General features: G+C 44.8%; 4 protein-coding genes across 7 annotated transcripts; 2 read left to right on the top strand and 2 right to left on the bottom strand.

Annotated features, from left to right (window-relative positions):
• The first annotated feature begins 40068 nt into the window (after positions 1–40068).
• Positions 40069–216172, top strand: kif9 (kinesin family member 9). Of its 4 annotated transcripts, XM_078540859.1 has the most exons (20): positions 40075–40170; positions 46627–46792; positions 56814–56920; positions 64870–65094; positions 95034–95117; positions 111590–111682; positions 113345–113492; positions 116410–116474; positions 121075–121152; positions 126433–126501; positions 134912–135016; positions 145470–145525; positions 150914–151004; positions 154944–155071; positions 159226–159420; positions 176903–177111; positions 181183–181362; positions 191753–191865; positions 193430–193534; positions 215869–216172. In XM_078540859.1, exons 1-20 carry the CDS (start codon positions 40075–40077, stop codon positions 215980–215982), a joined length of 2427 nt encoding a protein of 808 aa, XP_078396985.1. In that variant the 3' UTR covers positions 215983–216172. The 4 variants fall into 4 exon arrangements, with proteins under 4 accessions (XP_078396987.1, XP_078396988.1, XP_078396985.1 ...); XM_078540861.1 differs by lacking the exon at positions 46627–46792 and having other exon boundaries at positions 40069–40170; XM_078540862.1 differs by lacking the exons at positions 46627–46792; positions 113345–113492; positions 116410–116474 and having other exon boundaries at positions 40069–40170.
• Positions 216173–216832: 660 nt separating this feature from the next.
• Positions 216833–306701, bottom strand: LOC144679907 (tubulin delta chain-like). Its single transcript, XM_078540864.1, has 11 exons — positions 306636–306701; positions 296584–296689; positions 272693–272788; positions 270069–270130; positions 263983–264120; positions 252812–252953; positions 251856–252041; positions 232752–232847; positions 230659–230734; positions 228186–228327; positions 216833–217716 (listed from the first exon to the last, which is right to left on the bottom strand). Exons 2-11 carry the CDS (start codon positions 296685–296687, stop codon positions 217481–217483), a joined length of 1278 nt encoding a protein of 425 aa, XP_078396990.1. The 5' UTR covers positions 296688–296689; positions 306636–306701; the 3' UTR covers positions 216833–217480.
• Positions 306702–306810: 109 nt separating this feature from the next.
• setd2 (SET domain containing 2, histone lysine methyltransferase) lies at positions 306811–422984 on the top strand. Its single transcript, XM_078540858.1, has 23 exons — positions 306811–307483; positions 336442–336561; positions 356195–356210; positions 357850–362510; positions 367559–367687; positions 368862–368990; positions 370219–370342; positions 372954–373031; positions 376797–376894; positions 379699–379834; positions 382124–382258; positions 383240–383368; positions 385939–386559; positions 390965–391019; positions 395264–395537; positions 397280–397958; positions 398120–398272; positions 401051–401190; positions 403690–403801; positions 404081–404149; positions 407535–407618; positions 420602–420703; positions 422084–422984. Exons 1-23 carry the CDS (start codon positions 307449–307451, stop codon positions 422243–422245), a joined length of 8241 nt encoding a protein of 2746 aa, XP_078396984.1. The 5' UTR covers positions 306811–307448; the 3' UTR covers positions 422246–422984.
• A 22006-nt stretch (positions 422985–444990) lies between these two features.
• On the bottom strand, positions 444991–481327 carry nradd (neurotrophin receptor associated death domain). Its single transcript, XM_078540829.1, has 6 exons — positions 480661–481327; positions 452108–452240; positions 451093–451449; positions 450137–450332; positions 449263–449405; positions 444991–448626 (listed from the first exon to the last, which is right to left on the bottom strand). Exons 1-6 carry the CDS (start codon positions 480694–480696, stop codon positions 448319–448321), a joined length of 1173 nt encoding a protein of 390 aa, XP_078396955.1. The 5' UTR covers positions 480697–481327; the 3' UTR covers positions 444991–448318.
• Positions 481328–481903: the final 576 nt, after the last annotated feature.

Genomic DNA, 481903 nt, shown 5'->3' with positions numbered 1-481903 from the left:
CAATTCTTCTGTTTTATCTGGTCTCCAATTTCTCTCTGTAACTTTTCCTATATCATTCCCAATTTTAAAGATTACAGTTCCTTTCCTTAAATCCTTCTAAGCTGTAAATGCACATTCTTCTCCCTTAGATTCTTAATCTCGACACAAGACAGACTCCCACTCTTAACCCTATTTACTTTCCTCTAAGACTGCTGAAGTCCTGACTTGCCATTCTTCCATACTCTTGAAACATACTTTTGAAACCAAAGCTTGCAATCATCCAATTACTGTTTTTTGATTTACTTGTCTTCCGTTCCACTCTTCTCAATATTACAGGTATCCTGCAGTATGAACCTTAGACTTTCATTTTCACTTCTCAATATTAAAGAATTAAGCTGACTCCTTGAACCTAACAGTGGATCTGAAAATTTGGATACAGCCACCTGACTGATTTCAGAATCCAGATTTAATGTTTTTGGGGGTTAATGCAAGTTACCCAAGACTAAATGTGATTATGCCAAGCACCTGCAATTGAGGTGTAACATTTTGTCTTAGTCCTGTTAGGCAGTAGGGAAGAGAAGTGAGGGGTGTCAGGCAAGATCCCTTCTCCTGATCTCTATAGAGTCACTTGAGGGTGAGGTGGCCTCAAACTATCAGGTTAAACAATGCTCTGACATTGCCTGGGCTCAGATGTAACAAATGGGCATTTGGGTGAAATTACAGTCATGAGTCCTGGCATGAATCCACATCTTCAGGAAAGAAATGGAAAGGCAAAGGAAGATCAAAGAATGAATAATAACTACTTCATTTGGTGATAGGACATTTTTATATATTTTAGATATTGATTTGGTTTTAAACTTGGGATACTGCTGAAATAGAAGTAGGGAATCATTCCTCAGTCATCAATCTGGACAAGGTCATCTTTTCATTTCTCACAGGGTTGAGCTACTCATATGGCACATTTTCATTCCATGCCCCCACCCCCAACCTTGACAGTCTCCCTCAATGGTTCAACAAATCTTATCAGTTTAATAATGGAGTGCTCCACTGCAATTCCTGATTATTCATGTATGGCTGGGATGAATACTCAGTTGGGAAACACACTGGTTTTCTCATGAGTTCCCTATAAACAAAACTTCTCTTTAAAATTCATCAAAAAAGTTACATTTGTTTATCTGTAAAAGATTTTTAGGCCCTGTTATGTTATTAATCTTAAACTGTATTTTAAGTATAATGGATATTTGAAAATTACTTTTATGAAACTACTTTAATTTACTAATTAGATTTCTGGGAAAATGGCTATAGGTCACCACACTATTCAGTTCCAGGGCTTCTTCAGCAGGATCTCCTAAACCCACAATCTTCCACACCTAAAAGGACATCCTGACTTGGACATATGTCACTGTTCCTTCATCACCACTGGGTCAAAATCCTGAAACTTTCTACCTAATTGTATTTTTTGGGTGTACTTATACCATATGGACTGCAACAGTTCACGAAGACAGCCCACCAACACCTCTAGCATTTAGGAATTGGTAATAAATGTCAACATCGCCCATAGCCCACGAATAGGTTATTTTAAAATTGTGTGTATGCAACATGTGACCTTGCCCCAGCAAGAGCAGACAGTGTTTCATGATTTAATGTTGGGGTCTACATGTGCATTGGATAACAGAAAAGTCTCTGTTTGACCAATAAAGATTGCAAAGCTCTGAGATTCAGAGGGATATGAGTGACCTAGTGTACGATTCACAAAAGCTTAGTATGCAGGTACAGCAGATAATTAAGAAAGCTAATTGAATGTTATTTATTGTGAGGGGAATTGATTAGAAAAATAGGGCGGTTATGCTTCACTTGTACAGGGCATTGGTGAGACCACATATGGAGTATTGTGTACAGTTCTGGTCTCCTTATTTAAGAAAGATGTAAATGTGTTAGAAGCAATGCAGAGAAGGTTTACTAGACTAATACCAGGAATGGGTGGGCTGTCTTGTGAGGAAAGGTTGCACAGGTTAGGTTTGTATCCACTAGAATTTAGAAGAGTAAGAGGTAAATTAATTGAAACCTTTAAGATCCAAAGGCGTCTTGACAGGGTAGATGTGGAGAGGATGTTTCCTCTTGTGGGAGAATCTAGAAGTAGGGATCACTGTTTAAAAATAAGGGATTGCTCATTTAAGATTCAGATGAGGAAAAATCTTTTCTCTGAGGGCTGAGAGTCTTTGGAATTCTCTTCCTTAAAAGGTGGTGAGACAGAGCTAGATAGATCCTTCATTAACAAGGGGTGAAAGGCTATCGGGGGTAGGCAGGAATGTGGGGTTGAAGTTACGTTCATATCAGCCATGATCTTATTGCATGGCGGAGCAGGTGCAAGGGGCCCAGTGGTCTACTCCTGTCCTAATTCATATGTTCGTGTGACTGAACTGAATAATTTGTATAAAAGCTATTCTAGAGAGGCTCCCACTTTTTAAGCCTTGTGTGCAACATGAGTTTGAGTCTCACAGACCAGCAAGGCCACAGTTTCTTGATTTGGGCTGAGTATACAGATCTCAGTTTCAGCAGTGGTGGAGACACCAAAATTGTCCTGAACAATCTCGGGTTAAGGGTAGAAGTGGAGGGTGGGATAAATCTGGGAGGGTTCCTTTCTCTACCTGCAGTAACTTTAGTTGGAATATACATATGTGAACATTGATGGACATGAATTAGGCTTGTCTTCCCTGATCCTCAGATGAGATATTGGAGGACTGCTGACACTTCAGGTTAAATAGCTTTTCCCATGAGGAGAAGGTCCTGAAACTGTATTTAGAAGAAACTGTATTTAGAATCCCATCTGGATTTTTAGATTATACTATTTCCACAGTAGTAAATCTTCCAATAACATTCACTCCAAATCCTACAGTCTTGGAACTAAGCCACTGTTCATTTCAGGTGATTGTTTAATAAAAGACCCCTACAATTTAGCAGTGGCCAAAACTCTCATAGCGATCAGCTCAAGCCTCTGCACCAACTAAACTTATCATGCCTGTTAGACCCATGGAGCAGAGGCAACAATATTATTTTGACCCCGGTATCATAAACACACAAGGCAATATGAGGTTGTTATTGTACTAATATCAGTAGGATACAACTAAAAGTTCACAAGCTGCTCATTCCAACAAATTTCCCAGGGGTTCTTAATTTTCCTACCCTTAAGTTTGCACCATCCCTCACCCCCTGCCACCGCCACTTCCTGCACCACCAATTGAGTGTCTATAGCACAGAGTTTCTAATGCAGCCACACGCCCTAGGGGACCAGAAATCCCAAGCAAAGTTGGGTTTTGAGAGGGAGCATCACAGAAAGATTCAGCTGCCGATTGACTGCTCCCAACTACCCCTTTGTAAAGAGGTCAAAATAACTGAAAAAATGTTTTTTAAAAAAAATCATAGTTGGGATTGGATTAGAGACTGTGTCAAAGGTTGTAAGACCAAAAGTGGCCCCCAGAATCACCATTTTCTGGGCATTGGTAGCCAATCCCCAGCCCCTGCTTCACAGAGCAAGATTGCGAGAATACCCAGCATTGCAAATCCTTGCTGCTACTTCCTTATGCAGTCTTCACCAAGAAAAAATGTCACAGGCTCTGGCCTCTCCTGGTCCCAACCTAATTTGTGGCCTTTCCTCCATACTCCTGGCAACGTTTTAATGGAATTGCACCCAATGAGGCTGCATTTTTGAGCCTACAATCAGGAATACAGACTGTTGGGAGCAGCCACTGGGCCCAACAATCCCAATTTGGGTGCACTTTTGGGCTCATTTACTTCCTCCAGCCAAGACCCTGCCTCAGTAAAAACTGAGCGAGGGAGGGGAACATTAAGCAAATTTCCCACACCTGATTATCCAATCAATATTGCCAGAATATGTGCATATCACAGGATTGTTACAGCGCAGAAGGACATTAGTGGTCATTGATGTTCCCTTATTTTAAGATAATGTCAAGCAGACTGAATACTGTTTTTCTTGTATAAACCTTTAATGTGTATGTGGATTGATTTGTTTTGGTTTGTTGGAGACAAGAAAGGAAAATAACATGATTGTTGGAAAAGGCAAAAAATGTGATTCAAGATGCCATCTATTTGAGCACTGTGATTCATACAAAAAACAGTTGCTTCTATGTAGAATGGTGATTTGTGTAGCAGACTATTTTTGGAGAGGTTTTGACAATGGAGAATAGTTGAGCTTTCAATCTTGGTGTTCTGCACTATGTATATTAACCATCACAGTGGTGAACATCAAGGGACACAGCTATAGGTATTCTTTCTGTCAGCAATTCTTTGAAATGAGATAAAGTGAAAAAGTCAATTGCTTGCATTTGAAGTTTCTCTTTTCAAGAAAAGAACACATGCCTTTGTGTTTATTCCACTGCCTGATTGCAGAGTAGATATTTTGATGAGTACATTCCCATAGACATTGAGTTTTTTAATCTCAATGCATCTATGTACAGATGTATGTTTCTTTACTTTATGTTTGTCTGTGTGTGTGGTGTGTGTGTATGTACGTGGATTATATTAAAAAGGGAAAAATGTCTTAAATGTAAAAATCAGTGGCCTATTATTGATCTGCGTTTGTTCTCCTACTGCTTGTGGTGTATGTGAACTTTTACTTGAAAAACACTGAAAATGGAAAACGATTTATATACATATATATATATATATATATAGAAAAATATATATATATTTTAAAGATGCCATGTTTTGATTGTCTCTGTACACATTGTGTTATCTTGTTGAGTTTTTAGGTCATATGCCTCTTGAGAAAATTTCTACAGTTGCCAAATCTCACTTTTATTTTCTCTCTCTAGTTTCTCAATTACTAGGTTTCTAATCCTCCTTGATTCTCATTTGTTACTCTTCTGATTCCTTCTGCCTCAATTCCTTCGAGGCTTTTATTTTAAAGCATGGGAACATACTGAACAAAACTGCTACAGCTTTCTGTCAAGCATAGTCTGGTCTGAGATAGTACAATCTACCTCTGCCCTTCTGTCGAAAGCACCACCCAGTCAGGCATATCTAGTATGGTAATACAGTGGTTATGACTGATATCCAGAGACTTTGATTGCTCAAAACATCGACTAAAATTGCACAGTGGCAATTTGAGAATTTGAATTCAGCTCTTTTAAAAGGAAAATCTGGAAGCTAAAACCTGGTACCAGCTAAAGTGATCATAAAACTTTTGGATTGTTTTAAAAACTCAACTGGTTCTGTGATATCCCTCAGAGGATAAAATTTTGATCTATGATTGAATTCAGTTTACCCTTTTGCCTAGATATTCCCTGCCCCACATTGTATTGGGCAAAATAAAGCAGCCTGCACCCACAGAACCATGCCACCTTTCACAACATATTTAACATTGAAAAATATCTCAAGGTAACTAATAGAACTGTAAGGAGAAAGCATATGAAGCTGAGCCAAGGAATGAGGTATCAGGTGGGATGATCAAAAGCTTGTCAGTTAGAGACAAGAATCAAACCTAGTTCTACCTATGGGTGTGTTAGTAGTTCTCTACTTGTATTTACTTCACCTTCCTTCTATGGAATTCCCTGTGCAGGAGGGGTGATGCGATGAAGTGCTGTTAGCTTTGGGTCTGAAATACAAAGGAGCAGTGGTAGCAACAGAGGTCAAGTTTGCCAGTCGTTCAAACTGGCCCAGATCGAAAGAAGAACTTAATTAATGTAGTGCCTTTCACAAACTCAAACTGTACCAAGTGCTTTACAATCAACCAAGTACTTTTGAGTGTATTGTTGTAATGTAGGAAAAACAGTAGTCAATTTATGCAGTTAGGTTCCACAAACAGTAATGAGATAAATGACCAGATCATTTAATGAAGATGGTTGAATGATACATGTTGGGCAGGACACCCATGTTTTTTATAGAGTATCATGGGATGTTTTAGGTCCTGAGAGATCTAAGTTTAACATCTGAATCTCTGATAGTGCAGCGCTCTTTGGCACTGCACTGGAGTGTCAGTCTAAATGATGTGCCCAAGTCTGTGGACCAGAACTTAAAACTCAGGACATTCTGATTCATGGCCAAATTTTCGCTCCTGAGCCGGGAGCACAGAGCCAGGAAAATTCCTGACTCTACAAACCCGAGTCGGGTGAAACTTCCCCAAAAGTTTGGATTTTCGCTCCAGGGGGGCTATCTGGAGTCGGGTCTGCCAACCCCTGAAGTAGTGGTGAGGTAGAAGCAGGCCCAGCGTGGGTTACGCGACGTGGGTTTAGAAGGTGGGCCGGAAAAGAGTTCCTGCTTTGAGGGAGGAACTGAATGGAGGTGCTGCTGTTGCTTGGAGGAGATATCAATCAACAGTCAGCTACAAACTGTAATAGTTATCCAACTGGTTGCTGACACTTATCATGGGCTTTCCATAGGAGGAAATAGTCATTGCTACTGCCTATTCACATTGTAGAGTATGCTCCTTCATTACAAAGTTAAGGCTGGAAAAGCTTCACAAGACACAGCCATGGAGATGGCAGCATCTTGGACCATCAGCTGCTTGTATTGACTCGGGATGACCGATACACATCACACTTGCCACAATACTTTGCCCTTTCAACTAACCTCTCTCCACCTATCTCCCAGGATGCGAATATGCAATTGAGCCTTGACCAGGACCTTCACAGCTGCACTCTTTCATGGCACACAGCGTGACGTGAAGGAACAGGCCAGCAGAGTGGTTTGTGGTTGGGAGCACAGCATGCATCTGGGAGTAACAGGAACCAAAGCCAGGTTACCCTGCATTTGTCCAGACCATTGCCCCCATCACCACCCCCCAGCCCCGCAACATTAGGCGTTGATGAGATAGAGAATATACCTCAGAATTGTTACATTGCCGAAGGAGGCCATTCGGCCCAGTTCTGTCTGCACCAGCTCTCCAAGTGAACAATACCCTTAGTGCCATTCTCCCCCCGCTTCCTGTAACCCTGCATATTCTTCCTTTTCAGATAACAGTCTAATTCCCTTTTGAATGCTTCAATTGAACCTTCCTCCACCACACTCTCAGGCAGTGCTTTCCAGATCCTAACCACTTGCTGCATGAATTAAATCTTTTTTTCTCATATCACTTTTGCTTCTTTTGCCAATTACTTTAAACATAGTAAGTGTATAGGTATAACATATGTGTGTGAGACCAATTGAAGCTGGAAGCCTTACGTGCCTCTTTTTACATTTCTCATGCCAGAATGTCTCACAAAAGTACAAATGGGGAGGGAGTGGGAGGGACTGCACCTGCTTCAGTAACCAGGACCTCCAGATCCTGGTGGACATGGTACAGAGCTCTATATTGTATCCAAGTGGCCGCCAGAATCCAGCCATAGCAACCAAGAGGGCATAGCAAGAGATAGTCTTCACTGTGGGCGCAGCAGGGGACCATGGATGATCTTTATTCAATGTAGGAAGAGGTTCCATGACCTGCTGTGCTCTGGCAAGGTGAGTCGTTCACCATAAGCACACAGAGCCAAGTGATGGTTCACATCAGAATGCTGTACCTATGGCGGGAGACCTGACACATACCTCTCCTATAGCATGGAGGCTTATGTGTCCAAGCCACTCCCGTTGGTGCACACAGTAAAGATGTGAATGTCCACTCTAATACAGTTCCACATTCAAGAGATTTGTCCCTGGTGACATTATATATTACACTTGCATTACTTTTTAAGTTGCAGGACAAGAGGGCCCCTAATGCCAGGGAGATGGCCCAGACTGGGGGTGGATGTGCGAGGCTATGGGCAATAAGGAATGTGGAGGAGACAGCGATGGAGGTAGACAGGGTGCCCAACTGGCTGGTTGTCAGGGATAGAGAATTGCCCATTGAAGGTGCTAAAGGCAGTGATGGAGGCACTTTGGAACATAGTGATGATGGTGAAGGTGTGTTGTTCACTGAACAAAAGGACGTTGGCATGAGAGGGAGTGCAAAGGTTGGGTTGCATGTTAAGGGCACCTTGATTATGGTTGAAAGCAATGGTGTGTATTACAGTGTGCTCTCACAATGTGAAGGGTTAAATCTCATTACCTCCTTTTATGTCTCACACAGGTCCCAGAGCCGCTCACTCATGCACCCCCCCCCCCTCCCGCCGCCCCACCACCCCCAGGGCCACCTCATCCCTCGGGCATTAGGAGAAGGAAAAGATGACCAAGAATGCAGCATCACATCTGACCAGCCCATACTCTGTCAACACAGATACTAGAACATCGAACGGATGTAGAGTTGGCATGTGTAGAGTCAGTGGCATGGGGTGAAGGGCACCACACCAGGCTGCAGGAGGAGGTGTCTAAATCACAAACATCTGTGCACAGTGCCCCTCGGAGGAGAGAGGAAAGTCACGATGATGCTCCAGTGGGCAGGAACATGGAGACTCAGGAATCGCCTTTTGAGGCACAGTAGTTAGATAATCAACAGCAAACATATGGACATCTAGCAGAGTTCCCTCAAGCAATACAAACTCATGCACTGCGAGGGGAGGAGTGCATGGCAGCAGTGCCAGGTTTATGCATAAACTAAGTAAGCTACAGCTTAGGGCCTCACCTTATGAGGGGCCTCTAAATATGAAAAAAAAGCTAAATATCAAGTTTTACACAATCAGTTGAAAAATATAGGAGACAGGAAAAAACTCTCTCAAACTTATATGGCTACACACTTTATCATATTGAGTTTGTAAATCTGTGCAGAAATAACTATAATTCATATCCGCGGTGCCACCCTTTCTTCTGACCTCCAACAATCACATAATCCATTTAAATGCTTTGCTCGCTAAATAAAAGTTCCTTATATGGCATTTTCAAGACAATAATAAATGTAATTTTTAAAATATTTTAAAATGTCTTCCTTTAAAAAAAATCTAAAAACTAATGACGTGTGAAAAACATACGTGATGCAGTTGTAATCTGTGATACAATTGTCTTCAGAAAATGTTGTGCAGGGATCTCCCTTCTCTCCTTGACACCAGGTAAACATATATATTATTGAAATATATACTTGGATTTTTTTACTTCTAATTTACTTGTAAACATAAAGGATTAAGTTCAAATAATTTGTCTAAGGTTTAATTGTCTTATTATTACAGAGAGGCCTGTTAAAAATGAAAATAAATTGAAAGTGTATGTCAGAAGAGAAAAAAGCAGCAGCTTGAAAGGTGGATAAAGCAATTACTGAAAGTTGACAGCTACTTCACTGTAAAAAAGGAGAGACCTCATACTCAAGAGAGTCAGCCGGGCCCACAGCAACCACCAGCATCCACCTCTTCTACTAAGATAGATGATACGATGTGACTGTGACTACTACACCTGAGAATGTTAGAGCCTGAAACACAAAGTCCAATGATTTTGGTCTCGGGGGGGTCTTGACTGAGGGTGGTATTCCATTCTGGACACAGAAAGGTCCCTGAGAGTGTCAATGGCCCATTTGAGAAATCGAAGCAGTCGTTCAAAAACCAAATTAGATATTGTTCAAAGGGTCTAGTTCATTCAACGAAAGCTCATGGTGAAAAATACAATTGAGAATGGCTAGTATACTCTCCAACAACCAGTTGTGTTTACTGTTTTGTTTACAAACTCTTCTCAACATCAGCGACAGCACTGGCTAGTGATGGGTTAATGACTGGCAAAACCCTGTTGGAATTCAAAATCATGAGAACTCTGAGGATCATAGAAAAGCTTTGCTTACATACTGATGAGGCAAAGTGAGTCAACCTTGGATTCACACCTGAAGGAACAGATAAAAAAGGAGCAAGAGTATTGGAAGCATGTACTTGAATGTGTTATTGCAATTGTCTGCACATTAGCAGAACGGTGGACTAGCTTTTAGGGGAGGTAATGAAAAGTTTGGCTTGCCACATAACAGGAACTTTCTTAGTTTGGTAGAACTAATTGCTAAGTTTGATCAATTTCTTGCAAGTCATATAAAGCATGGAAGCCGTGGATCTGGGAAGCCATCATACTTGTCTAAAACAATGGGCGGAATTTTCCGTGCCCGCTGATGTCGGGTGTGTTCAGTGGAGGGATAGAAGGGAAAGAGTTCGGAAAGGGAAAGTAGTGCAGAGAGGGGAGGAAGGAGTGCGGAGAGGGGAGGGAGTCCAGGGGGAGGAAGGAGTGCAGAGAAGGGAGGGAGTAAAGGTGGAGGAAGAGTTGGGAAGGTGGAAGAAGTAAAGCTGGAGGAAGAAGTAAGGGTGTCTGAGGGAGTCAGGAAGGAGAAGGGACTAAGCAGGAGAGGGGAAGTCCAGGGCAGGGGTGGTGGGAGGACTAAGGGAAAGGGTTCCGGGGGGGCGGTGGTGGGGGGGGGGGGGGGGGGGGGGGGGTCCGGAGGTGGGAGGGGGTCCAGAGGGGGGGATGTCCCGGTGAATGTGCAAGGGAGGGTCTGATGGCTTGACTCCTTGAGGGGAAGGAGCACCTGGAAGGACGTTTCCCTCTCATGTTGTAGGAACTCACCCGTGGCTCCCGCGATGGAGTGCAGGTCTGCATGCATCTCCATGTTCTGCTGGACCAGGGTCTCCATGGCATCCACCATCCTCCCCATGAGACCTCAATATGCGCACAAGAGGCACCACTGCATCAGAGGCTGCCTCTCCTGGGGAGTGAACTGAGGGTGGGTGTGGTTTGAGGGGATGGTGAGAATGACCGAGGGCAGAGTGAGGTAGGGTAGGAGGGTGAGGGTTTGACGATAGTGGTAGAAGGGACAGCGAGGGTGGTTGGTGGGGACTCAGAAGCGGACACGGACCTTGGGGTTGGGAAGGAGGAGGTCAAGGAGTTTAATGTGGATGGGGATGGGATTTTCCAGAAGGAAGGGAACGTGCATGTTCACCAAGACATCTCTGAAAGGAAAAGGTTGTGGCTTGTAGATCACGGAGAGGAGGTGGAAGGTGATGGGGGAAAGGAAATGGGTGACTTGAGGATGGTAAAAGACAGGGGAGCAAAAATAAAACCGAATTAGCACCAGTCTATCCAAATCGAAAGTGAAACAAGAGTCATGGTGGGCAAGATCAGGTACTTCATGGGCGTGTGATCATTGGGTGGGCGGAGATGCAGGTCAGCTCAGATGGACAACTGAAATCGAACCCCAGCAGACAGCATTGAAAACGCTCAGGACATTGTGATAAATGTGATACAGGAAGGATCCCCGTGCATCAGGGGGTGCTTGCACAGGGCTCCGAAAGGCCCTGCCCACACACATACTTCTCCCTTCAGAATCACTTGCTGCACTCTCTGCGGTGTCAGAGGACGAGGTTGAGGGGCACACAGGCAAAGAGGAATCAGAGGGAGTGGACAGCCTCTGAGTTTGCTAAGTGGGTGACCCAGGGGTGTCCAGCGACCGCTCCTCCTCCCTTCAGGTGCCAGAGGGCGCCGGCCTGACTCCTTGAGGGGAAGGAGCATCTGGAAGGACATTTCCCTTTCACGTTGTAGGAACTCACCCGTGGCTCCCGCGATGGAGTGCAGGTCTGCATGCATCTCCGTGTTCTGCTGGACCAGGGTCTCCATGGCATCCGCCATCCTCCCCATGAGACCTCAATATGCGCACAAGAGGCACCACTGCATCAGAGAGCAGGTGGACGCACTCCTCTGATTCGCAAGCGACTCTGTTGAGCGCTTCTAACAGTGCTGCGTGATGTTCCCCCGCCTTCTGCTGGTGCAGACACAATGGGTTGAATGGCCTCCTTCTACACCATAACATTTCTATGAATCTTGATTCTGCTGACTCTCCACGATGAGTTGGAAGGCCAAATCCAGAGGTTCGTCATCTGATTCGGACCTCACAGATGCCTCTTCCCCAGCAGTCCTCCGACTGCCGGGGTGCTCGGCTGAACCTGCCTCCTCCTGCTGTGGACGCATGTCCATGCAGTGACCACTAGATTGTGAACCCGAGCCTGCTCTAGATCTAGGTCCCACCGAGGTGTGTGTCTCTGTGCTGGTGCAGGGTGTGGGTAAGCGCTGTGACGGGTCTTCCAGGCTACCTATTTCCAGCTCTTTAATGGAGGAGGTGTCCTGATGGCTGATAGGTAAGGCAAGGATGGAGCTGAAGGACTGGCTGGCTGAGGGTGTCGGTCGCTTAGCAGAGCTCCCTGTGAACCGAAGTAGTGATAATTAGTGCATGGCAGCACAGTCTAAAGCAGGAGAGAGAGCACTCACAGTTGCCTTGAGAGAGGTATGATGTGGTGCAGGATCATTAGGTGGGTGCTCCTCAAAGTGAGTGAGGGGCCGAATGGGGGCCACTCCACCCCTGGTCTGGCACCTCTCCCTGCTGATGTGACCCAGCTTCTCCTGCATGGAAACAGATGGAGAGACAGTGAGCAGGATGCATGGCACTGCATGGAATGTTTGTGTGATGAGTGGAGCCATGGATGGCGTGAGAATGTGAGCTCAAGAGGATATGAGCCTGATAGAGATGTAAGGGTGTGTGAGAGAGTTAGTGGTGTTGTCCCTTGAGGTGTGAAATCCCCGTGAATGTGTGATGGGTTTGTGAGTATGTGAGTTAAGAGTGATGAGAAGACTGACTTACCCTGATGGAATGGATGAGACCATTCATCCTGTAGCGGCACTGAGTGGCTGTCCTGTTTTGCAGGGCATTGATGCTGACCACCGCTGCACTGCCTCCTATGCTAGATTGGTGATGCTGTTACACCTCCTGTGACCAGAGTCGGGGCAGAGAACATCACTGCGGGCCTCCACGGCATCCAAAAGGCGCTCGAGGAACACATCACTAAACCTGGGGGCTGCGGTGTTTTTGCCTTTCAGGGCCATGCAAGCCACTCAGTTGTATTGAACCACTACAAAGTCACAAAAAAGGGATGAAACTGGATGGACCACGTGGCATCGACCTTAGGCACCAGAAACGACAACGGCCAACTCAGCCCTCTAGGCCCTGCAAAGTCCTCCTTACTAACATCTGGAGGCCAATGCCAAAATTGGCAGAGCTGTCTCACAGACTAGTCAAGCAACAGCCTGACATAGTCATCGTCATCCTCACAGAATTATATCTTATGTCCCAGACACCACCATCACCATCCCTTGGTATGTCCTGTCCCACAGAGTTGGCGATGCTGTGGTATACAGTCAGAATTGAGTTGCCCTGGGAGTCCTCAACATCAACTCCGGACCCCATGAAGTCTCATGGCACCAGGTCAAACATGGGGCAAGGAAGGGTTACCATGTACCGCTCTCCTTCAGCTGATGAATCATTGCTCCTCTATGTTGAACACCACTTGGAGGAAGCACTAAGGGTGGCAAGGGCACAGAATGTACTCTGGGTGGGGGACTTCAATGTCCATCATCAAGGGTGGCTCAGTAGCACCACTACTGACCAAGCTGGCTGAGTCCAAAATGACATAGCTGCCACACTGGGTCTGTGGAAAGTGGTGAGGGAACCAACAAGAGGGAAAAACATACTTGACCTCATCCTCACCATCCTGCCTGTCGCAGATGCATCTGACCATGACAGCATCGGTAGGAGTGACCACTGCACAGCCGTTGTGGAGACAAAGTCCCGCCTTCACATTGAGGATACCCTTCATCGTGTTGTGTGGCACTACCGCCATGCTAAATGGGATAGATTTCGAGCAGATCTAGCAACTCAAGGCTGAGCATCCATGAGGCACTGTGGGCCATCAGCAGCAGCAGAATTATACTCGAACACAATCTGTAACCTCATGGCCTGGCATATCCCCCACTCTACCATCACCATCAAGCCAGGGGATCAAACTTGGTTCAATGAAAAGTGCAGGAGGGCATGCCATAAAAATGAGGTGTCAACCTGGTGAAGCTACATCACAGGACTACTTCCGTGCCAAACAGTATAAGCATCAAGTGATAGACAGAGCTAAATGATCCCACAACCAATGGATCAGATCTAAGCTCTGTATTCCTGCCACATCCAGTCGTGAATGGTGGTGGACAATTAAACAACTCACTGGAGAAGGCGGCTCCACAAATATCCCCATCTTCAATGATGAAGGAGCCCAGCACATCAGTGCAAAAGATAAGGCTGAAGCATTTGCTACAATCTTCAGCCATAAGTGTTGACTATATGATCCATCTCAGCCTCCTCTGGAGCGCCCAGCATCACAGATGCCAGTCTTCAGCCAGTTCAATTCACTCCGCGTGATATCAAGAAACAGCTGAAGGCACTGGATAGTACAAAGACCCTGACAATATTCCGGCAATAGTACTGAAGACTTGTGCTCCAGAACTTGCCGCGCTCCTAGCCAAGCTGTTCCAGTACAGCTACAACACTGGCATCTACTTGGCTATATGGAAAATTGCCCAGGTATGTCCTGTATATAAAAAGCAGGACAAATCCAACCTGGCCGTTACCACCCCATCAGTCTACTCTTGATCATCAATAAAGTAATGGAAGGGGTCAACAACAATGCTATCAAGCAGCACTTGCTTAGCAATAACCTGCTCACTGATGCCCAATTTGGGTTCCGATAGGGCCACTCAGCTCCTGACCTCATTACAGCCTTGGTTCAAACATGGACAAAAGAGTTGAACTCCCGAGGTGAGGTGAGAGTGACTGCCCTTGACATCAAGGCTGTATTTGACTGAGTGTGCATCAAGGAGCCCGAACAAAACTGGCACCACATCCACTACCGATGCATAGTCGCAGCAGTGTGTACCATCTACAAGATGCACTGCAGGAATTCACCAAGGCTCCTTAGACAGCACCTTCCAAGTCCACGACCGCTACCATCTAGAAGGACAAGGGCCGCAAATGGATGGGAACACCACTACCTGGAAGTTCCCCTCCAAGTCACTCACCGTCCTGACTTGGAAATATATCGCCATTCCTTCACTGTCGCTGGGTCAAAATCCTGGAACTCCCTTCCTAAAAGCAATGTAGGTGCACCTACATCACATGAACTGCAGCGGTTCAAGGTGGCAGCTAACCACCACCTTCAGAAGGGCAACTAGGGATGTGCATTAAATGCTGGCCCAGCCAGCGAAGCCCACAACCCGTGAATTATTTTTTAAAAAATGGACATTAGTGAACCAAATGGGTTTTTAACGACAATCATTTCAGGGTCATCATTCAACTTTAATTCCAGATTTTTTTTCTTGAGTTCAAGTTTCACCATCTGCCATGGTGGGATTTGAACATGGATCCTCAGTGGATTACACTGGGTCTCTAGATTTGTAGTCCAATGACAATACCACTGCACCACTGCCTCTGCAAGAGAAAAGTTTATTGCTATAATAGACGCATTTCAAACCAACTTGAAGAAACAGCAATCGTATATGAAAATGTTGCAAACAATTTTTTGTTTTTGGTTGATTTAGATGTGTCGGAAAAACAGCTGTGTGAAGCTGTTGAGCTTCTACTGAAAAATTATCCTGACGATGTTGATGTTAACGCCGTAGGAGAAATAAAGCACTTCCATGCTTATATCAAGGAAAATTATTCAGATAAAGGAACTTTATGCTATGAGGAACTGTACCATCATCCAAGATAAAATTCAGTTGGCTTTCCCTAATGTAGAAGCAATATTGCGGCTCTTTTTGCATCTAATGGTAACAAACTGCTCTGGGGAAAGGTCATTTTCATGGCTTAAAAACATCAAGATTGAAATGTGCACAACAATACTCCAAGAAAAGCTGTATACACTAAGCATTATGTGCATAGAAAATGATAAACTTCATAGCTTATCATTTGATTACATCATCAGTGACTTTGCTGCCCAAAAGTCACAAAAAAAGTTATAAGTTTTGTGCAGATTGCATTGCTGCTTCCATTTACTAAGTGCTGATCTATGTAATTGCTCTTGCGTTGCTGTAGATTAAAAGTTTTCATAAATGTTAATTAAGAAATTTGTAAGTATTTCATAATGCGAATAGGCAAGAAGTTCCCACTGGTAGCACAGCAGTTGCTGGAATAGACAACTGGCGCGCCCCAGCAGCGAGCCCCACTTAACCCACATGAAGGTCAACCTAGGGCTGTGGAGATTCGTGAGGAAGTTGAAGGTACTTAGAGAATCTCAGTACCTTCATCTACTTCTAACTCCCCAGCCCCTCCACCAGCATCCTCCTCTGCTCCACTTGTCCAACTGACAACGGATGTCCCTGTAGAAATGCAGAGGCTGCAATCTGATGTCAGACTCCAATGAGCCCCTTGCATGACGAGACTGACCACCACGCCACGCTCCTCAATGCCATATGCCACGAGAGTTGGGCAGCCTACCTGAAGTGTTTTTTCACTTCTTAACAATTAAGAACACAGATGCACGCATGCACACACCTATCTGCCTCTGAACCCCAACTTCCTGTGTAAAGAACAGAACAGAATGTTCCTTTATTCCTTATTCAACACCAGAGGGCAATACATCTGGGACTTAGCACACCCTACTGTCAGGTTTTTTATATACACTTCTTTTTGACCGAACTGTCCTTCTGCAAAAAAGCATAAACGTTAAACACAAACATCACATCTCCTCCCACTTTAGCCAGGAACAAATTGGTCAGGTGGTTTGCAGATACGCTTTGGTCCGGAGAGGAGTGTTGGCTTAGGTATCTCAGTTTGCTTAGAAATGGAAGGTTCTGCTGTTCCACTTGTTTCTGTTCAGGTTCAACAGTTGCAGCCACAGGTGCTACAAGTTTGTCAGTTGAATCAAGTCGGGTTTCACCAACTGGAGCAGATGTTTCCCAGAAATCTTTCACTGTGACTGGTGATCCCTGGAAATTTGGTTCTTTGGATTTGGCTTCTTTAATCTGGTCAGTGTGTCTCTTCCAGATTCCAGCGGAAGATTCAACATCATAGGTCAGTGGTCCTCGACGCTTGAAGATTCTTCCCAGGAGCCACTTCGGTGTTCCACAGTAATTTCAGACCCAAACAGACTGATCCAGATTAAACTCACAAGCTGGGTTTACTTGTGTCCATGTGACCTTTGCTGATCAAGTTGCCTTGAACCAATCTTTCCTTTCAAATCCAGACACAACAAATCCATTCTGGTATGCAGTCATCTTCCAAACATCAGCTCAGCAGGAGATACACCTGTTGTTGAATGTGGAGCGTTACAATACATCATCAAAAAATTCTTCAGCTTCAACTTCCAATCTGCATGCGTCTTCCCCTTCAATATGGCCATTTTGAATGTCTGGAGAAAGCACTCCATTTCACCATTTGAGGATGGGTGATAAGGCGAGATGAGAATCTAATTGATCCCATTGTTTTTCATGAATGGTTGAAATTCACATGATGTGAATTGTGTGCCATTCATTGTCAGACATAATCTTCTCCAGCAATCCAAAAGTTGTGAACACACTCCGAAGAGCATCAATGGTCTTTGTTGAAATTGACTTCATGGAAATAACATTAGGCCGCTTTATGCAGGCATCCACCACAATCAGGAATGTGTGTCTGAGAAGTCCACATGAAATCTCTGCCATGGGTAGTCAGGCCAAGCCCACAGATGTAATGGGGCAGGTGCAGGAGAAGACTTCATTTGTTGGCATGGAAGGCAATCACTGACCATGCGTTCGATCTCTTTATCCAGGTGTGGCCACCATACATGTAGATGAGCTAATGTTTTCATTTGGACGATTCCCATGTGACTGAGGTGAAGCTCTTCTAACACTCGTGTTTGGAATTTTGGAGGAATAACAACTCTGATTCCCCATGTTATGACCGAAGCAGTTGGTAAAGCTGAGTTATTTAAAATTCCCAGAAGGAAACTTTAAACAACTGTATTAACCTATAATTTTAAGTGTTATGTTTGAGATGTAACTCTAAATTCAGGAATCAGACCACCAGTTCTCGAGGCTTTACATTAAACTAAATGAAACATTTTATTAATTTACACAGATTAAAATATATATACACATGGCTTTAAATGACTACTATCATTACTTTTAACAAATTCCCAAACTAATCTCCATTAAGGCAACAGCAACCCTTAGACTTAACCGAACACCAGGCAACAGGCAAAGCATTTTCACCTTACAAATTCAAAATGAGGTTCTTTTCGCTTTGGTTCCTGTGGAGCCAGTTGGGGGCTTACAGCTGCCTTTTGATCTCACATTGCCTCTGTTCTGCACATCCAAAAACTGCTAAAGTTATACCTACCACCCCCATTGAATATAAATTCTCATTATATCACCAACCTCTGAACTAAACCTCTCTACCAATAAAAACCCCTTTCATAGTACCAATTTTATTAGTAATATAAACATATTGCTTGGTATCTGCTAGATAGGCATCAATTTTCACCCCACTTCTTGAATGGTCTATTCAAAAAATGCAAATGCACTCTACCTCTCTGTTTACATCTCAAAACTAGTTCATATCAAAGCACCCAGACTAGCTGGCTTTAATCCAATTAAGACACACACACAAACTAAATTTCTATTTTAAAAGAAAAATATTTACTAATAATACTATATACATTAATAGCTTCATGACATCCATAACAAACAACCTTCTTGCAGAATCAGCTCAAATCTACGCCTGTAGTAAGGTTGAAGGTCAGTAGTCACTTCTTGAGGTCCAGACCAACCCTTCTGTGTGTACAGATAAAGTTCGGAGAGCACGGCATCCCTCTATGTTTCAAGTCGACTTTGATCCACTGTAACAGGTAACATGTCTATCTGGTTCACATTGAAAGCAGTGACTTCACTTCGGGTATGGAGCTGTGGTGTAACGAAAGTCTGGAAAGTGTGTCTGCATTTCCATGATTCTCAGTTGAGTGAAATGTAATTTCATATTGGTAAGCAGATAAGATCAGTGCCCACCTCTGTAGGTATGCAGCAGCAAGTGTCAGGGTTTGTGACATCGGGCTAAGCAACCAGGTCATAGGCTTGTGGTCTGTAATTAAGGTGAATGTACGCCCATACAAATATTGGTGGAACTTCTTGACTCCATAGCTTAGTCCAAGAGCTTCCTTCTCAATTTGGGCATAATTTTGTTCTGCCTTGGACAATGTATGTGAGGCGTATGCAATAGGCCTTTCACTGCCATCAGAAAATGTGTGGGAGATGACAGCTCCAACACCATATCCAGATGCATCACAAGCCAGGCTGATTGGTAACTTTTCATTGAAATGTGCCAGGACTTTAGCAGAAGTGAGCTCTTGCTTTAGTTCCTTGGAGCTTTCCTGACAGGCTTGTGACCAATCCCATTTTGCATTATTCTTCAGCAGATTATTCAGTGGTGTTGCCTTGGTAGCCAAACTGGAAATGCACTTGCTGTAGTAATTCACAAGTCCCAAAAACAAATGAAGCTCCTTAACATTTTTGGGTTGTGGTGCATTCTCCACTGCCTCCACCTTCCTGGGTGAGGTTGAGAGGCCAGTTTCATCGATCACATGTCCCAGGTACTCCACTGAGGGCTTCACGAACGATTTCTTACAGCAGATGCCATATTTATCCAGTCTACGTTGGGAGCTTTTTCCCGGCGATGAGCATAACGTCTTGGAAGCAGATTACACCAGGGAGGCCCTGCAGTATTTTGTCCATGGCCTGCTGGAATAAGGCTGCTGATGCCACAATTTCAAATGGAAGTCATTTGTATTGATATAGACCTCTCTGTGTTCTGATGGTTGTATACTTCCTGGAATCTCCACTCAGCCGCATTTGCAAAATTGCCTGTGGTAGGTCAAGCTTTGTGAATAATTCGCCTCCATTCAGAGTAACGAACAGGTCCTCAATTTTTGGTAGAGGGTACTGATGCACTTCCAGGAAAGGATTAATGGTGATTTTACAGCCACCACATATTCTGATAGATCTGTCATCCTTCACTACTGGCACTATTGGAGCTGCCCATTCTGCACAATCAACTTTCTTAATTATTTGAAAGCTTTCAAGTCGTTTTAGCTCCTGCTCGATTTTCTGTTGCATTGAGTAAGGAACTGAATGTGGTTTGGAGAAGCTTCAGCCTTCACAGCAAGTTTGGCTTTAATGTCTTTAATAACTCCAAGACCTTCTTTGAAGACATCAGTATGCTTGTCTAACAAGGACTGCAACGTGGGGATGCAATGCACTTCATTTATTTTATTCCAGTCCAGCTGAATTTCTTTTAGTCAGTTTCTGCCCATAAGTGGCAACCTTGCTATTTGATCTCCATATTTAGCTTGAATGGACATTTTTCCAAGAATATTCACATAAGAACATAAGAAATAGGAGCAGGAGCAGGAGTAGGCCATTCGGCCCCTCAAGCCTGCCTCGCCATTCAATAAGATCGTGGCTGATCTGCCCCAGGCCTCAACTCCTGTTTCGTGCCAACTCCTCATAGCCCTCAACACCCCGGTATTTCAAAAATCTACCTACCTCCTCTTTAAATACTTTCAGTGATCTAGCCTCCACAACTCCACAGGCTCACCAGTGTAGGTGCTAAGCTGAAGGAGGATTTTCTCCAATGGGCATTTCTTGAAAATTTTCTCCCACGTCTTCTCTGAAGCAATAGGAACAGATGCTCCAGTGTCAACCTCCATTTCAACCATTTTACCTTTTAAGACAATGCCAACTTTTAGTCCTTCATCTAGTTTCAGATCAGAATGAATGCAATACAATTGCTCTTCTGCATTGTCACTGTTAGTTTCATTTTCTGTCTCATCTGGACTCGCATTCCTTTTGTATTTTGTTTCCAAGTAATGCGTCTTTTTAAGCTGCCTGTTCATTATCAAACACGACTTGTTTGTGTGCTCCTCGTGATGCCCTTTTCTTGGCAATACTGCTTTATCAGCCTTTGATCCACATGCACGCTGTGTGTGTCCTTTTTTTCCACAACAGCGACAATCAGTGGTTTTCCACTTACAGGATTCTGCATTATGCCCTATTCCATTGCAGCGGTAACATGTTTGAAAGTGAGTATTCCCTGACTTTACTATTTTAACCTTGGCATTGTTCGAATGCGCTTTCAAATCTCCAGCTTCTTTCCCTGCCATTTCTATGCTTTGTGCAATCTCAAATTTTGTTCTGCTAACAATCTACGTTGAATTCTTTCATTTCTTAGTCCACAAACCAAGTGATCATGCAACGCTTCTTCCAGATAACCTTTAAAGTCACAATGTTCTGCTAATTTTCTCAACTCAGCCAGGAACTGGGAAACTGACTTACTCTCATGCTGTTCTCTTCAGTGAAACTTGAATCTCTTGGCAATAATTGCTGGTCTGGGATTGCAGAGCTTTTTCAAAACGTCCACAAGCTCTTTAAAGCTTTTATCTGCTGGCTTGTCAGGACCGATGAGATTTCTCAGTAAAGTGAAATTTTCCATTCCGATATCTGTAAGAAACACTGAGGCCTGCTTTTCCTCTTCAATCACATTCGCAATGAAAAACTGTTCCATTTGCTCGACATAAACTACAAAATCCATTGTAGCTGGATCAAGCACCTCTAAAGCCCCTAATAATGATGACCCCATCCTCGCTGCCATTTGAAGTGTTTTGTCACTTCTTAATAATTAAGAATACACACACAGCTATCTGCTTCTGAATCCCAGCTTCCAGTGTAAAGGTTCCTTTATTCCTTATTCTACATCAGATGGCAATACATCCGGGACTTGGCACACCCTACTGGCAGGCTTTTTGATATAACAATTCTTTTTAACTAAAATGTCCTTTCACAAAAGAGCATAAACATTAAACACAAACATCACACTACCTCCATCTCCTCCGAGGCAACTCTTTGAAGAAGAGTTCACGAGCACAACACGCCATCTCACCTCGATTGCTAATGAGTTCACCAAGGTAACATTTCATATTACTTTATGTGTATCACAATTAAGCACTTTGTAAATACATTTCACTATAGCCAAAAATGTTTCCGTCTGTTTTGATACACCAATACCCTAAATGAGAACATTGACAGAATGAAGGCCTTTCTTACCAGTGATACTGAAGGCTGCATGCTAGAGTCCATCTCTCACTGACACCATCAGGAGCAAGAGTGTGCCTATGCATGTCCAGCAGGGGAAGGCTGGTTCCTTCTACAGATCTTCAGATAAGGGTTGTGGACTGAGATGCTTCTTGCAGCATTTCTTGTCTATTAATGATTGACCTTACGGGAATACCAATGATCAGACTCAAAGATCAGATCCAGTTTGTCAGGTGTAACTCAACTGCTGGCCAAGGCAGTCAACCACACATGAGTGTTTAACATTCACTTAAGTGTATTTTCCACATGTCAAGATGCATGTACGCTCCAGGAAAGCATGCTTGTGCGGTGTCCCTGCTACATTGGAAACATTTGCGTTCTAGATGGTAGAGGCTGTAGTTTAAAAGGGAGCTGAGGTGTTTGATAACATTGCATGTTGCAACTCCTGAAACTGGATTCCAGTGGTGGATGGATAATGAAGATTATTAAAGAAGTTGTTCTAACACAGGTGTGGCCTCAACCTGCACAATGTGCAGTAGCTGCAGCACTGTTAGCACATACAAATATATCTGTAGGTCTTGGGTGTAAAGTCCCACTTCCTGCTGGCACTCTCAGCATAATGGGCATGTTTTGAGTAGACACAGGGTGGCATTTTGACCAGTTTATTGACAGCCACTAACATATTATGTGCTGGTTCTGGGTTGTGAAAGACTTCTCAAGGTGTACTTGTGCATGATTGTGAGGTCAATGGTTATGATGGTCATGGTTTCAGCCTTTTGATGGTACTGACTTTCAGAATGTGCTGTTGGTTTTCTCTCGTTGGGGATGGGCATTTCCCAGAGGAAATGTGGCTTCCAAATTAAAGGTTGATTAGGTGAACGTTGCTCACAGAGAACTGGTTGATGTAAATTGTGAGCTCTCAAGAGCCTAGGAGAATCCTAGCGATGACCACCTCCTACAAAGAATCAGCCATGGCTACATGGTCCTGTCCCTCAACTGATCTGCCATTGCCTCCCTCCGCCTCTGTCAGGTCCATGATACTGTGCGGGGGAGGGGGGGGTGACGAATCGTCTCGCGTGATCATTCGCAGGTGCGCGTTTCCACAGCGACCGTAGCCATGGCAACAGCCGCTTTGGTGCGCTCCCAAATAATCAATAAAGAAAGAATTATGAAATAAAGCGAGGCCAGTGAAATCCGCTTTATCTATAAACCCGCGTGAGGAAATCCTTGCTGATGCCGGAGCTGCCATTCCAGCCAAGAAGACCGGCCGGCTGGGCTATCGCCTTGGGAACCGTTTCCATGGTGACAGCGACCCGGCATCGGAGAAGAGGCGTAGCGGGGGGAAGGGAGTTCGAGCTTCCTGAAGAAGAGAGAGAGAGAGAGCAGGCGGAAGGAAGGAAAGGGGAGAGAGAGAGAGAGAACCCCGGGGATCAGTAAGTCTTCAATTTCACTCATTTCCAGTTTAGCTTACAGAGGGGGAACTTCAGGCCTCCCTCCTCACCCACTCTCCGGGCACAGTGTGGGCACTGCTGCTTCAATCTTACTTCTCTTCTGTTGTTGTGCTACAATTGGCCTCAGTACCCGGAGGGTAAAGAGGGATTCAGCTTGATCTCTCTCTCTCTCTCTCTCTATATATATATATATATATATGTATGTATATGCCATAAAGTTGTTCCTGCTGGAAAGTGAGTGCAGGCAGACACCAGGCGAGAAATAAGGACTCTTATTGCTTGGTGTCACCCACATTAAGAACACCCCCTCACCACCATCACCGCCACTACCTCCAGCTGCGGGTCTGTGGAGCCCCCCACTAGTATCGTTGTCTTTCGTGGAGGATAACTTTGAGAATGAAGGAGCATTTGCTGTATATAGTACCTTTCACACCAAAACAAATCACAGCTGTTGAAGTTAACTTTTGAAGCATAGCCACTGTTGTTATGTAGAAAACATGATAGCCAAAATTTGTGCCCTACAAGGTCCCAAAAACAGCAATGAGATATATGACCAGATAATGTGTGTTTTTAGTGATATTGTTTGAGGGACAAATATTGACCACAGCATCAACCAAGCAACCCCCTCCCTGCACTTCAAATGCCATAGGACCTTTTGTATTTGAGAAGGTAGATGCTGCCTCAGTTTAACATCTCATCCACAAGCTGGCTTGTATGACAGTGGAGCATTTCCTCCAATATCCTGAAGTGTCGGTCAAAATTATGCCAGGTCCCTGGATTGGGCTTGAACCCAAGCCACTATCTCACATGGACATAAGAGTGCAACAACTGAGCAGGCTAGCACCTAAAGATAACTTTACTATTTTAGTTAGTTTAAAAGAGTATCATGATAGATAGAATTGCTGACTGCAGTTCTGAAATTTAACAGCTTTAAAATTCTATGATGGATAAAGCCACCATCTGATGCCAATGACAATTCATGATTGCTTTTAAGACCATAAGACGTAGGAGCAGAAGTAGGCCATTTGGCCCATCGAGTATGCTCCACCATTCAATGAGATCATGGCTGATCGTGCCTCCAATGCCAGTATATCTTTCCTTAGATAAGGGCACCAAAACTGTTCACATTATGCTAGGTATGGTCCAACTAGTGCCTTGTCCAGTTTCAACAAGGCTTCCCTATTTTTATACTCCATTCCCTTTGAAATCAAGGCTAACATTCCACTTGCCTTCCTGCTGAACTTGTATGCTAGCTTTTTGGGATTCATGCATGAGGACCCCCAAATCCCTTTGTGCTGCAGCCTTCTGCAATCTTTCTCCATTTAAATAATATTCAGCTCCTCTATTCTCCCTGCCAAAGTGCATAACTTCACATTTTCCCACATTATATTCCATTTGCCAAGTTTTTGCCCACTCACTTAACCTGTGTATATCCCGCTGTAGACTCAAAATCAGAGAATCTTAACGGCACAGAAGGAAGCCATTTGGCCTATCATGTCTGTGCCAGCTCTCCGAATGAGCATTATGACCTAGTGCCATTGCCCTGCCTTTTCCCCCTACCATTGCACATTGTCATCTGATCACCTAATGTCATCTTGAATGCCTCGATTGAACCCCCCTCCACCACACTTCCAGGCAGTGCTTTCCAGACCCGAACCACTCGTGTGAAAAAGTTTTTTCTCACGTCAGATTTGATTCTTTTGCAAATAACTTTAAATCTGTGCCCTCTCGTTCTTGATCCTTTTACGAGTGGGAACAGCTTCTCCCCATCTACTCTGTCCAGCCCCCTCATGATTTTGAACATCTCTAAGAAATCTTCTCTCAACCACCTTCTCTCAAAGGAGAACTGTCCCAACCTCTCCAATCGATCCTCAAAGCTGAAGTTTCTCATCCTTGGAATCATTCTCGTAAACCTCTTCTGCGCTCTCTCCAATGTGTTCACATCCTTCCTATAATGTACACAATATTCCAGCTGAGGTCTAACGAGTGTCTTATATAAATTCAGCATAACCTCCCTGCTCTTTTACTCTATGCCCCTATTAATAAAGCCCAGGATACGATATGCTTTATTAACTGCTCTCTGCTACCTTCAATGACCTATGCACATATACACCCAAGTCTTTCTGCTCCTGCACCCCCTTCAAAATTTCACCCCTTATTTTATGTTGTCTGCCCATGTTCTTCCTACCAAAATGCATCACTTCACACTTCTCTGCATTGAACTTCATCTGCCACCTGTCTGCCCACTCCACCAACTTGTCTATGTCCTCTTGAAGTTCCACACCATCGTCATCGCAATTCACAACACTCCCAAGCTTCATATCATCCGCAAACTTTGAAATTGTCCCCTGCACACCAAGATCTAGATCATTAATACACATCAGGAAAAGCAAGGGTCCCAATATTGAACCCTGGGGAACTCCACTACAAATCTTCCTCCAGCCCGAAAAATTGACTATTACTCTTTGCTTCCTATTTTTCAGCCAATTTTGTATCCACGTTCCTACTGCCCCTTTTATTCCATGAGCAATAACTTTTCTCACAAGTTGGTTGTGCGGCACTGTGTCAAATGCCTTTTCAAAGTCCCATGTACACCACCTCAATAGCATTACCCTCATCGACCTTTTCTTTTACCACTTCAAAAAACTCCAGACATGCATTAAACTCCTTGACTTTATTTACCCCCTGCCAGTTTGCCCGTGGCTCAGGTAATAATCCCGAGATTATTACCTTGGAGGTTCTGCTTTTCAATTTAGCTCCTAGTTGTTCAAATTCTTTCAGTAGAACCCGCTTTCTAGTCCTATCAATGTCGTTGGTCCCAACGTGGACGATGACAATTGGGTTCCTCCCCTCCCACTCCAAGTTCCTCTGCAGCCCTGCAGAGATGTCCTTAACCCTGGCACCAGGCAGGCAACACAGCCTTCAGGACTCAGGCTGCAGAGAACAGTATCTATCCCCCTAATTATACAGTTCCCTAGCACTACTTTGTTGCTATTTCCTCCCCCAACTTGAATGGCTCCCTGTACCATGGTGCCATGGTCAGTTTGCTTATCCTTCTTGCAGTCCCAACCTCGAAGAACTTGGGTGAGAAGTGAGGGGCAGTACAGTTCAAATGAACATTCCTGGGCTAGGGTAGGAAAATAAATAAGCCAGCATTTCCATTCCTGATTGCTATGCAGCAACCCATACTGGATGGGGAGTGTGAATGGATGCTGTAATATAAGGGTCTGACACATTCTTTTTATTCATCCACGGGATGTGGGCTTTTCTGGCTGGGCCAGCATTTATTGACCATCTCTAGTTGTCCTTGAGAAGGTGGTGGTGAGCTGCCTTCTTGAACCGCTGCAGACCACCTGGTATAGGTACACCCACAGTGCTGTTAGGAAAGGAGTTCCAGAATTTTGACCCAGCGACAGTGAAGGAACGGTGATATATTTCCAAGTCAGGATGGTGAGTGACTTGGAGGGGAACTTCCAGATGCTGGTGTTCCCAACTATCTGCTGCCCTTATCCTTCTAGGTGGTAGTGGTCATGGGTTTGGAAGGTGCTGCCTAAGGAGCCTAGGTGAATTCCTGCAGTGCATCTTGTAGATGGTACACACTGCTGCTATTGTGCATCGGTGGTGGAGGGAGTGAATGTTTGTGGATATGGTGCAAATCAAGTGGACTGCTATGTCCTGGACGGTGTCCAGCATCTTCAGTGTTGTAGGAGCTGCACTCATCCAGGCAAGTGGGGGGTATTCCATCACTCTCCTGACTTGTGCTTTGTAGATGGTGGACAGGCTTTGGGGAGTCAGGAGGTGAGTTACACAGCACACGATTCCAAGCCTCTGACCTGCTCTTGTAGCCACAGTATTTATATGGCTAGTCCAGTTAAGTTTCTGGCCAATGGTAACCCCCAGGATGTTGATAGTGGGGGATTCAGTGTTGGTACTGCCATTGAACATCAAGGGATATTGGTTGGATTCTCTCTTGTTAGAGATGTTCATTGCCTGGCACTTGTGTGACATAAATGTTACTTGCCATTTGTCAACCCAAGCCTGGATATTGTCTAGATCCTGCTGCATTTGGACATGGACTGCTTCAGTGTCTGAGCAGTTGCGAATGGTGCTGAACATTGTGCAGTCATCAGTGAAAATCCCCACTTATGACCTTATGATGGAAGGAAGGTCATTGATGAAGCAGCTGAAGATGGTTGGGCTGAGGACACTACCCTGCAGAACTCCTGCAGTGATGTCCTGGAGCTGAGATGACTGACCTCCAACAACCACAACCATCTTCCTTTTGTGTTAGGTATGACTCCAACCAGCGGAGAGTTTTCTCCATGATTCCCATTGACTCCAGTTTTGCTAGGGCTCCTTGATGCCACACTTGGTTAAATGCTGCCTTAGTGTCAAGGGCAGTCACTCTCACCTCACCTCGGGAGTTCAGCTCTTTTGTCCATGTTTGAACCAAGGCTATAACGAGGCCAGGAACTGAGTGGCCCTGGACATCAGTGAGCAGGTTATTGCTAAGCAAGTGCCGCTTGATAGCATTGTTGATGACCCCTTCCATTACTGATGATTTAGAGTAGACTGAAGGGGCGGTAATTGGCCGGGTTGGATTTGTCCTGCTTTTTGTGTACAGGACATATCTGGACAATTTTCAACATAGCTGGGTAGATGCCAGTGTTGTAACTGTACTGGAACAGCTTGGCTAGGGGCGCGGCAAGTTCTGGAGCACAAGTCTTCATTACTATTGCTGGAATGTTGTCAGGGCCCATAGCCTTTGCAGTATCCAGCACCTTCAGCCGTTTCTTGGGCCAGAAATTTCCCCCCGTTGGGGTGGTTATGCGGGGGCCGGCGGGAACGAGCGCGAACCCAATCAGTGCCCTCGATTGGGTGTGCGCCGCCATTTTACATGGGCGAGCCAATTAAGGCCCGCCCAGCGTGACGCACACCCGGAAGCACTGTGCGCTCCCTGTGCGGGTGGCCTCAGTCACTGATGGGAAAATTCTTCCCTTGATATCACGCGGAGTGAATTGAATTGGCTGAAGACTGGCATCTGTGACGATGGGGACCTTCGGAGGAGGTCAAGATGAATCATCCACTCGGCACTTCTGGCTGAAGATTGTTGCGAATGCTTCAGCCTTATCTTTTGCACTGATGTGCCGGACTCCTCCATCATTGAGGATGGGGATATTCGTGGAGCCACCTCCTCCATTGAGTTGTTTAATTGTCCACCACCATTCACAACTGGATGTGGCAGGACTGCAGAGCTTACATCTGACCCGTTAGTTGTTGGATCGCTTAGCTCTATCTATCATTTGCTGCCTCTGCTGTTTGGCATGCAAGTAGTCCTGTTTTATAGCTTCACCAGGTTGACACCTCATTTTTAGGTATGCTCCTGGTATACCCTCCTGCACTCTTCATTGAACCAGGGTTGACCCCCTGGCTTGATGGTAATGGTAGAGTGAGGGATATGCCGGGCCATGAGATTACAGATTGTGTTCAAGTACAATTCTGTTGCTGCTGATGTCCCACAGTGCCTCATGGATGCCCAGCCTTGAGTTGCTATATCTGTTCAAAATCTACCCCATTTAGCACGGTAGTAGTGCCACACAACACGATGGAGGGTATTCTCAATGTGAAGGCGGGACTTCGTCTTCTCAGTGACTGTGCGGTGGTCACTCCTACCGACACTGTCATGGACAGATGCATCTGCGGCAGGCAGGTTAGTGAGGATGAGGTCAAGTATGTTTTTTTCCTCTTGTTGGTTCCCTCACCACCTGCCACAGACCCAGTCTAGCAGCTATGTCATTTAGGACTTGGCCAGCTGCGTTGCTACCGAGCCACTCTTGGTGACGGACATTGAAGTCCCCCACCCAGAGAACATTCTGCGCCCTAGCCACCCTCAGTGCTTCCTCCAAATGATGTTCAATATGGAGGAGCACTGATTCATCAGTTGAGGGAGGACACTATGTGGTAATCAGCAGGAGGTTTCCTTGCCCATGTTTGACTTGATGCCATGAGACTTCATGGGGTCCAGAGTCAATGTTGAGGACTCGCAGGCCAACTCCCTCCTGACTGTAAACCACTGTGCCGCCACCTCTACTGGGTCTGTCCTGCTGCTGGGACAGGACATGCCCAGGGATGGTGGAGTTTGGGACATTATCTGTAAGACTTGATTTCGTGAGGATGACTATGTCAGGCTATTGCTTGACTATTCTGTGAGACAGCTCTCCCAATTTTGGCACTAGCCCCCAGATGTTAGTGAGGAGAACTTTGCAGGTTCGACAGGGCTGCGTTTGCCATTGTCGTTTCTGGTGTCTAGGTCAATGCCGGGTGGCCCGTCCGGTTTCATTCCTTTTTTGTGTCTTTGTAACGGTTTGTTTCAACTGAGTGGCTTACTAGGCCATTTCAGAGTCAACCACATTGGAGTCACATGTAGGCCAGACCAGGTAAGGACAACAGATTTCCATCCCTAAAGGACATTAGTGAACCAGATGGGTTTTCACAACAATAGACAATGGTTTCATGGTCATCATTGCATTTTTAATTCCAGAATTTCAAGTTCCGCCATCTGCGGTGGCAGGATTCGAATCCGGGTCCCCAGAGCATTACCCTGGGTCTCTGGATTACTAGTCCAGCGACAATACCATTACGCCATCGCCTCCCTCCAATCTAGGGTTAATGTGGGACTGAGTACAGTACCTCCCCCCCTCATAATGATGTAAGAAGGCACATGATACAGGCCCATGGGTCAGTGTGGTGTTGAGCAGAGATGTGTGCAGACCTAAGCATGGAGACAGCACCTAGCTTTTCTGTACATGTGTAAATAGTTCTAGTAGTTAGTAAAGACCAACAGTTAACCTACGGAAGACTATGGAGACTTCTTTAAGACATACTGTTCAGTAACCAACACCCCACAATGTGGTGGCAGCAATGGTATAAAAATCCAGAACCTTGCTAAAATGCAGAGACAAACCTAAATGCTGGAAGACTGAGAAAAAATTCAACAAAGCATTGAACAAAGAGGCTCTTAAAGAAGCAGAGGTGCAGAGGAAAAATCGCCAGAAAATGCTCCAGAGAAAGGAAGCTGAAGACAGAGTTTTAACATTCCTTACTGCAGCAGAAGACTCCACTGAATCTCCTTTGGAAGCCCAGCTTCAGAGTACAGAGTCGATAGAACCTGCAAGGATGAGCTAATTCTTGTAAAACATCAGGCTGCAACATGCTGTGAGAAATCTTTAAAGTAGTTCAGTGTCAGAAGTGCCATTTGAAAGAGTCATGTTGATAGAGCCTGATCCTTGAGTTGGAGTCTGAACATGTGGCCTCCGAGCTCGTCCAAGAAAAAAGAGAAAATTAATTAAATAGTTCGGGAACACCTCAACTGTCAGCTGAGTAAACAACAAGCAGAAGCTCCAATTCAACCAACATGACAGTTTAAAAAGTAAATCACTGAGTAAAAGAAGCCAGCAGGCAGCCGATCCAGGCAGCCATTGTTAACATTTTTTTCAAGAGGACCACCATTGCCTTTGAGCGGAGCCCGCCAAAACCAGCAAGAGTAGGAAATCCCTTTGTCTCTGAATGGACAGCGACACTATCTTGAAACCCTGAAAGCTGTAATAAGAGTCAGCCAGTTTCATAAAACATGGTGGTTGAGTTCGATTGAGTGAAAAAAGAAAATTTAGAAAACAGAAGGCAGAGCAAAATATCGCCTTCAAATCAAATCAAAAGCTCAGAGAATCAAATCACTGACCAAAACTATTAGTTTTGAATGTCCTCCGTAGATAATACATAAAAAATAAAATGGCCTATCAGCAGAACGGGAGCCCACTGAAACCTGACAATCACAGGAAGAAGAGCAGAGAGATAAAAATGGTTACTGCACAGCCATTCTTAAAAGGGAAACGACATTTAAAGCTGTAACTGCAAAAAATATTAAGTGACCATGGATCAAAAATCCAACTTACCAGATCAGGCAGGGAACTTCTCAGAAGTCCCCAAGATTTACCTTTTTGAAGACCCTGGTATGTTTTCAGAACTGTACCAGCAGCTAGCAGTGAACAACAAGGACAAAACCCTGCTGGAGGCAGAACAAGAAAAATCAGAAATAAAATCAGAAAATGTTTGTATCAAAGCTGAACTGGAAAATTTGAAGTGCAAGATTCAAGCAGGGTATGTACGTTTGAAAATGCACTATAAATAAAATGAACCATGCTGTTCAAGAGCAGAACAAACAAATTTCTGAGATGTCACAAAGGTACCAGGAGGAAATAATGACCCTCAATTCCATGGTTGGCAAATCGAAGTGGGACTTGGGAAAACTCAACCAGATGAATAGCCAGGCACAACAGCAGGCAGAAAAGATACTCAAAGAAGTTGCAGCTTCAAAAGACTCATTGAAGAACATGAAGAGTTAAAAAAGACATTGAATGCTACTTCAGAAAAAGCTGCACTAGAGAATGAGAAGACAAGAGCTGAACAAGAAATTAAGCAGTTCAAAGATCAGCTAAGTGTCCTTCAATATCAAATTCAAGAGCAGTACATAATGGCAGAATAAGGACTTACCTTGAGCAGCAGAATGGCATGGAATAGCAGAAGAAACTGAGACCCTGTTAAATTACAAAAAAACTCAAGACAAAGTAACTGAGCTTCGCAATGAAAAGGAAAAGCTGTTGAAGGACTTGCAGGTCAGAGCTTGTTTCCCTGGAAACTTACAAAGTGAAACAAGATTAGTTTAATGCACTCTAAAAGAACTGATGAACCAGTTGCAGAGAAGACTCAGGAATGTTCTATATTCCACAAGGAAGCCAAGAGTACAGGAGACTGCAGTGCTAAAGAAAATAGTTGTACATTTGGAAGGAACCTTGGAAAAACATGACATTTCCAAAGCGATAAACGAAGAGACAGAAACCAAGGACAAATCAAGAACATACAAAAGCAAGCAAAGGTACAAATTCTCACAAAAAAGCATGTGGTGTCTCAAAAACAATTAGCAGAATGCAGTTACAGAATGCGAGCTTGAAGGATAGCACAGATGAATTATACTCTGCTAAAGAAAAACTGATCAGTGGAAAGAGCCAATTTTCATATATGAAAGAGGAGTTTGATGAGGAAAAAGGAGAACTGATGAGAACACTGGAGTGTCACTCACAGGAAATAGAATACTTGAAAAAGGACTTGAAATGCTTCAGTGATGACCTTGTACAAACAAATTCAACAAAGATAGAGCTTCAGTTAAAATTTGAGGGACTTCAAGCATCAGAAACATAATGAAAAATGCCAGGAACAGGAGGAATTGCTGAAGAATCAGAACAGTTGCTTGAATGCAGAATTAATAGTCAGAACTGATAAAATCGTTGAACTCCAATCTAACCTGAACAATATGATGGACAAAGTGTGTAGTATGGAAGAGCAAATCCAGACTTTGAAAGCAGATCAGGAGAATTCTAAGAAAAACATTGAAGATCTGTCAAATAAACTGAAAGAGTCTAAACAGCAGTCAGTGAGCAGGGAAGAAACATTTCAAAAAGAACTGAATACGCAGGTGAAGTTGTCAAACTTATATAAGAGTACTGCAGATAACTCTGAGACAAAGAGATTAGTTGCAAGGCAGGGTTTTTCATTCTCGTTACAGGCTCCGGAAAACACTCAATGGTCAGACCAGTCAACCACCCAGGAGGTAACCATGACGCCTCCAGTGGAAGAGGTGACAGAGAGTGATCAGCAGTCTGAACAGCCTCTACCTCCAGCCCCGATGATGGTACAGCAGGTCAACACTGCAACCATTGTGCATACGCCGCAACTCCCAGCCAGTGTGCCAAAGCCACAAGAGATGCTGGAACCTAGTAGCAGCAGTCCGTGGACAATGATGAAAGACAGAGGTGAGTGTGTCACTCAACTTTATTCTTGTCACAGGAACATCACAGAGTACATTGGGATGACCCACACAACCACGGAAAAAACAAAAGAAGTGACAAGGAGACAAACACAATGTTCACCCACCCGGCAAGAAACTTAAGTTAGAGTAGCAGCAGCCACCGATTAATGCAACAGCTGAGCTGACCAAGTGCAGGAATGGAAGAAAAGAATGAAAGCATACCCAGGTGCCAGCTCAATCTCCAGACCAACAGGAAGAACCAGCAACGAAAGAGCCTACCACTCCCCTGACAGAACTGCGAATGAGATGTTGTTACGACCCAGCTGAGGTTACCTGGACAAGCCTGATCCCAGAGTGGAACCCAGCTTGATAGATCCTAACTTTCATTTGTCTGTTTAGATACATAGAGAGGCGCTACTGAACAGAGTCACCAGAGTCAGCTAATGAACTTTTAACAACAGCATAAAATATTCACTAAACAAGAAAAGGTGAACTATATTACCATACCCCTTCACCCACAACTATCCCTTTACAGATATATACAGATTTGTAAGGCCATAAGACATAGGAACAGAAGTAGGCCATTCAGCCCATCGAGCCTGCTCCACCATTTAATGAGATCATGGTTGATCTGATAATCCTCAACTCCACTTTCCTGCCTTCTCCCCATAACCCTTGATTCCCTTACTGATTAAAAATCTGTCTATCTCAGCCTTGAATATACTTAACAACTGAGCCTCTACAGCCCTCTGCAGTAAAGAATTCCACAGATTGACTACCCTCTGAGGGAAGAAATTCCTCCTCATCTCTGTCCTAAATGGGCACCCCCTTACTCTGAGATTATGCCCTCTGGTCCTAGACTCTCCCACAAGGGGAAACAACCTCTCAGCATCCACCCTGTCAAGCCCGCTAAGCAGCTTATATGTTTCAATAAGGTTGCCTCTCATTCTTCTAAACTCAACGAGTACAGGCCCTACCTACTCAACCTCTCCTCGTAAGAAAATCCCTGCATACCCAGGATCAATCTAGTGAACCTTCTCTGGACTGCCTCCAATGCCAGTATATCTTTCTTTAAGGGCACCAAAACTGTTCACAGTATTCTAGGTGTGGTCTAACTAGTGCCTTGAATAGTTTAGCAAGACTTCCCTATTTTTATACTCCATTCCCTTTGATATAAAGGCCAACGTTCCATTTGCCTTCCCTATTACCTGTTGAACTTGTATGTTAGCTTTTTGGGATTCATGCACAAGGACTCCCAAATCCCTCTGTGCTGTAGCTTTCTGTGGTCTTTCTCCATTTAAATAATAATCAGCTCCTCTATTCTTCCTGCCAAAGTGCACAACCTCACATTTTCCCACATTATATTCCATCTGCCAAGTTTATAACACAAGTTACAAAAGCTATCTTATACTCTAATGTCCACAGTAAGTACACAGTCTGTGTATCAATAGGCATCCTGTGGTCAGACACACCACACTCTGAAACCAAGTGACAGATGCCACCTCAACCAGATGCTATGTATTTCTCTTCAACTACTCCCCCCGCCCCAGATGCGTGTCATACCATGAGCCAACTAGTCTCACTGCACTCCGTCTTTCACACGATGGTTTCCAATCTCCACTCTCCAAGACCTCGCCTTGGAATCTTCTCCCAAAACATCGCTTGCTCCTGATGCCTTCCACAAGTGTTCACTTCCAGGGTTTTGAACTCTCCTTCTGACGTTCCTCTTCCCTGGGTCACCACTTCCATTCAAATGTCTTCCACACACCCTCTCTCACTGACTCAGCCGTCAACAGTACCACTGCTTCACGCGCCCATAGCAAAGAGCTTACAGGCCTTCAGTTATCTCTTTGACCCTTCTTGCCTCTTGCAAGCTGTTCTCGCTTTAAAAAGGCTTTCTGCAGCTTTTGTCACTTTAAATCTCAAGCTTGGAGCCTTTCTCTCTGCCTGGACTAATAATCTAGAGACCTAGGGGAATGCTCTGGGGACCCGGTTCGAATCCCGCCACGTCAGAAGGTGGAATTTAAGTTCAATAAAAATCTGGAATGAAAAGACTAATGATGACCATGAAACCATTGTTGACTGTTGTAAAAAAAACCCATCTGGTTCACTAATGTCCTTTAGACAAGGAAACCTGCCGATCTTACCTGGTCTGGCCTACATGTGACTCCAGACCCACAGCAATGTGGTTGTCTCTGAAATGGCCTAGCAAGCCACTTAGTTGTATCAGACCGCTACAAAGTCACAAAAAAGGAATGGAACTAGATGGAGAACACGGCATCAACATAGGCACCAGAAACCACAAAGGCAATCTCGGCCCTGTCGACATTGCAAAGCCCTCCTTACATCTGGGGGCCTAGTGCCAAATATGGGAGAGCTGTCTCACAGACCAGTCAAGCAACAGCCTGACATGGTCATCCTCACGGAATCATATCTTACAGATAATGCCCCAGACACCACCATCAAATTCCTGGCTATGTCCTGTCCCACTGGCAGGATAGACCCAGCAGAGGTAATGGCACAGTGGTATCCAGTTGGGAGGGAGTTTCCCTGGGAGTCCTCAACATCGACTCCGGACCCCGTGAAGTCTCATGGCATCAGGTCAAACATGGGCAAGGAAACCTCCTGTTGATTACCACGTACTGTCCTCCCTCAACTGATGAATCAGTGCTGCTCCATGTTGAACACCACTTGGAGGAGGCACTGAGGGTGGCAAGGGCGCAGAATGTGCTCTGGGTGGAGGACTTCAATGTCCATCACCAAGAATAGCCCGGTAGCACCACTACTGACCGAGCTGGCCAAGCCCTAAAGGATGTAGTTATTAGACTGGGTCTGCAGCAGGTGGTGAGGCAACCAACAAGAGGGAAAAACATACTTTACCTCATCCTCACCAACCTGCCTGCTACAGATTCATCTGTCCATGACAGTATTGGTAGGAGTGGCCACTACGCAGTCATTGTGGAGACAAAGACCCACCTTCACATTGATGATGCCCTCTATCGTGTTGTGTGGCACTACCACTGTGCTAAATGGGATAGATTTCGAACTGATATAGCAACTCAGGATTGGGCATCAATGAGGCACTGTGGGCCATCAGCAGCAGCATAATTGTACTCGAACACAATCTGTAATCTTATGGCCCGGTAGATCCCTCACTCTGCCATTACTATCAAGCCAGTTGATCAATCCTGGTTCAATGGAAAGTGCAAGAGGAATTGCCAGGAGCAGCGATAGACAGAGATAAGCAATCTCACGGACAATGGATCAGATCTAAGCTCTTCACACCTGCCATAACCAGTCGTGAATGGTGGTGAACAATTAAACAACTCACTGGAGGAGGATGCTCCATAAATATCCCCACCCTCAATGATGGGGGAGCCCAGCACATCAGTGCAAAAGATAAGGCTGAATCATTTGCAACAATCTTCAGCCAGAAATGCCGAGTGGATGATCCACATTGGCGTCCTCCAGAGGTCCCCATCATCACAGATGCCAGTCTTCAGCCAATTCAACTCACTCCATATGATATCAAGAAATGGCTGAAGGCATTGGATAGTGCAAAGGCTATGGACCCTGACAATATTATGGCAATATACTGAAGACTTGTGCTCCAAAACATGCCACGCCCCTAGCCAAGCTGTTCCAGTACAGCTACAGCACTGGCATCTACCCAGCTATGTGGAAAATTGCCCAGGTATGTCCTGTACACAAAGCAGGACAAATCCATCCTGGCCAGTTACTGCCCCATCAGTCTACTCTCGATCACAAGTAAAGTAATGGAAGGGGTCATTATAGTGCTATCAAACAACACTTGCTTAGCAATAACCTGCTCACTGATACCCAGTTTTGGTTCCGCCAGGGCCATTCAGCTCCTGACCTCATTACAACCTTGGTTCAAACATGGACAAAAGAGCTCAACTCCTGAGGTGAGGTGTGAGTGACTGCCCTTGACATCAAGGCCACATTTGAGTGTGGCATCAAGGAGGCCCAGCAAAATCGGAGTCAATGGGAATCAGGGGGAAAACTCTCTGTTGCTTGGAGTCATACCTAGCACAAAGGAAGACGGTCGTGGTTGTTGGAGATCAGTCATCTCAGCTCCAGGACATCACTGCAGGAATTCCTCAGGGTAATGTCCTAGACCCAACCATCTTCAGCTGCTTCATCTATGACCTTCCATCATAAGGTCAGAAGTTCGCTGATGATTGCACAATGTTCAGCACCATTCACGACTCCTCAGATACTGAAGCAGTTCATGCCCAAATGCAGCAAGACCTGGACAATATCTAGGTTTGGGCTGACAAGTGGCAAGTAACATTCGCGTCACACAGGTATCAGTCAATGACCATCTCCAACAAGAGAGAATCTAACCATCGCTCCTTGCAGTCCAATGGCATTACCATCACTGAATCCCCCCACTATCAACATCCTGGGGGTTACCATTGATCAGTAGCTGAACTGGACTAGCCAGATAAATACTCTGGCTACAAGGGCACGTCAGGGGCTAGGAATCGTATGACGAGTAACTTACCTGCTGACTCCCCAAAGCCTGTCCACCATCTACAAGGCACAAGTCAGGAATGTGATGGAATACCCCCCACTTGCCTGGATGAGTGCAGCTCCCACTCAAGAAGCTGGACACTGTTCAGGGGAAAGCAGCCCGCTTGATTGGCACCACATCTACAAACATTCACTCCCTCCACCACTGACACACAATAGCAGCAGTGCGTACCATCTACAAGATGCATTGCAGGAATTCACCAAGGCTCCTTAGACAGCACCTTCCAAATCCAGAACTACTACCACCTAGAAGGACAGTGACAGCAGATAGATGGGAACACCACCACCTGGATGTTCCCCTCCAAATCACTCACTATTCTGACTTGGAAATATATTGCCGTTCCTTCAAAATCTTGGAACTCCTTTCCTAACAGCACTGTGGGTGTACCTCCACCATATTGTCTGGAGCGGTTCAAGAAGGCAGCTCACCATCTCCTTCTCAAGGGCAACAAGGAATGGGCAATATATGCTGGTCCAGCCAGTGAGTGAATAAAAAATACTTAATTAACAGGACTTTTTCCAGGTTCCTGTCCTTCCTGGAAGGTCTGCTTGAGAGTTTCCCCTGTTCCACTCCCCTGGATTCTGGGGTCTTTTATTTAGCTCGGGACTTGCTATCTATTTTGCCCCAGCCTCTCTCTGGAAGCTACTTTTAACCAATTTTAGCTTGGGATTGGGTATCTGTCCCTTCTAGGTGTCCTCTGTTTGGCAGCTCTCTTCAAAACCAGCTGAACTTCAACAGTTTACAAAACGAACTGCTGTTTCTCTTTTGTGTGTGTGTGCCTGTGGGAGAGACCTGCCGCTGGACCCCTGTTGCTAGGCAACAGCACTTTTTTTCTACTCTTGTTTGCTTAATTTAGCTTACAATCGTAAAATTCTCATTAGAAATGCAAGCACCTTTTAAAATGAAATTAAAACTCAACTTGACTTTTCTTAACACACAAATACAAGAATAAAAATCAAACTTCAACTTTAAAACTAAAACTCCTTCCTCGCCCCACAAAGTACAAATATAACTTACTTAAACTATTTCTATTTCCTAACAAAATGGAAGGGTTTTAAGGTGTTGAGAAGAGATGTGTGCATACCTAAGCATGGAGAAAGCTCTTAGCTTGTACCCTTTACTGTACATGTGTAAATAGTTCTGGTAGTTAATAAAGACTTACAGTTAACTGAAGACTGCAGAGACTTCTTTAACACATACTGATCTGTCGCCAACACCCCACAACAGATGCCAATGTGCCTTCTGTGGTTGAATGACTTATCATTACAGCCCGAGTTTACACATGAACAATTTCAGCATTATTATGCACTGTAAGATGTGCAGACATGATAGTAAAACAGCAGAGAAGGAACTTGTATTTATATAGTGACCAAGAACTTGCCAATGAAGTGTAGTCACTGATGTAATGTAGGAAATGCAACAACTAATTTACACACGGCAAGGGCTCACAAACACCAACGGTCATCTGATTTTTTTTTTTGTGTGGTAAATATAGGCAGAGCCTAAGAGAACTTGTCTACTCATCTTTGAATGGTGATATGAGATCCTTTATGTCCACCTGAGAAGGCATGTAATGTCTCACCCAAAAGGCACCATCTCTGACTGTGTAGCACTCCCTCAGTACTGAACTGAAATGCTGGAATTATTAGCTCAGATCTCTGGAATGGAGCTTGAACCCACAACCTCCTGACTCAGATAGGAGAGTTCTACTACTGAACCAAGGTTCGCTACTCATGAGCCATTTTAGACCATGTCCCCTTGTCCTAGGCTTTCCAACCCTACAAAATAGTTTTTCTCTATCTGCCCTATTTGTTTCCCTTAATATTTTGAAAACTTTGATCAAATCACCCCTTAACCTTCTAATTCCAGGGAATATAACCCTCATTTATATAATTTCTCCTCATAATTTAAGTCTTAGAGTCAAGGTGTCATTTTGGTAAACGTATGCTCCTTGCAAGGACAATATATTCTTCCAAAGTTGTTGCACACAGAATTGCTTACCATACTCCAGGTGTGACCTAACCAGGGCTTTATATAGCCGAAGCGTGTCTTCCACCCCTGAAACTCTTGTCCTCTAATGTAAAGGCCAGCATTCCATTAGCCTTTTATTATTTTCTGCACCTGTATATGGTATTTTCATGACCTGTGTACATGGACCCCCAAGTCTCTTTGGAACTCCACAGCTTTTACTTTTCCCCATGTTTTATCCTTTTAGGTCCAAAGTGAATGATCTCACATTTGGCTATAGCCTTGCCCATTCACTTAATCTGTTTATAATTTTATGCTTCCATCTACCCTGCTTACAGTGCTGCTTATCTTTGTGTCATCGGCAAATTTGGATATATCCCATGATTTGAAAAAAAGATAATCTGACATCATCTAACTATTCTTCATTGCACTTTCAGTTGAAGATGGGTAGCAAAAACAGTGGTGTGAAGGTGTTCGTGAGAGTCAGGACAACAGCTAATTTTGCAGCAGATATGATTGAGCTTTTACCTGACAATCAGGTAAGAAAGAATTACAGAACAGCATTTTGTGCATTTTATTTAAATTGAGAAATCGTGTTGAAGAGTTGAGGTCTACTGTGTAGTATCTAACAACATTAGGTCACTATACCACAGCCCACTCTCCCCTGGTCAAATGATTTGCCAAGAAAAATCTAGACACATTTGCAGTGAGGAGAATTAACTACTGTGACATTAGCAGATGTAATAACTTGTATTAAATCAATAGGTTGTTACTTCATTATTAATGGGTCACTGCCTCTCTTGCCTGCTCACTGAACACTTGGTTAGAGATCTAACCGGGTTCATCTGCTGGAGAATTAATAAGTACAGACCTCAAGCTACTGATTAACTGTTCTTTATATTGCTTATTCATATCCTCTGTTTCTGAGAACAGATATATGTTGTCCTTAAATCTTCAGGGATGCAGTTTGTCTTTTAATAACAAGTGGAAGTTTGATTTCAGAAACATAGGAATTGCAGGACAAAAGGTCCATGTAGTTCACCTACTACCATCCTGCTAGTCTCATGATACAACAATAATGCAATTTTTGACTATTAGGTGCAATGAACCTCTATCAATTAGTCTACAGTAGACCCGATCGTGAGGTGAGAAATACCCTCAATAGTGTATGGTGAGCTTTGGGAGCTGTGGGCATGAAATTTCCTTGTGTGGTAGGCTCCAGAGGCCTATCATCATTTTTCTGGGATGTTTTGTGCTGCAGGCCTCTTCCTGCACCAGTCCTTGTGGCATTCTGTGAGGAGAAGGGTGCACTCGGGCATTCCCAGCTTGCGCCAAAAAGGCCCTCAATAGATCCTATCCTAATATCATACGACCCAATTCGCTGATGTGAAGCCATTTTATCGTTTTGGAAACAAGTTTCTGCTGCAAGATGGGCCCTGCAGCTGTGTTATTTAAAGGGGCAGACATCCAGGTAAGGTGATTTTTAAGAATTTTTTTTCTATTGTGAAGTGTCTGAAGTACTCTGGAGTATTTTTAGATGTGTTGTGCTGAGTTCTTGGATTTTCCAGGGAGTGTTACTACATCCTCTCGTTGAGGGGGCAGAGGGTGATGTGTCAACAGATATGGGACTAGCAGTGTTCAGTGCTTCTGGGCTTGTAGCAAGACAGGGAGATGGAATGGAGCCTTCGGAAGGGCAGTCTCCGCACCAGCCCCTCTGCCCACTTGGAGATAGACTCTTCCGTGCTCTCATGTGATAGGAGGCTGCCTGGAAAGCCAGCTAATACACCAAGAATCTCGGTGTGGATGCCCAACAATATTGTCATGTATGCCGTCCTATTGAAGTTCTCATGTGTCCTCTGCAGCAGAACTTGTCTGCAAAATTGCCCTTCAGTGAGCTGGCATCCTTTTCAAAAGCAAAATACCGCGGATGCTGGATCTGAAATAAGAAAAACACGCTGGAAATACTGGGTCTGGGTCTGTTTCTTGAACTAATCATCCATTACACCTGGCCTGGCTGTAGCCCACTGGCGCCCACATAAATCACCACCTGCTGATCCCAACTCTATACTAACCTCCAAAGTATGTGCAGTGTCAGTACCTGAGCTGGTGACTGTGAGCCTCTTCACCAGTGCTGTCCTGTCGCTCTCTCTCTTCCTCCTTGGGCTGCTGTGGTTGGGCAGGCGGCAATCCTTGAGTGTCTGAAAGGAACTCAGAAGGGAATGGTTTGCATGAAGGAAGTGGGGTGGTATGGGAAGCAAGAGATCTGTTGTCGCACCATCAGTAGTCTGCTTATCATGCTAGGTACAAGGATGAGGGTAAGCTTGGAGTTGAAAAGAGGCATTAGGCAAGAACATATAACCATCATCCTCAATATTTTCTGTGATGCTGAATGCCACAGGCCTCATAGCAGCCAGCCTCATGATGCGACTAACCATCTCCTCTGTAGGCCTCAGAAGATGCAAATGTTCATTGGCCTCTGCTGCAAAGACAATCCCGGGAACATCAGGAAAGGATGTCTGGTGCACTCCTCAGATTGCAAGGTATGAATGAGGAGTCTGTCTGCCCTCAGTCCGAGTTTATAGCGCTTGCATGCCGACGCACTGACGTCAACACTGGCAGGATGGCAACCGCCATAGAGATCTTGGCCCAGGGCATCAGTCCTGCACTGCTGCTTAGGCTGAATCCCATCGCTGATGCCATAGTTGGCCTCCAACAGTGTCAGCGCAACAGAGGTGCGGAGCAGCTCAATCGAACTCCAGTTTCCCCTTCTCCTCAAGGAGTCAGCCAGGGGCTGTCGGGCACCCATAGGTAGGAGGACCAGCAACTCGACACTCTGGGACTATCCACCCAGCTGACTCTGGGAAGGTCTGACCAATCCAAATCCCCTCCCCGCAACTCCAGCTATACAGGCTGAAGAGGATGCAACTGGCCCACGTCAGGACACCCAAAGCAGACCAGGGCCCTCCGGGTCTCGGCGGTCCAAAGGGCGCACGCCAAAGTCATCACAGACAGGGCGTGTCAGTCAGCAGGCTGCCTCCATCTCCATTGTGGATGTCGGAGGTGGAGGCAGAATGTCTCCTTGCCTATGGCACCTTTTTATGATGAGCAGTATTCGTGTCACTTAGATGTGAAACCTTTGTTCCTGCACAAGATAAAGGCAGGTGTCTCAGTCCAGAGCCTCTTTCCCCGTGCAGTATGTAACCTTCAGAGCAAAGTGATGGTCCGGCTTCAAACCCACGAGACACATTGGTGATGTCTGCACCTCGATGGTGCTTGTCCTTGCTGCCAGAATGTCATGGGCAGGCTTCACAGCGTTCCATCATTCTCTCTGTGTGCTCTCAGCACTTTTGAGGCATGGCTGGCCCCTCCACCTCGTTAGCATCTGTGACCGGTGATGCTGTGCTCCTGAAGGGGTCAGGTGCTGAAGGCTGACAAAGGATCAGGTGCATTAAAAGTTTCACAACTGCGTCTCCATGATATGACCCTGAGCACTGAGGGTATGTGTGCTGTCATCAGCCACACATGAGTCAAACGTTCACAGATGCAAGGTGAGGATTCCAGGGCTGTGCTCACTGCATCTTGTCATCATCCTCCATGAATCTTGCAGCTATGAGGGCCTCCCGAGCGTGCCTGCCTCATCCGGCCAGTGCGATAGTCTCATCACTGGCATCCTCCTTTCGAGGACATCATCACCGTCATCCCCTTTGACGCCCTTCTCATCGGAGGAGACGTGCAGCTCTTCCATCTCCTCCTCAGCCAGGTCCTCCACCCATTGCAGCGCCAGGTTGTGTAGCGTGCAGCAAGCTACGATGATGCGTGACACCTCTGGTAGTGTTCCACTGGACGTGTCGAGGCACCAGAAGCTCATTTTCGAGATGCCTATCATTTGCTCCACCAAAGTCCAGTTCGCGGCCTGAGCTTTGTTATACCACTGCTCTGCGGCAGCCTGAGGCCGCCACACGGGCTTCATCAACCTCGTCCTCTGTGGGTAGCCCTTATCCCCGAGGAGCCAATCCTGTAGCCTCTGTGGACCCTGGAAGACGTCAGGGATCTGAGACCTGCTAAGAATGTAGGAGTCACGAATGCTCCCTGAGAATCATGCTCAGACCTGTAGGATGCATTTGCAGTGGTCGCAGACCAGCTGAACATTCAGCAAGTGGAAGCCCTTGCGTTTGACGTAGTTGACTGCTTGTTGACATAGAGACCTAAGCGCCACGTGAGTGCAGTCGATGTCACCCTGCACCTGTGGAACACCAGAAATCTGCACAATACCCAGCGCTCTTGCTTCCTGGCTTTCCTGATCCTAGGTGAATGCACAAAGTTCTGTGCCTTCGTGAAAATGGTGTCTGTGACTTCCTGGACACGCCTGTGCATGGAGGCTTGCAAGATCCCACACAGGTCACCTGTGGAGCCCTGGAAGGAGCCACTGGCATAAAAATTAAGTGCCGCAGTCACTTTTATGGTCACTGGCAGTGTTGCCCTCCGTATTCCTGTGGTGCCAAATCCTGAAGCAGGTGGCATATATGACCAACCAGTTCCCTAGACATGAGCAGTCTTTGGCGACACTGGTTCTCAGTCACCTGCAGCATGACAGGCTCCTTCTATAACCCTGGGTTTAGTGAGGGATCTACGATTGACAGTTCCCTGTGGGTCTTCAGCTGCATGTGCAGCAGACCCTGCTGCCTCTTCTTCTTAAGGTAGGTGCTCCTCTCCTTGCTGACCCAGGCGCCTCCGCCGCACTCTTTTTCTTCTCTGCCCTCTGTTAGCCATGAGGCATACCGCCAAATCACCAGGCTTCATGATCCTGATGTTCTCCTCCTGCAGGATCAAAGGGAGAGAAGTGTGGATTAACATATGTGCCCTAAGAGTCTCTCTCGGTTAAGTCTCAAGGCCCCTTCACGCATGCCGGAGATTGCTGGCCACCATTGGATGACCAATGTGTAGTGCACTTCATGGCTGTCCGAAACCCCACCCACCTTTGCCCCACTCCACTTGACCGATTGGCGGCAGTTTTGGCCACGGGACTGGATGCTGTGCCCTCAGCTCAGGAGCAGGCATTCCCCTAACCTGCAGTGCAAGGCTGCGTTGTTAGCTTGAACCATGAGGGATACTGGTCCAAACCTTAATAAAGACATTGCAAGAGGCTCTGAGCACCTCCACAAATGACTGTGCCATGGTCACCTTTTGTAAGGGGATTCTACAATTTGCTCAGTTGGCCAATTGTTCTGCTGCCCCCTAAAACACACATTAACTCACAGTCTGTGCTTGAGGGATGAAAGGTTCTGGAGCATTTAGTTGCACACTCATGCTTTTGCGTTGCTTGAGTGGGCAGAAAAGCTTCAGGGGCCCAACTTAAGCATGTCAATGGAGCTACTGTTGAATGGTCTCAGCTGCAGAAGAATGCTCACTTTTAGCAAGCTTTTCCATGTGCGTGGCTGCTTCCCTCACTGCCCCCCCATCTTTGGCATGTGCTTGTGTTCTTCCTTCAGTCTGTGCTGCCTTGCCCCCCACCCTTGCCTCTCCTGCACTGAGCCCTTGCCCCGGCACTGCACTGAAAACCAGCCAAGAAAAAGCGACTTGCCTGTGCCCCCAAGAATGCGCAGTGCCCCTTCCTTGATGTCCTATGGGTGATGCTCGCAAGTGTTGCACATGGTTGTGTGCACTCACCTCTGAGTTCCCCTCGAAGTTGAGCTCGCCAGGTGCATATCTTTTAAAGGTAGTCATGAAGCACGCCGCTCTGAAGTAACGCCGAAGTGGGAGATAAATTTGATGTGAGGGCTGATTCCGGCATGAGGGTACAGTAATGAGGTGCAAATGCATTGAAATTAAGTTTCCAACGGGAAACATGGCCCACCACTGAATGGTGGAGCGGGCGGTCACAAACTGGTTTCATGACGGCGTGCAACCTATTTTTGGCCTTCTCATCATTTTGTCTGCTCACACCCGCCATGACACCCGCCGCCAATTGGACCAGACAATTCTGCCCTTTGTTCCAAAAGTGCTTTACATTCGCTGCTCATAATGCGGTCTGCACTACATTGGGAAGACCAAACGTAGGTTGGGTGAGTACTTTACAGAACGTTTCCATTCAGCCTGTAGGTGTGACCCTGAACTTCTAATTGCTTGTATTTTAATTCTCCACCTTTCTCTCATGCTAACCTCTCTGCCCATGACCTACTACAGTGTTTCAATGAAGTTCAATGGAAGCACAAGGAACAGCACCTCATCTTTCAATTAGGCACTTTACAGTCCAGACAACATTGAGTTCTACGATTTCAGACAGTGTCTGCCCCCATTATGTCCCTTTTTCTTTGCAAGTTTTGGTTTTAACTCATTTTTCATTTTTCTCTTGTTTTTGGTTTTGGATGGCAGTTGTTCATCATTCTACCATTCATATCTCCTCTAGATACATCTTTTGTTTTTTCTAATTGGCCCCTTACTGTGCCTTTTGGCCTTGCACTACCAACTCCTTTTGTTATTTAATCTCTTAATCCTACCACAGACCTTCCTTGTGTTCTTTTATCCCACACTCCTCCTTTCACTTACTTAAAACCTATTATGTTCCAACTTTTCCCATTTCACCCAGAGGATGGTGGGAATCTGGAACTCACTGCCTGAAAGGGTGGTAGAGGCAGATACCCTCATAACATTTAAGAAGTATTTGGATATGCACTTGCGATGCCATGGCATACAAGGCTATGGGTCTAGTGCTGGAAAATGGGATTAGAATAGCTAGGTACTTGTTTGACTGGCGCAGATTCGATGGAGCGAGGGGCCGCCTTCTGTGCTGTACATCTCTATGACTCTATGATGAAAGGTCATCGACCTGAAAGGTTAACTCTGTTTCTCTCTCCATTGGTGCTGCCTGGCTTGCTGAATATTTCTAGAAATTTCTGTTTATATTTCAGCTTCCTTGTTAATATGAACTATTAATATAAGAATATATTTTTTAAATGTATTCAAATGATTTCATTTCACTTTTAATCTCATTGCAGACGATACATATTCACACCAGACCAGACCAGCGTAAGGATGTGGTCAATAATCAACATAGTGACTGGTCATTCAAAGTAGATGGGATTCTCCACAATGCTCCGCAGGATATTGTGTACAATGCCGTCGCAAAGAATGTGGTCTCTAGCACAATAAATGGCTTCAGCAGTACGTAGATCAAACCCCCTGGTTGGGAGCAAATTGAGGACTCTCAGTTCAGGTCATTCAGTGAGAATAAGATTTGTGATCCTGTTTCCAGAAGGGATTGAGCCTGTTTCTGATGACATTGAAAGTGTAAACCGTTTCTTAAGTGTGAACGTTGATTTAAAATTGCAGTTAGCCATGCAGATTTTTAAAATTTGTTCATAGGATGTTGGCTTCCCTGGCAAGGCCAGCATTCATTACATATCCCTAATTACCCTTGAGAAGGTGCTGGTGAGCTGCCTTGAACCAATGCAATCTGTTTGTTGAAGGTGCTTTCACATTGCAGTTAGCCTAATGTCCTTGAGGGAAGGAAATCTGTCGCCCTTATGTGGTCAGCCTATATGTGACCCCAGACCCACAGCAATGTGGTTGACTCTTAAATGCTCTCTAAAGTGGCCTAGCAAGCCACTCAGTTCTATCAAACCGCTACAAAGTCACAAAAAAGGAATGAAACCTAATGAACCACCCAGCATCGACCGAGGCACTGGAAACGACAACGGCAAACTCAGTCCTGACGACCCTGCAAAGTCCTCCTTACTAACATCTGGGGGCTAGTGCCAAAATTGGGAGAGCTATCTCACAGACTAGTCAAGCAACAGCCTAACATAGTCATCCTCACGAAATCATATCTTACAGATAATGTCCCTGACTCCACCATCACCATTCCTGGTGACGCCCTGTCCCACGGGCAGGACAGACCCAGCAGGAGTGGCAGTCAGGAGGGAGTTGCCCTAGGAGTCCTCAACATCGACTCCGGACCTCACGATGTCTCATGGCCTCAAGTCAAACATGGGCAAGGAAACCTCCTGCTGATTATCACGTACTGCCCTCCCTCGGCTGATGAATCAGTGCTCCTCCATGTTGAACATCGCTTGGAGCAAGCGCTTAAGGTGGCAATGGGGCAGAATGTACTCTGGGTGGGGGACTTCAATGTCCATCACCAAGAGTGGCTCGGTAGCACCACTACTGACCGAGCTGGCTGAGTCCTAAATGACATATCTGCTAGACTGGGTCTGCGGCAATTGGTGAGGGAACCAACAAGAGGAAAAAACATACTTGACCTCATCCTCACCAACCTGCCTGCCACAGATGCATCTGTCCATGACAGTATGGGTAGGAGTGACCACCTCACAGTCGTTGTGGAGACGAAGCCCTGCCTTCACATTGCGGATACCCTCCATTGTGTTGTGTGGCACTACCACCGTGCTAAATGGGATAGATTTCAAATTGATCTGGCAACTCAAGACTGGGCATCTATGAGGCGCTGTGGACCATCAGCAGCAGAATTGTACTCGAACACAATCTGTAACCTCATGGCCCGGCATATCCCTCACTCTACCATTACCATCAAGCCAGGAGATCAACCCTGGCTCAATGAAGAGTGAAAGAGGGCGTGCCAGGAGCAGCAACAGGCATATCTAAAAATGAGTTGTCAACCTGGTGAATAACATATAACACAGAACTACTTGCATGCCAAACAGCATAAGCAGCAAGTGCTATACAGAGCTAAGCAATCCCACAACCAATGGATCAGATCTAAGCTCTGTAGTCCTGTCTCATCCAGTCGTGAATTGTGGTGTACAATTAAACAGCTCACATGAAGAGGAGGCTCTGCAAATATCCCCATCCTCAATGATAGGGGAGCCCGGCACGTCAGTGCAAAAGATCAGGCTGAAGCGTTTATAACAACCCTCAGTCTGAAGTGCCGAGTGGATGATCCACCTCAGGCTCCTCCAGAGGTCCCCATCATCACAGATGCCAGTCTTCAGCCAATTCGATTCACTCAACATGACATCAAGAAATGGCTGAAGGCACTGGATAGTGCAAAGGCTATGGGCCCTGACAATATTCCGGCAGTAGTTCTTTTTAATTTATTCATGGGGTGTGGGCACTGGCTGACCAGCAATTATTGCCCATCCTTAATTGCCCAAGTTCAGAGGGCATTTAAAAGTCCACCACATTGCTGTGCTGGCCGAATCCTAAACGACATACCTTCCTGGAGTCACATATAGGCCAGACCAGGTAAGGACGGCAGATTTCTTTCCCTAAAGTGAAACTAGATGCGTTTTTACGACAATCAGCAATGGTTTCATGGTCATCATCAGACTTTTGATTCCAGATTTTTTTATTGAATTCAAATATCACCATCCGCTCTGATGGGATTCAAATCCAGGTCCCCAGAACCCTGGGTCTCTGGAACTCTAGTCCAGTGACAATACCACTATGCCACCACCCCCCACAAATTGTACTGATGACTTGTGGTCCAGAAGTTGCTGCACCCCAGCCAAGCTGTTCCAAGACAACTACAACACTGGCATCTACTGGGCTATGTGGAAAATTGCCCAGGTATGTCCTGTGTACAAAAAGCAGGACAAAGCTAACCCGTCCAATTACAGCCCCATCTTGATCATCAGTAAAGTAATGAAAGGGGTCATCAACAGTGCTATCAAGCGGCACTTGCTTAGCAATAACCTGCTCACTGTCGCCCAGTTTGGGTTCCGCCAGAGCCACTCAGCTCCTGACCTCATTACAGCCTTTGTTCAAACATGGACATAAGAGTTGAACTCCCGTGGTGAGGTGAGAGTGACTGCCTTTGACACTAAGGCAGCATTTGACCGAGTGTGGCATTAAGGAGCCCTAACAAAGCTAGAATCAGGGGGAAAACTCACCATTGGTTGGAGTCATACCTAGCACAAAGGAAGAAGGTTGTGGTTGTTGGAGGTCAGTCATCTCAGCTCCAGGACATCACTGCAGGAGTTCCTCAGGTAGTGTCCTCGGGCCAACCATCTTCAGCAATGACCTTCCATCATAAGGTCAGAAGTGGGGATGTTCACTGATGATTGCACCATTCGCAACCCCTCAGATACTGAAGCAGTCCATGTCCAAATGCAGCAAGATGTGGACAATATCCAGGCTTGAGCTGACAAATGGCAAGTAACATTTGTGCCAGACAAGTGCGAGGCAATGACCATCTCCAACAAGAGAGAATCTAACCATAGCCCCTTGACGCTTAATGGCATTACCATCACTAAATCCCCTACTATCAACATCCTGGGGGGTTACCATTGACCAGAAACTGAATTGGATGAGCCATATAAATACTGTGGCTACAAAATCAGGTCAGGGGCTATGAATCCTGTGATGAGTAACTCACCTCCTGACTCCCCAAAGCCTGTCCACCGTCTGCAAGCTACAAGTCAGGAGTGTGATGGAATACTCCCCACTGGATGAGTGCAGCTCCCACAACACTCAAGAAGCTTGACACCGTCCAGGACAAAGCAGACCGCTTGATTGGCACCACAATCACAAACATTCGCTCCCTCCATCACAGACGCACAGTGGCAGCAGTCTGTACCATCTACAAGATGCACTGCAGGAATTCACCAAAGCTCCTTAGGCAGCACCTTCCAAACCCACGACCCCTACCGTCTAGAAGGAAAAAGGCAGCTGTTAGATGGGAACACCACCACCTGGAAGTTCCCTTCCAACACACTCACCATCCTGAGTTGGAAAGATATTGCCATTCCTGCACTGTCGCTGGGTCAAAATCCTGGAACTCCCTTCCTAACAATACTGTGGGTGTACCTACACCACATAGACTGTAGCGGTTCAAGAAGGCAGCTCACCACCACCTTCTCAAGGGCAACTAGGGATGGGCAATAACTGCATCCCAGCCAGTGAAACTCACATCCTGTCAATGAATTAAAAAAAAGATAGGGAGTTCCAAGATTTTTACCCACCTAACATAAAGGAACAGTGATATATTTCTAAGCCAGGATGTTGTGTGACATAGGAGGCAACTTGCAGGTCGGTAGTGGTATTTCCAGGTGTCTGCTGCCCTTGTCCTTCTAAGATAATACAGGTTTGGGTGATCTGTTGAAGAAGCTTTGTCAAGTTACTGCAGTGCCTGCCATTTATGGTACACACTGTTGCCACTTTGCATCGGTGGTAGAGGGAGTGAATGTTTAAGCTGGTGGATAGGGTGCCAGCCAAGCTGGCTGCATAGTCCTGGATATTGCTGTGTTTATTGGAGCTGTACTCTTCCAAGCGAATGGAGAGTATTCCACCATATTCCTGATTGTGCCTTGTACATGATGGAAAGGCTTTTGGGAGTCAGAACGTGAGTTAATTGACGCAGAATTCTCAGCCTCTGATCTGCTCTTTTAGCCAGAGTATTTATGTGACTCATTGACTTGCTTTTCTGGCCAACTGTGACTTCAATCTCCCACTCTCCCTCCTCTCCCAACCAGGTTGATAATGGGGGATTTAGCAATGGTAATCCCATTGAAAGTTAAGGGAAGATGGTTAGACACTCTTTCTCACTGCAGATGATCATTACTTGGCACTTGTGTGGTGTGAATGTTACATGCCCTTATCAGTTCAAGCCTGACTGTTGCCAGGTCTTGCTGCACATGGGCATGGACAGCTTCCTTACCTGAGGAGCTGTGAATAGAACTAATCACGGTATTTCATTAGCAAATATTCATACTTCTGACCTTATGATGGAGGGAAGGTCATTGATGAAGTAGCTGAAGATGGTTGGGCCGAGGACACTGCACTGAGGAACTCCTGCAGCGATTTCCTGAGGCTGAGATGATTGATCTCCAACAACCTCAACCATCTTCCTTTATATTAGGTATGACTCCAATCAGCGGAGAGTTCCCCTCCCCCACCCATCACCACCCAATTCCCAATGACTTCAACTTTACACGGGTACCATGTTGCCATCCATGGTCAAATGCTATCTTAATGTCAAAGGAAATCACTCTCACGTCACCTCTTGGCTTTTGACAATGTTTGAACGAAGGATGTAATGAGGTCTGGAGTTGAGTGGTGCTGGCAGGACCCAAACTGACCATCAATGAGTGGGTATTTGATGCGTAGGTGCTGCTTGTTAGCACTGTCAACGACACTTTGCATCACTTTGTTGATGATTGAGAGTAGGCTGTTGGGCTGCAATTGGCTGGACTGAATTTGTTCTGCTTTTTGTGGACAGGACATACCTAGGCAATTTTCCACTTGATCACGTAGATGCCAGTGTTATAGCTGTCGTGGAATAGCTTGGCTGGAGCCAACTCGGTACTTCTGGCTGAAGATGCTTGCAAATGCTTCAGCTGTGTCTTTTGTACCCACGTGCCGAGCTCTCCCATCAATGAGGATGGGGATATTCATGGAGCCCACTCTTCACTTAATTCTCCACCATCACTGGTTAAGGCATGACTGTGAAGTTTTGTTCTGTTCTGTTGGTTGTAGGATCACTTAGTTCTGTCTATAGCGTACAGCTTCTGCTATTTAGTAAGCAGTGTACTATAGCTTTGCCAGTTTGGCAGATCAGTTTTAGGTACGCCTGGTGCTGCTCCTGGTATGCTCTTCTACACTCCTCATTGCGTTATAAGTTCCCTTCACTAGATATCACACTTTGCCCTAGAAAGACCTTTGACAGTAGTAGCATGGATATAAAATTGGCTAAGGGACAGAAAGCAGAGGGTAGTGGTGAGCAGTTATTTTTCAGACTGGAGGGAAGTATGCTGTGGTGTTCCCAGGGAGATTAGTATAAAGACTATTTGTTGTTTTAATATATATTAATGACATGGACTTGGGTATAAAGGATATAATTTTAAAGTTGGCAGATGACACAAAAGCTGGAAATGTAGTAAACAATGAGAAGGATAATAGCAGAGTTCAGGAAGACATAGACAAATTGGCAAAATGGGCAGACACATGGCAAATGCAATTTAACACAGAAGTTATTTTGGTGGAAGCAATGAGGAGAGGCAATATAAGGTAAATTTTAAAGAGGGTACAGAAATAGAGAGACCTGGGGATATATATACACAAATCTTTGAATGTAGCAAAATAGGTTGAGAAGGCTTTTAGGAAGGCATATGAGATCTTTGGCTTTATTAATAGAGGCATATAGTACAAAAGGAAAGAATATATGCTAAACTTTTATAAAACACTAGTTAGGCCTCAGCTGGAGGATTGTGTTCAGTTCTGGGTGTCACACTTTATAAAGGATGTCAAGCCTTAGAGAGGGTACAGTGGAGATTTACTAAAATGGTGCCAGGGATGAGGGCCTCCAGTTATGTGGAGACACTAGAAAACTAGAGACTAGGTTGTCCTCCCTAGAGCAGAGAAAGGTAAGAGAAGATTTGATAGAGCTGTTCAAAATCACGAATGGTTTTGATGGAGTAAATAAGGAGAAATTGTTTCCAGTGGCAGAAGTGTTGGTAACCAGAGGACACAGATTTTAGGGACTGGCAAAAGAACCAGACGCGATATGAAGATTTTTTTTTCACAATGAGCTGCTGTAAACTGGAATACACTGCCTGAGCTAATGGTGGAAGCAGATTCAATAGTAACTTTTATAAAGGAAGTTGATAAGTACTCAATGGGAACAAAATATAAGGCTATAGGTAGAGAATAAGGGAGTGGGACTAATTGGATAACTCTATCAGCACAGTCACGATGGTCTGCATAAAAATAGATGATGAAAACTAATGGAAACAAAGGAATTCTGAAGTAAATTCAAAGTGTACTAGAAAGATACAGGAAACCACAAAAATCCAGAACCTAAGAATGGGAAAGGCGATCCAATGTCTTTGGTGCCCTTGCAGGGTGAGGGGTGTGTGTTTTTCCCTTATTCAACTGCTAATGGCCTGCTTGCCTCTTCCCAGCATTTTCTGTTTTTAATTTCAGAGGTAGATGAGTTAAGAGCACAGGTAGACACATGGCAGCAGGATGTCGTTGCTATAATGGAGACCTGGCTAAAGGAGGGACAAAACTGGCAGCTTAATATCCCTGGTTATAGAGTCTTCAGACACGATAGAGTAGGAGATAAAAAAGGAGTGGGGGGGTAGCACTAATGGTTAAAGAATCAATTCCAGTTGTGAGAAGGGATGATATACTAAATGGGTCAACAAACGAGGCTTTATGGATTGAGCTTAGAAATAAAAAAGAGGCAGTCACACTACTGGGAGTATACAACAGACCCCCAGATAGTGAAAGGGAGATAGAAAAACAAACATGTAGGCAAATTTCTGCTTGTAAGAACAAGAGGGCAATAATAGGAGACTTCAACTATCCTAATATCAACTGGGATTCAAACAATATAAGGAGAAAAATTCATGCAGTGTGTCCAGGAAAATTCTTTCAGCCAATTAGTGACAAACCCAACGAGAGGAGATGCAATTCTAGACCTAGTCTTGGGGAACGAAGAAGGGCAAGTGGGTGAAGTGACAGTTGGCGACCATATCAGGGACAGTGATCACAATTCAGTTAGATTTAGCATTACCATGCAAAAGCACAGAGATAAGGCAGGAGTAAAAGTCTTGAACTGGGGGAAGGCAAATTTTGCAGAAATGAGAAGGGACTTGGCTAAGGTGGACTGGACAGCACTGCAGGAGGATAAAACAGTGGAAAACCAGCGGGAAGCACTAAAAAGCGAGATCCTAATTGTACAAAGTAGACATGTCCCCTACAAAAATAAGAGTGGTACGGCCAAATCTAGACCCCCCTGGTTGTCTAGAGGAATACAGGGGAAGATCAAACAGAAAAAGAAAGCGTATGATAGGCACAAAGAACTAAGCACTGCAGATAGCCTAGACGAATATAGGAAGTGTAGGGACGAAGTAAATAAGGAAATCAAAGAGAGGCCATGAAAAAAGATTAGCAAGTAAAGTTAAAGATAACCCAAAGATGTCTCACCAATACATTAATGCTAAAAGGTTAGTTAAGAAAAAAGTGGGACCTATCAGAGATGAAGATGGAAACTTGTGTGTAGGTGCAGAGGCTGTGGAAAGGGTTTTGAATGAATATTTTGTCTCCATGTTTACAAAGGAAAGGGAGGATGTAGATATAGTAGCCCAGGAGGAACACTGCGAGATATTGGACGGGATAGTCATAAAGAGAGAGGAAGTACTTGAAGGGTTGAAATCCTTGAAAGCTGATAAGTCACCAGGGCCAGATGGATTGTTTCCGAGGCTGCTGAAGGAAGTCAGGGAGGAGATAGCAGATGCTCTGAGGATGATTTTCCAATCTTCACTAGATACAGGGGAGGTACCGGAGGACTGGAGAAATGCAAACGTAGTCCCATTGTTTAAAAAGGGATCAAAGGAAATGCCGAACAATTATAGGCCAGTTAGTCTTACATCGGTGGTGAGCAATTTAATAGAATCAGTCCTGAGAGATAGGATTAACTGTCATGTGGAAAGGCATGGACTAGTCAGGGATGGTGAGCATGGATTTGTTAAAGGAAGGTCTTGCCTCACAAATTTGATTGAATTCTTTGAGGAAGTGACAAGAAGGGTTGATGAAGGTAGTGCAGTGGATGTTATGTACATGGATTTTAGTAAGGCATTTGACAAGGTCCCACATGGCAGAATGGCCAGGAAAGTAAAAAACCCATGGGATTCAGGGTAACGTGGCAAACTGGATGAAAGGTTGGCTTTGTAACAAGAAACAAAGGGTAATGGTCGATGGATGCCCTTGCGAATGGAAAGTTGTCTCAAGTAGTGTTCCACAGGGCTCGGTGTTGGGACCCTTGCTATTTGTGTTATATATTAACGACTTGGATGTGAACGTGGGGGGCACGATTGGGAAATTTGCAGATGACACAAAGATTGGCCTAGTAGTGGATACTGTAGAGGATAGCCATAATCTCCAAAACGATTTAGATGTGTTGGTGGAGTGGGCGCTAAAGTGGCAGATGGATTTTAACATAGAGAAGTGTGAGGTCATACATTTAGGGAGGTCAAACAGTTACAGGGATTACACAATAAATGGGAATATACTATGAGGGGTAGATGAAGTGAGAGATCTTGGCGTACAAGTACACAGGTCCCTGAAGCCAGCAGTTCAAGTAGACAAGGTTGTAAAGAAGGCATATGGAATGCTCTCTTTCATTGGCAGAGGTATAGAATATAAAAGCAAGGATATAATGTTGGAATTGTATAAAACACTGGTGAGGCCACAACTGGAGTATTGTGTGCAGTTCTGGTCACCACATTACAGGAAGGACATAATAGCTCTGGAGAAAGTGCAGAGGAGGTTTACAAGAATTGTGCCAGGGTTAGAAAAGTGTAGCTACGAGGAGAGATTGGATAGGTTGGGGTTATTTTCCTTAGAACAAAGAAGGCTGAGAGGTGACTTGATTGAGGTGTACAAAATTATGAGGGGAATAGATAGAGTGGACAGGATAAAATTGTTTCCCTTGGTGGAGAATTCTAGAACCGGGGGACATAGATTCAAGATAAGTGGCAGAAGGTGTAAGGGGGACATGAGGAAGAACTTTTTTTATGCAGAGGGTAGTGGGTGTCTGGAATTCACTGCCCAAGCTGGTGGTAGAGGCAGAAACTCTAAACTCTTTTAAAAAGTACCTGGATTTGCACCTTAAGTGCTGTAAGATGCAGGGCTATGGGCCGGGTGCAGGAAGGTGGGATTAGAAAGGGCACCTGGGTGTCCTCGGGCTGGCATGGACAAGATGGGCCAAATGGCCTCCTTCTGTAACTATTCTATGGTTCTATGTCAACAGCCTGCAACATTACCATTTAAGGACTGACTTATTTTCCAAACCTGACAAATTTTCAATTGATGCATAAGGCTTGTTGTGCATTTCCAGCTTATTTTTATTTGTATTGAAAATGTTTTATGCTCAAAACCCTGGTGCTCATAGAATCATAGAATGGTTACAGCACAGAAAGAAGCCATTCAGCCCATCATGGCTTTGCTGGCTCTCTACAAGAACACCTCCTGTAGTCTTTTTCTCTTCAGGTGCTTATCCAATTCCCTTTGGGAAAGCCACAGTTGAAGCTGCCTCCAACACACTCTGCTCAAAATGGAATACTCTTTAATTCCTCAACGTTCACATCCCTCGATGACCACACAAAAAAATGTCTCCCTGTCTTCAAAAAAAAATCTGGGGAGCAGGGGACAGGGAAGCAAATACCATATATTAATGAAAGACTGTTCTTCACATTTTCTGTAGGTACAATAATGTGCTATGGACAAACAGGGTCAGGAAAAACCTACACAATGACTGGAGCTACAGAGAAATATGACTACCGTGGTATCATTCCCAGGGCAATTCAACAGGTACTGATTTGCAATGATCGAACTACAATCACTGGTTCTTTGAGATTTCTTCTCCTGTTCACTCTGAGCTTTCAGATATAATGTCCTACATGTGTTCCTTCTTCCTACATTGTCATAAATTAATCAAAACTCATAGGAACATAGGACGTAGGAGCAGGGGTAGGCCATTCAGCCCCTTAAACCTGCTCTGTCATTCAGTATGATCATGGCTGATCTAGTTGTGACCTCAAGTCCACTTTCCTGTCTGCTCCCAATAACCCTTGACTCCCTTGTCTATCAAAAATCTGTTTAACTCTACCTTGAATAAATTCAATGACCCAACCTCCCCTGCTTTCTGAGGAAGAGAATTCCACATATTAACAACCCTCTGAGAGAAAAAAATTCTCTTCATCTCCATCTTGAAAGGGAGACCTCTTATTCTTAAACCGTGTCCCCCTAGTTCTAGACTCCCCCACAAATGGAAACATCCTCCCATAATCTATCCTGTCAGTTTCCCTTCAGGATCTTATATGTTTCAATTAGATCACCTCTTATTTTTCTAAACTCCATTGGGCGTAGGTCCAACCTGTTCAACCTTTCTTCATAAGATAAATCATCCCAGGAATGAATTAAGTGAACCTTCTCTGTACTGCTTCCAGTGCAATTATATCTATTTTTTAATAAGAGACCAAAACTGTACACAGTATTCCAGATGTGGTCCCACCAAAGCCCTGTAAAGCTGCAGTAAATTTTCCTACTTTTATATTCCATTCCCCTTGCAATAGATGCCAACATTCCATTTGCCGTCCTAATCACTTGCTGTACCTGCATACTAACTTTTTGTGATTCATGTACCAGGACACCCAGATCTCTGTGTACCACTGGGTTCTGCAATCTCTCTCCATTTAAATAATATACTACTTTTCTATCCTTCCTGTCAAAGTGGACAAGCTTACATTTTCCCACATTATACTCCATCTGCTAATTATCTAACCCCTCTTGACAATTTACTTTTCTACCTATCTTGGCGTCATTGGCAAATTTAGCTACCACTCATCACTCCACTTCCTGTTGTAACTCCTTCTTCCACAGATTCTCAACACTGAAAATCCTTACTTCCCTTATCTTCTGTTCATCCAGCAATATACAAGCTTTAAAAGCCCAAGGCTGGCTTCAACTAATCACTGGAGTATACACAAGATGGCGCCAGTTTGTGCATGAAGGTGATGCAGCCACAATGCGTGGACGGAGGCTGGCCAAAATTAAGCCTCAATCTCATTAATATGGCCTGTTGTACAATCAAGGGATGGAGTGGCAGAGTTCTGGGGCAGCATGTGACCCCAGGGCCACAGTTTGGGCACCATTGCTATAGGATGAATAGGGGTAGGAGTATAGATTAAACAGAGAAAAGAAAACTTGCAATGAAATGATAGAAGTTAAAAGCTAGAGATGAAAGGAACAGCCCACTAGCAAACAAGATATTCTTTGTAAGGAAAAAATTTGCATATTGTACCTACATACATATATATCCACAGAACATCCAATTAATTACTTTTGAATTGTTGTTACTGTTGGTGTGTGGGCAATGCAGCAGCAAATTTGTAAAGATCTGTTATGTACTTGATTTTCCAGACAGGTTTCTCATTTAAAACATTGAACTTTATTTACAGGCTGCAGCAGCAGTTACATGCTTCCATCAAGCTTCACAACTAGAAGAAGAACTCCCACTCTAAGGTTCCCGCACTTAGAGCTGATTCGTTCACAGTGTCACGTGATACAATACAACACAATAAGTCTTAAAGCTATGGTCACTACATTCCTTAAAGCTACAATTACTACATTCTTCCCCCTTTTAATTTTTTGTACAGTTCGCATTTACAAGAATATCTACCTTCATGACATTACAAGTATATATATGGAATTGTAAACTTAGTCTCTCAGATGGTTTCTTGACCTGGGTGGAACGTCGTAGCTCCACAACTTTCGAATCTCTTACAAGACCCACATTATCTGGAACCGGAACAACATCAGGTACCTCTTTAGGCACAGGCAGTTCAGTGTTATTTGCTCTGACAGAGACATCTGGTATGCCTATCCTTCGGTGAACAACTTCAACAAAGACCACAGGTTCTGCAATGGTTATAGGTGGTGGAACATCATTTTGTTGGGTTATCTCCCTTCTTCTCAAATGACCCACTTGTTTGCGGGTGATCCGGCCCTCCACTTCTGTGTGGTTCGACAAGGGTCCAGTCACAGAAACATCAGGTAACCAACTCGATCCACCATCGAAGTTTTGTATGTACACTGCTTCACTGACAGTGAATTCTCACTTACGACTATGCAAATCATGAGTCACTTTTTGATTCTTTTGACTTTTCTCCACATTCCCCTCCAAACTGGGGAGTATCAGGCTTAATCTCATTCAAAGGTGTTGCTTCATAAGTAACTCTGAAGGTGTTGAACCTGTAGTAGTGTGGGGGGTTGTTCTGTAGCGTAACAGGAAACGTGAAAGTTCAGTCTCCAATGATCCTCCTGATAATTTTTTCATCCCAGTATTAAAAGTCTGTACTGCTCTCTCAGCTAATCCACTAGACGACAGTGCTAATAAATGCAGTACCTTTTGTCTGAGATGAATACTTCTGGCAATCCATGTATAGAAAAGCTTTGGCGTAACTTTTCTATAGTCGCACCTGACGTTGGCGACCTAACTTTGTAAAAGTCTAGCCATTTGGCATTTGCATCAATTATTAGTAGGAACATGATGCCTAGAAAAGGACCAATGCAATCTATGTGCATCTAGGGCCTACCAGGCTATTCCCACAGGTGTAGTTGGGCCACAACAGGTAACTTCTGTAGTTGTTGGCATTGTATACAGTGTTTAACCACCTTCTCGATATCACTGTCCATGCCCAGCAACCAAATGTAACTTTGCACAATCATCTTCATTCTTGAGATTCCCAAATGTGCGCTGTGTAACTCTGCTAAGAGCGGTTCCCATCCTTGCGAAGGAACAATTACTTGCGCACACCATAACAGGATAGCATCTTGACTGCTCAATTCATTCTTACGAGTGAAGAATGGCTTCAATTTGTCAGGGACTGGTTCCTGGGACCATCCTTTCAACACCTGGTCTCTCACTCTAGACAGGACTGGATCACAATCCGTCCAGTTCCTTATCTGCCTTGCGCAGACTGGCGAGGAATCCAGGAAATTCATCACTAATACGATCTCTTGGGGAACTGGGGCATGTTCATTTCTCTCCTGCAAAGGAAGACAACTTAGGGCATCAGCATTGGCTATACGCATCCCTGGTCTGAGCACAAAAGTGTATTCATATGTGGATAAAATTAGAGCCCATCTTCGAATTCATACAGAAGCTACGGGAGGGGATAGCCTTTTCTTCTCAGAAGAGACCAAAGAGCGTTTTGTGGTCAGACAGTATCGTAAAGTGTTGGCCATGTACAAATTGATGGAATTTTTTAACTCCAAAAATAATCAATAATCCTTCTTTCTCGATTTGCGAATACCCTTTCTCAACCTTGGAAAAGGCCCTGGACATGTAGTCTATCGGCCTTTTTGAAGCGTCGTCCATCTTGCGCGATAGTACAGCTCTCATGCCATAGGGGGATGTGTCGCAGGTTAGTACCAATTCCTTTGTCGAGTCGTAGTGTACTAACAAGTTTGAAGAGTGCAAGAGTTGTTTAACTTTCGTGATTGCTTCTTCGTGCAGTGACTTCCAAACCCAATGCTGGTTTTACTTTAATAATGAGTGTAGAGGGGCTAGGACCATTGATAAGTTGGGTAGAAATCAATCATAATAATTAACCATATCTAAGAATGACTTGAGTTCAGAGACATTTTTAGTGAAGGTGCCTCCTTAATAGCTTTAACTTTTTCTTCTACCGGGTGTAACCCTTGGGCATGCACCTAGTGGCCCAAATAAATGACTTAGCTTGTCTGAAAGGTACACTTTTCTTTTTGTAAGTGCACCCCTGCTTCCAAAAATCGTTTCAAGACTTCCTCCAAATTAGCCAAGTGTTCAGTTTCCATGAACCCTGTTATTAGGACATCATCCAAGTAGACCACGATTTGAGTTAATCCTTGTAGCAAACTCTCCATTGTCCTCTGGAAAATCGTGCAGGCCAAAGAAACACCAGACACGTGTATTGATATAACCCTTTGTGGGTGTTAATGGTCACAGCTCTCTGGAGGTATCATCCAGTTCCAGCTGCTGATGCACGTGACTTATATCTAGTGTAGTATAAGTTGTTCTTCCTGCTAATTTAGCTTAGAGATCCTCATTCTTGGGGATAGGGTACTTGTGACAGCTTTGTTTACTGTTAGCTTATAGCCCCCACAGATCCGGATGGTCTGATCCGGTTTTAAGACGGGGACAATAGATGCTGCCCATTCTGAGAATTGAACCAGCTGTATGGCCCCCAGCCTCTCTAAATGGTTCAATCCTTCTCCGTCAGAGCATATAGCATCGGCCTTGCTTTAAAGAAATAAGGAGTTGCTTCCAAATCAATGAAGATCTTAGCCTGTAGGACTTTGATTCACCCTAGTTCGTCTCAAAAAATCTTGTCACATTTATTTAGCAGCTCTGGCTGTCCTCCTACTTGTTGCTGGAAAATTTCAGATCAGTTTAGTTTAATTTCTTTCAACCAATCATGGCCTAGAAGGCTTGGTACTTGCCATCTACTGCCATCGCTGGGAGTTGTGCTGTTTGGTGCTTATAATAAACAGGTACAGTGGTAATATCCTTCACTTGAATAGCTTCGCCAGTATAAGTTTTCAATTTGGCTAAAGTCTGCTCCAAATTCAATTGTTGAGTACCCTTATTTAAATATTTGAAGGTATGCTCTCCCACTACAGTGGTTGAAGCACCAGTGTCCATATCCATCATTAAAGGTTTTCCATTTACCTGCAGAGTAACAGTGATTGGCTCTAAATTCCCAAATTAAATAGGGAATAAATATCAGAATTGGTGGTTTCTGGTTCTTCCCCATTATGTACTTCAATTAACTTAGTTTGTTGCCTGGGAGTCTGTCTCAATCTTGCTTTACAATGCTTCAGTATGTGCCCTCTTTCCTGTCAAAAATAGCACTCCACCTCTTTAAAACTGCAAGTTTCAGGAGTATGATTGCTTCCACATTGGCAACAATTCATTTCCAAATTTGCCGCTGAGCTGTTTCCTGTAATTGTTTTAAATTTTCGGGTAGCAGGGATTGCCTCCTGCTTTGCGGCAGAGTCCCAACTTTTTCTGCCACACCCAGCTGTCCGTTCCTGCCCCAACTGGAAAATGGCGCCATTTTGTGCACCTTGTATGGTTCGCACGTCCCATTCAGCGCTTTCCATTGCGAGTGCTATTTCCAATGCTTTTTTAAAATCGAGGTTTACTTCAGCTAATAGGCATCATTGAAAGGCATCATCTTGCACACTGCAGACCAAACGATCCCTGAGCATATCTCTTACGGTCTCCCTAAAATCACAGTGTTCAGCCAGTTGTCTCAATTTCGTCACGTATGTAGCAATGGCCTCCCCCAGGGCTCTAAAACTTGAACTAAACCTGAACCTCTGCATGGTGACTGAAGGTTTAGATTAAAAGTTTCCCTTAATGAGGCCTACCAATTCACCGAAGGTCTTCGAATCAGGGGCATTCAGGGTCATCAAACTTCAAATTAAATTATAGGTTTTACTTCCGCAAATGCTTGGAAGAATTGCTCTCCTCTTTTCCTCCCTCGTTATTTTTTTGTTTGCCTTGAAATAGAACCTGAGGCTTTCTAAATATTGACACCAATCCTCTGTGGATGGTTCGAAGGGAGTCAATCCTGCCACAATGTGGCATATATGGTGAGTATATCTTCCTTTTCTTCTGTTTAAACAAGATACTCACAGTTGCTGGGCGAGGGACAGTGCCCGACCCGATTTATCCTCATCGCCAGTTTGTTGTGGGCTTGATTTTCAAGACAGGTTTCTCATTAGAAACATCAAACTTTATTTACAGGCTGCAGCAGCAGTTACATGCTTCCATCAAGCTCCAGAAGAAGAACTCCCACTCTAAGGCTACCCACACTTGGAGCTGATTCATTCACACTGTCACGTGATGCTATACAATACAATAAGCCTTGAAGCTACAGTCACTACATTCCTTAAAGCTACAATTACTATAAGATCCTGGAAAGGACAAAAGAGATTAAAGACCACTAATCTCTTGGTGGTATTAGTTTACAAATGGGTATTGGCCAGGGCAGTAGCAGAATTTCCTTCTATTTGTTGAATAGTGATATGGAATCACCTTCATTTGAACAGACAGGTCTTTTGTCTAACATCTCACCTGGAAGAACACACAACCAACATTTTAACGTTGCCTCAGTACTGCATTGAAGTGACAGCCTAGATTTATTTGCTCAAGTCCAGAGCGGAACTATAATCCATAACCTTCTGATTCAGAGTCAAGAGCATTAAGGGTGCCAGGGAACACGAAGGGGATTAAATTAAGAAGAGGAAGTGGAGGAAAAGAGAATGGAGGAGTGGGAAGATGACAGCAGGCAAAGAATGAGGAAGTGGAGGTGGGGGGAATAGAACAAAGAATAAAGAAAAGTACAGCACAGGAACAGGCCCTTCGGCCCTCCAAGCCTGCACCAATCATATTGCCCGTCAACTAAAACAATGCTTACCTTCCTTTCTACAGGGATGGATTTCTCTGTGTGGGGAGACAGTAGTCAACAACTTTGTTTCATTGGGCTCATATGCTCCTTAAAACGTGAAGAATTGATATTGAGTGGAGGGTCTGGTGTCTGGCTCATTGGGTGGGCAGGTGGGGTGGTCATGGGCAAAATGTCCATTAGCCTATGAAGTGGGGGTGTGTGGAGATTGAGAGAGACTTGTTTTTCTTCTCTGTGGGGGAGCAAACACTCTGTTTTCCATCTCAGCAGTGAAACCATTTGTATACTCTGTGTCCATATGTATGTCCTGTTTTACAGCTACCTGGGGAAAGGGAACCACAGGCATTTCTCAATGCCTGGTGCTTCTTCAGTAATAAGGGAGGAATAAAGGTGGTTTCCTTGTCAACAGATTGGCTATGGGTTATTATCGATTATGGGAAGGCAAATTTTAAACAATGCGTCAGCCTTGGCATTGTAAAAGCACTCTTGGCTCTGTGTCAAAATGTCATGGGCTCAAATGCTGTCCTAGAGACTTGAGGACATAACCTTGGCAAGCACTTCAGTGCAGTATTGAAGGGGTACTACAATATTGGAGGCACCGTCTTTCAATTCATTTATGGGGTGTGGGCATCGCTGACTAGGCCAGCATTTATTGCCCATCCCTAATTGCCCTTGAGAAGGTGGTGGTGAGCTGACTTCTTGAACCGCTGCAGTCCATGTAGTGTAGGTACACTCACAGTGCTGTTAGGGAGGGACATTAATCAATTGAGAAATTAAACTGAGGCTTCATCTGATCTCTTAGACGAATGTAAAATGGCACCATTTGAAGAAGAGCAATGGTGTTCTCCAGGTGTCCTGCCCAATGTGTATCCTTCAATCGCTAAAACAGATGACCTAGTCATGTAACTCGTTGCTTTTTGATGAACCTTGCTGTCGTGTTTACCTATATTAGAATGGTGTTATGTAAATGTACATTTTCTTTCTTACTTTCTCTCTCTCTCTCAAAACATTGAATGAAATCAATCATAACTATAAGTTTAAGTACTGTGAAATGCAACACATTAACCATTCGTGTCTGGCGTAGTCTTCCCAAGTGTTACCTTGGGGCATATTTGAAGAGATTGAAGAAGTACATGCCTGGCTCAGATCACAAGGGGATACTTTAGTTTCAGCACTTTCCTGAGTGACTAGCTCCATTGTGTCTGAGAGAATATCCATGGCAGGACCCTAAATTGTTACAGAGGGAAGGAGAAACACTAGAAAAGAACAAGAAGGTAAAATGTTCAATGTCCTTGCCCACAGATTTTTAAAGAAGTGGGACAACAGGCAAACCTTGCCCTCACTGTGTACGTCTCCTACCTGGAGATCTACAACGAGACCCTCTTTGATCTCCTGTCCAGCCTGACTGAAAGTGTGGGCTCTGATGGCCATATGACAATAGTGGAGGACAGCCATGGTGTGCATATCCGAGGGCTTTCCATTCATCAAGTCAGCACTGAAGAAGATGCTCTCAACTATCTTTTTGAGGTGAGAAAGCTCAAGAGAGGTGGGGAAACCTGGGAGTGGAATCAAGGATTTGGGTGGGGGAATAATGTTCCATGTAAACTATGGGACTGCTCGCCAAGTTCTAAGTTCCCAAGCAGGCTGCTCAAAAGTCGGTCCCCTTAAGTTAGTGCGCCTACGCTGGTGCGCATAAAATTTAAATGTGCTGTACGCTTAACCAGGATTATCCAACCTGCAGGTTGCAGGGAAGCCGCTCTGTGTGGTCCCAGGAGTGATTGTTGAAAATGCCAGTAAGACCTGTAAGTGAGGTTGATAATTTCTGCAAGGGACTTCTCCTCCAATCACAGCCTGTTTCTCTCCACTATTTGCTGCTGATAGGCTGGCAACTGCGGCTATGTGGAGATAGAGAGAGAGTCTCTGGAATGCACAGGGCCTCCGCTCACCACGCAGATAATGTCCCTGAACCACGCAGGAGGTGGATTTCAACTAAGATTATCTGTTACAGCATGATCCAATTTGTCTTGGCAAAACTCAAGCACCCATTCATATGGATTAATGACATAATTTTTACTGTAAATATCCAATCCTGATACCTGACTGACCTAACGTTTACTGTTATTACCCATTCAAATACAGGACTGACCATTCTTATAATGTTAATTGTAAGTGTGTGTCTGTGCCTGTGTTTGTGGGGGGTGAGTGTGTTTGTGAGTGTGTGTACGCCTGTGTGTGAGGGGGTTGTGTGTGTGAGTCAGAGGGACTAGTGTGTGAGGGGCGTGTGGGGGGGTGCAAGTGTGAGTGTGTATGTTTGTGCGAGTGCATGTGTATGAGGGGTGATTATATGTGCATGTGTCTGAGGGGTGAATGTGTGCGCGAGGTGTGTGTATATCTGTGTGTGTGAGATCAGTGTGTGTGTGTGTGAGGCGTGTATGTGTGTGAGGGGTGAGTGTATATGTGTGTGTGTGTGTGAGGGGTGAGAGCGTATGTGTGTGTGCATGAAGGGTGAGTGTGTTCTGAGAGGGGTGAGTGTGTGTGCGTGAGGAGTGAATGTGTGTGCATGAGTGTAAGGGGTGATTGCATTCGTGTGTTTGAGGGGCAAGTGTGCATTCGTGTGTGTGAGGGGTGAGTGTATGAAGAGTGTATGTGTGGATGTGTGTGTGTTGAGGGGTGAGTGTGTGTGCGAGGGGTGTGTGTATGAAGTGTGTGTGTGAGGGGTGTGTGTGTGTGAGAGGGGTGTGTGTGTGCGTGAGTGTGTTCGTGTGTTTGAAGGGTGTGTGTGTATTCATGTGTGTGAGGGGTGAGTGTATGTGTGTGCGTGTGTGTGATAGGAGTGAGTGTGTGAAGGCTGCATGTGTGGGTGTGTGAGGGGTGTGTGTATTTGAGGGGCGAGTGTATGTATGTTTGAGGGGTCTGTGTGTGTGTGTGTGAAGGGGGTGTGTGTGAAGGGGGTGTGTGTGAAGGGGCTGTGTGTGAAGGGGCTGTGTGTGAAGTGGGTGTCTGTGCATGCGAGGGGTGTGTGTGTGTGTGCGTGCGCGAGGGGTGTGTGTGTGTGTGCGTGCGCGAAGGGGGTGTGTGTGTGCGTGCGCGAAGGGGGTGTGTGTGTACGTGCGCGAGGGGGGTGTGTGTGTGTGTGTGTGTGCGCGCGCGCGAGGGGGGTGTGTGTATGCGCGCGCGCGAGGGGTGTGTGTGTGTGTACGCGCGCGAGAGGGGTGTGTGTGTGTGTGTACGCGCGCGTGAGGGGTGTGTGTGTGTACGCGCGCGCGAGGGGAGTATGTGTGTACGCGCGCGAGGGGGTTGTGTGTACGCGCGTGAGGGGTGTGTGTACGCGCGTGAGGGGTGTGTGTGTGTGCGCGCGCGCGCGAGGGGTGTGTGTGTGTGTGTGTGCGCGCGCACGAGGGGTGTGTGTGTGTGTGTGTGCGCGCGCACGAGGGGTGTGTGTGTGTGTACGCGTGCGAGGGGTGTGTGTGTACGCGCGCGAGGGTGTGTGTGTGTGTGTACGCGCGTGCGAGGGGGGTGTGTGTGTGTGTGTACGCGCGCGAGGGGTGTGTGTGTGTGTGTGTGTGTGTGTGTGTACGCGTGTACGCGTACGCGCGCGAGGGGTGTGTGTGTGTGTGTGTGTGTGTGTGTGTGTGTGTGTGTGTGTGTGTGTATGTATGTATGTATGTACGCGCGCGAGGGGTGTGTGTGTGTGTATGTACGCGCGCGAGGGGTGTGTGTGTGTGTGTGTGTACGCGCGCGAGGGGTGTGTGTGTGTGTGTGTGTGTGTACGCGCGCGAGGGGTGTGTGTGTGTGTGTGTGTGTACGCGCGCGAGGGGTGTGTGTGTGTACGCGCGCGAGGGTGTGTGTGTGTGTACGCGCGCGAGGGGGGGTGTGTGTGTGTGTGTACGCGCGCGAGGGAGGGTGTGTGTGTATGCGCGCGAGGGGGGTGTGTGTGTGTGTACGCGAGGGGGGTGGTGTGTGTACGCGAGGGGGGTGGTGTGTGTACGCGAGGGGGGTGGTGTGTGTACGCGAGGGGGGTGGTGTGTGTACGCGAGGGGGGTGGTGTGTGCGCGCGAGGGGGGTGTGTGTGAGGGGTGTGTATATGTGCGTGAGGAATGAGTGTGTGTGCTTGTGTGTAAGGAGTGAGTGCGTTCGTGTGTTTGAGGGTTGGGTGTGTGTGTGTGTATATGAGGTGTGAGTGTATGTGTGTGAGGGGTGGGTGTGTATGAGGGGTGAGTGTATGTGTGTGAGGGGTGGGTGTGTGTGAGTGGGTGTGAGAGAAGGCGAGAGAGGGAGGGGAGAGGAAGGGGAGAGTACGTGTCTGGCACATTCTCAGTCTCAGAGTTGTCATTCACCCTTACTCCCACACACCAACTGGCATCTCAACCACTCTCACAGTGGGTGAGGGTAAGTGAGTGAGCACCCTGAGCCTGGGAGTGAGCTGGACACAGACAGTCTTACCCTTTCACACTCGAATGGTCTTCATTAATTACTCATTTTTTAAATTATCAATTTATTGTTGTGACATTTTTTTGTTCAGCAAGTTGTTTCTTTTCATAAGTCAGATTTTTAAAAAAACTCATGTTTAATATTGTGCCAAATCTTATCTTTCTGAAATATGCTCATCGCACACCCCTGCACCCCCGCCACCGCGTGTGAGAAAAATTGAAATGTGCCCCCCCACCCCCCCACCCCATACGAAAAGGTTGGATAAGCCTAACCTGTGTACTTCAAGAAAAAAGGGTTTGTTGGAGGAGTGGATTTATTTTGAATGACACATTCTCTGTATATGTCAAAGTCAGTATTTACTGCCCATGTAAGGGTTTTCATGAAAGGTATTGACCTGAAACATCGGTCAGGATTTTCCATTCCTGCCCACGGCTGGTATCAAGAGGGATGGGAGCAGAAAATACCGTGAGAGCATAAAAATCCATTTTATGTTGGCAGGGAAACAGGGTTCTGTCGACCGCTCCGGGCTTCAATGGCAGAGCGTGGTTCTTGATGCGCAATGTTGGGAGGGGCATTTGAATACATTTAAATCTTATAAATACTCATTATACAGCCTGCTTGCCAGTATCAACCCCCATGCTGGATCAAGAGGTCACGTTGGTGTCTGATTAGACCGATATGTTTCACAGCGGCATAAGCGATGTGCACCTGGTGACCACTTTGCTCGTGACTTTGAGGTTTGTCCACCTACCTTTCGTCGCGCATCACGTGCAGCACCTCGACTCAGTGCCAGGCTTCACAGGTAGCACCACATCGCTCTCAGGGGGTATCACAGGCAAGGTTGTACCTACCAGACCAGCGGTAAGGCGGGGATGCTATGGGAAGGGCTGCAGGGCAAGGCCTCCAGTGGGAAGGAGACAAAAGTAGACAGAGGTTGTGGTAGGGTCTGCAGGGCAAGGACTCTACTGAGGAATGGGTGAAAATGGCAAAGGATGCACTCCAATACATGACTAGGGGGGGTGTGGGCTGCAAGGACCAGTTGGGAAGAGTGTCTTAAAGAGGGTCATAAGCAAGTTGGGGCCAGGATTTGAAGATGGCAGAGTGGCGAGGCACTTAACTTTACATTGCTGACCTTGCAAGGACTGTCCCTGTCCTAGGCAAGGGAAGGAGGGTATGTAAGTAAAATGTCATTCGTGACCAGCATGTTGTGCACAGGGCGTGGTTGTTGTAATGGGCTTCTAAGTCTGGCTGGTTTCTGGCTCAATAATGGGCTGCGGTTGGCACACTCACAGTCAGGGTAGGCTGTAGATGGCTAAAAGGAATATAGGGCCATCTGAGCGTTTCATGGGGGAAGGGGTCATGGACTCAGAAGCTCACTATACAATAGGGATCAAGAAGGGGTAGCCAATGGGGCATAGGCACATCTGCCTCAGTGCATTCAGTGGGTTACACAGGGGTACCCTCCACAATCAAAATGGCATAAAGCTTTGGAGGGGAAAGCTTGTGAATCCTTGGATGGAGGGAATTCTGAATATAATGCACCCCCAGGACGATGGCAGGGATTACCGCACATACACAAGGGAGATTCTAAGCTGGGCCTGGCCTTAGTACCACCATCTTGAAGGGATGGCATAGCACAAAATTAATCCGAGGAATAGCTCAGCTGGTGAGGGCTCTGAGGGCTTTCTGGAGGACTGGTGCATTGCACTGGGGGGCAAAATAAAGTAGCACCCAACCGAACTGTGTTTGCCTAATGAGGATAGATGCACACCTTAGACATGTTAGGATCCTTTCAACGATAATGCAGGGAAACAGGAGAGTAAAGCAATGAAGCGCATCCATGTGAGATTAATTACCAGCTATGGCAGCAATAGAACTCCTTGCTTTCACCCCTTGTTCTTAGCGTGCCAGTTGCCCACAGCGACAACGAAGTCGAGACCATTTAGGCGACTGGGCTGGCCAGGACTTCAATGTTAAATAGGTGACATCACTGGATCCAAGCCATTGAACCCACAGTCACACACTAGACATATACAGAAATTGGAGCTTTGGAGGCTCATGCTGACTCATTTTTTTCCTCATTGATGCCGCAGAGAGAGAACTTTAGGAAGATGGATGCTGGATTTGTTGCTGTCTGCATTCTCGCATACAGGCATGAGAGAAGGTGGAGACGATTGTGATTGCGGCGTCAGGCTCACCAGAGGGAGGAGCTAAACCCTCAAGAGCAAGGGACAGCAGGGCCCCCTCCAGATGCAGAGGATGAGGCTAACATAAACTTGGTGCCTAGGCAGCTCTCGAGACTGAGGGTCTACAGACCTTGCATGTCTTATCTACAGGTGAGCAAGAGACAGTGTCACCGACACTTCCATATGTGCAGGGATCTGGTGACTCACATTTGCCACATTCTCCAGGAACTGGCACCACGGGGACTTGGAGGCCATCCATTTTTAGACATCACCTAGTCCATTGTGCCGCCTTCTCCTCCATCACATTGACATCTGTCCCTCTCAGTTAAGGAAGTGGGTGTGCATTCATCCTCACCTTTCCATGGATTCAGAACACCTGAGGATCATGAAGTTCATGCAGTGAGTCTGCCCTCGTGGCCAGCCCTGGCCCTTGCCAGCAGCAAAATGCAAATGCATCATGAACCACACAAGGTAACACTTGTTTGATAATAAAGAGCTCTTATCAGATTCATTACATTCTGGGTTGCATCCCATTGGTACCCTCAAAAGTGTCAAAAGTTACCATATGCGAAAGATGGAAAGGTGCTCACACTTCTTGCTGAGTTAGCATTGTGCCCTGTGAGAGTTGGATACGCTCAAGGCGGAGAGGATCACATACGATCTCTGAATAAGGTCTCACAGGTAGGAAATCCTGCCAGGTAATAGTGAGTAAATGGAGTGTGAGGATCTATGACCCTTCTCCATGTGAAACGAAACCTTCAACTTACAATAATTCAGATTAGACGAGTGAACACCTTAGCCTCAATCTTAAACAGGCAAGAATGAACAATACATCAAGCAGCACATCATGTGAACGAGGTTCCTCACACAAGCAGACCTGACATTAAGGGTGAGGCATCAATGATGTTAGAAATTATATGAGTGCACACACACACTGTGGTGATGTGGAAGCTGACAACTTTGACCTGAGGCACCTGGTTTCGACATCTGCAATAAGTGGTGGTAGGGACCATTGTGTCACACCTGATGGACAACAACACTGATGATCATAAAGAGGCAGCAGACACAGGAGTTGTGAAATAGGATGTAATCTGTTTACATTCGTGCAAAGTATACAATATGTGGTTATCACCTGTGCCACCATCATGCTCCTAATATTTCTTAATTTTCCTAAATGTTCTGCTATGCCTTGGTGCATCCCCAACGTCCACAGCGGAGGTGGGGGCAGCCTGCTCACTGCTGTGCACTGTTGTCTGTGATGACTTTGGTGGGTGTCCTCTGGAGGGCTGAGATTTGGATGACCCTGGCCTGCTTTGGGTCTCCTGCTGTGGGCAGGTGCATCCTCCTCAGCCTGTGGAGGTGATGGGGCCACAGGAAGAGGGGATTGGGATCATCTGGACACTCCCAGAGCCATTGGGGTGGATGGCCCTGGGGTGCCCAGATGCTGGTCCCCCTCCCTATGCGCAACCCTTGGCTGACTCCGTGAGGTGAAGGGTAAGCTGGAGTGAGATCGAGTGAGATTGCCCCGCACCCCCTCTTGCATAGCCACTGATGGATGCCACCAATGCCTACACCAATGAAGTGCAGCTCCTGGCGCAGTGCAAGACCTATGTCCTGGACCAAAGCCTTCATGGCAGCCACCATCCTACCAGTGTTGACGTTGGTGCATTGGCATGCTGGCGCTGTAACCTCAGACTGAATGCGGATGGACTTCTCTATCATTCGTTACAATTTGTGCAAAGCAGCTGACAACACTTCCTGATATTCCCTTGACTGTCAGTGAAGCCTCACCAACTGAGTTAGGACCGAGTCCGGTTGCTTGTCATCAGACTTGGACTCAGCAGAATCTTGACCTCCAGCATTCCTCTGAGCGCCAGCTACCTCGGCTGGCACTTTGCCTGCTGTGGACCAGATTGTGTGCTATGCGTAGCAAACTGTAATCCCAAGGCTACTCTACAACTAGGTCCCACCGGAGTGTGTGTTTCTGTGATGGTGGAGGGTGTGGGTGTGGCTATAACGGGTCTTCAACGGTGCTGTCCTCTTCTTCTACCTCCAAAGTGTCTCCAGGGCTGGAGATGAGGGCCTAGCTGGACGATGCCCTCGGATGCTTTCCAGAGGTGCCTAAGAAAGAAAGTAGAGATTATATTACTTAAGACTGGCAAGCAACTGGAAGATAGCCAAATGAACTCACAGTATGGTTGTCCAAGGGGTGAGCCGGTGCATGGTCCTCACTTGGGTTGGCACCACCCATCTCACTTTCGCCACATGCACGATCCCTGTCCTCTCTGGCTGCAGCAATGGCACGCTCCCCATATTTCATATGGAGTAAGGTCCTTAACTTCAGCTATTCCACCACCCCACCCCCAGTCTGGGACATCTCCCTCTTAGTCTGTGTGAGCTTGTCCTGCATGAAGACAAATGGGGAGATTGTGAGCAGGACATATGACGAGGCAGATGATAAGGATGCGGTGGACAGGATGAGGACGCGATGTACACAGGGCATGAGGCCAGATGGAGATGTGAAGGTGTGTGTAAGAGAGAGTGAGTGGCGATGTGCCTTCAACTGGCAGTGTGTGAGATCCCTGTGCAGTGCCATCCTGCTAAGTCCTGATGGGCTTGTGGATGTGTGAGTTGTGGGTGATGGGATGATTGACGAACCCTGCCGGAATGGATGAGATTATTTATCCTCTTCCTGAACTGGATTGCAGACCTTTTCTTCTCCGCCTTTGCGCCGACCGCCTCCTAAGCCAGAGTGTTGGCATTGGTAGACCTCCTCCAGCCATCACTGGGGTAGAGGACATCCCAGCAGGCCTCAACAGCGTCCAGCAGGTGGCTCAGCGAAGCATCACTGAACCTGGGAGCCACACTCTTCTTGCCTTTTGGGGCCATTTCTTCCCAGGGGCTATCCTGGCCTGGAGATATTGAGGAGGCTGATTGTAGCTGCACTTTAAACATGGTACCCGGAGAGAAATATGGAAAGAACCGCTGAGGTCACAGTGGGGTGAGCGAATCAAAGGTCGCCTGTCTGCAATTTGATGTGTTTCTGGTTTTTGCATTGTTAATGAGGTGGGAGCAGACAATATGGCACGAAAGCCCGCCATTGAGCTTGGCATGGAAAACACCCGTTAACTCTGTTTCACAGATGCTGCCACGACTTGCTGAGCATTTCCAGCATTTTCTGTCCTTATTTCATATTTGTAGCGTCCTCAGGGTTTTGCTTGTGTTTTGGAATAGTTAATCAGTGTATGGTGGCATTGGTTGAGTATTGACTGGGACACCAGGAGAACTCCCTGCTGTTCTTGAAATATTGTCAAGAGACCAATAATACAGATTGGAACAGACAGTTGGGGCCTTGGTTTAACAACTTACTGTTGACTCTGCTTGATTGCATTAAGCTTTTCTAAATGTCCTGCTATTTCTTCCTTAATAATGGACTCAAGCATTTTCCCAACGACAGATGTTAGGCTGTCTGGCCTATAGTTCTCTGCTTTGTGTCTCCCTCCCTTCTTGAATAGGGGCGTCACATTAGCGGTTTTCCAATCTGCTGGGACCCTCCCGGAATCCAGTGAGTTCTGGAATATTTCGACCAATGCCTCCACTATCTCTGCAGCCACTTCCTTTAAAACCTTTGGATGCAGGCTATCAGGTCCTGGCGAATTGTCTGACTTTAGTCCCATTAGTTTGTCAAATACTTGTCCCTCATGATAGAGACTGTTACAAGATTGTTCCTTCTACTAGCTCCTTGCTTATCTGATACCTTTGGAATATTTATAGTGTCCTCCACAATGAAGATCGATGCAAAATATTGGTTTAAATTATGTGCCATTTCCCTGTTCCCCATTATCAATTCTCCAATTGGATCCTCCAAGGGTCCCATGCTCACTTTAGCTACTCTCTTTCTTTTAATATACCTGTAGAAGCTCTTGCTGTTTGTTTTTGTATTTCTCGACAATTTACTTTCATAATCGATTTTCTCCCTCTTTATTAACTTTTTAGTCACCCGCTGCTGGTTCCTAAAAAATTCCTATTCCTCTGGCCTATCACTAGTTTTCTCTGCTTTGTATGCCTTAGTTTTTGATTGAATACTCTCCTTGACCACCTTTGTTAACCATGGGTGGTTCATCCTTCTCATCGAATTCTTCTTTTTGACCGGGATAAATTTTTTGCGGAGCGTTATGAAATATCTGCTTAAATGTCAGCCACTGCTCATCCACTGATTTTCCCCTTAGTCTATTTTCCCAGCCCGCTTTAGACAACTCTTTCTTCATACCTCTGTAATTGCCCTTATTTAAGTTGAGGATACTAGTTTGAGACCCGAGTTACTCGCCCTCAAATTGAATTTGAAATTTTATCATGTTGTGATCACTACTCCCTAGAAGATCTTTCACTATGAGATATCTTATTAATCGTACCACATTACTGCATCTAAAATAGCCTGTTCCCTGTGAGGTTCTGCAACATATTGCTCTAAGAAACAATCCCTGATGCACTCTACAAATTCATCTTCTATGTTACCCTTACTAATCTGATTTGTCCAGTCAATATGCAGATTAAAATCACCCTTGACTATTGTAGCGCCCACCTTACATGCCTGCATTATTTCCCGATTTATACTTTGTTCTACAGTGAGGCAACTCTTCGGGGGCCTATAGACGACAACCACCTGTGACTTCTTCCCCTAACTATTCCTTATTTCTATCCACACTGATTCTATATTGCGATCTATGGCACCTATATCACTGCTCACCACCTCACTGATACCTTCCTCTGTTAACAAAGTGACCCCACCTCCTTTTCCTTTTTGCCTATTTTTCCAGAATGTCAAATACCCTTGAATATTGAGTTCCAGTCTTGGTCGTCCTGCAATCATGTCTCTGTAATAGCTATCAAGTCATATTCATTTATTTCTATTTGTGCCGTCAAATCATCTATCTTGTTACAAATGCTGCGTGCATTCAGATAAAAAGCCTTAAGCTTTGACTTTTTACCATTATTACTCAGTCTGTATCTAATTTCTCCTGCACTCTTCTTATATTTTCTGCCCCTTCCTGTCACACTTTGATTATTGTTCGCCTCTTCAGTACCCTGCACCTCTACTCTCTTTCTTTTTGATTTTTTAAACTTCCCCTCAATTGAACCCTCGCCCCCAACTAATTAATTTAAAGCCCTATCTACAACCCTAGTTATACGATTCGCCAGGACATTGGTCCCAGAATGGTTCAAATGAAGCCCATCCCAACGGAACAGCTCTCTCCTTCCCCAGTACTGGTGCCAGTGCCCCATGAATCGGAACCCATTTCTTCCACACCAATCTTTGAGCCACGCATTTACCTCTCTAATCTTATTTACCCAATTTGCACGTGGCTCAGGTAGTAATGTGGAGATTATTACCTTTGTGGTTCTGCTGTTTAATTTAGCCCCAAGCTGCTCGTAGTCCCTCAGCAAAACCTCTTTCCTAGTCCTACCTATATAGTTGGTATTTATGTGGACCACGACAACTGGATCCTTCCCCTCCCACTCCAAGTTCCTCTCCAGCCTTGAAGAGATGTCCTTAACCTTGGCACCAGGTAGGCAACACAGCCTTTGGGACTCCCTGTCTTTGCTGCAGAGAACAGCATCTATTCCCCTAACTACGCTATCCCCTGTTACTACTACATTTCTCTTTTCTCCCCCCACTTGATTAGCGCTCTGTACAGTGGTGCTGTGGTCAGTTCGCTCATCCTCCCTGCAGTCTGTGCCCTAGTCCACACTGGGAACCTCATACGTATTGGACAAGGGCACCAGCTAAAGCTTCTCCAGAGCTAAATTCTGGATCCCCATACCTGCTTCACTCGCAGTCACACCCTCCTGTCCCTGACCACGGACCAAATTTGAAGTAATTAATCTAAGGGGTGTGACTGCCTCCTGAAACAGTGTCCAGGTAACTCTTCCCCCTCCCTGATGTATCGCAGTGTCTGCAGCTCGGACTCCAGCTCATCAACTCTGAGCCAAGGCTTCTCGAGCAGCCAACACTTGCTGCAGATGTGGTCACCGTGGATCACACTGGCGTCCACCAGCTCCCAAATGCTACGGCTGCAATACATCGCTGACCCAGCTATCTCTATTCTATTTAATTAATTAATTTGGATGTTAAATATTTTAAAAGTAAATTTCTTAACTGTACTCTTCAGCTGTAATAACGTCTCTTGATTTAAACCACTTGGCCAATCAAAAGAGACAGGGAAGAGATACCCACCAACCACCTACCTGTTTTCCTGTGACGTCCTACTTCGGCTCTGACAGGTAGAAACAGGCTGAAGGGGCTCTCTGCCGCCACTTTTTATCTCCCGCCGCCACTGCCCTTCTCAGGTCCGGTCTCTGTGTGCTACAGGGTGGTCAAATTATGATGGATTTTGATAGAGTTAATGGGGAGGAGTTAGTTTTGCTAGTGGGTAGGTTGGTATCCAACACACACAGGTTTAAGATAAAGCCAAAAGATGAAGAGGAGCAGGAAATCAGGAGAATTTTTTAATGCAACTAATTGGAATAGCCTGACTGAAAGTTTGTGGAAGAACATTCAAAGTAACTTTTAAAAGGGAATATTGATGAAAAGAGAGACATGTTGCCAAAGCTTTTCATCTTGCGTTCATCAGGACAAATGCAAATTTCAAACAATCACCACAATTTATAGTACAAGAGAAAAGGGGGCGCTGATTTATAATAATCAGAGACAACTTACCAACCAATCAGAACCTCCTTGCATTTTCATCAACATTCAAGTTCTTTACTACCAAGCGACTGTTTTTAAAAGCAAATAGGATATGTATCTGAAAAGGAAAATTTTTCAGGGCTGTGGAGGAAAAGTGGGAGACTGGGACTAATTGGATAGTTCTTCAAAGAGCACAGTGGCTTCCTTCTGTGCTATAAGTTTCTACAATTCAGCAATGAGACAGAAGGCAGGATATGAGAGTTTTGGCAGCCACTTCACCTGCACAGCCACTTAGAGTAGCCCAGCCATGGGTGAATTCAAAATTAAAATATTGTTATAAGTACCTAGTTCATGGTTCAAAGTAATATTTTAGAGGTAATTTTTACTTCTAGGAAGATTAAAGTTTAACTGTAGATAATGGGATAAATGGAACTAAAGCAGTTTGAAGGCTTAAAAGGCTGGGGCCATGATGACTTAAGGCATTAACAGTTAGAAAGGGAGGATCATAAAACAGGTGGGCTTACTTAGCTGGAGACAAGTTGGCGGCAGGTGTTCTGGCAGTCTGGGGGGGAACAATATGGCAGGAAGGCCAAAAATCAGTTTCATGTCGTGGTGAAACCAGTTAGCCATCGCAGGCTCTGCCCATCAATGGCGGGCCGCCTTTCCCACTGTCCAGCATTGGGAACGTAATTTCAGTGCATTTGCATATTAACTTGCCTGCCTGCTAGAATCATCCCCCTACATCGACTTTACCTCCCACGTCGGCATGACTTCAGAATGACATGTTTCAGCATTTAAAAGGTGTGCATCTGGCGAGCTGAACTTTGGGGGGAACTTTGAGATAGTACACGCTAACTTTGCAAAGCACTCGCGGGGGTCACCCACTCGACTTCAAGGACGAGGTGCCTCGCATTCAGGTGAGGGCACAGGCAAGTTGCTTTTTCCTGGCTGGCTGACAGTGCAATGGCTGCACTGTGATTGGGGCGAAGGGGTGGGGCAAGGCAGCACAGTCTGATGGCAGTGCACAAGCACATGTGGGATGGGAGGGAAGTGGGCATGTGTATGGGAAATCTTGTATAAAGTGAGCATTCTTCCGCAGCTGAGACAGTTCAGGCACAGCTACATTGACATGCTTGGAGTTGGGCCTCTAACTTATCTGTCCACTCAAGCAATGCAGAGACATGAAAGTGCCACCAAATGCTCCTGAACTTTTCACCCCTCAGACACAGATTGCAAATTAATGAGCATTTTAGAGGGCTACAGAACAGTTGGACGACTGGGTAAATTGTACAATTTCCTTGCAAAAGCTGGCCATGGAGCAGTCACTGGTGGAGGCACTCATAGCCCCTTGCAATGTTTTCATTCGGGTTTGGACCAATCTTCCCCATGGTTCCAGCTAACTTGCAGCCTTGCAGTGGGGGTTAGGAGAATGTCTGAGCCTGAGCTGAGAGCACAGCATGCAGTCCAGTGGGCGAAGCTGCCGCCAATCAGTCAGGTGGAGTGGGGCGGAGGTAGGTGGGGTTTCGGCAGCCATGCAGCACACTAAACTCTGGCCATCCAAGAGGTGGCCAGCACTCTCCGACATGCGTTAAAGGGCCTTGAGATGGAACCGGAATTGCACACGTACCCATGAGAAGTCCCTAGGAGCTAAGCCACACGTCTCTCTCTCTCTCTTTCATCCTGCAGGAGGAGTACATCAGAAGCATGGAGCCTGGTGACCTAGCTGTATGCCTCATGGCTTACAAGGAGTGGACTTGAAGAAGAAGAGAGTGACAGAGGCGCCTGACTGGGCATAGGGAGAAGCAGCACCCTCAAGAAGAAGGGGCAGCTGGGGCTCCACATGCCACTGAAGAGCTGTTGCGGGTCGGCACCTAGCTAGAGCCAGGGTCTACAGATGGCGCCTGTCATTCCTGCAGATGATCAACAACTAGTGTCGCCGAAGACTGCGCATGTCCAGGGAACTGGTTGGTCACATATGCCACCTGCTGCAGGATTTAGTGCTACAGGGACTTGGAGGGCACCCACTGCCAGTGACTGTGGTGTTCAATTTTTACACCAGTGGCTCCTTCCAGGGCTTCACAGGTGACCTCTGCGGGATCTCGCAAACCTGCGCATACAAGTGCATCCAGAAAGTCACAAACGCCATGTTCACGAAGGCACACAACTTTGTGCATTTCGATGGGGATCAGGAAAGCCAGGAAAAGAACGCTGGGATTTATGCAGATGTCTGGTTTTCCACAGGTGCAGGGTGCCATCGACTGCACTCATGTGGCGCTTAGATCTCCATGACAACAAGCAGTGCAGTATGTGAACAACAAGGGCTTCCACTTGCTGAATTTTCAGCTGGTCTGTGATCACAGCAAACCCATCCTGCAAGTCTGCACACGATTCCCAAGGAGTTTCCACGACTCCTACATTCTCAGTAGGTCTCAGATCCCTGATGTCTTCCAGGGTCCACAGAGGCTGCAGGGTTGGCTCCTCAGGGACAAGAGCAACCCACAGAGGACGTGGCTGATGACACCTGTGTGACAGCCTCAGAGTGCAGCAGAGAGAATGCACAATGTGGTTCATGCTGCAACTCGCACTTTGGTGGAGCAAACCATAACGATGTTGAAAATGAGGTTCTGTTGCCTGGACCAGCCTGTTGAAGCCCTGCAATACAGTCGAGAGAGGGTATCACACATCGTCATTGCCTGCTATGTCTACACAACCTGATGCTGCAATATGGGGAGGGTCTGCCTGAGGGGGAGATGGAAGAGTTGCATGTCTCCTCCGATGAGGAGGGCATTAACAGTGATGAGGTCCTCGAAGGCGAAGATGATGGCGATGAGACCATTGTGTTGTCCAGACGAGGCAGACATGCTCAGGAGACCCTCATAGCCACTAGATTCATGGAGGATGATGACAATACGCAGTGAGGACGCTCCATAGATCCTCACATTGCATCTGTGAACATTAAACTCCTTTCTGGCTGACGGCAGCGCACATGCTCTCCGTGATAAGGCTCCTGTCATGAAGACACAGTGGATGCCATGGTCCCTACGTTCCAGGAGGATGATGACAACATGCAGTGGGGACACTCCATAGATCCTCACATAGCTTATGTGAATGTCTGACTTCTGTCTGGCTGATGGCAGATCACTTGCGCTCTGTAAACAGGGTCATATCATGGAGATGCAGCAGGAAATTTTAACTTCTCCTGATCCTATGGCATCCTTTGTGAGCTGAACCCTTTACAACCACACTCACCGGACACAGATGCTGATGAGATGAGGGGCCAGCCACACCTCAAAGGCACTGAGAGTACACGGAGAAAATAACAGAACTCTGTGCTGTCGGCCTAGGACATTCTGCAGGCATGACTGATGTGTCCAGTGACTGTGAAGGTGCATCATCAGTGTGCTGGGAAGCATACTGCACAGGGTAGAGGCCCTGGACTGAGACACCTGCCATTATCTTGTGCAGGAACCAAACTTTCACTTCAGACTGACACGAACACTGCTTATCATAACAAGGAGCCATAGGCAGGGAGACATTGTTGGAAGTTTATTTACAATAGTCAACATTATGTACATGTGAGTAACACCCATGCCCACACAGTGAAACTGCATTTTCTTAACCTTCCTAACCCTACTGCTATGTCTTGGTGTTCCCTGACATCCACAGCGGAGGTGAAGGCAGCCTGCTGACTGCTACGCCCTGTCTGTGATGGCCTTGGTGGGCAACTTCTGGAGGGCCGAGACGTGGAGGGCCCCAGCCTGCTTTGGGTGTCCTACTGTGGGGCAGGTGCACCCTCCTTGGCCTGTGGAGCTGGACCTGATGGGGTCGCAGGAAGAGGGGATTTGGATCAGCTGGACATTCCCAGAGTCACCTGGGTGTGGAGGGCCCCGGGGTGCCATGCTGCTGGTCCTCCTCCCTATGGGTTGCCAACAGCCCTGGCTGAGTCCTTGAGGAGAAGAGGAAGCTGGAGAGAGATCCAGCTGCCTCATACCCCTCTTGCGCTGACACCGTTGGAGGCCAACTGTGGTGTCAGAGATGGAGTTCAGCCCGTGCAGCAGTGCAGGACAGATGTTCTGGACTAAGGTTTCATGGCAGCCGCCATCTTGCCAGTGTGTGTTGCTTGGTGCGTTGGCATGACGGCGCATTCACCTTGGACTGAGGGCGGACGGACTCCTCCATCGTACCTTGCAATCTGAGGAGTGCAACTATCATTCCTTTCTGTTGTTCTCGTCATTGTCGCTGCAGGTCTAACAACTGATCGAGGACTGATTCCAGAGGCTCACTATCTGACTTGGACTCAGCAGATCCCCTGCCTCCAGCAGTCTTCTGAGTGCTGGCGAAGGAGGTGTGTGTCACTGTGCTGGTGGAGGGTGTGGATGAGCACTGTGACGGGTCTTCGAGGGACATCCTGTGTTGTCGGCGCTGGAGTTGGAGCCAAGGTTGCCTGAGGGCAACATGGCAGATGTGCCAATGAGAGAAAGTGGTGTTTATTAGTGCGTGGCCGCCATGGTATACAGAACAGTGGACTAACAGTTGAGTTGCCAGAGGGATGATCTGCTGCATGATCCTTGCTTGGATGCTTGGCGCTGACCTCGCCATCGCTGCAGGAATGGTCCACATCCTCTCCGGCTAGCTCAAACACGCGTTCTTCGAAGGGAGTGAGGACCTTGATGTCCAGCACTCCACCCCTGGTCTGGGATCTCTCACTTTTTATTGTGCATGATCCTGTCCTGCATAAAGACAAATGGAGAGAGTGTGAACAAGACACATGCCCGGCCAAATGAGAAGGATACCAGGTGTGCATGTGTGTGTGCTGAGTGCAGCCATGGATGAGGAGGTGATCCAGAGGAGATAAGGCCAGATGGAGATGTGAAGGTGTGTGTGAGACAGTAAGTGGCAATGTCCCTTGATCTGGCAGTGAGTGAGACGTCAGTGAATGTGTAATGGGCTTGTGAGTGTGTGAATTTAGAGCGATGAGATGGTTAACTTACACTCACAGCACAGATTAGATCGTTCATCTTCTTTCTGCACTGGATGGCCGACCTCTTGTAGGCAGCGTTGGTACTGACCACCGCCTCCCAAGCTGGATTGGTGATGTTTCTGCCCCTCCTGCAGCCAGAGCGGGGGCAGAGGACATCACAGCCCACCTCCATGGTGTCCAAAAGATGTTCCAGGGGCTGTCTTCTTGCCTTTCGGGGCCATGTCTTCTGTGCAGTAGTCCTGGGAGATGAGCATGCAACTGCAGTTTTAATATGGCACCCGGCATGAGGAAGTGGCAAGGTGATGGCATGGCGGGGGAATTGGTGGCTGCCGGCCAGCAAAATGGCGTGCTCCCCATGAGTGAATAATTAATGAGGCGGGAAGGGGACGAAATGGAGTGAAAACCCACCGTAAATCGACTTTTCTCCCACCCGCAACCGCACTTTGGGACGATTCCGCCCAAGGCGTCTATATTGCTTGCGAAGAAATGCAGCCCAGAGAATTGTTTTGTTTTGGAAGTTAAAGCTACAATTAATTTAAAAGCATTCAGTGAGCCATGGAAGGCTAGGTCATCATGGAGATGTGTGGGGCTTAAGAAAGTTCTCGGGTTTCAATTCATCTGTGTGTTTGCTGGGGGAGTGGGTGTTCTGCAACAGGGGAAAATGGCCATACCGAAAAGGTGCTGCTGTTAGAATGTTCCAGAGAGCAAAAGTGTTTCTGTTAGCTGGCTCTGTGCAGTTAAGGCTCAGGAGAAGTCCTGGGGAGCTGAGAAGGTGGCAAAAGGTCACTGGCTCCATGCTGGAAAGAGTTAGGGTTCAGAAGAAGCCCTGGGAGTCATTTATAGCTTGGTGTAGCTAGGGAGATTGGAGCTTGGTAAAATCCAGGGGCAGTGCCAACCCAGTGAAGCTAGCCAGCTACTGAAGGGCTGAAATTGCGCCAGTAAGTATAGACTGGAGTGCAGACTTGGAAATACAAGGGAACAGAATCTCGTGAAATGAGATTGCAGCCCTGGGAGGTGTGCAGTCATTGAGGCAGTCTGAGCTGGAGCAGCTTTGAAGGAAGTCAGAGGCTTGATCTTTGGAGCTGAAAAGTTTGGAGTCCCTCGTGGGAGAAAAAGAGTTTCAACAAGATTGAGTCCATTCTTTCTCTCCTTGTCCTGTCTCTTCCCACCTACATTCCTGATTACACTGATGCCTTACATCATATTAACAATTTCCAGTTTTCTGGCCCTAACTGCCTCCTCTTCACCATGAACGTCCAATCCCTCTACACCTCCATCCCCCACCAGGATGGTTTGAGGGCTCTCTGCTCTGAACAGAAGCCTGAACAATCCCCATCCACCACCACTCTCCTCCGCCTGCTTAATTAGCTCTCTCACTAAACAATTTCTCCTTTAACTTGTCTCACTTCCTCCAAATAAAAAGTGTGGCTATGTGTACCAACATGGGCCCCAGCTATCCCTGTCTTTTTTGTGTGGTATGTGGAATTTTCCTAGTCAGGCTCCCTCCCGCAACTCTTTTTCTGGTACATTGATGACTGTATTGGAGCCTTTTCATGTTCTCATCTGGACCTGGAAGAATTTATCAATTTTTGCCTCCAATTTCCACCCCTCTGTCACATTCGCATGGTCCAACCCTGACACTTCCCTTCCCTTCCTTGACTTCTCTGTCTCCATTTCTGGTGATAGACTGTCTACCAATATTCATTACAAGCCCAAGCCCACTGACTCCCACAGCTATCTCAACTACAGCTCTTCACATCTGCTTCCTGTAAGGACTCCATCCCATTCTCCCAGTTCCTTTGCCTCCATCACATCTGTTCCAATGATGATGCTACCTTCCAGAACGGTGCTTCTGACATGTCTTCCTTTTCCTGAGCTGAGGTTTCCCCCCCACTTTGGTTGACAGGGCCCTCAACCACGCCCGACCCATCTCCCTCACCTCTGCCCTCACCCCTTCCTCTCCTTCCCATAACCATGATAGGATTCCCCTTGTCCTCACTTTTCACCCACCAGCCTCCGCATTCAAAGGATCATCCACCACCATTTCTGCCAACTCCAGTACGATGCCACCACCAAAGGCACCTTCCCATCACCTCCCCTGTCACTGTTCCATAGGGACCGTTCCCTCTGTGACACCCGGGGCAACTCCTTCATCACCCCCAATACCTCACCCCTTCCCGTGGCACTTTCCCATGCAACTGGAGAGTATGTAACATCTGCCCCTTTACCTCCTCCCTCCTCACCATTCAAGGCCCCAAACACCCCTTTTGGATGAAACAGCGATTTACTTGCACCTCATTCAATTTAGTCTACTATATCCACTACTCACAATGCTACATTGCAAAGACTAAACACAGACTGGGTGACTGCTTTTGTGGAACACCTTCACTCAGTCTGTAAGCAAGATCCCGAGCTTCCTGTCGCTTGCCATTTCTATTCACCATCTTGCTCTCAGGCCCACATTTCTATCCTTGGCCTGCTGCAATGTTCCAGTGAAGCTAACGCAAACTGGAGGATGAACACCTCATCTTCCATTAGGCACTTTACAACCTTCTGGACTTAACACTGAGTTGAACAACTTCAGACCATGAACTCTGTCCTCTGTTTTGATCTTTTTAATTTTATTCCCTACCCCTTCTCCCCACAGGCCCATCTGTAACTTGTTCTTTTATGTTCTGCTTTCACAGAGCGCTGACACTTGTCCTGCTGTTAACATAATTTGCTAACTTGCCTTTATGCCACTATTAGCACCTTCTTTAGTCTTTAACACTACCATTAATAGCCTTTGTCTTGTGTCCATGACGTCTTTGTCAAATCTTTCCTGAGCTCCCACCTATCCCTGGCCTTTTTTTGCTCCACTGCCCCTACCCACTCTTCAACAGAATAAAATCCATCACATTTCTACCTCTCTTCAGCTCTGAAGAAGAGTCATATGGAATTGAAATGTTAACTCTGTTTCTCTCTCCACAGATGCTGCCAGACCTGCTGAGTTTTTTTCCAGCATTTTCTGTTGTTATTTCAGATTTCCATCATCTGCAGTATTTTGCTTTTAATCAAGAGATTTGTTGACTCATAGTGTTTGCCGACGTCTGGAAGGGTTGCTGAGAAATCCATGGAATCTGTCTTGATCGCAGTTGCTATTCATTGTACAGTGTGGTGTATTGGACCACAGTTTGCCTGTTATTTCACATGAACCTCATATTAACCCTGAACGTTGGAGTATAAGATAGATGTTTTATCTTTACATCATTTATTTGTTTATTTATTTATTTTTATTTGTTCAAGACCCGTGGAACCTTGAGGCTTTATTCTTTTAGCAAGTGTCTTGACTCTCAAATGTCTACTTTAAACAAAACGTTATTGGTCCCTAACTGGATCGTACCAATAACCTGGGGGTCTGGTCAAGGATCATAACATAAATCCTGGAATCTTTGTGGGATTTCGAATATACATAAATACAAATGCTGGTGCATGCTAATTAAGGTTGATAAGATTTCGACGGTGAATTTTACTATACTGGTTGGAAAGCTGAATGGCTTTGTCAATTGCTATTACTTTTCTGGAGATGAATGATTTATCCCTGAGTGATTTGCAACTATTAACCAAGGCTAGGTTAATTACACTAGCAAAAGAGTTAGGTTTAGAATTAAACGCAGGGAGCTAAGAAAGCTGATATCCTTGAGGTAATAGCACAGCATTTTGAATTAGAAGAAGAAAAGCCTTACACAGGTAAGTTAGCTAGAATTCAGGGCAGATTAAGTAGTTTGAGCTGGAGATAGAAAAAGAGGAAAAAGAAAGAGAAATGAAAAAGCTCGAACTGGAAAAAGAGAAATGAAAAAGCTCAGACTGGAAAAAGAAAGAGATAAAGTTTGAACCTGAGCTCCAGAGAGAGGTTAGCAAGGGAGGAAAAAGATAAGTAAAGGGAAAGAGAGTTTCAAAGAGAAAAAGAACTCAAAGCATGAACTGGTGAAAGAAAAGCTTAGGTAGAGAGAGACGAGAGACCATTAAAGAGCACGGAGAGAGAAAGGCAGAGGCCATTAAAGAGCACAGAGAGAGAGGCGGGAGGCCATGAAAGAGCGTGAGAGGGAAAAGATCACGGAGAGCAGCTGATTGGCGAGTAGGATTTGTGAGTATTTCTAGGCTTTAAAGTAAAAGTAAGGTCTTTAGTTTGTGTTTAGGTCTCTAGCCTTTTTTCTCTTTTTCTTAAAAATAACTTGTTAAGTTTAGGATCGATACTGGTGCAAGAAATAATTACAATAAAGTCTAAAGGGGATTCTTCAAGTGTAAAGAGCAGGGATACTAGAATGATTAATTAATAAATTAAATTAAATACGATAGTGATGGCAGGACGGGTGATGTGTTGCTGCTGCAGCATGTGGGAGCTGCTGGACACCAAGGTGATCCAGAGCGAACACTTCTGTAGTGTGTTTGCAGCTCAAGGAACTTTGGATCTGAGTTGAGTAGCTGGAGTCTGAGCTGAGTTGCAGACGTTGTGCCACATTAGGGAGGGGGAAAGTTACCTGGATAGTTTGCTCCAGGAGCCGGTCACACCCCTCAGATTAGGTAATCCAAATTTGGTCAGTGATCAGGGACAGGAGGGTGTGACAGCAGGTATGGGGACCCAGGGGGAAGCGTCCGAGGAGCTACGGCCCCTGCAACTGTCCAACAGTTACAAGGTTCTTGCAAGCTGTGTGGACGAGAGTGGGGACTGCAGGGAGGATGAGTGAACTGACCACGGCACCATGGTACAGGGAGCCATTCAAGTGGGAGGAGGAAATACGAACGTAGTAGTGGTAGGGGACAGTATAACTAGATGGATAAATACTGTTCTCTGCAGCCATGAGCATGAGTCCTGAAGGTTGTGTTGCCTGCCTGGTGCCAGGGTTAAGGACATCTCTGCAGGGCTGGGGAGGAACTTGGAGTGGGAGGGCAGGGATCCGGTTTCGCCATCCATGTTGGTGCCAATTACATTGATAGGACTAGAAAGGGGGTTCTGCTGAAAGAATTTGAACAGCTAGGAGCTAAATTAAAAAGCAGAACCTCGAAGGTAATAATCTTGGGATTACTACCTGAGTCACGGGCAAACTAGTATAGGGTAAATAAAGTCAAGGAGTTTAATGCGTGGCCCAAAGATTGGTGTGAAGGAGTGGGTTTCAGTTCATGGAACACTGGCACCAGTACTGGGGTAGAAGGGAGCTGTTCCGGTGGGACAGGCTTCACTTGAACCGTGCTAGGACCAATGTCCTGGTGAATCAAATAACTAGGGCTGTAGAGAGGGCTTTAAACTAAATAGAGTAGGGGTGGGTAAGAGTTCTGGAGAGGGGATACATAGGCTTACAAAGCAAAAGGATATGGCAGCATTGCAGGGCAGCTATTTAGGTAATAATACCCAGAGTGTGACAGGAAGGGACAGAGTGTACAAACATCAAAAAACAGCAGCAAATAGATTCAAAGAGGGAAAAAATGGTAAAAGGCAAAATTAATGGCTCTTTATTTAAATGCACGTAGCATTCAGAACAAAATAAATGAATTAACAGCACAAATAGAGGTTAATAGGTATGATCTTATAGCTATTAAGGAGAGACATGGTTACAAGTGATCTAAGCTGGGAACTAAATATTCAGGGGTATGTGACTTTTAGAAAGGACAGGCAGGAAAGAAAGTGTGGTGCGTTACTTTGTTAGTACGAGATGGAATAAGTACAATAGCAAGAAATGATCTTGGATCGGAAGATGTAGAATCCACATGGGTGGAGGTAAGAAATAACAAGGGGAAGAAGACACCAGTGGGAGTAGTCTATAGGCCCCCTAACTGTAGCTATACAGTAGGACAGAGAATAAATCAGGAGATGATGAGGGCATGTAAAAAAGGCAGTACATTAATCATGGGTGACTTTAATCTTCATGAAGATTGGGAAAATCAAATTGGCAGAGGTAGTCACGAGCAAGAATTCATAGAGTGTATTCAGGACAGTTTCCTAGAAAAATATGTTGTGGATCCAACCAGGGATCATGCTATTTTGGATCTGGTAATGTGTAACAAGGCAGGTTTAATAAATGACCTCAGAGTAAAAGATTCCCTAGGAAACAGTGACCATAACATGGTAGAATTTAGCATTCAGTTTGAGAGTGAGAAACTTGGGTCAGAAACAACTGTGCTAAACTTAAATAAGAATGACAAAGGAATGAGGGCAGAGTTGGCTGGAGCCGACTGGGAAAGGAGTTTAGCAGAAACGACAGTTAATGAACAATGGCAGACATTTAAGAAAATCATTCATGACTTACAACAAAGATATATCCCACTGAGGAAGAAGGATTCTAGGAAGAGGATAAACCAACTGAGGTTAATCAAGGAAGTTAAGGATAGTATCAAATTGAAAGAAAAAACATACAAAGTGGCAAAAATTAGTGGTAAGGCAGAGGATTGGGAAAGTTTTAAAAAGCAACAAAAGGCGACTAAAAAATAATGAGGGAGAAAATAAATTTTGAGGTGAGGGTAACCTAGCAAGTAATATAAACATGGACAGTAAGAGTTTCTTTAAATATATAAAAAGGAAGAGAGAGGCCAAAGTGAACATTGGCCCCCGAGAGAACAAGGCTGGGGTAATAATAATGGGGAACCAGGAAATGGCAGAGCAGTTGAATAAATGCTTTGCATCAATCTTCATGAAAGAAGACACTAATAGCATTCCAAAAATATGAAATAATCAGGGGGCAAAAAGGGGAGAGGAAACAAATACAATAACTATCACTACAGACCAAGTACAAGGGAAACTAATGGGGCTAAAGGCCGATAAGTCCCCTGGACCTGATGAATTGCATCCTAGGATATTAGCTTTTATTTATTCATTCACGGGAGGTGGGCTTTGCTAGTTGGGATGCATTTATTGCCCATTCCCAGTTGCCCTTGAGAAGGTGGTGGTGAGCTTTCTTCTTGAACCACTGCAGTCCATGTGGTGTAGGTACAACCACAGTGCAGTTAGGAAGGGAGTTCCAGGATTTTGATCTAGTGACAGTGAAGGAACGGTGATATATTTCCAAGGCAGAATGGTGAGTGACTTGGAGGGGAACTTCCAGGTGGTGGTGTTCCCATCTACCTACTGCCATTGTCCTTCTAGATGGTAGTGGTCATGGGTTTGGAAGGTGCTGTCGAAGGAGACTTGGTGAATTCCTGCAGTGCGTTTTGTAGATGGTACACACTGCTGCTACTGTGTGTCGGTGGTGGAGGGAGTGAATGTTTGTAGATGTGGTGCCAATCAAGCGGGCTACTTTGTCCTGGACGTTGTCAAGCTTCTTGAGTGTTGTGGGAGCTGCACTCATCCAGGCAAGTGGAGAGTATTCTATCACACCCCTGACTTGCGCCTTGTAGGTGGTGGACAGGCTTTGGGGAGTCAGAAGGTGAGTTACTCGTCACACGATTCTTAGCCTCTGACCTGCTCTTGTAACCACAGTATTTGTATGGCTTGTCCAGTTCAGTTTCTGGTCAATGGTAACCTCCAGGATGTTGATAGTGGAGGATTGAGTGATGGTAATACCATTGAATATCAAGGGGCAATGGTTGGATTCTCTCTAGTTGGAGATGGTCATTGCCTGACAATTGTGTGGCATGAATGTTGCTTGCCACTTGTCAGCCCAAGCCTGGATATTGTCCAGGTCTTGCTTCATTTGGACATGGACAGCTTCAGTATCTGAGGAGTCGCGAATGGTGTAGAACGTTGTGCAATCATCAGCGAACATCCCCACTTCTGACCTTATGATAGAAGGAAGATCATTGATGAAGCAGCTGAGGATGGTTGGGCCGGGGACACTATCCTGAGGAACTCCTGCAGTGATGTCCTGGAGCTGAGATGACTGACCTCCAACGACCACAACCTTCTTCCTTTGTGCTAGGTATGACTCCAAGCAGCAGAGAGTTTTCCCCCTGATTCGCATTGACTCCAGTTTTGCTAGGGCTCCTTGATGCCACACTCAGCCAAACGTGGTCTTGATGTCAAGGGCAGTCACTCTCACCTCACCTGGGGAGTTCAGCTCTTTTGTCCATGTTTGAACGAAGGCTATAATGAGGTCAGGAACTGAGTGGCCCTGGCAGAACCCAAACTGGACGTCAGTGAGCAGGTTATCGCTAAGCAAGTGCCGCTTGATAGCACTGTTAATGACCCCTTCCATTACTTTACTGATTATCGAGAGTAGACTGATGTAGTGGTAATTGGCTGGGCTGGATTTGTCCTGCTTTTTGTGTACAGGACATAGCTGGGCAATTTTTCATATAGCCAGGTAGATGCCAGTGTTGTAGCTGTACTGGAACAGCTTGGCTAGGGGTGCGGCAAGTTCTGGAACACAAGTCTTCAGTATTATTGCCAGAATATTGTCAGGGCCCATAGCCTTTGCAGTATCCAGTGCCTTCAGCCGTTTCTTGATATCAAGTGAAGTGAATCCAAGTGGTTGATGCTACACAGATAGTGGATGCACTGGTAGTAATCTTCCAAGAATCTTTAGATTCTGGAAAAGTCCCAGAAGATTGGAAAACTGCCAATGTAACACCCTTATTCAAAAAAGGGGGGAAACAAAAAACAGGTAACTATAGGCCAGTTAGCTTAACAGCCATCACTGGGAAAATGTTAGAGTCTATTATAAAGGATGTAATAGCAAAGCATTTAGAAACACATAATATAATCAAGCAGAGTCAGCATGACTTCATGAAGGGGAAATCATGCCTGACTATTTTACTGGAATTTTTTGAGGAGGTAACAAGCAGGCTAGTAACCAGTAGATGTAATAAATTTGGATTTCCAAAAGGCCTTAATAAGGCTACATAAGGCTACTTAATAAGATAAGAGCCCATGGTGTCAATGGTGGTATATTAGCATGGATAGAGGATTGGCTAACTAATAGAAGACAGGGAGTTGGGATAAGGGGAACATTTTCAGGATGGCAACCTGTAACTATGGGGGGGCAACGGGGACCAGTGCTTGGACCAGAATTATTTACAAATATATTAATGACTTAGATGAGGGAAGTGAATGTACTATCACCAAGTTTGCAGATAATAGAAAAATAACTGGGAAGGAAAGTGGTGAGGATGACACAAAAAATCTGCAGAGGGATATAGACAGGTTAAGTGAGTGGGGAAAAACTTGACAGATGGCATATAATGTGGGAAAATGTGAGGTTATGCCCTTTGGCAGGAAGAATAGAGGAGCTGAATATTATTTAAATGGAGAAAGACTGCAAAAAGCTGCAGCACAGAGGGATTTGGGAGTCCAGCATTTAATGCCCATCCTTAATTACCCTTGAGAAGGCGGTGGTGAGCTGCCTTCTTGAACTGCAACAGTCCATGTGGTATTGGCACACCCATGGTGTTGTTAGGGATGGAATTACAGGATTTTTGACCTAGGTTACAGGGTGAGAGTCTAGTAGTTCAGGTAAGAAATTGAGTCCCATTCCGAGCTTTGAGATAACAAAGAGTCTTCACATAGTGCCTAAATTCACCGAAGACAGAGCTAAGAGATATTTTTATCTCATTTGAAAAGGTCGCTACAAAGCTAAAATGGCCAAATTACACATGGGCTCACATTTTGCAAAACATTTTGGTCGGGAAGACTATGAATCTATATTCTAGCCTTTTGGAAGAACAACCCTCAAATTATGAGGTAGTTAAAACTGCAATACTTAATGTTTACGAGCTTGCCTCTGAAGCATTTCAGTTGAAATTTCGGACATAAACAATGTATGTAACATTTATAGAATTTGCTAGGGAGAAAGAAATATTGTTTGATAGGTGGTTTTGATCACTAAAGTTAGAACAAAATTTTGAGAATGTGAGAGAGCTAATAATACTGGAAGAATTTTGAAAGAGCATCCCAATGGCTATTAGCTCACACCTAGAAGACCATTGGGTTTCTAAGGTAAGGGAAGCAGCGGTTCTGCAGATGGGTATATCATGTAGGCTGCGAGGGGGCAGCAGATCTCCATTTGTAAACCCACAGGAAAGCTGGAGGAATAGAAAAGAGTCTAGCTTTAGGGAGAAGGCAGAAGCTTTCCAGTCAATAAAAATGATAGCGAAAAGGATAAAAGTGGTGTAATGAAACCAGTATGCCTTTATTGCTATAAGATGGTGCATCACAAAACCAATTGTTGGAACTGAACGGTAAACCAGTGGCAGTAATAGGAATGCTTAAGAGTCTTCAGAAAAGGTTATACCAGGAAAAGAAATGGGTGTTAAATCAGGAGCATTGGTGCAAGTGACACGAATTTCCACAGGGAAATCTGCACTAGAAATTAGAGAATGTAAGAAACTAATTGCATCTAATGTTTTCAACTTGAGAATAGATACCGATGCAAAGCATTATAAGGGGTTTATATTTGAAGGGGAAGTCACTTCATTTTTGTCCAAGAGCCTAGAGATACTGGTTCAGCTCAGAGTTTCTTTTTAACAAAAGATTTGTATCTTTCTTCCGAAATTTCACTGAATCGGAATGCATTAAGAAGATAACATCAAATCTGTTATATTTCATAAAACTACCCTACGCATACGATATACACAATAATCACCCCCATTGTCCAAAACCTGTGGAATCTTGAGGTTTTATTGTCTTCGCTAGTGTCTTGGAAACATTATTAGTCCCTAACTGGATCATACCAAAAACTTCGGAGTCTGGTGAAGGAACATAGCAATATCTGAAACAGATGGAAGGAAATAACACAGTGGCCTTGTTCTTCTGCTTATATCCACAAGTGTAGAGGGAGACGCTGAAAGAATTTCCACAGGTCAAGACTGAACAAAGGAGGCCACCACCATCTAGTGGTAGGATGGAGTACTCCAGCCAGGCTCATTTAATCCAGAGTTAAAATTCTGGGGGTAATTTTACAAAATGCACTATTAGGTGAACAATCTCACTGCATATATTTGCAACAACAGGAGTCCAATGACTACGATCTTTCAGCATTCTCTGTCAAAAGGCAAAGGTTCCCTCCAGCAGAACAAGATCAGAAAATAGTACTCTTGCTTTTAATTTTGAACCTCCAAAATGAATTTGGCAGGAAAATAAACTAGTACATTAGCAGTATTTTCATAACATTACGAATGGTTATTCTATGCATTATGCATAATTCATCATGAATGCTGTGTAATCCTTCTACCTCACTGTTTTGTGACATACAAACCATGCTTACAGCTACAAATTTCTAACACCAGGGGCAGAATTTGTACCTTGACGGGCGGGCATGTGCCCGAACCACTCGAGCATAAAATGATGCGTGTTGACGTCGGGCGAGGGTCCTGACGCCAACGCAATATTTCGGTCAGCGGGCGCGCGCGGGAATTGGCAGTGCGCCCGCCGACAATTAAAAGACATAGAGTCACATGAGGGGACATGTTTTATAACATTTAAAAAAATTTTTTTTAAAAACTGTTCTGTGCCTCAGGAAGATTTTCAAATGTGCAGTTCGCGCTTGCCTTCCTCCCCACCCGCACAGGCAGTGCTGAGCGCTGCCGCTCACGTTTCATGCTGGGCGGGCCTTAATTAGTCTGCCAGCGTGAAATCATGGTCCAGCCCTGATCGCAGGCGGCGGTCGGCTTCCCGAACACCCCTGCCTACCTCCCGCCAAACCCAAGGGCAAAATTCTGTCCCATATGTAGCTTCACAAGCTCCAGATTTCTATACCTGTACAAGCATCAAAAGCTATAATGTCCATAGTTACTGAGCCACCCAGATTGCACTGGAGTCTCCTGGAACAAAAGATTGATCTCCTGGACTATTGAGAGCATGCCCGGGAAAAAAACTCACATTACCTGCGTTATGCTTGCGCTGCATTCAGAAGAAACGGGTGCAATGCATCAAGAATATGTGCCCCTGTCATGTGCGTCTGAACTGGTAAGCAACGTGACAGATCTGCACGTAGAAAATTCTGATATCGGAGCAATCATCATTGACCAACAGTCAACAGGATTTGAAGTCTCGTAACTCCGGTAGTGGGTTCAGGATGGTTAGGGTGGGCAGTTAGATGATGAAACCAGTGAGAATATGGTCCATCCAGAATTGGCAATTCAAACAGCATCCCTATTGTACTCCAAGAAAAGTTTACTTCAGCCTGATTGCCCACGGCCAACACAATGGGAGATCAATTCATTGGTTACGTGATTGAATTCAGGGTACCACTGTACATAATTTTTAACATAAATCTTTACATTATAGGATCAAAATCACTGAAAATGGGTGCCTTCTAAATAGGATCATCCATGTATAGATTGTATTCCTATATTTATACAGTTGTTGTACCCCTGTATTTATAACAATGTAGTTTTTATATTATATTGGGTAGAAGTCATAGGTTTGGAAGGTACTGTGGAAGAAGCCTTGGTGAGTTGCTGTAGTGCATCTTCGTACATACTGCTGTCACTGTGCGCTGGTGGTGGAGGGAATGAATATATCAGTAAATGGGGTGCCATCCTGGATAGTGTTGAGCAAGTGGAGAATATTCCATCACACTCCTGACTTGTACTTTGTAGATGTGGACAGGTTTTGAGGAGTCAGGAGCCGAGTTACTCACCACAGAATTCTTAGCCTCTGTCTTTCTTTTGTAGCCACGGTATTTATATGACTGGTTCAGTTAAGTTTCTGGCCAATGGTGACCCCCAGCGTGTTGTTCCTGGAGGATGTCATTGAATGTTAAGTGGAGTTAATTAGATTCTCTCTTGTTGGAGATGGTCATAGTCTGGCACTTGTGTGGCATGAATGTTACTTTCCATTTATCAGCCCAAGCCTGATTGTTGTCCCAGTCTTTTTGCATGTAGGCACAGACTGCTTCATTATCTAAGGAGTTATGAATGGAACTGCTTGAGAGTAGACTGATTGGGAATTAATTGGCCAAATTAGATTTGTTCTGCCTTTTCTGGACAAGACGTACCTGGGCAATTTTTCATATTGCCAGGTCGATGCCAATGCTGTAGCTATACTGGAACAGCTTAGCTAGGGATGCAGCTAGTTCTTCAGCAGAAGTCTTCATCACTACAGCAGGGATATAGCCTTTGCTGTATCCAGTGTGCTCAGCTATTTCTTGATAACATGTGAAGTAAATTGAATTGGTTGGAGGCTGGCACCTGTGACATTGATGGCTTGCCTTCTAATAACCTCTTTGCGCCTTGTTGACACTGCTTTGACTGTTAGTCTTTCATGTTACAGGGTGAAACTAACCGAATCATTGCATCCCACACAATGAATAAGAACTCCTCCAGGTCTCACTGCATCTTCACAGTGTACGTTGAGGTAAGCTCAGTTTTGATCCTTTAGGCTTGTAGCCCGCTGAACTATTCCTTCAAACAGGAATAGATTCCTGTTACTAATGGACCAATCTCACAGGCTATCTGAACAGATTCTACACGTTTCTCATTTATTTAAATTCTGTTCATTTTGAAACTTGAGCTAACAGGATAAATGCAAAAAAAATCGGCGTTGTGCAAAACTACATTTTGTGTTTTAAAGCAAACTGTATTCACAGAAGCGAAATACCTGTGTTCACAGATCTTTATTAATATTGGTTGAAATGCTAATGAGTTAGGATATCTATACTGGATAAAATAATGGAAAAAAACTGTTAGGAATTGATAAACACCTCACAGCCATTGTATTGTGATTGTCTAAGGCAAGATGTTCAGCAGGAGTTGACTGGTTTAAATCCTTCTTTCAGGTTGTGAACACAGGAAGATAAACTGAGACAATTAGTTAGGTTTTAAAAGGAAAGTTGAGAGGAAAAGATTTCGCCGGATTCATAAGTTTAGCAAGCAGTATTGTAGTCAGAAGTTATTTTATTTAAGCCAGCTATAATGACCCACTAATATGGAGAAACAGGGAATATTCATCATTTTTATACTATTATGCAATATCTAAGACAACTTTTATTTTATATAGCATCTTTAACGTAAAACAATTCCCAAGGCAAGGAACATTATAAAACATAACATGGAACTACACAAAGGTGATATTAGTCAAAGAGGTGGGCTTTAAGGATTGTCTTAAAGGAGGAAAGTGAGGCAGAGGGGTGGAGAGGTGTAGGGAAGAAATTCCAGAGCTTAGTACCTAGGCAACTAAAAGCAAGGCCACAATTGATGAAGTGATTAGAATTGTGGATGCTTGAGACACCAGAACTAGATGAGTGCAGGTATCTCAGAGGGCTGGAAGAGATTACAGAGATAGGCTGTGCTAGGATTTGAAAACAAGGATGAGACTTTTAAAATCAAGACATTACTCGACTGGGAGACAATGTAGGTCGGCAAGCACAGGGATATTAGGTGAATGGGACTTGTTGCAAGTCAGGACAGGGACAGCAGAGTTTTGGATGAGCTCACATTTAGGAGGGTAGAATGTGGGACCAGCCATAAGTGCATTGGAATAATCAACTCTCAAGTAACAAATATATGAATGAAGATTTCAGCAGCAGATGAACTGAGGTGGGACGAAGTTGGGTGATATTACGGATGTGGAAATAAGTGGTCTTTGTGATGGCATGAATATGTGGTTAGATGCTTATCTTGGTGTCAAATATGACGTTAAATTTGGCGTGATAACATCAGATCACGAACATCGGAACCGCCATAATATGGCAGGTGGGTCCGTGCCGAAATCAGCAGTGCACATGCCATTTTGTAATACCTAATTAACAGCAGCTCAGGTTGTTTAGAATCCAATTGACTGGGATAAAACATTGCCCACAGCATAATATGGTGGGTGCATGAGAAAAGCTGTTGGTGGAAGTTACATTTTTTTCCCAAGGACTGTAGAAAAGGCAGATATAAAGACTGCAAGTGTGACTATGTCTGACTTCAGCAGAAGAGTCTGCTGAGACTTGGCTGGTGTTGAATATGTTGCTTTTCATAACATTTTCATCTGCGTCAGGGCAGTTCCTTAGGGAAGGGGCCAAAACGAAAGTTCTCTGGTCATCATTGAGCACTGTACCATTTGTTCTGTGCAATGCTATCCCATATGGGAATTGTATATTCTGTGGGAGGCACCTCCTTCAGTGAGGAGGAAGAGAAGGAGAAGGAAGAGCCCAGCTGGCCAGGAGGGGTATGTGCTCCACGAGGTGCAGGAAGGTCAGCAATCTGTTGAAGAGCGAGGGACTGCAGAACGGAGGCAACAACAGGTGGTGAAGGTCCTACCCTGCCAACTGAGTGTACAGGGTCATAATATATCTTATTTAGGTGTCGGAACGACAGTGCCTCCAAAAACTTTGACTATCAAGAGAGATTGTCACATCCCTTTATGACATGCTTTCCAGGCCTCAAATTGTGCAGGTGGCTACTCAATGCCTGCGGCCTTAAAAGTAACAGTGACATTGAACTCCTTTGACTTAAGATCATTCTAGGTCACATGTGGAGACCTTTTATTTTATTCATTTTATGGGTTCTGGCCAGCTAGGCCAGCATTTATTGCCCATCCCTAACTGCCCTTGAGAAGGTGGTGGTAAGCTGCCTTCTTGAACCGCTGCAGTCCCTGCAGTGTAGGTATACCCACAGTGCTGTTAGGGAGGGAGTTCCAGACTTTAGTCCCAGCGACAGTGAATGAACAGCGATATATTTCCAATTCAGGATGTGAGTGACTTGGAGGGGAACTTCCAGGTGGCAGTGTTCCCATGTATCTGCTGCCCTTGTCCTTCTAGATGGTAGTGGTTGATGGTATGCACTGTTGCCACTGTTTGTCGGCGGTGGAGGGAGTGAATGTTTGTGGCACCAATCAAGCGGGTTGCTTTGACTTGGATGGTGTCAAGCTTCTTGAGAGTTGTTGGAGCTGCACTCATCCAGGCAAGTGGAGAATATTCCATCAGACTCCTGACTTGTGCCTTGTAGATGTTGGACAGGATTTGGGGAGTCAGGAGGCGAGTTACTCGCTGCAGGATTGCCAGCCTCTGACCTGCTCTTGTAGCCACACTATTTATATGGCTAGTCCAGTTCAGGTTCTGGTCAATGGTAACCCCCCCAGCATGTTGATAGTGTGGGATTCAGCAATGGTAATGCCATTGAACATCAAGGGGTGATGGCTAGATTCTTGCTTGCTGGAGATGGTCATTGCCTGGCACTTGTGTGGCATGAATGTTACTTGCCACTTGTCAGCCCAAGCCTAGATATTGTCCAGGTTTTGCTGCATTTGAACATGGACTGCTTTAGTATCTGAGGAGTTGTGAATGGTGCTGGACATTGTGCAATCATCAGCGAACATCCCCATGTCTGACCTTATAATGGAAGGAAGGTCATTGATGAAGCAGCTGACGATGGTTGGCCCGAGGACACTACCCTGAGGAACTCCTGCAGTGATATCCTGGAACTGAGATGATTGACCTCCAACAACCACAACCATCTTCCTTTGTGCTAGGTATGACTCCAACCAGCGAAGAGTTTTCCCCCTGATTCCCATTGACTCCAGTTTTGCTAGGGCTCCTTAATGCCACACTCGGTCAAATGCTGCTTGATGTCAAGGGCAATCGCTCTCACCTCACCTCTGGAGTTCAGCTCTGTTATCAATTTTTGAACCAATGCTCTAATGAGGTCAGAAGCTGAGTGACCCTGGCGGAACCCAAACTGAGTGTCAGTGAGCAGGTTATTGCTAAGCAAATGTCGCTTGATAGCACTGTTGATGACCCCTTCCATCACTTTATTGATGAGCAAGATTAGACTGATGGGGCAGTAATCAGCCGGGTTGGATTTGTCCTACTTTTTGTGTACAGGACATACCTGGGCAATTTTCCACATTGCTGGGTAGACGAGAGTATTGTAGCTGTACTGGAACAGCTTGGCTAGGGGCACGGCAAGTTCTGGAGCACAAGTCTTCAGTACTATTGCTGGAATATTGACAGGGGCCATAGCCCCTGTTGTTTCTTGATATCACGTGGAGTGAATCGAATTCTCTGAAGACTAGCATCTGTGATGCTGGGGACCTCCAGAGGAGGCCGAGATGGATCATCACTCGGCACTTCTGGCTGAAGACTGTTGTGAATGCTTCAGCCTTATCTTTTGCACTCTAGTGCTGTGCTCCTCCATCATTGAGGATGGGGATATTTGTGGAGCCGCCTCCTCCAGTGAGTTGTTTAATTGTCCACCACCATTCACGAATGGATGTGACACGACTGCAGAGCTTCGATCTGATCCATTGATTGTGGAATCCCTTAGCTCTGTCTAGCACTTGCTGCTTTTGTTGTTTGGCACGCAAGTAATCCTGTGTTGTAGCTTCACCAGGTTGACACCTCATTTTTAGGTATGCCTGGTGCTGCTCCTGGCATGCCCTCCTGCTCTCTTCATTGAACCAGGGTTGATCCCCTGGCTTGTTAGTAATGGTAGAGTGGGGGATATGCCAGGCCATGAGGTTGTGTACAATTCTGCCTTTGCTGATGGCACACAGCGCCTCATGGGTACCCAGTCTTGAGTTGCTAAATCTGCTTGAAATCTGTCCCATTTAGCTCGGTGGTAGTGCCACACAACATGATGGAGGATATCCCCAATGTGAAGATGGGTCTTCATCTCCTCAAGGACTGTGAGGTGGTGTCACTCTTACTGACACTGTCGTAGACAGATGCATTTGTAGCAGGAAGGTTGGTGAGGATGGGGTCAAGTATGCTTTTCCCTCTTGTTGGTTCCCTCACCACTTGCCGCAGTCCCAGTCTAGCAGCTATGCCCTTAAGGGCTCGGCCAGCTTGGTCTGTGGTAGTGCTACCAAGCCACTCTTGGTGATGAACATTGAAGTCCCCCACCCAGAGTACATTCTTCCCCCTTGCCACCCTCAGTGCTTCCTCCAAGTGGTGTTCAACATGGAGTATACTGATTCATCAGCTGAGGGGGGTGCGGTATCCAGTCATCAGCAAGAGGTTTCCTTTCCCATGTTTGATCTGATGCCGTGAGACTTCATGAGGTCCAGAGATGATGTTGAGGATTCCCAGGGCAACTCCCTCCCAACTGTATACCACTGTGCCGCCACCTCTGCTGGGTCTGTCTGCTGGTAGGACGGGACATATCCAAGGATGGTGATGGTGGTGTCTGGGAAACGATCTTTTAGGTACGATTCCATGAGTATAACTATGTCAGGCTGTTGCTTGACTAGTCTGTGAGAGAGCTCCTGCAGTTTTGCCACAAGACTCCAAGATATTAGTAAAGGGGACTTTGCAGGGTCGACAGGCCAGGGTTTGTTGGTGCCTAGGTCAATGCTGGGTGGTCCGTCTGGTTTCATTCCTTTTTATTGACATTTAAGCGGTTTTAATACAACTGAGTCAGCCACTTTACTGTGGGTCCGGAGTCATATGTAGGCCAGACCAGGTGAGGACGGCAGATTTCCTTCCCTGAAGGCATTAGTGAACCAGATGGGTTTTATGGTCATCATTAGACTTTTAATTCCAGATAGTTATTGATTCAAATCCACCATCTGCTGTGGTGGATCCCCAAAATATTACCCTAGGTCTCTGGATTATCAGTCCAGTGACAATACCACTACACCACCACCTCCCCATACTATGCCACCACCTCCCTGGGTTCACCCAGCCTGCAGCACATCATTTCATTAGGGTCTTCATTGATGTCATGTTTAGGCATGCCCGTCAGTGTGAACCTTTTACATCTAAGAACACAAGTCATGTGAAAAGGACCATAGGCTTTGCAGCCATGGCTGGCTTTCCATGGGTAAAAGGGGTAATTGATTGCACCCATGTAGCCATAAAAGCACCAGGGGCAATCATGAACCAAAAAGGATACCACTCAATAAATGTTCAGATAGTTTACAATCACAATCAAAGAATTATGCAGGGGCTTGCATGTTATCTGGGAAGCAACCAAGATGCATACACCCTCAGACACTACCCGGTACCAGGGATGCTTACCAGCCTGGAAGTTTTGGATGGTGACAAAGGATACCCGTTAAAAAGATGGCTGATCACTCCAGTAAGAAGTCCACGGACAGAGCTTGAGTGTAGGTAGCCACGCATCAACCAGGGCCATGCCTGGATAGATCAGGTGGCATTCTCCAATATGCATGAGCTAGAGTGTTCCTTATGGTAGTCATTTGCTGTGTGTTGCACAACCTGGCCCTCCAGAGAGGGGAAACCCTGACAGAGGAGGAATTGATGGAGACTGCCCAGTACTCTGATGAGGATTCCGATGAAGAGGAGGGTGAGCTGCACCAGGCAGCTGTGCAAGCCGCTCCATGGGAGGGTCTAGATGCCCGTGAAACAAGGGAAGCTCTAATTCCAGTAGCTAAGAGCCTCCATCTCAATAGCACCTTCCTCGTCTTTGGCACCTTCTTCATGTAGCTCCCTGACATGAACACCAGGGCCGTATAGTGCAATGTGAGTCAGTCAAATAATGTCAAGCAGAGAGACCCACATCATCACAAACACACATAAAAACATCGAAGAAATCCAAATCCAAACAATCACACAGAGATAATGTACAAATGCAACCGGATAATAATTTGAAAGAAAAATCAATGGTCAGAACAATTATCAAATTTCACAAATAAGAAAGGTACCCATGTGTGACTAATGTGGGGTTGTCTTGATTCTTTTTTGGGTGTTGCAGTGTGGTTCTCCCCCTTTGGTGCCAACTGAGCTGGAGAGAGCCTGCTGACTGTTATGCCCCTCGACTGAGATGACTTTGGTGGCAGTCCTCTGGTCGCCTGAGGCCTTGGGAGCCGCAGCGTGCTGGGAGACTCCTGCACAAAAGCAGAATGCCCGGCACTCAAAGGTATCTGTGACAATAGCAGAGGTTTGGAACATCACATTTGCAATATTGTGTACAGCTTTGTCTCCTTATTTGAAAAATATATATAATTGCTTTAGAAGCATTACAAAGAAGGTTCATTCGACTCATTCCTGGAATGAAGTGCTTATCCAATGAAGAAAGGTTGAACAGGTTGGGCCTATGGGCCTATACCCATTGGAGTTTAGAAGAATGAGAGGTGATTTTATTGAAACGTACAAGATCCTGAGGGGACTTGATAGGGTAGATACTGGGAGAATGTTTCCGCTTGTGAGAGAGACTAGAACTAGAGGACACAGTTTAAGAATAAGAGGTCTCCCTTTTAAGACTGAGATGAGGAGAATTTTTTTCTCTCAGAGTTTTGTGGAATGTGGAATTCTCTTCCCAGAAAGTACTGGAGGCTGGATCATTGAAATTATTCAACGCAGCGTGAGACAGATTTTTGATACACAAGGGAGTCAAGGGTTATGGGGGTCGGACAGGAAAGTGGAGTTGAGACCACAACCAGTTGAGCCATGATCTTATTGAATGGTGGAACAGGGTTGAAGGATGAATGACCTACAGTACTCCTTATTGCTAAGTCCTATGTTCCTATGTGGAAATGCCCTGAGAGGTGCTTCCCGATGGCCTCAGCAGCTGCTCATCTTCTGCTATATGGTCCATTTGGCCTATCCTGCTTTCCTGAGCCGGACATGTACCTGGATGTGACTCCAGTCTCCTCATCCCCGTCTTGACCTGACTCTGGGCCCAGAACAGGTCAGAACTCATACCCAGTATCACATCAGTGATCTGCTGAATTGGATCTCCATGACAGTCACCAGTCTGCCCATGGAGGTGGCTATGAGTTCATTGGACGCTCATGACCTGGATGGACTTCTCCAATGCCCGTGCCAGAACACGTAACCCCTCTGGTATCTCTGTTACAGCTCCACATACCTCGCACTGTACGTCTAGTGTCTGTCTTCTGACGGACAATTCCAGAAACCTGTCATCAATCTGGTGCTCAGCATCTGGATGGGCTTGAACACTGCTCCGACGGATAGAGGCCTGCTCCATCTGACTCTCTGACAGCTGTTTGTACGACTATGATGTGCTCTCACTGAGGTAGCTATCCATCTAGCCGAGTCATGAGTACCCCCAAGGTGCATGTATCTGCATTTATGCTAGGTGCAGAGCTAGTATGTGATGCTGCACCTTCTGATGCATCCTATTCATCCTTGGAGGTTAAAGTTTTGCCTGTAGCTGGTGCATCATGGCGCACTTGTGGGGGAAACAAAAAGGAGTGCTAGGGTCACCTTCATCCTTTGAGTTGAATTTTCTGGGACATGCTTCCTCCTTGCAAACACTGGAACCATTGGGAAATGTGAATCAGTGTTTGAACCTAGACCCTTCAACATCGAAGTGCGCCATACTGGGAGTCGGAGTGGACCTGTGGGAGAGAGTCGGGAGCTGAGGAGCGCCTATAAATACAGACTGGGGATTGCAGAGTGGCCTACCTTGCTGGGAGTCGGAGCAGAGCTGCGGGAGACAGTCGGGAGCTGAGGAGCGCACTGTTTCACTGTTTCAGCTGATGTGAGGCAGCAGTCTGAGAAAAAAGGAAAAAAAGCAACTGTGACGTCATAGGAAGCTAGTAAGTTGATTGGCCAGTAAGTGCTTAGTCTAAGGGATAATGTGTGAGAAACCAGCTTGGGACAGGCGAGTTCAGGTAGCTCTATAAATAAAACGAACTAAAACTTTAACATAATAAACCAAAATTTGAAAAATTTAAAAATTAAAATAGAACAATAAAGATAAAAAAGCAATAAAAATAAAGTAATTTAAACAAACATCTAAAACACATACCTTGCAGTTAAGAATCATATAACCTGTATTTGTCAGTGGTACTAGCATTCAATAAACACAGTAAATTGTAGCATACATAGGAAGAAAGTAATTGAAGTAAATTAACTATCTAACATAAGTTAGATTGACGGGACAGGTGTTATGTTGCAGCTGTGAGATGTGGGAGCTTTTGGATGCCAAGGCAATCCATGACAAACACGTCTGCAGGAATTCCAGATCAGGATTATTGATCTGGGAGCCAAAATGCAGAGACTGCGCAACATGAGGGAGGGGGAGAAATACCTGGATACTTTGTTCCAGAAGACAGTCACACCTCTTAGAATAGGGTCATCTGTTTTGGTCAGCAGTGAGGGACAGGAGGATGTGGCTGTCAGTGAGGCAGGTAATGGGACTGAGCAGACAGGGGAGGAGCCTCAGGCTTTGCAATTGTCAAACAGGTTTGAGGCGCTCACAACCGGTGTGGATAAAAGCGAAGTCTGCAAGGTGGATGAGCTGGCTGACCATGGCGCTGTGGTACAGGAAGCCATTCAAGTGGAGGGAGCAAAAAGCAGTGTAGTGGTAGAAGGGGATAGTATAGTGAGGAGGATTAACACTGTTTTCTGCAGCAAAGAGTGAGAGTCCAGACGACTATGTTACCTGACCAGTGCCAGGGTTCGGGACATCTGCTCAGGGATGGAGAGGAACTTGCAGTGGGAGGGGGCAGATCCAATTGTCGTGGTCCATGTAGGTACCAATGAAATAGGTAGAACTAGGAAAGAGGTTCTGCAAAGTCAGTATGAGGAGCTAGGTACCAAATTAAGAAGCAGAACCTCAAAGGTAATAATCTCTGGATTATTACCTGAGCCAGGTGCAAATTGGCATAGGGCAAATAAGATTCGAGACAAATGCGTGCCTCAAAGACTGGCATGGGAGAAGTGGGTTCCAGTTTGTGGGGCACTGGCATCAGTACTGGGGAAAGTGGGGGCTGTACCATTGGGAAAGTTTAAACCTGAATCATGCTGGGATGAATGTCCTCGTAAATCTTATAACTAGGGAAGTAGAGAGGGCTTTAAACTAAACGAGGGGCGAGAGATCAAACTTCGGTAGAGGTAGCAATTCAAGGTTTAGAGTCAAGACAGGAGAGCAAAGTAGCAATATGAGAAATTAGGGTCAGAGAATGGCAGGAAGGGAAAAACCCTAAGAATACATCAACAGTCAAGACTAGATGTTACAAAGGTAACAAAAAGACAAAACTGAAGGCTCTCTATCTGAATGTATGTAGCATTACTAACAAAGTAAATTAATTGATGACCCACATTGAAGTAAATAAATATGACCTGAGAGCAAATCCGGAGACGTGGCTGCAGGACGATAAAGAGTGGGTCCTTAATATTGAGGAGTAGATGACATTCAAGAAGAATAGGATGCAAGGTAAAGGCGGAGGGGAAGCATTTTTAATCAAAGAGGGCATTGGTGCAATAGTTAGAGTTGACTTTGGTTCAGGAGGTCAGGATGTAGAATCAGTTTGGGTGGAGATGAGGAATAGTAGGGGGAAAAAGTCATTAGTGGGAGTGATCTATAGGCCCCGTAATAGTAGCCACAGTGTAGGACAAAGTATTCAAGGGAAAATATTGTATACTTGTGATAAGGGACAGCAATAATCATGGTGATTTTAATCTACATATAAACTGGAAAAATCAGATTGGCAGTCGTAGCCTGGATGAGGAGTTCTTAGAATGCTTTTGAGATATTTTCTTAGAGCAGCATGTTCTGGAACCAACCAGAAAGCAGGCTATATTAGACTTGGTATTATGTAACGTGACAGGGTTAATTAATGACCTCAGAGTAAAGGCACCACTAGGTAGCAGAGACCACAATATGATTGAATTCCACATCCAGTTTGAAAGGGGGAAGAGTGTGTCTAATACTAGTAACTTAAATAAGGACAACTATGTGGGGATGAAAGCTGAACTAGCTGAAGTGAACTGGGAAACTAGGCTAGAGGATTGATCAATAGAGAAGCAATGGCAGACATTTAAGGGGATATTTCAGCGTATTCAGAATAAGTACATTCCTACTATAAAGAAAAATTCTTAGGGGAGGACTCACAATCCATCGTTAACTAAAGAAGTTAGGAGAGCATCAAACTTAAGGAAAAAATATACAACTCCGCAGAGATGAGTGGCAGGACAGATGTTTGGACAGAATATAAAAAACGGCAGAGAATGACTAAAAGGTTAATCAGGAGAAAGAAATTAGAGTATGGGAGGAAGCTAGCTAGAAATGTAAAAACGGATAGCAAGAGTTTCTACAGGTACTTAAAAAGGAAAAGAGTAAGTAAAGTGAGTGTTGGTCCTCCAGAGAGTGACAGTGGAGAGTTAATAGTAGATAATAAGGAAATGGTGGAAGAAATGAACAAATACTTTGCTTCTGTGTTCACTATAGAGGATACAAAAACATTCCACTAATAGCCTCAAATTAGGAGGTGAAAGGGAGAGAGGAACTTGGTGAAATTGAAATCACTAGGGAAATAGTACTGAGCAAATTGATGGAGCTGTGGGCTGGCAAGTCTCCGGGTCCCGATGGACTACATCCTAGGGCCTTAAAAGAAGTGACCAATGAGGTAGTCAATGCACTAGTGTTAATTTTCCAAAATTTGCTAGATTCTGGAAAGGTTTCATCAGATTGGAAAGTAGCAAATATAACATCTCTATTCAAGAAAGGAGGGAGGCAGAAAATGGGAAACTATAGGCCAGTTAGCTTGATGTCTGTTGTGGGAAGTTATTAGAATCAATCATTAAGGAGGTTACAGCTGGGCACTTAGAAGAGCTCCAGAATCAGCATGGTTTTGTGAAAGAAAGATCATGCTTAACCAATTTATTGGAGTTTTTTGAAGGAGTAACATGCGCAGTGGATAAAGGGAAGCCTGTAGACGTACTGTACTTGGATTTCCAGAAGGCATTTGATATGGTGCCACATCAAAGATTATTATGGAAAATAAAAGCACATGGTGTACAGGGTAACATATTAGCATGGATAGAAGATTGGCTGGCAGAAAGCAGAGAGTGTGCATAAATGGGTCTTTTTCGGATTGGCAGGATGTTATGAGTGGAGTCCCACAGGGGTCTGTACTGGGGCCTCAACTTTTTACAATTTACATCAATGACTTAGATGAGGGGAGTGAAGACATGGTAGCTAAATTTGCAGATGACACAATGATAGGAAAGTATGTTGTGAAGAGGACATGAGGATGCAGATGGATATAGATAGGTTGAGTGAGTGGGCAAAGATCTGGCAAATGGAGTTTAATGTGGGAAAATGTGAAGTTGTTCACTTTGGCAAGAAAAACAAAAAAGTGGATTATTACTTAAATGGAGAACGGATGCATAATTCTAAAAATGCAGAGGGATCTAGCTCTTCTAGTACGAGTCACAAAAAATTAGTATGCAGGTACAGCAAGTAATTAAGAAAGCTAATGGATGTTATCCTTTATTACATGAGGGATTGAGTATAAAAGTAATGATGTTATGCTTCAGTTGTACAGGACATTGGTGAGACCGCACCTCGAATACTGTGTGCAGTTTTAGTCTCCTTAGAACCATAGAACGCTACAGCACAGAAAAACAGGCCATTCGGCCCTTCTAGTCTGTGCCGAAATATTATTCCGCTAGTCCCATTGACCTGCACCCAGTCCATAACCCTCCAGACCTCTCCCATCCATGTATCTATCCAGTTTATTCTTAAAACTTAAGAGTGAGCTCGCATTTACCACGTCAGATGGCAGCTTGTTCCACACTCCCACCACTCTCTGAGTGAAGAAGTTCCCCCTAATGTTCCCCCTTTCACCCTAAAGCCATGTCCTCTCGTGTTTATCTCTCCTAAGTGGAAAGAGCCTACTCGCATTTACTCTGTCTATACCCCTCATAATTTTGTAAACTTCTATCAAATCTCGCCTCATTCTTCTACGCTCCAAGGAATAAAGTCCTAACCTGTTTAATCTTTCCCTGTAACTCAACTCCCGAAGACCCGGCAACATCCTAGTAAATCTTGTCTGCACTCTTTCAATCTTACTGATATCCTTCCTGTAGTTAGGCGACTAGAACTGCACACAATACTCCAAAGTTGGCCTCACCAATGTCTTATACAACCTCACCATAACATCCCAACTCCTATACTCAATACTTTGATTTATGAAGGCCAGTATGCCAAAAGCTTTCTTTACAACCCTGTCTACCTGTGACGCCACTTTCAGGGAATTATGTATCTGAATTCCCAGATCCCTTTGTTCCTCCGCACTCCTCAAAGCCCTACCATTTACTGTGTATGTCCTACCTTGGTTTGCCCTTCCAAAATACAACACCTCACACTTTTCTGCATTAAATTCCATCTGCCATTTTCTAGCCCATTTTTCCAATTGGTCCAGATCCCTCTGCAAGCTTTGAAAGCCTTCCTCACTGTCCACAACGCCTCCAATCTTAGTGTATCAACAAACTTGCTGATCCAATTTACCACATTATCATCTAGATCATTGATATAGACAACAAACAACAATGGTCCCAGCACAGATCCCTGAGGCACACCACTAGTCACAGGCCTCCAGTCTGAGAAGCAATCATCCACTACCACTCTCTGTCTTCTCCCACACAACTAATTTCGAATCCAGTTTACAACCTCTCCATGGATACCAAGTGTCTGAACCTTCTGAACTAACCTCCCATGTGGGACCTTGTCAAAGGCCTTACTAAAGTCCATGTAGACAACATCCACAGCCTTTCCTTCATCTACTTTCTTGGTAACCTCCTTGAAAAATTCTACAAGTTATTTAAGGAATGATGTAAATGCATTGGAGGCGGTTCAAAGGAGATTTACTAGATTGATATCTGGAATGAGTGGGTTGTCTTATGAGGAAAGGTTGGACAGACTGGACTTGTTTCCACTGGAGTTTAGAAGAGTGAGGGGTGATTTGATATAAGTATACAAGATCCTGAACGGCCTTGACGAGGTAGATGTCGAAAGGATGTCTCCTCTTGAGGGTGAATCCAGAATTATGGGGCACTGTTTTAAAATTAGGGGTTTCCCTTTTAGGGCAGAGATGAGGAGAAATTTTTTCTCTCAGAGGGTTGTGCGACTTTGGAACTCTCTGCCTCAGAAGGTGGTGGAGGCAAGATCATTGAATATTTTTAAGGCAGAGGTAGATAGATTCTTGCTAGGCAAGGGAATCAAAGGTTATCGGGGTTAGATGAGAATGTGGAAATCGAAACACAAGAAGATCAGCCATGATTTTATTGAATGGTGGAGCAGGCTTGAGGGGCCAAATGGTCTATCCTGTTCCTATTTCTTATGTTCTTGTGTTCATCCTCCCCAGTGTCTGTAAGCCTTCAAAGTCACAATCCATCAATGCTACCTTCCTGCCAGCTTCCCCAGCTTCAAGCACCCTCCCTTCCCCAGTCCCTTCAGGACTGCTTGCTGGAATTATAAAAATGCACCTTTGGAATCTGACCACCCCAACCTATGGCCCAGCTCCATTCATTGGCAGCCAACACCAGAACTACCTCCTCAATGGTTGTCAGGATGGCCAAGTTTGGTACACCACATCCGGTCCTGTTCCTCCCTCTGGCGTGCACCCTCTTCTCCTGCAATTAAAGAAATAGTAGTTGCTCGGTGTAGTCTACAGGCCACCAACTATTGGGAAGGATGTAGAGGAACAAATTTGCAAGGAAATTACAGAGAGGTGCAAAAATTATAGAGTACTTCTTTTTCTTTATTCTTCCATGGGAGCTGGGCTTCGCTGGCAAGCCAGCATTTGTTGCCACTCCCTAACTGCGAGGTCATTTCAGAGGCAGTTAAGAGTCAACCACATTGCTGTGGATCTGGAATCACATGTAGGCCAGACCAGGTAAGGATGGCAGATTTCCTTCTCTAAATGGGCATTAATGAACCAAATGGCTCTTTACAAGAATTGACAATGGTCACCATTACTGAGACCAGCTTTCAATTTCAGATTTTATTAAGGGAATTTAAATTCTACCAACTGCTGTGGTGGGATTTGAACCCATGTTTCCCCAGAGTGTAGCCTGGGCCTTTGGATTACTTGTCCAGTGACATTACCACTATACCACCATCTCTCCCTCCTGCTGACCTCCACAGCAACCTCCCTCCAGACTGCTTTTATCTGGCTGGTGGTGTCCTCTTCTTCTCAACAGGCATGAGGACCTCCCGCCTATCACTTACACTGTAGGAGGACTCATAAGGAATCAGTGTCAAACATTGGGGCTGTCCTTGGTTCTTTAGCCTCCCAAGCTCCTGGCTCCATCCTCTCGGCCATCTGTCAAGAGACAAAGAGAGTTAAAGGCCTGATTTTCAATATCTTCCTAAACATTTACAATTCATCAGGGAAATGAGTCAGCTGTATTCTAATGTTATTTCCTCCTTGGCAAAGGTCTTGAATGCTTCCAAACTAGCAGAATCGCCAAACACGTTTATAAACAAGCTCTTGTCCACTGCAGTAGTTTACACAAATTCAAATTCTTCAATATAAAATTCTTAAGCATCCAAAGAATGCTTTCTGGTGCAGCTACCACAGTCCCATGCTAAGGGTTCCTTTAAATGAGTGGCCGTGACCTACTTCTGGTTCACTGTCTGCCCCTTCTGTCCCTGGCCTTTTGTGGCTGATTGGGTGTGCTGCCCATCATTTTTCAATGCTGTTGGCCAGTTCCCCACTAATTGGCTGCTACACATATTATGCAACATCTTTCAAAGGCGGGGGTGGAAGTCGGTGATCCACACAGGATCAAAATCCTGCCGAGGTACATGAGATTTAGCCCGTGAAGTCAGTAGCTAGGGAACGGAATTTGGAGTGGCGACCAAAAAGCTTCAGACATCCCTATATTTAATTGGAGGAACTTTCTGCTCATCCACTACTGGATGTTTCATAAGCAGTCTAATAATTTAGCAACAGTGGAGAAAGTCGAGAGATGTGATGCTGAGATAGAGCGGGGTGTCATGAAACTAATGCTTTGCTTTCAAATTATGTCGCCGAGGGACATGTAGATGAGAAATAGGGCCAAGGATAGATTCTTGGGGGACACCAGAGATAACGGCAGGAGAGCGGGAAGAGAAGCCATTGCAAGTGGATATCTTGCTCTTGTACCTTGAGTATCCTGCCATCCATTCTTAATTAGCACTTTTCTTAGATAATATCACCACCTTCAACACCTCTTTGATCCTTTTGTCTGTGACATCTTTTGATTATCTGTTGCTATCACTGCTTGCTTGTCCCCACAACCACCCCACCCTCAACTTCTCTCCCCCCGCCCCCCACCTTAAACCAGCTTATATTTCACCCCTCTCCTAACTATACCTCAGTTCTGTTGAAGGGTCATGTTGGACTCGAAACGTCAACTCTTTTCTTCTCCACCGATGCTGCCAGACCTGCTGAGTTTTTCCAGGTAATTCTGTTTTTGTTTTGGATTTCCAGCATCCGCAGTAGCTTTTTGTTTTTATCTTGCTCTGATTAGATAGTTAAGAAATGAGAGCAGTCCCACCCAGCTGAAAGACAGTGGAGAGACATTGGAGGAAGATTATGTGTGCAGCCACGTCAAAGGCTGCAGGTAGGCCGAGGAGGGATAATTTACCCTTGTCACAGTCACACAGGATGCCATTTGTGACTTTGGTAAGAGACGTTTTAATACTGTGGTATGGGAAGAAATCTGATTGGAGGGATTCAAACATGGACGCCTGAGAAGGAAAAGAGAGGAAAAGAACAAGTTGCACTGATTGAATTAAGAGAGCTCAATCATAATTGTTGCTCTGTATGTTCACATGCTGTGAAATAAAGCAGTTTAACAATGTGTACCTGGTGTCCTCTTAACAGATGTTTTCTCAATCCACCTTCGAGAAGATTGGAGACACATGGTCAAAAGATATGAATATCCAGTTCAGGTCATAAGAATACCATGGTTATGCCATCACATAAGTAGATATTGGACAGTCCTACTCTGGGGTGTAGGATCATCTAGTGATTGTCACTGGCATCTGAGCCATGTGCCGATGAATAGTTTAATGTGTCCTTGCTTACCAGTTAGGTAGGCAGTTAGTGAACAACCTACTGACCATTTCCAGTAGTTTCTGTTCTTAAGAAAAATCTTATTATGTCGATATCCTTTAATTCTTCTCCTTTGTTTCCAGACGCGATGGAAGGAGCCTTCAGAAGTCAAGTACTTGGCCTCAAAGCTCAACATGGTGGATCTCGCAGGTTCTGAGCGCTTGGGAAAGACAGGAGTGAGTGATGATCAAAATGCTTCATTCCATTTGGTAGTTCCCCAAGTTAGATTGTTGTGGACTTGCGACCAACGTTCCCTCTAATTTTTTTGCAGTGTGCAGGTGATTTATTTAAGTTTGTGGCCACTTTAAATTCTTTTAACTCTCTTAAAGGGACAGACTTGCACTTAACCTACACGGAGGCTTTTCGGTTGCTGTGTGAAGAACAGTCTGGTGCATTACTGAGGGAGTGTCTCATTGACTTGGGTGTCATCCTTCAGATGAGACAGCAGCTCATCAAGTAATTCACGTGGTTGATAAAGATACCACACCACGACTTGAAGAGAACACAGTGTCTAGAATAACATTACTTAATTTTACAGCAAATTCATGGTTTTTCAACATACTATAAGCAAACACAATATCCAATTTGCACACCACAAGATCTCACAAACAGCAATAAGTTAAATGATTAGTTCATCTGTTTTTGATGGTGTAGTTTGAGAGGTAAATAAATATCAGCTATGACATTAGGAGCACCGCTTCTCTTCAGATAGTGCCATGGAACACTTGACTTCCATCAGAGGGGCAGATGGGGCCTCAAGTCATAGAAATTTATAGCATAGAAGGAGGCCATTTGGCCCATTGTGCCTGTGCTGTCTCTTTGAAAAAGAAGTCATGTTTAGTTCCACATCCTGCTCTTACTCCTATCAGCAATGCTGCAGGACTAGGTACCAGAAAGAGGCTTCTGTATTGGTGAAGTAGTCTGTTCAAGTTATATCTTATCCCTAAGTTGTGGAAGAAAATTAAAGATTAATACTGCAGAGCTCCAGCTTCTGGTTACGGTAACATGTTAACTGAGAGCCAAAATATTGTGATTGTTGTTCTTATTGTTGCTGTTACATGCTTACCATCATAAAGCAATTCTTCAGATGGTGGAGTGAGGTAATGGTCGATTGACCACAAGCTGTTTGACAATGGATCATCTCAAGTACCTATACTCTATTAAAATTATTTATGGAATCAGATTCCATCACCTTTTCAGATAGGGCATTCCAGATCCCAACAACTCTCTAAGTGAAAATATTCTCATCTCCTCTGTAGATTTTTTGCTAATGATCTTGAATCTATGGCCTCTAGTTATTGACCCACTTGCCAGAGGAAATAATTTTTCTCTATCTATTAAAACCTCTCATCATTTTGAAAACCTCAATTAGGTTATTCCAAGGAGAACAGTCCTAACTTTCTGCACCCTTTCAAAGGATTTTACATCTTTCTTCCTGTGTGGTTCCCAAAAATGTCCACAATACTCCAGCTGAGGCCTCACCATTATAAAATTCTAGCATCATCTCTTTGCTTTTATATTCTATTCCTCTATTTTTAAACTCAAATAACTCATATGTTTTTAACACATCTTGTCAACTCACCCTGCCACATTTAAGACCTCCCAAAATGCATCACTTCTCTGCATTGAACTCCACCTGCCATGCTTTTGTCTATCCCCCTGTCTAAGTCATTTGGAACCTATAATTATCCTCGTCACTATCTACTACCTTGTCAAATTTTGTAACATCTGCTAACATTATAATGTTGCTCTTATACCACTGACAAACTACAAACAAAAGAGTGTGCAATTGCATAGTATCTTTTTAATCCACCCTAATGTCCTTTGTGCTCTTTCAGTCTGAAGGGCAGGTGATGCGTGAGGCTATGTACATCAATAAGACACTCTCCTTCCTTGAGCAGACCATCATTGCTCTTGCTGATCCCAAGAGAGAACATATTCCATTCAGGCAGAGCAAACTCACACATGCATTGAAGGACTCTTTAGGTAAGTGAGTAGAATAAAAGGACAGTGCATAGAAGAAGCATTAGAGAATAAAGGAGTGAAATAAGAGTATGAAACAATCAGAAAGATTTACGCTAACATAGTGGCTAAGTTACCACACTGGTATCCAGAGGGTGGGATTGATAATTCAGTGAATGCATGTTATAATTCCATCATGCAGTTTTAAATTTGAATTCAGTTTTGTAAATAAATTTGGAAACTTGGGGCAGGATTTTCCGGCCCCACCCGCCGCCAGGATTGTCCGGTCCTGCTGAAAGTTAATGGACTTTTGGCTGAGCTGCCAAATCTCCCGCAGCAGGTCCTGCCGCAACAAGGCCGGAAACTCCCGGCCCTGGTTGGAGTGTCATTAAAAACTTAACTGGTTTCCCAAAGTCTTTTAGAGAAGGAAACCTGCTGTCCACACACGATCTGGCTTATGATTGACTCCAGATGGATGTGGTTGACTCTTAACTGCCCTCTGAAATGACTTAGTAAGCCACTATGTTGTATCATACCATTACAAAGAAGAAGGTGGCCCACTACTACCTCCTCAGGGGCAAGTAGAGTTTGGCAATGTGTGGGCCTTGCCTTCCCCTACTCATTCTGAATTTGAATTAAAAGAAGTGTTAGATTTGAATTTAGCTCTGGAGCAGGAAAAATAGGTCATAGAGATATACTGCCAGATTCCTGGCCTTTCCTTCCTCACCCAGCCACTTCCAACTGGGCTCTCAGCTTTCTGCACCCAACTAGAAGGTGTGGAATAAGAAAACCAGCAGTACTTTCCTGCCGTACCTGCACATACATTGTAGTACCGCTGGCTCCAGGAAAGAACAGAAGAAGGGTGCAGTGATGAGAAGCTTGCTTGTCCCATTGATGCAGGGAGAGGAACTAGTGTGACCATCTCTCCCTCTCTACTGCCCAAGCCAAAAAATGGGACCCTAGGCTATTTTAAATATTTTATCTGTAAGCCTTCATGGAGGGCCCTAATTCTTTTGGATGCAAGCAGCAAGTGCCAAGCTGCAGCACTGCTGAATTTCCTGGTGGGCAAGGCCATTGAAGCAGACAATATGAAATAAGTTCAGCAGTTAGTTATTTGTGAGGTTAAGAGACCTGGTGGTGTTGGGAGGAAAGTTTCCTCTGAATGTTACGTGACTTGAAAACAAACTTACAAGGAGTATCCTTAAGATTTAATTATACGTAGCATACAGAGGAAATCCGATTCCTAGGTGAGAAGGTAAAAAGGAGTGGTCGAAATCCTTCTAAAATGGAGGAGCTTATTGGTCCCCAATAACTATTAAGCACTTGGGACATCCTGAAGATATATAATTGTGAGTTTGTACCCTAAAATTATCCCTTCACTGAGTCATGATGCATTTTTATAGAATCATAAAAATTTACAGCACAGAAGGAGGACCCCACTCAGCCCATCATGTCCGCTGCGGTCTACAATTAGCAAACCAGCCGAATTCCACTTTCCAGCTCCTAGTCCCTAACCTTGTAGGTTATGGCACTTCAGGTGCATTTTAAATGTTATGAGGATTTCTGCCTCTATCACTCTTTCAGGCAGAGAGTTCCAGATCCCCACAACCGGGTGAAAAAAATTCCCCTTGAATCTTGTCTTTTCCACTTCTCACTAAGTTGTTTGTCACTTAGGAGCATGCTGTGGTCTTTACTGCATTACCCCATGTTCATTCACTCCCAGTGACCATATGAACTAGATAGCAGAAATACATGTCACAAACAAATTAATGTTGTCCCATTTGTGGGGAAAGAATTTCCCTACTCACTATGTATAATTACAAGGTACATGTATTAACATAAAAGTGCACATGATTTTAATATCATGATAGTAATTCTCTCCTGTTAACATAAGGTAACAGAAATAGCATTCACCAGCACAGTGAATAAACAATTAAAAAATATTACAGATAGGAAAAGACCATTAGGCACCAGTCATTCCTTCTTAACAGAACAAGTCATCTTACTGTACCCCTCTATCACTTCTCTTTTCAAAACCTAACCCATTTATACCATTCATTTCCATAGTTTTTTCTGGTGAGTTTTTATCACCCTTTAAGTGAAAGTAAGTTTCCTCTTTTACTCCTGATTGCCTAATGATTAATTTGCACACGTAGGGCTGGATTTTACCAACTCTCCGGGGAAGCGCTGGGAGGAGGTGGGACCCTTAAAATGACGAGAGAAGGCAGGGTGGGGGAGTGCCCATCACCTTACCACCTCCATACCATTTTACCAGCAGCAGGATAAGTGGAGGACGGTCCCCCCGCGCAGAAGCCAATTGAGCAAGTTAACTGGCCAATTAATGGCCTCTTCCCACTGCCGCTGGCATTTTACCAGTGGCATGTGGGCCCTCCACCTTGTTGAGAGACTGCCTGGTGAACCCTGGTGGCCTCCCTGAGAGTTTGGTGGTGGGGGGATAGAGTGGGTCAGGAGTTGAGGCCCTCCTACTTGGGGATTTTGTGGCCCACAGCAGCATTGGCCACCCTCGCAGCAACTCCTCCTCCTCCTGCCTGACTGGCCCCAATGATCCCAGACTCCATTTACCTGATTGGGAGGGCAGCCTTCTTCCATAGCATCATCTCTTGCAGGTGTAGTCCCAGATGTGGCTACCACCTCCAGTGACGTGCTGAGCTGCTGGCCCTCCAGCTGGCTGGCAGCTCCTGGGGATGGACAGACATACTTCACCGGGACAGGAGGGCGAACGACAACTAGTTAGTTGCCAGATGCCTCAAAAATGCAACCGGAGAGCGAGGTCACAATTGGCAGAGGCAGGATTGCAGATCAAATTCTGTCCTTAGTGTGTAAACATTTTGGCATAATCTGCTGATCAACTTCACAAATTCCCTTTTCAGTTTTAAAGTGCAGTGTTTAAAGCAGACACCTTGCTGTCAACTCTCTTTAGGTGGGACCTGCAACACCATCTTAGTGGCAAATATTTACGGAGAGGCTGCTCAAATCGAGGAAACGGTAAGGATCATACGGAGACATGGAATCTGTCCCTGAGGGTACTGAGGGACTTAAATAAGTGTTTCCTTTATTTATTTGCGGAATCTGGGTTAGCAAGGCCAATGTTTAGCTACCCTTGTGTAAATTTTTGGGGGTATTTAACTTCCATATCCATTTACTCAATATTAATTTGTTCATTTGAGACTTTGACCATTCAGGCAATAGGAGACAATCTAGTGATGTAACTCAGGAAACATTTATTAAGCAACTAAAGTGATATTTAACAAAGATAGGCAGTGACTTTACTGGCTTAACGCAGTTCTTGCTTCCTGATTCAGTCTAGCACACGAGGCAACACAGGGCTTTCCCTCTCTCTCTCTCTCCGTGCCTGTCAAGCGTTGTGATCTTTACTCCCAGCTGGAAAGCAGTCTTTAGCTCACCCTTCAAATTCAGCATGTGTGATAGCTCAAAGCTGGTGCTCTTTAGCTCTTTCAGAACTACGACCCAGGTGCATGACTTCTCCTGTTTCTGGATTCTGATGGCTCAAGTGGTGCATGATCAGTTTCTGATTGGTTTGTGTGGTGGTTGATTATCTGTTGTATTAATTATGTGTAGGACATTCTCTCTCATTGTAGCCTTTCCTATTGTCTCATTAAATTTTGTAACTTCCCAGTAGTTTCAATGTCTATTTTTAGTTTTGGTGTTTGCTTATTCGAGATAAGAGAGTGTGATGTCTAGCACTAATGATTAACATTTAGGCTTAGTAACCCAAATGTTTAATTGATGTCTAGATGTCTTATAGAATTCTTATCTGCCTGTGCTTTGTACAAGTTAATTAAAATCTTGTAAAGGAGTACTGTCACGACTCACGTGGGACAGTGTGCTGCAATATCAAGCCCTACTGCTCACCAAGCCGCGACAAATGTGAAAAAGCTTGATCAACCCACCTAATTGTTTAATTTAACAGATTACGAGCACCAGGAAACTGTTTATTGAACCAATTGTCTTTAACCAGTGGCACATGGAAGGAATATAACCTGCTAATTTCTAACTCTGTAACCTAAACTCTACCCCTTCTTAAATTCCTATACACACACATACAAGGCACATAAGACACACAAAAACATGGGGCAGAATTTTGCCCTCATCGGGTAGACACGGCGGGTGGCCCGGGAGCGGCCGAGAAACCGACCGCCACCCGCGATTGGACCAATTAATGACCAGCGGTGTGAAAAGTGCTCAGCACTGCCAGGGTGGGGGCAGGAGGAGTGCAAGCGCTGAAGTTGGCGCATGTGTGCGGGTACGCGCAGTGAAAGCTCCCTGAGGCACAGAGCTGTCTCAGGGAGCTAAAGATTTTTATCAATAAAAATGAAGGTTTTTAAAATAATGAAAACTTGTCCCCTCATGTGACTCTGTCACATGAGCAAGGACATTTTAAATATGAGTGTAAAAAGTTTTTTTTTGAATCACTGGTCAAAATCTCATCCATCCCGTGGATGAGATTTCACCAAAAATGCAAAGGCCACTTGGCCTTTTCGCCCGTCCACCAACCGAATGGTTGGACGGGCAGTGAAAAATTCCAATCAATTAGTTGATTAAGGGCCTTAATAGGCTGCTGAATTGTCAGCAGGCATGCTGCCGACTCCCGCGCGCTGCCACCGACCTAAATATCATGCCAATGCGTGTTGATGTCGAGATGCTCGCCCAACATCATTGCATGTCATTTTACACTTGAGCATGTCAGGCGCACACCTGCACACCTAGCGAAAAATTGTGGCCATGGATTTTAAGGGTGGGAGAAAACAGTTCAATGGCACCAATTCCAAAGTATAGGATTCGATGGGTTGATTTTGATTGATGTCTTCCAAATTCCTTTCAGTTCTTTGTTGATGACATGAGGTGGTTTTCCAGCACTTCCAGTCTTTAGTTCACTGGTTGAGCACTTGCCTTTCAATGTCTCTAACAGTGATTTTTATAACTAGTGACTTTTATAAGTTCAGCATAACCTTGTTGCTCTTGTACTCTATGCTCCTATTAATAAAGCCCAGAATACTTATTCTTCATTAACATTCTCTTAACCTGTTCTGACAACATCAATGACTTATACACATAAAAACCTAGGTCCCTCTGCTCCTGCACCCCCTTTAGAGTTGTACCCTTTATTTTGTATTGTCTGTCCATTTTATTCCAACCCAATGAATCTCTTCACATTTCTCTGCATTGAACTTCATCTGCCACCTGTCCACTACTTGTCTATTTCTTTTTGAAGTTCTGCACTATCCTTCTCATAGTTCACAATGTTTCCAAGCTTTGTGTCATCCGCAAACTTCGAAATTGTGCTCAGCACACCAAGGTCTTGGTCATCAATATATACCAGGGAAAGCAAGGGTCTCAACACTGATCCCTGGGAAACTCCACTACAAACCTTCCTTCAGCATGAAAAACATCCATTAATAATACTCTTTACGTAGGAACGTAGGAGCAGGAGTAGGACCATTTGACCCATCGAGCCTGCTCCACCATTCAATTAGATCAAGGCTGATCATATATCTCAATCCCATTTTCCCGTGCTATCTTCATACCCTTGATGTCATTCGTATCCAGCAATCTATCGATTTCAGTCTTGAATGATTGAGTTTTCACAGCCCTCTGTGGTAAAGAATTCCAAAGATTCACCACCCTCTAAGTGAAGAAATTCCTCCTCATCTCAGTCTTAAGTGGTCTGTCCTTATTCCCCTGCTTCTGGACTCACCAGCCAGTGGACACATCCTATCTACATCTACTCTGTCACACCCTGTAGGAATTTTTAAAGTTTCAATGAGATCACCTCTCATCCTTCAAAACTCTAGAGAATACAGGCACAGTTTCCTCAATGTCTCCTCATAAGACAATCCCACATCCCAGGGATTAGTCTGGTGAACCTCTGTTGTACTCCCTCTATGGCAAGTAAGATAAGGAGACCAAAACTGTACACAATACTCCAGGTGTGATCTCACCAAGGCTCTATACAATTGCAGCAAGGCACCTTTACTCCTATACTCAAATCCCCTTGTGATGAAGACCAACATACCATTTGCCTTCCTAATTGTTTGCTGCACCTGCATGCTAAGTTTTAGTGATTCATGTACAAGGGCACCCAATTTACTTAGCCAATTCCGTATCCTTGTTGCTGGTGTCCCTTTTATTCCATGAGCTACAACTTTGCACACAAGTCTGTTGTGCAGCACTATATCAAACACCTTTTGGAAGTCAAAAGTCAGTTATTGCTGTCCAATAGAGATGGGATCAAATCTTGGTCCTTCTTGGTCAATAAGCCGCATGCAACTTTCTGCTTTTATCCAACTGCATTTCCGGAGGTCCTTACTTACTTTGTTTGTGATGGATGATTTGTTTGATATTGTTTGTATGCCTACAACTATATACATGTGTATTTCTTTTCATGTGCTTGCAAGCATTTGACCTTGTGTGTGTTTCTGTCCATGTTGGTATGTTTGTGGCCTCATGTCTTTTTAACATTTCTAAAAAACCAGTAGAGTTGACAATCTAGGGACTAAATCTCTGTAACTGGTGGTGATTGTTAATGTTGTGCACTCAGAAAACATTTCTGGTTAGGGGAGAGCAGTGACCTTAAACAGCCTGCATACATCCACTGTCTGAGGTCACACATTAGGAGTATTCACATGGGGATAGGTATTAATAGGCAACTGATGTCTATGGAATTGCAATTCAGCAAGCATCTCAATACCTTTGGGAGAGGGGCAGCAGGTAAAATAAAAGAAGTAAGCATTTGTGATGTCAAACTGATGAATTAAGTCCCATCAAGTCAGTTTGAGAATTTGAGTTCAAGATTTTTTGTTTAATGGAAATAAAAGAAACTGGTACCAGTAAAATTGGTCATAAAGCTGTCATATTCTCATAACAATCCAGTTGGTTCATGAATGTCCTGTAGGGAAGGAAACTTGCTGTTCTCGCCTTGTTTGGCCTATTTGTGACTTCAGTCGCACACCAAAGTAGTCAATTCTCAACTGCCCTCTGAGTTAGCCTAGAAAACCACTCAATTGTAGCAGATTTCCACTAGTAGTTCAAGAAGGCCCATCAACATCTTCTCTGGGAAACTAGAGAATAAACGCTGGCCTTGCCAGTGACACCCATATCATACAGTATTTGACAAGTTTCCTATTGAGCACAAGTAATACAGAAAAAATGTTGCTTCAATACTAGCTCATTTGGTAAAATCACTGCCTAGTGTGGAACTGAAAAGTACAGATTGATAAAGTGTCATGTATGACCTCTGGTCTGTGTTGAGTAGGGGCAGTTAAAAAGCAGCCTCAGTACCCTTGGGTAAGACGGAGAAAGAAAATCAGTAAGGGATCTGCTTCTAACACTGTTTCGGTTCTAGAATGAGAGTAAGCTAATGAGTGTAGGATCAGACTTGGCTGTAGAGTCCTTGTGGTCCAACAGCCCACTGATACTTACTCATTGAGCTTGCTAGTTAATAAAGGTGACTTGAGTAAACTACCACGGGAGGGCTGTGAAACTGAGGCAGCACCTTCAAGAAGGGAGGAAATGAAAGGAAATAAACTCCTCTACCTGATCACAACATTTTTTTCTCTTGTTTCAGCTGTCCACACTCCGATTTGCATCAAGAATGATATGCATACCAGCTGAGCCAGCCCCTAATGTGCACAGCGACCGAAAGGTGAGTGTAGAACTTATTCATTTTATTTTGAAGCTTTTTCCCATTCAAATAAGCACTCACATATCACCCATTCACTCTGAAAACAGGTTATCAAAGTAGCTTTCTAGTAATAGAGTCCTGATTTGCTTGACAGAATAAAATAGTTTGTACTTCTTTAGCATGTTTTTGCATTTCTCAGAAGTTTCCAAGTACATCACATAGCTTATTCTTGAGGTGTAACGGCTATTGTTAAATAGGCAAATCATTTTTCACAGACCTCATTTAGCAATTAGATGAATGACCAGCTAATGTTTATGTCTGACACTGTTTGAGAAAGGAGAACTCTGCTGTTTTATCAATCCTGCTAATAGGTCTGCAACCTTCACTAATCCAGAGTGGGTGTGACGGGATCTTGATTTTCTATCTCCTATGAAGGATGATACCTCTGATAATGCAGTAATCCCTCAGTGGGCAGGATGGCATCTTACCCTATCAACTGAGACTCTTGGGCCCAAATTTTCACAAGCCATTTAAAAATGATAGACGTTCCCAATTTGGAGATTCCCATTCCTGGTGTGAGTAATTTTTGCTAGTGCGGAATAGGGGTCCGGGTAGGAAGAACACACCCTGCGTTACCCGACCTAGCCAGCTCCATTGCTTGGGTTGGCATCTCTTAACCCCTGGCAATTTTCGTGGAGTTGGGCTAAGCATTCATAATGAACCCCTCCAGAACTGTATTAGCAGAAACAGATGGCATCTGGTTCTCCGCTTAGGCTCATTATGAATGCTTGGCTGAGCTCCAAGACTCTCAAATGCATTCGCTCAGCTGTAGGACAAACTGAAATGGAGGATTTAATTTGCTTGATTAACATCGTTAAGAAGTTAAAATTAGTTAGTCATTCTGTGATCTCTTTTGTCAATGTCTATGGCCAGGATTTTTCCCTCGGCAGGGGCAAGCGGAAGCGGTCAGGAAGCTGACCACTGCCCGCGATTGGGGCCTGACCACAATTTCACATTGGCAGGCCAGTTAAGGCCCACCTAGTGTGAAACACGCGCTGCAGCGCTCAGCGCTGCCTGTGTGGCTGCAGGGGGGGGTGGAGGGGAGGTGGGCGATTGGGGAACTTCGCGCATGCGTGTGGGTGCATGCAGCAAAATCTCCCTGGGGCACAGAGCTGCCTCAGGGAGATATGATTTTGAAAAATAAGAAAGAAAGAATTTAAAAATGTTAAAAACATGTCCCCTCTGTGACTCTGTCACTTGAGTAGGGACATGTTAGAAATTAGTTTGAAAGTTTAAAATTTTTTTTTTAAATGACGGATCGAAACCTCATCCTGCCTGTGGATGAGGCTTCGCAAAAAATCCAAAGACCACTTGAAAAATTTAATTCAATTAGATTTTTAATGGCCTTAATAGGCCTGTTAATAGTCAGTGGGCGCACTGCTGACTCCCGTGTGCGACTGCAGACCGAAATATCGCGCATCATTTTACGCTCATTCGGGTTGGTCACGTGCCCGCCCGACGAGCAGAAAATTCTGCCCTATAGGTTTGTTTGGACAAGATTACGAGGTGTGAAGTAGATATAACTTCTGTTACTGATACTATAATGGCCGAATGTAGAAAAATAAATCATGCTGGAAATACTTAGCAGGTCAGGCAGCAACAGTGGAGATAAACAGAATTAACATTTAAGGTCGATGACCGTTCAGAACCCTGTTCTGATGTAAGGTTATCAACAAGAAATGTTAACTCTGTTTCTTTCCACAGATGCTGCCTGACCTATTGGGTATTTTCAGCACTTTTTTGTTTGGATTTCAGATTTCCAGCATTCCCAGTATTTTGTTTTTTTAACTCTAATGCCCATGTCTAATTAGCACATTTGTAGTGTTGTAGGAACAGAAGCTTTTTTAAAAGCAGGTTTATGAATGGATGGGCAAAATTTTACGGTCCTTGTCATCAGGTTTGCAGGTGGGGGCGAGCCGTAAAATTCCCTGAGTGGTTTTCCCGCCACCCTCCTGCCTACCCCAGACCTGTCTGCAATTTTATGTAGGGCGGGTTAGGCCTAGGGTGGCCTGCCAGCCCTTGTCCCAATTAAGGCCCTTATGTGGCCAATTATTAGCCACCTAAGGGCTGCTTCCCACCTGACCTCAGCTTTGAAGCTGTTGGGAGGAGTTCAGGTGGGAAGCCCAGCAGATCACCCTGCTTGGACTTCGGGGAGGCATGGATGGGGGAAGTTGGGGTGGGGGTATCTCCCTTAAGGGTCCCTCACTCAAGGGCCACCCTCAGCATCAGGCACCCCACCAAGGTCTGCTCTCCGTGGATGCCCTCTCCCCTCTGCACCGTGACACAACCCCACACTTACCTGGGGACTTCAGGACTTCGAATCAGGGGCCTGCTTGTAGTCCCAGTCATGGCCACTGATACTGACAGGGCCAATCTAATTGGCTGGCAGCTCTCTGAGATGGGACTTCCACCTGAGAGAGGGCTGGAAGTCCCATCTCTAGCCGATTAACACTCCTCGGAACAGGACAGCTGTGATCGGTGGGAATGTGCTTCCCCATCAACTCTTCGGGTGACATGGCAGAAACCCCTCCATCCAAAAAAATCCTGGCCGGATGTTTTTTGCCCTCATTATTTCAACTTGCTATTATTATATGGCTTTTGGGTTCTTCACATAGTGCATACTGGATGAGTGGACATGGAGCACCCTAGGGGCATGGGAGGTGATGTGGAGACCATGGAAATGGCATGGAGGTGGCATAGGCAGTAGGTGGGGGGGGCTGGGGTTGGTGAAAGTTTGTGAGGGTGAGGGCTAGAAGGCCTAACCACTTCTTATACAACTGGGATGAAGTCTCAGAGAACCAAGACAAGCCTTCTAACCAGCCTGCCTTGGCACTCGCCCACATTTATGGCCGCCTACGATCTGCTTCTCCCGACCCACCTTAAACCGAGGCGAGTCTGCCAAGTCAGAAATGTCCTGAAGCAGTAGCAAAAAAATCCAGTCCTTTGGAGGCTACTTAATACGATGAGAGCCCATGGTGTTGGGGGTAGTACATTAGCATGGATAGAGAACTGGCTAACCAATAGAAGACATAGAGTTGGGATACGGGGGGCATTTTAAGGATGGCAACCTGTAACTAGTTGATTGCCACAGGGATCAGTGCTGGGGCCACAATTATTTACAATATATATTAATGACTTGGATGAAGGAAATTAATGCACCATTGCCAAGTTTGTGGATGACACAAAAATAGGTGGGAAGGCAAGTAGTGAGGATGACACAAAGAATCTACAGAGGGATATAGACAGGTTAAGTGAGTTGGGAAAAATGTAGCAGATGGAATATAATGTGGGAAAGTGTGAGGTTATGCACTTTGGCAGGAAGAATAGAGGAGCTGAATGTTACTTAAATGGAGAAAGACTGAAGAAAGCTGCAGCACAGAGGGATTTGGGGGTCCTCATGCATGAATCCCAAAAAGCTAGCATACAAGTTCAGCAGATAATAGGTAAGACAAATGGAATGCTGGCCTTTAATTCAAAGGGAATAGAGTATAAAAATAGGGCAATAAAAGCAAAATACTGCAGATGCTGGAAATCTGAAATAAAAACAGAAAATGCTGAAAAAACTCAGCAGGTCTGGCAGCATCTGTGGAGAGAGAAACAGAGTTGACGTTTCGCATCCGTATGGCTCTGAAGAAGGGTCATACAGACTCGAAACGTTAACTCTGTTTTTCTCTCCACAAATGCTGCTGGACCTGCTGAGTTTTCCCAGCATTTTCTGATTACAAATAAGGAAGTCTTGCTAAAACTATACAAGGCACTAGTTAGACCACACCTAGAATACTGTGAACAGTTTTGGTCCCCTTATCTGAGGAACGATATACTGGCATTGGAGGCAGTCCAGAGAAGTTTCACTAGATTGATCCCGGGGATGGGGGGGATTTTCTTCTGAGGAGAGGTTGAGTCGGTTGGGCCTGTATTCATTGGAGTTTAGACGAAAGAGGGGGCTTGACAGGATAGATGCTGAAAGGCTGTCTTCCCTTGTGGGAGAGTCTAGGGCCAGATGCCATAATCTCAGAATAAAGGGTCGCCCACTTAAAACAGAGATGAGGAGGAATTTCTTCTCTGAGGGTAGTCAATCTGTGGAATTCTTTACCGCAGAAGAAGGTAAGTATATTCAAGGCTGAGACAGACAGATTTTTAATCGGTAAGGGAATCAAGCGTTATGGGGAAAAGGCAGGAAAATGGAGTTGAGGTTTATCAGATCAGCCATGATCTCATTGAATGTCGGAGTAGACTCGATGGGCCGAATGGCCTACTTCTGCCCCCATGTCTTACGGTCTTATGGGATGATATTAACCTCTCCCTTGATTGGTGGGGGTATTTTAAGTCACAAAGTATAACCCCAACCAGCTGCGCACATGCATGTCTCCATGCCAGTGGGAGCATGCTATTGAGTTGGATGATCAACCATGATCATAATGAATGGCGGAGCAGGCTCGAGGGGCCGAATGGCCTACTCCTGCTCCTATTTTCTATGTTTCATTTATATGGTAGCAGGTTGCATGACATCCATGTGTCCTGCTTATGAGAGGCAGGATGGTTGCAATATATAAATCAGTTTCCCAGAATGGAATTGGGAGCTTGATTTAAATTTAAAGGTTTCTAGCCGGGTTTCCTAGGGTTCAGGAAACCTGGCAGCAAAATGATCTCGCTGCTCCTGCCTTGAAACAGTGAAGTGCTTTTTTAAAGCAGGAGGAGTAAGAATGCTTTCCTGCTACCTCACCATCAAGCTGAAGATGCCTTTCTTGCTGCTGTGATTGACCAACATCCTCCCCTGCCATGTGATCTTGTGACCCCACCCCATTCTGTCCCTTCCTCCATCTTGACCACCCCTCCAGCCACTTACCCCCAACCCCCATGTCCCCTCCCTTGCACTGTAATCTTTCCCAATACCAGCCTTCTAGCGCTGGTTTTCCTGCCTAGCAGTCTGTCAAGTTGGCCAGCTACCAGGTGAAAAACAAAATGAAAGAACATAATGAGGCCCTCCCATTAAATTTGACTGGACCTCCATATTCCCAGGTTTTCCAGCTTTCATCCCATCCCACACCCCCTCCTTACCTCACAAAATCACCCTCCTATGGTCTCCCGGCCTTCCTGTAAACATTGGGGCCTTCATGTGGGAAGTGCATGTGCTGTTAATTGAGGCAAACTAATTGATGATGCAAGGTAATGTGTTATAGGGATAAACTTCAGTGGCAAGAATATCAGCATTCTATCCATAAATTATGCTTCTCTTTCTAGAAATTGGTTCTGAATCTTCAGAAAGAGATCCAGCTACTGCAGGATGAGCTGGCTATGCACAACATACTGGTGAGATGTTTCACATTTCCTTCTTCAAATGTTTGCATTATCTTCTGATTGCACAAGTGATACTAAAGAAAGTTAGTGTGTGATTGTTTGAGAATTTTTTAAAATCATTTTTGTCATTAAAAAATGAAAATGTCTGTCTGTAAAGTATTTATGGTGAGTTTATTTTATTCTGCTAGTCGCAGCTCACTAAGCCACAGACGTTTTTAGCAGTGTGATGTCCCTCTCCATCAATGTTATTTTCAAACATTTATGTGTTACATAAGGATATTCAGTGATATATACCAGTTAGTCTTTCAGAATATCATACGATTATATTCCAGTAAATTTGTCAAATTACACAATGACTGTATTCCTGTTAATCCCTCAGGATATCCAGTGATTATAGTTTAGTAATTCTGGATATCGAGTGATATATTACAATCATTCTGTTAGGGTGTTCAATTGTACGTTTCAGTAAATCCTTCAGACATCTAGTGATTATATTCAACTACTTCCCTCAAAATATATTGATTATATTCCAGTAAATCTATCAGATTATCCAGTGAATAATTCCAATAATTGTATCTAGAACTTCCAGTAAATCTCAGGGTATTCAATGACCATATTCTAGTAAATCTCCAATTAATTCAGCTACTATATTCCAATAAATTTCTCAAGATTGTCAGGGATATGTGCCTTTAAATCTCAGAATATTCAGTGATAGATTTCTGTAATCCTCTCTAGATATCTGGTGATTTATTCCTGTAATTATCTCTAGATTTCGAGTGATATGACCCAGTAATTCTTTCTGGATGTATGCTGATATATTCCTGTTATTCTTTCTTGTAATCATTTTCTTGTAAAAATGATATATTCCTGAAATTCTCTCTGGATTTTGCATGATGTAGCCTAGTAATTCTCTCTGGATATAGAGTGATATTTTCCTGTAATTCTCTCTGGATATGGTGGTGCTCCTATGCAAGCCTGCATCCTCAGTGCACTCTACAGTAGTGAGACTTGGGGCTGAATCTTCTGGTTGACGTGCGGGGACGGGCCCGACACGCTGATGCGTAAAATGGCACGCGATGACGTCGGGCATGCGTCCCAATGTCATCGCGCGTCATCTCGATATTTCGTTCCGGCGCGTGCCCACTGAAATGTCAATGGCCTATTAAGGCCATTAAGGAAGTTATTAAAGTAGTTCAGAACACTGCCTGTCCAACCTTAAGGTTGGTGGGCAGGCGAAAATCCCAAGCGGCCTTCACGTTTTTCAGGAAACCTCTTCAATGGACGGGATGAGGTTTTCCGAAGCTTATATAAAATAAGTATATAAATTTTCCCACCATATGACTGTGTCACATGAGTTGGGACATGTTTGAATAAATTTTTTAATCTATTCTTTATTAATTCTCATAACCATTCAATCTCTCTGAGGCAGCTCCGTGCCTCTGGGAGATTGCTGCGCTCTTTCGCATACATGTGGAAAGAGCGCAGGCCCCAACTCTCCCTCCTCCCCCGCCCACACAGGTAGCACTGAGCACTTTACACTGGGTGGGCCTCAATTGGCCCGCCTGTATAAAATGGCGGTGCGCAGCTGATTGCGGGCGGCGATCGGCTCCGCACCCGCCCCTGTCTGGTCCCGCCCAGCCCACCCGCCATAGGAAAAATCCAGGCCCTGAATAACATATGCTAGGCAGTAGTAATGACTGAACAGTTTCCACCTTCACTGTCTCAGATGCATCCTCAGCATCTCCTGGCAGGACAAGGTCACCAAAGCTGGACCATGACATTTATCTTCTTGATGGTAATAGTTAAACCAAACTCTTTACAGAGAGTTTGTCCTTTGGTGTTCTTCAGTATGGATTACTAGTGCAGCATCATTGGCATTGAGCAACTCTCTGATGAGGACTTGGCGCACTTTTGTCTTAGCTCTTAGGTGGACAATGCTGAACAGCTTTCTGCCGGTCCTGGTATGTAAGTAGACACCCCCTGCAAATGAACAGAGGACTATATGCATAACAATTAGGAGAAGTAGCATGCAACAGAAAAAGCTAAGTGATTCTACAAGCAGATCAGATTTAGTCTCTTCCTCCTACATCCAGTTGTGGTTGATGGTGGACAGTAACAGGCAGATACGGCTGAATGAACATCCCCACCCTCAATGATGAGGGGAGCCCAGCAGGTCATTGCAAAAGACAAGGCTGAGGCATTTGCAACCATCTTTAACCAAAGGGCTAAATGGATGAACCACCTTGGCCTCCTCCTGAAGTCTCATCAGCACAGATGCCAGTATTCAGCCAATTCAATTCAATACAAGTGATAAAGAAATGTCTGAGTGCACAGAATACAGTAAAATCTATGGGCCCTGACAGCAACCCAGCTGTAGGACTGAAAGCTCCAGAATTAGCCGCATCCCCTAACCAAGCAATTCAAGTACAGCTACAACACTGGCAACTACCCAACAAAGTGGAAAGTGTTTCAGGATGTCCTGTCCATAAAAAGCACGACAAATCCAATCAGGACAAAAATCAGCCCATCAGCCTACTCTCATCATCAGCAAAGTGATGGAAGGTGTCACTGACAATTCTATCAAGTGACTGTTGCTCAGCAATAACCTGCTCACCAATACTCAGTTTGGGCTCTGCCATTCAGCTTCTGACCTCATTACAGCCTTTATCCAAATATGGACAAAAGAACTGAATTCCAGAGGTGAGGTGAGAGTGACTGCCCTTGACATTAAGACAGCATTTGACTGAATTTGGCAATAAGGAACCCTAGCAAAATTGATGTCAATGGGAATCGGGGGAAAAGCCACCACTTATTAGAATCATGCTTAGCACAAAGGAAGATAGTTGCGGTTGTTGGAGGTCAATCATCTCAGTTCCAGGACATCACTGCAAGAGTTCATCAGGGTAGTATCCTAGGCCAGACATCTTTAGCTGCTTCATCAATGAACTTCCTTCCATCATAAAGGTCAGAAGCGGGGAGGTTTACTGTTTATTGCAGTGTTCAGTACCATTTGCAATTTCACAAAATCTGATCGTCCATACCTGCATACAGGAAATTTGGACAACATTCAGGCTTGGGCTGATAAGTGGCAAGACAAGTGCTAGGCAACGACCATCTCCAACAAGAGAGAATCTAACCATTTGCCCTTGATGTTCTGCAGTGTTAGCATCACTGAATACACCACCATCAGCATCCTGGAGGTTACCTTGGAAAAGAAGCTTAACTGGACCAGCCATATAAATACTGTCACAGCAAGAACAGTTCAAAAGCTGGGAATTCTGCAGGAAATAACTCACCTCCTGATTTCCCAAAGCCTGTCCGCCATTTATATACAATGCACAAGTCGAGAGTGTGGTGGAATACTCTCCGCTTGCCTGGATGAGTGTAGCTCCAACAACACTCAAGAAGCTCAATACCATCCAAGACAAAGCAGCCCGCTTGATCAACATCCCATCTACAACCTTAAAAAATATTCATTGTCTCCAACACTGGCGTACAGTGGCAGCAGTGTGTACCATCTACAAGATGCACTGTAGCAACTTGCCAAGCTTCCTTCAACAGCATGTTCCAAACCGATGACCTTTACCACTTGGAAGGACAAGGGCAGCAGATGCCTGGGAACACTACCACCTGCACGCTCTCTTCCAAGCCACACACCATCCTGACTTGGAACTATATCATCATTCCTTTACTGTTGCTGGGCTAAAAACTGGAATTTCCTTCCTAATAGCACCGTGGGTGTGCCTATACCAGATGGACTGTGGTGGTTCAAGAAGATGGCTCACCGCCACCTTCTCAAGGGCATTTAGGTATGGGCTCACATTCTTGAAAAAATTATTTAAAAGCTACTGCATTCATTTTCACTCCCCCGACTTGAATGACCCCTGTACCATGATCAGTTTGCTCACCTTCTCTACAGTTCCTGTTCTCTTCCACAAGAACCTCATAACTGTCGGACAAGTGCAAGGGCTGAGGGTCCTCCAATGCTACCTTTTGGATCCCCATACCTGGCTCGTTCATTGTCGAACTCAGGCAAAAATCAAAAATTTTTAACCTAAAGGGTTTGACAGCCTCCTGGAGCAAATTGCCCAGGTAACTTTCTCACTCCATGATGCATCGCAGTGCCCAAAGCTCAGACTCCAACTCATTAACTCTGAGCCTAAGTTCTTCAAGCTCCAACGCTTACAGCAGATGTGGTTGTAGTGGATCACACTGGTGTCCACCAGTTCCACATGCTACAGCTGTAAGACATCGCCTGCCCTGCCCTCTCTATTTTATTTTAGTTACCTAGTTAGGTTTTCAGATTTTGAAATCACTGAAGGTGGGAGGAGGTAATGGCCCAGATCTTCTGGTCTCCGGACGTCCGAGACTGGACAAACCCCCCCAACATGCGCTTCGGGACCCTGCAAAAGTCCCGATGCACTGAGCGCCATGGGAATTGCCCAGGAAGTTTGAACTCCTGATGAGCAATTCCTCTGCTCCCAGGGACCCTCCACAAAGGTCTCCTACTTTAAGTTAGAGTCAGGAGACTTTGAGTTAGAGTCGGATACTTTGACAGTTCCGACTTACTTACTTGAATAGTTGCCCAGGAAATGTTACAGAAAAATCCTAGTCTAACTGCTGGATAACTATACAGCTTTGCCTCTGTTGTTAGTCTGTTTGTTTGTAAACAGTATGTCTCAAAAACTAATGGACGGACTTCAACAAAACTTGGTACAGATAGTGAATGGTCCAAGGAAGAACTGATTAGTTTTTGGCGAAGATCCGAATCCAGATCCTGGATTTTTTTTTAAAGGACCCATCTATTAACATTGGGAGATAGGGACAATTTACTTTTTCTTCCAGCATGGTGTGTTTATTTTTCATTTAGAATGTTGTTGATTGTTTTAGAATGTTGTGGATTGTCTCAACTGCTAAGATGCAATTTGTCTCAGCCATCTAAATGTGAGCAGAATTTTCAGAGCAGGTTGTTGGATGTGGATTGACCTGAAGCCTCCTCAGTGAGATGGAAACTGTAAATGAAAAGATTTCTTTTTTCAGCTTCGTAGTTACTGAGCATCAATCAGGCAGGGAAAAGCCTCAAGAGAGAGCTGCATAATTGTAATAATGTTGAGTTAACATAACATGGCGGAGGTATGCGTTCTATTGAGTCTCTTCACTTGTTATTAATGCACCTACTTAGACTCCTTTGACAGCACCTTCTAAACCCACGACCACTACCATCTAAAAGGACAATGGCACAAGATACATGGGAACACTACCACCTGGAAGTTCCCCTCCAAGCCACTCACCATCCTCACTTGGAAATATATCACCATTCCTTCACTGTCACTGGATCAAAATCCTAGAACTCCCTCCCTTGCAGCAGTTTGGGTGTATCTACACCAAAGGAACTGCAGCGGTTCAAGAAGGCAGCTCACCACCACCTTCTCAAGGGCAATTAGGGTTGGCAATAAATGCTGGCCTAGCCAGCGAAGCCACGTCCCTTGAATGAATAAAAACCTACTGTTTTATATATACTGATTGAGGTATTTTTAATTTCCCAGCTCTTTGTTTAAACTAACAGGCTAGTTTGGAGAGAAATCTTCAACAACCAATCACTTACTTGCTTTCCAATGAAGTCACACTTTGATTTTTCTTACATTTTTTGAAGTCTTGATTTGAAAGAAATTCATCTGCTCATAGCCTTGACCACTTTGCTCACAGCCTCGACCGCTCTACACCCGCACACAGCCTCACTCACTTACAGCCTCCACCGCTCTGCTCACAACCTTGCCAGCTCTATATGCCCGCTCACAGCCCCACCCACTCTGCTCACAGCCCCACCCACTATGCTCACAGCCTCGCCTGCTCACAGCCTCACCTGCTCTGCTCACAGCCCCACCCACTCTGCTCACAGCCTCGCCTGCTCACAGCCTCACTTGCTCTGCTCACAGCCTTGTCTGCTCTGTACAGCTGCACTTGCTCACAGCCTCATCCGGTCTGCCCACAGCCTCACCTGCTCTGCTCACAGCCTCACCTGCTCTATTCACAGCGTCGCTTGCTTTGTATGCCCGCTCACAGCCTCCCCCACTCTACGCACAACCTCACCAGCTCTGACTGCTCTGCTCACAGCCTCGTCCGCCCCAACCACATACAGCCTGGCCTACTCTGACCACTCAGCCTCGCCTTCTCTGACTGCCTGCTCATATCCTCACCCACTCAGACCACCCGTCCACAGCCTCACCCGCTCTGACTGCCTGCTCATAGCCTCGTCTGCTCTGAATGCCCACTCATACCCTTGCCTGCTCTGACTACCTGCTCACACCCTCACCTGCTCTCACTGCATGCAAACACGCTTGCCCACTCTGACCGTCCACTCACAGCCTCATCCACTCTGACCTCTGCTCACAGCCTCACCCGCGCTGACCGCCAGCCCACAGCCTCGCCCGCTCACCACTCACAGCCTTGCTGCACTGACCACTTGCTCATAGCCTCGCCCGCTCAGACCACCCACTCAGAAGCTTGCCTGTTCTGACTGCTCACAGCCTTGCCCTGTCTGACTGTTCACTGCCTCGTCCACTCTAACTGACTGCTCACAGCCCTGTCCACTCTGACTGACCTCTCAGCCTCACATACTATGACCACTCAAGCCTCGTTCACTCCGACTGACTGCTCACAGCCTCGCCCGCTCAGACCGCTCGCAGCCTCGTCCGCTTTGACAGACTGCTCAAGCCTCGCCCACTCGGACTGACTGCTCACAGCCTCGCTCACTCTGACCGCTCAGAGCCTCACCCACTCTGACCACTCAAGCTTCGTCCATTCGACTGACTGCACACAGCCTCGCCCCCTCTGACCACCAACTCACAGCCTCGCCCCCTCTGACCACCAATTCACAGCCTCACCCACTCTGACCACCAATTCACAGCCTCACCCACTCTGACCACCAATTCACAGCCTCACCCACTCTGACAGACCGCTCACAGCCTCACCCACTCTGACAGACCGCTCACAGCCTCACCCACTCTGACCGCTCAAGCCTTGTCCACTGCAACTGACTGCCCAAGCCTTGCCCACTCTGACTGTTCACAGCCTTTCCCACTCTGACCGCTCATGCCTCGTCCACTCTGACCGACTGCACACAGGCTCGCCCCCTCTGACCGCCGGCTCACAGCCTCGCCCACTCTGACTGCTCAAGTCTTGTCCACTCCAACTGATTGCACACAGCCTCACCCACTCTGATTGCTCACAGCCTTGTCCACTCTGACCGCTTAAACCTTGCCCACTCTGACTGACTGTTCACAGCTTCGCCCACTCTGACTAACTGCTGACAGACTCGCCCACTTTGACTGCTCAAGCCTCAACCACTCTGACTGACCTCTCAGCCTCGCCCTCTCTGAGTGACCGACTGCACACAGCCTCGCCCCCTCTGACTGCCTTCTCACAGCCTCACCCATTCTGACCACTCACAGCCTTGTCCACTCTGACCGCTTAAACCTTGCCTACTCTGACTGACTGTTCACAGCCTCGCCCACTCTGACCATTCACAGCCTCGTCCATTTTGACTGACTGCTCACAGCCTTGCCCACTCTGACTGCTCAAACCTCATCCATCCGACTGCATACAGTCTTGCCCCCCTCACCATTCACAGCCTCATCCACTCTGACTGACCGCTCACAGCCTTGTCCCCTCTGACTGATTAAACTTCATCCACTCTGACTGACCGCTCACAGCCTCGCCCACTCTGACAAACCACTCTCTGACCATTCTGCTCACAGCCTCTCCCACTCTCAACGCTTCACTTGCAGCCTTGCCCCTCTGACCATTCTGCTCACAATCTCACTCTCTCTGCCCATTCTGCAGCCTGGCTTCACTCACAGACTCCTCCCCTCTGACTGCTCCACTCACAGCCTTGCTCATCCTGACTGCTCCGCTCCAGGCCTCACCCATTCCAACCACTCCACTCCTGGGCCTCGCCCTCTCTGACTGCTCTACTCCCAGGCTTCACACCCTCTGTTCATGGTCTTGTACTCTCCAAATGCTCCGCTCCCTGGAGTCAAGCTTCTTCTGACCAGTCATTTCTGGGCCTTGACCTCTGAGATTTCTGTGTTCCTCCAATACTGGCTTTTTGAGCTTTTTTAATTTTAATCACTCTGCCAATATGGCAGCTGTGATTTCAGCTACCAAGCCCTGTGCTCTGGAATTCTGTCCCTAAACCTCTCCCTGCCACACTCTGTCTCTATTTCATCCTGAAGACACTCCTTAAAACCTATGTCATTAACCAAGCTTTTGATCATCTTCTGTATTACGTCCTTATGTGGCTCGACGTCACACTTTGTTTGATAGTGCTCCTGTGAAGTGTCTTCATATGTTTTCCTAATTTAAAGGTACTATGTAAATAATTGTTATTTTTGCTGTTACTATATTCCTGTTTCCTACATAGACTAACCGTCGACACATCAGCTACGAGGCTTTGACTGAAAATCAAGTTCACGAGGTCAAGGCTCAAGTTTGCAGATATCTGGATGGGACATTGGATGAAATTAATGTGAGTAACTCTATCTGCTTCAAACAATGTACAGTCAGAGAAATACACCAACCCCACAGTTTAATAGGGGAGCCATGCTCCATTACAGCACAGATTGCAGGTAGGGCCACTACACAAGTGCAGATTTTCCAACCCACACTGCCTCCCAGTACAGCTCCTACTGGGTTTAGTGAGTTTATTATCTGGTGTATTGTGGATTTGTAGTGTGTGTATAGCTGTGGCTCAGTGGTAGTACTGTTACCTCTGAGTTGGATGGTTGTGGATTCAATGCCCAGTCTAGGGAAGTGAACACAGAATCTAGGTAAACACCCCTGTGCTGTACTGAGGAATGAGTAAATGGTTTGTAACAATTGTGCACTCTGATAGACCTATGCTGTACAGGAAATATATCAAAAGAACAGGAATATACTGGTTCAGCCCCTTATGCTATTCAATTGGATCTTGGTTGATCTGTATCTCAACTCCATTTTGTCACCTTTGCTCCATATTCCTTAATATCTTTGCCTAATGAAATGTTGATTTCAACCTGCATCCACACCTTTTTGGGGAAGAGATCTCCATTCCTACTTCCCTTTGTGTGGTCAGCTCTAATTTTAAGATCATGTCTCTGTCTCTCTTGGTTCCCTACCAAAGAAAATAGTTTCTCTATCTACCCTAACACCTCAATCCGATCTGCCCTCAATCTTCTATTCACAAGGAAATACAAACTAAGTTTATACAACCTGTCCTCATAATTTAAATGTCGAAGACCCAATGCCATTCTGGTGAATCTGTGCTGCACCCCCTCAAATGCATCCTTCCTGAGGTGCACAGTACTCCAGCTGGGGTCTGACCCAGATTTTGTAAAATTGTAGCATAACTTCCTTCCCTTTGTATTCCACTCTCCTTGAGATAAAGGTCTACATTCCATTAGCTTTTTTCGTTGCTTTTTGTACTTGTCTACTAACTTTAAGGTCTGAATATCATGGTGGCGTGCGCACCAAGTTGGTGTGCGGAATCTGCTTCTGGCCGCGATCCCAATTAAGGTGAAACACATCTTCTCAATGGTCAGGAGGGACATGGCGGGGGCAGGAGCCTGTCAGGCGCTGTGTCCAATAGCAACCCAGCAAGTGCTTTAAAACCAACAGAGGCACCTTTCTGAAGGCTGCCAGGGGAGAATCTTTGGAGTCTGTCCAGGAAATCATTTCACTCAAACAATGGCCTCACCAGCGGCTGGAGACATCAGGCGGGAGGGCAAGTCAGGGGGGGCACTTGGCCCCCCATTTCTTGGACAAGTGCCTCATGGTCCTCGTGGAGGAGGTTGGCGTCAGGTGGGACACTCTAGTATCCTAGGATGGCAGGAGGAGGCCACCGCACATGACCAAAAAGGCCTGGGAGGAGGTGGCAGCCAAGGTTAGTGGCCACGACGTTGTGCGGCACACATGGGTGCAGTGCCACAAAAGGTTCAGCGATCTGCTGCGCTCAGCAAGGGGGAGTGCTGAGTTGGCATTGATCAGTGTGGAGAAGTGTTAAGGACTCGCCTTTTTAATAGCCCTAAGTGGCCCTTTAATTGTTAGCAGGCACGGCTCCAACACCTGCACACGCCCGCCGACCTGAAGATTGCTCGCCCAATGTCATCTTGCGCTATTTCACGCCCGTTCGAGTCGGGCATGCCCACCCACGAGAGGTAAAATTCTGGCCTAAGTGATTGTATAGCTTAAAAAAGGAACATTCAGCTTAACTAATCAGTGCTGGCGTTTATAATTCACGAGGCTCCTCCCATTCCATCTTCCTCATCTCAGCAATTCGGCATAATGTTTCATTCACTTTACTCTCATGTACTCATCTAATTTCCTTTTGAAAGCATCTCAGCTATTTGCCTCAACCACTTCCTGTGTCAGCGAGTTTCACGTTTTTAACACTCTTGAGTAAAGAAATTTCTCCTTACCTCCCTGTTGGACTTTTAAAATTATTTCACAGGATGTGAGCGTCAATGGCTAGGCCAGCATTTATTGCCCATCCTACATTGGACTTGAGAAGGTGGTGATGAGTCGCCTTCTTGAGCTGCTGCTGTCCATGTGGTGTAGGTACACCTAGTGCTGTTAGAAGAGAGTTCCAGGATTTTGACACAGCAACAATGAAAGAATGGCGATAAAGTTCCTAGCCAGGGTGGTGTATGGCTTGGAGGGGAACTTCCAAGTGGTGATGGTGTTCCCATCCACCTGCTGCCCTTGTCCTTCTTGATGGTAGATGTTGGGGGTTTGGAATGTGCCGTCGAAGGTGTCTTGGTGAGTTGCTGCAGTGCATCTTGTAGATAGTACACACTGCTGCCACTGTCCATCAGTGATGGAAGGAATGAATGTTTAAGCTGATGGATGGGATGCCAATCAAGCCGGCTGCTATGACCTGCGTGGTGTCAAGCTTCTTGAATAGTGTTGGAGATGCATTCATCCAGGCAAGTGAAAGCATTCCATCACACTCCTGACTTGTGCCTTGTTGATGGTGGACAGGCTAAGGGGAGTCAGGAGGTGGATTAGTCTCTGCAGAGTTCTCAGCCACTGAACTGCTCTTATAGCTACAATGCTTATATGGCTAGTGCAGTTCAGTTTCTGGTTAACAGTAACCCATTTGATGTTGATAGTGAGGGAATCGGTGATGGCAATGCTATTGAATGTCAAGGGGAGGTGACCCTAACCCTAACCCCTAACCCTAAACCTAACCTTAAACTGAAAATGATGTGATAACAGCCCACGTTTAGCATTCCAAAATGCAGATTTTTTTTTTGCACGCACACACATCACGCAGATGTTGCGAGCCTAGAGGCTCGCCGTCTAGCAGCAGCAAACACATTATTTTTTCAGGGAAGCGCAGGAGTTTTATTTGCCATTTTTTTCGGTACAACCCTAACCCTAACGCCTAACCCTAACCCCTAACCCTCATCTCTGCCTTAAATTGGTGACCCCTTATTTTTAAACAGTGGCCCCAGCAGTAGATTCTCCCTTGTCAAGACTCCTCAGGCTCTTATATATTTCAATAAAGTTGCCTCTTGCTCTTCTAAATTCCAGTGGATCCAATCCTAACCTTCCTAACCTTTCCTCATAAGACAACCCACCCAATCCAGGTAAATAGTTTAGTAAACATTCTCTGTGCAGCTTGCAATGCATTTACATCTTTCCTTAAATAAGATCAATACTGTACACAATAGTCCAGATGTGGTCTCACTAGGGTCCTATATAACTGAAGCATAACCTCCCTACTTTTGTATTTAATTGTCCTCGCAATAAATGATAACATTATATTGGCTTTCCCAATTACTTTCTGTACCTGCATGCTAGCCTTTTGCAATTCATGCACAAGGACCCCTAGATCCCTCTATATCTCAGAGCTCTGCAATCCTTCACCAATTAGATAATATGCTTCCTTTTTATTTTTCCTTCCAAAATGGACAATTTCACACTTTCCCACATTATACTCCCTTTTCCAGGTCTTTTCCCACTCACTTAATCTATCTATATCCCTTTGAAGCCTCCTTGTGTCCTCTTCACATCCTACTTTCCTACCTATCTTTGCGTCATCAGCAAATTTAGCAAGATCTTCGATCCTTTCATCCAAGTCATTTATATAAATTGTAAACAGTTGAGGCCACAGCACTGATCCCTGTGGCACACTACTCATTACATCTTGCCAAGCAAAAAAAGACCCATTTATGCCTACCCTCTGTTTCCTGTTAGCTAGCCAATCTTCTATCCACGCAATATGTTACCCCCACACCGTGAGCTTTTATTTTTCACAATAACCTTTGACGTGGCATCTTATCAAATATCTTCTGAAAATCTAAGTAAAGTACATCCATCAGTTCCCCTTTATCCACAGCATATGTTATTTCTTCAAAGAAGTCCAACAAATTCATGAAACATGATTTCCCTTTCACGTTTCATGTTGACTCTGCCTGATTACCCTGAATTTTTCCAAGTGCCCTGCCATAACATGTTTAATAATAGCGTCTAACATTTTCCCTATGACAGATGTTAAGCTAACTGGCCTGTAGTTTCCTGCATTCCGTCTCCCTCCCTTTTCATCTGATAATGAATGACAGTTTTAAGAGGTTGCAATAACAGATTGTGCCCTTGGTGTGGTTTCTGTTTTGTTGACGCAAGCTAACAGGATAACAGGTATTACAAGGTTTTCTTCACATGGCAGAATGCATTTTTTCTCAGTCTCAATGATAGCATATTCAACAGAATTTTTCATTTGATGACGAGAGATTTATTTTCTCAAGGAATGTGAAATATTTTCCATTGATATTGCATGGAATCTGAGGATAGTAGATAGTGGATACAGGGTGAGTGGCCATTGAAGATACATGGAGGTGCATGGAGGAGGCATGGGGGCACTGAGAGGTGAGCTTTAGGGAGCCTTTAAACAATGTTAGGAGCCGTGTGGCTGTCAACAAGAACCAAGTTAGGCCTTCTTACCAGCCCACCTCCTCACCCACACTCTTCCCACACTGGTTCGCGGTTCACAAACCGTACTGCGAACTCAAACCCTGCAGGAAAAGACAAAATTCCGGGGCACAATTGCAGAGCAGTGAAATGGTCCAGCTCGCAAAACGCGCTCCCAAGAGGAAAATCCAGTCCAGTTATCTTCTAAATTTTCCCTTTTCTGAAGGAAGCAGCACCAACCTATTCAATCTTCCCTAACAACTATAATCTCTCAGTTTTAGTGGCATCGTATTCAATCTTTTATGTACTTTCTCCAATGTTTCTATGCCCCTTTTATAGTACAGAGATAAGGGGCCAAATTTTAAAAATGCCGTATATTTGAACATAATGTTGTGAGAGCGATGCAACTAGGTGTGAGGTTAGGAGCCGAAATTCATCGCCGCATCGAAAATTCGGTGCAAGAGTTCTAAGTGTGGCCTGACCAGGGTTCCATATAAGTTTAATATAACTTCACTATTTCTGAATTGTATAGACCTATAAATAAATCCTAATGTTTTGTTGGCATTTTTAACCTGCTTTGCTGACCTGAGGTGCTACTTTTAACAATTTGTTCACCTGTTTCCCTAGATTCCTACACTATTCACTTATTTTCTAAGGCATAGGTGGTGTTTCTGTTTCTCCTACCAGTGCATCACCTCATATTTATAAATATTGAAGATTATTTGTTACACACTTGCAGTTTGCAAGGTTCTAATTTCTTCTTGTATCTGTAATTCTGTGATATGTTGCATTATTGCTCAGTTTTAGCCATCATCTGCAAGTTTTGATATAGGAACCTAGGATGTTATCTATTCCTAAATCCAAATAGCTTATGTAAATTATGAATATCAGTGGTCCCAGCGCAGATCCTTGTGGATGTGGACCATGCTTTCTGCCTTTCCCCAATCTGAACAACCAACCTGTAACCCCACTCTCTGCTCTCTATTTGTTTTCAGCCAATATCCGTTCAGTTATTTGTCCACGTACTCCACAGGTCCTAACCTTTGTAATGAGCCTACCATTTGGTATCTTATCAAAGGCCTTTTGAAATTCCAGGTATATAACATTTACTGCATTAGCCTTGACTATTCTTTTTGTTACCTTTTCAAAGAATTCCATCAGATTAGTTACGCATGAGTTTGAGATTTTGTTATACTCTGGGATCCCGCTATGATGAGGTTTGCTATGGTGTGGAACCCGATATAATGTGGATCCGTCTTGGACCCCAAAATTTCCACTTAAATGAAAAACTGATATTGTCATGATTCTACAGAACAAATCTTTTTAGGCAGTGACTCTTAAGTGAAAGTGTCATTAGTTCCACTCAATGAAAAGTACGAATTTAAGAATCCCTTAAGAATGCTGTAAGAATCCCAAGATGAAGTTGCCTTAAGAGGTGAGCAGGGTATTGAGGCGCTGGTTTCTTGAATTGTGTTTTGAGCTGGAGACTTGGCCGCCATATTTGTTAAAGGCGCTGTCATCGGCGGGGTCTAAAATGCTGGTGTCCAATGCCTTACATTTCTGCTGGAAAGAAGTCCTCAATTTGTCACCATAACTTTGTCTTTTGTTGCCTAGGAAGTTGGGACCAAACTTGTCACTTGGCTGAAATGTTTTAAAAGGGGAGTCCTGCTGCTCTCTACCCTGCGGAGTTGAGTAGCTAAAGCAAAGGGATCTGGCAAAACTCGCAACAGGGCATTTACTGGGAACCCTCTGTAGCATAAACATCTAAACACCATCTTGAGATATGGATTGTGTTAGTGGGGTCACTGTGTAATTTCTGTTTCTAGATGGTCTTCTATCAGTTCTTTTAGTTCCTGTATCTGTACTATCGCTGATGTTAAGCCCAGTTTGGGTTCCGCCAGGGTCACTCAGCTCCTGACCTCATTACAGCCTTGGTTCAAACATGGACAAAATAGCTGAACTCCCAAGGTGAGATGAGAGTGACTGCCGTTGACATCAAGGCAGCATTTGACCAAGGATAGCATTAAGGAGCCCCAGCAAAACTGGAGTCAGTGGGAATCAGAAAACTCTCCACTGGTTGGAGTCATACCTAGCACAAAGGAAGATGATTGTGGTTGCTGGAGGTCAGTCACCTCAACTCCAGGACGTCACTTCAAGAGTTCCTCAGGGTAGTTCTCTAGCCCCAACCATCTTCAGCTGCTTCATCTTCCTTCCATCACAAGGTCAGAAGTGGGGATGTTCACTGATGATTGCACAATGTTCAGAACCATTTGTGACTCCTCAAATACTGAAGCAGTCCATGCCCAAATGCAGCAAGATGTGGACAATATCCAGGCTTGGGCTGACAAGTGGCAAGTAACATTCGTGCCATACAAGTGCCAGGCAATGACCATCTCCAATAAGAGAGAATCTAACCATCACCCCTTGATATTCAATGGCGTTACCATCACTGAATACCCACTATCAACATCCTGGGGGGTTACCATTGACCAGAAACTTAACTGGAATAACATATAAATACTGTGGCTACAAGAGCAGGTCAGAAGCTATGAATCGTGCGATGAGTAACTCACCTCCTGACTCCCCAAAGCCTGTCTACCATCTACAAGGCACAAGTCAGGAGTGTGATGGAATCCTCTCCATTTTCCCGGATGAGTGCAGCTCCCACAATACTCAAGGAGCTTGACACCACCCAGGACAAAACAGCCCGCTTGATTGGCACCACATCCACAAACATTCACTCCCTCCACCACCGACGCACAGTAGTAGCAGTGTGTACCATCTACAAGATGCACTGCAGGAATTCACCAAGGCTCCTTCAACAGCACCTTCTAAACCCATGAACACTACCATCTAGAAGGACAAGGGCAGCAGATAGATGGGAACACCATCACCTGGAAGTTCCCCTCTAAGTCACTCACCATCCTGACTTGGAAATATATCGCCGTTCCTTTACTGTCGCTGAGTCAAAATCCTGGAACTCCCTTCTTAACAGCACTATAAGTGTACCTACACCACATGGACTGCAGCAATTCAAGAAGGCAGCTCACCATCACCTTCTCAAGGGCAATTAGGGTTGGGCAATAAATGCTCTCCCAGCCAGCAAAGCCCACACCCTGTGAATGAATTTAAAAAAGGATATGTCAGAGAATTCAAGGACAGAATCAATTTGGCTAGAGCTAAGGAATAAGAAGGTTGCAATTACATTGCTCAGTGTAACATATAAACCACCAGCTAGTGGGAAGGATATAGAGGAACAAATCTGCAAGGAAATCACAGAGAGGTGTAAACATCAGAGAGTTGTCATAATGGGACATTTTAATTACCCATATATAGACTGGGCTAGTGGTAGTGTAAGGGGCAATGAGGGACAAGCATTCCTAGATTGCGTTCAGGATAATTTCCTACAGCAGTATGTGTCCAGTCCAACAAGAAAGGAAGTACTGCTAGACCTGGTTCTTGGGAATGAGAAGGGCCAAGTAGATCAAGTGACAGCGGAGGAACATTTAGGGGACAGTGATCATTGTATCATAAGGTTTAGGATGACGGTGGAAAATGACATTGGTCAATTCAGAGTAAGAATAATCAACTGGCACAGAGCGGACTTCAATGGGGCAAGAACAGAGCTGGGCCGGATAGACTGGAACCAAAGGTTGGCAGGAAAAACAGTAGCTGAACAATGGGCTACCTTCAAAGAGGAGATGGTTTGAGCACAGTCAACGTATGTTCCCTCAAAGGGCCAGGTTAGGGCAAACAAATCCACAGCTCCCTGGATGACAAAGGAGATAGAAATTAAATAAAGAAGAAAAAGTGTGCTTATGACAGGTGTCAGGTAGCAAATACAATTAAGAACCCAAGCTGAATACAGAAGGTGCAGAAGGGATGTGAAAAAGCAAATACGAGAAGCAAAGAGGAATTCTGAAAAAAGACTGGCAACTAACATGAAAGAAAATCCCAAAGTATTCCATAAGCACATCAATAGTAAAAGGGTGGTAAAAGTAGGAGAAGGGTCTATTTTGGACCAAAAAGGGGATTTATACATAGAGGCAAGAGGCATGGCTGAGGTGTTAAATGAATACTTTGCATCTGTCTTTACCTACGAGGCAGATGCTGCCCAGGCCATGGCGACAGAGGAGGAAACTCTGTGACTAGAAGGGTTTAAAATTGATAAGGAGGAGGTATTGGATAAGCTGTCTGTACTTTAAGTTGATAAGGCACCGGCACTGGATGAGATGCATCCAAGAATATTGAAGGAAGTGAGAATGGAAATTGCAGAGGCACTGGCAATAATCTTTCAATGTTCCATGGATTCGTGGAGGTGCTGGAGGACTGGAGAATTGCAAACATTACGCCCTTGTTCAAAAAAGCTTGTAAAGATCTGCACTGCAATTACAGACCAGTCAGTTTAACTTTGGTGGTGGGGAAACTTCTAGAAACAATTATTCGGGAAAGAATTAGTAGTCACATGGGAAAATGTAGATTGATTCGGAAGTCAGCATGGATTTGTTAAAGGAAAATTGTATCTAAGTAACTTGCTGGAGTTTTTTGAAGAGGTAACAGAGATGGTTGATGAGGGCAAGGTCGTTGATGAACTTCCAAAAGGCGTTCGAAATTGTGCCGCACAACAGACTTGTGAGGAAAGTTATAAGTCATGGAATAAAGAGGACAGTAGCAACGTGGATACAAAATTGGCTGAGAGATAGGAAACAGAGAGTAATAGTTAACGGGTATTTTTCGGGCTGGACGAAGGTTTGTAGTAGAGTTCCCCAGCGGTCGGTATTGGGACCCTTTCTTTTCCTGATGTGAATGATCTAGATCTAGATCTAGATCTTGGTGTGCAGTAAACAATTTCAAAGTTTGCGGATGATACAAAACTTTGGAGATTGTAAACTGTGAGGAAGACAGTGTAGAACTTCAAAAGGACATTGACACATTGGTGGAGTGGGCAGATAGGTGGCAAGTGCATTTCAATGTGGAGAAATGTGAGGTGATGCACTTTGGTATAAGGAACATAGACAAATAAAGGGTATCATTCTAAAGGGTGTGCAGGAGCAGAGAGACCTGGGTGTATAGGTACATAAGTCATTAAAGGTGGCAGGACAGGTAGAGAGAACTGCTTCTAAAGCATACAGTGCTCTAGGCTTTATTAATTCATATAGTACAAGAGTAGGGAGGTTATGATGAACTTATATAAGACACTGGTTAGATCTCAGCTGGAGTATTATGTACAGTTCTGGGTGCCACACTATAGGAAGGATGTGAACATATTGGAGAGAGTGCAGAAGAGATTTCTGAGAATGGTTCGAGGAATGAGACAATTCAGTTATGAGGAAAGATTAGAGAAGTTGGGACTGTTTTCCTTAGAGAGGAGAAGGCTAAGAGGAGACTTGATAGAAGCTTTCAAAATCATGAGGGGTCTGGACAGAGCAGATAGGGAGAAACTGTTCCCGTTCATAAACAGATCGAGAACCAGAGGGCACAGTTTTAAAGTATTTTGCTAAAGAAAAATGCAAGGTGAGAAAAAACTTTTTCACACAGCGAGTAGTTAGGGTTTGGAATGCCTTGTCTGGAACTGTGGTGGAGGCAGGTTCAATTGAGGCATTCTAGAGGGCATTGGATGACTATTTAGATAGAAACAATGTGCAAGGTTACGGGGAAAGGGCAGGATATTGGCACTAAGTTAAAATGCTCAGAGGGCCGGTGCAGAAATTATGGGCTGGATAGCCTCCTTCTACACTGTAACAATTCTGTGATTCTGTACCTTCTCAGCCCACTGTCTTCCTCTGCAGCAAATGCAGCAGAGACTGCCATGCCAGAGTGGGGCTCCTCAGCCACACCAGACGACATTTAACGCAGAGTTGACCACCACGGCATGAATCATCATCTTATGAGATGGAAGCCTGCCTCTGTATAAAAAAATGTAACCAAAAGTTTGGGCCTGGCAATTAAGTTGCAACATTAAAAAAATATTGCTGTGTTTGTGTATTATGATTAATTTCAGCTTAACTATTTGACCAATTTTATTTTAAAAGATCACAAATCTCAGGCAACTCCGTGAGTCCTTTGCACAGTTCAAGATAATTTTGCAGTAAGTACTGATGTATGCTCCTTTTCTTCTAACAATTATATTTTCATTAAGTTGCAATGACTTCTTGGATATCGAACATTCCCAGGGTAGCTACAGCACAGGATAGAGACAGAATAAAACTCCCTCTTTACTGCTCCATCAAACATTTGTAGTGCAAATACAACATGGGTAAGATACAGAGTGAAGTTTCCTCTACTTTGCCCATCCCAGGCTAGGTACTCCCTTTGTCCTCTCCCATCAAAACACTCAGGTCAGGTATAGCACAGATAGATACAGAGTAAAGCTCTCTGTATGCTATCCCATCGAGCACTCCTAAGTCAGATGGAACATAGTTAGATATAAAGCTTTCTCTACACTGCCCAAACAAAGGGTCCTAGGCCAGGTACAACACAAGTTAAGAGTTAAGTCCCCTCTATGCTGTACAATCAAGCAATTTCAGCTCAGCTATTTCCTTTGTTTGCACTACATCAGTGACTGCTTTAAAAATATTTTATTGTTTCAAAACATTTGTTAAAGTCAAGTTATATTTTACTGAGCTTGGGGGAGGTGCTGGTAGCCCACCCATCTTTGGGCTTATTGAGGCCCTTAAGTGGCCAATTAATGACCACTTAAGGGCCCCATCTCGCCTCCATCACTATTTTACCCACGGCAGAGAAAGGTCCAGGCCAAGCAGGTAGCCTGGCAGCTTTAGCTACGCAGGCTGATGTCGGACAAGGGGGGAAGCTTCTTTGCAGGTCTCCTGTGCCCATCAGAGTCATCTTCCCCCTGCTCCCAAGATCACACTGCCCCTTTACCCTCCCCACTAGCCTCTCAAACCCGGCCCCTCATCCTACTCAACCCTCTTGCTGGGGCCTGCCAGCCTGACCCCGGCAAAATCCCCCCTTACCACTTACCTTGGTGCCTGGCCCCAGCGACAATCTCCAATGGGGTCTGTTGTGGAGTATTTTAAACCAACACTCAACACAGGGTCTTTCATTCAAACGTCAAGCAACCTTTATTTTTACACTGGTGGGGAGACAATCTCCACTGGTAAACCAGGAGACTTCTCCAACAATACGGAGTTTCAAGCAGTTTATATACTATTCCAATTGTGTTGCAATCACGGTGCCATCTATAACAGAACAGATACCATTGAGAAGGACTGGAATTTAGAACATCACAACAATGACATAGGATGACCACCATCATCTCATCTAATTAAGAAATGAAGGAGGCAATTGTCACAATCAAAAGGCCCCAGACAACATCCATTCACCACCGTCATGGAAGGAGAGAAATCTTTTACATAAAGATCAACTTTGGAGCCAGGGACAGCTCATCTTGGTGTTTTCAGTTGTGGAAATAACGTCAGCACTAAACAGGTCTGTCCAGAACAGATTTTCTGGATCAAAGTGGGTGCTAAGCACCAATTATCCAGCAAGATGTCCTCAGGAGATGTGTTTGTGATACTTTATAAGCTTAGCCTCCGGGAACCATTTTAACCCCATAATTGATGTAGAGCTTGAAAGCCCCACTTCAGGGACAGTAGCCACCTCTCCTGCCTGCTTCTGCTGGGACTACAGAGATTGACCAGCAGCTCTCTGAGGTGGGTCTGTCTGTCCCAATAGTCTGTTAAATGACAGCGGGGCTGCTGTTCTTCCCATAGGTGGGCTCCCCCACACTGACTTTTTTCGCCATGTGGTGGCGCGGGGACCACGGCTTTCTGTAAAATCCAGCCTGATGAGTTTTTTGATGAGGTAACAGAGGTTGATAAGGGCATCATTTTGAAATTTGCAGATGACACAAAACTTGGAAGTATAATGAACTGTGAGGAGGACAGTGATAGATCTCAAGAGAACATAGGCTGGTGGAATGGTCAGGCATGTGGAAGATGAAATTTAACACAGAAGTGTTAAGTGATACATTATTGATAGAAAGAATAAAGAGAGGCAATCTAAACTAAAGGGTACAGTTCTAAAGGGGGTGCGTGAACAAAGAGACATGGATGAATATGTGCTTACGTTGTTGAAGGTGGCTGGGCAGGTTGAGAAAGTAGTTTAAAAGAAATAAATATCTTTATAAACAAAGACATGGGGTACAAAAGCACATAAGTGTTGATGAACCTTTATAAAACATGTGCTCAGCCTCATCTGGAGTATTGTGTCCAATCTGGGCACCACACTTTAGGAAGGATGTGAATGTTTTAGAGACAGTGCAGGAAAGGTTTATGAGAATAGTTCCAAGGATGAGAGACTTATGTTACATGGGTAGATTGGAGAAGCTGGGATTGTTCTCCTTAGGGAAGAGAAGAGAAGGTTGGGAGGAGATTTGATAGAGGTGTTCAAAATCATGAGAGGCCTAGAAAGAGTATGTAGAGAGAAACTGTTCCCGTTAGTACCAGGGTCAACAATCAGAGGACATAGTTTGTCAAAAGAACCAAAGGCAACATGTGTGTTTATATCTGGAATGCACTGCCTGAAATGGTAGTGGAAGCATATTCAATCCCATCTTTCAAAAGGAAATTGGAGAAGCACATGAAAGGAAAACATTTGCAGGACTGCAGGGAAAGGAAAAGTGGGACCAGTTAAATTGCTATTGCAGAGAATTTGCAATTGCTCGACCAGTTGAATGGTCTCCTTCTAGGCTGTAATCATTCTGATTCTAAGACTTTTTTAAAAAAATATTCTTTCATGGGATATAGGCATCGCTGGCTAGGTCAGCACTTATTGCCCATCATAATTACCCTTGAGAAGGTGATGGCGAACTACTGCAGTCCATGTTGTGTAAGTACACCCACAGTGCTGTTAGGAAAGGAATTCAAGGATTTTGACCCAGCAACAGTGAAGGAACAACAATATAGTTCCAAGTCAGGATGGTGTGTGGCTTGGAGGGGAACTTGGAGGAGGTGGTGTTCCCATGAGTCTGCTGCCCTTGTCCTAAGTGGTAGAGGTCACAGATTTGGAAGGTGCTGTCTAAGGAGCCTTAGTGAGTTGCTGCAGTGCATCTTGTAGATGGTACACACTGCTGCCACTGTGTGTCGGTGGTGGAGAGAGTGAATGTTTAAAGTAGCATAAGGGGTGCCAACCAAGTGGGCTGCTTTGTCCTGGATCGTGTCAAGTTTCTTGAATGTTGTTGGAGGTGCAGTCATCCAGGCAAGTGGAGAGTATTCCATCACACTCCTGATTCGTGCCTTGTAGATGTTGGACAGGTTTTGGAGAGTCAGGAGGTTAGTTACTCTCTGCAGAATTCCCAGCCTCTGACCTACTCTTGTAGCCACAGTATTTATATGGCTAGTCCAATTCAGTTTCTGGTCAATGGTAACCCCCAAAATGTTGATAGTGATTGTGATAGTGAATCTATGCTGTTTTTGGTTGTAAAGTGCTTTGGGGCGTCCTGAGTTCAAAAAAAATCACAAATCCAAGTGTTTCTTTCCTTCTTCATCCTAACTAACCCAAATAAACATGGGCCAGGTATAGCATAAACTAGAACTAGTCTAAGGCTCCCCCTACACTATCCCATCAAGACTTACGAACTTATGAAATAGGAACAGAAGTAGGCCATTCGGCCCCTCGAGCCTGCTCTGTCATTCAATAAGATTGTGGCTAATCTGTTTCGAATTCCACATTCCCATCTACCCCTGATTACCTTTGATTCCCTTGCTTAACAAGAATCTATCTACCTCCGCCTTAAAAATATTCAATGACCCCGCCTCCACCACCTTCTGAGGCAGAGAGTTCCAAAGTCGCACAACCCTCTGAGAGAAAAATATCTTTTCATCTCTGTCCTAAAAGGACAGCCCCTAATTTTAAAACAGTTCCCCTAGTTCTGGACACCCACAAGAGGAAACATCCTTTCCACATCCATCTTGTCAATACTATTCAGGATCTTATATACTTAGTCAACTCACCCTCACTCTTCTAAACTCCAGTGGAAACAAGCCCAGTCTGTCTAGCCTTTCACCATAAGACAACCTGCTCATTCCAGGTATCAATCTAGTAAACCTTCTCTGAACTGCCTCCAATGCATTTACATCCTTCCTTAAATAAGGAGACCAAAACTGCACACAGTATTCGAGATGTGGTCTCACCAATGCCCTGTAGAACTGAAGCATAACATTCTTGCTTTTATGTTTAATTCCTCTCATAATAAAGGATAGCATTCCATTAGCCTTCTTACTTACATGCTGTAGCTGCATTCTAATTTTTTGTGAGTCATGCACTAGAACACCTAGATCCCTCTGTGCCTTGAAATTCTGCAGTCAGTCCCCATTTAAGTAATACTTTGCTTTTTTATTCTTCCTGCCAAAGTGAACAATTTCATACTTTCCCCCATTATACTCCATCTGCCAGATTTTTGCCCACCCACTCAACCTACCTATATCCATCTGCAACCTCCTTATGCCCTCTTCAAAACATACTTTCCTAGCTATCTTTGTGTCATCTGCAAATTTAGCTATCATGCCTTTGCTTCTTTCATCTATGACATTGATATGAATTGGAAAAAGTTGAGGCCCCAGCAGAGACCGTTGCGGGGCTCCATGCGTCACATCCTGCCAATCAGAAAAAGACCCATTTATGCATACTCTCTGTTTTCTGCCAGCCAGCCAATCTTCTATCCATGCTAATATGTTACCCCCTACACCATGCGCTTGTATTTTCTGCAAAACCTTTGATGTGACACCTTACCAAATGCCTTCTGGAAGAACCTTCCAGAACAGATATATCATGGATTAGATAAAGTAAAACTCCCTGTTCACTGCCCCACCAAACACTTTCAACTATGGTACTCCCTTTGCTCCTACCTCTGCATCTACTGCTGTAGCTGTCTCTATTTAGGGTTGCCAACCCTCCAGGATTGGCCTGAAATTGTCAGGAATTGAAGATCAATCCCCAGGACACAGTGTTGTGCAACCCGGAGAAATATCATAGGGATTTAAAAAGATTTTTTTTTCATCATCTTCTTTGTATTTACTTCATATTTTGCCAGATATAAAAACAGTGAAAGTGGGGGGGAAAAGGCATAGGAAGGCAATGTACGACAAGGATGGATGTGTTGGCCAACTAATGGCAAGAATGTGGGGCAAGTCATGTGAAGAAACCTCCAGGAATACATTTAACTCACATTTGGCAACCACATCTCTACTGCTGCCTCTGTCCCTGCTACTGTCTCTGTCTCTGCTACTATCTCTGCTCCTGCTGCTGCCTCTCTCTATTTCTGTCCCTGTCCCTGCTTCTATCTCTGCCTCTATGTTGCCTCTGTCCCTGCTGTTGTTTCTGCCTCTGTTGATGTTTCAGCTTCTATTTCTCTTACTGCTGTCTTTGTCTCTGCCTCTGTTTCACAGTTCTCAGCAAAAATGTTAATAGTCAAAATCCAGACTTTTGACTTACTTTTTATTTTCTTTCACCCAAGGCAACAAGGGCAGGAAATAGAGACTGCATTACGGAAGAAGTATATTCTAATTGATAAAATGAATAAAGCAACCAGCTATACCCCTGAACCGGTGAGTGTGAGGAAACCTGGGCTATCACATTACCTCAGTACCTTTTTATTAGGGAGATGTTTGTACATATACATGGATATCAGATGAGGGAGGACAGGGCTGGTTTTCATCCAAAATTTTAAAAAAGATTGACTTTTTTATTGTCTTAACATGCCTCTCACAATAATACACATGAATTGCTTTGACTTATAGCTTGTTATGTAGGTGAATGACCAGTTAATCCAGTGATATTGATTGACAACAGAATTTTGGCCAGAAAGCTGTCTTCCTGACCCCCCAGAAGGTAAAAACAGTTCAGACCAGTACTCTTATTTCCCAGTTTTTACAGGCATTCCATTTTAAGATGTACAAGACCAGTTCAGACCAGTTTTCTTATTTTCCAGTTTTTACTGTTTTTTTCCTTTTGGGCCTCTTCAAATATTGCCATGGGATCTTAATTTCTACTAGAACAAGTAGATGGGACCCTCACTTTATCTTCTCACCAAAGACTACCCCTCAAACAACAGACATAGGAACATAGGAGCAGGAGTAGGCCATTCAACCTATTGAGCCTACTCCGTTATTCAGTCCGACCATGGCTGATTATCCACTTCAATGCCTTTTTCCCACACTATCCCCATATCCCTTTATGTCATTGATATTTAGAAATCTGTCAACCTCTGCTTTAAATATACTCAATGACTGAGCTTCCACAGTCCTCTGGTGTAGAGAATTCCAAAGATTCACAACCCTCTGAGTAAAAAAAATTCTCCTCATCTCAGCCCTAAGTGCCTTCCTGCTTATTTTGAAATTCTGTCCCCTGGTTCTAGACTCCCCAGCCAGGGGAAACATTTTACCTGCATCTACCCTGTCTATGCCTTTAAGTATTTTATAGGTTTCAGTGAGATCACCTCTCATTCTTCAAAACCTAGAAAATACAGGCCCAGTTGTCTTTGTTCTTTCAAGGGGTGTGGGCGTCACTGGCAAATCCAGCATTTGTTGCTGATCCCTAATTGTCCTTGAACTGAGTGACTTGCTGGGCCATTTCAGAGGGTAGTTAAGAGTCAACCAGTTTGCCCAATCTCTCTCACAGGACAGTCCCACCATCCCAGGAACAAGTCTGATGAAACTTTGTTGCATTCTCGCTATGGCAATAATATCCTTCCTAAGGTAAGGAGGACCAAAGCTACACACAGTGCTCCAGGTGAGGTCTAACCAATGTTCAATACAATTGAAGCAACACTTTGCTACACCTGTACTCAAATCCTCTTATGATAAAGACTAACATACCATTAGCCTTCCTAATTGCTTGCTGCGTCTGCATGTTAGCTTTCAGTGATTTATTGACATCCAGATCCCTTTGTACATCTAAACTTTCTAATCTCTTACCATTTGAGAAATAATATGCACATCTGTTCCCCTTACCAAAGTGGATAACCTCACGTTTTTCCACATTTTATTCCATCTGTCATGCTCTTGCCCACTCATTAAGTCTGTCCAAGTCCCCTTGAAGCCACTTTGCAACTGGCTCACAACACACATTCTCACCTAGCTTTGTGTCATCCACAAACGTAGAAACATTACATTTGGTCCCCACATCCAAAACATTGTGAACATCTGGTACCCAAGTTCTGATTCCCACTAGTCACAGCCTGATGCGAGAATGATCTATTTATTCCTATTCTCTATTTTCTGCCTGTTAACCAATTCTTAATCCATGCAAGTATATTACCTCTGATCCCATGGGCAGAATTTTCCGTTGCGGGGGCGGGAGAAAGTGGGTGCAGGCACGGGCGGGCGCTCGTGATTGGGTCCGCGCCACCATTTTACGCGGGCAGGCCAATTAAGGCCTGCCCAGCGTATTTGCTGACTCCCATGGATAGTGGGATTGTGTGGGCGGCAGTGGGCGTGCACAGACTGCCAGGTCCAATGGCAACCCGGCAGCCTGTTTAAATGAAGGCCTGGCAGCCGCCTGTAGGCTGGTGACAATGGCCAATTCGAGGGTGCACCACAGGGGATCAGCTGAGCAGGCCAGGCTGGAGGGAAGGGCAGAGGAGCAGGCCAGGCTGCAGGGTCTGCCACAAGAGCAGGGCAGGCTGCAGGGTAGGCTAGCGGGGGGCCGAGGGTGGCTCATTTGTTCTGTATGTGTATGTTTAAGAAAAATATCATGAGTGTTTGTTTGGACGTTCAAATTTATGTCCAAGGTCCTTAGTTCCTGCTGATGACCTGGCAGATTTTGCACTTAGGTGCCGAGTATGGATGCACCAGGCAAGGCTGGTCCTGCTGATCCATTTGTGTTGTGCTAGCTGAAGGTTCGTTGGATTAAAGCCTCCCGGGCGTCCCTGCCTCCTTGGTGTAGTCCCGGGTCAGCGTCTATCCCCTCAGCATTCCCCTGTGCATGTTCGTCTTCAGAATCAGTGCTGGGCTCATCGTGTGCAGCTGCAGACAATGCGTCGACGTCCACTGCTACCCCCCTTTCCAGCACAGAACGTCTATGACCTGCTTGACACAAGTGTGAACAGCTGATTGGGAGACACCGCATAGATCACCCACTGAGCCCTGGAAGGAGCCAGAGGCATAGAAGTTGAGGGCAGCTGTGACCTTCAAAGCTACTGGCATGGGGTGCCTGCCCACACAGTTAGGGGAGATCTCAGGGCCAATCATCTGACAGATGTAGTTGACTGCCTCCCTTGACAGTCGAAGCATCCTTCGGCACTGCACCTCAGACATATTGAGGTAGCTGCTTCGCCGCCTGTATACCCTGGTAGCAGGATAGTGGCGTCTTCAGCGGCCCCTTCCACCTTGGACTACCTCTTGGCCCTGCGCCACTTGTGCTTGCGCCTGTACTCCCAAAGGTGGCTCCCCTGGAGGCTGAATGTGCACTCCTGGCCTCCTCCTCCTTCTAGCCCTCCCTTCCTCCTCAGAGGAACTGCCTCCAGTGGACATGTCAGATCCCATATCCAGGCTAAGGGGAGGCCTTCCGAAAAGCTGCAGGCCCGCTAAAGATTCCTGACTGCAGAGTGCTGACCTGAAGGTTCAAAGTACACTGAAAGCTGCTGGAATGCGTTCTGAACTACTGCAGATCACATAGGCAAGTTTAAAATACTTTCTCCAATACCCCACAAAGCAGATTGATGACCCCACTGGGCCCTCTTATCCCACCTGTGGATGAGGTTCATAAAAAAGTATTTTACCCCATTGTGCCCATGCACCGACACGAAGATCGCACGGGCGCCTAAAAATCGCCATCAATTGATGACTAAAGGGCCTTAACTGGCCTGTTAATTAATGGCGGGCGCATGTGTACTAACTGGCTCCATGTTTCCTACATTACGACAGTTACTATGCTTCAGAAGTACTTAATTGGCTTGAAAGTGCTTTGGATTGCCCTGAGGTCAGGAGAGGTGCTAGATAAATACAAATGTTTTTCTTATGTATTATTTTTCTGAAGAATTAGACATGATTTCCACAGTAAAAACTGTGTATAATTCTGTATTATATTGCTGTTGCATGTTATTTCATTCATTTTTCTATAATTATTTAACTGTTTATGTATAAAATGAGATCCAATATTGTACTCCATGCTTTGGAAGGCAAGAGAAGACCCTTGTGGAAGTATATTATAATTTCTATTTTATAAGGACTTTATTTAAGAAGCAGAAAGAATTTTAAGCTTGTTATCCTGGGCATATTATTGTGAGCTCACTTGAGCATAAAGACCAGTGAAGACCTGTCAAAGGAATGGAATTGGAACTCAGCTTTGAGAAACTGCAAATCTAGATATCCATTATCTTTTATAGATATAAAAAAAATTCTAATCCCTATATTTCATTCCCAGATATTGGTTACAAGAAAAGATTACACTGGCCACAACAGCTAAGGGTTTCTTTTACAGTATTTCATTACTTATGTGGATATCAGCAATTGTTTTTTCAATACCTTATCATTTGGTGCTTGCAGGTTGTGACCGAGACGGCTGAAGAAACGCAAGTTGGAGAAGTTACTGGAGAGGGATTTGGTATTGGACAGGCTCCAACATCAGCTAAAGCCAAGAAGATAAAAACCAAAAAAGGCAAAGATTCAACTGGGTGAGAGGCTTTAAGTTTTTTTTTATTGCATTTGTCTTTCTGCTTCATGAGAAATCTGCTTAGGCAAAATTTCCACATAATCTTTTTGTGTTGTTGCAGTCTTCCTCTTGTGTCAATCATTATAGAATCATATAGTACAGGACAAGGCAGTTCAGCCCATCATGCCTGCATGATGCTCTTTGAAAGAGCTATCAAATTAGTTCCACTCCCTCATTTTTGCCGCATAGCCTTGGAAATTTTATCGGACCAGATTTTGTTGTGGAAATGCATCTAATGGTATCTACAATTCATGACCTGCCCCTGCTGCCTGCAGCCAAAAACATTTTTCTCAATAAGTTTCTGAAAATGTGAGGTAATAGCAACACAGCAAGGGAAACGGGGCACTTGGGTGAATAGGGAAACCAATGGGGATCTCCTTATACCATCAGATTAAAAGGATTAAGAAATAAACAACAGAGAAGGATTGAGAAGAGTGTGTAAAATAGTGTCAATGTTAAATTAGATAGAATCATAGAATGATGCAGCACAGAAGAATTCAGCACATTCTGCCCGTTGTAGCTGTGCCAGCTATTTTTTTTACAGGCAATTCAGCAATCACTCTCACTCTCCCTGCTCTTTCCCTGTAGCTCTATAATTTTTTTTCTCTTCAAGTATTTATTCAATTTCCATTTGAAAGTTATTATTGAATCTGCTTCCACCACCTTCTCAGGCAGCATATTCCAAATCGCAACAACTGGTGCTGTGACAGCTAGTTCTAGACTCTCCAGCCAGAAGAAATATCTTCCCAGCATTTACGTTGTTTCAATGATATTACCTCTTATTCCTCTAAATCAGGGTGGGGAAACCCCGGCTCGGGGGCCAGATCCAGCCTGTTGCACTTTTTTATCCAGCCCGTGGGGAGATTTCAAAATCTGGCCCTGTCCCCTGTGCATGGTGCTCTCTAGGCCAACCACTGCTATGTTCTGATGCCTGAGCCTGAGCCACAGTCACCAGAGGCCCAGGTTGTGGGGAGAGAGTGAGGCCCGAGATCCAGGAGTAGGAGCGCAGGGCAGGGACGGGCAGTTGCCGGCTGCCGATCGAGTGAAGTGTGAGTAACCCAGGGTGGGGAAGAAAGGGAGCAGGACACCCGGCTCCGTCGACCACCCCCCACCACTCCACTGGTATCTCAGGACAGGGCCTTAGCCCCTGCAGACTGAGGAAGAGGCCCAGGCCCAAATGCAGCCTCGGACTGGGAGCTGGCCAGAGCCTTGAGTTGTTGAGCCACTACCCTGGGCTGGTTTAGGGGTGAGACAGAGTGGGAAAGGAGAGGGAGAGAGATCCAGAGAGACAGAGTGGGAAAGGAAAGAGAGACAGAGAGACATAGAGAGAGAGAGAATGGGAAAGGAAAGCAAGCAAAAAGTTGAGCTGAATTTTAGGAGCATTGTGATTGAGACACAGAAACTGTGCTACTCATCAAGGAAAAACAATTCAGCCATTGCATTAAAGTAGTGGATGAGTTGAACGTTTCTGTATTCTCTCTTAAAAAAAAATAAATTTAAGGTTTTTTTTATGGCCTGTGACTGATTTTGTCTGTGTGAGTGGCCCTTGATTAAAAAAAAGGTTCCCCACCCCTGCTCTAAACTGTATAGGGAATTTAAGCCTAGCCTATTCAACCTCTCCTCAGAACAATGCTTCCTCACATGAATTAATCTAGTCAGCTTTTATTACACTTCCTCTAAATATACTTCCTAAGGAGGCCAAAACTGTAAACAATACTCTACGTATAGACTCACTAAAACCTTATGAAATTGCAGTAAAACTTCTTTACACTTAGGCCGGGATTTTAAATTCTGGTTCGGGAACCCAGCTGCCGGTTCAGTTCTGGTTCCTGACCCCACACGGCATGTTCCAGACACACCCACAGGGATTTTTAAAGAGCCAGGCAAAGTATGGCAGGGAGTGGACTGGGTATACCTTCACCAGATGGACTGCAGCAATTTGATAAGGCAGCTTGCCACCAGCTTCTCAAGGGCAATTAAGGTTGTAAAACAAATGCTGGCCTTGCCAGCACCACTTATATCCCATGAATGAATAAAAACAATAACCTTTGTTCACCTTTATATCCCTATCTGACACGCTGTATTGATTTTAAAATTGCTACTCTGCTTTAGAGCCTCGACATTTCTTTTATTGCTGTTGAATTTATCCTTTCCTGAATCCTCCAATACCCGCTTCATTAGTTTAAACCAAATCCACCACCCAATTATTCGATTCACCAGAACACTGGTCCCAAACCACTTTAAGTGGGGCAGAATAACTCCCTCTTTCCCCAGTATTGTATTGGTGCATCAAAACCCTTGCCTCCACATCTCTTTAAACTATGTATTTAACCTTCTAATCTATTTATCACTTTCTAATCTGTTTATCTCTTTATTTTTCCTTACTTCCTCCAAAATTGTAATAGTTAATTGTCAGTGCCAGAGAAGTTGATTGGCAATTATTAACAATGATCACTTTGTTAAAAGCATACTTACGCTTCTAATGACAAGACTTAACTTTCCATGACAAGTTCATTCCCCACCTGCAACACAAATACTGCAACTTCACAACTTTCAATTAGTGTCAATGGTGATGCAGACAGTAAATGGCTGTATCTCTTCCTGAGACAGACAGAATTTTGTGGGTCAGTAAGTGTCAATAATGGAATAGGAAGAACCCAGATCAGTATCTATCACTGCTAGTACTTTACTGTAGTTATTTTTGTATTTCAGATCTTCTAGTAGGCAAAATTCTGGATAACTGTCTTTAAATCTGAACCTTCTAGATTAAATCCAATTTTTTTTTTTATTCATGGGACTTGGGCATCACCGGCAAGGCCAGCATTTATTACCCATCCTTAATTGCCCTTGAGAAGGTAATGGTGAGCTAGCTTCTTTAGCAGCTGCAGTCAATGGTGTAGGTACATCTACAGTACATCTACAGTGATCTACAGAGGGAGGTGTTCCAGGATTTTGACCCAGCAACTGTAAAGGAATAACAGTTTATTTCCAAGTCAGGAGGGTATGTGACTTGCAGGAGAACTTTCAGAAGGTGGTGTTCCCATGCACTTGTTTCCCTTGTTCTTCAGGGTGGTAGAGTCGTGGGTTTGGAAGCTGCCGTTGAAGGAGCCTTGGCAAGTTGCTGCACCCTGTAGATGGCACACACTGCTGTCATAATGTGCTTCTGGTTCAGGTAGTGAATGCTTAAAGTAGCAATGGGATGCCATTTATGTGAGGCTGCTTTGTTCAGAGAATATTCTGTCACACTGCTGACATGTGCCTTGTAGATGTAGACAGGCTTTGGGCAGTCAGGAGGTGAGATACTCACTGCAGAATTCCCATCCTGTAGTAGTACTGCTGTAGTGGTCATAGTATTGATATGGCTGGTCCAGTTAAGCTTCTGGTTAATGGTGACACCAAGACATTGATAGTGAGATATTCAGTGATGGTAATGCCTTTGAATGTCAAGGGGAGATGGTTAGATACTCTCTTGCTGGAGATGGTCATTGTCCGACACTTGTATGGCATATACTTGTCACTTATCAGCCCAAGCCTGGATATTGTCTAGATCTTATTGCATTCAGGTATGGGCTGCTTGATTATCTTTGTAGTTGCAAATGGTGCTTCTCACTGCAAGCATCAGCAAAAATCCACACTTTGTCATTATGATGGAGGAAAGGTTATTGATGAAGCACTGAAGATGGTTGGGCCTAGGACACTGCATGCAGAACTCCTGTGATGATGTGCTAGGCATAACTCCAGGCAATGTAGGTCCCCCCACCCCCAACCAACGAACACCTCCCCCAGCCGCCATCATTCTCATTGATTTAAGTTTTATCAAGGCTTCTTGCTACCATACCCAGTCAAATGCTGCCTTGACATCAAGGTTGTCACTCTCTCTTCACCTCTGGAATTCAGCTGTTTTGTCCATGTTTGAACCAAGGCTGTATTGAGGTTATGAGCTGTTGTCCTGGGAGAACCCAGCTGAGCATCGCTGACCCAGTTATTGGTGAGTAAGTACTGCTTGACGGTGCTGTTGACCTCACCTTCCATTATTTTGCTGATGATTGAGAGTAGACTTTAGTGAATATCTGCCTGTTTCTAATTATGTTGATGTTTACTTTGTGTTTACGCTAGCAACATTAAGAAGGAACGAAAGGACACCGAATTGCCTTCACAGGTGAAAGAGGCTCCTCTGCCGCCTCCTCATCCTCCTCCTCCTCCTCCTCCTTTCGTTCCTGAGAAAGATACAGCACAGAGAGAACATGAGGTACTGAGTGCTGATTCTGCGCAGTCAGATTTGATTATCAAATTGGAAGAGACCAAGCCCAGGTAAGCAGAGGAGTTTCAGAGCAGACCTATGTGTGAAAAACAGAAGTCAAGGACTCTGAGATCACTAGCATTTGCAGTATAACTCTCCTCTTGTAGTGATGTTTGACACTGTGTGATTTGATTGGCTTGGCATGGGGAACAGTGTAGTTAATGGTGATCTGGTGAGGACATATGAAAGGGGTTCAAAATGTGTTTTTGGAAAGCAAAAGATGATTGAAGCAAAAGATGGTGAATTAGGCAAGAGATTTATTTTAAAAAGACCAAAAGCTTATTGGGCATGGTAGCCTTTTCTATTGTGTTGCACTGTCCACTGAGGTATTCCAGGAATGAAAGTTTTCCATCGTTTGGCAGATTTCCAACTTCTAAAGTTTGGAATATCGTCCTTGAAAATGATTTTCCAATCTCCACCTCTCCGTAATTGTTGGTGCACTCGACATTGATTTCATGTGCTTTTAGCTGATCCCTGAAGTCCGGACTTTCCAAGATGCAATCTGTGAATTCCAGAGTTGGGAACCCCATCGCAGCTTGCAGCTGGACCTGAACCCCAACTGCCACCAATCAGTCTCATGCCTCATTCATCCCACCAGGAGGCCACATTCTGCTGCTGGCTGCTTGACAGAGCCATGATGTTTGGCAAACGGCGGTGCGGGGTGGGAGGTTGGTGTGGGGCAGGTGGGATAATGGAGCCCGAATCTCTGCCCCGGATCTTCTGAGCAGAGACAATAATAGCCAGATTGCCACTGCCCTCAAAAATTCTCTCCCGCTGCTACGCGTTTCTTCCGGAATCTTCTGATCCTGGCTTTCACAAAAATGTGCAGTGCAGCGTCCATAAGATATAGGAACAGAAATTGGGCCAATCGGCCCATCGAGTCTGCTCCACCATTCAATCATGGCTGATAAGTTTCTCAACCCCATTCTCCCGCCTTCTCCCCGTAACCTTTGATCCCCATACCAATCAATTACCGTCCATTGGGTATCTCCAACTCAGTGGAGTAGAATCGGGAAAAGACAAGACATGTCCCCTTTTTACAGCACTAGTAAGTTTATAGGTCCAGTCTTGAATATCAGTGAATTAATGAGTGAATGGGTGAGTGGAACAGTGAGTGAATGGGTAAATGGGCAGGTGGGTAAGTCGGTAGGTGAGTAGAGTGGGTTGGTAGGTGGATGAGTGGGTAGTCAGGTCGGGGAGGGGGTAGCCGGGTCGGGTGGGTAGTCGGGTCAGGCTGTACATGAGTATATAAAATAGTAACATCTTTATAAAGCACTTTAAGAACACTGATTTTCATATTTATATGACCTATTATTATACCTATTATATGTTGATCTATAATACATTGAATCTGTAATATGTTGAACTTTAATAATATATACTGAAAGTTTGCAAGCTAATTTATTGTTTGGTTTTTATTGGCATCTGAGGTCACGTTAATTTTCAAGAATTTTTTACATATATATTCGTTCACAGGATGTGGGTCTCATTGTCAAGCCAGCATTTATTGTCCATCCCTAAATCCCCTTGAGAAGGTAGTGGTGAATTAAAATGGGGTCACATTGGAGAATAGGTTGTGAAGCACTGCCATCGTCCTTTGCTTTGCATACATAATACAGCAAATTCATGTTCTGGTGTTAGTATGGACTTTATGTATGTTAGTATGGACAGCGATGAGGAGAAACTTTTTTCTCTCAAAGTCTTTGAACTCTTCCTCAAAAGGCAGTGGAAGGAGTGTCTTTGAATATTTTTAAGGCAGAGCTAGATAGATTCTTGATTAACAAGGGGGTGAAAGGTTATCAGGGGTAGGGAGGAGGTTACAATCAGATCAGCCATGATCTTATTGAATGGTGGAGCAGGCTTGAAGAGCCGAATGGCCTACTCCAGCTCCTAGTTCGTATGTTTATCCTGTATTCCATGCATTAATTGCATTGAATGCTGAAATACTGAAATACTTGCTGGTGATTTGATACAATATTGGTCCTTGGTCTTGGCAGTAATAGAAGATAAAAAAGGAAAACAAATGTTTCTAACCACTTGAAGTTTCATAATTCCACCCATTTGAAGTGGTCTAGAAGAATTTGCAATTCACGAGAGATCATGAAAAGTGCTTTAATTACATAATTCCTTGTCACAGAAAAATTTCAGACCTTGTTGTCTTCGGCCACTAATTATCAGACCTTTTTGTCTTCGGCCACTCTCAACCCTGACTGTTATGGTGTTTTTTGCATTGGGCAGTGATTCCAGAATGAAAGGCTATTGTAACAGCAATAATGATCTGAGGAAACTGGTGAGGGCAGACATTCAACTCACAGCTGTGCTTTTTGTGACTGAAAAACAGACAGCCAAGAGTCAAAAATCGTTAGGGTTGAGGGAACCTCAATCACCTTATTGATGCCATAATCATGCGGACTTGTAAATTGACGAGCTACCCACTCGCTTGAGCCATGGCCGGGATTATCTGTGCCCGCCAGCATCGGCGTGTTTGGTGGCATGAGCAGACAATATGGCGAGAAGACCAAAAATCGGTTTCACGACGCCGTGAAACCAGTTTGCGATCATCCGCTCACCCCGTCGATGATGGGCCGCGTTTCCTGCCATTGGACATCAAGAACATCATTGTAATATATCTGCATATCATTATAAGGCCAGGCCACTGGACTCATCCCCCTGCTGCTGGAATGTCCACCCTGTTGGTGGGGAAACATGCTGATGTATTTCACAGCAACATATATGACGCATGCACTTGGTGGGCTGCATTTCGCTCAGGACTTCAAGGTTTGTTTGACTACCTTGCTGCGGTCAGCACTCACAGTCATCAGTGCCAGGCTTCACAGACAGCACCACATCACTTTTAGGGGGGCTCACGGGCAGGTCTCTAACTACCAGTTCAGCCATATGTGGGTGGCTTTTCAACAGCTGCAGGGCTAGGGCTTGCTTGGGGAAGGGGAGAAGTGGCCTTGGGCAAGAGAAGAGGCTGCAGGGAGAGGGCTGTACTGGGGAAGGAGGGTATCCCAGGGTGTATGTAGGGCACATGTCGATCTGTACAAGTGGCCTCAAGATGGTGAGGGCTGAGGAAGCTGTCTCCAGAGGAGATGAGGCCAGATGGAGATATGAGGGTGTGTGTGAAAGAGTGGGTGGTGATATCCCTTGAGCTGGCAGTGAGTGAGATGCCAGTGAATGTGTGATGGGCGTGAGTGTGTGAGTTTAAAGTGATGAGATAGTTGCCATACCCTGGCAGCACGGATGAGATCATTCATCCTCCATCTGTATTGGATGGCCAACTTCTGTGCAGCATTGGCATTGATCAGCACCTCCAATGCCTATCAAGCCAGAGTGCTAATGTTGCTGCCCTTCCTGTGACTAGAGCAGGGGTAGAGGTCATCACAGCGGGCCTCCACAGCATCCAAAAGGTGCTCAAGCATTGTAGTCTTCTTGCCTTTCACGGCCATGTCTTCTTTGCTGCAGTCCTGGGCTGGAAGCACTGAGCGCGGGCTGTTCTTTAAATGTAGTGCCTGGCGTGATGAAGCAGCGAGGTGACGGCGTGGCGGGCGAATCAGAGCCCGCCCACCATGGAAATTGTGTGTATCCCGGGAATGCATAATTAATATGGCGGGTTTAGGACGATACAGCGTGAAAAGTCGCCATTGCTGCTGGCGGGTAAAACGTTTTTCCCACCCGCTACCGCATTTAGTGCAAATCTGGGACGATTCCGCCCCACGTGTGAGGCTGCTTTGCTGTGCAAATTAGAGCCCTACTCCAGTTGTAGTACCCCATTGCAAAATTTAGATACAAATGTGTGGAAGTAGTGCCATGCAAGTTTTGCCTAATTGCTTGAGACCTGAAGTAACCAGCGGTCATCAAGGGGACTGCTGGAGGTTGTTCAAAGAAGATGGCCGCAAAACCTCTGCAGTTAAATTCGTGTGGCGCCAGAAGGAACAGGAGTGAATGCTTCTTCTGTCTCCCAAAAAAGAATGTAGGCAGCTGATCAATGATTGTTAAGTGTAACTAATTTTTTAAATGCGGAATTTATCTTTTGTTTTCTCAGTTGAAACAGTTTGTGCCTTCAAGATTTTTGCAAAAACGTTCTCTCCCTATATTAATGTTTTGCCATAACCTGATCATATCCTATCCCCACTTCAACTCCATGACCTTTCTCATGACATTGTGTTTATTTTCATTATTTATAGTTTAATTATTGCTTTGAGGGGAAACATGAAAGCAGGGTACAGTCTGCCCTCTGAGGTACACATAAATGGTACTGTCAAAGAAGTACGTAGGAGTTCTCTTTGATTTCCTGGCCAATATTTATTCATAAAAACATAAAAAATAGAAGCAGGAGTAGGTCATTCGGCCCTTCGAGCCTGCTCTGCCACTCTGTATGATCATGGCTGATCCTCTATCTCAACGCCATACTCCCGCTTTCTCTCTATACCCCTTGACGCCTTGAGAGTCTAGAAATGTATCTATTTCCAACTTAAATATATTCAGTGACTTGGCCTCCACAGCTTTCTGTGGTAAAGAATTCCACAGGTTCACCACCCTCTGAGTGAAGAAGTTTCTCCTCATCTCAGTCCTACATGGCCTACCCCATATCCTGAGATTGTGACCCCATGTTTTAGACACCCCACCCCCCACAGGCGAGAGGAAACATCATCCCTGCATCCAGTCTGTCCAGCCCTGTCTGAATTTTAGACGGTTCAATGAGATCCCCTCTCATTCTTCTAAACTCCAGTGAATAAAGGCCTAGTCGGCCCTCTCTCCTCATATGACAAACCTGCCATCCCAGGAATCAGACTGGTGAGCCTTTGCTGCACCCCCTCTATGGAAAGCATATCCTTTCTTAGGTAAGGAGACCAAAACTGCATGCAATACTCCAGGTGTGGTCGCACCAAGGCCCTGTGCAGCTGCAGTAAGACACCGTGGCCCGTTTACCCAAGTTCTCTTGCAATGCAGGCCAACATACCATTTGCCTGCTTAACTGCTTGCTGCACCTGCATGCTTGGTACAGTGATTGGTGTGCAAGGACACCCAGGTCCCTTTGTACATCAACATTTCCCAATCTATCACCATTTAAATACCATTCTCTTTTTCCTACCAAAGTGGATAACTTCACACTTATCCACGTTATACTGCATCTGCCATGTATTTGCCCACTGACCCAACTTGTCTAAATCGCCTTGAAGCCTCTTAACATCCTCCTCACCACTCACATTCCCACCTAGTTTTGTGTCGTCAGCGAACTTGGAAATATTACATTTGGTTCCTTCAACCAAATCATTGATCTATATGGTGAATAGCTGGGGCCCAAGCACTGATCCTTACGGTACCCCACTAGTCACTGCCTGCCACTCCAAAAAATTCCACAACCGTTAGTGTTAAATCCCCACTAAGGGAAAATAATGTTTTTGTATTTATCCTGTTAAACTCCTTCAGAATCTTATATGTTGTAGTGAGATCCCCTAAACTCCAAAGAGTATACTCAGCTTCTCATCCCAGGAATCAATCTGGTGAACCTTCGCTGTACTGCCTTCAAGAGAAATATATCTTTCCTCAGCTATGGAGACCAAAACTGCACACAGTATTTCCAGTAATCAAGTACTCATAGCACTTACCAAGGTTCCTTCAACAGCACCTTCCAAATCCGCAACCCGTACCACCTAGGAGGACAAGGGCAGCAGTTGCATGGGAACGTCACCCCCCGCAAATTCCACTCCAAGCCACACCCCATCCTGATTTGGAACTATATCGCCATTCCTTCAGGGTCACTGTGTCAAAGTCCTGGAACTCCCTTTCTAACGGCCCTTGGGTGCTTTTTCACAACATGGACTGCAGTGGTTCAAGAAGGCAGCTCATTACCACCTTCTCAACAGCAATTAGGGATGGGCAATAAATGCTGGCCTAGCCAGCGATGCTCACATCCCGTGAAAGAATTTTTAAAATGTGATGTCACCAAGGCCTATGCAATTGTAGCAAGGTTTCCTTATTCCTATACCCCAATCCCTTTGCAATAAAGACCAGCATTCTGTATGCCTTCCTAATTGCTCATTCCTGCATTTTAACTTTATGTTCCTTAAATGAGTACAGCCAAATTCCTCTGAATATCAACATTATAAGTTTCGCACATTGAAAAAAAAACCTGCTTTTTTATTCTTACTACCAAAGTGAAGAGACTCACACTTTGCCACATTATACTCCATCCACAACTTGTCCTCTCACTTAATCTGTCTATATCTCTTTGCAGCCTCTTTGTGCCCACCTCACAGCATACATTCCCGCCTACCTTTCAAACATCAGCAAACTTAGATACATTACTCTCTGTCTCTTCGTCCAAATCATTAATATTGATTGTAAATAGCTGAGGCCCCAACACTGATCCCAACACTCTACTAGTTGCAGCCTGCCAACTTGAAAATGCATTGTTTATCCTTATTCTCTGCTTCCTGTATGTTAACTAATCTTCCATCTATGCTGGTATATTACCCCCAACTCTATGAGCCCTATCTTGTGTATTCGCCTTTTGTGTGATACTTTTTCAAGTGCCTTTTGGAAATCCAAGTAGGCTACGTTTACTGGTTCCCCTTTATCGACCCTACTAGTTTTATCCTTAAATAATACTAAGAAAATTAATCAAATACCATTACTCTTTCATAAAACCATGTTAGCTGGGATTTTCCACTTCCATTGGCAGTGGGTGTCATGGCAGGCGGAAGTGGAAAATATTGGGAGATCGCAAAAACCTATTTCACATCGTCGTAAAACCAGTTTGCGATCGTCTGCTCCACCTGTCAATAGCAGGCTGCGTTTCCCGCCGCCGCATGTTAGGAAGCTAATTTCAATATGTTAGAACCTCATTATGAACCATGCTCGCCGGAATCATCCTCCCACGCTTGATCATGAGCTCACGTCGGTGTGCAATTCACGACTGTACATAAGCGACGTGCACCTGGCAACCTGCACTTCGCTCAGGACTTCGAGGTTTGTTTGCTCAGAGACTCCTAGACATTTACAGCACAGAAGGAGGCTATTTGGCCTCTCGTGTCCATGCGGTCAACAAAGATCTGACAACGCTAATCCCATTTTCCAGTGATGGCCCATAGCCCTGGAGGCTTTGGCAATGCAAGTGAATATCTAAATACTTTTTAAATGTTATGAGAGTTTCTGACTCAACTACCTTTTCAGGCAGTGAGTTCTAGACTCCCACCACCCTCCTGGTGAAAAAACTTCTCCCCAACTTCCCTCTTAGCTTTCTACCTCTTACCTTAAATCTATGCCCCCTGGTTATTGACCTCTCTACTAATGGAAAAAGTACCTTCCTATCCACCCTATCTATGCCACTTATAATCTTATACACCTCTATCAGGTACCCCCTTAACCTTCACTGTTCCAAGGAAAACAACCCCAGCCTATCCAATCTTTCCTCATAGCTCAGACCCTCCAGCCCAGGCAGCATCCTGGTAAATCTGCTCTGCACCCTCTCCAGTGCAATCACATCCTTCCTATAATGTGGTGACCAGAACTGCATGCAATACTCCAGTTGTGGCCTAACCAGCATTTTACACAGTTCCAGCATAACCTCCCTGCTCTTATATTCTATGCCTCGGCTAATAAAGAAAATTATCCCATATGCCTTCTTAACCACCTTATCTACCTGTCCTGCTACCCTTAGGGACCTGAGGATATGCACACCGAGGTCCCTCTGATCTTCAGCACTTGCCAGGGTCCTACCCTTCATACTGTAATCCCTTGCCTTGTTAGCCCTCCCCAAGTCCATTACCTCACACTATTCCAGGTTGAATTCCATTTGCCACTGCTCTGCCCACCTGACTAGTCCATTGATATCCTCCTGCAACTTACGGCTATCCTCCTCACTATTTACCGCCCTACCAATTTTGGTGTCATCCGCGAACTTCTTGATCACACCCCCTACATTTAAGTCCAAATCATTTACGTACACCACAAACAGCAAGGGCCCCAGCACCGAGCCCTGCGGAACTCCACTGGAAACAGACTTCCAGTCACAGAAACATCCCTCTACCATCACCCTCTTCTTCCTGCCTCTCAGCCAATTTTGAATCCAGTGTGCTACTTTGCCTTGGATCCCATGGGTTCTTACTTTCTTGATCAGTCTGCCATGAGGGACCTTATCAAAAGTCTTGCTAAAGTCCATGTAGACTACATGAAATGCGTTACCCTCATCAACACTCCTGATTACCATTTCAAAAGATTCCAGCAAATTTGTCAAAGAGAGGAGAGTGTGAGAGGAGGACCCTGGGACAGGCAGTCAGCAGCACTTAGAAGAGAGTGCGAGAGGAGGACCCTGGGACAGACAATCAGCAGCACCAAGAAGATCTAGTCTATCTAGAGGATCTAGCATCCAGTCTTTACTCAAGTAGGAATAAGGGTAAAATAAGGCAAAGGTCCATATTCTATTTAGTTAAGATATGTTTGGGGAGCTCAGTCCCATGATTTGCACATCCTGAGCTATGTGGGAAATACTAGATGCTCCTGATGGTCTGGAGGTGCCTCCGACTGGAGCAACTCGAACTCCGGGTTTTGGAGCTTGAGCTGCAGCTGGGGGCATGCATTCACGAGGCTGAGAGGTGGACAGCACGTTTCAGGACGTGGTCACGCTGCAGCTTAAGAAAGTGCAAGCAGAGAGGGAATGGGTGACCACCAGACAGAAGAAGGGGACCAGGCAGGCTGTGAGGGAATCCCCTGAGTGCACCTCACTCACAAACTGTTTTTTGGCCTTGGAAAACAGTGAGAGTGACAGCTCCTCTGTGCAGGCCAACCAGAGCCAAGGCCATAGCACTGCAGGTGGTCCAGCTGCTTAGTGGGGGAGGAAGAAGTATGGAAGGGCAATAGTGGTAGGGGATTCCTTAGCGAGGGGAGTAGACAGGTGCTTCTGCTGCCATAGGCGTGACTCCAGGATGGTATGTTGCCTTCCGAGTGCCAGGGTCAAGGGTGTCACAGAACGGCTGCAGGGCATTCTGATGGGGGAGGGTGAACAGCCAGAGGTCGTGGTCCATGTTGGGACCAATGACATAGGAAGAAAGAGAGATGAGGTCCTGCAAGCAGACTTGAGGGAGTTCAGTAGGAAATTGGAAAGCAGGACTTCAAAGGTAGTAATCTCCAGATTACTCATGGTGCCACGCAGTAGTGAGTATAGAAACAGAAGGATAGAGCAGATGAATGCGTGGCTGGATAGATGATGCAGGAGGGAAGGCTTTAGATTCCTCGGGCATTGGGATCATTACTGGGGGAGGCGGGACCTGTACAAGTTGGACAGGTTACACCTGAACAGGAACGGGACCAACATCCTTGCGGGCAGGTTTGCTAATGCTGTTGGGGTGGACTTAAACTAAATTGGCAGGGGGTTGGGATCCTGAAAAGTAGTTCTGAGGGGAGAGAAGCTGAGATGGAATTAGAAGTTAAAACGCTAGCAAGTGAGTCGGGAAGGCAGAGGAAACATAAGCTCAATAAGAAAGAGAAGAGTTTAGCAAGGCTACATGGAATATATTTTAATGCAAGGAGCTTGTGGAATAATACAGACAAACTGAAGCACAGATAGGCATGTGGGAGTATGATATCATAGCTATGACTGAGACTTAGCTAAAAGAAGGCCAGGATTGGCAGCTCAACATTCCTGGTTATAGGGTATTCAAACGAAATAGAGAGGGATAGAAGAGCAGGGAGGAGTCGCAATATTGATCAAGCAATCAATTATAGCAATGAGGAGGGATGATATCCTGGGAGGATCAATGAATGAGGCCATATGGGTAGAAGTAAAAAACACAAAAAGGGCAAACACACTGTTGGGTGTGTACCATAGGCACCCAAACAGTCAGGGAGAGATAGAGGATCAAATATGTAGTCAAATTTCAGAGAGGTGTAAGAATAATAAGACAGTTATAGGGGATTTTAACTACCCAAATATTAACTGGGACAGTTTTAATGTGCAAGGTAGGGAGGAAGCAAAATTTTTAAGTTGCACCCAGGAGAACATTTTCAGCCAGTGCGTAGAAAGCCCAACAAGGGAGGGGACAGTTCTGGACCTAATATTTGGAAATGAGCCCGGGCAGGTGGAAGGCGTATCAGTTGGGCAGCATTTTGGAGGTAGTAATCATAACTCAGATTTAGGATAGTTAACGAAAAGGATAAGGTTGGACTGGGAATATAAGTTCTAAATTGGGCAAAGATGAATTTTACTAAGATGAGATACGATTTGGCCCAAGTAGACTGGGAGCAGCTACTTGCAGATAAAACTGTGTCAGAGCAATGGGGGGCATTCAAGGAAGAAATAGCGAGAGTACAGGGCAAATATGTTCCTGTAAAGACAAAGTGGGGAGAGGGACCAAGTCCTGAGAACCCTGGATGTCAAGGGACATAAAGGTTAGGATATAAAAAAAAGAGAAGCTCATGGCAGATACCGAGGGCTCAATACGGCAGAGTCCTTGGAGGAGTATAAGAAGTGCAGTGGGGAATTTAAAAAGGAAATTAGAAAAGCTAAGAGAGTGCATGAGAAAGCATTGGTGAGTAGAATAAAGGAAAACCCAAAGGGGTTTTTGAAATATATAAAAAGCAAGAGATTAACTAGGGAAAGAGTAGGGCCAATTAGGTACCATAGAGGTAATCTGTGCATGGACCCGGAAGGTGTGGGTGCAATCCTCAATGAATACTTTGCATCGGTCTTCACAATGGAAAAGGACAACACAGGTATAGACATCAGGGTGGAGGACTGTGAAATATTAGAGGAAATTAACATAAAGAGAGAGGAGGTAGTAGCAGGTTTAGTGCCCTTAAAAATGGATAAATTCACAGGCCCGGATGAGATGTATCCCAGGCTGTTGAGGGAGGCGAGTGAAGAGATATTAGGGGCCTTGGCAGTTATTTTCAAATCCTCCCTGGCCACAGGTGAGGTGCCGTTGTCCCATTGTTAAAGAAGGGAGGAAGGGATCGACCAGGAAATTACAGGCCAGTCAGTCTAACCTCGGTGGTGGGGAAAGAATTCTGAGGGACAGAATATATCTGCACTTGGAGAGACATGGATTAATCAGAGATAGACAGCATGGATTTGTTAAGGGAAGGTCATGTTTTACAAATTTGAATTTTTTGACTACCTTCCTTTGGACAGCACTTGCAGTCATCGGCGCCAGACTTCGCAGGCAGAGCCACATCGCTTTTAGGAGGCTCACAGACAAATCTCTACCCAGCGGTAAGGTGGGGGTGAGTTTTCAATGGCTGCAGGGCTAGGGCTTGCTTGGGGAAGGGGGGAGAAGTGGCCTCAGGCAAGGGAAGCAGCTGCAGGGTGAGTACTGTACTGCGGAAGAGGGGTATCCCAGAGTGTGTGTGGGGGGCACAGGTTAGTCTGTGCAAGTGGCCTCAAGATGGTGAGGGCTGAGAAGGCAGTCTCCAGAGGAGATGAGGCCAAACCAGATGGAGACGTGAGGGTGTGTGAATATGTGATGGGCTTGTGAGTGTGTGAGCTCAGAGTGATGAGATGATTGCCTTACCCTGGCAGCATGGATGAGATCATTCATCCTCTTTCTGCACTGGGTAGCCAACCTCTTCTGCGCAGCCTGGGCACTGACCACCATTGCCACCACCTCCCAAGCCAGAGTAGTGAGATTGCTGGACCTCCTGCAGCCAGAGCGGGGGCGGAGGATATCATGACGGGCCTCCAAAAGGCATTCCAGTGACAGGTCACTGAACTCTTCTTGGTTTTCAGGGCCACGTCTTCACTGGAGCAGTCCTGGGCTGCAAGCATTGAGAACCGTGTGCATGTCTGTAGTTTAGATATGGCACCTGGAGTGAGGAAAAGGTGAGGTAAGAGTATGGCAGGCAATCCAGAGGCCACCTGCCAGCGAAACAGTGTGTTCCCTATGGCTGCATTATTAATGAGGCTGGATGCAGATGATACACCGCAAAAATCTGCCCTTGCAGCCGGCGGGAAAAATGTCTTTTTTCATGCCTGCCACCGCACTTAGTGCAACTCAGGGAAACTTCTGCCCGTTTACTCTGTTTACCCATACTCTGATTTTCTTAGTACATTGTTAAAACTTCCTCAATAATAGATACCAGTAAATTCCCAATGTCAGATGTCTGGCTTACTGGCCTGTAGTTGCCTGTTTTCTCTCCCCGTCCTTTCTTGAATGGGGCTGTTACATTTGCTAACTTCTAATCCACTGAGACCACTCCAGAATCTAGGGAATTTTGGAAAATTGTAACAAGTGCATTGACCACCTCTGCAACTATCTCCTTTAGAACCCCAAGATGTAGGCCATCAGTTCCTGGGGATTTGTCAGCTTTTAGTTCTTAAATTTCTCTAACATTTTTTCTCTGTTAATATTAATTACTTTGGGTTCCTCACTCATATTAGCCCCTTGGTTACTCCCTGTTTCAGGTATTTAATTTGTGTCTTTTACTTTGCAGACAAGCACAAAATATTTGTTCAATGTCTGCCATTACATCATTCCATATGTTATTTTCTCCTGTCTCGGCCCGTAAAGGACTTACATTTACTTTAGCTACTGTCCTCCTTTTTATATATGTGTAAAAGCTCCAACAATCTGTTTATATATTCCTGGCCAATTTACTCTCATTCTAATTTTCCTATTTTATTAACTGTTTTGTTACCCTTTGCTAGTTTCTAAAACTCTTCCAAACTTCAGGCTTACTACTATTCCTCACAACATTGTAAACCAGTACTACTATTCTTAATTTCTCCAGTAAACCATGGATGCAAATTTATTGCTGAGTTTTTGTTTTTTAATGCAACCTATTTTCGTTGAAAGTTTTCAATCATTTCTTTAAATGTTTCTCACCATTTATTTACCGTCGTACATTTTAGTCTATTTACCCAATCCAACTGTCTCTCCCTTCATAACAATGTTATTGGCTTTGTACAAGTTTAAGATTCCTGTTTTGGACTCATTGTATGTCATTGTCGAATGTGATACGGAATTCATTTGTATTATGGGGCTGGATTTTGCACTCCCCCACTGGCAGGTTTGAAGGTGTAAGGACACATAAAATTCAGTGAATGGCCTTCCTGACATCTACATGCCTGCCCTGACCTGCCCGAAATTTTGCAGGGGACATGGGTATTAAAGGGAATACCACATCCGCTGGTATTTTATCCACAACGGGGCGGGGGTGGGGGGGGTGGGGTGGCCACGCTATGCAGGAAGCCTGGCAGCTTTAGTTGTGCAGGCTGGTAACAGGCAAGTGCAAGCAGGTGGGGAGGGGAGGTCCTCCTTTGCAGGACCCTGGGCCCATTGGAGGCAACGCCCCTCACTATGAGATTACTAATTAACCTTGCCTCATTTTACAATACTTAATCTAAAATAGCTTTATCCCTAGTTGGTTCCGCAATGTATTTTTCTAGGAAACTGCTGCTAAAGGATTCCCCAAACTCATCTTCCAGACCACCTTTTGATTTAATTTGTCCTGTCTATATGAGGATTAATTATTACACTTAAGTGGAGCCCATCTCAGTGGAACAATTCCCTCTTTCCCAATACTAATGCTAGTGTCCCATGAACCAAAACCCCTTCTTTCCACACTACTCTTTGAGCCATGTGTTTAATTCTCTAATCCACTTGATCCTGTGCCATTTTACACATGGTTCAGGTAACAATCCAGAGATTATTAATCATTAAGTTAAAACCTATTTCCTCAAACTCCCTCTGCAGAATCTCATTCTCAGTTTTATCTAGGTTGTTGGTTCCTCCCCCTTCCCTTGAATGGCTTTCTACATCATGGTGCTATGATCTGTTCACACATCCACCCTGGAATCCTTCTTCTAATCCACATGGGTAACAAGTACCTCATACCTGTTGGTCAAAGTCAGGGGCCAGGGCTCCTCAATCCTGGATCCCCATACCTGCCTGACTTGTTGTCACACCCTCTAGTCCCTGACCATTGGTCAGCTCTAAAGTTCTACTTAAGAGCTGTGACTGTCTCCTGGAACAAAGTGTCGCGGTAACTCTTCCCCACTCCCGCATTATCTGCAGCTTAGGTACCAGTTCAAAAACTGTGCCAAAGTTCCTCTAGCATATACAGATATAGATTGTCCAGAATTGCAATGCCACATGCGCACACCTATCCTGTCATGTCTATCTAACCTTATTTATTTATTTGATCAGTTTATTGCTAATTTAGTAAAGTCATAGCACATTACAGTTTCTTTGCACAGAGACAAAAGAAAAACACTCGTCAACTACCAGAGGTAGAACAAAAAGAATAAAAAGCAGCACTCCTTTCCTCTCTGCACCAAATTCCCACTTGTACTAAATTCCTGACTTTATCACTCAGTTTATAAAGCACTCACTTTTGTGATCATTTTGTGCTTAATACGCTGTGCGATAGCAAATACTGGATACTGTATAGAATTTATGACTTATTCCCAAATTACAAGTGCTAATTCAGTTTCCTGCTACAGTAATTGACACCTAACTCAGGCAACCGCTTTAAACTGATTGAGTTAGCGGCTACTGACTATTAACTAGGGATCTTAACCAGTTTGCAATTTATTTTACAGATTTAAAGTTCTAAATAAAATTCTAGATGTTGAATTAAATTTGCTTTGACCCCTATTGGTGGAATCATCCAAGATTTGTACCAGGTGTGGTAGCAGGCGGGAAAAAGAACTTATTACCCGCCGGGCACAATGGCAGCTTTTCACACCGTATCGTCCCAATCCCGCCTCATTAATCATGCATTCCAGGGAAACATGCCGTTTCACCTACCACTCTGTCACCTCGGAGCTTCATTACGCTGGGAGCCACATTTAAAGTGCAGCCGCAAGCACACCACTCAGTGCTTCCAGCCCAGGACTTCTGCAAAGAAGAAACGGCCCCAAAAGACAAGAAAACTGCAGCCCCCAGGTTTGGTGACACATCCCTTGAGCATCTTTTGGACGCTGTGGAGGCTCACCATGATGTCCTCTAACCCCGCTCTGACCGCAGGAGGAGCAGCAACATTACCACTCCAGCTTGGTAGGTGATGGCAGTGTTGATCAATGCCAATGGTGCACAGAATCCAATGAAGATAGAGAGTGAAAGATCTCATCCGTGCCACCAGGATAAGGTAACCATCTCATCAATCTAAACTCTCACACTCAAGCCCATCACACATTCACTGGCATCTCACTTACTCAAGGAACATCACCATACTCTCTCTCTCGCATACCCTCACATCTCCAACTGGCCTCATCTCCTCTGGACACTACCTCCTCAGCCCTCATCATCTTGAGTCCACTTGAACAGATCAACTTGTATCCCCACACACACCCTGGGACACCCCCCTTCCCCAGTACAGTCCTCATCCTGAAGCCTCTTCCCTTGTCCAAGGTCATTTCTCCCTCTTCTCCAAACAATCCCTAGCCCTGCAGCCGTTTAAAAGCCACCCATGCCTTATGGCTAGTCTGGTAGGTAGAGACCTGCTCATGAACCCCCCCTGAAAGTGACATGGTGCTGTCTGCGAAGCTTGGCACTGATGACTCTGAGTGCTGCCCAAAGCAAGATAGGCAAACAAACCTCGAAGTCCCGAGCGAAGTGCAGCCCGCCAGGTGTGAAACACATTGACATGCTCGGATGATCCAGTGTGGGGGATGATTCCGGCAAGCTGGGCTTACAAACATATGCAGATGTATTACAAGAGGTTCCCGATGCCCGACTATGGGAAACGCGCCCCACCATTAACTGGCAGAGCCGACGGTTGCAAACTTGTTTCACCATGTCGTAAAACCGATTTTTGGCCATCTCGCTATATTGTCCACTCACATCGCCGAACACACCCGACCCCACAGGCACGGAAAATTCAGTCTTATGTGTTTGATTTTATGAACACTTTCACAAAAAAACATTCAAACATCATGGGCAGAATTTTCTCCCTGTCGGGTGGGCTGGGTGGGAGTGGTAGCAGGCAGGCGCAGATCTGATCAGCGCCCCCGATCATGTCCGCGCTGCCATTTTACATGGCCGGGTCAATTAAGGCCCGCTCACCGTGACGCGCACCCGGAAGCACTGTGCACTCCCTGTGCGGACGGGGAGGGGGGAGGGGGGGCGGGGGGGTGCGGGTGTTTCCTGAGTCAGGAGTGCCTCAGGGAATTTAGTTTTAAGTCCGAAAAGTTTAATAAAGTGGCAAGAAAATTTTTATGACATGTCCCCTCATGTGAAACTGTCACATGAGCTGGGTCATGTGCATTAATTTCAATAAAAATTTTTGTCAAAATTTAAAATCATTCATGAAACCTCATCCCATCCGCAGATGAGGTTCCATGAAAAATGCAAAGGCTGCCTGGGCTCTTCGCCTGCCCACCAACCTTAAGGTTGGAAGGGCAGCTCCGTTAATTACTTTAATTGAGAGTTAAATGGCCTTAATATGCCTTTGACAGTTCGGCGGGTGTGCAGCCAACTTTGGGTGCACACCCGCTGAACTGAAAGCCTGAATGACGCACTGTGACGTCGGGATGCACTCCCAACGTCATCATGCGTCATTTTATGCCTAAGCAAGTGGGCCCCGCCCCCATTCGCCAGGCCGAAGATTCAGCCCCATGGGTGGAATTTAATCCCGGTGACAGGGGCCTGAGAACCCTGCATCACACATGTTTGGGAAGGCCTGAAGTGGTCACCATTGGGCCTTCCCCTAGATTAAGGACCCCAATTAGAGGCCAGCAATCCTCTATATCAGGCAGCACCACCCGGAGCAGTGGACCCACCAGAGGCCTAAGATCAACAAGCGACCCAAGGCTAAAGGTGAGTGGGGGTGGGATGGAGTCAGAGGGTAGGGGTCAGGGGAGAAGGGAGGAAGGGATTGGAGGCAGGGGAAATGTGAGTGGCTTTCAGTGGCCCCCAGCTTCCCAATGCCAGGTCCCTTGTTTAGGTACTGAGTACTTTTAAACAAGGGACCCCACCCCCCCCCCCTCAACAACACCCCGGAAATCTGCAAGCAAGTCAGCGATGGCAGGATGAAGCCTTTAAGTGGGCATTAATTGCCCACTACTGGGCCTCAATTAGCACCCGACCAGGAGGGTTATCCACAAGCCTTCCTGCCCTAGACTTAATCAGGCCGAAGTAGGAAAGAGACCTCCAAATTCACTGTGGGGGTGAGGGGGAGGCTTTAAATTCTGCCCCATGTATTCACCAATCTTCAGAAAGCAAAATTTGGCCTTGAAGGGGTGACAGTTCAGATTCACCAGAATGTCGCCAGATCTTTAAGGTTTACATTATGAGGACTGATTGCTATCCAGTGATCCCTACTGGAAAGGGGTAACAATAGGATAGGGTTCAACTGTGATTCTTTCCACTGTCAAATAGTCTATGGAACTGTATCATAGCAAGGGGCAGCACCTTCTGGAGAGGAGGGAAGCAAAAGGAAGTAAATGAAAGATAAAAATTATATTTAGCAAAAGCAGTTTAGTCCAATTAGGATTAATTCTTCTTTTAATTTTAGTTTTGATTTCTGCTTTCCATTTTTGTGACGCAGCACTCCTCCACCAAAAACATTAATGTTTGATGTGTTTAAAAATGAGAAAGGTAGCGAAATTAACCAGATCTTAATTGAGAATAAACATATCCTCATTGAAAAGAGGAATAGCCTGAAGGAACTGACTGAGACGATCAACAATATCAAGGAGGAAATTGACATCACTAACCGGGCACTCAACGTCAAGAAACAAGAGCGACAGGACCAAGGTAATGCCACAAGGAAAGTGTGCAGCTTCTTAGCCACACATTGCAAACAGTTGTGGGCTTGATCCTTCATATTGTGCTGAATTAGTGGATCTTAGCTGAGGCACCTGTAGTGGCACTGCAATTATCACACAGTTCTTACTCCACATTATTGTCCTGTTACCCCTGCTGAAAATTGCATTTTATTTTCATTTTCTGGTTGTGGGCATCACTAGAGAGGCTGGCATTGATTGCCCATCCCTTATTGCCCTGAGGAGGTAGAAACTGAATGGCTTGCTAGGTCAGTTCAGAGGACAGCTAAGAGCCAACAACATTGGTGTGAGACTGGAGTCACTCAAACCATACTGGATAAAGATGACAGATTAGTTCCCTAAAGAACATGAGGGATTTCTATGACAATCTGATTGGATTTCTATGACAATCCAATTGCTTCATTGTCCCTTTTTCTTAATGCTGAATTCAAATAATCAAACTGCCATGGTGGGATTTGAAATTACATTCTCTAGATTACTAGCTCAATAATCTAACTATTAAATCAAATAAATATATGTGTAAACATCAGGTCAGGATCTGACTGGGTTGCCATTGCTCTCTGCAGTGGAATAACTCTCAGATCCTCACTTTCCTTGAATCCTTGGCTAGGGTATCAGTGTAGCCAATATCTTTAGCTTATGCCCAAATTGAATCAATTGACTCCAGCCTGGAAACAAATGGGGGATAAAAGTGGAGTGAGGGTTATTCTTAATTATAATCATGTCGCCCTGCATATCGGACATTTATGGACAGAGTGAAAATTTGGATGGTTCTCCTCTCCACTCTACGTCACCACCCAATGTGATTTATCACAACAAAAATGTAATAGTTTATACTGCCTTTTGCCTAGCAGTCAACTCAAGAGGACATTAGTGGAGGTGAGGTCATGTCATCTATTTTAGCATCAAAGGTCTAAGTCTGAGCTGAGACATGGGGCAGGATTTTTAGTTCGGCAGGCGCACGCGATTGGCGGGTCCGGGAGTTGTTGGGGAATGGACCACCGACCACGATTGGCCCTGACTGTGATTTCACACTGACTGGCCAATGAATGAAATGCTCACCGCTGCAAGGGTGGGGGCAGGAGAAGGGCGGGTGCTGACATAAGCGCAGGCATGGGGGAGCATGGAATGAAAGCTCCCTGAAGGCAGAGAGCTGCCTCAGGAAGCTGAAGAATTTAAAAGCAATGAATGAAAATTTTAAAATGCAGAAAAATATGTCCACGCATCAGAATCAGTCACCTGAACATATAAATTATGAAAATTCTGTCCAATCATTTTTTAAAAATAGCTAATGGAAACCTCATCCCTCCCTTGGATGAGGTTTCATCAAAAATGCAAAGTCCACCTGGCAGATTTGCCCATTTTAAACTGTTTTTACCACGAAAAATCGGAGTCAGTTGGAATTTTAATTGGTTTAATTACGCTCTTATTTGTCGGCACGTGTGCTTCCGACTTTCGCACGTGCTCGCTGACCAAAATATCACACGAGCGCGGGATGACGTTGGGACGCTCGCCCGACGTCATAACGTCCTATTTTACGTTCGAGCAAGTCGGACGCACACCCACACGCTAAGCTAAAAATTCTATCCATAGAGAAATAGGATGGTGTGACATTTGAACTTTTCCAGAAATGGCCCTTTTGCCCTTGGTCCTCAGGCCTTCCTCCAGCATACAACTTTATGATTTCACTGCTGGAAGGAGAAAGGGTTTTTGTTCACATCATGCTCCCAGCTCCCCACCCCAATGGCTTAGTGGGTAGACAGACAGGAAAGATATGATTTCAATTCCCTAGTCTATAGCGCGTTAGTTGTTTCAACCAAAGCAGGTTAAGGGTGGGGGAAATGAACCAGTGTTCCTGTTTCTGATAGTTATCTGATGATCCCCATTGGAAAGTGTATGCCTTCAGACAAAGACAGAATTGGACTGGAGTGTGTTGCTTTCCGTGATCAAACAGTTAACACCACACACTTTATAGGTTCATGCACGAAGAATGGTTGCTTGGACGATGCGTCAAATAATAGAGGCCAACTATAAGTCAGATACAATATCCAACATAGTTCATTACCAGCTACATTTTAAGCTGTATATAATTCAGACATCCTTTGTAATTCATTAGCAGAGTTTCACTTGGCTCATTGTCATCTATTATCCTCAAATAGTTCATTGTGCTTATAAGATGCCACATCAAAGGTTATTGCGGAAACTAAAAGCTCATGGTGTAGGGGGTAACATATTGGCATGGATAGAAGATTGGCTAGCTAACAGAAAGCAGAGAGTTGGCATAAATGGGTCTTTTCTGGTTGGCAGGATGTGACAAGTGGTGTGTCACAGGGATCAGTGCTGGGCCCTCAACTTTTTACAATTTATGTAAATGACTTGGATGAAGGGACCGAGGTATGGTTGCGAAATTTGTTGATAACACAAAGATAGGTAGGAAAGTAAATTGTGAAGAGGACATAAGGAGGCTACAAAGGGACATAGATAGGTTAAGTGAGTGGGCAAAGATTTTGCAAATGGAGTATAATGTGGGAAAATGTGAAATTGTCCATTTGGGAAGGAAGAATAAAAAATAAGCTTGTTATCTAAATGATGAGCGATTGCAGAACTCTGAAATTCGGAGGGATCTGGGTGTCGTAGTGCATGAATCACAAAAAGTTAGTGTGCAGGTACAGCAAGTAATTAGCAAAGCTAATAGAATGGTATCGTTTATTGTGAGGGGTATTGATTACAAAAGTAGGGAGGTTATGCTCCAGTTGCACAGGGCACTACAATATTGGAGTACAGGGACACATCTGGAGTACTATATACAGTATGGTCTCCTTATTTAAGGAAAGATGTAAATGCATTAGAAGCAGTTCAGAGAAGGTTTACTAAACTATTACCAGGAATGGGCAAGTTGTCTTATGAGGAAAGAGTGGACAGGTTAGGCTTGTATCCACTGGGGTTTAGAAGAGTAAGAGGCGACCTGATCGCAACCTTTACGATCCTGAGGGGTCTTGACAGGGTGGATGTGGAGAGGATGTTTCCTCTTGTGGGAGAATCTAGAACTAGGGGTCACTGTTTAAAAATAAGGGGCAGAATTTTCTACCTGTCAGGCGGGTGGTGCAGGAGCGGGCCCGGGCCCGGGCCCGATTGGTGCCCCCGATCGGGTCTGCACCACCATTTTACATGGGCAGGCCAATTAAGGCCTACCCAGCGTGACAAACGCCCAGAAGCACTACGCGCTCCCTGTGGGGGGGAGGGGGCTTGCCTGAGTTGGGAGTGCGCTCTTTCGCTTATGTGCACGAAAGAGCGGAGAAACCTCCCTGAGGCACAGAGGTTTAAGGTTAAATAGTTTAATAAAGTGGTGAAAAAATTTTCATGACATGTCCCCTCATGTGAAACTGTCACATGAGCTGGGACATGTGCATTAATTTTAATAAAAAATTTTTGTGAAAATTTAAAATCATTCATGAAACCTCATCCTGCCCGTGGATGAGGTTCCATGAAAAATGCAAAGGCCGCCTGGGCTCTTCGCCTGCCCGTCAACGTTAAGGTTGGACGGGCAGCTCAGGTAATTGCTTATGTGGCTTTTTGAATGGCCTTAAAAGGCCTTTAACGAGCTGAAAATCTAAATGATGTCGCATGCCCGACATCACCCTGTGTCATTTTACGCCTCGGCGAGTGGACCCTTCCCCCACTTGCCGAGCCAAAAATTCTGCCCAAAGAGTCACTTATTTAAGACACAGATGAGGAGAAATTTTTTCTCTCAGAGGGCTCTGAGTCTTTGGACCTCTCTTCCTCAAAAGGCAGTGGAAGCAGAGTCTGAATATTTTTAAGGATAGATTTGTGATTAACAAGGGTGAAAGGTTATCGAGGGTAGGCAGGAATGTGGAGTTGAGGTTACATTCAGATCTTATTGAATGACAGAGCAGGCTCAGGGGACCGAGTGGCCTACTCCTGCTCCAAATTTGTATGCTCGTGGAACAGAGTTATGTGCTAAGGACCATAGCCTGAAAATACCCAAACTTGTTTGATTGTTGGTTCTTTCCACATCTAACAGGTGAGTATGTGAATGAACAAGGTGACCCTGTAATCGATGAAGATGAGTTCAACTTGATCATGCAGCTGAAGGATCTGAAACATCAATACCGGCATGACTTTGATACTTTGCGAGACCTGCGGGTGGAGCTTCAGTACTGCCAAAGACTGGTGGACCAGTGCCGGCTGCGGCTGCTGACAGGTAAGGGAAGACTACATGGCCCAAAGATGTACTGGGATTCAACAGCAGTAGTTACATAGATCAGGAACATCAATATCATCCAGAATAAACCAAAACCAGGTTTAAATTACCCAGTGAATGCTCACCTAAGTGAAATGCTGTGTTGTTGAAATGTCCATACTTAAGATGAGACTCTGTGCTTATTTCAGTGGCTCAGATGGATTTCAAAGATGTTGTGCTACTTTTGAAAGAAGAGTAGGAAATTGTCCTGGCCAATATTTCTCCCTCAACCATATACAGATTTAATGGTTATTCTTCATGGTGCTAATTGTGGAATCTTGCTTTATACACAAAAGACTACAAAGTAACTCATTGGATGTGAGATATTTTGAGACATTTCTGAGAGACATGGTAAGTTACTAAATAAATGTAACTCTTGCAAGACCAATTAGACTAGAAAATCCCAACTACAACCTTAGGTCCTCTGCGAATGCTTTCTGTTCTCTCAACTCTTGAATCCAGTACCCAAACAATAGCTCTTGCATATGCTGTCACTAATGCCAATAAAACATCATTTTGTGCTTCACAGTTTACACAATATATTCCAATGCTGAACTTTTATATGGAAAACATAACGATTGTGGATGGAGACCTAGCACTATACCTTGACAGGTTTCTCAGTGACCCAGAAAGGTATTCATGTTAGTGTCATATTCATAAAACATGAAAGAGATCATAAACTGTTTAAATCATACCTTACTTTCTGCTTATTTAAAATATGGATTTTGCTGGACCAAAACATGTCTGCTACAGGTCACATGATTTGCAAGTTGGCTACAGTTCTGGAAACTTCCAACAGTAATTATAGGATGAAGCTCAACCCTCATCCTTGTGAAATCTCACATCGATCATTGTATGGACCCATTACAATCAGCAAATCAAGGGAACAGCAGTCGGCCTGCCCCCTAGGCTGGACTTACAATAAAGATAGAGATGCTGAAACTCATTATCACCAGCGGAGGTGCTAATAGTCACCATCTATCACCTGAAGTGAACCATGGATCTTGCCCAAAAACATTGGCCGGGGTTTTCTGGCCCCGCCGCAGGCAGGACTCGCCGTGGGCGAGGCGGCGCCCCAGCCAGAAGTCCATTGACTTGCGGCAGGACTGGAAGATCGCGGCAGCGGGTGGTGCAGAAAATCCCACCCATAGAAACTGATTGAACTTGAAACCAATTCATCAATGGGGAACACCACATGACCTAAGCTCTTCTGGCCTTTGGAATGTTAATGTTACGTTCCTGGACTCCTAGGGCAGTCTGCTGATAAACATCCAGCCTGTCAACACCAAAGCTGGACTCAGGCTGACAACAAAGCCTGAATTAAGTCTAAACCTCCTCAAAGCCTGGTTCTCTGGAAGATTCCTGCCATTGCCTGTAGAGTGGACCAAGTCACTGGATGCCAACCCCATCTTGCTGTACCATCACAAACTTTGAAGGAACTTGGCAACTCCTGCTTTTAGCTCGCTGAACCCAGTTAGACTTTAACTCATCCACAAAGGAACCCTCACTGGATGCTGACATTCTGGACTCTGACATTAATTTGAATTAATATCCATATCTCTGGAGGGTTTTTTGTTTTAAGTTATTCCTAGTTGTAAAACTCCTTGCTTTTCTATTTCCTTCTTGAGTGCTTGCGTGTGTATGTAGTTGCAATGACCATCCCCCAGGTTTGAATGTATGAATAAACAATACTTCTGATTTAACCCTAAAGAAAGTTTGCTACAAGTCACTTTAAAATTGAATTCACAGACAGAGGGTTTGGGGAAACACACCACAGCCAATTTCAAAAATTAAAGCACCTCTACTTACAGACAGACGATGAGAAAAATAAAGTTCAGTTTGTGTCTCTCCTCTGTACCTAACATTAGTCACAGTGAGATGCATTGAATTAATACATGGCCTGTCTTCCATCAAAAGGGAAGGAGTTCAGCCTTTTAATCCAATTCCTATAAATTATAATCCAGACAAGACTAAAACCCTAAACCATCTCTCATTGATTTCATAGGTACACCACTGGTGCTGCCATCAACTCTGATGACATATCTGTTAATCTTCAATTAACATAAGGGATTCTTCCCTCACCCTAGTTCAATGCCAGTGACGTAGCCCATCCCTCCTTGTGACTACAAGATCATAGGGCAGGATTTTCTGGTCGCCGGGCTGGCGCAACAGGCGGGCCCGGGAGCAGCCTTGAAACAGACGCGCGCCCGCGATCGGACCCCAACTGCAATTTCACGCTGGCGGCCCAATTAAGGCCCGCCCGGCTTGAAAGGCGGCTCTGCACTGACCAGGAAGGACCGAGCAGGGAAGAGGGCCTGTCGGCCACTGAGTCCAATGGCGACCCGGCAGCCGCTTTAAAAGCGGCCCAGACAGCCCGTGGAAAGCTGCCGCGGAGGACGTCCTCTGAACCTTCACTATGGACCCGAGTGCGGCTGGACACAGCAGGCAGGAGGGCAGGTCGGGTGGGCACTCGGCCCCCCGCTTTTCTGATGAGTGCCTCGCTGCAGGTGGCTGCCAGGAGGGACACCCTTGTCCCCAGGGCTGGGACGGGGAGGCCACCGCACTGCACCAAGAGGGCATGGGAAGAAGTGGCAGCAATGGTGAGCAGCTGTGATGTGGTGCGATGCTTCTGGTTCCAGTGCCGGAAGCGTTTCAGTGACCTGCTGCGCTTAGGGAGAGTGTTGTTGGCGTGGATCATTGTGCAGATGTGTTAAGGTCTGGCCGTCCCCCCGTGGACCTTAGGGGTGCTAGAGCCTGAGTGCCAACTGTCAGTGTAATTGACCAAGGGGGTGAGCCCTGGTTGCTTGGATTGAGTCCCTTGTAGCACGAGGGCCATGACTTGGATATGCTCTGCCAGGTGCTCCTCAGCTGGAGTTGGCCAGGTTGCAATGGCACCACAGGTAAAAGTGGAGAAGTCCATGCTTTCTGTTGTTTCAGAAGAAGACGGCCCACAACAAAATAGAAAGGTCACAGACTGGCGGAAGCCCCACTAGCCTCCTAATCTTCTGAAGATATGAGCAAGACACCCTGGAGCTCAAGAGCCAGCACGTCTTACGTGCAAATGGGCTTGGAGATGCGAGGGTGCCAGACGAAGGTAAGAGTGCAGTGCACAGAGGTGAGAATTTCAGCTTGTGCGACCATTCTAGTATATTCTCTTCATTGATGTGAGTCTCGAACCTGGAGTCCTCATTGAACATTGGAAGACGATGGCACCGTGACGCAGATCTCCATTGTCTCACCATGGTACTGGCATGCACAGTGACATTGTTATGACTTTAACTAATGACATATCCTTGTTCTCCCTTTTAGGTTTGCCAGCAGGAGTTCGTTTTCTGGACCCTGAAGGGCCACCCCTGACACTGGAGGACCACCAGGTGTCATTTGCTCTTGTGTCACACTCACTCTCTGAAGCAGACACCAGCATAGATACCAGCATTAGAGCGGTGGCTAGTATCTCAGTGCACGTTGCAGGGCAATTCACAATCGCTTGAGGTACAGGCGGAGGCAGAGAGTGCCTAGGGCACCGACAGCCAGAGGACTGCTGGGGACCAGGACAATGCTGAGTTGAAGGCTGATGATGAGCCTCTGGAGTCATCCGTTAGGAGGCGGATGCTGGATGTCCAGCAAGATGTGCGGGAGGATCTGGCGGAGATCCATGAGGGTATGCATGCCATGGTCTCTGTTGTGGAGGAGACCATGTGGAGCATGAACACTGCGTTGACCATCATGGCCGAGCACACTGCCTCCTCCATGGAGAGAGTGGCAATTCTCGTGGAGAGGCAGCTCCAGGGATAGAATGAGGGGTTCCTGGGATTGAGCTAGGACCTGCAAGCCCTCACAGAGGCACTGACCTCAGGCGGTCAGTGTCAGTGTGGGAGATGGATGAGGCACCCAGTGCCAGTCCATCACTGGTGTGCAGGGAGGTCCAGAGTGACCTCATGTTGGCGCACGAGCTGTTTTTTGTCTCTCCGGGCTCCTCTCAGGGCGCTCTAGATGATGGCAGCAGCTCCTCGGCCCCTCCAGCAGTGGCCACTAGTGGCATCTGATGAGGCTGCGGCAACTGAGGAGATGCCAGCCATGGCACTGGCCACTCCCTCCCAGGCGGGGCCAGCACAGGCTCCACTGGCCAGAAGACAACAGCCAAGGTCATCAAGGCCAACAGGACGGCAGATTCAGCAGGCTGTCTCCAATGCCAGTACCAGTGAGGAGGGCGCAACTAGACGTAGCACTTGCAAACGTTAAAGGCTCCATGAGCACAAGAGGGACAGGTCACAGGTGATTTTATGTTCATTTTTGTTTACTTTATGTATACAAGTCTGATGTTGAATACCAGAAATGTTTCTGTTAAGATTTTTGAACTGTCAGAATGCCGTAAATTGTGTTTTTTGTCGTCATGGCCTGAGTATGCTTGTATTTCATTGGTGCGGGGAACGCCAGCATCTAATGCTGAACGTAGGTCGCTCTGAACTTTATTGCACAGGCACTGAGTGTTCTTGTGTTCGAATGAAAGGGTCCTTTCAGACATCCGGGATGGAGGAGGCAGCCCTGGCATGTGTTTGAAGCTGATTTTGGTAGCCTAGCTGAAGGAGCATTGGATTAAGGCATTCCTGATGTCCCTGCCTCCCTGCAGGTTACCGAGGTCTGGCTCCACGCCCTCAGCATTCTCCTTACCGTGCTCCCCTTTGGACTCACTACTGGACTCATCATTTGTGGCCTATGCAGCTGCATCCAGATCCTCTTCCTCCCTCCTTGCCAGTGTCAGATTGTGGAGAGCACAGCATCCAACCACAATCAGTGACACCCGCTCTGGGGGGTATTGTAGTGCTACCCCTGAACAGTCCAGGCATCAGAAGTGCATCTTGAGAAGACCTCTTTACCACCACCCTTGTGGAAGCATGACTTGTATTGTAACACTTCTCCGCCTCTGCCCTTGGGTGGCGGAGAGGTGTCATGAGCCACCTTTTCAAAGGATAGCCCTTGTCACCCAGCAGCCATCCACCCAGTCGGGCTGGAGCACTGAAGATCCTTGGCATCTGGGAGTGACTCAGAGTGTAAGCGCCGTGGGAGCTGCCAGGGTACCTTGCACAGACTTGCAGAATCTGCATCCTGTGGTCACACACTATTTCACGTTCATGGAGTGGAATCCCTTTTGACAAAGGTACCCAGCTGACCCGCTGGCGCCTTGATGGTCACATGTGCAGTCGATGGCACCCTGGACACGGGGGAGCCAACAATCGCTGCAAAGCCTCTGGTTTGCTCAGCCTGGCTGGTCTCATCCGTACGGTAAAGAATGAAGGTGAGTATCCGCCTGAACAGTGCTTCTGTCACCAGCTTGACGCATCTGTGGACAGCTGATTGGGAGACTCCACACACATCCCCCACTGACCCCTGGAAAGAACCGGAGGCATAGAAGTTGACAGCCACTGTGACCTTCAAGCCACGCAGTCGGAGCTGATCTCAGGCCCAACCCTCTGGCAAGTGGAGGTCGCGCTCCCCCCTGAGAGGTTGAGCCTCCTTCGGCATTGCACCTCAGACATATTGAGGTAGCTGCATCACTGTCTGTAAACCCTGGCAGCAGGATTGTGACGTCTTCTGCAGCCCCTTCCGCCTTGGACTACCTGCTGGCCCTGTGCCCCTTGTGCCTGAGCCTCTCCTCCCACAGGTCCCTTCCCTGGAAGCTGCATTGCTACACATGGCCCCTCTCTGCCTCCGGCAGAGACCACAATCCCCGTTACCAGGGAGGGGAAGGTTGTCTGATACCTGGAAGGGTCCACACGGTCTGAATCCTCCAAGGACCATGCAGACAGCATTGAGTCCTGAAATGAAGTCTGGAAGTGCTAAGAATGAAACCCCAAACAGAGATGAGGCTGCCAAGTACCAATAAGTAACCAACAGCAAACTATCTCTAAAATATCCTCACTACTCACACTGGCAGTGCTGCTGACCCTTTTTATCCCGCCCTTGGATCAGGTTTGTGAAAATGTTGGCTGGCCGCCTGCCCAAGTTGCCCGTGCAATGAGCTGGAAATCACACGAGCAAGGGAAAATCTCAGTCAATCGGACTCTTAAAGGCCTTAAGTGGCCGCTTAATTAATGGCCAGTGCTGCTCCGGCACACACGTGTGCCCGCCATGCGAAATATTGCACAAGTGCACAATGACGTCAGGATGCTCACCCGATGTCATCACATGCAATTTTACACCCTATTGGGTCAGGTGCGTGCCCACCCGCAGGATGTAAAATTCTGCCAGTGGTCGAGGACTGACACCCAATATTGCAATGGGTAAATATGTACTGCAGTCCTCAAGAGACCACAGAGGACTTACCTCTTCAATCAAAATCCACAAGGTGCTCCAAGTTCAAAGTAACTATGAGTACAAACAGGTGAACTGGAATCCCAAAACATGAGACAACATGCTGAAAGTGAGCTGATCCAGATTTGGTGGTCAGCGGATGGTTGGAGGGGGCAGCTAACAAACCTACTCGCAGCAGACATTGAGAGGATGTTATTGCTAGGCTGCAAGTCATGAAACAAGACAGTAAAGCTTCCAAAATGTACCATGCATGAGCAAGCACAGCATGGAAGTACTAAATTGATTCTTCGTTAGACAGCCAAGCCGCCAATCACCCCACCAAAATTAACCAGGAATTTTCTTCCCTCCATATCTCTGAAGCACATAAAATCAAAAGCTTTGTAGCCAAGCTCATTCTCCTCGTGGAAGTGAATGCGTAACAGTTAAGCTGATTATAGCTGTCAAAGCCCAAAATATTGGCACAGGCCTCCCATCTGGCAAAAATACCTGCACTAGATAGGAGATTCCACAAAGTCTTACTCCTGAAATGATGATGAACTGCTGAATTCTTCCACCATATACCAGAGTTGGAACCAGCCCCCGGCACATTAATACATTAAAAGGGTAAGAGCCCCAATGGCTGAACATTATACAAGGTCAGTCATCCTTAGTACAATACTCCCAAACCAAACTGAATTCACACAATTATACCTTCCAGTTGGCAACAACACAAACACATCAACCCTATCCCTGTTTCTGGATGCAAGAAAGACTTTCATTTTGTAGAAAGAAACTTATCCTGAGAACATAAGAAATAGGAGCTAGAGTTGACCCTACTGCCCTTTGAGCCTGCTCAGTCATTCAGTAAAATCATTGCTGATCATAGACCGCATCTGCTCTGTCCCAATCGATCCCCATATCCCTCAATCCCAGAAGCTTCCACTTTCCACAGCTGCAACATAACACTTGTTCTGCCATTGTTACTTATATTATTTAGTTAATTTAATTTAATTACTTTCTTAATTAGCTTAGGGTAATTCCTATATATGCTAAACTTATTTTGCTTATTAAATGCTACTACCACTGACAAATAAAAGTTACATGTTTCTTAACTGCACAGATATGTGTTTTAGATGTTTTTTAATTATTTTATTTTAATTTTTAAGTTTTAGTTATTTTTATGTATAGATCTACCTTAACTCCCATGTCCTAAGTTGGCTATTAAACACTAACACTAAGCACTAAGAACAGACCTTAACCAAACAGCTGGCTTATTCCCCTGTAGTAGAGCAAGAACCAATCCTGCAGGGTGAAAAAGTTAGAAAAAGCAAAGGAGCGCCTCCATCCCCTCCTCACTGGACTCTCTCAACTCACCAAACTCCCAGCACTCTGTTGAGGTCGCACTGAAATGTCTGAATTTATATGCTCTGAAAATAAAGGCACTAGCTGAGCCCAGATACAGAAAGATCAGTTCAAGCTAGTTGCCTTAATTAAACATCTACAGCTGCCCCCCAGTGGATAGCTTCTATCTCCCTGCTTGGGCCCCTGGATGAGATTTAAAATTAAACAGTACTTGCAGTTAAATGTTAAATACAAATAATATTAGATTTTTAGAAAGAAGTTTAAGATTTCCTCAACTCACCACACTTCCAGTACTCAATTGAGGTGGCACTCTAGTGAGCACTATCCTTACTTGGAACTGTATCGCCATTCCTTCACCGTCACTGGGTTAAAATCGTGAAACTTCCTTCTTAGCATCTAATGCAGTACCCATAGTTGTGCCTAGACCAGACTTGTGGCAACAGTTCAAGAAGGTGGCTCACTATCACCTTCTCAAGGGCAATTAGGGATGAGCAACAAATGTTAGTTTTATGAGCAATGCTGACATTCCATGGAAGATAAGTCTTTGTAACAGCTATTAAATCAAATCTCTTTACCTCTATCTGCGCAATTAATTCATCCATCTTGTTACTACTGCTTCGTGCATTCAGACAGAGCGTCCTAATTTAGCTTTTTATCATTTTCTCTTAATTTACCTTTTCCATTCATGCACCATTATCACTAAACTGTCTGTTCCTTTCTGTCACACCCTTTGATCCTTACCGAAATCGCTATACTGCATTATTGGTTTGATTTTTCTCTTTAGATTTATAAATTTTCCTTCACCTGAATTCTCCCCCTCCCTCTTTTTCATTTAAAACTCTGTTTACAACCCTTGTTACTTGATTTGTCAGGACACTGGTCCCAGCCCAGTTTAAGTGGAACCCGTTCCAATGGAACAGTGCCCTCCCAGTCCAAGTTCGTCTCCATTTGGGAGGACTTATCCTTAACCCTGGCACTAAGCAGGCAACACAGTCTTCGGGACTCCAGGTTGCAGCTCTAAAGGACAGTATTTATTCCCCTACCACTATCGCGTCCCTTATTTGGTGGCTTCATGTACCATGGTGCTGCAGTCAATTCTTCCATGTTTCATGCAGTCTTTGTTCTAATCCATACAGATAGCAAACACCTTGTACATATTGGGCAAGGTCAAAGACTGAGGTTCCACCTTCACTGCATCCTGGGTCCCTATACCTGCCTGACTCAGTCACATCTTCCAGTTCCTAACCACTGATCAAATCTAGCTATTCCATAAGGGGTATGGTTGTCTCCTGACTCAAAGTGTCCTGATAACTCCCTTGCTCCTTGATGCATCATGATGTCTGCATTTCAGACTCCCATTCAACAAATCTGAGCCTAACTTCAAGTATAGACCCTTATTGAAAATGTGATTACTCAGTATCACATTGGTCTTCACAATTCTGACGTGTTACGGTTGCACCACATGGATCCTGCCATTCCTATCTAACCTTGCTTAATATATTAATTCAATAAGGCTTTTATTCTTTCAATAGTTTTAATTTTATTAACTAATTTGTTTATCTCGTTTTAAATTCTTGATTTAATAAAATATTAAAAAGTATTAAATATATTTTCCCAGCTACTTGTTTAAACCACTTGCCTAGTGAGGGCACTCGATTTGTTTTTGCTCTCTTTCCCTCTCCTTTTATCATCAGCCGCTCATCTCACTTTCCCTGTGCTTTGGACTCCCAGTCATTTTATCGCCAATGCTCTTGGCCTCTAGTCCCACTCTCCTCAAACTTTTTTTTTCAATTTGTTCTCAGGGTAACACAGACAAAACAATAATTATTGCCCATTCCTAGATGCTCCAAGGGCATTAATTAAGAGTCTGGAGTCATGTGTAGGCCTAACTAGGTGGAGGTGTCATTTTCCCTTCCCTGAAAGACAGTAATAACCCTGGGAGGGTGAGTGACAATCCAACAGCTTTCATCATTTTTTCTGGTGCCAATTTCCCCTGGTTCGAGCTCATAGCCCCTGAGTTCCTAGCCCAGTACCATAGCCACTACATTTCCATAACTACTCCTGCCCCACCTGCCCTTGTTCTTCTTTGCATTTGTGTATTATGCTGACTAGAAATGTATACACTACTCCAAGTGTGATCTGACCCTGCACTATAAACTTTGGCATAACCTCAGTACTCTGTTCTTATATCCTCACTGATTTCCACCTGTAATGAGGGACCAGGCTGGGCTAGGGATACCAAGGGCAACCAGGAAATGAATAGCAAGAGCTTCTATGATAAGAAGAGATAAGAATGGTGATGGCTGAAACAGTGAATGCCTCAGCTCCCAAGAGGAAGCAGTTTAGAAATACATTTTTAAATCTTAACCAGATGCTAAAATTGGTCAATGCCCTGGATTAGGGAGGGGAGAAATTAACTAGGGTTCTCAATTCTAATCATTCCCCAGTGATCTGCACTGTAAGGAATTCTGTCTTTGGACATAGGTAGAGGGCGGGAGTTGGTTCACCTGTGATGTCCCCAGATTCAAAACGCTGTTGATGCTCAGTGACTCAGCTCAGAAATAAAGAATGTTAACTTTAGCACAAAGGCAGGCTGATGCCCAACAAATCAACCCTCACAAATTGTTGAAAAGAGGGGAGAAAATTGGCAGTAGGATTTAAATAATGAATTATATAATTATGTTTTCTTCCGGTACAGAGTTTAATATTTGGTACAACGAGTCTTTTCTCATTTCTGATGATGGTCGAAATGCATCACAAAAAGATAGCATCCGACCAGGATTGATTCCGAACTCCAGAATGCTATCTCTGGTAAGTATCTCAGGATTGCTTACGCCATATATGTATATCCTGCCTCCTCCTACTCTTGCTATAGTGTTAGCTTGGCCCAGCGAGAAGCATAGCCATTCAGCCTATCAAATCAGTGCTAATGCTTTTCCCCTCATGAGGCCCTAATGTTAATCCAATATGCTGCTTGCTTCCCATACCCTTCAATACTCCACCTACTCTAATATCATTCTCCTGTTCACTCCATACCCTTTAATATTTTACCCAGTCTAATATCACTCTTGTTCACTCCCAGTATCCTTTATTATTCCACTTAATCTAACCCCACTCCTGCTCTCTTCCCATATCCTTTAATATCTTGCGCAGTCTAATCCCATTGTTGTACTGTCTTCCTGTAATCTTTAATATATGTCACCCTCCTGCTCATTCTCCATACCCTTGAAAGTTGCATGAGGAAGCAATACTTTGTGCTTTGCAAAAGTTGTAAGATGCTTTTCTGATGGGTCCAAGTACTGGAGTGTTTCACCTGCAACAACCGCAAGCTAGTCAATAAAGTCAAGGATGAAGTAGTCAGGCTTAGTTAACAACAAGTCACAAGTCACATTATTGGGGGGAGAAGTTTATTTGAGTTCCAGTTACCCAGAGGAAGAGGGTAAGTCTGTTTGAAAGACGGCTAGAAGTCCTGGTTAAGTAGTGGGAAAGGAGCAGTCATCTCTGTTGCTCTTCAACTGTTTCTGTCCTCTGGAGAGAGATGACTTGGAGACTTAGAGGTAAGGATGGGACATGCATTGGGGCAATCCAGCAGCCTGTTAGGGAAGAAGGAAAAGTAATATTAGGCATTTACAGATAGAATTCTGTGAAAACCAGACCCAGAACAATGAATGGGATGTTGCTTCCCTGATGCATGGTCAAACATTTGATACCTGGCTTGTCAGAATACTAAAGAGAGCAAGTGAAGAACCAATTGCTGTCTCCCCTGTGGGAAGAAATAATATTAGTAGAAGTAGACCATGGGACATTAGGAAGGAAGTTTAAAATATATACTTTGTGTAGTAATTTCTGAAATAAAATGTTAGTGAAAAGAGACAGGGAGTGTAATTTAGTCCTTAAGGCTTTGCTGTAAGGCATCAGGAGGTTGAACCTTCATGCAGTGGAATGCCTTTTAAAGTAGGAGGAGCTTAAACAAACCAGATTTGAGCCATCTAAACAAAAGAGGAAGTAGGATGCATTGGCAGGCCAGAGAGATAGTTTGGTGGGGGAGTATTTAAATTAAATGCAGGGATTAGTTATTACAGGTGTAAATGAAAACCCATACAGATAGGAGCAAACCTTAAGGTATACCAGTAAAAACGAAAACCAATGTTTAATAAGTCTAAATCTGAGGTTGGGAGAAAAACAAAGGAAAATGTTAAAGCAAGTAGGAAATGTAAAAAAAAAATGGAATTTGGTTTGTGAGAACCTGCCACTATGCAGAGAAAAGGATGCCAATTCCTAGCACAATCCAGCACCTTCAGGTGCTGAGAAAAGAGCATTGCTGGGAAGGGCAACCTGCCCTGGTCTTATTTCTCTGTGCCTTCCATCCACCTAGGAAGAAGATGATAAAGAGAAGTTCCAACGTATCCAGGATGAAATCCTGATGGAAAATCCTGGTTCAGTCGCATTTTATAAAGCACGGATGAAGCTGAAACAGAGGGTAGGTGAAGGGCTGGACAGACAATGGGATGAGATCTCTGGGGTAATGCTCAGTAAGAGAAAAACAAATGTTGGTGGGATGAGGGACAGACAATGAATTCTTTATTTAAACATGTGGTTGGAGTCTGGGTGACCAATAGTGTTGTCAACAGTGATTAAACGTGTTCCTGGAGGTTTCATCACATGACGTCACCACACTTCAGCCACTAGTCAGCCAACACATCCATACTTTTGACCTACTGCTTTCCTATGCCAAATGGAAAACGAAAAGACAAATTAACCAATTGGATGATGCTTGAATGTCAGCCAGACAGCCTTCCTTTTTTGCCATGTTCAGTATTTTTGTATCTGGTAAAGAGAAATATACAAATAAAATAACAAAAAAGCAATCTTTTTAAAGCCCCAATGATTTTTCTCCAGGGTTGCATGCAGCAGCGTCCTGGAGATTGATCTTCAATCCCTGGAGACTCCAGGCCAATCCTGGAGGGTTGGCAACCCTACCAACTGACACACATTCAAGGGATGAGCGTATGAAAATGGCAACATGGCTTTGCAGTTTGTTCATGCTCCACCTGCCTCCACATAGAACCTCAGCAGCAAAAGCATTGTGCCTTTTCATTTTTCCCCAACTAAACGTTCTTTACTCTTTGTGTCTGACAAATTGTCACCAAATTTCGAGATGTGGTCTCCAGCTCTTCTGCAAGAGTTGTTTAGATTGGCTGTGCAGAGTGATGTAAGTTCTGTCCAGATGTTTTTGCATTCCTCATTTAGGTTTTCCCAGGAGTATGAGACATTCACACTGGTAGTAAGCTTCCAGAACATGCCATTTAGGAAAATACTAAAAGAAAATTTAAGACAGCTTTTAAAAATTTTGGAGACAGGGTGATTTTCTGAAGTTGGAGAATCAGTGGCAAGAGGTCAGGCCATTAATTTTAAGTTGTTGTCAAGTGAGTTTTTTCTTTTACTTCACGCTCAGGATTTGGTGTTGCTGGCAAGGCTGGCATTTATTACCCATCTCTAAGGTGGTGATACAACTTCAGAGGGCAGTTAAAAGTCAATCACATTGATGTGGATGGCAGCCTTCCATCGTGTAAGACCTTGGTTTGCGCTGTGGTGGTCAGCTCTGTGTTAATCATTGTCTGTATAGCTCAGGAATCCCACTCTGGCATGCCATTCTCTGCCACATTTGCTGCAGAGGAAGACAGTGTGCTGAGAAGGTGCATGATTCGCTGGCCCATCTTTCCTCTGGTCCCTCTTCTCGGCCAGCTGAGCTTTTCATTTTTGCTCACCCTTCCACTGCCCTTCCAAACAGTCAGCCTCAGCAACTGTCTCCCAGTTGTCAATGTCAATGTTGGTCATCTTCATATCTCATTTGCAGGTGTCCTTGTAGTGGAGGTTGGGACTCCTAGGAGGTCGTAACTCAGTGGCCAGTTCACCATATAGGTCGTTAGGTATTCGGCCATCATCCATCCAATGAATGTGGCTAAACCAGCTCAGAAATTGTTGGCTTAGCAATGAGTATATACTGATGTAATTAGCATGCTCCATGACCTCTGAGCTGGAGACATCCTGCCAAGAGATGCTGAGGATAGGCCTAAAGCAGCAAAAGTGGAAACTGTTCAGCCTTTTCTCCTGCCTAGCAAATGTTGTCCAGGTCTCACCATTGTAGAGAACGCAGGCTTGGTAGACTTTCAGTTTAGTGTTCTCGGTCAGGTTGCTGTTGTTCCACACTCTCTTACTCAGCTTGGACATAACATCTGCAGCTTTTGCTATGCAGGTACAACAGGTAATTAGGAAAACTAATAGAATTTTATCACTTATTGTGAGGGGAATTGAATCCAAAAGTTATGCTTCAGTCATACAGGACATTGGTGAGACCACATCTGGAGTATTGTGTACAGTACTGGTTTCCTTATTTAGAAAGGAAGTTGGAAGCGGTTGAGAGAAGGTTTACTAGACTAATACTTGGAACAGGTGGGTTGTCTTATGAGGAAAGGTTGGACAAGCTAGGCTTGTGTCCACCAGAGTTTAGAAGAGTAAGAGGTGACTTATTTGAAACATATAAAATCCTGGGGTGTCTTGGCAAATGTGGAAAGGATGTTTCGTCTTGTGGGAGAATCTAATACTAGGGGCCACTGTTTAAAAATAAGGGGTTGCCCATTTAGGACAGAGGTGAGGGGAATTTTTTTCTCTCTGATGGTCGTGTCTTTTGAACTCTCTTTCTCAAAAGGTGATGGATGCTGAGTCTTTGAATATTTTTAAGGCAGAGGTAGATAGATTCTTGATAAGCAAGGGTTATCAGGGGTAGGCGGGAATGTGGAGTTCAGGTTACAATCAGATCAACCGCGATCTCATTGAATGGCGGAGCAGGCTCGAAGGGCCGAGTGGCCTGCTCCTGCTCCTAATTCAAATGTTTGTATGTATGTTAATATCTCCAGGTCCACATTGTCAATGCTGATAGATGATGCTATGGCAACATCCTGGACCATGACTTTTGTCTTAATGCTGATAGTCAAACCAAACTTTTTACAGGTGTGAGAGAGTCTGTCCATTTGCCGCTGAAGGTATTCCTCGGTATGAAATGCTAGAACAGCATTGTCGGTGTAAAACAACTTTCTGATGCGCGCTCAGAGCACCTTTGTATTGGAATTTAGACGAGCAAGACTGAATAGCTTTCCATCAGTTGTATGTAAGTAGACTCTCTGTAGTTGACCTGAAGGCACATTACAGCAGCAAAAAGAAGAATATGCCTAAGAGTGTCGGTGCCAGAACGCAACCCTGTTTGACCCCACTGCGGATCTCAAATTGTTCTTATGTAACCTTGTTGTAGCTGATCTTACCGGTCAAGTTGTCATGAAAAGAAGAGATTAATTGAGCAGCTTCGGCGGGCAGCAGTTTTCTCCAGCAGCTTAAATAGGCCGCCTCTAAGACAGCGAGAGGACACATGGGAGTTTCACAGTTTAAAACAGTGAGAGGAGAGCTGGGAGTTTCACAGTTTGAAGCAGCGGGAGGAGAGCTGGAAGTTTCACAGTCTTGCGAGAGGAGAGCCAGGAATTTTACTGATTGAGGAAATTTCGGGGAGAGAGGCAGAGAGAGGAGCACCTTGATTTGAAAAACAGTGAACAATGATGTCGCAGGAAAGTCATCGAGTGGAATAGTCCTAAATTTGCACTAAGTGTGGTAGTGGGCAGGTAAGACGTCAATGGCAGGTCTTCACACCGTATTGTCCCAAACCCGCCACATTATTTATGCATTCCCAGGAAAAACACAGTTTCCATGGCGGGCGGGCTCTCATTTGCCTTCCCACCACCATGTCGCTGCTTCATCACGCCGGGTGCCATGTCTAAAGTCCAGCTGTGCACACCACTTCTCAGTGCTTGCAGCCCACACCTGCTACAGGGAAGATGTCCACGAAAGGCAAGAAGACTGTAGCCCCCAGGGTTAGCAATGCATCACTGGAATGCCTTTTGGACGCCGTGGAGGCCTGCCATGATGTCCTCTACCCCCGCTCTAGACGCAGGATGAGCAGCAGCATCACTAACCAGGCTTGGAAGGTGGTGTCAGTGGTGGTCAGCACCAATGCCCTTCAAAGGAGGACAGCCACCCAGTGCTGAAAGAGAATGATGATCTCCTTCGTTCCACCAGGGTAAGTCACTCTTCTTATCATTCTCAACTCACACACTCACAAACACATCACACAGGGCCCTCACTCACTGCCAGTTCAAGGGACATCACAATTCACTCTCTCACACTCACTGTCATTGGCTTCATCCCGTCCATGGGACAGCTTATGGGACCCGCACATGCCAGGCATACTTATCACCTGGCCTGGCAGGCGTCCTGCTTACACTCTCTCTATCTCTATTCATGCAGGACAAGCTGGCACACAATTAGAGAGAGAGATCTCAGACAGTTGGTGGAATGCCTGAAATCAAGGTGCTCATGGACTTTGAAAACAGAGCCGTCCAACTGGCCGGCGACGATCTGGATCATTCCTGTGCTGATGGTGAGGTTGGCAGTGCTCTACCAAATGAGGGTCCAGCAGTGCAACATACATCAGACAACCATGCTGTGAATGATGTGCCCTGTTTTACATTAATGTCATGCATTAATTATCTCCCCTTGCTTCCACAGGCACATCTGGGAAGCAGATGATGGAGTCCATGACCCAGGGCCTCCAATCAAGTGCTGAAGAAACCTCTGAAGAGGAATCTGGAGCCACCTTCCTTGAAGTCCTGTCACAGCGCTCACACACACCCTTCACAAGCGCAGAGACACACACCTCGGTGGGACCTAGCTTTAGAGTAGTCTCAGGATCACAATCTGGTGAGCACATCACACTGTCTGATCCACAGCAGGTGGCAGCAGGGACTTTCCAGTTGTCCGGCACTCAGAGGACTGCTGGAGGCCATAAATTTGCTGAGTCCGAGTCAGACGACGAGCCTCTGGACTCAGTCATGCCTCAGTTGCTGGAGCTGCAAATGTAAGCTCGGAAACATCAGGGAGGGATATCTGCTGCACTCCTCAGATTGCAAGGCCCAATGGAGGAGTCTGTCCGCCTTCACGCTGAGTCGATAGCACTGGCATGCCAATGCACCGAGGTCAACACTGGTAGGATGGCGGCCGCGAGGGAGACCTTGGTCCAGTATGTCGCTCCTGCACTGCTGCATAGGCTCAGCTCCATCGGTGATGCCATAGTTGGCCTCCAACAGAGTGTATGCGAAAGGGACGCTGGGCAGCTCGATCTCTCTCCAGCTAACCCTTCTCTCAAGGAGTCGGCCAGGGGCACTCAGCCACCCATAGGGAGGAGGATCAGTAGGTGCACATCCTGGGGCCTTCCACCCAAGTGACTCTGGGAGTGTCCGGCCCATCCGAATCTCCTCTTCCTGTGACCTCAGCAGCTCCAGCTCCACAGGCAGAGGAGTGTGCCACTATCACACAGCAGTACCCCGAAAGAAGGCCGGGACCCTCCAAGTCTCGGCCCTCCAGAGGACGCCTGCCAAGGTCATCACAGACAAGGTGTTGCAGTCAGCAGGCTGCCTCCACCTCCACTGTGGATGTCCGAGGAGCACCAAGATATAGCAGCAGGGTTAGACAAGTTAAGAAGAATTAGTTGCACAGCCTGGGCACGGGTGTTAATCACTTGTACATACTGTTCACTATTGTCAAAAAACCTCCCAAGAATGACCCCCTGCCTATGGCTCCTTGTTCTGATGAGCAGTGCTCTTGTCACTCAGATGTGAATCCTTTTGCACAAGATAAAGGCAGGTGTCTCAGTCCAGGGCCTCTTCGCTGTGCTCTGTGCAGCCTTCAGACCAAAGTGATGGTGCAGCCTCATACCCGCTGGACGCATTACTGATGCCTGCACCTCAATGGTGCTTGTCATTGCTGCCAGAATGTAGTGGGGAGATGCCACAGTGTTCCATCATTCTCTGTGTGCTCTCAGCACCTTTAAGGTGGAGCTGGCCCCCATCTCTTTAGCATCTGTGACCAGTGACGCTGTGCTCCTGAAGGGGTCAGGTGATGAAGACGGACAAAGGATCAGATGCTTCTAAAGTTTCAGACTCTTTGATATGACCCTGATCACAGAGCGCAAGCTAGCTGCCCTCAGCCAGACAGAAGTCAGACATTCTCAGAGGCTGTATGAAGATATATGGAGTGTCCTCACTACAAGCCGTCATCATCCTCCTGCAATCGAGCGACTATTAAGGCTTCCACTGCGTCTTTATGACAGGAGCATTCTCGCAGCGAATATTCCCACTGCCACAAGCCAGAACGGAATTAAACGTCACAGATGCAATGTGAAGATCTATGGAGTCACCTCACTGCATGTTGTCATCATCCTCCACAAATCTAGCAGCTATGAGGGCCTCCTGAGCACGCCTGCCTCGTCTAGCCAGTGTGAGGGCCTCATCCCCGTTATTGTCGCCTTCGAGGACCTCCTCACCCTCATCCCCATTGATGATCAGAGGACACCTCCCGCTCCTCTTCAGTCAGCTCCCCTCCCCATTGGAGTGCCTGGTTGTAAAGGGCGCAGCAGATGATGATGATGCGTGACATCCCCTGTGGACTGTATTGCAGGGCTCCACCAGACCGGTCCAGGCACCGGAACCTCATCTTCAGCATCCCAATGGTCTGCATAGAAATTGAGTGCTGCGGTCACTTTCGCAGCCATTAGCAATGGATGCCTTCCATGTCCCCGTGGTGCCAAATCCTGCAGTAGCTGGCAGATGTGGCCAACCAGTTCCCTAGGCACACGCAGTCTTCGGCAGCACTGGTTCTCGGTCAGCAGCAGGAATGAAAGGTGGCGTCAATAGTCCCTGGGTGTTGCTAGGCGCCGACCAACGACGGTTTGCTGTGGCTCTTCGGTGGCATGTGCGGGAGCCCCAGCTGCCCCTTTTTCCTGAGGTTGCTGCTCCTGCCTCTGCACAGCCAAGTGCCTCAGTCGCTCTCTCCTCCGTAGGCCATTAGACACACAGCTAGTTCACCAGGCTCCATGATCCTGATGTACTCCTCCTGCAGGATGAAAGAGAGAGACACATGGTTAGCATGGGTGTACTAAGAACCTGTCGTGGTTAAATGTGAAGGCCCCTTCATGCTTCCTGGAGAGTGCTGGCCACCACTTGGATGGCCAGAGATAAGTGCACTGCATGGCTGCCCGAAACCCCAGCCACCCCCACCCCACTCCACTTGATCGATTGGCGGCAGCCTTGCCCCTTGGACTGCATGCTGTGCTCTCAGCTCAAGCGTAGGCATTCTCCTAAACCACGCTGCAAGGCTGCACTGTTAGCTTGAACCATGAGGGAGACTGGTCCAAACTGGGATGCTGACATTGCAAGAGGCTGTGAGCGCCTCCAGCAGTGACTGCTCCATGGCCAGCTTTAGCAAGACGATTGTACAAGGTGTGCAGTTGTCCAGCTGTTCTGCAGTCCACTAAAATACTCATAACTTTGTGGTCTGTGCGGGGGTGGTTGGTTGCGGTGAAAAGCTTTGGAGCACTTGGTGGCACTTTGATGCCTCTGCATTGCTTGAGTCGGCAGATAAGTTAGAAGCACAACTCCAATCATGTCGATGTGGTTGCACCTGAACTGTCTCAGCTGCAGAGGAATGGTCACATTCTACAGGTTTGCCTAATGTGTGGCCACTTTCCTGACCCACCCTACCTCCCACCCCGAATGCTTGCATGCTACATTCAACAGCAGGGCTGCCCTTGCCTGCCCCCACAATTTGCCTCAACAACAGGGCTGCCCTTGGCCCCATGCCCACCCCCCCCACCCCACCCCATCCCACAAGACACCTCAAATGCAAGGCGGCCCTTGCCTCCCCTGCCACAAGCCACCTCAATGGCAGGGCTGCCCTTGCCAGCCCCTCCCCACCACAACATTCCTCAAGCTTGAAGTCCAACAGGCAACCCTGGCGAGCACTGCACGTCGTTGCTGTGTACTCACCTCTGAGTTCCCCTCAAAGTATAGGCTGCCAAGTGCACACCTTTTATGTGCTGCTGTGAAACACGTCGGTGTGCTTTCCCGCCAATATGGATGGACGATCCAGTGGGGCGGATGATTCCGGCAGGCTGGCCTAATAATGATAGGCAGATGTATTACAATGAGGCTCCTGGCATCTGATGGCGAGAAACGTGGCCCACCATTGGTAGGCTGAGCAGACAATCGCCAACTAGTTTCACACCATCGTGAAACCGATCACACCATATCGTCCGCTCACGCCACCGAACATGCCCGATGCCAGTGGGCACGGAAAATCCCAGCCATAAGGTGATTGGCTGGTGAGTATTGCTACTTCGGGATTGAGTCTAAACAACTGGAAATTTTTTAAATGTTTAAAATATTAGTAACAGGTAACAATAGAGTAGCTGGTGAGTCTTATGTCTTATTCTTAAGTAAGGTTTATTACCACTAGTAAGGTGCTAAGTGTTGGTAGGATTTATCAGTATCAGTAAGGTTTATTAATAGTAGTTACATTAGTATTGGTAAAGCTTTATTGGTATTGGTAAGGTTTATTACCAGTGATAAAGTTTATTTGCAGTAACAAGGTTATCAGTTAATAAATAGAGAAATGGCAGGGCTACTCCAACCACGAGTTGTACAATGTGGGAAATCCAGGAGGCTTCTTGTGTTGTATTACGATATGTGCAGCAAGTATCAACAGCTGCAGCAGCTTGAGCTCCAGGTTTCCGAGCATGAGCACCAGCTGGCATCACTCTGGTGCATCTGTGAGGTTGAGAGCTACTGGAAAGCATGTCTATAGATGTGGCACCCCGCAGCTTACGAGTATGCAGGGAAAGATGGAATGGGTGACCACCAGACAGTCAAATAGGAACAGCCAGGTAGTACCGGAGTCCCCCGAGTGCATCCCACTCTCCAAGAAGTATCCAGTTTGAATACTGATGAGAGTGATGGTTCATCTGGGGAGTGCAGCCAGAGCCAACTCCATGGCACCACGGGTGGCTCAGGATACGAGGAAGACTGGAAGAGCCATAGTGATGGGAGATTCAATAGTTAGGGGAGTAGATAGGCATTTCTGTGGCTGCAGATGTCAATCCAGGTTGGTGTTTTGCCTCCTTGGTGCCAGGGTCAAAGATGTCATGAAGTGGCTGCAGAGCACCCTGAGCGGGAGAGTGAACAACCGGCAGTTATGGTCCACATTGGTATCAATGACATAGGTAGAAAGAGGGATATGGTCCTGCAGTCTGAATTTTGGGAGATGGGTAGAAACTAGCATGCAGGACCTCAAAAGCAGTAATCTCTAGATTATTCCCAGTGCCTTGAGCAACTGAGTACAGAAATAGGAGGATATGACAGATGAATGCATGGCTGGAAAGATGGTGTAGGAGTGAGAGCTTTAGGTTCTTGGGTAATTGGCTGTGGCTGTGGGGGAGATGGGACCTATGTGGACCAGACAGGTTGCACCTGAGCAGAGCTGGGATGAAGTTCCTTGCAGGACACTTAGTGCTGTTGGGAGGATTTAAAGTAACTCAGCAGGGGTTTGGAAACCAGGAGATAGAATCAGAGAGGAGTACCAAGGTGCACAGGGAGAGATATATAGCACCAGAGTAGGGAATAATAAGTTAATGGGTGGGGGTCACAGTAAAGGAGAAAGTAATAGAATCTAAATCAGGGTGACTGTACAAGTATATGAATGCATGGAATGTGGTAACTAAGATCTGTGAGTTACAGGCGCAGACTGACATGTGGAAATTTGATTTTGTGGCTATAACAGAAACCTGACTCAAAGAAGGGCAGAACTGGGTGTTAAATATTCCTGGATTCAAGGTGTTCAGGAAAGATGGGAAAGGAAGAAAAGAAGGAGAGGTGGCGATATTGATTAAGGAGAGCATTGTAGTACTGGAGAAAGTGGATGCCCCAGAGGGGTCAAGGACAGAACCTATTTCGCTAGAGCTAAGGAATGAAAAAGAACAATTACATTGCTCAGTATAGTCTACAGGCCACCAACTATTGGGAAGGATGTAGAGGAACAAGTTTGCAAGGAAATTACAGAGAGGTGCAAAAATTATAGAGCACCTTTTTTTTCTTTATTTTTCCATGGAGCTAGGATTCACTGCAAGGCAGCATTTGTTGCCACTCCCTAATTGCTCTTTATCAGAGTAGCTTCCTAGGCCATTTCAGAGGCAAAGAGTCAACCACATTGCTGTGCATATGGAGTCACATGTAGGCCAGACCAGGTAAGGATAGCAGATTCCTTTCCCTAAAGGACATTAGTGAACCAGATGGGTTTTTATGACAATCAATGATAGTTGTCACAGTCACCATTACTGAGACTAGCTTTATATTCCAAGTTTATTAATTGAATTCAAATTCCACCAACTACCATGGTATGATTTGAACTCATATCCCCAGAGCATTAGCCTGAACCTCCAGATGATTAGCCCAGTGATATTACCACTATGCCACCATTTCCCATGACTTATAATGGGCTACTTTAATTATCCCAATATAGACTGGGATATTAGTAGTGTAAAGGGCAGAGAGAGGCAAGAGTCCCTATAGTGTATTCAGGAAAATTTTCTTCATCAGTATGTTCCCAGTCCAATGAGAAAGGAGGCACAGCTGGACCTAGTTCTTGGAAATGAGGTGGGCCAGGTAGATCAAGTATCAGTGTGAAAATATTTAGGGGACAATGATCATTGTATCATGATATTTAGGCTAACTATGGAAAAGGACAAAGAACAGTTCAGAGTGAGAGAAATTAACTAGGGCAAAGCCAACTTCAATGGGGTAAGAACGGATCTGGGTTGAATAAATTGGAGTCAAAGGTTGGCAGGAAAAACAGTAGCTGATCAATGGGCTACCTTCAAAGAGGAGGTAATTTGGTCACAGTGAAGGTACATTCCCTCAAAAGGGAAAGGGAGGGCAAACAAATCCAGAGCTCCCTGGATGACAAAGGAGATCAAAATTAAGATAAGGAAGAAAAAGTGTGCTTATGACAGGTCTCAGGTAGAAAATACAATTGAATACAAAGCTGAATATAGACAATTCAGAGGAGAGGTGAAGAAGCAAAGAGAGAGAATGAAAAGAGACTTGAAGCTAACATAAAAGGGAATCCCAAAGTCTTCTATTTTTACAAATAGTAAAAAGGTGGTAAAAGGAGGAGTAGGGCCAATTAGGAACCAAAAAAGGGATTTACAAAAGGAGGCAGCGAGCAGAGCTGAGGTATTAAATGAATACTTTGCATCTGTCTTACCAAGGAAGAAGATGCTACCCAGGCCATAGTAAAAGAGGAGGCAATTCAGACAGTAGATTGGTTTAAAATTGAAAAAGAGGAAGTATTGGAGAGGTTAGCTGTACTTTGATAAGACACTAGGACTGAATGAGTTGCACCCAAGGATACTGAGGGAAGTGAGAGTAGGAATTGCGGAGGCACTGGCCATAATTTTTCAGTCTTGCTTAGACTCAAGGATGGTCCCAGAGGATTGGAGAATTGCATTGTGTATTCTCCCTCAGATTATTCTTGTAATTAATGAGAGCGGAGCGCTTAGCTTCAATGACAGGTTCCATCACAGTGATGTGAGCCTTGAGCAAGTCAGCACTTTTCTGCTCTCTTGCTTCCCACATATTGAAAGAGCAGTACTGTAGATGGTGTCTTGAAGTATTTTCCATTTCGCTTCTACACTCTGTCATGCCCAGTAAACACAGTATCACAGTATCTTTACCATGCAGAAGAAGGCCATTCGGCCTGTTGAGTCTGCACTGGCTCTCTGAAAGAGCATTCCGCGTAGTCCTACTCCTCTGCCTTATCCCTGTAACCTTGCACATTCTGTCTCTTCAGGTAGTAATCCAATTCTCTTTTGAATACCTTGATCGAACCTGCCTCCACCACCCTTTCAGGTAGTTTGTTCCAGACTCCAACCACCTTCTGGGTGAAAAAAGTTTTCCTCATATCACATTTACTCCTTTTGCCAATTATTTTGAATCTGTGCCTTCTAGTTGTTGATGTTCTCTTGAGTGGGAACAGTTTCTCACTATTCACCCTGTCCATACCCCTCAGGATCTTGAATACCTCTATCAAGTCTCGTTACAGCCTTCTTTTCGCCAAGGAAAAGAGTCCCAACCTCTCCAATCTATCCTTATAACTACAGTTCTTTATCGGTGGAATCATTCTTGTGAATCACCTTTGTACTCTCTCCAAAGCCTTCACATCGTTTCTCAAGAACTGGACAAAGTACTCCAGATGAGGCATAACTAGTGTCTTATACAAGTTCAACATGACCTCCTTACTCTTGTACTAAATGCTCCTATTAATAAAGCCTAAGATACTAAATGCTTTATCTGTTCTCTCAACATGCCCTGCCATCTTCAATGACCTATGTACGTATACACCAAGTTCCCTCTATTCCTGCACCTCCTTTGGGGGCTCTCCCTTTATTTTATGCTATCTCACCATACTTTTTCTGCCAAAATAAATCACCTTACACTTCTCTGCATTGAACTTCATCTGCCACTTGTCTGCCCAATCCACCTACATGTCCTTTTGAAGTTCAAGGCTACCTCCATTACAGTTGACAACATTTCCAATTTTTGTATCATCTGCAAATTTTGAAATCATGCTCTGCACACCACAGTCTAGGTCATTAATATATATCAGGAAGAGCAAGGGTCCCAATACTGACCCCTGGGGAGCTCCACTACAAACCTTCCTCCAATCTGAAAAACAACCATTTATCACTACTCTGTTTCCTGTCACTCAGCCAATTTCGTATCCAAGTGCCTACTTTCCCTTTTATTCCATGGCCTAGAATTTTGCTCACAAGCCTTGTTGTGTGGCACTGTATCAAATGCCTTTTGAAAATCTATATACACCACATCAACAGCATTCCCCTTATCAACCTTCTCTGTTACCTCCTCAAAAAACACCAAGTTAGTTAAACATGTATTTTTTTTCATTCATGGGATGTGGGCTTCGCTGGCTTGGGCCCATTTACTGCCCATCCCTAGTTGCCCTTGAGAAGGTGGTGGTGAGCTACCTTCTTGAACCCCTGCTGTCCATGTGGTGTAGGTACCCCACAGTACTGTTAGGAAGGGAGCTCCAGGACTTTGACCCAGCGACAGTGAAAGAACAGTGATATATTTCCAAGTCAGGATGGTAAGTGGCTTGGAGGGGAACTTCCAGGTGGTGCTGTTCCCACTATCTGCTGCCGTTGTCCTTCTAGGTGGTAGTGGTGGTGGTCGTGGGTTTGGAAGGTGCTGTCGAAGGAACTTTGGTGAATTCCTGCAGTGCATCTTGTAGATGGTACACGCTGCTGCTACTATGCGTTGGTGGTGGAGGAAGTGAATGTTTGTGGATGTGATGCCAATCACATCCTTTGTCCTGGACGTTGTCAAGCTTCTTCAGTGTTGTAGGAGCTGCACTCATCCAGGCAAGTGGGGAGTATTCCATCACATTCCTGACTTATGCCTTGTAGATGGTGGACAGGCTTTGGGGAGTCAGGAGGTGAGTTACTCGTCGCACGATTTCCTAGTCTCTGACCTGCTCTTGTAGCCACAGTATTTATATGGCTAGTCCAGTTCAGTTTCTGGTCAATGGTAACCCCCAGGATGTTGATAGTAGGGGATTCAGTGATGGTAATGCCATTGAACATCAAGGGGCAATGGTTGGATTCTCTTTTGTTGGAGATGGTCATTGCCTGACACTTGTGTGGTACGAATCTTACTTGTCACTTTTCAGCCCAAGCTTGGATATTGTCCAGGTGTTGCTGCATTTGGACATAGACTGCTTCAGTATCTGAGGAGTCACGAATGGTGCTGAACATTGTGCAATCATCAGCAAACATCCCCACTTCTGACCTTATGATGGAAGGAAGGTCATTGATGATGCAGCTGAAGATGGTTGGGCTTAGGACACTACCCTGAGGAACTCCTGCAGTGATGTCCTGGAGCTGAGATGACTGACCTCCAACAAAAACAACCACCTTCCTTTGTGCTAGGTATGACTCCAACCAGCGGAGAGTTTTCCCCCTGATTCCCATTGACTCCAGTTTTGCTAGGGCTCCTTGATGCCACACTCAGTCAAATGTTGCATTGATGTCATGGGCAGTTACTCTCACCTCGCCTCGGGAGTTCAGCTCTTTTGTCCATGTTTGAACCAAGGCTGTAACAAGGTCAGGAGCTGAGTGGCCCTGGCGGAACCCAAACTGGGCATCAGTGAGCATGTTATTGCTAAGCAAGTGCTGCTTGATAGCACTGTTAATGACACCTTCCATTACTTTACTGATGATGGACAGTAGACTGATGGGGTGGTAATGGCCGGGCTGGATTTGTCCTGCTTTTTGTGTACAGGACATACCTGGGCAATTTTCCACATAGCCAGGTAGATGCCAGTATCGTAGCTGTACTGGAACAGCTTGGCTAGGGGCGCGGCAAGTTCTGGAGCACAAGTCTTCAGTACTATTCCCGGAATGTTGTCAGGGCCCATAGACTTTGCAGTATCCAGTGCCTTCAGTCGTTTCTTGATATCACGTGGAATCGAATTGGCTGAAGACTGGCATCTGTGATGCTGGGGACCTCCAGAGGAGGCCGAAATGGATCATCCACTTGGTACTTCTGGCTGAAGATTGTTGCCAATGCTTCAGCCTTATCTTTTGCACTGCTGTGCTGGGCTCCTCCATCATTGAGGATGGGGTTATTTGTGGAGCCTCCTCCTCCAGTGAGTTGTTTAATTGTCCACCACCATTCACAACTGGATGTGGCACGACTGCAGAGCTTAGATCTGATCCGTTGATTGTGGGATCACTTAGCTCTGTCTATCACTTGCTGCTTATGCTGTTAGGCACGCAAGTAGTCCTGTTTTATAGCTTCACCAGGTTGACACCTCATTTTTAGGTATGCCTGGTGCTGCTCCTGGCATGCCCTCCTGCACCCTTCATTGAACAGGGTTGATCCCCTGGCTTGATGGTAATGGTAGAGTGGGGGATATGCCGGGCCATGAGGTTACAGATTGTATTTGAATACAATTCTGCTGCTGCTGATGGCCCACAGTGCCTCATGGATGTGCAGTCTTGAGTTGCTAGATCTGTCTGAAATCTATCCTATTTAGCATGGTGGTAGTGGCGCACAACACGATGGAGGGTATCCTCAATGTGAAGGCAGGACTTCGTCCCCACAATGACTGTGCAGTGGTCACTCCTACTGATACTGTCATGGAGAAATGCATCTGCGGCAGGCAGGTTGGTGAGGATGAGGTCAAGTATGTTTTTCCCTCTTGTTGGTTCCCTCACCACCTGCCTCAGACCCAGTCTAGCAGCTATGTCATTTAGGACTCGGCTAGCGCCATCAGTAGTGGTGCTACCGAGCCTCTCTTTGTGATGGACATTGAAGTCCCCCGCCCAGAGTACATTCTGTGTCCTTGCCACCCTCAGTGCTTCCTCCAAGTGGTGTTCAACATGGAGGAGCACTGATTCATCAGCTGAGGGAGGGCAGTACGTGGTAATCAGCTGGAGGTTTCCTTGCCCATGTTTGACCTGATGCCATGAGACTTCATGGGGTCCGGAGTCGATGTTGAGGACTCCCAGGGCAACTCCCTCCCGACTGTATACCACTGTGCCGCCACCTCTGCTGGGTCTGTCCTGCCGGTGGGACAGGACATACCCAGGGATGGTGATGGTGGAGTCTGGGACATTATCTTTATCCCTTAATGAATCCATACTGGCTTTCCTTAATTATCCCGTACTTGTCCAAGTGGCTATTGAATTTACTATAGTTTCCAGAAGTTTCCCTACCACTGAGGTCAAACTGATTGGTCTGTAGTTTCCAGCTTTATCCTTGCATCCCTTTTTGAACACGGGTGTAACATTCACAATTCTTCAGTCCTCTGGCACCTCCCCTGTGTCAAAGGAAGACTGGAAGATTATCACTAGTTCTCTGCAATTTCCACTGTCACTTCCCTCAGTACCCTTGGATGCATCTCATCCAGTCCTGGTACCTTATATATTTTAAGTAAAGATAGCCTTTCCAACACATCCTTCCTCTCAATTGTAAGCTCTTCTAGTGTACCAGTTACCTCCTCTCTCACCTCAGCCTTGGTAGCATCTTCTTCCTTTGTAAAGACAGATGTCTTGAAGTACACGTTCAACACCTCCACTACTTCTCCTGCCTCCACGTACAAGTCCCCTTTTTTGTCCCTGATCAGCCTGCTCTTTCTTTAATTACCCTTTTATTCTTTATATGCTTATAGAAGACCTTAGGGTTCCCTTTTACATCATTGCTAGCCTCTTTTCATGCTTCCTCCTTGCTTTTCTTATTAGTTTCTTCACTTCCCTTCTGGCCCTTCTATATCCAGCCTGATTCCCCATTGTATTTTCTACCTGACATCTGTCGTATGCACACTTCTTCCTTTTCATCTTTACCTCTATCTCACTCGTCATCCAAGGCACTCTGGATTTATTTGTCCTATCTTTCCCCTTCAAGGGAATATACCTTGACATTGTCTGCAATACTTTTTCTTTGAAGGTGGCCCATTGTTCAGCCACCGTCTTTTCTGCCAACATTTGATTCTAACCCACTCAACTTAGATGCATTTTCATCCTACTGAAGTTGGCTTTCCCCCAATTAATTATCCCTGCTCTGGATTGTTCCCTGTCCCTTTCCATGATTAACCTAAACCTTATGATAGAATGGTCACTGTCCCCTAGAGGCTGTCACACTGAAATTTGATCCCCTTGGGACAACTCATTCCCCAGAACCAGGTTTAAAAGTGCATGTCCTCGTTGGACTGGAAACATATTGCTACAGAAAATTATCTTGATCATATTCCAAGAACTCTTGCCCCTCTTGTCCCTTTGCGCTATTCCTATCTCAGTCTATATTTGGATAATTGAAGTACCCCATTATGATTACTCTATAATTCTTGTACTTCTTCATAATTTCTTCGCAAATTTGTTTTTCCACATCCCTTCCACTAATTGGTGGTCTATATATTACATCAGTCAATGTTATTGCACCGTTTTCATCCCTTACCTCTAACCAGAGAGATTCTGTCCTTGATCCCTCTGGAACATCCTCTCCCTCCAGAACTGTAATGCCATCTTTCATCAATATTGCCACTCCAACTCCCCCACCTCCCCCCCACCCACCCCCCCCCCCCGCCCCCACCCCAACGCACTTTTCTTCCTTTTCTGTCTCTACTAAACACCTTGTACCCAGGAATATTTAACGCCCAGCCCTGCCCTTCTCTGATCAAGGTCTCTGTTATAACAATAATTTCATAATTCCATTTATCAACCTGTGCCTGTAGTTCACCAATCTTGTTAACCACACTCCGTGCATTCACATACATGCACATTATCCCTGATTTAGGCTTTTTTACTTTCCTCTTTATTCTGACCCCATCTAATGACTTACTATTGCCTACTCTAATTATATCAAACTCTCCAAGTATTCTATCTACCTTGATGCTACTCTCTGATATACCCTCGTTATCAGTCGATACTTCACTACTTTCCACTGCCAGTTTTTCTCCTCTGCACTCTGAATATCCCCTCAGGTTCCCATCCCCCTACCAGTCTAGTTTAAACCCTCCCCAACAGCATTAGCAAACCTCCCCATCAGGACATTAGTCCCAGTCCTGTTAAGGTGTAACCCATCCTTCTTGTACAGGTCCCACCTGCCCCATAGCTGATCCCAGTGCCTCAGAAATCTGAAGCCCTCCCTCCTATGCCATTTCTCTAGCCACGTGTTGAACTGCTCAATCTTCCTATTCTTATGCTCACTAGCATGTGGCACTGGGAGTAATCCTGAGATTACTGCTCGAGGTCCTGATTTTTAATTCCCTTCGTAACTCCTTAAAATTCGCCTTCCGGACCTCGTCCCTTTTCCTACCTACGTCATTGGTCCCAATGTGGACCACGATCTCTGGCTGCTCACCATCCCCCGAAAGAATGCCCTGCAGCCGCTCTGTGACATTCTTGACCCTGGCACCAGGGAGGCAACATACCATCCTGGAGTCACGTCTATGGCCACAGAAATGCCTGTCTGCTCCTTTAACTATGGAATCCCCTACCACTATAGCACTTCCACTCTTCCACCTCCCCTCCTGTGCAGCTGAGCCATCCGTGGTGCCACAAACTTGGCTCTTGCTACCATCCTCTGAGGAACCATCTCACTCACCAGTATCTTAAATGGAAAAGCAATTAGAGAGTGAGATCACCTCAAGGGATTCCTGCACTACCTGCCTGTTCCTCTTAGATACTCTGGCAGTCACCCTTTCCCTCTTTGCCTGTGTATTTCTTAGCTGCGGTGTGACCACCCCACTAAACATGCTATCCACATAATCCTCAGCCTTGCAGATGCACCACAGTGACTCCAGCCACTGCTCATATTCCGCAACCCAGAGCTCAAGTTTCTGCAGCTGGTGACACTTCCTGTGGATGTAGTCATCAAGGGCACTTTGTGCTTGCACAACTTCCCACGTCCTGCAAGATACACACTCCACATGATAAAGCTGCACACATCACATGTTATGAACTTTCAGTTAATACTTTTAAAAATTGGACAGAAACAAGCTATTAAGATGGCTGCTGCAAATCATGTGACTTCTAACATTGGACCGCAAACAGTATCAAGTCTCCTGCGAATACCTAATTAAATATGAACATAGGTGAGGGTACCTCAGAGCCATTTGTAGAATTCACACATCTCATTGTTTAAGGATGGGCTAACACCTAAAGATATGGAGCTTCCAGACTGCCTGTTTTCATGTTTCATACTAGACAAAAGGGAAGATTGAAACTCAGTGGCCACTATCAACTTCCCATTGTATCATGGTGGCCTCCCCCATCCAAACTAGACTGTGTGGGCCTCAGAAGTGTTAATCCAGCAGTCATGTGATCAAAGCTAGTTTCAGGGACTGCACCCTTATTACCCCGGGACCCGGCAGTCTATCAGAACCATTAGTAATCAACCGGTCTGAGAATCAAACAATGAAACTAGCTGCAAGTCATCAAATAGTCAAAGTACTTAACATGTTCATGTTTCAAAATTCACTTGAAATAATCTAATGGATTATTGATTACAAGAAACCTCGCAACCTGCTGTGAACCCTTAGCTTTAACAAGACCCTCACTTCAACTTTAAATCAGCGAATCCATTCAAGAAACCACAGGCCTGCCATGTGGGAGACTGGGAATCATAAATCAGAGACCAAATTAACTGTAATCTTTTAAAGTTCACTATCTTTATTTATATCCAACTGTTGTGAGTGTGTGAGACCTTATATGAGATGTTGCATTAATTCAGGGTGAGTATGGGAGAATAAATAACCTTCTTTATTTTAAATTCATGAAAGCTTGCTGCTGAATTATTTAATTGGAATACACACTCCAAGGGTAAAAGACACAGCTCTTTTCATACAACATACTGATTATGGGCAATAAGAAAGCAGGTACATTCTATCAGTGGCAACTCTGCGTGGGAATGCCAGAGATCACCTGTTCATTCAAGGTGAGGAACTGTTGGTTTTTATGTGAGTAGGCAGTATGGCTGACATTGATACGAGGACTGCATTTCTGCTTTGAATTAAGAAACTTCAAGGGTTGTGTCCTAAACCTGGTGCACACCAGGGAGTGATCTGTATCACAGTCAGTGCTGTGGTAGTGCATGTGTTGAGAAAGTTGTTTAGAGAGTCATGTCAGGTGGTGATCAGATCCAGCTGATGCCAATGCCCTGATCTTGGATGTCTCCGGACACTGTGCATGGTTTCTGCTGAAAGCTTGTGGTGGCAGCGGTTCAAGAAGGCAGCTCACCTTCACCATCTCAAGGGCAATTAGGGATGGGCAATAATTGCTTGCCTAGCCAGCGAAGCCCACATCCCTTGAATGATTTTAAAAACCCTGACTCATGGACTCCCTTGGCTGTTTCCCAGATGTGCCTGCGAAAGCAAGGAGAGATAATTAGTTCATGGCAGAGGATTGCAGAACAGAGGAACTCACTAATAGCATGGTTGTCTTAAGGATGTTGCCCTGCTGGATCCTCGCTTGGTTGAGCACTGCCGACCTCATTGCCGGCACAGGAATGATCCAGATTGTGGTTGATCAGCTGGGTGACTCTATTTTCATAGTCTGTGAGGAACTTGATGTCAGGCATTCCCCTATCAGTCTGCGTCCTCTCTGTTTTGTTGTGTGCCAGCTTGTCCTGCATGAAAACAGATGGAGAGAGTGTAAGCACGACGTCTGTCAGCCCAGATGAGAAGGATGCCTGGCATGTGGGTGGTGAGTGGTGCCATGGACAGGTGAGGACACGATCTGCAGGGCAGATGAAGGTATGTGTGAGAGAGTGAATGGTGATGTCCCTTGAACTGGCAGTGATTGAGGTCCCCGTGGATGTGTGAAGGGTTTGAGAGTGTGAGAGTTGAGAGCGATGAGAAGACTGACTTACCCTGGCAGAACGGAGGAAATCCTTCATCCTCTTTTGGCTCTGGGTACTGTCCTCTTTTGCAGAGTGTTGGCGCTGACCACCACTGCCACCACCTCCCATACTGGATTGGTGACCTTGCTTGCTGGTGTTCGTCCAGAGAGGGGGGTAGAGGACATAGCATCAGGTCTCCACTATGTCCAGTAGGTGCTTGAGGGAGGCATTGCTAAATTTGGGAGCAGCATGTTTCCTCCCTTTGGCAGCCATGACTTTCCAGCAGCTTTCGATCCCTTGGAGAGTGCTACCTCTGTGCAGGAGTGCCCTTTAAATATGGCGCCCAAACTACTGAAGGCCTGAGGGTACAGCAGGGCGGGTGAATCAGAGGCCGCCCCGCCAGCAATCCGACATGAAACCAGAGCTTCTGCATTTTTAAAACAAAGTGCCGCACGATACGATTGGAAAAGTCATCATTGCCATCAGTTGGTCAAACACCGCTTTACCATGTCCGATATCGGACTTTGCCAATTTCTGGGATGATTCCATCCTAAGCTCCAAGCACCCATTGAAGCAGATGGATTGAGGCAAGTCAGCACCTTACTTGGTGGGTGGTGGCTGACTAGTAGGACACGATCGTCCCTCCTACTGTTGGAGACAGCCAACGGGTTTATCACTCTTACTGCTGTCTCATGTGTAGTGTCAATGCTCGGCAGAAAAACTAGAGTGCCCTCTCCAAGGCACAAGCCTGGGCAAAATTTATGGAGACCCTGGGCTGTTCAAACATCAGGTTCCCCTCTCCACCTGATTGACTCCAAAGGATTGCAAAGCATTATGTTTGGTAGTGGCTTGCTTGCAGGAGTTGCTGGAAAGATGACATGTTTAGACATCAGTCCACTTTTGGGCTCCCATCCAGACTTTTTGTCAGGGTTAAGTCCCTTAGCCTTCAGCTCTCCTGAGGTATTGACAAGGCCATGGAGCTATTCATCCATAGTTGGGAGTTTAGTTCATGAGTGCCAGGGTGTGTCCACATGCTGGTGGGCCTGCATACCACGGAACAAACCGCCTCCAAGTTCCTCGGAAGTTTTAGCCTAGTGCTGTGAGGGACCCAGTTTCCGTGGTGATGAGGAGGCACAGATGAGAACTTGCCAACAAATGTGTACTGACAGGGAGAGACTTACACATTTGGCTCTCTTTTTAGCATTGCTGCTAGCCAGCGGTACAGGCTGAAAATGAGAAGCAAACTAGCGCACAGAAGTGAAAAACATGCTAATTTTCTTCACCCGCACACTAGATACATCACATCGATCTGTTGGATACACTTGATATGGGACTGGAGTCATATATCAGCGAGATCTGGTGAGGACTCGGTTTTCCTTCCCTATAGGATATTAGTGAAACGGTTTGGTTTTTACAACTTCACGGTTACTTTTATACTGAGATCAGCTTTTTATTTACAGCTGCTTTTATTAATTGAATACAAATTCTCAAGCTGCCAGAATGGTATTACAATTTATGTCCTCTGGTTTACTAGTGTACACTAATACACTGGATTATTAACGTTTCGAGTCCATATGATGCTCCTTCAAAGCTCTGAAGGGGCTCTGAAGAAGAGTCATATGGACTCGAAACATTAACTCTGTCTTTCTCTCCACAGATGCTGTCAGACCTGCTGAGTTTCTCCAGCATGTTTTATTTTTGTTTCAGATTTCCAGCATCCGCAGTATTTTGCCTTTATTATTAGTGTACGCCCCTGGTTAGTGGTTTAGTAACATAACTACTGTACCCATATCTAGTGGGAATGCTTTTGTCACAGGAAGACCATTGTATCTTTTAAAGGAAAATTCAATAAATAACTGAAGCAAAGGAACATAAAGGGTAATGGGAAAATGTGTGAGACAATGAGATAGTCTTAGACTGATTTAACAGAAAGCTGGAACAGACACTAGGGGAGTTTGGCTGCTACTACCAGGCCCACATCCTCTAGCACTGTGAATGACACGGGAACACCATTACCTGAAAGTTTTCGTCCACGACATGCACCATCCTGGACTGGACATATAAATGCTGGCCAAATCCTAACTTGCACCAAGTCCTGCTCATCCATCAACCCTATTCTCAATGACTTACATTGGATCCCAGTGCCTGAACACCACTTTCATCAGAAAGGTCATCGCTCTGAAACATTAACTTTGTTTCTCTCTCCACCAGATCTGCTGAGTATTTCCAGCATTTTCCGTTTGAATACAAGCCAAGTTTTTTTTTAACCCATTAAGCCCCAGTATAGTTCTGTTGAACCTATATTGTATCTGCTCCATGCCCTATCTATCCTTCCTGAGATTTAGTGCTTAAAATTCAATGCAATACTCAACAAGGTGTCGGACCAAGGCTCTGTACAATTAAGATTTTTGTCTCTTGCTAGTTGGCATGTTATTTCACTGTGTAATTTTCTTCCTTCTTCCAGCAAAATTACACCAAAGCCATGGCTCAGCCTCAACCAGTACTCATAAGGAAGAAACCAGGAATGGTCACCCAAACCATCAAGAACAAACCACCCTCTATCTTTAGTGTCACCTAACGACTGAATTATCCATGAAGGGAAAGAAAATCCAAAAAGCTTTTCTCCATAAAGAGTAAATACTGTTTAATAACAGTTTTTTAAAATAAAATCATTAGCAATAAATTTAAGGCCAGCAGCCCCAAAAACAAGTTATGTACAAAGTTAAATAAATCAATCAAGATCTCAAGTTGTGTTTCGCTACCTGCAAGTATGTTTAGTTTTATTTTAAAACTGTTCTCAGATATGGTTCTCAAATATAAGGTTGTGATACCCCTGGTGGCTGAGTGAATAAATTCACTGGCTAGCCTAGTACTATGCCACACAGACAGGGTTCAACCTTTAGCCTGTACTCAGTTATCTAATCTCAGCACATAGTCCAAGGTTCGTTCTACAGCCTCAATTGAGTTAGCTGATCTGTGGACAGTGGTCAGGGGCAGGACCACTGCTTGTTATTTCAACTTCCCAGTCCACCGGCACTCAACCACTTGGGGCACTCTCATAACCTCAGCAGCAGACCAAACAATAAACCTGGGCCAGGATCTCCCTGCCCCATTTAAATTTTCAGGTAGGCGGGGGCTCAGCAGAATTAGATGTGCGCCCGCTGACCTGTTAATGGCCAATTGGGGCCATTGACAAAGTCGTTAAATTAATTAATGGACCTGCCCATCCAACCTTAAGGTTGGCGGGCAGGCCAGGAGCCCTAGCGGGCATTAGAAAAAGCATTAAACCTCATCCACGGGCAGGAAGAGGTTTCATGTAGGTTTTTTAAAATGTAATTAAACTGTATTTAAAAGTTATGGACATGTCCCAACTCATGATGGGATATGTCAGGGAAATTTTTTTTTTCTATTTTTCAGATTTTTTTATTGTAGAGCCGATCTCCCTGAGGCAGAACTTAGCCTCAGGGAGATGAGTGCGCTCTTTCATACACATGCGCGAAAGAGCGCACTCTTGGCTCAGGGAATCCCCCCCCCCCCAGCCAGCACAGGGAGCAGATAGCGCTTCCTGGCAGCCTTTACGCTGGGGGGGCCTTAATTGGCCCGCTCACCTAAAATAGCGACACGCCCCCTCTCAAACTTCCCCCCGACAGAGGGAAAATTCTGCCCCTGCAATCTTATTGATTTGCCCATAAGACAGTAGCCACTGACACTCAGAACCAATGGAGCAACTGCAGTTAGCACTTTATTAAAAAGATAGAGCTGAGTTGAATGTTGTGCTAAAGACTATAATTTACTCAGCATACAACACTCCCAGGACAGGAACAGCATAGCTGGAGACAGAGTAAAACTTCTTCTCCCAACACTGTGCCTCATCCACATCAGAATGAACAAGTGTGAACTTTTCCCCATTGCCCATACCAATAATTAGACTGTGACTTCCCATATTTCAAACCAGGAGATGGAGCTGGATAATAATCTACATCCTAGAGGAGAAAGGCCAGGACCTAGTCCCTGCCACCTCCTGTCCCATACATCAACACTTATTAATGACACATGTAAATCAGTAATATTGATGGTCAGTGATCTCCTGCAGCACTGTATTCCTTCACCACAGAATCCAGAATCTCGAAGGCTTGCAAGAAGTCTCCCTCTTCACAGCCGTGCTTCCAGTACCAGTGGAGATAGGCATGGGCATCATACATGGTCCGAGCCTTCTCTAGGACATGCTGCATAAAGTCTGACACACTGCTATGGTTGGCACAAATGGTCAGCGACCGGCTGGGTGAAGTCAGGTCAACAATATTCCAAGGATCTTAAAAGAGATGAGAAGAAAAATCACAGACTTCAGAAATCCAAAGTACATAATCCTGAAATTTCTTATTTACTCTACAAATGTACTCTACAAAGGAATATTTTAAAACTATTATGTAGAAATATTTTACTGAATAAGAAAGACTCACTCTTCCCAGAGATCCTGTACAATTTGCCCCTGTAGAAAACTCAATCTACCCATTTAACCTCTTCTCAAAGATTCTGTACACTCTTCCCTATCATGAACTTAACCCACCCATTTAATTTCCTTCCACAGACCCTGTACCCTATAGACTCTTTCCCAGGATATTCATCCATACACCTCCACTATTTCATTCTGGCCCATTATCGGCCACAAATGGCTAATCTCCAACCTTCATTCTATTTTGAAACATTACCAGCGTTAAACACCTCACCATCAACATCCAAGGGATTACCGCTGACCAGAAACTTAATGGGACCAGCAGTGCAAATACTGCTACAAGAGGCTGGGAATCATGCAGTGAGTAACTCACCTCCTTACTCCCCAAAGCATCTGCAAGAAACAAATCAAGAGCATAATGGAATATTCTGCACTTGCCTAGATGAATGCAACTCCAGCACACAAGAAGCTCAACACCATACACCACCGGCACACGTGGCTTTGGTGTGTAATATCTATAAGGTACACTGCAGCAGCTCAATAAGGCTTCTTTGACAGCAACTTCTGCCACTGGGAAGAACAAGGGCAGCAGATGCATGGGAACACCACCATCTGCAAATTACCCTTCAGGTCACACACCATCCTGACTTGGAAATGTATCACTGTATGGACTGCAGCAGTTTAAGCAGGCGGATTAACATCACCTTTTCAAGGGCAATGAGGGATAGGCAATCAATGCTGTCCTCGCCAATAATGACCACATGCCATGAAAGAAAAGGAAAATTTGCATTCATTTAGCGTCTTTCACAACCACAGGATGCGCCACAGCACTTTAAAGTCACTGAAGTACTTTTGGGGCGTAGTTACTGTGGTAATGAAGGAAATGGGGAAGCTAATTTGTGCACAGCATACTCCCACAAACAGCAACATGTTAAACGGATGGTGTCACTTTGGGTGTCTTTATGCAAGGCTCACATCCAGTAAGATCATGCGGGGGACAGCAATGGCAGTAGGAGGTCTGGTTTAGAAAATTGAGTCATCAGAGCAATTCTTGTGTACATCACCTCTATTTTTAAAACTTGTTAAAGAAGTATTTTTGACCAAATCATTGGTATAACAGTCTGCATTTAAATAAATAACAATATAATGCAATTCATATCACAAACATAGAATTCAAGATAGAAATAGTCATTAATTCACTTGCAAATAAGGTCATCATTATGCAAACTAATGTGATTCTCCTGGTCTGTTTCCCTTTCTGCAACTTCTCTCCCACTGCCCGCTATTAAAAGGTTTCCTTAAAATTGTCAGGATTAGAGTTTGGAAGTGGACTTTTGCAGAGTTTTTAGGTCCTGCATGCACTAATTCCTGTTTATTTGGGGTGTTGCAGTCTTTGAACATCTGCACACCAGTCTGGATTGTTTGTTATCACTCTCATGAAAATTCTCATTCTTTTGCACACACAGTAACAGACTGTGACTTTTGGCCCATTTGGCACACCATACTTGAGAGAAGCAGATCTATAACAGTGTTCTCTGCTAGCTTCAAAAATTAAGGCCAAGATTCCCTAGCAAGCAAGAGCAACAAGTGCAAAACACATTGGCCTGAATTTTCCTTTTTCCTTAACCGAGGGTTTCCCTTCACTGTGTTTGACAGGGCCCTCAATGTGTCTGACCCATCTCCCACAACTTTGCCCTCACCCCTTCCTCCCAGAACCAGGATAGGGTTCCCCTGGTCCTCACTTTTCACCCCACCAGCCTTTGTATTCAAAGGATCATCCTCCACCATTTCTGCCAACTCCAGCATGATGCCACCACCAAACACATCTTCCGCTCATCCCCCTGTCCATAGGGACCATTCCCTCCGTGACACCCTGGTCCACTCCACATCCCCTTCCCACAACAGTTTCCCATGCAATTGCAGAAGGTGCAACATCTACCCCTTTACCTCCTCCTTCCTCACCGTCCAAGGCCCCAGACACTCCTTTCAGGTGAAGCAGCGCTTCACTTGCACCTCCTTCAGTTTGGTCTGCTGCATTCACTGCTCCCAATGTGGTCTCCTCTACATGGGGGAGACTAAACGCAGACTGGATGACAGCTTTGCAAAACACCTTCTCTCAGTCCGCAAGCATGACCCAGACCTCCCTGTCGCTTGCCATTTCAACACCACATCTTGCTCTCATGTCCACATGTACGTCCTTGGCCTGCTGCAATATTCCAATGAAGCCCAAAGCAAACTGGAGGAACAGCACCTCCTTCCAATTAGGCATTTTACAGCCTTCCGGACTTAACATTGAGTTCAACAATTTCAGACCATGAACTGTCTCCTCTATCTTTTTACCCCTTTTTTAATCCAATTTTTAATTTTTTTTTCCAAGTTTGTTTGGTTTGGCTTTTATCCTTTGTGAAATCTGTTCCGAGCAGTCCTTCAGTTCTTATTGGCTGTGAGCCTAGGGTGACCAGATTTTCAAAAATCAAAACTGGGATACATTGAAAAGCCTTGGGAAGGCAGGGCTCTGTAATGATTGACATGTCAGGTGACCAATGGCAGGAGCATGGGGGAGGGGCAGTTGAAGGTAGGTGGTCATGCGATGATATCTCCCAGAATATGTCCAGCCAGAGTTGGCAACCCTATTAAGAGCCCAATCATTGAAGACAGCAGTTACAAGCCACAAACCTTTCCTTCAATGTCATTTCTGCCTCATTTTCTTAAAAATAAACTGAACCAAGGCTTCTTTTGTCACAAGACCCCAGCCAGGATCCTCTGCATTGCACAATAAAGTAAGACAAGTTTCCATTTAAAAGCCTTGTTTATTTTTCATTTGCACACTGGGTTCTAACAGTAGACGTTTTTAGCCAGTAGCTGGATTTTAAACTAACAAATGTACCTCAAGCATTTTGTCCTCACATTTGATTACACCCAGAGCCGCAAGCAATCTTTCAAGTTGAACATGCCATTGTTCAGATACCGCTGTCAATCTTCTGTCGTCACCCAGAGGCTGATTCCCTCCTGACTCCCAGGATGTCATGGTATTAATTTATAGGAGGTCATGAAGGTGAATTACCCCTAAGACTTCCTATAAATTACCCTAGTAACTCCTATAAATTAATACCAGTGCCTCCTATAAATCAGTGGCTGCCAGCCCTCCACCGTTGGCCCTCCCCCTCTTCTTACCCACATTTCCCCTCCACTTATCCCTCCCTTCTTACCTTCTTCCCTCCATTTACCCCACCCTTCTTACCTTCTCCCCTCCCCCTTGCACACTAACTGCTTTGAACCCGCGGTTTGATCAAACTGGGCTCACGCAGCAAGTATGCACCAACAGCTCAGGCTCAGCAAGCAATCATCACCCACTCCCAATGTCATTGAGAGAGAAAGAGAGGCTCCCTTTATCCAAAAATACCAATAAAACTGATTTTAAAAAAATATCTCATCTGATATAGATGGCTACATTAATTTTTTTAAAAATAAGACTGCCAATAAATTCCAGCCTGTTTGGTGCAGTAATTTTTATTATTATTTGCAGATGGTTTTCAAAATAAAAAACCTTGATATATTTGATTTGTTTTTGATAGATCTAGAGTGAAGTGACTGGCCGGATAGCTGGAGAAGGCCCAGGGTCTCTGCATCATGGTGGAGCGGCTGAAGGGCAGTGAGGGAGACAGAGGGAGAGATAGCTTCATGGCGCCTCTAGCCCCTAAACACCAACCGCAACAGCAACCACACACTCAGCACTCGAGAGCCAGCTGGACAGTCCCTCATCTCAGTCTTATTTGAAGGCAAAGGTTGCTTAATGTGAAGAGAATAATACCAGGAAGTACTCTCTCATCTCTCTCCCTCTATAATTCCGACTCCCAGAGTGCAATGCAGCATGAGAAGGATTTTCTGGGGGGGTTTGCTGACAGTAAATGGAACATGAGGCGTGGGGGTTAAAGGGGAGGGGGCTCAGCGGGGATGATGAAAATCAGGACATTTGAGCAATCTGGAGAAAACTGTCAGGATACCAGGATGTTTAGTGAAAAACCGACCACCCTATGTGGGCCTCCAGTGCAAAATTACTCCTAGTTTAAAATAATTAGCAGCCACAGGGTAGTTAATTTGGGAGGTGCAAGGTGCTCTTCATGTGGTAGTTGTCAGCCGTGGCTCAGTTGGTAGCACTGTCAAACGTGAGTTCCAAAGTTCTTTGGTCAAGCCCGACTTGAGAAGACTTTTGACCAGGGTGCAGTACAGTAAGGAAAGTTTGTAATTTCTTTCAAAAATCTGTGGCATCTATAATTGTTTTTAAGAATATTTGAAAAAGACTTTTAAGAGTTTGCATCAATTGTAAAGGGATCAATTGTAATTTTCTTGGATAATAAGAAATACTGGTCCATATCCTAGAAACCTTTGACCTGGAAACAGTACCAACAGGAAGGAAGATACAAAAAGGCTGTCAGACATAGAGAAGACAAAGAAGCTACTGAACAAAGAACAAAGTTGTGTTGCAGCAAAGGGGAGAACAGAGAAGGCACATTTACAAGGAGCTCTGTGCACATATTACAATTCAACAGGTCAGAAAGCTGAAGGGAGAGAGCAGAGATTGGTAATTAGGCAATTCTACAGCTTTGCTTCAGTTTTGCCAGAGCTAATCTCTGAGGTTTATGAAAGGAATCAAATAGAGGAGTCTCTGGGAAATCTGTGCCATCAAGGCTATTGTGAACCTTGGTAAGGTGGTTTTGCAGGAGTCTACTGTTTGATTGACAATTGTCTCTGGGGGACTCGGAAGGATCTAAAATGTTCAGGAGGCTGAGTTGGAAAGACTATCAGATTACACGTGGTGCCACATTTGTGCAGGGAGTGATATGAATGTTTGTAATTTTGTGAGATAGTCTTTGTTGTATCTGCTACTTGAGTAATTTATAGTTCGTACTAACAGTAATTTGCCTCTTAATTTGTGCATAATTTACATGGATTCTGATTCTTGTTAAAGCAAAAGCTCAAAAAGTGGAATCTTCTTAGTATTTTTCTTTATTCGGGGGTCACTCAGCAAATGTGGTTATTTTGGTTTACGGTTCCCCCACAGGGATTGTAACACACTCCAGGACCTGAGCACAAAAATCAAGGTTGACACTTCAGTGCAGCATTAAGGGAGTGCTGCATTGTCAGAGGTACTGTCCTTTTGACGAGAATTTAAATCGAGTTCTCATCTGTCTCCTTGGGTGAATGTGAAAGATCTCCTGGCACTATTTTGAACATGAGCAGGGGAGTTAATTCTGGTATCCTGGCCAATATTTATACCTCAGTCAACATCACAAATAAAAGATTATGTGGCCATTAGAACATTGCTGTCTGTGGGAGTTTGCTGTGAAAACATTGGCTGCCACATTTCCTACATTACTATAGTGACTACACTTCAAAAGTACTTAATTCGTTGCACAATGGTTTGAGTCTTCTGGTGGTCATGAAAAGCACTATATAAATGTTTCCTTTCTTTCTGGACTGTAACCTACCTTGCTCCATTTTGAACAGGTCAATCAGCCGGTCAACTGCTTTAAAAGACCATCCCATGAGTGTGTCAGCACCTGCAAAGCGAAACTCTGGTGCAATCTTTTTCATGCGTCGGGATAATCCTTGGGCCCCAACCCCACATGGGTCAGAGGTGCATGACAGGGTAAGTGGCTGTCTCCGCATTCGCCATTGAATTAAAGCGGGAACTCTAATGGAGGCCAGCAGCCCCACTGAGAGATCAGCAGGAGTGCTGCTGAGGGCCAGACTGATTGACAGAGTGGCAGGTTGGCACTGCAGCTGCCATTAGCGTCTGTGGAACGGTTGAAAAGTGTAATGCATATGGCCATCAGAGTCATCCAACTTCACTGTTTCTAAACTCTATAGCAAGGCTGACACATGGGCAAACAGCAGCCTCACCATTCTTTAAAAATTTATTCTTTCATGGGATGTGGACATCACTGGCAAGGCCAGCATTTGTTGCCCATCTAAAATTGCCCTTGAACTGAGTAGCTTGCTTGGCCATTTCAGAGGATAGTTAAAAGTCAACCACATTGCTGTGGATCTGGAGTCGCAATATAGGCCAGACCAGGTAAGGATGGCAAATTTCCTTCCCCAAAGGACATTAGTGAACCAGATGTGTTTTTACAACAATCGATGATTGCTGCCACTGAGCTGTTCCACAGCCTGAAAAGTTACAAGTCTCTGACCTCCCACTGTCAAGTCTTTCCTTTCACCAGCAAGGAGCCAGTGTGCTGTTCACAAGAGCTCATGGCATTCAATTCAACCTTTCTGTTTGACATTTAAATTATCCTAGCACAGCACAGCTGGGCGGGCAGCTGCCTCTGGTTTTAACCCGTCTCCAGAAAAGTGCATGGAGGTGAGAATGTGCTGGGGAGCTGACCTGATGCACACCTTTCCAAATTTACTCTCGCCCCCTGCCTCTAAAGCTGCCTCTGTGGAACTGTTTTTTGTAAACGTTCATGGGAATGTGGGTGTCACTGGCTGGGCCAGCATTTATTGCCCATCCCTAATGGCCCTTGAAGGGTGTCTTTATTCTTCCCAACAGCTGCCAGAGAATACAAGGAGGCCATGTGTCCCCTTTGAAGGAGATATCCAATTAGGCCCATTTCCCTACCCCTCCTCCATAGCCTGTAAAATGTTTCTTTTCAAGTACTTCTTCCTTTCATTTTTGAAAATTATTAATGAATCTGCATCCAACATCCTTTCAGAAGTAAATTCCAAATCATAGCAACTCGTTGCATTAAAAGAAACTTCACCTCCCCTCTGTTTGTCATCGTTTGCAGACCAGCCTCTAAGAGCTGCAATGGCTTCCCCCGCTCAGTCCCAGGTCCCATTCTCATAAATTTTTTTGCGTATCTTCATGCACACTTTTTTTCCCCTTGGGGAATAGTGGGGAGGCGATGGAAGGATTCCCAGCTGATTGTCAATCCTTTGGACCATATCATCCACCTCTCCTTCCACGGTCAATGATTCCTGGCGTGGGACTTGAACCCAGAGCTTCTGGCCCTGAGGTAGGGACACTACCCACTGCGGCACAAGATCTCCTATATTGTCATAATCGGACCCTGAGATGTAGAAACTAACGAGGCTTTGACCTGTTTCTGGCAAATGCTGCAGCCACCAAACGTACAGTGAACAGTTAAAATGGTGGTCAATGTGGTTACAACTGGAATGGGCAGTAAGCCATTTTAAAGCCCCAACTCATCTGCTTTGATTCCCAGAGTTGGGTTAAAAATCAATCCTTATATCTTGGACCTGCGTTCAAGCCAGGTCAATTGAAATTTTTAAAACTGAGATCTATAAATTTTCACTGGGTAGGAGTATTAAGTAATATGGATTTAAGATACAGATTAGCCATGACCTTACTAAATGATGGAACAGGCTCAAGAGGCTGATTGGCCAATGTTCCTATGTTCTTACAGAGCTGGAGGTGCAATGACCTCTAACAGCAGCAGAGGGCAGCATCACCCTTGATGCCAACTCCATATTCCCAAGTTTCCACCACTGGCTCCATTTCCCAGGGGCCGCCTGGTGACAGCCCATGTATCAGCAGCAGGAAATTAATTAACACAGGAACACAAGAGGTAGGAGCAGTGGTAGACCATTGGCCCATCAAACCTGCTCTGCCATTCAATAAGATCATGACTGATATTGGGCTTCAACTCCACTTTCCTGTCCAATTCCCATATCCTTGGTTCCTGAGAGACCAGAAATCTGTCTATCCCAGCCTTAAATATAGTCAACGATGGAGCATGCACAACCCGCTGGGATAGAGAATTTCAAAGATTCATAACCTTTTATGTGAAGAAATTTCCCTTCATCTCCATCCTTCACAATCATCCCTTTAACCTGAGACTGTACCCCCATGTTTTAGATTCCACCACCAGTGGAAACAATTTCTGTGTCTATCCTGTCTAGCTTCTTCAGAATCTTGGATGTTATAATGAGATGGTCTTCCATTCTTCTAAACTCCAGAGAATATAGGTCCAATTTACTCAGCCTCTCATCCTAGGACAACCCTCTAATCCCAGGGACCAATCCAGTGAATCTTCGTTGTATAGCCTCTAATACAAGTATACCTTTCCTTAAATATGGAGACCAAAACTGCACACAGTACTCCAGGTGTGGCCTCACCAAAGCCCTGTACATTGTAGCAAGACTTCTTTATTCCTGTACTCTACTCCCCTTGCAATAAAGGCCAACATGCCATTTGCCTTCCTAATTGCTGGTTGTACCTGCATGCTAACTTTCTGAGTTCCTAGTGTGAGCACACCCAAGTCTCTCTGAACATCAATGTTTACAAGCTTCACATCTTTTAAAAGATATTCTGCTTTTCTATTCTTATGATCAAAGTGAATAACCTCACACTTCCCCACATTATACTCCATCTGCCATCTTGTTGCCCACTCACTTAACCTGTCTATGTCTCTTTGCAGCATCTCTCACATCTTACATTTCCACCTAACTTTGTACCATCAGCAAACTTAGATACATTACTCTCTGTTTCTTTGTATAAGTCATTAGTATAGATTATAAATAGTTGAGTACCCAGCATTGATCCTTGTGACATTCTACCAGTCACACCTTGCCAATTTGAGAATGTCCCACTTATGCCTACTCTTTGCTTCCTGTCCGTTAACCAATCCTCTATCCATGGTAATATATTACTCCCCAACTCCATGAGCCCTTATCTTGTCTATTAACCTTTTGTCTGGTACCTTATCAAATGCCTAATGGAAATCCAGGTGTACTATACTTTATCTACTAGTTCCCCTTTAACTACCCTTAAAAATCCTTAAACGATTCTAATAAATTTGTCAAACACTATTTCCCTTTCGTAAACCATGTTGACTTTGTCTGATCATGCTATGATTATCTCAGTGCATTGTTAAGACTTCCTTAATAATAGATTCCAGCGCTTTCCCAATGATCGATGTCAGGCTAACAGGCCTGTAGTTCCTGGTTTTCTCTCTCCCTCCTTTCTTGAATAGTGGTGTCACATTTACTAACTTCCAATCTGCAGGAACCGTTCCAGAATCTAGGGAATTTTGGAAAATCATAGCCAACACATCCACTACCTCTGCAGCTATCTCTTTTAGAACCTTAGGGTGTAGGCTGCCAGATCCCGGGGATTTGTTCAATTTTAGCTCCTTAAGTTTCTCCGATACTTTTTCTCTGCTGATATTAATTTACTTAATTTCCTCTCCCTTTAGCACCTAGGTTACCCTGTATTACTGCTGTGCAACTTGTGTTTTCTGCTATGAAGAGAGGCACAAAATATTTGTTCAACGTCTCTGCCATTTCCTCATTTCCCATAATAATTCCTCCAGTCTCTGCTTCAAAGGGACCAATACTTCTTTAGCTACTGTCTTCCTTTTTATATACTGTGTAATTAAGACTCATCAACAATCAATTATCAGCAATGTTCCAGTATAAATTAGTTCTATTGGAGTCATGCAGGACCCCTGCTGTGTCTGCAGTTGGTCAGCTAACAGCGCACAGTGAGTGGGAGGTCAGTGCACCATGACAAATAAACTAAATCTACCACCTTAAGATGAAAATCAGCAAGCCCGAGGTCCTCCACAAGCAGAGATTTGTAATTTCCTTCCATTCTGCAGTAAGGAATAGAGCTGGTAGTGAGGAAGTGGTGGCCATTGCCTCTAGCAGTTTCACTCCTCCATTTTGTCCGGCTCTCTTGTGTCCCAGTCACACCAGCAGCATTCTCACTGGCCGGCCTTGAAAGTCTCACATGCTGACTCACCCAACCACCTCCACAAGCTGCTTGCAGTCCTTCATTGCACAGTAATGTGGTCTCTGGTGGCCTCTGAATTGGGCGCCTCCTGTGAAATTACCCCAGAAGGTGTTGTGAACAGGGTTGGGACCCAAAAATGGTCTTGCCTCCTGAAAACTTTCAGAGTCTGCAAGATTCTGACCATGATACAAGTTCCCTCCTGTCCTCTCTAAATAACTCTTAGGGTACTATCCCATTGGTCTAACCTATAGTAAGCACTCACCATAAAGGGCCTTCATGTTGGTAGACTTTTCAGCCTTTGGGACAGGGGAACATCGCAGCTGGATCTGATCCTCACGCTTGGCAGCACGAGTTACAATGTTAAACCAGGAGCAGGCAGCTTGACTTGTATTTCCACCGCCCCTTCCTGGAGGGAACCAAGAACCATTCTTGTGCCCTACTGTGACTCAGCTGAAATTAACTGAGAATCAACACTGTATGGCTCAGCACTGTGTTGTGTACCATAATTACCTCCTGGGTCTCTGACAATGGAGATGAATTGTCCCTTTCTGACGCTGGGATTACTGACCTGTCCAATAGTCCAAGGGATGAGGGTTCCATGAAACACATCCATATCCTTGTTTCATTTTCATCATGATGGGCCGTAGCGAGCAATTAAACGTGTCCGCTCCATTCCCACGAGCCACAGCTAGGACAGCCGTGCTCTGATGCTGATATAAAAGGAATTAAGAGTTTCTTAACGACAACCAACAGCCATTCCTTCACCAATTCCCCCCTGTTTCCTCTCCCCCAGCAGACCCCTACACAGGATGCCTCACTCTGTCTCTCTAACCACCTCTACATAGTGAATAGGAGTGGCCCTGAGCATCCATGTTGTCGCTTGGGTTTGAATCACACGTGAATCATATTCCAACATGAGTCAGCCCCTTCAGAGTGCTTTCTTTCATTTGTTCTCTGCATGTGGGCAACACTGGCAAATTTATTGCCCAACCCAAGTTGGCCCGGCTATGGGCTTCCTTAGCAAGTTTTTTAACTTGCTAGGCCATGTCAGAAAGCATTAAGGGTCAAACGTAGGCCAGACCAGGTTGCATTCATTGAAGGATATTATAAAGCAAGTAAAAAGGAAATGTTTGCATTTATAGAGCACCTTTCACAAACTCTGGACATCCCAAAGCACATTATAGCCTAAGAAATACGTGTAGTCACTGTTGTAATGCAGTTAACACAGCAGCCAATCTGCACAAAGCATGCTCTCACAAGCTGCAATATTTTGCTTGTGTTGGCCAGGACACCAGGAGAACTCCACAGCTTATCTTCAGTTTTCAAAATAATGTCATGACCGTGGATCATAGCTCCGAATCACTTAAAGACATATTGAACTTTTAAGTAAGATGTGTTTTTTTTAAAAAAGGACCTACAAGCAAAAGCTGGCTGGGATTGTAAAGTAACCATTCACTGGAAAATTCCTACATGGATTACACTTGACCAACTAGTCCAGAGAGAATGGAAGGTCGCATCTAAAAGGTGTCAAGGCCTCCTTCAGACAGAAACACTTCAAAGGAAGGGATGCAATGCAAAAACTGAACTGTAATCTCCTGTGGTCGCAGAGATAATGGAGGCTGATTACCATCTCAGCAGAAACCAGCTCCTGCGAGTTATATCCCAGACTGTGGACATGATCTAAGTTGAAAGAAAGCAGTTTCTGAGTGAAAGATATGTTTATTTTTTTTCCTTTCCAGGAATAAACAAGAAAAGGGGTTAAAAAGCGAACTGCAACCCTGGTCTCTGTGTGCTAGTCTGTTGTTCTAGTGTGTGCTGTGTCAGTGTGTGCTGTGAAGGTCAGAGCTGAAGAACATCAACTAAGCATCCTTGCGCTTGCAGGTTAAAAAGTCCTCTCTCCCTGATTGCTGGAAGCAGGTCACAAGTCAGCAAAGCCACAGTCGAAAAGGAAACAAGACAACCCCTTTCAGCTAACCTGCAGAACCAAGAATTTCCAAACCAACTGCTCAACTACCAAAGTCAGCTCTACCGGAATCACCCAACTTAACGGCTGCAACATTTCACCATCTACTCCTCACAGACAAGCCAAAGACTGATTCGTATATCTTTGTTAACTTTTGTTTCTGGACTCACTTCTCATTTCTAATCTGTGCGTATGTCTGTTGCATTTTTATTATTTTTTCCTCACGTTTTAGTAACTAATAAACTCACTCTTTCTCTGACTTAAGACAGCCTGGTTAAATTGGCTCATTTAAAACATAAATACATTTGGACCAGGGAAAGGTATCCACGAGGGGAGGGATGCTTTTTAACTTAACCTTGCTGCAACCAATTGAGGGGGTTCAATAAAGAAGGGGAGCCAGTTCATCCCTCCTCATCCAGAAGCATAACAATTTTGGGGAGCCTCGCCCAAGGACTGGTCGTAATAATAATGACATGAGATCTATTACTTCCGCCTGAGGAGACTGGCAAGGCTTTGGTTTAATGTCTCATCCAAAAGGAGGCACTGCCAACAGTACAACACTCCCTCAGTAATGCAGGCTGGGTCATTCGGATTCCATGCTCGAGTCACTGGGGTGGGTTTTGAACCCACAACCTTCTGACTCCAAGCTGACAGTGCTCCCTCCCACTGAGACACAGCTGATTTACCCATAACCTTATAACATATTGCCATCAGCACTGAGTCAATATCCTGGAATCTCCAGCCATGCACCATCACCAAAAGGACTGCAGAGTTGGAAGGAGACAGTCCATTGCCACCTTTTCAGGGTAACTGCAGATTGGCATTAAATGCAGCCTTGGCATATCTGGAGAACTTTTTTTTTTAAATCATTGCCTCCAGGAGAGATGGGATGAAAATTAGGAGCAAGGAGCAAGACACTCCTGATTGATCCAAAAAACATGCAACAAAAATATGTTAAAATGAAGGTCTTGTCGATTCAACTGGTCCTTGAAGCTGGGTTGTAATCCCAGAAGGGTGAGAGTAAATTGGCCTGAATGATTTCTCATCCCAACTGATTTTGCTTATCTGCAAAGGATACAATATTCCCGGTGGATGAGTGACGTGGAAGAGTGCGCACAATGGAGGACAGCATACTATCCCAGGATGCATTGCCCCTAAGAACAACAAAGATATTGCTTTAGATCAGGGCAGCAGTCCACAGATATCCAGACCGTCATAAACCAAGTGCCAAGGGGATTAACTATTAGAACAGAGGAGGAGGAAAGTCCAATTAGTTAATTGACCTTATTCAATATCCTAACTTCTCTTTGGGGTTGAGATGGCTGGTAGGGCCTTAATTTAACATCTCATTTGAAAGACAACACCTCTGAAAGTGCAACACTCCCTCAATCTAGATTATATACTCAACTTTTTGGGGTGAGGCTTGAACCCATAACCTGCTGACTTAGCAATGAGAGTGCTACTATTGAGCCAAAGTTGACACTTTGGGGGCTTTTGACTTGGAAATTCTTGAGCTCTGTGTTTCCATACTCAGCGTACAATAGGCCAATGATGTAATAAAATGGAATGTGCACAACCCATTTAATAGCCTTGCTATTTAGGATATACACTGCTTGACAAATGTAGGTCCACACTTCCAATGATGCAGGTCAGGCATGCAAAGTTACAATAAAAACAAAAAATGCTGGAAAAACTCAGCAGGACTGGCAGCATCTGTGGAGAGAGAAACAGAGTTAACGTTTCAAGTCCATATGACTCTTCTTCAAAGAGTTCCAAAGACTCAACACCCAGAAAAAAATTCTCCCATTTCTGTCCTAAATGGGCAACCCTTTATTTTTAAGCAGGTGGCCTCTTGTTCTAGATTCTCCCACAAGAGGAAACATCCTCTCCACATCAACCCTGTCAAGACCCCTCAGAATCTTCTTCAGAAGAAGAGTCATACGGACTCGAAACGTTAACTGTGTTTCTCTCTCCACAGATGTTGCCAGGCCTGCTGAGTTTTTCCAGCAATATTTGTTTTTATTTCAGATTTCCAGCATCCGCAGTGTTTTGCTTTCATCATGGAAGTAATTAAGAAGGCTAATGGAATGCTATCCTTTATTACAAGAGGAATTGAACATAAAAGTAAGGTTGTTATGCTTCAGTTATACAGGGCATTGGTGAGGCCGCATTTCAAATACTGTGTGCAGTTTTGGTCTCCTTATTTAAGGAAGGATGTAAATGCATTGGAGGCGGTTCAGAGGAGGTTTACTAGATTGGTACCTGGAATGAGTGGGTTGTCTTATGAGGAAAGGTTGGACAGACGGGGCTTGTTTCCACTGGAGTTTAGAAGAGTGAGGGATGATTTGATTGAAGTATACAAGGTCCTGAACGGCCTTGAGAAGGTGGATGTGGGAAGGATGTTTCCTCTTGTGGGTGAGACCAGAACGAGGGGGCACAGTTTTGAAATTAGGGATCACCCTCTTAGGATAGAGATGAGGAGATTTTTGCGACTTTGGAACAATGCCTCAGAAGGTGGTGGAGGCAGGGTCATTGAATATTTTTAACACAAGAAGATCAGCCATGATCTTATTGAATGGCGGAGCAGGCTTGAGGGGCCGGATGGTCTACACCTGTTCCTATTTCTTATGTTTCTGATCATTATCAAGAAATGACCAATAGCTCAATGGAGTGACCACTGATTCTGTGGTAATATTTCCATCTCTGAAACAGGGTGTTGGTTTTGGGGTTGACTCCAGAAAGCCTAACGGCTGCACTTTTGTTCAATGGAAGAAGGGACCACCTGCCCCCCACCACATTATAAAGGGCAAACGTGAGGTCGGGGGTGGGGGTGGTGCTCTGCTGCCTTGCTCTTCAACTATTGCCTAGAATGTGACTCAAGAATCTCATGTGGTTTGCTCAAGGGAGCTTCATTCTTTATCTAACCCATGCTGTACCCGCCCTGGGAGTATTTGATGGGACAGTGTCGAGGGAGCTTTAGACAGTATCTAATACACACTAGACATTCCATGGAAGAACTGGCTGCTGATACTGAGCTCAAAATTCACACAAGTTCCTAGTCTGACACCGATTCTAAACTCCCCACAGCCCAGTTCAAACTTTCACTGGGGCTTCCTCCAGCCAACCACATTCACAATTAGACTCGCTGCAGTCAGGTCTGCCTCCTCCTACCTCTTGTTCATCTGGCTTGTGTATAGGAATTTGGTTGTAGGCACTGGACAGACAGATCTCAACAGCTCCCAGGGCTCCAGACCAATGCTGACACCACTTCAAACAAAAAACACACAAACAGAACATTTAGACAATAAAATAAATCAACTTATGATGCAAAGATCATGCTGTGACGCTTCTGCAAGTGGAAATGGAGTGCTGTTTTGGGCTGCATTTGAGTGCTTCAGTTGGAGTTTGGTGAGTGAGGGAGTTTTAAGGGTTAATTAAGTTTAAGGCTTCATTTCTAACTATAGTCTACTCTTTCTTTGATTAAGCAATTAGCTAAAAGTTGCTCTTTGGATTGGGAGGGGATGCGTTTTAGTCCAGCTTTAAAACAGGGCTCATTCAGGCTCTGCTTGCAGCTAGTTAACTAGTTAATTGGCTTAAACAGGTTTTCAGAAGCTAGATTCAGACAGCATAAAAGCAAGCCATCTACAGTGCTGCTTATGTCTGCACTGACAAACTGATTTCCCTTTCATAAATCCATGTCGACTTTGTCTAATCTCGTTGATATTTTCTAAATGTCCTGTTATTACAACCTTTATAATAGACTCTAGCATTTTCTCTACCACTGATGTTAGGCTAACTGGTCTGTAATTCCCTGTTTTCTCTCTCGCTCCTTTCTTAAATGGTGAGGTTACATTTGCCACCCTCCAATCTGCTGGGACTGTTCCAGAATCTACAGAATTTTGGAAGATGACAACCAAAGCATCCACTATTTCCACGGCTACATCCTTTAGTACCCTGGGATGTAGTGCTGCTTTGGGCTGCATTTGAGTGCTTCAGTTGGAGTTTGGTGAGTGGGAGAGTTCACTGAAGAGAGAAGGAGGTAATCCTTTCATTTTCTACCTTTCCTCAGAAGGAAGAGCAGAGGCATTCTTAAGTAGGACTTTGTGAGTATTTCTACTGGCCTTAATATTCTCTAAACTAGAGGGAGTAAAAGTAAAAGGAGTAATATAGGGGTAAGTCTTGGCCGGGCAGCTCGATCACGTGGAATGCTCCTCCTGTGCGATGTCGGAAGTCAGGGACACTTCCAATGCCCATGGTGACCATGTGTGCAGGAATTGTCTTCAGCTTCAGCTACTTGAAATCCAAGTTTCGGACCTGAAGCAGTGGCTGGAGTCGCTGTGGAGCATCTGCAGGGCTGAGATCTTCGTGGATAGCATGTACAGTGAGGTGATCACATCGTAGGTAAAGAGTGCACAGGCAGAAAGGGAATGGGTGAACCCCAGATAGAGGAAAGGCACTAGGCAGGTAATGCAGGAGTCCCCTGGATCCATCTCCCTCGCTAACAAATTTTCAGTTTTGGATACTGCTGGGGGAGATGGTTTCTCAGGGGAACGCAGCAAGAGTCAGGTCCGTGGCACCACACGTGGCTCAACTGTATGGGGAGGGGGGAGAAAAAAATAGTGGAAGAACAATAGTGATAGGGGATTCTATCATAAGGGAAACAGGTAGACGTTTCTGCGGCCCAGAATGACACCAGGATGGTTTGTTGCCTCCCTGGTGCCAGGGTCAAAGATGTCACTGAGCGGCTGCAGGACATTCTGAAGGGGGTGGGTGAACAGCCAAAGGTCGTGGTCTATATCGGTACCAATGACATAGATAAAAAAAGTGATGAGGTCCTGCAAGCAGAATATAAGGAGCTAGGAAATAAATTAATAGGCAGGAACTCAAAGGTAGTAATTTCAGGATTATTCCCAGTGCCACATGCTAGTGAGATCGCGAATAGGAGAATAGACCAGATGTATGCATGGCTGAAAAGATGGTGTAGGGGGGAGGGATTTAGATTCCTGAGGCATTGGGACTGATTCTGGGGAATATGGGACCTGTACAAGCTGGGCGGGTTGCACCCCAGCAGGACCAGGACCAATATCCTCACAGGGGTATTTGCTAGTACCGTGGGGAAGAGTTTAAACTAGATTAGCAGGGGGATGGGGACCTGAGTGGGGAGACGCAAGAGAGGGAAACAAAGATAAGAATGAAAGACAGGAAAGTAGAAAGCAAAAGTGGAAGGCAGAGGAAACAGGAGCTAGCAGCTAATAGGGCCATAGTACAAAAAAAATGTTTAAGAAGACAAGTCTAAAGGCACTGTATCTGAATGCATAAAGCATTTGCAATAAGGTAGATGAATTAACAGCGCAAATAGATGTAAATAGGTACGGTATGACTGCAATTATGGAGACATGGCTGCAGGGTGACCAAGCCTGGGAACTGAATATCCAAGGGTATTCGATGTTTGGGGAGGTCAGGCAAAAAGGAAAAGGAGGTGGCGTGGCAGTGTTAGTTAAGGATGAAATCAGTGCGATAGTGAGAGAGGATATTGGCTCAGAAAATCTAGATGTAGAATCAGTCTGGGTGGAGCTAAGAAGCAACAAGGAGCAGAAAACATTAGTGGGAGTTGTATATAGGCCAAACAGTAGTGGTAAGGTAGGGGCAGCATTAACCAGGAAATTAGAGATGCATGTAACAAGGGTGCTACAATAATCATGGATAACTTTAATCTACATATAGACTGGGCAAACCAAATTAATTCTGTGGCGAATGAATTCCTGGCATGTGTAGGAGATGGTTTTTTTAGACCAGTACATCAAGGAACCAACTAGGGAACAGGCTATCCTAGATTTAATTTTGTGCAACGAGAAAGGGTTAATTAATAATCTTGTTATGCATGGTCCTTCAGGGAACAGCGACCATAACATGACAGAATTCTTCACTAGGTTGGAAAGTGAAGTAGTTGAATCCAAAACTAGGGTCCTAAATCTAAACAAAGGAAACTACGAACGTATGAGGCGTGAGTTGGCTAAGATAGATTGGGGAACTTCATTGACGGTGGATAGGCAATGGCTAATATTTAAGGGATGAATGTATGCATTGCAACATTTATACATTCCTTTCTGGTGCAAAAACACAACAGGAAAAGCAGTCCAACCATGCCTAACAAGATAAATTAAAGGTAGTATTAGATCTAAAAAGGAGTCATATAAAGTTGCTAGAAAAAGTAGCAAACCTGAGGATTGGGAGCAGTTTAGAATTCGGCAAAGGAGGACCAAGAGATTGACTAAGAGGGGAAAAATAGAGTATGAGAGTAAATTTGCAAGGAACATAAGTGGACTGTAAAAGCTTCTATAAGTATGTAAAGACAAATGTAGGTCCCTTACAGTCTGAAACAGGAGAATTTATAATAGAGAACAAGGATAAGGCAGAGCAATTAAACAACTACTTTATCACAGAATCACAGTGCAGAAGAGGCCCTTCGGCCCATCGAGTCTGCACTGAGGAGGAAGATACAAATAACTTCCCAGGAATACTAGGGAACCAAAGGTCTAGCGAGGAGGAGGAATTGCAGGAAATTAGTATTGCTAAAAAAATGGTGCTGGAAAAATTAATGGGACTGAAAGCCGATAAATCCCCGGGGCCTGATAATCTACACCCCAGGATACTAAAGGAGGTGGCCATGGAAATAATGGATGCGTTGGTTCTCATCTTCCAAAATTTTGTAGTTTCTGGAACGGTCCCAGCAGATCAGAGGGTGGAAAATGTAACCCCGTTATTTAAAAAAGGAGGGAGAGAAAAAACAGAATTACAGACCAGTTAGCCTAACATTAGTGGTTGAGAAAATGAGTCCATTATAAAGGATGTGACAACAAGACACTTAGAAAATATCAATGAGACTAGACAAGGTCAACATGGATTTATGAAAGGGAAATCATGTTTGACAGACCTAGAGGAGTTTTTTGAGGACGTAACTAGCAGAATAGATAGACAGTCGATGTGGTGTATTTAGATTTTCAGAAAGCTTTTGATAAAGTCCCACATAAGAGGTTAGTGTGCAAAATTAAAGCACATGGGATTGGGGGTAATATATTGGCATGGATTGAGAATTGGTTAGCAGACAGGAAACAGAGGGTGGAAATAAATGGGTCTTTTTTGAAATGGCAGGCGGTGACTAGTGGGGTACCGCAGGGATAAGTGCTTGCGCTCAGCTATTCACAATATATATCAATGATTTGGTTGAGGGAACCAAATATAATGTTTCCAAGTTTGCTGATTACACAAAACTAGATGGGAATGTGAGTGGCGAGGAAGATGTTAAAAGGCTTCAAGACGATTTAGAAAAGTTGAGTGAGTGGGCAAATATATGGCAGATGCAATATAACGTGGATAAGTATGAAGTTAAAAACAAAAAGCTAAAAGCTACTGCGGATGCTGGAAATCCAAAACAAAACAAAAACAGAATTACCTGGAAAAACTCAGCAAGTCTGGCAGCATCGGCGGAGAAGAAATCAGTCAACGTTTCGAGCCTTCATGGCCCTTCGGCAGAACTGCGATACCTGTAATCCTGGGTGGGTTCGAAACAAGAGGGATGGAATTTCAGTTGAAATCCACGTGGGGTGAGTCGGAGACGGAGACAGTCACTGAGAAAAGAGATATGGCTGTGAAAGCAGTTCTGCCGATGGGCCATGAAGGCTCGAAACGTTGACTGATTTCTTCTCCGCCGATGCTGCCAGACTTGCTGAGTTTTTCCAGGTAATTCTGTTTTTGTTTTGTTAAGTATGAAGTTACCCACTTTGGTAGGAAAAACAAGATGGCAGAGTATTATTTAAATGGTGATAGATTGGGAAATGTTGATGTAAAAAGGGTGTCCTTGTACACCAATCACTGAAAGCAAGCATGCAGGTACAGAAAGTAGTTAAGAAGGCAAATAATATGTTGGTCTTCATTGTAAGAGGACTTGCATGCAGGAGCAAGGATGTCTTACTGCAGTTGTACAGGACCTTGGTGAGACCATACCTGGAGTATTGTGTGCAGTTTTGGGTCTCCTTACCTAAGAAAGGATATACTTGCCATACAGGGAGTGCAGCGAAGGTCCACTTGACTGAATCCTGGGATGGCAGGATTGTCATATGAGAAGAGATTGGGCCGACTAGCCTTGTATTCACTGGAGTTTAGGAGAATGAAAGGGGATCTCATTGAAATGTATAAAATTCAGACAGGGCTGGACAGATTGGATGCAGGGATGACGTTTCCTCTGGCTGGGGGGTCTAGAACAAGGGGTCACAATCTCAGAATACAGGGTAAGCCATTTAGGATTGAGATAGGGAGAAGCTTCTTCACTCAGAGGGTGGTGAACCTGTGGAATTCTCTACCACAGAAGGCTGTGGAGGCCAAGTCACTGAATATATTTAAGAAGTAAATAGATAGATTTCTAGACTCTAAAGGCAACAAGAGGTATGGGGAGAGAGCGGGAGTATGGCGTTGAGATAGAGGATCAGCCATGATCATATTGAATAGCGGAGCAGGCTCGAAGGGCCAAATGACCTACTCCTGCTTCTATATTTCTATGAAAGCCCAAACCATGAACATCGTCAAGCTGTTTTAACATTGTGGGCATCATGGCCAAGTCTATCACAGTCATCATCTGAAGTCCATGTATACGCTTTCCAGCAGAAGTGACTAGGTGGGTTCAGGGAAGAGGTCTTTCAGTCCATTTTTTTCCCCTTGTTCCCAATCAAGGTTACTGAGGCCAACTCCTAAACTCCTACCGCTCTCTTGCTGAGATGAGAAATTAAGAGAAATGCAAAATTCAGCCATTTTCTGATGGTTATCCAGTGATCCAATATCCAACTGGTATTGTGAGAGGTTGTAGTCAAATGAATTGAAATGTCTTTTTCACCAGAATCCATCTAGCAACCCCTGCTGAGAAATTGTACAAAAGGAGGATGATAGGATTTGGACACCCTCCACAGTCAGATAGTAGACAACATTTACACTGAAGAATAGGTTAGATAGATTGTTGAAGGAAAGGGAGTAAAAAGATATGGGAACGGGGCAGCCATGTGGATAAGGACTGGGGTTGTGTGGACAAAAAACTAGTTGGACCAAATAGTCTGTTTCCTTTTTATAAATGTGATGTGTCCCCGATGCCTGACTAGATTCATGCCACTCGGGAAGGTTTGGCTCAATGGAGTCCTCTAGTTCCTCCTCCTCTCCTGAAGACCTGAAGCTTTTGTTGCAGTTCAATCCCACAGATACTTTTGCAAACTTCCCAATTGGTCAAGAGTCACTGTGAGAACATGGGCAATGAATGTTTGCAGGCTGTTTTGCCATATGTGGTGTGTAGATGGAAGTGAAGCCTGGTACTGTCCTTAACCAATTTGTAGAGAGCACAACGACAGATCATAAGGAAGTACACAACAAAATTGAGGATTCGGTGAGGGTGGGAATTCAGTGACCGGGTGGGGGTGGGGGGTGGGAGGAGGGGCCATCAGGACCTCTTGTATAAATTTGAGGCTGTAAGTATTTAAAACTAGGAACCTATAGCCAATATTTTATTAAATTAATAATTTAGACTCAAATTAATTTGTAAAAAAGAGGAAAAGTTCATTAATTTTTTTTTATTATTCATTCATGGGATATGGGCATCAGAGGGCATTTAAGAGTCAACCACATTGCTGGTGTTCTGGAGTCACATGTAGGCCAGACCAGGTGAAGACAGCAGATTTCCTTCCCTAAGGGGGAACCAGGTGGGTTTTTACAGCAATTGACAATGGTTTCATGGTCATCATTAGACTTTCAATTCCAGATTTTTATTGAATTCAAATTCCACCATCTGCCGTGGTGGGATTCAAACCCGGGTCCTCAGAGCATTACCCTGGGTCTCTGGATTACTAGTCTAGCAACAATACCACTGCACCATCACCTCCCCATTACATTAAGTTTTAATGAATTAAATATATTAAAAAAGTTACATAGAGATGGCAGTGCAGGAGGTATGCTGCATCGGAAGCATATGGGAGTTTGTGGAAAGTAATGTGGTCCCAGACAACCACAACTGCAATAAGTGTCTCTAACTCAAGGAACTTTTGCTCAGATGTGTTGAGCTGGGGTCTGAGGTTCAGACCTGGTGATGCATCAGAGAGGGTGAAGATTTACCTGGGCATCCTGACCAAGGAGGGAGTCACACCCATTAGGTTTAGATCTGTTCAGTGATCGGGCACAGATGGATGTGACTGTGACTCAAACAGATGAGAACATAGATGCAGTGGAGAAGAAGCTGCAGCCTTTACCATTGTCCAAAAACAAGGTATTTGCTACTGCCGTGGATGAGAACGAACACTGCGGAGAAGAAAGGCAAATTGACCATAACATCGTAGTACAAGAGGCCATCGAAATGGGGCACTAAAAAAGAATATCCTAGTGGTAGGGGATAGTATTCTCAGCTTGATAGGGGTCCTGAAGATCATATGAGACAGGAGCAGGATTAGGCCATTCAATAAGATTATGGATGATCTGATTGTGGACTTAAGTGCACTCTCCTGCCTGCCTATAACCCTTGACTCCCTTGTAAATCAAAAATCTGTCTTGAATACATTCAACCACCCAGCCTCCACTGCCCTCTGGGAAAGATGAAACCTATTTAACTCTATTTGTGCTATTAATTTATCTATCTTGCTACTGATGCTTCATGTGTTCCAGTATAGCGTATTAATTTTAACCTTTTCTATTGTTCCCTAATATGGCCTTAGTCCCTAATGTCCTTTACTGTTATTACACTGTCACCATCTAATTGGTTTTACCCAAATCACTACTCTGCTCTATAACCTTGACTTTTCTCTTCAGACTTATATATATTTAGTCTACCTGAACCTACTTCCCCATTATTAGTTTCTACTGCCAGGTGCACATTGAACGCAGGCCTCTCCTGCCACCCATTAAATCTGAGCGTTGGTGGGATGAGGCCTTTAATTGGTCCATTTAAAGATCTCTGCTGGGCCCACCTGATGCTTTCCCTGCCATTTGTAAAATCACAGCGGGGTCAGGGGAGGGCAGGCTGGAGATGGCATGTCGCCCTCTTTTACAGGTCCACCCGCCTGCTTTCCTGCCATCTGGTGGTCCCATGTTTGTAAATTTAAACAAAGCCAATCCTGGAGGTTTAAGGTGCATGTTGGTTGAGGTAGATTGGGAAATTTGATTAGATAGTACAGTAGGTAAACATTTTTTTATTCTTTTGTGGTATGTGGGCGTCGCTGGCTGGGCCAGCATTTATTGCCCATCCCTAACTGCCCTTGAGAAGGTGGTGGTGAGCTGCCTTCTTGAACAGCTGCTGTCCCTGTGGTGTAGATACACCCACAGTGCTGTTAGGGAGGGAGTTCCAGAAATTTGACACAGCGACAGTGAAGGAACTGTAGTATAGATGCAGGGGAGGTGGTGGCATAGTGGTATTGTCACTGGACTGGTAGTCCAGTTACCCAGGATAATGCTCTGGGGACCTGGGTTCAAATCCCACCATAGCAGATGGTGGAATCTGAATTCAATAAATGAAACCATTGTTAAAAATCCACCTGATTTACTAACGCCCTTTAGGGAAGGAAACCTGCTGGCCTACATGTGACTGCAGATCCACAGCAATGTGGCTGACTCTTAAAAATGTCAAGGGCAATTAGGGAGGGGCAATAAAGGCTGGCTTAGCCAATGAATATAAAAATATATATATATTTCCATATTTTAGGGTATGGAGTAAACTTGGAGGAGAACCGTGTCTGCTGCCTTGTCCTTCTAGGTGATTGTGGTCGTGGGTTTGGAAGGTGCTGCCAAAGCAGCCTTGGTGAATTCCTGCAGTGCATCTTGTAGATGGTACACGCTGCTGTTCATCGGTTAATGTTTGTGGAAGGGGTGACAATCAAGTGGGCTGCTTTGTTCTGGACGGTGTCAAGCTTTTTGAGTGCTCTTGGAGATGCACTCATCCAGGCAAGTAGAGAATATTCCATCACGCTCCTGACTTGTGCCTTGTAGATGGCGGACAGGCTTTGGGGAGTCAGAAGGTGAGGTATTTGCCGCAGGATTCCTAGCCTCTGACCTGCTCTTGTAGCCTCAGTATTTATATGGCTAGTCCAGTTCCGTTTCTGGTCAATGGTAACCCCCAGGATGTTGATAATGTGAGAATCAGTGATGGTAATGCCATTGAATGTCAAAGGGCGATGGTTAAATTTAAAAAGATGGCCATTACCTGACACTTGTGTGGCGCAAATGTTACTTGCCACTTGTCAGCCCAAGCCTGGATATTGTCCAGGTCTTGCTGCATTTGGACATGGACTGCTTCAGTATACAAGGAGTTGCGAATGGTGCTGAACATTGTGCAATCATCAGCGAACATCCCCACTTCTGACCTTATGATGGAAGCAACTGAAGATGGTTGGGCCAAGGACACTACCCTGAGGAATTCCTGCAGTGATGTCCTGGAACTGAGATGACTGACCTCCAACAACCACAACCACCTTCCTTTGTGCTATGTATGACTCAATCCAGTGGAGAATTTTCCCCGATTTCCATTGGCTCCAGTATTGCTCGGACTCCTTGATGCCACACTTGGTCAAATGCTGCCTTGATGTCAAGGGCAGTCACTCTCACTTCACCTCTGGAGTTCAGCTCTTTTGTCCATGTTTGAACCAAGGCTGTAACGAGGTCAAGAGCTGAGTGACCCTGGTGGGACCCACACTGAGTGTCAGTGAGCAGGTTATTGCTTAGTAAGTGCCACTTGATAGCACGGTTGGTGACACCTTCCATTACTTTACTGATGATGGAGAGTACACTGATGGGGAGTAATTGGCCGGGCTGGATTTGGCCTGCTCTTTGTGTACAGGGCATACCTGAGCAATTTTCCACATTGCCAGGTAGATGCCAGTGTTGTAGCTGTATTGGAACAGCTTGGCTAGGGGCGCGGCAAATACTGGAGCACAAGTCTTCAGTACCATTGCCGGAATATTGTCAGGCCCCATAACCTTTGCATTACCCAGTGCATTCAGCGTGATATCATGTGGAGTGAATCAAATTAGCTGAGGACTGACGTCTGTGATGCTGTGGACCTCCGCAGGAGGCCGAGATGGGTCATCCACTTGGCACTTCTGGCTGAAGATTGTTGCAAGAAACCAACGGAAATATTTTTTAAAAAGGACTTACATTTATATATTTGTGCTATTTTCCCAATCATCAGTCATCCCAAAGAGCTTTTGAAGTGTTGTTACTGTTGTAAAGCTGAAAAAGTGGCACCAATTTGCACACAGCAAGCTCCTACAAACAGTAATGTGATAATGCCCAAATAAATCTCCTTTTCAAGTAATGTTGATCGAAGGATAAATATTGGCCAGGTCACTGGGGATAATTCCACTGCTCTTCTTAGAAATAGATTTTTTGGGCACTGAAGAAATAATGTGATATGGGGATAGGGTAAGAAAGGGGAGTTGATGCATAAGTTCAGACATTATGTTATTGAATGGCAGTGTAACAGACTTGATGGCCTGCTCCTGCTCTTATTTCTTCCATTCTTACATACACACATGTACTTCTGTCATACATCACCAGACATTAGCCGAGAAGCATTGAAGCCATTTGTGACTTGCAAGTAAGAAACCAGCTACCTCAGCACAGGCTGGAGACCAATCTGAGGACTTTCTGGCCTGTGTGTCAATTCTAGGTTCAATCCTTTAACCAATGAGTCATTAAAAAATCTACAACTCAATTTTCAAAAGATGTTTGTCAACACATTGTCACCTGGGAGACTAGGCCATGGATCTGTGGGGAATAAAATTCCTTCTGATGCTAATTCTTCCATTAATATTATGCCCGCTCTGAAAATATTAACTGGAAGACAAAATTCAACATTTCCTGCAGGCAGTCCTTAATCAAAGGCCAACCGTAGGGAAAGCACCCACACCTCTAGAGCTGGACTGGTATAATTCTATCAATCATCCTCACATAAAACTTTCTAGGGGAATAGTTAGTAAACTAAAAGCCAATTTACAGTGATTTTAGTTCTCAAGAGATTATTCCTAATGCTGAGTGGATTAAAACAGGGACCCTCCCACACCTCCATCCCCATTCGAAAACCCCACCCATTAGCATTGCTACCAAGCAAAATACATCAGCCATCCAACTCTCAGTACCAGATTAAAAGTATGATTTACTCATTACCATTCAGTCAATAATTCCCAAACCGGGGGTGGGGGCTGTGTAAAGATTATCTGGGGGCAAGAAGGCATGTGGGTTTTGTCACTCAAAACTGGGAGATTCCGGGTACATGGTACCAAAGCGTCTTTAACCAATGTGCTCACTCCACATCAGTTCCTGGCTCCAATTTGCTATGTAACTGGTGTGACATATCTTGTTTTGTGAATGGGAAGGAAATCTGCCATCCTTACCTGGTCTGGCCTACATGTGACTCCAGACCCACAGCAATGTGGTTGACTTTTAAAGGCCCTCTGAAATGGCCTAGTAAGCCACTCAGTTGTATCAAGCCACTACAAACCCTCAAAAATGGAACGAAGCCAGGCATACCACCCGCCATCGACCTAGGCACCCGAAACAGCAACGGCAGACTTAGCCCTGTTGACCCTGCAAAGTCCTCCTTAGTAACATCTGGGGTCTAGTGCCAAAATTGGGAGAGCTGTCTCACAGACTAGTCAAGCAACAGCCTGACATAGTCATCCTCACAGAATCATATCTTACAGATAATGTTTCAAACACCATCACCATCCCTGGGTATATCCTGTCCCACTGGCAGAACAAATCCAGCAGAGGTGGCGGCACAGCGGTATACAGGTGGGAGGCAGTTGCCCTATGAGTCCTCAACATCGACTCCAAACCCCATGAAGTCTCATGGCAAAATGTTTTGGATTGGGGGAGAGCGGATTATAGTAAAATAAGGCAGGATCTGACCAAGTAGACTGGGAACGGCTACTTGTGGGGAAATCTACAGAAGAGCAGTGGGGGGAGTTCAGAAAGGAAATGGGGAGGGTACAGGCTCAACATGTTCCCTCTAGGGTGATAGGAACGAATAACAAACCCAGAGAACCAAGGATGACCAGAGATACTCAAGATATGATAAGAAGGAAAAGAGAGGCTTTTAGCAGGTACAAGGGGAGCAAATCAGCGGAGGCATTAGTGAAGCACAGAAAGTGCAGGGTGGAACTTAAGAAAGCAATTAGGAGAGCAAAGAGGGGATATGAGATAGCTCTGGCTGGTAAAAGTAGGGAAAATCCCAAGAAATTCTAAGTATATCAATGGGAAGAGGATAACCAGGGAAAGAGTAGGGCCCATAAGGGACCAAGGGGGCAATCTATGGGTGGAGCCAGAGGACATCAGTACAGTGTTGAACGAATACTTCACACCCGTCTTCTCCCAAGAGAATGAGGATGAAGGTATGGAACTCGGGGAGAGGAACTGCGAGGTTCTTGAGCAAATTGATATAGGGAATGACACGGTATTGGAGGCGTTGGCAGGCTTAAAAGTGGACAGATCTCCAGAGTCTGGATGATTTGTGTCCCAGATTGCTGAGGGATGCAAGGGAGGAGATCGCAGGGGCTCTGACCCAAATTTTTAATTCCTCTCTGGCCATGGGGGAGGTGCCAGAGGACTGGAGAACAGCTAATGTGGTTCCGCTATTTAAGAAGGGTTGTACAGATAAGCCAGGGAACTACAGACCAATGAGTCTCACGTCAATGGTAGGGAAACTATTGGAGAAAATCCTGAAGGAGAGAATCTATCTCCACTTGGAGAGGCGAGGTTTGATCAGGGATAGTCAGCATGGCTTTCTCAGAGGGAGGTCATGCCTAACAAATTTGATTGAATTTTTTGAGGCGGTGACCAGGTGTGTAGATGAAGGTAGTGCAGTTGATGTAGTTTATATGGATTTCAGCAAAGCCTTTGACAAGGTCCCACATGGGAGACTTATAAAGAAGGCAAATGCACATGGGATACAGGGTAATTGATAAGGTAGATTCAAAATTGTCTTAGTTGTAGGAGACAGAGGGTGATGACAGAAGGATGCTTTAGTGACTGGAAGCCAGTGTCCAGTGGCGTACCACAGGGATCTGTGCTGGGTCCCCTATTATTCCTCATTTATATAAACAACATAGATGACTATGTGGGGGGTAGGATTAGTAAGTTTGCCGATGACACAAAGATTGGCCGGGTGGTTAACAGTGAAGTTGAGTGTCTTGGTCTACAGGAAGATATAGACGGGATGGTCAAATGGGCAGATAAGTGGCAGATGGAATTTAACCCCGAAAAGTGCAAGGTGATACACTTTGGAAGGAGCAATTTGACAAGGAAGTATTCAATGAATGGCATGCCACTAGGAAGTTCTGAGGAACAAAATAACCTTGGCGTGTGTGACCATCAATCTCTGAAGGCGGAGGGGCATGTTAGTGGGGTGGTGAAAAAGGCATTTGGGACACTTGCCTTTATCATTCGAGGCATAGATTACAAAAGTAAGGAGGTCATGTTGGAGTTGTATAGAACCTTGGTGAGGCCACAGCTAGAGTACTGTGTGCAGTTCTGGTCACCACATTATAGGAAGGATGAGATTGCACTGGAGGAGGTGCAAAGGAGATTCACCAGGATGTTGCCTGGGATGAAACGTTTAAGTTATGAAGAGAGGTTGGATAGACTTGGGTTGTTTTCGTTGGAGCAGAGAAGACTGAGGGGCGACCTGATCGAGGTGTACAAGATTATGAGGGGCATAGACAAGGTGGATAGGGAGCAGCTGTTTCCCTTAGTTGAAGGGTCAGTCATGAGGGGACACAAGTTCAATGTGAGGGGCAGGAGGTTTGGGGGGGATGTGAGGAAAAATGTTTTTACCCAGAGGGTGGTGACAGTCTGGAATGCGCTGCCTGGGAGGGTGGTGGAGGCGGGTTGCCTCACATCCTTTAAAAAGTACCTGGATGAGCACTTGGCATGTCATAATATTCAAAGCTATGGGCCAAGTGCTGGTAAATGGGATTAGGTAGGTAGGTCAGTTGTTTCTCAAGTATCTGTGCAGACTTGATGGGCCGAAGAGCCTCTTCTGCACTGTGTGATTCTGTGATTCTGTGATCAGGTCAAATATGGGCAAGGAAACCTCCTGATGATTACCACGTACCGCCCTTCCTCAGCAGATGAATCAATGCTCCTCCATGTTGAACACCACTTGGAGGGAGCGCTGAGCGTGGCAAGAGTGCAGAATGTACTCTGGGTGGGGGACTTCAATGTCCATCATGAATAGTGGCTCGGTAGCACCACTACAGACCGAGCTGGACGAGTTCTAAAGGACATATCTGCTAGAGCGGGTCTGCGGCAGGTGGTAAGGGAACCAACAAGAGGGAAAAACATACTTGACCTTATCCTCACCAACCTGCCTGCCACAGATGCATCTGTCAATGACAGTATGGGTAGGAGTGACCACTGCACAGTCCTTGTGGAGACAAAGGCCCGTCTTCACATTGAGGATACCTTCCATCATGTTGTGCGGCACCACCGCCGTGTTAAATGGGATAGATTTCGAACAGATCTAGCAGCTCAAAACTGGGCATCCATGAGGCGCTGTGGGCCATCAGCAGTAGCAGAATTGTACTTGACCACAATCTGTAACCTCATGGCCCGGCATATCCCCCACTCTACCATTACCATCAAGTCAGGGGATCAACCCTGTTCAATGAAGAGTGCAGGAAGGCATGCCAAGAGCAGCACCAGGCATACCTAAAAATGAGGTGTCAACCTGGTGAAGCTATAACACAGGACTACTTGCGTGCCAAACAGCATAAGCAGCAAGTGATAGACAGAGCTAAATGATCCCACAACCAACGGATCAGATCTAAGCTGCGCAGTCCTGCCACATCCAGTCATGAATGGTGGTGGGCAATTAAACAACTCACTGGAGGAGGAGGCTCCACAAATATCCCCATCCTCAATGATGGGGGAGCCCAGCACAGCAGTGCAAAAGATAAGGCTGAAGCATTTGCTGCAATCCTTAGCCAGAAGTGCCAAATGAATGATCCATCATGGCCTCCTCTGGAGGTCCCCATCATCACAGATACCGGTCTTCAGCCAATTCAATTCACTCCAATTTATATCAAGAAGTGGCTGAAGGCACTGGATAGTGCAAAGGCTATGGGCCCTGACAACATTCTGGCATTAGTACTGAAGACTTGTGCTCCAGAACTTGCCACGCCCCTAGCCAAGCTGTTCCAATACAGCTACAACACTGGCATCTACCTGCTATATGGAAAATTGCCCAGGTATGCTCTGTACACAAAAAGCAGGACAAATCCAATCCAGCCAATTACCACCCCATCAGTCTACTCACAATCATCAGTAAAGTAATGGAAGGAATCAGCAACAGTGCTATCAAGCGGCACTTGCTTAGCAATAACCTGCTCACTAACGCCCAGTTTGGGTTCCACCAGGGCCACTCAGCTTCTGACCTCATTACAGCCTTGGTTCAAACATGGTCAAAAGAGTTGAACTTCTGAGGTGAGGCGAGAGTGACTACCCTCCCTTGACATCAAGGCAGCATTTGACCGAATGTGGCATCAAGGAGCCCTAGCAAAACTGGAGTCAATGGCAATCATGGGGAAAACTCTCCACTGGCTGGAGTCATACATAGCACAAAGGAAGGTGGTTGTTTTTGTTGGAGGTCAGTCATCTCAGCTCCAGGACACCACTGCAGGGTAGTGTCCTAGGCCCAACCATCTTCAGCTGCTTCAGCAATGACCTTCCTTCCATCATAAGGTCAGAAGTGGGGATGTTCGCTGATGATTGCACAATGTTTAGCATCATTCGCGACTCCTCAGATACTGAAGTAGCCCATGTCCAAATGCAGCAAGACCTGGACAATATCCAGGCTTGGGCTGAAAAGTGGCAAGTAATATTTGCACCGCACAAGTGCCAGGCAATGACCACCTCCAACAAGAGAGATTTTAACCATCGCCCCTTGATGTTCAATGGCACTACCATCCCCCACTAACAACATCCTTGGGGTTACCATTGACCAGAAACTGTACTGGACTAGCCATATAAATACTGTGGCTACAAAAGAAGGTCACAGGCTAGGAATCCTGCAGGGAGTAACTCACTCCTGACTCCCCAAAGCCTGTCCACGATCTACAAGACACAAGTCAGGAGTGTGATGGAATACTCCCCACTTGCCTGGATGAGTGCAGCTCCCACAACATTCAAGGAGCTTGACACCGTCCAGGGCAAAGCAGCCCGCTTCATTGGCACCACATCCACAAACATTTACTCCCTCCACCACTGACGCACAGTAGCAGCAGTGTGTACCAACTACAAGATGCACTGCAGGAATTCACCAAGGCTCCTTATACAGCACCTTCTAAACCCACGACCACTACCATCTAGAAGGACAATGGCAGCAGATAGATGGGAACACCACCACCCGGAAGTTCCCCTCCAAGTCACTCGCCATCCTGACTTGGAAATATAACGCCGTTCCTTAACTGTCCCTGGGTCAAAATCCTGGAACTTCCTTCCTAACAGCACTGTGGGTATACCTACACCACATGGACTGCAGCGGTTCAAGAAGGCAGCTCACCACCACCTTCTCAAGGGCAGCTAGGGATGGGCAATAAATGCTGGCCCAGCCAGCGAAGCCCACACCCCATGAATGAATTAAAAAAAAGAATGAAAGGAGCATGTTTTGAAGAGTAATGTTAAGGATGTTGATCCTGGAGAAGTCAAAAATATTAAATATTACCCTTCCTACTTGGGAAAATTTGCAATGCTATAGGGAAAGTGCAGGGGAGGAGGAAGAATTGGATAACTCTTTCAAAGGGCCTGTACAGACATAAGGATCATTAGGGATTTGAACTCATGTCTCTGGACTAATAATCTTGAGATAGGAGATTAAATCCCATCACAGCAGCTAGGGAATTTAAATTCAGTTAGCGGATAAATCTGGAATTAAAAAGAAGTATCAGTAATGGTGACCATGTAACCTCTAGATTGTTGTAATACCCAGCTGCTTCACTAATGTCCTGCAGGGAAGGAAATCTATTGTCCTTTCCTGGTTTGGTCTATTTGTAACTCCAGACCCACAGCAATGTGGTTAACTCTTAACCACCATCTGATATAGCCTAGCAAGCCACTCTGTTAAGAACGATTAGAGATGGGCAATAAACGTTGGCCATGCTAATGATGCCCACATCCTGTGAATGAATAACAAAAAGGTCTCCTTCTGTGCCGACTGATTGATTCTATGATTTGGGCTTCTTGTATACAGGCTCTCAACCAGCAGGGTGTGCTGTTTCTCAAAGTTCTGGTCGGGGCGACGGCAAATATGAATCTCTGAAGGAGGATGCAACACAAAAGGATAACAAAAATAGAATTACCTGGAAAAACTCAGCAGGTCTGGCAGCATCAATGTTCTGTTGAAGGGTCATGAGGACTCGAAACGTCAACTTTGTTCTTCTCCGCCGATGCTGCCAGACCTGCTGAGTTTTTCCAGGTAATTCTGTTTTTGTTTTGGATTTCCAGCATCTGCAGTTTTTTGTTTTTTTTGCAACACAAAAGGTTTGGGAAGATCTAAGGTTAAGGTTCAGCAGCACTATTCATCAGAGGAGCAGTTTTTCTCTCTCCCTCCCTCCCTATGCCTCTCAACACTGTCATGCCCAGTAAAGATATCATGTTCCTAACTTTCAAAACACACACCTTATTCAACGTGGACTTTTTTAAATTTACTTTTAAAAAGTGGACAACGTGCTGCTAAGGTGGCCTGAGGGTCAGGTGACATTTTGAGATTTCTGCACAAAGAGTTAATTCAGGTCTGAAAAGTTCTTAAAATTTAAATGACTGTGGGTCCAGACCCTCTCTTGAAGAGTCATTCAAAATATGAAACCACTTATGGAGTTTACAACCCCCTTATCTGGATATGAACAGGAACTCAAAATCAATAACCCCCCAGACTCAATGACTCCAAGCTCAACACTTAAAGAAAGCTGCAGATAAACCAGTTTATCACAAGCAGTATGCACAGCCACCATTCATCCTCCAATTTTTTTTATTCATTTACGGGATGTGGGCTTCACTGGCAGGGCCAGCATTTATTGCCCATCCCTAGTTGCCCTTGAGAAGGTGGTGGTGAGCTGCCTTCTTGAACCGCTGCAGTCCCTGTGGTGTAGGTACATCCACAGTGTTGTTAGGGAGGGAGTTCCAGGGTTTTGACCCAACAGCTGTGAAAGAATGGTGATATATTTCCAAGTCAGGGTGGTGTGTGGCTTGGAGGAGAACTTCCAGGTGGTGGTGTTCCAATGCACCTGCTGCCCTTGTCCTTCTAGATGATAGTGGGCATGGGTTTGGAAGGTGCTAAGGAGCCTTGGTGAGTACCTGCCATGAATCTTGTAGATGGTACACACTGCTGTTACTATGTGTCGATGGTGGAGGGAATGAATGTTTGTGGATGTGATGCCAATGAAGCGGGCTGCTTTGTCCTGGATGGTGTCAAGCTTCCGAGTGTTGTTGCAGCTGCACTCATCCAGGCAAGTGGAGAGTATGCCATCACACTCCTGACCTGTGCCTTCCTGGTGCCCATTGTGTAGCAATGGTTTCTAACTTTGAATCATTTGTGTGGACAACAGAAGTATTGATCATGTGGTCACACAATTGAAACTGACTTCTGATAACAAATCTTATTACTCCAAGAACCAGCCAGAAACAAGGCAAAACTGGACACAAGAGCAACCAAGAAGAATAGAACCCTGCCTGAACAGCCAGTCAATCCAGGCAGTGAGAGAGAGATGGGATAACTTGTCTTCACCTGCAAAGATTCGTTCCTATATGAACTTGGCTACGACTTTGTCTGGAAACTCAGAGGCTTCCAACTTCCAATCATCCAAAAGACCATGAAAGAGAACCCGTTCAGGCTCGCAACCTGTGCATCTTAAAGGACTGAAATATTTTAACATGTGATTTACTTTGTGTATTTCTGCTAATAACCTAAACTCATGTTTTAGCTCTAGACTGTGTGTGTGTGGTGTGTGTGTGTGTAGTGTGTGTGTGTGTGTGTGTATGTGGTGTGTGTGTGTGTGTTAAACTTACCTGAAAACCTGCTTCGTGTTCAACACTGAAAATTACAACACTCAGTATGTTTAAAACACTGCCTGAAAACACATATCTTGTTACGGACAACCGAGAGGCGAGGAAAAAAGGGGAAAAGTTATCCCACCATCTCTCTTCCATCCGTAAAAACGCCAATCATTCTTTGGCACTACCTTTGTCATGTGAAGTGAATCATACCTTCGTGTTCGGAGGCTGCTCACTGGGTACATCAGTCCCGCCAGGCAGGACGCAATACGTGTGTTCATGTCGTACAAAGAAATTTGCGGCTGTAGAGCTGAGATGTGTTCAATCTTTTTTCCACACAAGGCCTGGATGCTGCGCAACACGTCATCATTGTGAAACAGGAGTACCCCATCAGCGTACCTGCAAAGATATCAAACACAAAAGACAATGAGGCCAAATAGTGCAGCCCAAACCGGATTTCAACCTCGACTCCTTGGGCTGAACAGGAGGCTACGACGATTCATGTGTCACTCATCCTAGGGGGAATGTGACCCCTGTCATAGAGTCATAGAGGTCTACAGCACAGAAAAAGGCCCTTCGGCCCATCGAGTCTGGGCCGGTCAAACAAGTACTATTCTAATCCCATTTTCCAGCCTAAGCATGTTCATCGTATGGCATATTTACTGATTAGGTGTAAGCCTCGACTCAGTTAGCAGCTTTGTCACCTCTGAAACTCTGCTACTCTTCTGCAAATAGTGTTATGGGATCTTTTACATCCACCTGAAAGCGTTGATGGGGCCTCAGTTTAACATCTCATCTGAAATGTAACACTTCTGACTGCACACCACTCCCTTGGTGTTATAGCGGAGTGTCAGCCACAATTGTTTGAATCAGAGAGGAGGGTGCCACACACTGAGCCAAACTGGCAGGAATAACAGAACAAATATCAGATATAGAGTCTTTCTCTCTGAAGTTGGGTCTAAGATATATTTGTGGCAAGAGCAGAGGAAGCCTCACTTTGTATCTAATCTGTGATTCATCTGACCACAGGAGGTGCTTCTCGTCAGGAGTGCTCAATGCTGCCACCTAGCTGCCTGAAATGAAAAGTGTTCCAATCAGTTTGACGAGCCCAAAATTCAGACAACAAAAAATGTTGTTTAAAACATAAAGCAGCCGGGATGTGGTCTTACCTTTGAAGCCAGGAAAGGCAGAGCAGGGAGTTGAAGTGTTGCAGTGGGCTTTCCCCTGTTTGATGTGGAGTGACTGTCACAGACAGAATGTAGCCCATTGGAAAGTCCTCTCGGATTGATTCACATAATCGTGCACTCAATCCTAGAAAAATTAAAATATTCACCAGATTATCGCTTTGGAAAGCTATAAGGCTCAAGGGGAACAGTTCTCCCGATGGACAAGTTACCACCTCTCACCTTCTCTTTGGTTTCATTGGTAGCTCCCTCACCTCTGTGAGTCAGAAAGTCTAGGGCTCAAGTCCTAACCCAGAGACTAGAGTACGCAATTTAGTCTGACACTCCCAGTCCAGTACTGAGGGAATGCTGCACTCTCAGAGTTACCATCTTTTGAATGACATGTTAAACTGGAGCCCCATCGGCCCTTTCAGGAGACGTAATATCTTAAAGGAGAGCGAAGGACTTCTGCTCAGTATGCTGGCCAACATTCATCCCTCAACAAGCACATAAAACAGAGGCCCGGATTTTCATGCCTCCGTCCGTGTCTGAACAGAAGCTGAAAGGCTTTAAAAACTGGCAGGCGGGACCCAATGCCGGGATTCCTGCCCCCATTCTCGTTTCCAGCAATTTTTGCCAGCACAGGATAAGGGCAAGTCCACATGCAGCAAGCCAGCTCCATCGCAGGGGTGGGCATTACAAACCCCCCTGCTCCTTTCATGAAGTCAGCCCGGCTTTTGCAGGAGTCATGGCTCATGGCTGCTCAGAGGAGTCATGAAGCAAGGGGCGGGGGTAACCCTATTCTGGAGCCGGGAAGCGAAAAAAAACAAGTGTATCTAATTCGGAAGGACCTTTTACTCCGGATAAAGTGAAGTGCAATGAAACGAATTGAAACATTGGCAGGAATTTTAAATGCACTCCCGTCCCCACCACCTGATGGATGGTCAGTCGGCTAAATTGTTAAAAATAGAACCCCAGCCCCAGCCTGCTGTGAAAATGCTTACCGGTGGTTTAACAGTGGTAGGGTGGGAGATGGTAGAATAACCTGCCCTCAGGTCAGTTGGTAATTAAAATCTGTTAATGGGGTTTCACTATGACACAGAAAGAGGTAAGAATGTAAGTTGTGAAGAGGACACAAGGAGTCTGCAAAGGGATATAGATAGGCTAAGTGAGTTGGCAAAAATTTGGCAGATGGGGTATAATGTGAGAAAATGTGAACTTGTCCACTTCGGCAGGAAGAATAGAAAAGCAGCGTATTATTTAAATAGAGAGAGATTGCAGAACTCTGAGGTACAGAGGGATCTGGGTATCCTGGAGGGGGGCGGGGGTGGGGGCACATAAATCAGGAAAAGTTAGTATGCAGGTGCAACAAGTGATTAGGAAGGCAAATGATGTGTTGTTGTTTATATATTGCAAGGGGAATGGAATATAAAAATAGGGATGTTTTGCTACAGTTGGTGAGATGATCTCCACCTCACTGATGAGCTTCAATGGATTTGCATAGTCATGCTGCATTAACAAAAAACAAAGATAAAAGTGTTCCGTTTTTCAGCCTTGTTTCTGCCACGTGTGGCATGTTTACCTCCACAATCCGAGTGGGCTCTATCTTTGCTTTTGATCACAGAAAGGCCCCTGCGGTGTTAAGGTCTCTATCATTTGAAATGTAGCAGGTGAGCTGGTGCCACTCACCTGCTTGAAGCCTCAAGACTGGCCTCACCAGCCACAACCAGGTTAGGCAGTCGGAAGTATCGTAATCATGGAGGCCGGTGGCCCCAGAGTGTCAGTCGCTCTGTACTCTTCCGGAGCTCAGAAAAATTATTCAACACTTGGCGGCCTCTTCAGGTCCATCGCCTGTGGAATTGATCAGAGTGTGTGCTGCACAGCTCCAAACTTAAATCGCAATCTGGCTCCAATTTACGCCATAGGAGCTCAATTCCCATGTCCCGTCACCTGAAAACAGGCTGCTGCTTTGGTAATTTTTCAAAACAGATCTGGCCGTATCACGTTGCAATGCTACTGACAACATTTCATCCCATGTTCGGCTGTAATGTACAGCGTCCGTCGTTGGAAATTAAAGTGGGTAGAGTCCCTGAGGGGGTTGATTGCAGAGGGTCTGAGGGAGAATAAGTGGGTGGATAGTGTCCTTGACAGGTTTGCTTGTACTGGGCCTATGGGAGGAGTTTAACGGGGTGGGTAGAATCCATGACAGGCAGTTACGTAGAATCTAAGAGCTGGGGGATTGGGCCTTTTATCATTCTAACTGCTGATTGACGTTTTTGAATAACACACCACTCGCCACCGAGGAGGTGAGGGGGAGATTTCACTTACAACTGTTTTACATGCGTCAGGATTTCTGAGCAGCCAGTTGCAATGTGATAGATCTGCCATAAGCACAAACTCGATCTGAACAGAATGATACATTCCTGTATCCGACATACTTCAACTGCAGCAATTTACATGTACTGAATGTTCCTTTAGCATTTCACAGGGAAGGAGAGAATAGAGAGAAAGAAATGAGGCAGAAAGATGAGAGGGTTACTGGTCTCTGGCAGAGGGATTTCCTCGTGGACAGAGAGGGGACGACTAGTGGGGTAAACAAACCACACAAAATAATATCACTGTCTGAGTGAAGCCCGAGCTGTTTAATGCTTCCCATGTGGCCTGGTTGATAAATATACTGGCCAGCGTGTAGTTGGGCCATGACAGGAAGGTTTCAGGATCGATCCCAAAGTTACCTGATGTCAGTAAGGATAACTGTGCCAAGGAAGGTGAGGGAGATACAAGATCAGCCTCCTGTAGGAAAAGTTAGAAAAAGGAAAGGTCACATGTGTAGACAAGATCACAGCCAGTGTGATGGCATCTCTAGTTGAGTAGCCTGCCAATATTAGGCTTGCAGTTGCAGTAATTAAGTGAACTTGTATTTCTTTTTACCTGGGCAAAAGGAGAGGGATATCACACTGCCAGATTTCCACCCGTGGGTCCACAGATTTTCACGAAAGAATCACCACTGTGGTTAAAGTCCCAGAGAGCTGTCAGCACTTGTGGAACTGTACCTCAGCATGAGGTCCCATCCAGAGGAAGGGTGAAGAGGTAAACTGCAAAGACTCGAAACGTTAACTGATTTCTTCTCCACTGATGCTGCCAGACCTGCTGAGTTTTTCCAGGTAATTCTGTTTTTGTTTTGGATTTCCAGCATCCGCAGTAGCTTTTAGCTTTTTGTTTTTAAGAACAAACCCTGTTTGTCTGCAGTGTCTGTTGCAGAGCCTCCCAGGAACAGCAAGATAACAGATTGTGTCTCACTCCCATTAGTTTTATTATCTGTGTAAAAGTAGCAGGGGAGAGGTCACTTTCCTTCTCAAGTACTTTATAAGCTTTGCTCCTTAACTAAGCATGAACAGCTTTGTGTGTTCTAGGCAGCTTGGAGAGGCAGAGCAATTTGATACTCTGTGTTTGCTGGAGAGACTTATGTCAAAATTCTGGTGTAAAACATTATTGTGTCACTAGCTCAGGTAGGTGACAATCACCTCTTCTCATTCCCCTGGAAGGTGCTCCATCCCTGGTTAACTAAGGAAGTTAAAGATAGTGTCAAATTGAAAGAAAAAACATCTAACTCCGCAAAGATGAGTGACAGGTCAGAAGATTGGATAGAGTATAAAGAACAGCAAAGAATGACAAAGAATAATGAGGAGGGAGAAATTAGAGTATGAGAGAAAGTGAGCTAGAAATATAAAAACAGGCAGTAAGAGTTTCTACTGGTATTTAAAAAGGAAAAAAGTAAGTAAAGTGGGTGTTGATCCTCTAGAGAGTTTGTCTGGGGACTTAATAATGAAAAATAAGGTAATGGCCAATTAATTGAACAAATATTTTATGTCTGTCTTCGTTGTTGAGGAAACAAATAACATCCCAGAAATAATTGTGAATCAGGAGGTGAAAGGGAGGGAGGAACTTAAAACCATTACAATCACCAGGGAAAGGGTACTGAGAAAATTATTAGAACTAAAGGCTGACAAGTCCCCAGGTCCTGATGGACTTCACCCTGGAGTCTTAAAAGGAATGGCTGCTGAGATAGTATATGCATTGGTTTTAATTTTCCAAAATTCCCTAGATTCTGGGAAGGTCCCATCAGATTGAAAAATAGAGAATGTGACTCCTCTATTCAAGGAAGGAGGGAGGCAAAAAGCAGGAAACTACAGGCGAGTTAGCCTAACATCTGCCATAGGAAAAATGCTGGAATCTATTAGTAAGGAGGTTATAATAGGGCGCTTAAAATATCTCAATGCAATCAGGCAGAGTCAGCATGATTTTGTGAAAGACAAAAGCAAAAGACTGTGGATGCTGGAAATCCAAAACAAAAATAAAAATACCTGGAAAAACTCAGCAGGTCTGGCAGCATCTGCAGAGAGGAGCAGTTAATGTTTTGAGTCCGTATGACTCTTCAACAGAACTAAGTAAAAATAGAAGAGAGGTGAAATATAAGCTGATTTAAAGGGGGGGGTGGGACAAGTAGAGCTGGATAGAGGGCCAGTGATAGGTGGAAATAACCAAAAGATGTCATAGACAAAAATACAAAGAGGTGTTGAAGGTGGTGATATTATCTAAGGAATGTGCTAATTAAGGGTAGAAAGCAGGACGAGCAAGGTACAGACAGCCCTAGTGGGGGTGTGGTGGGATGAAGGAATAGAAAAAGGCTAAAAGGTAGAGATAAAGCAATGGATGGAAATACATTTAAAAATAATGGAAATAGGTGGGAAAAGAAAAATCTATATAAATTATTGGAAAAAAAAGGGGGGATCGGAAAGTGGGTGGGGATGGAGGAGAGAGTTCATGATCTAAAATTGTTGAACTCAATATTCAGTCCGGAAGGCTGTAAAGTAAAGCACATTCCTTAGATAATATCACAACCTTCAACACCTCTTTGTCCTTTTGTCTATGACTTCTTTTGGTTATCTCCACCTATCACTGGCCCTCTATCTAGCTCTACTTGTCCCACCCCCCCTTAAACAGCTTATGTTTCACCTCTCTTCTATTTTTACTTAGTTCTGTTGAAGAGTCATACGGACTCGAAACGTTAACTGTGTTCCTCTCCGCAGATGCTGCCAGACCTGCTGAGTTTTTCCAGGTATTTTTATTTTTGTTTTGGTTTTGTGAAAGGAAAATCATGTTTGATTAACTTATTGGAGTTCTTTGAGGAAGTAACAAGCAATGTGGATAAAGGGGAACCTGTGGATATGTTGTACTTAGATTTCCAGAAGGCATTTGACAAGGTGCCACATCAAAGGTTACTATGCAAAATAAGACCTCATGCTGTGGGCAGTAACATATTAGCATGGATAGAGGGTTAGTTAACTAACAGGAAACAGAGAATAGGCACAGATGGGTCATTTTTGGGTCAGCAAGATATGATCTGTGGAGTGCCATAGGGATCAGTGCTGGGACCTCAACTATTTACAATTTATATCAATGGCTTGGATGAAGGGATTGAATGGATGGTTGCTGAATTTGCTGATGACACAAAGATAGGTAGAAAAGTAAGTTGTGAAGAGGACATAGGGAGTGTGCAAAGGGACATAGATAGGTTAAATGACTGGGCAAAAAAAAAAGGCAGATGGAAAATATGAACTTGTCCAGTTTGGCAGGAAGAATAGAAAAGCAGCATATTATTTAAACGGAGAGAGATTGCAGAACTCTGAGGTACAGAGGGATCTGGATTAGTATGCAGGTACAGCAAGTGATTCAGGAAGCAAATGGGATATTGTCTTTTATTGCAAGGGGACTGGAATATAAAAGTAAAGAAGTTTTGCTAGAGTTGTACAGGACATTGATGAGAACTCATCTGGAGTACTGTGTACAGTTTCGCTCTCCTTATTTAAGAAAGGATATAAATTTGTTTGAAGCAGTTCAGAGAAGGTTCACTTGACTGATACCTGAGGTGAGGGGGGTGGGTGGTTATCTTATGAGGTAAGGTTGAACAGGCTGAGTCTGTATCCATTGGAGTTTAGAAGACTGAGAGGTGATCCTATTGAAATATATAATATCCTAAGGGGGCTTGACAGGGTGGATGATGAAAGGATGATTCCCCTTGTGGGAGAAACTAGAACTAGGCGACACAATTTAAAAATAAGGGGTTTCCCATTTAAAAGGCAATGAGAAGAAATTTTTTCTCTCAGAGGGTCATTAGTCTGTGAAATTCTCTTCCCCAGAGAGCGGTGGAGGCAGGGTCATTGAATATTTTTAAGGCAGAGGTAGATTGATTCTTGACTAACAAGGGAGTCAAAGGTAATCGCGGTTAGGCAAAATGTGGAGTTGAGGCCACAATCAGATCAGCCATGATCTTATTAAATGGCGGAGCATACTTGAGGGCCCAAATGGCCTCCTCCTGCTCCTAATTCTTATGTTCATATGTGCAATCTCATGTAGCGATGCTGCTCTACTGCTCAAATGGAAACAGCATGCTCTGGTGTCTGCTCAATCAGCTATACTTCATGCATGAGCCAAGGCAGTGAGAACTAGTTGATCATTTAATAGGAACATAGGAGCAGGGGTAGACCATTTGGCCACTTGAGCCTGCTCCACCATTTAATAGCGAGAAGAACAAAGTGTTGCATTTTAGGAGGAAGATTGAGTAGAGGCAATAAAAACTAAATGGTACAATTTTAAAGGAGGTGCAGGTTGAGAGAGATCTGGGAGTTTTTTCACACAAATCTTTGAAAGTGGCAAGCTCTTAAAAGGCTTAAGGGTTCCTGGGCTATATAAATAAATGCATGAAGTACAAAAGCAAGGTCACGATGGTAAAACTTTATGGGTAAAATTTTTAGCTCTGCAGGCACACGCCCGGCCCAACCGAGCGTAAAATGATGCATGATAACGTCAGGCGCGCGTCACAACATCATCGCGCAATCTTTCAGTCAGCAGGCGCGTGCCGGAGTTGGCAGCACACCCACCGACAATTAAGAGGCCCATTAAGGCCATTAAAAAGTTAATTAAAAGAAATTTTTCGCTGCCCGTTCAACCTTACGGTTTGCAAGCTGGCGAAAAGGCTAAGCGGCCTTTGCACTTTTTTGGAAACCTCATCCACGGGCAGGTTGAGGTTTCCAAAAGCAAATAAAAATAAAATAAAAACTTTAATTTTTCATTCATAACATGTCCCTGTTCATGTGACAGAGACACATGAGGGGACATGTTTTATAACATTTATAAAATCTGTATTTTTCTTTAAATCCGTTCATCTCTCTGAGGCAGCTCTGTGCCTCAGGGAGGTTTGCAAATGGCACTGGTGCTCGCCCTCCGCCCCCACCAGTCCGCCCCCCCACCCAGCGCTGAGCGCTGAAGCTCGTGTTTCATGCTGGACGGGCCTTGATTGGCGTGAAAAGGTTACTACGCAAAATAAGACCTCATGCTGTAGGGAGTAACATATTAGCATGGATAGAGGGTTAGTTAACTAACAGGAAACAGAGAATAGGCACAGATGGGTCATTTTTGGGTCGGCAAGATGTGAGAGTGCCACAGGGATCAGTGCTGGGCCCTCAACTATTTACAATTTATATCAATGACTTGGATGAAGGGATTGAATGGATGGTTGCTAAAATTGCTTAATTGGCCCACCAGCGTGAAACCATCTTCCGGCCCTGATTGCAGGCAGCGGTTGACTTTCCGACCGACCCGGCCCAACATGGGTGAAATTCTGCCCTATAAATCACAGTTAAGGCTCAGCCCGAGTACTGTGTTCAATTCTGGGTGTCACATTTTAGGGAAGATATCAAAGGATACAGAGGGGATTTATAGAATGATACCAGGGTGAGGAATTTCAGTTATGTGAGAGGCTAGAGAAGCTGGGATTGTTTTCCTTAGAACAGAAACAGTTAAGGTGAGATACAGTGGTGTTCAAAATTATGAAGGGTTTTGCCACAGTAAAGGAGGAGGAGCAGTTTCCACTGATAGGTAGGTCAATAATCAGGATACAGCTAAGGGGTGGGGATGAGGAGAACTTTCTGGAATGCACTGCCTGAAAGGTTGGTGGTAACTTGGTAAAAGGGAATTGAGTAAAAACCTGAAAAAGAAAATTGTGCAGTGCTATAGGGAAAGAGTTAGGAAGTGGGACTAACTAGAGAGCTCTTTAAAAGAGCCAGCACAGGCAGGATGGACTGAATGTCCTCCTTCTGTGCCCTATGCTTCTTGGTAAAGGGCAACCCTGAATTTCACCACGAAGACAGTGACACAATTTTGTCCTTTTAAAAACAAAGGGAAAGAAACTGGAGATACTCAGATGTGAGCAAGAACCTTATACCTGAAACATCAACTAACTCGCACAGAATTACATTGAGTCCACAGAACAATTGTGCTGTGCCAGCATTTATGTTCCACAAAAGCCTCCTTGTCCGTCTATTTCTTTCTCCCTCATGTGCTTATCTGGCTTCCCCTTCAATTCATCTATAATATTTGCCTCAACTATTACGTGATCCACATTCTAGCAATCTCTTTGTAAATAAATTTCTCCTGAATCCTCCATAGGATTTATTAGTGATTATTTTATACTTATGGTCTCCCCCATAAGTGGAAGTATTTTCTCCACATCTACCCTATCAAACCCTATCATAATCACTCCTTGCTCTTCACTTTTCTAGATATAGCCCCGGCCTGTTCAACTTTTCCCGACAAGTGTATTCTCTTAGTTCTGGTAACCTCCTTGCGAATATTTTTTGTACTTTCTTCAGTGTAACGTGGAGACCAGAAGTGTTAGCAGAATTCTAGACTTGGTCTAACTTTACTGCTTTGCTTTTATTTGTCTGCTTTTCAATTCAATTTCTCTAGAAATGAACTCAAGTGCTCGGTTTTCTTTTGTCAATGTCCTTATTAACCTGCATTTTGCTACTTTTAGTAATGTGTTTATCTCTGCCCTAGATCTCTTTGCTCCTCAATCCCATTTAGACTCTTCTTATCCAAGCAGCATGTGGCCTCCTAAATTTTCTGCCAAAACATAACACTTAAGCATATTAAAATTCATATGCCAATTGTACTCCCGTTCTGCAAGTTATTAAAATCATCTTGTACTTTGTCACAATCTGCCTTAATATTTAATGTATTCCCAATTTGGTGTCATCCACAAATTTTGAAATTATATTTCCAATTTCCGAACCCACGTTGTTTATATAAATTCTCAATAATAGCAGTCCCAGTATGGATCCCTGTGGAACCCCACTCCCCACCTTTAGCCAGTCTGAGTTACTACCCTTAAGCCCTACTTTCTGCTTTTAGTTCTGTAGCCAACTAGCTATCCATTCAAAAACAGAATTACCTGGAAAAACTCAGCAGGTCTGGCAGCATCGGCGGAGAAGAAAAGAGTTGACGTTTCGAGTCCTCATGACCCTTCAGCAGAACTATCCATTAGCTATCCATTCTGCTACTCGTCCCCTGATTCCCTGATTCCACGTGCTCTGATCTTGGCGATGAGTCTGCTGTGCAGTGTCTTATCAAAAGACCTTTGAAAATCTAATATATGGCAGATTTCTGTTTCTCCAGACCTGCTGAGCATTTCCAGCCGGTGATTTGGAGTGCATTATCTGAGAAGGTAATGGAAACAGATTCAATCATGACTAAGTGTTGGATAGGCGGCCATCTCCCTGTCCTACTTCAAATATTGTCTGTGGCATTTTAATGTCCATCAGAACAGGTAGATGGGATCTCAACAAAATTTCTTGCCAAAAGGATGCCCTCTCCAACAACGGAGCTCTCAAAAGGCATATATCGCCGGGAGGTCTTTCACCCTGAAGGACCTATAGCCCACCAGTCATAGCATTCCTGTGTTTGTTAAATGATTACAAGGGTTTCTTTTGGCTTTGCAATCTGGAATGTCTGCCTTGTGTCCCTTTCACCAGAACTCATCAAGTTGTTATGACTTGGAATGCGCTGCCTGACAGGGCGGTGGAAGCAAATTCAATTGTGACTTGGACATGGAAATTTTGTATCTACTTGAAAAATAAAAAATGCAGAGCTATGGGTAAAGGGAAGGGAACGGGACTAATTCAAGCAAATTTATTCCAATTCGATTGGTTACATGGAGAGTCTAGAGAAGCTGGAGTTGTTCTTTTTGGAGCAGGAGAAGATTATGGGAGATTGGTAGAGGCATTCAAAATCATCAAATGATTTGACAGAGTAAATAAGGAGAAACTGTTTCCAGTGGCAGGAGGGTCGGTAACCAGGGGACGCTGATTTAAAATAGCTGGCAAAAAATATAGAGGCGAAATGAAGAGAAACTGTATTATGTTCTGGAATGCACTGCCAGAAAGGGTGGTGGAGGTGGGTTCAATAGTAACTTTAAAAGAGAATTGTAAAAATAGTTGAAGGGGAAAAACATTGCAGTGCTATGGAGAAAGAGCAGGACATGGGACTAACTGGACTGCTCTTTCAAAGAACTGGCAGAGGCAAGTTGGGTGAATAATTAATATAATTATATATAATTCTATGTTACATGTGGAGAAAGCCAGGCATCATGGGTATTAATTACACAAAGCAATGAATCGATTAGATGTTGGGTGGTTCTTCTTTCCCCAGAGAACAGTAATTCTGTGGAGCAACTTTCATGGTGAATTCTAATTCAATGTATATTTTCAAGTGGTAGCTGGACCTAGCTGAGGCAGAGATCAGCTTGAACAAGAGGTGGTTAAGTAGCAAATGTCTGGTCTCCCTTGTACAGATGACATGGCAACTAGGGGATATGGAGAATTTTGCTGTGCTCCTTATTACATATGGGCTGGGCTAGTTGGTCCTATATTTATTTTCCTGCTTACGTTTTCATATGCCCATATGTTGAAAAACCTGAAATCGGGAGAGTAATGGTAAAGTTGCCAGGTTATCAGGGGGTACTGAAATTTTCATTGGGATAACGCCGCTGCTCTTCAAAAAATTTCCTTGGAATGTTTTGCATCCATCTAAACAGGTAGGCAGTGGACCTAGGTTCAACATCTCACCTGAGAGACGGCATCTCCAACTATGCAGCATTCGCTCAATAGCATTAGCCTGGATTATGTGCTCAAGTCCTGGAGTGCAGGTCGAACCCACAACCATGTGTCTCAAGTGAAGTTTTCACAAAATGACACATAGTTCACTGTAACAGAGGCCTGCTGAAACCACTTCTGCCTGCCAGCTGTTTGATTAACCTTTGACCTGTTTGTTTTGCTCACCAGACCCTGTGCCACCGCTCAGGCTGTGTAATAGTATGACTCCACTGTAACTGTCCCGCTGCTCCACCTCTTTCCGGAAGCTGTCCATAGTGCGGTGAAGCAAACTGTTCTCCTCCTCTGTCCGCAGCCCATGATACCCTATAAATACATCGTGGCTTGTTAGGCTTCACTCAATCAATATGAATCCTTTATATACAGTGTCACCCTATTAGAGTGATCAATATAATCAAAAGAGTAGTAATCCCTGAATTGTCGATCAGGTGGAATCATAGAATGGTTACAGCACAGAAAAAGGCCATTCAGCCCACTATTTTTATACTGGCTCTCTGCAAGAGAAAATCACCCAGTGCCACAACTCTGCCTTTTCCCCATAGTCATGCAAATCTTTCCTCTTCAGATGTTGATCCAATTCTCTTTTGAAAGCCACAAATGAACCTGCCTCCACCAGACTCCCAGTCCGTGTATTCGAGATCTTAACCACTCGATGTGTAAAAAAGGTTTCTCCTCATGCTCCTATTGCTTCTTTCACCAATTACCTTAAATCTGTGACTACTGGTTTTCAATCCTTCCACCAATGGGAACAGTTTCTCCCTATCTACTCTGCCCTGACCCCTCGTGATTTTGAACATCTCTATCAAATCTCTTTTAATCTTCTCTTCTCCAACGAGGACAGCCCCAGCTTCTCCAATCTAGCTACATAACTGAACTATTCTCGTGAATCTTTTCTGTATCCTCTCTAATATCTTCATATCCTTCCTAAAATGTGGGGTCCAGACTGGAAGCCATTCTCCAGTTAAGACTGAACAAGTGTTTTATAAATATTCATCATAACTTGCTTGCTTTTGTACTCTTTGCCGCTATGTATAAGGCCCAGGATGTTGTATGCTTTATTAATTGCTCCCTCAACATGTCCTGCCACCTTATATTTTATATTGCCTCTCCCCATTCTTCTGATCAAAATGAATCACTTCACACTTCTCTGCATATAACTTTCATCTGCCACTTGTCAACCCTTTCCACCAACCTGTCTATGTCCTGTTGATATTTAAAGTTATTATCCTCACAGTTAGATGTCTGAACAGTGTAGCTTGGTGCTCATTAGTATTGATTACATAACTACTGAGCCATTTTTTATCTGCTGCTCAGCCTGTCCTTATCCTAGTGCTGCCCCCCCTCTCCACCTTGAGCACTAACTGGCTTACACTGTCTAACCTTGCACCACTCAGTGGACAAAACGTCTACTAGGTCTTGGCTGTTTTACAGTTTGGATGGGAAAATTGAGCTCCCCTAAAGGCTTACTAGGTAATAGCATCTTCCATTGTGTAAAGCCTAAATGTGACATATTTGATCCCCAGCTCAGCTGGCTTACTGCAATTTATTTCAACTCAGACAGTAGTTACCCTGATTTAAAGAGAAAAGGGGGTAAAAATCAGCCAGGGATTCTCACTGCTGGGCACAATCCATACCTGTGTCCTCTGGTTACCAACACACCTGCTAATAAAAACTGTTTCTCCTTTTTTTTTAATTCATTTACAGGATGTAGGTGTCGCTGACTGGGCCAGCATTTATTGTCCATCCCTAACTGCCCTTGAGAAGGTGGTGGTGAGCTCCCTTCTTGAATCACTGCAGTCCCTGTGGTATAGGTACGCCCACAGTGCTGTTGCGGGGGGCGGTTCCAGGATTTTGACCCACCGACAGTGCAGGAACGGCGATATATTTCCTAGTCAGGATGGTGAGTGACTTGGAGGGGAACTTCCAGGTGGTGATGTTCCGACGTATCTGCTGCCCCATCCTTCAGAATTTTGAACAGCTCTATTAAATCAATCTTTAACCATCTCTGTTCTAGGGAGAACATCTCCAGCTTCTCTCATCCTTCCACATGGCCTTCACAACCGTGTGTGTGTGTGTACGTGTGTGTGTACATGTGTGTGCATGCGTGTGTACGTGTGTGTACATGTATGCATATACGTAGCGCAAGAGATTGGGTGCGAGAGTGTGTCTACATACCTGTTACAGTGTGCACATCGGCTGAAGACAGGATCTGTACTGGTGAAGAGGGGTGAAAAGGTCATTTATAGGTGTTTCTCAGCCTGATTTAATTTGTATGTACAAGATAAATAGGAACGAGGAAAGCTGTTTTTTAAAAATTCTTTCTTGGAATGTGAGCATCGATGGCAAGGCCAGTATTTTTTTGGCTCATTCCTAATTGCCCTAAAGAAGGTGGTGGTGAGCCGCCTTCTTGAATCACTACAGTCCATCTGGTGTTCGTATGCCACCAGCCCATTCATCCATCCAGACTCCATACTATTCCGACCCAGCTCTCCATTGCAGCAATTGATTCATCAACCATACGGGGGCTTTTTTTTTACCTCTGCTCCCTACAATTCCAAGTCTTGAAGAAGACATTCCTGACATCAACACTAAATTCATCTTTCATAATTTTGAACCCATGTCTCATTATCTTCCTTTTAATTTGTTCCAGTGGGTCACATTCACAAAGCCATCCTTAGTTGCCTTAAGAAGATTAAGGGCCATCCACATTGTTTGGGACTGGAATCACATGTAGGCCTAAGCCAGTTGGTGGTCGTAGGTTCCCTTCCATGTCATGGTGTGGGCTGAAGTAACATTCTGAATCTATGCTTATATTACTTACTATCTATCCACCATTATAACAACGTGTCTCAGGTGTCTCTATTCCTGTCTGAAAAGCCCACGTTTCTCTAGACTTTCATCCTAAGCTGAATTCCTGACACTGTGAACCTCTGCACTGCATCCAGAGTTTGAAAATCTCCCTTGTTTCTCAACAACCAGAATTGGATACAGTTGGTCTGACCAGGGCCCTGTACAGTTTGATCATTGCGTCCTCTGATTTATATCCTATTGTTTTGGTGAAGCAATCCAACATCCTGTTGTCTGTGTTGATTGTTACTCTGTGGTCGGACATGTTGAGTGTCGAGTCTGCTATGACTCCAAGATCTTTTTCATCTTCATATATTCTTGATATATATTAATGATTTAGATTTGGGTGTGCAAGGCACAAAACAAGAGAATACAGACAGACTTCAAGAAGACATAGACAGGCTAGTGGAATGGCAGATGAAATTTAATGCAGGGAAGTGCAAGGTGCTACATTTTTGGCAAGAAGAACGATGAGAGGCAATATAAAATAAAGGGTGCAATTCAAAATAACATTCAGGAGTAGAGGGACTTAGAGGTATATGTGCACAAATCGTGGAAGATGGCAGGGCAGGCTGAGAAAGTGGTTAAAAAGCCTTATGGGATCCTGGGCTTTATAAATCGAGGCAGACAGTACAAAACCAAGGAAATTATGATGATCCTTTATAAAATGCTGATTCGGGCTCAACTGTAGAAATGAATCCAATTCTGGACATGACACTTTAGGAAGGATGTGGGGGTGCAGAAAAGATTTATGAGAATGGTTCCAGGGACGAGGGATTTCAGCTATGTGGATAGATTGGAGAAGCTAGGGCTGTTCTCCTTGCAGCATAGAAGGTGGAGAGGAGATTTGGTTGAGATCTTCAAAGTTATGAGGGGTCTGGACAGAGTAGACAGAGAGAGAAAGTATTCCCATTAGCAGAATGGTCAAGAACCAGAGGACACCGATATAAGAAAGACAAAAGAACCTAGGGTGACATGAGAAAAGGCTTTTTTATGCAGTGAGTGGGTAGGAGCTGGAATGTACTACCTGAGAATGTGGTGGAGGCAGCTTCAACCGTGGCTTTCCTAAGGGTATTGAACACACACCAGAAGAGAAAAAATATGGGCATATGGCAGAGGAGCAGGATTAGCCAATTTGCTCTTGGACACAACAAGCTGAATGGTTCGTTCTGTACTGTAACCTTCTACTGAGTTTACATCTCAAAGCTCATGTAAACTGGGACCAGAAAAAATGACCATGGATGTGGTTGGATTCAATTTAGAACACAAATGGCTCACTAATGACCTAGAGGGAATGGGACAACAACAACAATTTATATTTACATAGCACCTTTAATGTAATGAAACATCTCAAGGCACTTCGCAGGAGCATTATAAAACAAAGTATGACACCAAGCCACATAAGGAGATATTAGATCAGGTGAGCGAAAGTTTGGTCAAAGGGTAGGTATTAATGAGTGTTTTAAAGCAGAAGAGCAAGGTCGGGAGAAAGAGCGGTGTAGGGAGGGTATTCCAGAGCTTGGGGCCTAGGCAACTGAAGCCACCAACGGTGGAACAATTAAAATCAGGGATACTCAAAAGGCCAGAGTTAGATGAGAGCAGATATCTCCGAGGGTTGTGGGTTGGAGAAGATTACAGAGATAGGGAAGGGCGAGGCCACGGAGGGATTTAAAAACAAGGCTAAGAATTTTAAAATCAAAGCATTGACTCAGAGCTAATGTAGGTCAGCAAACAGAAGGGTGATGGGGAACAGGACTTGTTGTGAGTTTAAAAGCTCCATCAGCTCTACCTAGTCTGGCATTTTCTCTGTGGTTGACTCTTGATGCTTTCTGAACTATGTTTTTTTTTATAGCCTCCCAGGAAAGTCTTTAATGATTTTGTAAAGTACCTCAAATCACAGGAAAAATCAAAAAACATGAAACCGATATAAAAGACCACGGCCTGCAGTACAGGACACCAACATCTGAAAAGAGAAAAGATGATACAACTACAAGAATTTGCATTTGTATGTAAGCAGCAGTTAGCTGACTCAAAAGTTTACTTTAAGAGCTATAGATTGTCACAGAAAGAAAAGGCTGATTAAGTTCAAGACCTTTGATATCCTCAGAGAGAACATGAATTGCTTCTTGATTTCAGTACAGTGAGGATGTGGAAAGGAGGAAGGAGGACAAAAGGAAGAGAGAGAAAGGACAAGAGAATGTAGATTCTAGGCTGACAAGGGATTCAAAGGGTATAGATGGTGGACAGGAAAGTAGAGGTCACAATCAGATCAGCCATGATCTTATCAAATAGCGGAACAAGCTCAAGGGGCTGACTGGCCTACTCCTGCTCCTAATTCATATATTAGTATTCTCGACAATGTATTTAGAAATTTAGGAGGAACAAGAGGAGAAAAGTTTGGAGAAGAACCAATTGTAACATCGTTATGAACTCTGGAATTTATAAGACGGTTATGTTTTAAAATGTCTCATTTCACTTAAGCTACTATTTCTTCTGTTCCTATGTTCCTACGATTAAGTACAATTCGGAATTCTGGAGGCACCCCAGCTTGGACAGAAACCAATGTGGTCTGGTTGCCGTGGGGGTAAAACACAAACAGAAACCTATTGAAGTCAAGAGACAGTTTTCACACTTGTGCACAGTAAATCACGGAAAGGGGACAGCTGTTTTGTGAAACACTGGGAGAGTGATAAAGCAACTACTGCTGTGTGGAAAAGCAAAGCAACTATGCTGTGAAGAGCAGAGAAGGACTGTTTTGTGTTAACAAACAAGCAGGATGCTTATGAGAGTTGGTTTTATGTTCAAAAGGAAAGGGACAGAACTTCTTGGAGATTTAAGGAACAAGGAGTGACCGAGGTGGGCCTTGCTGGTGAAAGTCAGATGTGGAAGACTCAGGCTAAGTGGAACAACTTTCGAAGGCCACCAGACGTTTCGACCCAGCATGGCAGGGAGAAGTGAGCCTGTTGGAGTACTGAAGTAACTTTGGACTGGTTCTAGTAATGCTACAGATCTGCCAGAAGTGTGGTGCACAGCGAGAGAGGTTGTAAGACGTATCTTGATTGCATTTAGTTAGTTAATGGAGAAGTACCTTTCTTTAGTTCAAAGTATTAGTTGCCTACTAATTAATGTTTAAATCGATTTTAGTTTGTTTATTACAGTAAACATCTTAAAATGTAAAATCTTGTTTCTCACGTGTCGGTGCAGACTCGATGGGCCGAAGGGCCTCTTCTGCACTGTGATTCTGTGATTGTCCTACAATTATTTCATTGGTCATTTGGGAAATTTATCTCTTTTCAAAAGTCATCAGTCCCAACAGAGATTGTAACAAACTACGGATAAAATTGAGAGATAAGAAAGTTTGAGATCTTATTTGCTTTAAAAGCCTAAATTATGCCTCACAATCTCACCAAAAGCCCAGTTGTTGCCTCTTCCTCTCAAGCCAATTAAAACGTTTGACTCTCTGAATGACCTTTAACAAAATACAAAGGTTATGTCAGTTTAATTGCAACTAGTGTAACAGGGTTTACAGTGCAGCTGGCTTTAATCCAACAATGCTCCATCTCAAAGGGCAGTACAGAACCCAACAGTTACCCCACCCACATCTCAGCAACCTATATCAGGAAACTGGTGCCAATCATTTAGCATCATCATAGAAATTACTTCTAATGCATTAAACACAGCAGTGTTTTTCAGTCCAAGCAATTTCTTGCAGCTTGTTAAAGTGCGATGACCTTAGTGATATGACTGTCATTAGAACCTTTCATGATTTCTGCAAACTTGCATCAGGCAGCCTTGCCACCTCCAATGAGAGCTATAGGGCAGAATCCAGCATCCCGCAGAGGCGGGTTTGAAGGTGGAACTGGGAACAAAATTGGAGATAAAGGTGCCAGGTAGGCATCCTGCATCGCTCCCACCTCCCAGCAACCTTGCCAGAGGCGGGTGAACTTCAGGAGTGGCTACCTGCCTGGCACTGGCAGGTAGCCAACAATAAGAATTAAATGCCTAATGGAGGGGGAACTATGAGAACTTCACCAGGATCTTGCCAGGGTTGGAGTGAATCCCGCTGAATGGGGAGTCTGGCAGTTCCATGGAAGTGGCCTCCCAGCAGGAAACCGGAGACTCCATGTCCCAATGACAGGGCTGTGTGGATGAAAGGCAGCACCTGTGACCAAAACAAACCCTCTGGAGGGCTTTCCCCTCCACTCCAATGGCCCTACTAGCTTCAGGCTTCTTTATTTTTGGAATTTCATTCACACTTCTGACGGCGTTTCTATTTTGAGGCCCCCAGCTACCTGAGAAGTGACCAGCTCTCCTGTCCATACCCAGTTGTGGGCCCTCTGATTGGGCTACAGCCTCAGGAGCCCGCCCATCATTAATTGGACACCAGACACGGAGGTGGCCAATTAGGGGGCTGTCTTCTGGAAGATCACGTCAGAGAGAACAATCATTCCCATGCAGGGTCAGGGCCCAAAAATGCACCCAATGCCTGAAAATATTCTATTGGCAGGAGATTCTGCTCATAGGGTACAGTAGCCACATGGTCCTGGGACTGGACTAGTAATCCAGAGGACCTGAGCTCAAATCCCACTGTGTTTAGCTGCAAACTTTGAATTCACATAAATTGGGTAATTTGTGGATTGGGTGCAGAACAAATTTGACACTGACAACATACAAGAAGGGACCATACCAACCCTACATGTTGCACAAGACTCACACCATCTTAATGTCCTCAAGATAAATTGGGATGGTCAGCCTCGCCACTGTTGTCCACATCTCAAGAACACATTTTTAAAAGAGTTGTTAGGATATTCTGGTTGTGCAGCGTTCTCACAGCTAGGCCCAGTTCTTTGCTCATCCAACATCCACACTATCCTGCACAGAGTAACAGGTATTCAGAAGTGGTAACATTGGCTTGAGGGCTCTGCAGCGCTGGTCTAGGCTTCAACCAGTAACACCATTGTCTCTTGGGTAAACAAGTTGTGAATTCTAGCCCAACCTCAAGACTTGAGCAAATAATCTAAACTGACACTTCAGTGCATTACTGAGAGAGTGCTGCACTGACAGATTCCCACTCTGCCTTTAGATAAACACCAACCACCTGCATCTGTAAAGTGCCTTTCACATAATAAAACAATAAAGTAAATACCATAAAAGATACTTGAAGATGACCAGGAGAGTTCTCAGTGTCCTGGCCAACATGTACCTTGCAACCAATACCTAAAAGAGAGATTATCTGGTCATTTATCTCATTGCTGTTTGTGGAATCTTGTTTTGTGTAAATTGGCTGTTGTTTGTCCTACATGATGACATTTATTCTCAAAGATTTTTCATTGAACGACCCCTTTTCACATGGATAACTAATCATGGACCCTCTCCTCCATCTAAATTATAATGTTATTAAATAAAACTGTTGCATATGAGATCATTTTAATAATGCTTTTAAGAAAACAGATATTCACCGCCAGATAACAATGAGATGAGTGTGTCAGCTTCTCACTACAGAACCTGTCTATCCTTGTCAGTGCATGGAGAGAGCAGCAGCCCAGAGACAGCAGGAGCATAGGGGAAGCTGATCACAGAGAAAGCATTAGAGGTACAGGAGAAGAGCAGGAGCACACCTCCAAGCACACCTCACTTGCTTACTTTTAACCACCCTGCCCTGGGTGATTGCCTATCTGTAAAGCTGTCATGAATCCCTTGCAAGGTCTCTGGGACATAAAGGGGTCCATGGACTCCAGTTCAAGAATCACTGCATTACAGTAGTGGCTTCTAGAGTATTTCACTGACTGTGAAACACTCTGGGACATTTAGCAAATACATTGTATAAATGCAAGTTTTTTGTTTCTTCTAGATCAGCTAACATCATCAGCTGCGACCGAACTTTGAACATTCAGAGTCTGCTGTTGGGGCATTCTGATGTTAAGACATGCTAAAACCATTGGTTGTGGTAAATATTTATCAATCATACTTAATCCACAAGAGGAACTTTCATGGAAAACTCAAATATTGAGTTAAGGAAATTGTTACATACCCAGTCTTCACTTCTTGAAGCAATCTCCTCACTACTTTGGGCTCACTGTCCACACACAGGGCACTCAGCTTCCCATCATATGTGTAGAATGGATATCTGCAAGAAGATAAACCATCTCATTTCACCTAATCAAAATCCACCCAAATATTCCACCATATTGTACACACTGGAAAAACTGGTGGATTAGCTTCAACAAAGTGATAACAATCCCCCTGGATTAGGAGTAGTTTGGGAAAAACTGTTCCCACTCATGGAAGGATCAAGACAAGAAGGCACAGATTTAATGTAATTGCCAAAAGAAGCACTGGAGACATGAGGAAAACCTTTAGACATGAGGAAAAACTTTTTCACGCAGCGAGTGGTTAGTATCTGGAATGCACTGCCTGAGAGTATGGTGGAGGCAGGTTCAATCAAAGCATTTAAGATCGAATTGGATTAATATCTGTAAAGGAAAAATGTGTAGGATTATGGGGAAAAGGCCACGGAGTGGCTCTAGTTAAATTGCTCCTTTGGAGAAGTAGCACAGACACGACAGGTTGAATGGCCTCCTTTCGGTGCTGTAATCACTCTGCAATTCTCTGGTTCTGTGAAGAAGGTCATGGGTTCAAGCCCCACTCCAGGGACGCAAATCGCCAAGGCTGACATACCCTGTAGTACTGACGGAGTCCTGCACTGTTGCAGGAAGGTTATGAAAGCAATAGTGGTAGGGGACTCAATAGTTAGAGACACAGACAGGCATTTCTACACAGGTGTGACTCTAGGAAAGTATGTTCTCTCCCTGGTTCCAGGGTCAAGGATGACACTGAATGGCATTTCTTGTGGAGGGTGGGGTGGGGGTGCAGGATGGGTAGGAGGAGGGTGAACAGTCAGAGATCATAGTCTTCATAGTCCAAATAGGTAGAAAGAGGGAGGAGGTCCTGCAGACAGATTTTAGGAAGCTGGGAAACAAATTTAAAAAATAGGATCTCAAAGATGGTAATCTCCAGATTACTCCCAGAACTTCTCTTGTGTTTGCTTACTGGGATTTTGCTGCTATTTCTGCTGCATCTCCTCCTGCCTGGGAAGTGGAGGGATCAGTAGTTAGAGCTCTGCGAGTGATAATGTAACCAAAGCATGAGAGTTGTGACTCCAGTAAGTACACTAAAATGAATGCCAAGAAGAGCTACTGTGGATTGGCAAGGGTCTGAGTTATGACGATTGACTGGAGGGGCCTGGGCTTTCATTCAAATACAAATGAGTTAGATTTCTTTCCAAATTAATATTTTGAGATACCATATATGATCATTTTTAAACAGAAATTTGAACTCCAGTTAATAGCTGAACGGATGACATAACAAGATTTCACATTTCAAGACATTTACTGTAACAAACAGACTAAAAGCGCTCTTGATTGAACACTATTTTCGTAGGCAACTAATAACTTTAAACTACAGAACAGAACCTTTAAGACAACTGAGAAAACATACTGGGCCAAATTTCCATGAAGAGGCAGTCACCATTGGATTGCCACTACGCTCCTATTTTTTTAAACTAAGATGCAGCTCTGCATTTCTGCCCTGGGTTTCTGAACAGGGCCTCTTTAGAAATGTGGAGTTTGTCTGTTCTGGGAGTCCTCCTTCGTAGTGCAGCTTTGTCAGAGGAAACCAAACCACGCCCCTTTTTACGGCACCAGCTGTCATCTTTTGGTAAGTCTTCATTCACTAACACAATGTAAAGCTTTGGGACATTTAAATCGCTTTTCAGTGTTAGTGAATAAGTCTGAGTGAGGGAAGTGGGTAGGGTGGTAGGGTGGATAGGGTGCCAGCTGGGTAAGGTGGCAGGGTAGTAGGTGAAAGCATGGGTAAGGTGGTACACCCTCAGTAGCTCTTCTTGGCATTCATTTTAGTACACCTACTGGAGTCACAACTCTCATGCTTTGGTTACATTATCACTCGCAGAGCTCTAACTACTGATCCATTCACTTCCCAGGCAGGAGGAGATGCAGCAGAAATAGCAGCAAGATCCCAGTAAGCAAACGCAAGAGAAGCTCTGGGAGTAATCTGGAGATTACCACCTTTGAAGTCCTATTTTTTATATTTGTTTCCTAGCTTCCTAAAATCTGTCTGCAGGACCTCCTTCCTCTTTCTGCCTATTTGGACTATGATCTCTGACTGTTCACCCTCCTCCTACCCATCCTGCACCGCACACACACCCCCACCCTGCCACCGCCAGAATGCCACTCAGGGGCATCCTTGACCTTGGAACCAGCAAGGCAACATGTTATCCTGGTGGCAGGGTGGATAGAATAGTGAGGTCAGTTTGGGAGTGAATCGGAGGGTCGGAGGGAGGAGTCAGTGGGTACTTGGGAGGGTCATGAGAATAGTTGGAGAGTTGGGGGGGGGGGGTGCGGGGGAGGAATGAGTCAGGGGGCATAGGGTCAGGGTCCCATAGCACATGCTCCAGTGTATGTCCGGTCTCTGATCATCCAGAGACAGGAAGGTTTGGGCCACTACATGGTATAGTTCCACTGTCCATTAACAACACAATCAATTCTCCCTAAATCAGTCCAAAATGATTCTGAGCTCCCAAGGGATCCCAAGGAAAGGATCTTTTCCTTTCTCAGCCTGGAAACTTTTAACTCCAGAACTGTTTTTCACTGTGAGTTTTCCTAAAGGCATTTCTCTCTAGCTAAAGATAGGCAAATCTTCCAAACTCGTTTTAACTCCTCACAAATTTGGTCTTTCCAATCCAAACAGGAGCTCCCACCTGCATTCCTGCGTGGCGAATCACAGAAACCTTTGACCTCGAGCTGCTCTCTCTCTTTTCTGGAATCTGGCAGACTAACAATCTTAGAAACTCTTTTCCTCTAAAAGCTCAACTCCATGGCAATGTGAATCACATGGACTTTGTACCCAAGTAGAAATGATGATGTTATCCTTGAATCCCCAATTCTCTTTTACCTTGGAAGTAAATTGACAGTTTAAAGCACAACTGTTTACAAACTAACATTCTCAACACTTTTCTGGGGCTTTGAGACTCACAGGGCAAAATCTTGTAGGGACGATGAGTGTCTTGGTCGCCAGCTGGATAGGCGGCAAAAGCCCCACGTTGCCTCTTTTTGGGAAGGCGTGCCGTATTTTGTTTCACTCAGGCACTTGACAGGCCAGCAGTGTGCCTTTCCCTGGGATCAAGGACCCAGGGGGCGGAATCCTGCTGGCTGAGAGCTGACGGACAATCAGAGGCTGGTAGCTCCATTGAATAGCAGTACCACCAGGGAGGCTGCTGCTGGTACAACACCTACCCAAGGCCAATAAGTACTGTGGCTACAAGAGCAGGTCAGAGGCTAGGGCCGGGATTTTCCGTGCCACCAACATCGGGAGTGTTTGGTAGCGTGAGTGGACAATATGGTGATAAGGCCAAAACTTGGTTTCACGATGTTGTGAAACCAGTTTGCGATCATCCACTCTGCCCGCCACCGGACGTCGGGAACTTCATTGTAATACATCAGCATATCATTATAAGGCCAGTCCGCCAGACTCATCACCCACTGTTGAATCGTCCGCCCACGTCAGCAGGAAAACACACCGACCTGTTTCACAACAGCATGTATAAGGCATGCACCTGGCGGGCTGCACATTGCACAGGACTACAAGGTTTGTTCGCCTACCTTGCTTCGGTCAGCACTCACAGTCATCAGCGTTGGGCTTCACAGACAGCACCACATCACTTTTAGGGGGGCTTACGGGCAGGTCTCTACCTACCAAATCAGCCATATGTGGGCGGCTTTTCAATGGCTGCAGGGCAAGGTCTTGCTTGGGGAAGGTGGAGAAGTTGCCTCAGGCAAGGGAAGAGGCTGCAGGACGAGAGCTGTACTGGGGAAGGAGGGTATCCCAGGGTGTGTGTAGGGCACATGTTGATCTGTGGCAAGTGGCCTCAAGATGGTGAGGGCTGAGGAGGCCGTCTCCAGAGGAGATGAGACCAGATGGACATGTGAGGGTATGTGTGTGAGAATGGGTGGTGATGTCCCTTGAGCTGGCAGTGAGTGAGATGCCAGTGAATGTGTGATGGGCTTGAGTGTGAGAGTTTAGAGTGATGAGATGGTTGCCATACCCTGGCTGCACAGGTGAGATCATTCATCCTCTATCTACATTGGATGGCCAACCTCTTCTGTACAGCATTGGCACAGATCACCACTGCCATCGCCTACCAAGACAGAGTGGTAATGTAGCTCCCCCTCCTGTGGCCAGAGAGGGGTTGGAGGACATCACAGCGGGCCTCCATGGCATCCAAAAGGCACTCGAGCATTGCAGTCTTCTTGCCTTTCGGGGCCATGTCTTCTTTGCTACAGTCCTGGGCTGGAAGCACTGAGCGCGGCTGTACTTTAAATGTGTGATGAAGCGGCGAGGTGATGGCTTGGCAGGCAAATAGGAACCTGCTCACCATGGAAACTGCATGTTTCCCAGGAATGCAGAAGTAATGTGGCGGGTTTGGAATGCTACGCCACTTAATGCAAATCTGAGACTATTGTGCTGTTGAATCTTTTGGTGAGTAGCTCACCTCCTGACTCCCCAAAGCCTGTCCACTATCTACAAGGCACAAATCAAGAATGTGATGGAATATTCACCGCTTGCCTGGATGAGGTGATCCAACACCGGAAACGACAACGACAAACCCAGCCCTATCAATCCCGCGAAGTCCTCCTTACTAACAACTGGGGGCTTATGCTAAAATTGGGAGAGCTGCCTCACAGACTAGGCAAGAAACAGCCTGACATAATCGTACTCATGGAATCATATCTTACAGATCATGTCCCAGACACCACCATTACCATCCCTGGGTATGTCCTGTCCCACTGGCAGGACAGACCCAGCAGAGGTGGCAGCACAGTGGTTTATAGTTGGAAGGGAGTTGCCCTGGGAATCCTTAACATCGACTCTGGACCCCACGAGGTCAAACATGGGCATGGAAATCACCTGCTGGTTACCATGTAATGCCCCCCCACCCCCTTCAGCTGATGAATCAGTGCTCCTCCATGTTGAACACCACTTGAAGGAAGCATTGAAGGTGGTAAGAGTGCAGAATGTACTTTGGGTGGGGGAGTTCAATATCCATCACCAAGAGTAGCTCAGTAGCATCACTACTGACCAAGCTAGTTAAGTCCTAAATGACACAGCTGTTAGACTGGGTCTGCAGCAGGTGGTGAGGGAACCAACAAGAAGAAAAAACATGCTTGACCTCATCCTCACCAACCTGCCTGCCGTAGATGCATCTGTCCATGACAGTGTCAGTAGGAGTGACCACTGCACAGTCCTGGTGGAGACAAAGTCCTATCTTCACATTGAGGATACCCTCTACTGTGTTCTGTCACGAGAACATGAGATAGATTTTGAACAGATCTAGCAACTCAAAACTGGGCATCCACAAGGTTCTGTAGGCCATCAGCAGCAGCAGAATTGTACTCGTACACAATCTGTAACCTCATGACACGGCATATCTCTCACTCTACCATTACCATGAAGCCAGGGGATCAACCCTGGTTCAATGAAGAGTGCAAGAGGGCATGCCAGGAGCAGTACCAAGCATACCTAAAAATGAGGTGTCAACCTGGTGAAGTTATAACACAGGGCTACTTGCGTGCCAAACAGCATAAGCAGCAAGTGATAGACAGAGCTAAGCGATCCCACAACCAATGGATCAGATCTAAGCTCTGCAGTCCTGTCATGTCCAGTCGTGAATGGTGGTGGACAATTAAACAACTCACTAGAGGAGGCAGCTCCACAAATATCCCCATCCTCAATGATGGAAGAGCCCAGCACAGCAGTGCAAAAGATAAGACTGAAGCATTTGCAACAAACATCAGCCAGAAGTGTTGAGTGATTGATCCATCTCAGCCTCCTCTGGAGGTCCCCAGCATCACAGATGTCAGTCTTCAGCCAGTTCAATTCACTCCACGTGATATCAAGAAACGGCTGAAGGCACTGGATACTGCAAAGGCTTTGGGCCCTGAAAATATTCCGGCAATAGTACTGAAGACTTGTGCTCCAGAACTTGCCGTGCCCCTAGCCAAGCTGTTCCAGTACAGCTACAACACTGGCATCTACCCAGCTATGTGGAAAATTGCCCAGGTATGTCCTTCTACACAAAAATCAGGACAAATCCAACCCAGCTGATTACCGCCTCATCAGTCGATTCTCAGTCATCAGTAAAGTAATGGAAGGGGTCATCAACCGTGCTATCAAGTGGCACTTGCTCAGCAATAAACTGCTCACTGACACTCAGTTTGGGTTCTGCCAGGGTCACTCAGCTTCTGACCTCATTACAGCATTGGTTCAAACATGGACAAAAGAGTTGAATTCGAGAGGTGAGAGTGACTGCCCTTGACATCAAGGCAGCATTTGACAGAGTGTGGTATCAAGGAGTCCTGGAAAAACTGGAGTCAATGGGAATCGGGGGGGGAAAACTCTCTGCTGGTTGGAGTCATACCTAGCACAAAGCAAGATGGCTGTGGTTGTTGGAAGTCAATCATCTCAATTTCAGGACATCACTGCAGGAGTTCCTCAGGGTAGTGTCCTCAGCCCAACCATCTTCAGCTGCTTGATCAATGATCTTCCTTCCATCATAAGGTCAGAAGTGGGATGTTTGCTGATGATTGCACAATGTTCAGCACCATCTGTGACTCCTCAGATACTGAAGCAGCCCATGTCCAATTGCAGCAAGATCTGGACAATATCCAGGCTTGGGTTGACAAGTGGCAAGTAACATTCGCACCACACTAGTGCCAGGCAATGACCATCTCCAATACGAGAGAATCTAACCATCGCCCCTTGACAGCATTGCTGAATACCCCTCTATCAACATCGTGGGGGTTACCATTGACCAGAAACTGAACTGGACTAGCCATATAAATGCTGTGGCTACAAGAGCAGGTCAGTAGCTAGGAATTCTGCAGCAAGTAACTCATCTCCTGACTCCCCAAAGTCTGTCGCCCATCTACAAGGCGCAAGTCAGGAGTGTGATGGAATACTCCCCACTGGCCTGGATGAGTGCAGCTCCAACAACACTCAAGAAGCTTTACACCATCCAGGACAAAGCAGCCTGCTTGATTGGCATCACATCCACCTTCAATATTCACTTCCTCCACCACCGTAAGAGCAGTTTGTACCATCTATAAGACGCACTGCAGGAACTCACCAAGGCTCCTTAAACAGCACCTTCCAAACCCACAACTGCTACCATCTATAAGGACAAAGGCAGCAGACACATGAGAAAACCACCATATGGAACCTCCCTCCAAGCTACTCACCATCCTGACTTGGAAATACGTCACTGTTCCTTCACTGTCGCTGGGTCAAAATCCTGGGACTCCCTCCCTAACAGTACCATGGGTGTACCTACACTACATGGACCGCAGTGGTTCAAGGAGGCAGCTTATCACCATCTTCTCAGGAGCAATTAGGGATGGACAATAAATGCTGGCCTAGCCAGCGAAGCCCACTTCCCGTGAATTAACAAAAAAACATTGTCGCTGAATTCCAGACCACCAGTGAGCGATGGCAAGAGTGGGTTCACAGGGTGGGGTTGTGGTCGGCAGCAAGGACAGGAGGGTGGCTCTCAGTGCCACCACCGCCCACCCACTGCCCAATGCCCTGTCCTTTGATCAGACACAAGTGCCTTTGAACAAGGGACCCACACTGGGAGCTCATAAGCAACCTCGCACAGGTTTGCTTGTAATGATCCCCGCATGGCGAACCCACCACCTCCCAACCCCAGCTTGCTGCTGGGTTAATACCAGTGGCGACAGGTTGAGACCCTTAAGTAGGTTAATACCAGTGGTGGCAGGATGAGGCCCTTTGCATGACAAGCAAACCAGTACCTTCCTGCCATGGAGTTAATCCGGGTGGATGCAGGAAGGTGGCTGGGTATCCACTCACCACCCTGTCGCTTGATTAAATGACCCCCCTGCCACCAAGCTCACCATAGGGGAGTGCACAAGATTCCTTCCACAGTCTATCCATTGTTAGCACACAGGCTGCTGCCATTGTCTCCAAGTGTAAACACCTTGCACCTTCTTCCCAGTGAAACAATTTTGGCCCCCTTTAATCTCTGACAATCAAATCACCTCAGCTTGCTGTCAGGCAGACTTCAAAACAGGACACATGAGCCCCTCCATCCTATTTTAAATTAAAGACACAGTCCCATAACATAACATCCTTATAAACTTCATCATTTTAACAGTAGACTTAGCTGAGACACATCGATTGCTATGATTAGTCAACAACCCCATTATGATTGCATTCTGTGCTGTACTATTCTATGGTTCTAAGATTCTATGATTCTATCAACTAACAGGATGATAAAAGGAGAACCAGATCAACTTTGGGCATTCTTTGTCCTGCAATTTCTGTGTTCAGTGTGGAAAGGAGGCATCTAAAAGCTGATCTTATTGAGGTATATAAGATAGTGAAGAGAAAGGTAAAGGTAAGTCAAACTTCAAATTACATTGTGAAAGTGGGATACGTTCAAACTAGTAAACGGAAAAAACGTAGGACTGATATCAGAAAATTCACACAGGGAAGGTAGTTTTAATTTGGGGTGATTGTGTACAATGGATGATATGGAATTGGCACAGCATTATACAACTCATCCAACTGTAACTCCCATTAACGTCAATGGAAGAGACAATCACATGTGGTGCATAATAGTTGGTATCATTTAATATTGTCCATCTTACACGATAGCCCATTGTTAAAATTACCCTCACAAAGTGACCAATGGAAGCCCAGGAAGAATAGTAGAGGAAAAAAACTTGGGAGTCATTTAAGAAAAGAATTGGTGCTCCAATGAGGCGAAGATCTCCCCAAATGGGAAACCAGCCATTATCACCTCATCTTGTGACTTATGTCCTCAGACAGAAAAAAAAACACAAAAAGGTTGTGAAACTGAAGTCTAATCTGAACTCTATAAACAACTATTAATACTCAGCTCCCTTCCTTCTTTATTTCCATACAAGCTGTGTGAGCTAGTTAAACATCTACCCGCCTTTCTGTGAAGATTTCGGTTTGTTCAATTCAACGGCACCAGGAGAATTGTTTAGATGTATTTCTTTGTAGACCATTTGACCTGTTGCCAAGGATCGTTAGAAATTGAAAACTGACAGCCCTCAAAGTCTAAAAAAAACCAGGCTGTCATATCATTAGTGGGCCAATGATGAAGTCTGTATCGATTAGAAGATTGTGTTGAACTCACTTGTCTAGCATGTTACCAGGGAGAATCAGACAGCAAACTTTGCAACATCTGTAACAAAATGGGCTGCGACTGCAGGTGGCTTTTAAAAGTCCAAGGTACTTAGTCAAATTCAAAGGATAGTTTCAATAATTGAAGAAGGGAATAGTGGAAATGGGGGACTCAGGATAGGAAGAGGTTATCAGGTTGGAGGGGGCTTAAGTGGAATATAAGCATGAGCACAGAGCAGTTGGGCAGAATGGCCTGTTTCTCTGCAAGACCTAAAGAGACCAGAGGTGCTTTATATTTAGAATTGTACAATTTTACTATACAGGACACCATTCAGCCCATCTAGCTTGTGCCAGCTGTTCTCCAAATCCCCCTATCCTTTCCCCATACCATTTTACACTGTTATTTTTGAGATATGTGTCCACTTCCCCTTTAAAAGCGATTATGAATTCCGGTTCCAACACTGTTAGTGGTTGAGCATTTCACATCTTGATAATCTATCTGCTGGACCAAAAGGCCATAAGACGTAAGAGTAGAAATAGGCCATTCGGCCCATTGAGTCTGCTCCACCATTGAATGAGCTCATGGCTGATCTGATAATCCTCAACTCCACTTTCCTGCCTTGTCCCCATAACCCTTGATTCCCTTACTGATTAAAAATCTGTCTATCTCCGCTTTAAATATACTTAATGACCCAGCTTCTACAGCCCTCTGCGGTAAAAAATTCCTCAGATTGACAACCCACTGAGAGAAGAAATTCCTCCTCATCTCTGTCTTAAATGGGCGACCACTTACTCTGAGATTATGCCATCTAGTCCTAGACTCTCTCACAAGGGGAAAAAACCTCTCAGCATCTACCCTGTCAAGCCCCCTAAGAATCTTATATGTGTCAATAAGGTCGCCTCTCATTCTTCTGAACTCCAATGAGTACAGGCCCAACTTACTCAACATCTCCTCATAAGGAAATCCCTCCATACCTGGAATCAACCTAGTGAACTTTCTCTGGACTGCCTCCAATGCCAGTATATCTTTCCTTAGATAAAGGTATCAAACTGTTCACAGTATTCTAGGTGTGGTCTAACTAGCGTCTTGTATAGTTTTAGCAAGACTTCCCTATTTTTATACTCTATTCCCTTTGAAATAAAGACCCACATTCCATTTGCCTTACCTATTACCTGTTGAACTTGTATGTTAGCTTTTTGGGATTCATGCACAAGAACCCCCAAATCCCTCTGTGCCACAGCTTTCTGCAGTCTTTCTCCATTTAAATAAAATTCAACTCCTCTATTCTTCCTGCCAAAGCGCATAACCTCACATTTTCCCACATTATATTCCATCTGCTACTACTTGCCCACTCATTTAACTTGTCTATATCCTTCCGTAGACTCCTTGTGTCATCCTCACCACTTGCCTTCCCACCTATTTTTGTATCATCCCCAAATTTGGCAATAGTACATTCACTTCCCTCATCTAAGTCATTAGTATATATTGTAAATAATTGAGGCCCCAGCACTGATCCCTGTGGCACTCCACTAGTTGCAGGTTGCCATCCTGAAAATGTCCCCCTTATCCCAACTGTCTGTCTTCTATTAGTTAGTCAATCCTCTATCCATGCTAATATACTACCCCCAACACCATGGGCTCTTATCTTATTAAGTAGCCTTACATGTGTTTAAAAGAAAAAACCCTAGCCTCACCCCTTGTTCTTTTGATGGTGATCTGAAATTGATTCCCCTGTCGCTATCAACTCAATCACCATTTCAGAATCACAGAGTGCAGAAGAGGCCCTTCGGCCCATCGAGTCTGCACCGACACGTGAGAAACACCTGACCTACCTACCTAATCCCATTTACCAGCACTTGGCCCATAGCCTTGAATGTTATCATGTGCCAAGTGCTCATCCAGGTACTTTTTAAAGGATGTGAGGCAACCCGCCTCCACCACCCACCCAGGCAGCGCATTCCAGACCGTCACCACCCTCTGGGTAAAAAAGTTTCCCCTCACATCCCCCCTAAACCTCCTGCCCCTCACCGTGAACTTATGTCCCCTTGTGGCTGACCCTTCAACTAAAGGGAACAGCTGCTCACACACCCTCCCCCATCGAACTCCATGAATGTGGGTGTTGTGAAGGAAGCATTTGCAAGCATTGCCTGTGTTTATTTCTGGCATTGCAGGGTGTAGACATTCCAATTTTAGAAGACATGGCTCTGATGGTTCATCACGATGCGCGCTTAGAACCATAGAACCGTAGAAACATTATGACGCAGAAAGAAGCCATTCAGCCCATCATATCTGCACCAGCCGGAAAAGAAAAAATAAAAAACTAGCCACCTATTCCAATCCCACCTTTCAGCACCTGATCCGTAGCCTTTCAGGTTACAGCACTTCAGGTGCTGATCCAGCTTCCTTTTAAAAAAGAGTTGAGGGTTTCTGCCTCCACCAATAAACCAGGCAGCGAATTCCAGACATGTACCACCCTCTGGGTGAAGAAGTTTTTCCTCATGTCCCCTCTAAGCCTTCTACCAATCATCTTAAATCTGTGTCCCCTGGTAATTGACCCCTCCGCTCAGGGAAACAGGTCTTTCCTGTCTACTCTGTCTAGGCCCCTCAAAATCTTGTACACCTCAATTACACCTCAGCCTCCTCTGTTCTAAAGAAAGCAACTCTAGCCTATCCAATCTTTCCTTATACCTACAATTTTCAAGTCCTGCCAACTTTCTTGTAAATCTCCTCTGTGCTCTCTCCAGAGCAATTGTGCCCTTCCTGTAATCTGGTGACCAGAGCTGTACAGAAAATTCCAGCTGTGGCCTAACCAGCATTTTATACAGTTCCATCATTATATCCCTGCTTTGCATTCAATACCTCGCCCATTAAAAGAAAGCATTCAATATGCTTTCTTTACCACCCTATCCACCTACATGCCACCTCCAGGGACCTGTGGACATGCACTCCAAGGTCTCTCACTTCCTCTACCCCTGTCAATATCCTCCCATTTATTGTGTATTCCCTAGCTTTGTTTGCCCTCCCCAAATGCATTACCTCTCACTTCTCTGAATTGAATTCCATCTGCCACTTTTCCACCCACTCAACCAAACCATTGATATTATTCTGGAGTTGACAACTATCCTCTTCACTATTAACTACTCAGCCAATTTTTGTGTCATGTGCAAATTTCCCAATCATGCCTCACACATTTAAGTGCAAATCATTAATATATACAACAAACAGCAAGGGACCCAACACTAAGCCCTTCAGGAGCAATAACGTTCAAACATTCTTTGTCAATTATGGAATAAGCCATCACATGGGGAAGCAGCTCATAGTGTATAACTGTTGGCCATGGCATAGTGAAAGTTCACGTCTCCGAGTCAGAAGGTGTGGGTTCAAGTCCTGCTCCAGACACTGGCACTCCAGTGCTGTACTGACTTTCTGATGTGATGTTGAACCACTGTCTTCCTTCCCAGATAGGCATAAAAGAATTCCATATGGCACCATTTGGAAGAAGAGCAGGGTAATATTTCCAATGTCCTGGCCAACATTTCTCCTTCAAACATCATCAGCAAAACAGGTCATCTGGTCATTAGTTCTTCAGTGTGTAGGAGCTTGCTCTATGCAAATTAGCTGATGTGTTTCCCTCATCATCATAGTAACTAGGCTTCAAAAGCTCTTTGTAGCCCTTTGGAACGTCCTGTGGTGCTATATAAATGCAAATTTCTTCTTTCTCTTTTAAATACCCGGTTCTTCCCTATTTATTTAGCTCAGTACTGGTACTCTGGCACTTTTCGATCTGTGAAATTCCAAGAATACTCAGGACACACAGACATTTTTCTAAACTTTAAAAGAATCCCCTACCTTGACTGAACAAGATGCTTGATTGAATTCCACTATCTGAGTTAATGAAGCAGCATGGTGCTGTAATGGGTATGAACCCAATGGAAAAGAGGATACAAGAAACATCCCAGAATAGCTGTAAATCAGGAAATGGAAGGGAGGGAGGAACTCAAGAAAATGACATTCACCAGGGAAGTGAGCAAATTGTTGGAGCTGCGGGGTGACAAGTTCTCGGGTCCAGATGGACTTCATTCTAGTGTCGAAAGAAACGGCTAGTGAGATAGTTGATTCATTGGTTTTAATTTTCCAAAATTCCCTTGATGCGGGGAAGGTTCCATTAGATTGGAAAATAGTGAATGGAACTCCTTTATTCAAAAAGGGAGGGAGACAGACAGCAGGAAACTATAGGCCAGTCATTTTAACATCTGTCATAGAGAAAATGTTAGAAGCTAGTACTTCAACAAATTCCAGATAATCAGGTAAAGTGAACATGGCTCTGAGAAAGGGAAATCATGTTTAAACAATTTATTGGAGCTCTTTGAAGAAGTAACATGTGCTGTGGATTTAGGGAACTGGTGGATGTATTGTACTTAGATTTCCAGAAGGAATTTGATAAGGTGCCACATCAAAGGTTATTGCAAAAAATTAAAGCTCATGGTGTAGGGGGTAACATAATAGCATGGATAGAAGATTGGCTAGCTAACAGAAAACAGAGAGTAGGCATAAATGGGTAATTTTCTGGTTGGTAAGATGTAACAAGTGGTGTGCCACAAGGATTGGTGCTGGGGCCTCAACTTTTTACAATTTATATAAATGACTGAAGGTATGGTTGCTAAATTTGCTGATAATACAAAGATACATGGGAAAAGAAGTTGTGAAGAAGACACAAGGAGACTACAAAGGGATATAGATAGGTTAAGTGGGTGTGCAAAGATCTGGCAAATGGAGTATAATATGGGAAAATGTGAAATTGTCCATTTTGGCAGGAAGAATAAAAAAGAAGCATATTACCTAAATGGTGAGAGATTGCAGAGCTCTGAGATGCAGAGAGATCTGGGTGCCCTAGTGCATGAATTGAAAATGGTTAGTATGCAGATACAGCAAGTAATTAGGAAAGCTAATAGAATGTTATCATTTATTGGGAGGGGAATTGAATATAAAAGTAGGAAGGTTATGCTTCAGTTATACAGAGCACTAGTGAGACCACATCTGGATTACTGTGTACAATATTGGTCTCCTTATTTAAGATGAGGGTGTAAATGCATTGGAAGTAATTCAGAGAAGGTTTGCTAGACCAATACCTGGAATGGGCAGGTTATCTTATGAGGAAAGATTTGACAGGTTTGGCTTGTATGCACTGGAGTTTAGAAGAGTAAGAGGTGACTTGATTAAAATGTATAAGATCATAAGGCGCCCTGACAAGGTGGATGTTGTAAGAATGTTTCCTCTTGTGGGAGAATCTAGGAGTAGGGGTTCACTGTTTAAAAATAAGGGGTCGCCCATTGAAGACAGATGGAGAGAAATTTTTTCTCTCAGAGGGCCGTGAGTCTTTGGAACTCCCTTCCTCAGAAGACGGTGGATGCAGAGCGTTTGAATATTTTTAAGGCAGAGCTGGATAGATTCTTGATAAACAAGGGGGTGAAAGGTTATCGGGAATAGGCAGGAATATGGAGTTGAGGTTACAATCAGTTCAGCCATGTTCTTATTGAGTGGCGGAGCAGGCTCGAGGGGCCGAGTGACCTACTCCTGCTCTTAATTGATATGTTCATATGTAACCTGTAACAATAGGCACCAAGATGAGGGTCTCTCTTGCTTTTTTGTTTCTCGCCGTTGGGCAGACCCAATGAACAATGATGTCAACTCCAATAGGTTTGCTTCCCCCTTTCACCTACTCAGTGTCCACGATATAATACCTCAGACACACCTATATTATAATCATTGGCCTTACCCATCAGCTCTTATTTAACTAAACTAGCTAAGATGTAGTAACAGTAGCGCAGCGCTCCTCCCATGTTAATAAAAAATGGCTATGTCATCAATGCACAGTAACCCTTGTTAGAATGAAATCCATCAGCCTTGGAATGAAAGACAGAATGACTTGCACTTATATAGCACCTTTCACAACGCAGGACATTCCAAAGCAATCTACAGCGAAGGAAGGTACTTCTGAAGTGTTGTAATGTAGTTTGGCAGTCAATTTACACACAATTTCCCACAAACAGCAATGTGATAATGACCAGATAATTTTGTTTTAATGATGATGGCTGGGTGATCAATACTGGGTAGGACACTGGGGATAACTCCCCTGCTCTTCTTCGAAACAGTGGGATCTTTTACGCTCACCTGTGAGGGTAAACAGAGCCTTGGTTTAACAACTCGTCTGAACGAAACCACCTCTGACAATGCAACACTTCCTCAGTACTGCAATAAAATGCCAGCCTCAATTTTTAAACTCAACTCTCTGGAGTGAGACTTGAACCTATAATCTTTCAAATCAGAGGCAACAGTGTTACCAGCTGAGCCACAGCAGAGACCTACATGCCAAACAGCATAATCGCATCCCTGATTAGGTAACAAGTGCAGAGCATGACCGGATCTTGACATAGGATTACATGGATATACGGCACAGAAACAGGCGGTTCTACCCAACCAGTCCATGCCAGTGTCTATACTCCAATTGAGCCTCCTCCCATCTTTTCTCATCTAATTCTATCATCATAAGCATCAATTTCTTTCTACCTCATATTCTTGTCTAGCTTCCACTTAAATGCATCTATACTATTCACTTCAACCACTCCCTGTGCTAGCAAGTTCCACATTCTCACTACTCTTTGGGTGAAGAAGTTTCTTCTCAATTCCCTATTGAATTTCTTGGTCATATTGATGACATCTGGTTGTGCTCTTTTCCACAAGAGTAAACATTCTCTTTATCTTTGCATTAGGACTGAGATCATTGAATACTCAGTGGCCAAGCTCTTCCTGATGTCCTCTGCACAAAGCACGAGTCTCTGCCAAGTATTTAGCTTACACAAAACCTTGGGCCTAATATGACGACACGGGTTTTGGAAGAGTCATATTGGTCCCAGGACCAACATATGCTCTACCTCCATATCTAAATGTTTCCTTGCACTGTCTGGTACAGGGTATGTGTATTAATGTACTGGTTTTGAAATGTGTGTATTGGCCTCCTGTACAATTTTTTTTTTCCATTGCCTGATATCTCTGAGCAAAAATCTGAAAGCAATTTCCTGCCTTGCTGTATCTGTGTAGGGGATAGCTGGGATAAAAGCAAAAAACTGCAGATGCTGGAAATCCAAAACAAAAACAAAAATAAAAATACCTGGAAAAACTCACCTCTCTTCTATTTTTCCTTAGTTCTGTTGAAGAGTCATACGGACTCGAAACGTTAACTGTGTTCCTCTCCACAGATGCTGTCAGACCTGCTGAGTTTTTCCAGGTATTTTTATTTTTGTTTTTGTTTAGGAGATAGCTGGAACTGATTTAAAAAAAACTTTGTTTTAACTCTCAGGTAAGGAACTAAATACTTTGCTTTCCTATTCTTCTGGGGCCATTAAGTTACACAGGGTCGCTTCCTCACGAGAGAGGGAACAATTTAACATATTCATGTGGTAGGTTTTTTGCTTACATGACAGTCAGGTACTTTGATGACAAAATACCCCTCTGATAGCAGGCATTGCAATATTGGTCAACATAATTAAGATTTCCCTTAGTTCATGAAGGTTTGGCAGTGCAGCAGTTATTACTGGATGACGAATCCAGTAAACATGAGTTCAAATCATAAAGTCTGAGAATTTAAATTCAGACAAAACAAAGTCCGGAAATGTAAAGCTGGTCAAGGTGTCCATGGAACTGCTGGAGTGTAAAAAAACTCAACTGATTAACAAGGGAGTCAAGGGTTAGGGAGGTATACATCACTATCGGAAAAGGAAATCTTTCATCCTCTCTCCATCCCTAGTCGTACACCAATGTGTCTGACTCTAAACTGCCCATTGAAGTGGCCTAGCAACCCACTCAGTTGTATCAAACCAGGGCAAGTAGGGATGGGCAATACATGCCAACTTTGCCAGGCAACACCCACATCCTAAGAATGAATTAAAGAAATACTCCACTATGTTTCTAGCCTTCTTGATGGTCTCCCTTGACAGTGCCTTTCTGACTCTTATTAACAAACTGTCTGCTTGTCGTATGCATAGTGATGAATAAAGGCCTGGTAGATTCTTGATGTATTGATTAATAAGCAATATGGTAGCAATAACTAATATGGTAGCTTATATCCCAGACCTTCCAGATTATGGTCAGGCTGTGAAAGCTCTTTATCAAGTCACCTGGTCTGAAGATGGTGTGGGGCAGGTTGAAGCTATTACATTTGGCACTGTCCAGAAAATCATGGAACACAGAATGGGTACAGAACAGAAGGAGGCCATTCAGCCCAACATGTCTGTGCCAGCTCTCTGAAAGAGCAACGCAGCTAGTCCCACTCCCCTGGCATCTTCCTGTAACGATGCAATCTTTTTCTATTCAGATAAGTATTCAATTCCCCTTTGAAAGCCACCATTGAATCTGCCTCCATCACACTCTCAGGCAGTGCATTCCAGAGACTAACGACTCGCTGCATTAAAGTGTTTTTCCTCATATTGCACAAGAACACAAGGCCCAACAATTAGGAGCAGGAATAGGCCATTTGATCCCTCGAGCCTGCTCCGCCATTCAATAAGATCATGGGTGATCGGATTGTGGCCTCAGCTCCACTTTCCTATCTGCCCCCATAACCTTTGACTCCCTTGTTGATCAAAAATCTAACCAACTCAGCCTTGAATATATTCAATAACCCAGCCTCCAATGCTCTTTGGGGAAGAACCATTGGTTTTTTTGCCATTCACCTTATATTGGCATCCTCTGATTCTCAAACCTTCTGCCAATGGGAACAGTTTCTCCCTATCTACTCTGTCCAGATGATTTTGAACACCTCTATCAAATCTCGTCTCAACCTTCTCTCTCTAAGGAGAACAGCTCCAGCTTCTCAGCCTACTGATGTAACTGAAGTCCCTCAACCCTGGAACCATTCTCATAAATCTTTTCTGTATCCTCTCTAATGCCTTTACATTCTTCCTAATTTAACACAATACTCCAGTTGAGATCGAACCAGTGCTTTATAAAAATTCACCATAGCTTCCTTGCTTTTGTATTCTATGCATTTATGAAAGCCCAGGATCCCGTACACATTATTAACCACTTCCTCAACATGCCCTGCCAACTTCAGTGATTTATGCACATATACCCTGAAGTTTCATTGTTTCTGCACCCACTTTAGAATCGAACCCTTTATTTTATATTGCCTCTCCTCGTTTTTCCTACCAAAATGAATCACCTCACACTTATTTGCATTAAATTTCATTTTCCATGTGTCCACCCATTCTACCAGCCCGTTGATGTCCTCTTGAAGTCTATAATTGAATGACAACTTCAGACATAAAACTAGCCCAACCCTCCCTGATTGGATAAATCTATTCTGAGAACAGCAATGGTCATAACATCTACTCCATAGGGGTTCCCGTGTCTGGGTACCTTTGGGTCAATTTTAACCCCAGTGAGTTTTGGATGAGAGGGCAAGCACATTGGTCTAAGTTTGAGCTCTGCAGTATTTTAACCTCCGGGCCTTATCTGCACTTTGTCAGTCAACTGCCTGTCTGATATGGGTGGAAGGCAGCAATTGGCTGCCTGTGGGTGGGACACAATGTGTGGGCTACTGGAGACAAGTAGGCTCACCAATCAGATAAGTCATGGAGAAGGGATGGGGAATGTCTCCTGCCCAATTCCAAAGGGTGTCTTGGCCAACTAAGGCAGTGAGCTGTTAAATTGGTGGCCAGAGGAATCCAACAAGAAGGGAACAGTAATGCAGGATGCTTGATTTTAAAGCCTTTCCCACTGTTTCTGCAAGGTGGGTGCTTTAAAATCAGCCCCAGGGTCTACCATGGATAATATAGGCAATTTCTCAACCAGCACCTTTTGGACAAGTGACCTTTGATCTTATCCCTCAACTCTTTCAATAGGCTTGTTAATAATGGGTCTTTTATGAGATGTCCTGGTTTACTTATGTGCTGACACTGGTCATATGCTTAACAAAATTCAACAAAGTCTTAAGAGGTACAAGGCCATTAAAAACTGTAGCAATCACCACAACAACAGCAATAACTTGCATTTATGTAGCACTTTTAACATAGTAAAATAGTTACATAGGCCAAGATTTTCCAGTCCCACCCATGGCGGGAATTGGCACGGGTGGGACCAGAAAGGCGGGACTGGAAAATTCCGCCCATAGTGTATCCAACAGGTTGACGTGATGTGTCCAGAAGGAAGTTAGCGGGGTCTCGCTTGCGTGTGCTAGGTTTCTTCTCATTTTCAGCCTACACGGCTGGCTAGTGGCAATGTGAAAAGGAGAGCCAAATTCATAAGTCTCTTCCTGTGAGTATGCAACATCGGAACTTGGTCACGGCAGGAACTCCCAGGAAGACAGCAGAAGAGCTTTAGGGATGTCCTCAAAGCATCCCTGAAGAGGTCAAACATCTCTACCGACTTATGGGAGTCCCTGCCTTGTGACCAACCAAAATGGAGGAGAAGGGTCATCCGGGAAGACACCAAACACATCAGAAGACTTCATCAGGGACAAGCAGGGGCAAAGGAGGGAGAACACAAACCTCCAAACAATCCATTTACCCAGCCTTCAAGGAGCACCTAACCCGCTTGCAGAGTCTGCAGATCACGCATTGGATTTTTCAGCCATCTCAGAACCAATCAAACCAGAATGGAAGCAAGTCATCCTCGATCCTGAGGGACTGCCTCAGAAGAAGACACAACCTCTCCATTAGCAAGTCTTCAGCGACGTCTCTTTGTGGTGACACACAGAAATTGGGTCCTTCGCGGCCAAGGCTAAAGCTTCAGAGGAATACAGAGGAGGTTTGACCCCCCACACACCCAGACATGCAGGCCCACTGGCATGTGGACACATCCTGGTGCTCATGAATCAAACTCCCACTATGGTGAATAGCTCCACTGTCTTGTGGATACCTCAGGAGAATGGAAGGATAAGGGAGAAAACCCTGACAAAAAGGCTGGAGCAGAGCCTAAAGGCAGACTAATGTCTAAATGTGTCACCTTTCTGGCAACTCCTGCAACCGAGCCGGTGCCATAGTGCTTTGCATTCCTTTGGACTCAATCAGGGAGGTCGAGAAGGGGACCCAGGCATTTGGGCAGCCCAGGGTCTCCATAAATTTTGCCCATGCTTGTGCCCTGGAGTGGACAGTCCAGAGCATTAATGCAATGTAGGATACAGCAGTTACAAGTAATAAGGAAGCTCAACTGGCGAAGAAGGCGGCCAAGAGAAAACAGAGGCCAATGAAGCCTGCACCTTCTCACAGCCCACTGCCTTTCTCTGCAACAAATGCAGCAGAGACTGCCATGTCAGAGCGGAGCTCCTGAGCCACACCAGGAAAGGCTTAACACAGAGTTGATGACCAAGGTGCGAATTATCAAATCATGAGAATGGAAGGCTGCCAATCACAACATAGTAAAACGTCCTAACGGGCTTCATGGGAGCGTATTCAATCAAAAATTGACACTGGGTCAAAGAAGAAGAGATCATTCAGGTGACCAAAAGCTTAGTCAGAGGTAGGTTTGAAGGAGGAGAGGCAGAGGTTTAGGGAGGGAATTTTAGAGCTTAGGCCTTAGACAACTGAACGTATGGCTGCCAATGGTGAAGTGAAGGCAGTGGAGTATGCAAAAAAGGCTAGAACTGAAGAAATGCAAAGTTATCGGAGGACTGTAGAGCTGGAGCGGATAGCAGAGATAAGAAAGGGAGAGGCCATGGTGGATTTTTCTTCCCTGACCAGGCCATAGTGTCATATTTTTTATTTCTCCTTTTCATGGGATGTGGGCATCACTGGCAAGGCCAGCATTTGTTGCCCATCCCTAATTGCCCTGAACTGAGTGGCTAGCTAAGACATTTCAGAGGCCAGTTATGAGTCGACCACATTGCTGTGCGTCTGCAGTCACATTTAGGTCAGACTAGGCAAGGATGGCAGATTTCTTTCCCTAAAGGAGATTAGTGAACCAGATGGGTTTTTATGACAATCAATGATAGTTTCATGGTCACCGTTACTGAGACTAGTTTTCAATTAATTTTCAAATTCCATCGGCTACCATGGTGGGATTTGAACCCGTGTCCCCAGAGGCCTGGGCCTTTGAATTACTAGTCTAATGACATTACCACTATGCTACCATCTCTCCCCATGAGGGTGATGTCATGGGGAATCTTTAATGAATCGTTTTGAGTCACTCTGGCACCACACTCATAGAATTGTAGAGGCACAAAGCACAGGAAGCTCTTTTAAAGAGCTATCCAATTGGTTCCACTCCCATACTCTTTCCATTGCCCTGCAATTTCTTTCCAGTGCCCTCTAGTTATCAACCTCCTGGCTAATGAAAATGGTTTCCCCTTATATACTGTGTCAAAACCCCTCGTAATTTTGAACATCTCTATGAAATCTCCCATTAGCTTTCTCTGTTTTGAGGAGAACAAACCCAGCATCTCCAATCTCCCTACATAACTCTTGTCTCTGCAATTATTCTGGTAAATCTGCTCTGCACTCTTTCTAAGATCTTGACATCCTTCCTGGAATGTGGCACCAGAATTGGACACAACAATTCATCTGAGGCCTAACCAGTAACTTATAAAGGTTTAGCATATCTTCTTTGCTTTTATACTCTACATCTCTCTTTATAAAGCCCACGGTTCCATAAGCTTAACAGCTTTGTCAACTTGTCCTGCCATCTTCATGTAAACACTTTCACTTGTGTATGTGAACTTCCAGGCCTTTCTCTCCATACTCCCGTCTCTAAAATTTGGTTTATATTTATGGTCTAGTTTGATGTCAGCTGTAGCTCAGTGGTGTCACCCTCACCTGAGTCAGAAGGTTGTGGATTTAAGCCCCACTCCAGGGACTTGAGCACATAATCTAAGCCGATAGTTCAGTCCAGTACTGAGGGAGTGCTGCACTGTCAGAAATTTTGTCTTCTAGGTGAGATATTAAATCAAGGCCACATTTACCCTGTGAGGTGGGCATAAAAGATCCCTTAGCACTATTTGAAATTGAGCAGGGGAGTCCTTCATGTACTGACCAACATTTAACCCTCAGAGATGAAGAGACATTTTTTCTCTCAGTGGGTTGAGTCTTTGGAACGCTCTTCTGCAAAAAGCGGTGGAAGCAGAGCCTTTGAATATTTTTAACGCACAGATAGATAGATTCTTGTTAAGCAAGGGGGTGAAAGGTTATCGGGGGCAGGCAGGAATGTGGAGTTAAGGTTAAAATCAGGTCAGCCATGATCTTATTGAATGGCAGGGCAGGTTCGAAGGGCAAGTGGCCTATTACTGCTCCTAATTCATATGTTCATATCACTAAAACAGATTAAATGTTTGTGATTCTCATTGCTGTTTGTGGGACCTTGCTGTGCACAAATTGGCCAATCACATTTCCTGCATTACACAGTGAATACACTTCAAAAGCATTTAATTGATTAAAGTACTTTGGTGCTGTGGTCATGAAATATGCTATATAAATGCAAGTTCTTTCTTTTAAAGATACACCAGGTGATGCCTTTACTCACTAGACTAGCAGACCATCTGCTATGAAGGTTGCCCACAGCCCGATAAGTTCCTGAGTAATGGGGAATGGGCTCCCAAAAATTCCCCCTTCCTTTCTGCTGGGAAGTGCTTCCTTGCAACTCCCAGATCCTTCCGATAGAAGCCCAAGTCCCACCAGTATGGTAACTGAGGATCATTTCACATTGCATTTTTTTTCCTTTTGAAGGAATAATAATGGAATTAATACAGAAAACTAATAACAGTTTGTTGAAAAGAAAAATACACTCTAATCATCAAATTGTCTGCTCAGTGCCAGACTTTATTTCCACAAGGACTCCCAATCTATTTTCAATTGGATTCGTTCCCAAAGAAGCAAACCAGGAACTTCTACATTTGATCCAAGTGGCTGGATGCTTATTACGCAATTGATTCTCTGCACCCTTAAGATAGGTACCTCTGGCTAAATCTTTCCCAATTTTTGTCCTCTCCTTTCTTGAGGCCACAGATCCTAGCTGGATACAATATTGCATGAAATTTTCCATTCTTCATCAGTGAAGCGCAGCAATGAGTGCCGACAGGCTATTTCATAATGTGGGGCATGATAGCAGTATCCAATTCTCCCTTCACCCAGACAATACATAGCAAAGGTCAACAGATAACAATTAGGAGTGGAATCCCTTCTAATTTCCTCACACTCTAGCATATGGCCAAATTCAAAGCAGACATAGAAAGTAATAGGTGTAGGTGAGACAGACAGGTGCACAAAGTCAGAGTCATCTGTACAGCCCCAGCTGCTGCTCTGGTGAGATCAGCTAACTCAGCACAGATCTAAATTCGAGCCTGAAATCCTTATGTGGCTTAGCGCTATACCAGGTGGTACTTTTACTAATCAGAATGCCAATTGGCAAAATCTTGGTGGTGCCAATGGCCAATCTGAAAAATGAATGCAACATTGGAACACAGGAGCATTCCGGACAAGTGTAGGCCATTCAGCCCCTTGATCCTGCTCCACCATTCAAAGAGCCAAATAAATCATTGCTCAACTCCATTTACCCACCTTTTCGCCATATCTTTGATTGCGTGATGCCCTTAACTCAACAAAAGAAATCTATTGATCTCAATCTTGAAAGCTCTAATTGCCCCAGATTCACTGCCTCTCAGCAGCAGTCACTTTCTAGGTGAGATCACTCACCTGTCCACAGCAGAATTTGGAGCCCTTTCATTGGCAATGAGTTTCCACCATTCCTGTCCAATTTGATTGCCACACTGCCCGATCTGTAGCCAAATGGAGGACATTCCTAGAGGAAAAGAAAAATATGTTGGTCATTTCTCATACCTTTTAGTAAGAACCCTCAGTGAATAGCATCCGTGGGAAAAAATATGGAAAAGGGAAGGAGAAAAACAGAGACAAAAGCCCAATTTTAACACAAACCACTGATGGGAAAGGAATGAGATAGAAATGATGCCCATTTTACAACCAGACTGATTTTACTCACTGACTTCAAAATTGGGATAAGTCTAAAATGGACATCCAACTCACACCCGCCTCATTTCCAGTGTGCAAGTTAAGTTAAAATTGAGATTAAACATGAGAGACAGTGAGTGAGGGAAAAGAAAGACGTGCATTTATATTGTGCTTTTCGTGATCACTGGGCATCTCAAAGCGCTTTATGGCCAATGAAGTCTTTTTAAGTATAGTCACTGTTTTAATGTAGTAAACCCTGCAGCTGATTTACACTTAGCAAACTTTTACAAACAGCACTGTTTTAATGACCAGATAATCTGTTTTTTATTATATTGATTGAGGAATAAATATTGGCCACCAACCCAGGTAGAACTCCCCTGTTCTTCTTCAAAATACTGCCATGGGATCTTTTACAGCCACCTATTAAACACCTTCCAGGCAACATTCCCTTACAAGATTTTAATAATTAAACATCTGTAATGTTATCTAAAGCAAACTTCTGTAGCTTTAATAAAGGCATACCAAACAACTTCTTTAACTCTCTTCCACTCTGCTGTGGAAATCAAAGAGTTTTGAACAAGACTACTTTTTGCAGCCCAAGACTTTTCTGGCTTGAGTGGATAGCAGATTCAAACTGCATCTTCTCCCAACCTAGACCTGTTTCCAGGAGATCTTCCTCTCACAGCCAACAGCCCCTAAGCTCTCCACAGTAACTTTAAAATACCCTTTTCCCCTTTTCATAACAATTTCCATTGTTCCCACAACTCTTTTTTTGGTGCACCCCTGACTGTATCGGTGCCGCTTCATGCTCTCATCTAGACCTGGAAAAATTGATCAATTTTGCTTCCAATTTCCACCCCTCTATCACCTTCACATGGTTCATCTCTGACACTTCCCTTACTTGACCTCTCTGTCTCCATTTCTGGTGATAGACTGTCTACCAATATTCATTACAAGCCCACCGACTCCCACAGCTACCTCGACTACAACTCCTCACACCCTGCTTCCTGTAAGGACTCCATCCCATTTTCTCAGTTCCTTTGCCTCCATCACATCTGTTCTGATGGTGCCACTTTCCAAAATGGCACTCTGACATGTCTTCCTTCTTCCTTAACTGTGGTTGCCAGGGCCCTCAACTGGGTCTGACCTCTGCCCTCACCCCTTCCCCTCCCTCCCAGAACCATGATAGGGTCCCCCTTGTCCTCACTTTTCACCCCACCAGCCTCCACATTCAAAGGATCATCCACCGCCATTTCCGCCAACTCCAGCGTGACGCCGCCACCAAACACATCTCCCCTTCACCCACCCCCCCGCCCCATCAGCATTCCGTAGGGACCATTCCCTCTGTGAAACCACTCCTCCATCACCCCCAACACCTCATCCCCTTCCCACGGCACCTTCCCATGCAATCGCAAAAGGTGCAACACCTAGCCCTTTACCTACTCCCTCCTCACCATATAAGGGCCCAAACACTCCGTTCAGGTGAAGCAGCGCTTCATTTGCACCTCCTTCAATTTGGTCTGCTGCATTCACTGTTCCCAATGCAGTCTCCTCTACATTGGGAAGACCAAACGCAGACTGGGTGACCGCTTTGCGGAACATCTTCAGTCTGTCCACAAGCATGACCCAGACCTCCCTGTCGCTTGCCATTTCAACACACCATCTTGCTCTCATGCCCACATGTCTGTCCTTGGCCTGCTGCAATGTTCCAGTGAAGCCCAACACAAACTGGAGGAACAGCACCTCATCTTCCAATTAGGCACTTTACAGCCTTCCGGACTTAACATTGAGTTCAACAACTTCAGGTGGTGAACTTTCTATTCCATCTTTACCCATTTTATAAAAATTTATTTTTATATTTTATTTTTCATTTAATAATTTTTATATTTATCTTTATTTTTATTCATTTATTTATCCCCCTTTTCATCCTTTTTCCCCAACCACCGCCCCCTCCAGCCACAGGGCCATCTGTCACTTGTTCTATGTTGTTCTTTCATGAATGCTGAACCTTGTTTTGTCATTAACATGTCTGCTTTCTCACCTTTATGCCACTTTCAGCACCTTCTTTAATCTTCACCGCCTGCCATTAACATTCCCTTTGTCTTGTGTCCATGACATCTTTGTCATTCTCTCCTTAGCCCCAACCTATCGCTAACCTTCTATTCTGTTTTACCTGTTCCACCCCCCTATCACAGTACAAATTCCATCCATTTATACTTCTCTTTAGCTCTAAAGAGTCATAGGGACTTGAAACGTTAATGCAGATTCACTCTCCACTGTCAGACCTGCTGAGTTTTTCCAGTATTTTCTGTTTTATTCCATTTTTCTCACACCTCTTTGAAATCCAAATCCTTCCAAATATAAAATCTTTCATGTTTCTATTTTGTTTCTGTTTTCAGGTCAATAAAATATAATTTGCCCTTTTCTATTTACCTATGGAACTCCTGTAAAATGCAAAAAATGTTTCCTGTCACCTCTGACTTCCCTTTTATATTCAAACAAACTCTCAACTCATCTAAATATGCATATGTTAGATCCAACCTATTCACTTGTGCCTCAAACCCACCATAATATCTCTTTACAAATGCACACCTAATGCCTTTATCCATTCATGTCTTAACCTCCCAGCCAATTCTCACAATATACACATACACAGACATTTAACCAGTTTTTAGTGATGTTGGTCGAGTGGCCAATATTGTCCAGGACCTTGCTCTTCTTCAAATAGTAGTCATGGGATCTGAAATAGAAGACCTAGCATCAGTCTCACCTGCAAGATGGCACATCCAACCTTGCAGCACTCTCTCAGTACCGCACTGCAGTGTCAGCCTGGTTTATCTTAAGTCTCTGGAGTAGGGCTTGAAGCCACGATCTTCTTACTCAGAGGTCAGAGTGTTACCACTAAAACTAGGGTGGGGGGGCAAATATCACAAAAACCCAAGGGTGTACACTAATGCCCTTCAGGGAAGGGAACCCGCCAATCCGACCTGGTAGAAATATAGAAAATTTACCACACAGAAGGAGATCATTCAGCCCATCATGTTAGCACCAGCTGAAGAAGAGCTATCCAGCCTAATCCCACTTTTCATCTCTTAATCCATAGCCCTGTAGGTCACGGCACTTCCAGTGCATATCCAAATATTTTTAAAATGTTATGAGAGTTTTTTTCCTCCAGCACCCTTTCAGGTAGTGAACTTCAGAAACCCAGCACCCTATGGTTGGATAAATTCTCAACACCCCTCTGATCTTTCTGCCAATTACTTCAATCTATGCCCCCTGGCTATTGTCCTTCCTGCTAAGGGAAATAGATCCATTTTATCCGCTCTATCTAGGCCCCTTATAATTTTATATGTCTCGATGAAATCTCCCCTCAGCCTCCTCAATCCCAAAGAAAACAACCTCAGCCTATCCAATCTTTCCTCATAGCTAAATTTCTCTATTCCAGCAACATTCTTGTAAATCTTCCCTGAGCCTAAATGTCTGGGCCTAGATGTGGCTCCAATCTCACACAACATGGGTGATCTTAATGATCTCTGGCCTGGTCTCATTCTCAGGGCAGTTTGGAGCAAACAGTGAAAGCAGCTTGCGGACATTGCCCCTTTTGGAAAACACAGTTAAAAGAGCTCAGAAGGTTAGTAATAATGTACATAGGACAGGTTGCCCCACCTCCGTACACAAGCTCTTGAGGGAAGGAGGCGCTGTGGGCCATCAGCAGCAGCAGAAATGTACTCAACCAAAATCTGTAACCTTGTGGCCCGGCATATCCCCTACTCTACAATTACCACCAAGCCAGGTATCAACCATGGTTCAATGAAGAATGCAGGAGGGCAGGCCAGGAACAGCACCAGGCGAACTTAAAAATGAGCTGTTAACATGTGACTGCAGATCCCCAGTAATGTAGTTGACGCTTAAATGCCCTTTGAAATGGCCTACCTAGCAAGCCACCCAGTTGTGTCAAACCACTAAAAAATCAATAAAAAGGAATGAAATCAGACAGACAACTCGGCATCAACCTAAGCACCAGAAACAACAATGACAAACCCGGATCTGTTGACCCTGCAAAGTCCTCCTTACTAACAACTGGGGGCCTTGTGCCAAAATTGGGAGAGCTGTCTCACAGACTAGGCAAGAAACAGCCTGATATAGTTGTAATCATGGAATCATATCTTACAGATTATGTCCCAGACACCACCATCACCATTCCTGGGTATGTCCCAGCAGAGGTGGTGGCACAGTGGTATATAGTTAGGAGGGAGTTTCCCTGGGAGCCCTTAACATTGTCTCTGGACCCCATGAAGTCTCATGGCATCAGGTCAAACATGGGCAAGGAAACCTCCTGCTGGTTACCATGTACTGCCCCACACACCCCTCAGCTGATGAATCAGTGCTCCTCCATGTTGAACACTACTTGGAGGAAGCACTGAAGGTGGTAAGAGTGCAGAATGTACTTTGGGTGGGGGACTTCAATGTCCATCGCCAAGAGTGGCTCGGTAGCACCACTACTGACCAAGCTGGCCAAGTCCTAAATGACATTGGTGCTAGACTGGTTCTGCAGCAGGTGGTGAGGGAACCAACAAGAGGGAAAAACATACTTGACCTCATCATCACCAACCTGCCTACCGCAGATGCATCTGTCCATGATAGTATCAGTAGGAGTGACCACCGTACAGTCCTTGTGGAGACAAAGTCTCATCTTGATATTGAGGATACCCTCCATCGTGTTGTGTGGTACTACCACCGTGCTAAATGGGATAGATTTTGAACAGGTCTATCAACTCAAAACTGGGCATCCATGAGGTGCTGTGGGCCGTCAGCAGCAGCAGAATTGTACTTGAACACAATCTGTAACCTTGTGGCCCAGCATAGACTCTACTCTGCCATTACCATCAAACCAGGGGATCAACCCTGGTTCAATGAAGAGTGCAAGAGGGCATGTCAGGAGCAGAACCAAGCATACCTAAAAATGAGGCATCAACCTGGAGAAGCTGCAACACAAGACTACTTGCGTGCCAAACAGCATAAGCAGCAAGTGATAGACAGAGCTAAGCGATCCCACAACCAACGGATCAGATCTAAGCTCTGCAGTCCTGCCACATCCAGTCATGAATGGTGGTGGACAATTAAACAACTTACTGGAGGAAGCAGCTCCACAAATATCCTCCATCCTCAATGATGGAGGAGCCCAGCACATCGACATAGATATGGAAATCAGACAGAAGAACTGTGATATAATTAAAGAAATTAGCATAGAAAGGGAGGAGGTTCTAATATGTCTGGCAGGCTTAAAAGTAGATAAATCTCCAGGCCCGGATGAAATGTATCCCAGACTGTTGAGTGAGGCAAGGGAAGAGATAGCAGGGGCATTGGCGATAGTTTTCAATGCCTCTCTGGCTACAGGTGAGGTGCCAGAGTACTGGAAGACAGCCAATATGATACCGTTATTCAAGAAGAGAGGAAGGGATAAACCAGGGAACCACAGGCCAGTCAGTCTAACTTCAGTGGTGGGGAAACTATTGGAAGCAATTCTGAAGGACAGAATTAATCTACACTTGGAGAGGCATGGATTAATCAAGGACAGTCAGCATGGTTTTGTTAAGGGGAAGTCATGTCTGACCAATTTGATTGAATTTTTCAAAGAGGTGACCAGGTGTGTAGATGAGGGCAATGCATTTGACGTAGTCTACTTGGACTTCAGCAAAGCATTTGATAAGGTCCTGCATGGGAGACTGATAATGAAGGTAAGAGCCCAGGGGATCCAAGGCAATTGGGCAAATTGGATCCAGAATTGGCTGAGTGGCAGGAAGCAGAGGGTGATGGTCGAGGGGTGTTTTTGTGACTGGATGCCTGTGTCCTGTGGGGTTCCACAGGGATCGGTGTTGGGTCCCTTGCTGTTTGTGGTATATATAAACGATTTCGAGTTGAATGTAGGAGGGTTGATCAGTAAGTTCTCGGATGACACGAAAATTGGCGGGCTGGTAAATAGTGAGGGGGCTAGCCTTAGATTACGGGAGGATATAGACGGACTGGTCAGATGGGCTGATCAATGGCAAATGGAATTTAATCCGGATAAGTGTGAGGTGATGCACTTGGGCAGGACAAACAAGGCACGGGAATACATGATGAATGGTAGGACCCTGGGAAGTGCTGAGGATCAGAGGTACCTTGGCGTGCATGTCCACCGGTTCCTTCAGGTAGCGGGACAAGAAGATAAGGTGATTAAGAAGACACATGGGATAATTGCCTTTATCAGCCGAGGCACAGAATATAAGAGCAGGGAGGTTATGCTAGAACTGTATAAAATGCTGGTTAGGCCACAGCTAGAGTATTGCGTGCAGTTCTGGAATCCGCATTATAAAAAGGATGTGATTGCACGAGAGAGAGTGCAGAGGAGATTTACCAGTATGTTGCCTGGGCTGGAGAGTTTTAGTTATGAGGAGAGATTGGATAGACTGGGGTTATTTTCCTTGGAGCAGAGGAGATTGAGGGGGTAGATGGTTGAGGTGTATAAAATTATGAGGGGCATAGATAGACAGGTAGGAACTTTACCCCTTGGTGGAGGGATCAATAACTGGGGGCATAGATTTAAGGTAAGGGGCAGGAGGTTTAGAGAGGATGCGATAAGAATTTTTTCACCCAGAGTGTGGTGGGAATCTGGAACTCACTGCCTGAAAAAGTGGTAGAGGCAGAAATCCTCATAACATTTAAGAAGTATTTGGATGTGCACTTGTGATGCCATGGTATACACGGCTATGGGCCTAGTGCTGGAAAATAGGATTAGAATAGTTAGGTACTTGTTTGAGTGATGCAGACTTGATGGGCCGAAGGGCCTTTTTCTGTGCTGTAGACCTCTATGACTCTATCAGTGCAAAAGATAAGGCTGAAGCATTTGCTACAATCTTCAGCCAGAAGTGCCGAGTGGATGATCCATCTTGGCCTCCTCCGGAGGTCCCCAGCATCACAGATGCCAGTCTTCAGCCAATTCAATTCACTCCACGTAATATCAAGAAATTGCTGAAGGCACTTGATAGTGCAAAGGTTTTGGGCCCTGATAATATTCCAGCAATAGTGCTGAAGACTTGTGCTCCAGAACTTGCCGCACCCCTAGCCAAGCTGTTCCAGTACAGCTACAACACTGGCATCTAACCGGCTATGTGGAAAATTGCCCAGGTATGTCCTCTACACAAAAAGCAGGACAAATCCAACCCAGCTGATTACCATCCCATCAGTCGACTTTTGATCATTAATAAAATGATGGAAGACGTCATGAACAGTGCCATCAAGTGGCACTTGCTCAGCAATAAACTGCTCACTGACACTCAGCTTTGGTTCCGTCAGGTTCATTCAGCTTCTAACCTCGTTACAGCCTTGGTTCAAACATGGGCAAAAGAGCTGAACTCCCGAGGTGAGATGAGAGTGACTGCCCTTGACATCAAGGCCACATTTGACCGAGTGTGTCATCAAGGAGCCCTAGTAGAACTGATGTCAATGGGAATCATGGAGAAAACTCTCCATTGGTTGGAGTCATACCTAGCACAAAGGAAGGTGGTTGTGGTTGTTGCAGGTCAATCATCTCAGTTCCAGGTATCACTGCAGGAGTTCCTCACAGTACTGTCCTTGCCCCAACCATCTTCAGCTGCTTCATCAATGATCTTCCTTCCATCATAAGGTCAGAAGTGGGGATGAAAACAAAAAATGCTGGAAAAACTCAGCAGGTCTGACAATATCTGTGGAGAGACAGACAGAGATAATGTTTCAAGTCCGTATGATTCTTCTTCTTCCAGCATCCGCAGTATTTTGCCTTTACTGAAGTGGGGATGTTCGCTGATGATTGCACAATGTTCAGCACCATCCATGGCTCCTCGGATACTGAAGCAGTCCATGTCCAAATGCAGCAAGACCTGGACAATATCCAGGCTTGGGCTGACAAATGGCAAGTAACATTCCTGCCACACAAGTGCCAAGCAATGACCATCTCTGATAAGAGAGAATCTAACCATCGCCCCTTGATGTTCAATGGCATTACCATTGCTGAATACCCCACTATCAACATTGTGGGGTTACCATTGACCAGAAACTGAACTGGACTAACCATATAAATACTGTGGCTACAAGAGCAGGTCAGAGGCTAGGAATTCTGCAGTGAGTAATTCATCTCCTGACTCCCCGAAACCTGTCCTCTATCTACAAGGCACAAGTCAGGAGTGTGATGGAATACTCCCCACTTGCCTGGATGAGTGCAGCTCCCACAACACTCAAGAAGCTTGATACTGTCCAGGACAAAGCAGCCCGCTTGATTGGCACCACATCCACAAACATTCACTCCCTCCACCACCGACGCACACTAGCAGCAGTGTGCACCATCTAAAAAATGCACTGCAGGAACTCACCAAGGCTCCTTCAGCAACACCTTCCAAACCCACGACCACTACCATTTAGAAGGACAAGGGCAGCAAACCCATGGGAACACCACCACCTGGAAGTTCCCCTCCAAGCCACTCACCATCCTAACTTGGAAATATATTTCCGTTCCTTCACTGTCGCTGGGTCAAAATTCTGGAACTCCTTTCCTAACAGCACTGTGGGTGGACCTACTCCACTGGGACTGCAGTGGTTCAAGGAGGCAGCTCGCCAGCAATAAATGCTGGCCTAGCCAACGAAGCTCACATCCTGTAAAAAATGAATTAAGAAGATATTGGTGTTGGTGAATTGTCTGCGATGTGAATGACCTTTCCATGGAATTAGCCATTCTTTATACCACCATAGGATGGTTAATCCAAACGGTGGGAAGGTTTTATTGGGCTCCATAACCCACGTGATGAAGGGGGACACACTGACACCCAGCAGGCACAGGTATCTCACTGAATGTCAACCCACTATTCAGATTTTCACCGGCTGCAACTTGCCTGAGGTTCAACTTTCTGAATGCTACAATGAACCAAGTATCGCTTCCCCAGATTGGTAAAAAGGTACCAAGGAACGAAAGTATGAAGGCGGGCAGATCTGTAACCAGAGGATACAGATTTAAGATAACTGGCAAAAGAACTAGCTGGCAAATTAGGAGAATTTAATTCCCACAGTGAGTTATGAGCTGGAATGCACTGTCTGAAATGATGGCCTAAGCAAATTCAACAGCAGTTTTCAAAAGGGAATTAGATATACATTTAAAAAGGAAAAACAAATGCAGTACGGTGGGGAAAGAGCAGAAAGGTGGACTAATTGGATAGTTCTTTCAAAGAGCTGGCACAGGCATGAGGAGTCGAATGGCCTCTTCTGTACTGTAAAATTCTAGGATTCAACCTGGGCGTGTCTGAAATCAGTTTAACTTTCTGCTGTCTACAAAAACTCTAAACACGCCAGTGATGCACGTGTTAGCATTCTACACAGTGTTATACTCTACAGTAATTCAATTGGTCACAGTCCGTTGCCTAGGGATCGAATCAGTGAGAAAAAAAACTGAAAGTGCCTGGCAGTTTAATAAAACGATTCAGGAAACTACTTCTCGATACCCCAAAGAGTGTGGGTCCAAATGAACGATGTTCATATCAGTGTTAAAGTTAATTTAAAAACAGGCTGCAGGAAAAGAATCCCTTCAAATTATCTATAAACAAAATTAACGAACCAAGTTTCCTTTTTCATTCCCACGTTATTGGCAAGTGTTTTTGAATCACATCTTTTACAGATTTTTTTTAAAAATTACAACTTTGGAGAGGGAAAAATCAGAAAAGGAGATTCTTCGAGAAAACAAACCCCTACCTAACCGCTGAAAACCAGATACAAACCTGACGATTATCAGCAGTAACTTCCATGAATGAATGATAATAAAATGTCGCTTGTTGTGTCAGTTTCACCAGGCGGCCAGAAGCTTTCAATTGGCCCAGGCGACTGCCAATTTCACCGGAAAGTCCCAGTCACTTTAAAAAAAATCTTCTCGGTTCATTTCCGTTTGTTGCGGAGCGACGTACATCGTCCCAGTGTTCTTTCTCGAGCCTTAAAAATACACACATATAGAATGTGTGCTTAAAACAAGAGTGAAACCAGAAAGAAAAAAAATACAAATTAAAAAATGAACATGGGTTTGAATGTAAAAAATTGCGATCCCTTCTGAGGAAAGATTTTTTTTCACGTTATAATTTTTCTGGCAGAGGCAAAACGGGGATTAAAAAAGATCGTGTGCCTGTTGTTTTTATATATATATATACACACGGTACAATAATATATAGAAAGGATGTTTTAGAGAGAAGGGCTTCGTGTGTGGATGCCACAAGGCGACCGGCGGCGGAGCAGCGAGCATGGAATGAAGCTGAAGGGCAACATTTGTATCGGATCGGAGGAGAGAATTGATACAAAAAGGTTCGATTTTGGAACGTCGCGGGCGCCGGGATTCTAATTTCAGAACGTCGAGTTGCTACTCGCTTCGGGAGGAAAAGTCTCAACGTTCCAAACGAAGGTGGAAGAGAAATTTACAAAGGAGGAAATTTACACGCCGGCTGGGAGAATCGTTGGGGATTTTTTTTTTCTTTCTCGTTGCTTTATTATTATTTTTTTCTTTTTAATGCTGAATGTTTTGAGTAAAATAGCGCCGCTCGGTGAAGATGGGGGACGCTTATGACCCAGAGCACCCGACCGAGTAAGTGATCAAAATATCTATTATTATCACTTAATTGATTTAATTAATTGATACACGGTGGATTTCCAGTGAAACTACATTTAGGAAATGAAATGTGATTTGGGGAGAGAGGGTGTAAAAACACGAGTTTGGACTGTTTTGGGAAGCAGTGCACCAGGGGAAGGTCTTGAAGGGCTGGAGCCCAGGCCCCTGTGATGGTCACTCTCTCCCTCATGTTTGAATTCCCCCCTCCTGTTTGCCTCCGGCCGTCTCCCAACCTAGTTTGGTTCGAAGGTAAAATAAATGGCGGGTAAACTTTGAAAGGGGGAGGATGTAAAATACAAACAGGATAGCTTTGGGGAAGAGAGATACACAAGGCCTGAAATCCACGACGCTCGCGTACATGTAATGGGCGGGCGGTGAAGCTTGCGACACCTCAGGAGTGTGTGGTGGGGGTACTGGGCCCTGAGTGTGGTCTCGGTTAGATTTTAACTGGACAGTGATATAGAGGTAAGGAGAATGGAGGGTGGGGTGAACAGAGAGGGGTTGGTTGAAGAGGGAGATAAACGGTGGGGGTGGGGGGATGCTTCCTTACTTGGCAAAGTGCTAGTGTTTGGTACAAAACACTCAGCGGTTGGCCCCATCTCATTGCTTTGGACACAATGGGGGCAGAATGAAGGGCAGTAAACATCAGACTGGGCAACATAGCTGGCCAAAACTCTCATACATAGTGGCCATCATTTACCCAAGAAGACAGTTGGATGCCATCTTGAGTCATTTCAAGCTGTTATCACAAACTCACATAGCCATGAGGGAGAACATTTGTGATAAATTTTATAGTAAAGCACGTACAAAGTATTTTTTTAAAAAAACCCTTTCACTAATTGACCCCTGTAAATCTGCATGTAGCAGGAAGAATTTTACTTTCTTTTATGAAACAAAAAATATTCAAATGAGGAGAGAGGACTTTCTGTCATTAAAATCCCCCTCTACTCTGTGGTAAGAAGTCCTTTATGCACCTTATTTTCTAATGTGGAGTTTGATAAACTTTGCATATTAAAATGAGAAGCCTGCAGAATGTTCTGGAAACACAGATTGGTCTTGGAGAAGGTAAAGGTGGGTTCATGATGTGGGCGAGGACCCTTCATCAAGAAATGAAGAGTTTGGAGAGGGAAGAACCAGACCAATGATTTGTTCTTTTTATTTACAACTTCAGGCACTGTCTGTCCTGATGAAGATTTCTAGCATTTACTGTTTACTTTACTTTCCTATTCTTATCCTTTGTGTATTTTTTTTCTCTTGCACAATAGGGCTCAGTTATGGAATAAGAAATTAAATCAGCCTGACCTCCTGAGTTTTTGACCAAAGAAAAGAACTTACATTTATATAGTGCCTCTCACCACCACAGGATATCCCAAGGCACTTAACAGCCAATTAAGTACTTTTGACACAGTCACTGTTGGTTAACTTGGCAGCCAAGGTGTAAATGGCCAGATCCCACAGAAAACAATGAGACAATTAATCAGATAATCTGTTTTTTGATGATGCTGGTTGTGGGATAAATATTGCTGAGGACAATGGGGAGACCTTCCCTGCTCTTTGGATAGTGCTTTGTGTCTTTTACATGCGCCGAAAGGGACAAACAGAGCCTTGGTTTAATGCCTCAGCTGAATAATGACACCACTGACTGTGCAGAGCTACACCATTGCTGTCTGAGTGTATGAGCATTGGTAGTATCACAGGGTATCCCAGCCAACTCCAATGCTCACCTTGTCCTCAAACATGCAGCTTCCATCAGGAGTAGCATGATATGGATTATTAGTGGATATGGTGGTGTAGTGCTTATATTAGTGGATTAGTAACCTGGAGTCCATCACATGACTTCAAATTGCACTATGGCAGTTTGAAAATTTGCATTCAATTTTAACAATTGGGAAATAAAAAAGTAGTACCATTAAAAGTGATCATGAAGTTGTTGGATTTTATGAAAATCCAATTCCCTCCTGATGTCCTTTAGAGAAGGAAACCTATCTCCTGGTCTGACCAATATGTGACTCTTAACTGATCAGTCAGTCAGTTGCATGAACCCGCCACAAACACAGATGGCAGCAACTGAAGATACATCTACTTTCACCCAGCAGTGCTATTGTAGATTGACCTGTGTGAAATAGGGTTGCGTCTTGGAAGCGTATGTTGAGCTAGAGAGGAGTACCACAGGAACCTTGAACAATGTCAGTGGAGACTTTGATAAAAGGGACAGGCACGCTGAATCTAGAGGGAGAAAAGGCTTGGTGAAACAATGCATTTTGAGGAAGGAAGATTTGCATTTTCATAGCACCTTTCACCACCTCAGAATGTCCCAAAGCATTTCACAGCCAATGAAATGTTCCCACTGTTTAAATGTAGAAAATGTGGCAGCCAATTTGTGCACAGCATGGCCCCACAGACAGCAATTAAATAATTGATCACACTATGTCTTGTCATGGTTGAAGGATAAATATTGGCCAGGGCACCAGGAGAACTCCCCCCTGCTCCTCGTTGAACAGTACCTGAGGACATTTGAGGCGATTGAAAATCTCTGAGTAATGAAACCATCCAAGATGAATGACCACACAAGGTATAAAGTGTGTAATTAGTCCAAAGAACAATACTATAGTTTGAAAATAAAGGTTTTTTCCGTTATTTAGACTTTGTCTACATTACATTACATTAAGACCCATGTGGTGCTGCCTTTTGATTGATGACACCGGGCCCCTTTTATTCATTCCTTAAAATAGGCAAAGGGGAAGTCATTGGGGTGGTGCGTTTTCATGCCCGAGACCAGAATTTGAATGCAGCCCATGGGGATGGGATGCAGGTTCCCCTCTTGCCTGTGTCTCTCTTTCTTATGACTGATGTAGATATAAAGCAATGACTATAATTATATATTCAGGTGTTTAAGCCAGATAATTACGCCATATTTGTGAATTGTGCATTGAGTTGTTCTTTGTTCCATGGTCTGTTCTGGGTAACCACAGCTGCACAGTGGAGGGTTTTACATTTTCTATTTGTGCAGCAAAGGTCCTTATCTGCCATGGTTTGTGCATATGCAGTTCAACTTTGTGCATGAGGAAGATGACAGGGTAGTTGCTGAGAGGATGTTTCCCTTCACTGGGGACTCTAGAACTAGGGGGCCCAGTTTCAGAATAAAGGATCTTCCATCGAAATTGGAGATGAGGAGGAATTTCTTCACTTGGAGGGTTGTGAACCTTTGGAATCCTCTGCCCCAGAGAGCTGTGGCAGCTAAGTCATTAAATTTATTCAAAGCTGCGATAGACAGATTTTTGAACAATAGGGGAGTTATAGGAAACAGGCAGGTAAGTGGATTTGAGGCCAAGTTCAGGTCAGCCATGATATTGAATGGTGGAGCGCGAGGTTCCATGTGATCTACTCCTGCTTCTATTTCTTGTGTGCTTAAGAAGCCAGGGATTTTCTGTGTCAGGGTCTTTCACAGGGTGTTTGTGACTTCCCGTAACAAACCATTCCATTTGGCTTTCCAGTTGAAGTTGCATTGTTGAAGATTAAACGGATGGGTCCAAAGGGCTGAAGGAGCTGCAAGTGTTGAAGGATGTTGCTGAGGTTCTGATGAATGGGGAACCACTTGTCATCTTCAGTTTGCTGGACTTCCCGGATGGTTGCAACATCGCAGTTAATGAACGGAGCAATGTGCGACAATATGGGCAGTTAGGGTCGATTTATCCAACGGTACACATTGCCGTGTTCAATTGGACGTCAACAAGTCGATTGTGATTTCTTGTGGTCCATACTGGTGCAACAGTATTCGGTCTGGGAGTACACAAGGGCATCACTGATGTCTGAAGCACTGATGCTGATGTTTCGCAGCATGGGCTTGCCAGTTTCACTCCAGAATAGGTCTGAGTGGGATCATGTTGCACAGAATTGCTGCAGAGGGTCACTTTTGGTGTGCATTCACTGTTCCTGTTACCAAGATGGAATGCAGTGATTGTTGTTTTGTAGGGGTTCGATTTGAGCTTCCATTTCTAGAATTAATTACTCCATGGGGTTTAGATCCCTGCTCGAGGTTGACCCGACTATGTGGATCCGACATCGGATGAGTTTCGACTTTCCTAATTCAGTACAAGAAGCCTGATTTTGAATTGGGCTTTTGCTTACCTGATGCACACTTGACTTTCAGATTGGGCTGAGTTTCATTCTCTTGGGTAAATTACATCTTTGCCTTTCATTTGTGGTTTTATTTTTACGTAATCAGCAGCTCCAATGCAAATGTACAAATTAGGAGCAGGAGTAGGCCACTTGGCCCCTCAAGCCTGCACCGCCATTTAATAAGATCATGGCTGATCTGGTTGTAACCTCAACCCCACAATCCTGCCTACCCCTGATGACCTTTCACCCCCTTGCTTATCAAGAATCTACCGACCTCTGCCTTAAAAATATTCAAAGACTCTGCTTCCACTGCCTTTTGTGGAAGAGGGCAGTGACCCCTAGTTCAGGATTCTCCCACAAGAGGAAACATTCTTTCCAGATCCACCCTGTCAAGACTCCTCAAGGTCTTATGTGTTTCAGTCATGTCGCCTTTTACTCTTCTAAACTCCAGCAGATACAAGCCTAGTTTGTCCAACCTTTCCTCATAAGACAACCCGCCCAGTCAAGGTATTAGCCTGGTAAACCTTCTCTGAACTGCTTCCAATGCATTTACATCCTTCCTTAAATAAGGAGACTAATACTGTACACACTACTCCAGATGTGGCCTCACCAGTGTCCTGTACAATCGAAGCATGACCTTCCTACTTTTCTATTCAACTCCCCTCACAATAAACAATAGCATTCCATTAGCTTTCCCGATTACTTGCTGTACCTGCATACTAACCTTTTGTGATTTATGCAAAATGCCCTTGGATCCAATATATTAATACTCCCCACTCCTGAAGACACCTTTACTTGTTCTTCGGCAACAACAGTACTCCAGTACCACACCAATGTGCCCATTCTGCATTTGGAAGCTTGGACACTTAGATAGGCATTTCCACTGCAAGAGCCATCACAGACGCATTCAATCTGGTTCTCATCCTGACAACCACACAAACCTGTTTTGAGTAAAGATTCACTAGATCATGATCGAGAATGAGCGCCCTGGTTTGTTTATCCTCCTCACCAGGGCTAATAAAGCTAACAGAACTTAGATAAAGGCAAAATACTGCGGATACTGGAAATCTGAAGCAAAAAACAAAAAATGCTGGGAAAGCTCAGCAGGTCTGACAGCATCTGTGGAGAGAAAGACAGAATTAACTCTGTCTTTCTCTTCACAGATGCTGTCAGGCCTGAGTTTTTCCAGCATTTTTTGTTTTTGTTTCTAACTGAACTTAGCATCCCCACGCCATAGCCTCCAGCCACCATCATTAGTTCGGCAGAGATTGAGAACTGAACTTACAATCTATTCGATCCAATGGCTCTCGCTATTCCAGATAGTGGCTTTCCTCACTGGTCCATTGTGGGAGCTGACATTTAGATTTAGCCACTTGCAGTGACCAGTTGGTGTAGGTGGTGTCTGTTAGTTGGAATGAGGCAGATGTAAGTGTAGAAAGTTGGTTTTTCTGGGCTTGATAGTCACAATGGGGCTCGGGAATCACGGTGATGCTTTATACAACAGGAACAGGCCATTCAACCCCACAAGCTTGTGCTGCCATTCTATCACATCATGGCTGATAGGTAGCTTAACCTCATTTGAGAAGGTATACCACTATCTGCTTAAGGCAACTATAGGTAGGAAATAGATGCCAAGCTTGTCAATGTCACCCATATCCCAAGTAACAAATTGTTACCTTTTTAATTCATTTAACCACTAGTGACAGACCTGTAATCATCAAGTACAGTCCACTGTCTTTTAACTCAAAATGCTCTCACACAGGTACAGGAGTAGACCATTCATTAACTCGGGTTTCCTCTGTCTTTTAATTAAAGCATGACTGACCTCTACCTCAATGCCATTTACCCATCCTTAGCTCATATCCCTTTTACCCTTAATCAATAAAATTCTATTAGTCTCAGTCTTAAACATTTCAGTTGGCCCAGTATCTGCAGCTTTTTGGGAGAGAGTGTTTCAATGTATGAAGAAGTGCTTCCTGATTTCACCACTGAACAGCCTAGCTCTACTTCTAAAATTGTACCTTCTCGTACTGGACTCCCCCGCCAAAGGAAATGGTTTTCCGCTTTCTATCTTTTGAACCCCTTTATCATTTTGAGTACATTAATTCAAATACCCCTCAATCCTCCAAATTCAAGATGTGCCTCAATGCTAACGGTGGCAGGAGTCAAAAGCCCATGACTGTTTAGTTTAAATATGAAATTCACCCAAACTTTATGTTAAATTATATGCTTGATATTAAATGTTTCAGATTTGCCTCAGTTTGTAGCCCGCTTCACTTCTGAGACAGATTGTTGTAGGTTCAAGCCCCTCTCGAGGACTGAGGCACATAATCTAGGCTAATATTTCAGTGCAGTACTGAGAGAGTGCTGCAGTGTCATAGATACTGTTTTTTTTTTTGGATAAGATGTTAAAATGAGGTGCTGCCTCTACGTTGCGGTGGCTGTTAAAAGACCGACCCCCTGTGCCATTGTAAGTGATATAGTAGTTATGTTACTGGTTTAATAATCTAGAGAATGTATTCAAATCCCACTGCGGAAGTTTCGGAATTTGAATTCAGTTTAAAACGTTTAGAAATGGTACCAGCTGAAGTGACCAATGAGCTATCGAATTGTTGAATTCTGGTTCACTAATGTCTTTTATTGAAGCAAGCCTGCTTTTCTTACCCGATCTGGTCTATGTGTGATTCCAGTCTCACACTAGCTTGGTTGACTCTTAAATGTCCTCTGAAATGGCCTGAAAAGCCATTCAGTTGTAACCAATCTGAGCAAGCCGGGATGAGCAATACATGCTAGCTTTGCTAGTGACACCCACAGCACGAGAATGAATTTCAAAATAACTATTGTTAGAAGGCCAGGGAGTTCCCCTGCTAATAGCTTAAGAGGCCATTCATGGTGGCTGCTTTTCCTGCATAATAGCAGTCAGTGCGCTCAACATCTCGCATAAATGAATTACTTTATTGGAAGTTTCAAGGGAGTGAAAAGCCACTGCATAAATACAAGTTTTCTCTTCTATTCCCCATGGGAATTACTAAGCCTGCCTGTGGGGAAAGAGATGAAGTAAATAGTCATAATGTTTGCAGTTGTGTTTTGATATTTAACATTTGTGCCTGTTCCAATTGCTCTGAGGGATATGGGAGCATGGTGGTCATATTACTGGACTAGTATTCCAGAGGCCTGGACTGATGCTCTAGCGACATGAATTCAAATCCTACCATAGCTGGGGATTTTAACTTCAATTAATTAATAAATCAGGAATAATGCTAGTCTCATTAATGATCGTGAAACTAGCAGATTTTCAGGAGCAATACCAGGCACACCTGAAAGCAAGATGCCAACTTGGTGAAGCTGCAAAACAGGACTAAACGGTGGAAGCAGCGTGCTAGAGATAGAGCAAAGCAATCCCAGCATATCCAGATGTGAATGGTGGTGGGAAATGAAACCACTAACTGGAGGAGGATGTCCACAACCATCCCCATTCTCAATGAGGGGGAGCCCAGCACATCAATGCAAAAGACACTTGCAATCATGTTTAGCCAGAAGTGCCAAGTGGATGATCCATCTCAACCTCCTTCTGAGGTCCCCAGCATTACAGATGCCAGTCTTAAGCCAGTTTGATTCACTCCACATGATATCAAGAAATGGCTGAAGGCATTGGATAGTGCAAAGACTGTGACCCCTGATAGCATCCCGGCTAGAGTGCTGAATTTTTGTGCTCCAGAACTAATGGTGCCTTTAGCCAAGCTGTTCCAGTACAGCTACGTCGCTGGCATCTACCGGGCAATGTGGAAAATTACCTAGGTACGTTCTGCTCATAAAAAGCAGGACAGTTATCACCCCATCAGTCAACTCTCAATCATCATCGAAGTGTTGAATGGTGTCACTGACCAATGGCATTTACTTAACAAGTAAAGGGGGGGTGGTGGTTGGGGGGACTCTCCGCTAATTGGAGTCATACCTAGTACAAAGGAAGATGGTTGTGGTTGGTGGAGGCCAATCATCTGAGCGGCAGGACACTGCTGCAGGAGCTCCTCATGGCAGCCCCAACCATCTTCAGCTATTTCACTAATGACCTTCCATCCTTCATAAAATCAAAATTGAGGATAGTCACTGACTGCACAGTGTTCAGTACCATTCGCAACTTCTCGGATACTGAAGCAGGCCATACTTGCATGTAACAAGATCTAGACAGCGTATTCAGGCTTGGTCTGATTAGTGGCAAGAAACACTGGTGCCAGGCAATGACCAGTTCCATCAGAGTGAAGCTAGCCATCTTTGCTTGACATTAAGGGCAGGGGTGAGGTCACCATTGACCAGAAATTGAACTGGACCAACCATACAAATACTGTAGCTAAAGGGAATTCTGCAGCAGTAACTCACCACCTGACCCCCCGCCCCAAAGCCTGTCCATCATCTACAAGGCACAAGTCAGGAATGTGATGGAACACTCATCGCTTGCCTGGATCCAACAACACTGAAGAAGCTCGACACCATCCAGGACAAAGCAGCCTGTTGATTGGCACCACATCCACCAGCTTAAACATTCACTCCCTCTAGCACCAACGCACAGTAGCAGCAACAGTGTGTACCATCTACAACATACACTGCAGGAACTCACCAAACCTCCTCCAACATCACTTTCCAAGCCAGTGATCTCTACCATATAGAAGGACAAGGGCAGCAGACGCTTGGGGACACCACCACCTGCAAGTTCCCTTCCAAGCCGCACACCATCCTGACTTGGAACTGGATCGCCGTTCCTTCACTGTTGCCAGGTCAAAATCCTGGAACTCCCACCCCCTCCTAACAGCACTGTGGGTGTACCTACACCACAGGGACTTCACTGCAAGAAGGTGACTCAGCACCACCGATAAATGCTGGACTTGCCAGCGACAGTCACATCTAAAGAGCAAGTAAAAAATAAATGGCTGGGCTTGGGTCTCTTCGAAGGCTTTGTGGGTAAGGATCCTGGTATGGTGAAAAGAAAGGACTTGTATTTATATTGCAGCTTTTACGAACTCAGGACATCCCAAAATACTTCTGAAGTGTAGTCAGTGTTGTAAAGTGGAAAGTGCAGCATCCAGTTTTCACACAGCAAGACCCCATAAACTGCAACAAGATAAATGACGAATCTGTTGACGTGATGTTGGATGAGAAATAAATATTAGCCGGATCATTTAAGAACAGTTCCCCTTTTCTCATGCTTCAGTTTTGACGGCTCAACCGATAGACAGCACCTTCAGCAGTGTGATTCTCCAGCAGTACTGCACTGAAGTGTAAATCTAGGTTTTGTGCTCAAGTCTCTGGAGTGAGGCTTGAAAATACAGCCTTCTGATTCTGGAGTTAGAATGCTACTACTAAGTCGAGGCTAACCCATAAAAATTTACTGGCTTAAATGGGGGCAACTGCATAGGGTCGGGTGGTGTTGAGAGGTGGGGGAAGTTGAAGAAGTGGATTGAGCACAGATTAACAGCTAGTTAAACAACATGCCTGTACTGGAGGCTACCAGTGAGCAACATCACAGAAGTTCCACTAACATTGTTATAAAATCCATTATAGGATCAGTCCCTTTGGAGGTCACCCCTCTAGCACTGTCAATCCTGGCTGTTTTTCAATGTCCCTTCTGCCCCCGTCTCCTCTATCCAAATTATTTCAAACATTTTATCAGCTTTTGAATAAGTAAATTTTTTTCTGAAACTTTTTGAAATGTCTTATCACTAAGTTTGGAGCTAATATTGTGGGCTTATATTGTTTTATTTATTTAATATTCAAAATCATGAGTCTGGTCAGAGTAGATAGAGAGAAACCGTTCCCATTCGTGAAAGGATTGAGAATGAGAGGGCACAGATTTAAAGTAATTGACGGAAGAACTAAAAGCGATGTGAGAAAAACCTTTCTCACGCAGCGAGTGGTTAGAGTCTGGAAATTACTGCCTAGAGAGTGTGTTGGAGACAGGTTCAATCGAGGAATTCAAGAGTGATTATTTGAAAAGAAACAATTTGCAGGGTTACGGGCCAAAGGCAGGAGAATGGCACAAGGTGAAATGCTCATTCTGAGAGCTGGTGCAGACACGATGGGCCGAATGGCCACCTTCTGCACAAACTGTCCTGTGATATGTTATGTAGCTCACTAATGTTCCACCCAGTAATGAACTGTAGGGTTTAATTGATCTTCAGAAATCATTCTTTTTACATCTGGTGTCTTTGTTCTTTTGTGAATCCTCTCTAATGCCCAATCTCTCAATATAGAACCATAGAAAAGTTACAGCACAGAAAGAGGCCATTCAGCCCATCGTGTCTGTGCCAGCTGAGAAAGAAAAAGTAAAAAAAATCTAGCTGCCCGTTTTAATCCCACCTTCCAGCACCTGGTCCGTAGCCTTGCAGGTTACAGCATTTTAGGTGCAGATCCAGTTGCCTTTTAAATGAGTTGAGTTTCTGCCTCTACCACCAAACCAGGCAGTGAATTCCAGACTCCCACCACCCCCTGGATGAAGAAGTCTTTCCTAATGCCCTCTCTAACCCTTTTACAGATCACTTTTAATCTGTGCCCCCTGGTAATTGACCTCTCTTGTAGGGGAAACAGGGCATCCCTATCTACTCAATTCTAGGCCCCTCATAATGATGTACACCTCAATCAGATCACCTCTCAGCCCCCTCAGTTCCTAGGAAAACAACCCCAGCTTAACCAGTCTTTCCTCATAGCTGTAATTTTCAAGCCCTGCCAACTTTCTTGAAGATCTCCTCTGCGCTCTCTCCAGAGCAATTATTTTCTTTCTGTAATGTGGTGACCAGAACTGTCAGCAAAATTCCAGCTGTGGCCTAACCAGCGTTTTATACAATTCCAGCATTATATCCCTGTTTTTGTATTCTATACCTCATCCATTAAAGGAAAACATTCCATTTATGTTCTTTTCCACCTTATCCACTTGTCCAGCCACCTTCAGGGACCTGTGGGCATGCACTCCAAGGTCCCTCACTTCCTCTACCCTTCCCAATATCCTCCCATTTAATGTGTATTCCCTAGCTTTGTTTGCCCTCCTGAAATGCATTACCTCTCACTTCTCTGAATTGAATTCCATCTGCCACTTTTCTGCCCACTCAACCAAACCATTGATATCATCCTGGAGACAACAGCTATCCATATGAGGGCAACATTTTGTCGTGGTGTACTAGATAAGTTTACAGCACAAAAGGAGACCAGTCGGCCTATCTAGCTCTTTGCTAGAGCAATGCCAAACTAATCTTGCATCTCTACCTTCTCTCTCGTTGCCAGAGTACCCTATCTATCTTCCTCTCTTTTATGCTGCGTGGAATTTTGTAAATAAGACAAATGACTTGAAAAATGCATATTGTGGGGCAAAGTTAAAATGTTTACCATTATTAAAAGGTGAGACACGGTGGATAGAATCAGCCATTTTCCAGTAGTTGAGGTGTTTAAATGTGAGGAGGTCATAGATAGAAGATTAAATGCAAGACTTTTGGAACCGGTGACAGAAGCTTTTTTTACACTGAGTTGTGAGGCCGTGGAGTTCACTTTAAGGGTTTTGTGTTTGAGGTGGAAACTACATAAACACTCAACCTTGGATCCAGTAGGTGGATGAAGGGATTTGGGAAGAGAGGGGATGGGAAATTACATTGCCCATGTGGATGAATGGTTGAGCTGGATTATTTGTTTTCCATGCTGGAATTTTTTTTTAAGTTGATAACTGTGTAAGGAACATCATTTTGGGCAGTGGATAATGAACAACTTAACTCCATTCCCATCGCTAATGGAGGGTCCTAAGAGTATCTGGGGGTGACTCTTTTATAATAAATATATACCTGGGGTTAGAGAATGCTGAAAAGGGGAATCAAGTGTCAGCCACCTAATGGGCAATCTCTCCAATTTTGCACTCTGAGGCCTCTACTGACCCCGTTAGCAAGGTACTCACTAAGGAGGGAAAAATTGCATTGGAAGTAGTTCAGAGAAAGCTCGTGAGGTTCATTCGTTGGCTGAGGGGTTTGCCTTGTGAGGAAAGGTTGAGCAGGTTGTGCCTATACTCAGTAGAGCTTAGAAGAATGAGAGGTGATCTTATTAAAACATAATGGTTCTGAGGGGACTTGACAGGGTGGATGCTGAGAGGATGTTTCCCCTTGTGGGCGAGTCTAGAACTAAGGGACACTTTAAAAATAAGGGGCTCCCATTTATGATGGAAATGAGGAGGAATTTCTTCTCTTGGAGGATTGTTAGTCTTGGAATTCTCTTCCCAGCAAGCATTGAGTTCTTGAATATATTCAAGGCTGAGGGGCAGGCAGCAAAGTGTAGTTAATGGCACAAACAGATCAACCATGAGCTTCTTGATGGGCGGAGCTGGTTCTATGGTTCAAATGACCTACTCCTGTTTGTTAAGAACTTATGATCTTATGACTTGGAAAGAAAAGTGCTCTCCACTCCTGTCGCCTGCCTCATCCCCGGAAAATGCTGTATTTCAGGAACTTGGAGGTGAATGCCAGTGCCCAGGACATTACCAATTGGTCATGAGGAAATTGCAGCAATTGCAATTCTAGACATCTTGTATCGGGAGGCCTCCACATCCAGCGAGGCAAAGAAGATGTGTTTTGACTTGAAGTCTGCTTACTGCCCGCTCCTTCCTGAAGGCACAGTTCTTAATCTTAACTTCTAAGTGGCTTAGTTTTAAGTTTAAATCAGAAAACACATTTTTATGCAAGATTAATGGACATTTAGAAAACTCTTTCCCCAAGGAGGGTTTAAATTTTCAAGATTGGGATGGATAGGTTTTTGCTGGCAAGGAGATTAAAGATATGGAGCAAAGAAGGGGAAATGGAGGTGAGGAGCAGATCAGCCTTAATCTGAGTGAAGGATGGAACTGGCTTGTGGAACATACCAGCCTCCCCCTGTTCCTGTGCACAATTTCAAGGATGCTGGACGCCTCGGGTAAGGGCCCCTTCTTTCATGGACACAGTGCCACTAAAGTATAACTGCCATCTGGGGACTTTGTAGCTGAGCCCTGATGTCCACACAGTCATACTTAGCAGGCTTTGTACCATGTCTCAGTGGGTCTCGTCCTTGTGACATTACAGGCTCTTAAACCCCAACCTAATGTGTAGCTCTTTTAGCTCGGAAGAAGAGTCATGCGGACTCAAAACGTTAACTCTGTCTTTCTCTCCACAGATGCTGTTAGACCTGCTGTGTTTTTCCAGCATTTCTGTTTTTGTTTCAGATTTCCAGCATCCACAGTATTTTGCCTTTATCTAATATATATATTGGTTTAACTGCATGGCCTATTTCCATGTTGTAATTGCTATGTAGCTAGCAGAGACCCACAAAATTTGCACACATTATCTTTATTGCAATAGCACTTCTTTATGAACATATGAACAAGGAGCAGGAGGAGGCCATTCAGCCCTTCGAGTCTGCTCCACCATTTAATAAGATCCTGGCTAACCTGATAGTAACCTGAAATCTGCATCCCACCTACCCCCGATAACCTATCACCCTCTTGCTTACCAAGAATCTATCCACCGCTGCCTAAAAAATATTCAAAGACTTTACTTCCACTACCTTTTCAGGAAGAGAGTTCCAAAGACTCACGACCCTCTGAGTGAAAAACTTTCGCCTCATCAACAGTGACCCCTAGTTCTAGATTCTTCCACAAGAGGAAACATCCTCACCCTGTCAAGACCCCTCAGGACCTTATACGTTTCAGTCAAGTCGCCTCTTAGCCTTCTAAAGTCCAGCGGATACAAGCCTAGTCTGTCCAACCTTTCCTCATCAGACAACCCACCCATTACAGGTATTAGTCTGGTAAACCTTCTCTGAACTGTTTCCAATGCATTTACAAATACAGGACTTATAGTCTCTAACAGAATTAAAACTTCTCATTCTGGGGGAAAAAGCTGCATAAAGCTTCTCAACAACGTAGAAATTTTGTTAAGGGTCTGGCCTTGTGACTTGTTTATGGGCATAGAAATGCCTATAAACAAGCCACAAACCTTATTGGAAATATTTTCTCCTGAGTTGAAAAGGCAGTTTACATCTGATGGGCTCAATATTATTCAAGGAATGAACAGTCTATTTCCTCAATCAGTCTATTTTAATTTCGGCATCTATCATCAAGGTAACCAGCTTCCAATCTTGTTCCATGGCAAAGTTCTTGTTTAGGATTCAGATTTGGTAGCAACATTATAACTGTTGCTTCCTTGAGCCTAAGTTGTGCAGTGGTATGTGCCCACTGTTAGACTGTGTCAAACTCTGGAGGGTATAGACTGTTATCATCGTCTTTGTCAATAGAATGAACACTGTTTTAATTCACCTGTCAGCTTTTCTAAAAATTTTTTCATTCAAATCTAGTGAATCTTCGTTTTTAGCAGAAGGAATAGCTTTTGAATAATAAATTTATATCAAATAATTGCCACACCTAACCAATTCCATCATTTCATCCACCTCTCCCTTGCCATTCCCATTCCTTCTATCAATCCCATCCGTTATGGAAGTAATGTCTCCAGCCAGGGCAACCATGTTGTTGGGCTCCCCTTACCTTCTGCTGTTTTTTATTTCTCTCTTTCTCCCCCCAACAACTGCCGACAGTTGCGTGTGTGTCACATGTTCTAGCCTCGGCGTGTGCCAGGCACCACCCATCAACAGATGCACCCCTTAAAACTGACCGATCAGAATGGCCCTTGCCTTGGTGTCTTTTCATTATTCTTTTTATCTATATTGTTCAACCACCCTCACCCTATTTCCCTGAAGCACCTTGGGGCGTTGAGGGGCCTGTATAACTGCTAGTTGTCATTGTCTTCCTTCTTCATGTCAGTTAGTAGCAGAGCCTCCAGTCAGCAATACTCTGGAATCTCTTCTCAAAGCTTGCTACCTCCATCTTACCTGCCTCGCTCTTGCTCTCTCCATCTTCAAAAGCTTTCTTAAGCCTGCCCCAACTACCCCCCCTCCTCACTGCTGTCCACGGTTTTGCTTCTGATGCCTCAGAATTGAAAGATACTATATACTATATAAGACAGGTACCGCCTTTGCCAAATGTGCTTTCAAGGAAAGCTTGAAGTTTAAATGTTCTTTGTCCTACTTACACTAAGGGTACAGTAGTGTGGATGCCATGCTAGTTTACTGATAATCCAGAGAACCTTTCATGGGCAGTTTGAGTATCAGCAAATATGACCATGAAGCTGTCAATTGTTGTAAAAGCTCAGCCAGTTCACTGAGGGAAGAAAATCTGCTGGACTTACTTAGCCTGTCCTACATGTGGCTTCAGTCCCACACCAACGTGGTTGACTCTTAACTGCCAACTGAAGTAGCCTAGCAAGGCAATCATTTGCATCAAACTGCCACCAGTAGTTCCAGAAGGTGACCGAGCACAACCTCCTGAGGGCAATTAGGGATGGGTAATAAATGCATGCCCTGTCAATGAAGCCCACTTCACGGCGATGATTTATTTTTTAAGAAAGGGTTCCCAGAAGGGCAGAGCCTAGGGTTCCCAGGGGAGGATGAAAAAAGCCATTTCAACACTCCACCCTGCTCTCATGCCCACATGTCCGTCTTTGGCTTGCTGCATTGTTCCAGTGAAGCTCAACGCAAACTGGAGGAACAGCACCTCATCTTCCGACTAGGCATTTTACAGCCTTCCGGACTGAATATTGAGTTCAACAATTTTAGATCATGAACTCTCTACTCCATCCCCACCCCCTTTCTGATTTTTCCCCCTCCTTTTTGTTTTTTCCAATAATTTATATCTATTTTTCTTTTCCCACCTATTTCCATTATTTTTAAATGTATATCCATCCATTGTTTTATCTCTACCTTTTAGCCTTTTTCTATTCCTTCACCCCACCCCTCCCCCACTAGGGCTATCTGTTCCTTGCTTGTCCTGCTTTCTACCCTTAATTAGCACATTCCTTTAGATAATATCACCACCTTCAACATTTCTTTGTCCATTTATCTGTGACATCTTTTGGTTATCTCCAACTATTACTGGCCCTCTATCCAGCTCTCTCGTCCTAACCCCCCCCCCCCCCCCCCCCCCCCCTGCTTAAACCAACTTATATTTCACTCCTTTTCTATTTTTCCTTAGTTCTGTTGAAGAGTCATGCAGACTCGAAACGTTAACTGTGTTCCTCTCCGCAGATGCTGCCAGACCTGCTGAGTTTTTCCAGGTATTTTTGTTTTTGTTTTCGATTTCCAGCATCTGCAGTTTTTTGCTTTTATGAAAAAAGCTCCCTCTAGCTCACATTAAATTTGAAGGAAGAAGGAACATGTGCCTTTCAGGACATCCCTGTTAATGGATTACTTTTCAAGTGCAGTCTCTACTTTGTGCACAGTTGTTGCAGCTAATTTGTGAGTTAAATACGTTTCTCTTGGGTTTGAGGCTCAGTTATTGAAATTGCCAGAATGGCAACAGGAGATCAGGGTAAAGAAACTTTAATTAGAAAATGCTGCCTCAGTTCTTCAATGCAGGTATATTTTTTTTAATTTGATCTTGGGATGTGGCCACACTTAATAGTCCATTCCTCATTGGCCTTGAGAAGTAATGGTGGACCTCCCCCTAAAGTGCAGTTTTTGTTTTGTTAGGGCCCCTTCAGGGACTGTTAATTGTGAACCAGGTAGAGTCAGATTAGGGTCATATCTAGGACAGACCACGTACGGGAGGAAGGTTCCCCCGCCTTGACAGGGCATTAGTGAACCAGTTGAGTTTTTACAACAATCCAACAGCTTTCATGCTGATATTATTTTTCATCTGCCAGCCCACAAATTACTAGCCTTATTGAATTCAATTTCATAACTTGCCATGTTGGATTTGAACTTGCATCCCCTGGATTCTGTGGTCGGTAGTCCAGTGCCAGAACCACTGTACTGCATTGCACCCAGCAGGCAGTACCAAATTACTGTTTATCTTGGGGCTCTGACAGAAATAGCACTTGTATTTATACTGGACCTTATGAGCTCCCCTCAAACGGCGTTGTATATGGGATGAATTATATTGAAGTGAAGCCGTCTGTTTTCTCGACTTTGCATGCATGCTTTGGAAGGTGTTTGTCGAGGGAGGAATGTTGTCCAGGACACTGAATGAGCTCCCTCCTGCACTTTGAACAAAATCTGGAAATCTTTCGGTTTTTTTAAATCCACAAGGCGAGTGATTATTACACTTGAGAAAGTGATCATTTGTCACCGCCTTAAACTGCTGCAGAACATGTGATGAAGTTGCTTCCTCGGTGCTGTTATTCTTTGTAGCAAATTACACAAATTGCGATGAGTCAAACTTGTATAACACAAAATTCCAGTTATGTCAAAGTCGTCAACCAATCCCGCTGGCAGAATAGCAAATTCCATAGAACGATGCCCGTGATGAGCCAAAATTCCCCACTGGCAACTCCAGATTAGCCGAGCTTGCCTAATCTCGTCACATGACTGTGCCGACCAATCCGAGCGGAGTTGGACCCCACAAGTGCAAAATCATGGAGTACTAGGCAAGCCATTGCTTGACATCAAGATCGTCCTGTGAAAGGACATGCAAGCCTGCAAGTATGTCTAAACCTGTGAGAAAGTTAAAAGTGGTGTCAATTGGAGAGACGGTGCAGTTAATGCAGCAAGTGGAAAACAGTGGTGCAAAGCGGAAAGCAGACATCATGAAGGAGTGGGAGGTTCCACCATCAAGTTTGTCCACCATTATGAAACACGAGGCGAATAGCTCGAAACAGTTTGACAAGCAAGCATTCTCCAGCAAGAAAGAAGACAAAAACTGCTGCCTATCGTGGTGTTAAATAAACTCTGCTAACGTGGTTCGAGGCAGCCCAAGCAGAGATTGTTCCCACCTCCAGTCCAATCCTGCAGGAAAGGGGAGTTCCCCTGGTAAAGAAGCTGGGTGACATGGAGTTCACCTGCAGAGACAGATGGCTGGACCAATTCAATATAAGGCACGGCATCGTCTTCCTCACAGTAAGCAGTGAGATTGCAATGCTTATGACAGCATTGACAGATGATTGGCTCTAAAATGGCTTCGGCCACACCTTGAACAAGTGTGCTTTACGAGACGTTTTTAATACAAATGAAACTGGACTGTTTTACTGTCTTTTGCTCTTTGATCGCTCTTTGATGTATAAAGGTGAAACTTGTAATGATGGAAAGTGGAGCAAGGAACACATTAGTGCTTGGGCCTGTGCCAACGTGGATGGCACCGAAAAGCTGCCGCTTCTTGTGATAGGAAAGTCCAAAAAGCCACGTTATTTCACAAATGTCAAGAGACTACCAGACAGCACGAGGCTAACAAAACCGCCTGGATGGCTTCCAGCATTTTTGAGGCGTGGATCAGGAAAGCGGATGAAACACATCAGCGAAAAAAAATGAAGATTGTCATCATTACAGACAATTGTCCCGCACACCCTGACACCGCTGGCCTCAAGAGCATGAAACTATTATTCTTGCCTCCCACACCTTGGCCAAGCTCTAGCTAATGGATCAGGAGGTGATTAGCAACCTGAAAACCCAATACTGACAAAAGCTGAACTCCCATGTCCTTGAGGCCATCACTAAGTATAAGGCATACAATCCAAAGGTTCTGGAGGCCTAAGTTCATAATGAAGAAAGTGTGGAAGATGGTGACGGAAGCCGCAATTGCCAACTGTTTCCACCACACTGGGTTCAAACACAGGAAATCGAGAACAAGGAGGAGCAGGGTGAGACTTACCAACCTGATGATGAGGCACTTTTTCCACTCACCTCCGTGAGGCCGACATGGAAATTCCAGCAGAGACAACCATGGAAACTTACGTGGAGGTGGACAATGCCGTACAATGCAGGACAGACCTGACAGATGATGCCATCACAGATGCAGTACATTCTTCACCCAAGAAGCCTGAGGAGGCCGATGATCCTGAAGAGTCCGATGAATGCTCACCCATCTGTTTCCCTAGCCAATGCTGCAAAGGCCGTAGAGATGCCCTGGGATTTCACACTGCAGCGCAAAAACACAGAAAGCATGTTTGACTGCATTGATGGCATGGTGGACTCTATCATACACATTTGAGGACAGCACGCTAAGCAGAAAAAGATTACCAATTTTATTCAGAGCTAACTCCCTGACATTTTTCAACGCAAAGCTCCGGCCTTTTACAAGATCAAGCTGTTGTAAGGTGTGAACAAAGTGAATAATGACTTTTTCACACATTTACCACTTTACTCTTTCTTTCATTTGGCATTTGAATTGTTTTTGACATACACCGAGTTGGCATATCAGGTTACATGGAGACACATTCTTGTGGGAATGGGGGCTCCTCGGCTATCACAAAGCTCTGTTTAACATGAATTTGTGGACAGATCCCTTGGGATTCGACTCCTCATCGGGATTTTGCTGTCACACAACCATGTAGCCTTCTAGGCCATTGCAGAGGGCATGAAACAGTTAATCATGTTGATTTGGGACTGGAGTGACATATAGGCCAGACCATATAGTGAACCAGTTGGGTGTTTACCAACTGGTGCCAGGTTTTCTCACCAGGTTCTTTGGTCCAGAAACATGACTACAACGTGATCAATGTGTCGACCTGAATCACCCACAATAGGCAGGACCCCAGTTGAAGCTTGCATTTATTTTGTGTGTTTCACAACTTTGGGATATCCCAAAGTGCTTCACAGCCAATGAAGTACTTTTGAAGTATAGGCACTCTTGTAATGAACTGGAGTGTCAACCTAACAATGGGAACAGAGAGAGAGGGGAAAAATGGTTTTTAAAAGGACAATAGTTCACATTCTACGAATTAGTGCCTTTTAGACCTCTCTGAAAGATTTTGAGATGAGTCATAATCAGTGCAGCTCACAAGGTTGGAGAGAGTGCACGCTACGTGGTCGTGTACGTCTGGTAACTAAGGCAACAGACTGCCAGCTGGAGCAATCGACTCTTAAACGGTAGGGAGGGAGAAGAAATTTTCATCGCCTAATCCCTCTCATTTTCATTCAGTTTATTTGTGGAGTTGCCTCTTTTTTTATTTCCAAGATATTTGTGGGGAAAATGCAGCAGTACAATGTGTATATGCACTTGGGGGTGGTGTGGCAGTGGTTGGGGGGGAGCGGGGGTGGTTCTGAGAAAATCAAGTCACAATGTTTTTCTCCCCCAATTTTCAGCCCGTCATTTTTTTTCCCCCCCGTTTTAAGTTGCTCTCTTACTTGCCCCATCCCTCCTCTCTTTAGAATTACAGCTTCCTTGAGTTCATTTAGGTGTGCGGGGCTTGTCAAAGTAGAGAAGTTGTGTGGGGCGAGGTTTGACTGGATGAGATGCTATCAAATTATTTTCTTAACCTGCTTTGGTCCCCTTGCCCCCAGAAGGTAGGATTGCCTGGGTTGTCCCAAGGCCTCAAGGAATTGGAGATTAAATTCCCAGATAATGGTGCAAACAAACACGGAAAAAAAATCATAAGGAATTCTCAATGAAAATTGAAGAGTTCCTATTATTTTTGTATCCTCACGCTCTCTCCTCTTGGAGAATCTTGTGAATTAATGGAAGAATACACACGGTGATGCCTTGCCTGACAGACCGTGACGTCACATCTTCCACCTTTCTACCAACCATTAGGCTGGTTAATCATACATTACGGGAGTGTTTTTGGGGTCGCACGATCTATCTGATGAGGGGGCCACCATCAGGACAGGCGTCTCCTACTAAATGTCAACCCAGATTTCAGAGCCAGCCTTCCAGTCTCCTCTTGTCAGGACTGTCTGAAGTCGGGTTTAAGCCCTGTCTTCTGACAAGAGTGGAAATGAACCAAAGGCTAGCTCCAGTCGGATTCCTATTAGTATCATACATTCCTGCTGACACTCGTTCAGGGCCCTTTCTCACCCATCTCATTTTATCTCTTCCTCTCCTGAGGTACCAGCTCTTAGAAATAGAACTATAGAAAAGTTACAGCACAGAAGGGGGCCATTCAGCCCATCTTGTCCATGCCAGCCCGAGGACACCCAGGTGCCCTTTCTAATCCCACCTTCCTGCACCCGGCCCATAGCCCTGCAGCTTACAGCACTTAAGGTGCAGATCCAGGCACTTTTTAAAAGAGTTTAGAGATTCTGCCTCTACCACCAACTTGGGCAGCGAATTCCAGACACCAACTACCCTCAGCGTAAAAAAGTTCTTCCTCACGTCCCCCTTACACCTTCTGTGAAATCTATGCCCCCTGGTTCTAGAATTCTCCACCAAGGGAGACAATTTTATCTATTCCCCTCATAATTGAATCTATGCCCCCTGGTTCTAGAATTCTCCACCGAGGGAGACAATTTTATCTATTCCCCTCATAATTTTGTACACCTCAATCAAGTCACCTCTCAGCCTTCTTTGTTCTAAGGAAAATAACCCCAACCTATCCAAACTCTCCTCATAGCTACACTTTTCTAACCCTAGCAACATTCTTGTAAACCTCCTCTGCACACTCTCCAGAGCTATTACGTCCTTCCTGTAATGTGGTGACCAGAACTGCACACAATACTGCAAACAAAAATTGTGGCCTCACCAGTGTTTTATACAATTCCAACATTATATCCTTACTTTTATATTCTATACCTCTGCCAATGAAGGACACCATTCTTGTTGAAGTAATGTCCCAAAGAACATTGGATGCCTGAGTACCACTGGCCATGACCAAGCTTAGACAGAGACTGTCTGAGTTAAAAGAAGTTTGCATTTATACAAAGCCTTGCGCACCCTCTGGATGTGCCAAAGCACTTTGCAACCAGTTAATGGCTTTCAGGTCTCAGTTGTTCTTAGGCAAATGTAACAACCAATTTGCATGCAGCAAGGTTGCACAAACAACAAAAAGTTGATGACCCTGTCGAACTTACAACGTGATTGGCTCAACGAGTCTGTGTTGGTGTTTATTTTCCGCTTGAGGAGTAAGCCTTAAGGTCTCTGCTTCGATCTCTAACTCCTTTAGTTCATTCCACGGCATCATAAGCCAGAGTGTTTATTTTCATTAAAAAAATATTTCTCTTGCTGTCTGCCATAAATCTCTTAGTTTTGATCTGATACCTGTGTCTCCTCATTCCAGATCATTGGAATCCGTGTGTTGCTATCCATTCTGTCCCATCCTTTAAAACACCCTTACAAAAGCAGCCCAGATTTTTCAAACCTTTGATCAATTTTTACTCATACCCAACCGGCCTGGAGAGCATTGGAATAATTGAATCTGGGGGTGATAAAGACATGGATGTGTATTTCAGTAATAGACAATCTGAGGGAGGGACAGAGTTGGGAGTAGGTGGTCTTTATGGTGAAGAGGATAGGGGGCCCAGTGCTTAGCTCGGGTTGAATAGGACGCAGACGCTGTGAACAGTTTGGTTCAGTGGTGGAGGTGGAGAGTGGAATTGGTGAGATTGTTTGGCAGGGCTGAAGATGGTGACTTTGGTCTTCCTAATTTTAAACGGCAGATATTGCGGCTAACCCAAGACCAGTCTGACATGGAGAGATATTGGAGAAGTCGAGAGGTAGTGTTGACGTAGAGATGGGTGCCATGAGTGTGCATGTGGAAGTTGATGTCCTACCTGCAGATGTTTGAGCCAGGAGGAAGACATGGGACCAGGAATCACTCCTTCAGGAACTCTATTTGTAATGGTGCTGGGGTATGGAGAAGCAATTATAAGTGGCTACGACTAGATAGATGGAGCCAAATAAGGACTGTCCCGTGGGGCTGGGCAACAGACAGGTGTTAAAAGAAGGTGATTTGGTTGACCCTGTTAGAGGCTGCAAGACAAAATGCATAGTGCACCTCTGTCACAGATACAGAGGCTATTGTTTGTCATGTGGACTAGGACCATTTCACTGCTATGGCAGGAATGGAATCTTGATTGGAGAGGATCAGATAAGGAGTTGTCAGAAAGATGGGCATGGATTTGGGAGGCGACAACATGTTGAAGGTCTTTAGAGAAGTTGGAAATGATGGTGGTAGTTTGCACAGCCAAAGGGGTCACGGGGATTATATGCAAAGGGTGAAGAGCATTCATTTGGGAAATTAACTATTTCAACATCAGCTAGCAAGGGTCCTGATTTCCAGAACTCCCGTGCTTTGGGACAACCTGAAGTCACGCATAGGCACTATATAAATGCAAGCTCTTTCTGTCTCTATTTCTTTGAATAGTACCATGGGATCTTTAACTTCCACAGAGCAGGCAAACTGGGCCTCAGTTTAGCATCCCACCTGAAAGACAGCAGCTCCGACAGTGCAGCAGTGCCTCAGTATTACACTGAAATTTGAACCAGAATTACCTGTTAAAGATAAATCATGTCTGGCTAACTTCATTGAATTATTTGAGGTAACACAGAAGATTGATCAAGGTGGTATAGTAGATGAGGTTTATATGGGCTTTCTGAAGGCATTCAACAAAGTGTCACACTGGATGCATATTACAAAGATGAAAGCCTATGGAATAAAGGGGAAAGTGAATACAAAATTGACGCAGTTACAGGAAACAAAGGATGGTGGCAAGTGGATGTTTTTCAGACTGAGGAGGTTTGCAGTGGTGTTCTTTAAGGGGTAGCTGTGGGTCCATTACTCTTTTTAATGTTTATAAACAACCTAGACTCTGGTGTAGAGAGCAGCATTATAAAGTTTACAGATGATACAAAAGTAGTAGATCGTGATTAGGATAATTACAGCCTTCAGGATAACATAGGATGGTGCAATGGGCAGGAGCATGGGAGATAAAGTTCATTGCAGAATGAAGTGATTCACTTTGGAAGGACTAATATGGAAAGGCAGCATATTTTAATGCCTTTTTTTTAAACATGTAAATAATCAAAAAGATCTTAAGAGTTCACAAATCCTCAAAGGCAGTAGGGTAAGTTAATAAGGTGGTTAAAAAACATAACATTTACTGGAGTTTATAAATGGGAGAATAAAATATAAAACCAAAGTGATCATACTAGAACTTTATAAATCACTGGTTAGACCATAACTGGAGTATTGTGGCCATTTCTGGATGCTACATTTGAAAGATGTATAGACGTTGGAAAGGGTAATAAAATGGCACTGCACTGTGGCAGCATGGGATTTTTTGTATCCGTGTTGGACATTAAAGTTTGAATTGAATTGAGAAAGATTTGTCAATATGTTACCAGGGATGGGGGGGACTTTTACTTGTGAGGAGTGGCTGAGGTAGAAAAGGTTTGAACTATTCCCATTGGAACAGCGAAGATTAAGTGGTGACCTAACAGAGGTTTTCAATATGACGAGAGATTTTGATAGAAGGGATAAAGAAAAATTATTCCCTCTGGGGAGTAGGTCAATAACTAGCGATCATAGATACAAAATCATTGGCAAAAGATCTAGAGGGGAGAAATTGAGTTTTTTTTTTTCACTGAGTTGTCAGGATCTGGAATAATCTGCTGATAAAGTGGTGGAAGCTGATTCCATAAACAATTTGAAAAGAGAGTTGGACAGATACTCGATTAGGAATTTACAGGATTAAGGACAAAAAGCTGGTTCATGGGACTAAGCATGAGGGCTCTTTCTAAGAACCAGTACAGGCACGATGGGCCAAATCACTGCCTCCTATGCTGTAAGTTTCTGTGTTTGTATGAAATATCTGAAACGGGATTTGAACCCACTACCTTCCGACTTAGAGGTGTGAGTGCTGCGACTGAGTCAAGACTGGCACGATGCAAGTATTATGATTGCACAGAAAAGCAAAAAGCATTTTAAAATACCTATTGTTGACAGCTGATGTGTCAAATTTAAAGAGAAGTGACCATTAATGAACCTCAATCCATTATTTTGGATGCACTTTGGTATCTTTGCTTGTCCGTTTCTCGTTTAGCTGTCATCCTTGGGAGTGATTTCACCTCCGAGTCAGAATGTTAGTTCAAGTTCCATTCCAGAGACTTGTGGCTGGAACACCAATGTGTTTCTTAGAGAGTGCTGCATTGTAGGAAGTGCCGTCTTTTGAGTGAGATCTCAAATGTAAGCCCCATCCACCCTCTTGGATGGGTGTAAGAGATCCTGTGGCACTATTTCGAAGGTGAGCAGGGTAGTTCTGTCTAATGTTCTGGTCAACATTTATCCCTCCACCAACATCCTTTGAAGAGACAGAATATCTCAATATATATCTCATTTCTGTGGTGGGATGTGCTACGCGCTGTGTGTTTCCCACACAATAGCATAGACTACACTTCTAAAGTACTTCACTGGCTGCAAAATGCTTACGGAAATCAAGAAAGGTGCTACATAAATGCATGTCTTTGTTTCTCCTTTTCTTTGCCCAGCAGCAACAGATGATCTTGTGAGGAATGAGTAATCACCTCTTCCAAATCAATCTAGTCATCCGTCCACTGAATTCCCATATACGTGCGACCTCAACTCAGCATTTGTCACAATGCCTTTAGGGAGAGAGTGACAGTAGGAAGTCGGTGGGGGGGCGGGGGCGTGGAGAAAATGGTGGCAGCTGTGAAGAAAAGTGTGTTTGTTTGGCTCACGTGGAAGTGCAGTTACTTGTGGGTAAGAAATCTTCCCTTCCATCAGGAGCTGCACATGGAATCTTATTAGAGTGGAGTAAAGTTTTATATAGGCCCTTGCCTATGAGAAGGAAGGATGGAGTTCATAAAATTTTAATAGTATTAAGTGAAGAATGTTTCCAGGGTAGGAGAACTCACGTGTTGGAATGGTGACAGCAAATTTTGTGATGCTCGAATGAGAAGCAGTCAGCCGTGGCTCAGTGGTAGCACTTTCTCCCCTTGGGAAGGTCATGTGTTCAAGCCACACTCCAGAGCCTTGAGCCAGAATCCAGGCTGGCTCTTCAGCTCAGTCCTGATCAAATGTCACACTGTTCGAGTGCCAACTTTTGGGTGAACCATTAAACCTGTCTGCCTTCTCAAGAGGACATAAAAGATCCCATGGTACTATATGAAAAAGAGCAAAGGAGGTCCTGCCAATATTTACCCTTCAACCAGCAGCACCCAAAACACATGATTTCGTCATGTATTTCATTGATGTTTATGGGCTCTTACTGTGTACAATTGACTGCCGCATTTCCAGTACTTCATTTGTTGTAAAGCACTTTGGGACGGCCCAAAGCCTCTGTTCACTAGTTGTTCTGAAGGAGAACACCTCTGAAAATGCTGGAGTCCTTTGGTATCCCATTGTTGTGTAGTCTAGATAACAACTGACCAAGGTGTCGCTTTGTAGGTGAAATGTTATTCCGAGGCCCTCACAGGTGGATGAAAGGGAAGAGTACAGGATCGGTGTTCTCACCTTTGCCAATTCAATGTACTGAAGAGATGCTTTCATCCAAAACATACCTGTCACACCAAAACAGTAATGGGAATCAATCAAAGGATATATTTAAACATACCCAATGTACCATTGAGCATCCTCCAGTTGAACTTGCTAACTTACTCAATGAGGACTTGCCTCTTAAAATCTGTTGAGGTTGTAGATAAATACTCTTTTTTAAAAAAATGAAAATCACTTTGCTTCTGGAAAGTGATTAGAACCTTGTGATAAATTGTAAAGTCTAGATTAAAAATAAGTTGTATCAAAGATGCACACTCAAGATAATTACAAATAAGAGAGGCCATTCATCCATCCAGAGAGATCCTACAGTCACTTCATTGCAACGTCCTATTGATTCTTGAGTGCTTCCAGGAATTATCTGGGAGTTTTATTACAAGCATTGGCCACTTCGTGTGAAGAAGAATTTTTGATATCAGTCTTCAATTTTCTTTCTACGAGTTTGAGCCCCAGCCTTTGTGTAGCCATTTTATTGGTTCCCGGTGTGATTATACACATGAAATCTTGTCTCAGCTGAAGCAGAACGTGGTATGGGTTAGGTTCATAATGGTCAAACCTGTTTAACTGAAGGGATCTCTTTGCGGATTTCCTTGACTGGATAATGGTACAGCTCAGTATGGTAATGAGGATATTGGCTGGGAGCCTGACAATGTGAGGGAATTATGTTAACATCAGTGGAGATAAGACTCATCGGGTACTGGGGGCAGGGGTGACAGGGTGACAGAGTAAAATTTGAGAAATTTAGATCTGAAACTAGTGTCATAAACTTTAAAGGCAATTACAAGCTTATGATGACAGAGTTAGTTGAAGTAGACTGGGAAATTAGGTTAAAATATAAGACAGTAGAGTAGCAGGGGCAGATATTTAAGGAGATATTTCATAACCCTCAACAAAAATATATTCCATGGAGAAAGAAAGACTCTGAGAAGAATGAACCATCGTAGCTAACTAAGGAAGTTGAGGATGGTATCAAATTTAAAGAAAAGATGTACAAAGCTGCAAAGATTAGTAGTAAGCCAGAAGACTGGGGAAATTTTAGAAACTGCAGCAAAGGATGACTAAAAAATAATGAAGAGGGAGTAATTTGAGTATGAGAGAAAAATAGCAAGAAATATTACAACGGCAGTAAAAGCTTCTACTAGTACATAAAAAAGAAAAGAGTAGCGACCGTGAGCATCGGTTAAGATCTGGAATGCACTGCCTGAGAGTGTGGTGGAGGCAGGTTCAATTGAAGCATTCAAGAGGAACTGGGTTTTATCTGCAAAGGAAGAACGCGCAGACTTCCTGGGAGAAGGTGGGGGAATGGTAAGTGATATTCGGAGAGTCAGCGCAGAGATGATAGGCCGAATGGCCGCCTCCTCCTGTGGTATAATAATTCTGTGATTTTTGTGTTTCTGTGGTCTGGGAGGGTGAGACTGGGGAATTAATAATTGGAAACAAGGAAGTGACAGACTTTAAACAAGTATCTGGCTTCACAGTAGAAGACAGAAAAAGTATCCCAAGAATAGTAGAAAAGCAGGGGGCAGAAGGGAGAGAGGAACCTGAAATAATCGCGATCACCAGAGAAAAAAATCAGCCAGTGATCCCATTCGTTTTTCAGGTACAAGTCCTGGACCTGGTAACCTGCATCCTAGAGTCTTAAAGAGGGTGGCTGCAGGGATAGCGGATGCATTGGTTGTAATCTTCCAAAATCACCTAGATTAGGGAAAGGTGCCAGCGGACTGGAAAACATCAAATGTAACAACACAATTCAAGAAAGGAGGAGACAGAAAGCAGGAAACTGTAGGCCAGTTGGTCTAACACCTGTCATTGGGAGAATCCATTAGCACTGAGAGCAGCAGGAGAGGTGAGAGTATAGCAAGGATAAAAGGAGTGGCGGAAAGAGTGAGGGAATCACTGCCAGACCAACTTGACAGGGTAGAGGCTGGGAGGATGTTTCCTCTCATGGGGAATCTAGAACTAGGGGATACGGTTTCAAAATAAGGGGGCTCCCATTTAAGACAAAGAAGAGAAATTTCTTCTCTGAATGTCGTTAGTCCTTGCAACTCTCTCCCTCAGAGAGCAGCGGAGGCTGGGTCATTGAATACATTCAAGGCTGAGTTAAGGGTCATGGGGGTAGGCAGGAAAGTGCAATTAAGGCACAATCTGATCAGACATATTCTTGTTGAATGATGGAGCAGCCTCAATGGGCCGAATGGCCTACTCCTGCTCCCGTGCTTTATGATCATATGTTCTAAAACAACAACATTTTAGATTTTAATCCCCACAGAGCAGTGTCCAGGAGATTAATCTTTTAGATTCCTGGAGACTCCAGTACAACCCCAGATGGCTGGCAAACCCTTTCTTTAGCCGTGTGGTTAACATATTGGAAAAGGAGGCGATGGCCCACGCACTTTTGGGTTGTGTCAATGAGATAATGTCTTGCGTAAGGCTTTAGCTGGGAGGATAATGAAGATGATGTATATTAGCAGTTCCACTGTAATATTCAATGTGTCTGATTTTAAATTTTTTAAAAATAACTAACTTTTCCTATCTTTCTTTCCCTCCTCCAAGGGCTCATGCCTCTCCTCACCCTCTGTCAACCGCGAGGGAAGGTTGGACGGAACTGCAGATGTCGCCTGGACCATCGACACATCTCCAAGTTCAGTCCATAGGAGATGTGCTTGCTGTGGGGTGAGATAGACAACTCTCTCTCTCTTTTCTCTCTCCATGCTCTCGTTACCTGAGTGTGGTGGAGGCAGGTTCATTTCGAGACATTCAGGAGTGAATTAGATTATTATTGTATCTCATAAGGAAGATTATGCAGGCGTGCGGAGAGAAGGCAGTGGAATGGCACTAGGTGAATTGCTCCTTTGGAGAGCCAATGCAGACACAATGGGCCAATTGGCCTCTTATGCGGTAATAGTTCTGTGAGTTGTGCTCTTTTTCTTCTCTCTTTTGCTTTCTTTCTTGCTTTCTGTTTCTCGCATTCTCTCTCTCTCACTTTTTCACTCTATCTCTCTCACTTCTTTGTGCACGCTCTCACTTTCTTGCTCGCGCTCTCTCTCCCTTTTTCACACGCTCTCTCCCTTTTTCACACTCTTCCTCTCACTTTTTCCGCTCTCCCTCCCGCTTTTTCTGAGTGGAATGGCACTAGGTGAATTGCTCCTTCGGAGAGCCAATGCTGACACAATGGGCAATTGGCCTCTTACACCGTAATAGTTCTGAGAGTTGTGCTGTCTTTCTTTCTTCTTCTCTCTTTTAGTTCCTTTCTTGCCTTCTCTCTTGTTTTCTCTCTCTCGCATTTTCTCTCTCTTACTTATTCACTCTATCTCTCTCACTTTTTTGCACGCACCACTCTCACTTTTTTGCACGCGCGCTCTCTCTCACCTTTTGGCTGGCTCGCTCGCACCTTTCTGAGTGGAATGGCACTAGGTGAATTGCTACTTCGGAGAGCTAGTGCAAACACAATGGGCAGTTGGCGTCTTGTGCTGTAACAGTTCTGTGAGTTGTGCTCTCTTTCTTTTTCTTCTCTCTTTTGGTTTCCTTCTCGTTTCCTCTCATATTTGCCTTCTCTCACATTCTTATTCACTCTATCTCTCGTTTTTCTGTGCGCTGTCTCGTTTTTTTGCACCCTGTCTCGCTTTTTTGCTTGTACTCTTCCTTTTGTGCACGTGCCCCTTCGCCCTTTCTCTCTCAGTTCCTCCCTAATACCTGCTTCCCCCCTGGCCTCCGCTTCCCCGGCGCACCTGACATCCCTCACTCCCGACCTCCCTTCCTCCCGCGCCTGGCCTCCCCCCTGCGCCTGGCCTCTTCCCTCCTTCCCCCTCAGCTGCTCTCTCCCGCGCCTGGCCTCCCCTCCGCTCCCGCCTTCCCCCTCACTCCTGGCCTCCCCTCCCTCTCCTGTGCACACTTGCACTTTCTCTCTCCCACTCACAAAATCACAGAATTGTTAGTGCTGAAGGAGGTCATTCAGCCCCTTGTGTCTGCACTGGCTCTCTGAGCATTTCACCCATTGCCATTTTCTTCCTGTAACCCTGCATGTTGCTTCTTTTCAAATAATCATCTAATGCCATCTTGAATGCCTCGATTTGAACCTGCCCCCAATACACTCATTGCATTCCTGACCCTAACCACTCACTGTGTGAAAAAGTTTTTTCTCAATGCACTTTTACTTCTTTTGCTAATTACTTCAAATCTGTGCTCACTCACATTCTTGCTCTCTCGTTGACGCTTTCTCCCTCCCCCTCACCCCCTCCCTCCCGAGCTTGCTTCGCCATTTAATTTAATCATGGCTGATCTTGTGCTTTAACTCAATTTTTCTGCTGCTCGCCACATCCCTTAATTACCTGAGAGACCAAAAATCTGTCTATCCCAGCCTTAAATGTATTCAACATGAATGACTTTGTATTTTTACTTGCAAAGTCAGGGTTCCAAGTTGGGCTTGGGAAACACTGGCATCAGCCTGGCCAATAACAGCTAAACCTTCCAAGTATTGAAGCTGAGGCAAATGCTGGTTGAGGTTGATGAAGAGGGTCAAATAATACTAGGCCTTTGGATGTCCTTTGATAAAGACTATATATTGATCTGTTATGACATAACATTGGTATTAGGCCGATTTTATCTAGTAATGTATTAATAATTCTGTCCACTATTGGTCACCTTTTTCACTTTATAAATTCTTATATCCACAGTTTTTATAGAAACTACCCATGTAATAACATCGATCTGTCACTGGTAGGAGGATATAATTACAGTATGATGTATTTTCATAGACCATTACTGTTATAAATATAGACATAAGTATTTATAATGGAAACATAAAAAATAAGGGCAGGATGTGTCAACGTTTAACATTTAACTTGCCTTGCCAACATTTCCCAATCAATTTTTCTTTGTCAGCTGTTGCAGTAGTTGTGGATTTGGCCACTATGTGGCTTGGCAGAGTGAGTTTTTTTAAATTATTCTTTCATGGGAAGTAGACATCACTCACAAGGCCAGCATTTGTTGCCCATCCCTAAATGCCCTTGAAATGAGAGACTTGTTTGGCCATTTCAGAGGGCAGTTGAGAGTTGACGTGTAGGCCAGACCAGGTAAGGATGTCAGATTCCCTTCCCTAAAGGCATTAGTGAACCAGATGGGTTTTTACAGCAATCAGTGATGGTTTTATGGTCACCATTATTGAGAGTAGCTTTATATTCCAGATTTTATTAATTGAATTTAAATTCCACCAGCTGCCGTAGTGGAATTTTAATCCATGCCCCCAGGGCTTTAGCTTGGTTCTCTCAATTACTAGTCTAGTGATATTACCACTTCTCCACTGTCTCCCCTTTCTCCCAATCTGATTGACATCTAGTTTATTTTTAAACAATAATTGACTTGGCCACTTGCTTTTACATCTACTAACATTTTTGGATTTAATTTGCCTTGCAATTTTGGATATTTACTGAAAGGTTAGTTGACACAGTTGGTTGTGCTATGACCTAGTTCTGTGAGCATCCTGTGTGTCATTTTCCCACCACCCCACCAGTACTTTTAAGGTCTGCACTTCCACAGTTTTCTCCCTGCTCCCATGAGCCCTAGCCCAAGAGTCCGCAGATGGCAGCAGAGCTCATTCAGTTGGCCATCGCCATTTATTGACCTCAGCTGCGAGGCTTGCTGACCTATTTGACTGCATCACCATCAAGCTTGCTTCTGTCCTCAACATGACACAGAGTTAATGGAATTAGGAGCAGACTCCACCCCTTTCCCACACTGCCCATCACCAGTCAACCATCCCTCAATGATGCTGTGGCAAATTATAACTCCTCGTGAAGTTTATGGAACATGTGTGGCTTGGTGCTACACCGGGCAGGAGCCCTTACCAAGTCATCTGAAGGAGTTCCCATGGGAAGTGTGGTAGGGTAACCGCACGCTATTGGCCGACAGTATGCCCAGTGACAATGAAAACACAAAATGCTAGAAATACTCAGCAGGTCGAGCAGCATCCGTGAGAGAGATGCCGAGCTCATGTTTTCGGTCGATGACCTTTCATCAAAGCGAGATCATGTTAGAGTTTTTGAGCAAGTCCAGAGCCAGCCAAAGAACAAAAGGGAAAAAGACAAAATTAACTGATAATAGGACCAATATAGGAACTAAAGATGGGTCCTGGGGAGGTGTAAATACTTACAGCAGAATATAGAAGGTGAGGAAATTGGGAGGGGGTGGATTGTTTATTTTCATAAAAATAGAATCGTACAAAATAGAAGGTGACCAACCATACAGCCCATAATGTCTGCGCTGGCTCTTTGAAACAGAACTGTCCAATTTCTCCCACTCCTCCGCTCTTCCTTAAAGCTCAACAATTTTGTTTTCTTTTTTAAGTACATATCCAATTTTGAAAGTTCGAATTGAATCTGTTGCCACCACCTTTTCAGGGAGTGCTTTCCAGATCATTACTCACTCCACAAAAAAAACCCCTATTTCCCATTTAGTTCTTCTGCCAGTTATCTGGAAGGAAGAAACACTTGCAGTTAATTAGTGCCTTTCAAACTGCACGCACTGTTGTAATGTTGCAAATCTGGCAACCAATTTGAACATAGCTAGGTTCCACAAACAGCAGTGAGATACGTAACCAGTTAATGGGTTTTCATGATGTTGGGTGAGTGATACATATTGGCCAGGCCATTGAGGAAGACTTGTCTTCGAAATAGTGCCAGGGAACGTTTTACATCCACCTGAGAGGGCAGACAGGGCCTCAGTTCAACATCTCATTGCAAAGATAACATTGCCACAGGAACAGAAACCTTGGCTGATGTTTTGACTTTACTGTTGGGAAGATTGTAGTGCCAGATCTCCATTGGCTAGTGAAGGGATAAAAACTGGGCCCTTGTTGTCCAGCAACGCATAGCGGTGAATTTTTAAAAACTAACTTTGTATGATATGGTCATCACCCACAGAAATAAAGCTGAATATAGAAAGTACAAAGATCTAGAAAAGGAATAAATGACAGGCAAAGAGAGGATGAGGATAGCTAAGTACCTAAAATAAAAGGGAACTGAAAGCCTTTTTATAAACACATAAGTAGTAAAACAGTAGTCAAAGGCAGAATAGGGCAGATTAGGGTCCAGGAAGGAGACCGAGGGCATGTGGAGGTAGAGGGAATGGCTGAGGTACAAAATGTGTACTTTGCATTTGTCTTCACTGGAGAAGAGTATACAGCCAATGTAGCAGTAAAAGGAAGAGCCAGTAGTGATATTGCGAAAAATTAAAATAGATAAAATAGGTTGGCAGTTTTCAAAGTAGAAAAGTCACTTGATCTGGCTGCGATGTTCATTTGGCATGGCAGGAGTAACCGCACTATATGATGTAGAATGTCCTCACTGAGGGAGTCACAATGCCCGACATAGGGTGTTCTGGTGATAGTGGGACCACATAATGATTGATTTACTCGTAGTAATTGTGTCACACTACGTGATGGAAGAGTTGGCCTCGTGGCACAGTGTCACTACATGATGGAGCATCTTTTCACGATGGTGGTGTCACACTATGCTGAGCATGTCACATCATACTGTGGAGGATGTCCTCACGCAGATGGTGTCACATGAAGGATATCCTGGCAGTGATGGTGTCACATTACGCAATGATGGATGTCCCGGTACTAACGGCACAAAATAATTTTTGTGACTTTTGGGCAACCCTACATGTGTGGATCTGTAAATGTAACAGAGCAGATCAGCACTACAGGACATGGAATGTACGACTGGGGAGGGAAGGGGACATTTTGGAATTCATGGATGCCTTGTGCAATTCTGCCGCCATTAAAATATATGTTTACCGTCTAATCCAGCAACTTCTCTGTGATTGGTGGGTTACACAAGCTGGAATTTAAATAAGTCAGGGGTAGGGTTTGTAAATAACAATAATGTAAATACACTTTGGGTGAGGTGATATACAGACCAGGACTGTTTGCATTCATGCAGCCTATATTGTTAAAGTTCTAAAAGCCTCTTATCATGAGCTCTCCGACTCTGTTTTCAGAGCAATGGGAGCACCCTGTCAAGCTTCAAAAATTCACACGGACTTAAAAGTGTGATTGAGCGTCTGCAGAACTGTGATAAGGTTAAATCTGGTTACTGTCAGTCATGTTGATGTTCTACCCACCTCACCGTACAATGCACAACTGTGCACAAGTTGACTTGTAATGTGATATCAGGCCATTAGTGTCCTTGGTCAAAGTACAAGGATTGGAGCAGTGCAGTCTCCCTCTGTCTCTGATTCTGCTGCTGCCTGCTGGTCTGGCCCTCTAGCCTTGTGCGTGTATGACTCTTGATTTCTTACTCTTTATGATTTCTTACTCTTTATAACTCTTCATTTCTGTCTGTCTCTATCTCCTGCTGTGTCTCTCTCTCTCTCTCTCTCTCTCTCTGTCTCCCCCTCCCCCTCTCTCTCACCCTTTACTCCTGTTTTCACTCTTTCTTGTTAGCCTCGATCAATCTGTTTATTTGACTCCCACAACTTAAGTTGGACTTTTCCAACACTCTTGTATTTTGCCTACTTCTTATTTTTATTCATTCACGGGATGTGGATGTCACTAACAATGTCAACATTTATAGTGTTGCGATCCCAGCTGATGTTACTACTGGACAAGTCAGATCCCAGGGTGGAACCTGGCTTGATCGATCCTAACTTTTATTTTTTGTTTAGAAACATGGAGGGTGGTTACTGAACAGAGTCACAGGAGTCTGCTGATGAACTTTTAACAAAAGAATAAAACATATATTAAACAAGAAAAACAACTATATTACATTACTCCTTCACCCCAACTATACCATTATGAATATATATGCAAATTTGTAAGGATAGCACAAGTTACAAAATCGACCTTACACTCTAATGTTCACAGGCGAACTGTGGTCAGACACACCACACTCCAAAACCAAGTTTCTATGGATTTCTCATCCTCGTTCTCGTTCTCTTGCTCTCTCACACACACAAGGGCAGCCAACCTCTACGTTCAAAAGGTTCTCCCTGGAATTCGGTCCCAAACGATGCTTTCACTTGACATCTCCAACAAGGATCCACCTCCAGGGACCAACCTCTCTTTCCAAGGTTCCTTCCTCCTGGATCTCTGCGTGTGTTTAAGCTTCAACTTCTACATGCGCACTCTCACATATTCGGCAGTGCCAAGCAGAGCACCACTGCTCCAAAGGCCCATAGTAAGGAGTCACTGACCTTCAGCTATCACCTCAGATCTTCTGACTTCGCACAAGCCCATCTCATTCCAAGTCTGCTCCCCGTAGCTCTGTCTCTTCCTCTGCTCCTCACTCTTCACTACACTTAACAGGATTTGTTTCTGATTCCTGCCCTTGTTCCTCAACTTGACTGTCTTCCTGGGACCTCTTTCTGTTCCACTCCCTGGTTTGGGACTTCTTTGTTTTGGGGTCTCCTTCCAGTCCCTCTTGTTTCCAGCTTCTGGCACTTCCTTCCAAATGGCATTCTCCTCTAGATCACCTGACCCTCATTTCCCACTGCTTTGCTTTTGTTCCTTGTTTCCCTTTCTACGCAAGCGAGCTGGAACAGCTTCCATCTAAAAATATAAAAGAAATAAACTGCACATGTGCACAGTGCCATTTACCAGCTTGTAACCAGGAAAATGCACCAACTATGCATCACAGAATTGTTACGGTGCAGGAGGAGGCCATTTGGCCCATCGTGTCTGCACCGGCTCTCTGAGCATTTTAACTTAGTGTCAATCTCCTGCCTTTTCCCCGTAACCCTGCATATTGTTTCTATTTAAATAACCATCCAATGTCCTTTTGAATGCCTCAATCGAACTTGCCTGCACCACTCTTCCAGGCAGTGCATTCCAACCCTAACTACTTGCTGTGTGAAAAAGTTTTTTCTCACCACTCATTTGCTTCTTTTGCAAAAGACTTTAAAACTGTGCACTCTGGTTCTCAATCCGTTTACAAGCAGAAACAGTTTCTCCCTATCTACTCTGTCCAGATCCCTCATGATTTTGAAAACATCTATCATGTCTCCTCTTAGCCTTCTCCCCTCCAAGAAAAACAGTCCCAACTTCTCCAATCTTCCTCATAACTGAAATGTCTCAATCCTGGAACCATTCTCGTAAAGCTCTTCTGCACTCTCTCCAATGCGTTCACACCTTTCCAATAGTATGGTGCCCAGAACTGTACATAACACTCCGGCTGAGGTCTAACCAGTATCTTATATAAATTCACCAAAACCTCCTGCTCTTATACTACATGCCCCTATTAATGAAGGCTAGAATACTGTATGCTTTAGAAACAGCTCTCTCTACCTGTCCTGCCACCTTTAATGACTTGTGTGCATATATACCCAGGCCTCTCTGCTCCTGCACACCCTTTCGAATAGTATCCTTTATTTTATACTGTCTCTCCATGTTCTTTGTATCAAAGTGCATCACCTTACACTTCTCCGCATTGAACTTCATCAGCCACCTAACTGCCCACTCCTCTAATGTATCAATGTCCTTTTGAAGTTCTACGCTATTCTCCTCACAGTTTGCAATTCTCCCAAGTTTTGTTCAGTCTGCAAACTTTAAAGTTGTCCGCTGCACACCATCTAGGTCATTTATATATATCAGGAAAAGCAAGAGTCCCAATACTGACCCTTGGGGAATTCCACTATAAACCTTTTTCCAGCCCAAAAAATACCCATTAACCATTACTCTCTTGTTTCCTGTCCCTCAGCCAATTTTGTATCCACATTGCTACTGTCCCTTTTATTCTATGACCTAAAACTTTCCTCACAAGTCTGTTGTGTGGCACTCTGTCAAACGCCTTTTGAAAGTCCATATACACCACACCAACAGCCTTTCCCTCATCAATCATCCCTATTACCGTTTCAAAAAAACTCCAGTAAGTCAGTTAGACACGATTTTACAAGACACAAATCCATGCTGACTCTTCCAAATCAATCCACCTTTCTCCATGTGACACTGAATTCTATCCTGAATAATTAGAAGTTTCCCCACTATCGAAGTTAAACTGACTGGTTTGTATTTGCAGGGCAGATCTTTACAATCCTTTTTGAACAAGGGCAATTCTCCAGCCCTTCGACACCTCCACTAAATCCAGGGAACATTGAAAGATTATTGCCAATGTCTCTGCAATTTCCACTCTCACTTCCTTCAATATTCTTGGATGCACCTCACCCGGTCCAGGTGCCTTATCAACTTTAAGTACCGACAGCTTATCCAATATTTCTTTATCAATTTTAAACCCTTCTAGTGACGGAGTTTCCTCTGCTGTCACCATGGCCTGGGCAATATCGTCGGTAAAGACAGATGCAAAGTATTCTTTTAACACCTCAGCCATCCCTCTTGCCTCTATGTATAAATCCCCATTTTGGTCCCTAATCGGCCCTACTCCTCCTTTTACCACCTTTTTACTATTGATGTGCTTATAGAATACTTTGGGATTTCCTTTTATGTTAGCTGCCAGTCCTTTCTCTTAATTCCTCTTTGCCTCTCGTATTTGCTTTTCCACTTGCCTTCTGAACTTTCTGTATTCAGCTTGGCTCTCAATTTAACTTGATTTCTATCTCCTTTGTCACCCAGGAGCTCTGGATTTCTTTGTCCTATCCTTCCCTTATGAGGGAACATACATTGAATGTACCCAAACCACCACCTCTTTGAAGGTAGCCCATTGTTCAGCCACTGCGTTTCCCGCCAACCTTTGGTTCCAGTTTATCCAGCCCAGCTCCGTCCTTGCCCCATTGAAGTCCGCTCTCTGCCAATTGATTATCCTTACTCTGGATTGACCAATGTCATTTTCCAACGTCATCCTAAACCCTATGATACAATGATCACTGTCCCCTAAATGTTCCCCCACTGTCACTTGATCTACTTGACCCAAAAACCAGGTCTAGCAGTGTCCCCTTTCTTGTTGGACTGGGCACGAACTGTTGTCGAAAATTCTCCTGAACACAATCTAGGAATGCTTGTCCCTCACTGCCCCTTACACTAGCACTATCCCAGTCTATATACGGGTAATTAAAGTCCCCATTATAACTACTCCACGACTTTTACACCTCTCTGTAATTTCCTTGCAGATTTGTTCCTCTATACCCTTCCCATTAGCTGGTGGTCGATATATTACACCAAGTAATGTAATTTCACCCTTCTTATTCCTTAGCTCTAGCCAAATAGATTCTGGCCTTGAATGCTCTTTCTCCAGTACTGCAATACTCTCCTTAACCAAAAACGCCACCCCTCCTCCTTTTTTCCCTTTCCTATCTTTTCTGAACACTTAGTAACCAGGAATATTTAGCAACCAGATCTCCCCTTCCTTAAACCAGGTCTCCGTTATCGCCACAACATCATAATCCCACAAGACAATCTGTGCCTGTAACTCTCCAAGTTTATTAACTATACTCCATGCATTCACATACATGCATTGTAACCCTGATTTAGACTTCAATACTTGCTTCTTTACTCCAACTCCATCTATTAACTCACTGTCCTCTATTTTAGTACTATCTGCTTCTCCCAAAATTCCGTGCACCCTGGTATTACTTTCTGATGTTCTCTCCTGGTTCCCACACCCCTGTTGAGTTAGTTTAAACCCTCCCCAACAGCACCAGCAAAACGACCTGCAAGGAACTCAGTCCCGGTTCTGATCAGATGCAACCTGTCCGGCTTGTACAGATGCTATCTTCCCCCAGAGCCTGTCCCAGGAATCTAAAGCCCTCCCTACTGCACCATCTTTCCAGCCACGCATTCATCTGTCTTAACTTCCTAGTTCTGTACTTGCTTGCACGTGGCACTGGGAGTAATCCGGAGATTACTGCTCTGGAGGTCCTGCTTGCTCATTTTCTACCTAGCTCCCTAAATTCCAATTGCAGGACCACATCCCCCTTCCTACCTCTGTCGTTAGTACCAACGTGGACCACGACCTCTGGCTGTTCATCCTCCCCCACAAGAATGTCCTACAGCCATTCTGTGACATCCCTGACCCTGGCACCAGGGAGGCAACAAACCATCCTGGAGTCACGTTGATGGCCGCAGAAATGCCTGTCTGTTCCCCTAACTAAAGAATCCCCTATCAGTCCTGCCCTTCCGCTCTTCTTCTTCCCCTTCTGCGCAGCTGGGCCACCCGTAGTGCCATGGACTTGACTGTTGTCGCACTCCTCCAAGGATCCATCATCTTCACCGATTTCCAGAATGGAAAACCGGTTAGTGAGCGGGATCTCTGGGGCTCCTGCACTATCTGCCTGTTTCTCTTGGACTGCCTGGTGGTCACCCATTCCCTATCTGCCTCCTTGCCCCTAAAGTGCAGTGTGGCCACCTCTCTCAACGTGCTATCCATGTAGTTCTCTGCCTCACGGCTGCACCTCAGTGACTCCAACTGCAGCTCAAGCTCTGAAACGTGGAGCTCAAACTTGTGCAGCCGGTGATACTTCCTCCATATGGGCTTGCCTGGGTCACGAGAAGTGTCCATGACTCCCCACAGGCCGCAGGACGGGCATTCCGCATGTGCGGCCATTTGCTGGCCGGCACATGTGCAGAAACCCCAAGATCGTACGAAGAATAATCTCCAGAGCCGACACATGCGCACTTTACAGCCTTCCGGACTGAATATTGAGTACAACAATTTTAGATCATGAACTCTCTCCTCCATCCCCACCCCTTTACCGAACCCCCTTTTTTTTCCCCAATAATTTATAAAGATTTTTCTTTTCCCACCTATTTCCATTATTTTTTAATGTATTGTTTTATCTCTACCTTTTAGCCTATTTCGATCCCTTCACCCCACCCCACCCCCACTAGGGCTATCTGTACCTTGCTTGTCCTGCTTTCTACCCTTAATTAGCACATTCCTTAGATAATATCACCACCTTCAACACCTCTTTGTCCTTTTGTCTATGACATCTTTTGGCTATCTCCACCTATCACTGGCCCTCTATCCAGCTCTAACTGTCCCACTGCCACCACCACCCCCCCTTAAACCAGCTTATATTTCACCTCTTTTCTATTTTTACTTAGTTCTGTTGAAGAGTCATACGGACTCGAAACGTTAACTGTGTTCCTCTCCGCAGATGCTGCCAGACCTGCTGAGTTTTTCCAAGTATTTTTATTTTTGTTTTGGATTTCCAGCGTCCACAGATTTTTGCTTTTATCATGCGCAGAGATTGCTGGGAACCCTGTTTCCTTTGGATTCATCACAATAGAACAACCCTAACTGCTCTTGAGAAAGTGGGGATGAGCTGCCTACTTGAACTGCTGCAAACAGTGGTGTAGATACACCCCACAGTGCTGTAACATAGGGAGTTCCAAGATTTTGAACCAGCAGTAATGAAGGAACATCGATATCTTTCAATGTTAGGATGGTATGTGACTTTGAGGTGGTGGCATTCCCCTGCACCTGCTGCCCTTCTAGGTGGTAGAGGTTGCGAGTTTGGCTGGTGCTGCCAAAAAAGCCTTGTTGAAGTGCATCTTGTAGCTGGTACACACTTTGGTCACATAGCACGGGTGGTAAAGGGAATGAATGTTTTAAGTGGTAGGTGGAAAGCCTGTCAACTGGGCTCCTTTGTCCTGGATGGTGTCAAGCTTCTTGAGCATTATTGGAGCTGCACCCATCCAGCTAAGTAGAGAGTATTCCATCACACTCCTGACCTGTGCCTTATAGCTATTCGACAGGCTTTGGGGAATCAGGAGGTGAGTTGCCTGACACAAAATTTTCAGCCCCTGACCCTTTTCTTGTAGCCACAGCATTTATATGGCTAGTTCAGTTCCTGGTCAATGATAACTGCCAGTATGTTGGTAGTGAGGGATTCAGCGATGGTAATGCCATTGAATGTCGTGGGGAGATGGGTGGATTCTCTCTTGTTGGGGATGTTTATTGCCTGGCGCTTGAGTGGTGTAAATGTTACTTGCCACTTATCAGCCCATGTCTGAATGTTGTCCAGGTCTTGCTGCATATGGACACGGACTGCTTCAGTATCTGAGGAGTTGCAAATGCAAATGGTTCTGAACACTGCAATCATCAGCGAACATCCCCACTTCTGATCTTATGATGGAAAGAAGGTCATTGATGAAGCAACTGCAGATGGTTTAGACTAGGCTACCATCCTGAGGAACTCCTGCAGCAATATCCTCGGGCTGAGATGATTGGCCTCCAAAAACCACAACCATCTTCCTTTGTGCTAGGTAGGACTTCAAACTGTGAAGTTTTCCCCTTGATTTCCATTGACTTCAGTTTTGCCAGGGCTCCTTGATGCCACACTCTGTCAAATGCTGCCTTAATGTCAAGGGCAGTCACTCTCATATCAACTGTTCAGTTTAGCTCTTTTGTCCATGATTGAACCAAGAATGAAGTCAGGAGCTGAGTGGCCCTGGCAGAACCCAAACTGAACTTCGGTGAGCAGGTTATTGCTGAGTAAATGTTGCTTGATAGCACTGTCGATGACACCTTCCATCACTTTGCTGATGACGAGAGTGGTCTGATGGGATGGTAATTAGCTGGATTGGATTTGTTTTTTGAGGACAGGACAGTGGGCAATTTTCCACATTATCGGATAGATGCCAGTGTTGTAGCTGTACTAGAACAGCTTGGCTAGGGGCACGGCAAGTTCTGGAAGCTCATTTCTTGCTTTTTATTCTCCAGTTAGGTAGAAAAGTAAAAATATTAGTCGAGGCAGTAAAGCCAGTCAGTATTTTAAAAACTCAGTAGTCAAGCCCAAGACTGAGAACAACACTTGTACTTTGCATATGTTGTATCGCCCACCTGGGATTGGTTCTGAAATATCCACTTCCCAGATTTTCACACTTGGCTTGTTGATGCTGCAGAATGAGAGCCAGGCAGCAGCAACTTGCATTTGTATAGTGCCTCTACCATAGGAAAATACCCGTAGGCATTTCACAGGAGTGTACTTGGACAAAAATTGACACCAATAGAAGAAATATTAGCAGAGGTGACCAGATGCTTGGGCAAAAAGCTAGGTTTCCAAAAGGACCTTAAAGGGGAGAATTCCAAAACCCTGGGTTTAGATGGCTGAAGGCATGGCCTTCAATGGTGAGATGATTGAAATTGAGGTTTGCGCAAGAGGTCAGAGGCTGAGTTCCCAGAGGGTCGTAGGGCTGGAGCGATTACATGGGTAGAGAGGATGAGGCCGGAGAGACATTTGAACAGAAAGAAAGAACTTCTGCTGGTTGTCTGCATCCACAACAAAAATTGTTCCGACTACGAATGCAGAAACCCACAAAGGAAGTGGGTCTCCATTTGCTTTCAATAACAGTCAGTATAGCTAAATTATATCTGGAAGTGCCTTGCAATGTACAAAATAGCTAGACGCCAGCATCAGTTGTAGTTAATGTAAGTGTTGCAGTGCAGGACTGAGGCAGTATTGTCATGGGTGTTGTTTTTCAAAGATCGAAAGATTTGCATTTATACAGTGCCTATCAGGACAACAAGACATCCCAAAACACTTTATAGCCAATCAGTTATTTCTAAAGTGTCGTCACTGTTGTGATGCAGGAAACGCTGTGCACAGTAAGCTGCCACAAACATCTATGTTACTGACCAGACAGTCTGTTTCTATGATATTGTACGAGATATAAATATTGGCCAGGGGATAACTCCACTGCTCTTCGAAATAGTGCTTTGGAGTCTTTTATTTTCACTCGGGAGATCATACAGAGCCTTAGTTTCAAAATCTTAACCTGCAACAGTGCAGCACTCCCTCAGTTCTACCCTGGAGTGTCAGTCTAGATTTTTAAAGTCTGGAGTGGGACTTGAACCCCATCTGACTTGAGGCCAGAGTGCTACCAAATGAGCCACAGCTGACACATTTTGAATGTGACATTGAAACAAGATCTCGACTCAGTTGAACATAAAAGATCCTATGGCATTATTTTGAAGAAGGTGCAATATAAATTTAAGCCCTCCCTATTTTCTAATTGTTGTCCAGCAATCCAACCTTTACTGACTTCTGCTTGCTCAATGACTCTTATGATTACCTTGTAAGCAGCTGTTGATGTTGTTACCCTGAAGCCTGTTGAAGGAGTTATGATGCACAGTTTCAGTCTGTCATTTTGTAGCCACCTCCTCCCATCCACCTAATTTGATATGTATGATGAAAAGCTGAGGGCCTTATCTAGGACACTAAGAGATGGCATATGGGTCCTTGCTTTAATGTTTCATCCAAAAGATGGCACCTCTGCCCATGTAGCACTCCCTCAGTACTGCACTGAGTTGTTAGCATGAGTTACGTGCTCAAGTATCTGAAGTGGGTCTTGAACCCACAACCTTATATATTTCAAGCATATAACTTTAAATTGTTTATTCATTTAAAATCAGCTGGTGGGTTGGATTTGTCTTATCGGTTTGCTTAATTCTGATCTCCTTCCCACCACCCCCCAATCCTCCACCCTGAGTTAAACAATATGCTACGAAATGAATGGTGTGTTTAACCGAGCTTAAAGTAATCTATCACTGTGATTTAGCAATCTGTTTTATAATTAAGGCTTCAGAATGTTGGCGTGAAGGGACTCCATGTTGCAAAGGAAAACATTTCACGTGTCAAAAATAGCATTTAAAAGTTAGTTCATAATCGATAGCTGGTGTTGTTTTATTATTTTTCCATTTAATACACATAATGGCATAAGAAAGTTCAACATTTCCATTTTTTTAAAAAGACCAATTGACTTTAAAATACCAAACTTTCATTTAATCTCTTGATTATTTTAGTATAAACTTGGTGATAATAAAGAAGGCAGGTAACTCTGCTTTAGTGTAATAAAAAGCCCAAAACAAATCACTGTTCATTTTATGAAGTTCTGTGTATGTTTCTCTGTGCAGATGGGTATAGTATCCTATGGTTTTAGTACCAGGTCAGCAACCCAGAGTTTGTTAGTTCAAATCCCAGTATGGCAAGTAGGAAAATTGAAACTAATTTGTGGACTGGCTTCAGAAACGCAACCATAAAAGATGTTGGATTGTCGCAAAAACCCTAACTGGTTCACTAGTGTAGTGCCCTTCGGAGAACAGTGCCTGGCATCTTTATCCTGGTCTGATCCTATGTGACTCCAATCCCACGTGGTATGGTTAACCCCTGAAGCCCTCTGAAGTGGTGTACCAAGCTACTCAGTGCGAAATAATTGCTACCTGGTTCAAAAATAACAAGGGGAAGAATAATAGAAAATCAAAACTTAAAATTTGAAAAAATAACTTTGCATTTTACTTTGAAAAGTCATGTGACAAGGCAGCCATTTTGACCTTTTTAACCATTGACTATCATTAAAAATTAGGACAGGATTTATTTTGACTGTTTGGTATGGTAAACATTGATAGGTATGTTTTGTCTGTTCCATAATTTAAATGTTTCTAGTGACTTTGGATGCCTCAACTTTATGGGTGGTGAGGGCAGAGGATCTTGGGAGCCATTTTTGCTCCTGATGCTTCTCCAAGTCACACCTTGCAAGAGTTATTGGAGGAACTTATGAGAGGAATTCATCAATTAAAGTTATTGGAAGACAAAGTCACATAAACACACGTTAAATTGAATGAGAGGAATTTATCAGAAAACAAAGCCACAATACATGCTGAATAAATGGTCTCCTGAATTCCAGTACCTCATAGACCACGAGGACATTTCATCATTGAAAGAGGTTTATTAAAGAGTATTGCATTTTTTTTAAAAAAAGAAACAAAATCCAATTTTCCAAAAATTCTTACTTCTTAAACAAAACACATCCAACTCCTTTCTATCTGTTTCAGTTAAAGGGAAGAGTTTCCAACTTCCCTAAGGGGTTTAATTCCAAAATATTTTGTAGTCCTAAATGTTTCACAATGCAGTAACAAATAGATGGCTTTTAAGTCTCTTGGAGTTTTTTTCTAGATTGTGGCGTGCTTGATTGAAAATTCTGTGATTTTTCTTTTCTTCTTCTTCTTCCCTCCCCTCTCTACCTGTGCCCCTCCACTCTCATTTAGTTCACTGCTTCTATGTGAAAAAGAGAAACATTTGCATTTATTTAGCGCCTTTCATAACATTGGGATGACTCAGAGTGCTTCACAGCCAATGAAGTAGAGTCATACAGACTCAAAATGGTAACTCTGTCTCTCTCTCCACAGATGCTGCCAGACCTGCTGAGATTTTCCAGCATTTTCTGTTTTTATTTCGGATTTCCAGCGCCCACAGTATTTTGCTTTTATGTTCTGGTATGGCAAACATTGATAGGTATGTTTTGTGTGTTTCATACAGACAAAACATACCCATCAATGTTTACCACACCAAACAGACAAAATAAGTCCTGTCCTAAATTTTAATGATAGTCGATGATTAAAATGGTCAAAATGGCTGCCTTGTTATGTGACTTTTCAGAGTGTTGTAATGAAATGCAACTAACATTTTGTGCACAGCAAGATTCTAGAAACAGCAGTGAGAAACGTGACCAGATCACCTGTTCTAAGTCATGTTGGTTGAGGATTAAGTACAAGCCAGGACACTGGTGAGAGCTCCCTTGCTGTTCTTCCAGTTGTGTCATGGGATCTATTCCATCCATCTGAGAGGGCAGACTCAGTCTGATGCCTTATGGATGGTTTCTTAACAGACTTCTGCTACACTGCCTTCACCCCACTCGAGAAGCCTGTTCCATGGTGGCCTTGGGAGGTGTTTGATACCTGCATATTATGTGTAATTAGATTGGGAGTTACATACGAATGTACTTTGCCAGAAGCTCCAGTCATTGGATATCACTTTGAGCCACCAATGATGTTGTGCTCCTGATCTGAACTTAGCTTCCCCCACCCTCCAATGAGCTGTTGATCTTGGCCGGTTTGTCGTGGTGAAAGACGGGGAGAAGCACCGTGCAGTGTTCAGCTTGTTCCCTGAAGAAGGAAAGATGGTCACATTGTCCACCCCCTTGTTAGCAAAGTAATTGATGAGCAGTTGTGAAATGCATTTGATGGAGTTAGAAGGCATTGTAAGCTCAAAACAACCACAAAACAGTGCTGTGCAAAATGGAAACTGTTCTCGGACTGTCGGCTTAGAAGCAAGAGAAGTGCAAACCCTAGTTTGACTGAGTTGACAGCTGTTTTATCTTAATTTCCAAATGAGTATTCCACGTGAAGACAAAATGCTGGAAAAACTCAGCGGGTCTGGCAGTAGCTGTGGCGTGAGAAACAGAGCTAAAGTTTCAAGTTTGTATGAATCATCTTCAGAGCTAACTGACTCAACGTAACTCTGTTTCTCTCTCCACAGTTGCTGCCAGAACTGCTGAGTTTTTCCACCATTTTCTGTTTGTATTTCAGATTTCCAGCATCTGCAGTATTTTGCTTTTATTTCATGTGACGATCTGAGCATAGGAATAGGAGTAAGCCAATCAGGTGAGGAGACCCTGGCCATATTATAATTAGCCTTGATATCCATGGGCAGGGGAACAAGCCAAGAACTGTCTCTTCTGATTGTTGTCCAGTGCAGCTGCCTTGCTGTTCGGTGACTGCAGTAGAAGGGAGTAAAAGTCAAGGTTCAGCTCAATTGTAGTCGAGCCTCCTAATACAAACTTACAAGGTGTGGTGTGTGAAGGACTGCTGAGAGGTTTTGATCGGACCTCACGAGTCATTCGTGTGTGGTTGTTCAGCTTGGGGAACCAAACCTCATTTGTCCGAGATGGGGATATAATGAAGATTATTATGAGAGCAGCTTTTATAAGCCTGCCTTGTATTATTTCCCTGAGTTTAGAAGGATAAATCATGATGTAATCAAGATATTTAAAACCATGAAAGGATTTGATAAGGTAGGTGCAGAGAAGTTATTTCCTCTGGTGGGATCAAGAAAGCATAATCTTATTATTTAAGCATGATTGAGGAGTGAAATCAGGAAGCACTTTTTCACACAGAAAGGGTAGTAGAAATTGTGAACTCTTTCCCCTGAAAAGTTGTGGTTACTGGGCAAATTGCAGCTTTCAAGACTAAAATTGATAGATTTTTGTTTGGTAAGGAATATTAAATTTTTGTCCAGATCAGCCATAACCTAATTAAATGGCTTGAGAACAGGTTTATGAGGCTGAACAGCCTACTCGTGCTCCATGTCCCTATATAGTAAGAGCTTGTGTTTAACCATCCCCTTTCACATTCTCAGGGTGTTGCAAAGGGCTTTGCAGCCTCTATAATCACTCCTGTAGTCTAACATAGCAGCTAATTTGCCACAAACAGCAATGAGGTATGTGACCAATTAATCTGTTTTTTATGATGTTGGTTGAAGGACAAATAAGAACATCCATGATCTCCTTCAAATGGTGTCATGGAACCTTTAGCATTCAACCAGGAGAGGTAAACAGGGTGCCAGTGTAATGTTTTACAGAAACACCACACCTCAGGCAGGGCAGCACTGACGTCTCAGCCTGGATTATGATCTTGCACCTCTGGAGTGTCACTTGAGTCCATAAACTTCTGACTTTGAGGCAAGTAGATGTCAAGTGAGGAGACGATCAAGGTCTATCGTGATGTCTACCTCAGTCAAACATCCAGCTGAAATCACACCTCCCACATAAAAGAATGGTATTTTGGACTAAGGTCCTGCAGTACAGCCAGATTGTGAAGAACTTCAAAAATCTTGAGAGAATTGAGTCATTTTTTGATCATTGTGCTCAGTTTATACACAGAATCTTGAGCGATTGACATTTAACAGTTTGTACTGTGATCACCTCGGTGACTTTGGTTAGTAAGAAGGGGTGAGGAGGGAAGTCAGGACTCCCATTCCTGATTGCTACCCAGTCATTCGTGGGTGCAAAGTGCATGCATGAGGATGGTGGAGGAGAAAAGCATTGGAGTTGATTAGCGATACCCTCCGCAGTTGTATACCATACCATCAGTCTTGCAATTGGATAATGTCAAAGCTGATTTTTTTTTAAATCAGGGTATGATAAGGCCAGCAATTATTTCCCATCTCTAGTTTCCCTCAGGCGGTGGTGCTAGACCACTGTCTTGAACCATTGCCAACTTCGTCACTTTAAGGGAGCAGATAAGAGTCAGCTACTTTGGTGTAGGACTGGAGCCCCATGTAGGACAAACCAGGTAAAGATGGCAGGTTTCCTTAAAGCACATTTAGTGAATTAGTTGTATTTTTTGCTCCAGTTCTACATCATTGAACCTTCAGAGTTGCCAGAAGATATTCTTTTCCCATGAGAAACTACTTGGGAGTGTAAGCACCTTCGGGAGAACAAGGGCAAAGTACAGTCCGTATTTGGTTATGACGTAGCTGTCATTGTCCCTTTGTTGCTTTTTGTTTTTTATTAGAACAAGTTTCTAACTTTGTGCTTTTTTCTTTTTTTTTTCATGGCTTGCTTGGTCATCTGTAACAGAGAAGACGAGAATGCAGTAAGATTTAAATAATGTTCAATTATCTGTAATTTAATCCTTGTGTCGGGGAGAGAGAGGAATTGACCTGTTTTGATTATTCATTGAAAAGATTTGGTCAATTTTAAGCTTTAGCCTAACTCAGAAACCTGGCTCCAGTGGGATATAAACTGTGCTAACAGATATCTGGGAAATGTTTTAACCTTTTTTGCGTGGGAATTCTTGTAGGTTCCTCACTTTGAGCACATATTGAATGTGCCAGTTATCAGCTTTGAGATCTCAGGCATGTACAGCACAAGTTCAATGCCAAGTAAAGCTCCCTCTACACTGTCCCATCAAATGCTACCAGGGCAGGTACAGCATGCGTTCAATACTGAGTAAAGCCCTTCTACGCTGCCCTGTCAAACACTCCCAGGACAGGTAAAGCGCTGGGTAGATACATAATGCCCCGTCCATACTACCCCATGCAGCACTCCCAGGGCAGATGCGGCACGGGTTAGATACCCAGTAAAGCTTCCCTCTACACTATCCCAACAAGTAAGGTTGCAAACCAAAGTGAAATTGGTCCAGTGAAGAAACTTAAATTTATGGATTATTTTATGTCATTTGTCAGAAATGGAAAAAAAAATTGTTTATGTGTAGGGAAATGCAGCAACCAATTCATGTACAAAAAGGCCCCATTTACATCAGTGGAATGAATCGCTAGTTAATTTTTTTTTTTGTTGTGTTTAAGGAAGAATGTTGTCCAGGAAACTGGAAAACTTCTCTGAAATTGTGCCATAGGATCTTTAACATTTATGTGAGGGGACAGATGGTAGTTAGGCTTAATGCCTTAATGAAAGAGGCACCTCTGACTGTGCAGCATTCGCTCAGTACTCCACTGGTGTGTTGGCTTGGACTATGTGCTCAACTCCCGGAGTAGGATTTGAAACAATAACCCTCTGACTCTGAAGAGTGCCTTCCCCTGCACCAAAGTGCATTTTTCCATTTCCCACATCACCGTTGCTGTGGCCTGTATGAGTGAGGTTGCTGGTTTAGTTACGATTAAATCATTCTTTTGTTTCGAATCATCTTTTCACTTTATGTTGGTTAAAAAAGAATGCTTAAATGCCCCTCGGTAGCTTCACTCCAGAAAGCCATACACACGAAGAAGCTCCCAAGTTCAGCCCCTGGCAGGGCTAATTGACGTCAGCCCAGAACATCAGTGGGAAACTTAAGCTTCTTCTCAATCCTCTAAATTACGGAGGGGAAAATATGCCACGTTTGCTGCCCTGATTGGCTATCTCTCTGCCCTGTGCTCTTCCTTGTAGTGTCACTCTTGCTGTTCCACCAATGCTTTCCAGTTCCTCAGCTAATTGGCCAGTCTTCATGTCAAGGCCTAGACAATGAGTGACTGTGAGATGCAGCACTGTTGTACACAATCCTGTCCTCCCATACCTATTTTTCTAACAGGGATAGTCACCAGTTAACTATTCAGAGCAGGAACCCTCTCTATCACAAGAGTAATGAGGTTAGCAAAGTAAACATGAATTGAGAGCTTTGGGGTGCACTATTCTTGCATTTGCCTTAAAGACCTTTATTGACATTCCTTTAAGATTGAATTATAATATGAACAAGAACCTACAGAGCCGTACCTAAAGTGTGTGTAATATCATTACAGGTCAAGGTGGAGAATCCATCGGTACTGAGTGTTCTCAAAGGGCAAGTGACAAAAGGCTGTAGTCGCTTTCTACCCAAGGGCACCAAGGCGAAAGTCAACCTGGAGGACCAAGGACGACAGAAAGTGTCTTTCACCTTCAATGTAACAAAGACCTTACGAAATAGGTTCCAAAGTGCCATTGGGACTGAACCAGATGAAGTCAAGGTCCCTCCGCTGACATTGCCTCCGATTTCGATGAAAGGGAGTCAGGACAGTAAAAGTGACTCTGATTCAGCCGATGCTACAGAGACCACTACCTCACCGCCCAAATCCAAGGTAGAGTGGAGTAAGGTGCATTTCAAGAAGAAGCACCTCAACGATGCAGCCAAACCTGCGAGTTTGCCGGACAGGGAACCATGCAGTTCGTCAGTGGAGGAACCTGTGGATGTAGCCATCAAGAAAGATTGTATAGGAGGAACTGAAACTGTGACAAAGGTGGCTGCTGAACGGAAGCCATCAAATCAGAACCTCAGTGCATCCCACATTGGGAAGAGTGATAACTTGGAAGAGTTTAAGAATGTCTCCTCATCTTCTGAAAATGATGAACTTAGGAAGCTTACTCAAGCAGAAGAAACAGTGCAAGCGCTATCAGCTGGCTCAGAATCTGAGGGGGATTTACTAAGGAAGTCACAGGAAATGAGAAGCATTGAATCTGATCGAGATGCTAAGAAAAACCCAATTGCTTCCAAAATTGATGAGGTTGAAAAGGCTTCCTCTCATTCCAAGTCTGAGAGAGATAAGAGGAGCAGTGGTCGTTCCAAGTCTGATCGAGATTTGAGGAGGACTTCATCCCGCTCAAAGTATGGAAGAGAGGAAAGAGTCAGTTCTTCTCGATCCCGCTCCGACAGAGACTCAAGGGTACCCTCTTCTTACTCAAAATCAGATCGTTCGAGGACCTCTTATTACCGTGATAAGGACAGAGGATATTGCAGAAGCTCCCCTTACTCAGAAAGGAGCAAATCTTCCCGTTCTAAATTGGGGTCTGATTTAAGAGACCCTTCCTCTTGTTCAGATTCTGAAGAAGATTCTAGAAGGTATCATCCCAGATCAAATGACTTGAGAAGGGCTTCATTGTGTTCTAAATCCTATAGAGACTCGAGGAAATACCAATCACGATCAGATAGAGATCTGAGGGCAACTTCATCCTGCTCTGAGTCGGAAAGAGAGACTAAAAGGACTAAATCTTATTCTAAATCAGATAAAATATCCAAAACGTCAGCTTCCTGTCATGAGTCAGAAAGCTATAAAATTAATTCTCCTGAACCAGAATCAGATTCCAGGAAAATGTCCAAATCAGACAGTCATTCAAAGATATCTTCATTTCATTCAAAGTCATCAACTTCTTGTCATAAACCAGAGATAGTTAAAACAAACTCGCCTGACCTGGAATTGGACTGCAGGAAAAATGTCAAATCTGATGGTCTTTCGAGGACAAGTTCATCTCATTCCAAACCTGTAACCTCTTGCCATGAAGCAGCTGTAAAGAAAGACTCCCCTGAGCCAGAAGTGGACTCAAAATGTTTTAAGCTGGACAGTAATTTAAAGGCACTTCCATCTCATTCCAAGTTATCCACTTGTGGAATAGAAGCAATTCAGGGGGACTGCTCAGAGCTAGAATCAGATTCCAGAAGCAGTCACAATCCAGATATTAATTCGAGGATTTCACCATTACATTCTAAATCAACTACTTGCTGTGAAATGGAGGCAGTTAAGATGGAGTCTTCTGAACCAGAGTTGGACTCGTGGACTCGTAGGTCAGACAAGAATTCAATGGTAACCCCGTCTCATTCTAAACCGATTACTGTCTATGAAATGGAAGTAGCTAAAACGGACTTTGCAGAGCCAGAATTAGACCCATGGACTAACAGTAGGTTGGACAATAACTTGATTGTAACCCAATCTCATTCTAAATCTACTACTTGCTATGAAATGGAGGCTTCTGAACCAGAACCTAAATCGGACTCTTGGGAAAACTGTAAGTTGGATCGGAAGTCAAAGATAACTGCATCTAGTTCGAGGTCCTGTAAAGTGAGAACTTTGAGTCCTTATACATCTGACAAGGAATTAAAAAGGACTCCATACTCTGAGTCAGAAGATGAATTCAGAGAGCTTCCTGAACTGCACAAGTCAGGATCAATGCAAACTGTTTCTAGATCAGATGAGATTTGTTCCTCATTTGATTGCCAGTCGGACAATTATGTAAGCACCTCACCGTATTCTACAGCAGATTTGCCGAGGCCTTTCTGCCACTCCAGGTTCGCTGTGGAAATAGCTGGGCCTTCGCCTGGTTCTAACTTAGATGGATCTTTGGCAAAGGTTTCATCTTGCTCGGAATCAGAGGAAGAACAGGGATCTTCATCTCATTGCGAAGCTGATTTGACAGTTTCATGTCATTCTCTATCAAATGAATTGCTGTCCTCACCCAATTTCATAACTAAGGATTTGAAAACCTCTCCTCATCCCAGCTCAGATGAGGCTAAGTCCTTGGCCCACCCAAAACTGGAGGAACGCAGCACTTGGCACTACACTGAGACAAATCAAATTTTAGCCTGCCCCAAACTGGAAGAGGCTGTGTCCCTGCCCCACTCGAATTTGGATGCAGCAAGGGCCATTTCAGTTGATGTTCAAAGTTGCACAAGAGAGGCAAAGCATATAGGTGAAAAGTCAACAGAAAATAGGGATGTGGATAGTCGAAGGGAGCAACACATCAGTGAAGTAGATGGTACTGAATCGAAGCATGATAGACTGTTTCACAATTGCAAAAGTAAACCGAATGTAGTTCCTGGCAACCAGAATTGGGATTCATTTGAGAATGTTAGATTGTACACTGATTTGGCCAGCCATCTTACTTCTGAAATTCGGGAAACCCAAAATCAGTCAACAGATCATGACGAAACCCCTTTCTCTGCCAGACCAGATAGTTCTGTTAAAGTGGAGCAGGAGCAGTCAATGGAAATATCTGAAGATGAGGAAGAGACCGATGAAGAGTTGGCTATGGAGGTGGCCCCTGAGGGATTACTGCCTTTGAGCACTGCCAATCTGCTGAGCTCAAATGAAGCGGAGCACAGTTTACAGAATTACAAAACCAAGTCTGATTGTGACAGCAGCTGTATGAAGGCAGAATACAACAGTGTGATCTCTGAAAATGAAGAATGCTTAGAGGTTGTCAAGAGTAGCAGTGAGCAGGAGAGCGAGGAAAGTGAAACGAGCTCTGATTCCGATGACAGTGGAGTCCCCAGGAACCGTCTACAGTCTGTTGTAATAGTTCCGAAGAATTCTACATTAACATTGGAGAAGAGTCTGTCATCCTCTCCTTCATCTTCCTCACCTTCTTCCAGAAACAATCGTCAGGAAAAGAAGCAATCGAGTGTTGAAGGAGGCAAACGAGAAGCAGAAGAGAAACCCAGTCAGGAACACCAGCTAAACAATGTCCAATTTGGAAGTAGCCCCCAGGAGTTTATCGATGGCCGGGTCCAGGGTGATGATGAAGTCCAGGGCAGCCAGTTATCCTCCCCCAAAGCAGCAGAGGAGCAGCCGCAGGCTTCTTCAAGTCAGTTTTCCCCTGTTAGCGAGACCTGCAAAAGCAGCAAGCAGCAGTTGTCGAGTGACAAGGCAGACAGTACCAGTCAGCCTGATAGGTTTTCACCTGACCAAAACCGGCTCCCTCTAGCAGATGAAAAGTCTGGCTCGATAGAGTCAGCTCAACAGAGTGCAGACAGATTGGCAGAAAGGCACCAGCATCCACTTGGCAGCTACTCGGACAGTCCTGCAGCTGGAGAGAGCCTTGCGCAACCATCTGGTGGGCTAGAGATAAGCCAAGGAGAAAAGCCAGACAGCGGGCAGGCCATCCCTTGGCTGCAGCAGCAGGCCCAAGATCAAGGATCTTTACATAGCCCAGAGTATGTTGATAGTCTTGATTGGGACTTCTGTCAGCCGGAGAAACCAAGCAGCAGTTGTCAGCAGCCGGATAGTAGTTACGGACTAAGATATGGCTACCGAACGGAGGAAGCAGATTTAGGTGAAAGGAATAGTTGCTGGCAAGCTAGTAGAGCCAATTACTGGGACCCCCGGTTACACTCCAAATCAGTGTTGTACAGCAGCTACCAGTTGAGTCAAGACATATCTGGCTCAGATGTTCAAGGGCAGGTGCAGCCAGATTCAATGACTGATGACTTTGCAATCTATAATAGCTGGGAGGTTGTGACCCGTGACCCTCGATCTGTTGCCAAAGGTGTGAGCTCTCTACAGGCTCATGAGATAACCAGCAATTCAAGTAAGGGGACCACTCTGGTTCTAAAGGCCAGCGACTCCACAGCAGATAAGGAGCCGAGGGCCAAAGGATCGGAGAAGAGGTTAGAAGAAGAGCACGGGGAGTCCCAGAAGCCGCAACAAGAGGAGGTGGACACTGATTTGGAAAGTGACACTGACACGCGGGACTGTGAGCAAGTAAACACTGAGCCTGATCCAGATCCACATCCCATGATGCCCTGCAAAGAATGGGTCACGCTAGTGTGCAAGATGGAGGAGTTCAAAAACACTCAGTGCTGGAAGGATCAGTCAAAACTGGGATTGATGCCCCCTTACTTTGAGCTAATTGAAGAGAACTTGTATCTGACAGAGAGGTAACTACTTTTAAGCGCTTTTGTTATTAAATGATTTAATTGCACTATAATGGAGTATTAATAGCATTTTCTTGGTGGTGGTTGTGCTAAACCTTTATAAATCATTGGTTAGGTTTCAGTTAGAGAATTGTGATCAATTCTGGACACTACATTTTTGGAAGGATGTCAAGACATTCGAGAGAATGCAGAGGAGATTTGTCGGAGTGATACCAGAGCTGAAGGACTTCAGTTGGGTGAAGAGACAAGCTGGCTTGTTCACTTTTGAATAGAAAAATATGGGAGATTTAATAGAGATGCTCAACATTATGAAGGGCTGAGACAAACTAGATAAGGGAAAACTATTTCCATTGGCAGATGGGTGGGTAATTAGAGGACACATTTAAGATTGTTGTCAGAAGAATCAGAGGGGAGATGAGAATTATTTTTAAGCAGTGGGTTATGATGGCCTGAAGGGGTGATGGAAGCAGATTCAATAGTAATGTTCAAAAGGAAACAATGTAAACTTAGTAAGGAAGAGATAGGATTATAGGTAAAGAGCAAAAGAGTGGAGCTAATTGGACAACCCATTCAAAGAGTCAGCAGAGACTTGATGAGCTGAATGGCCTTCTGTGCTTTATGATTCTTAGTGAAGGGTAACACAAGATAGTTATTTGAATTTCACCACCAGTCCATTTTGCCCTTTACAAACAAATGAAAAAAAGCTTCATTTACTCAGGACTGAGTAAGAGCCTTTGACCTTCGACAAGATTTGCAAATGACACAAAGATAGGTGGCATTGTAAGCAGTATAGAGGAAAGCATAAAATTACAAGGAGATAATGATAGACTAAGTGAATGGACAAAACTGTAGCAAATGGATTTCAATGTAGGCGAATGTAAAGTAATGTAAACTTTGGACCTAAAAAGGCTAGAGTACTTCCGAAATGGTGAAAACCTAGAAGCAGTGGAGGCCCAAAGAAGACATGTGCGTGTCCAGTCACACTGATCATTAAAATGTCTTGAACGGGTACAGAAAATAATCAAAACAGCTACTGGAATCCTGGCCTTTATTATCTAGAAGGAGATATATTATAGAAGGAGGTAAAAGTCACAGGTTAGCTATACAAAGCTCGGTTAGACCACCCCTGGAATACTATGAGCAATTCTGTGTACCACACCCCAGGAAGGATAAATTGGCCTTAGGAGTGCAGCATAGATTTATTAGAATGACATCTGGATTCCAAACATTAAGCTTCAAGGAGAGATTAAACAAACTAAGGTTGTAGGCCCTCTAATTTAGAAGGTTAAAGGGTGATTTGATTGAAGTTTTCAAAATGTTAAGGGGAACTGATAAGGTAGATAGTATGATGATTCCAGTAGAGAAAGATAATCTTTAAAAATATGTTTGAATTTTCAGTGACTGACTAGAAGGATCACATAAGATTTCAAATTTTAAGACTTTTACTGTAACAGGCAAACTAAAAACATTAATTAAGCACTATTTTTGTAGGCAACTTAAACACTAGGCTACAGAAAGGTTTCTCCCATTTAACTTTTAAACGACCAAAAACTCCTGCCACTGATGTACTTTACGCTGTCCTTTAAGTGGACACTTTATTCTCCCAGAACCAGTCCAAAATATTTTCTGTTCTTGATGGTGTGCTTCCTTTTTATTTTCCCAGCTGGGCAACTTCTGATCCCAGGGCTGACTTTCACAGTGAGGGGTTCCCTGGAGATTCCTCTCTATAGCCGAAGCTAGGCAAATCCTCCAGCCTTATTTCAATCCTCATGAACATGGTCTCCTAAATCTGAATGAGTTCCTTCCCACCTTCCACATTGTGAATAATAAAGACAGCATTTTCTCTGCTTCAGGCACAGGATTGGCTGCCTCTATCTCTCTCTCTCTCTTTCTTTCTCTCTCACTCATTCACTCACTCAGATTTTTGCAGACTGACTTGCCTGTGAGGTTCAAGGATATCTCAAAACCTGCAACCTGACAACAATGGCTTTCTATTTACTTTTCCTTTCTCAAAGCTCATCTCCATTGCAGTATGAATCATATGGGCCTTGTACTCAGGTAGAAATGCTTATTAGCTATCCTCTACACCCCCAACTCCATTCTATCATGGAATTCAATGGATAGCTTAAAATATAACCATTTATAAAACCTGACATTCTTAATACCTCCCTGTGAGACCTGTAGACTGACAGCCTGCCCACAGCCAACATAGATGCTCTTGTCATTGTCTGCATGTGTGAATATCTTGCACCCTCTTCCCAGTAAAACAACCCGGGCCACCCTTTAGCCTTTAACAGCCAAGCTACCCAAGCCTCCATCACTACATTTCTTTCTAAATTAGAGACTGTGAACAAAATATAACAATCTTATAAACTTTGTATTTGTAAGAACAAAGAGAAACTAGTTCTTCTAGCTGGGGAAATGCTCTTCCTGCAAAGAGTGATAGAAGTTTAGATTTCTCTTCTGGAAACGGCATTTGATGCTAGGCCGATTTATAATTTTAAATCTGAGATTAATAGCTTTTTGCCAGACTAAGGGATATGGGGCAAAGGCAGCTTAGATTGCTAAGGAGGAAGTGTTGAATAGACTGTTGGTACTTAAAGTTGACAAGGCACCGGGACCAGGCGAGATGCATCCAAGGATATTGAAGGAAGTGAGAGTAGAAATTGCAGGGGCACTGGCCATAATTTTTCAGTCTTCCCTAGACTCAGAGGAGGTGCCAGAGGACTGGAGAATTGCAAACCTTACACCCTTGTTCAAAAAAGGTTGTAAGGATAAGCCCAGCAATTACAGACCAGTCGGTTTAACTTTACTTGTGGACAGGATTCTAGAAACAAATTTTCAGGATAGAATTAGTAGTCACATGGAAAAATATGGGTTGATAAGAAAGAGCCAGCATAGATTTCTAAAGGGGAAATCATGTTTAACTAACTTGCTGGAGTTTTTTGAAGAGGTAACAAAAAAGGCTGATGAGGGTAATGCTGTTGATGTGGTGCACATGGACTTTCAAAAGGCATTTGATACAGTGTCATACAACAGTCTTGTGAGAAAAGTTATTGCTCATGGGAGAAAAGGGCCAGTAGCAACGTGAATACAAAATTGGATGAAAAATAGGAAGCAGAGAGTAATGGTCAATGAATATTTTTCGGGCTGCAGGAAGGTTTGTTGTGGAGTTCCCCAGGGGTCAGTATTGGGACCCTCGCCTTTCCTGATGTATATATTAATGATTTAGATCTTGGTGTGCAGGGGACAGTTTCAAAGTTTGCAGATGATTCGAAGCTTGGGAGTGTTGTAAACCGCGAGGAGGACAGTGTAGAACCTCAAAAGGACATAGACAAGTTGGTGGAGTGGGCAGATAGGTGGCAGATGAAGTTCACTGTGGAGAAGTGTTAGGTGATGCATTTTGGTAGGAAGAACCTGGACAGAGAATATAAAATATGGGGTGAAATTTTGAAGGGGGTGCAAGAGCAGAAAGACCTGGGTGTATATATGCATAGATCATTGAAGGTGGCAGGACTGATGGAGAGAGCAGTTAATAAAGCATATAGTATCCTGGGCTTTATTAATAGGGGCATAGAGTATAAGAGCAAGGAGGTTATGCTGAATTTATATAAGACACTTGTTAGACCTCAGCTGGAGTATTGTGTACAGTTCTGGGCACCACATTATAGGAAGGATGTGAACTCATTGGAGAGAGTGCAGAAGGGGTTTACAAGAATGGTTCCAGGGATGAGAAACTTCAGTTACGAAGATAGATTGGAGAGGTTGGGATTGTTCTCCTTGGAGAGAAGGAGGCTAAGAGGAGATTTGATGGGGATGTTCAAAATCATGAGGGAACTGGACAGAGTAGATAGGAAGAAGCTGTTCCCACTTGTAAAGGGATCAAGAACGAGAGGGCACAGATTTAGTGATTTGCAAAAGAAGCACATATGACGTGAGAAAAATCTTTTTCACACAACGAGTGGTTCGGGTCTAGAATGGACTGCCTGGAAGTGTGGTGGAGGCAGGTTCAATCGAGGCATTCAAGAGGGCATTAGATGATTATTTGAATAGAAACAATGTGCAGGGGCACGGGGAAAAGGCAGGGCAATGGCACTGGGTCATAATGCTCATTGGAGAGTCTGTACAGACACAATGGGCCGAATGGCCCCCTTCTGCGCTGTTAAAATTCTGTGATTCGGTGATTCAGCCATGGTCTCATTGACTGGCAGAACAGGCTCGAAGGACTAAATGGCCTCCTTCCTCCTGTTCCTGTGTTCCAATGACCTGAAACATTGACTGACTGATTTTGTGACTCTGCAGACTGGCTGAGTGCTTTTAGCCTTTTCTGCTTTTGTTTTCACATTTCCAGCATCTCTGTCATTTCGCTTCTTATACGTATTTTAAAGTCTCGTTGTGCCCAGGCACTAGACTTCAGTAAAGATATATTGACCTTGGTGGGGATACAGTGCGGGTTCACCAGGCCATGAAGGGTTAAATTATATGGGTAGGTTGACTTGAATTTCCTTGCGTTTAGAAGGTTGAGAAGTGATCAAATTGGGGTACTTCAAATGATAAGGGCATTTCTTTGGGTAGCTACAGAGAAAAGCTTTTCCCTGATGGGGAAATCCAAAACAAGGGCCATAATCGTAAAATTAGAGCCCAGCTGTTTAGCAATGAAATCGGGAAGTATTTTCTCACACAAAGGGTAGGAGACATCTGGAAATTCTAGCCAGTGGATGCTGGATAGATTGAGATGTGTAGATTTTTGATAGGTCAGCATGTTAAAGGAGCAACAGTGAGCCAATGGCACTGAGGTCAGCAATGATATGATTGAATGGTGGAACAGCGTTGAGGGGCTGAATGGCCTGCTCTTGTTCCTATGATGGAAATGCTCTGTGCTCCTCAGTGCTGTCATATTTAAATCACGTCTCTCCTTCCTTCAGGCTGCTCCCACTGCTAATTTTTCGGGACAGCGATTCCATCCCCATAGGAATGCTATGAAGCCTGGGTAGGTTCGAGGCATTTATCTCTTTCCCCAAATCTTAATTAGACCGATTTACATTTTGCAGGAAGAAAAGTAAATCTCACCGTGACATCAAGCGCATGCAGTGTGAATGTTTGCTGTCCCGGGAGGACCGAGAGCGAGGAGAGCTGGCCTGTGGTGAAGATTGCCTCAATAGGTTACTCATGATAGAATGGTAAGTGCCTTCCTGTTGATTTGTGAACACCAACCAAGGATTAGGATGAACACTCGTTATCTGCACACCCTCTAGGGCCTCCACTTGCACTTCTCGATGGACATTAGTTAAACCTTGAAGTGAAATACAGACGTTTTTTGCAGATGGTTGGCTGCTGCCAACTGCAGGGTATGAAACCAGAATGGCCCAGAGGGTTCATCTTTTACAACCATGGCTTTTTGTGTTCATTAACAATTTGAGGTACTCAGTGGAAGACACCACCAGTGTCAATAAGTATAAGAAGAGAAACGGCTCCGTCAGTTGCTCATAATAGGGAGAGTACAGACCACACTCAACCAGTCCGCGCTCGCAAAACCCAAAACAAAATGTCTACTTTTAGATGTGATTCTGCGATTGGGCAGCACTTACCAAACAATTCTGAGTGCGCTAATAACAATCAATTTAAGATAATCAGTTGAGCTCATAAAGTGGCTCATTTGCACTTGCTAGAAGCAACATACATTCGTACACAGGGACCCATTCTCTGCAAACAAAAGTAATATGTTCATCCTTGCACCGGTTTTGAATAACCCGAAAGCTTGGGGAGCCTAGAGTCCCCATTGCTTTCTCCATGGCACCGCCTCAGCCAATCAGAGTCAACTTGCCAACCAATTAGCATTCTTTTCTCCTGCAGTATAAATTGTTGTGATCATTTGAAATTTGACATTCTTGCATTTGTTCTGAAGAGTGCAAAGCAAAAAGCTTTGGCATCTGTCTCTCTTTTCAACAATATCAAGCGCATAAATTGCCAACGCAAGCTTGAATAGGACTGGATGATGAGTGGATATTTTTGATATAAATGGAGCAGGGGTTGATTTAAAGATCTGAGTGTGACACTGGTGAAATCACGAGGAGAGAAATTTGGATAACCACAGCATAGCTTTAGTGGAAAACCACATCATTTGTTTGGAAGTGCATGGTATCAAACGCTCTGTTGAAAGGCTATATCCAAGGCAGTGACCAATATATCACATCAGTGTTCAGCGTGTTCTAATGTGGGACTTGACAAAGAAGTGAAGTCACCAATTTGGGGACCCTGTGGTCTGGCCTGAATGGCCCTGTTTGATTGTATTTGAGAGATGATCATCATAATGTTTCCTGGTAACGTTAAATGTTTGTTGTTGCCTTTTCTCAGCTCATCGAGGTGCCTGCATGGAGAGTACTGTACAAACCGGAGGTTCCAGAGGCGGCAGTATGCCGATGTAGAAGTCATCCTCACTGAGAGGAAAGGTTGGGGTCTTCGAACAGATAAAGAATTATCAGTGTGAGTGAAACTGAATTCATCTTTACATTAATAAAGCATTTCTGTTGTATCCCCTCGTTCCTTACCTCACCCCTCCCCCATTCCCAAGATCTTCTGCAATTGACCCCCCCTTCAAGTGTGATCCTAAACAATGAGAATTGACGGCCTGGTAGACCATGGAGGCATCAGTGACGAGCCCAATTTTACCCTCATCCAACAGTATCAGAGTTTTCAGCATGGGTGACTGGATAGCATTTCCTCCCTCCCTGCCTCCCACCTCTACCAGCCTCAGAATACTAAAGCCTGCCATGATACTTAGATTGCCTTTAAAGTAAAGGTCAGCTAATTCAGTACAGACCAGAAATTGAACCGGTGCGTAATTAGAAGCTGTCATTAACAACTGAGCCCTTGAGTGGGGGTGATAGTCTTTTTATGTTAATCACAAGCCCCAACCCCCCCTCCCAAACATATATAATTAATCAGATTGAACATTGGTAGATAATCTAATTCTGGGCAAGCGCTAGTACCACTAGATCCATTATACAAGCAGATCAGGCGTTTGTAGATTTCCTGCTTGCATTCGCCCCCAACTAGATTTCCAATTTTAATTATCGTAGTTTTTCCATCATATCGTTAACCCCTCAGGGTACATTCTCCTGAAAAGCAGGATGAAAACTCGGGATGAACGGTCAGTGGTCTGATTCTTTTAGGACTGCTTTTGTAAGCTGCATATAGCCTTTGAGATCTTGCAGCCTGCTCATCATAACTACCTGTTCGTGATTGTAAACTACTGTGCATCCTGAACTTGTACCCAGTAATTCTACATGCTTATTTGAGCTCTTGGTTAAGAGGTTGAGTTCTTGGATATTTGAGAAGGTTCGCTCTGGTCTCTCTGGTTGATTACCTCTTCTTGATATAACTGTTCAAGATCCAGTCACTGCACTGTCCCTCCTCCAGCACCCATGGCTGCGTGATTGACATTCAAGGTCTTCCTTGACGCAGCCCAACTATCTCAATTGTAGCCTCCAACCTCCATCATCTCCAAAAACTATTGGTCTTCAAACATGAAATGACCAAAATGGGGGAAAAGGATCTTGGCTTTTGCCCTCTCCCCAGTCCCTCCTCTGTCAAGTGAAGGTTATTGGGTATTTAAGAAAGTAAAGCCCTTGCCTTTGATGCAGATGGTTAGGTTTAGGGTGGTCATGGAATACGAAATAGTATTGTAACAAGGAGGGCTTTGTCTTTACAGGAATAGCTTTGTGCTGGAGTACTGCGGGGAAGTGCTGGACCACAAGGAATTCAAGGCAAGAGTTAAGGAATATGCCCGCAATAAGAACATCCATTATTACTTCATGGCACTGAAGAACGATGAGGTGAGAAGATAGGCCTTTGTTTCTTGTGATTCACCTTCACCCTCCCTTATCCCCTTTAGGCCCAATATGTATATGGAGCTGTCTATCCCCTTTGTGTCATTTCCTTGCTCCATGACCACATCCTTTTAAATTTGATCCCTTCAAATATTTATCATTTCCGAATCTGATTCTGATTCCAAGTCCTAAAAATTCCTTTGAGTGTTTTAACTAAATGTTATTCTCCAACCTCTGTCTATTCTTTTGGTGCTGATCTTAAATTTTTCTCGCTAGTTATTGACTCAATGACCACTGAGGTGTCGGCTTGGACTATGGACCCTAGTCTCTGGAGTGGGAGTTGAACCCACAATCTCCTAAATCATAGGAGAGAGAATGATCATTGAATGAAGGCTAGTCTTGACCTATCAGTGCAGAACTGAGGGAGTGCTGCATTGCCAGAAGTGCCATCTTTTGGATGAGATGTTAACCCATCTGCCCCCTCAAGGTGATGCAAAAGATCCCATGATGCCATTTTGAAGAAGATTAGGGCAGTCCTCCTGGTGTCCTGGCCATTATTTATCCTCCAACAACCATCACTAAAACAGATTATCAGACCAATTATCCTTTTGCTGTTTGTGGGATCTAACTGTGCACGATTTGGCTGCACTCTTGTTATTCTTTCACGGGATGTGGGCATCGCTGGCATGGTCAGTATTTGTTGCCCATCCCTAATTGCACTTGAGAGGGTGTTGGTGAGCCACCGCCTTGAGCTCCTGCAGTCTACCTGGTATCTGTAGCAATTTGGTATGACTGGATTGCTAGGCCATTTCGGAGGGACTGGTTAAGAGTCAACCACATTGCTGTGGGTCTGGAGTCACATATAGGCTAGACCTGGTAAGGATGGCAGATTCCCTCCCCTAAAGGACATTAGTGAACCAGATGGGTTTTTACGACAGTCAATAATAATAGCACCATTACTGTTCCAAATTTACAATTCCAGATTAATTAATTGAATTCAAATTCCACCAGCTGCTCTGGTGGGATTTGAACCCATGTCCCTAGAGCATTAGCCTGGTTCTCTTGACTACTGTTTCAGTTACTTCACTTCAAAAGTACTGATTAGCTACAAAGCTCTTTGGGATATCGGGAGGTTGTGAAAGGTGCTATATAAATGCACCATCAACACCTTTAAACATCACACCCTGTCCCAGCTGTTGACCTGACTGAAATCAGCTATCAGATCCTGACTGGACATTAGGCTTCGCTGTCTGAGAGGCCCCAGTGCTTTGTCAGGTGATGTTGAAGAAAGAAGTGCATGAAGGAAAGAAAGGTGTGTCATTTTATCTCACCCCTTTGCCTCGCCTTCACTCGGTGCCGCCTCATTACAACCGCCTATCAAGATTGTGCGCTAACTTGGGCCCTAAACATCCAGCCATTCCACTTGGTATCAAACTTTGGTGCATTGCTCCCAGCCACCTTACATGGAAGGAAAAAGTGCAGCTGTTTACATATTGCCTGTTCGTGCTATTGAAACATCTCAAGTCATCTCAATTCATTTTTGCAATGTGAGAGTGACTGGAAAGTTCAGGGTTTATTGCCCATCCCTAGTTGTCCTTGAGAAGGTTGTGGTGCCCGATTGCAAAGTTGCAGTCTGTACAGTGAAGTAATTCCCACCACGCTGTTAAGTAGGAAATTCCAGGGTTTTGACCCAGCAGCAATGAAGGAACCATCATGTACCATAGATTGCACGTATAAGTCGAACTTCTGAGGCTTCAAAAAATCCTTCCAAAAACAGAGTTTGACTTATACACCAAGTATATAAAGTGAACCATTGGTGTTGGTGCAGGAGGGCCCAATTCCTTTCGTCGGTTGCCATGTGCTGTCTGCTCTGTGTGGGCCTGTCTTAAACTTCCGCACATCTGCTAGGCAACGTGATCCATACTTGATCCCATGTACTGACTTATAACCCTAAATATGTATCTCTGAGCTGAACAATCGAATCCAACTCCTAATGCAAGTATAGCTCTAAACATGCATTTATTATCTAAAAAATGGGGGCTTGGCTTATACGCTGAGTGTAGGCCTAACTATGTATTTTGGCGTTGAAAACTGGGGTCGTCTTATACATCTGGTCAACTTATACCCCGTGATCTACGGCATGTTATTAGGACTGTGTGAGACTTGGTGGAGAACTCAACAGTGATGGTGCTCCCATACACCTGCTGCCTTTATCATTCAGATGCTGGAAATTGAGAGGTGATGCAAAAAGAGGTTCACTTCACACAGTGAATCAAGTGGAGCAAGTGTTTTCTGGAAAAGCTGCAGTCCTGCGGTAAGCTAAAGTGACACACCTATCGGTAATACTTGCTGAGGGAGGAACGTTGACCAGGACACTGGGAAAGCTTTAACACTAGGCGTCTTAGCTCAGTGCTCAGTCCAAGAGACAAGGTGCAGAGCTCCTAGGGGCAGCACCAACTGCACCGACCTAAGTTGGAGGTTTGCCTTCAAACAGTCTGAAACTTACGTTGCAAGTGTATAAAATAAGCGGCCACTTTACTTGTGGTTTTGAGGACAACTAGTGGTTTCAATTTATGAAAATAAATGATATTTTTTGCTTTCCTTTCCTTTTCACTAGATCATTGATGCTACTCTGAAAGGAAACTGTTCTCGCTTCATGAACCACAGCTGTGAGCCCAATTGCGAAACTCAGAAGGTGAGAGGACGGAACCACGAAGGGTCTGATGTGGTTATACCAACTCTATCGCTCTCTCTCGCTCTCTCTCCTCACTCCTTCGCTCTCTCTCGCGCTCTCTTTCTCGCGCTTTCTCTCTCGCGCTTTCTCTCTCGCGCTCTCTCTCTCGCGCTCTCTCTCTCTCGCGCTCTCTCTCTCTCGCGCTCTCTCTCGCTCTCTCTCTCTCTCGCTCTCTCTCTCGCTCTCTCTCTCGCTCTCGCTCGCTCTCTCTCGCTCTCGCTCTCTCTCCCTCACGGTCTCTCTCTCTCGTGCTCTCTCTCTTGCGCGCTCTCTCTCTCTCGCGCGCTCTCTCTCTCGCGCTCTCTCTCTCTCTCGCGCTCTCTCGCGCTCTCTCTCTCTCTCGCGCTCTCTCTCTCTCTCGCGCTCTCTCTCTCTCGCGCTCTCTCTCTCTCTCGCGCTCTCTCTCTCTCTCTCTCATCCTTGCTGTTCCCCTGATACACCCTCAACACAGCCCCCTTAAGCTCCAAGGGACACAGACTTGAATGGACGTGCCAGGTAACTGGTTTAGTCATTCACCACCAGATCTGGCTGGATCACATAAAACACTTTTGGGTCATACTCTGGTCTGTTAAACCTGCTCACAATTCCAGGATCATCCTGAAATGCAAAGATGTCCCTCCGCTTTTTTCTACTGCAAACCATCTTCTTAAACCCCTCTGTCTGACTCCTCCCCCCTCACCTCCAAAAAGAAGTGTGAGGAACTCATGGATTTCTTTGTCTGTAAGTGCACACATGTGGCTAGTGGTGACCTATTGAACAACACAGGATCAGAAGGTCCCAGTTCTGCACCCAGCTAGAGAGGGGAACATTGGCCAGAGTCCTGACTCCTGGAAATGATGCAGAGCAGGCTTGAGGGACCGAATGGCCTGTTCCTGTTCCTATTTCTTAAGTTCTTATGCTTCTTAGAAAATAAGAAAGGAGAAAAGATTTGCATTTATATAGCAACTTTTACAAGCTCAGGAAGTTGGTTGCTGTTGTGATGTAGGAAACTTTTGCTCCCGCAGATAATAATGTGATAATGATCCATTCAACAGCCCCTGACACTTTCCTCCCTTCCACTAGCCAAACCAACCAAACTTCATTTAAAGCTGCACCTCTACACCATCCCCCAAGCCCTGAACTCTCATATTTCTCTAGCTTCTTCTTTCATGCCCTCTCTGGGCTCATCTTGTCCATGAGACCCACGTCCTGTTCCCTCAATCCTATTCCCATTCCTGCAGCTAATCGCCCAACTTCCCCTCCTGGCCCCCATGTTGGGTGGATATTTTAACAGTTTTCTCCCTCTTCAGGTGTTGTCTCCCTCCATTTTAAATCTGCCGTCATCACCCCATCCTCAAAATTCTTGACCCCTTGGTCCTTGCAAACTATCATCCCACCTCCAACCTCCCTTTCCTCTCCCAAGCCCTTGAAGGTGTTGACACCTCCCAAATCTGTTCCCATCCTAGCCACATAACTCCAATTTTGAATCCCTCCAGTCAGGTTTTCTCCCCTGTCACAGTACCGGAGCAGCTCTTATCAAAATTGCAAATTACATCCGATGTGACTGTGATAAAGGGAAACTCCCCCCCCACCCCCCCCCCCACAACCCCTCTGTCCTTCTTGACCTCCCTGCAGCTGTTGACACAGTTGGCCACACCATCCTCCTCCAACCCCTCTTCTCTGTCATCCAGCTGGGTGGGACTGCACTAAACTGGTTCTGTTCTTAACTATCTAACCACGTTTACCTCTCGTGTCCCCTTATTTCTCCTCTTCACGCTGCCCCTCAGCAAAATCACCCAAAAGCCCAGCATCATTTTTCACACATATGTTGACATCACCCAGCTCTACCTCACCATCACTTCTCTCGACTCCTCCACTGTTGTTAAATTATCAGACTGCTTATCCAACATCAGTACTGGATGAGCAGAAGTTTCCTCCAGTTAAATATTGGGCATGTCGCCTTCGATACCTGTTCCCTAGTCACCGACTCTGTCCACCTCCCTGCCAACTGATTGTGGCTGAACCAGAATGTTTGCAACCTTGGCGTCCATGTCTGATCCTGAGCTGAGCTTCCAACCTCATATTCGTGCCATTTCTGAGACCACCAATTTCCACCTCCATAACATGCCCCAACTCTGTCCTGCTTCAGCTCATCTGCAGCTGGAACTCTCGATCATGGCTTCACATCTGGGTTTGACTAATCCAACTCACTTCAGGCTGGCCTCCCACACTCTACGCTCCTCAAGTTTGAGGTCATCCCAAACTCTGTGTCGCCTGCATCCTTACTTACTCCAAGCTCTACTCACCTATCACCCCTGCGCTCACTGATCTTCATTGGCTCACAGTTAAGCAACACCTCCATTCTAAAATGCTCATCCTTTGTTTTCAAATTCTGCATGGCCTCGCCCTTCCCTGTTTTGGTAATCCCCATCCAGCTCCCAGATATCTGTGCTCCTCTAATTCTAGCCTCTTGAAGCTGCCTGATTTTTAATAGTTCCACCATAGGTGGCTGTGTCTTCAGCTGCCTAGGCCCTAAGCTCCAAAATTTCTTCCATAAATCTCTCCGCCTCTCTACCTCACCTTCGTTCTTTAAGATGCCCCTTAAAACCTACACATTTGACCAAGCTTTTGGTCATCTGCCTTAATGTGTTACCTGGTGTCAAATTTTGCTTTATCATGCTTCTGCGAAGCACCTTGGGACATTTTATTATGTTAAAGATGCTGACTAAAGATAAGCTCAGTACTCCGATTTACATGGCATATCCATGTGAACGTTCACCTTGTGTGTTTGGTGATAAGCATTAATGTGCAAGTATTTCTAACTGCTCTGAATGTTTTATGTCATTGGTTACTGAATGCTGGTTGATGCTTGTTAGGTAGACAAACACCTGTGAAGTACATTTTAAATCTATTGTGTGAGGCATTTTCTACTAAAATCAGTGCATTTGGTTAAAATGGTGTCACTGGTCAGCTAGTGATTTTGTTGGATAACATTGCTCTAATCGATAAAAGCAAAATACTGTGGATGCTGGAAATCTGAAACAAAAACAGAAAATGCTGGAAGAACTCAGCAGATCTGACAGCATCTGTGGAGAGAGAAACAGAGTTGACGTGTCGAGTCCATATGACTCTTCTTCTGAATTATACATTGCTCTAATCGACACTGACCATGTACCCATGAAGCAGTCTGCTGGGCTGTGCAGACCTTTCTTAAACTGCTCATGTGCCTCATCGAGAAAATTGACAAGTCTGGTGCTGCTGGATTTCAAAAAATAAGTGTCACCCTAGAATGGATCAGAGAGGTAGCAGGTCGTGAGCCTTCACTGCGGCGTACAGTGTGCTCCTTATAACTCGGGGCCCTTGAGAGTCAAGCAAATGTGAGTTCGGAGTTGTGGTGCAGGAAGTCTGTAATATGTTTTCCCTTCCCTGTCCCTAAAACTAGATAAGTATCAGTCAGAAAAGAACATAGGCTATCCCAACACGTTGCTAATGTTGAATTGTGAGTGAGTCAGTCATCTTTTAAAAATACCTTGCATTTAGATCGCACCTTTCAGATCCTCCTGATGTCCCAAAGCACTTTACAGCCAATGAATTACTTTTGAAAAGTGGACACTATTTCAGCATAAGGAGTAGCAGCTCAAAGCTGGGAGTCAGATTGACAGCCTTATCCTGTAAATGTGTGTTTTGTTGTATCTATAATATAGAGTCTACTGATGTTATATCTCCTGACATCTGTGTTCTTTCTAGTGGACAGTAAATGGGCAGCTACGAGTCGGATTTTTCACAACTAAGACAGTTCCAGCTGGGACAGAGTTGACCTTTGATTACCAGTTTCAGAGATATGGGTAAGAACTGTTCAGCAGGGCTGTTTACACAGCCAAAATGCCTCCGTTTTTACTCCACTTGTGTGGTCTGTCGATATTATATCACTGGCGCACCCATGGCTGCAGTGTGTACTATCCATAGGATGACCTGCAGCAATTCGCCAAAGGTTCTTCAGCAACCCCTTCCAAATTCGCAGCCTCCATCATCTAGAAGGACAAGGGCAGCAGGTACAGGGAAAACAGCATAACCTCATAACTCTCCCCTAAGTTACACACCATCCTGACTTGGACAAATATCGCTGTTCTTTCATCGTCACTGAGTCCAAATCCTGGAGCAGTATGGGCTGCCAAGAGCTCCAAATGTACTGTAAATGTGACATCACAAATATGGCTGCACTGAGGGACTGTGCCTTTGAGTGTAGCGGTAATGTTACTGGGCTAGTAATCCAGAGCTCGGGAGTTCAAATCCCACCATGGCAGTTAAGTGACTGTGAAGTTGTCGAATCTGTCATAAAAGCCCAATTGGCTCACTAATAACCCTTCAGGGTAAGAAGCCTGTTGCCCTTACCTGATCTTCCCCATATGTGACTCCAGTCCCACACCAACATGGTTGACTCTTAACTGCCTTTGAAGTGGCCTAGGAAGTCCCTCTATCAAACTGTTATCAGGGGTGGGGTTACACACCTCTGGTCTACGCTATCCTGTAGTTACTGGTTGCGTCAGTTGCCTTAAACCCCTCTCCGAGTCCTCCGTCCTCACCTCAACAATGCATGCCAGGAGCTCATGCACTTCTTTGTCACTAAGATTGAGACCATCTGATCAGCTGCCTCTGCTGCTTCCCTCTCTTCCTTCGTCCATCGGGCCAAACTTCCTTTAAAGTACCAACCCCCATCCCTGCCTAGCCCTGAACTCACATCTTTCTCTAGTTTCTCTCCTATTTCCCTGCATGCCCTCTACAAGCTCCTCATGTCTATGAGACACCTCGTGTTCCCTCAACCCTATTCCCACTAAACACTGACTACTCAACTTAGCCTTCTGGTCCCTAGGTGAGCTGATGTTGATAGCAGTTCTCTCTCTTCAGGTGTTGTCCCATTCCCCTTTAAATGTGCCATCATCAAAAAAAAACCTTTGTCCCTCCATCCTTGCAAAAGACCACCCCATCTCCAACCTCCCTTTCCCCTCTGATGTTCTTGAACATGTTGCAATTCCCAAATCCATGCCCATCTTTCCTGGAGCTCCATGTTTGAATCTCTTGAATCAGGTTTTCACCCTGCCACAGAACTGAAACAGCTCTTAGCAAAGCCGCAAATGACATCCTGTGTGACTGTGACAAAGATAAACTTTCCCTCTTCATCCTTCTCGATCTGCCTGCAATCTTTAACACAGTTGACCACAAATTCATCCTCCAATGCCTGGGAACAGCAGCACCCGGAATTTCCCCTCCAAGTCACTCACTATCCTGACTTGGAAATATATCGCTGTTCCTTCACTGTCGCTGGGTCAAAATCGTGGAACTCCCTTCCTAACAGCACTGTGGGTGTACCTACACCACATGGACTGCAGCGCTTCAAGAAGGCAGCTCACCACCACCTTCTCAAGGGCAATTAGGGATGGGCAATAAACGCTGGCCTAGTCAGCGAAGCTCACATCCCATGAACGAATTTAAAAAAAGCTGCATGAGACTGCACTCACCTGGTTCCATCCCAATCTATCGAAACATAATCAAAGAATCATTGCAATGGTTTCTCATCCTGTTCCCCCGGTGTCCCCCAGAGATCTATCATTGGTCCCCTCCTACTTCTCATCCGCAATGCTTCCCCTCAGCAACATCGTCTGAAAACAGGTCAATGTCTTGATGACACCCAGCTCTACCTCATCATCACCTCTCTCTCCACTCCTTCACTGTTACTAAATTATCAGACTGCTTGGTGGACTGGATGAGCAGAAATTTCTTTCAGTTAAATATTGGGAAAATTGAAGCCATTATCTTCGATCCCTGCCACAAACTCCACTCCCTAGTCACCCACTCCACCCCACTCTTTGTACCTGTCCAAGGCTGACCCAGACTGTTTGCAGCCTTAGGGTCATGTTTGACCCCTAGATGAGCTTCCAGTCAAATAACTGCCCATTTCCACCTCCGTTATGATGCCCAACTCCACTCCTTCCTCAGCTTATCTGCCACTGAAACCCTCATCCATGCCTTCGTTACCTCTAAACTTGACTATTCCAATGCTCTCCTGGCCGCTCTCCCACTTTCCACAAATTTGAGGTCACCGCAAAATAGGCTGCCTGTGTCCTAACTCCCACCAAGCCCCGTTGTGTCCACTTAGCTACATTAGCTCACAGCTAAGCAGTGCCTCCATTTTAATATACTCGTCCTTGTTTTCAAACCCTCTGTGACCTCGCCCCTCCCTATCTCTGTAATCTGCTCCAGCCTCACGACCCTCCAAGATATTGGCACTCCTCTAATTCTGGCCTCTTGTGCATCCCCAATTTTAATTGCTTCATCATTGACGGCTGTGCCTTCAGCTACCAAGGCCCTAAGCTCTGGAATACCCTCCCTAAATTTCTCTCCCCAGACTTGGTCATCTGCTATAGTACCACACGTGGCTCAGTGTCATGTTTTGTTTTGTAATGCTCCTGTGATGCACTTTGTGACATTTTACTATGTTAAAGGTGCAATATAAATATAAGTTGTCATCGTTGGTTTTTGGCATACTTCTGAAGGTAAGACAGATTAATTAGCTGCATTGTACCCCGGTGACGTGTCTATGGTTAGACCCTAAGCTTGTTACTGTTGGATATTTTTATATCCCTGACTGCAGCAAGGAGGCTCAGAAATGTTTCTGTGGATCAGCAAATTGCCGTGGGTACCTGGGCGGTGAAAACCGTGTCAGCATCCGGGCTGCCGGAGGGAAAGTTAAACTAAAGGACAAGGATCGGTCCCGGAAGAAAGACTCTGTGAGTATCGCTTTAAACTACCTGTGGAATGACTGCTCCCATACGAATTGCAGCTTCCTTTTCTCCTGCCCCACCACCTTTCCCAGTTTCCTGCCCTTTCTCCCCTGAAGTTGCCGAATCGTGTTGAAGCCCAGGGGTCCCACCTCTGCAAGTCCAGAGACCCTCTAGTGCCTTACACGAGTGTCATTTCTTTTCCATGATTCGTGGGCGGTGTGTGAGAGTAGGCTCTTCAACATTAGTGGAGGCGAGGCATTACAGTGGTTGCGCTACTGGAGGGTAATGCAGATCCATACCAGAAATCGACAGTAACCTAGGGGCTAAAACGAGTGAGGAAATTGGGGAAATTAATATCAGCAGGGAAAAAGTATTGGAGAAACTTAAGGGACTAAAATTCTACAAATCCCCAAGACCTGATGGCCTACACCCTAGGGTTCTAAAAGAGATAGCTGCAGAGGTAGTGGATGGTGCTGGCTATAATTTTCCAAAATTCCTTAGATTCAGGAACGTTCCCACTAGATTGGAAGTTGGCAAATGTTACACCGCTTTTCAAAAAAGGAGGGAGAGAGAAAACGGTGAACTAGAGGCCAGTTAGCCTAAAATCAGTTGAAGGGAAAATGCTGGAATCTTATTCTTAAGGACAGAAAAGCATAGTATGATTAGAACAAGTCGACATGGCTTTACTAAAGGGAAATCCTGTTTGACAAATTTATTAGAGTTTTTTGAGGATATATCTAGTAATGTAGATAAAGGAGAACCAGTAGATGTATACCTGGATTTCCAAAAGGCATTCGATAAGGTGCCACACCAAAGGTTAATAGGCAAAATAAGGGTGCATATCGTTGGGGGTAATATATTAGCATGGGTAGAGGATTGGTTAACGGATGTTAAGAGAGTGTATATAAACGGGGCTTTTTCAAGTTGGCAGGCAGTGAATAGTGGAGTGCCTCAAGTGTCAGTGCTGGGGTCTCGGCTATTTACAATCCATATTAATGACTTGGATGAAGAGACCGAGAGTGATGTATCTGAGTTTTCTGATGATACCAAACTAGGTGGAAAGGTAAGCTGTGGGGAGGACGCAAAGAGGCTGGAGGAAAATATAGGGAAGTGTGAAGTTATTCACTTTGGTCATAAGAATAAAAAAAAAACAACTTTTTTAAAAGGTGAGAAACTTGTAAGTGTTGATGTTCAAAGAGATTTGGGTGTGTGTTGGTACAAGGAACACAGAAAGTTAGCAGCAGGTGCAACAAGCAATTAGGAAGGTAAATGGCATGTTGGCCTTTATTGAAAGCGGATTGGAGTACAGGAATAAAGAAGTCTTGCTACAGTTGTACAGGATTTTGGTGAGACCACATCTGGAACACTGTGCAGATTTGGTCTCCACGTTTAAGAAAGGATATACTTGCATTGGGGGCAGTACAGCAAAGGTTCACTAAATTGTTCCCTGAGATAAGAGGGTTGTCCTATGATGAGAAGCTGAGTAAATTGGGCTTATATTCTGTGAAATTTAGAAGAATGAGAGATGATCTCATTTAAACCTACGGAATTCTGAGGGGGCTTGATAGGGTGGATGCTGAAAGTTTGTTTTTGCTGGTCGAGGAAGCTAAAACACAATGGGACACAGTCTCAGGATAAGGGGTCGATCATTTAGAACTGAGATGAAGAGAAATTATTTCACTCAAAGGATTGTGAATCTTTGGAATTCTCCACCCCAGAGAGTTGTGAATGCTCCATTGTTGAATATATTTAAGGCTAGGATAGACAGACTTTTTGCTTCTCGGGGAATTAAGGGATATGGGGAGCGGGCAGGAAAGCGGAGCTGAAGCCCAAGATCAGCATCATCGTACTGAATGGCAGAGCAGGCTCGATGGGCTGTGTGGTCTACTCCTGCTCCTATTCCTTATGTTCGATTTCCACCATTCCAGTTCGAGAATTTGAATTCTGTTTTATAAATCTAGGAACAAACTGTTGGTAAGTGTAGCACCAAAATGTTGTTCTGGCTGGGATCAGTTAGCTGCACATGGTCCAGTTTTGCCCGACCTTGGCCTGTGGAGTTCAGTGCCACAGCACGTGGCTCCTTAACGCTTTTACCCACCCCAGGGGAGTCACACAATTGATGCTTTCTCCTTAACCTTTCATCTCCTGCGGTGCCACAAGTTTACATGCTTCCTTTTAACTGGAATGAATGGTTGGGAGGTTCGGGCTGGCGAGGGGCTCCGGCACTACCCTCTTATCATGGTGTGGTATTAGTCAAGCCATGTGATCCAGCTCCTCTTTCCTCTCAATTGTCAGGTGGATGAAGAACTGGAGGCCTTCCTGGAGAACGGTGACGGACTCTGTGACTCGAACCACGTGCTCAGTTTAACTCGACTGATGGTCCGGATAGAGACTATGGAGCAGAAACTAACCTGCCTTAAGATTATACAGGTAACTGAGAGACGGCCTTGTAGTAGTGGTAAACCATTATAACCAGCGTAAAACGTCAAGCTTGATGTCAATCCAGAGAGAATTGCTAGCTCCGAGTGCTGGATGATGGCAATGTATCCTCGTCCTGCATTCACTCATTGGTAAACCATTCGTACTCTAATCACTGAGACCTTACTTACTGGTATTTACTTTTCCAAATGCAAAGTGAAGTCATGGGAACAGTAGTGTAGCGGTTATGTTACTCGGCTAGCAATTCAGAGTGTGGGTTCAAACCCCACATGACAGTTTGAGGATTTAATTCCAATTCCGGAAATAAGCTCAAAAATAAAAACAAAAATACCTGGAAAAACTCAGCAGGTCTGGCAGCATCGGTGGAAAGGAGCACAGTTGACGTTTCGAGTCCTCATGACCCTTCAACAGAACTGAACTGTTGAAGGGTCATGAGGACTCGAAACGTCAACTGTGCTCCTTTCCACCGATGCTGCCAGACCTGCTGAGTTTTTCCAGGTATTTTTGTTTTTGTTTTGGATTTCCAGCATCCGCAGTTCTTTGTTTTTATCCCGGAAATAAGCTACTGTTTTCAGTAAAGGTGACCATGAAGTTGTCAGATTGTTCTTAAAAATTCTCCTGGTTCACCAATGTTCTTTAGGGAAGGAAACCTGCCATCCTTACCCAGTCTGACCTATATGTGACTACAGTCCCCATGCCAGTGTGGTCAGCTCTTAGCTGCCCTCTGAAATTATCCAGTAAGTTACTCAGTTAAAGCAAACCACTACTAGCAGATCTAGAACACACAGAACTCCCTAACTAACAAATTGTGAGAATACCTTCACCACATGGACAACAGCAGTTCAAGAAGGTGGCTCATCACCACCTCTTAAAGACAAAATGGAAGAAAAGGTCAACACCATGGAGAGGAGATTGGCAGACTGAAAGGGTCTTTTAATACAAGATGTTAAATGTACGCATTTATTTTTTCAGAACACACACTCACAGAGTTGCTTGAAGTCCTTTCTGGAGTATCATGGACTGTCCCTCCTGTGGATCTGGATGACCGAGCTTGGTGATAGCCGGGGGAGCTCCAGCAACAATATTAAGCTTCAAACTGAAGTAAGTTTGAGCTAAGGATTCGTACACTCCCACAGGGAATGTTGGAGTGAAATCTGTTGTATCTGATTGAGTGGGGAAGCTGCAATGCTTGCCTTCCACCAGCAGAGTGAGCTCTAACATTAATATGGGCGCTTAAAATGGCACCAAGTGATGTTGGTTGGCCCCACAGCTTACATTGAACGGGATTTAGAAACTTCTTTTTGTGTGGATTTTGTGTTTGTCTAAGGTAAACAATGCCAATGTTGGAAAACTGGACTCACTATCAGTGTTGGGCATGCATTGATAGTTGTTTTCCTATCTTCAAACTCATTCTCAAGAATGGAACGATTTGCAGGCTGATGAACAGTATTTAACAGGATGCAATGTGAAAGCTTCTTCCATTGCAGTAATTATCTTACACCAGCCAATAAGGTGCTTAGCCCTTTACTGCTGTGGGAGCTGTGGTAGTAATGGGGTTTCTGGGCTCCCTTAATCCATACAATGAAGAGGTGCCACCAACAATCACCAAATTCAAGTATCCCACTCGATGTCTTCCCAGAATTCGGAGCCAAAGCTGCGGTTTCATGGAAACGTAGATTTACAACACAGCTTATTCCCACCTCCCATCTTGGTCCATAGCCTTGTAGTGACTTTTTGATCACCTTATCTACCTTCAGGGATTTGTGGAAATGTGCTCCAAGGTCCCTTTGTTCCTCTGCACTTTATAGAATCTCATCTATTATACATTCCCTTGTTTTGTTTGTCCTCCCCAAGTATGTGTTACCTCGCTCTTCTCCAGATTGACTTCCATTTGCCACTTTTGTGCCTCCGTGACCAGTCCATTGATATCTTCATGTAGTCTACAGCTTTCTCCCTCACTATCAACTATATGGCCAATTTTCATATTATCTCTAAGCTTCTTAATCACACCCCCTACATTTAAGTCTAAATCATTAATATATACCACAAACAGCAACGGACCCAATACTGAGCCCTGCGGAACCCCACTGGAAACAGCCTTCCAGTCACAAAAATAACCATTCACCATGACCCATTGCTTCCCACTGAGCCGATTTTGGATCCAACTTGCCGTATTTGCCTTAGATCCCAAATACATGTAGACTGCGTCAACTATGCCAACCTAATTGACCCTCCATACTTTTGAAAATTCAATCAAGTTAGTTAGACACGACCTTCCTTTAAAAATCCTTGCTGACTCCTCGATTAATCCGTACTTTTCTAAATATCGATTTATACCATTTCTTAGAAATGTTTACCAATAATATGCCCTAGTCCTCTTGCCTGGACTGTCTAGAGCAGGGATTGTACCCTGCACCTTCTAACTTAGAGGTGGGAATGTTACCACTTAGATAAAGACTCAATGCAGCACATATTGGTCAAGAGTGGATGCAAAGTAAAACTCAACCAACGCTGCCCCATCAAACACCTGGGAGTCTTTGATAGAACAGTGCAGAAAAGTTTGCCCTAATTTACATCTTGCCAGTGGCATACCTGACCTGGGAACGGTGTAGAGGGAGCTTTACCTTTCACCTATTCCATGCTCTACGTTCCTTTGGAGTATGCAAGACTGTGCTGAGCAGGTTTTTGAACACCCAGAAGATGGCTGTAAAGTAGAGGGATCCGGACAGATAGTGCTGTGCATTTTCTGCTTTTATTGTAGAGAAAGTGTTCATTTGACAAACTCCACCTCGGTTAGAAAAGGACCATCAAATATGACAGCACAGAAGGAGGTCGTTTGACCTTTCATTGGAAGAGCTGTTCAATTTAGTCCCACACTATTGCCCTTTACCCTTAACCTTGCAAATTCGTCGCCTTCAAACACGTTGCCAATATTCTTTTTGAAAGTTCTTATGGAATCTAACTCCATCATCCTTCCAGATCTTTGCACCCCTCTGTGTGAAAAATTCTTCTCATTTCCATTCGCTCTTTTGCCAATTATTTTAAATTTATGACTTCTAGTTACTGACTCATTTGTCTGAAAAAACCCCAACTTCTCCCATCCCTCCACAAAACTCAAGTCCCTTGTCCCTAGTATCATCCTGGTAAACCTCCTCTGTAACTTCTTCAAGTCTTTGACATCATTCCTAAAAATGTGCTACCTAGTTGGAGGGAGAGGGACTTACCAAGTGAAGTAAAGTCAACTGCTGTCTTTCTCGGTACTGGATCCGAAGTTGAAAGATTGCAAAAGAAGTTGGCCTTTATTGGGAATTCTGAGAGTCTTGGCGGTGGGAGGAGAGGTTTTACTGCAAAGCTAAAGTGGAGCTCCCAGGGCCCAGAATACTGGACCACCTCAATATGGTACTGCTGTAACAGGGAACCAAGATAAAAGTACAAAACATTGAGAGTTAAACATAATGAATTGTAACTGGAGACCAACTTGGGGTCCTTCAATTTACTGTCGTCAAGTTGAAATGTGTAGGGTAGGTGAAGCAAAGCTTGGCTTTTTCAAAGGAAGACCAAGATTGCTGAGGAATTCTACCTTTTCCCACAGGCGAGTCCCTATCCAACTTGATCGATGTTGGAATGAGGGAGCAGCACTAACTAAAGTTGTTGTTTACTTGTCTTCACAGATCATGAAGACCCTGGAGCTGTTACCAATCTCCACGAAGAACATGCTGGAAGAAAGCAAGCTGCTGCCCATCATTCAGCGTTGGGCCCAGACAAAGGCATCAGCTCCCCAGGTCAGCGAGGCAGACGGTTATTCAAGTGAAAATACTTCCCGTGCGCAAACACCACTGAACACGCAGGATCCCGCGCTGAAGCAGAGCGCTGAGGCAGATAGCGACCCCCCCAAAAAGCTGGTGATGAAGAGGCTGAAGATCATGAGTGAGAACAGCATGGACAGCGGCCTCTCGGACACGAGTAAAGCCTCCGACGGGGAGATCGAGGTCAAAGAGGTGAAGGACGAGATTGTCACTACCGTCGAGCCGTCGCCGTGTCTCCCGCTGGACGAGGAGGAGCCGCCGGGCGAGGTGCCGGCTGACGACGGGGAAGCCCAAGAGACGGATTCCGCCTTGAAATCGGCCAATGGGACAAAGCTGGAGGAGGCGGCCTTGGTGGAAACGCCGTCACAGGACGAAGAAGAGGGTGTTTCTGACGCAGAGAGCGAGCGGAGCCAGGAGCAGCCTGGTAAAATCGAAGACGTGAGTGAGCTGGCGATGAAGCTGCTCGATGTTTGGAAGGATCTGAAGGTGAGCGTTAGCACGTGAAGGGGGTTAAAGTTGAAGCTAATTTTTGGAAGCAATATTTCGGAGGGCGAGTGGTCAACAGGCCCCTGAGGGTGGGAGCAATCAGTATTGATTCAAACAAGTACAAAATAGGTCAGTTGCTTTCAGTAACTAACACCCTGGGATTCGAGATGTGACATGGTAAAACATAGCAAGCTTGGGAGGAGTAGGTGATTTTGGATTAGATTCCTTAAGTTCTGCACCACGTGAATTTCCCTCACCTCATATCTGGCTCTGTTGTAGACTAATGTACGGAGATAGATCACTGTAATTAGGCAATAACTCTGTTATTGTTGCATTGTGCAACGACCAGGATGGTAGATGGCAAACTAGATAGATTCAACATCAAAGTGGCAGAAAGTAAACTGGCTGAACAGTAAACAGTGAAAGAAAAGGCAGATACTTTCTTTTATCTTCATAGGATGTGGGATGTGGGCGTTGCTGGCTAAGCCTGCATTTATTGCCCATCCCGAATTGCCCCCGAGAAGGTGGTGTTTTTTTTTATTCGTTCATGGAATGTCGGCTTCGCTGGCTGGGCCAGCATTTATTGCCCATCCCTTGTTGCCCTTGAGAATGTGGTGGTGAGCTGCCTTCTTGAACTATTGCAGTCCATGTGGTGTAGGTACAGTCCATGTGGTGTAGTTACACCCACAGTGCTGTTAGGGAGGGAGTTCCAGGATTTTGATCCAGCGACAGTGAAGGGACAGATATAGTTCCAAGTCAGGATACTATGTGGCTTGGAGGAGAACCTGCAGGCAATGATGTTCCCATGCGCCTGCTACCTTTGCCCTTCTATGTGGTAGAGGTCACAGGTTTAGAAAGTGCTGTCGAAGAAGTCTTGGGGTGAGTTACTGCAATGCATCTTGTAGATGGTCCACACTGCTGCCACTGTGAACCGGTGGGGGAGGGAGTGAATGTTTAAGGAGGTGGCTGGGGTGCCAGTCAAGCAGGTTTCTTTGTCTTGGATGATGTCGAGCTTCTTGATTGGTGTTGGACCTGCACTCATCCAGGCAGAAGAGAGTATTCCATCATATTCTTGGCAAATCCTGTAACTTTGGATGAATTATTTTACCAATTGTCTTTTCTAGTCTAGCAGTTCCAATGTTCCTCTTGGTTAGTGCCCAAGAGGGTCTTTAGAGGGTCTTTTTTACCCCACAAAGAAGTCCACAGTGATGAAAGTTACTGACTCAAAGCACAATATCATTAAAGAATAACTAGCAAATCTCCCATGATGTGGCTCAAGTGGGTTATGGGATGTAGCGGGGCCACAGCACTACTTGCCCCAGCTTGCAACTGCAGCGTGACATGGCCCTGTTTACATACAGATCTCCAGAAAAAAAGCTGCTGCTGATAGGAGCCTTTATTCAGCATTCATGTAAAGATGTTGTTGGTAAGTGCTAACAGCAGGAAGTAAGGTGGGCGGATAGGAAACTCGCACATAATGGAAGATTTTAAGGGTCAGACCCCTCGAAGCTCAATGGGTGAACGCCCTGCCCAGTAATGAGTCAGCTACACCAGGTTTGATCCATGGTCTGGACTGAGTTCACTCCTCTCAGATCAGGGTGGCAACTGGGAAGCGAGAATTAGCTTCGATTCAACTGGACAAATGAGAGCATAAAAAACAGTCAGGGCACGTTTCTCCCCATCATTATTCAATGCAACATTCCCTCTAAGCTGAACGGCTGTGCCGCAGTTGGGAATGTGCCATGCAAAGCAACAATTTGTATTTGTATAGCACCTTTAACATAATGAAATGTCCCGAGGTGCTTCACAAGAGCATTATAAAACAAAGTATGACCACGTAAGTAGATATTAGGTCAGATGACCAAAAGCTTGGTCAAACAGGTTGGTTTTAAGTAGTGACTTAAAGGAGGGAAGGGAAATTGAGAAGTAGGGAGGGAATTCCAGAGCTAGACAACTGAAGGTACCAGTGATGGAGCAGTTATGATTGGGAATGTGGAAGAGGCCAGAATTAGAGGAGCGCAGATACCTCGGAGAGTTGTGGAGTTGGAGATTACAGAAATAAGGAGGGGGCGAGGCCAGGGAGTGATTTGGAAACAAGAATGAGAGTTTTAAAATCGAGACTTTGCTGGGAGCCATTGTAGGTCAGCCGGCAGATGGGTGATAGGGAACGGAACTTGCTGCGGGTAGCAGAGCTTTGGATGACCTCATGTTTGTGGAAGGTATAATGTGGGAGACCAGCCAGGAGGGCACTGGAATAGTCAAGTCAGAGCCATAGATGAGGGTTTCAGCAGCATATGAGAGAGACAGGGGTGAAATCAGGTGATGTAAAGCAGGGAACAACAGACAATGCACAGGAAACACTGCCTTTAAGATGCACGCCATGCAGCAATCTTAGAGGGACCATGCAGTACAACAAACTGCTGTGCACAGCAAGAAATTAGATGGAACATTGATCCTGTGCTGTCCAGTGCTTTTGTACAGGAAAATGTGAAGCCAGGGTCAGTCTCCATTGTGATGCACCCCATGGTTGGAGAGCCTGTTAACAGTGTCTCCGAGGCCAGTTGGGGTTATGTAGTTAAGAGCTTGTCTGGACTCCTGTAGGAGTTATGGGGAGAGTCAGAGGTGGGGAATGTGCTGAATGTTCCATGTAGTGAGTAAGGTGTTTGGACCATGTCACTACCTCCATTCCTGTTCAGTGATGTAGCTGTAAGCCTGTTGGACCTTCTGTCAACCTTAAGCAGTAGGCTGTGGGTTTGAGTCCCATTGCTAAGGTTTTAGATCTCAGTCTGGGCTTGCACTGCATTGTTGAGGGAGTGCTACATTGCCACTCACAGTTGTGATGTTCCCATTGGTTGGCAAGTCGATTAACGATGTTTCCTAGGCCATTTTTTTTCTTCATTTTTTGATGGGATGTGCTCAGATTACCAGCTTAAGCAGCATTGAGGAAAGTATTGTTTTGTGTTCAGGGCCCTACTGAAGTGCAATGAAGTAGTCTCCCGTTCTTAGCTAACAGGGTGATGCATGTTTCTATTTCATTCTTTCATTGGATGTGGGCGTCACTGGCAAGACCAGCATTTGTTGCCCACCCCTGATTGCTCTTGAACTAAGTGGCTTGTTAGGCCATTTCAGAGGGCAGTTAAGAGTCAACCGCATTGCTGTGGGTCTGGAGTCACATGTAGTCCAGACCAGGTGAGGACAGCAGATTTCCTTCCGTAAAGCACAGTAGCAAACCAGATGGCTCTTTACAACAATCAATGATAGTTGTCATGGTTGCCATTACTGAGACTAGCTTTATATTCCAGATTTATTAATTAAATTTAAATTCCACCAGCTGCCATGATGGGATTTGAACCAATGTTCTCCATAGCATTAGCCTGGGCCTCTGGATCACTAGTTCAGTGACATTACCACTACACCATCATCTTGCCAAATTGGGAGTAAGTAGGAAAGATTAACATTCCAGCCTTGAAGGAGTGCTGCATTGCTACAGGAGGATGGAGCATAAAAACAGGGAAATCTTGCTACAGCTGTACAGAGTGTTGATGAGACCACCTCTGGAGTACTCCGTATACCTTTGGCCTCCTTATCTAAGGAGTGATATACTTGTATTGGAGGCAGTTCAGAGAGGGTTTACTAGGCTAACTCCTGTGATGGGGAGGCTATTTTATGAAGAAATGTTGAGCAGGTTGAGCCTGTACTCATTGGAGTTCAGAAGACTCAGAGATGATCTTATTGAAACTTGTAAGGTTCTGAGGGGGCTTGCCAGGGTAGATACTGAGAGAATGTTCCCCCTCTCACAGCAATCTAGAACTAGGGGGCACAGTTTCAGAATGAAGGTTCTCCCATTTAAGATGGAGATGAGGAGGAATTTCTTCTTTCAGAGTGTTGTTAATCTTTGGAACTCTTCCCCAGAGAGCAGTGGAGGCTGGGTCATTGAATATATTCAAGGCCGAGTTAGACAGATTTTTGATCTCCAAGGGAGTCAAGGAAGGAAAGTGGAGTTGAGGCCATGATTAGGTCAGCCATGATCTTATTGAGTGGCAGAGCAGGCTCATGGGCCTAGTCCTGCCCCTGTTCTTCATTTTCTTATGTGTGTGCCTTTCTGCAAATGAGAAAGTGTTAAACCGAGGCCTTGTCTGCCTGTGCAGGTGGATGTTAAAGATCCCACGGCACTAATTTGAAGAAGAGTAGGGTAGTTATCCTGGTATGCTAGCCAACATTTATCTCACACGCAAACATAGATTGCGATTTTTTTTTGCCTCAGTGCCATCTGTGGGACCTTGCTCCGTGTAAAATGGCTGCTACGTTTCCTAAGACACCAATCATCAATTGCAAGAATAACTAGCACTTTTAGATTTGACTGATATAAATTCCTGTTTCTAACGTTGTTATCTTTGTTAATCAGGAGGTGTACAGAATTCCCAAGAAAGATCGAAGCCAAACAGAACGGGAAAGTATTGGTGCGTATGAGGGAGGCTCCCTCACTTTTATTTACCCTTTGATTACCTTCTATTTCTGGTATGTAATTTGTGCCTTTGACTGCGGATATATACTTAAAATATTTGTTCAATGTCTGTCATTTCCTCGTTTTCCTGTTACTGCCTCTACGATACCAACGTTTACTTTAGCCATTCTTACAGTATCATATAAAACCATAAAATGGTTATAGCACAGAAGGAGGCTATTCAGCCCATTGTGTCCATGCCAGCTTAGCGCAAGAGCAATTCATCTAGTCCCACTCCCTGCCTTTTCCATGTGGCCCTTTTTTATATACTTATAAAAACCCCTACAGTGGGCCGTAACTTCTGTTGGAGTGGCGACTGAGTCGGATTGCCACTGACCTCTTAGTTACTTACCTGGAAATCAAGCTGCTCCTATCTCGCCTGACCTTCCGACTCAGGCCGGGGGAGATCTGTGTAGTACAGTCAGTTCCCATGGTCTTCTGCCCAGGGCTGCAACACCAGAGGGAACGTTCTTTATGGCACTAGCTACCATAAAGCAGTAAATTTAAAGGTGCAGCCACTTAGCAGTCAAGTGGAGGGGCAGGGCACAATCGAGGGGGGTGGGGAGCGTATTCAGGGGCTGGGGGGGCAGTCGGGTAGATGGGGTGCACAGCCCTGAGGGTGGGTAGCACAGTCTGGGTGGTGGGGGGAAGTCGGGGCATGGGGAGTGCAGTCGTGAGTTAGTGGGGCGGTTGGGGGTTTGAAGTGTAGTCGATGGGGGTGGAGGGTGGGGTGAGGGTTAGTCGGGGGTTTGGGGGGGCAGTCAGAGGGTGGGGAGCTGTTGCGGGGTCGGGGAGATAGTCAGGTAGGTAGGGAGTGCAATCGGAGGGGTTGGGATCTGACGGCCTCAACCACTCTTGAAGCAAAGCATTCCGTGCTGCACCAACTCTGCAAAGAAATCTCTCCCCCTTTTCCTCACTCTCAGTGACATTTTTAAATCGATGACACTCCGTTGCTGATACCCCAACCTGCGGAAGTGGTATTTTTCTATTTAGTCCATCGAAACTGTTACATCTTCTTAAATCTGCCCCTGTCATTCTCTGATCCATTGAAAATAGTCCCAGCATCTTGTGTCTCCACATAACTTGTAGTTTCCATCCTGATGAACCTGTACTGTATACTCTCCTATTTAATGTCATAGAGTCATTACAGCACAGAAGGAGGACATTCAGCCCAACGAGTCCATGCTGGTTATGTCATTTCCATAACAACACATAAACTAAATTTATCGATCTATAACCTCCAGATGTCTGTCTCTCCATATAGAAGCATAACTGCTCCTCTCTCTCTACTATTCATCTCCTCTCTTTTTCTCTCTCTCTCTCTCTCTCTCTCCTTATTACTTTACCAAACCGTACAGACCAGGAATACCAAACCATCTCCTCTGACAGTGCTGAGCTAATGTATTTCAGGGAGGCTTAGCACATTCTACGATTAGGGAGGGGGGCGAAAGTGTCCAGGGTTCCCGCTTCTGTTTGCTGTCCAGTGACAAAACTGTAGAGTATGGGCGAGGAGGATGCAGGCTGTCAGTCCCCCGTGTGCCTGACTAATTCACCGTCTAAAGCCCACATGGCCATATGGGTGAGGGCATTGCATGGTATCCAGGTGCCTGTGTGAGGTGGAGATGGGGTGCACTGTCAGTATGACTGCCCTCTTTTTCCCCCTTGTCCATTCCACCACAACTTCAGCCTGCATTTATGTAGCACCCAAACTGAACCAAAAGCCGAAAGACTAGAAAGATTGACCAAAAACTTAAGACCGCCTAGGAAAGGATCTGCAGAGCATGCAATTGAGGTACGGCCTCCAATGGTGGGGTGAAGAGAGGGGAAAATGCACAATAGGCAAGGGTCAGAGGAACAAAGAGTTTGGGAGGAGTGTTTTAGGGCTAGACAAGGCCACAGAGGTAGAGAGCGGTGAGGCCATGGAGGGATTTAACTATAAATTGAGAATTTCTGACTGAAGGCATTGAGGAACTGGGAACCACTGTAGGTGAGCAAGGACAGGGTGATGGGTAAGTGGGACTTGGTGCAAATTAGGAGAAGAACATTGGTGACAAAAACGTGCATGAGGCTTTCAGCAGGAGATGGACTGAGATGGCAGAAGTAGACAGTCTTTGTGATGTATATGGAGTCAAGCTCAGCTTGGGATCATATAGGATGCCAAGGTTGCAAAGTCTGGTTCAGCCAGAGATAGTGGCCAGGGAGGGGTATGCTGACAATGGCCAAACTCTTCTTAATGTTTAACTGAAGCAAATGGTGAAACGTTAGTAGAGGCAGAAACCCTCATAACATTCAAGAAGCATTTGGATATACACTTGCGATGCCATGGCATACAAGGCTATGGGCCTAGCGATGGAAAATGGGATTAGAATAGTTAGGTATTTGTTTGACTGGCGCAGAGTTGATGGGCCAAAGGGCCTTTTTCTTTGCTCTAGACCTCTATGACTCTATTCAGGACCAGATGTCAGACAAATGATGACATAGAAGCAGTGGAGAAGTCGAGAGAGGCAGTGATGTTGTAGAACTGGATATCATCAGTGCACGTGTGGAAGCTGACCCCATGTCTGTGGGTGATATCATCGAGGGCAGAATGTAGATGAGGAAAGGGAGGAGGCCAAGGATAGCCTCTTGGGGAACTCGAGCAGTGAAATGCGAATTAAGAAGAGAAGCCATTGCTGGAGGTGCTTGACCACAGTCTGATAGTTTGGAGTGGAACCAAGCAATGTCAGTCCCACTGTGCTGGACAGTGGAAGAAAGGCATGAGGGGAGGATGATGTTGTCAACCTTGTCAGACAGAGGCTGCAGACCAGTTGTGGAGAGCAATGGGGTTAATCCATCATGACCATAGTCACAGAGCATTGGTGATTTCAGGAGCTTTGCAGCTGTGGAAAGAGTGGACACTTGATTGGAGGAATTCCAACAGAAGGTTTGTGGGAGAGATGGAACCAAACTTGGGAGGCGCCAACATGTTCTAGACCTTTGAGCGGAAAGCAAGGTTGGAGATCACAGAAGGAGGCTTTGAGAGAGAGTTTTTGAGGAGGCTGCTAAGATGGAAGTTTTGAAAGGGAACCATTTACAATGTCAGCTGGCATAGAATGGAAGTTGGGAGCTAAATGGGATTGAAGGAGCAGGAGGTAGGCCCCATACAAGTGACATGCTTAGAGCTGGCAGGTGGAGAGAAGCTAAAGTGCAGCAAGGGTTTTATATAGAGGTTGGCTTGATGATAAGGCAGTGCAGCAGAGCCAACCAAGTGGATGATCTCTTTCTTGGTGATTAAGAAATCCATGATCCCCATGCAGCTTTGGTGGAGGTGATCAAGACTGACCTGGCACCAGATGGCCAAGCCAGGAACACTCAGGCTTGCAATCCTTGCACTTGAGAGGCGAGATCATACCAGAAAGAATTATTGGGTTGGGAGATGGTGAGGTTTGTTGGGGGTGGGGAGGAGGTTGATGGAATGATTAAGCAAATAAATAGCTGCAGAGGCATTGTGGCAAATGGAGATGCAGCAGCTAGGTAGTACAGGTACTGCAATTGAAATGGTGTTTGGAAGATGTAGCTAAAGGGCTCCTGGGAAAAAAAAGTTATTCATTTTCTAACATTTTAATGCCTTCTGTAATCCCGCCTTTCAAACAAATTAAATCTCAGAAAGGTATGGTAGGTATGAAATTTAACGTAGGTGTCGGGAATTTAATTCAGCCTCACAGGTTCCAATTCCTTTAAAGTCAATTTTTTATTAATTCCGGGGCTGTGGGACACTCGTTTATTGCCCACCCCCTTTGCCCTCAGAAGGTGGTAGTTTTGTGTAGGACAACTGGGTGTCTTTCTGGGCTTCTTCAGACAGCAGTTAAGAGACAACCATGTTGAATCAAGCTAATTATCACATCTGTACCCATCCTGGTTCCTTTGGCAGCCCCACAGTCAAGGAAAGGGATTGCCAATTTAGCATTTAATTCTGTTATTATTAGCAGGGGTTGCTGGCAATGTGGAATGTGTGTGTTAGCATTGGTTGCGGGGGAGGGTCAAATTGCTGTTAGGATGGAGATCTTAGTCAGACCTGACAAGGGAGACTGCACCCTCAAAGTTGATTCACTTTCCTGCTTTGCCTGGGAAGCCAGTGGGTTTCATTTAAGTTATGTTTTATTTTAAGAGGGAAATGGGAACAACCTTGAGCCAAACATTAATTTTCTGTCAATTTTCCAGTTGCCTTTGATGCTTTGATCCCAGTTGACAGTTCTTCTCATGGAGGGATCCTGAAGGTTTGCTCGTGTGCCTTTTTTTGTGTTCCAGAGCGTGGCAGGGATGGGACGTCACAGAAGGATGTTTCTCAGACTCCAAAGACTCCGGTGAACATTGGAAAAGAGAAAGACGCTGACAAGACGCTCAGTAAGGATCGGAAAAAACGCAAACCAGCAACCTCGCCACCACCTTCGGCTTACGAGAGAGAAGGACTGAAGAGATCAGTTCCAGATGAAAGGCAAGCTTCTTTTCTGTTTTTATCTCTCTCTCATTGCTCTGAATGTGTTGTGGGTGCTACGAAGCCCTCCTGTATAGCCCTCTTTCACCCAAGGCAGTGACTTATCACCTGCTGTTTGGTTATGGAATGCGTCAAGCAGAACATGGTGTAGGATTATTGTTTTTAGGATTCTAAAAGGACCAGATAACGTACACCATAAAACCTTTTGTTTATATTGTGACTTTCATGACCTCAGGATGTCCCAAAGCACTTTATAACCAATGAAGTATTATTGCATGTTTCATCACTGTTTCAATGTGTGAAACACAAGCAGCAATGAGCTAATGACCAGTTAATCTTTTTTAGTGGCATTGGTTGAAGGAAATGTATTGGCCAGAAGACCAAAGAGACCTACACTGCTCTTCTCCAAATAATGTCATGGGATCTTTTAAGCCTACCTGAGGGGCAGGCGGGGTCTCAGTTTAACGTCTCATCTGAAAGATGACATCTCTGAGATTGCATCACCACCTCTGTACTGCACTGGAATGTCGGTTTGGGATAAGTGCTCAAGTTTTTAGGGCTTCATGTAAATTGCTGGCTGTTGCATTAATTATGTTACAGCTGTACTTCATTGGCTGAAAAGCAATTTGGATACCTGAGTTCATGAAAGGTGCCTATGCATTACAGATTATTGTAGTGCGCTGGTCATGGCATTAGACTGGTAACCCAGAAGTCCTGAGATCAAATTCCACCATGGTAACATTTTATGCAATAATACTCAACATGTGGGTTTCACTGGCATTTCTTGCACGTTCCTAGTTGATTTTGATGGTGGTAGTGAGCCACTTTCTTGTATCTCCGTAGCTGGTGCTCACGCACCCCCTACAATGCAGTTAGGGAGATCCAAGATTTTAACCCAGCAGTAATGAAAGGTCCGAGACAGAATGCTATGTGCCATGAAGGGGAACTTGGAGGTGATGGTGATCCCACATACCTGCTGCCCGTGTCCTTTTAGACGGTGGAGGGTCATGGGTTGGGGAAATCCTACCATGAATGCTGTAGACAACATGTACGATTGTGAAACTGAATTCAACAAATCGGGTAACTTGTGGGTTAGAAGTACATAAAGTGACCAATAAAATTGCTGGATTTTTGTAAAAGCTCGACTGATTTCCTGATGTCCTTCAGGAAGGAAATCATCCCTACCTGGTCTGGACTTGCATGTGATTCCAGTTACATACTACACTAACATCTTGCATCTATACCAAAGTTAAACTTCCCAAGGTGCTTCACGGGAGTGTAATCAGGCTAAAATTGACACCATGCCAAAGTAGGAACCGTTCAGGTGGGATGATCAAAAGCTGAATCAAAGAGTTAAGGTTTTAAAGAGTGGCTTAAATTAGGTGAGAGAGGCAGAGAGGTTTAGGGAGGGAATTCCAGAACTCGGCATGGCCACCAACAGTGGAGCAAAGGAGGTGGGCGATGCACAAGAGGCCCGAGTTGGAGGAATGCAGAGTTATCACGAGTTTATAGTGCTGGAGTTAATGCCCTTTGGAGTGCCCTGGTAGGATAGCTGACCATGTCCTGAAAATGAAATAATTAATTTGTACATGAAATGCATCATAAAGTTTATGAGGTGATGAGGCAAGTTTGGTTTAGAAAGAAACTCGGATTTCAGCTGTTGCTATGGAGAAGTTTTTAGTTTTATGGTTAATTATAAACTTTGCTTGACTGTGTAATGTTGCTTTTTTTCATGTTAAAAGGTATGACGGTGCAACACCAGCTAAGAAGAAGAAAACCAGGAGTAAACTATCCACCGAGGAACGGAGGAAGCTGTTTGAACAAGAAGTGGCACAGAGGGAGGCGCAAAAACAGAGTCTGTACCTGGTACAGCAGCAGCAGCAGCAACAACAGATACAACCGATTTGTGTTAGCTCGCAGGTGCCTTACGACTCTGGAACCTACAGCAACTCTCACCAGAGCTTTGCCAGTTACCCACCGGGCTACCCTCTGCAGACTTATGTTGACCCGGTCAACCCCAACGCTGGTAAAGTGCTCCTCCCGACGCCGAACGTGGAGCCCCTGTGCCCGCCGCAGATGGGCTACGAGCACCCGCAGTCGATGTTGGCGGAGTCGATGCCTGCGGGTCACTCCGCAGTCCAACACCTGTCCCCCCAGGTGGATGTCCAGGGCCAGCAGTACCTAGCTCAGAGCCCCGTTGTTATTCCCCAGGACCCTAACGTGTCTGTGATACAGGTGTCAGGCACTCAAACGACTGGGCAGAGCTACGGGGTGTGGGATCCCAACCAGCAGACACTGGCAGTGCACCAGCAGTATGCCAGTGGACAACCCCAGACGCCGATTTATTACCAGGGACAGCCATGCCAGCCCGTATACAGTATATCCTCTCCTTACGGACAAGCTACTCAGCAAATCGTCCAGGTACAGTTCTTTCCTTTTGTATTAATCAATCTCGTGGCAGTTGGGGAGGGGAAGTATATAAATGCAAGTCTTTCTTTCAATTGTCTCTATCTCGGTGTGTGTGTCTCCCTCTCTCTCTCCTTCTCTGTCCCTCTCTGTCTTTATGTCTTTGCTCATTGCAGAGTTACACTCAGTCGAGTCCTGAATGCGCACAGGGGCAGCAGTGTTTCCTGGCTCACCCGCAGGGTGCTGTCGCACAGCCGACAGCAGGAATGCTCGTGACATCGTCGGCCCCGTCCTACCAGCAACCTGGGCAACCGCAGACTGTACAACAGGTACCTCCTGTGCCAATCCTTCTTGTCATGGCATTATTCTTCACGCTGCTTCTTCCCTTCCTGCCATCACTACCCCACCCCCTGTGAACTAATAACCCAAGACTTGAGCTAAAACTCATAACTTTATGTTTATGCACAGCTTAATAAGTATCAAGATGTCTGAAAGTGCGATGAGATATGGTCCGAATGAGCCTTGGGCTGAGTGGTAATGTTCTCGCCTCTGAATCAGAGAGCGAATGGTTTAATCCCCCCTCCCGAAAGTCGCAGCAAGAGGAGACAGTAACTCTGCCTCTGAATTAACACTCATCCGGTGAGTGTGGGAGCCCATAAAACCCTCCCGTTCTGTAGGACTAACCACCCTACCGGCTGGTATAAGGTTGGCTACAGCCAAGAAAGCTCATGGTTTGTCAGACTCTTAAACAGCCTGTGAATCCTAAGTGTGAAGGTTTGAAAACATCATCATCAGCAAACTGGGTGCCATTTCTGATGTTGTGTCTGTTAAGTATGCTGCCGCGTGTGTGTAGACAGATTGTAACTGTGCAGACACACGCAGGCACCCAGAGGCACTTGTGTGTACATGTGCATAGGGAGCCCCATGCACATTGACACACATATGTACACACAGACATATCATGTGCACGCAAGCACATGTGCAAACATACACATATGCACAGGCATATTTTAACAGAAAGCGCACAATGAATGCACCATCGATCTGTTTTGAAGTGTTTAGAGAGGATCAGGGCGAACTTCAATCCACAAGATCTTCCACTGAGCAGAAAGAAAAGCTGGGAAACCTGGAAATTGGAAATAAAACCCCCAAATGCTGCAGAAACAGAGCAGGGCTGTCAGTACCTGAATGGTGAAAGACAGAGTAATGTTTCAGTTGGAGACCCTTCATCAGAACTGAACACCACAAAATGTAATCAAAGAAATGTAGGAAATTATTGCTAACATAGTTTGAATTGCTTTGCCCCAAAATTTATTTCGAATCTTTCGAGAGGTTTGGAGATACCAACTTTTTCTTGGCGGTTTTAATTTGTCCACAGCCCCTGTTTTCTCAAAATATAAATAAGCTATATCTAAAAATAAAATTAAAGCAGGCCCTTTGCTGAAAGTTGCTGGAGTCCCGATGTCTCAGTGATAACAGACCTCGATTCAGTGGAAGGTTTATGGACAGCTAGCTGCTTGACTTTGAAGCAATTGCATGACTTCCAGCTGCAGAAGCAGAGCAGGGCTGTCAGTACCTGAATGGTGAGAAAAACGTCACTTCCTTTTTAAAAACAAAATTAAACATGTTAAACAGATACACACTGAAATATTGCAGGTTTGGTGCTAGATTTATCAGGGCTATTTCACTCCTCATAATTCATCTGGGATTCTCATTTTAAAACCAAGGTGTAGTGGGTCCCGTCATCATCACTGACAACAGCCCTTCCTCCAAGCACCCACCAGTTATTTGACTTATTAACCTGTAACCTACTACAGACATTGGTTTCTTTCATTTATTGGAAATAACGAGGGAGATGTTAAATGTAGGCACAATTTTCTTTGTTTAGTTTTAAGTTACACTCAAATCCCAGCACTTATACACACAATCAACCATTTGCCCTTAAACCAGCTGTTACCACCGCAGGGGAAAGACTAAAGTAACCGGTATTGCTCATCAGTCCAGTGCCCATGGCAAGTGGCAGACATTGGCCAATCTATCACCCGAGGCTGGGAATAGGGCCACCTGTCAGCTATTGTTCCCTGTGTTTGCAACATATGCATGCTGACATTTTTGTTTGTTACTTTTTTGGCTTAAATGGCTCACAAAGGTTGTTTGATCAGCGGCTGTAGTAATTCTGCACATCTCAGAGTATGGTGATGTTAGGGTTATGTAGCTGGACTAGTAATCCAGAGAATGAAAGTTCAAATCCTACCACAGCAGTTTGAGAATTTGAATTTGGTTTTTTAAAATCTGGAAATAAAAAAGACTCGTATCAGTAAGATACGAGTGACCATGAAGATACCTGATTGTCATAAAATTCGCAATTGATTCACTAGTATCCTCAATGGAAACCTGATTCCTTGCTTGGTCTGGCCTGTGTGCGACTCCAGTCCCACAGCAGCTTGGAGGTTGATTCTTATTCACCCTCTCAAATGGAATATCTCGTCACTTAGTTGCATCAAACTGCTCCAAAAAGAAAGCCCAATGGCATTGCCTTGGGGTAACGAGAGATGGATAATAAATGCCACCTATGCCATCACTGCCCACTTCCTGAGAATGAATAAATAACCGTTTTATTGTTCTGTATTAAAGTAATTTACAGGGATTTATGGATAGCAAAAGGCCAAATGCCTTTCTTTGCCTCCCCCTTCACTCCCTCACCAAATCTCCTGAAGACTTGGCTCATGGCTATGATTTGACACATTGGACACTCTGTAACACTTACCCAAGTGGCTGTTCTTTGAGTGCCTGTCCTTGACAGCAAATTTTGGAAGGCTCCTCATAGGAGCTTTCCGCTGGGGAGTCACTGGTCAGATTCAGAAGTGGAAAACCCTATTAATTTTCCCCAACTGTGGCACCACCATCCCAGCTCACACCGTGGACCTGGGGCCTCCTTGGTCCATATTGATTCAGCCACTTATTGAGTAAATTGTTTCGGCCATGTGGGTGGGAAACACTCTGCCTTAACTTTCCTTGTTTCTCTAGGTCTTTACAGCTTCAGTGCAACACAGGCTGTCGTTGGACTGTGTCTCTTTTTTAACAAATTCTGTATGTTTAATCTCCAGCCGGAACTGATTGTCGTCAACAGCCTTCTTGATTTGCCACCCCCTTCACCTCCAAAGCCGAAGACTATCATCCTCCCCTCCAACTGGAAGACTGCCCGGGACCCGGAGGGAAAGATTTATTATTACCATGTGATAACCAGGTGAGTTTTCATGGGAACTCACCACATTCCCATCACAAACTTAATCCCAATGGGCTGATAGAAGGGGTATAACCCTTGATGCAAGGCAGGGTATAATTATAGCTGTTCAGCCAAGAGGAGGTGACAGGAGGACCTGCTTCTGTGGTCATTGAGTCAGTGACCTAAAGAACTGGGCATCTGAGTTGAATCTAAATGCCAAACTCTCCTCTTTCCCCCACCCTGGCACCACCCAAAACTACTTGCAGGGATACCTTCACTGTGGCAGGGCCAAAATCCCTCTCTAACAGCACCGTGGGTGTACCTACATCACATGGACTGCAGCGGTTCAAGAAGATGGCTTGCCACCACCTTCTCAAGGGGAATTAGGGATGGGCAATAAATGCTGGCCTAGCCAGCGACACCCACATCCCGTGAGAGAATATAAAACAAATCTTGCAGTCATTCACTTCGGCTATGCAGGATGTGGTTGAGATGTGCGGGCTTGTACAGCTGTAGAATTATAACATTTCTCTGCATGGAGGGAAAATTCTAGCAATTGGGCTTGGCCGAGATACTTGGTGTTAGCTTTCCTCAGTGGTAGCACTCTTGCCGCACCAGAGACTCGAGCACTGAGGCTAGACTGATACTCCAGTACATAATTGAAGGAGTGCTACACTGTCACAGATGCCTTTTTTTGGATGAGACATTAAACAAAGGCTCTGTCTGTCCTCTCAGGTTCCCATTGCACTATTTTGAAAATCTGTCCCCTGCCCTGGCCAATATTCATCCCTCAACCAATACCACTCAAACAGATGATCCGGTCATTGCTGTTTGAGAGTTCTTGTCGTACACAAATGTTGGCTGTGTTAAACCAGTAATTGCTGCTTACTTCATCAGCTGCACCCCTAGAATCAGTAAAGTATTAAGGATGAGATTTCAGAATACTTAAAAGTGCATGGTAAGATCGGGCAAAGTCAGCATGGTTTCATCAAGGGGAGGTCAAGCCTGACAAATCTGTTAGAATTCTTTGAGGAGGTAACGAGTAGGTTAGACAAAGGAGAGCCAATGGATGTTATCTACTTGGACTTCCAGAAGGTCTTTGACAAGGTGCCGCACAGGAGGCTGCTCAGTAAGATAAGAGTCCATGGTGTTAGAGGCAAGGTACTAGCATGGATAGAAGATTGGCTGTCTGGCAGGAGGCAGAGAGTGGGGATAAGGGGGTCCTTCTCAGGATGGCGGCCAGTGACTGGTGGAGTTCCGCAGGGTTCAGTGTTGGGACCACAACTTTTCACTTTATACATTAATGATCTAGATGAAGGAACTGAGGGCAATCTGGCTAAGTTTGCAGATGATACAAAGATAGGTGGCGGGACAGGTAGTATTGAGGAGGCGGGGAGGCTGCAGAAGGATTTGGACAGGTTAGGAGAATGGGCAAAGAAGTGGCAGATGGAATACAACGTAGGGAAGTGTGAGGTCATGCACTTTGTTAGGAAGAATAGAGGCATAGACTATTTTCTAAATGGGGAGAGAATTCAGAAATCTGGGAGTGCAAAGGGACTTGGGAGTCCTAGTCCAGGATTCTCTTAAGGTTAACTTGCCTGTTGACGTGGTTAGTTAGGAAGGCAAATGCAATGTTGGCATTTATTTCGAGAGGACTAGAATATAAAAGCAGGGATGTGCTGCTGAGGTTTTATAAGGCTCTGGTCAGACCACATTTAGAATATTGTGAGCAATTTTGGGCCCTGTATCTCAGGAAGGATGTGCTGGCCCTGGAGAGGGTCCAGAGGAGGTTCACGAGAATGATCCCAGGAATGAAAGGCTTAACATATGAGGAACGTTTGAGGACTCTGGGTCTATACTCGATGGAGTTTAGAAGGATGAGGGGGATCTGATTGAAACTTACAGAATACTGAAAGGCCTGGATAGTGTGGACGTGGGGAAGATGTTTCCATTAGTAGGAAAGACTAGGACCTGAGGGCACAGCCTCAGAGTAAAGGGAAGACCTTTTAGAACAGAGATGAGGAGAAACTTCTTTAGCCAGAGAGTGGTGAATTTATGGAATTCATTGCCACAGAAGGCTGTGGAGGCCAGGTCATTGAGTGTATTTAAGACCGAGATAGATAGGTTCTTGATTGGTAAGGGGATCAAAGGTTACGGGGAGAAGGCGGGAGAATGGGGTTGAGAAACTTATCAGCCATGATTGAATGGCGGAGCAGACTCGATGGGCCAAATGGCCTAATTTCTGCTCTTATGTCTTATGATTTTATGATCTATTCACTCGGCCTCCTTTCCTCATAGTTCATATTCCCAGTCCCTGTAGCTTCTGCTATGGCTGCAAGGTGATGTTTAAATTACCCTATACCTGCACACCCTCCAGTGCCAGTCTGACCAGAGCTGCATCCAATGCTCTGAACGGGGGTGTGAGCCTAAGAGTCCTCAACAATCTCCTGCTGTCCTATATCCATTTCCCTCAACATCCTAAGATCACACCTCACTCGATCATGTTGTATATTCCTTCAGGCAAACCCAGTGGGACCCGCCGTTGTGGGACGGAGGCAGTGACGACATGAGCGTGGGTCACGAAGCTGAAATGGATCTGGGGACCCCCACGTACGATGAAAATCCAGCCAAGGTGACTTTTCCTTCTGCTGAACCACGATGGGAGATTTCCGTGCAAAAAATGAATGATTTTAGCATCTTTCACTCAGCAGGGTCTCAACTGTTACTCAGTGCACCCTTCAGCCATTGATGCGTCCCTGACCCGGTCACACCATTGTGTTTCTTATTTGATGGCGTATTATTATCTGTGCTGGTTTGCTTACTCACTGATGTTACCTGATTGAAGGGAGTGATACCTTTCAGCTAAAGAGTTGGAGGGGGAATTTTATTATTTGTTTCTTGTTACGTTTAGGACCCAGTGCTTACTGAGCTACATGGACAAGATGGAAGTGGAGATGGGACACCTAACTCTTACAGCCAGGTGTGTACACCTGTACAGCTTCTGCATATACATGTGTGCCTGTGTTTCTGTTGGTGAGAAAGGGATTCCAATATTGGGATGACCAAAGCCATTGTCTTTCAGTCTCCGCCACAACCTCTGTTGTCACCACTGACTCTAACCCTCTCCCTGGCAACTGTGTCTGAACCAGATTGTTCACAACCTTTGTAATATTTCACCCCAAGATGAGCTTCTGAACACACATTCGCGCCATCACTAACACTGCCTATTAGCACCACCATAACATTGCCCGACTCTGCCTCGCCTCAGCTCATCTGCTGCTGAAACCCCCATTCGTGGCTTTGTTACCTCTAGACTTGACTTTTCCAACACATTCCTGGATGGTCTCCTACATTCTACCCTCGGTAAACTTGAGGTCACACAAAACTCTGCAGCCTGTGTTCCAACTCGCATCAAGTCTCATTCGCCTAATGCCCCTGTGCATGCTAATCTACATCGACTCCAGGTTAAGCAATGTCTTGATTTTTAAATTCTCATCCTTTTTTTCAAATACCTCCATGGCCTTGCCCTTTCTTATCTCTGTAATCTCCTGTAACCCTGCAGCCCTCTGAGATATCTTCTAATTCTGGCTTCTTGCTCATTCCCAAGTATAAATACTCCAATGTTGGTGATCATTGCCTTCAGTTACCTGTGGCCCAAGCTCTGGAAATCCATCCCTACATTTCTCCTCCTCTTTACCTTGCTTTTCTCCTTTAAGACACTTCTTAAAACCTTTCTCTTTGACCAAATTTTTGACTATCTGCCCTAATATCTCTTTATGTGGCTTGGCATCATGTTTTGCTTTATAATGAACCTGTGAAGTGCCTTGGGACACATTACATAAAAACGCTATCTAAGTACCCCCTTTAAAAAGGTACAATTTTAAATGGGAGCAGAGGGACCTGGGTGTATATGTGTATAAATCATTGAGAGTTGTTGATAAAGCATGTGGCTCCCTAGGCTTTATTAATAGGACTATAGAATACAAAAGCAAGGAAAAATTATATTAAACTTATATAGAACACTGGGTAGGCCTCAGCTGGAGTATTACATCCAGTCCTGGGTGTCGCACTTTAGGAAGATTGTAAAGGTATTAGACAGATTGCAGAAAAGACTCATGAGAATGGTTCCAAGGCTGGATGGATTGGAGAAATTGAGGCTGTTTTCCTCCGAGAAAAGACTGAGTGGAGATTTAATAAAGGTATTCAAAATGATGGGGGGTTTGGACAGAGTAGATAGGGAGAAACTATTCCTATTAGTGAAACGTTCAAGAACAAGAGGGAACAGTTTAAGCTAATTGGCAAAAGAAGCAATGGCGACATGAAGAAAAGCTTTTTTCGTGCAGTGAGTGGTTAAGACCTGGAATGTGGTGGAGGCAGGTTCAATCAAAGCATTCAAGAGGGAATTGGATTATTATTAAAAGAAGAATGTACATGACTGGAGGGAGAAGGTGGTGGAGTGGTACTAGGTGAATTGCCTTTTCAGAGAGCCAGCACAGACACAATGGACCAAATAGCCTCCTCTTGTGCTGTAACCATTCTTGATTCTGTGAAATACAGGCATAGATCCAGCTACAGTTGCACACTTCACCAAATTCACAGCCTGTATCCAGTAGCTGATCATTTTGCACACATTCTGCTTGCCATTACTTCATATAAATACCATTTCCCACACATATACACCCTCCAAAAATCCAAAATGTTTAGGATTGTTTCCTGGAACTGTGTGTAGCAGAGTCCTTAATTTAATTTAACCAGATGTTTGCTTTGGCGGGGGGGTGGGCGTGGTGCACAAAGCTGTGACTAGCATATTTAATGAAAAAGTAGTGTCTCTCTCCTTTTGTCACTCACCATTGCAGGTTTGCTTAGTGTCATGGATCTTTCCACCAGGGCCCTGTTGTCTTTGATTGGGTCCCCCTTTGACTTGTACTCTGCTGTTTCATTGTGGAATACAAAATCCTGTTTGGCTTTGTTATTCTGCATTAATTAGAGACGTTGAACGTTGAGTCCACTAAGACTCCAAGGGGCAGCTTTTGAGGCCTCCCAACTGATATATTGTGCCTTGAACCAGTTTTATAACTGATGGTGGTTGGATTTCTCCTTTGACCCCAACCCCTGTCCCCTGTGAGGATATCAAGACTGCCCCTCACTTCTGCAGCACTATTTTGCATTCTCCCTCACTCTGCGTGCCATTGACACTGCTGCTAGCACCCACCACCTCCCCCCAAAACTGCATAGCTTAGTGCCGTCTAAGGCTGTGTTAGAGATATCAACTTTTTTTTTAAATGATTAAAATCTACAAACTTAAGAGGACTGGTGATGTCAACTGAGGCAAATTGTTCACTGTTGTGAAACATTCAAATCCCAGTGGGCAAGAGTTAAAAATGGGGACGTCAGAAAACAGGGAGGGTAGACCAGAGAATTATTTTCACCAAAAGAGAATAGTGTTGGTAAAGAAGTTAGCAGGGAAAGCTGAGGATGAGTGTGGGTAAGGTGCAATTGGATTTGTTGATGGGAAGATAATGGGTGAAGGGATATGGTGAATAAATTAGGTCAGGTCAATCCAAAGGACATATATGAGGCATAGATTACAAAAGTGGGGAGGTCATGTTGGAGTTGTATAGAACCTTGCTGAGGCCACAGCTGGAGTACTGTGTGCATTTCTGGTCGCCACATTATAGGAAGGATGTGATTGCACTGGAGGGGGTGCAGAGGAGATTCACCAGGATGTTTCCTGGGATGAAACATTTAAGTTATGAAGAGAGATTGGATAGACTTGGTTGTTTTCGTTGGAGCAGAGAAGACCTAGGGGCAACCTGATCGAGGTGTACAAGATTATGAGGGGCATGGACAGGGTGGATAGGGAGCAGCTGTTCCTCCTTAGTTGAAGGGTCAGTCACAAGGGGACATAAGTTCAAGGTGAGGGACAGGAGGTTTATGGGGGATGTGAGAAAAACCTTTTTACCCAGAGGGCGGTGACGGTCTGGAATGCGCTGCCTGGGAGGGTGGTGGAGGTGGGTTGCCTCACATCCTTTTAAAAGTACCTGGGTGAGCACTTGGCACATCATAACATTCAAGGCTATGGCCCAAGTGCTGATAAATGGGATTAGGTAGGTAGGTCAGGTGTTTCTCACGTGTCGGTGCAGACTCGATGGGCCGAAGGGCCTCTTCTGCACTGTGTCATTCTGTGACTTGTTGGCTTTAAAGCCTTTTCATATTTTATGCTGTTGTGATGTTGAAATTACAGCTGGGTGAGTGCTGATTTCCACCACCGAACCAGGCGTGATCTGGAAACCCAACTGTAACTAGTTACCTTGCTACATTTTTGTTTTTGAAATTACCAAAATCCTTCCAATTTCTTCTAATAGTCAGCCAAGAAAAAGCCTAAAACTGCAGAGGCCGACACCTCAACCGAGCTCGCCAAAAGGAGCAAAGAGATGTTCAGGAAGGAGGTAAGTCTATACCTTGGCTTTTCTCCCTTTTCCTCTATTTCCCACCCACCATATCCCCAAAACTGTCCTCACCAACATCTCCTCGCACCTTAGTTTCCCAGTGATTCCACGGGTCTCTCAGTATCCTGGCCAACATTCCTCCATCAATCAACACCAAGAAGAAATCAACTGTTGCTTATTCTGTGCACAAAACGACTGCCAAACCTCCATTCACCACCACTGCCCCCCCAAACAAGAAAATTAGATAAATTGGTCATTTATCTCATTGCTTCTTGATTGTGTAAAAAAAAAAGGCTTTAAAAATAATTGGATATTAATTGCTCCTAGAAGTGCCATTTAAGGACTTTATAAAAGTATGTTTATATTTTTCCTATCTATATTTTTTTTGTTTCTACTGTAAAGTGCAAATATAAAGCCATGGAAGTAAGCAATTAGAAGGGAAGTCAGGAAGGGGACTGGGGAGAACTGGAGGGCAATTGAGATTTTTTATTAATTCACAGGATGTGGGCATCACTGGCTAGGCCAGCATTTATTGCCCATCCCTAATTGACCTTGAGAAGGTAATGCTGAGCTGCCTTCTTGAACCTCTGCAGTCCATGTGGTGTAGGTACACCCAAAGCACTCATAGGGAGGGAGTTCCAGGGAAGTACATTAAAGTCACCAGCATTTGAGAGTTTTGCAGGAATTGGATGCCTTTCTAAAGGAAGAATGGACTGAGGAGATAGTGAGATGGCTGGGAGGAGATGGATCTCTGAAAAACATAGTTTCAAAAGAAAAATTCAGCCCTGGCTTTTAAAAAGTGATTCATTGTCTGAATTGCTAATAGGTCATTAATTCAGTAGGCTTTCTTACTCCTTCTCTCAGCAGCAAAAGCCCAACTCTCAAATATGCCATCTGAATGCAACCCTATTTTACATCAATGTGTCCTGCTCCCTAGAACATAACCCAATCTCCCATGGACATGATCCTTTCCCAAGGCTGAACTCCCATCTCTCATAAATAAGCCCTCCTCCCATGGATATGCTCCCATCTCTCATGGGCAGAACCCCCCTCCCAAAGATGTACACCCATCTCGAACGCACATAACCTCTTCCTGAAGATGTTTCCCTATCTCTCATGGGTGCCCCTTGAAACCCTGAGAAGGTGTTAGTGAGCCGCCATCTTGAATCATTGCAGTCCATGTGGACTGCATGTTGCCACAATGCTGTTAGGTATTTCCAAGATGTTAACCCAACAACAATGAAGTAAGAGTGATATCTGCCTGAGTCAGGTTGACGTGTAACTTGACGGTGGTGATGTTCCTATGCACCTGCTGCTCTCCTGTTTCTAGGTGGAGGAGCAGTTCCTGAAGAAGCCTTGGTGACTTGCTGCAGTGCATCTGTTAATAGTACACATTGCAGCCACAGCATGCTGCTGGCAGAGGGAGTGCATGTTTAGGTTAGTGGGTAAAGTGCTAGATTAGATTTAGCAGGTCCCAGCCTGACTACCTTATCACACTACCCCAAAAATTCTCTTGTTTCTTTACCAGGAGGCTGGCATGTCATCAACTGGATTTTTTTTAAATTCTTTCACAGGGTGTGGGTGCCACTGTCTAGGCCAGCAATTATTGCCCATCCCTAATTGTCCTTGAGAAGGTGGTGGTGAGCGGCCTTCTTGAACCGCTGCACTGCAAGTGGTGTAGGCACACAGCACAGTGCTGTTAGGAAGGCAGTTCCAGGATTTTGACCCAGCATCAGTGGAGGCTCAGCCATTGAGTATGTGATATAGTTTTGAGTCAGATGGTGTGTGCCTTGCAAGGGAACCCATGCTGTAGCTGTATGATGTGGCAGCTGGCAGATCCCATTGCGAGCCGCAGTCTGCAGTAAGTGTTGGTTGCTGGAGGAACTCCGGCTCAGAATTGATGAGCTGGAGTCCGAGCTCAGGACGCTGCGGCACATCCGGGAGGGGGAGAGTTACCTGGACGCTTTGTATCAGGAGGCAGTCACACCTGGTAGATTAAGTACCTCAAGTCCAGTCAGTGATCAGGGTCAGCAGGGTGTGACTGCAAGTGAGGCAGGCAGAGGGATCCTGTGTTCAGGAACAGAGGAGCCTCAGCTCTTGACCTTGTCCAACAGGTACGAGGTACTTGCTCCCTGTGTGGATGAGGAAGAGGGCTGTAGGGAGGAAGAGGGCTGTAGGGAGAATGAGCCAGCTGACCACGGCACCGTGGCACAGGAGGCCATTCAAGAGGGGGGAGCAAAAAGACAAGTGGTAGTTGTAGGGGATTCTATAATTAGGGGAATTGATAGCTTCCTTTGTAAGCAGGATCGAGAGTCCCGCATGGTATGTTGCCTGCCCGGTGCCAGGGTGAGGGACGTCTCTGACCGGCTTGAAAGGATATTGGAGAGGGAGGGGGAGGATCCAGTTGTTGTGGTCCACGTCAGGACAAATAACAGAGGTAAGACTAGGAAAGAGGACCTGTTTGGGGATTATCAGGAACTAGGAACTAAATTAAAGAACAGGTCCTCAAAGGTTATAATCTCCGGATTACTACCAGAGCCACGTGCTAATTGGCATAGGGACGCAAGAATAAGGGAAGTAAACGTGGTTAAAGGAATGGTGCGTGAAAGAGGGATTCCATTTCGTGGGGCACTGGCATCAGCATTGGAACAGGAGGGATCTGTACCGTTGGGACGGTCTCCACCTGAACTGATCTGGGATCAATGTTCTAGCGAAAAGGGTAAATAGGGTGGTCAACAGGACTTTAAACTAGAAAGTCGGGGGGTGGAGGGAAGGGTAAAACTCCAAGAAGCATGACTAATGGGAAACAAAGCAGCAGGTTAGTGTGTGGGGGGGGTGGATTCAACTTCATGGAAAATTATGAAAAAACTGAAAAGAAAGGAGAGCCCAGGAGAGGCTATTAAAGTCTCCAGAGCACAAAATAGGACAGTGTGTTTGGAAAGGGCTAGGAATCTAACTTCAAGCACATCAGATAAAGGGATGACAATGAGAAAGGGGACGGGAAACACAGGACTGAAGGTGTTGTATCTGAATGCACGTAGTATACGAAATAAGGTAAATGAGCTTGTGGTGCAGATTGAAATTGGCAGGTACGATGTGGTGGGCATTACGGAGACATGGCTGCAAGGGGATCAGGACTGGGAGCTAAATATCCAAGGATATACATCCTATCGAAAAGATAGGCAGGTTGGCAGAGGGGGTGGGGTTGCTTTGTTAGTAAGAAATGAAATTAAATCGATAGCAAGGAATGATGTAGGATCAGATGATGTAGAATCTGTGTGGGTAGAGTTGAGGAACCGCAAAGGTAAAAAAACCATAATGGGAGTTATGTACAGGTGTTCGAACAGTAGTCAGGATGTGGGGCACAAGATACACCAGGAGATAGAAAAGGTGTGTAAGAAAGGCAAGGTTACAGTGATCATGGGGGATTTCAATATGCAGGTAGACTGGGAAAATCAGGTTGGTAGTGGATCCCAAGAAAAGGAATTTGTGGAATGTCTCCGAGATGGCTTTTTGGAGCAGCTTGTGGTGGAGCCCACTAGGGAACTGGCAATTCTAGATTTAGTGATGTGTAATGAGGCAGATTTGATAAGGGAGCTTAAGGTGAAGGAACCCTTAGGAGGAAGTGACCATAATATGATAGAATTTACCCTGCAATTTGAGAGGAAAAAGCTGGAATCAGATGTAACGGTATTACAGTTGAATAAAGGCAACTGCAGAGGCATGAGGGAGGAGCTGGCCAGAAATGACTGGGAGATGAGCCTAGCAGGAAAGACAGTGGAACAGCAATGGCAGGAGTTTCTGGGAGTAATTTGGGGGACACAGCAAAAATTCATCCCTAGGAAGAAGAAACATACTAAAAGGAGGATGAGGCAACCATGGCTGACAAGGGAAGTCAGGGACAGCATAAAAGCTAAAGAGAAAGTATACAATGCGGCGAAGAGCAGTGGGAAACCAGGGGATTGGGAAGCCTACAAAGACCAACAGAGGACAATTAAAAAAGAAATAAGGAGGGAGAAGATTAAATATGAGGGTAAACTAGCCAGTAATATAAAAGAAGATTGCAAGAGTATTTTTTAGATATATAAAGGGTAAGAGAGAGGCAAAAGTGGACATTGGGCCGCTGGAAAATGACGCTGGAGAAGTAGTAGTGGGGAACAAAGAAATGGTGGAGGAACTGAATAGGTACTTTGCGTCAGGCTTCACAGTGGAAGACACGAGTAACATCCCCAAAGTTCGAGAGTAGGGGGGCAGAGGTGAGTATGGTGGCCATTACCAAGGAGAAGGTGCTAGGAAAACTGAAAGGTCTGAAGGTGGATAAATCAAATGGATTACACCCCAGAGTTCTGAAGGAGATAGCTGAAGAGATAGTGGAGGCGTTAGTGGTGATCTTTCAGGAATCACTGGAGTCAGGGAGGGTCCCAGAGGACTGGAAAATCGCTAATGTAACCCCCCTGTTTAAGAAGGGAGTGAGGCAAAAGACGGGAAATTACAGGCCGATTAGCCTGACCTCGGTCGTTGGTAAGATTTTAGAGTCCATTATTAAGGATGAGATTTCAGAATACTTGGAAGTGCATGGTAAAATCGGGCAAAGTCAGCATGGCTTCATCAAGGGGAGGTCATGTCTGACAAATCTGTTAGAATTCTTTATGGAGGTAACAAGTAGGTTAGACAAAGGAGAGCCAATGGATGTTATCTACTTGGACTTCCAGAAGGCCTTTGACAAGGTGCCGCACAGGAGGCTGCTCAGTAAGATAAGAGCCCATGGCGTTAGAGGCAAGGTATTAGCATGGATAGAAGATTGGCTGTCTGGCAGGAGACAGAGAGTGGGGATAAGGGGGTCCTTCTCAGGATGGCAGCCGGTGACTAGTGGAGTTCCACAGGGGTCAGTGTTGGGACCACAACTTTTCACTTTATACATTAACGATCTAGATGAAGGAACTGAGGGCATCATGGCAAAGTTTGCAGATGATACAAAGATAGGTGGAGGGACAGGTAGTATTGAGGAGGCGGGGAGGCTGCAGAAGGATTTGGACAGGTTAGGAGAATGGGCAAAGAAGTGGCAGATGGAATACAACGTGGGCAAGTGTGAGGTCATGCACTTTGGTAGGAAGAATAGAGGCATGGACTATTTTCCAAATGGGGAGAGAATTCATAAATCTGGAGTGCAAAGGGACTTGGGAGTCCTAGTCCAGGATTCTCTTAAGGTTAACTTGCAGGTTGAGTCGGCAGTTAGGAAGGCAAATGCAATGTTGGCATTTATTTTGAGAGGACTTGAATATAAAAGCAGGGATGTGCTGCTGAGGCTTTATAAGGCTCTGGTCAGACCACATTTAGAATATTGTGAGCAATTTTGGGCCCCGTATCTCAGGAAGGATGTGCTGGCCCTGGAGAGGGTCCGGAGGAGGTTCACGAGAATTATCCCAGGAATGAAAGGCTTAACATATGAGGAACGTTTGAGGACTCTAGGTCTATACTCGATGGAGTTTAGAAGGATGAGTGAGGATCTGATTGAAACTTACAGGATACTGAAAGGCCTGGATAGAGTGGACGTGGGGAAGATGTTTCCATTAGTAGGAGAGACTAGGACCTGAGGGCACAGCCTCAGAGTAAAGGGAAGACCTTTACTTCTTTAGCCAGAGAGTGGTGAATCTATGGAATTCATTGCCACAGAAGTCTGTGGAGGCCAGGTCATTGAGTGTATTTAAGACCGAGATAGATAGGTTCTTGATTGGTAAGGGGATCAAAGGTTACGGGGAGAAGGCGGGAGAATGGGGTTGAGAAACTTATCAGCCATGATTGAATGGTGGAGCAGATTCGATGGGCCAATTGGCCTAATTTCTGCTCCTATGTCTTATGGTCTTATGGTGTTCCCTGGTTAGGCGAGGACAGGATCTGGCAAGGCTGCAATGCTTGCACCCCAAGACCAAATGGCCTCCTGGTACTCACTGACCTGTGCTGAGTTAGATAATGTTAGTCAATGTGATGAGGGTATAAATACCTTCTAACCCACTAGAAACAGCGTCGGGCTCATCGATCACCCTCACACAGCATATAGCCATTCACTTATTCATAGATAGTTGTGAGGCAGCGGGGTGCAACTGACACCTCATCAAGAACCAACTCCTTCAGTTGTGGGGAGATGGATGTGGAGAAGGAGGAGGCTGAAGGGGAGACATTTTAAAAAGCAATGGGGAAACATGCCATGTTCGTCAGAAAAAAAAATAGAAGCTGGCCAGTGTTTACAGGGAGTGCAACGAAGGCTTACCAGACTAATCCCTGGGATAGCAAGATTGTCCTGTGAGGAAAGATTGAGGAGACTGGGCCTGTATTCTCCAGAGTTTAGGAAAATGAGAGGCCATATCATTGAAGTATACAAAATTCTCACGGGGGCTTGTTAGGGTGGCCGCAGGAAGGATGTTTCCCCCTGGCTGTGGGGGGGGGTTCTAGAACCAGGGGACACAGCCTCAGAATTAGAGGTGGGCCATTTAGGATCGAGATGAGGAGGAATTTCTTTGGTCAGAGGGTTTTGAATCTTTGGAATTCTCTACCCCAAAGCCTGTGGAGACTCAGTCATTGAGTATGTTCAAAACAGAGGTCAATGGATTTCGAGATACCAATGGCATCAAGGGATAGTATGGGAAGATGGCTTTGAGGTAGAAGATCAGCCATGATCTAGTTAAATGGCGGAGCAGGCTCGAGGGGCCGAGTGGCCTACTCTTGTTCCTATGTTCCTAGAGAGGGCCCCATTGTCACAATTTAACATGAGCGTGAATGTGGCTTTCAAGCACAGCCCAAATCAAATAGAAGGAAACAAGCAGGCTTCGTAGTCTTGTAAGTAGGTTTTTTAAAAAGTGAATGGCATTAATCTGTACCAAGGTCACCCAAGGCAGGCATGCGAGGCAACATGGATTTGCACAGCAGCAGACCAAACAAGAGGACACGGGAGCTTGGATATTGTTTTATCCTTCAGTAATTATTATCCCTAAATTTGTGATCACGTTCTGGAATGCTGCAGTTCATTAAATAATTCAACCTTTCCGTAACTTTATTATGTCTTCTCCCCTTCAAGCTGCCCACTCCAGACACTCGAGTCCATAATCCAGACTGATGCTCCAGTGCAGAGCTGATGGAGTGTTGCACAGTCAGAGGTGGCATCTTTTGGACAAGACATTTAACCGAGTTCCTGTTTGCTGTCTCGGGTGGATGTAAAAAAAGATCCCAAGATATTGTTTGAGGAAGAACAGGAGAGTTCTCCCCGGTGTCTTGACCAACATTTATCCCTCACCCAATATTGCTAAAACAGCGTATCTGTCCATTGATGTCATTGCTATTTGTGGGATCTTGCTGTGTAATACTGGTCTCTGCGTTTCTACATTTTTACAATTGCGTTTACATAGCACCTTTAATGTAGTAAAACACACCATAACACTGAGCCACATAGAGAGATATGTATAGGAGGCAAGAGCAGTAGAGAGGTGGAGAGGTTTAAGGAGGGAATTCCTGAGCTTACGGCCTTGGCAGCTAAAGGCCACGGTCTAGTAATTAAAATCAGGGATGCGTAAGAGACCAGAATTGGAAGAGCACAAATATCTTGGTTGGTTGTAGGGGTGAAGGAGGTTACAGGGATGGGGAGGAGCGAGACCATGAAGGAATTTGAAAACAAGAGTGGAACTTTTAAAATTATGGCATTGCTTAACCAGGAACCATTGTGGTCAGTGAGCACAGGAGTGATGGGCAAATGGGGTTTGGCACAATTTAGGATGTGGACAGCAGAGGTTGCATTTATGGAGGCTGGCCAGGAGTGCTTTGGAATTGTCAAGCCCAGAGATGACAGTCATAAGACCGTACCTTCAGAGTCATTCAATTGTTCGTAATAGGCAGAGTACAAGCCGTACTCAACCAACCCATGCTCGAGAAACCCAAAATGTCTACTGTTAGATATGATTCCGCGATTGAGCAGCACTTGCTGAACAATCCTGAATGCGCTAGTAGCTACACTAACAACCAATTTAAGGTAATCAGTCGAGCTCGTAACATGACTCAATTACACTTGCAATAAGTAACAAACAATCATATGTAGGGACCCATTCCCTGCAAACAAAAGGAATGTGTTCAGCCTTGAATCTTTCTTGAATTACCCGAAAGCTTGGGGAGCCTATAGTCCTCCAATGCTTTCTCCATGGCAATGCCTTGGTCAATCAGAGTTGACTTGCCAACCAATTAGCACCCTTTTCTCCTGTAGAATAAATTGTTGTGATCATTTGAAATTTGGTATTCTTGCATTTGTCCTGATGAGTGCAAGATGAAAAGCTTCAGCAACATGTCTCTTTTCAATATTCAAGATAACAGAAACTTGGATGAGTGTTTCAGCAGCAAATGAGCTGAGCTGGGGCGGAAACCAGATATGTTACTGAGGTGGTAATAGGTGGTCTTAGTGATGATATAGATAACATGGTTAGAAGCTCATTTCAGTTTCACCTCAAAAGCACTTCATTAACTGTAAAGCACTGTAGGACATCCTGAAGATGATAAGAGGGATAGGCCATTTAACCCTTTGAGCCTTTTGCACTATTCAGTTAGAATCTTGACTAATCTGTTGCTCAACTCCATTTCCCTGCCTTTGATACCTAATAAAAAATCTTTCAATCTCAGTCTTGAAAAATTCCAGTGATCCAGCATCTACAATCTTTTGGGGAAGGTGTTCCAGATTTCCACTATTCTGTGTACAAAAATAATTTCACCCCTGTCACCACCTACAAGGCACAAGTCAAGAGTGTGATGGAATACTCTCCACTTGCCTGGATGAGTTGCAGCTGCAACAACACTCGAAGCTTGACACCATCCAGGACAAAGCAGCCCACTTGATTGGCACCACATCCATAAACATGATCCCACCACCACCAACACACAGTATCAGCAGTGTGTATCATCTACAAGATGCACTGCAGGAACTAACCAAGGCTCCTTAGACAGCACCTTCCAAACCCATGACCACTACCATCTAGAAGGACAAGGGCAGCAGACACTTGGGAACACCACCACCTGGAAGTTCCCCTCCAAGTTACTCACCCAACCCTGACTTGGAAATATATCGCCGTTCCTTCATTGTCACTGGGTCAAAACCCTGGAACTCCCTCCCTAACAGCACTGTGGGTGTACCTACACCACAGGAACTGCAGCGGTTCAAGAAGGCAGCTCACCACCACCTTCTCGAGGGCAATTAGGGATGGGCAATAAATGCTGGCCTAGCCAGTGACACCCACATCCCTGAATAAAATTTTTTTAAAAGACTTTTGGGTATGATTACATAGTGGTTAAGTTACTGGACTGAGTTTGAATCCTACCATGGCAACTAGATGAAGTTAAATTCAGTTAGGTAAGTAAATTTGGAATAAAATACTAATCTCAGTCATGGTGATCATGATACTACTAGATTGTCAGAGAGGAATGAGCACCGCACAGTTATTGTTGTAGTGTTCACATTGAGGGTGTCCTCCATTGTGTTATGTGGCACTACCAACAAACTAAATAGAATTGATTCAGAAAAGATTTAGCAGCTCAAAACTGGGAATCCATGAGACACTGGGGACCATCAGCAGCAGCAGAATTGTATACAATCACGATCTATAACCTCATGGCCCAGCATCTCCCCTATTCTACCATTACCATCAAGTCAAGGGATTAACATTAGTTCAATAAGGAGTGCAGGAGGGCATGCCAGGAGCAGTACCAGGCATACCTAAAAATTGGTACCAACCTGGTGAAGCTACAACACAGCTCTACTTGCATGCTAAACAGCTGAAGCAGCATGCGATAGACAAGATTTAAGTAATCCCACAACCAATGGATCAGATCAAAGCTCTGCATTCCCTGCCACATCCAGTAGTGAATAGTGGTGGACAATTAAACAACCACATTTGCAAACGTCTCCAACCATGAGTGCCGATTGGCTGGTTCATCTTGGCTTCTTCCTGAAATCCCCACGATTCCCTCCATGTGATATCAAAAAACAACAAAAGGCAGTGGATACAGCAAAGGCTACGAGTCCCATCAACATCCAAGCTTTAGTGCTCAAGACTTGTGTTCCAGAACTAGCCATACCTCTAGCCAAGCTGTTTCAGTACAGCTACAACACTGGCATCTACCCAGCAATGTGGAAAATTGCACAGCTATGTCTACAAAAAGCAGGACACATGGCCAGTTACCACCCCATCAGTCTTCTCTATCATCAGTAGGTTGAAGGAAAGGGCCATTGACAGCGTGTTCACCAGTGTTTCATTTGGGTTCTGCCAGAACCAATCGGTTCCTGACCTCATTACAGCATTGGTCCAAACATGGACAAAAGAGCTGAACTCAAGAACTAAGGTGAAAGTGGACTGCTCTTGGCATCAAGGAGCCCTAGCAAAATTGAAGTCAACGGAAACTGGTTGGAGTGAAATTTAACACAAAGTAAAATGCTTGTGGTTGTTGGAGACCAATCACCTTCAGCTGCTTCATAAATGAACCTTCCCTTCATCACAATGTCAGAACTGGGGATGTTAACTGATGATTGTAGTGTTCAGTTCCATTCGCAATTTTTCAGATAATAACACAGTCCATGCCAACATGCAGCAAGACCTGGACAACTGATAAGTAACAAGTAACATTTACTCCAGGCAGTGACCATCTCCAACAAAAAGAGCTTCTAACCATGTCCTCATGACATTCCGTGGCATTACTGTCACTGAATTGCCCATCAACATCCTGGGAGTTACCATTGACCAGAAACTGAACTGAATCAGCCATATAAATACAGTGGCTACAAGAGCAGGTCAGAGGCTAGGAATCATGCGGTGAGTAACTCACCTCCTGACTCCCCAAAGCCTGTCCACCATCTACAAGGCACAAGTCAGGAGTGTGATGGAATATGTCCCACTTGCCCTGATGAGTGCTGATCCAACAGTAAAGAAGCTCAACACCATCCAAGACAAAGCAGTATGTTTAATCTGCATTCCATCCACCACCTTAAATATTCACTCCCTTCACCACCAGTGCAGAGTGGCAGCAGTGTGTACCATCTACAAGATGCACTGCAGGAACTCACCAAGGCTCCTTCGACAGCACCTTCCAAACTCACAACCTCTACCACCGAGAGGGAGAAGAGCAGCAGGTGTATGTGAATACCACCACCTCATCCAAGAACCCCCCAACCCCTGCTAAAATCCACACACCCTCCTGACTTGGAACTATCGGTCCTTCACTGTCGCTGCATCAAAAGTCAAAATCCTGGAATTCCCTCACAGCCAACATGTGGTTCAAAAAAGCAACTCACCAACAACTTCTTGAGGGGTATGTGGAACATTCCTTGTTCCAATCCTACTCAGGCCCCCTCCCACAACTCTTTTTTTTGGTACATCGATGACTGTTTTGGTGCCGCTTCATGCTCTCGTCTGGACCTGGAGAAATTTTTCAATTTTGCTTCCAATTTCCACCCCTCCGTCACTTTCAAATGGTCCATCTCCGACACTTCCCTTCCCTCCCTTTTCCTCTGTCTCAATTTCTGGTGATAGACTGTCCACCAATATTCATTACAAACCCACCGACTCCTACAGCTCCTCACACCCTGCTTCCTGTAAAGACTCCATCCCATTCTCTCCGTTCCTTTGCCTCCGGCGCATCTGTTCCAATGATGCCAGTTTCCAAAGCAGTGCTTCTGACACGTCTTCCTTCTTCCTTAACCGAGGTTTCCCACCCACCGTGGTTGACAGGGTCCTCAACCGTGTCCGACCCATCTCCTGCGCCTCTGCCCTCACACCTTCCTCTCCCTCCCAGAACCATGATAGGGTCCCCCTTGCCCTCACTTTTCACCCCACCAGCCTCCACGTTCAAAGGATCATCCTCCGCCATTTCCGCCAACTCCAGCATGATGCCACCACCAAACACATCTTCCCTTCATCCCCCCTGTCGGCATTCCATAGGGACCTTTCCCTCCTGGACACCCTGGTCCACTCCTCCATCACCCCAACACCTCAACCCCCTCCCACGGCACCTTCCCATGCATTCGCAGAAGGTGTTACACCTGCCCCTTTCCTTCCCCCCACTTCACCATCCAAGGGCTCAAACACTCCTTTCAAGTGAAGCAGCGCTTCACTTGCACTTCCCTCAATTTAGTCTACTGCATTCGCTGCTCCCAATGCAGTTTCCTCTACATTGGGGAGACCAAACGCAGACTGGGTGACCGCTTTGCAGAACACCTTTGGTCTGTCTGCAAGCATGACCCAGACCTCCCTGTCGCTTGCCTCCACCTATCGCTGGCCTTCTATCCAGCTTCACCAGTTCCACCCTCCTTAATCAGTATATATTTCACCACATTTCTACTTCGCTTTAGCTCTGAAGAAGAGTCATACAGACTCGAAACGTTAACTCTGCCTTTCTCTCCACAGATACTGTCAGACCTGCTGAGTTTTTCCAGCATTTTTTGTTTTAGTAATTTCTTGAGGGCAACTGGAGATGGGCAATAAATACTGGCCGAGCCAGTGACGCTCACATCCCATGAACGAGTAAGAAAAACAGCCTGCCTTCAATTTCCCCACCAGATGAAATATATCCTCTGTACCTATCCTGTCAAATCCTTTTAGAATTTTAAACACCTCAATTAGACCCGTCCTCAATCTTCCTCCAGGGAATACAAGCCAAGTTTATGGAACCTGTCCTCCTAAATTAATCCCTGAGACCATGGGATTATTGTGATGAATCTGCACTGTACCTGCTACAAGACCAATATGTCCTCCCTAAGGTGCAGTGTCCAAAACTGAACAAACATGAGAGTTCTGTATAAATGTAACTTTCTTACTGATTTAGGTGCTGCTCATTCTATAGTTTTAGCTCAGTGATGGTCATGGCTGAGGGGAAGAGAAATACATACAGTAGAAGTTTGTCAGCTGGGGGAGGGGGACAATACTACTTTTTGTCCACAATCTCACTTCCTCCCCTCTTTCCAGATCTCCCAGTTCATTGTTCTGTGCCTGAATCCCTACCGGAAACCTGACTGTAAATTAGGAAGAATCGTAGCAACAGAGGACTTTAAGCATCTGGCTCGGAAGGTAAGGACACAGCTGTATGGTATGATTTCTTTTCTGGGGCCCCATGGCAAAACGAATGCCTGACAGACTTGCTGATTGCCCTGTGCCATCGTATGGTACTGAGGCACACAGACAAGGGAGAGATCCCTGCTCGATCAGCAGTCAGAGCAGTGATGGCTGACCTCAGCCTCAGAGAGAGTTTACAGTTACCCCTGTCCACCTTTAGGCTAGAGGAGGGGGAAGTTGCTCTGGTTGAAAGTGTAATTGTGAACGTCAGGTCAAGCTGAACCGGGATAACCCCATAGTTCACCAGTCTCCTGGGCTCTCACTGTCCAGATCCCTGTGTGATTAAATTACCAGTTGAGTGAAGCACCAGAGTGAAGTCAGCACTAATGGATATGAAGCTAAACTCTAATCCCCAGTCAGAGTGGGGAACTGCAAGGAAGATATATCGCAGACAGATAATAACTACTTTGTTACATCTCCCCTTCCTGCTCCCTCTTCACCTCTCTCTCTTCCCCCTCCCTCCTGCCTTCTCCTCCCCCTCCCACCCGCCCGCTCCCTCTTCCCCCTCCCGCCTGCCCGCTCGCTCCCTCTTCCCCTCCCTCCCACCCGCCCGCTCCCTCTTCCCCCTCCCGCCTGCCCGCTCGCTCCCTCTTCCCCCTCCCTCCCGCCCGCCCGCTCTCTCCTCCCCCTCCCTCCCACCTGTGCGCTCCCTCTTTCCCCTCCCTCCCGCCCGCGCGCTCTCTCTTCCGCCTCTCTCCCGCCCGCCCGCGCGCTCTCTCTTCCCCCTCCCTCCCGCCCGCGCGCTCTCTCTTCTCCCTCCCTCCCGCCCGCGCGCTCTCTCTTCCGCCTCCCTCCCGCCCGCGCGCTCTCTCTTCCCCCTCCCGCCCGCGTGCTCTCTCTTCCCCCCTCCCTCCCGCCCGCGCGCTCTCTCTTCCCCCTCCCTCCCTCCCGCCCGCGCGCTCTCTCTTCCGCCTCTCTCCCGCCCGCCCGCGCGCTCTCTCTTCCCCCTCCCTCCCGCCCGCGCGCTCTCTCTTCCCCCTCCCTCCCTCCCGCCCGCGCGCTCTCTCTTCCGCCTCCCCCCCACCCGCGCGCTCTCTCTTCCCCTCCCTCCTGCCCGCGCGCTCTCTCTTCCCCCTCCCGCCCGCCCACGCACTCTCTTCCCCCCCTCCCGCCCGCCCGCGCGCTCTCTCTTCCCCCCTCCCGCCCGCGCGCTCTCTCTTCCCCCCTCCCGCCCGCCCGCGCGCTCTCTCTTCCCCCCTCCCGCCCGCCCGCGCGCTCTCTCTTCCCCCCTCCCGCCCGCCCGCGTGCTCTCTCTTCCCCCCTCCCGCCCGCCCGCGCGCTCTCTCTTCCCCCTCCCGCCCGCGCGCCCTTGCTCATTCCTTCTCTGTTCTGCAGTTGACACACGGTGTCATGAACAAGGAGCTGAAACAATGCAAGAATCCCGAGGACCTCGAGTGCAATGAAAACGTGAAGCATAAAACCAAGGAATACATCAAGAAGTACATGCAGAAATTTGGCGCCATTTACAAGCCTAAAGAAGAACCAGATGTGGATTGAATAATAAACCCCTCTCTGTTCCCCCTCCCCCAGCCCTGCCCCGTCCTTGAGCAAAAGCCCATGTGAATCTATAACCAGCTTCTCAGTCTCCTCATAGCTATCTGTATTATACTGTTTTAACGCATATGTGAATATATTGAGAAGGCAAAGAAACCACTTCTAGTTAACGACTAGTCCCTGTTCACTTTGACAATTACATTTTTTGAGGGAGGGAGGTTGCAGGGTCAGGGAGGGTTTCATCATTCTCCCTATTTTACTGTGTAAATATTATAGTATTGGTTAGATATCAATTCAGTCTGACTGTATATCACCGACAGTCAACAGAAAACTGTCGTACTTTAAAAGAAACATTTTACTGTATTAAATTTTTACGGACTTTTTTATGTAAAGAAAATGTTTAAAAAAAAACTTTTTTGCTTTCAATTTAATGTCAGCAAAATGAGAAATTGTGACGAGTGTGTTTTGGAAAAAAAGTTTTAAAACTTTTTTCTGTTTTTTTAAAAAAAACTTGTGCAAAATGATCTGTGACTAGTACTGACTTAAAAGTTGCCGTTTTTTTTTGTTGTTTGGATAGCGGCGATGGTGTTTATTCACTGACTGAGCAAAGGAAGATCTTTAGCTGGTTAAACAAAATTAATTTTAATTAGGATCAACCTTTCTGTCCCCATCTCCCTCCCAGAAAACACAAAGGGGGTAACCAGGCCAAACAGGCCAGGAAGGTTCTCAGTTCAGACTCCACCCCCCCAAACCCCCAACCCCCGCCGCCACTCCAGCCCACCCCCCACCCCGATCTGTTCCGAGTTAGTTGATCTCAGCCGGTTCGGGGCGGTCGGGAGAACGTGTTGGTTAAAGGCTGTACATTGGACTAGGGTTGGGAAATGGCAAACGCATTGGGGTAGCCTTCTTGGCTCTTGATCACTAGCCAGTGCATCCCATCCCCCCCACCACCCCCCCACCCACAAACCCCCTCCCACCTCCTAGCAGAGAGTGAGATTGTGTGAGAATAGGAGTGCACTCTGCCGTGATGCCCCCTGAATTCGAATCGGCTCTCAACACTAACTTAACCTGGCCTCTCAGGGGGCGGCACCTGTGTAACTGGATCCCTTTGTTGGGAGAAGAGGTTTTTTTTTTATATCAAAATTGATATTATTTTCACAAGTTACCGTGGGAACCAGAGGGGCGGTTTTTCTTTTCTGTAAGAAGGCGCAGCTTACTCTCCTGGTTTGCTTCGGATCCTGAACAATGTTTCGGGCACTGTGGTCAGTGCTGACAAAGCAGAGTTAGCAAGTCGATTACAAAATCTCCACCACCCCCCGCAACCCACCCCCCCCCCCCCCCCCCCCACTCCGAATAAACCCCCTCCGCTCCCTTTCCGCAGCCAATAATCACCACCCCGCCCTTGGCAAACTTTGGGCCAAGCTATCAGCTGTGGCGTTGGGGGCCACCATGGATCAGCCACTCATTTTACAGCCCATAAATAGAAGTTGTTGGGTGGCGAAAGGGGGGGTCTCTAGCGGGTGGCTGGCCTGTGACCACCCATTTCACCATGTCTCCCCACTCCCCGGCCACAGTTGCAAGTTCTGCCTAAAACCCGTAAGGCTCGTGGGTTTCGTGACATGAGCCAATCTGATATTTAAAAATAGTGTTCAATTAATGTGGAATTTTTTAATTATTAATTAAATTAAAGCTTATTACACAGGAGGGAGGGGGCAGGAGACAGTAGCAGGAACATGATGTATTAAATATTTAGTGGCTGGTAGCAAAACCTTTGAAGGAAAACTCCAGTTTAACGAGTGATTCAATGCTGTACTATAGCCTGAGAATTTTTTTTTAAAAGCACACAGTTCCTCATGTATTTCTGAAATAATTGAACTGTTATGGAAAACCAGTCTTGCAATGACAAGCTGAGGACTGAGAAGGATGGCAAGAATGTTCTCCACTCTCTCTCTCTCTCTCTCTCTCTCTCTGGGAAATGGGTTTCAGTGGGTGCTCTCTGGTAAGTGGCTTGTGCATTTGTGATTTTACAACTTGCAGAGATTTCACTTGGTGCTAGGAGCTGGATATTTGCAGGGATGAATGTCGTGTATTTTTAAGAGTAAAAAAAAAGAAATACATTGTTTGAAATCCGCCTGGAGTCTTCCTTTTTAAAAAGAACTCCCATCCCCTTTTACTGACCATTTTAGAGTAAAGCCAGGCTCCTGTGATAGACAGTGGCTCACGGGAGGAGAGAGGGGTTAAGCCACTGTAAAGCAAAGGTTCAGGGAGAGGAACTGTTTGACTACAGAAGAAGCAGTAAAGTACAGCATTCTATTAGCCAAAGGGTACAGCTTAGGTACATTGAGAGGCTATAACTTGAAAGGTAATATTAAAGAACATTCTCACACTATGAACTGTACAAAGGGGTTGCTAGTTTCATTAAACACCTACATTGCACAAGTGTAAAAGGAAAACACTTTGGACCTGCACCCTTCCTGTCTGGACCCCTCTCTGCATGTTTTCTATCTGTACATACTGTCTACTTTATAATTGGTGTGCATGCTCTCTTGTATTTTTTCTGCCCTTTCCATTTTGTACACACTCATTTATAAGTAGTCATTTGGTGGTACAGAACTTGAGTATTGCTGAAAAAAAAGACATTTTTTCGAAGCTTTTCATCTTGCATTCATCAGGGCAATTCGCAAGAACATACCAATGTCAGGAAAAACAACATATTTATACTGTGTGAGAAGAGAGTGCTGATTGGCTTCTTGCCAACCAATCAGCACTCTCTTATACAGTATGTTTTTTCCGCTGACATTGGTATTTTCTTGTGAATTGTTCTGATGAGTGCAAGACGAAAAGCTTTAACAACAAATTTTTTTTTTAGCAATGCTCTCTTTATCTTCTTCATTGTACCCTGTATTTGCTCTCTGTGCACTTTTCCCTGTATTCCTTCTGTATATGTTCACATTGCCTCCTTTGTTTTTGTTGTGCACTCGCTCACTTGTTTACCCCCCGCGCGCGCACTCACTCCCAAAGTGTGTTCCTCCCCCAGCGCGCGCTCTTTCCTCTCTAAACGCTCTCACCTTTTCTTTCTCTCTCTCACCTATCTATCCTGTGTTTTCTCTTTCGTATGTTCTTTCTCTGCCCAGCTATGATTTCTTTTTGCACCTCCCACAGGTTATTATTATATCTCTGGAATCACATTTTTCTCTTAGGTTTCTCCTGTGTTTTATCTCCACACTTTCCCTTGTTTTCTGTGCCTTCTCACTCTGACACTTTCTCTCACTCTCGTGTTTTCTCTCTCATTTCCAGGTGTGTATTCTCGCTCACTCTCATTTATTCTTCACACATTCCCTTGTTCTCACACTTCACTCAGTTGTGCTGCACATCTTGAGTTTTTCTCCCACTTTAGGCTATCACTATGTTGTTGTTTTGCGATTCCTCCCTTCTTTCTACACTTTGTCCTGCAATATTACCCTCTACACACTCACTCGTAGTTTAAGTTCTACGTTCACTCATTCCTGGCTTACACTCTGTATTCCTGGTTTATACTCATCGAACTTACTCCAGGTTGCGCTCTGTGCGCTCACACCTGGTTTACACTTGGTACACTCACTCCTGGCTTACTCAGTGCACTTACTTCTCGTTTACATTTAGCACAGTCATTTCTGGTTTACACCCAGCACACTCCTGGTATATTCTCTGCACACTCTTGGCGCACTCGCTCCTGGTTCACTCTTGGCACATTTGTTCCTGGTTTACTCTTGGTGTACTCAACCCTGGTTTACTCTCTCCCTGTTACTCTCTGCGCGCTCACTCCTGGTTTACACTTGATGTACTCACTCCTGGTTTACACTTCTTGTACTCACTCCTGGTTTACTCTTGGTGTACTCACTCCTGGTTTACTCTGCACACTCCCGGTTACTCTCTGCACACTCACTGCTGGTATGTTCTCTGCGTGCTCACTCACCGTTAACGTTCTCCGTGCAATCAATCTTGGTTTACACTCTGAACACTCACTCCAGGTATACTCTGTGCACTCACTCTCGGCACACTCGCTCCTGGTTTACTCTCTGCACACACTCCTGGTTTACATTGAGCGCACTCGCTCCTGGTTTACATTGAGCGCACTCGCTCCTGGTTTCCTCTGTACTCGCTCCTGGTTTACTCTCTGCACTCGCTCCTGGTTTACTCTCTGCACTCGCTCCTGGTTTACTCTCTGCACTCGCTCCTGGTTTACTCTCTGCACTCGCTCCTGGTTTACTCTCTGCACTCGCTCCTGGTTTACTCTCTGCACTCGCTCCTGGTTTACTCTCTGCACTCGCTCCTGGTTTACTCTCTGCACCCAATCCTGGTTTACACTCAGTGCATTAACTCCTGGTTTACACTCTGTGACTCACCCCTGGTTACAGTCTGCGCAATCACTCCTGGTCGACTCTCAGTGCACAGTCACTCCTGGTCTACTCTCAGTGCACTCATTCCTGGTCTACGCTCAGCGCCCTCACCCCCCGATCTATGTTTGGCGCCCTCGCTCCAGTTACTCTCTGCGCACCCACTCTTGGTGCACTCTACTCCTGGTTTACGCTTTGCACACACTCCCGGTTACTCTCAGCGCAGTCACCACCAGTTACACTCTGCACTCTTGCTCCTGGTTTACTCTCCCTGTTACTCTCTCCGCACTCACTCCTGGTTGTTCTCTGCCTCCTCCTTCTTGGTTTATTCTCTGCACAGTCACTCTTGGTTTACACTTAGTGCATTCACTTCCAGTTCCACTCTGCGCAGTCACTCCCAATCTAATCTCTGTGCACTCGCTCCTGGTTTACATTCTGCACACTCACTCCCAGTTCCCCTCTGCGCACTCACTCTTAGTCTACTCTGCAGTCACTCCTGGTTTAGATTCTGCGCACTCGCTCCCGGTTTACGCTCTGCGCTCTCACTCCTGGTTTACTCTTGGTGCAATCGTTCCCAGTTTACTCTCTGTGGACCCGCTCCCAGTCTACTCTTGGTGCACCCGCTCTTGGCTTACTCGGCGCAGTTGCTCCTCTTTTACTCTTGGCACACTGACTCCTGGTTTACATTTAGTGCACTCACATCTGGTTTACACCCAGCACACTCACTCCCGGTATATTCTCTGCGCACTCACTCGCAGTTTACTTTCTGCGTGCACTCATTCTTGGATTACACTCAGAACACTCACTCCAGTTACTCTGTGCACCCACTCTTGGCGCATTCACGCCTGGTTTACTTTTGGCACTCTCACTTCTGGTTTACACTTTGCACACTCGCTCCCAGTTACTCACCCACCCCAGTTACACTCTGCAACTCATCCCCGGCTGCACCCTCACTCCTGGTTCACTCTTGGCGCACTTGTTCCTGGTTCACTCTTGGCACACTCGCTCCTGGTCCTTCTCTATGCACTCACTCCCAGTCTACTCTATGCACACTCACTACTGGTTTACTCTCTGCGCACTCGCTCCCGGTTTACTCTCTGCGCACTCGCTCCCGGTTTACTCTCTGCGCACTCGCTCCCGGTTTACTCTCGGCGCACTCGCTCCCGGTTTACTCTCGGCGCACTCGCTCCCGGTTTACTCTCGGCGCACTCGCTCCCGGTTTACTCTCGGCGCACTCGCTCCCGGTTTACTTTCGGCGCACTCGCTCCCGGTTTACTTTCGGCGCACTCGCTCCCGGTTTACTTTCGGCGCACTCGCTCCCGGTTTACTCTCGGCGCACTCGCTCCCGGTTTACTCTCGGCGCACTTGCTCCCGGTTTACTCTCGGCGCACTCGCTCCTAGTTTACCCTCTCCCTGTTACTCTCTGTGCACTCACTACTGGTTGCTCTCTGCCTCCTCATTCCAGGTTTACTCCCTTTGTGCTCATTCCTGGTTTGCTCGCTGCACACTCCTTCCTGGTTTACACTTTGCACACTCACATCCGGTTACACTCAGCGACTCACCCCCGATTTCACTCTGCGCACTCACTCCTGGTTTATTCTCTGTACACTCGCTCTTGGTTTACACTTAGCGCACTCACTGCTGGTTTATGTTGGGCGCGCTCAATCCTGGTTTGCTCTTGGTCTGCTTGCTCCTGGTTTGCTCTCGGCGCGCTCGCTCACTCGCTCGCTCCTGGTTTGCTCTCGGCGCGCTCGCTCGCTCGCTCCTGGACTGCTCTCGGTCTGCTCGCTACTAGTCACTTTCTGTGCGCTAATTCCTCATTTACCCTGGGCACATTCACTCCGGGTAACTATGCGCGCTCATACCCGGTTACTGTCGGCCGCCCAGTTACTGCGTGCACTCAGTCTGTTCCCTCTCTCTTGCGGTACGTGCTCTCTCTCTGCTCCACCTTCCTTGGTGCGCTCCATCTCTCCTGCTGCTCTCTCCCACTCGCTCAGTGCTCCCTCTCTCTCTCTCTCCCCCCAGATCTCCTGCACTCCCCCTCAGTGCCCTTTCTCTCTGCCCTCTCTCTTATCTCTTGGATCAGTCTCTCTTGCTCTGTGTGCCTTGTTTTGGTGTGCTCTTTCTCTCTCTGCATCTCTTTTCTTTCCCTCCCTCTCTGTGCTATCTTTCTCTCGGCTTTCTCCCCCTCACACTGCCCGCTCTCCCCACTCCGCCACACACATTCTCCCTGCTGCAAACTCACCCTTGTCCTCCCGCCCCCCCCCCCCACCCCTGTGTTGTAGTGGGAAGAAGGTAGTTTGGCAAAAAATTCCTGGCACTTGTTTCCTGTGGTGGGAGGGCACGTAAAGTAGGGTGGGCGCCCATCCCACCACAGGCCCCCATCCCACCACAGGCCCCCACAATACGAAATCAGCTCCCCCTCTTCCTTGATTAAATAAATCATCGAGGGTCAATTAGGCTTCTAATCGAGCCAATTGACCCTGATAACATGCTGCCCACACCATAAGACGTTTGGCATGGACAGCCAGCAGAAGCGAGAAGACAGATTTCTTAAAAATCGAATGTTTATAGAGTGGGAAGACAGGGGGTTCACGGCATCACTCTTTGGTGGCTGCCCTTTGCCCATCGTGGGCAGCCTCCCTCTTAGATCCCTTAAGTCGTAACTCCCCTCTCCTCCCTTCCCCCCTAAACCCACCCCTGTCCAAGACCCCAGACTTACCTGTTCCGGGGATCCGTGGCCTTGATCGTCATCTTCTCGTCTAGTCCCGGAAGCTGCCACTGGCGCCTTCCTGGTGCTGCTGGACACAATGAGGGGCGGAAGTCCCACTCGGCCCTCATTATTTCACTCTGCAGGGCAGGTTGGTGTGGAGCGTGTTGGCTCCATGCCGACTTGGTTTCCAGGGGCGGGGGTTTGCTTGCCATCCAACCCCCCCACTATATTATTCAGCCCTAGGTTTGGGACAAGATGCTATTTTTTGGAGGCCTAAGCTTCTCGGTTCCTGCTCCTGTTGAAGTATGGTTCCATGATAGATGGTTATTCTCCAGTAATTTATTCAGAAAAACATTCTTCATATGCAAGGCTGGATCAGGTCCAGTCAGGAGGCTTTTTGACTTGTAAGCCAAATCCCAATGTCCATTTTCCAACAGAAGGGGGGAACAGGAAGCCTATTGTGTTGCTCAGTTACACTGTTGTACAACTGAGTGGTGAAAAAAATTGTTGCATTTTCACAACCTCAAGATGTCCCAACGTACTTTCGTCAATTAATTACTTTTGAAGTGCAGCCAAGTTGTTCAAAATGAGGCAGTCAATGTGAAACACCAATGAAATGAAGACCAGACAATCTGTCGGTTGAGGGCTAAATATTGACCAAGAACTACCTTGCTCTTTGAATTGTGCCGTAAGATCTTTTACACCCACCTGAGGGCAGTTCATCATCAGTTTAATGTCTCATACGAACATAGGAATTCGAAGCAGGTGAAGACCACTCAATCCCTCATGCCTGCTCTGCCATTCAATAAGATCATGGCTGATTTATTGTAACCTCAACACCACTGCCCTCTGGAACTACCAGTCAATCCGATTGGCCAGCAGCTCTGTGAGTCCCAGCAGCGCCAAGAAGACGCCAGTGGCAGCTGCTGGGACTACAGCAGAAGACGACGATCAAGGCCCATGGATCCCCGGAGCAGGTAAGTCCAGGGAATTGGGGCAGGAGTGTTTGGGTCTCATCTAAAGGACAACAAGCTGTACGGCACGAGTGTTAGTCCAGTTTATGTACTCAGGTCTCTGCATTGGAATCAAACCAACAATGTTGGACTCTGAGATGAGAGCGTTTCCACTTGGTCAAGGCTATCTCCCAATAGTCTCCATTTGAAGGTGTGTTTGGTGAATGTACAAATGTGTGGGTGCGCCATTTGTAGGGGATATAGTTTTAATGAATCTACTGGATATCTAGCAACTTTGGGACGTATATAACCAGTAAAGCCCAATCTCTGGAAACTATCCTACCACATATCACACAATCATCTTAAATTTTTTAGAAGTACTTATCGAACTCGCTGTACTAACAAATTCAAAATCAATTCCATTCATTCACCGGCACTGAGTGAAGGAATTAAATCTGAACTGTCTCTTACCTTCCCTCTGCTGAATTTGAGTCTGTGCCCTCGTGATTGTGTTTGACTGACATTTTATGTTTTGTGTTCCTGAATCCTATAGGGGGCACTCCTGAGCTGCCTTCAGTGCCAAAACTATAAATTCCAGTCCCAAATGCTTCAATTGATCCAGCATCCACAGTCATTAAGAGGGAGTGGGTTCCTGATTTCCACCACCCTCTACGTGACTTTTTTTTCTGGTTTCACTGCCAAATGGTCGAACTCTAATTTTAAAGCGATGTCCCCTTGCTCTGGATTTCCCCCACCAGAGGCGATAGTTTCCCACTACCCTAAAGAATTCCTTTTATCATTTGAAACTCCTCCATTAGATCATATCTCAATCATCAAAATGCTGGGAACTGCAATTTGCCGACCTCCTTACCTCCAAATTTACCTTGTTTTCTCTCCTACTTTTTTCAGCTCTGCCCTGCTCCTTGGGTATAGCTTCTCAACAATAGCACAACAAATAGCAAAAGAAGGTTTTTCTTTTAATCTGTTGTGGTTGGTAGCCGTCTATGGTTGGATTTCTGTTGAATTCCTTACAGTAAATGTCACAAAAAAGTGTTTTGGAAAGCAGAAAGTTTGAGTCAGGAGAAGAAAATAATTGTGGGTAAAGAGACCTTGCCACTGCTTATTCTCCTGCTTGCTTCGTCATTTCTGGGCTTTGGGACTGGGTCCGTTACCATGGTTATCAGTTTAGCCCCCTTTTTCACCCGACCGTCTCTTGTTTCCAACTTGTTATTGATCAATCCTGACTTTGACTTCACAGCCGCACATGTTGGGCGTGGATTCTGCTGCCTGCTCCTCTTGACTGTGATGATCAAAGTTGAAAAGAATGGAACAGCTGCCCCCACATCTGCTGTTTAATCGTATGCAGACGCTGGAAACCAAAATCTAGGATTAAATCCGGCCGGCCTGCCAGCAAAGTGGGGGGTGGGGGTGGGGGGAGGGATGACAAGAAGTTGAGACCTGTGCCTCTCACTGTTTCCATTTAAAAGAAGCAACATTCCTTACCCAAAGCTTCCTTTTGGTTTGTTCCTTATCTCCTTCCTTTCCCTGGAGAGTACTAATCCACAGGTACCAGCCCACCCCCATCCTTACCCTCACCCCCACAACTTACCCCCACTATAAGGTGATCCTTCTGCATATGTCAAGCTAGATGGTCACTTTTAGAGGGCTGGTTACTTTTATTTTTAACCTTCACCTTGCCTATTGGGGATAGCAGTTCATTAACCAGCTTATTAAAGCTAGAGAAGTTTTAACTGGCAGGTGGGTCAGTTACCAGAGGACACACATTTAAGATAATTAGGCATAGGATCTGAGGGGAGGTGAAACTACCTTTTAAACAGAGAGTTATGATGGTCTGGTATGCATTGTCTGAAAGGGTGGTGGAAACAGATTCCGTAGTAAATTTCAAAAGGGAATTAAATATCTATTTGAAAAGGTAAAATGTGCAGTGCTGTTTGGGGTAAAGCAAAGGAGTGGGACTAATTGGACAGATCTTTCAAAGAGCCAGCACAGGGACACTAGGGTGAACGGCCTCCTGTGCTGTAAGGTTCTGTGATTAGAAGGTTTATATATGAAACATAAGGATTACCCAAGTTACAGATAGAATCTATTTTGGGGCTCATTTGGGTTATCAATATATCAAACAGGGCAACTGCCAACTGAATTCCAAAAACACTGCATCTGCAGATAGTGCTGTAATGACATATTACAGGAAAAATTGAAGGGGCCAGAACATGGCGTAAAGTCATTTGACAACCCAAATATTACTGATACTGACGGTGAGCCATCAAAATAAACAGTATGTGCCAGATCATAAACTATTGTCAGAAGGCAGACTCTATTCTGAAAGGGAAAAATCACTGAAACCCAAAGAACAAACTTTCGGCCTCCATTTAACTGTGCGGTTCCCTTTTCCTAACCCCCACCTCCCCAAACCAGATGCTCAGCTACCTTCATCCCCGTCAACATTTGGAAGACACTGCTTAATGGACAGCGAGACCAGAGATTCTGAAACCTTGAAGAAGCAGTGTGATTGTCAACATTTGATTGAGAGCTCTGGTGGTCCTCGCATGTGGCTCAAACACAGGTGAATATTGTGAAAAGAAAGAACTTGCATTTAAATTGCACCTTTCGTGAACTCCCAACCTCCCAAAGCACTTTACAGACAATGAAGTATTTTTGACGTGTAGTCAATGTTATAATGTAAGAGAGCAGCCAATTTATACACAGCAAGATCTCACAAATATCATTGTGATAACAACCAGATAATCTGTTTTATTGTTATTAGTTTAGGGATAAACGTTGACTAGGGGAGAGCTCCACTGCTCTTCAAGTAGCTTTCCATCCACCTCAGAGGGCAGACAGGCCCCCTTGGTTTAACTTCTCATATGAAAGACTGCACCTCCGATAGTGCAGCTCTCCCTCAGTACTGCAATAGAGTGTCAGCTCCATTGAGATGATGTGCTCAAGTCTCTGGAGTGAAGCCACAAGCCTGTGTCTCAGCTCCTCATGCAGTTAGAATCCTAGAGGCTGCTTAGCCATGTCACTAAGAAGTCAGGAATGGGTAGTGCATCCTGACTGAATGCACACTCCCCCTCTGGCTCATGTTAACACAATCTGCAGCTGTGCTATGTACACCTTAAGAAGATCAGTGGATATATATAGTCCAGGGTCATAAGGGTAAGAGCAAAATAGGAATTATGAGTTTCACAGATCCTAGCCTGTCATCACATAAAGGAGCATCGGGTTTTGGGTCACCATTTAAATTCACCTACTTGGTTCCTACAGTTCAGAAAATCACATCACTAACTGCTCAATCTCATATACCCTCAATATATCCAGCTCCCTCTTGAGCTTGTGACAGAGAAAAAAATCACGGAATGTTGCTTTATCACAGTCCTTGCTGGAAATATATCTTTTTGTTTTCAGGATGTGGGTATCAATGGTAAGGCTGGCATTTATTGCCCACCTCTAGTTTTTTCCCCAAGGAGGTGATAATGAACAACTGCAGTCCTTGTGACGATGCAGCTCCCACTATGGTGTTAGATAGGGTGTTCCAAGGTAATGGCCCTCACTGCTCTTTAGGCCTCAGCACTCATCAGCTCAACTCATTGAAGAGCGACGTGATTAAACAGCTTTTAGGGTTCACTGTATTTGGAGCTGGGTTAGAAGGTTGCGGTTTTAAGCTTCACTCCAAAGACTTGAACACAATCTCAGCTGACACTCCGTTGCTGGACTTGGAGAAGTGTTGGATTTTTATTCCAATTTTATTGGGAGGCCTCAGGTAAGGGTCAAGGTCCAATGGGCAAGATACCATCGAGGTTGAAAGGAGTAAATGAACATTGTGGCTAACACTTGAAATTTCCTTAGCTATTTATGGGTTTTAATACCATTCTTATAATGGGTGTGATTCAAGGGGATAGAATGATGCTCTCATTGACCCCTGTTCTCTTCACTGTGCTGAGATGCAGAAGCTGCTGCAGGAGAGCATAGCTATCACAGACTCTGGGATCACCAGAGGAGACACCGTGCACCTATTTCCACTGTGCTCAACTGCTCTATTCTCCTCAATGTTTGCCAAATTTGGCCATGCTATTGTTTGTCAACACCTCCCTCTGTCATCCAGCTCCATGAGGCAGCCATCACTTGGTTCTATTTGTACCTATTCAAATGTTTCCAGAGTATTTCCAGCACTGGCTTCCCTTCTCCCCCCAACACTGTTAACTTGGAGTTCTTTGGTTCCCCTTCACCCATATACTACTCATCAATGACACCATCCACAGAAAGGGAGTCATTTCTATATGCACAACAATTCCCAGCTCAACCTCTTCACCCTGTCCACCACCACCACCCAGTCCCCAACTCTCAACTTGCCTGATATCCAGCTTTGGACTTTCTCCAACACAACATCAAGAGACCAAAACCATCCTTTTCAATCCCTTCTATATCTACAATCCCCTCTCACCAATTGCTTTTCTCTCCTGAAGTTATGTCAGACCCCATATTGACTCAAAGGCCAATTAATTCCACCTCCATAACTGTACCCACAGCAAGTCTTCTGGCCTCAGAGCCAGAAGCTCTGGGTTCAAGTCCCACTCCAGTACCTTGCAGCTGTGTTCATAACATGACCAAACAGGTTTAGTATCAACTTGTAAATCCAACATATGCCCATGGCAGGCGGTAAAAGTAGGAGAGATTCCTAGTCAGCCATTGGGGGAAAGAAATTGGAGCTCCTCACCTGTACTTCCCAACCTCTCAGCATTTAAGAAATATTGTGCCCTTCTGTTTTTTTTCTCTGCCAAAGTGAAGAACTTCACAATTATTCAAATTATATTCCATCTGCCATGTTCCAGCCCATTCACTTAGCCTGTCCAAATCCCCTTGAAGCATCCTCCTCACAACTTACTTTCCCACCCAATTTGGTGTCATCGGCAAATTTGGAAACATTACATTTGGTCCCCACATCCAAATCCTTTATATAGATTGTGAACATCTGTGGCCCCAGCACTGATCCTTCCAAGTACCTTTCATAAATCCATGTTGACTCTGCCCAATTTTACCATTCTTTTCTAAATGTCCAGTTATCACATTCTTTATAATGGATTCTAATATTTTCCCTACTACTGATGTCAGAATAACAGGTCTGTAGTTCTCCATTCTCCCTCTTCCTCCCCTCTTAGATAGTAGGGCTACATTTGCTACTTTACAGTCAACAGGAACCTTTCCAGAATCTAGTGTTTTGAAAGATAGCCACCAATGTATCCGCTATTTCTCTAGCCACATCTTGCAACACACTGGGTGAAGCTTATCTGATCCAGGGGATTTATCCACCTTCAATTCAGTTAAGCTCTCAAGTGCTACCTCTTTACTAATACTGATTTCTTTTAGTTCTTCAGTTTCACAAGTCCCTTGGTCACCACGTATTTCTGAGATATTTTCTGTATCTTCTTCCGTGAAGACAGACGCAAAGTAACTGTTTAGTTTCTCCACATTTCCCTGTTCTCAATTATAAATCCCCCTGTCCCCACCTGTAATGGGTCCACATATGTCTTAGCTAAACTTTTCCTTTTCACATACTAAAGAAGCTTTTACAGTCCACCTTTATGTACCTCACTAGTTTGCATTCATATTCCCTGTTCCCTTTCTTAATCAGTTTCTTGGTCCTCCCTTACTGGGATCTAAATTTCTCCCAATCCTCAGGCTTACCACTTTTTCTGGCATCCTTATAAGACACTTCCTTTGATTTAATGCAATCTTTAACTTCTTTTGCTTATGCTCGATTTACCTTTCTCATTGGGCGTTGCCCCTCATAATTTCCTTTCTTCAGATTTACGATCCAAGTTTCAGACCGAACTATATCATATTCAAACTTAATGCGAAATTCTATAATATTATGGTCACTATTTCCCAAAGGCTCCTTTACAGCAAGGTTATTAATGAGCCCTTTCTCATTACACAACACTAAATCCAAAATAGCCCGATCCATAGTTGGCTTCTCAAAGTACTGCTCCAGAAACCCATCTTGCACACACACTAGGAATTCATCCTCCACAGCATTAGTGCTGATTTGGTTAATGCAGTCGGTGTGTAAATTGAAGTCGCCCATTATTACTTTATCATCCACAGTACATGCATCTCTAATTTCCTGATTTATACTTTGCCCAGCATTACCACTACAGTTTGGTAACCTATAAACAACTCCTTGCTGCCCCTTGCTGTTTCTGAACCCCACCCAAACTGATTCTACATCTTGATCCTTCGATCTAAGATCCTGTCTTACCACTGTACTAATCTTGTCTCTCGTTAAGAGTGTTACCCCACCTCCTTTTCCTCTTTGCCTGTCCCTCCTAAATATCCTTGGATAATCAATTCCCAACCTTGGTCACCCTGTAGCCATGTCTCTGTAATGGTAATCAAATCATACCCATTTGCCTCAATTTGTGCATTCAAATCAACCTTTGCTGCATCTGCATGCTTGCTTTTAGTAACTCATGAACAAGAACACCCAGGTCCCTTTGGAGTTGGAGAGGCAATGGATCATGAGGAACCAGCCCAGAGCAGGTAGATATTACCTTTTTGCGACTGCTATGTGCATTCTAATCATGCCTTTAACTCTGCTTTATTCCCTCTTCTGATTCTGTTTGATGCTTGCTTATGCTTCATCTGTCTTCTATTTCTGTTTTCAACTTTTCTACTCCTCTTTACCAGTTTTGCTTCCCTCAAATCTGAGCTCCATCTCAGGTTCCCATCCCCCTGCCAACCTAGTTTAAACTCTCCCCAACAGCTCTCGTGAATCCCCCTGCGAGGATGTTAGTCCCAGTCCTGCCAAGATGCAGCCCATCCATCTTGTACAGGCCCCATCTGCCCCAGAACTGGTCTCAATGCCTCAGAAATCTGATGTCCTCCCTCCTGCACCAGCTCTCCAGACACATGTTCAATCTCTCAGTTCTCCTATTTCTCTGCTCACTAACACGTGGGACCGGAAGTAATCCTGAGATTACTGCTTTTCAGGTCTGCTTTTCTTCTGCTTCCTAGCTCCCTGAAATCTGCTTTCAGGACCTCATCCCCTTTCTTACCTAAGTTATTGGTACTGACACAGACAACGATCTCTGGCTGTTCATCCTCTCCCGGAAGAATGTCCTGCAGCCGCTCCGTGACATCCTTGACCCTGGCGCAAGGGAGGCATCATACTAACCTGGAGTCAGGTCTAGGACCACAGAGATACCTGTCTGTTCCTTTATCTAATGAATCCCCTATCATTACTGCTCTTCTCTTCTTTTCACCTCTTGTACAGTACAGCCACCCATGGTGCCATGAACTTGGCTCTGACTGCACTCCTCCAAGGAACCAACGCCCTCACCAGCATCCAAAATGAGCGGGACCTCAGAGGCAGCCTGCACTACCTGCCTGGTTCTCTTGGACTGTCTGGTGGTCAGCAATTCCCTTTCTACCTGCATGCTCCTAGCCTGAGGTGTGACCACCTCTCTGAACATGCTATCCATGTGGCACTCAGTCTCATGGATGTGCCACAGTGACTCCAGCCTCTTGAGATCTGAAACCCGGAGGTCAAGTTTCTGCAGCTGGTGACACTTCCTACACATGTGGTCATCTGTCACTGGTAGTGTCCACGACTTCCCACACCCTACAGGACACGCATTCCACACAACCGAGCTGCCCTGCCATATCTTAAAATTAATGTAAGTGAAGTAAAGTTATTTTACTTTGGTATATTTATATTAACTTCATTCTATTTTACTTGGCCCTAACTTAATAAACCTTAACAAAAGCACAGTTCCTATACTATTTTAAACCTCAGGAATAGAATAGACCTGAACCACTTATTAGATACTCACCAAACAGCTAGCTTCTTTTCCAATCAAATTGCTTCTTTGCTGTAATGTCACTTTTTTTTTCACTGTTCATTTGAACTGAGCATGGGCTGGTTCCAAGTATCTGACTGGTGTGCCTCTCCAACTTCCAGGTAAATGTAGGCCTTGAGCCTCAGCCCCGATTTATATCCACCTGCTCCAGGCTGGTTCCTCGCAGATCCGCTGCCTCTCCAGCTCCACAGGGACCTGGATGTCCTTGTTCATGAGTCACTAAAAGCTAGCATGCCAGTGTAGCAAGCAATTAGGAAGGCAAATGGTACGTTTCCTTCATCACGAGGGGATTTGAGTACAGGAGTAATGATGTCTTGCTGCAGTTATATAGAGCCTTGGTGAGACCTCACCTGGAGCATTGTGCATAGCTTTGGTCTCCTTATCCAAGGAAGGAACCACTTGCCATGGAGGGAGTGCATCAGAGGATCACCAGATTAATCCCTGGGATGATGGGGTTGTCTTGAGGATAAATTGAGGAGACTGGGTCTGTATTTCCTAGCATTTCAAAGAATGAGAGGTGACCTCATTAAAACTTACAAAATTCTTACAGGGTTGATGTAGGTAAGATATGTTCCCCTGTCTGGTGAGTCTAAAACCAGGTGACGTAATCTCAGAATAAGAGTAGGCCATTTAGGACTGAAATGAGAAGGAATTTCTTCACTCAGAGGGTGGCGAATCTTTGGAATTCTCTATCCCAGAGGGCTGTGGAAGCTCAGTCATTAAGCATGTTCAAGACAGAAATCAATAGATTTCTGGTGACTAATGATATCAAGGGATATGGAGATAGTGCAGGAAAGTGGCATTGAGGTGGATGATCAGCTATGATCTAATAGAATGGCAGAGCAGGCTCAACGGGCCAAATAGCCAACTCCTGTTCCTATGAGCATTAACCATCGCTATCCCGAGTTCCAGGCTACAACATGTATGTAAAAGTGTATGTTGCCACAACAAATCAGACACCTCGACCTCTTTGCGGAACACCTTTGGTCTGTCCGCAAGCATGACCCAGACCTCCCTGTCGCTTTCCATTTCAACACACCACCCTGCTCTCATGCTCACATGTCCTTCCTTGGCCTGCTGCAATGTTCCAGTGAAGCTCAACGCAAACTGGAGGAACAGCACCTCATCTGCCGACTAGGCACTTTACAGCCTTCCGGACTGAATATTGAGTTCAACAACTTTAGATCATGAACTCTCTCCTCCATCTCCATCCCCTTTCCGATCCCCCTTTTATCCAATAATTTATATAGATTTTTCTTTTCCCACCAATTTCCATTATTTTTAAATGTATTTCCATCCATTGTTTTATCTCTACCTTTTAGCCTATTTCGATCCCTTCCCCCCACCCCACCCCCACTAGGGCTATCTGTACCTTGCTCGTCCTGCTTTCTATCCTTAATGTCACCCATTAGCACATTTCTTAGCTAATATCACCACCCCATCAACACCTCTTTGTCCTTTTGTCTATGACATCTTTTGGCAATTTCCACCTATCACTGGCCCTCTATCCAGCTCTACCTGTCCGCCCCCCTCCACCCCCTTAAACCAGCTTATATTTCACCTCTCTTCTATTTTTCCTTAGTTCTGTTGAAGAATCATACGGACTCGAAACATTAACTGTATTCCTCTCCACAGATGCTGTCAGACCTGCTGAGTTTTTCCAGGTATTTTTATTTTTGTTTCTTCAGGGGTCTGGTTGTCTGGTCGGCCGGTGTGGATCAGATTGGTGCCAACAGGGCTTGATCCCCATTCTGCCTCGGGTGGATTCAGGACCTGCCTCCTTGACCTACCTGTGGTGAAGATTGTGGTGCTGTGGGTCAGACCTGCCTTCAGCAGAGAACCAAAGAAGACCTGTACCCACATCCACCCCTTCCTCACTGTCCAGCTAATTATAGCTCAGGTGTCAGTTAGTTAGAGCCAGTCACATGAGGAAGCCTGACATGTATCTAAGCAATACTCAGAATCCCTGAATAGGCTGTTGTTGCAAAAGGTTTACTTAGCATCTTATTAGTTGTACATGCTCTGGGAATGTTTGACAGGACAGTGTAGAGAAAGAATTACCCTGCATCTGATCCATTTGATGGGACATTGTAAAGGGAACTGTAGCCTATGCTATACCTGAGCTGGGTTTGATTCGAATAGTGGGTGATCTTTTCCTTGTCACAAATCTTGAAATGAGAACAAAAAAATGTATAGTTTTATGGTAATTAAACCACAGGGACCGCCCAGGCCGACAGTTATTCCGAGAATGAGTGTTGGCACAAATACTGTTCCAACCTGTTGTCAGTTACACAGAACAACACTGGGTTGGATAAAACCCTTTGAAGAATTGTGCACACTCGAGAATGGGAGCACCTTACTTTGAGAGGACAAAACGCTGAAATAAATCACATCCTCAGCATCTGGATGCAAACATGAGTTAAGGGACACGAGGAGATTTTTGATTAACTTCGTATGTTGACTAACCTGGAGCGATGGGATCCAGTTACCCAGTTGAACACCTCCCAGACATCTGCAGAGAATGAGCTCAGGAAGTCAGAGTAAAACCAGCTCAGACTCACCTTCAATGCTGTAACCTCTCTCAGTCTTTTGTTTTACAGATCTCCCCTTCTCACCCAGGCTGGGATTTAATTCCACCAGTTTTCTGGAACTTCACTTCGAGTGAAGTGTGGTAAACCTCACAGCTTTGATGCTGGACTAGAAATCCCAAGGTCCTGAGTTCAAACACCACAAATAATGAGGTGCGAAACAGATATTTAATGAACTTCTGTTCATTTCCTGCCCCCATCCCTCAACTTGCCCTCCAGACATCCCCACAGTCTCATCCTAATCCTGACCCCGTCTTCCATCTTGTCTATGAGGCCCAACTTCTCTCCCTGGCTCACATGCTAGCCAAAATCAATTCCCTTTACCATTTAAAACCACTGTCATCACCCACTTTTGACCCTTGAAAATGACTGCACCCATTTCTAATCTTCCTTTCTCTCCAAGTCCTTGTCGCCTCCCAAATCAGTGCTGCTCCTTCTCTCACCATGTTTGAACTGCTCCAGTAAGGTGTTTTGCCCCTGCTACAGCCCTAACATGGCCCTAATCAAAGTCACAAAAGGCCTCCTAGTGCCTGTAACAGTGGTACATTATCCCTCATCATCCTTCTGGAATATTCTGCAGCCTGGTCGACTGCCCCATTCTCTAACAACTTTCTTCTGTTAGCTTTTCTTCCTACTCCCACTCTCTTACCTCTGGATTTCCCAACAGTCTATCCTTGGTCCCATGTCTTCCTCATTCACACCTGCCTCTTGGCAAAATCATCTGAAAACATGGGTTCAGATTCCACGAGTGTAGCCAACTCTGCCTGTCCACCACCTTCCACTGCGTCCATGCTGTCAGAATGCTGGTCTAATATCCAGTCCTGGAGCCAACATTTTTTCTCCACTTAATCATTGGGAATGCTGAGACTGTTGTCTTCAGCCCCTACCACAAATTCCATACCCATGCTACAAACTTCATTCCCCTCTCTGGTCACTGCCTCAGGCTGAAGCAGACAGTTCACAACCTCGGCATTCTACTGATTCTGAACTGAGTTTCCAACTCTACGTTCCCTCCATCAAAAAAACCACTTGCATGCTTCTCCATGTATCACCACCTTCACCCTGCCTCAGCCTCCCTTCAACATACCTCACTAATTGTAAAGCCACTTTGGGACATCCTGAGGTCGCCAAAGGCACTATATAAATGCAAGTCTTTCTATCTTTCTCTGCTGCAGAAACCGTCAAACAGGCTCAATGATTCTCATGTACCCTTGGTTGTCCATATCTCATCCCACACCAAGTACTGCTCATTCATCAATTTTGTCTTCACTGATATACTTTGGTTTCTGGTTTACCAATGCTGCCAATTTAAACTTTCTCATGCGGTGTTCAAATCCCTCTATGGCCTGGAGACCTTCACTATCCCAGTCTCCATCTCCAGCCATATAACACTCAAGCCCAGAATTCTGCTTTCCTCCACCCCCAGCCTTTGTAACTCCCACTCACTGTCTGCTATGTTCAACTGTTTAAACTTGAGTTCTGAAATTCACTTGGCCTCCCCAATTATCCATTTTCCTTTCAGACTCTTCCTAAACCCTCCCCAGTTTAAGCTTTTGGTTGCTCCTCCTAATCGCTCTTCCATTTGGTTCAGCATTTATCTTTGTCCAATTATGCACTTGTGAAGCACTTTGGCACATTTTCTACATTTAAGGAGCCATATAAATGCAAGTTGACATTGTTATGTTGGTCACATGAGATCATAACTATGACAAATTGTGAAAAAAGCATGGAAAACTTTTGGATCTTTGTAAAAGACAATCTAACTGCGTCACTGATGTTGCTTCAGGGAAGAGAACCTGCCATCATTACCCAGCCTGGGCCTACACGAAACTCCAGTCACATGCTATGTTGTTGATTCAATGTGTTCTAAACAACTAGAGGAGTAATAAATGCAGCCTTTGCCATTGCCCATGTCCCAAGAACCTATGGGCATTCTGCACGTGTGAACCTACAAAGTACCTAGAAGCTAATCAACTAGGAAGAGGCCTCACATGATTCTGTTACCCAATGAACTTTCAGAGGACCTATTGCTCTGGCTGATTTTTCTTAGGCCCATGAGCTTGAGACTATTTATTGCATTCCCAGTGTTAGTTAACTCAGTTAAGCCAATGCTCAAAGCATCTGACAATCAAACCATTGAGACACAAGTATCTTGGCTCATCAAAGTAGAAGCAGCTGATGCCCACCAGTGACTTGGCTAGGAAATGCAGAGTTTGCACTGAGACTCACAGACCAGCAATGCCAGACACCCATCTTAATCTGTGCTGGGTTTAACTGAAGCAGTTAATGTGGATGCTACAGTTAGGAAACACTGTTTCTATGTCAGTGTTGAAGCACAGGGATCAGTCAGACTGCAATACTCTTAAGTACAGGAGTAGGCCCTTCAGCCTCTCAAGCATTAATTAGATCTTTTCTAATCTGCAACATATCCTGATTTACCTGCCTTTGCTCCATATCCCTTGATCCCCTTACCTAAATAAATTTTTCAGTCTTGGTCTTGAAAATTTAATTTGTTCTAACATCCACGGCTTTTTGTTTTGAAATTCATTCATGGGATGCGAGTATCACTAGAAAGGTCAATTTATTGCCCATCCCGAATTGCCCTCGAGAAGGTGGTGGTGAGCTGCTTGCTTTAACTGATGCAGTTCGTACACCCACAGTGTTGTTAGTGCTATTAGGAAGGGAGTTCCACATTTTGACTACCTTTCTATGAAAAATGTGTTTCCTGTGATTGCTGCTAAATGACCTCTCTCTCTAATTTGAAGATTGTGCACAGCTCTGGATTGCCGCACCAGAGGAAGTGGTTTCTCCATATCAATTTTGGTGAATCTGTGCTGCACTTCCTCCTAGACCAACATATCCTTCCTGAGGTGTCCAAGTCTCTCTACAACTGAAGGATCACTTTTTCCTCTTTGATGCCAGTCCGATGTTCACTCTTTAGCTTCACATGTAAACCGCCAGTCGCGTGAAGCTTTGGAAGGTAATCAGCACCCATCAGACAGACAACAGAAAGTCAAGGAAAAGAGAATGCACTATTCAAACATTCAAGCCCTGCTGTCCCTCCAAGGCCGTCTGTAAATACGTTCCATACACAGCAACTGTCAATGCCATTTGGAAGGGCACAGCCTCTCACATTTGACCTCTGCAAATCTGAGCTTGTTGAAGCTCTACTTTACCAGAGTATCACATTCTCCTTCAATCGCTTTGATCTCAATTAAAGCCATCTTTCTTTTACAGTTAATGATAGATGGGGACAAGCAGTACAGCAGCACTAGTACCCGAAACCTCAGCAGGAGTGGAGCTAAATTCGGGCAAGCCATTTATAGATCCAGGGTCATACCTCCCTCCCACATTCTTAAAGGTATAGTCACTCCATGAGGAGTTTGTCCCTAATTACCTGCCCTCATCTCTTGACCACTTTAACTCAATGTTCCAGATTCCTAACTGTCCATTTGACACCTGGGTCCAACTGATACTGATGCCTATTAAATATACAGCATAGACCATTCAGCCCCTCATGTCTGTATGGTGCTATCTAAATAGCCCTACTCTCCTGCTTTTCTCTCCCACAGCTCTGCAATGGTTTTTTTGTAAGTATAAATCCAATTCCCAAGTTTGACATTCCTTCTCACCACCTACCCACTCCAATTTGCTCTTCAGCCATCTTGGCCTCACCCTCTGAAAACTTTCTAATTTCACTGCACACCTTCAGAAGAAACTTCAAATATCTACCTCGTTGATGGAGACTTCTCCAGCTACAGCTTGTGCCCCATAAAAAGTCACGGATAGGGGACCATGGAGGGTGAAAAGGGGGAATCTTAATGTGGTTGATTCTTAACTGCCCTTTGGAGTGATTCATCAAGCCACTTAATCAGTCATTCAACCAGGATTAGGCAATAAATGCTGGTCTTGTCAATGAGGCCAATATCCTAAGAACCAAGCTTTAAAAATCTTCTAGTAACTGCAAAGTAAACGTGTTATAGGGAACAACCAGGACAGACTTGACAACGGTGCACTCCACAACCAAACAGCCTGCTATGACTAAGAATGGACACTAGTGTGGCAGCCAGCTAGTGCTTGTGCAACCCCGCCCAATAGAGGCTAATATCAGGAGATGACGGGGAAAACTGGAGGAGGGGCAGGGGGAAGTTTACACCTCCTACTGTAAGGAAATAAATGACATCAGGTTATTAAAAATCCTAGAATAAGAGAAATAAACACTACAAGCAAACTGGAGAGGGTGGAGCATAATATTTTAAACGTTTATTTGGCATAACATACTGTAAGTGATTTTAAAGATATAATTTTGTTTTTTGGACACAATTAAACAATGACAACACGACAAAACGAAGGTCAAACTGTCTGCAATTCCAGAGCAGAAAACTCCACTCTTCATTTCTTCATGTACAAGATAAAGTTCCAGAAAAAAGGCATCAGCCAAAGATCAAAAGCTGACAATTCCTTCTCTTTCAAAATCACTGGGATATTGTACTGATTTTGTACTGTATTTATTGAAAAACTATAAACAATGATACATACATAGGTAATGATTTGCCGTAACATATTGGCATCAAGTCAAGAAATTAGTAAATACTTCACACAATACTGGACACAGGATACCATTTTAATTAACATGGCAGCCATTTTGGATATTTTTCTGCCCCGACCTTGTTTGGTTGAATTGACCAAATTTTGTGCCCTCAAGGTGGGCAAGTCAATGCTTAGCACTGTACAGTCTTTTTGGCCCCAGGGACAGAATTAAACATGGGTTAGAGCAAAGCTCCCTCTATTCCACTAAAGTACTTTCTAGCTACCTATAGCACAGGCAGACAGAAGCCCCTTCAATGGTGATCCCAAAATCCCTTGTGGGTGAATATCAACCATGGATTTTAAGTTCTACTCCTTGCACCAGCCATCTTCAGTGAATTTTGCTCAATGGTCTTTGGGGAAATCAGGGAACATTCATATGGAACTTTCCCTTAAAATATTCTGTGTTCCCATTTCATTCTCTTATGTCTGCTGTTCCACAGTCATATTAGTTCCAATCTGTGGCCAGGTTTATGCTGTTTGTCCACTAGGAACTGGATTTAGAGATTTGCAAACTTGTTTCAGCTAAGACCAAGGAAACACGCACCTACTTCAGGCTGAGATTTCAATCTGGGCTTTGCAGAGATGCTAACACTTTACAACAGCCTGCCATTCCAAGCAAAAACATGTCAACGCCCCAATAAATTGTGTTTTCAGAAGCAGAATAACATGCAAGTCAGAGCTTTTCTTTGATTTTATTTTGCCATAACGTTCTTCCCTCCTCTCCTCAAGGTGCTAACCCTTGCCGGAGCATAGTTCCACACAGGCAGCATCCCACCCCCACCTCAAAATGCACCCAAATAACCAAGTATCACATATAAGCCTATCTAAATCTTGGCAGGGTTTTGTAATGTAGGGGTCACAGTCAATATCCTCACCCAATATCCAACTAACCAGTGATTCTCAAACATTTTTGGCCTCAGACCACTTATAGGTGGGGAAAAAAACCTGCAAACTGCCTACCAGTTCTATCCCATCTGTTTTCACTTGTCACTGCAAAAGAAAAACTCAAATAATGGGAAGGATGGTGTTGCGTTTGATGAGACACGATGAGGTAATGCCTGGTTCCAAGCTGAAGAGCCTCAGAGTCACGTCAGTCTCCATGCTCAGTCAGTTCCTCTTCTTTGTTTTCAGCCCCACGAGTGTTGAAAATCCAACCTCATGTTATGATGCAACAGTAACATAAATCTTGCTTATAAAACATACTTCTTGTTGTTCATGCGTATGACAATTCAAGTTGCGCATGCAGGAGCCAGTCTGCTTGTGTGACGTCACGTGGATGGTGAGGATGAGGGTTCTGCTCCATTCTCTACTATGGCCTAGGCCATGGCATTACTTATCAGTGACTTACATTTTGGACCAGCCCGCAGATCAGCTGGAGGAACCTCACCGATTGCTGGAGAACCAGCAGAGGGTACTAGATAGCATCGAGGGACTGAACACTGGCTGATTTATTCCCTACCTTAAACTTAGGTGAGCTGATGGCAAATATAGCGCCTTTCCAGGTCCTCTGACTTGGATCAGCACTGACTTGTGATTCCTGGTTGGTTTGCCACAGTACCACACTTGGCAAGGGCACCTAACTGAATCATCAAGGTACTGAGCACTCAATCTGAAAATTGAGTTGCAATCCATAAGAAAAACTCTCATACATAAAGTAACCACAAAAATGCAGACAGTTGGTGTGGCCACACCTACTATTATGATTTCTTCTAGCTTTAATCAGCCATTTTATGGTTAACCTTGACAGCCATTTTGCAGGAACCACAGCAGCAGGCAGTCATTTTGAGTGCAAAAGCACCTGAACCATACAAGTCCGATTTATGAGTTAGCAAAATCAGCAGGGAGTGCCCATGTGCACAAGGGGTGTGATTAGGACTGCTGACCGGCTGGACAGTCAATCCAGAGGTCCAGAAGTCTGAGTCCAGTTTGGTGGTGAGGACAACCAAACCAGACTGAGTTCCTGCAGTTCAAGCTTCTTCCTCCAATTTCCACACAAAAAAAAGCCTTTCCTTATTGCTAAGAGACACTCCTGTTCCCCACTGGAAAGTGTCTGCACCAGTCTTTGTTCATCCAACAAGAAAACTGGCTCAACTGTGATACCTCTCTAAACTGAAGAATCCACCAATGTTTGCTATCCCAGGTAAAGAATGCTCACTTAAGTGAGATAAAGGGAAGGCACCAAAGGACTTTTTTTAAATGTTCATTCACAGGATGTGAGTGTCACTAACATTTATTGCCCATCCCTAATTGACCTCAAAGTGGTGGTGATTCACCTTCTTGAATACAACTGATTGGCATTGCTTCAGAGGTCAACGAAGAATCAAGCACATTGGTGTGGGGCTGGAGGCTGAGCCAGGAAAGATGTCAAATTTCCTTCCCTAATGGACATTAGTGAACCAGATGGGACTTTTACAACAATTCTGTAGGTTTCATGGCCACCCATTACTGATGCTAGATTTTTATTCCAAAGGTATTAATTGTATTTAAATTCCATGGTAGGATTTGAACTCTGGATCATTAATCCAGGCCTCTGGATTATTAGTGCAGTAACATTATCACTATGCTGTCTAACCCAATCTGAGGAAAGAGTCGGCACGAGGCAGCACCTACAAAGAAGAGGAAGTGAGCAAACAAAAACCAGAGATACGGAGCAGGTCGCTCTGCCTGTGCAATCTTGCACAGGACACGAGATACTTAAAAATCAAGAAAAAAATAATCTCTTGCTTGTCTCAAAGCATTGTCAGATGTGGGCCAGAGGCAAGACTTCATCCACTGATAGGTTCACAATTTCCATTCACAATTCCCACACAGTCAAACTGATTGCCTCACAATGTGTCCTAGCTACAGTCAAGAGGCTCTCTCTTTAAATGAGTTTAAAAGACTTGGCCACACTTTTGAGTCTGGGTGAACCCCTTCTGCCTGTAAGCAAGTCAAAATCTTCAACGTGTTAAAGGCTTACAGTGGAAGCTGTTCTTTGCGTCACACCAGAGAGGTCACGGCTGGCTCCAATTTTAGACGCTCTGCGACATCGTCCCTCTCCATTCTCCCCAAGGCCTTGCAAAGCACATCCAAGCTGCCACCATCCCTCATCGACCAATCAGACAGCAGTGTGTGAGCTGGGTCCTCTCCACGACCAATGGTGGCCACTCGCTCCTCATCGTAGCCCAAGTGGTGTGCCAGGCTGCGCCAATCAGCTCGGTTGCCACCCTGGCTGCCGAGCAGCTGCTCGATCTCTTCCCGTTTCTGCAGCGGGAGTTTGCTGTAAAGGGACGGGTCGGCACGAACAACTGAGGAAGAGGAAGAAAACAAATCACGTTAGACAGCTAGTGGCCAATGCTGGAACTGCAATATTGTGTTAACCAGATGTCAGGAGTTGACAAGACAGAAGAACAGGAACCTAGGGTTGAATTACAGGCTGGAATCTAATTGAGAAGTTTGGGTGTCTGCAGGGAAAACAGTAGGTATCCGGGAGTGAATTACAGGCTGCTGCTGAAATTTCTGATAACTTGTGGGGTCATGAAAACATATGGGGGGATGCCTTCCCCCATAGCAGAACCCAACCCAGGTGAGAGCGTGTTCATGGAACATTGCTTACACACCTTTACTTTCAATCCTAAACTCACCCCACTATTTCACTCCCTTTTTCATTCATTCATTCCTCAATTTGACATCTCCCGTAATTAAAGCAGGGAAATAGCCCTTCTCTCAGCTCCCACTAGTGCTCCCACCGCACCCACTCCAGGTCCACTCAGGAATGAATCCATCCAACTCCCCATATTTGCTGTTAAGTATGCATTGGGAACAAAATCAGGCTTAGCTGTGATGCCTCTGCAGACTGCAGGCATTCTCAGACTACCATAGGCTGTTGAGATAATGAGGGGTTTCCATGAAACAGTCAATGTCCATTGCCAGAGCATTCATACTTTTACTGAGCTGTGGTTCATGTAGACTGTGAGTATCGACAAACACTCCGCTGTCGCTGTGCAGCTTCTCGCCTTCGGGTCCCGCGTCAAGCTCACTAGCTCGTGCCTTCGCCAACTGCTTCTTCTGCTTACATGTGTTCCAGCTGTAGGGAGAAAGAGAGAATAAGAGTGAGAAAGTGGATTAATCAGAGACAGCAAGACTGGGAAAGAGCAAGAGTAGAGAAAAAGGTCAGAGCAAGCAAATGCAAGAGTGGAGGTGAGAAAGTGAGAGGGTGAGTGAGAGAGCAAGTATAAGTGAGACAAAGGGAATGCAAGAAAGTAGTAAGTGATGAATGATAATGAGAGAGTGGATGGCTTAAAAAGAGAGAACAGAAGAATGTGTGTGTGAGAGAGAGAGAAGAGAAGAGAGAGAGAGCGAGCATGCCGGAGAGAGCTTAGGGTGAGGGAGCAAGTGTGGAAACTGCAGCACGGTGTCAAAACATGGGTGTAGTCAACAACTGGAGCCAGGGAGGGGGAGGGGGTGGTCCTTGTAGCTCATGAGGTGGGCAGCGCATGAGACTAAGAAGACATAAGGGGACAGGACAGGGGTTGGGAGCCACAGGCAGTGGACAAAGCCAATAGTCAGGCCCCTCAACCTCTTTTCTCCTTTCTTGTTTTATTCCTCCCCTGCTCCATTTTGTTTGGAGGAATTGCAGACTCCTGACTGACTGAGTGCAGTATTTGGGGACAGACCAGGGATTAAACCTGGGTCTTCTGTGGCTAGACCTTACATTTAGTGGTGACTTTCGCTTCTTTTCTGAGGCAAACGAAGCAAAACAACGAAATATGAAGAACATTCCGTCTTTTAAAAAAGTTACTAGGATGTAAAATTCACCATTTCACAGTGACATAGATTACAAGTCCCATGATGACTGCCGCAAGGATGGAGCAGTAAACTGGAATGATGTTCTTTCCCGTATCGTAGGCAGTGAAGTTGACGGTACCAGACCCAGGTTCCACGGGGCTTATAAACTTGTAGTCATCTCTTACTGGCTCAACCTGTGGTCTCCTCAGCAGCGATGAGTTTTTACCTAAACAGGAGGTGGGAGGGAATGAAAACCACATTTTAATTCCATTGTGTAAACAAGTCACCGCAACCAATTCTGAGATTAGGAGATGGCAGTGCAGAAAAAAAAAACATACAACATGCTGGAACAGAAACAAGAACATGGATTTCTTCATGAAGTGGCTACCAAGGCCGAGATTATCATTTAAGTGGGAACTGGAACCACATAAAAGATATATGTGGTTATCTTACATAAAGGCAATGGGATTAGGCTAGATTAATTACAGTTTATGTGAATTAGGAAGATACTACGATCAGGAAAGACTAGGCCAGCTAGGGCTCTTTTCACTGGAACAAAAGAAAGCAACGGAATGATACAAGGGCTTCGAGGGTCAAATTGTGAAGACTTGGTTTATAATCCCTGGGGCATAGAAGATTGCTGAACGATTTGATTAAGGTGTTCAGGATGCTGTGGATGTTGGGAGTTGGTTCAAACTTTCAAGACTGAAACCGTTAAGAATTGTTTTGGGAAACAGTTATTGTTGTATCAGAGGGAGGGCACAGGCACAACAAGCCAAATGACCTGCTATAAAATTCCACAATTCTCCCTTGCTCTTTTCATCTGAGCAGGTGCCCTGCACTGTGGGCAATGGCCATATATCAGAGTTTCTCTATCTTTTGAAAAAGATCACAATGGAGTTTCCCCTGGGGGAGTGCAGCCCAGCAGAAGTTCCAGGTTGAAAATAGAAAGGGAACATAACCAGAACGTAAAGAGCAGGCCTTACTCAGACAGACCGTGTCCGAAGTCGGTTGGCACTCCTGCAACACAAAATGATCCTCGCCGCAGATGCGACACACCGCACATGGTTGCGATCTGCTCGCCTTCTCAGAGAAGGAGCCCTTGAGGCACCGCTGGCACACGGTGTCTTGGTCCCTGTGGCATTCCACTATTGCCCCATAGCCCTGTGGGCAGGTGGTGCACGGTACACATTTCCTGCTGCCAGGCTGCGAGTAGTACCCTTCCACACATTGGCACTGGGTGTCAAGCTTGGCCTTGCACGGGTGTACAACCTCCATCTTGTCAGGGCAGCTCGAGCATGGCTGGCAGCGGGAAATGCTGGCGCTGGATGAGAAGGTCACACCTGCGACAAAACAGAGTGAGAAAATGGAATTAGAACAATTCAGGAACATCTCAGATTTAATCCCCAACCCCATACCAACTCTCTCGGTTGGAAAACATTTATATAACGTCTTTCACAACCACAGAACCCCCTAAAGTACTTTGCAGCCAGTAAAATACTTTTTATGTGCAGTCACTATTTGTAATGTAGGGAAATCTGGCAGCTAATCTGCACACAGAAAGATCCCAAAGATTAAGGAAATAAATGACCAGATAATCTGACGTTAATAGAAGGATAAATAATGGCCAAGAGCCTGGGAGATCTCATCTGCTCTTCTTTGGAACTGTGTCACTGCATCATTTGCAACCACCTGAGGGGGCAGATCTCTCCAACACCACCTCCGACAGTGCAGCACTACCTCAGTGCTTCATCAATTCAGATTATTTCCGCAAGGCTCCACAGAGGAGCTTGAGGCAAGGATCTTCAGACTCAGCAGTGACTATGCTACCACTGAGCCACAGCTGACACTTAGAACAGAAGAGCAAGAGATGATTTCAACATAGGGGGGGCAGGAAGATGAGCACAAGGAAGCTTGAGGTGAAAAATTTTGCGGAGGGAAGGGGTTAAGACAGGAGATTATGTTACCTTGAAAGTTTAAAAACCTGCCCCAGATACTTACCATCCTCACAAGGGTGACATTGGGTGTTGGTGGTGTTACACTCTTTAGCGACCCCATGACCTATAGGGCAGAGGTCACAGCACTCATCCTGCAATGTAAACCGTCCACTGGGACAGGAATCATCCGCCAGTACCTGAGGATCAAAATATAAAGATTAAGCAAGACTGTCCAGCAAGGGGAAGGGGAGCTTCCAGTCCCTCCTGCAGAGGATGCCAATGAGTACCAAGGTTACAAATCCACACCCAAGGAGCCATTGTTAATGTGTGAGCCTCAACAGTGAGTGCAGGCATTCAGCAGTGGACGGTATCACACCCGCTCTTCAGGGCATCACAATAACTAAGTCCAAGTGAGTCCTGGGTTCAAGCAATGAAGAATCTGCTCCAATTCCCATGATCAGCACTGCTGGGTGGCAGTGCCCATGTAAGCATAAGTAAAGGACATAACACCCTCTATGGTTAAACATCCTGCCCACACAAAGAATGGCCACAGTGGGAAGATACCCCAGTGAGAGGCAGTTGCAGAGGAAATTGGCACAGGAATGTATCAGGGCACTTATCAACATCCAGAAATTCTCTGTGCCCCAGCTCCTCACTATTGCCCAGTACAACTTCAGTGGAGGAGGGTTGGATGAGGGGGGAATGAACGTAACATGCATTCGGAATAGGAGAGAGGAACAGAACATAACAAGAGCAGGCCTATTCTCACTCATCCAACAGATGCTCCCATCATGAACTCTAACAATCCATTAATCTTCCATTGTTGTTTGTTAATAGAGCGCAGAGACAATGTAAAACAACAATGGGAAACATTTAGAATGGTGTTCTAAGAATCTAGGAAAGAGATGCTCATATTTGATAATTCATTGGAAAAGGTGTGGTGCGGGTGTACAGACAAATAGCTAACAGAACATGTCCAGGAAATTATAGACCAGTCAGTTTAACATGAGTGGTAGGAAAAATAATGGGATCCCTACTAAAAGGAGAGAATAGAAGAACATCTAGAAAAGAAAAACATAACAATAAAGTCAGCATGAATTTCAAAAGTGAAAATCTTGTTTGACTAACCTTATTGAATTTTTTGAGAAGGTAACAGAATACACTGGTAGTGCATTGGATGTAATTTATCCAAGCCCTTTTGAAAACCTATATAAGGTGTTCCATAATAGACCAATGAATAAAGTCAAATAATGCAGAGTCAGGGGTCAAGGGGCAGAATGGATTGCTCGTTGACTTCAAGACAGCAAGCAGAGTGGGAGTAAAGGGTGGTTCTTCCGAGTGGCAGAAGGTGAAAAGTGGTCTTCCATAAGAAAGAGTGTTGGGACCACTGCTGTTCATAATTTCTATTAACAATTCAGATTTTGGAATCACAAACGATTTCTAAATTTGCAGATGACACCAAACTGGGGGGAGTAGTCAATACTGAGGACAACTGCAAAGTACAGGGGGACATTAATAAACTTGCAGAATGGGAAAACAATTGGCAAATGAAGTTCAGCACAGATAAATGTGAGATGGTACCTTTTGGTAGAAAGAATAGGGGGGTATTATTGCAAATTTGCAAGTCTAGGTGGGGTAGAGGAACAAAGGGATCTCAGAGTACAAATACACCTAAAGAATGTGCCGCAGGTTAGCAAGGCTATAAAAAGCATGGATATAAATATCAAGAAAGGATTTCTTCTTGGAAAAAAAGGCAGCTGAGGGGTGAAGTCTTAAATTATGAAAGGTTTTGATGGTTTTTTTATTCATTGGATGTGGGCATCACTAGCTAGGCCAGCATTAGTTAAGAGTCAGAATCACATTGCTGTGGGTCTGGAGTCACATGTCAGCCAGACCAGTTAAGGACAGCAGATTTTCTTCCCTAAAGGACATTTGTGAACCAGATGGGTTTTTACAACAATGGTTTCATGGTCATCATTAGACTTTATTTCCAGATTTTAAAAAATATATATATATTGAATTCAAATTCCACCATCAGGATTCGAACCTGGGTCGCCAGAACATTACCCGGGGTCTCTGGATTATTAGTCTACCGACAATACCACTACACCATCGCCTTCCCTGTAAATATAGTGATGCCATTAGAGAATACTGAGACATTATTTCTGCTGTGGGGAACAGCATAACTGGGGACCATCAATATAAGATAGTCACCAAGAAACCCAATAGGGAATTCAGAAGAAACATCTTCACTCAGAATGGTGAGAAATGTGGAACGCCACACTACCGCAGGAAGTGGTTGAAGCAAATAGTATCGATAGAACCGTAGAAAAGTTACGGCACAGAAAAAGAGGCCATTCAACCCATCATGTCTGTGCCAGCCAGAAAAAGATGAAAAGGAAACTAGCTGCTCATTTTAATCCCACTTTCCAGCACCTGGTCCATAGCCTTGCAGGTTACAGCACCTCAGATACAAATCCAGGTACCTTTTAAATGGGTCAGCCTCAACCACCAATTTAGGCAGTGAATTTCAGACGCCCACCACCCTCTGCGCCAAAAAGTTTTCCCTCATGTCCCCTCTAGTCCTTCTACCAATCATCTTAAATCTATGCCCCCGGTAACTGACCCCTCACCTAGGGGGAACAAGTCTTTCCTTTCTACCCTATCTAGGCCCCTCATAATTTTGTACACCTCAATTCAGTCAACCCTCAGCCTCCTCTGTTCTAAGGAAAACAACCTTAGCCTATCCAATCTTTCTCATAGCTGCAATTTTCAAGACCTGGCAGCATTCTTGTAAATGTCCTCCATACTCTCTCCAGAGCAATTATGTCCTTCCTGCAATGTGGTGACCAGAACTGTACACAAAATTCCAGCTGTGGTCTAACCAACATTTTATACAGTTCCATCACTACATCCCTGCTTTTGTATTCAATACCTCATCCAATAAAGGAAACCATTCCATATGCTTTCTTTACCTCCTTATCCACCTGTCCTGCCACCTTCAGGGACCTGTGGACATGCACATGCACTCCAAGATCTCTCATTTCCTCAACCCCTCTCAATATCCTCCTGTTTAAGGACTATTCCCTTGCTTTATTTGCACTCCCCAAATGCACTACCTCTCACTTTTCCGGATTGAATTCCATTTACCACTTTTCTGCCCACTCAACCAAACCATTGATATCATACTGGAGACAACAGCTTCACTATCTTCACTATCAACTACACAATGTATTTCAGGTGAGACTAGACAAGCATATGAGGGAGAAGGGAATAGATGGTTACAATGGTAGATTTAGATTAGGAAAATGGAGCATGAAGTACAGCATAAACACCAGCATGGAGAGGTTGAGCTGAATGGCCTGATTCTGTGCTGTATATCCTATATAATGTAATCATATGTAATATTCCATCATAGACTTCACTCACATATTTAATCTCGAGGGAAAAGTTTATCTAAATACTGCCTCGTTCCAAAGGGAATGGAACAAGGCTCCACAGTATTTATTCATCCTTGTATTTCCAATACTCAATCCGGTTGTTGTTTTCCTCAAACTTCCTCTGTCCCAAGCAGCACTGGGAAAATCACATCTTGTGGAGTGTTTAATCATTGTAGTCTCTATCCACACCTAACAGTTCCAAGTGTTTATCCATTCCTTTTTGAAGGTAATCGTTTTGGCCTCTGCTGAGACGACATTCCCCAGTACTGTCAAAACCACCAAACTTGGATTCTAATCCTCCCAGAACCTTCCAAAATTTCCAGGAATTAAAAATTAATCTTCCAGACAGTAACACAGGAGACAAACACAAAGCACCATTAAAGTGTGTTTTTCTTCATTTCTCTGAATGCATTTTTTATATTGGTTATAAAAATATCAGAAATGGGGAAGAGAGGCTATTTGACTAACAGTCAAGAATTATCCAGTCTTTAAGAGCGTTTGCTTCCCAATGGGCTTGGGAAAACACTGTCCCAAGGAGCGATGCATCAGGTGATCAATGGCACAAATGTGCAGATGGGAAGGTTGGAGCCAGAAGGTCACATGCTGGAACCTCCAAAGTCCAGGCAATCCTATGACTATCCTTCCCCCAAAAGTGCGGACAACACAGCCCAATTCTGCACTTATATTCCTGACTCTCTGGTTCATCCTGTTTGGATTTCCTGTGACTGAAGGTTTGGCAAGAGCTGTTCCTAGTTCTGTTGCTGATTGGTGAATAAATTCTAAATCAGAACCATCAGTAACTAAAGAATTATGCAAGTTAATAGCCACAATGATTTAAATTTCACGCCTGGCCCCCTGAGGCTCTATAGCATTGAACAGAGCATCAGAAACAAAATACTTGGGATATTCCTGGCCTAGATGATGTGTTGACAAGCTGTTCGACGATTAGAACCGCCTACATTTTTTCTTCTTTCCCTAGCCCAGAGGCACTGAGGCCAATGTATTGCCCATTTGGTTTTAGCCAAGATCAGCAAACTCGGGTTTGAATGGCTCGGTTTGTGCGATTCAGTACTCAGGACTTCCGTCAATTTCTCGAGTGTGACTTCCAGCAACATTACAGTTTTCTACTTGATTAACTTGTATTAATAGCAACATGGCAAGATCTTTTATTTTGCTGTAATGGGTGGGAGGGAAAGAGAGGGGGAGGAAAATTGATGGAAAGAGAGTGAAAGCAGGAAAGGGAGGGAGGGAAGAGGGGACGGGTGGTGAGGACAAAGGAAGGGAAGGAAGAGAGCAGAGAGAGAGAGAGAGAGAAAGAAAAAAGAGGGAGGAGATAAGAAGGAAAATGCAGGAAGGAAAAGGAGGTAGAAAAAGGAGGCTGATGAATGACTAGGAAGTGTAGTGAGAGCAGGAGGAGGGCTAAAAAGAGGTAGAAGAGAGGGAAAGGGATGGAGGAGGAAAATAACGGAGGTGGAAGAGGAGGGTACGGGGAGGACGGAGAAAACAGAGAAGGGGTTGAAAAATGAAGTGAAGGAGGGAAGAGAGAGGGATTGAAGGAAAAAGTAAAGTGCTGATGAACTAGGATCCTGTGATTCACAGCTTCAATCGTTGTTCATTCCAAGGCTGGCTGTTTCCAATTTACATGAACTGCTTAGATTGAGAAGAGCACCACATACTGATCCAGTCTGTAGATTGTACCAAATTCAGCTGCATCAGAGGTTGTCAGAGTGGGGGAGGGGAAGAGAGTGGGAGGTCCAGTAACGTACAGAAGTGAGTCAGATTAAAAAACATTCCTAGGCAAAGAATAGCAAATGAAATTTCACTGTAGTAAATACTGAGGGGGCAAGCCATTCAGCCCATCTAGCTTGCCATACCAGTAGGAATCTAAGATTCTCCTTTCTCTAAAATGTAACTGCCATTTGAATTACTCAACTCCCCTACTCAAAAAGCTATGAACAAGTATAAAATACTTCATGCAGGAAGAATAAAAATAGGAAATATTAGCAGCTGATGGCAGATTAAATAAGGGAATATATTGTTGAAAGGAACGCAGTGGTTGTATGAGGATTTTCAAAAAAGGCATTTGGTAAGGTGCCATGTAGGAAGTTCATTGATAAAATTCATGCACGAGGTATTAAAGGGAATGTCGCAGCACAGAAGTTCAGAAAGTAGAGTGTTTTGGGCAGGAGTGATGTAAATACTGGTGCCCTCCAGGGTCAGTTGATAGGATCATTGCTTTCCTATTTTTATAGAAATGAGCTAATCAACATATCCCAGTCCACTTTTCCCTAATTACATTTATGTCCCCCCTCCCATTCCTCTTCAAGTCTACCAGCATTCACTAAGAAGTTTCTCTAGTACTCCTGAATTTAATTTTGTATATTTTGTCCCTTTTTTCAGACCCCTCAATGACTTGAAACCAGTCTGCTTCTATACACTCTGCCCCAACCTTTCATAATTTTAAAAATTTCTATCATAACACCTGTAATTTGCATTGTTTTAAAGTCTTCACTAGGAAATCCGTTGTACACCCTCTAAACTAATTTGCAGTTAAAATTTAGAAGTATTGTGAACTGTGAGGAGGATAGTGATAGTCTTCAAATGGGCATGGACTGGCTGGCAGAATGGGTAAACAGTGGCAGATGAAATTTAATGTTAAATGATACATTTTGGAAAGAAGAGCAATGAGGGGCAATGTACTGTAACACAAAAGGTTAAAGTCTACAGGGAGTGCAGAAACAGAGGGACTGACAAGTATACATGCAAAAATTGTTGGAAGGTGCCAGGGCAGGTTGGGAAAGCAGTTAATAAGGCATATGGGATCCTGGGCTTTGTAAATAGAGACAGAGTACAAAAGCAAGGAAGTTCTGGTGAACAATTATAAAACATTTGTTCAGTCTCAATGTCATGAAGCTATTAAATATATATAACATTATTGGAAAATATTTCTTTTTAAATAGAAGTTTAGTCTGTGGGTGTGTCTTAATTGGATTAAAGTCAGCTAGTCCAGGTGCTTTAATGTGTACTAGTTTTGAGATGTAAGAGAGGTAGAGTGTGTTCGCATTTTTGAATAGAGCATTCAAGAAGTGGGGTGAAATCTGGCACCTAGCTAGCAGAGACCAAGCAATACATTTATTTTACTAATAAAATTGATACCATGAAAGGGGTTTTATTGTTAGACGAGGTGGAGCTCAAAGAGGCTAGTGATACAATAAGAATTTATATTCAATGAGCTGTGCTAGGTATAACTTCAGCAGTTTTCATGTGTAGAGCAGAGATATTGTAAGATCAAAGTAGCTGTAAGCCTACAACTTTCTCCACAGGAACCTAAGTGAAAGGAATCTCATTTTGAATTCATAAGGTGAAAATGCTTTGCCTGGTGTCTGGTTAAGTCTATGGGTTGCTGTTGCCTAAATGGAGATTAGTTTGGGAATTTGTTAAAAGTTATGATCGTACTAATTTGTAATCATGTGTATATATTTAACTTGTGTAAATTAATAAAACGCTTCATTTAGTTTAATATAAAACCTCTCGAGAACTGGTGGTCTGATTCCTGAATTTAGAGTTGCATCTCAAACATAGCACTTAAAATTATAGTTTATGACAGTTGTTTAAAGTTTCCCTCTGGAATTTTTAAATAACTCAGCTTTACCAACTGCTATCTCATAACAATCAACTAGAGTATTCTGTCCAATTCTGGGCACCATACCTTAAGAAGGATGTGAAAGCTTTAGGGAGAATACAGTAAAGATTTATGAGAACGGTTTTAGGTATGAGGGACTTCAGTTACGTGGATGGCTTGGGGGTTGTTCTCCTTAGAAGAGATCTTATAGAGGTGTTCAAAATGAGGAGGGATCCAGACAGAGTAGATAGTGAGAAACTGTTCCAACTGGAGGAAGGGTCGAGAACACTGATTTAAGGTAAGTGGCAGAAGAACCAGAGGTGACATGAAGAAACGCTCTAAAAACACTAACTGATTAGGACATGCAATGCACTGCTTGAGAGATTCAATTATGATATTCAAAAGTACCTGAAGAGAAAAAAAAATTGCAGGGCTACACAGACAGAGCTGGGAAGGGCAGAGTTGTTCTTGCAAACAGCTGGCATGAACACAATGCCCCAAATGGCCTCACTCTCTGCTGTAACCATTCTATTATTCAATGAACTATAAGTTTAGCAGCCACCACATCAAAATTTGGAGACAAAGGGAGCATGACTCACTGTAAAAGGGATAGAAAAACTCACCTTTACAAAAACATCTTTCATGACATCCCAAAGTACTACACTATCCACAAAATACTTTACAAATGTAGTCACTGTTGTAAAGTAGGAAATGCTGAAGCCAATGTCCCAGAAACAGCAATGTGATAAATGACCAGATCATCTGTTTTAGTGGTGTCAGTTGACAAGGAAATATTGGTCAACACAAGGGGAACTCCCCTGCTCTTCCTCAAAATACTGTCACAGGATCTTTTATGTCTACCTAAGAGAGCAAACATCTCAGTTTAACATCTCAATCAGTGCAGTATTCCCTCAGAGCTGTGCTGGAGCGTCAGCCTGAACTACATGCTTAAATCTCTGGATTGGAACGTGAACCCACAACTTTCTGAAAGGAGAGACAGCGTTACCAATGAGTCAAGAGGACTGAGAGTGACTTCTGGGAACCATAATTAGGTTGCTAACTTACATCTGACATCTATCTACCCAAATTCATACAGATAAATGTAAGCTGATAACCTCTCAAATTGTAAGGAGGGAAAATATTCACTAAATGGGAAAGCTGTATCAGAGCAAAGGGCAAACGATCAACGAAGAGAAACTATTCCCACTAGCCAGTGAGCCAGGAACTAAAGGCCATAAATTTAAAGATCATCACCATAGGACAATAGGAAAATTTGTTTTTAAACACACAGGGTTGTCAAGTTATGGAATGCCCAACAGAATCCAGAATAGCTTTTGAAAGGGAAGTGGGAAAATTGGAAAAGAAAATGGGGCAAGGGATTAAGGGATAGCTCTCTCAGGGAGCCAGCAGAGGGGGCAATGGACCAAATGGCCTTCATGGTAAAATTCTATCATTTGAGTGTATGAGAGAACTGTGTACTGGCTGCATCACCTTTCGCCAATCCTCCATCAGTGAGGCGGCTATCAGAGACTCATTCTTTAATCCACTCGTCAGTATCTTAGTGTATGTAGCTAGTTCATTTGAATCTGCTGGACAACTGGCTCACAGCCTAAGTGCCTCTTTACAGCTTTTAAACTGTGTGTAAATATCTTTGTATACTTTTTTTTAAAAAAACCACAGTGCACACAATAGGAAGGAATTTAACAGCTGTGGGGGCCCAGTAACTCTCTGATCTGTACCACTCAAAACTCACAAGATCTCTGGTCCTAAAAGGTTTCCCCAGGGTCCTTCTGCCCACTATTCCCTTAAATGGTGTAAACACCACACATGGCAAAAGGAGTAGAAGCATAGTTTTTACATGCTGTATGACATACTGTATGGATTTTACCTTTAATAATGGTTCAATATTTGGGGCTACACACAAATTCTGGCATATTATTCCACTACAGGAAGCATCACAGCTGATGATCCTCTTCAAATATGGGGTGACTGACCACTGCCCCACCCTCTCTCTCTCTCACTCCTGAGACTGGCTACTGGGACACCGGTAGTCTTCAGCTAATTTGATTTGCTCCAAATTATATCAAGGAATACCTGAAAGCACTGGATCCAGCAAAAGCCATGGACCCGGACAACATTCCAAGTATTGAAATCTTGTGCTCCAGAACGAGCCACACCCCTAGCCAAGGTGTTCCAGTCCAGCTACAACATAGGCATCTACCTGACAATGTGGAAAATTGACCAGATATATCTTGTCCATAAAAAGCTGAACAAATCCAATTCAGCCAGTTACCACCCATCTATTCACAATCATCAGCAGTGATGGAAGTTGTCGTTGACAGTACAATCGAATGGCACTTACTAGCAATAACCTGCTCACTAATGCTCAGTTTAGGTTCCACCAGGACCATTTGGTTCCAGACTTCATGACAACCTTGGTCTAAACATGGATAAAGAGCTAAATTCAAAAGGTGGGATGAGAATGATTGCCCTCAACATCAAGGCAAAATTTGACCGAGTATGGCATTAAGAAGCCCTAGCAAAATTGTAGTCACTGAGAATCAGGGAGAAAATTCTCCATTGACTGGAGTCATACCTAGCACAAAGAAAGATGGTTGTAGTTGTTGGAGACCAATTATCTCAGCCCCGTTGCAGGAGTTTATCAGAGTAGTGCAAGCCCAACCATCTTCAGCTACTTCAATAATCTTCCCCCGATGATAAGGTCAGAAGTGGGGATATTCACTGATGATTGTAGTGTTCAGTATCATACACAACTCTTCAGATACTGACTCTGCAGTCCATGCCACACCAATCAGGCTTGGAATATTAAGTGGCAAGTAACATTTGGGCCAGGCAATGACCATTTCCAACAAGTAAATCTAACCATCTCCCCTTGACGTTCAACAGCACTACCACTGCTGAATTCCCCCACCATTAGCAATCTGCAGATTACCATTGAACAGAAAATGAACTGGACCAGCCATATAAATACTGTGGAAGTGCAGGTCAGAGGTTGGAAATCCTGTGACAGGTAACTCGTCTTCTGACTCCCCAAAGCCTGTCCACTATCTACAAGGCACAAGTCAGGAGTGTGATGGAATACCCTCCACATGCCTGGATGAGTGCAGCTCCAACAGCACTCAGGAAGCTCAATACCACCCAGGACAAAACAGCTCACTTGATTGGTACCCCATCCACCACCCTCAAAATCCATTCCTTCCACCACTGCTGCCACTATGCACTCTCTACAACATGCACAGCAGCAACTCACCAAGTCTCCTTCAGCAGCAGCTTCCAAACCTGCAACTTCTACCACCTAGAAGGAGAAGAGCAGCATGCAAACTCCCCTCCAAGTCACACACCATCCTGACTTGGAACATCACCATTGCTGGGTCAAAATCTTGGAACTCCCTTCCTAACAGCACACTGCTTGTACCAACGCCACATAGGGTGCAGCAGTTCAAGGCAACAGCTTAGCACCACCTTCTCAAGTGAAATTAAGGATGAGCAATAAATGCTACACTTGCCAATGATGCTCACATCCCATGAACAAGTGAAAAAGGAAAAGGGTGGCTCATTAGGAGTAGAAACTCTGGTTGACTTTTCATCTTCCCCAATACCCAAGGACACCAAGACCACAGCTGACATCAGCTAATTGTACAAAGTAGTTGGTGATGGGTGGAATTGGGGATTGAGCAGGGAGAAATGGGTTGGAAGGAGTTTGAACCTGGGATCATCGTGGTCTGCAGAAGCATTCACACCTCACACATCCTCTGAATGTGGCTACCTGTGCTTGCCTCGAACCTTTCAAATTTAAAAAAAAAACTTCTCAAAGCCCTTCTTTACAAACGTCCCTCCCCGCTCAACACTGTTCTACATCACAGGCTCAGTATCCCTACCAGGAGACCGGAATATTTCGGCTCCACAACGAAACAATGAGACAGCAACTGGTACCACTGGACATGTAGCGCAGAAGCACATGAAGATTTTGCGAGAAAACACTAGCACAAGTTCTCAGCCGTCAAAGCCAGGCACAAAAAGAATCTCTCAGTCACCAACAAATCATAGCCTGCAAAGAAGTGAGGCTCCACTGTAAATAATTTAGATTCTTTTCTTTAATTCCACACAATAGGAGCCGACAGAAGAGGCAATTAAGGAGGAAGTGAGTTCAGACAAGGTCTGTGCAGATGGTGCATCTGTGGCACAGGCTGGAGGTTATTTTGTGTCTGACAGAGAGGCTGTTAAACGCTCCCTCCCCCACCCCCTACCATTAACCAGGACTGAATTCTTTTAAAAAGGGACAAATTAGAACTCAGTTTGAGGCCCCGAATACTGCCAGCCAGACCATTCCTCAGCCAGCTCCTGCAGAATCATTTCTTTAAAGCATGGTCTCGCACTTTCTGTTTAATTAGAACTGGATTGTAAAGTTAAAAGCATTCTAGAGAAGCTTCAGCTTGGTGGTTTTAAAAAAAAACGTTTTGCACTGGGCAGGTAAAGCAATTGATTCATTTACTACAAGTTAGCCTGAGGCCAGGACTGGAGTCTTGCCAACGGCTTCCCCATCTTTATAACACAACAAATTTATCAGAATAATATGTCACTTGACTAACTGAAGGTAAAAAATATTATTCATTTGATACTGAGAAAAGCAGGAGTCACAACATATATAATAGTAAGACTGCTGGTCACACTCTGTTTCACATGGGAGGCAGTTTAATTGGCTTCTGGGTGACCAACTTCTTGTGTTCATTCATGGGATGTGGGCACCGCTGGCTGGACCAGCATTTGTTGCCCATCCCTAATTGTCCTTGAGAAGATGGCAGTGAGCTGCCTTCTTGAACTGTTGCAGCCCATGAGCTGTAGGTACATCCACAGTGCTGTTATGGAGGGAGTTCCAGGATTTTGATCCAACGACAGCGAAGGAGCGGCGATATATTTCCAAGTCAGGATGGTGAGTGGCTTGGAGGAAAAGTTCCAGGTGGTGGCGTTCCCATGTGCTGGCTGCCCTTGTCCTTCTAGATGGTAACGGTCGTGGATTTGGAAGGTGCTAAGGAGCCTTGGCGAGTTCCTTTTTTTCATTCACTCACTGGATGTGGGCTTTGCTGGCTGGGCCAGCATTTATGACCCATCTTAGTTGCCCTTGAGAAGGTGGTGGTGAGCTGCCTTCTTAACCGCTACAGTCCATGTGGTGTAGGTACACCCACAGAGCTGTTAGGGAGGAAGTTCCAGGATTTTGATCCAGCAACAGTGAAGGAACTGCGATATATTTCCAAAGATAAGGCTGAAGCATTTGCTACAATCTTCAGCCAGAAGTTCTGAGTGGGTGATCCAACTCGGCCTCCTCTGGAGGTCCCCAGCATCACAGATGCCAGACTTCAGCCAGTTCAATTCACTCCGTGATATCAAGAAACTGCTGAAGGCACTGGATACTGCAAAGGCTATGGGCCCTGAAAATATTCCGGCAATAGTACTGAAGATTGGTGCTCCAGAACTTGCCGCGCCCCTAGCCAAGCTGTTCCAGTACAGCTACAACACTGGCAAATACCCGGCTATGTGGAAAATTGCCCAGGTATGTCCTGTACACAAAAAGCAGGACAAATCCAACCCGGCCAATTATCATTCCATCAGTCTACTCTCGATCATCGGAAAAGAGATGTAAGGGGTCATCAACAGTGCTATCAAGCAGCACTTGCTTAGCAATAACCTGCTCACTGACGCGCAGTTTGGGTTCCACCAGGGCCACTCAGCTCCTGACCTCATTACAGCCTTGGTTCAAACATGGACAAAACAGCTGAACTCTCAAGGTGAAGTGAGTGTGACTGCCCTTGACATCAAGGCAGCATTTGACAGAGTGTAGCATCAAGGAGCTCTAGCTAAAATGGAGTCAATGGGAATCAGAGGGAAAACACTCTGCTGGTTAGAGTCATACCTAGCAGAAAGGAAGATGGTTGTGCTTGTTGGAGGTCAGTCATCTCAGCTCCAGAACATCATTGCAGGAGTTCTTCAGGGTAGTGTCCTCAGCCCAACCATCTTCAGCTGCTTCATCAATCACCTTGCTTCCAACAAAAGGTCAGAAGTGGGAATATTCACTGGTCATTGCACAATGTTCAGCACCACTCGCGACTCCACAGATACTGAAGCAGTCTATGTCCAAATGCAGCAAGACCAGGACAATATCCAGGCTTGGGCTGACAAGTGGCAAGTAACATTCGCACCGCACAAGTATCAGGCAATGGCCATCTCCAACAAGAGAGAATCCAACCATCAACCCTTGATGTTCAATGGTATTACCATCACTGAATCTCCCACTATCAACATCCTGGGGGTTACCATTGACCAGAAACTGAACTGGACTAGCCATACAAATTTTGTGGCTACAAGAGCAGGGCAGAGGCTAGGAATAATGCGACGAGTAACTCACCTCCTGACTCCCCAAAGCCTGTCCACCATCTACAAGGCTCAAGTCAGGAGTGTGATGGAATACTCACCACTTGCCTGGATGAGTGCAGCTCCCATTACACTCAAGAAGCTTGACACCATCCAGGACAAAGCAGCCTGCTTGATTGGCCCCACATCCACAACATTCACTCCCTCCACCACCGACACACAGTAGCAGCAGTGTCTACCATCTACCAGATGCACTGCAGGAATTCAGCAAGGCTCCTTCCACAGCACCTTCCAAACCCATGACCATTGCCATCTAGATGGACAAGGACAGCAGATAGATGGGAACACCACCACCTAGAAGTTCCCCTCCAAGTCACTCACCATCCTGACTTGGAAATATATCGCTGTTTCTTCACTGTCGCTGGGTCAAAATCCTGGAACTCCCTTCCTAACAGCACTGTGGGTGTACCCACACCACGGACTGCAGCGGTTCAAGAAGGCAGCTCTCCGCCACCTTCTCAAGGGCAACAAGGGATGGGCGATAAATGCTGGCCCAGCCAGCGAAGCCCACATCCCATGAATGAATAAAGAAAAGTCAGTGAGTGACTTGGAGGGGAACTTCCAAGTTGTGCTGTTCCCATCTATCTGCTGCCCTTGTCCTTCTAGATGGTAGTGGTCATGTGTTTGGAAGGTGCTGTCGAAGGAGCCTTGCTGAATTCCTGCATTGCATCTTGTAGATGGTACACACTGCTGCTACGGTGCATCAGTGGTGGAGGGAGTGAATGTTTGTGGATGTGGTGCCAATCAAACAGACTGCTTTGTCCTGGACGGTGTCCAGTTTCTTCAGTGTTGTAGGAGCTGCACTCATCCAGGCATGTGGGGAGTATTCCATCACACTCCTGACTTGTGCCTTGTAGATGGTGGACAGGCTTTGGGGAGTCAGGAGGTGAGTTACTTGTCACACGATCCCTAGCATCTGACCTGCTCTTATAGCCACAGTATTTATATGGCTGGTCCAGTTCAGTCTCTGGTCAATGGTAACCCCCAGGATGTTGATAATGGAGGATGCAGTGATGGTAATGCCATTGAACATCAAGGGGCGATGGTTACATTCTCTCTTGTTGGAGAGAATTGGCAGTCTCTGCCAATTTTGAAGCCTGTGCCTCATTTAAAATTGGCAGGTGAGCCAAACATCGATCCTGGGACACTCAGGGCCACTCCTTCCTGACTTTCTACAACAGTTCTGCCACATTAGCCTGTTTATATGTAAATCACTACTGGCGGCATCAACTTGCAGGAGGACACAGTTACCAGTGTTCTAATTTTTTCACGTGCTGTTGTACAAAAATTATAATAGCATCTTTCTACATTCTGGTCACGGGGAGGATGCTTTTCTGTACTGTCAGGGAACAGGGCCAATAATGTGAAGCGATCACACTGGTTAGGGGCACAACTAATACAAAGAAATGGTGCAAAAGGCTTTTTACAGTATATGGACGCAGGTAATGAGAGGTGGATGATCTTTCACCCATCTCCCACAGTTAAATTTAAAATTTGGTCATGGGCAGTCATTTCCATCAAAATCATGACTGAACAAACTTGTCAACAGGCAAAGCTTTCAACAGGCACAAGAAGCCAGCCACATCTACATATCTGCAATACATGGTGGAACCCACGTGCCCAAAAATTCTGAACACATATCAACATAAGGAAGCACAACATGAAACATAGGAACTAGACTAGGCCGTTTAGTCCTCAAGCCTGTTCTGCCATTCCATATAATGGACCTCCGACCTCCATCTTCCTGTCTTTGCTCCATATCCCTTGGCACCCTTGCCTAAAAAAAAATTCATCAACCTCAGTTTTGAGAGCTTCAATTCACCCAGCTCCACAACCTTGTGGCAAAGAGACGGTTCTATAATTCTACTACCATTTCTGTGAAAAGTGCTTCCAATTTAAATTAGGTGTACAGCAATGCACACAGTGTTCAGAATAAAATGGGTTAACTGGAGGCAATAATATGCTACAAAGATTCAGACACAGTAGGGATTACAGGGTAACAGCTACAGAACAATCAGGACTTGAAATTGAACATTGCAGGGTACAACATATTCAGGAAAGATAGAGGGGGAAAACAGGGGGGTGGAGTAGCTGGGCATATTAGCCACATAGATAATGGCAGCAGAAAGAAACCATCAGCTAGACAGAAATAGTATCCACGTGGATGGTGATAAAAGGGGATGAGAATGGAACTTGGAAATGCAAAATGGACAATACTGGCATTTCAGAGCCAAGTATGTAGCCCGTATGTCCCAACAACTGGCAGATCGTATCAAGCAGCATGTCCCTTTGGCTATTCGCAACAGGCAAAGTACTGACCGTACACGACCAGCCCGTGCTTGCAAAGTTCAAAAGCGTCCAACATTAGATGCGATTCTGCTAAGAATTATACTGAACCAATTTAAGATTATCAGTCAGGCTAACTGTGTGGCTCACTTATGCATGCCAGAAGCCACACACAGGATCCTGTCTTTTGCAGACTAAAGGAGCATGCCTACACATTACGCCTTTTCCAACTAAACAAAAGCTTGGGGGAAATCGCCATTCTCTGGTCAAAGCATTGCCATGGAGAATGAACCAGAGTCAGCCTGCATGTGAAACAAAAGCAGTTAACAGCTACATTCTCCTTGGCAAAGTCCAAACCTATCAGTGCTCTCTTCTCATGCAGTATAAATTGTTGTTCCCTTTATTATTAGATTATCTTGCACAGCTGCCCTGATGAGTGAAAGACAAAAAGCTTCAATAGTATGTCTCCTTTTTCAGCAATACTCAAATATTAAATAATTCCATGGTAAATACTAAAGTAAAGTAAACACTACAGGTGGACATTGCATCAGGTAATAAGATCATAAATGAGATAACAGCATTTAAAATTAAAAAAGGTGAGATATTAACTAATTAAATTTAAGAGGATAAAATTCATAGTCCAGATGGCTACATCATATTTTTTTTAAATTTCAGGGAAAGGTAGCAGAACCATTATTACACATTTTTAATAATTTGTTAGCAAAAGGTATATTTTCAGAAGACTGGTAGATAGCTAACATTATACCAATATTTAAAAAGGGAGATAGAACACCTCCAGGGAACTATAGATTAGCTTAACATCGGTGGTAGAAAAAAAAATGGAATCTCTACTAAGGGATAATAATATAAATGTAATAATCAGAATAACAGAATGGTTCCAGGCAGCCACTTGGTCTATCATGTCCATGTTACTGCTCTGCAAGAGCAATTCAGCTAGTCCCACTGACCCAATCTTTCTCCATAATCCTGCAAATTTTCCCTGTGTGCATGCTTATCTGCTTATCCTATTCTCTTTCGAAAGCCAGCATTGAATCAGTCTCCAGCGCCCTTTCAAGCAGTGCATTTCAGGTTCTAACCTCGTGCTGCTTAGTTTTTTCAGCAATTACCTCAAATTGGTGTCTTCTGGTTCTCAGCCTTATTTGTTTTATACATACATTCATGGCATGCAGGTATCACCAGCATTTATTACCTATTTCTAATTCCCCTCAAGAAGATGGGGCTGAGCCACCTTCTTGAACCGCTGCAGTCCATGTTGTGTAGATACACCCACAGTGCTGTTAGGGAGGGAGTTCAAGGATTTTGATCCAGTGACAGTGAAATTTCCAAGTTAGGAGGTTTTGTAATTCAGAGTGCAGGTGGTGTTTTTCCACGTGACTGCTGCCCATGTCCTTCTAGGTTGTGGGTTTGGAAGGTGCTATTGAACAAGCCATGGAAAGTTTCTACAGTGCAACTTTTTGATGGCACATACAGCTGCCACTGTGCACCAGTGGTGGAGGCAGTGCCAATCAAGCAGGTGTCCTGGATGATGTAGAGCTTTTGGCGTTGTTGGAGCTGCACTCATTCAGGCAAGCGGAGAGTATTCAGTCACACTCCAGACGTGTGCCTTGTAAATGGTTGATAGGTTTTGCAGAGTAAGGAAGTGAGTTGCTCACTGGCTACAAGAGGAGGAATTCTGCAGAGTATTTATATGGATGGTACAGTTAAGTTGCTGATCAATGCCACACCGCCACCTGCCACTCACACCACTAACCCCCCCCTCCACCCTCCACCCCCGCACCTTCCAAGAGGTTAATAGTGGGGTGGGATTCATTGATAATACAGTAATGCCACTGAATGGTAATGGAAGTTGGCTAGAATCTCTCTTGTTGGAGATTCTGGCACTTCTGTGACGTGAATGTTGCTTGCCACAGATCCCAAGCCTGAACATTGTTAGATTCTTACTGAAGCAGTTCATATCTGCATGGGGTATGAGTAGAAAACGGTATTGAACACATCAAACATCCCCACTCTGACCTTATGATGAGGGGAAGGCCATTGATGAAGCAACTGAAGATCATTGTGTCTAGGACATTACACTGAGGAACTCGTGCAGTGATGTCCTTAAGCTGATCCCATTGATTACAGTTTTGCTAGGGTTCCTTGATGCCACAGTCAAAGGCTGACTTGATGTCAAACAATCACCCTCACCTCACCTCTTGAATTCAGCTCTTTTCTGCATGTTTGGACAAAGGCTGGAATGAGGTCTGGAGTTGCGTCGTCCTGGCGGAACCCAAACTCAGCATCACTGAGCAAATTATTGCTAAGTAAGTGCCATTTACAGCATTGCCAATGACATCTTCTATCACTTTGATGATTGAGAGTAGACTGCTGGGGTGGTAATTGGCTAAATTGGATTAGCTCTGGTTTTTGGGGACAGGACATACTTGGGCAATTATCCACAGTTTCAGGTTGATGCCAGCTTTGTAGCTGTACTGGAACAGTTTGGCTAGGGGCTCAGCTAGTTCTGGAGCACAAGTCTTCAGGACCCATAAGCCTTAGCTGTATCCAGTGTCTTCAACCGTTGCTTGACATCATCGCGAGTGAATCTAAATGGCTGAAGACTGGCATGTGTGATGCTGGGGACCTCAGGAGGCGGCCAAGATGGATCATCCACTCGACACTTCTGGCTGAAGATGGTTGCAAATTCTTCAGCCTTGTTTTTTGCACCAACATGCAGAGCTCCCCCATCGAGAATGGGGATATTTGTGGAACCACCTATTCGGTTAGATGTTTACTTATCCACCATAATTCACAACTGAATGTGATTAGATTAAAGCTCTGTAATCCTATCTGTTGGTTGTGGGATCGCTTAACTCTGTAGCCTGCTGTTTCTGTTGTTTAGCTTGCACATGCTGTTTCTTCACTGGCACCTCATTTTTAGATATGCCTGGTGCTGCTCTTGGTATGCTCTCCTACACTCCTCAATGGTAGAGTGAGAGATAATGAGGTTACAGATTGTGGATGAATACAATTCTACTGCTGCTAATGCCCACAGCACCTCATGGATGCCCAGTTTTGAGCTGCTAGGTCCGTTCTGAAACCATGCCTTTCAGCACGGTGGTAGAGCCACACAACATGATGGGAGGGTGTTTCCAATGTGAAGATGGGCTTTGTCTCCACAGGGACTGCACAGTGGTCACTCCACCCAATACAGTCATGGACAAATGCATCTGCAACGGGTAGTTTTGTTGAAGACGAAGTCAAGCAGTTTTTTTTCCTCTTGTTGTTTCTCTCACCACCTACCGCAGACCCAGTCTAGCAAATAGGTCCTTCAAGACTCGGTCAGCTTGGTCTTGGTGATGAACACTTAAGTGCCCCACCCAGAGTACGCTCTGTGCCCTTGCTACCCTCAGTGCTTCTTCCAAGTGGTGTTCAAAGTGGAGGGGAGAACATCAGCTGAGGAAGGGTGGTAACTGGTAATCAGCAGGTTATTTCTTGCCCATGTTTGACCTGATGCCATGAGACTTCATGGGGTCCAGAGTCAACATTGGCCACTCCCTCCTTAATGTATACCATTGTGCCGCCTCCTCTGCTGAGCCTGTCCTGCCAGTGGGACAGGCCATACCAAGGAATGGTGATGGATGAGTTAGGGACATTGAATCATAATTACAGTCAGTGACCAAGTAGGCTTTGGCACAGCTCCCCCATTTTTGGCACAAGACCCCACATGTTATGAAAAAGATTTTGCAGGGTCTGCCTTTGTTGCTTCCAGCACCTAGGTCGATGCCAGTTTTCTTATTTGACTTTTCAGTATCAGTTTGAGACAACTGTGTGACTTGTTATGCCATTTCCAGAGGGCAGTTAAGAGTAAACCACATTGCTGTGGATCTGGATTCACATGCAGACGTGCCCAGGTAAGGAATGCAGATTTCTTTCCCTCATATCGGAAAGGTTTTTCTCAGTCTACTCTTTCTGGACTCATGATTTTGAACATCTCTATCAAATCTCCCCTCAACCTTGTCTCCTCCAGGAAAGGAATCAACCCCAGCTTCTCCAACCTATCCACATAAATGAAATCCCTGATCCCTAGAATCATTCTCATAAATCTTTTCTGCACCCTCTCTAAAACCTTCACATCTTTCCTAAGATGCGATGCCCAGACACAAATTGGACACAATACTCCAAGAATAGTCAGCATGGATTTCAAAAGGGAAAGTCTTGCTTGATCAACCTCATTGAATTTTTTTTGAAGAGGTAACACAATAGATGAGGGTAATCTAGATTTTCAAAAAGCCTTCAATAAAAAGTGCCTCAAATTAGACTAATGAATAAAGGTCATAGAACACCGGGTCAGGGCTTAAAGGCAGCAAGCAGAAAGTAGGGGTAAATGGTAGTTATATTCAGAGTGGCAGAAGGTGGGAAGTGGTGTTCCACAAGGATCAGTACTGGGACCACTGTTGTTCATAATTTATATTAATGATTCAGGCTTGAATCAAAAACACAACTTCTAAATTTGCAGACGACACCAGATTGGGAGGGATTGTCAATACTGAGGAGGACTGCAACAAATTACAAGATGATATTAAACTTGCAGAATGGCTATGTGATTGCAAATGAATTTCAACATAAATAAATGTGAGGTAATACATTTTGACAAGTAAAATAAGGAGGTTGGATATTACTTAGAAAATAAAATAATTGAAGTAGAGCAGCAAAAGGACTTGGAAGTACAAATACGGAAATCACTAAAGGAATAACTCAAGTTAGTAAGGCCATAAAAATACAAGCCAAGCACTTTTCTGGAGGGATAGAATTGTAAAGTAAAAGTAGTTCAATACAAGTTTAGTATAACTTTGGTGAGACCACACCTGGAGTGCTGTATATAATTCTGGTCACCATAAAAAGAGATGTGAAATGGGAATCAGCACATACACTACATCATCTACTAGAACAAAATCTTTCCTAACAGATTATGTCCAGACACCCACCATCTCAGGAAATATCATGGCCTGCACACCATTTGGCCATCTCTATCTATACTGCTTCTTCTAACCCACCAGGAGGGTATCCTAAGCTTTTAAGCTGTTAATTGGCACAACATCAAATGCACACTTCCTCTCACCTATGGGAAATTCCTTCTGACCCCGACTGTTCTGCTCACTATCCCTGTGGCCTATTCCACTGTGAAGTGCTTGATGTGTATGTGTGTTTTGGAAATGGATGTTGGGCGATTTCCTTTACGGTCAAAGAGTCACATGCACTCTTTGGGTTCCCAAGTATGGCCACTCAGAGGTGGTGGTACTGGGGAGAATGCAGCTTCTCCAAAACTGCAGCCTGCCAAAAGTCAACATGCCCTCAGGTGCAAAAGGGAAAAATAGCTGTGCAAATAAATTGTGAAACGTCGACAAGTGGTCTTTAACAATCCATTTAAATTGTATCCACTGGGACCTCTCACTCTGTGGTTTACCCACCCTCCTTCCCCCACCCCCAAAATGAAGTTGCGCCTGTTAGTGAAGCATGACCCATTGCTAAAATAAAAATAAAAATACCTGGAAAAACTCAGCAGGTCTGACAGCATCTGTGGAGAGGAACACAGTTAACGTTTCGAGCCCGAATGACTCTTCAACAGAACTAAGGAAAAATAGAAGAGAGGTGAAATATAAGCTGGTTTAAGGCGGGGGTGGGACAGGTAGAGCTGGATAGAGGGCCAGTGATAGGTGGAGATTGCCAAAAGATGTCAGACAAAAGGACAAAGAGGTGTTGAAGGTGGTAATATTAGCTAAGATATGTGCTAATAGGTGACATTAAGGGTAGAAAGCAGGACGAGCAAGGTACGGATAGCCCTAGTTGGGGTGCGGTGGGGTGGGATGAAGGAATCGAAATAGGCTAAAAGGTAGAGATAAAACAATGGATGGAAATACATTTAAAAATAATGGAAATAGTTTGGAAAAGAAAAATCTATATAAATTATTGGAAAAAAAGGGAGATTGGAAAGGGGGTGGGGATGGAGGAGAGAGTTCATGACCTATAGTTGTTGAACTCAATATTCAGTCCGGAAGGCTGTAAAGTGCCTAGTTGGAAGATGAGGTGCCGTAACCCATTGCTCCCTCGCTGTATCCTCCTTGGCCTCAGAAAGATAGCAAATGAATCAGAGGTGGGATGAGGCAAATTTATTTTACACAGCGAGTTATGATCTGTAAATCAATGTCTGAAAGGGTGATGGAAGTGGATTCAATGGTAATTTTCAAAAGGGAATTGGGTATATGTTGAAAAAGAAAAAGAAGATTGCAAAGCTATGTGTAAATGGTGGGAAATTAGACTAATTGGACAGCACTTTCAAAGAGTCGGCACAGGCACAATGGGCTGAATGGCATCTTTTTGTGCCAAATGATTCATTGAATGCTTGGCATGTTAATGCTCAGACATAGGACAATAGACTATTACTTAGAAATATTACTGATTGAACTGGGTCAGCTCTGATCACCAAGGAACAAGGGAGACATTTAAGCACTCTAGGCAATGTAGAGGATAGCTATGAACAAGGCTGGTCCCCAATGTTAGGGGCCTGAATTATGAGGAAAGGCTTGCCTGGGAAAGAGGCAATCTTATTGAGGGATACAAGATTGTTAGAGATATGAGAAAAATATCCAGAATACAGTATGTCTTTCAATTAAACTGTAGAAGAAGGGGGACACAGGTTCAAACTAGTAATAGGGAATTTTATGACTGTCAGGAGGTTCTTCATACAAAATGCAATCCATGTGTGGAATAAACTTCCAGAGACTAGTGGAGGCAAAAGCCCTTGAATCATTTAAAAAAAATAACTGGACTCCACAATGAGGTGGCAGGGGTATGGGGGAATTGCAGGAGAATCTCTCCAAGTGAATGAGTTAAAATCTGTCAAATATCCTTCTTAATCCATAATTATCTTGTGACCTCACGAACGGATTACTGAGACAAACCAGTTAAGATGCCCTTGTGAACCTAAGCACTAAATGGCCTTTTCCTGTTCCTATGTTTCTAGAAGTGGCTCAGCTTGACGTTTCCACCCCACCTCCCACCGCACCCCACCCCCCTGCCCACAGGCATCACAGGGATGCTGAGCTCAACTGATTTCGGCCAATCAAAGCTGCAGCTGCACAGCTCACTGCCACACTAACTGGGGCATTCTGGGGTATATTAAGAAGCCTGAATTAATAATCCAGAGAGATTCTAAATTCAAATCCCCCTGTGGCAGTTTGAGAATTTGGATTCAGTTTTTTTAAAAATCTAGAAATAAAAAGCTGTTATCAATAAAAAGAAATGTTCATGAGGTTGTTGGATGGTCATAAAATTTCAACTGGTTTCACGAATATCCTTCAAGAAAAAGAAATTTGCTGTCCTTACTTTGTCTGGCCTATACATGACTGAAGCTTCACACTAATCTGGCTAACATCTAACTGCCCTCTGAAGTGGCCTAGCAAGTCACTCTGTTGTATAAAAACACCACAATCCAGCGGTTCAGGAAAATCCACCACCACCTCAAGGGCAACTTGGAAATCCCAAGGATGAACAATAAGAATTATCTAGTAGGGGTAAGGGGGTGGGTGAGGGGGGTGGTAAAGCTGCAAGTGTTTATACAGAAACTAATATGACCCTTTTACTGGAGCTCTGCTACAGTACAGAATAATATTAAGTGTCAACACAGCACACATTCTGTTAATCAAAACGTCAGACATGGCTCTGAAAAATGGTGGTCTTGAAATTCTTGATTTACATGGGCTTCAGCTGCACAGCTGTGAAGAGGTGGAACACTCCTGGCCTTCAGGCATGAAAAATGACACCAGGCATATTGCAGATTAAAGCTGCTTTGTAATCCAGATTCATCCATGGGCAAAGGCTCCATCTGATGTTATGCTGAGCCAAACTGAATAGGAAGCTCCGAGCGTTGGTTGCCCAGTCTGGTATCAGTTAGCTGATCTTAAGCAAGACAAGCAATTGGATCACAACCACTGACCTCAGTGCCTTCAGGCTTGCAGGGGGAAAAGAGGAGGAGGCAAAAGGTCAGGGAAGTCTTGCACTTCTGATCCCTTTCTAGTGACTTCACTGGAAAGTCGTCCAGGCCCAGGTATATGGAGAGGGGGAACCACAATCAAAATTAGGAGCAGGATTGCATAAAAATCTCATCTCACCATCACAAACAAAATGCTAAGCTCCTGCAATGAACTGTTATGCTCTGGAATGCACTGTGGTAGGAGCAGCTTCAACACTAACTTAAGGGAATTGGATACTTTCTTGAAAGGGAGAAATTGCAGGAGGCGATGGAAATGAGGAAAGATTGAGCGAGTGGAACTAATTGGCAAATGCAATAACTCAGAGTGAACTTGATGCAGAAGATGAAACTGGTTTTCAACTGTAAGGTAAATTGAACTTCCCACATTCACTAGGAGTTTCTTTCAAGCTATTGGCAAAAACTAAATTTCACCCCCATCACTTGAACCAATTCATTTCACTCAAACATCATCTTGATTAAACTCTGCTTGAGAACCCTGCAATCAGAGCATGTCTTGCTTTTTCTCTGGCCAGTGGAAAGTTAAGACGTGCATTTACATAGCATCCTTCATAACCTCAGGACATCCCAAAATGCTTTATAGCCAATGGAATACTTTGCAGGGAAGTCACTCTTGTACTGTAGGAAACAGCAGGCAATTTGTATACAGTAAGCTCCCACAAACAGAAAGGAGACAAATGGCAAGATAATCTGTTTTATTGGCGGTGGTTGAAGAATAAGTGTTGACCAAGACACCAGGGGGAACCCCCCACTTCTTTGAAGAGTGCCATGGGGTCATTTGTGTCCACCTGAAAGGGCATACTGGGCCTCAGTTTAATATCCCATCTGAAAGATTCAGTATTGCACTGAAGTATCAGCCTAGGTTACACGCTCAAGTCTCTGGAGTGGGACTTGAAGCCACAACAGAATTGACTGGGAGATGAGCCTAGCAGGAAAGACAGTGGAACAGCAATGGCAGGAGTTTCTGGGAGTAATTTGGGAGACACAGCAAAAATTCATCCCTAGGAAGAAGAAGCATACTAAAGCGAGGACGAGGCAACCATGGCTGACAAGGGAAGTCAGGGACAGCATAAAAGTTAAAGAGAAAGCATACAATGCGGGGAAGAGCAATGGGAAACCAGGGGATTGGGAAGCCTACAAAGACCAACAGAGGACAACTAAAAAAGAAATAAGGAGGGAGAAGATTAAATATGAGGGTAAACTAGCCAATAATATAAAAGAAGATTGCAAGAGTTTTTTTAGATATATAAAGGGTAAGAGACAGGCAAAAGTGAACATTGGGCCGCTGGAAAATGGCGCTGGAGAAGTAGTAGTGGGGAATAAAGAAATGGTGGAGGAACTGAATAGGTATTTTGCGTCAGTCTTCACAGTGGAAGACAGGAGTAACATCCCCAAAGTTCAAGAGAGTCGGGGGGCAGAGGTGAGTATGGTGGCCATTACCAAGGAGAAGGTGCTAGGAAAATTGAAAGGTCTGAAGGTGGATTAAATCACCTGGACCAGATGGATTATACCCCAGAGTTCTGAAGGAGATAGCTGAAGAAATAGTGGAGGCGTTAGTGGTGATCTTTCAGGAATCACTGGAGTCAGGGAGGGTCCCAGAGGACTGGAAAATCGCTAATGTAACCCCCCTGTTTAAGAAGGGAGTGAGGCAAAAGACAGGAAATTACAGGCCGATTAGCCTGACATCGGTCGTTGGTAAGATTTTAGAGTCCATTATTAAGGATGAGATTTCAGAATACTTGGAAGTGCATGGTAAAATAGGGCAAAGTCAGCATGGTTTCATCAAGGGGAGGTCATGCCTGACAAATCTATTAGAATTCTTTGAGGAGGTAACGAGTAGGTTAGACAAAGGAGAGCCAATGGATGTTATCTACTTGGACTTCCAGAAGGCCTTTGACAAGGTGCTGCACAGGAGGCTGCTCAGTAAGATAAGAGTCCATGGTGTTAGAGGCAAGGTACTAGCATGGATAGAAGATTGGCTGTCTGGCAGGAGGCAGAGAGTGGGGATAAGGGGGTCCTTCTCAGGATGGCGGCCGGTGACTAGTGGAGTTCCGCAGGGGTCAGTGTTGGGACCACAACTTTTCACTTTATACATTAATGATCTAGATGAAGGAACTGAGGGCATCCTGGCTAAGTTTGCAGATGATACAAAGACAGGTGGAGGGACAGGTAATATTGAGGGGGCGGGGAGGCTGCAGAAGGATTTGGACAGGTTAAGAGAATGGGCAAAGAAGTGGCAGATGGAATACAACGTGGGCAAGTGTGAGGTCATGCACTTTGGTAGGAAGAATAGAGGCATAGACTATTTTCTAAATGGGGAGAGAATTCAGAAATCTGGAGTGCAAAGGGACTTGGGAGTCCTAGTCCAGGATTCTCTTAAGGTTAACTTGCAGGTTGAGTCGGTAGTTAGGAAGGCAAATGCAATGTTGGCATTTATTTCGAGAGGACTAGAATATAAAAGCAGGGATGAGCTGCTAAGGCTTTATAAGGCTCTGGTCAGACCACATTTAGAATATTGTGAGCAATTTTGGGCCCCGTGTCTCAGGAAGGATGTGCTGGCCCTGGGGAGGGTCCAGACGAGGTTCACGAGAATGATCCCAGGAATGAAAGGCTTAACATATGAGGAACGTTTGAGGACTCTGGGTCTATACGCGATGGAGTTTAGAAGGATGAGGGGGGATCTGATTTAAACTTACAGAATACTAAAAGGCCTGGATAGAGTGGGCGTGGGGAAGATGTTTCCATTAGTAGGAGAGACTAGGACCCGAGGGCACAGCCTCAGAATAAAGGGAAGACCTTTTAGAACAGAGATGAGGAGAAACTTCTTTAGCCAGAGCATGGTGAATTTATGGAATTCATTGCCACAGAAGGCTGTGGAGGCCAGGTCATTGAGTGTATTTAAGACCGAGATAGATAGGTTCTTGATTGGTAAGGGGATCAAAGGTTATGGGGAGAAGGCGGGAGAATGGGGTTGAGAAACTTATCAGCCATGATTGAATGGCGGAGCAGATTCAACGGGCCGAATGGCCTAATTTCTGCTCCTATGTCTTATGGTATTAACATTCTGACTCAGCAGTAAGAATGTTACTCACTGAACCAAAAGACAAGACTAGAAGTCTCCAAATCAAATCTACATCCTGATGCAGATCTCAGCATTAGGGTGAGCCATCATCAGCCTCAGCACCACTCAGCTAAGGATTCCTGCTCCTAATCACTGTTCGTCAATGCCTGCTGACAAATGCAAATCTGTGGGTGTAGAGTAAGGGCTGGGATCAAACTTGAATTGATAGCACATGCAGCTAGACTCCCACATGAAAAACGGCCACCCTGTCAAGGTATAAAAGGGTGCCTGTGGAACCATACCCTGGGGACAGTCAGCAGGAAATAATAACAAAAGTCTGGGAGCAGGGCTTGGACTTCATTGGTGTTCCATTGTGACAAGTCAAGGAAAGGATTTCTGTCAGCAGCTGAGGGATCTCACATTGTCCGTTGGAGAACTCAACCACTTATGGAAACATTAATAAAAAATTAAATACACGCTGAAAATAATTAGTGTGAAAAATAAATCATCAACCCATTTTACACAAGCCGAAAGGAGTCATGGCCTCTCAAGGAGAATTTTTCGTCCTAGATCCCTGCTCTTCCCATTAAATTTTCTCCCCCAATGGTGTCTACACGTTCCAGAGATACAATTCCACAAGATAAAGCCATCTACCTTTCCGTACATGACTAGACAGTAAGTACTGACAAGCTGTTTGACCACAGAAGCCACCATAAATGAGCCAGATCCTCTCCTCACATGATACATACAGGCTTGTACTTGCCAATGGAGGGAGTCAAGAAACCGTGAGCAAGACAATTCTCCCCCACACTCCAGAGGCCTGGACTAGTACTAATTCAGAGAATACAAATTTGAACCTTGCCATGGCAGTTGAGAATTTGAGTTTAAATAAACAGCTGGCATCAGTAAAAGTGACTATAAAGTTGTCAGATTGTTGTAAATACCCAATTGGTTCTATAATGTCTCTTATAAAAGGAAAGCTGTTGTCCCTGCCTCCTCTGGCCCATATGTGACTCCAGTCCCCCACCAGCACAGTTAACTCTTGACTGCCCTCTGTGGTCTCTCAGCAAGCCACTCAGTTGTATGAAACCCGCTACCAACAGTTCAAGGCCCATCACTGCCCTTCTCAGCAAAATTAATTCATCCTTGCAGTGAATTAAAGAAAATGTTTACTAACTCCCTGGTCGAGTCAGCAAACTTGAATGGAACCTGGCATCTAGCTCAGGCGCAATCACAGCACAAGACGCCTATAGAAACTCTCCAACAAAATATTCTGGTAAAGTGCAGAGCACCGGGTGCAGGTCAGATGCCCTTCCTCAGCTTCCATTCAGCCTCTCACAGCACAGTGTCGCTAACCAGACTTCCCTTCGTTTTCTGCCTAGTGTCTCCCTAGTATCTTGGGTCAACATTCATCCCTCAACCAACACCCAAAAGCAGATGAACTGGTCCATTTTCTCAGTGCTGTTTGTGGGATCTTGCTGCGCACAAATTGGCTGCCACATTAGAACTGAAAGTCCACTTCAAAAGTACATCAGTGACTATTAAAGGGCTTTGGAGGTCCAGTGGTTGCGACAGGCGCTAATAAATGCAAGTTATTAATACACGCGTGATATCCTGGATTTTGGAACAGATTAAAATATAGACATTAAACTCTTACGTAAAATATTAAAATGAAAATTTACTGTGACCCGTCTAACACAGTCTTACTTACCTGGGAGATGAAAACCAGACAAAACAGGAACCGCATTCTGCCCTCGGTCAGTTTCCAGTCTGGGCGAATTAAATGTAAGGTTTCAGTGTTGGGTTTAGCTCAGTTTCCAGTCCCGGCTGAGTCGAGAACAACCTCCAGTCCCAGTTTAATTCGAGTTATGTCTTGCAAATTCGTCTATCAGACCGATCCCAGCCTGAGGACAGAGACGGGATTCGTAACTCAACATACAATTAAAAACGAACAGAAATCACAGATGAATCTGGCAGGACCTCCGAATGCCACCCCGCTTTGACCCGGGAGCGAGCTCCAAGTCTGTCCCGGTCCCGAGAGCTACTCAATGAGCTGGGCTGAGCGGAGATCGCAAGGCGCAGCCCCGGGGCTGGGGGGAACCCACTTTATCTAAACCCTGAACCGTAAAACTGCAGCACTCAACATTAAACCCCAGTCTGAGTGAACCGATTGCACTCACTTTCACGTTCGGTTTCCTCTCTCTCTTTTCCCTTGTTCTTTTTCTGCCCCGTTGTCTCCTGTTTCTCTCTCTCCTCTTTGGTATCTCACTCTCTTTCAGAGTCTACCTCTCAATGACTCAATCATTTCGCTACTTTCCAATTACTTTCTCATGAAATAAAGCCACAGAGAGGGAGGGAGTAAAAACTGTACCCCACGTGGTGCTGATGGAGAGTGTGTGGTAGGTGGGTGAGGGGGAAGGAGGTGGGTGACAGGGAGGGGATGGCGGAGCATACTTTCATGATGATTGGCTGAGAGCTGCTGTATTAAAACTCCCCTGGAGATAGATCTGTACCAGAACTTAGACTCTTAAAGCCATACCGCATAAGCCTGCAATTTTCAGGTGTTTAACTATTAAAGCTTTAAAGTATCAAACTGTTTTGCTGCATCACTTAAGCCATGGTGGGAAGAGGATGAAAAGAAAGATCAAACAGATCTTTTAATAATTAATAAATTATTTAAATAATAAATAATAAATAAATTAATAAACACCGCTCATATTCTCAGTCAACAAATTACTTTTAAATCGCAAACGCTGGTTTTCTGGAGAGAAACACAACAGCCAATTTGCGATTGGCAAATTCCAATGAACAGCAAAAGAGAACCAGGTAATCTTTATTAACGGTGTAAATGAAGGGAGGAATTTTGGCCGGCACATCAAAAGAATCATTTCCTTAAATGCTGCCTTGGGATCTTTTACACCCACCTAAGAGGGCAGTTGGGTTGTCAATTTAAT

Source organism: Cetorhinus maximus, chromosome 4 (assembly GCF_964194155.1).
Source record: "Cetorhinus maximus chromosome 4, sCetMax3.hap1.1, whole genome shotgun sequence".
Lineage (NCBI taxonomy): Eukaryota > Metazoa > Chordata > Chondrichthyes > Lamniformes > Cetorhinidae > Cetorhinus > Cetorhinus maximus.
The sequence above is the reverse complement of the archived record's forward strand: the minus strand, read 5'-3'. Positions and strand labels throughout refer to the sequence as shown.

Bases quoted from the DNA above. Each gene is read 5' to 3' on its own strand.
- nradd (XM_078540829.1), bottom strand. From the start codon at position 480,696: ATGCGGTTCCTGTTTTGTCTGGTTTTCATCTCCCAG. The intron at 452,241-480,660 runs GTAAGTAAGACT...TTTGATCCTCAG, and splicing joins GTCTGGTTTTCATCTCCCAG to GTACTGGCGGATGATTCCTG. The intron at 451,450-452,107 runs GTAAGTATCTGG...GTTTTGTCGCAG, and splicing joins ATGTCACCCTTGTGAGGATG to GTGTGACCTTCTCATCCAGC.
- kif9 (XM_078540859.1), top strand. From the start codon at position 40,075: ATGGGTAGCAAAAACAGTGGTGTGAAGGTGTTCGTGAGAGTCAGGACA. The intron at 46,793-56,813 runs GTACGTAGATCA...CATTTTCTGTAG, and splicing joins CACAATAAATGGCTTCAGCA to GTACAATAATGTGCTATGGA. The intron at 159,421-176,902 runs GTAAGCAGAGGA...TTTGTGACGCAG, and splicing joins TTGGAAGAGACCAAGCCCAG to CACTCCTCCACCAAAAACAT.
- setd2 (XM_078540858.1), top strand. From the start codon at position 307,449: ATGGGGGACGCTTATGACCCAGAGCACCCGACCGA. The intron at 395,538-397,279 runs GCAAGCTTCTTT...TCATGTTAAAAG, and splicing joins AGATCAGTTCCAGATGAAAG to GTATGACGGTGCAACACCAG. The intron at 397,959-398,119 runs GTACAGTTCTTT...TGCTCATTGCAG, and splicing joins CTACTCAGCAAATCGTCCAG to AGTTACACTCAGTCGAGTCC.
- LOC144679907 (XM_078540864.1), bottom strand. From the start codon at position 296,687: ATGTCCTCCATTTGGCTACAGATCGGGCAGTGTGGCAATCAAATTGGA. The intron at 272,789-296,583 runs GTGAGTGATCTC...ATCTTCTTGCAG, and splicing joins CCAAATTCTGCTGTGGACAG to ATATCCATTCTACACATATG. The intron at 217,717-228,185 runs GTCAGTAATCCC...ATCTCTTTTAAG, and splicing joins TCCCTTGGACTATTGGACAG to ATCCTTGGAATATTGTTGAC.